The sequence below is a fragment of the Hypanus sabinus genome, chromosome 6, assembly GCF_030144855.1.
Source record: "Hypanus sabinus isolate sHypSab1 chromosome 6, sHypSab1.hap1, whole genome shotgun sequence".
Taxonomy (NCBI): domain Eukaryota; kingdom Metazoa; phylum Chordata; class Chondrichthyes; order Myliobatiformes; family Dasyatidae; genus Hypanus; species Hypanus sabinus.
In genome coordinates, this window is record NC_082711.1 from 92,762,132 (window position 1) to 93,338,847 (window position 576,716).

The following is a 576,716-nucleotide window of genomic DNA, read 5'->3' on the forward strand; positions in this document are numbered from 1 at the left end:
TGTAGGGCTGGGACTCGTACACAGAACACAGAGAGATGGTTCCCAACACAAGGTAGCGGCAAACGGCTGGACCTACCTAGCAAAGGCATGGACACAGAGACAGTTCCAAACAATGATGGACAGTTCCTTATCTTGATACAGCAAGGCTCTGGTCTTGCTCTGGTAGAAGAACTTAACAGCGATACAGGGAGGAGGGAACAGACCAGCAAATGAAGTCGAACCCAGGAGCTATTTATGTAGCAGCCCAAAATGAGTATCAAGTGCCTCAATTACAGCGCCCAGTAGAACAAGGGACAACCGAAAAACCTGGAATAAGGAGTGATGGACCGGACCATGAATCGGAATGCGGACTTCACGGACAGGACCATGACATCACCAAGCTGAGCTCAGGTTGTAGCTCAGTGTTTTGAGCCGAGGGACTGAATACACTTCCTTTCTGACACTTTAGCTTCAGAACCAAATGATGTTGACACATCAAGCATGGTTTCACTCATTTCAAAGGTGTTACAAGGCGAGTTTTCTTACCTTTCTTTACTGGACATTTATAATTTTCTGATTAACTATTTCAAGTAAATTATTTCCTTACTGAAATCAATCTTACCCTTTTGAAAATGTTGCACAGGGTAACAGAGATCATCAGAGAGGTTCTGGGGACCAGGACCTCTAGTTTCTTCCATCTAAAGGCGTGGTCACCACTTGCAACCTACTCAGCTTGTAGAAGGCTAGGGGAAGCAACTGGAAGTTACACAGTCTGAAAAGGTAAGTGCCGGCAAGGTTGCCTGTCTGTTGGGTTTGATCAACCATTGAATCAAAGCAAAACATGAAACACTTCTCTGTGTTCACAGGGATGATGACTTGATTCAAACAATGGGATTTTTGTTCTCACGCTTGCTTCTCTTTAATAGAGCTGAGAGCAAAAAGGAACCAGATCCTTTGGTTAGCTTGTCGCTGATCTGCCTCTGGACCTCAGAGTGAAACAAGTGGCAGTGCCAACAACCAGATGTGTGGCTTCAAACTTCCAGCTTTTCTTAGCCATCTACCTGTCACAACACTCACACAACGATCTAATTTGTGCAGAGGAGTTAATGACTAATGGACAATTCTTCCTGCCAGAACAATTGGCTATCTGTCAACCCAATTTGGACCAATGATTCAGGACAAAGACTTTTCATCAGAACTGATCATGATTCTGGCACCCAAAACTTCCAGCTTAAATTTTGGAACCTCTTCAAAGCTTTGCAAATGAATGCAACCAATTAAAATTGCAATGGTGATTAATTCATTTGTGGCCATGACTAGTTTAATGGGCCTTTTATGCATCTACAATATTTAGAATGTGGAAGGATTATGAAAGCTAATTCCCTCTATTTTCTTGTGATTGTTTTGTGCAAGTCATCTTGCAACAGTGCTAACACAAACTGTCCAACAATTGGAAGCTTCAAGCTAACAATATTTTTTTATCACTGTCATATTTATGATTAGCTTATTTCTTTAGTTTGCTATGAAAACTATTTTCTTGACTGTAGTGACAGAAATTGTGGAGTCTTTATATGCTATGGCAGAAGGCCAGGTAAATTGCAAGATGACAGAAGAGGCTGTAACTTTTTTGATGTAAGTCACAATCTCACTTCAAATTGATCAGAATTTTCCACTCTGAAGAGAAAGAAAACTGTTAACTCTTGACCTGGTATAGCTTGCTGAAACTGGGATGTAACACCTGGCTGCATGATTTCTAAATAATGGAGACTAGCATGACAAATAATGTTCTGAGCTTGGCGTACCTCTACAGAAAGACACAACACTTCTCATTTATTCTAGCTTTATTACGTTAGAGCACAATTCTTAAAATGCTGCAATTTTAAAGTGTTATCTCTTTAATTGGCTTTGTCTTTTCAGATTAATTCTGACTGTGAAATTTGGAGCCTGTCCTGACAAATAAACAGTGATTTCTGCTTCAACACAATAGCCATCATTTAAACCAATACCATTTATAACCTGCTTTGGAGCTAGTGACTGTTTTGTGGTCTCGGAGTATCAATTCAGCAGCAATATTATAAATATGTTTTCTAGCATTTATTTGAAAACAAATTCCTATTACCTGCCCTTTCAATGACACCAACTATTAACGAAAGATTTTGGTCTACTTAGGTGTACAATCCCCTGTCAGCATTTGCTGAAAGACTCCCTTATTAAATCACAGACCATTTTCTCACTCCCCATGATCTGTCAGCAATAAAGAATTTGTTTACTGAAAATTGCACACCACTCACTCCTAACCACCATCTGCCACACTGATGAGCACAGCACTGTCATAAAAAAACTGCTTCATCCTCATCACACCCAACTAGAAGTAACAATTTAGATGAGAGATGAATTATCTAAAATGAATAGAGTTTATATGAACTGACTCACATATTTTTCCCTTTCTACCTGCATTGATGTGGAAGGCATTCTTGGTGACTGAAAAGATCATCAAATTAAATATAAAATACTGTATGCAGCTGTGAGTATAATCCATTATCCTGCAATGTACAGATTGTGAAGCAAGGCAACAAATGACATGGGATGCTTATTATAAATTCTACCATCTATTTAAGTCAGCTGTAGCCAGAGTTAACTGCCAAGGTCATTTGATTCAGATCAATGTAAATCAGTTCAGTAAACCCCCTCTCTCATCCGTACAAATGCGTTATAGACAAAAAATCCAAAACTGCTTAGAAAACTGAAAATGCTTGACTGTTAAAGAAAATTTTGAAAAAAAATCAGTATCCAAATCCAAATTTTGTTGCAGTGGCTACATGCACTCATAGTTAAATATGAATTAAAAAGATTTATTTTGTGTACAGAACTGCATCACATTTGGCAAGCAGTGTGCTAACATGACACTATTGATCATCATTACTTGAATGCAATCCACCTTGCTGGCACTTACATTTGAAGTCTCAATCCATGTTAAAGAGCTAAATTGTGGATGTACATTTGTTGGATAATTTTGTCTGACTTTAGGAGCTATGAAACTTTCCATTGTTCTGGTGTAATCCATCTAAAACTCTCCTATATCCCCAAGATAATTTGCCCTTTGATTTTCTCACCTTCCAAGAAGCAAGTTTTGCTATCTTTTTGATTAAATGATCAGGATTTCAGTGTAAAAGTTTGTATATGGATCATGATACATAACTCTTCTAAAAGAATTGTGAACAATATTGTGAACCAATATAAACTTTCCATCCTTACTGTACAATCCATCATTTTTTTTTACAAATATATCCTATAGTGAAAGCTATGGAAGTATCATAGCGTCAGTATAATTTGGCATATACTCATGACATTCATCATCACTATAATTTGGCAAAGTCCAGGATCATCTTTGTTCATTTGCAAAAATTTTAGTTGTCTTATAATTTCCTTACTGTGGGAAAAAGACCAAAGAATCCCTGATACTATTGGATAATCTTCATTAATTTTCTTCTCTAACTGCAAGGATGTCATTGTTAATAAATTTATGTTGAAACTTAAAACACTTACTACCTTGCTAACTTGACAAAATGGGGTGGAGATCCTAGCGTAAACAGACATTGAAATCAGTAATAAAGCAGATGTCAAGATAAAGCCATTTAGTCTATTGGCCTTTCTGTCCACAGAATATTTACAATATATCTGCTCCTTGAAGCTGACCAGTTGGCTTTTTTGAATGAAAAATATTCCAAATTCCTTAACTTGCTAATTATCTACTCTATCTCTCAAGTCTGCTGTATACATGTCTAATGCAAATTAAGGGAAAAGCATTTATAAATTAATACAATGACAAATATTCATGATAAAATATTGTTTAATAAATACTTCAATAGCCCTTTGTGCATGTGGTTAATTAACCATCCTGCGCAATATTTGGTTAACTAGTTAATGCAGAACAATGTGCGGTCAAACATGATCAAATTAGGCCAGAAATTTGTGAAAGCAAAATCCCCAACTTGCTGGCCAAGACCTATTCATCGTTTCTGGGTTCCACTCAGATATTTACTTCTGCATGGAGCCTGATGACAGAATACACATTTCCTACAATTCATTAGTAGTTATTTTGCAAATTCTGCTTGTAGATCCTGTGTCAGGTTATACTTGGTGTTTTCATTTCCTTACTGCTGCAAAGAAGAAAAAAAAACATGTTTACTTTTAAATTATTTGTGTTTGTCATCCATTAACCTATGTCTTCAAGTTCTAGTTTTGTCCAACCTCAGTGGAAAAAGACTGCTTGCATTTATTCTATCTATACTCCTCATAATTTTGTATACCTCTACAAATCCCCCTTTTTTTCTCATATGCTCCAAAGAATAAAGTCCTATCTTTTTAAAAACACTTTATTTTAGAGATAATGCACAGAACAGGATCTTCTGGCCCAATAAGCCACAATGCCCAGTAACTCACCTATTCAACCCTAGCCTAATCACAGGAGGATTTACAATTTCCTATTAACCTATTCAAACTTTTCCAATACTCAGGTCCCCAAGTCCTGATAATATTCCCCAAGCAATATTCCAAATTAGGTCTCACTAACGTCTTATACCACTTCAATATAACATCCCAACTCTTATATTCAATAATCTGATTTCCGAAATCAGTGTTTCAAAAACTTTCTTTATGAGCCTATCTACCTGTGATACCACTTTCAAGGAATTATGGATCTTTCCTTTTCAGATCCCTGTATTTTACCACACTCCTCAGTGCCTTATTGCTCACTGTGTAATTATACCATTGTTTGTCCCCCCCAAGGTGCAATACACTTGTCTGCATTAAGATCCAACTGACACTTACAGCCCATTTTTTCACCAGGTCCATATCCCACTACATATTCTGGTAGCCTTCTTCACTGTCCATTATAGCCCCGATCTTGGCGTCATCCACAAATTTGCTGATCCATTTGACTATATTTACATCTAAAGTATTGACATAGATGACAAACAACAATGGACTCAGTGCCAATTCCTGTGGCACTAGTTGCACACCTCCAGTCAGAGAGACAACCATCTACTCCTATTCTCTGGCTTCTGCCGTGAAACTAATATTGAATCCACTTTACTACCTCATTCTGAATGCTACGCAATGAAACCTTCTTAGCCAAGTTCCACAAGACTATATGACCATAAGATGTAGGAGCAAAATTAGGTTTTTTGGCCCATCATGTGTGCTCCCATGTGAGACTTTGTCAAAGACCTTGTGAAAATCCATGTAGACAATGTCCCCTGCTTTCCTTCATCAACTTTTCTGGTAAACTCCTCCATAAAACTCTACAAGATTGGTTATACATGACCAGCTACACAGAAAACCATGCTGACTAACCTGCCTATCCCTAATCCACCCCTGTCTATATGGGTGGGGTTTGTTCTGGCTGCCCACATGATCAGATGATGATGTGAGAGGCAAACAGGGGTAGCCACTTGCAAATTGCAGGTTAATTCTGAGGGATATAGAAGAGGGTAGATGCAGGCAGTTCCATATCTTAACCACACTGAACAAGTTCAAACACATTATTATACAGTAAGCTCGCATTCAAAATTTATCAAAAGATTTCGGAAATCTCACTGAGTTGTTACAGCCCCTCATTTAATGGTGTAAATGCTGTCACTATAGCTTACATCTGTACCTACTTCCACCAATTCTTTTAGTTCTGTACTCTTCTGATGTGTATTGCAGCATTCTACAACATAAGAACATACAAAATTGAGTTAAGAACATAAGAACATAAGGATTGAGTTCAAGAGCTGAGAAGAAATGTTACAGCTGTATAGGATGCTGGCCAGACCCCACTTGGAGTACTGTGCTCAATTTTCATCTCATTCACTACAGGAAGGATGTGGAAACTATAGAAATGGTTCAGAGGAGATTTACAAGGATGTTGCCTGGATTGGGGAGTAGGCCCTACGAGAATAGGTGGAGTGAACTTGGCCTTTTTCCTCAGAGCAACGGAGGATGAGAGGTGACCTGATAGAGGTGTATAAGATGATGAGAGGTATTGATCGTGGCTTTTTCTCAGGGCTGAAATGGCTAACATGAGAGGGCACAGTTCTAAGGTGCTTGGAAGCAGGTACAGAGAGAATATCAGGGATAAGTTTTTTTACACAGAGAGCTGTGACTGCATGGAATGGGCTGCCATTGATGGTGGTGGAGGGGGATACAATAGGATTTTTTAAGAGGCTCCTGGATAGGTACATGGAACTTAGAAAAATAGAGGGCTATGGATAACCCTGGGTAATTTCTAAAGTAAGTACATGTTTGGCACAGTATTGTGGGCCAAAGGGCTTGTATTGAGCTGTAGGTTTTCTATGTTTCTATGAAATAGGAGTAGGAGTCGGCCATCTGGCCCGTCAAGCCTGCTCCATCATTCAATAAGATCATGGCTGATCTGCCATGGACTCATCTCCACCTACCTGTCTTTTCCCCATAACTCTTAATTCCCTACTATGCAAAAATCTATCCAACCTTGTCTTAAATGACTCTGATAATAGGCAAAATGACTGAAGCATTTTCTTTGTCCGTGGAAGTTATGATAATGGATTTGTGCTTCAACCTTTCTTGAATATTATGATGGCAGCTATGCATTATATTTCTCATAAAGCAAAATAGAAGCATTAAACATCAAATAGAAAGCCCTGCCTGCTTCTTAAAAACCCTGACGTCCAGAAAAAAAATGACCATTCTATTCTTGCCAAAAATAAAAGCAAAATAACTTTTCCTGGAGAAAAGAGGACATGGCTTTAAGATAAGGGGAGGGAAGTTCAAGGGGGATATTAGAGGAAGGTTTTTCACTCAGAGAGTGGTTGGTGTGTGGAATGCACTGCCTAAGTCAGAGGTGGAGACAGATACGCTAGTGAAGTTTAAGAGACTACTAGACAGGTATATGGAGGAATTTAAGGTGGTGGGTTATATGGGAGGCAGGGTTTGAGGTCAGAACAACATTGTGGGCCAAAGGGCCTGTAATGTGCTGTACTATTCTATGGAAAATATTTGCATTCATATGGTGCCTTTACCAGAGGGTTTTATTGCCACTAGAATACAAACTGAAGTATGGTTTTTGTTGTTGTATAAGACACCAGAAACATGATTGAAGTTTTGGAAGTTACAACACGCTGGCAGTGATTTGGCCTGTTGTGTCCATTATAGCCAAATACAGAGCAATTTAGGTTACTTCCACTTCCCAATTCTTGCAGGTTATGGGTTTTCAAATGCTTATCCAAGTATCTTGAACTTAGCTGAGGATTTCTGGCTCCATGCATTACATCCACAGACTCTCTTACAACTGCCTGATAAATCCAGCATGGCTCAGTTTCATTCATCACCCAGGTTGGACGTCCTCTGCCATAGGACAGTACATCCTCAGTATCATGCTGAAGCACCAGACAGAGTTTTATTGCTGCAAAAAGGAGCAACAACTGACTTCAGACGCAGAGGCAGGATCACCACAAACAAAGCCGCTGCCCAACATGTTGACTATTTATTCAGTGCCATTGATGCTGCCTGACCTGCTGAGTTCCTCCAGCATTTTGTGCGTGTTGCTTTGGATTGCCAGCACCTGCAGATTTCCTTGTGCTTGTGATGTGTTGCTAGCACAGATTCAAACATACACTTCTGACCTATTGTCAGATTCATTACCTGAAAAATTCAGGTGCTTACAGATGCTAATAATGCATTGATGAATCTGATTTGTGAATGTGATGCACTGTGTCAAGTGATAACCACTTCACTTTCATATGCTCCTAATCATTAAAAACTGTAGATTGAACCTACCACATTTTGTACACACTTCCTTTTATTTCTAAATTGTAAACTTTTGTGAGAAAAAGCTGACCTAGAACTGAGTAAAGTCTAAATTCAAACCCTCAAATATGAAATCTCATCAGCTTGAGCTGGGAAATGTATTAAATTGTCCAGTTTTCACAATCGCTTGTTTTGTTATAACTCAAAATGAAGCAAGTCTGATAAACTATGTAGCATTGCCAATTTAGAGGCTGTATTTAAAATATGCTGTGTCTTAGCTCCCCTTTCTAATGCAGAACATCCCAGCAATGGCTTTATTTTGTCTCCCTGTGTCCAGATGAGTTCAGCACCCTCACCCCCCCCCCTCCGTTCCCCACAACAACCACCATGAAACCAAGCTCTTCTTCCATCCCCTCTGTCTCCAAGCTTACTTCTTTGGCAAGAAATCTTCAACCCTCTTCCTCTTCTTGAATATCCCAATTTTGCTTTCTGCCTGCTCCAGTTCTTTTCATTTCCAATTGCAAATGAGATGTTAACTATCTTGAATTCAACACTCTTCTATCCTATTCACACCTCACCCCTTCTGAATGTACTGCCCTCCACTTACTCTGTACCAATCCCATCCTCACCATCAAACACACTGGCAAAGGGGGTGTGCTTTAGTCTGGTTAACTGACCTCTACTTTTCTGAGGCCAGGTAGCAGCTCTCAGTCATTGCCCCTTGCTTAACTAGGAACACCAAACCATTGTTTCCCACCCTATCTCCAACATCATTGCCTCTGGAGATCTCTTGCCCACTGCTACCAATCTCAGAGTTCCTGTAACCTGTAAATCTCATTTCTACCTCCTACCCAAAATCCATAAATATAACTGTTCATTGTTAGGTAGGTCCATTGTTTCTGTCAACTTCTGCCCACCGACTTAGACCAAAATACCATAAGATATAGGAGCAGAATTAGACCATTTGACCCATTGAGTCTGCTCTGCCATTTCATCATAGCTCATTCAATTTTCTTCTCATCCCCAATCACCTGCCTTCTTCCTATATCTCTTCATGTCCTGACCAATCAAGAATCTATCAACTTCTGCCTTAAATATACATAAAGACTTGACCTCCACAGCTGCCAGTGTCAAAGAATACCACAAATTCATCCCTCATTGGCTAAAGAAATTCCTCCTCAACTCAGTTCTAAAAGGACGTCCCTCTATTCTGTGGCTATGTCCTCTGGTCTTAGGCTCTCCCACCATAATAAACATTCTCTTCACATCCATGTTATCAAGGCCTTTAACCATTTGATAGGTTTCAATGAGGTCTAAATTCTAGTGAATACAGGCCCAGAGGCATCAAACTTGACACTGGATACCTCCATTCCATTTTGTCCTTCTTGGTTCATTTCCTTCCTAGTTACATCTGTGACACTTCACTTGCTTTCTATCAGTTCAATGACTTTCAGCAGCCTGGTCCTAATCGCCTTATTTTCACTATGGACATCTAGTCCCAGTACACTTCCATCCTATGTCAGAAAGGCCTTAAATCTTTTTGCTTCTTTCTTGAAAACAGACATAACTATTTTCCCTGCATCACCACCCTCCTCCATCTGTTGGAACCGATTCTTAATCTTAACAATTTCTCTTTCAGCTTCTCCAACTTTCTCTGAGCAGAGGTTATGGCCACGGGCACTCATGAAGACCCCAGCAATGCCTTCCTCTCTGTGAGCTATGTAGAACACTTCATGTTTTCAGCCTACACTGGCAACATTTCCCAATTCTTTCTCCGCAGCATTGATGACTGTTTTGGTGCTGCTTTCTGCACTCTTGCTGAGCTCGTTAATTTCATCAACTTTCCTTTCAGCCTCCACCTTCCCCTCACATGTATTTTGTCCATCTATGATAACCCGTAACCTACCCACCCCCCCCCCCCCACCCTTCTGTCTCCATCATCTTTGGAGACAGACTATTGATTCAGATTTTTTACAAACCTACTGACTCTCACAGATATCTTGACTGTACTTCCTCTTACCCTGTTATTGTAAAAATGGTGTTCTCTCTGCCCGCTCCTCCACCTCCACTGCATTGGCCCTTAGGGTGAAGTGTTCTATTCTAGAACATCTTGAGATGTGCACTTTTTTCAAAAAAACTGGGCTTCCCTTCCACCACCATCAATGCTACTCTCACCTACATCTCCTCTATTTCCCACACATCTGCCTTCCCCATATCCTCAGACTATCCCAACAGAGGTAGTGTTCTCCTTGTCCTTACCTACCCACCCACCAGCCTTCACCAAATCAGGTCGGAGGAGTGACATCTGATATTCTATTTAGGCTATGCACGTGTCGTTTTACAGATGCGCAGTAAAGAGCATTTTAACAAGCTGCATCACTGCATGGGTACGGAAACTGCTCTGCAGCAGACAGGAAGGCTCTACAACGGGTCATCATAACTGACCAACACATCACCCGCAACAACCCACCTGACATTAAGGACAAGGTGTTGGAAAAGAGTCAGATTCTGGAACAGTGCAATAATAATAGGGTTGTTGTGATGAGAGACTTTGACTTTCCTAATATTGATTGGCATCTCTTTAGCGCAAGGGGTCTAGATAGGGTGGAGTTTGTTGGGTCTGTTCAGGAAGTTTTCCTGATGCAATCTGTAGATAAGCTAACAAGAGGAGAGGGTGTTCTTGTTCTAGCATTGGGAAAAAAAAACCTCTTGGTCAGATCTCTCAGTGGGAGAGCATTCTAGAGGTAGTAACCTCAACTCTACCCCATTCACCATAGTGCTGGAGAGGGATAAGAGCAGACAATTTGGGAAAGCATTTAATAGGGGTGGGGGAAATATGATGCTATTAGGCAAGAACTTGGGAACATAAATTGGGAACAGATATTCTAAGGGAAATGCATGGCAGAAATGTGACAAATGTTTGGGAAACTTCTGCATGGAGTTCTGCATAGGTATGTTCCATTGAGTCAGGGAAAGGATGATAGAGTTAAAAGACAATGGTGTACAAATAATGTAGAAAACTTAGTTAAGAAGAAAAGAAAAGCATACAAAAAGTTCAAGAAACTAGGTACTGTTCGGGCTCTAGCAAATTTCAAGGTTGCTAGGAAGGAGTTTAAGAATGGAATTAGGAAAGCCAGAAGGGCCATGAGAAAGCTTTGGCAAGCAGGATTAAGGAAAACCCCAAGGCATTCTACAAGTGTGTGAAGAGCAAGAGGATCAGCTGTATGAGAATACGATCAATCAGGTGCAATAGTGGAAATGTGTGCATGGAGTTGCGTGGGCTAGCGGAAGTACTTAATTAATATTTTGCTTCAGTATTCACTGTGGAAAAAGACCATGGCAATTGTGGGGATGATATAGTGAACTAAAATGCTTGAGCATATGGACATTAAGAAACAGGATGTGCTGGAGCTTTTGAAAAGCTTTAAGTTAGATAAGTCACCGAGACCGGATGAAATATACCTTAGGCTACTATGGGAAGTGAGGGAGAAGATTGCTGAGCCTCTTGCTATGATCTTTGCATCATCAGTAGAGACACGAGAAGTAACAGGGGATTGGAAGGTTGAAGGTGTTGTTCCCTTGTTCAAGAAAGGGAATAGGGATAACCCAGGAAATTATAGACCAGAGAGTCTGACTTCAGTGGTGGGCAAGCTGTTGGAGAAGATCCTGAGAGGGAGGATTTATAAGCATTTGGAGAGATATAATCTGATTGGGGATAGTCAACATGGCCTTGTCAAGGGCAGGTTGTGCCATATCAACCTGATTGAATTCTTTGAGAAAGTAACAAAACACATTGATGAAGGTAGAGCAGTGGATGTAGTGTATATGGATTTCAGCAAGGCATTTGATAAGGTTCCCCATGCAAAGCTCTTTCAGAAGGTAAGGAGGCATCGGAACCAAGGCGACCTTGCTTTGTGGATCCAGAATTGGCTTGCCCACAGAAGGCAAAGTGTGGTTGTAGACGGGTCCTATACTGCATGGAGGTCAGTGACCAGTGGTGTACCTCAGGGGTCTGTACTGAGATTCTCTGTGATTTTTATGAATGACCTGGATGAGGAAGTAGAAGAGTAGGTCAGTAAGTTTGCTGATGACACAAAGGTTGGGGTTGTTGTGGATAGTCTAGAGGGTTGTCAGAGTTGATTGCAGGACATCAATAGGATGCAGAACTGGGCTGAGAAGTGGCAGATGGACTTCAACCCAGACAAGTGTGAAGTGAATCATTTTGGTAGTTCCAATTTGAAGACAGAATATAATATAAATGGTAAGACTGTTTGCAATGTGGAGGATCTGAGAGATCTTGGGGTCTGTGTCGATAGGATACTCAGAGCTGCTGCATTGTTAAGGAGGCATATGGTGTGTTGGCATTCATCAACCATGGGTTTGAGTTCAAGAGCCGAGAGATAATGTTACAGCTATGTAAGACCTTGGTCAGACCCCACTTGAAGTACTGTTTTCATATTGGTCACCTCACTACAGGAAGGATGTGGATACTGTAGAGAGAGTGCAGAAGAGATATACAAGGATGTTGCCTGGATTGGAGAGCATGACTTATGAGAATAGGTTGAGTGCACTTGGCCTTTCCTCTTGGAGTGACAAGGATGAGAGGTGACCCGATAGAGGTGTATAAGATGATGAGGGGCATTGATCGTGTGGATAGCCAGAGGCTTTTCCCTAGGCTAACATGAGGGGGCAAAGCTTTAAGGTGCTTGGAAATAGGTTCTGAGGAGATGTCTGGGGTAATGACAGAAAGTAGTGGGTGTGTGGAAATCACTGCCAGAATTGGTGGTGGAAGTGGATACAATAGGGTCATTTAAGATAGGTATATGGAGTTTAGAAAAATAGAGGGCTATGCACTAGAAAAATTCTATGCAGTCTTTAGAGTAGGCTACATGGTCAGCGCAACATTGTGGGCTGTAAATTTCTATGTTGTAGTAACATCATGAGGGATCGTAGCCACTCTGTTCATGGACTGTTAGTCCCACTCCTGTCAGGGGAGATGCTACGTAGCATTCACGCCAGGACCACTAGAATTAAAAACAGTTCCCTAAGCAGTATTGCTAATCAACACCTCTGCCCAATCCAGAGTAAATATTATTTTGTTCTCCTTTACAGTTGTGTACTGGAAATGACATTAAGCAATCTCAAATCTTGAATTTTGATTACATGAACATTGATTTCTGGTACAGGTGTTCCCCGCTTTATGAATGTTCGCATTACACCTCTTTGCTTTCACAAAACACCTACATTAGTATCCTGTTTTCACATTACAAAGAGGATTTTTGCTTTTACGAAAATTTTCCCCATATAAATTAATGGTTCTTGGCTTTACGCCATTTTGTTTTAAGAAAGATTTCATAGGAACCTCTGTAAAAGGGGGAGGGACACCTCTCACCCACTCTCTTCTCCTCACTTGCCCACCACCTCCCTCTGATTCCTTTCTGCTGTGCCCTTTATTTCATGCTTCACTGTCCTCTCCTATTAGATTACTTATTTTCATCCCTTTAACTCTTCCAGCTATCACTTCCCAGCTTCTTACATCAACCCTGTCCACCCACCCACCCACCTCCCCTCTCACCTGGTCTTACCTATCACCTGTCAGCTGGTGATACCCCTGCCCACCCACACCATCTTGCTCTGTTTTCTGCCTCTTCTTTTCCAGTCCTGTTGAAGGGTCTCAGCCCGAAATGTTAACTATTTATTCTCCTCCACAGATGCTGCTTAACCTGCTGAGATCCGCCAGCATTTTCTGTTCTTCTCAAAATTTCCCACACCTGCAGAATCTCTTGTGTTCTTACTCGATGGTGGCAGATCTTGTGAAACAGGTTTTTAAAAAAAGCTGAACTGAAGAGAGAGAGAGAGAGAATACTTTATTTTTCTCATTTCTGTTGCCATACTTACCCACAATCCTAAAACTGCACTCTCCTATTGCCTTTCCTGAGATTATCACCTCTCCCCTGAAGGACAATACTACCCCTGAAAGCTGTACTACCTCCCCTGCAGGTGCTATAACCCCTATAACCCTTTTCTGGGTGTGGCGACATTTTATTTTCCTTCTATTGTTGTTTCTTTCCTTGAGGCAATAGCTACATTTGGAAGTGACCATGCTATTTCCTATTCTAAAGTTATTCCAACTGCCCTGCACTCAAAGGCATCCTGCAGGGTGAAGATTTGGTGCTTCATGGTCACTAAAACTGGGAGAGTTTGTATATTCATGAGCAGAGCAAATGGAATGGTTCCAGGAATATTTAGAAAACAAACTCTTATCTTCAGCGCCATTTTAAAGACAAATCGTTTAAAAATAATTAGGATTATATCAAAATCACTTCAGTTTTTACTGAATTTTTGGTGATATTTTCATCTCAGGGCTAACAACCTGACTGCTCAAGCAAAGCTGTTATAGAAACAGCAATGTAGGTTTCAACATCTGAGTGTGACTGTACTCGGGTCTCCACCCAGGACCTGCATGACTGACAGTAGTGAAAACCAAGAGGATGCTACTGGCATGATACTGGAAGCCTTGAACACCAAGGATGGAGGACCATCATTGCTGCCCTAAGCACTGACGGCCTAATGCTCAGTTGGTAGGAGGGTTGCCGATATTTTAAAATAAAAACTCTTTATGTTTATGACTTTGTCATAAAATGCCTTAAGACCATAAGGGCGTAAAACACAGGAGCAGAATTAGGCCATTCATCCCATTGAGTCTGCTCCACCATTCCATCATGGATGATCCCGGACCCCACTCATCCCCATACACCTGCCTTCTCGCCACATCCTTTGATGTCCTGACCAATCAGGAAATTTTCAACTTCCACCTTAAATATATCCACTGGATTGGCCTCCACCACGATCTGTAGCAGAGCATTCCACGGATTCACTACTCTCTGGCTAAAACATACTGGGAAAAAAGGTTTAACTACATAATGCCTCATAGGCCTGATTTTATTCTCACAAATCAATGAACCTGTTGTAAAAAAAATCACTCCCTACTTGTACATAGTTCTTTCCTTTTGCTTGTCTTTTCTTTCCACTCTTTTCTATAAGTGTGTACCCCAGATAAATACTTTGTGGAGATTTGTGATATATATTTGATTATATGATATATATGTACAATGTCTGAAATACATCTTATGGAAATGTTTGTTTGATGAACAATAAAAAATAAATTACAAAAAAAATAATTCCTCATTACTTCTATTCTAAAAGGTCACCCCTCAATTTTATGGCTCTGTCCTGTAGTTCTGGGAATTACACTCACCACATCTACCCTATCTAGTCCTTTCAACATTTGGTAGTTTTCAATGAGATCCCCACATATTCTTCTAAACTCAAGTGAGTACAGGCCCAAAGATGCCAAATGCTCCTCATATGTTAACTCCTCATTCCCAGAATCATCCTCTGAGAGTGAGTGAACTCAAAAGAAGGAAGAAACAATACTGATACGTGAAACTAAGGTGGAATTATTTTTGGATTATTATTTGTATAAGGTGAAGGCAAATCACCCATCTTACATGACCAAAAGCAGTTTGTTCAGCTTCAGTACCCTGACAATTTTGAAGCTATTAAACAATTGGTTAAGGGATAATCAACAATGACCACAGTGCCTTGATTTTTGGAGGAGTTCTCTGCTGTTAGAGCTCAGTTTCTTAAGAAATAAGGCAGAAAGTAAAAGGAGATGTGGGTGAATTATTTCAGAGTGCATTAAATATAGCAGTGGTGTCAGAAACCTGCTAAATAACTGGTGTTGTTCAGTGTTTAAAAAGGTCAGAGGCATTAATCTAGGATTTATAGGTTGGTAGCTTGGCATCTACAATAGGAAAAATATTGGAGTCAATCACAAAGGAAGCAATTCAAAGCATTATACAAGAGTGCGGCAATAATTCCAAGTGGTATGAGTTTATGAAAGACAAGCCATGCCTAACAAATTTATTGATAGAATTCTTTATGGATTTGTCAGGATTGTAAGATTGTGCTTCTATGATAGATGTTATTATATTGTCCTTCAGCAGCCATGAGACATGTGGCCTCGGGGCTGGAGTAAAACATGGAATAAGAGAACAAACTACATTTTCAAAAATCAATTAAATAAAACAAAATCTATTGACCAATAACAATTTTTGCATTTGAACAACTAGAACCAAGTTGAGTGCTAGGGCATTTACTATCCTGAATTATTTTGATGAACATTTTAGAAGTAATTTCAAAGCATCTGGGTTGCGGTAAAGTACCTTTAGAAAAATGTGAGTTAAGATTCAAATATCTTCATTCTAAGTAGATAAGTACAATTAACTGAAGAAAAAAAATTGCATCTGCTCATTAAAAAATGAAAATATATCCTTAAAATTAAGAGGTAATGCAAAACTCCTGGAGCTGATGCAGATTCTCAGCTGAAAATGTCAGATTAGCTTTATTTGTCACATGTCCATCGAAACAGAGTGAAATATATCATTTATGCTAAATCAAATCGGCAAGGATTGTGCTGGGTCAGCCTACGAGTGTCACCACACTTCTGGTGCCAACATAGCATGCTCACAATGCCCAAATGTAACTGTACATTTTTGGAATATGTAAGGAATTGTCAAAAGAAGATGGTGCCAGTGAACAATGCTACCAAAGACAACATCTCCTGGCAGTTCATGAAGCTACTTCTTTCACTTGTTTTATATCCTCTTTTCCTTTCAAATGTGATTCTGCTACTGTTGGAGCCTGTGATCTACACTTTGGTGCTGTGTTTCTGGCTAACTGAGTAACACTTTGCTACCTCTGAGAGGGTTTCACAAGTCTGCGAGTGAAGCATTTGGCCTAGAGGCCAAGAAGCCTGAAGCCTGTGATCAACTCCATTTTTTATTGATCTCGCTGAAGAAGATCCAAATTCTCGAGGCAAATGCGGAAGGCTAGGGAGTGTTCAGTGCCGTCTACCAGCCTCTCGCTCACTGCTGCCAGAGGGGAGTGTCTGCGTGTGAATGTCTCTCTTTCCCTCTGACTCACTGCTCCTGAGGGAAGGTCATTATGTTCAAATGATCTCCTTCTCCCTCGATCCTCTCGGAGGATAGTGCTGGAGCAAGGTTTAGTTGATGCGGTTTGTGGATTGCACTTGTAATTCATGTTACGATATGTTTCTAGTTTCAGGTCGTTTCTTTTTTTGTTGCTATTTTGAATCGGGGCAGCCTGCAGATAATGAACACTGAGCTGAACTGAACATGCTGGGACCCTTTCAGTGTGTGCTTTATACCATGTGTCTTCATTCAGTTTTTTCTGTTGCCGTTTATGCAATTGGGGAGGTTGATGCTTTTCTTTGAACAGCTTCCATGCCTTTTCTTTGTTTCATGTCTGTCTGTGGGAAAGACAAATCTCATGGTTATATACTGCATACATACAGTACTTTGATAATAAATGTAGATACAAATCTTTGAATCCAAGGCACTTGGAGGAAGCACAGAAGTTCAGAGGGCAGTATACATTCTCTGTATAGACTATGGTGGAAATTGAATCCCCACAAGTGATCTCTGCCACTGTAAAGTGTAAGTGATTGCACTAACCATTATGCTACTGTGCATCATTCTTGAATTAATTGCTGTATTGACAGTTTCCTTCCACACACCAATTGTTGCTTGACCTGCTGAATTCCTCCAGCAATGTTTTTTTGTTTGCTATCCTAGAGCGGGTTGGTAAAGAATGAATGAATAATTATTTCTCCTTACAAATTCTTAAATTGTGCCTCTCCCATTCCTCCAATACATTAAAGAGATGCTGAAGCAAAATAAAACAGAACATACTGAGACGCTCAGCCCTTGAGGCTGCAATTGCAGAAAATAAAACAGCATTAATGCTTCACCTCAAAGACCCTGCGGCAGAACTGGGAAAGACAGAAAGAACAATGTCATTTAAGATTTAAAGATTCAAAGTAAATTTTTTATCTATGCACATATGCAGTATACAACCCAGAGATTTGTCATCCCCACAAACAGCCTGAAACAAAGAGAACCATGGAAGCCATTTAAAGAATAAACATCAAACCCCACCCCTACGCACAAGAAAACAACTCGCACAAATGGCAACAAAAAATAAAACAAGTGAAAAGCACAGAATATAAAACACAAAATCGAAACGCAAGCATATTCAATTCAGCTCAGTGTTTGTTATTTGCAGGCCAACCTGATTCAAAATTGCCCAAAATAACAATAAAAAAAAGGAGTGAACAGAAACCAGAAGCACATCATAACATAAACTACATAGCCCAATCCACTGTGTTGATTAATCCTTGCCCAAGACCAAGGACTCTGGCATCATGCTCCGACAGCTTCCAGGGACAGAGAGACCCTTTGAAGGTAGGGAGCTTCCTATGGGAGCAGCGAGCAAGAGGGAGAGAGGGAGACTGTTGATTGCAGATGCTTCCCTCCAGCAGTAGCCAGTGAGAGGCTGCTAGATGGTGCTGAACACTTGCTTGCCTTCCAAGCAACCCTCGCTGATTCCAATCTTCCTTGGTGCTTTAATCTGCAAGATCAGTGAGAAATGGAGTTGATCATGAGCTCATGCCCCATCAGCAGGCTTCTTGGCCTCGAGACCACACACTTGGCTCGAAACCCCCTCGGAGGCAGTAAAGCACCAGATCGCTCATCAGCCTGAAAAACGCACCTCCAGTTGTCAATCACAGGCTCCAATGGTAGCAGAACAACATTTGAAAGAATAAGGAGATGTGAAAGAAGTGGAAGAAATAGTTTTGTGAACTCTCTGGAGGATGTCGCCCTCGGTTGCATTGTTTGCTGATGCCATCTTCTTCCGCACGCAGGGAAGCTAGGGGAGGAATGGACAGGAGAAAAGCTAATCTTCTAACACCAGTGTCTGTGGGTCCAGTTTCTGAGGAAATAGGGCAGCTACAGTGAAAAAAAAGGATCAAAAGAGAAGAATCATTTAAAGAATGAGAACATAAACCAAAGAAAAAGATGGGGAATGGACATTCTCAGCAGGCCTGGCTGTGCAAAGAGAAAGACAAAAAGTGAACCAATATCACATACAGATGATTTACAACAAAAATCGTCAGTTCTGAATAATTCGGAGAAAGACAGACCTGTCTGAAGTTGTTGATTTCAAATTTGAGGCCAGTAATCTGCAATGGACCCAGGGGGAAGATGAGTTGCCATTTCTCAAGCAGGAGTCCACAAACAGAGAGGTAAGTGCACTGCACTGGATAATTGAAGAGGTAGCCAAAAGGGATTTGCAGTTGCCCCACAAAGCAATCACTCAATTTGCATCTGGTTTCTCCATTGTAAAAGAAACATCGTGAGTAGCAGATCACCAAATGAGGTACAGAGATCTTACACAGAGAAGTGTAAGTGAATCACTGCTGTAACATTCTTACTTTGTTCTTTGGTGGAGAAAATCCATGGAAGTGCCACAAAAAATAATCCTATGAATGGTACTAATGCCACTCTCCCAGGTTTCCACTGTCTTTCTCTGGATGACTGCAGAAGATCAAAAAAGATCTCTGAGAGATTCATACAGCCGTCAGGTGCCAACTCTGATCTGGAGTGTGCAGCTCCTCAAACAGCCTGAAGAAGATGCTTGTATATATATTGGAAACTATTATAGAATGACATTGCACTAGTAGCATATTCAAGAATGGCAGCCCACAAAGTAACCCTTTAACTGAATAATTTACACTACCACAGGAAGTTCATAAAAAGCATCAGTGATTTATAAAATGTTCATGCACTCTGTGGGTGAACTGTGTAACAATCTCAAAGCAGTATGGCAGAAGGATCTTGGAATCAATATTGAAGATAATGAGGGGTCAAATATTTTATCAGATGTGGCTAGACATATTAGAGAAGCTAGAGGGAAATTTATTCAGTATAAGATAGTACACAGGTATTATTGGACACCAACTAGACTACAAAATGGGGATTGTTGATAATCATTTATGCTGGAAATATGAAAATGAGGTGGGCACATATTTTCACATGATTTGGGAGTGCTCCATGGCTTGTCCATTTTAGTGTAAAGTTCTTGATTTGTTGGGGAATTGTTCGGGTCCTACACTGCCCTTGTGCCCACGGCTTTGTCTCCTGGGTGATAGGACAATGATACCTAATGTAAACAATGACAAATTTACTATTTTAAAGGCGGATCTCATCTCAGCTGCAAGAATTATATTGCAAAACTGGAAAAAAAAACCCAGATGTCCCACTGTGAGGGAATGGACTGAGGAAATGATTAAGATTTCATCATATGAACACATGTTGGGAAGAATTAACAGTGAGGGAAAAGTGCAAGACACGTGGGATCAATTTTGGTTGTATGTTAATTTAAACTTAAATTAGAAGTTTTTTCCTGTTTCTTAGTTTTATATGTTTTCCTGTCTTGGGATGTCTGTGTAAATCTGCTGTACTGTATCTGCTCCATGATATGCTGCGCTGCTTTGTAAAATAAGAATAAAAATTTGAATTACAAAAAAAAAACGAATGAACAATACTGAATTATATTTAGTTGGGGCCTTGGTTTCATCCCAACTGAATCATATTTATTTCCAATAAATCATTGAAGATGGAAGTGGAATTTGTCTCTGCATTGATCTGAATTTCCACACTGAAGTTGCTTATAGGATGCTTAGCAACTGTAAGAGCAGAAAGGTAATCAGAATATAGTTTAATGGTTTCAAACAGACAATCATTTTAGTCATTTACATTATTCTAACTAAGCTTAGTGCCTTTGCATTTCAACCCAAGGCAAAAAAATTAATTTGCGATTGAGAATCATAGGAAAACATGCAGGTCAGGCAATAGGCTATCCAGGTACTCAAGAAAGAACACTCCCTTTTTCTCCCTCCATTTTTATTTTTCAAGTATTTATTTGATTTTCTTTTGAAACTGGGTCCACTGTATTCCAGACCACAATATGCAATATATAATGAATAATTGCCCAGAAGTTGCAGAGCACCCAGATGAATGTGCTCAGTTAGTGTTGTAGCTTTGTGCTAACAGCAGATTCAACTAAATCCTCTGCTGTGAACTTCAGTTCTTTCCCATCCCTTTAGTGGAACTGATTGGACATTGTGCGTTTCCTTATCTGCATGGTGTGGATGTGAGCAACATTGTGGGAAGGGTGAGTGTCCATGTCAAGAGGAAGAATGAGTAACAGCTGTGGGACCTGACTGAGGGGATTGAAGCCCCTCACCCTGACACCATTCTAGCAAATCTTCTGCATCCTTTCAGAGATGATGGATTGCCTAATGGGAGTGCTAGAGCTGAACACAAGATTGTAACAAATCTTTTATTGAAAATAAATTCTGCTTTTATATGCTTTGTTTCACTAATAGTACTTTTGAAGTAATTTTCACAGCTTGTCCTGAATATTCAAATCTTTGTGAGTCAATTCACCCCAGGTCTTTGTTCCTCCATTTCTTTCAAAGTGATGCCTCCCACCTTATAATTACTTTTCACTTCTTCTACCAAGATACATGGCTCCACATTTTTCTTTGTTAAATTTTATCCATCATTTTAGCAGTTAGTCTATTAGTATCCTGCTCATTGTTTACAGTAATCCAATTATATATTATCTGGAGGATTTGAAACTGTGTGGATAAACCAAACTCCAGCTCATCAGGCTCCACTGGAAAAGTCTGTGATTCTAATACTGTTGGTTCAAGACCCTAGTGGCTACCTCCCTCCAATCTGTAAAACTGATGTTCACCACTATAAATTGCCTTCTGTAATTAAGTCTATTATGTACTCTTCATACCTCCTGCATGTTTTTATTTACCTACTTATTATGGCACAAAACTGGAACATTCAGCCAACTGAGTCCATGTTGGCTCCAAATGCAGCTATCCCTTCAGCACCATTCTCCAATCTTTATTTTCCTATAGGCATGTAACGTACTTTTCAAAACCATACCCATCGACTTCTCCTTGATTCTGGCTTTACTTATATAAAGGATAATTTACAAATGTCAATGACAACATGGGAAGTCTGTCTTTCGAATGTGATAGGAAACTGGTATGCCTAAGTGGTCTCAGAGGAAACAGGCAAACCCGCATGTTTATGATTTGATTACTTCTTGTTCCAGGGTGAAGTCAACGTGTGCCTAGCCCTTCAGTGAGGTGTACAGACAGTTGGCACTAGAAATCTCACATTCAATGAACATGTTCTTTATACCACAGTAGGAACGTGCTGCTTTTGTATGTCCAGCTCATTACTGATTTCCATTCACTACCACACGGTTTCACAACACCCCTTGCCACCATGCTACTTAACCTATTTGCAATTTCATTATTATCCAACTTCTTCATAGATTGGCCAAGCTATATTTTTGTCCAGAAGGATTCAGGTTTAGCAGCTTTTTTTTTCCATTTAACACAGGTCCCATGTTCTTTTTGATATGGACAATCATCAAATTCCATCCTTAATGATGCTGGCCCTTCATCATCACATCTTGCCCGCCATACCTGCACTTGAGGAAAAAGCCACTTGTTTTCACTACACTCTCACACTGAGTTATACTTCCTTTTGATGTTCTAGGTGCAGTGACTGCATGACTAATCGTTGGGTTTTCAGTCTGCCAGGGTCTGTGATCTGGAGATGTTTGGTACCTCCCAAACCCATCCAACTAGTGTTGTGCTCAGGCAGGTCCCAGAAGATGAATAGCTCCTGAATCTTTTTAGTTTCCAGTGCAACATTGTCTCGTTCCAACGATGCTGTCTGACTTCTTGAATGCTTCCAGTTCTATCCATTTTTATTTTAGATTTCCAGCAACTACAGTTTTATTATTATTTTTGTTACTATAGACCAATGACCTAGTGATGTTTGTATTTTGAGAGTTGCCTCTTTTTAAGTATTTCCTCTTCATCATTTTATCCTAAACTCATCAATGTACTTCTCTTTTCAAATATATTGACAGTATGATTTCCTCTATTAAAGACAGATGCAAAGTTCTTATATACTTACCATCAAGCCTAACATTGTCTTCATATTTCAACCCTAATATGTGATGGCAAAATGTATATAATTTTGCCATAACTTTTAGTTGACTGACTAAAATGTGTATTAGAATATCTGCAAACTCATTCTCCCTGTTAAGGGCTGTTAATTACAAATTCAAGTTCTCTTTGTTGTACTGAGTGAAATGTTTCTTATAATACTGTACATTAAAGCCCAAATCTTGAACGCTTGCATTATATACCTTATCAATATTCCATTCACAATGAGAATGCAATTCAGTTCAAAGACCCCATTGCAACTCAGGATCTCTGTCCAGGCATTAATTTTACTACTCTACTCTAAATCTTTTATAACATAATATCAATTCCACTGTCAATGGCCTGATGTTCCATTGCATATACAATGCAAGAAAAATCTCGAGATGATCATTCAGGGCCAAGACATTCTGAAACTGGCTCAGAATCAAAGGATGAGAGAGACTTGAAGTGACAGTAAAGCACAGAGAGAGAATTTCAGAGGTACAAGTAAATTTGGAGTATCCAGGGAATGAGAGATAGGTTAGATGCTAAAGTTGAAGGAGCAGGGAACTTGGATGCTGTGAAACTGAAGATTTATACTAAGATTAAGGAGGTAGATCAAGCAATTGATTTTTCTCTCTTAGATCAATGTACTGCTTTTAGATGTTTCAATTGAATTCCCAAGATCTGACCATCTGCGAAACACTTCTGTTCAACATTTATATCATATATACTTACATTTGGTGTTTTCTAGACACAGATCATAGACTCAATTTTTCCCATCAGTTTTCTGTCCATGGATGAGTATTACATGAATATTTTAATTCCATATTTGGAGAATTAGTATTGAATTGGCTCTTGTTAAGGCTTATCAAGATTTTTGGACTAGCATGTTAATAACATTGCACAAATGCAGTTAATCTGAAAATAGATTTCCTTTATCATCTACAGTTGTAGAGTTCTTAAACTAACTTATGCCTGAATACTAAAATGCTCTGATACATTTCTTTGCTTCTCATCCTCAATAATATTTGTTGCTGCAGTTTTATGGTTTTAATGGTCACAGTAATGGTGATGTAAATCATGGCTCAAAATACATTAATTCTCAGAATGCTTAGTAATGCCAAAGGTGAGATCTGTAATAAACTGGCAAAATTCTGCATTATTTAAAATACAAAGGTAACACTTGCCCAACAGTCTGGTATATGTCTAGAGGGAAAAATTCCAGCCACTCTCCAACCCCACCTCCCATATAAGCAGGTACTGTGGGAATCAAGTTAATGCCGGGTCACACACATAATATCAAACTCACACCAGATACAGTTATGGAATACACTTTAAAGATTTTACTAAAACTAAATGAATACTAACAATACAGTATGTCTGAAGGAAAAAAAAGTAAAAGGCGCCAAAATTATCAGAGATCAGTCAGTTTAGTGCACATCGTTGGAGCTCAACCATCGAACCGTTCGACCCCGCGTCGCTTTCCTCTGACCTCCACGTCCTTGCACCTGGGACCACCCTGGTGGTCGACCGAGCAGTGCAGCACATGTCCACCTTCCTCGGAAGACATGGTACAGGAGGGAGGGCTTCAGATTTACAGATAATTGGGCAGTTTTCCAGGGAAGGTGGGACCTGTTCTAGTGGGACGGTTTACATCTGAACTGGAGGGGGACAAATATTCTTGCAGGTAGGTTTGCTAGAGAGGCTCCAGTGGATTTAAACTAGATACGAGAGGGGAGGGGAACCAAAGCGTAGGAACAGATGAATGGGAGAAGGAAGAAAAAGAAGGCAGTAAAGTTCTCTGTACTGTTAGAAATAAACAGAGAGGAAGAGGTGGAGAATTTCTTAAATGCATTTATTTTAATGCTAGGAGTATTGTAAGAAAGGTGGATGAGCTTAGAGCATGGATTGATACCTGAAAATATGATGTTGTAGCTATTAGTGAAACATGGTTGCAGGAGGGGTGTGGTTGGCAACTAAATATTCCTGGATTTCGTTACTTCAGGTGTGATAGAATCGGAGGGACAAGAGGGGGAGGTGTTGCGTTGCTTGTCAGAGAAAATATTACAGCGGTGCTCTGGCAGGATAGATTAGAGGGCTCGTCTAGGGAGGCTATTTGGTTGGAATTGAGGAATGGGAAAGGCGTAGTAACACTTCTAGGGGTGAATTATAGACCACCTAATGGGGAGCGAGAATTGGAGGAGCAAATTTGCAAGGAGATAGCAGATATTTGTAGTAAACACAGGGTTGTGATTGTGGGAGATTTTAATTTTCCACACATGAACTGGGAAGCCCATACTGTAAAAGGGATGGATGGTTTGGAGTTTATAAAATGTGTGCAGGATAGTTTTTTGCAGTAATACATAGAGGTACTGACTACAGAAGGGACAGTGTTGGATCTCCTGTTAGGGAATGAAATAGGTCAGGTGACGGAGATATGTGTTGGGGAGCACTTCAGGTCCAGTGATCACAATAGCATTAGCTTCAATATAATTATGGAGAAAGATAGGACTGGACCCAGGATTGAGATTTTTAATTGGAGAAAGGCTAACTGTGAGGAGATGCAAAAGGATTTGGAAGGAGTGGATTGGGATCATTTATTTTATGGGAAGGATGTAAGAGAGAAATGGAGGTCATTTAAAGGTGAAATTTTGAGGGTACAGAATCTTTATGTTCTTGTTAGGTTGAAAGGAAAGGTTAAAAGTTGAGAGAGTCATGGTTTTCAAGGGATATTGGAAACTCGGTTAGGGAAAAGAGAGATATCTACAGTAAATATAGGCAGCATGGAGTAAATGAGGTGCTCGAGGAATATAAAGAATGTAAGAAGAATCTTAAGAAAGAAATTAGAAAAGCTAAAAGAAGATACAAGGTTGCTTTGGCAAGTAAGGTGAAAATCGAAGGGTTTCTACAGTTAAATCAATAGCAAAAGGATAGTGAGGGATAAAATTGGTCCCTTAGAGAATCAAAGTGGACAGCTATGTGTGGAGCCGATGGGGGAGATTTTGAACAATTTCTTTTCTTTGGTATTCACTAAGAAGAAGGATATTGAATTGTGTAAGGTAAGGGAAACAAGTAGGGAAGTTATGGAAACTAGGACGATTGAAGAGGAGGAAGTACTGGCGCTTTTAAGGAATGTAAAAGTGGATAAATCTTCAGATCCTGACAGGATGTTCCCTAGGACCTTGAAGGAAGTTAGTGTGGAAATAGCAGGGGCTCTGACAGAAATATTTCAAATGTCATTAAAAATGGGGATGTTGCCGGAGGATTGGCATATTGCTCATGTGGTTCCATTGTTTAAAAAGGGTTCTAAGATTAAAGCTAGCATTTATAGGCCTGGCAGTTTGACATCAGTGGTGGGTAAATTAATGGAAAATATTCTTAGAGATAGTATATATGATTATCTGGATAGATAGGGTCTGATTAGGAACAGTCAACATAGATTTATGCATGGAAGGTCATGTTTGGCAAATATTATTGAATTTCTTGAAGAGGTTGCTAGGAAAGTTGATGAGGATAAAGCAGTGGATGTTGTCTATGTGGACTTCAGTAAGGCCTTTGACAAGGTTCCACACAGAAGGTTAGTTAGGAAGGTTCAATTGTTAGGTATTAATATTGAAGTATTAAAATAGATTCAACAGTGGCTGGATGGGAGATGCCAGAGAGTAGTGGTAGATAACTGTTTGTCGGGTTGGAGGCCGGTGACTAGTGGCGTGCCTCAGGAATCTGTACTGGGTCCAATGTTGTTTGTCATATACATTAATGATCTGGATGATGGGGTGGTAAATTGGATTAGTAAATTTGCAGATGATACTAATGTAGCTGGTGTTGTGGATAATGAAGTAGGTTTTCAAAGCTTGCAGAGAGATTTAGGCCAGTTAGAAGAGTGGGCTGAATGATGGCAGATGGAATTTAATGCTGATATGTGTGGGGTGCAACATTTTGGTGGGAATAATCCAAATAGGACATACATGTTAAATGGTAGGGCATTGAGGAATGCAGTAGAACAGAGTGATCTAGGAATAATGGTGCATAGTTCCCTGAAGGAGGAATCTCATGTGGACAGGGTGGTGAAGAAAGCTTTTGGTTTATTGGCCTTTATAAATCAGAGCATTGAGTATAGAAGTTGGGATGTAATATTAAAATTGTACAAGGCATTGGTAAGGTCGTATTTGAAGTATTGTGTACAGTTCTCGTCACTAAATTATAGAAAAGATGTCAACAAAGTAGAGAGAGTACAGAGAAGATTTACTAGAAGGTTAACTGGGATTCAGCACATAAGTTACAGGGAAAGGTTGAACAAGTTAGGTCTTTATCTTTAGAGTGTAGAAGGTTGAGGGGGGACTTGATAGAGGTGTTTAAAATTATGAGGGTAATAGAGTTGACATGGATAAGCTTTTTTCTATTGAGAATAGGGGAGATTCAAACAAGAGGATATGAGTTGAGAGTTAGGGGGCAAAAGTTTAGGGGTAACACGAGGGGGAATTTCTTTACTGAGTGTGAGTAGCTGTGTGGAACGAGCTTCCAGTAGAAGTGGTAGAGGCAGGTTTGGTATTGTCATTTAAAGTAAAATTGGATAGGCATATGGACAGGAAAGGAATGGAGGATTATCGGCTGAGTGCGGGTCCATGGGACTAGGTGAGAATAAGCATTTGGCACGGACTAGAAGGGCCAAGATAGCCTGTTTCCGTGCTGTAATTGTTATTTGGTTATATGGCGTCTTCTTCCTGACTCCCCGAAAAGACCGCGAAATCCCAGTTCCCAGATCCACAAGACAAAATAACATTCCCCCATTGGTTAACAAATGAATACAATCCCCGTTATCAGCAATTCTAAAGCTAAATAAACTGCTAGAAGCTTTGAGAATGCTCCGCAAGAAACACTCTCTCACCAGTTAGAATAACAAAGAAGGAGTTTACTTTTAACCACAAAGAAGCCATGTTGATTAACATACGCAGTACATAAATTTATATTTAAACAAAATACTGATTCCCCAAATTCCTCATCATATAATTAAATGTAATAAATTGGGTGAAATTTGATTGACTGTGCACCATATAACATAATCATGTAAAGTCACACTGCCAATTGCTTAGCTCTGAATTACCCAATTTTAAATTCTCAAGATATCAAGTCTAATGCTTAGCAACACTTATTGAATGTTTGCAGACAAGCAGCCTAGTGAAATCTTCTTATAGAATTTTACTAGACAAGAGAACTGGCCCCGTTTTAAACAAAGGGGCTTCCCTTCGTCCACCATCAACTCTGCTCTCAAATGCATCTCTCCCATTTCCCGCACATCTGCCCTCACTCCATCCACCCGCCACCCCACTTGGGATAGGGTTCCCCTTGCCCTTACCTACCACCCCACCAGCCCCCAGGTCCAATGTATAATTCTCCGTAACTTCCACCACCTCCAACGGGATCCCACTACCAAGCACATTTTTCCCTCCCCCCTCCTCTTTCTGCTTTTTGCAGGGATTGCTCCCTACGTGACTCCCTTGTCCGCTCGTTCCTCCCCCGCCCTCCATCCCTTCCCACCGATCTCCCTCCTGGCACTTTGGAACAAGTGCTACACCTGCCCTTACACTTCCTCCGTCACCACCATTCAGGGCCCCAGACAGTCCTTCCAGGTGAGACAGGAGGGAAGATGGCTGAGGATGCCGTCCCTGTTGCACAAGGTGCTTTGTGCAGATGAACGGCTTCAAGGAGGAAGGAGCGGTACTCTCGTGGGCGAGCCCATTTGTTCAAGATGGATTTCGAACAACATTCAGAAGGTGGTGTGTGCTTTCATTCAGACCAGGAGTCCAACTTGTTAGTTAATGAAAACTGCAAGATGAGCTTAAATTCATGTTTGACTGTTTAGTTTTGATGGGTCTTCTTGTTTTTTTTTCTTTTCTTTAATAACTGTTTGGTTAAGTTAACATTCTTAAATATGCTTTCTTTATAACTGTATGCAGTGTACAATCTGGCATTTCTTGCCGATGAGTGATTGCAGGAAATAGTAAATCACACAGCATTCCCACAAATCAATGTTTGGGTAGGCGTGACATCCCAAACTTGTGGGTTTGGTGGGACCAAAGTCGTATGCACCCTAGATGAACGAAGCCTGGGGAATGTGGATTTCTTCTCATAGAGTCCTGTGGCTGTTAGTGAGGGGCTAATAAACCGCATTTCCAGAGGTACCCAGTAGAAAGGGGTTTCACAAGCATCACACGTCCTGTATAACCTACTTGGATCCTTTGCGCAGTAGTGGCCTTGGAGGTGTTCCTGAGTGTTGTGATTATGATGGCATTGAGTTTGTTTACCACAAGTTCTAAACTCGAATGAAGACATTAAACCCTATCGGATATAGAGAGCTATGGGTACCCTCACTAAAGGGAGGTTATACTGTAACCACAGAACTTTCAAAGACTAGTTTACTTCTCTGTTTATTCTCTAGGATGAGTTTAGCTGCTAATACTCACTATTGAGTCATGTGTCCCCCACTTCCAATAAGGAGAAGATACTTCCAGCTAACAAAACACAGTGACACACATTTAAATCCAAACTGCATTATTAAAACTCATTTAATTATTAAATAACTCATTTATAAGATTTCTATCTTATAAAATATTTCCAAATGACAAATCACTTCTAAAACACAAAGGATTTCCAAAACAAGTACAATTCCTATAAGCTAAAAAGACATACCAATGTTAGAGATAAATGAATCACCGGTTGTATAAATTGAAACCAGAGGAATGGATTCTAGTTCACCCCATATTTCTATCATTCTTCTTAAAATTCTTTAACCAATTCTAAAAAGACTGGAAAACTATCTACATTTGTACTGTTTCTTTGCCACTTGGGTGACTTCATACATTTATGATTTTTTTAGATACCTTTTAACACAAGTGGTCTAAAAGCTTCTGGAGGTAGAGATCGCTTGTTCTCACAATTAATGCATTGAAGTTGACTCCCCGAGTACACAAACCTTCCAACTTTTTAACACACTAATCATTTGATATGCTAAGTGATAGTATCCATCTGGTCTGCAAGCTTCCTTGAACTGTATAACTTAACCAGCTTGTCTGGTTTTGAAACAAGCTGCATATTGTCTCATACATATTGTTAACATACATATTATCTCATACTGCACCTCTTGAGACATCAGTCCAGGTGCTGTGTCCAACATACTGCTTTTATAAACATCACATCTGTTTGTAAAGTTGTGCTTCCAACTTCAAAATGATTATTACTTTTCATTTACATTAAAGTCTGAAGAATGCTTCTATCTACGACCAACAATGAAACAGACAATATTAGTTGGAAGTTCATCTTATTCAAAAACAACCTTTTGATCTCCGGAGTTGTTGACAGCTGTGTTTAGAAAGCTGAGCTTGGAAATAAAGAAGAGTTCCCCTAGCTCAGAAAGCAAATATCCATTGCATGATTAAAGAGGAAATGACTCATATGACTAATTATCAAAAGGACAAACCAACAACTAAAATAAAACTACAAATCAATTCTACAAAGTTGATGGATATAACACCAAAATTAAATAAACTTTAAGATATTTAAAGTTATGTTACAGATCCTTATTACTTTCAAAACAATGGAACATAGTTTGTGTATAGCAATGCTTTATATAGCTCTGTGATAGTTAGGCAGTATCATATGACAGAGTTACATGGAATTCAGAGAAGGCAAAGCTGCAAAACTTCAGAAAAATATTGTATGGTTGAAGCTGATCTGAAACATCAAAGTATTGTTTGTTGTTAATTTGTGTTCAGATGATTAATTTGAACATTTTAAAGCCAATTAAGGGGTTCAGCAACCCCTTAAAGACTAGAAGAATTTGAGCCAGTAGAATTGGAGGAATGCATCCCAGAGATTAGAACTATTAAGAGTTTTCTATCCAATGCAATTCACTTTTGATAGAGTTTCTACTCAAAATAAAATCTGTAATGTATTCCAGATGATTTTCAATGCAGCTTGGTACATTGTGCCATCTTGTGGTGCTTTTGTATCCATTCTGTAGAATGAATTACACAAGCGAAGTCTGCCATCTAGTGGTTTTACGTTGAATCAACCTGCACAATCCTAATCCAATTTTAGCAATGGAACACTACAGTAATTCAAAAGCTACTAAAACAATTTTAATGATTTGCTTAGAAAAATAAAATTAGAATCAGAATCATGTTCAATATCACTGACATATTTTATGAAATTTGTTGTTTAGCAGCTACAATGCAGTGCAATACATTAAAAAATGTTTAAATTACAATAAGAAATACAGTGGACTCTAGTTTATTGGGGCACAATGGGATCAATACATTTTGGCCCAATTAAGTAGCCCCGTCTATTAGCCAATGTTTCACGGAAGTAGGTAAAAACATACAAAAAGACAAACTAACTGAGCAACAATTTATATATTCAAATGAAATACAGAACATCTGAACACTACCAATACCACTACAGTACTATTAAGACTATGCCTCAGTTCCTAATAATTGCCGATGGAGGAATTCACTCAGTGTACCCTGCTGTGTTCTTTTGATTGACTGTAAATGAACAAGATCAGTGTAGCCACTGCGTTCATACAATGATTTTGACAATTCTATCCTCTGAATTGGCATTTTGATTCAAAATGATTGTCAACACCTTTAAATTCTTCTAAGTTCCTATCTTGTTGAAGTAGTGAAATTGTTTTATTTTCACTTCCAACCTCTTCTAGCTTCTCCAGGCCTGAATGCTTGAAATTGCAGTGAGCAAAACAGTACTGAATTGTTACTGCTTATTTTTCACCAAGGATAAGTGACAGAAGTCACTGTGTATTGAATACATGAGCTGATGTTATTTAAAAACTGCACACTCAAAACACGATGTAGTGTCTAATGGCCACACAAGTCCCAGTTAAGTGGAATAGTGTCCCAAATATATGAAGGGAATCCCAGCTCTTTTCTTGATTAGTTTTTGTCCTTTAAGATATGTCCCAAAGAAAAGGCTGCCCCAGTTAACTGGTGGCACAATTGAATGGAAGTAACTAGATATATATATATAAAAAATAAAATTAAATAGTTAGTGCCAAAAAAAGGCTATAATAGTGAGGTTGTGCTCATGGATTGGTTCATTGTCTGTTCAGAAATTTGATGGTGGAGTGAAAGAAACTGTTCCTCAAAGCGTGTGTCATCAGGCCCCTGTACCTCCTCTTCGATGGCAGTAATAAGAAGAGATTATGTCTTGAGTGATGGGGGTCCTCAATGATGGACAGCATCACTTTAGAAGATCACTTTTGAAGCACCAGCTTTAGAAGATGTCCTCATGCTGGGGATGTTAGTACCCATGGTGGAGCTAGCTGAGTTTGCAACCCTCTTCGGCGTCTTCCGATCCTGTGCAATGGCTCCTCCATACCAGACAGAGATTCAACCAGTTAGAATGCTCTTCATGGTACATTTTCTAGAGTATTTGATTATATATCAATTCTCCTCAAACTCTCTTGTAAAGAATACATAATTACATTTCAGAAAAGTGAAAATTTGATTAAAATTTAGGTAAATGCAGAAGTAATTACTTTTGAAGAAAGAAAACATAAAGATAATTTATCTATTTGAAAATACGTAAGGATTTTTAAGTCAAGTCGAGTTTATTGTCATATGCACAAGTAGAATGAAGTACAGGAAGAATGAAAAACTTGCATCATAAACGTGTTGGTTCAGACAACACGCAGAATTATGTATGAATTATACATACATGGTATAAAAGTGTAAAAAGAAGATTGTGTTAAACAAGGTCATAGCAGTGCAAGAGGTGGTCTGTACTGTTCCATTGCTGAGGTAGAATTAGGATTGTGCAGTTTGTTTCAAGAACTTATTGGCTGTAGGATGTAACTGTTTCCTGTTCCTGAACCTGGTGGTGTGTGACATCACACTCACTCCACCAGGTCCAGGAACAGTTACTACTCCTCAACCAACAGGCTCTTGAACACAAGGGAACAACTTCACTCAACTTCACTTGCCCCATCATTGAAATATTCCCACAACTAATGAACTCACTTTCTTCATCTCTGGTTTCCATATTTATAGATTATTTATTTATATTGTGTTTTTTTTTCTTTTTGTATTTGCAGTTTGTTCTCTTCTGCACTCTGGTTGAAAGCCCTAGCTGGTGTGGTTTTCATTAATTCTATTCTATTATGGATTTATTGAGTATGTCCATAAGAAAATTAACGTCAGGGTTGTATATGGTGACATATATGTACTTTGATAATACTTTGAACTTTGCAGCAGTGAGAAGAGGGTATCAACAGGACAATGCAGATCCTTGATGGTAGATGCCACTTTTTGTGAGGCAGTGCCTCCTGCAGATGCTGTTTATGGTAAGGAGGGCTGTGCCTGTGATGGACCAGGCCTTACAACTCTTGGTAGCCTCTTATATTCCTGTAAGTTGATGTTGCCATAGAAGATCATGATGCAACCAGTCTGGATACTATCAACAGTGAAGTTTTTTAGAGTAGATGGAAAGCCAAATTTCCTCAAGCTTAAGAGAGTAGAGACACTGTCGCTTTCTCTTCGTGATTACACCTATGTGTTCTGCGTTATCTGAGATATTTACCAGGAACTTAAACTTCTTACTCTAGCTGCTTTGAACACTCCAATCAGAACTGGCATTGTCCCAACTTCCTCTTTCTGAAGTCATTGATTAACCACTTGGTTTTGTTGATGCTGAGTGTGAGACTGTTATTGCAGAACCACTCCACCAGTTTCAACATTCCCCTGTACGTTGATTCAACACCACCTGTTATTTAGGCAATAACAGTAGTGCCACTTGTGAACTTGTCAGTAGTATTTGAGCTGTGCTTATCCACACAGTCATGAGTATGAAAAGAGTAGAGCAAGGACTAAGCATGGAGCTCCTAGGTGCACCTGTGCTGATGCTCAGTGAGGAGATGTTGTTTCTGATCTGTACTGATTGAGGTCTGCCAACGAAGATCCAGTTGCAAAAGGAGGTGCAGAAGCATGGGTCTTGGAGCTTCGTGGTAGATTTGGAAGGGATGACTGTGTTGAGCAAACGCTATAGTCAAAGAGCAGCAATCTGTCATATGCATTTCTTCGTCCAGTTGTTGCAAATCTTAAGGCAGAAAGTCTCCTTTAGCATTACATTTCGTGAGTGGGGGTTGTTACGCCCGTGGCCCCCTCCTTTTTGAGAATCGCAGGATCGCTACTGATTCGAGTCAGGAGACCCAGGAAATGAGAGAGAGACATGCAGAATCCACAAAGAATTTGGAATGTGTCCTGGCCTCTGAAAGGTGGAACCATTGATACCGGCTATTGTCTCTTGGAGACGGAATTGTGTATTGAATCCTGTACGATGCATCAAAGCCCCCAGGCAATGAACCGAGGGGGAGGTTGGTGGAGGGATTGCATCGTCCCAACCTGATTGACATCTGAGACGCTGTGAGTCAGGACAAAAGAGGGTCTGTGGGAACAGCCCCTCAGACGCACCAGAAGAAACACTAGCGATCCCGTAATAGTGAAAGCCAGTGGGAAGGCCGTGTGTGTCCGTTTCCATTTGCCCCGGAATCGGTGGCCTTTACCATGGAAGAATGGTTTTTAGCTAACAACGGGAATGTCAACTCCCAACGACTCTCGAAGGATTGACATCATAAAAGGAATGGGCAAGTTTTAACCCGTCTTTCTCTCCAACCAAAAAGCTGCAGCTTGAATGAACTAAAGTGACTTTTGTATTTCCATCGGACAATACATTATCCCCTAGACAACTATACAGCTATTGCTTATTGATTATTATTATACCCGCGCTTCTAGATTTAGTATTGATGACATATATTATCTGTATGTTTGCATTGATATTATTTTTGTGTATTTTTATCAATAAATACTGTTAAAAATAGTACCATCAGACTTCAATGGACCTCTCTATCTTTGCTGGTAAGTGATCCAGTTACGGGGTACGTAACAGGGTTCAATGCAGAGAAAATGGAAACAATTAGTGGGAGGCCTTTCCAGCTGAATCACTGATTCACTTGCATTTCAGCCAATCAGATGTACTGTATATGGTTTTCAAAACGTGGTCTCCTCTACACTGGCGAAACCAAACATAAACTGAGTGACCTCTGTGCAGTACTTGCATTCAGTCCACAGAACTGATCCTGAACTTTTAGTTCTTTGACACCTTAATTGTATATCGCACTCCCACTCTGATCTATTTGTGTGTGAGTGCAATGCAAGTTGGAGGAAGAACATGCCATTTTCCATGTGAGCACATTGAAGCTTTCAGAACCTAATAGTGAATTCTCCAATTTTAGAGAAATCACTCTCTCTGTTTCAGAATTTGACAGTTTTGCTGTAAGTCATGGAAGGGACGCATAGAGTGAAGCTCTGAGGGATTGGCTTCTAGCTTCAAAAGGGTTGTCAGTGAAATGAGAAGGTCCATCCTCCAGATCAGAAATAAGAATAGTAATGTAAGATAATGTGCACAAGGAACAGAAAAAATACACAGAACATAGAAGAGTACAGCACAGGAACAGCTCTTTCTGCCCACGTGTTGTATTGGACCAACTAAAAAGTAAATCAAAACCCCCCCAAGAAATGAATCCCTCCTACCTACATAATGTGCATATACCTCCATCTTCTTTACATCCATGTGCCTATCCAAACATCTCTTAAAAATCTCTAATGTATTTGTCTCTACCACCATTCCAGGCATCTACCCTACTCTCTGAGTAAAAAATTACCCCTCACCTCCCCTTTGAACCTACTCCCTCTCACCTTCAATGCATGCTCTCTGGTAATAGACATTTCTACCCTGGGAAAAAGATAGTATCTGTCTATCTTTGCTTCTCCTAATCTTATAAACCTCTATCAGATCTGCCCTCAGCCTTCTCCACTCTGAAGAAGAAAAAAACAAGTTTGTCCAGCCTCTCATGACAGCACATGCCCTCTAAACCAGGCAGCATCCTCATAAACATCTTCTGCACCCTCTCCAAAACCCCAACATCTTTTTCTAAAATGGGGCAACTAGAACTGTATGCAATAGCCCAGATGTGGCCTAACCAGAGTTTTATGCAGTTGCAACATGACCTCTTGACTTTTGAACCTGTGCCTCGATGAATGAATGCAAGCATTCCATAAGCCTTTCATCAATCTGCGTGGCTACGTTGATGGAGCAATGAAGTTGGATCACAAGATCGCCCTGTTCTGCCACATTGTTAAGGATCTTGCCCTTAACAGTGTACTGTCTTCTTGCATTTGTCCTACCAAGGTGCAACACATCACATTTATCTGGGTGAAACTCCATCTGCCATTTCCCTGCCCATATCTGGAACTAATCTATATTTAATATTTAAAGAAAAACTTTTGTACTGTGTTGAGCTATTTAGATATTGGATCACAACCATGTAGGCAGTTAGCTTTTGCGTTTTTTAGGAAAAATGGCATATATTGGCTCTGTACAGAGTACCACCTGGAACTCTGTGTACCAAGTGGTATGATCTTGAATGCTCAGCTGTATCTGCAAATGAAACATCTATGCCTGCAGGCAGCAAGACTAGAAGAGCACATTCAATCAATGGATGATAAGTGACAAGTAATATTGGAACTACAAAAGAACTAGCAATAACAGTCTCCAAAAGGAAGGAGTTGAACTGCCAATCCATGATATTCAATGGCAATACCCTAGATCCTGTGGCATCAACATCCCAAGGGTGGGACAAGGGGAGGGACAGGGAAGTTGGGGACTCACCATTGACCTGAAACACAATTGGACAACCGTCACACGAATAAGAACTACAATATTGTAGCTGCAAGACCATGTTGAAGATTGGGTATCCTGTGGAGAGAGTCTCAGTTTCTGATATTTATTAAGTGCACACGTCATTTAGAAGGTACACGCAGGAGCATAGAGCCATGGAATCATATAACATTGAAACAGACACTATGATCCAGCTGGCCCATGCTAACCAAGATACCCCATCCAAGCTAGTCCAATTTGCCATAACCCTTCCAACCTATTTCAACATGGTGGAATACCTTCCATTTACCTGGCTCAGGACTATTCAAGACAATGGAGCCTGATTAGATCTCAGGTTCAAACGTACTGATGTTAGCTCATTATCACTCTATCAAATGAAACATCCATTCTCTCCATTCCACTCTAAATGCAATGGGTGCCATCTATAAGTTAACTGCAGTTAATTGCCTAGGTTACTCTGACTGTACCTTTCAAAGCTGTGACCACTACCTCCAAGATGGAGGTAAGTAACTGGACACAGTCAGCAGCTTACCATTCTAACATGGAAGCATATTGCAGTTCTTTCAACAGCGCAAGATGTAAGTCCTCAGACTCTCTACCCAATCACATCGTGGAAGTACCTGCACCAGAATGACTTCAGTAAGTTAAGAAAGTGAATTTTAGATAAGAAATAAATATTGGTGCACTAATTCTGATAAAGTTAATTGTTGGATGTTATTGCTCTGCTGCACTCTGGTAGCAAAGATACTTCTGCGACCAAACTTCGGCAATCCCCAAGTGGTTACTGGATTCTTCATTTAATCATGTTGGCAAGAAGCTGAATTGATTCACAATCTAGAAACTCAGCATAGAGTGATTACTTTTACCAAAAGCTTCCCTAAATTGGCCCAGCTAGTCTCAACAAGCAATTACTACAATCCAGAGAGGAGTAAATCATAAGATTCCGTATCTAATGACATAGAAATTTGAAAGAAATGATCATATATTACAGGCAAGACTAAATACACTAAATGGATAAACAGACAATATACTCGCTCCAAAAAAGACATCCCTAGAAAAAAATCAAGATAGCAACACATGGTCAATAGTGCTCTGGGGTTATGTTAACCAGTACATTCATCCACAGTGGCTCATCATCACCCAAAGTACATTCATTCAGTTACAGACATTGAGCAAATCAGGTACTAATAAGTGCTTTTTAGGTCACTTCTGATATAATTTGCCTGTCATTTGCCCTGCATTATCAGATCATGCGAAGACCTCTTTACTCTAATGGTCATAAAATAGGCATGTGGCTGCTCTAATCAGGTCCCTGATTACTATGGAAACATCCTTGGATGACACTCGAGCTGCCTCTGTTTCTATGGGAACCATTCTGGAGCTAGCCCCTTTATCTCTAGATACCTTCTGGTATGGAGCTCCATTGTTTCAGGCCTGCAGGCCAGGCATACTTATGCAAATCCTTGTTGAGGAGTATATTTTCCTTAACTTGTACCAGTGAGTCCTATTAATTCAAATTTTGTAAATTCTGTAAATTTAACTGAAATCAGCAGGTACATACTGCTGTTGTTTTATGATCATAGATGAACACTTTATGCTCCAGTGTTTGTACTTCAACCTGATCGTTCAAACAGCATAACTTTGACAATTTTAAGCAGAGATCTTGGTCAAGACATTTGATAAGAGAAGGAAAGTTGCAAAATTATCAGAAGTTTAATTATGCTGTTTCACTTTAGTGAAGATAGTTACTCTTTAAGTATTACTCTTTAAACATTGTACCTCATTCTCTGCTCATGATTCATTTCATTTCTATGTTAAACTGCGAGTAATTCCCAATTTAATATGAATGGAAATTAAAATCAGTAGTTCAGGGAAACATAGTTCAAGTTTCAGTTCAGCAATCTTTCAAACTTTACATCTTTTTCTCTCCCTGTGGAGACTGCCTAACCTGCCAAGTATTTCAGACTCTATGCTATTATTATTATTATTTTTTTTTCTCTCTCCCTGCACATTGTGTGTCAGACAGTCTTTTTCTTTATGGTTATTTTGGGTTTCTTTGTTTTGTGGCTACATGTTAGGAGCCGAATCTCAAGGCTGTATAATGTATACATACTTTGATAGTAAATATACTTTGAACTTTGAACTTGACAATGCATTATCAGCTTCATCTGTATTTTGTTTTTGGCAAATCGGAAAACATAATGGATAGCAAAAGTGAACTCACTCATCACCGAGTTCAGCTTTTTTCAGTGACATTTAGAAAACAAGTCTTGCGTGGAGTAGGCCAATATATTTTAAAATTAAATTCCTAAAATTAATCTCTTTTTCAAGTGCTAACAAACCATGTCCAAAATTTTTTATTTTATGTCAGTTATTTTAATCAACCACAATTTATTCTGGCCCCTTTCTCTTGGAGAAAGAGTTACATTGCCTTTTTTAATTTTAAAAGTATTAATGTTTATCCTTGCAAATTGCAACATTATAATGTGTATGGTTTTGCTCATAATAGTTGCGGCAAGATAGATTGTCATAAACACTGGGAGCGAGTAAATGACCAGCTGATAGAGAAGCAACCGAGAGATGATTATCATCACAGATGTGACTTGATTGAGTAAATGATCAGCCTGGCAGAGCAGCTAGAAACTGATTGGACTGGAAACTGCTGCTACTGCTGAGTGAGAGATTGGAAATATTGCCAACGGCTTAGATTTTTGAGTGACAAACTGGTGTGTGACAATGAAGGGACTCATCTGTGGCACAGTGCAGAACATGCTAATGCATCAAGGAGCACAGCTTGTACAGGTGCCTTTAACCAAGTAAAACATCCCAAGGGTCTGCACTGGGCAACGTTAGGAGATTTTGGCCCTGTAGTACTAGACTTGGGCATTTGCTCAGACATGTCATTGGCAGTGCTCACCCACCTGGAATGAATGAAAGGCATAGAACCATCTGTGAATGACAGGCATGCTTCAGGTAAGGCTTTGCCCTGTAAGTCCCTGCAGCCATGGGTGGTTTGGAGCTATAAAATAGCTTTAAGTTATATCCAATTATCATGGACATTAAAAATACTAATAAAATGGATGTTTATAAAAGCTTTTAAACTAAATTAAAATACATTTATTATGTCTTAAAATACTCACAAATAATTTAAAACTTTGAGATACCTGAAATATTGATCATGTGTTTGTCTCTCTCCACAGGGTCAGTAACCTATTTCAAATGAATAAGGTTGGCACCTTATATCTGGGTGGTGGGGTGGCGATACATCTCTACCAAAGGAGGTGAAAGGTGCTTCTTCCCTCCACTAGCCTGCAGGTCACCCTACAGCAAGGTGTAGGACCTGCCTAGCTGCCCCCCACCCCTGGTAAGGGTCACATGAAGCTATGGGTGCAGGTGGTGGATAGTCGTATGAGTAGCTGCTGGATATCACAAATCCTGGTTTTGCGATCACTGACACAGGCAGCCAAATTCTGAAGAGTATTGATAGTGGCTGGATTCACCTGTCTTGTAAAGGCACTGTCCAGAAGAAGACAATGGCACACCACCTCTGTAGAAAAATTTGCCAAGACCAGTCATGGTCATGGAAAGACCATGATCACCTACATCATAGGACAAGGCACATAACGAATGAATGAACCCCACCAACACTCCACTACCATCCTCTGCTTCCTACCACCAAACTAATTTTCTATCCAGTTGACTGCTCACCTTGGATCCATGTTCTCTAACTTCTGGAATAGGCTACTATGTAACTCATCAAAGTCCTTGCTGAAGTCCATATAAGTAACGTCTAATGCCCTGCCTTTGTAGATTCTCTTGGTCACATTAATCAAGCTTCTAAGATATAATTTCTCATGTACAAAGGTGCCTTGGTTATCTGTAATCTAATCTTGCCTTTCCAAGTGCAAATAAATCCTATCTCTCAGAATAAATTTCACACCATGGATATAAAGCTCACTGGCTTGTTGTTCCATAGCTTATCTTAAATAAATGCACAACATTAGCAAATCTTCAGTCTTTCAGTACTTTACTATTGTTAATAAAGATTCAAAAATCTCTTCCAGGACCCCAGCAATCTTGTGGCTTATTTGCCATAACATCCTGAGTGGCAGTCGATACCAGAAATCAAGCTGGATACAGTAAAAAAAATGTTTAATGTCTTTACATGCAATGTCAATGTCAGGGAATTCATCTTCAAATGCCATATCACATCAAATGGAGCAATTACTGCCCAATGGACCACATCACCATCACTTAGCTGCCAATAGTGTACATCAATCAGGACTCATACTTAGCATGCGTCTGCTCCATGCCATCTCTCATGTACAGCATTGCTCCATCACCTATCAACTCTGCAATGCAACAATAGTGGGCACAATGCCCTGTTATGCCTTTTAACACCCAGTAATATCTATGTACACCTCTTCCTTTTACATTTCAGCAGCTAAAATGATGAGAGGAAGAACATTAATAGCTTCTAGTATATAACTATGTCACAAAAATCCAGTCTGCACAAACAGTATTAAAGAATCAACAATAAACATTTTAACAGTGCAAGTAAGCCATCAGGTGTATGCATTATACAGTATCCCTCAATGTATTTACAAAGTCATTACACAATGCACTTTTCAACTCTTTTGTTGGATTAGGGTGTAGAATTATTATTTCTCATGTATTTTCCTTGTAGTTTAACTTTTCTATGCTATTTACATTGTTGTATAATCATCTATGTACATATATGAGCATTGATATCAATAAGTTTGTGGCCAAAGGTAAAAGGAGATAAGTTATTAACTTCAAACTTCCTGCATAATCACTCAGAGTTGACCTCCACCTGCATGTAATGAGAGCTGCATAACTCATCTCCTTCTACCTTAGGCCACAAACTTACCAATCACCCCTCTTAATTGTCAGTGAATTTTCCAGTTATTATGCTGCTTCTGTATTTTTCTAGAAGCTTCTCTGCAGCAGGTATCATGCTACTTGAATCTGGCTAGATTTGTTTACCTCTAGACTGAGTATGAGGCAACTACCACTTTTTTTCTTTTTTCTCTTTACTCGTTCTTGTAATATTTAATAAAATAGCCATAAGCAACAAATATTATGCCCCTCTTGACTTCCAAAGAACCTTTGGATCGCCAACTCACCAGGCCCAACAGCTTGGTCTAGTTGGCAGGATGGTTGTGAATATCTAGGGGTGTGGAAGAATCCTGAATGAAAGGGAAGGTGTTAGTGTGCACATTTAATAGTTTGTAGGATCTTCCTCCTTACTTTCCTCAATCTCAGAGCAACCCCTACTTCTTGCTTCAGAACACCATCTTATGGAAATCTAAAAAGGAAGGGAAACTCTGTTCTACTTTATTTCACATTGCTGTTTTGGTAAAGTTAAACATGCAATGGGATTATTATTGTTTGATTATTCAGGTCACCTGAGTACCATCTGACTTAATATTGTTCGATCATACAAGTTGACTGAGTACCATCTGTGATACAGGAACTTTGGTTGCAATCCAGTGATACAAACAAGTGTAAATTAAGGGCTCTATGCAGGGAAATTAGAACCATGGCCAAATTAGAGAAATCTTCTACAGTATGAGGGGGAACTGAACCTCCAGTTGTGAACAGATAACTGAGGGGTTATGTTCTTATTTGAACAAAGTATTTCAATTTGATTAGATTAATGAAGAAATCAGAATGAAGTGCATCAAGAATGATGAGAGTAATGAAACATGGTTGCTAGATGATATTAAAGGGCATTAAGTAAGATCCAGAGAATGCCTGAGGGTAAAGGGGAAAAAAAAACTAGATGAGTGTTGCCAGTCTAATCACAGTTAAGAAAAACAAGATTGTGCTCAGTTAGAAGATCAGATACGTGAGGTAACTGATCGAGTGAGACATTTATCTAGCAAGGAATACTGATAAATTATAAAAGCAGTATGGCAGAAACAGGGGAAAGTCTGAAGCGCAAATGTGTGCTATAACTGAGTGAATGAGAGAATAACAGGGTAAATATAATCAATTCCAAGTACGTTGTACAAACCTTCAAATTAAACTGAAGGTTTATCAGAGAGTGCAGCACAGACCTCAAATGGGTGGTCCTGCCAGTGCCCCTTCTCCTTGGGACACACTACCTACATTGGACAACACTCGGAGGCAGCGTCAACATGGAGGAATTCTAGAGGGAACATGGCATGGACAATACAGCAACCTCCAGTGACTCTCGAGGCTCAAGGTCACAGCCTGCCCCAGTAAAGACCAAACAAGTGAAGGTATGCCGATGGAACCTATGAACGGAGACAGGAGGTGATTTCTTACCAGCCACTTGAACGAGAAAAACATTGATGAGTGTCAAAGTGTCAAAGTGGATTCACGTCCTAAAACTTGAGGTTTGAAGACTTGTGCTAAACTTCAACATATTAAGAACATACCTGTATACAGCCTGCACCCATGTGATGACATCCAAATTCTGGCAACTATGTTGCCTGTTCAGCAAATTAGACAGTTAGTTTATAAAATTGACTTTAACATCGGAGATGTGCTCTACAGGAGCTTGGAACGCCATAAGCAAGTGGTTGGAAGAACAGTCTGCAATACAGACTGATCGGAGAAAGGTGTTTGAGTGCAAGCAAAATATTTTCAAGGACCTTTCTGAAAATGAGGGACACTACAGAACAGTGTGGTTGGTTACTCAGGAGCTCCAGATAATAATTGAAGGAATCCAAGTAGGGTCCTTTAGCAGGGGAGGGACTAAGATGGTGCCAGAAGACAACTTCTTCCAGCTCATCTTCAAAACAGCTTAAATTTTTCTCCTTAATGCCTCTTTTTTCCCTTTTTCTAGGTGGCTGGGTCCTTTTCAAGTCCAAGATCTACAACTGCACTCAAGCTGCGGTTCCCCACAGTGCTGGTTTCTGCACCCAGAGCTTGACAAGCGGCCTAGCAGTTTTGGTATTTCCAGGATTGGCCTGGAAGATATGCGCCTCAAGAGGCCCCTGTGGATGACTTGATTCCTTGCCAGTGTTGCCAAAACAAGTGGAACATCACGGAGCAGGTGCAGCTTTTCAGGGGCCTCTGTACTAGGGCAATTGTCCTCTCAATTGATGGGGATGGGGGGAGAGAGTCTACCAATTCTCAAATTAGGTAAACTGGAATAAACGTTTCAGATTGCAACATTAAGGCAGTGATCTATTGGTCTCCCTTTCGCTGTGGAAAGGGTGACACCTCTCTGTCCCTTGTTAGTGACGAAGAGAGCATGTGGCATGTTGATGCGCTGGGTTATGGTCCGTAGATTTTCTGTTGGGGTGCAGATAATGGGCTCTTTGTGGGCTCTGCAATTGCTTGCTTGGTGGGTGCTGATGCTTCCTGCTGTAAAAAGCAGGGGGACATGGAGGGAAGGGCAGGTTGCTGCTGCTTGTGCATGGGAGAGGGCAGGGGACTTCAGAGTTCTAACATTTTTTCTGTCATACATCCTTTGCATTTTCTTGTGTTTCATGGATGTCTGTGGAGTAAGAATTTCAGGTTGTATACTGTATATATTCTCTGATTTTAAATGGAACTATTGAAGTCAACTTTTATGGATGGCTTGTGACCAGACATTGTCAAAATGGAGTAGAACTGGCATTCCATATGGTGAGCTAGTGCAAGTGGAATGAGACACTGAAGTCCGAATAAGATTATTACAGGTGGGGCTGTTTCTTGTTGATCAATAGCCACTGCCCATGGGTCTGCAGCCAGTTTTCTGCTAGCCAACAATTACATCTAAAGCAGGTGAGTCCACAACCATTGCAGGTGTGTCGCCAGTCAACACCCATTGGTCAGTAGAAAAAGCAAGATTGGAGTGGAACATGCTCACCGCAGCAATCTCGGTCTGAGCCACACCACCGAGACCAACACCTGAAAGGAATAAACTTGTCACTATTGTGGTGAAAAAGAACATTGGACTAAAAGTTGTTGAGTTAAAAGACAAGATGGACAACAGAGACAGACTTAACAATGATCTCAACCATCTGCTCCGTTAATGTCAGGAGAGCCTGACCTGATGACAGTTTCAACAAGCCTTTTCAGATATGATGAACATATTGTTGAGGTCAAAAAACGTCTATGACCTCCCCTGCAGCGTTTGCTTGCATTGACAGAGCAAAAACCAAATAGCTGACATGTTAAGCTACTGACTGGAAATGAATGTGCTGAATTCTTATTGGAAATAGCAACTGAGCTAATGTGTAACGTGTATTAGGGGCGGAGCTGAAGATGGCGCCAGAGGGTGACTTCAGTGAAACTGATAAACTTTTCCTATTCTAATGTCTCTATTTTATTTTTCAGGGTGTCTGGGATCCTATTGGGGTCTTGATCTACAGCGGCATTCAAAACTATGGTCCTGCATGACAATGTCTCTCTCTCAAGTATGCTGCCAATTCTAGAGTCGAGGAACTCAATATTAAAAGCAATGCTTCAGACTGACTAACATGGAAATAGCACTGTTGTCTCCCTTCTCACTGTAAACTGAATAGTATCTGTTTCTTCCTTGCTTGTGAGAGAGTACCTGTGGGATGCTGAAAATGTTGGAGTGAGCAGTTGGTTTTTGATATACTGTAGATCATGGCCTCAATTTGGGGGCTTTGCTGTTATTGGCATGGTGGGTGGAGGAAATGCTGATGCTTTATGCTAGAATAAGTGGGAGCTGGTGCTGGGGAGGGTTGATGTTGCTTGTGTGTGGGAAAGGAGCAGAGTTCTTTGGGACTCACGATTTTTCTGTCGTTCATTTTTTGGGGGTTTTCTTTAGTTTCAAGGATGTCCATGGAGAGTAGGAATTTCAGGCTGCATATTGGATATATCAGATTGTATATTCTCTGATATTAAATTGAACTATTGAACTCTTGAAGGATTATCAAAACCATAGCTCAAATATACAAAATGCCACTGACCAATAATGACAAATGTGTTCTTGGAAGCCAGGAACTTACTTTAATCAAAAGCAAACCCACACAAGTGCTGCTTGGTCCCCACCTGCAGAAAATGCAATTCTGGTAGGAGATGTCTCACAGCCTCTTCTTGGAATGGATGCCTTGTTGACTCTAAATTCTACCCTTGCTGTCATGAAAATTATCTGGAATTTCATGTAACCAATCATGAACTAACAAATTATGCAGTATGGTCAAATATAAAAATGACTGTGACCTGATGGAAATGAACCCTGTTCAGTTTACTAGAAAGATGCATTCATGTACAAAGCAGTATCTTCAAAGCAGAAGATCTATAGAAGGTACCTTATTTTACCTATTGTCAATCAGCTGGAGGAACAGAAGTTTCCTGTTAAAACTCACATCCCATCAAAGAGCCTGGTCTTGTTAAGAAGTCAATGGCATATGGAGAATGTCAGTGGATTTTAGGGTTGTTAAATAACACTTCAACACTAATGGCCAATCCATTATCCATTTTCAATGCACTGAAGCCATCACATAAGTGGTTTACAGTTACTGATATGGCCAATGGATTATGTTTCATACCACTGACACCTGAATGTCAACCATGGTTGTCTTTTATAGTTAAAGGACAACAATATGAGTCGTCTCAGCAACAGTCTCACTGTCCATCATGTGGCTCTGAGACAACATCTGAGTCGACTATCATACAGTATGGGGGTGATGACTTGATTGAATCTGACACTGCAGATCAGCATGAATCAGCTGTGCTTTACTTGCTCGATTATTTATCCTCCAGCTGTCATAAAGCAAGATTTTTTTTTAGCGCGTTGCACCAGACACTCAGCCATTCTTGTCTGGTGCGTGATTTCGGGATTGGTCTCCTTTTGGATTAGCTGGGTCACAATATGAATTCCTGACTCTACCCTTTTTTTTACGAGGTCGAGTGGCTAGCTCAACGCTTAACCGGCATGGATGGAAAGCGTGCTCGGAGGTGGCCCAGATTGGATTCTAACTCGGGAGCCTTCGCTCCAGAGTCTAGCACCGATACCATTGCACCACCAGCCAGCCAAAGCAAGCTTAGACAAAGCACAATTGCAATAAGAAGAGGGAATTTGCCTGGAACAGAAAATATCCCAAGGTAAGTGGAAGATCATTGTGGATCTTGCAAAAGCTATCAAGGCCAGCAAAACCACCTGCAAGAGTCCAGCAACTCCAATCATTTCTGGCTCTATGCAACTACAACAGGGCACGGATTTGTTCATATGATTAATAAAAAATTAACTAAGTTTTGCCTAAAAGTAGAGAGGAGTAGAGGTTGAAAGCAAAAGGAAGTGAATGCATGCGAGCCACCTCAGGCAAGCTGAGGTGGTACCCAATGAACACAACAAGCCACAGTGTGCAAATCAATAACACTGGACAGCAGAGATTTTGCTTCCTGAATACTTTGGGTGTACTTTATGGATTTTGGGCTGCTGATTATGAAAATTACCATGAAATTTCCCTATCATGTATTATTTTGAAATCACCTACATTTGTTATTTCAATTCATAATTCAAGTCAGAATCACTGATGCCAAGATTAAGAAATGCATTTTTGTTGGTCCACAGATTAAGCAGATCATCAGTGAGGCAATTTGAAGAACTTCTTTTGGGACTGGGGAAAATCACATGGAAGGCATTTAAGAATGTTGTTGAAAAATTTCTTGGCAACTAAGGTACATCAGTCTGATGGATAGGATTTCTTTAACTGCATCAAATTAAATTTAGGAAGCTGGGACTACTCAATATTAAGAAATATGATATTTGCCCTGTTGTGCCTTATCATGATTTACATCTTAATTACTTGTATAAGGGACAAAATTAATAGAGCTGCTCAAACTCACATGCTCATAAGGACAATCCACCAGACTATGAAATAGTTTTATAAATACCCTTTGATATTTTCATAACTTGGGGTGAATTTTTGGTATTTTATACTTTAACACAGGTACTGAAGTTCTTCTGCCTGTGAATTTTCAGTTGTAATTAGCATAAATGAGTGATTTAGAATCGGGGGGGGGGGGGAGGTTGGATTAGGGTGAGGAATTTTCTTGCATCTTCCCTGTAGTTTAACTTTCCTATGCTTGCTTGTATTTTTGTATCATCATCTATATAATTAGTGATTTTTCAAGTAATTATGGTAAGTTGCTTTTGTATTTTTCTAGAAGCTTCACAGTTTTTCTGCAGCAAGTGTCATGCCAATTGAGTGTAGCTATTTTATATGTTAATTGTTACCACTGTAATTTTGTTTATTTCTAGTGTGAGTATGAGACAACCAAACTTCTTTTTCTTTGTTCTTTTGATTCTTTCTTTGTTCATTCTTTGTTCTTGTAACACTTCATAAAATCTCTATAAACAACAAGTTTTCTGCCTCATTCTTGACTTTCAAAGAACCTTTGGACTGCAAAAGCACCAGATCTCTTCTACTTCCCAGCAGTTCATTGCATGTTTGATCACATGTGCTGTGCTTTCAAGGGGGGGAGGTGGTTTAGTGTTATATCAGAACACGATAAAAGCTTAAGATGCATTTGACAAAGCCTTTAAAGCTTCTGCATGGGTTGAAGCAGTGGAATCATTGCCTGAGCAATTCAAGTACTTGTGAATGATGGCATCACGGTGCTGCTGGATGTGTTTGTGCCTTGCACAGTCAGGAGCCATGACATCAGTAAGTAGTCTTCATCAGCCAGAAGTTGCCCTGTGGCACGTCATCATACTTTAGATACTGATGACAGAGTCAACGGCTACAGGACAAGACAGTAGAACTGCTCCAAGCAAACCAGATATTGATTGGAAAGATCACAGCTGCAGGAAATTTGGTCTGGAATCCTTTCCAGTGGTGAGACATATTTGAGTTGATTGTGGTGCCTGCAAATGGCCAAAGTGCAGTCAGTGGCACCTTGATTTGGCAAAGCCTGATAGCCTCACATTAATGCCATTAACAAGAATAACTTTAATATACTTGGTACTCTTTTTTAAAAAGAAAAGTCTGTGACTTCTTTTGTGCAAATGTAGGAGGTAAAATGAGGGATGTTTGTAACCCCCTGGGTCGCCTCAGGCTCGCTCAGCTCGATCCCGTCTAGGGGGAGCAGCCTTCGGCCCCGCCAAACTGGGTAATCAGCTGGTGTGGATGCTGTGTGATGTCCCCGCCTCACCCAAAAACAGACAGTACATCATAAGCGATTAAATGAGTACAATTTATAAAGGTTACTATAACTAAGTGATTAATAACGATACAGTATATATGAAGAAAAAAATAAAGAAAAGGCGCCAAACTTATCAAAGTCCAAACCACTTCGTGCACAACCGTTGGAGCTCAATTTCTGAAGTCTTCTGGCCACCATTCGATCCCCTCCGAACTCCTCGACTCGCAGCTTAGGACCATCCGAAGTGGTCAACCAAGCACATCTAGCTTCATCTCCTCTCCTCGGAGTACCTCCTGGCCTCGGACCCCCACTTGGGGTCTGTTCCTCGCCCAGCTTACAGCATCGCGTCCTCTCTCTCTCACCCCCTCATGCCGATCTCCCCAAAAGCCCGCCAACAATAGCTTACAGACGCAGAAGAAAGAACAACATTGATCCCAATTGGTTTACAAAGGAATATAATTCTCGTTATCAGTAAATTTTAACCCAAACAAGCTTCCAGCACTCTCTCGCAACAAAGAAGCATTCCTGCTTTTAACAAAACAAAGAAGCCATTTTGATTACATACACAGTAACAAAGAAAAAAGAAGAAACCCCCTTTACATGTTGTTTAAACGACAGTCAATGTCAATAAAAGTCTCACATGTCCTGAAATGAATGTTGTGGCTGGGGGAAGATTTTGGCCAAAACATTGATGTGAAGCACAGTCATGTGAAACATTTGTGAATCCCAGATGGAGGTCCTTGTAGACAATCTTCATCCTCCCTATCTCCACCACTAACCACTAATAATTACCTCAATCCCTGCCCCGCCTCTTCTGTCAACTTGGCCTGCTCTTCTGTCATCTATCATTCATCCAGTCATGGCATATTCCTGGAAGAATGGCTACAAATATACTCACATCTGCGAGCAACTGCTTGGTGCAAAATTCTTGAGATCAAGAAAAATCCTTCAGCATGTGTCATACAATTCCTGACAAAAAATAAATTATTCTCATTAAGTCCCAGATTTAATGATTTCTGTCAATCATTTGTTACAGCTGACAAAACAGGTGTTTTTATCTGATTGAGATTGTTAGTAGGTGAGTGACAGGGCTGCAAAGATTTAACTGGCAAATGACAGTATTGATTCATTTGCCCACATATGTCAATTAAAAGTGAAAATTCTCAGATGATAATGTACTAATCTGAATTGTTTCCTTCTCCATAGACCGGATGACTGTCTCCAATACAGATTTTTTTTCCATTTCAGATGTCAAACACTTTCCACATAGTACATTTGTATCAGTGACTGTTACAGGTATTAAACCGGAAGGCTGAAGTTCCGTTGTGAACTATTGCACCATGCAGGAACATAAAGCATATCAGACTAGTTCATGCTGGCTTGGCAGCCCTGTCAGGAAGTCTGGGAATTAGCAGGCTAGTTTACAAGCTGACAGGGTAACACAGAGTTATGAATAAAAGTCAGTGTACAGCTGGGAGCTTAACACCCAAGGATAGACATCATATTGAAGAGACAGGCAGGTGAGGGAGTGAGGTGGCTTTGTTGTTAAGAAATATTATTAGCCAATTAAATAGCAGGATGCCAGAAGTTATTTTACAGATATCTAAAGAATAAAAGAGAGACAAGAGTGGACATTGGATGTGGAAAATCATGCTGGAGAGGAGGCAATGGGAGACAAAGAAATGATGCACAAACTCACTAAGTATTTATGCCAGTCTTCGCTGTGGATGACACCAGCAGTGTGTCAGAAATTTGAAAAATGTCAGGCTGCAGAAGTGAGTGTAGTTGTTACTACTAAGGAGAAAGTGCTTGGAAAGCTGAAAGGTCTGAAGGTAGATCCATCAACTGGACCAGGTGGACTACACCCCAGAATTTTGAAAGAGGTAGTTGAACAGATTCTAAAAGCATTAGCATTTATCTTTCAAGAATCACTTGATTCTGGTGTGGTTCCAGAGGACTGGAAAATTGCAAATATCACTCCACTTTTTAAGAAGGGAGGGAGGCAGAAGAAATAGGCCATTTAGCCAGTCTTCATTGGTTGGGAAGATTTTGGAGTCTGTAATTAAGGCTAAGGTTTCAGGGTACTTGGAGGCACATGATAAAATAGACCAAAGTCAGCATGGTTTCCTTAAGGGGAATTCTTGCCTGACAAATTTGTTGCAATGTTTTGAGGAAATAATGGGCAAAATGGTCAAGGGAGATTCAGTAGGTGTTATACATTTGGATTTTCAGAAGGCCTTTGACAAGATTGCAGACACGAGGGTGCCAAATAAAATAAGACACCATGGTATTACAGGAAAGATAATAGCATGGATAGAGGATTAGCTGACTGGCAAAAGACCAAGAGTGGGATTAAAGGGGGCCTTTTCTGATTGGCTTCCAATTATTGGTGGTGTTGCGCGGGGGTCTGTGTTGAGTCCACTACTTTTCACGTTATATATTAATGATCTGGATAATGAGATTCAGGGCTTTGTGGTCAAACTTGCAGATGATGGAAAGATAGGTGGAAGAGCGGACAATGTTGAGGAAGTGAGCAGTCTGCTGAAGGACTTGGACAGGTTAGGACAGCAAAGAAATGGGATATAGAATACAGTGTAGGCAGGTGTAAGGTCACGCACTTTGGGAAGAAGAATGAAGATACAGATCATTTCCTAGACAGGAAGCAAATTCAAAAATTGGAGGTGCAAATAGTGTTGGGGATCCTCATGCAGGATTCACTGAAAGTTAACTTGTAGGTTGAGTCGATGGGAAGGAAGGCAAATGTAATGTTAACATTCATTTCAAGATGACTAGAATACAAAAGCAAACATGTAATGCTCAGGCTCTATAAGGTATTGGTCAGACTGCATTTGAAGTTTTGTGAACAGTTTTGGCCATATACAGTGCCTATGAAAAGTATTCACTGCCCCCCCAGGAAGTTTTCATATTTTATTGTTTTACAACATTGAATCACAGTGGATTTAATTTGGGGTTTTTTTGACACTGATCAACAGAAAAATTCTTTCTCGTACCAAAGTGAAAACAGATCCCTACAAAGTGATCTAAATTGATTACAAATATAAACCACAAAATAATTGATTGCACAAGTATTCACCCCCTTCAAGTCAGTATTTAGGAGGTGCAACCTGGCAGGAATTACAGCCTCGAATCTGGACACCATCCGCTTTGCACATCTGGAAACTACAATTTCTCCTCATTCTTCTTTACAAAACTGTTCAAGTTCTGTCAGATTGCATGGGGGTTCAAGTTCAGCTACAAATTCTCAATTGGATTGAGGTCTGGACTCTGACATAGCCACTTCAGGACATTAACTTTGTTGTTTTTAAACCATTCCTGTGTAGCTTTAGCTTTATGCTTGGTTCATTCTCTTGTTAGAAGACAAATCTTCTCCCAAGTTGCAGTTCTCTTACAAACTACCTCAGGTTTTCCTCTGGGATTTCTCTGTATTTTGCTGCATTCATTTCACTGTCTACCATCACAAGCCATCCAGGGCCTGCTGCAGTGAAGCAACTCCACAGCTTGATGCAGCCAACACCATGCTTCATGGTAGGAATGGTACGTTTTTGATGCTGTGCAGTGTTCGGCCAAACAGAACATTTATTTTGATGGCCAAAAAGCTCAATTTTGGTTTCATCAGACCATAGAACCTTCTTCCAGCTGACTTCAGAGTCTCCCACATGCCTGTTGGCAAATTCTAGCTGAGATTTCTTGTGAATTTTTTTCAACAGTTGCTTTCTCTATGTTACTGTTCCATAAAGCTGCGACTCGTGAAGCACCCTGGCAACAGTTGTTATATCTGCGAAAGGGTCTTTTTCTATTGATCAGTGTCAAAAAGCCAAATTAAATCCCTGTGATTCAATGTTGTAAAACAATAAAACATGGAAACTTCCAAGGGGATGGGGGAGTGAGCACTTTTTATTGGCACTATATCTAAGAAAGGTTATGCTGGCATTGGAGAGGCCCAGAGGAGGTTTGCAAGAATGATCTCAGGAATGAATGGGTTAACATATGAGGAGCATTTGATGGCTCTTGGCATACTCTCACTGGAGTTTAGATGATTGGAATGCACCTATGCAGAACTTCACACAAAAACCCCCTGAACATTTGCCACATTTCTGCCGTACATTTCCTTGAGAACATCTCTTTCCAATTTATGCTTCCAAGTTCCTGCCTGATAGCTTCATATTCCCCTTACTCCAGTTAAATGCTTTTCTAACTTGTCTGTTCCTATCCGTCTCCAATGTTGTAGTAGATAGATTTGTGATCACTATCTCCAAAATGCTCTCTTGCTGAGAGACCTGACACCTGACCAGGTTAATTCCCCAATACCAGATCAAGTACAGCCTGCCGTCTTGTAAGAAACCTTCCTGAACACACCTAACAAACTCCACCGCATCTAAACTCCTAGCTCTAGTGAGATGCCAATCAATATCTGGGAAATTAAAATCTCCCACTACGACAACTCTGTTATTATTACAAATTGCCCGAATCTATCTCCTTATCTACTCCTCTATGTCCCTGTTATTATTGGGTGGTCTATAAAAAACACCCAGTAGAGTTATTGACCCCTTCCTGTTTCTAACTTCCGCCCACCGAGACTCAGTAAACAATCCCTCCGTGACTTCCTCCTTTTCTGCAGCAGTGACACTATCTCTGATCAGTAGTGCCACACGCCCACCTCTTTTGCTTCCCTCCCTGTCCTTTCTGAAACATCTGTAGCCTCACTGTAAGTAACCATCTCTGCCCCTGAGCCATCCAAGTCTTTGTAATAGCCACAACATCATAGCTCCAAGTACTGATCCACGCTCTAAGCTCATGCACTTGGTTCATGATGTTTCCTGCATTAAAATAAACACATCTTAAACCATCAGACTCAGCACATCCCTTCTCTATCACACTGCCTGAAAGCTTTCTCTATTTGTGAGGCAACAGCCCTTTCCTCCGTCTCTTTAGTTTGGTTCCCACCCCCAGTCAATTCTAGTTTATGCTCTCCTCAATCACCTTAGCAAACCTCCCTGCCGGGATATTGGCCCCCCTTGGATTTAAATGCAACCCGTCCTTTTTGTACAGGTCAGACCTGCCCCAAAAGAGGTCCCAATGATTGAGAAATCTGAATCCTTGCCCCCTGCTCCAATCCCTCAGCCACGTATTTATCCTCCACCTCACTCTATTCCTATACTCACTGTCACGTGGCACAGGCAGTAATCCCAAGATTACTACCTTTGCAGTCCTGTTTCTCAACTTCTTTCCTATCTCCCTGTAGTCTGTTTTCTGGACCTCCGCCCTTTTCCTAGCTGTCTCTAGCTGTTCACCTTCCCACTTCAGGGTATTGAGGCTGCGATCAGAAACATCCCAGACCCTAGCACCTGGGAGGCAAACTACCATCCACGTTTCTTTCCTGCAACCACAGAATCACCTGTCTGATCCCCTAACTATAGAGTCCCCTATCACTGCTGCCTTCTTCCTTTCGCTACACTTCTGAACTACAGGGCCAGAGTCAGTACCAGAGGCATGGCCACTGTTGCTTCCCCCAGGTAGGCCATCACCCCCAACAGTACACAAACAGGAGTACTTATTGTTAAGGGGGTCAGCCACAGGGTACTCTCTAGTATCTTTCTCCTGCCCTTCCCTCTCCTGACTGTTACCCACTTATCTGTCTCTTGAGTCCCTGGTGTGACTACTTACCTATAGCTCCTCTCTATCACCTCCTCACTCTCCCTGACAAGATGAAGGTCATTAAGCTGCAGTTCCAGTTCCCTAACCCAATCCCTAAGGAGCTGCATCTTGACACATCTGGCACAGATGTGGCCTTCTGGTAGGCTGGGAGTCTCTAGGACTTCCCACTTCTGACACCGGGTACGGAACACCGGCTTCACAGAAATACTTCTGGTTTCTATTCTTCACAGATAACCTACCTCGCCTCAGTATCACCGAAGCTGCGTTGAACCAAAGCTCTCCTACTCTATCTCCCCTTACTCTGTCGCCTGCTCCTCTGTTACCCACTCTGTAAATCTGTCTCCTTTTAAACTCTTTGTGTCGGTCTAACTCATAGACATCCACGTGTTTGTGCAGTCGTCCCTTGATTATGAAAGGAAGCTGGCGACTAATATCAAAGAAGATACTAGAAGCTTTTTTAAGTATATAAAGGGTAAAAGAGAGTCAAGGGTAGATATAGGACGAATAGAAAATGATGCTGGAGATAGTGAGAGACACAGAGATGGCAGAGGAACTGAATGCATACTTTGCATCAGGCTTCACAGATACTGTCTATCTGCAGTATATCAAACATTCAAGAGCGTCAGAGAACTTAAGTATGTGCAGTGTAAGTGTTACGTATTCAGGCAACAATAAATATATGAGTTCGGCAAGGGTTTCTTATAACAAACAACACGTTTATTAAACACCGGAAACAAACCCCCCAAAAGTAAACAAACACTACCGTAACCGGAAACAGCTGCTGAGCGGCAGCCCAAACAGTTCTTAAAGTGATATTGCAGAAACAGTTCTTTAAAGTCTTATTGCCAAAAGTTCGATATGCTCACAGTCCATCTAAAAGGAGAGACTTTATAAGATGATTTAAATTCTCTTTCACGTCGCTTGCTTTGATCCCTGACGTCGAACTTCCCATGAAGAATTTACGAAACAGAACGGCTTAAAGGCACTGACCTTTCCTTCCTCACTATCCTCAATCCTTTCTGGTAAACCCAGGGATTAACACGAAGATAGTGAACGAAATCCTTCCAAATAAGGATCAAACAAAGATCGCCCCCGTTTCACCGTAGAAAGCGATTCTCCTTGACCTTTAACTTCTGAACTTCCAATCTTCACTCTCCACTAATTTTGAACTAGCAGAATCGTAAAGAACCTGCTAGCAATGACCTTTTAAACTTTAGGCATTAAATAAAAACTTCATCCTTCAACTAAACTGCGTCATCACTTAAAACACGCAGTGGCATGAAGTCAACCTGGCAAATCCAGCCACGAACTGCCCCTCCTCACAGGGTGGGGTCTACCTTTTATAACCTGTAAAAAAACCCGTCACATGATCTCTACTGGCGGGAAAACGACATCATTCCACCATCACAAGACCATCACCTGAAGTCCAGTACAGCTTCAACCCCAGTCATGTGACAAGGGCACCACTGTCATGTGTCACGAGTACGTAACAGCTCCCTCCAAAAAAATATTTTTGGTCTGACAAGAACAAAAATTTTTAACAATTGCTTACAAGAAAAACAAAGGTACAAATTTTATAACATATACAATACACAACACCATCATATAACAGCTTATAACTCACAATACAGTACCAGTGTTACAATTGGAAAAAAAACCACTCCATAAAAAAAAATTACAATGTACATTCAACATCGAGATAGACAATCAGCAACCACATTATCTTTACCTTTAATATGAGTTATCACAATATCATACTCTTGTAACATCAAACTCCAATTTAATAATCTTCTGTTTTTGTTTTTCATCTTACTCAGAAAAACTAATGGATTATGATCAGTGTAAACAATGTGGTTTTTGAGTTGTACCAACATATACCTCAAAATATTCCAAAGCTAAAACAAGAGATAACAATTCTTTCTCTATTGTTGAATAATTTCTTTGATGCTTATTAAATTTCTTAGAAAAGTAAGCTACCGGACGATCAACCTTATCACCCTCATTCCTTTGCATTAATACTGCTCCTGCAGCCTCATCACTAGCATCCACAGCCAATGAAAAAGGTTTTCCAAAGTCAGGTGCCTTAAGCACAAGTTGTTGACATATCATTGTTATCAATTTTTCAAATGCTTCTTGACAAGGCACCGTCCATACAAACTTCTCATTCTTCTGCAGAAGGTTAGTTAATGGAAGGGCAACATTAGCAAAATTCTTACAAAATTTCCGATAATATCCTACCATTCCCAAAAACCTTCTGAGAGTCTTCTTCCCTGTTGGAGTGGGCATCTCTAAAATTGCCTGAACTTTTGCCTGAACAGGAGCTACCTTACCTTGACCCACAACATAATCAAGGTAAGTCACAGTGGCATGTCCAAATTCACTCTTAGCTAAATTAATAGTTAAGTTAGCTTTTGAAAGCCTTTCAAACAATTTCTCCATCACAATAATGTGTGCTTCCCAAGTATAATTTCCTGTCACTAAATCATCAATATAAGCATCAGTATCTTTCAATCCCTGAATCACAAAGTTAATCATCCTCTGGAAAGTACCTGGGGCATTCTTCATCCCAAATGGAAGAACATTATACTCATATAACCCAGATGGAGTTACAAATGCAGAAATCTCTCTACCTCTGTCCGTTAATGGAACACACCAATACCCTTTCAATAAATCAATCTTTGTAAGGAACTTTGCTTTTCCAACCTTATCTACACAATCATCTGCTCTAGGAATTGGATATGCATCTGTTTTCGTTACAGCATTCACCTTCCTATAATCCGTACAAAACCTAATATTACCATCTGGTTTTGGCACCATTACACATGTCAAACTCCAATTCGAGTTAGAATGTCTAATGATATTATTCTCTAACATATATTCAATTTCTTTCTCAGCAAGTTCACATTTTTCCATGTTCATCCTATATGGATGTTGTTTAATAGGTTTGGCATCCCCAACATCTACATCATGTGAAGCTATAGTAGTCCTTCTCGGAACATCTGGAAACAACTCCCTATATTTAAAAATCAACTCCTTCATCTGTTGTCTCTGCTCTAACTGTAAATGTGCTAATTTTTCATCAATATTTTCCAGAATGGTTGAATTTGGTAACCTAACAGAAACAATGTTGGATTTAGAATGAAAGTCAGATGAATCATCTATCATGTTCCCAGTTAAATCAAACTCATTCTCACTAACCACAACAGTCACAGTATCAGATTGTTTCTCAAAATATGGTTTCAACATATTTATATGGCAAAGTTGTGTTGACCTTCTACGATCTGGAGTTTTTAACCACGTAATCCACATCATTGATTTTAGACACAATTTCATAAGGACCATGAAATCTAGCTTGTAAAGGATTTGTCTGCACTGGGAAAAGAACCAACACCTTATCTCCAGGCTTAAACCTCCTCATCCTAGCTTCTTTATCATACCAAGTCTTCATTTTCTCCTGAGCCAACTTTAAATTTTCCTTAGCTAAGCTACAAGCTTTATGTAACCTGTCCTTAAATTTCAACACATAGTCCAACAAATTAGTATGTACTTCCTTATTAATCCACTGTTCTTTCAATAAAGCTAAAGGTCCTCTAACTCTATGCCCAAACACAAGTTCAAATGGACTAAAACCTAAAGATTCCTGTACCGATTCCCTTACTGCAAATAAAAGTAAGTTTATACCCTCATTCCAGTCACTTTCATTTTCCACACAAAATGTCCTAATCATATTCTTGAGGGTAGAATGAAACCTCTCCAAGGCACCCTGCGATTCTGGATGGTATGCAGATGAAGTGATTTGCTTAGCTCCCAATTTATAAACTATCTGTTGAAACAATCCAGACATAAAATTACTGCCTTGATCAGTTTGTATCTCCTTAGGTAATCCAAAATAAGTAAAAAAAGTTTATAAGGGCCTTTGTGACAGTTTTAGCTTTTATATTCCTAAGTGGTACTGCCTCTGGAAACCTAGAAGAAGTACACATGATAGTCAACAAATACTGATAACCAGTTTTTGTCATTGGTAATGGACCAACACAATCTACAATAACTTTAGAAAATGGTTCACCAAATGCTGGGATAGGTTGTAATGGAGCTACTGGTGTAACCTGATTTGGTTTACCCACAATTTGACAAGTATGGAACATTTTACAAAACATCGCCACATCTTTTCTTAGACCAGGCCAGTAAAAATGTTTTAAAATCTTGTCCACAGTTTTCCTTACCCCTTGATGTCCACCTAAAGGCACACTATGAGCTAAAGTCAAAATCTCATTTCGATAAACTTTTGGAACAACTACCTAGTAAACAACATTCCAATCCTCACTTGCAGGAATTGTAGGTGATCTCCACTTCCTCATCAACACTCCTTTTTCCAAGTAATACCCTACTGGCACCTTATCAATTTCACTATCTAGTAAAACCTGCTGTCTTAATTTTATAATCTCAGAGTCTCTATTCTGCTCCGCTATCATCTCCTTCCGAGACAAAGATAAATCTTTATAGTCAGACTTACCCCCAGAATCTTATTCAAACAATGAAGATAAGAAAGTCTCTGACACATCCTCAAAACTCGAATCCTGAGTTGAACAGTCCTGAGTAACAACCTCATTCTGCGCATCAATCTTTTTAGCCATAGCTCTAGTCACAACACAGGAAGAATCTGTGTTAGAATTCAACTCTGGTTCCTCTGACTCCATTGTCAAATGCACTTCAGGAAAAACTTGTCCACCTGCCAAGTCATTACCTAACAATAAAGAAATACCCTTCACAGGTAAGCTATGCTGTAATCCTACTTTAACAAATCCTGTAACTAACCCTGACTTTATATTTACTTTATGTAAACGTACAGGCATAAAATCACTTCCAACATCTCTTATGTAATTTACCTCACCAGTATCAGACTCTTCATTAAACTTCAACACACTGTCTAACATCAGTGATTGAGAAGCACCAGTATCCCTAAGGATTTTTATTGGCACCAGAGTAAATCCTTCTTTCAAGGATACAAACCCTTCAGTTATAAAATGATCATATCCCTTTCTAACTTGGTCAGACTCTAACAAAGCCTCATTTGTGTTTATCAAACCCTGTAACTTTACAGGTGCTTCAGTATGTTGCACACAAGCATCTGGAACTGCTTCCTTCTCTTTCTTTTTCAATTTGAAACAGTTAGCTATTACATGGCCAGGCTTCTTACAATAGTTACAAGTAAGACCAAACTGTCTTTCCTTCACAGCCTTTCCTTTCTCATCAACTTTCTCATTAACCTCTGATTTAATTTCAGATTTACCTGGAGTCTCCATGTTATTTTTCCTCTTAAAATTTCTGCCCTGAGGAAATTTATTCTTATGGATTAAAACATACTCATCAGCTAATCTAGCACAGTCCTGCAATTTATCAGTATCCTTCTCATTTAAGTAGGTCCTTACTTCAACAGGAATGCTTCTTTTAAATTCCTCCATTAAAATCAGCTCTCTCTATGTATCATAGTCCCCATTTACATTTTTAGAAGAAACCCATCTCTCAAAACACATAGCTTTATCATAGGCAAATTCCACATAAGTTTTTTCCACAGACTTTTTCAAACTTCTGAATCTTTCCCTATATGCTTCTGGGACTAACTCATATGCGTTTAAGATATGCCTCTTTACAATATCATAATCAAGTGCTTGCGCAGCTGTTAAAGCTGTGTAAACTTGTTGTGCTTTGCCTTTAATTACACTCTGTAACAACACTGACCACTTATCTTTCGGCCACTCTGACATCCGAGCAATAGTTTCAAAATGTTGAAAATACCTTTACACTTCTGTTTCACTAAATGGAGGGACCAATTTAATTTCTTGACTAGCAACAAACTGTTTTTTAGAACCAGAAGTCTGATTCCCAGACTTTAATTCCTCCATTGCATATGCAAATTCTCTTTTTTTCTGATCCATCTCCAATTTACACCTCTCCAAATCAGCTTTACTTTGTTCCAATTTCATTTGTTCGATTTGCAACTGCACCTCCAGATTACTTATTGGAAACAACTCTAAAATCGATTCATCAAAAACACCCAAGACCACATAGTTTGACGCAATTTTTCTCTGTATCACAGCCTTAGATGTAGTCTGCAAAATACCTTTAAGTTGCAATCTACTAGCTATCTCAAACACCTCAGTCTTATTTGCCTTCGCCAACACCTCCGCAGCTGGCGAAGCCAGAAACTCATCAATATTCATTGCTGCCGAATACCACAACAAACCAAACAAAAGAACCGAGTAATCCCCGTTTCCAAAACAGTGATTTAAAAGTCAGTAAGCATTTAAACTCAAATGATTCAATCCAGACACGGCCCCCATATTTAATGTTACGTATTCAGGCAACAATAAATATATGAGTTCGGCAAGGGTTTCTTATAACAAACAACACGTTTATTAAACACCGAAAACAAACCCCCCAAAAGTAAACAAACACTACCGTAACCAGAAACAGCTGCTGAGCGGCAGCCCAAACAGTTCTTAAAGTGATATTGCAAAAACAGTTCTTTAAATGATATTGCAAAAACAGTTCTTTAAAGTCTTATTGCCAAAAGTTCGATATGCTCACAGCCCATCTAAAAGGAGAGACTTTATAAGATGATTTAAATTCTCTTTCATGTCGCTTGCTTCGATCCCCGACGTCGAACTTCCCACGAAGAATTTACGAAACAGAACGGCTTAAAGGCACTGACCTTTCCTTCCTCACTATCCTCAATCCTTTCTGGTAAACCCAGGGATTAACACGAAGATAATCAATGAAATCCTTCCAAATAAGGATCAAACAAAGGTCGCCCCCGTTTCACCGTAGAAAGCGATTCTCCTTGGTCTTTAACTTCCGAACTTCCAATCTTCACTCTCCGCTAATTTTGAACTAGCAGAATCGTAAAGAACCTGCTGGCAATGACCTTTTAAACTTTAGGCATTAAATAAAAACTTCATCCTTCAACTAAACTGCGTCATCACTTAAAACACGCAGTGGCATTAAGTCAGCCTGGCAAATCCAGCCACGAACTGCCCCTCCTCACAGGGTGGGGTCTACCTTTTATAACCTGTAAAAAAACCCGTCACATGATCTCTACTGGCGGGAAAATGACATCATTCCACCATCACAAGACCATCACCTCAAGTCCAGTACAGCTTCAACCCCAGTCACATGACAAGGGCACCACTGTCATGTGTCACGAGTACATAACATAAGTTAGACTGAGAAGGTGCTCAGGAAGCTTAATGGTCTGAGGGTGAATAAATCTCTTGGACCTGATGGAATGCACCTTCCAGTTCTGAAGGAAATAGTTGGAGAGATTGCAGTGATGTTAACGATGATCTTTGAAGAATCGATATATTCTGGCATTGTACTGGATGACTGGAAATTGCAAATGTTATTCTGCTATTTAAGAAGGGTGGGAAGCAGCAGAAAGGAAACTATAAACTTGTTAGTCTGACATTAGTGGTCAGGAAGTTGTTGGAATCGATTATTAGGGATGAGATTACGGAGTAACTGGAGGGACATGACAAGATAGGCCAAATCCAGCAGAGTTTCCTGGGAAGAAAATCCTGCCTGACAAACCTACTGCAATTCTTTGAGGAAATTGCAAGCAGGGTAGACAGAGGAGATGCAGAAGATACGGTGTACTTGATTTTCGGAAGGCCTTTGACAAGGTGCTGCACATAAGGCTGCTTAGCAAGATAAGTGCCCATGGAATTATATGAAAGTTAGTAGTAGGGATGGAACATCGGCTGGTGGGCAGAAAACTGAAATAGCTGTCTGCTGGTTACCAGTGGAGTTTCACAGGGGTCACTGTTAGAACCGCTGCTTTTTACTATGTATGTCAATGATTTTTACTATGGGATTAATGCATTTGTGGCTATATTTGCCGATGGTACAAAGACAGGTGGAGGAGCAGGTAGTGTTGAGGAAGCAGAGAGTCTGCAGAGAGACTTAGATAGTTTAGGGGAATGGGAAAAGAAGTGGCAAATAAAATACACTGTTGGAAAGTGTATGGTCATGCACATTGATGGAAGAAATAAATGGGCAGACTATTACTTAGATGGGGAGAAAATTCAAAATGCAGAGATGCAAAGGGACCTGGGGTTCTCGTGCAAGATACCCTAAAGGTTAACCTCCAGGTTGAATCAGTGGTAAAGAAGGTGAAGGCAATGTTAGCATTCATTTCTAGAGGTATAGAATATAAGATCAGGGATGTGATGTTGAGGCTCTATAAGGCACTTGTGAGACCACACTTGGTGTATTGTGTGCAGTGTTGGGCTAATTTTAGAAAGGATATACTGACGTTGTTGAGGGTTCAGAGAAGATTCACGAGAATGATTCCAGGAATGAAAGGGTTTCCATATAAGGAAAGTCTGGCTGCTCTTAAGCTATATTTTCTGGAGTTCAGGAGAATGAGGGGGATCTCACAGAAATGTTCTGAATGTTAAAAGGCCTGAACAGATGAGATATGGCAAAGTCACTTCCCATGGTAGGGGAGTCTGGGACAAGAGGGCACAACTTCAGGATTGAAGAATGTCCTTTTAGAACAGAGATGCAGAGAAATTACTTTGGTCAGAGAGTGGTAAATCTGTGGAATTTGTTGTCATGCGCGGCTATAGAGTCCAATGCTATCCCTCAGCCTCCTACGCTCCAAGAGAAAAGACATCAAGTCTGTTTTATTTCTCTTTATGGCTAATCCTTTCTGATCCAGATAACATATTCTAGGAGTTTCTTTACACAGTATGTATATAATCTAACCAGGAAGGAGCCATTCTGGACAAAAGAATGAAAAGAGAGCTGGGTCAGCTGATGGAACTTCAGTGGAAGAATATTTTGAAAACAGTGAAAATAACTCTGCAAGTTATAGATAATTAATGGATACTTGGTAGTTAAGAGACCAAAGCAACTAAGGGCCCTGATATTTGCTATTTATTATTTTTTTTACCAACAAAGCCATCCTATCCCTTCTGCCAACTTGGCTGTCCTTTCGATGCAATGGCTATCAAAAGGATGTTAAGCTCCCAAGTATGATCTTCTTTCTGACACTACTCTATCTACTCACAACACCATATGTGCCAAACTCTGTGCAACAAGATAATCAACCTTATTCTGTGTACTGCATGCATCCAGGTATAACACCTTCAGTGCTGTATTCTTCACCCTTTTACATTTTCCCTCCATATCATTGGAAGTTAAATTCTTACCTCTTTCTAAATTTGTTGTCTATTTCTTCAGAATAAAGAAATTTTCATAACCTCTCCTACATTCTCCTTCCCTAATACTTTATCCTCACTTTTCCAAAGTCTTGAACCTGTTGAACCTACTATTTAGTTTAAAAACACATTTCCTCCCATCCCACTGACTGCAATTTTGTCCTATCATCTTTGTAGATCCTACCGGCTTTAATCTTCAGAAGCATCTAAGACTTTACTCACAGTAGCCAGATGGTAAAATCCATGATGTCCATTAAAGCTGATATGAAGTCTTTCAAATTATTTTAAGCTGTGCATAAAACTGTAAGACATAAAGGCAGAATGAGACTATTTGACCCATTGATTCTGCTTCATCATTTCATCATGGCTGATTTATTATTCCTCTCAACCCCATTCACCTGTCTATTCCCTGTAAACTTTGATGCTCTGATTAATCAAGAACCTGTCGACCTTCAACAGAAAAATATTCACTAACTTGTGATTTGTTTTAAAACTTCAGAAACTAATTGAAAGTAAAATACACAAGCTGGGTTTCTTCCATTACCTCTGTCTCCAACTCCTCTTCTTTGGCAAGAATTCCACACCCTGCGCTGATGACGTCTTCTCCTGTATCTAACTCTCCTCCTCTTATTCACTTCCGTTCTCTGCCTAATCTGGAATTTTTATACTAAATTGCTGATGAGACATCAACTGTCTGGACTTCTCAAATGTTACCCTGAATACACTGAACTCCACTCTCTCCACACCCATCCCAACTTTACCATCAAACCCACTGACAAAGGGGTTGCTGTTGTAGTGTGGCAGTTTGACCCCTACCCCGCTGAGATCAAGCAACAGCTCTTAGATACCTCCACATACCTATCCCTTGAAGTGGACCCCATTCTGGACATTCAGAAATCTGTCTTCAACACCATCACTGACCTCATCAACCCTGGAGAACTCCCTTTCACTGCCACCAAAGTCATAGTTCCCTTACACCGCACTGCTAGCTTCTTCGTCCTACTCAAGATCCACAAACCAGACTGTCTGTGTGTGTGGGCTAATTGTCTCTGCTTGCTCATGCTCCACTGAACTAGTGCTCTCAACTCCATTCTCTTGATTCTCCATTCTCCCCATGCTCTTGATTTCCTCACTGAATCCCCTGGCCTTGACCACCTAATTTTCACCATGGGTGTCCAGTCCCTAAACATTTCTTACCCCCACCAAGAAGGCCTTAAAGCTCGCCGCTTCTTTCTCAATAAAAGAACCAACCAGTTCCCCACCAGCACCACCCTCTTTCATGTGGAATTGCTGGTTCCCGCCCTCAATAATTTTTCTTTTGGCTCTGCCCACTTTCACCAGACTCCAAGGGTAGCCATAGGCACTGAATTGGACACCAACTATGCCTGCCTGTTATTTGGCTACGTAGAACAGTTCATGTTCCAAGCCTTCCCTGGAAAAGCTCCCCAGCTCTTCCTCTGTTATATTGGTGACTGCATTGGTGCTGCACCCATGTTGAGATAATCACTTTCATTAACTTTGTCACCAACTTCCACCCTGCCCTTAAACTCATTTGGTCCATTTCTGACACCTCCCTCCACTTTCTTGATCTCTCTGTCTCCATCTCTGGAGACAAACTGTCAACTGACATCTTACATAAACCTACCAATTCCCATATTTATCTTGACTATACCTCTTCAAACCGTCTCCTGTAAAAATGCTATTCTATTTCCTCAGTTCCTTTCTCTGCTGTATCTGTTCCTATGATGTTCCTTTCCTTTCCAGGGCATCAGAAATGTTTTCCTTCTTCAAAGGATGCTGCCTTCACCTGCATCTCTTCCAATTCCCAAAATTCCATGCTCATCCGATCTTCTTGCACCTTAACAGTGATAGATTTCATCTTCTCCTTACCTAAGACCCCATGAGCCTCCACATTCAGCTGTATGCACATTAGTGCACCTTTAGAATCTGCAATTTGATTTTTAATCTTTTTTTCTACCCAGTGCAGTCTATTTATTTTTGACTACCTGACTGCAATTGCTCTTTGTATTTGTATTACTTCGTTGCATTTTCTGCGAGCTTTGCCTTTAATCCTGCATTGGTTTTGTGTAGGTGCACCCCTGCCATAGAAGTAAAACAATTTGTTTGTCCAGGTCATTTTCTGTTTAGATGTTTCAATTTTGTGCATGCTCATTTTCATTGCTGACTGCAACTCAGTTGCATCTCTGGTTGCTGTTTTTATTGTTACAACAAGTTGTATTGTTTTTAAAATGTGAATTTTGCTTCAGCTAGGAAACATTTTTGAGATCTTTCTTGTAAGATTCCATAAATTAAATGATCTCTCAGTGCATTTTTCAGTCCATCACTGAACTGACAATGCTCAGGCAATCTCTTCAATTCAGCCACATACACTGAAATGGATTCCTCTTCCATTTGTTTCTGCTTATGAAACCCTAAAGCATTCTGCAATCAGCAATAGTTTTGGTTTTAAATGTTCCTGCATTACTTTAATAATATCAGCAAAGCTCATTTTGGCTGGTTTAGTTGGAGCAGTTAAACATCTAAGCAAACTGTATGCTTTTCCATCAAGTGCACTCAGCAACACTGGCATTCACTTTTATTTGGTTATTTCATTTACTTCAAAATACTGTTCAATTTATTTAGTATATATCACCCAGTTATCTGTTGTCCAATCAAATGTATCTATCTTACTGCTGTAGGTAGCAATTTCTCCTTTTTAAAAAAATATATATTATTTTCACCTGTTACTTATTGTTTATGAAACCAGGACCATGCTTGTTGCTTGTTAATTTTGCTCCATTTTCTGATTCTTAAAATTTAAATGTCTCTTCCTGCTTCCAAAGAAAAACTTGTTCAACAGGTAGGTAGTTGTCTTGGATTTGATTTAAAACTTCTTCATCACTACCATTATGTTTGGTAACTCCAGAAACTAATCAAAAGGAAAACATAGGAGCTGGGATTTTTCACTACATAGTTTTTTCCCCCTCTTTTAGTGAGATAATCAATATGGGGTAAAGGCGTATGCCATTCATGCACTTCTTATATATTACCCATAATGAATAATGTATACAAAGAATGCTTAATCAAACAACATATACACAATATACTATATAATTCAACTATTATAGACATCAACAGCATAGAAAAATTTTAAATTGTCTCATTCAAGCCTAAAGATATAATTCCTGTGGAGGGTATCTTACTCTTTGGGATAACATCTTTGTGACAAGGAGGGAGTCACTCTGCTTGACAGTTGAGATTTGTGGCTGTAAAACAATCTAATATTCTGGGCTCCCTCAGTTGTCATTGTAGGAGTTGACTCTGGGACTGCAGGAAGTGGTTCTGACAGCTCTGGATATCTCTCTTCTCTAACAATTGACTTGTTAACTGATTGATGGTTATCTCCACATGACACCAGACACAACCTCCACTATGTAGGTGAGTGATTCAATTCTGTTCTTAATTTTCCAAGTACCCAATTTTGATTTTCTCTGTAGTCCCTCCCCAGCACTGCTGGTTCTGGAGTACAAGCTCCTTGTTGAGGAGCTGTCAATTTGTCTCAGGTGCTTGTCCTGCGTATTCCTTCTGAGATTGGGCTTGAGGCGATCCAAGTGTGAGTACAAGCGATGACTGAGGAACAGCATGTTGCCTGTGCAGTGTGCTGCATTGCCAACTGCAAAGGGGAAATAAGTGAGCTTCTGATTCAGTGCCAGTGCAATATGTTCTGTTGATGTAGCTTGCAGTGTGTTCCTTAGATTCTGAACAAAACTTTCTGCCAAGCCATTTGCAGCTGGATGGTATGGTGGAAATGTAATACGTCTTATTCTACAACAAACTGTGGTCTATTATCATTGACTAAGTGTTCTGGAACACCAATCCTTGGGAAGAGGTTTCTCAACAAATCAATAGTGTGTATGGGTGTAGTGGAAGCTATTGGCAAAACTTCTGAGTTCAAAGTTAAATATAAATTTTATTATCAAATACATATATGCATCATATACAGCCCTGAGATTCATTTTCTTGTGGGCATACTCAATAAATCTTTATAATAAAATTCATAGGGGAATAAATTAAAAACTACCCAACTAGGGTGTTCAACCAGAATGTAGAAATAACCAGCAGTGCAAATACAAAGAGCAAAAATAAAACTTATAAATAGCGAGACCGTGAGATGATGAGTCATTGAAAGTGAGTCTGCAGCATGTGTGAATATTTCAATAATGGGTCAAGTGAAGTTGTCCCCGCAGGTTCAAGAGCCTGATGATAACTGTTCCTGAATCTGGTGGTGTGAGTCCTGAGGCTTTTTATCTTCTTCCTGATGGCGGCAGCAAGAAGAGAGCATGTCCTGGGTGGGTAGGTCTACCTGATGATGGATGCGACAGTATCTTATTTAGATGTGTTCAATGACTGGCTAGCCCTTAGCCATGATGGGCTGGGCCGTATCCACTACTTTTTTGTTGAATTTTCCATTCAAGAACATTGGAGATTTCATCCCAGGCTGTGATGTACCCAGTTGATATATTCTCTACTACACATCTATAGAAGTTTGTCTAAGTTTTAGACATCATGCACAACTTCCACAAACACATATGAAGTAGAAGCGCTGCTGTACTTTCTTCATAGTTGCACTTACATGCTGGGCCCAGGACAGGTTCTCTGAAATAATAACACCTAGGAATTTAAAATTGGTAACCCTCTCCACCTCTGATTCTCTGATGAGGGAAGGCCCATAGACTTTTGGCTACATTGTAGTTGCATCCTCTACAACCAAGAAATCTGTCCCCATGAATGTTCCAGCAAAATCTCCATGAATCATCTGCCAAGGTAATGCAGGCCATTCATGGGAATGGAGAGGCACTTATCATGGCATCATCTGGACATGCTGACATCCTGGACAGTGCATGGCAAGCTGCTTGATCTGCTGATCCATCCTATGCCACCAAAGCATCAGGCCAATGCTTCCATTTTGAACTTGCCCAGATGACCAGCATGTAGCTCCTCCAGCAATTTAGCTTTCAGCTTGGATGGTACAACAAATCCCAACACCCACATTAGGCAACCCTGTCAAGGGCAAGTTCATCCTGGCACTGGGAAAAATGGGGGAACTGGTATTTCTAATGCACATTCCATCAATTTTCATTTGCCATGTAGACCTAAGACAGTGTGGGGTCTTTTCTGGTTTCCTGTTGAACCATCTCTGGCATAATAGGAAGACTAATAGATCAGAATTGGAAAGGGTGAACAATTTCAATTTCCTGGGTGCAAGCATCTCTGAGGATCAATCCTGTGCCCAATATATTGATGCAGTCACGAAGAGAAAATGACAGTGGTTATTTTTCATTAGGAGTTTGAAGAGATTTGGTATGTCTGCAAAGATACTTGCAGATTTATACAGATGTACCGAGGAGAGTATTCTGACTGGCTGCATCACATTCTGCTATAGGGGGGCAGTGCACAAGATTGAATTAAGCTGAGAAAGTTGTAAACCATGTCAGCTCCATCATGAGCACTAGCCTTCCCAGCAACCAGCATATCATCAAGAAGCGAGGCCTCATAAAGGTGGCATCCAACATTAAGGAACCCCATCACCCAGGACATGCCCTCTTCTCATTGATACCATCAGGGATGAGGTACAGGAGCCTAAAGGCACACACTCACCTATTCAGGAACAGCTTCTTCCCCTCTGCCATCCGATTTCTGAATGGACTTTGAGCCATGAAAACTTACTCACTACTTTTTCACTTTTTGGACTACTATTTTAACTTTTCAAATATAGATATATATTTATTTCTTACTGTAACTTACAGTTTTTATTATGTATTGTAATGTACTGCTGCTTCTAAACAACAAATGACACGACATATGACAGTGATAACAAAACTGATTTTGATTCTGACTTTTGTTTTGCATTAGGGAGAATATGCTAATAATGCACTCCCTTGTAAATTTTTCAAGCATTTATTTTTCCTGGGGTTAATAGGACTTCAGGATGTCTTGGCTCTGCATCAGTATTTCCATGATTAATTGTCCTCTTGAATTGTGTCTTCCGAAAAACAGAGCCAATCTCTGCATTTGTGCTGCTGATGTTAGTGGAACACCCTTCTGTGGATTGAAAATGGGCATCCGTGGTTGATGATTGGTAATGCAGGTGAACTTTCTCCCATATAGTTACGGGTTGAAACATCTTACACCCCAAAACAGACTCCAGGGCTCTCTGATAATCTGCATATAACTTTTGTAAGGGAACATGATGAAATGTCTTTTGGGTATTCACTTCAATCACTGACAAAATGTGATACAACTTCACCTGTATCATAAGGTGAGGCTTCTCAGTTAAACTTTTCTGAATGATATGGATCATAATTTGTGAGCACAGAGTCTGACCTCACCATTTCCTTTGATTTTTGAAAAGCCACCTCACATTGCTTTTTTCCTTTGCAAATTCTTCCTGATCTGTAGTAATGAGTTCAAGGGGTGGAGCACAGCAGCCAAGTTTGGCAGGAACCTGTTATAGTCATTGACAAATCCTAAATGGAATCACAATTGTGACATATCTTTTGGCCTTGGGGCATCCAACACTGCTTGAATTTTCTTGACACAGTTGAGTAATTCTTGTGCATCTGCGGTGTGACCACAGTAAATGATGCTTGGTTCATCAAATTCATATTTGTCACGTTGTGTTCTGAGCCCTTAATCTTCTAATCTTTTTAATGCTGTCCTGAGAGTTGTCAACCTCACCTGTAGCAATGAGTGCCTGAGCAGACCTGCAGCACCTGGACCATAGCTACCTGCCAGAGTACAGATACTCCAAAAATAAGCCTATTATAATGATAAAGCCCTTTGGGAGTGTTAATGGTGAAAAACACTTTGGACTCTTCTTCCAGCTCCATCTGTAGCTAGGCCTCAGCTAAGTCCACTTTGCTGGTGTTTTTCTCCAGAAAGGTTTGCAAAGATATACTCTAACCTGGGCAGAGGATATTGACCTACTGTGATGGCATCATCCAGAGCCTTTCTTAATACACTATCAGTTGAGACTATTGCAGGCAATGATGCAAGTAAATGGTGGATGGATCTCCAATCAAGTTGTAGTTGTCAGCCACTCATGTCCCACAATGCTAGCCCTCCTGTTTTTACCACATACATGCCCAATGTGGCTTGTTGGTTGTTGTGTTTCACTATTTCAAATGTCATTCCCACAGGAGTTATCTTTTCTCCAGTATAAGTCTTCAGCTGGATATCTGCAAGCTTCAGTTTAGTATCGTAGAAATGCCATTCAAACTCATTTTGTGGAAAGACAGAAACAGACGATCTGGTGCCCAATTCTATTTTAATTAATTTGCTGTTCACTTCTGGTGTAAGCCATATTGCTTCTGTCTTGTTAGTTTTCACATTGTGAATATCAAGGCTACCCTCATCTATGTCACTCTCAACATTATCAGGTTTTTTCATTAACTGCTTGCTCTTTTTGTATCTACAACTTGTCTTTTTATCTTTTTTTAAACATGTGCAGTCCAGTTATTTGGTACACCTGACATGCTCTTTGTATGTCTCCTATTTTGTTACATTTTCTGCAGATTTCACCTTTAAATCTGCATTGATCTGGTGTGTGTGAGCTCCTGCCACAACAGTAACACAACTTGTTTGGGAAGGCTTGTTTCTCTTTAGACAATATTGTTCATACTCACTTTCGTTCTTGACTGCAGCTCAGTTGTGTCTCTGGTCACTGTTTCCATTGATACAAGAATTTCAACTGCTCTTTTAAATGTGAGTTTTGCTTCCGTTAGGAGCCATTTTTGAATGTTTTCTTGAAAGATTCCACACAAATTAAGTGATCTCTCAGTGTATCATTAAGCCCATCAGTGAAGTTACAACACTCAAGCAATCTCTTCAATTCAGTCCACATGCTGAAATGGACTCCTCTTCCTTTTGATTCCACTTATGAGGCCTAAAGTGTTCTTCAATCAACTATCATTTTGGTTGCAAATGTTCCTGCATTACTTTAATGATATCAGCAAAGCTCACTTTGGCTGGTTTTGTTGGAACAGTTAAACTTCTCAGCAAACTGTATGTTTTTCCACCCATTGTACTCAGCAACACTGGCACCCATTTTTCATTGGCCATTTCATTTGCTTCAAAATACTGCTCAATTCATTCAGTATACAACATCCAGTTACCTGTTGTGCAATTGAATGCGTCTATCTTTCCATTGTAGTCTTCAACAGGTAAGCAGTTCACTGGGGTTCAATTTAAAACTTCCTTGTCACCACTGTTATGTTTATAACTCCAGAAACTGATCAAAAAATAGGAGCCGGGATACTTGTCTCCTTAGTATTTTTCCAGATTTTTTTTTTAGTGAGGTGCTCACATAGGATGCAGTTGGATTATAATGCTTGTCATTCATATACTTCTTACATATAACCCATCAAGAATTATGTCAATAACAAAGAATGCTTAACTAAACAGTATATTTCCAAAATTACTCAAATATTACTGAAACATTAAATACACGACAACTTGGCCTCCACAGCCATCTGTTGCAGTGTATTTCACAGAATCACTACCCTCTTGTTAAGGAAGTTCCTGCTGATCTCTCTTCCATATGGCATTTTTTTTCTATTGTTAGGCTGTGCCTTTGGTCCTAGCCTCCCCTTCTCTACATCCACTGCATCTACGTCTTGCAATATTCAATAGGTTACAATAAGATCCCCTCCTCATTCTTCTAAACTCCAGTGAGTACAGGCCCAGAAACATCAAACTCTCCTCATACATTAAACCTTTCATTCCTGGAATCATTCTCATGAACCTTCCCTGGATCTCTCCAATGCCAGCACAGCTTTTCTTCAATAAGGGGACCAAGACTGCTCACAATACTCCAAATGCAGTCTGACCAGTGCCTCATAAAACCCTGGCACTGCATCCTTACTCTTATATTCTAGTTCTCCTGAAGCGAATGCTAACATTGCATTCTTCATAACCACCAACTCAACCTACAAGTTAACCTTCAGGGAATCCTGCCCGAGGACTCCCAAATCTCTGTGCACCTCTGATTTCTGAATTTGCTCCCCATTTAGAAGATAGTCTAGGTCTTTATTCCTTCTACAGTGCATGACTGTACAATTCTCTGCAGTATATTCCATCTCTTGGTTCTCTGGAATATATTGATGAATTCAGGATATTGGATAATTTGTTATCTCCTTAAACACAAAGCATTTTGTCAGCATGATATAATAATGGTTTGAGTATAAACAGAATATATGTAGGAGTCCTCTCAATTATCGCTCTATCTCTAGCAGGAAAATATCTTTAATTTAGTCCTTTTCTCTGAAGCTTCTGATAAAGATGTTAATTTACAGAAGAGTTTTGACTGCTAAGACTTAACCTTACTGACTTTAGCTCTATCACTGCTGATTGTTATATGTGGCAGCTATTATACGGCTAACACAAGAATAATGTAACATTTTCATTTTTTTATTTAACATTTCCAGTAGAATAAATGCTATCAAACAATAACCTCTAATAAAGCACGTGCCACATTTTTGTTTTAAATATAATTGTTACTCAGTAAAATTTGGGCTTTATTTTCCTCCACAAAATTTTGGAGCTCATACATAAACATTGCCCTTATTTTTGAAAAAAAAGAAAATATACATAATTTTAAAAAATAAAAAAATGGCTTATCTACAAATTACCATAACACAATGGAATGAAACCAACCCCTTTCTTTTGGTTGCTCCTGCTTTCATTCACAAACAGGAAAATAAACTACTAAGAAAAAATTGTAATGGGTTCTGCTTCATATGTGCTGACATTTCTTCCCTGACTTTCAAATTTGAGGAAGTTGACATGTTAGATATATTTTTGTAGAATTCATTTTTACTTTTGCCATTGTAAAGAGCTTCAATTGACTTACAAGTTGTATACATTTAGTCTGTTCTGTCAGCAAACTAAATGATTTAACATTTAGCAGGAGTTTAAAGTAAATGCAAATTGTTGTTCCGTTTTCTTGTTTTTCTGATTTAATTTAAAAGTCTCCTCAGAAATGTACAACTTTTGATCACTGTGAACCAGACTATTTCTGAGAATATCACTGTGTACTTTGACAAGGTCATATGTTGATAATTTCCTCTGGGAGATATTATGAATAACATATACAATCTAGAGGATATTAAAGTGTTGTGCTGCTCAAATCAACAATGAACAACATAACTTTTAACTTTGTCAAATACTTAGTTTTACAGTATTCCTTCTGAAAGATAATTCCTGATTCATTGGTCCCAACAAAATAAATGAGTCTCATATAAAGAAGGATGCTCATAAAATAATGGCAATGTAATAGTAATAGATATTTGTTTGTTTTCCTAAAATGTTTGTTTTCTCAAATAATTTTGGTGAAAGGAATTACATTTTACGGCAGTTTTTTTTTGTTTATTTCCCCACAAGTTGACTATCTTGCTTAGATAATTGAGAATTTTGAATTTTGAGTTTGCTAACTGCAGTCTGTCCTCCTAGTCACTTTTGGTCAAGGTAGTAAAATAACCAAAAGACGTTGCTCCTTTAAAAGGGAAACTGTATAAAAAGATGTATCTAGCAAAAGAGCCAGTGGACTGTTTGCACAACATTAGCACATAATATCAGAACAATTACATATATCAGAAAATTCAGCTAGTTCCCTATTGATACTGCAACTATACTGACCACTGATACAATTTACAAACTAGCTGCAGTGACTTTCGACACACATTTATGTATGTACACTCACTGAACGAAATGCATGGATTCCATTCCGTTTGAGTTCGTCATTTTTGCAATTCATGAGTAAAGAACATTAGTTTGCTCCCTTTCAATCTATCTATATATCACCAAAGTGAGACACTTTTTTTCAAAAATAAAAGAAGATCGAGGCTAATTCTAAGGTGATAAACGGGTAAGTGCATATCATGCAGCACTAATATAGTGCAAAAAAAGTGCCTCATTTAAATAAATTTTATGGTCCATAGTCCACAGGTTATTTTGAGAGAGCATTTCATTAGTTGCAAAAATCAAGTCTATAGTTTGCAACATTAATAGGTACAAGCATTTTCAGCAGCAATAACTGGTAGTGTAACTGGTTAACTTGTTGCTAATTCATAAGGTTCATAATTAAGAAAGAAAACACTTAAGCTGTTAACTAATTAGCAAGTTCCCAGATGAATATCTTATTTGTATTTTTGCTACTATATTTTGCAAATTTTGATAATAATGTGCAAAATCTTCAAGCAATTCATCCATCCTTTTTGCCTTAAATGATGACCTGTCATCAAGATATAAATATTATTCAATGCTGCTGCATCTCCAGGCAATTGCAAAAAGCAGTTGATAGTATATATTTCCATTCCTTCTGTCTTAACAGTGAAGAGGAGAGATTTTGAAATTGCTCTCAGCTGCAGTTTGCAGTTTAACTTCTCAATCCATCAAGCCTGTTCTTTCTAGTAAGTGAGCATCTCAGCTATGAACATTAGTTAGTTTTTCAGCTGATTCCTGTCAGTCAATGATCTTACTCTCACGAGCAGTGCTCTTATATCAGATACATAGTTATTAAGCAAAATGTAATTTTCTGAAAATTCATGTTTACTTTTCAATTCTAATATAATTTGCATTTTAATGTCATTCAGATAAAATTAAGGTTTTCTTTGTAGAACAGTTCTTTAGCATCATATCAAAGATATAGCCTGTGATAAACAGGCAGCTGCATCGTTTGAAGTCCTGCATTATACAGAGAATGACATCTTGTAGCATATTCCATCTCCTTCCTGTCAACGTGTCACCGTACTATAGAATCTGGCACACTGACACAGAATCCTATAAAGGATGATAGTCTGGACATATAGAACTCCACAGTACATCTTACAGTGATGAGATAGATAGGAAGATGTTCATCAAGCAATAAAGAAGATTACATGTCAGCATCTCCATCATAGGCCAAGGTCAAAGGTTTCAGCTTGTTATTTTGCTTTCTTTGGGTTTTCCTGGGCTTTTTGCTACAAAGAAGGGCAGAGACAAATTAATATTGTTATATAAATATATCTGTTCAATGGTTTTAATCAGAATGTACACAGGAAAGATTTATGTATTGTCTTTGACTTAGCAGAATGCAACTGATACAACGTTGGTGATACTTTTACAGGGTTTTATTGTCCTGCGTTAGAGATAGTTGAGAAACAGCATATGCTTACAGCTTCAGATTTATAAACAACTACGTACGTGGAATTTGGGTAAGGGCCCTACCAAAATTCACAGTTTAAACTGACAAGAGTTGCCAACGATATGAGAAATCAGGATGTGGCCTTCCGTTGGGGATGACTCAGTCTCCTGGGATGAGAATCACAATTTAAAAGATGCAATCAGAAAGATGCACAGCATACAGAATCTTCACTTGCAAAGTTCAGCTGGGCAAAATCCAGTAGTTCAAACTGGGATGGTATCTCTTTCTTTTGAAAATTACAGGAATTTATTATAGACTTCAAAACGATTTAAAGAAAGACCTGATACGAGAAGGCACCTATGGTCATAGTGATAGCACATCTAAAGTTTAGGCACTAAATAGTTAATGATTTAATAAACTAAATAAAAAGATTAACTTGCTTGTTGGAATTAGCTTGATTAACAATTCTAACTCTTTAAAAATTATCATTAATGTGATATTTTTGCACAAAAAATGATTATGCTGTTTGATTGCAGAAGTTATCAAAATGCAGCAAAATTGGTGAACTTTGAGTCTTGGCATTCAGGCAAATTATTTAGCTCATGTGAAGGCTGCTCAATGTTCAGACTGCGTCTTATCCTCTGCAACTCCTGACCAGAAAGTGCCTGGTACTCACTGGGAAAATGAATAAATATACAGATTTCCACATGTCTCAGTTTTCATTATATTAAGCAGTGACATGAAAAAATCAGAATGTTTATGACAATAAATGTAATTATGGTCTGAGAGACACTGGCACCTGTTCAGTGAGAAGAAAAACAACACTTACTGTGCAAAATTCAGTATATTCATTTCATCAGAACCATTCCTGACTCCATGCGTTATTGAATCGAATAATTAAGAATGTATTTTAATTATGCTGTGCTTACCAAGTTAAATTTCTACATTACAAGGCAAAATTTGGAATAGCAATTCACTTCTTCTGATCATGCTGGCTGTAGGCTGTATGGAACTGTAATACTGATATTTGCCCAAGCCATGATGAGTTCTATTTACATTCATAATTTCAGATTTCAGTCAGAAATCAGTAAAAATCAGAAGTTAATTAGTTATTAGCACATGCAAATGAAAAAGGTTAAAGAATGACTGCATTTGGTAAAACCCAAATCATATCTATAAATTTGCCTGGAAGTAATTTCTCAAGCTATTTTTATTTAAATACAATTAGACCACCTTCCCTGCAGCACAGTAATTATTTGTTTACTGAGTACAAATGATATTTAATCTTTGTTTGGATTACAGAAGAGAGTGAGAGAGAGAGAGAGAGAGAGAGAGAGAGAGTGTGTGTATGTGTGTGTGTGTGTGTGTGTGTGTGTGTATACAGGGGTACATGTATATGAGTGCAGACACACTTAATATATACATTGAATGAATAGGTAGTTATAAGGACAATAATAAGCATGCAAGATATTTGCAATTTTATTACTAACTCAAAATGTTTACTTTTCAGACTATTCTTTCACCTCTTAGAATGTTGTATGCCACCTACGGAAAGCTACCTTGAATAGCATGTGGTAATATAGTAAGTCGCACACATAGTACATATACAGTATCTAACTCCTGCAGTATAATTCCTATATCTGTATCATTTCTATCGCATGGGACATCACCACAAACTTACCAGGCTAGATAGATCATAGAGACAATGAAGATTATTAAGACAAAACCTCCTGCTGCCACACCATAAACCCATGTTTTCAGGTTCCCATCTATAAAGCAAAGATACCTTGTTAACTCTTAACAATAAGCACAGAGATGTCATATTGTACAACTGAGTGTGGGCAGTAATGTGGACAAGTAAATTTCTATTGAAAACTTTTGTTTTATTATACTTTTCATCTTGCCATGCTTCCTACATTGTTTTCACACATTACTTTGAAGAAGGAACTGGGTTATCTAAATACTTGGTGACACAATCGGGTCTGCACATTGAATCACTGTCACTGTTGTTTTAACAAGTACATAGTCTGGGCATCAATGCCTCATCTGCATTTCATTTTCTCATTTCCTACTGGATCCATTCTGTGATACTGTGATTCTGGAACAATCAACCTTAAAATTTTCACATTAGTATATGTAGGAATGCTTGAATAATATGATCAGTGGCATTTATGAACATAAATTACAAAGTTCTAAATGTTACTTTTATGTTCAGAACCATTACATTTGTGAAAAGTAGCACTTTATTCCATTGTTTCTTTTAAATTGTAAAATCTACAATAAATAATTAGTTGGTGTAGGGAAAAAAACTTATGGTATTTCGTAAGTCTTGGGTATGAACTTACTGGCAATTAATCTACCCTTCAACCATGTTGGTTTTGTCAAACCATCTTTTATGATATTTCTCAAAGTCTTACATGGATACTTTTCTTACAGTGCTGTTAAATTAGTATTTTTCTTCAAAAAACGTATGATCAAAATATGTTAGAACTTAATTCGTAGATTTAAACTCTTTTTACGGAGCAAATCAAATACACATTTGCTGATTATAATGGAACGTTTCCTTTAAGAAGATGAAACATGAAAATGTAGTTAGTCAATAGGGATGCGACCTTAAAAATATGCTTTAGGTTAACAACTATTATGTGCCTTTTCATATAACAAATGGTTTTCACAATAATCTGTTTCTTAAATGTTTTATTAATAAAATATAATGAATTGAGGATCCCCTGCATGACAGAATTCATGACATAGATGATTATAAGCAATATTTGCTGAATAAAATTTGTTTGATTTTGGCTTTAATATAATCATCTGTTATTAATTAGGTAAAAGTGAAATGGCAGTGAATAGTATTATGTTTGTAATCAATAAAAAGTAAAGGTGAAACTTTGTATGAATTACGTTTTTGAAATAAGTATACAGTGTTCAGATATCAATGAATATGTTGACATCTAGGGTGAAATTGTGCTAAACTGGTTGACGTCACTGAATGCAATTACTTGTACTGAGTCAATGTCTATGGCTACCAAAGGCCAACTGGAGCACCTGACTACTAACCTTTGTTTAAATTGTCATGGTTCAAATGCATTGGGGAAAAAAAGGAGCAGAGTTACAAATGTTCAATAGATTACAATGAGTTTTAGCAAGATTATCACAGCTACAAGGCTTTGGGAGAAGAATTAGAGGAAGGATTCTGGTCAACTGTATGAATCATTTTAGAAACTTGAACTGGAATACAAAGAACATTTGTTGGTGTTCTGTAATAGAATGTTAAACATATTCCTTCTACATTCCTAAAGATGTACGGGTTAGTAGCTTAATTGGTCACATAGGTGTAGTTGGCCAGTACATTCTCAATGGGACACAAGGGCCTGTAATCATGCTGTATCTCTAAATAAAAATGAGAAATTAAACGTCCTTCATCGCCAATACACTCCCCAAGTAACATATTCCAAGCTGAAATACTTCGGCTCAAAGGTGTCATTCTACAAATTTTTATCTTCAGCCCTGAGGAAGTTTTAATTATCAATCAGAAGGCTATAGAAGAAATGTTAATGTTCTAATTAACAAAATGGCAGTTGGTTGAATTTGTTCTAACATATTTTTGATAACATCAATTGACCCTAATGAAGGTGATAGATTATATCTGATTTTAAGATATTCACAGAATCACAGAATCTTTAATTATTTTTATTAGGCCAGATTTTTAAATGGTAGAGACCGTGATAATAATGGTAGAGGTGTTATAATCTGTATCTGAGGTATCTAAATCAAATAGAACCCAGTGCGTTACTGGATTAGGCAGTCTAGAGAAATCCTTTCCAATTTGATTCTCATTTGAGGAATCATGATTCCCAATTGATAACTCAGACACAGAGTGTATCAGTAGAAAGAATATACATCCAGTTTAATTTCCCATAGTTCTGACTGCACAGTTAGCACTGGGATATGAATTTGTACTCTAATAATATACAAACTATACACCCAGTTACTAACTGCAGACACTTCTTAACAACAAACTTTTATGAACAATCGCACCAATGGAAATACATACAACAACACATGCACAGATGGGTAGGTATAGGAAAGACAGGCCTCTGAACAGTAGCCAGGATATGAACTACAAATTACAACAGGAGATTGACATGGCATGTAAAATGGGAATGGTTTCAATAGCCATGAGGGATTTCAATATGCAGGTAGATTAGGAAAATCAGCTTGGTACTAGCTAACAAGAGAGGGAATTTGTAGAGAATCTATGAGATGGCTTTTTAGAACAGCTTGTGCTTGAGCCCACAAGTGTAAAGGTAATTCTGGATTGGGTGTTTTAAACAAAATCAGATTAGATTAGGAAGCTTAAGGTAAAAGAACCCTTAGGAGGCAGTGATCATAATATGATAGAATTCACTCTAAAGCTTGAGAGGGAGAAGATAAAGTCAGACATATTGTAGCAGTATTACAGTGGAGCAAAGGAAATTACAGAAGCATGCGAGGAGAGTTGATTGGAAGTGGATACTCTTAGAGATGATGGTGGAACAGCAGTAGCTGGAGTTTCTGGGGGCAATTTGGAAGGTGCAGGAAAGACACTTCCCAAACATGAAGGAATATTCTAAAGGAAGGATGACTTGGGATGTCAGACAGCAGAAAAGCAAAATGGGTTCATATAATATAGTAGAAATAAATGGGAAGATAGAGGATTGCGAAGTTGTTTAAAACCAACAAAAAGCAACTATAAACCCATAAGGAGAGAAAAGATGAAATATGAAGGTACGCTAGTCAATGATATGGAAGAGGATAAGAAAGATTTCTCAGATATATAAAGAATAAAAGAGAGGTGAAAGTGGATAGCGGTTATCTAGAAAATTATGCTGGAGTGGTAGTAATGAGGGACAAAGAAGTGGCGGAGCAACTTAGCAAGGACTTTACACCAGACTTCACTGTGGAGGACACTAATAAAATGCCAGAAGTGTGAGAGTGTCAGGGGGCAGAAATGAGTGTTGTTGCTTTTATCAAGGAGAGGTGCTTCAGAAGCTGAAAAGTCTGTAGGTAGATAAGTCATCTGACCCAGATGGACTACATCACAGGGATCTGAGAGATGTTGCTGAAGAGATTGTGGAGGCATTACTAATGATCTTTCAAGAATTGCTAACATTCTGGAATGGTTCTGGAAGACTAGAAAGGGAGGGAGGTCGATGAAATGAGGTTATTGGCCAGTTAGCCTGACTTCAGCGGTTGGAAAGATGTTGGAGTCGAATACTAAGGCTGTGGGTACTGGCAACTTTGTGGCACATGATAAAATAGGCCAAAGTCAACAAGACCTCCTTAAAGGGGAATTTGGTTTGACAACCTGTTAGAATTCTTTATGGAAATAGCAGTCAGGATAGAAAAAGGAGAGTCAGTCGATATTATTTACTTGGATTTTCAGAGGCCTTTGACAAGGTGCCACACATGAGACTGCTTAATGAGATACAAGTCCATGGTATTTCAAGAAATGTATTAGTATGGATAGAAGATTGGCTGATTGACAGGAGGCAAAGAGTGGGGTCATTCCTGGTTGTCTGCTGGTGACTAGTGGTGGTACTGCTGGGGTTGGTGTTGGTACCTCTGCTTTTCACGTTATATCACTAATTTGGATACAGGATTTGATAGCTTTGTGGCCAAGTTTGTGGGTGATACCAGTAGTGTTGAGGAATTAGGGTGTCTTCAAAAGTACTTAGACAGATTGGGAAAGTGGGCAAAGAGGTAGCAGATGGAATGTAGTGTAGGGATGTGTGTGTTTATGCACTTAGGTAGAAGGAATAATAGTGTGGACTGTTTTCTAAGTGGGAAGAAAATTCAGAAATCAGAAGTGCAAAGGGACTTGGGAGTCCTCATGCAGGATTTCCTGAAGGTTAACTTGCTGGTTGAGTTGGAGCTAAGGAAGGCAAATGCAGTTTTAAGAGGTCTAGAATACGAAAGTACAGATGTAATGCTGAGGCTCTATAAAGCATTGGACAGTCTGCACTCGGAGTTTTGTGAGCAATCGTAGGCTTACTGTCTAAGAAAAATATGCTGGTATTGGACAGGGTCCAGAGGAGTTTCACACAATTGTGAGAACGATCCCAGAAATGAAAGGGTTATCATATGAGGAGCATTTGATGGCTCTGGGCCTGTACTCACTAGAGCTTAGAAGACTGAGGGAGGATCTTATTGAAACCTACTGAATATTGATGTACAGAGGATGTTTCCAGTAGTGGGGGAGTCTAAGACCAGAGTGTACAGCCTTAGGATAGAGGAACATCCATTTAGAACAGAGATGAGGAGGGATTTCTTTAGCCAAAGGGCAGTGAATCTGTAAAATACATTGCCACAGAAGGCTGTGCCGGCCAAATCACTGGGTATACTTAAACCAAAGGTTGAAAGGTTCTTGATCAATCAGGGTGTCAAATGTTATGGGGAGAAGGCAGGAGAATGCTGTTAAGAAGGATGATAAATCAGCCATGATGGAATGGCAGGGCAACTTGATGGGCCTAATTATGCTCCTATGTCTTATGGTCTTAGGGACCTAATGGCACGCATACGATGAAAATTGTACACCAACATGCATAGACAGATGGCCATATGTGCAGCCAGGTTTACCCATTAACAAGCATTCAAATGGCACTGTAACAGTCTGTAGAACCTACTTATTCCATCATCAGTGCAAACCCAGACAATCTGATAGTCATAATATTTGAAAACTTAAATTACTGATCATGTTTAAAGAGACTACAGTGGGCTGTCCGTATCCACGGGTTCCACATACATGGATTCAACCAACTGCTGATCAGGATCATAAAAAAAACCCGGAAGTTCTCTCTCCAGCATTCATTGTTTGAGCATGTACAGACTTCTTTTCTTATCATTATTCCCTAATCAATACAGTATAACAACTATTTACATAGCATTTACATTGTATTAGGTATTATAAGTAATCTAGAAATGATTTAAAGTATATGGGAGAATGTGCGTAGGTTATATGCAAATACTATGCCATTTTATGTATGGGACTTCAGCATCCATGGAATTTGGTATCCGTGGGGGGTCCCAGAACCAAATCCCTGTGGATACGGAGGGCCAACTGTACCCTGTATAGATGTATCAGCAATAATCGTTAAAATGCAGAGATATTCATGGATTATTGTCAGTTAACCTACTGGCTGCATATTACACCAAATTACCAGTTATAAACACCGAATACTCTGGAAATACTCAGCAGTCAGCCAATATCCGTGGGGAAAGAAACATAGTTAACATTTCAGATCGAGATCTTTCTCCAGAGCTAGAAAAAGTTAGAAATCAAAGATGTATAAATTTGCAGTGAAGCGAAGAACTGGAGAAAACATAGGAATGTCTATGAGAGGATAAAGCCCAAGAAGAATGATCTGACATAATTGGTGGTAGTGGTCATGAGAGAAGATGGTGAAAATCTGGCTTTCACAACTTATTTGTCCAGAGGAAATGCAAATAGGAAATCAATAAGAACATGAGAGAGAGAAAGGAACAAGGACTAAGCTGTGAAGTACAGAACATAAATACTGCTGGTAGTCTGAAATAAAAGAGAATGCTGTAATTGTTCGGTTGGTCAAGCAGCATCTGTGGAGAGAGAAAAACAAAGTTAATGTTACAGGCTGATGACCTTTTACGAGAACTCGCCAGCTCTGGTGCACACTAAGAAAATGCTAGTTATCTGGAGTTATTGAATACATTGCTTAGTCCTGAGAACTGCATCATGCTTAGATGGAAGGTGAAGTGTTGTATATTTGTTTTTTTCTGTAATAGTGCGAGAAACAAAAGACAAGGAGCTCAGAGTGGGAGAGTGATGGAGAATTTAAATCAATCACCCCAAAGCTAAGGATTGTCTGTGTGTCTGAGTGTGTATCTGAATGGTTAATATCATTGTTGACAAGGAATCCATATTCATATTGATTGTGGGCATATAAATTGAAAGATATGCTATTCAATAATGAATTTATAAGTCAATTATATGTTTTATTGTGCAGCTGTCCCTAATAAAAAAACTAATGCTGCTAACTTTATCAGAACTTTCTCTACAGACATTTTTCCCAGCAATCAACATAAAAAACAATTATGTTTTTGCCTCCATTCCTGTATTTTAACTTTGTATTATGATATTTGTTGCCAATTATTAGCAATAGATTTGCATTTTTTTAATCATTTTCTTCAATATTGAGTAGTACATTGCACACAGTTTTACAGCTAAATGATCTTGATGTAGTCTTTTGACAGAACAAGTGACAGGCATAGCTGAACTTGCCTTTTCCTTTTATAGATTTGGACTGACCTAATGTTTTCTGTACAAATCTGTATGAATAATGTCTCAGTGTTCAGATTTCCAGCATTTTAAATCCCCTTTTTCATAAAAATCCTTGAGGTAAATTATTTTTAAGCAGAAAAGTATAGTTAATATTCTGAAAGCTGATGAATTTAGCATTCTGCACTATAAAGAAGATTTTCATCACAGAGTTAGTTGAGAAATGTGAGTAAGTACAGTAGTTGTAAGTACTTCTGTTAAGAAAGCATTAAAAAGTCCTCTTTAAAATGCATTAGTTTCCAGCAGAAATAATTAAAGAGCTTTAAAAGTTCAGAGCATTTTGATTCTTCAATTCAACCTGTACAGTAGCAAAGCCACATTTTAAATAATTCTTAATGAGTAACGAATGTCTCCTAAGTCATAGTTTGGAAGATTTATTTAAATTGCCTAAGGTATTGAATTAGACTTCTTATCTGACCTGCTCCAAAAGGTTGCAGGAACCATGTATGTCCTGAATATCCTTGTTTGCTATCAGATGTTTGGGTTGGGTTGATGGCTCGGCTTGTCTTCACATCTGTTTTCTTCTCTTCTACTGAAGGGATCTCTAGCACTGGGATCATGGTGCATTGATCCAACAAATTGTCTGACATCACCACCTCTGTGTAACCTTCTTCACAGGCGCACTCTGCGGACTACAATAGATAGGACATATTAAAGTTTTGCCTTTTAAACACTTTGATTAGGTGAAAATCTTATTTTAATCATACAATAGCATTTGAATTACAGGTACTCTATTGTTACCAATGAGGGAAAAGCAATAAGTTCAGGAATTCTATCCTGCTGTCCACAGTACTTACCTCAGTGCAGTACGTGTGAGGCTTGGTGCATGGTGGATTACAAGATCTGTCAGCATAAGGCTGATTTAATGCGGAGCAGCCACCTATGACACAAATGTCATAACAGTAATATCAAACAACAAAAGGTTATGTCATTTTCATCACCAGCTGTTATTCTCTTATTATTATGGACCCAATTCAAAGCCTGTCTGCTTGAATGTGCACCAAAGAACTTCGTGGATACCATTGATCTAATACTGTGTGGTTACTCATGTGTGTGCCTAGTTATATCACACTGGTTATCAGATAAAAAATGGAATGAGGACTTTCTGATAATACAAATTAGTTTACAGCCCTTGGAGCCAAAATGTTGATTTTTGGAATTTACTATCATAAAACTATCCTGTCAGCTTCAAATTCTCATGACCATTAAATAAACAGATGAGATTCAATTGTGCAGGTAAAAGAGAATCTCAACATGCACACTGACTGCTCAGAAATGAATAATTGAAGATAGATCAATATGGTTTACTTCCTGTTAAAGTTATTTTCTAATACCATCCACATTTAAAGATTCAATATTGCTTCATGTCATTATCACAACACAAGTATAAAGGAGAACGAGATAATTGTTACTCCAGATTTGATGCAGCACAATAAAGAAAAACACAAGATAAAGAATACCATATTAAAACAAACAATAAATATAAATACATTAGAAAGCTTATATACATAGATTGATTGTATGTCCATATAGTGATGCTAGGCACAGAAGTGTATGCACATAAGGTGAGAGACAGGAAATGATAAAGTTTTGGTGGTGGGGGTTGTGGAGGGGTGTTGATCAGCTTTACTGCTTGGAGAAAGTAACTGTCTTTGAATCTAATGGTCCTGGCATGGATGCTACATAGCCTCCTCACTGGTAACGGTGATGCATTGGGCAGTTTCGACGACCCGTTATAGAGCTGCAGAAAGTTGCAAATTCATGGGCCCTAGCCTCCCTCGCATTAGAGCCATCCCCAAAATGTGGCATCTATCATTAAGGACTCCCAGCACCTAAGGGGTGATGTCCTATCCTCATTGCTACCATCAAGGATGAGGAACAGGATCCTGAAGATACACACTCAATATTTTAGGAACAGTTTCTTCTGCACTGCCATCAGATTTCTGATTTGGCATGTACACAATCTCATAATATTTTTCCCTTTTTGCTCTCTTTATGCACTATTAATTAAATTAAATTACACATACACACATACACACACATATATACTGTGTGTGTGCGCGTGCGTGTGTGTGTGTGTGTGTGTGTGTGTGTGTATAAAGCAGGATAAGATGATGGAGTATCAGTGGATGTTGTGTACAGTTTTTGGATTTTCACAAAGCCCTCGACAAGATGTCGCACATGAGTCCGCTTAACAAGGTACAAGTCCATGGGTATTACAGGAGAGATACTAGCATGGATTGAGGATTGGCTGTTTGGCAGGGGGCAAAGAGTGGGAATAAAGGGAGCCTTTTCTGGTTGGCTGTTCGTGTCTGGTGGTGTTCCACAGGGGTCAGTGTTGGGGGACTGCTTCTTTCTATGTTATATGTCAATGATTTGGACAATGGATTTGATGGCTTTGTGGCCAAATTTGTGGACAATATGAAAGTGGGTGGAGAGGCAGGTAGGGTTGAGGAAGCAGAGAGGCAGAGGAAGGACTTAGACAGATTAGGAGAATGGGCAAAGAAGTGACAAATGAAATACAGTGTCTGGTGTATGGCCATGCACTTTGATAGAAGGAGCAAAAGTCTTCCACCTTCTCTCTGTAGGCTCTCTCATCATTTTTGGCAATGAGCCCCACCACTGTCATATCATCGGCGAACTGGACAATGTGATTACTCGGGTGTTTGTCCCTGCAGTCATGTGTGAGCAGAGTGTAGAGCAGTGGGCTCAGCACAGAGTGAGCTGGTGAGCGCACTCCCTGAGTACTCAGCCTGGCCCAGCCATCTTACGGGGGTTGACTCTCTGCAGAGTCCTCCTCATGTCAACTGTTGTTATAGACAGTGGCTGCTCACCCGGACGTGGACAGCGTTCATGCCCAGCGCTGTATTGCATGCCTCAAAGCATGCATCAGAATTGTTCAGAGCATCAGGGAGGTAAGGGTTACCGGTACAGTCAATGCTGTTTTCCCTTGCAGAGTCAGGAATGCCCCTGATGCCCTGCAATATACAACTAGGTTTGATATCGGACAGTGTTCCTGAATTTCTTGTGCATAGGCAGTCTTTGAACTCTTAATGCTGAAGATGAGGTTTCCTCTGGCTGCTCTGAGAGCTGCTTTGTCTCCAGACTTGAAGGCAGCATCACAGGCTTTTAGCACGAAGTGCACCTCTGTGTCCAGCCAGGGCTCCTGATTGCACTTGTGAGATGACTGTTCTTCAGAGGGTAAAACTGTCGACACATTTTACATAATAATTATATAGAATGATACTGAACATTTATTGCATCATTTTCTTACGGCTTCTTAATTTAAACTTGTTCTTGTATTCCTCATATTTATGTTACCTAGTAGCTAACTTACTATTCAATGGAAATAATTTCTCATCCTACAATTTACTGTACAAAAAACTTAGGCAATATTAAATACGTTATCAGATCCCATTAGTAATCTTCTCTATTCTGCAGTAAATGCTTGCCTCTTCTTGTCGAGGTCTTTTGTTGCTGCTTTTCCTTTTTGAATGGAACCCTCTTCATGGCTCTGGAAGCCCTGCTAAAGTTGTTTGTGGCTTAACTTTTAGTGCAAGTCAAAATAGAAACATTTCGTAGAACCCCTTCATAAAAGCATCAATAATCATGTATATTCATTGTACTAACAAAAAGAAGTTGCTTTCAGTACCTGTGACATTTATTCCATCTGACCTCTGACACCAAACTTCCCGATATGATCCTGTCCAAGCTCCAGCCAACCAAACGTATTCATAACAGTGGCCACCTGTAAGAAGCCATTGAAAGAATTGAATGGAGTATATCATATCTCAGGGTGTAGTGGGAGACATAGCTTTTTTTTTTAATCCTTTTCTGCTACCTTGATGTATTTATGTGATTTGCCTGGATAGCATGCAGACAAAAGCAGTTGACAATCATAAACTAATTACCAAGATTACAGGTAAGATTCCCTTTGAATTCAGTCAAGTCTGTGTTCCACCATTGAACAGCAGGCACAGATCCTAGTTGTATTCCTATTTTCTGTCATAGAGCGGAGTGAACATTTTTTTTACAATATCTCTGATCTGTTCTCTTCTGTTCAATTGCACTTCTAAGCTTTCAAAAGAACTAAGGTCTTATGACAAAAGTAGGTATGGTGAGACAATGCGCTTATTTCATTTTGCACAGAGTTTTATAAATTTAATGTTTCAAAATTCAAGAGGCAACAACTATGTTCCAAATGTTACCGTCAATACATTTTTTATAATTGGGCTCTGGTTTTGCAATTTATTGGTCAACTTAACTGATACTCTGCTACTTTTTTGATTGACTATTTGGAGGGACATAGCACACCCAAAATATTAACTAACACCAGTTAGTTAACTTACCAGGACTAGGTAGGATGCATGCTCAGGTTCTGAGGGAAGTACAGGACGAAACATTGGGGCATTGACTATAACATTTTGATATTCATAGGATAGTTAGGTGGTGCCAGAGCACTGGAAAGCTGAATGTTAATCTCTTGATCAAACAAAAGAGGATAAGTTCAGCCATTACAGGCCAGGGAGGTGAATGGCAGTGTTGTTAAGGATCAGAGTTGAGTTTGATCTGTATTCATGAACTACACTTGGAATGCCAGCCACAAATTCTAATTTTGTAGATGACAAAAAACCGTGAGCTGCAAAAAGGAAAGCAATGAAATGCAAGAAGATAGAAACTGGCTGCTCAAATGGGAGGATGCAGTTTTATGTGTATAGATACGAGGTGATGCACTTTGGTGAGAGGAATCTGGATGGCCTACATGGAATAAAGGACATTGTTTAAAAGAGGAGGTTGCAGGGCAGGTTGATTATATCGTTAGTAAGGCTTCTGAGATTTGCCAACAGAGACATAGAATATAACACTGGGAAGTTATATTGAACCTTTATAAAGCACTTGGCTCATTTGGAGTATTGAGCTAATTTTCCAGTCTGCTTATTAAAGGCAGGACGTGAAGGCATTGGAGAGTGCCCAGAGAAGAACATAACATGAAGAGAGGTCTGGATAAAGTAGAGAGTGGCAGGGTGCTATAAAAGGCCACATGTATAAAATCAAAAGAGGGGGAATTAATAGCAACCCAATGAAAAACTTAATTAGGGAATGTGTGGCTGGAATCTGAAGGACTGCCTGCAGAAGTGGTGGAGGCAGGTTCCATCATGGTCTACAAGAATTAAAATATGGAGAGAACAAAATTGCAAGGTAACAAAAAAGGTGAAATAGAACATGTGGGTTGGACTGCTCTGGTAGAGAGCTGGTGAGAGCACAATGGCCTCTTTCTGTGTTGTACCTATTTTATGAAACTCCCAAGCTGCCCAGAAACGGAGCAGGCAAACACATACTCAGGTTCATCCAAATGAGTAGTGTTCGGGATTCAGATAATTTAATCCATGTAGCATGCATAGAGATCTGGCTTACAGCACTTAATACAGGAAAAGATATGGGCCCTAAAAATTGCTTTATGATGAGCTGTTGAAGACTTGTGCTTCGGAATCATCAGTACCTTTTATCAAATTGTTTCAGTGTAATTCTGTATCATGCATCTACTTCACAATGTGGAAAATCACCAATGTACAATGCAACTACATGAAACCAGATAAATATGACCAAATTCAGCCCAATGATTCCATTTGCAATAATTAAAAAAGTAATGGAGGATGTCACAACAGTTCAATTAAGACACATTTACTCAGTAAAAACCTACACTTTTAAGCTTGACTTGAGTTCTACCAGAACCACTCTGCTTTTGATATTCCATTCTTGGTTCAAAAGCTGATTTCTGAAGACAAGATGTGAAATCCAGTGAATATCAGACTTACTGTAGTGTTAGGAATTTTAATACAATTACAATGGCAATTAAGGAGACTATCCAGAATGTGGAGTCACACTTGGCACAATGTAAAATAATTGAGACCAATTATCTCAGGCTAGAGCACATTGGGAGTTCCTTAGAGCACTGATCTGGATGAGACCAACGTCTGTATTTATAAGTTGCCTTCCCTCACTCATTATATTAGAAGTGGAGATATTTACAGATGATTATATCGTGTCTTAGCTGCAAATGCTCAGATGATGAAGTAGTCCATGCCCACAGGCAACAAAACCTACAAAAATTCCATGATGGCTTAAAGTTACATGTAATATTTGTACCATGCAATACTGAGCACCTTCAACAAGCAAAATGATGTAGATGGTGAGACCAAAAAGTCCTGCAATACTCAGCACAATAGGCAGCACGTGAGGCAGGAGGAACAGAGTTAATATTTCAGGTTAGTGATCTTTCATCAGAATCTAGAAGTGTTTAGATGAAGTTTCACTGACCTGAAGTACTACCTCAGCTTCTCTGTCTTCAAATACTGTCTGATTTGTTGACTATCTCTGGTTAATGGCTTCCCCCACCCTCCCCCATCCCACCAAAACAAAGCATCTAAGTACATGACAAGTAAATTAGTAGCATAACTGTTCCTAATTTCTCCACCTTAAATTATCCAGATATACCATTAAGCAAAAACTGAACAAATTGCTTTCTGTGAGCAGGTCACACGTTTTCCTCATGAGCTGCTGAGTTTGCACTGGGTGCTGTGGTTCCTCCCATATTCCAAAGTTGATTGGTAGGTTGATAGGCTATTGTAAATTACCTCTTGTATACCGGAGTGGTAGGAGAATCAGTGGAGCTTAAGGACTCATGAATGTTACAGGGAAATAAATAAGTGAATTGGATTGTTTTGTGACCCGGCATAGACCAGATGGGCTGAATGGCCACTTCTAATGTGGAAAGTATTCCGCAATCAGATCAGGTCAGAAGTAATGTATTCTGCAATGAGTGCTTCATATCCAGTTTTCACCCAAACCCTTTCTAGCACCTACAAAGCACAGGTCAAGCACATGATGGAATATGTTTAACCTACCTAGATGGGTGCAACCTCAATAACACATGAGACCAATCAGGGCAAAGCATATTAGTCTACTATAACGTTCACTCCCTCCATTACTGTATATGACTATAGTGAATACCATTGATAAAATATATTTGAACAAATCACCAAAGGCTCTCAAAAGTCATGCTGAGCCCATGACTTCTACCACCCAAGAAGGACAAGTGCAACAGGCAAATAAGAACTGCACATTCAAAGAAGGTGATGAATCAGCATACAGGAAGGAGCGAGAATATTTGGCTGTTAATGATAGTAATGTCACTTAATGTTAGTAAGGGCAAGGTGCTGACTGTAGACTTCAGGAGAGGGAAACCTGAGAGCCAGTAATCATCAGAGGATCAGAGGTGGAGGGATCAGTAACTTTAAACTGCTGGGTGTCATATAAATACTATTGCAAGGGGAGCACGGCAACACCTCCACTTCCTCAGGAAGCTGCAGATTTTCAGCATGTCATCGAAAACCTTGGCAAATGTCAATAGATGTGTGGTGGAAAATGTGGTGACTGGCTGCATTACAGCCTGGTATGGGAACATCAATACTGTTGAGTGGAGAATCCCACAAATGGTAGTGGATTTAGCCCAGTACATCATGGGTAAAACCCTTCCAACCATTGAGCACAACTACCTGAAATGTTGCCATAGAAAAGCAGCATCCATCATCAAAGGTCCTCACCACCATGCTCTTTTCTCACTGCTACCATCAGGTTGAAAGTACAAGTGCCTCAGGACTTGCACCACCAGGTTCAAGAACTGTTAATACCCATCAACCATCTTGAACAAAAGGGGAAAGCTATACTCATTTAAAGAGTTTATGTTATATTTTTATTTCATGTTTGTTATTTGTTGCTATTTATTTATACCTGCACTTGCTCAGTTTGTTTACAGTTTATAGATACTGTCTATAGATTTGTGGAGTATGCCCGTAGAGAAAGAATCTCAGGGTTGTATGTGGCGACATGTATGAACTCTGATAATAAATTTTAATTTGAACTTAGAACAACTCTATGTCTACCTTCAAATAATAAATTATTCTGCCCTGGAAATATATCATACTTTCTACACTACATTACCAATGGTTCTAAACCTGAAACTGACTAATATCAGTTGGGAAATCTTACAAGACAATGATAGGAGCTATTGGAAAAAAACACAACCTTTTCTTCTCAAGGCCAATTAATATTGGGTAATAAATGCCAATGATGCTCATTTTCCATGAGCAGGAGTAAACATATTTAAGTAGAATCCAACATCAGCAGATGCTCATTGTGTCTCATTCCACACAATGCAAATGCTGATTATTTTTCTCTTACTGAATTCAGATGATGATTACATACGTTCTATGTTCAGTTAGTCTATCCAGTGAGTAGCTGAAAGTCCTGAGTTTCAGTCCCTGCTTGTTATATCCATGTAGCTGATTGCATAGCTCAGCTCCTACGGAAGCAACACCTTATATTCCATCTGAGTATCCTCCAAACTAATGGCAGGAATATAAATTTCTCCCTTCGGTAACAAAAATTTCCCTCTCCTCCCCTTTTCCCATTTCCCACTCTGGCCTCCTTGTCTCACTTGCCTATCACTGCCCCCCAGATCCTCTCCTCCTTCCACTTCTCCTATGGTCCACTCTCCTCTTCTATCAGATTCCTTCCTCTCCAGCCCTTTATCTTTCCTAACCACCTGATTTCCCCTATCACCTTCCAGCTACCCTCCTTCCCTTCCTCCCACCTTTTTATTCTGGCTTTTTCCCCTTTCTTTTCCAGTCCTGAAGAAGGGTCTAGACATGAAACATTGACTGTTTATTTTTTTTCCATAGATACTGTCTGACTTGCTGTGTTCCTCCAGCATTTTGTGAGTGTTGCTAAGGAAGAATATGTTACACGTAGACTCAGGAACGACTACATTTGCGCCCTTGACACTGGTATCACCTCTGTAAACAAAGCACACAATGCCATAAGTAATCAGCAAGTCATTTGGGACAGCGATGCAGACTTGGCATTTCAGGTTCATGACCTTTCATCAGAAATTAACTATCTGATCTGTGGCAAATCATAAACGCAAACAGTTCTGCAGTTGTTGGAAATTTTGAGCAACACACACAAAGTGTGGGAAGAACTCAGCAGGTCAGGCTCAGCTGGAGCTATGGTCAGACTGAGTCAGGTGATGGAGAGAAATAAACATTTGATGTTTTGGGCTGAGACTGTTGATCAGCACCGAAAAGGAAGGGAGAAGAAGCAGAATATACTGCATAGATATATAGATGTAACAGGTCTTCATTTTTTTGTTATATTGGCCATATATCAACACCAAACTGTGTTATATTGAAATGCAAAATACTTCAGATGTTGGGTATAAGGATAGAAAATGCTGGAAATACTCAGCAGCCCAGACAACAAATGTGGAAAGAGAAACTCTTTTACTGACTATAACATTATAAAACTTTTAATAAATTAAAATGTCTTTGGATTGACATGACACACAATTGATGATGATCTTCAGTTTATAGATCTCAGTGATAGTAGGGCACAGTGATAGTTGGTGAGCAGAGTGACTAAGGGGTCCCTGCCCATAGTTCCCAGAAAGTGGCAACACGGTGAACGGGCTGCAGAAGATGGCTTATACTTTGAGTATTCTGTGCAATTCAGTTTGCCATGCTCTAGAAATGAGTTGACTATGCTAGAGAGTGCACAGAAGTTTCACCAATATAGTGCCTGGATTGTAGGACTTATGGGGAGATATTGGATAGGCTGAGATTGTTTCCACAGGGGTGAAAGCAACTGGGGAGGGGGGAATGGGGCAGTAGGGGGAAGAGGGGGTTTGGCAGTGCGGTGAACAGATAGAAATATATAAAATTATGAAAAGCACAGATGGGACAGATGGTCATTATTTTCCCCAAACAAAAGGAGTTTCAAAGCAAGAGAACAGTGGCTTAAGGTGAGAAGGATCACTGGTTGATACCTGTAACATGCTGCTGAAGAATGTGAAGAAATAAGATATATTTACTATGTGTAAGGGGCACTTAAGAAATCACTTAATCCAGGCAAGTGTAGGTGCGTAGATTTCATGTACCGATGGACTCAGTGTTGTACAGTCCAACTCTATCATACTATGCCTTGCGAAATGTGGGCTTGAGGGACATACTATGAGCAGCAATGAATACTAAAAGAACATGGAGGCAACTTCACGAGCCCCTGAACCTGACCTGAGAGCACCTTTTAGGATGGTTAACCCAGGAAAAGTATTTGTCCCAGCCATTGTATCTGGCGAGTACTGAAGACCTGTACAAATCAACAAGCCAGAGTATTTACTAACATCTTCAACTTCTTACTTTGGCAGTCTGATATACCCAGCAATCATACCAGTTCCCAGGCAAAACCTGTCTCAATGACAAACATCCAGTAGCATTTATTTCCAATGTGATGATTTATCTATCTTCACAACAGGTCAACAGTAGATGCTATTTCATTGGCTCTTCAATTAGCTCTGGAACATCTGTACAGTGGTGATGCATACATCAGGATGGTCTTCACTGACTACAGCTCAGCATTCAACACTATCAACCCCTCAAATCTAATCAGTGGCTTTAAGACCTAGGCCATGATACCTCCTTATGCAACTGGATCCTCAATTTCCTCACTTGCAGACCCCAGTCAATACAAATTGGCGACATCTCATCAACAATCACCACCAGCACAGGTGCACCACAAAGCTGCGTGTTTAGCCCTTTGCTTTACTCAGTTTATAGCTACTCCAGTACCATTTTTAAGTTTGCTGAATCAAAGGTAGTGACACATCGGTATATTGAAGGGAGATTGAAAATCTTGTTGAGTGGTGCCTTAACAACAACTTCTCACTCAACATAAAAAAAAAACAATTATTGACTACAGGAGGAAGAAGCCAGAGCTCCATGAGCCAGTCTTCATTATGGAAATGGAGGTAAAAAGGGTCAGTAACTTTAAATTCCTGGGTGCTACCGTATCAGGGGATCTGTTCTGGGAGCAGCACCTGTCCCAGTACCATTACAGCAGCTCTACTTCCTTAGAAGTCAGCGCAGATTCAACATGTCATATAAAACTTTGTCAGACTTCTACAGATGCATAGTGGTTGTATCATGGCCTGGTATGGAAAGTCAAATACCCTGGATCAGAAAACTCTACAAAAAGTGGTGGATACAGTCGTGTACATCACAGGCAAAGCCCCCTCTCCATCTCTGAGCACCATTATGAGGAGCCTTCCAAAAGAAAGCAGCATCCATCAACACGAACTCCCATCATTTAGGCTATGCTCTCTTCTCGCTACTATATTGGGTAGGAGGTACAGGAACCTTAGGTCCCAGACCACCAGGTTCAGGAGCAGTTAATACCCTACAACATCATGTTCCTGAACCAACATGGATAACTTAACTCACCTCAGTGCTGAACTGGTTCCATAACCTACACAGGCACACGAGTGAATCTGCAGATGCTGGCAATAAATAAAAACAAAAAATGCTGGCAGAACTCAGCAGGCCAGACCACATCTGTGGGAGGAGGTAGTGACGACGTTTCGGGCCGAAACCCTTCATCAGGAGTGAAGTGATGAAGGGTTTTGGCCCAAAATGTCATCACTACCTCCTCCCATAGATGCTGTCTGGCCTGCTGAGTTCTGCCAGCATTTTGTGTTTTCATCCATAACCTACACACTCACTTTCAAGAACTCTACAACTCAGTATTATTTTTTTATTTTGTATTATTTACAGGATTTATCTTCTTTTGTACATTGGCCATTAGGCAGTCTTTGTTGCTTATATTTTTTATCAATTCTATTCTGCTTATTTATTTCCCTGTCAAAATTTGCAAGAAACAAATCTCACGACAATACAATGGATTCCGGTTAATTGGGACACATCGGGACCAATGTTCAAAGTACATTTATTATGAAAGCATGCATACTATATACAACCTTACAAGTAGCCACAAAGAAACAGAATTAATTACAAAAAAGACTATCAAATACCCAATGTGCAAAAAGGACAAATCGTGACAAACAATAAAAAGTAAGCAAATAAAATTCAGAACTAAAGTTCATGAAAATAATTTCACAGTTCAGAATGCAAAAATGCCAGGCCGTACAGCCGGTTCAACAACTCAAATCCAAAAGGGAAGTTAAAGGCTATTGATTGCAGTGATCATTTTTCAAAATAAAGTGATTAATAATGTAGTTAATAGTTTTGTTTGCTGTCAGTAAGGTGTCGTTGTGTTTCATCAGTGCCATTTTAAATTGCACCGATGCATTTTGGCCCAATTAAGCAGTTTTCCCAATTAGCTGAACTTTCAAGGAAATAGATAAAAAGGTATAAAAAATGCAAACTACCATTTAACTGTGAAACAAATTATGTATGTAAATGAAATTCAGTATAAATTAAAACATTACAAAAACTACTACAGTACTATAAAACTGTGTATTAGTGCCTAATAGTTATTGATGGAGGAATTCATTCAGTGTATACTGACGTGTTCTTTTGATTGACAATAAATGAACAAAATCAGTGTAGACACTGAAGGCCGATAGTGGACTGCCTTGAAATAGTGCTGTCAACAATAATTGCAACATTCAAGATGATTGTCAATACCTTCAAATTCTTCATAATGTTAACTTGCTGAAGTAGTGAAACCATTTCACTTTCACTCCTGCACATTTCTGGCAGCACCAATCTGAATTCTTGAAACTTAAGTGAGCAAACTAGTACTGAATTGTCTGTTCACGTCTTGCCAAAAGTCAATGACAAAAATCACAGCTTTTTGATCACAAACATGTAAGTGATGGTATTTTTAAAACTGTTTTCTTTAGTGTCTAACAGCCATTAGCCCATAAGAACATATGTAAAGGGGGTTTCTTCTTTTTTCTTTGTTACTGTGTATGTAATCAAAATGGCTTCTTTGTTTTGTTAAAAGTAGGAATGCTTCTTTGTTGCGAGAGAGTGCTGGAAGCTTGTTTGGGTTAAAGTTTACTGATAACGAGAATTGTATTCCTTTGTAAACCAATTGGGATTAATGTTGTTCTTTCTTCTGAGTCTGTAAGCTATTGTTGGCGGGCTTTTGGGCAGATGGGCGCGAGGGGGTGAGAGAGAGAGGACGCCATGCTGTAAACTGGGCAAGGAACGGACCCCAAGCGGGGGTCCGAGGCCAGGAGGTACTCCGAGGAGAGGAGATGAAGCTAGATGTGCTTGGCTGACCACTTCAGATGGTCCTAAGCTGTGAGTCGAGGAGTTCGGAGGGGATCGAATGGTGGCCAGAAGACTTCAGTAATTGAGCTCCAACGGTTGTGCACGAAGTGGTTTGGACTTTGATAAGTTTGGCGCCTTTTCTTTTTTTTTCCTTCATATATACTGTATCGTTATTAATCACTTAGTTATAGTAACCTTTATAAATTGTACTTATTTAATTGCATATGGTGTACTGTCTGTTTTTGGGCGAGGCGGGGACATCGCACAGCATCCACGCCAGCTGATTACCCAGTTTGGCGGGGCTGAAGGCTGCTCCCCGTAGATGGGAACAAGCTGAGCGAGCCTGAGGCGACCCAGGGGGTTACACATAGAACAAAGAATAGTACAGCACATTACAGGCCCTTTGGCCCACAATGTTGTGCTGACCCTCAAACCCTGCCTCCCATATAACCCCCCACCTTAAATTCCTCCATATACCTGTCTAGTAGTCTCTTAAACTTTACTAGTGTATCTGCCTCCACCACTGACTAAGGCAGTGCATTCCACACACCAACCACTCTCTGAGTGAAACACCTTCTTCTAATATCCCCCTTGAACTTCCCTCCCCTTACCTTATAGCCATGTCCTCTTGTACTGAGCAGTGGTGCCCTGGGGAAGAGGCGCTGGCTGTCCACTCTGTCTATTCCTCTTAATATCTTGTACACCTCTATCATGTCTCCTCTCATCCTCACACCTCTCCAAAGAGTAAAGCCCTAGCTCCCTTAATCTTTGATCATAATCCATACTCTCCAACCAGGCAGCATCCTGGCAAATCTCCTCTGTACCCTTTCCAATGCTTCCACATCCTTTCTATAGTGAGGAAACCAGAACTGGACACAGTACTCTAAGTGTGCCCTAACTATAGTTTTATACAGCTGCATCATTACATCGCGACTCTTAAACTCTATCCCTCGACTTATGAAAGCTAACACCCCATAAGTTTTCTTAACTACCCAATCTACCTGTGAGGCAACTTTCAGGGATCTGTGGACATGTACCCCCAGATCCCTCTGCTCCTCCACACTACCAAGTATCCTGCCATTTACTTTGTACTCTGCCTTGGAGTTTGTCCTTCCAAAGTGTACCAACTCACACTTCGCTGGGTTGAACTTCATCTTCCACTTCTCAGCCCACTTCTGCATCCTATCAATGTCTCTCTGCAATCTTCGACAATCCTGTACAGTATCCATAACACCACCAACCTTTGTGTCATCTGCAAACTTGCCAATCCACCCTTCTACCCCCACATCCAGGTCGTTAATAAAAATCACAAAAAGTAGAGGTCCCAGAACAGATCCTTGTGGGACACCACTAGTCACAACCCTCCAATCTGAATGTACTCCCTCCACCACAACCTTCTGCCTTCTGCAGGCAAGCCAATTCTGAATCCACCTGTCCAAACTTCCCTGGATCCCATGCCTTCTGACTTTCTGAATAAGCCTACCGTGTGGAACCTTGTTAAATGCCTTACTAAAATCCATGTAGATCACATCCACTGCACTACCCTCATCTATTTGCCAGGTCATCTCCTCAAAGAACTCTATCAGGCTTGTTAGGCACGATCTGCCCTTCACAATGCCATGCTGACTGTCCCTGATCAGACCATGATTCTCTAAATACCCATAGATCCTATCTCTAAGAATCTTTTCCAACAGCTTTCCCACCTCAGATGTAAGGCTCACTGGTCTATAATTACCTCGATTATCCCTACTACCTTTTTTGAACAAGGGGACAACATTCGCCTCCCTCCAATCCTCTGGTACCAATCCCATGGACAATGAGGACATAAAGATCCTAGCCAGAGGTTCAACAATCTCTTCCCTTGCCTCATGGAGCAGCCTGGGGAATACTCCATCAGGCCCCGGGGACTTATCCGTCCTAATGAATTTTAACAACTCCAACACCTCCTTTCCCTTAATATTAACATGCTCCAGAACATCTACCTCACTCATATTGTCCTCACCGTCATCAAGTTCCCTCTCAGTGGTGAATACCAAAGAGAAGTATTCACTGAGGGCCTCACTCACTTCCACAGCCTCCAGGCACATCTTTCCACTTTTATCTCTAATTGGTCCTACCTTCACTCCTGTTATCCTTTTGTTCTTCACATAATTGAAGAGTGTTTTGGGGTTTTCCTTTACCCTACTCGCCAAGGCCTTCTCATGCCCCCTTCTTGTTCTTCACAGACCCTTCTTAAGCTCCTTTCTTGCTACCCTATATTCCTCAATAGACCCATCTGATCCTTGCTTCCTAAACCTCGTGTATGCTGCCTTCTTCCACCTGACTAGATTTTCCACTTCAGTTGTCACCCATGGTTCCTTCACCCTACCATTCTTTATCTTCCTCACCGGGACAAATTTATCCCTCACATCCTGTGAGATATCCCTAAACATCGACAACATGTCCATAGTACATTTCCCTGCAAAAACATCATCCCAATTCACACCCACAAGTTCCAGCCTTATAGCCTCATAATTTGCCCTTCCCCAATTAAAAATTTTCCTGTCCTCTCTGATTCTATCCTTTCCCATGATAATGCTAAAGGTCAGGGAGCAGTGGTCACTGTCCCCAGATGCTCACCCACTGACAGATCTGTGACCTGACCTGGTTCTTTACCTAATACTAGATCTAGTATGGCATTCCCCCTAGTCGGCCTGTCAACATACTGTGACAGGAATCCATCCTGGACACACTTAACAAACTCTGCCCCATCTAAACCCTTGGAACTAATCAAGTGCCAATCGCTATTAGGGAAGTTAAGGTCACTCATGATAACAACCCTGTTATTTTTGCACCTTTCCAAAATCTTCCTCCCATTCTGCTCTTCGGTATCTCTGCTGCTACCAGGGGGCCTATAGAATACCCCCAGTAGAGTAACTGCTCCCTTCCTGTTCCTGACTTCCACCCATACTGACTCAAAAGAGGATCCTGCTACATTACCCACCCTTTCTGCAGCTGTAATAGTATTGCTGACCAGTAATGCACCAATAATAGTATCCTCCTCCCCTTTCCCCCTCTCTTTATCCCTTTTAAAGCACTGAAATCCAGGAATATTGAGAATCCATTCCTGCCCTGGTGCCAGCCAAGTCTCCGTAATGGCCACTACATCATAATTCCATGTATGTATCCAAGCTCTCAGTTCATCACCTTTGTTCCTGATGCTTCTTGCATTGAAGTACACACACTTTAGCCCTTCTACCTTACTACCTTTACACCCTTTATTCTGCTTCTCTTTCCTCAAAGCCTCTCTATATGTTAGATCTGGCTTTACTCCATGCACTTCTTTCACTGCTCTATCGCTCCGGGTCCCATCCCCCTTGCAAATTGGTTTAAACTCACCCGAACCATGCTAGCAAACCTACCAGCAAGGATATTGCTCCCCCTCCAGTTCAGGTGCAACCCATCCAATCTGTACAGGTCCCACCTTCCCCGGAAGAGATCCCAATGGTCCAAAAATCTAAAACCCTGCCCCCTGCACCAACTCCTCAGCCACGCATTCAACTGCCATCTCCTCCAATTCGTACCATCACTATCTTGAAGTGGGTGGTCTTGGATCCATCATGGCTGATCTTGGATCCCACTGAACCCCATTCACATGGCTTCTCACCTTATCCTTTGATGCCCTGATCGATCATGAAATGATCAAATTACGCCTTAAATATACCCACAGACTTAGCCTCCACAGCGGTTTGTAGCAGAGCATTCCACAAAATCACTACTCTCTGATTAAACTGATTCCTCCTTACCTCCATTCTAAAAGGTTGCCCCTCAATTTTGGGGCTGTGCCCTCTAGTTCTGGATACCCTCACCATATGAAACATCCTCTCCACATCCACCCTATCTAGTCCCTTCAACATTTAGAAGGTTTCAATGAGATCCCTCCACATTCTTCTAAACTCTAGTCAGTTCAGGCCCAAAGCTGCCAAACGCTTCTCATATGTTAACCCCATTCATTACCAGAATCATTCTCATATACTCTCCTCTGGACTCTCTACAATGACAATACATCCTTTCTGAGATATGGGGCCCAAAACTGTTGACAATACACTAAGTGCAGCCTGACTAGTGTTGTATAAAACCTCAGCAATATCTCTTCGCTTTTATATTCTATTCCCCTTGAAATAAATGCTGCCATTGCATTTGTCCTCTTTACCACAGTCTCCACCTGTAAATTAACCTTCTGGGAGTCTTGCATGAGGTCTCCTAAGTCCCTCTGCACCTCTGATGTTTGAACCTTCCCCCATTTAGATAATAGTCCACACTGTTATTCCTTTTATCAAAATATATTATCATATATTTAATCAACACTCTATTCCATCTGCTGCTTTTTTGCCCATTCTTCCAATTTGTCTAAGCCACACAATGTGCATGCGACTGACACTAGTTAGAAAGTGTTTGACAACAGTCTCCTGCTTCAACTAAGCCACATAGCATCCCAAATAAACAAAGGGAATCCTGGCTATTTTCTCAATTTGTTTTTTGTTCTTTAAGAGTTACCTCAAGTAAGTGGCTGTTCCAATTAATTAATGGCCCAATTAACCAAAATGCATTGTATCTGGTGACATATATGTACTTTTATAATAATTTTACTTTAAACTTTGAAAGAAATGCACCACTATAAGCACTTAAAGTTAAGGAGATACGGGCAGATTGTGGGAAGGAACTGCATTTATTAAGTCAGCATGGCCATGCTTGCCGGTGGTGGATTAGTTAAGTGTTGGTATTCTGATGCAGTGAATTTGTGACATCCTAACAAACAAAGGAATCAGAACAGTTTAGAAAAGGAAAAATAAAAGTAGCAAGCAAAATATCTATTCTAAAACTCCACCAGGGAAACACTGAAATATTGTTTTACGCTGCTAACTTGCTAAAATGTGGAATGCACAATTTGAAAAGATGTCGGAAGCAAGCTCAGTGACAATTTTCAAAGTGGAATTGCACGAATAGCAGAAAGTGAAAGGACTAAATGGAAAGCTCTTTCAAACTGTTGGTACGATCAGATAAATGGCCTGGAAACTGCAGCAAGGCAAAAAATTAAAATGGTGTGCTGACAGAAGACAGTGCAGACACTGTACAGTCTCAAGCTGAACTAAACCTTGAGAGCTGGACTTCCCTTCGTACAACCTTCGCTAAGTATGCAAGTTCAGCAAGACAAGGGTTAAAATGAAAAGCTGACTGAGAAATGGAGCAGACGTGGCACAGACGTAGTGCAGACATTCAGGCTGAGCACAGACCTTGAAAGCCTAACTCTCCCTTGCTCACTGCTCAGTTCAAGCTGAGGAACTAACTACCAACACAAGATAAAGATGCAAATGAAGGTTTCTAGGGGAACACTTATTATTGGACAGTTATTTTACTAATTCAAAAACATTATTGGCCTTTAACACATAGATTTAATTGGTATTAATACCTAAAATGTGTATTATGATTGGTCCTTAAATATGCACATGATGGGATTCAGACATGCACAGTTTCATTGGATCAACATTTGTATCCAGCTATTCAATTTCTGTATCAAAATGAAATTTTAGAAAGTTTAGTGACAGGGGCCAGGCTGTTTTCTTAGTGTACAAGCAAATAAAGTGTGATTAAGGAACAAGTGCAAGTTTTCACTCAAACTAAATATATATAGTTGATTCTAGTTATTTTGGCCTGATTAAGTGACTCTCCAAATTAGCTGAAATTCCATGAAACTAGCTAAAGAGGTATAGAAAAGACAAACTACCCTTTAGCTGAGTGACAAATTGTGTACTTAAATGAAATACAGAACAAATTAGAACACTACTGCACTATAAAACTGTGTATTAGTTCCTAATAGTTATCCAGTGTATGCTGCTGTATTATTTTGATCAAATGTAAATAACAAAATCAGCGCAGTCATATAGTGTAGATAATGGACTGTCTTCAAATAATGCTTTCGATGAATGCATCCTCTAAATCTTTGTTTTCATTGTAATATTTAAGATGGTTGTTGACATCTTCAAATTCTTCATAGTGCCTGACTTGTTGAAGTAGTGAAATTAATTTTCACTCCCAGCCATTCCTGGGATCTTCAGTCTTGAAACCACAATGAGAGAAAACAGCTCCAAATTGTCTTACTGCTTATTATCCCCAACTATCAGTGATAAAAATTACTACATTTTGGCCACTAACACTATTTAAAAACTGTTCTCGCTAAACATGAGGAGTGTCTAATGGGCATGTGACTGATGCTAGTCAGAAGGTTCTTGGCAGCAGTCTCCAGTCCCAAAAAATAGCCAAAGGGAATCCCATCAACTTTCTTGCATTGCTTTTGTTTTTTTTAAGGTGTTTTTGCAAATAAATAGCTACCCTGATCAACCAATGGCTGATTAATGCAATCCACTGTTATTTTAACTTTGAGCAACTTCCTTAGGAGAACTTCTAAAGCATTTGCTCAAGTACTTAGTGGTCCCGAATATGATGTAAAATAATACAGTTCCTTTCTAGTTCAATACAAAAATATGACCAAATAATTTGCCAAAGTTTGGGCTTCACTGGCATACTTAAAAATAAATACTGTCTAATCTACCACTTAATTTTTCTATTGGAAGTGATTCATAAACAAATATACTTCTGTGGCAACCTCAGTTTTTGGCAGTATCAAATCAATGCAAATTCCCAGCCATCTCATGGACAAAACCTAATAGACACATTAGTTTTAAAGTTTTATCTTACAAAATGCTGAATATTTTCACCTTAATTCCCCATTACACTGTGGGTAGAAAAATATGAATAGTGTTGCTAGTAATGACATGAGGAGTTCAAATGTGTGAGTGTAATTCCACACAGAACCAGGAGATGGGAGCATTCCTTTATAGACTGGCAGCAGCTAATGCGGGTAGACCTGGTTGAAAGGAGGACAGGACTGGCAATTCAAACATTCCACAATCATCAGGAATAGTATAGAGGGAATGTAGCTGAGGGGGTGATTTCAATACTGATTAAGGAATATCAGTACTGTCGCAACAAGGACAGATAGCTGAGAAGGTCCTTCAAATCAGACAAGATGAACAGAACTTTGGAACTTAAAGGATGCAATCTCTTTGCTGAGGATGTAAGACAGTCAGCAGAAGATAGACGAACAGATATATAGACAAATCATAGAGGGATTTAAGAATAATATGTCAAAGTAGTAGGGGATTTAATCTTCTTCAATATTAACTGGGATCACCTTAGAGTGAACGGCATAGGGGTGGTAGTACAAAGGTAATGCTACTTAAGACATACAGATTTTTAATCAGTGTCAATTGCAATCAGAGTAATTCATGGCGAACCTGCTTGGGTTTTCGTTGGTTGCACAATGCGTCAGCTGTACTCACCTGTACATGAGCGGGTTTCCAGTGTCTGCTCAGGGCACAGGTGTTCGTTTTCCATTGCTTGGATGATCACTGCCTTAGTCCGTACTTGTACTCCACCGTGACCAAGATCTTGGTTATTCACACAGGTTAGCTGACAAGAACTCCACACAGACCATTCTGTGAGGTAACAGTCACCTGTTGAAATTAAGTGAAGAGTATTAGTTTAGAAATTCAATTACATTGTAACAATTATATTAGTGCTATGCAACTGATTCTTTTCCCCAAGTGAAATATGAGAACAGCTATTTCTGAGCTGGTTTGCATGATCTAGATGCCATCTGGGAACTGGTCACTTGCTGGATCAAGAGGATTGTAAGAAAATTAGTTGACGTGACTCCAGCAATAACTGCTGTCTTCTCATTACACAGTGTCTATCTTGGACCACACGACAACAAATTCCTGGCTTATATCATCCACACACCAATCACATTCCCTGAACAGACAGGCTCTGACCAGCTGAACCCCTGATTTTTCAATGATCTCAGTGCTCTCTATTTCTGTTCACCATCAGTTCACCCAGCCCTGCCCAGGTGTCCATCTTAACTGTTTACCTGGCCCACATCACCAAACTCCATCCTGAACTTAGTTGCAATAATCAGCTCTCCCCAGCCCAACACCCTCCCCACCCCCACCACCTTGAAGTCAGCCTTTGCCTGCCAGCCTTCTTTCCCCACAACTCCACCAGATCCAGCCTCAAACCCAGATGCAAACCTTCTGAAATCTCTTCTGCTGTGATGACAAAATAAAGCAGGCATGCTAGCAGTCTATGCACCAAAGCTAACCTTATGTATTTATATTTATTCTGTTTTTTTTGTGTTCTTTATGCTTATCGTGTTGATTATATGCTGCCCCAGATCTTGAGTAAGGATCACTTTGTTCTCTTTTACATTTGTGTACCAAAGAATGACAAGAAACAATTTTGATTCTTGACATGTGGAAGTGTGCGGTGGTTAGCCAGAATTGAATTGATTGTTGGCAAGCTGTGAAATAAACTGTACAGATTACCAGTACACTACAATACCAAGGGGTGTGTAGTACTTTGTCCTGTCAAAATTTCCATTCAATATTTCACGCCTTGTTGCAACATTCCTGCTGTGAGAACCATCTGACTCCCTCAGACTCAGGCAACATCCATATTGTTGCAGGAATCCTGCTGGGATCCTGGCTTGTGCCACAATGACTCAAAAGCGGAAAGTGGGTTAGGGTTGATACGGAAATGGAATGATGGATGGGATTCCAGATTCCACTTCAAGGAGGCCATCCGTTAATATATGAATGCAAAGTATTTAATTTATACTGGAAATTTTGTATAACAGTAAGTTGTATCAAAGAAACAAAGTGAATTGTATCATAATCAGTACTTTGTGGATATACATTGCTATGAAATTTATCAAGTCATGATTTGAAAATAGTTCGTGTCATCTAAGATTAGTTTTATTGAGTTTGGGGAAATACATTTGTAAAAGGCACAGAAGTTCAATTCTATTAAGTAGGAATGCTATAATTGTATTCCTGAGCATGCTCTTCTAAAAATAGACTATAATGTCCATCTACTGTCTTAATAAAACACTTAGACATCTGAGGAAGATACATACACAAAATGCTGGAAGAACGTAGCGGGTCAGGCAGCATCTATGGAAATGAATAAAAGTTTGACATTTCAGCCATGACCCTTCTTCAGGAATAAAAAGAAGGGGGCAGATGTCCGAATAAAAATGTGTGGGGAAGTGAAAGGGGGTAGCTCGAAGGTTAAGTCAGGTGGGTTGCAAAGGTGAAGGGCTAGAGAAGAAACAAACTGATAAGGAGAAGGGAGTAGACCATAGAAGAAAGAGAAGGAGGAGGGGACTGAGGGGGAGTGATAGGTAGGTGAGCAGCGGTAAGAGACCAGCGTGGGAAATAGAAGAAGCGTGAAGGGGAAGGGTTGAGAAAACTGTTTTTTTTTTACCTGAAGGAGAAATTGATATTCATGCCATCAGATTGAAGGCTATCCAAATGGAATATAAGGTGCTGGTCCTCCATCCTGAGGGTGGCCTCATTGTAGCATCAAAGGAGGCCATGGACTGACATGTCAGAATGGGAATGGAAATTAAAATGTTTGGCCGCTAGGAAGTTCTGCTTTTGGCGGATGGAGCGGAGGAGCTCGATGAAGCAGTCCTCAACTTATGATGGGTTTCATCAATGTAGAGGAGGCCATGAAGTGAAGCAGGTGAAGTGTTGCCTCACTTGGAAGGACTGTTTGGGACCGGAGGTGAAGGAGGACGTGAATGGGCAGGTGTAGCACTTATGCCACATGCAGGGATAAGCATCAGGAGAGAGGTTAGTGGGGAGGGATGAATGGACAAGGAAATCACAGAGGGAGTGATACCTGAGGAAAGCAGAGTGAGGGAGGGAGGTAATGATGTATTTGGTGGTAGGATCTCTTTGGATGTGGCGGAATTTGCGGAGGGTGATGCATTAGATGCAGAGGCTGGTGGGGTGGTAGGTGAGGACAAGAGGAACTGTGTCACTGTTAGGGCAGCAGGAAGATGGGGTGAGCACAGATGGTCAGGAAGTGGAGGAGATGCGGGTAAGGGCAGCATCAATGCTGGAAGAAGGGAAACCCCGTTCCTTGATGGAGGAGGACATCTCTGATATCCTGGAAAGGAAAGTTGCATCCTGGGAGCAGGTGTGACAGAAGTGAAGAAACTAAGAAAAGGAAATACTGGTGACATGGTGGGAAGAGGTATAGTAGGGATAACTGTGGGAGTCAGTAGCATTATAAAAGATGTTGGTTGACAGCTTGTCTCTAGAGATGGAGACAGACAGATTGAGAAAGGTGCCAGAAATTACCAAGTGAATTTAAGGATAGGGTGGAAATTAGAGGCAAAGTTGACAGAATTGACAAGCTCAGTGTAGTTGCATGAAGCAGGCACCAAAGCAGTCGCCAGTGTAGCAGACAGGAAGATGAACACCTAAACTCAAAAGTATGACAAACTAGAATTCAAAACTGCTCCTGTCTTCCTTCCTAAAGAGTGATATATTGTGCCAACCTTACAGGCTATGATCGAAACTAGCTGGCTGGGTGTGATTTACAGACAACCCTTCATTTTGTCCTCAGACCCTGAACTGGGCCTGCTGGTAGTACCTGCATTTAGGGAAAAGCAGAATTCGTAAGTATTAAGTACATTAGCCATTAGTTCAAGTTCAAATCAAATTTATTATCGAAGTATATTTGTGCCACCATGTGCTCTGAGATTCATTTTCTTGCAGGCATTCACAGTAAATACAAAGCAACACAATGGAATTAATGAAAAACTGCACACAAAGATGGACAAATAACTAATGTGCAAAAGACAATAAACTGTGCAAATACAAAAAAAAACAAACAAAATGGTAATAATAAATAAATAAATAATAAATATCAAGAAAATGAGATGAAAAGTCCTTGAGAGTCCATAGGTAGTGGGAACTGTTCAATACAGTCAGCCCTCCTTATCCACGTGGGATTGGTTCTGGGATCCCTTGCGGATACCAAAATTTGCGGATGCTCAAGTCCCTTATTCAACCTGGCTCAATGCAGCGGACTTTAGGACCCAGCGGCAGAGATCCGAATCTGCAGTGTTTGTGTTCACGAAAATAATCACGATCACGATTGAAAATACATTTGAAATAATAAAGCGATCGGAAAGAGGTGAAATGCCAGCAGTCATTGGAAAAGTGTTAGGCTACGTCGGTCAACGATCGGAACAATTTTAAAGGATAAATTGAGAAAGGCTCTGCCCCGATGAAAGCTACAATTATTACTAAGTAATACAGTGGTTTAATTATTGGGTTTTGGGTTTTTGATCCTCCATGTCAATCTGGCATGGTGGAGAGCGCACACAGGAGCAGTCTGTCACTGGACTGAACTCGGGAACTTCTGTTCCCGAGCCCGGCACTGAAACATACGTTCTTAAATGCTTTATATGCATAGAAAGGTAAAATATATACTATATACTAAGACAAATGTTTGACTAACTGACGCTAATTAATACTGGATGTACCTGTTCCGACTTACTTAGTAAGAGAACTTCCTATTTTTTTCGATCCCGATCCACGATAACCCACGCACATCCTCCCATATACTTTAAATCATCTCTAGATTACTTAAAATACCTAATACAATGTAAATGCTATGTAAATAGTTGTTATACTGCATTGTTTAGGGAATAATGACAAGAAAAAAAAGTCTGTACATGCTCGAACAACAAGTGCTGGAAGAGCACTTCCGGGTTTTCGCGATTCACGGTTGGTTGAATTCACACATGCGGAATTTGCGGATAAGGAGGGCTGACTGTATTGAGGTGAGTGAAGTTATCCCACTGGTTCAAAAGCCTGATAGTTGATGGGTAATAGCTGTTCTTGAACCCGGTGGTGAGAGTCCTGTACCTATTTTCTGATGGCACCAGTGAGTTGAGAGCATGGCCTGGATAATGGAGGTCCTTGATGATGGATGCTGCTTTCCTGCAACACTGTTCACCGTAGACATGCTGAATGGTGGGGAGGGTTTTATCCGTGATGGACGGGGCTGCATCTACTATTTATCTTTAGAAGTTTGTCAAAGTTTAAGATAACATGCTGAATCTTCACAAACTTCTATGAAAGTACAGGCCCGATCCAGGACAAACATAAAACCATGAACCAGCTTTCAAACTGTTCAAATGTAACAAAGGGTAATTGGTCTTGTGTTTACAAAGACAGCAATGTAAACAAACACAGCAATGTCTGTGAAGAGACCAGGAAACCATTTCATAATAGGACAGCATTTAGAAACATAGAAAACCTGCAGCACAAATAAGGCCCTTCAGCCCACAAAGCACAAACATGTCCTTACCTTAGATCTACCTCGACTTATCCATAGCCTTCTATTTTTCTAAGCTCCATGTACCCTTCCAGGAGTCTCTTCCTGATGAAGGGTCTCTGCCCGAAATGTTGGCTACTCTTTTCTCACAGATGCTGCCTGACCTGCTGAGTTCTTCCAGCGTTGTGTACGTATTCTTTGATCCACAGCATCTGCAGTTGTATTTTTGTGTCTTAAATGAACCTGTTGTATCTGCCTCCACTACCGCTGCTGGCAGCCCATTAACATGATATGATTTGGTAACTGGATAATCTGTATGCGTTCACTAAATCTACAGATAACAGTTAGTTAATTAGCCTGCTTCAAAAGAGGCATTAGACATCTTCAGCTAATAGGTTTAACACCTTTACAACAGAGATCAAGGGAAGTTCCAGACTGCCTATTTTGTGATATAGCGCATCAAACAAACTAGGCCAGAGGCACATTTGTTTTATCAATCTATATTTGAAGTATTTGTGCACCTAAAGAGTCAGCTTTCGCAATACTGTGATAAAAGACGTATATTTTAAATATCCAGGATATGTCCTTATAGGTTTTCAGAATATTGATATGAACTACTATATATTCCGGAGTATAAGCGGACCTGGAGAATAAGCCAACCCCCCCATTTTCAAGGTTATAAAAGTGACTTTTTCATGTTACCTTTGTATAAGCCGACCCGTTTTGTAGACATTTTTGATTTACCCAGAAAAGATCACAAGATCTCACATGCTGGTACTCAGCTTTGCCGGATCCGGACCCTGGGAAGTTTGTGAAACTGTACCTGCTAAGAAAACAGGCCTACACTTTGTAGAGCATTATAGGCAAATTCTTAATAAATAAATCAGGGAGGGAAATTTTGGATTAGGTTTCCAATGGAAAAGAATCCTCTGAAATGTAACCCCCGTGAAACCATTTAGCGCCCATCGCAATCTCGTTAAAACATAACACGGGGTGGCAGGATCAGTACGTGCGCTCAGTATGTACCGTGTACAAAAGAGTAAAACAAATGTGTTATGATGCTGACTTCAAGCTGAAGGTTGTTGATTTTGCTAAAGGAACAAATAATTTTGCAGCTGCTAAGAAGTTTAGTATAAACGAGAGAGAGTGGAGAAAGGCAGAGGACACGCTGAGGGAAATACCAAAGACGAAATGTGCAAACTGCGGGAAAACATACCAGTGGCCGGAACTGGAAGGAAAAGTTTTAGAGTGGGTGAATCACCAGTGATCATCCAGATACGTTGTTACCAGAGAAATGATTCGAGTTCAAGCGTTGAAATGGGACGAAAAACACCGTGAGGTCAGTGAAAATTTCAAAGCTATGTGAAGTTGGTGCACCTGATTTATGAATAGATGTGATCTTGTGTTGAGTCAAAAAACAAAGATTGCTCAGAACATTCCCGTGGGGTGTTGTTTACATTCAGGAATGCTGCTGGATGGTTGAAGTGGGTTGCTTGAAGTGAGTTAAAGAGGTGTGGTGACGACGTCCCGAAGATTTCATGAAGGAAAAGTCACTACGTGTCTGGGACATGTTCAAAGCGCACTTGTCAGGTGAAACAAAAACAGCATTGAAAGCTGAAAATATGGACATTGCAGTCATCCCCGGTGGTTTGCTCCAGCCACAAGATGTGAGTTTAAACGAACCAAAGAATTCATGCATCGACAGTGGAACCAATTTGACTCAAAAACAGCCAATAAATATGACCTGCCTTCCATGTATTTGTTTTTCTACAGTTGGCACCCTCTGTATAAGCTGACCCCCTAATTTTAGGACCAAAATTTAGGGCCAAATTCTCAGCTTATACACTGGAATTTATGGTACAGTATTTTAATACATTTGATGGTCTAGTCAGTTAAGATAAACCCCCAAAGTAAATATGGCAGGGGTGGTGAACCTTTTACATTCTATGCGTCAGTTTTTTCACGCACGAGTTCAGATGCACCATACAACTCTTGAACCCCCATTCAATTCTTGTTAAAATATGTTAATATAGAACTCGAGCGTGTAAAGATCGCCTCTGAACTCGTGCATGAAAAAAACTGACGCATGGAATGTAAAAGGTTGGCCTCCCCTGAAATATGTGATTCAATGGAACCACTGCTCCATGTCTGTCATACAAGTGTGACCCTTCAAATTGCATTCAATCACCTGCTGTTAATCTTTGTGCTTAAAATTATAAAAAAAAAGTCAATATATACTGAGTTCAGAGAGAGTCTATACAAGAGCATCCCACTTGTGTGTACCCAGCTCCAGTCTCTATTTGGCCAAAACAAAGTTACAATACTTGCCCCTTGCAATAACCATATTGTTGTTGCCCCACCCACTTGCAAATCCATGTCCTAGATGGGCTGACCTCCTGCATCATTCAAATATCCATCAAGACAGAGCAAGATCTAAATGGCAAGTAGGTTTTGGGCATCAAACCATGAGGTAGCACCCCTGAAATGCATCACAGAGCTTTGACAGTTTGCCAGCTTTTATACATTGATCAATGATTCAGAATAGGCTGATTTGACTCGAAGTAGTAAACTACTGTTAAAAAACACAAATAAATTTATTTAATGGGATATTAAATCGCTAACAAATAATTGAACATTAAAATAAGCTAAGAACTTAGCTTTCTCTCCAGGACTGTCAACTCGATTTAAATGAATATGGTCTTCATTTGTATGTCAGACCCTGAATGAATGAAGAGGACTGGATATGAGGTACATCCAGACCCTCTCTTCTGGATGTCACTGTCCTTCTCTTGGGCTCTAAGGTAAGTCCAGAAATCTGACCTCCACCAGTTGGGACACTTTTTTTCTTTTCATCTCACCTGACTGGAAGTACTGAGGTGTGAATGGATGGTAGTCTGCGATGCCCTTTGCAGCTGATCACTATCAGTCAACACCATTTGGGCCACTATAATAACTCTCATAAAGTCTGACACCCAACATCAAGGAATTATGCTTTTCTTCAAAATTGTGGATATTTAACTTTCACAGTCCAATGTCGTCTAAGCCCCATCTTATATCCAAAGGAAAACAATGGCCCATGTTTACTAGTTATACTTATATCAATTAATTCTACAGTTTACAAGCAATGCAACATCCACACAGAAAATAGCACAAATATGCATTTCAAATGTAGGATTATCTATAAATAATAAATATTACACTTTGATCCTGCTGACAAGCCGTGTGATGTACTCTGAAGAGACATTAAAAAATAATGCATTGCGCATTTGTTCAGAAACAAGTGAGACCATAAGACATAGGAGCTGAATTGGGACATTTGGCCCTTCGAGTCTGTTCTGCAATTTCATCCTTGCTGATCCTTTTCCCTCTCAGAGCCAATCTCCTCCCTTCTCCCCATATTCCTTCATGCCGTGACTAATCAAGAATCTATCAACTTCCTTCTTAAATATACTCAATGACTTGGACTCCACAGCCACTTGTGGCAACAAATTCCACATATTCACCACTCTCCAGCTAAATCATTGAAACTGTTAGCATATCTCCGATTGTCTTTAGAGTAGTTTCTATTCCCAGTATCAATACTGAGAATTGAAATTAGGCTGCCAGTCATTTACCTCATATGTGCCTACCTTCCCTTCAGCAAGATTTGAAAAAATCAGCTCTTCATTGTTTATTTAATATGGTTCTCTATTCAAATAAAGGATGGCCTATATACAACTCGAGAATTGTTTATAACTTCACTACTAAGTGTTTAATATTCCTCATTAATGTCTGAATACACAAGTAAATTGATATGTATTAAGTTAATATATCTATGTGACAAACTATTATAGAAATAAATAAGTTTATGATTAATTTAATAAAATATAGTTGACCAAATTTTAATATAAATAAACTGCTGGACTGACTCAGTACACCAGCCAGGATCCATGGAGGCCATTTTGGGTTGAGACCCCACTCCAGATCCTGCATTATTGCAAATGAGTCACAAGAGACTGCAGATACTGGAACGTGGAGCAAAAATTCAAATGCTGGAACAACTTTGTGGTCAAGCAGCATCTGTGGAGGCATCAGGATGGTTGACATTTTGGGTCAGGGCTGAGCCACTGATTACTTCCAGCAGATTAATTTCTGTTTAGTATAAATGAATTAGTCAGTGAATTACAAATAGCACAGAAAAAATTAACATCCCAAACAGGTTCCAGTATTATTGACATTTTGTGATATTGTACAAACTTTCTAACTGAAGTACTTAACCTTTTATAATCAGGAATAAAAGAATATACACACACTGGCCTCTTTATTAGGTACCTGGTGAACCTGCTGCGATTTTCTGCTGCTGTAGCCCATCCACTTCAAGGTTCCACATATTGAAAATTCAGAGAGGCTTTTCTGTACACCATTGTTGCAACACACCATTCTGTCGGGTTCAACCACCAGTCTGGCTGTTCTCCTCTGATCTCTCTCATTAACAAGGTGCTTCGGCCTACAGAACTGATGCTATTTACTGGAATTTTTTTTTTGGTTTTTTTCCATTTTCTGTAAATATTGGACAATGTTGTACATGTAAATCCTGGGAGATCAGCAGTTTCTGAGATTCTCAAACCACCCTGTCTGGCAACAACAATCATCTCATGGTCAAAATCACTTGGATCACAATTCTTCCCCATTCTGACATTTGATCTGAACAGAACTGAACCCTTGACCATGTCTGCATGCTTTTATGTATTGAGTTGCTGCCACGTGATTGGCTAGTTAGATATTTGCATGAACAAGTAGGAGAATGATCTACCTAATAAAGTGGTGACTGAGTATATTCAATTATGGATATATGAATTACAGTGTATCCCAAAATGTGATCATTATGCTCCATCAGGTCCTCTCGAACAAGACCAAACAACTGTTCTACATTTAATTGCTACAACAGAATTAAGAAGCTGCCCTCCCAATAGATTTGAGAATTTTGGGCATTCAGTATAAAACAGTGAGCTCAAACTCTTTAAATACACTTGCAGCGAATTAACCTTTGAACCAGGGATTCAAGTTCTGAAATTTACATGTGTGCAGATATGCTCTCTTTACTTTTCAGCAGCATCATTTCTGTCAGGGGTTGAAAAATAGTCCTAGAGGCTCCAGTACCTGGACATGGGACAGCACAGGATGCCTGCAGAACAATCTGTTTGTCTCCGTTCACCACAGGCTCCAGGTCAGCACATAATTCGTCATCAACCAACTTGCCAGAATCGCCACTGGTTCCATCAAATACAACACATGACATGTTTCGATACTTCATCCCACTTCCACACTGGGCATCCTTTAGTAAGATAAAGAAGTAATTGTGATTACACTGAAAGTCAACGTTACAGCCTTGAATATTCATTATATAAGTTGCTTTTAAGTTAAGGTAAAGCATTTGTAGTGGGCAAGCATGCTGGTGACATAAATATTGCCGGACAAAACTCTTAAAAGTTCAGAGGAGCTGAGAATCTTAAGAGCACAGGCACACTAATCTATTAGAGTGCAAGCTGATAATAAAATTAAGAAAAGCACATCTTTGGTTTAATAAGTAAAAATAAATTCTACAAAAAAAAAACAAAATGTTTACAATGCACAGTGCTAAAGAGGCCACAGTGTGACTTTCTTTGGATGTTTTATCTTTGGAAAGATGGGACAGCACTGGAAGGTGTACAATAGATACATAATAAGGTGATTTTTAAAATAGACTTTACATCTATGGAGAACAAAGGTTTAGAGTACTTTGGAGTTCAAAATTATTTGTGGTTCTTTTAAGTTAGAAACCAGAAAAATAAAAATATAGCATCATGATTTGGGTACATTAATTTAAGATTTGAATTTCAAGAAACGAACTGTCCGAGATGATGGTGCTATTTTAATCCTTTATGTTTCTTAAGAAAGAAGCTGCCAAATGTTTGATCCTTGGGCATGTGTGGAAATTAAAGGAAAATTTCTTCGATCTGGTCTAAAATTCTTCATGATATTTATGAAATTTATCCATAGCTACTGGAGTGTTCCCCAGAACAGCACATGCACCAATCCGTTCCTTACCCCGCCATGTCCTGAAATTACAGGTAGAATGATCCAATGGGAATTCTTTGTTGCATTATAGTGGGGAGGTAGTTAACTGGCTCCTCAGTATGAGGCCCATCTGCCTTCAGATTACCCAGATTGTCAGGGTCAGGAGAACTACTGGGCAATTATAGATACCCTTGAGTCTTTTCTGTCAGCTTACAAAGATTGTGTTAGAATTGCATCCAAGATTTATGTACTTAAATTTCTATGGTAGACTTTGAACCTGGACCTTCTGCCCTTGAACTGACGGAAGCACAGAATGATCCTTGGCTGACATCTTAGTGGTTTTGAAAATATTAGGGAGGTAAATACTTTCTGTTGCTACACTGTTTTGTTAGGAATGCATGCTCTGTGAACGTAGGCTCCTTCTGATTTCTGGAAGTGACTAGCTGCTATTTCAAATATTCTGTGTCTCTCTGACTCCTACACCGAGCTCCATTCATTGCACAGCAACTCCATCACTGTGCACTTGCCCATCTTAATGCACAGAACTGTTTCACTACACAGATCATTTATTAGTAGTATAATTTATTACTCACAGCTGTCACTATTGCAGCATATAAGCTGCATCAATCACGTCCTGAAAAAGTGAACACCTTGCAGATAAGTTAAATGAGCAAAAAAAACATTTAAGCTAACCTAAGTCAAATATGAAGTGTAAGAAAGAATAGCATTTATCAAAGTTTACTCAATTAATCTTGTTTAGATTTATGGTTTTTGTGAATATTTCTAGAGTATCACTGTGAAATAAATGGGATTTAAAGGCGTTCTACAGTGGTGATCAGATTACAATAAAGCAAACTTTTGAAAAGCTGGAGGCACTGCTTGAGCTACTGAAGCAAACCACAGAATAAAGGGGTGATATGGCTCACACATCTCAGCAGGGTAACTGTCTTCCTCCGCCCAACGGCTAATTCTCAGAGACATACCCTCAGTCTATTTTTTCATCCTTTACCTCCTTATCTGAGGTTGCAGATCCTCTCTGGCAGCTCTCTGGTCCATATAATTTAACACTCAAACTTTAAAGAAGGGAGAAGCAAGAAATTGCAGGGTGAAAAATAATAGCTTTAGAAAGCAGAAAAATCAAATCAAAGAGTGACCATAAAACCATCTGTAACAACTACAAAGAAAAGACAGATTATTCCAATTTTGTACAATCATCACAAAAATGATGGCTGCGCTAATCTGAGAACAGGAGCAATTATTTGGTTTATTTATCCCAGAAATCACTGAATGAGGTTGCTTCTACTGTTAGCATACAGAACAGAGAGTGGTTAATATACCTCCACTTTACATTGGCCCCATTCACTGTACTGCCAGCGATAACAAGGTCGGATTGGGCATGATTTGGACTGTTCCAGCTGCATTACGCATGGTCTCCCATCTCCTTGGAATGGCTGAATCAAAGTCCTCTTTCGTTTCATTACTCCTAGATACAGAAGATACACATGTCACAGTTTCTTCATTATAAGAACCTAATTTTCTCCTCCTTCATGTTTCTATAAAATCTGCAATTGAAAGGATATAATGAAGTTCAATTCTTAATGTGTATTTCCATGAATTTGAATACATACATGTAGATACTAAGATATTGCATAAGGCCATAAGACATGCAGCAGAATTAGGCACTTCTGCTAAGTTTTATTGACCCTCGACGAACAGTCAAAGAACAGAAAATACAATACAGTAGAGTTTCTACTGCTGGCTACATGTTCCACGCAGTCTCATTTTGAACCTCCACGTGTCCGTGGGGTACCTCACATCCACAATAGTTGGTCTACTACAGAGTTACCGCCGCCAGCACACTTGAGGCATCTGCTTTTATATTAATTCCTTACTAATTGAAATCTTACATTCCAGTGTTATTGGCTGTAGGTCATGTAACTGACCTTTAACATCTTTTTTATTGGCTCTGCTTCATGCCAGCATCTATTTATTGCCCTCTACCCAGCAAGTGACAAACGGTAATTTATGGCTCTTTGTTCTCCATCAGCAACTGGCTTGAATCAGGCAGAACAAAGACCCCAACAGTCAAAAAAACTGCATGTTAAATCCAACCAAAGAACACCTCACAAATAACTTCTTAGTTAGAAATGATCTTTAGTTCAGTAGATTATCAGAGGCATCATTTTGTCACCTTTAAAACACTGATCAAGCCAAATGATTAGCTCACAAAATGGAGAAGTATTGATAAAATGGGAGCCACCATCTCCTATGTCATGGCAAGAACAATGGCAATTCATCTGCCTTCTTCTACTGTCCTTGATTCATTCAAATTCACTGATTTGCAGATGAGTTCTTTCTGCCCAACACTTGCTTTTGTATTCTAGTCCTTTCAAAATGAATGCTAACGTATTTGCCTTCCTCACCACTGACTCAACTTGCAAGTTACCCATTAGGGAATCCTGCATGAAGACCTCCAAGTCATTTTGCACCTTGATTTTTGAACTCTCTCTCCATGTAGAAAATAGTCTAACACCTTTATTCCTTCCAACAAAGTGCATGACTATACACTTCCTTACACTATATTCCACCTGCCACTTCTTTGCCCATTCTCCCAATCCGTCTAAGTTCTTCTGTAGACTCCCAGCTTCCTGAATAGTAGCTGTCTCTCCACCTGTCTTTGAAGCATCTGCATACTTGATTCTGTTGTCCAAATCATTTTATATAATATTAAAAGAAGCAGACACCTCTGTGGAACACTACTAGTCACTAGCAGCCAACCAGAAGAGAGTCCAATTATACCCACTCTTTGTCTCCTGTCAGTCTGCCAATCTTCTATCCATGTTAGTATATTTCCTATAATCCAATGGACTCATATCTTGTAAAACAGCTTCATGTGCAGCATTTTGTCAAAGCCCTTCTGAAAACCCAACTATACAACCTCCACTGACTCTCCTTTGTCTATGCTGCCTGTTGTTTTCTCAACAAATTCCAACAGCTTTGACAAGCAAGATATTCCCTTAAGGAAACCATACTGAGTTTTGCCTATTTTATCATATGCCTCCAAGTACTCTGAAGTCTCATGATTAATAATGGACTCTAACATATTCCCAACCAGTGAAGTCAGGCTAACTGGCTTATAATAGTTCTCTTTCTTCTGCCTTCTTCCCTTCTTAAAGAGTAGAGTGACTTTTGCAAATTTCCAGTCCTTCGGATCATTTCAGGATCCAAAGATTCCTGAATGATCATTACTAATAAATCCACAATCTCTTCAGCTACAACTTTCAAAACACTAGGGTGTAGTTTAACTGGTCCAGGTGATTTATCTGTCTTCAGACTTTTCAGCTTCCCAAGCACCTTTTCTTAGTAATAACAACTACACTCACTTCTCTCACTGATACTCTCGTATTTCTGGTATACTGCTAGTGTTTTCCACAGTGAAGACTGACACATGATACATAGTTATTAAATTTGGCTACCATTTCTTTGTCAGTCATTATTACCTCTTCAGGGTCATTTTCCAGTGGTCTGAGATCCACTTTCACCTCTCTTTTATTCTTTATATATCTGGGGAAAAAACTCATATCCTCTTTTGTATTATTAGCTATCTTCCTTCGTATTTCTTCTTTTCTCATCTTTTTTGTAATTTATTTTTTTATTGGTTCAACTTTTTTTTAGTTGCTTTCTGTTGGTTTTTGAAAGCTTCCCAATTCTCTAACTTCCCACTTCCCACTAATTTTTGCTATATTATAATCTTTTCCTTTTATGCTGTCTTTGACTTCCCTTGTCAGAATATTTGCATCAACCTCCTTTTAGAAACCCTTTTCATTTTTGTGAAGTATCTATCCTGTACCTTCTGAACTACCCCCAGAAACTCCAGCCATTGCTGTTCTGCCATCATCCCTGCTAGTGGCCCTTTCCAATTAAATTTGGCCAACTCTTCTGTCATGCCTGTTATTCCACTTACTCCACTATATTACTGATAGATCAGATTTTAGCTTCTCCCTCTCAAATGGCAGGGTGAATTCTATCATATTATAATCACTGCTTCCCAAGGTTTCCTATACCTTAAGCTCTCAAATCAAATTTGGGGAGCCAATCCAGATTTGTCTTTCCCCTACTGGGCTCAATCACAAGCTGCTCTAAAAAGCCATTACATAGGCATTCTTTGTTCCTATTTATAAATTCAATTCACTTTCCAAAGCAGCTACTACTGCTTTGCTGATAATGCATATTGAATGTTTGAATAGATTAGAGGTACTACTGTTAAAATGTACCTGAATGTGAACTAACACTGTTAGATAAATCACAAAATGCTAGAAACTGGAGAGAGAAATGGGCCTTTGCTGTAAAACGTTACTTCTGATTTTTCTTCCACAAATGCACCATTGTTTCGTTTTTATTTTAGAATTTTGACATCAAGTTATTTCTAATATTCATTTCTTAAAGTATTACATGCTGAGCTGAAATGAATTGCATTAATATCAATACGTACCTCCAAGACCACATGACTGTGAACAATCAGACCAGGGTGACCAGTCAGAAAACAGACAATTCACCGGGCATTCCACAGTACATGATGCATTCATCTGCCATGTCTTTTGTAAACCCAGCTGTTAACAGAAGCAAAGAACACTTTCAATTTGTTGCTAGGCCAGTTGTTAATTTTAGGACTCATAAAAAGTTAGCTGTATGGGAGAACAAGGCTTTCCATTTCCTTTGAAGCTTTCAACTTGTAACAATGGTTACGTATTTGCAAAATTATCACCTAGGCACAACTATCCTCAGAAATTTGATCTGGTTATTGAATGAATCCACTCACTTTCATTCCATTTGATAAAATTGGATAGATTCCATTTCATCTCCAACAGGATTAGACCACCAAGCGTATCTTTCCCTGCCCCTCTCGTTTCTGCTTTCTTCAGGGATTGCTCCTTATGCGACTCACTTGTCTATTCATCCCTCCCCACTGATCTCCCTGCTAACACTTAACCTTGCAAGCTAAACAAGTGCTATACCTGCCCCTACACCTCCTCCCTCATTACCATTCAGGGCTCCAAACAGTCCTTCCAGGTGAGGCAACATTTTACTTGTGAATCTGTTGGGGTCATCTACTGTATCCAGTGTTCCCGGTGTGGCCTCCTGTATATTGGTGAGACCCTACGTAGATTGGGAGACTGCTTCATCGAACACCTGTGCTCTGTCTGCCAGAAAAAGTGGGATCTCCCAGATCTCCCATTTTAATCCCACTTTCTATTCCCATTCCAACATGTCAGTCCACGGCCTACTCTACTGCCACAATGTGGCCACACTCGTGTTGGAGGAGCAACAACTTATATTCCGTCTGGATAGCCTCCAACCTGATGGCATGAACATTGATTCTTCAAACCCCTGGTAATGGTTTATCTCCTCTCCCCCGCCTTATCATTCTCCATTCCGATTTCCTTCTCTCACCTTATCTCCTTACCTGCCCATCACCTCCGTCAGGTGCTCCTCCCCCTTCCCTTTCTTCTATGGCCTTCTGTCCTCTTCAATCAGATTCCCACTTCTCCAGTGCTTTATCTCTTTCACCAATTGATGGTCCAGCTCTTTATCTCACCCTCTCCTCCTCCTGGTCTCACCTATCACTTACTACCTTGTATTGCTTCCTGCTCTTCTCCCACCTTCTTATTCTGACTTCCCATCCTTTCTCTCCTGTTCTGATGAAGGGTGTTGGCCCAAAACATCAACTGTTTACTCTTTTCCATAGATGCTGCCTGGCCTGCTGAGTTCCTCCAGCATTTTGCCTATGTTGCTTGGATTTCCAGCATCTACAGATTTTCTCTTGTTTGCTTTGGGTTCCTTTTCGGGCTGGTTTACCCACCTACCTGATCTTACACTTTTTAAAAATTGCTCCCACATAATCTATTAGAAGATATGCTGCCTGCCTACCAGCAATGATGGGATATACCAGTCACTGGCACATTTCTTAAATGCAGCTTTTAAATCAGATTTTCAGTTACTAGGATCCTTCCTGTTACTGTACAAATAAAAAAAAAATAAGCACTCAGAAATAATTCTACCGTCATATCTGCAAACTTCTCTTTACCATTCCATGACACAAAAAAAAAAGAAGTTTTGAAATTGACACTGGAGAGATAGTAAAGGGGGCTAAAGAAATGGCAGAAGAACTTAATAGATCTTTGCTGGGGAACGCACTGGTTCCTGTTTACTTCAGATTTTAGATACAACACTGAGTCATGTCATCTGCAGAAATTCCCTGATGACTCAGCAATTGTTGGGTGTATAAAGGGAGGAGGATGAATACAGGGACTTTGGAGGAGGACCTTGTCAAATGCTGTGTTGAATCATCTGCAGTTCAACATCAGTAAGACAAAGGAAAAGGTGATGGATTCAGGAAGACTAAACCTGCATTGCTCCTTGTTCTATTGATGGTGAGGACATGGATCTGGTGAGGACCCACAGGTACTTGGGGTTCACCTAGATGGCAGACTTGAGTGGAGGACCAACACAGAGGCTGTGTACAAAAAAGGACCAGAGTCACCTTTACTTTCTGAGGAGACTGTGGTCCTTTGGATTATGTAGGCCTTTCCTTCACATGTTCTACCAGTCTGTTGTTGCTAGTACAATCTTCTGTGCAGTATGTGTGCTGGGACAATGGCATCAACACGGGTGATGCCAACAGGCTTAATAAACTAATTAGAAAGGCTGACTCTGTTATAGGAGTCAGACTGGACATACTGGAGGCTGTGGTAGAACAAAGGATCCTATGGAAAATCCTGCCAATTCTAGACAATGTATCTCGCTCTTTGCATGCCACTTTGGCTGAACAGAGGAGCAGTTTTAGTAATAGACTAAAACAACTGTGATGCTCCAAAGAATGCTATATGAGGTCATTCTTACCCTTGACCAATAGGCCTTATAATGAGTCAACATAGAACCACTGAAGTGATGACCCCCTCCTGTTATACTGTTTGAGGTAACTTATTTTATAATCTTTCTTATTTCCCTTTGTACATTTGTATATCTGTGCACTTGTAATGCTACTATGAGACTGTAATTCCCTTTGGGATCAACAACGTATCTATCTATATATCATCCGTCTAATAAGTATTTTGCATCAGTCTTTACTGTGGAAGACACGAGCAGTATGCCAGAAATTTGGGAGGGTCATGGGGCAGAAGTGACGGTAGTTGCTATTACTAAGGAGGAGGTGCCTGCGAAGCTGTCAAGTTTGAAGGTAGATAAGTCACCTGGACCAGATGGACTACACTCCAGGGTTCTGAAAGAGGTAGCTGAAGAGATTCTGGAGGCATTAGTACTGATCTTTTAAGAATCGCTAGATTCTGCAATGTTTTCTGAGGACTGAGAAACGGTGGAGCAGACTCGATGGGCCAAATGACTTAATTCAGCTCCTATATCTTGTGGTCTTATGGACTGGAAACTTTCTAAATCCACTCCACTCTTTAAAATGGGAAGAAGGCAGAAAAATGTCAATTATAGGCCAGTTAGCCTTACACTAGTGGTTAGGAAGATGTTGGAGTCTATTATGATGGATTTAGTTTCATGGTAATATTTCAATTATTTTCCTTAAGGGAAAACATGCCTGACAAATGTTTTGGAATTATTTGGAGAAATAACAGGCAGGTTAAGCAAAAGAGAGTCAGTGGATTTTCAAAATGACTTTGACAAGGTGCTGCATATGAGGCTGATGAACAAGATAAGAGCCTATGGTATTACAGGAAAGATACTAATATGGATAGAAGATTGGCATGAGGAAAATAATGGAAATAAAGGGGGCCTTTTCTGGTTGGCAGCTGGTGACTAGTGGTGCTCTACAGGGGTTGATATTTTCACATTATATGTCAATGATTTGGATGCTGGAATTGATGGTTTTGCAGTCAGGTTTTCCAGACAATGCAAAGATACGTGGTGGGTTAGGTAGCATTGAGGAAGAGGGGAGTCAGCAGAAGAACTTAGACTGATTGGGAGAATGGACAAAGAAGTGGCAGATGGAATATAGTGTGGGGAAGATTGCAGTCATGCATTTTGATAGATTTATTATCTAAATGGGGAGAAAATTCAAAACCCAGATGTGCAAAGGGACCTGGGAGTCCTCATGCAGGATTGTTTAAAGGTTAACTTTCAGGTTGGATCAGTGGTAATGAAGGCAAGTGCAAGGATTAGAATACAAAAGTAAGGATGTACAGTAACACTGAGGCTTTATGAGACATTGGTCAGACTGCACTTAGAGTATTATGAGCAGTTTTGGGCTCCTTAACTAAAAAAAAAATGTGTTGGCATTGGAGAAGGTCTATAGAGAAGATTCTTGAGAGTGATTCTGTGAATTAAAAAGTTAATGTAAGAGGAGCGTTTGATGTCTCTGGGCCTGGAAAAGTATAGTGGATGTGGAGGGGATGTTTCCTATAGTGGGGGAGTCTAGGACCAGAGGGCACAGACTCAGAATAGAGGGGCATCCATTTAGAATGGAGATGAGGAACGTCTTCAGTGGGAGGGTGGTGAATCTGTGGAATTTGTTGCCACAGAAGGCTATGGAGTCCAAATCATTGACTATATATAAAGTGGAGGTTGAGAGGTTTTTAATTAGACGCAGCATCAAAGGTTACATACAGAAGGCAGGAGAATGGGGTTGAGAGGGATAATCTGTGATGAAATAGCGGAGCAGTCATGATGGGCCAAATGAACAAATTCTGCTCCTCATCTTACGGTCTTATCATTGTCTGCACATCTCAGTAGTGAGCTCAATATTCAAAGTACAATTATTAACAAAGTACGTATTGCAAAGAACAGCATTAAACTTTTTAGAGTGGGCTCTGTGAATATCGGGCACAGTCCTGGAATATTGGTATGATCAGTGAAAATGTAAGGGTTTTTGAGACTAGAAGTCAAGCTATAAGAATGCAGACACAGTGCTGCAAATAGTTCAATGGCTTCACACATCTGGACAGAGTCAATGGACGTAATTTTAAATGCCATTGCTCACTAACCACCACATCACTTGCCTATGCTCATAATATCACACTCCATCACCTACTCAACAATCCAAGAAACCTAGTTTTGCTGCATTTTTCAATGCGAGAGGATCTATATTAATGAGCAAAGTAATATCAGTTCAGGTATACATCAAGTTAATATCAAATAATGGTGGTTTTGTGTAAAGCCAGTGTAAATCAGAGAAGTGAAAGTTTTATACAAAATACTACACATCTCTCGTGTATCATGAGGAGTATTACATACCTCTTATGAATAGGATGAGTAGTACTACATGTCTCTCATGTAGAGGAGAGGTTTACAGAGACATGGACCAAACATGAGCAAATGGGATTAGCTTACATGGGCATCTTGGTCAACTTGGTCATGAGTTGGGTCAAAGGGCATGTTTCATTGCTGCATTACTCTATACTTCAGTTAACACAAAGCATTCTGTAAAATTCCTAACCTCTGTACATATTTTAAACATAAGAAAGTTTGCAAATGCTGGAAATCCACAGTAGCATACACAAAGTGCTGGAGGAACTTAGCATGTCAGGCAGCATCCATGGAAATGAACAAGTAGCTGATGTTCCAGGCCGAGATCCTTCTTTAGGATCAAGTCCTGAAGAAGGGTCTAGCCCAAAATGTCAGCCTTTTATTTATTTACTTTCCAAAAAGTAGTAACAAATAAAATGAATTATTCCTCTTCAATTATTTTAATACTGCACAAGGCTATGGAAATTGAATCAAATCCCTAAACAGCAGTTAAATGTAGTGAATTGCAATAAAGCAAATTTGCCAACCACACATTATTCTAAACAGCACCAGGAAATGGCATTGAAGGCTTGACTTTGTGTTTATCAATTGGTTTCTTTTCACACCTGTTTAGAAGTGTATGAACAAAGAATGTAGGCACTTATGCTTAGTTAATAAACATAGATAAGTAATGCTGATGACATTTGTTGTTAAACGATTTAGTCCCGTACTGTAATTCAAAATGAAATATTTTCCAGCCAGTCGCAGATTTCCAAAATGCCAGTAATATATAAAACTTAGTAATACGAACATTAAAAAATCACCATTAAGATATTCAAAAACCAATCACACAGCTCTTATCCTTCCACTATATCTCCAGATTAAGCAAAAAAAAATCTCAATTTGTCTTTCTTTTACTGACAGGTGAATGTGTCCTTGAAGAATGAATGAGTAAGATTAATCTGCATAATATTTAACAACTGAATATGAGCAGAGTCCATTATTCATTTTTTTTACCATGTACAGTACATTACATCTTTTTCTTCCTTATTGAAATATCAAACAATTTCTATTCAATCATTTCAGAACAACCAGGATACAGAAACCCACCCTCATTTTCCACTTTATTTCTTTACATTAGCTTGCATTACTGCAATCTTATAAAAATTAATTTTTTTATAAGAATTGAAAAAAATCAATCCTTTTCTATGGTAATCAGTGGATTCATTTGTGTTCGCATAGACATGCAATTAGTAAGTGGCCAGTGGTTGGTGAAAGTACAATGAATAGTATAGACAGACACAATCTCCAGATAGTCAAAATAAGAAATACATTTATTTCTGCTGTTGATTTTCTCAGTACTTTTATAGGGCTCTTTGTGGAAGAGAGTGCTATTTTTTTTTACACAAAAGATTGGTCAATCCCCAATTTTATGGTCAAATAAAAACCTGACAAGCACTGATCTACTGTTTTGTCTGAACACATAAGAAAGCAATTCTCATTTCATTCACTTCACAGAAGAAAACCTGTGTGAGGTTTTGAATACAAATCATTTCAGTTCAAAATCTGGCCCAACACCAAAGGAATTCCCGACCCTCAATGCAAAAAGAGATTCTGAAACGCTTACTATTATGGAAAGGCATTAGCTTTTGTCTATGCTGTTCTTAATTGGGTACTTAAACTTTTCCTTATGGCAGCTTAGTTCTCATTTTTTAATGTTGCTCCTTATCTCCCTACCTCCTCTAAATTCTTGACTCTTTCATTTTTTATGAGATACTGTTCAGACAATGTGCAACAGCTGAAAAATACATAGGAAATATTAAGTCCAAACTACTTAAACAACTGGAAACTATTTAAATAGTTTTCCTTGTTGCCTGACTGGAAGCCAGCTTGTTTGAGAGGGCATTGTACAAAAAACTCACAGAAGGTGATTTGAGTAGAATGAGGGGAAAAACGTAGGAGGTGGGGAATTAAGAGATTGTAGATTGGACTGGATGCAATTTCAGTAGTGAAGTTGGGGATGAATGAAGGCATAGGATGTGGTGGATCAAAGGCTGCATTTGTAAGCAGTATTTCAAATAATTTACCTAACGCAACTGGCTTTTCCTGCTTTCCTTTAGATGTGAATCCTGAAAAAGCCAGCCTGTTGCTGTTAAATCTGAAATTTGCTAAAATCTAAGAAATTTAACCTCTTAACATATGTAAAGCACTTGGCTCTGATTAAAGCAGTGCACTGACACAAAGTGGATTGAATTTCAGAATTTGACCTTTTCTGCATTTATTTCTACCCTTTTTTAAGGATTAAAATCTCCCTCAAATGTAACATTAACAGACATCCCACCTCTCCCAAAAGTTCCTGGAGTCTCCCGCAGATTGATAGCAGCTCCCTGATGCCTGCAAATTTTATGCTATATCCCAGAAATCGATTTTTTAAGAGCAAGAGTGGGAGAGAGGGAGGGAGGGAGGGAGGGAGAGGGAGAGAGAGAGAGAAAGAGAAAGAGAGAAAATACACGCCATGGCAGAGTGTTCCAAAAAAAGAAAATATAAAACATACTTCATCCCAGTCTACACTAAAATGTACCCTTGCCTAATAGGGGTCAAAAATAATGACAGTGTTGCTTGCTGCACTGTTTGCAACAGTGACTTTTCTATTGCTCATGGTGGGTTAAATCACTGTTGAGGTGAGTTTAACAGGCGTCATTTATTTATTAGCATAGCTTTCGTTATTTAAACTAGCTGGCCAGTTGCTAAGGAGCTACTCTGTTGCAGATATCCCACTTCTCCCGGGAGTCTCCCGCAAATTGATGGCGCTACCTCCCTGAAATGAATTTTTGCAGGGTGGGATGTCTGCATTAGTTTGTTACAAATACCATGCAAGCAGAACATTATTGAAACCTTTTCCCCTGCATGTAACTGGTTAACACTTGTTTCTATTTCTGCATGTGTAATAAAAGGCAAAACAAATTATATAGTCATAGAGATTGACTGAAGATTGTCCATAGTAATTTTAATAGCCTAGAAATAACCTGAGGGAAAGAAAACAGTGGTGTAAGGTGAGCAAATGAAGCATTAGTTTGTGCAAAGCTATTATTTTTCAGATTCTTCTAGTAGAATTTTTATACCATAGACATACCTCTTCACAGTACTTGAGATCAACTGATTTGCCATCACTGCGAACACAATCCAACATTCTTGTTTTAATTCCATTCCCACATACTGCTTTTTCACTCAACTGACAAGTGCTCCAATCTAGAAAACGGAAGATAATTGGCAGTCTCCAAAATAGATTTAACATACAGTACAAGACAAAAGGACTTTCTCCTGCCAAGGAAACCCATTAGCAGCTTTAACACTTCCATACAGGTAGGTCTATCTTTGGAAGAAACATTGTGTCGTGAAATGCAAATGATGGAACATTGCTCTCCTGAGGATTCATCATATTGATTCCTGGCACTGGGGAATTGTAATATGAGGATAGATTCAGCAGGCAGTGGCTAAACAATCAAACTTAAAATGATCGCATTGAAAAATGTGGTATTTATATGGGCCTTCACAGCGTAGTTGCAAGAATGAGAAAAAAACGCAAAAAAATTCAGCTATCAAGCAGCATTTGTGAAGACAAAGTCATGGTTGATATTCCGGGGGACAGTACTGATGCAAGGTTATTTGTTGTTGAAGATTACAGCATCTGCAGCCCTGTCTCCTTTTGCAGGGCTGATGTTTACCTGGTTGAGATGTCTAGAACTGGAGATCACTCTCTTAAAAGAAAGATTTGGCCATTCGGAGAGGAAAAAAAAGTAATTCCGTATTTAGATGGCAGTGAATCTTCACAATACTCCACTCCATTGAGCTGCGGGCCCAGAATTTGTGTATTCAAGACGCAGATCAACAGTTTTTAGGATATTAAGTGTTTTGTGGGATATGAGATTACCTGCTCAGGTGAAAGATCAGCCACAGTCTTACTGAAGGGACTGAAAACCTATTCCTACTCTGGCATCTCATATCCTCATGTGGTAAATTGTTCCTGCTGCTTCCCACATGCAGCCGTTCAGGGGCTCTGGCCATTGCTCGCAAAATTACCATTTATTGACCATCCATAACTGCCTGTCAAGTGTCAACCACGTTAGTGGGCCAGGAGTCATCTATAGGCCGGATCACAGAAGCATGGCAAATTTCAGATGGGATTTTATGATCCAGTAGTTTCATGATTCTTTTTTAAAAGTTTTAGATCAATTTAATAATTTGAATTGGAAACTGTCTTAGTGGGAATGGAACTCATGTCCATGAATATTTGTTCAGGAAAGCTACAACGATCTCTGTGGGCAGCCAGTTTTATACCCATAAGCAGACTTAGTCATTAGTACAGGCACACTGGTCAGTGTTACAATAATTCCTTTTGGTCCATTGTGGTGGATGCAGTTGGTCTAAAGCTTGCCCAGACTCAGATCTCAAACAGATCATCATATTGTGGTACCAATTAGTTCCACAAGGAAAGGTTAAGTTAGGTGCCTCCTAATTGGATCAAAATCTATCCAAAACAAAGAATCTTTTTACTGAATCAGTTCCACCGAATACTTAAAAAAATAACAAAAGTTATTATGGAAAATAATTAGGGATTCATTTCTTAAAGGTCAAAGTTCAAAGTAAATTTTATTTTCAAAGTACATACATGTCACCATATACAACCCTGAGATTCATTTTCTTGTGGGCATACTCAACAAATCTTTGGAATAGTAATTATAACAGAATCAATGAATGACTGCCAAACTAGGGTTTCCAACCAGAGTGCAGATCACAACAAAAGTACAAATTCAAAAAGAAGAGAGAATAATATAAACAAATAAGCAATAAATATTGAGAATGAGTTGAAGAGTCCTTTAAAGTGAATCTATTAGTTGTGGAAACATTTCAATGATGGGGCAACAGAAGCTGAGTAAAGTTTGTTCAAGAACAGAAGAATATCTTCGGGCGCTGGAGATGCAAAGCAATACACACAAAGTGCTGGAAGAAATCAGCAGGCCAGGCAGCACCTCTGGAAAAGGGTAAACATTCGACTTTTCGGTCCGAGACACTTAATCAGGAGCCATTGTTCAAGAGCCTGATGGCTGAGGGGCGTTTGTTTTAACATGAGTTAATTTAATGGTTTATGGAAAAAAAATCACACAACACCGATGATTAACATAGTTCATGTAAAAGCGTTTAAGGGACTAAAATAGACAAGTCTTCTTAGTTAGCAGTGTAAAGAGTGCCTCAGTTACCTGTAACATTGTATGTGTAGTGAAAGCAGTTACTGTTCAGACGGCATGGCTCGGTCTCCGTTTCATCTGGACAGGGTTTCCCTTCTGCAGACTGCCTCATTGGAACAGCTGACCGCTCTCGGGTGGCACTAGTGTTACACGGCTGAAACAAAGCACACACATGTTTTTGAACAATTCATGTCAAGGTCACCTCATGTAGGATTTGAGTGTCCTCTAAATAGAATTTATATATCACATAAGAGAAACAAAAGAGGTGTAATTTTTGTTTAAATTAGTTAACTGTGTCTACAAAGTTATACTTTGCTACAAGGACAGTCCTTTTAAGATAAAATACAGAATATTCTACAATTACTTTCTTAATGATTTCTCAAGGATCTTGTCAAAACAATGATGCTGTCTTACTTTATTACTGAAATTAATTTCAACGCGTTATTTGCTTTGCACAATAATTACAATAAACAAGTTAGTGCACTGATTACACATCCAATGTTGAGTGTAACCAGTCCCTGTCTTTTTACCAGGAGACACCTGCTCCAAGATGACCACTCAGACATAACACAGTCATCAGGGCATGGCAACTTGCACTGCCTGGAACCCAAAGGCATTTCTTCTGGGTCACAGAGGTAGTCTTCGACAAATTCGATAGGGCCATCCACTGTGTTCTGCATACACCTATATTTCCAGAGAGAAAAAAAATCGCGTTTACCTATGCTGAAGTCAGCCCTTGCTTGTTGCAGTCCAAAATAATAAGTGAGGTTATATGATAATCTTATTTCAACAACCAGATAATTAGTCAGTGACCTAGTAATTTTACTGCTTGTGTATATTTTATCAGCAGATTCAAAAATATAATGGTTATTTATACTTGGGAACTTTCTTTGGGGCCTCTCATCTTCAAAACATGACATCCACATTTAATCCTCTTAGACATCAATGCTTTAATTGTAGCAAGGTCAACAGAAGATTCACATCTTCTCTTAAAGTACTAATTCCCTTCCCAAATATGTCATTAGGAAGCTTGCAATTTAATTCTCTCACTTGCTGTCACTCAAGTAACATATAAAAGTCTGAAACCAAGATGCTAATTGAGATCTCGGCGTGAGTTATGGTTCAGTTGGTAGCAGCCTTGCTGAAGTCAGAAGCATTTGAGCTTGTGACCTACTTCAGAATCTTGAATAAAAAATTGGGAGGTTCTAGTGACAGCAAAAATCCGAGGAGAGGGAGCCATATATAGTATCAGATACCTGGAAGCTCACGAAAGAACCCAAATGTTTAGCCATTTAGCAAGAGAAGAGCAAAGAGATAGGTTTCTCATGTGACAAATTCTGCATGATGATCTGGGGCAGAAACCTTGGCTGAGCTTCCCCTTCCCAATTCTTGGAATACTGAAATCCATCGTTCCCTGTATTGCTCTTTGTTTGGTCTGCAAACTTTGCAACAAAGCCATCAATTCCATCATGCAAATTATTGATATATAATGTAAAAAGAATCAGGTCCAACACAGATCCCTGTGGAACACCACTAGTCACCGGCTGCCAACCAGAGAAGGCTCCCTTTATTTCCACTCTTTGCCTCCTAATAGTCAGCCAATGCTTTATCCATGCTAGAATCTTTCCTGTGAAACCATGGGCTTGTAGCTGTTAAGCAGCCTCATGTGTGGCACCTTGTCAAAGGCCTTCTGAAAATGCAAATACATACCACCAACTGATTCTCCTTTGTCAATCCTGCTTATTATTTCTTCAAAGAATCCCAACATATGTGTCAGGCAAGATTTTACCTTGAGCAAACTATGCCTACTGTGGCCAATTTTATCATATGCCCCCAAGTATGCTAAAACCACATCTTTAACAATCGACTCCAAAAATTTCAGAACCACTGAAGTCAGACTAACTGGTCTATAATTTCCTTTCTTGTGCTTCTCTCCCTTCTTGAAGAATGGAGTGATATTTGCAATTATCCAGTCATCCAGAACGATTTCAGAATCTGGTGATTCTTGAAAGATCATTACTAATGACTCCACAATCTCTTCAAACACTTATTTCAAAACCCTGGGATGTACACCATTTCGTCCAGGTGACTTGTCTAACTTCAGGTCTTTCAGTTTCCCAAGAGCCTTCTCCCTAGTTATAGTAACTTCACACACTTCATGACCCCTGACTCCATACTGCTAATGTCTTCCACAGTGAAGACTGTTGCAAAATAGTTCATCGACTATTTCCTTGTTCCCCATTACTGCCTTTCCAGCATCATTTTCCGTGTCCATTTCCCCCCTTTTTATTACCTCATGTATCTGCAGAAAATGTTGTAACCCCCTTTTAATAGTATTGGCTTGCTTACTTCCATATTCCATCTTAAAATTCTTAATGACTTTTTTAGTTGCCTTCTCTTGGTATTTGAAAGCTTCCCAATCCCCTAAACTCCCAACAAATTTTGCTGTATTATATGCCCTCATGGTACCATACAATCTCTAAGCCTTTGAATAAAACAAGTGATTACACTTGACTTTACCTCACTTTTCGAGTCTGCACCCCTTTCCCACAGTTTTCCTTCAGATCCACAGCGCTCACTTTGCATACACTCCATGGCTCTGCTATCCACACGTACTGACTGCAGTCACTGTGGCAGGGAACAACTTCATATACCTACAATGATAATGACACATACCATATTGACTTCAATACTTGATACTTCACATTCAAACCACAAGAGTCTTCTTTATTAATCAACCCCACTAGAAGTGTACTGAATTTCCAATTTTTGCTGTCTTTATGTTTTTTTTCTGTAATTATACAATAGGTTCACAGTGAACGGATGCCACTCAAAGCCCCTTTATTTCTTTTTGCAGCATGATGGATAGGATCATTATTGCAACCATATAGGGTTTGGTTCGAGAAGCCTTTAGATAAAGCCCAGGAGGAATATCAAAGATCAAAGGTGAAATAAAATATAAGATGACCTTGATAGATAGTGAGACAGTTAGCTACAATGCTTGACACCAGGTTCAGAATTAATGAAAATCTTGAGCGAAAAAATACTGTGTAACACTGAAGTCATCTTTGGTCTATTGAAAACAGAACCAATATGTGGGAGGATATTGGGGGGGCGGGGGTTTGCTGGGTAATGGATATAACAGCCAGCCAATACCCATGTACACATTTAGCAACTAAAGATCCTAAATTAAACTCAACTATCCTCCTCTATTCTCAATAAAAAGTTTTTAAAGTATAAGTTTAGTCATCTAACATTTAATTTGATAAACACCTAATAAATATTTGCTCTGTGAAAAGGTGAAACAAATTGCAAATATCAGAAACTAATATTATTCAATTTTTGTTGCAGATATGCACTTTATCTGTTATTTTGCACCCTTAATTCTGGTTCCCTCTCCTTAGTTGCTGCCTGATATGCTGTGTTAGTTCCTATACTCTTAACCTGTTTAATTAGAATACCAGAGTCTGCTCAGGATTAAAGCTTCATGCAATTGTGTTTCAACATGTTTTGAGATCATCATTCAAAGGTTAAAATTTCAAAGTTCGAAGTGCATTTATTATCAAAGTACGTAAACATTATACAACCTTGAGATTTGCCTCCTTACAGGTAGCCATAAAACAAAGTGATCTTAAAACAACTCATTAAAAAAAGATTGTCAAACACCCAACATGCAGAGAGTAAAAACAATAAAAGTAAGCAAATAGCTTTCTGAACTGGATTCTTAAAAGTTGTGAAAGACAAATCTTATCTTTGAAATGTTTATTGTTATTTAAAATAAGGTAGTTCCTGACTATATATAGATTCAACAGGATGTTAAGAGGCATTTTGATAGACACAGGCATAGAAGGGGAATTGAGGGATATAAGGCTCATGCAGACAGATGCATAGTTTAAATTAGCAACATTCTCAGCACACATATGATGGGCCAAAGGGCCTGCTCCTGTGTTGTATTGTTCCATGTTCTGTATGGTGACAAATGTAAAGATAATGTAACCTGCATTCCCTCCTCTCACTAGACCATGACTCTGGATTCAGTCTGCAAATATGGTTTTAGAGAGAATTATAAAATACTTAAGTCAGCCAAACTACTAGAAGGTTGCAACATATGAGACTAGTGGTAAATTGTTACGTGTTTCTTTTTATCATTTAAATGCTTAATGAATTGATGATTTGTTTTTAATTGCAGATATTAGTACAGGGGATCCATGGATTACAGAAAATTTAATGTACAGAAATCAAACTTTACAAAATTCTCCCATACGGTTATAAAACACTTTTTTCAAGCTAGTTGTAATAGTAATGATAATAACCATCATAATATGTAGCATATTATTATGTCACAAGCGTATGTAATTCTGTTAAGAAGTACACATCACTGAAATGAAAGCACAGCCTAGAAAAATGAAGAAATTATCATTATAGAAGAAAAAGTTAACCAATGGAAGAGCATGACTCTTCATGGAGGACATCCCCATGATCTGAGCAGACTAGGTATTGACAAGTAAGCATCGAATGCCTGGCTCAGAATTAGAGACATCTTCCAAGAAGCAGAGAGGTTCCTTGCGGCAATACAGGACCAGGTGGTCAATACAAAAAGTTATCAAAAAAACATAACGAAAGACCAACAAGTTCAGCATGATAAATGCAGAAAATGGCAAGGTAAGAAACAATCCAACACATTACAGGATCCTGCAGCAGTTTAACTCAATCTGATTACTTACATAGGGACAATCAATTGGTAAACATCATTTACCAGAATCTCGCTTTAAAATACAAACTCATAAGAGACATCAGGCCTTATTATAACTACAAGCCTGATCCAGTTTTAGACTCAGAGTCCTACAAATTATATTACAACAGAACCTTTACTACAGATGGGGCAACCCATAATAACCATCTGGATATAATATTACAGGATAAAAAAAACAAGAACAACTTACTTAATAGATATAGCCTTTCCAAACACAAATAACATACAGATAACAAAACGTGAAAAACACCGGAAATATGCTGAAGTAAAGGAGAGATTTGAAAGACTATAGAACATTAACAATGTATACATGTCCCAATAGTAATATCTACAACTGGTATCATCCCCAAGTCATTAAACAAAAGCATTAAACAATTAGGCCTTTACAACAATATTTATATAAATCTTCAGATATCACAATACTAGACACACTACAATAGCTCAAAAGTTTCTAGCAATTGAGAAATGAGTGTGCTTGGCTATGCCAGTAACTCAGGTTTACCTGCCTGAGATGAGATAAAATAAAAACATAAGAATAAGAATAATATTTTATGATATTCATTAATGACTGGATAGAGTACTTATTCCATTAGTTTACTTATGGGTGGTACAGTATTAGAATTCAATGAAATGAAAGAATTACAACAAGTGATGTAGTGTCATGGGTATCAATAGAAAACAGGTGTTTCTGACATACAGAGAAATCAGCTTATGGGTAGTTTTCAGGGACCTGGAGAACCCTTACATATTCTAACCTGATACGTATCTGTATTCGAAACAGTCCCATATATCTAGTAGTTCATATTTAGTAGTAGCATCATCTGTTTTTCTTTTGATAGGAGGAGTGAATCAGTAATAGCCAATAATTGAAAATGACAAACCTACTGATCTGGAAATCTCAAACGAAAACAGAAAATGATGTTGATAATCACCAGACACAACAATAATGTCTAGATAGAAAAATAATTATGTTTTGTGGCATTGGCAACAGTAGAGATGAAGAATCATTGACCTGAAATGACCTGAAATGTTACTCTTTCCATATTTGTTACCTAACTTGCTGATTATTTGATAACATATTGGTCTGGAGTTACAGTTGGATTGGTGGTGACAATTCTAGCATTCGTATTCTTTGTTCCACAGAATTCTGCAACAGAATGACAGCTCATGTACAGAACTGTCAAGTATGGAAATTGAGAAGTTGCTACAGTATGGTGCACTGCTGTAACCATCTTCAGTGCTCCTGGAGTATTGTTTAATACCTTGGTCCTCTTATTTAAGAAATAAAATGCTGGTATCAGAGGCAGTCCAAAAGAGATCCATTGAGGACATTACTATGAAGAAAAGGTTGCCTTATCATGAGCAGCAAAAAAAAAATCTACAGGCATATCCACTGTAGTTCAAAAGAATGAGGAGTGATCTTATAGAAATACATAGCAATGTATTTTTATGGAGAAACAATATAGCTTACATTGTGACCAACAGAAAATGAGTAAGGGAAATTAGCCTATCAAACACAAGAACACACACACACACACACACACACACACACACACACTCACACACACACACACACACACACATGCCCCTGGACACACAGAGAGACAGGCAGACACACACTCACACACACACATGTCCCTGGACACACAGATGCTCTCACACACACACACACACACACACACACACACACACACACACACACACATGCCCCTGGACACACAGACACTCACACACACACACACACACTCACACACACACATGCCCCTGGACACACAGATGCTCACACACACACACACACACACATGCCCCTGGACACACAGACACTCACACACACACACACATGCCCCTGGACACACAGAGAGACAGGCAGACACACACACACACACACACACACACACACACACACACACACACACACACACACAGTGACTTGTGCAAATAGTTTAATTCAAACCAAGATAAATCATTAATGCCAACGCTTAATTACACATGATTGTGGACAAAGAGTAAGGCCGAATTACTAGACAAGGATTTAACAGTGGATTGTTCTGGCTTACCTGAGCCTGTTTTGAATACACGAGTCATCAAAGCAGTGGCACAAAAAAGATATAAAGAAATGTTATTATTCAATTTAGTCATTCATTGTTTCGAAAATTCAATACTGTTCAAAATGAAATAGTGTAAATTATAATTTCTAGTAATTTTAAAAATAGATCAATATATATTTGTGTTCTTACAGAATGGGCTTTTAAGCCTTGTAATTCAAATAACATCAATTTTAAATTTGTTGATTTTTGCCAACTCCATTTAATATCAAAGTCAAAATTTTAGAACCTTCGCCATGTGCTCAACACTCTGGCTGCAATGAGACATGTGGAGACATAAACCTAAAGTTTCAATATTCACTGTCACTGTAGGTGACATTGTGAAATGTCTGTCACCACCCATTACAAGATCAGAGGTGAAACATCATGGAAGAGATACCATTTGGCATTGACCTGGCTTAATTGCTGAGAGCCATGCCTGTCTATATTTTCTAGTCACTTTTTTATTTGTTTGATAACCTATGTTTTACTCCCATTAAGTAAAGCTCCTTTTGCATATGTTCAGCCAAATGGGTGCCATTGCGCTTGCCTGCAGGTCTTCCTCTTTGGGCAGTAGACTGAGGAGTTACACTAGATCTGTTAAGACCATTGGTCCTGAGAAACTGTATTATTCACTTCCTGTCCTATGCTTTTTCATTCTTATTAGATCAACCAGTGATTTTATTCCCATCCAACATAAAGACTTAACACATCAAAGTCTAGATTTTCACTGGAGCTTTTCTATTAGAATCCCATTGAAAATATTATGAGAGCAAGTTTCTTTTCCTTTCTTGTTTTGCCAACTGCTTCAATAGAAATGAATTCTATTGTATTGTTTCAAAGGATTTCATTTTAAATTGAATTTTCAGTTCTACTGCAAGTTAGCAGCTTTCAGTCTCCTTGTTACCTCGATTTACTGAGATCCAGTTAACTACTAGAGTCAAAACATTAAAAAAATGCTATAACCTGCTTTTTTTATAACATGCCAATTGTAATGTTTTTCAAAGGAAATTTTTAAATCTCTTATAATCATGACAATATCTGTTCCTGCTTTTTTAAAAAAAATTATAAATTCATAAGCTGCCTGCATTCAACTGGGGAGAAAGGTGTATATTTGGAATTTCGTGTCTTTGTGTATAAAGTTACTATGTGGTGTTTATAATTAGAAGATTTAGCACAGGTTGACAGTTTCAGATTTAAATATGTTTTCTCCCATAGTGTTTACACAGACAGGACTTCTTGACAACTTCTTGTTTTTCACTCCAGCTAACATTTGCTTCCCAGCTGCCCATTTTAATGAGACTTCACCGAACACATCTGTCTAATGAGTCTCCAAGGTACAAAACTAGATTGGACTTATGAAAGAAGTTGGTATGATATTTTCAAAGCACACACTATGCAGTTATTTATTCTCCTTTTGCTCTATCTAGAGATGATCTTTTAATTAAAAGATTTGGACATGAAACCCCTGGTGAAGGATGCTTTAACTGACTTGTTTTATCGATTTGTTGATAGCCACACAAATGTAGTGGCCTTGACCTTTCTATTGTCAGTATACCATTCTGCACATTGCTCTAAATAGAATCAGAAGCAGGGCCTGAATAACAAAACAAAATGCTATATATTTTTTAACTTTCTGGGATATTTGGACACATTTCTTTGCCCCTGTCTAGTTGATCATATACTCTCAGCAGTATGGGAGTGGGTGAATTAAGTACTGAGAATCAAGTAGGGATACATGACCTCCTCCCAACTTATCAACAAAGTCTCCTTTATATGAATACCATTAGGCACCAGGGAATGGTTGCCCTGCTGGTTATTTGTCCTTGTTCAATACAGCTTGATCTGTAAGGAAGATGCAGTGGGTGTTGAATTTGAATATTTCCTTCCTCTCTGTTCATGTTACTATGTGCCTGTTCTGCAATCACTATTGGATAGCTTCAGCTAAGATATCACTGAAATGAAAAATGCCATTTAATCAAAAATAAAGTTACATTATTCTTTTGCATCACTGTATTTCTATTGGAGTCTCAGACTCCACCAACATCAAGAGATTCAAAAGTAAATTCAAAATGTTCACAATGTTTCCTTTTTTTTATATTTATAACAAAAAAATTATATTTGCCTGAATTTAGACTGCAGGGTTAAAGTTATACTGAACTTAAAGGTTTAGAGTCAAATTCCAAATCCAGTGTAAACATGATCACATCTATGATATTGGAAAATATCTAGTTATTGATGTAACAGCTGTTGTGGCTAATAGATGTTTAATTAGCTGTCAAGTTCACTGTCAACTCAGCAGTTACATCATCAAAACTTCCAAACATAATGGTAAAATCTACAATGTTTATAATTACCTGGTTGGCGTGATCAAGCTTTGGACAAGGCCGTCCGCCATTATATGGCTTCTCACGCAGCCACTTGGATCTGACCTTCACTCCACTGCCGCAGGACTTGCTACAGCGAGACCAATTAGACCACTCACTAAGCTTACAGTCAGATGGGCAGGGAATGACACAGGCTTCCTCTATGTATGCTGACATCAGAGAAAACAATTGAAGCAGTTATAAATGCATGATAGTGACTGCTCATGTTATAAGAAATCAGAGTGACTTTCTGATTAAACCAGTTCAGTTATCAAATGCTTAATGTGAGTGACAGCAGATCTCAAAAGAAAACAAAAAAGGGTAGTAATAGTGGCATGTTCCACACTCAGATACAAAATACAGGAGCCAAGGTTAAATAGGAGGCTGTGTGACCTACTCATGCATTTACCGAGGCTCCATACTGATAGGAAGTATGGATTATATTTCTGGATATTGAAGCAATTAAGGGATATGTGAATTTAGGCAGCAAAGTAGTGCTGAAGGAAAACATAAGGCATAATCTATTCAGTAGGAGCAGGTGTAAATGTCTGAATGTTCTATTCCTGCTCCTCCCACAGTCACTTCCATTGGCCAAAAGTGAAATTGAAAAATTAGAGCATAAGGCTAATTTCTACTGAGTTTGGCTAGCATCTCTTTAGAGTGGGGTATGAGCAGTTTCATGGGATATCATACCATGAAATGAGTCCCATGTTATTTTTGGACTGGAGATCAGGTACATTGGTACCTTCATGCTTGGGTTCTATGGAAATAGTCTAATCTTTTAAAATACTCCTTTTTTAACATAATGGTGTTGGGTAGACTGATGGGACTGAAGGCTGATAAATCCCCAGGGCCTGATGGTCTGCATCCCAGAGTACTTAAGGAGGTGGTTCTAGAAATCGTGGGTGCACTGGTAATCATTTTCCAATGTTCTATAGATTCAGGATCAGTTCCTGAGGATTGGAGGGTAGCTAATGTTATCCCACTTTTTAAGAAAGGACGGAGAGAGAAAACAGGGAATTATAAACCAGTTAGCCAGACATCAGTGGTGAGGAAGATGCTGGAGTCAATTATAAAAGATGAAATAGTGGCACATTTGGTTAGCAGTAACAGGATCGGTCTGAGTCAGCATGGGTTTATGAAGGGGAAATCATGCTTGACTAATCTCCTAGAATTTTTTGAGTATGTAACTATGAAAATGGACAAGGGAGAGCCAGTGGATGTAGTGTACCTGGACTTCCAGAAAGCTTTTGATAAGATCCCACATAGGAGATTAGTGAGCAAAATTAGAGCACATGGTATTGGGGGTAGGGTGCTAACATGGATAGAAAATTGGTTGGCAGACAGGAAACAAACAGCAGGGATTAACAGGTCCTTTTCAGAATGGCAAGCAGTGACTAGTGGGGTACCACAAGGCTTGGTGCTGGGACTGCAGCAATTTACAATATACATTAATGATTTAGATGAAGGGATTAAAAATAACATTAGTAAATTTGCAGATGACACAAAGCTGGGTGGCAGTGTGAAATATGAGGAGGATGTTAGGAGAATGCAGGGTGACTTGGACAGGTTGGATGAGTGGGCAGATGCATGGCAGATGCAGTTTAATGTGGATAAATGTGAGGTTATCCACTTTGGTGGCAAGAACAGGAAGGCAGATTACTATCTGAATGGTGTCAAGTTAGGAAAAGGGGAAGCACAACGAGATCTAGGTGTCCTTGTTCATCAGTCACTGAAAGTAAGCATGCAGGTACAGCAGGCAATGAAGAAAGCTAAAGGCATGTTGGCCTTCGTAACGAGGGGAGTTGAGTATAGGAGCAAAGAGGTCCTTCTGCTGTTGTACAGGGCCCTGCTGAGACCACACCTGGAGTATTGTGTTCAGGTTTGGTCTCCAAATCTGAAGAAGGACATTCTTGCTATTGAGGGAGTGCAGCGTAGGTTCACGAGGTCGATTCCCAGGATGGCAGGACTGTCATATGTTGAAAGATTGGAGTGACTGGGCTTGTATACACTGGAATTTAGGAAGATGAGAGGGGATCTGATTGAAACATATAAGATTATTAAGGGATTGGACATCCTAGAGGCAGGAAAAATGTTCCCTATGTTGGGGGAGTCCAGAACCAGAGGACACAGTTTAAGAATAAGGGGTAGGACATTTAGAATGGAGTTCAGGAAAAACTTTTTCACCCAGCGAGTTGTGGATCTATGGAATGCACTTCCTCAGAAGGCAGTTGAGGCCAATTCTCTGGATGCTTTCAGGAAAGAGTAAAATAGAGCTCTTAAAGATAGCGGAGTCAAGAGATATGGGGAGAAGGCAGGAAGGGGGTACTGATTGTGGATGATCAGCCATGATCACATTGAATGGCAGTGCTGGCTCAAAGGATCGAATGGCCTACTCCTGCACCTACTGTCTATCGTCTATAATTCTCATCAAGGCAACAGACTGATAAGAAATATTGCCTTTTCAACTCCCTCTCGGTTTCAAACAAAAGGTAATTATAATAAATGTTTTTCATTTGATGATTTCACTATGTAATTTGATACTGTGATGTTTAAATTCCTTGTATTGTTAACTTTTAACAGAAATCAATCCTTGAAGAAAAATATTTTGATAGAACTTTTAAGGTATTTTAAGTCAGATTTATTTACCTACTATATAATCCAATATTCCTTTTCTTTAAACCTGACATTAAATGCAAGCGATGTGGGATTGATTAGTATGAAACAGTAAGCACAACCATTTTAGTAATGTTATGGGATATGAAACAAATTAAAATAGATAGAGACATTATAAAAAACTTGGCTATGAACAGTAAATCAAGCTGTGATTTCCAAGCATCGGGTTTTATTCTTAACTGATCTTTATCCTAATCAAATTTTAGAAAAATTGCCCTTATTTAAAGATTTCAATTCTCCTGCAAATTTTGTGATCATCCAAAATGGTTAATATTTGCTTTTTGAAAACAAAATTGATTGAAAATGATGTAAACCTTGTCTTCATGTTGAGTAGTGTTTTGTGCAGAGATAGGTATTAGGTCTTATTTTGTTGGGTGGTAAGCCATTTTGACAGTATTCCTGGAGTTATCAAATATAGCAAGAGAGAGGAATAAAAATTTGTGAAGAAGGGTCTTTTACAATACTATGCTCAAGCCTATCATATTAATACAAATACAGCGAAAGAGATTACTTTCTGGACTACAACCTGATGTTTCTAGGAATAGTGGTTGCAGAAATTAACAACTAGGATACATGTGGGGTGCAACTCAAGTTTCTTATTGTTCTAGATGGAGTTGGGGTGCTTGAGTATTTCTAGAGCTGGCTTCATCTGGACAAGCAGAGAACATTTCAACATGTTCCTGGATGTTGTTGTGTAGATGGCAGAAAGACATTGTGGTATGAAGCAATGAGTTACTCACAACAGGACACCCAGTGTCTTGCCTGCGCTTGTGTCAAATTCCTTACCTAGTTAATCTAGTTGAGACAATAGTGATTCTCAGGATGGTAGAACACTTGGCAATGGTAATGATATTAAATGTCAAAGGCAGGTGGTTAGACTAAGCTCTTGATGCAGGTGGTGACTGTCTATCATTTTTGTAGAACAAATTTTACCTGTCACTTACCATTGTGAATGTTATCCAGGTTTTGCTGCACCAGGGACAAACAACCTAATGATTTCTCAGCAGAATTATATATTCCCGTGAGAAATGTCTAGAAACTAACTTAGAGTTAAGAATATAGGATCAACCACAAGATTCAGAAGATATTTCTTCAATTAGAGAATTTCAAATCTAAAGAATTTTGTGCCATTAATGGTTGCTGATATAATGTTGTTGAAAGTATATAAAAATGTGGAAATGGAATTTTTATCACTAAGAGAACAAAATCTTCTGAGGATATAACAGGAAAAAAATGTTTAGGATCAGGAGGTTAAGGATCAACTGCTATTTAGTCAAATTACGGAGTTATTTTGAACTAATGCGTGATCAAGCTGTGTTCTTTCAAACTGGAATATGACACTTTGAAGACATAGCATACTGGTGAAGTTTTTGACATGCATATGCACTAATTGAAAAAAGCATTACTGCTTTGCTAACCATGTCTGTTGCATCGTCCTGATTCCACAAGTCTATTATTTTGATCTCGACATGCCAATGCCTGATAGCGATAGCCCCGTCCACACTCCTTGTTGTCTCCTTGGACCTTCATGCCAAGCATGGTCTCCGTCTTTCCCTCAGGTAGAATGCAGTCTGACCAGTTGCCTACTGGCTGTGCAGTGTATTTGTTGCAGGGACAGAACTGGGTTTCAATCAGAGGGAAAAGTTGAGTGTTCCTACACTTTTCTCTCTTCTTGCTCTTACCTGATAGTAATAATGAAAAAAATTATCAATCAAGGAAAATATTAGAATAATAAAAACTTCTAAGTGTGAGAAAAATATTGCTGAATTTACCAAAGCAAGATACTCTGAAAGTAAACTTTTCATCTCCAGTTTCATATTTATTATAAATTATTATAAATTACTATGACTGCACATTGCACATTTAGAAGAAGACGTAACGTAAAGATTTACCCTCATGTATGTGGAAGGATGTAACAAATAGAGTAAATAGAATTCAATGTGAATTACTTGGTATTATATTGGGCCACGTTATTAGAAGATCCAGATGATTTCCTGACCCTTCAAAGTTCCTAATCTTGGCCATGAGATGAGGTGCTTTAGAACACCAAACACTTACTTTCAGGGAAGGGCTATGTGAAAAATACCATCAAATAGTTCACCCAACTTTTAGAGTGGTAGCTTGATTGGGAACAATATTGTGGAAGTCTGTAATTAGCTGCCTACTACTTGTTCGATAGTCCTTGGTTTGTAAGTGAAGGATCATTTCTGCCTCTTCAATGTCATGGCACTCATCCTTAACTCATAAGAATATTCATCCATATTTTTCTCATTTTTCATCCCAATGATCCCAAGACCTTCTCTGTTGATTTCTAATCTGCTACACCCCCTAAAATGAAGAGTATGCAAAAACAAACTAGAAGATAATCCAAATGAATCCAATACCGGGCAGGAATCATAGATTTCATGAAAACATACATGAAAAATTCAAAAATACTCTGGAAAAAACATAACTTTTTTAGTTTTGAAAATTAAAATGTTTTGTAAGATATTTTTGCTGAAGCTATGTATTTCTGCACTTGCCTGGGAATAGGAATTTCAACCATGTTTTGGGGAATTAGTGAAGATATCTGGCTTGATTAGTTCTTCTTAATGGTTCCAGTCAGGAACGTTTTGTTTGAAGTCTCCAATTTAGCATAATTCAAAAAATAAGCTAATATATGCAGTTAAAATGAATAATCAGACACTAAAATGCAATAAGAGATACTAAAATATCAGTAGACAAATAATCATAGAATATTTGTATTTGATGAAAACTTCAGGCAATGAGGCTAATCCCAGAATGGGGTGGACAGGATTAGGGCTTCTGGATTTAGAATCTTCTGCTTGAAGGTAGCTGCCCTTAGTTGTTGGCATGGGAAAGAGTATCGCCAGCTGCCCAAACATAAAGGTAGAGGCCCTGAAAACAGCAGTGAGTTTAAAAGCTGAAAGGTGAGCAGTATGGTCCTGCTTTACATTTTGTTTCAAACTTGGCTTGTTCAAATTCATGTTTGCAAGGAACAGGTGGCTCTGAAATGGTAGAACTCAAGTTAAAGTTCAAGTTTATTGTTATTCAACTGTATACATGTATGCTGCCAAACAAGACAACATTCCTCTGGACTTACGTGCACAGCACAGTACATAAAACTCACATTCATAACACATAAAGTAATATTACCACAAATAAATTAACAAATAATAAAATGTATTTATGACACAAGTTTAAAAAGTAAGCAGTACAATGATACTTGTGTTTCATACATGACGAGATCTGGGTGGTGGCAGGAAGTTCAATAGTCTCATGGCTTGGGGAAAGAAGCTGTTTCCCATTCTAATAGTTCTTGTTCTAATGCTACTGGATCTTCTATCTGATAGTATGGGGTGAAAGGGATTGTTGGATAGATAGGAGGGGTAAGTTTTAAATTTCTCTCGGGCACCTATAAAAACGTAATTAAAAGAAGCAGCTTGAGATGACAAATTCTTGAAAGAATACAGTCTTTAATCCTCTATGCATTGATATATAAGTAAAGAGTCTAACATTTATCTAGCTATTCACAAAAATAAATTATTACACCTACTGTAAAGACCTTTATTTACATTTCTTTGCAATAAATATTGAATATACGTACCTTTTATTCATGAGGTTCTATTTGCTATTTTATTTGAATAATCAAAAGGAATCTGATAATATAGGTGCCTAGAACATTATTAATAATGCATATTTCACAATGCAGTTTTATTAGTTGCATTGAGTTCATGGGTTGTTTTGCCAGTAATGTAATGATGCAAAAATTATATGCTTAAAGCACAGAAAATGTTTGTTATTACCATGTTAATGCAAAAATTTATCATTGAAATAATCACATAGGAAATGTATGCAAAAATACCTTATTGCATCATAAAATTCTGTTATAATCGATTGCATTAATTGTCTATTTCTGACTTTGCTCTTCTGCAAGAATATTTCAACATATAAACAGGAAGGAAAAATTGTGAGCATGCATGTTTACCTTGAGGTATCATGTTAAGGGAGGGAAAGAATGGTCACATGGTCGGGTTGTTCATTGACTTACCAACAATTGTTCTTCGTCTGGTTTGTACTGTGCCACAATCACCAGTGCAGGAGGAAAATTTAGACCAGTTGGTGAACTGGCAGTCATCCTGGCAGGGCAATTGACAAAGTTGAGTTAAAGCCGGCATGGTGCCTGCCCACTTCAAGCAATTGCTTATGTCCACTTGACTGCCATCTTGTTTTCGACATGATAACGCTAAAAGATAAAAAAGACTTAGATTGATGTATCAATTTTCACAACCTCAGAATATTCCATTTTAGATATACAGCACTGGAATATTCATTTAATACTGATTGTGGAGATGCAAAAAATGCAATAGCCAAATTGTACACAATAAAAACCTGCAAATAGCAAAAAAGTTGTTATTTTGGCGAGTTGGTTGAAGGATATTTTTGGGCAGTGCAACTTTTCTCTAGTTTGGAGTAGAGTTTTGATGATCAGGTGGAACCATGTCACTTCCAATAGATTGTATTAGATAAGAAGTAAGCTAGGTTGCTTTAGATGAAATAGTCAAGAGTTTCGTGAAGCGGTAAAAAGAGTCATGGAAAGTTAGCTAAAGGCAGATGTAGGCTTCAGACACGTACATCTTCATGTGGTAGGAATATTATAAAACTAGATAGAAAGTAAGATCAAGGAACACACACAAAATGCTGATGGAATGCAGTAAGCCAGACAGTATCTATAGGAGGAAGCACAGTCAACATTTCAGGCTGAGACGTTGACAGTGCTTCTTCCTACAGATGCTGCCTGGCCTGCTGTGTTCCATCTGCATTTTGTATGTGTTGCTTGAATTTCCAGTATCTACAGATTTCCTCGTGTTTGAGGAAGTAAGATCATCTATCTTTCTTATGCAGTCCTTTTGGGTGAAGATGACTTAATCCACCCTAGTTTTGTAGGTTGTAAGTTGCTAAAGGGCTCTGAACTGGAAGAAGGTGAATGCTTGCCAAGGGTTATTAATCATCAGGAATGTTATATCTCATTCTGCTGACAAGAAAAAATGGAATCTGATTTTCATTAAATGATTATGTTCAAAAAGTTGGTTAATTTTTGCTCCTATACTAAGGTATAAAGAGAATGACTGCATGGCTTGCAGTAACACACTTTATTTTGTGCCTTTGTACACTATAGCAACCTTTCTGATGACTGGCATTCATGCTTGAACCAGGACTAAGCAATTGACCACTTTCATATATCTATCTAGAAAATTATAAAGGATATGAACATTAATTGACTAAAATAAAATAATTATAATAATTGGCAAACATCGCATAGCTAATTCTGCAACTAATGGTGAAACCGGGGTCGCTCACACCAGAATTAAATGATTAATGATTTAGTTGAGGAAATTAGATGTAGTATTTCCAAGTTTGTGGACAGTACAAAACAAGCAGATGATGTGAAGAAAAATCTGAAAGGATCCAGTGTGATTTGAAGAGGTTGAATGAGTTGAAAATCCATGGTAGATGCAATATAATGTCAATAAAAGAGAGATGATAGAACAGGAAGACTGATTATATAACAGATCATATGGAAGAGGTGACAGTGTAGGAAGTGTTGAGGAGTACAATGAGAACTGGATTCCCTTGAGATGAATTACATGTTGCTCTCTATAAACGAGGGACATAAGTACAGGAAGAGGATGACGTACTCCAATTGTAGAGGGTTTCAGTGAGATCACTCCTTGAGTTATTGTGTGCAACATTAGTCTCCTTATTTCAGAAAGTTCAGATGTGCTATGGAAGGAGTGTAACAAAAGTTTACGCAACTGATTCCTGAGCTGGCAGGACTAAAGTATGAGTAGCAATTGGGACAATTAGGCTTGTAGTTTCCAGGGTTCTGAAGAATGAGGGGAACCTCAATGAAATTTGTAAAATCCTGATGAGACTGGGCAGATTAGAAGCAGAAAGATTGTTCTCAATGGTGATGTTCAAAACGAAGATCATAGGATGAGGATGTTGGGTAAAATATTTGGGACTAATGTGAGGATAAACTTCCTCCACCAAAGCATGGTGAACCTGCGGAATTCTCTATCTTGGATGAGAATTGAGGCCAATTCATTTCAAAGAAGTATAAAATGTAGTTCTGAATAGCGAAGAGATCTGTGGGATAAGGGGTGAAGGCAAGAAAATGCTGAATTTTCTTGATTTCTTATGATTGTTTTGAGGACAGATTAGGCTTGGGGAGTGAAGTATCCCACTCTTACTCCAAGGTTAAGGTTTATGTGACAGTTGACTCATCACTGATGAGTGCTAAAGTGCTGAAAGAAGTAGTACGCATCAAATGATTCACATGCATAGACACTGGCATCGGCACAACTGTGTGCAAATATAAAGCACTTTGCCTATAGAAATTTGCACAGAAAATGTTCTCAGAATATCAGTTATCTTAAAATAGAGCAACATCATAAAATGATTAATAAAGCTCAGGTAAATGTGAAAACTCTTTGTATGTCATTAATTACAATGCCAAGATAAAGTTAATTACGCTGGCTTTAGTGATGTTGATTGAAATTTCATGCTAAAGTGGACAAGGACAAGGCACTTGAAAATGAGTCAGTGAGAAGCTGTGAAGAAATGTTACCTAATAAAAATGATTTACAGGATGGATTTGAGTTACTGGAGAGGTGGACAATCTTTTAAAACCTGCAATTTCTTTACTAAAAGGAGAAATGTAGCTTTTGAACAAAGTACAATGTACAATGACTTTGTCCACATCCCCATACATTGTTTGAGGCAAATGTTTAGAGGACTTGGTAGATCTACTTTAAAAATAGTGAACATCCAGCATAGTGCTAAAAGAAACTCTGAGTGAAATTTGGAAAGAGCTACTCATCCATAAGGTTGGAGTTGTTTGAAAATAGGTTTGTGCAGTTTCTTGTGATTACTGTTCTGCATTGATGCAGAGAAACCAAGTAGTGGAAAGTGGCAGATATCTACTTTGCACAAAAATGTTGTGAGTGTAGGCTGCTGATGAAGTTGAGAGATGAAGCCATCTGCTCTGTTATCTCTTATCTCTTCTAAATGTAGAGGTTCATGTTATTAAATATATTCACTCTATAGTCCCTGATAAAAGTATCATAAAGCTAGCTAGATAGCGCTTTCATGCTATAAACTCCTTTTACACAATCCCTAATGTGTCACAGCCATAGAAACCAAAAGGAAACACAGGCATGTTTATAAAGGGACTGAATAAAAGAGGGCCACAAAAATAAAGGTTTTTTTTGTAGAAATTGATAATGCTATGTCATAATTTGTAACCCTATGTCTTATGCACATGTCAGCCTTGGATTTTACTCAATGCTAAATAAAAGTTAACTGAGAACAAGAGAAAGATTATGACAAATCACATATCCCACAGGGAATGACTCGCATAGTATTTCACTGTTAGTATAGATTTTTAAAATCATTATACACAATGCCTGTACTACTACATTATCTGGAGTTTGAGTCAGGCCAATACTAATTTTTTATCAACTTATCTGTTGTATTGATAAAACTAATTATTTCCTCCTTCATTGCATTACCTGCCCAGCTTGGACATCCCCACTCCATTGCTGACAAATCCTGTACTATACCTTTGTTAGCCTTGACTATTCCAATACTCATCTGGCTGGTTTCAAAAATTTCAGCCCTGCAGAAACTTATCCTCATTCATAACCCTGTCTGCCTATTTCTGTAACCTTTTCCAACCAGATATTTCTCTAAGAAAAGTTTGGATAGGTACAAAGATGATAGGGGTAAGGAAGGCTATGGTCCTGGGGCAGGTTGATGGGTGTAGCATTTTAAATAGCTTGGCACAAACTAGATGGGGCAAAGGGCCTGTTTCTGTGTCGTACTTTTCTATGACTCGATTGCTCTATCTATGTACTGAGATATTTCACTAATTTGAAGGTGCTATAGAAATGCAAACTTCTGTGTGCTGTTCAAATCTGTGAAATGAGACATGAGCTCAGAATATTTTGGCTCAAAACTGAAATTGCAGAAGAAATAAAACTACATGAAGTTCACCTGTTCAACATATTAATTAGCTTTTGTTGAAAAAAATTCCCCTGTATAATAACTGTACTGCAGCCGTTAGAGCGCACAGCAGTCAGGTGCGTAGGCAAGTAGCTTCAGCTGGAATAATCAGGCTTTGCATATTTTCTGAGGTTCACAAATATCATAATGCTTATCTTGTGGTCAGCTCAATAGGTGGGATTTTTGCATTTGATATCTGGAAAGAGGCTGGAAGGGACAGGCTTTTGGAGTTGGGTATCTGGGAAGGGGGTCATAGTAACAAACAATTGGAATCTGAAGAAGCGCTGGGGCAGAACCAGCAGCTGGAATGTAGGGAATCAGTGGAGAAAAGGCGGTGGTTGTACTTCAGATTGATTATCTTTTACTTTTCATGATCTGGGTCTGGCAAGGGCAGCATTTCTGTTGCTGCTCCTTAATTACCCTTGAGATGGTGGTGGTGAACTAGCTATTAAATTGCTCCAGTTCTTCCAATGAAGATACTCCAACTGTGCCAGTGGATTGGGATGTATTTAGATATAATTGCCTTGTGGCAATTAAGGGCTAGCAATTCTTTCCAATCCAGCATAGAATGTAACTTGGAGGGAAACCTGTTAATATGCCTTTTGCCCTGTTTTATCTATGTGGGTGTGGTCTTGGGTTTGGGACGTGCTATCATAGTCTCTCATACGGCAATGCACTTTCCAATTTGTAAACACAGCATCCATTATGCACCAACGATGGAGGAAACAAATGCTAAGGGTCAGAGAAGAGGCATCTTGTATACCTTGTCCTAGAGCTTCTTTATAGTTTTTTGAACATTTAAGCAGGCAAGTATTCCATCATCTGTCTGACTTGTACACTATGGGAGGGCTCTTGGGGGCCAGGCAATGATTCAGCAACAGCAGGATACACAACCTCTGGTCAGCTCTTCTAATCACAGTATTCATGTGGCTGCTTCATATGAGTTTCCGACTAGTGATGGACCCACAGGATGTGAATGACGGGAGACTCAATACTGGGGTGGAGTTATAGTTTTGGGGGCTACTTGAAGGATTTAGGATATGAGATGGATGAGCATTGTGGGTTTGGGTTGAGGAAGTGTGGGAGGTGTGATTTGAATCTCAGGAAATGGAGATTAGTGATTTACAAAGGAAGATGGGCATAGAAACTCAGCACAAGCAGAAAATCTGCAGATGCTGGAAATCAGTACATAGAAGCTCAGCACTTTTGTTGGGTGATGTCTTGCTGCAATGTGAATACACCAGTTAAACCCATCTCCTACATGCATGCTTTTTAAAACAAAACAAAACTGATGTTGTTAGTGCAACACCACTCAATTGGTACACTCTTTTGCCACCATCTGAAATTCTGGCAACAGTGCTATGTAATTAAATTTTTAGGTTTATAGCATTCTAGCACTGTTGTATTCTACTTTTGCAATATGATTTAATGCATTTTCTCACCCTCTGAGTAAAGCTCTATGCCATCAATGTACCTTAACTTACTCTTAGTGAGGAATTGAAGAATACTTAAGTGATGTTTCATTTTCCTTTGAGTGAGAAAGGTGCATGACGTAAAGCACTTGCCATGTAACACAGATTTGTGTGAAGTCAAAAGCTGTACAGTACAGGAAGTTTGTTGTTAATTCCATCCTGCTTATAATTAAACAGGAAGCACACATTGTAGGGAGTTGCATTAATGACTTATACTCAGACAAACTGAACCCTTGGCAATTCTATTTAAGTCCATGACAATTGCATGATTAGCATGTTCCTGACTTCTGAACATATACAGTGATTTCAGGTTAATTGGGACACACCAGGACCAGTACACTTTGGCTCAATTAAGCAGCTGCGCAAATTAGCTGAAATTTCATGCAAATAGTTACAAAATTATAAAAAAGGCAAACTAATGTTTAACTGAGTAACAAATCATGTATTTAAATGCAGTACAGAACAAATTAGAACTCTATCAATACTACTACAGTATTATGAAAGTGTGGATTGGTTTCCAATAGTTATCAATGGGGGAATTCATCCAGTGTATGCTGTTGTGTTCTTTTCATTGACTGTAAATGAACAAAATCAGCACAGACACCTAGTGCAGATAATCAAATGCCTTCAAATAATGTTTTTGACAATTGTATATTCCAAATCTTTATATTCATGACAATATTCAAGATGACGGTCAATACCTTCATATCCTTCTTAGCTCCTAACTTGTTGAAGTAATAAAATCATTTCATTTTCAATCCTAGCTGTACCTGGCAACTCCATTCCTAAATGTTTGAAACCATGGAGAATAAAACAGTTCTGAATTGTCTTACTGCTTATTTTTTGGTTCCTTAAGTTTGTTATAGCTGGAAGGAGTGGTGATGGGGGTGGTAATGGGGACAAGCTCCCACTACCTATTAACTGCACTCAAATAGCCTTTGACAGCCTCTGAGCTTCTGGCCTTCATGTGTTACTCAGCCCAGCGGAACTGTTACTGCTGACAAGTAAAGGGGCAAAGGTAGGTTACTGGCACCCTAAAGGCAGTTTCTTCAGGCAGATCACCCATGGTTGGCAGCTCATCTAGGAAAAGGAAAACTCTGATCGCAAACTTCCGCTGCCTTCTGGCTATACTCTCTCATGGGGAAGGCTCAGGATTAAACTCTGAGGGGAAAATCTGGAGCTGGCGTCCCTAAGGCAGTCCTACATTGAGTTCTATGCTGACTGGCAACTCTTGTGACAGTGCTAGTACCAAACTGTATCGGCCTCTGCTGTTCCATTGGGTTCACCAGCTTGCTCACGATATCTGCCCACGCTTTCATATCTAGACAGCTAGAATGCAATATCCATGGTCAACTCTGACCAACGGAGGCTTCAGGTTATTTCTTGCCAACTATCAGTGGCAAAAATCATTGCTTTTTGAACACAAACGCATGCAACTGGCGCTGGTTAAAAACTGCTTGCTCTAAGTACAGTGTGGCGTCCGAAGGCCACCAAAGTGCACAAGTTTGATGCCAGCTAGAAGGTGTTTGGCAACAATATCCTGCCCAAATTATGCGATATAATGTCCCAAGTAAATGAAGGAAACCCCAGCTATTTTCTCGATTAGTTTTTGTTCGTTAAGAGTTGTCCCAAATAAGCAGTTGGCCTGATTAACAGATCGCACAATTAACTGAAATCCTCTGTAATTGCAGCACCCAATTATATAATACGCTGGACATCATTTGCATGTCTAAGACCTCTCATTTTGCTATTAGGCTCAGCCATGAACCTATTGACAAAGTTCAGCTAAGCTAAGCTGAGTAGCTGGGCATATATCACACTTCCCCCACAGTTTCAGCCCAGCCTTTATTCTTGAATCTTGTGCCGTCCTATCATGTTAGCTGTGTGCTGAGCTGAATGGACAAAATAAGTACAAGTAAAGAGTTTCTTTTTCAAAATTTTAATTGATTCAATCTTTTAAACAATTTACATTGGATAAATGCATTACTTTTGCATTTATTCGACAATATATTTAAAAATACATTTAAATCTAAACCAATTATTTTTAATTATTGATTATTGGTAAGATTTACATAGAAACAAAGAAAACCTACAGCACAATACAGGCCCTTCGGCCCACAAAGCTGTGCCAAACATGTCCCTACCTTAGAAAGTACCTAGGGTTACCCATAGCCCTCTATTTTTCTAAGCTCCATGTACCTATTCAGGACTCTCTTAAAAGACTCAATCATATCCACCTCCACCGCTGCAGCTGGTAGCCCATTCCACACTCTCTCCACTGTCTGTGTAAAAAAAAACTTACCCCTGACATCTCTGTACTTAGTTCCAAGCATCTTAAATCTATGCTAAAACTCTCATGCTAGCCATTTCAGCCCTGGGAAAAAGCCTCTGACTATCCACAGGATCAATGCCTCTCGTCATCTTGTACACATCTATCAGGTCACCTCTCATCCTCTGTCGCTCCAAGGAGAAAAGGCCGAGTTCACTCAACCTATTCTCACAAAGCATGCTACCCAATCCAGGTAACATCCTTGTAAAGCTCTTCTGCACCCTTCCTATGGTTTCCATATCCTTCCTGTAGTGAGGCGACCAGAACTGAGCACAGTACTTTAAAAAGGGTCTGATCAGGGTCCTATATAGCTGTAACATTACCTCTCGGCTCCTAAACTCAATCCCATGATTGATGAAGGCCAATACACCATATGTCTTCTTAAACACAGAGTCAACCTGCGCAGCAGCTTTGAGTGTCCTATAGTCTAAGACCTCAAGATCCCTCTGATCCTCCACACTGCCAAGCGTCTTACCATTAATACTATATTCTGTCATGATATTTGACCTACCAAAATGAACCACTTCACACTTATTTGGGTTGAACTCCACCTGCCACTTCTCAGCCCAGTTTTGCATCCTATCAATGTCGCGCTGTAACTTCTGACAGCCCTCCAAACTATCCACAAAACCTCCAACCCTTGTGTCATCAGCAAACTTACTAACCCATCCCTCCACTTCCTCATCCAAGGCATTTATAAAAATCACGTTGGGTAGGGATCCCAGAACAGATCCCTAAGGCACACCACTGGTCACTGACCTCCATGCAGAATATGACCTGTCTATAACCACTCTTTGCCTTCTGTAGGCAAGCCAGTTCTGGATCCACAAAGCAATGTCCCCATGGATCCCATGCCTCCTTACTTTCTCAATAAGCCTTGCATGAGGTATCTTATCAAATGCCTTGCTGAAATCTATATACATCTACTGCTCTAGCTTCATCAATGTGTTTAGTCACATTCTCAAAAAATTCAATCAGGCTCGTAATGCACTACCTGGCTTTGACAAAGCCATGTTGACTATTCCTCATCATAAATCCTGCCCCTCAGGATCTTCTCTAACAACTAACTAACCACTGATGTGAGACTCACTGGTCTATAATCTCCTGGGCTATCACTACTCCCTTTCTTGAATAAGGGAAAAACATCCACAACTCTCCAATCCTCCAGAACCTCTCTCTTCCCCATTGATGATGCAAAGACCATCGCCAGAGGTTCAGCAATCTCCTCCCTCACCTCCCACATTAGCCTGGAGTATACCTCATCTGGTCCTGCTGACTTATCCAACTTGATGCTTTCCAAAAGCTCCAGCACATCCTCTTCCTTAATGTCTATATGCTCAAGCTTTTCAGTCCTCTGTAAGTCATTTATCATTTACAAGCATTTAGAAAGGTATTTGATCACATGATTTGTGGTTGCTATTGGCCTAGTCACAACTCTTGGACCCTCCGAAGCATCAAGGGTTCCAGCTCCATTGGACCTTTAGGGCCATGAAAGGCTACTGTCTTTGGAAGAATTGTAGTAGGATGAGTATGAGGCATGGGCTAACCAAATACAATCCTTCCAATAAATGAAACTTATTAGTAGACAGAAAGAAATCATTTCTGCTTACTCGAGAACCTGGGAGCAGGGAAAGGGTCTAAAAATCCAACCCTGTCCTTTCACAAATGAAGCAACGAAAGTAGTTATACAGAAGGTGGTGCGCTTTGGGAATTTTCCTTCGCAAACAATAACTGATACCTGGTGTAATGCTAATTTCATATCTGAAATTAATAGGTTTAGATAATAAAAGGAAGTCAGGCAAACAGGGAAGGAGGAGGTGAGATTAATTAGCCTTTGGCTGCATGGTAATGCAGCAGTTGGTGCTGATGGGTTGACTAGTGAATCTCAATGACTTCTGGCTGGTGGCCAGCGGAACATGGAGAACAACTAAATACTTTGCTAATGACTTTTTTATTCTGGTAAACGATCATCACAAATTGGAAGCAATTCGATGTGGCAGAACACAGATGAGGCAAGACAGCAGCAGGCCTGTTGCTGAGAGCAAGGAAGACCTAAGGTTTGACTGAATTAAGTGCTGAGCTGCATTGGAAAGGTCAGGTACAGGCCGAACCAACACGGCAGGGTACAGGCCCCAGAGTGTCTCAAAGTGACCGAACTCAACGTTTGGATGACGATTTAGGCACTGGGCCAAATTGGAGAATTCAGCTAAGGGCCAAACTGGCCGTATTAAAGCGACTGAGACCAATATTTGAACAATGATTTAGGTGCCGGGTCAGATTGAAAAGGTTAGGGTGTTGATACGTGAAGTGAGGGATGGGCTGGTTCAGCTTGTTGCTTGGCTCTGCGCTAACCTAAAGGTTTGGCAATAGACTCTCTGCAGTTTTCAGTTCAGAATGCTATTTTCTTGTCTTTCTTGTTTGCATGTTTTATTTGATTTTCTCCACACATTGGCTGTTTGACTGTCTTTTTTTATGGGTTCTTTTGCATTCCTTTGTTTCATGGCAGCCATAGGAGACAAATCTCAGGGTTGTATAATGTATAAATATTTTGATAATGAATGCACTTTGAACTTTTGAACTCTGAGCTCCCATAATCTGGGTTCAGCTCTGACTTCTGGTGTCTTATGTTGGACTACGCACTTTCTCTTTATGACCGCACTTTTCCTTTGGCTGCTTCACTTTCCTCCCACATTCCAAAGTCAGGTCGGTGGGTTCATTGGCTCTGTAATCAAAAGGCCATTAATGGACATGTGACAGGAAATAAGTTGCTGGGGCAAAGTGAAATAAATCAAGCGGTAACGTGTTCAATAGCAGTGAAGAAAATAATTGCAGATGCCTGAAATCTGAAATAAAAATAGAAAAATACTAGAAATACTCAGCAGCATCTAAGGAAATGGAAATCAAGTTAGACCTCAACTGTTAGTTAACTCTGCTTCTTGTTCCTCTAAAGCTCTTGAACGTGCAGAGCATTCCTCTGCTTTCATAATGGGAACCAACATGAACTTGACGGGCAGAATTACCTCCTTCTGCATTGTAATAAGTAGAAGGTCTCTGTGGAGCATGAGCCCCTATTGCTTTTTCCTATTTGCTTCTTTCCTATAACCAATGCTTTTATCTGTCCTTAGGAACTTCACAGCCATTAAGAATCAACTACATCATGTATATAGGAGTAGCAGGGTAGCAGATTCTATTCTCTGATGGAACTTAATTTACAGTTTACATTGATGGACATTGAACTTGAGATTGGCACTAATTGCTGTTACACCAGAATAAAAGTGATAGGCCCAGAATCAAAGACAGGTTGAAAACCATATCAAATATCTAACTCCATTGGGCAAAGAGTAGCTTGCAATATTGATACTTGATAGGAAGGAGGAAATCAGTGCTCATCCAAATATGTCAATGTCATGTTTTGTTGATGCCTCTGAGGAAGCATGATGCCTGCACAGGGATCCCAGGTACGCACCTGATGTATTGAAACTAGTGCCATGCCTCTTTACTGCAAATCAAAGTTACTTCTCCTATATTTGAAGGAAACTCCAGGAAATTTGAAATGAATAGAGTTATGGTTAAAGTAACACATAGCATTTAACCAACTTTTTTAAATATCACATGATGCCATATTCTTCTAGGGGTTCATCCTAGAATCATTGTCCTCACACATGACTGAGTTTGGAACAGAGCTAGAGGGATCATAACCGAAGCAAGTGGAAATATCCTGAGACAATCAAAAGTTATAATTAGTTGTTCAAGTCACCAGACAATTGAGGATGTATGAGACACAATAATGGGACCTTGGTAAAGTAATCCATTTTGTGGACCTAAAAGGTATTTACTATGCATTAATATTAAAACTGAACCTGTCTATGTTGAACTGCAAGAAACATTCCTATAGATATTGAAGTTACAAGATGATGTATCTATTTCTAATGTATACACCCAATCTATTCACTTTAAGTAATCATATCATAGAAGAACAATTAATTAAGCTAAGGGAATGCAATTTTTTCAGTTCTAGCAATGAGTACAGTGTCAGAAACAAGTACACAGTGGAGAAGGCCGAATTGAATAAGGAAGACAGTTAACAGATTGAATCTGTAATGATTGAGTACATGTGTGTTCAGTGTAGCTCTGTTTTCAAAGAGGAAAAGCAATGTGGCATATTTATTTCCTACTTCTCCTCCCTCAATTCTACTCAGCAAAACAAGTGGGACACCTGCCCCGACACTTCCTCCCTCACTACCATTCAGAGCAGAACAAGTGCTACACCTACCCCTACACCTCCTCTCCCTGCCCCTACACTTCCTCCCTCACTACCTTTCAGGGCCCCTTCCACATGAGGCGACATTTCAGCTGTGAGTCTGTTGGGGTCACATACTGTGTCTGGTGCTACCGGTGTGATCTCCTGTATACCAGTGTGACTCATCATAGATTGGGAGAGACCGCTTTGCCGAGCACTTATGCTTTGTCTGCCAGAAAAAGTGGGATCACCCAGTGGCCACCCATTTTAATTCAAATTCGTATACCCATTATAACGTGTCAGTCCTCGGCCTCTTCTTCTGTCATGATGAGGCCACTCTCAGGTTGGAAGAGCAACATCTATTCTTTCTGAGTAACCCTCAAGCTGATGGAATGACAATTGATTTCTTGACCTTCTGTTAAATCCCCCCTTTTCACCATTTTCCATTTTCCATTCCTTTTTGTCTCACTCACCTTATCTCCTTACCCATCCATCACCTCCCTTTGGTGCTCCTCCCCCTTTCCTTTCTTCCATGACTTTCTGTCCATTCCTATCAGATTCCCCCTTCTCCAGCCTTGTATCTCAATCAACTTCCCAGCTCTTCATTTCACCCTTCCCCTGTCCCAGTTTTACCTATCACCATGTGTTTCTTCCTCCCCTTGCCCCACCTTTTAAATTTACTCCTCATCCTTTTTTCTCCAGTCCTGATGAAGGGTCTTGGCTTGAAATGTTGACTGTTCTCTTTTCCAGACATGCTACTTGGCTTCAGATTTCCTCCAGCATTTTGTGTGAGTTGCTGGTGTATTTACTCGGTACATAAAGAGTTCATATGGTATGGAAATTAATGATGTGAATATATGACTTAAGATCGTGTATTGTTGTGCTTTGCTGTTAGACCAGATTAAAAATAATCAACTTTGTTTAGCAGTCCTGGATACCCTGGAGATATAATGGAAGTTGGAAGTTACCAGCAATCCCAGTATAGCCTGAGGTTCAAGATGCACCTCAAAATCGGTTACATGATGCTTTCCGGAGAATTCATGATTATATTTTGACTGTATTGTTATGTTATCAAATTTGCATATATCATTTGAGTAGAATTCAACATTCAAATGTCTTTCTCAGGTGGATTCGAGAAGCTGTCAGACCGTGGTTTGATGTTTTAGAACAGCTTACCGTTCTCTCAGCTATGCTTGAAAAGCAATCTATTTGGAATAAATTCCAGTTGTCATTAACACATGAGATAATGGTTCTGCTAGAGGTAATGTCTTGACATCATTTCACAAAAAAAAGTATGAAATCCAATTAAATATGCAAGAAAGGTACCTGTGAACATTTATTTAATAACCTTGTTAAAAAGAATGTATTAACTAATAAGTAAGTTACAAAATAAATCTAGTGTGACTTCCTTAATGTAAGAAAATTAAAATTATACTCTGTGCATTAAATTTATTGATATATGAATTATTTAAATAATATTTAAAATTTAAATAATTGAATTTAACAATATTAAACAGGCATTTTTGATAACTTTTTATGCAGATGTACAGTTGTGTTATTGGACTCACAAAATTCACAATTTATTTAACAGTCTCATTGAACATATAATTGGTGAGAATTGGTATGCTCATCTGAGCACAAATGCATTGAGAAGTGTTCTTTCCATCTTGTTTCTCCACGCACACGTATTTGTACATTACGGATTGTAAATGTACCATGAATTAACATGAATGAATAACATTTTGAAATAAAATTTCACCCACTATATATATTAAAAAGCATTTTTAAGAATGATAACACGATGAAGCGGCATTGATTCTGCAGTTTTTTTAATCACAATACACCTTCTTCTGTTAGTGTCTAGTTCTTCACCTAAGAATCAATTTATTTTAAGTGGCAGAAAATGACTTCAAAACTATCATCCAGAACAATTTATTTGTGATAGCTCTTTTAGACCAATGATCAATTTCTTTGTAAATATAAAGCTTATAAAGTATGTCTATTAGTGCCCTGGTGTCAAACAAAGAAATAAATTTGAGAACTACATTCAAGACCTGGAAAGCAGTGGCAATTAGAGTAACTCAAATAAGTGATTACAGTGTATTAGGGGCATTTGTCAGTGCTGACTCCTGGCACAACTCTTGAGCTGTTAGGTCAATTTTAGACAAATTGGGACGACATCAGAATCGTTAGAGATCCCTGCTGAATGTGGTTTGTGTGATATTTTTAGCTGTAAACAAGAAAACTAACCTCTGGTTTGAAGGCCTGGTCCACAGGATTCATGTGCTCCTGGGCTATCTTGACGGACATACCAAGGTACCAACTGACAGCGCCGCCATTTGTGTGTTTTCCACCTATTGAAAATAATACATAATTAGTTACTATATAGTATTGAACTAAGAAAGGAAGAAGTTGCATTTATTTTTAAGACAATTATTTAATTTTCATTTTCCCATAAAATGCCTTCCAATCTTGTACCTTCTTCCTTCTAAAGGCAGAACTACTTGGAAATCGGATTTGCAAGGAAAGATCGACTTGGGCTTCTTGGCCTCAAGCTGATGTGAAGAAAAACTTTAACATAAAAAATTAAATTAAAATACAATTGAAAATTTACCAAAAAGATTAAATGCAGTGTTAGAACTGATATGAAGAAATTCTTCTTCATACAAAGCATGATTAATAAGCTATATCAAGTTGTCATTCTTAAAATGGATTTTTTTATCTGTATGTTTTAAAAATTTTATTCCAAAATATTATCCATTAGCTATTTGCAGATTTACATACAGTAATGCACAATCACATGGAATAACTTTCAGATACAGATGCAAGAACAAAAACTTCAGTACTTGATGGCTTTTTCATTTGTTGACTGTTCTTTGTATGAAGGATTTCTTGATAATAGGACAAAATACATATGCGAGTCTGTTTAGGAAACAGTTGGGTATTACAAGAGAGGAAGCAGAGTGATGTAGAGAGAGAGACATGTTAAGACTTTGCAAATAGCTAAATTAACATGGGTTTTCTTTATTCATAATGATTCTATAATCAAAGAGTTACTGCACAGTGATCACAGTGTGATCAGAATATAGCTAAATTTGTGGCAATGGCTTTAATGAGGTTAAAAATAATGCAAGGCCACGTAGAATAGTTGTTTTGCCCCCTGGACTTTGTTTTTTCTTGCCACATGGTGAAAAATGTTCATTGTACCTCTCCATGGAATTAGTGTGGTTCAAGAAGCAGATCTACAACCTTTGGGATCAAATCATTGAGGAAGATACTTGAGAAAACACTATCTGTAGCAGTCCACCAGGAGACATGTCTCTGGCTACCACAGTCAATTTGTCTCCTGGATTCTTTCTTTGAAACTTACTGGAATATCCTCCTCTTCCAAGAGGTTATGGATTTATAACTGAATTCCTCACTGCAGAGTTTTAGAACTTCAGTGAACATGCTATCTGCCACCTGTGCCTTTTTTAACTTTCTGTAAGTGAAGAATAATGACAAAGCAGGATCAGATCCTCAATATGGATTTTGAGCTCTGTCGCGGGACAAAGTTACCAGGTAGAAAGGAAATGATTCAAGGATGTCCAGAATCTCTTTATAAACAACTTTCATGACTTCAGGTTTTCACTAACGAGACCTCAAGTGGGGGAAAAAGTATTTTGACTGACAAGGAACTAGGAATCAAAGCATCAAGGCCAAATAAGAGGCCACAGTAAATGACAGAAAAAGCATTTCACCTCACAACCTACTAACCTACTATGTTTGTACTTGCATCAAGCATTTACTGTCCCATGCATAGCAAGTCTGTGGGTCTCACATAAACCTCATCAGCCACCTCAGAACCTATGGAAATGCAGTGGAAGCAAGTCATCCTCAAACCCAAGGGAGTGACTCGGGCAAGAGTTTTGGCTCACAATCTATTTGTAGGTGTTTCACTGAATAATGCTATGGTGAGTGCCAGTCTGGTCTCCTGAGTCCATTTTCCAAAGCAAAGAAGAGCTTCTGACTGTCCTCCTCCTCCCACGGAACAAATGCATTAGAAACTCCACCAAGAGATTGTGGGGAAAAAATTGAATTTGCCCAGGGAATGAATGAGCTGTCTGACTCTTCTCTTTGACTGACCCCAGCCTTCTCTATGCCAACACAACTTCAACCTTAAGCAGCATACACAAAATGTTGGAGGTATTCAGCAAACTCAGCATCTATGGAGGGTAATACACAGTCAGCAGTTTGCTCCAAGACCCTTCTCCTTCTATTGGTACATGCATTTCCAGCTGACCCCCACATGGCTTTTAACAAGAAATTTCATTGGCTGAACCATAAGCTTTGGTCAGATAGAATCCAGGATGAGTAATTCAATGGGTATCATACTGGCTTTGTGGTAAGAGTCACAGGATGATAGTTGAGGATTGTTTTTCATATTGGAGGCTCGTGACCAGTGATGTGCCACATGTGCCACATCCTCTCCCGTTGCTTGTCAGGGACCAGAAGACAGAGCTTCAGAAATAGAAGGATGTCTCTTGGAACAGAGATGAGGAGGGATTGAATCTGTGGAATTCACTGGAGGCCAAATCATTGGGAATATTTAAAGTGGAAGCTGATAGGTTCTTGATTAGTAAGGGTTTCAAAGGTTCTTGGGAGAAGGCAGGAGAATGAGGTTGAGATGTATCATAAATCAGCCATGATTGAATAGAGGAGCAGATTCAACGTACTGAATACCTATTAAAGTGGGCACTGAGTGCATGTTCATGGTGTTCTGTTGTTATAGCCCATCTGCTTCAAGGTTTGTCAGGTTGTGCATTTAGAGATGATCATTTGCACATCATTGCTGTAACATGTGGTTATTTGAGTTACCCTCACCTTCCTGTCAGCTTGAGCCAGTTTGGGCATTCTCCTTTGACCTCTCTCATTAACAAGGCATTTTCACCCACAGAACTGCCGCTTACTGTATATTTTTTTGTTTGTTTTTCTTGTGCACTGTTCTCTGTAAACTCCTGAGACTGTTATGCATGAAAATCAAAAGAGATCAGCAGTTTTTTCAGATACTCAAACCACCCCATCTGGCACCAACAATCATTCCACGCTGAAAGTCATTTCTGATTTTTGGTCTGAACAACAACAGAAACTCTTGACCATGTTTACTTGTTTATATACATTGAGTTGCTGCCACATGATTAGTTGTTTCTCTATTTGCATTAACAAGCAAGTGTATATGTATACCTAATAAAGTGGCCACTGGGTGTTTATAAATGATATGGATGAAAATGTAGCTGGGATAATTAGTAAGTTTGGTGATATAATGGACAGTGAAGGCTGTCAAGGTTACAACAGGATCAAGATCAACTGGGAAAGTGGGTCAAGGAATGGCAGATGGAACGTAACTCACCCAAGTGTGAAGTGTTGCTTTTTGGGAAGTTAAACCAGGGCAGAACATATACATTGGTAGCGTGTGGATGGAACAATCAGTCAGATTAAGTAGAAGAGCTCAGAACAATTAAATTTTGAAGGCATTTGGACAAGTGCATGGACAGAAAAGATTTAGAGGGGTATGGGTCAACTGAAGGCAAATGAGACTAGAATAGACATCTTGATTGATATGGTCACATTGGACCAACTGTCCTGTTTACAAGCTGTATAACTTTATGACTATAACCTCTGCACGGTCCCTTGCAGAATAATTTCCTATTCGCTAAGTGACTCTACTAATTAAATATTGAAGAGCTCTTTTTTGGGTAGAGTCATGCCAGCTGGACTTGCCTCACTTAGTTCCTCAAAACAGCAATTAGTTTAATATATATCACTGCAGTATTCATGACTTTCCAACAGGCTGACTGTTGCTCATTCCTACCAACAAAACAACATTTTTAATGTGTATTAATTTCTTCAGCAATATTAATTTACCTTGGTATTACTTTTGAATTGGTGCAGTACTATAACACAAGAATCCTCCAAAAGAGCTCACCACATGACTGTGATTTGTTTGCTGAGTGAATAAAATATGAGTTTCTAAAAAAGTTTGGTCTCCTTCCCTCTAAGGCTGATTTTAACCCATCCTCCTGAGTCATTGTTATACAAGAAATAATCCTGTGGCAAACTGATAAGAATTACATCAATTCAGTTGCTGACTTTATCCTAACAGACCTGTCAAATTCACAAATGGAATGAAATCTGCCCCTAGAATATTGAATCCAAAGTATGGAATCTGTATTAATGTGCAACAGTAACTGTGGTTTTAGTAAGTTCATTAAAATAACATGCAAAGAGCCTTTCAACATTTTATGCATTAATTTTGCAGTGAGGTAAGTTTTATCTGTGCAATGATATAACAAAATGAGAATACACCTGTAGTTTAGAATTATCACAGTTTAAGTTCCACAAGAGAAAAATATATCAGCTTGCCAATTTGCTAATTTTTGGTTTACAAGTCCGTAAACTTTTAAGCCCCCTGTATACTGTACACTGTTATAATCTAGTCCAGTGAAATTTCATTGAAAACGTATTCCTATCACCATGCCAAGTAAGATTATTGTATATAACCAAAGCTAAAAAAACTTTCATTAATCAATTTAATACAATCATTAAAATAAAACACTCTTCCCCCTCAATGGTCTAGATTTCATGAGAATGCAATTTGATTATTTATTTTCAGTGGTATGATTCCAAAGAATTACAGTTACCAATAATTTGCATAATATACATCAGTCTTCACTTTTTCAGTCAAACTCTTCGCCTATTAGAGCCTTCTTTTTTTAAGATGCAGATTTACTAATCATAGAAAATGGCCATTTTGCCCATTACAATTGTGTTGCTCTTTGAAAGACCTTTATATTTGATTCCCCTGTCCTACTCTTCTACCACAATTGCTAATTGAGAACTTATTAATTCTGTTTTGAACATGTAATGTAGTGAATTCTTAATGAAATGATTTGCTGTGTAGAAATGATCTTTGACCTCCCAATCAGTTTAAACCTGAGACTTCTAATTACCAAACCCTTGTCAGCATAATTGTTTCTTTATATCTACTCTAGTCAAACCACTCATAATTTTGAACAACTTTATCCAAAAGCATTTCCATGCTAAGTGTAACCCCATCTTCTCCGTATTTCTATCTAATCAAAGGTCTTTATTCTGCTACCATTCTAGAAAAGCTCCACTTTATATTCTCTAAGGTCTTGTCATGCCACCTAAAGTCTGATGTCTAGAACTGAATCCATTATTCCAGTTTAGACCTAACTAGTGACACATAGACGTGTAGTATATAGCATGGCTGCTACACTCCATTCATCTATTTGGAAAACCAAAGCTTTTCACTGTTTCTATCAATCTGCCAAGTTACTTTCAAGATTTGTGTTCACACTCCACCAGCTCTACTTTATGTGTTTTCCTTAAAATGTTATCATTTATAATCATTTACTTAGTAAATCAATTTTAGAATATACAGATTTGTACAGAATATAAGGAGCCTGTAAAAGTATTCACCCCTCATTGGAAGGTTTCATATTTTATTGTTTTACAACATTGAATCATAGTAGATTTAATTTGGCTTTTTTGACACTGATCAACAGAAAAGGACTCTTTCGTATCAAAATGAAAACAGATCTCTACAAAGTGATCTAAATTAATTACGAATATAAAACACAAAATAATTGATTGCATAAGTGTTCACCCCCCCCCCCCTTTAATATGACACACCAAATCAACATCGGTGCAACTAATCAGCATTAACTTTGAAAGTCACATAATTAGTTAAATGGAGATCTATTTTTGAAGTCCTGTGTGTAGTCAATGTGTTTCAATTGATTGTCGTAAGAATACACCTGTATCTAGAAAGTCCAACTGCAGGTGAGTCAGTATCCTTGCAAAAACTACACCATGAAGACAAAAGAACACTCCAAGCAACTCTGAAAAGGTTATTGAAAAGCACAAGTTAGGAGATGGATACAAGAACATTTCCAAGTCACTGAATATCCCTTGGAGTACAATTAAGTCAATCATTAAGAAATGAAAAGGATATGGCACAGCTATAAATCTGCCTAGAGCAGGCCACCCTCAAAAGCGGAGTGACCGTGCAAATAAGGGCTAATGAGGGAGGCCACCAAGAGATCCATGACACCTCTGGATGAGTTACAAGCTTCAGTGGCTGAGATGGGAGAGACCGCACACAGCAACTGTAGCCCAGGTGTTTCACAAGTCGCAACGTTATGGGAGAGTGGCAAAGGGAAAGCCACTGTTCAAAAATTTCACATGAAATCTCCGCTAGAGTTTGCCAGAGGGCATGTGGGAGACTCTGAAGTCAGCTGGAAGAAGGTTCTATGGTCTGATGAAACCAAAATTGAGCTTGTTGACCATCAGACTACACACTATGTTTGGCATAAGCCAAATGCTGCATATCATCAAAAATACACCACCCCTTTCATGAAGCATATTAGTGGTTGAATCATGCTGTGGGGGTGCTTCACTGCAGCAGTCCCAGAAAGGCTTGTGAAGGTAGGAAATAATATGAATGCAGCAAAATATAGGGAAATCCTGATGCAGTATGCAAGAAACTGCAAATTGGGAGAAGATCTTTATTCCACAAGACAATGACCCTAAGCATAAAGCCAAAGCTACACAGGAATAGCTTAAAAACAACAAAATTAATGTCCTGGAGTGGCCAAGTCAGAGTCCATACTTTTATCCAGTTGAGAATCTGTGGCTGGACTTGAAAAGGGCTGTTCACTCTCAATCTCCATGCAACCTGAGAAAGCTTGAACAGATTTGTAAATAAGAATGGGGAAAAATTGCAGGTTCCAAATGTGCAAAGCTGATAGAGACCTATCCACATAGACTCACTGTTGTAATTGCTGCCAAAATGCATCTACTAAATACAGAATTGCAAGGGGTGAATAATTATGCAATCAATTATTTTATGTTTTATATTTTTAATTAGTTTAGATCAGTGGATATCTATTTTCACTTTAACACAAAAGAGTCTTTTTCTGCTGATCAGTGTCAAAAAAAACTAAACTAAATCCACTGTGATTCAATATTGTAAAACAACAAAACATGAAACCTTTCATTTTATATGTGTGAATACATATAGGTGAATATAAATACAAAGGGTGAATACATTTTATGGGCACTGTACACAGCGGATTTTCTAACCACAAGATGCTGGAGGAACTCAGCAGGCCAGGGAGCATCAATGGAAAAATGGACAGTCATTTCCAGAATCTGCCGATTTTCTCTTGCTTGTGACTTTTTATATTATAGTTGATTGCTCCTTAGTTGGGAATTAAATTTACATCTGATTAAGTAATGTAATTCAAAATACCTCTGGATTGTTAGGTATAGGTGACACTTTTCTTTCCATAAAAAAAAGCAAATGGCTGTGCAAGAAATGAAAGAGGAGATTCGTTGTTTAGTGCTACGTATTATTTAAACGAGATGGATAGCAAGCCTGAGTTTTACAGAGAGAGAAATAAAGCAGAATTGAAAGTCAAATAAGGCTCTGAGTTTAGAACTGGTGAATATACATGTGTTCATCCATCATGAGAAGACAGATAAATGCTTTAGCCATAAAACTACTCTGACAGCAGTGCCCCATCTATCTCAAGCAGATGGACTTAATAGTGGCCAGTCTTTCTTCCAACAATTGATATGCTCATTCAACTGGTTCATAATATTACTTTGTATTTTCTCGTAAGGATTCTGACAGAGAAGTCCAACAGACTGTGTTAAGAGATTAAGGGTTAGAGCTATGAGAGGTTTCTCATCAAATTCCCACAGAGTGTATAGATATCTTTTGGGAAGGCCTTTGCCATATAAATGCAGTCAAGAAGCAGGCAGCAGCAAGGGTAGGAGAGGGAAATCATGGCTGGTGGAAAGGAATGAGGCTATCAATTTTCTACAAAGGGTGCATACAGGTGATTGAAACTTGGGAGGTGGGAACATAAGGAGGAGTAGCAAGGAAGGGATTGTTGTGATGGAGAAGAGCTTGGTGAAGGAATGGTCAGCTTGAAGCAGCTAGATTCATTTTAACAGAGAGAAACATACCTGTACCCATTCTGCTTGACCCACAATGAGCACACTAAATGCACTCATAAGATGATTCTGGCTCTTAATGTCCTTCTTCACCTGGACATTCATGTTTCTAGCCTAAATGTGGCACCACTGCAGATCCATTACAAAACCAATTATGTATTTGTCTTCTGACAGCAATCACAATATTTTCATATAGAAGCTATTATAAGGATTAGCTTTGCTTAAAGGGCCAATTTGATTGTAATGATCTACTTTGAAAATTAAGCTAGCACTCTTGACCTCTGAGTCACAACTCCATGAATAAGTACTAGTTAGGCAGACAATACACTCATATTGCTATATCAACTTTACAGTGAATGCACCTCAAGTATGCAAATGAGAATTTAAACAGCTTGGACTAATCAAGCAATATATATTCACAAGACAGCGAGCCAAAGAGTGCTAACCGACTATATCATCAGTTCAGTTTATCTGTAAATGCTACATTTTGAAGAAAGAAACCAGTTTGTATGAGAAGTCAAAATTCTTGCTGCGTGTTCCACTATTGTGTTTATGAGTTCACTAATGGCTGTGTGTTCCACCTGAGATCATCTGGCTTGACATTAATTACGAACTGATATTAAATGCTTCCTAAAATCAGAACCTATTTAACATGGAGAATGAAGAAATTGCTTCATTCGTAAAATATTTGTAAAGAAAAGCACAATAATTAATCAAAATTAAGCAGGAGTTGAGTTTAACGCAGTCAGATTATATTCAATCTGATGGTCATTTTTACCTGTAATTATTGCAGACAGGAGGGGACTCACAATCCTTCTCCTCAAAGAGTGTATCAGGACAATCACGCCCGCCGTTTGATGGTAATTGAATAATCATACGATGGCGGGATTGCTTTGCTGTGTTCTCACCTCCTGCAAGTAATGAAATATCACAACAGTTCATGAATAAGGCTTAGATCCTGCACTGTGTACAGATTTAATTAAAAATCTTTAACTTGCAGATTGCCTTTTTGTACACACAACTAGAGAAGGAATTAATATTTTAAATCCAGGGCGATGTTCAAAAGAGTCATTGTGGAGGATTTTGATTGTACAGGTGAGGAAACACTGTTGCCAGTGGCAGACTGATCAATAATCAAACAAAACAGAATTAAGCAGGTCAGACAATATTCTGTGGAGAAAGAAAAAATGGGTTACAATGGCTGACCTTCCATCAGAACTGTCCAGTTTTGACACAAACCAGAATAGACGACAATCTGAAATTGGTGAATTCAACAGCGAATCCCAGGGGCTGCAACGTACCTAAAAGCAGATGAGATGTTGTTCCTTGAGCTAACACTGACCTTCATTACAACCTTGTAGGAGACTAATGGGACAGCAGAATGTAAATTAAAGTGTCAGGTGACTGGAAGCTCAGGGATGCTTTTGTGATCTGAAGATAAATGTTCTATAAAGTGGTCACTTAACCTGTGTTGTTTTTTTCTGATGTGCAGTACAACGCAAAAGTCGTAGGCACCTTAAATTTTCATATTGTTTCTGTTTCCAGTTCTGATCATGGATTTTTGATGTAAAATATTAACAGTACTTCTTTTTCCACAAATGCTGCCTGCCTTGATGAGTGTTTCCAACATTTTCTTTTTTTGAGTTCTGGCTTAACTCTGTTTTCCTCTCTACATAAGCTGCCTGACCAGTGGCATATATCCTGTTTATTTTTTTGTTTTAGATTTCTAAAACTTCTATGCTCTGCCTCTCTCAATTCCAATATGTTCTTTTCCTTTTCTTTTAAATTAATCGCCAATTTGCCCTCTTTCATCCATTAGCAAGATCCCTTCAAAAGCATAGCGTCACTTGGATATGCTTGGCCTCCTGTTTGCTCCACCTTTTCCCCTCTGTGAAATCGAAAGCATGTTACTTTGCTTTTTATTTCTCCAGTTCAATGGACAGGTTACTGACCAGAAATATTAACTCAATTTCACTTTCTATAAAATAATACCTTAAATGCTGAGCACTGCCAGCACTTTGTATTTTTATTTCAGGGTTCTAGAATTTGTGGCTGCTTTGATTTTCAAGGCTGCTGAAATTTTGAAAAAGCTTTAGATGGTAAGATGCTAGGAAATAACAATGCCTGCCTCACATAGTCTTAATTTGAATAGTGTGGATTTAGTTGATAGTAAGGGAGATAATAAGGACATTGATCTGGTTGAAAGTAATTGGAAGATAGATAATGTTAATAATATTAGCAGGAAGATGAGGTGAAATATCCTAGCACCCAGTAATATTCAGAAGTGAATTGAATTAAGATGCTTATGGTGCAAACATTGCACTTCAATTGTAAAGGGAATGGCCTGATTGGGAATCAAATTCAGGTTGCCGGGTTGAAATTCCAGCACTCGACCACTGCATCACTGAGGATTGTGAGTGAGTCCAATTGCAGAAAGCACAACACAGACAGGAGTTGATATGCTGATTTGAAAGTGACTTTTACTTTCTTTTAGCCAGGATGGGCAAAAACAGGAAACCAGTCCAACTCAGAAATGCAGTAATCCAAGCATAAGTTCACAAACCAAACCTAACATAAGATGCACAAACAAGATCCAGAAATGGCAGACAGACATAAAAACACAGAGAAGACTCAAAAAAAATAGTCAGAGGCTTTTGCTATTTACAATGTCACACTTTAAGACAGAACAAAGTAAGGTACAAGAAGCAGTTTTTAAATACACAGATAATAATTGGCAACATGTGCAGTTAATGAGCAATAACAAGAGAGTCCGATCAGTTCTGAAAAAACCCTTAGGAAACTTTGTCTGCCCCTGCTAGCCAACCCCAGAATAGACTGGAGTCCAAGTATCAATAGGGAAAAGCAACTCTAAAACACAGTGCTCAATAAAATAACTTTTTAAAGTAATCATAGTAATATAAACCCAGTGGTGAATGGATAACTCACATTCATTCATTAAAATGAAACAAATCTGGATTTATGCTTAGGAACTAACTTATAATTACATTTAATTTCTGTTAAGATTCACTTAATAGTTTTGTTAACTACTTCCCACTTCTTCTGACTTCTCATTATGCCATTTTACCTTCATGAAACATGATTCAATTTATTTCATTCTAAGTTCTGAGTCAGAAAGTTGTGGGTTCAAATCCCATTCAATGTACAGTGCCTTGAAAAAGTAATCAGCCTCCAACCAGGGATTTTTATCAGTTTAACTGAGAATTTCAGTTGTGAATAACCTGCTCCATTTTTCTCAGTGCATCCCATAAAAACAGGGAAATTTGTAAATTATGAAAACATAACAAATACAATCATCTGATGAGCTGAAGAGGATAAATAACTATGCTGCTCCATTGGTAAGCCAAAAATTGCAGTAATAGGATGAGGATGTAAATCAATACTTAAAACTGTTGCTGTGTGCATACATCTACTGATGTTTCTGGACACATCATCACTGATGTTCCTGGAATCATTGGGTGTTTTGGATCTTTCAGCATCATACACCCTCCTCCAGGTGACCCAGCTGGGGATGATCAGACCCCAGCTTGTGTCCAGATGGCTAGCTACACATGACTCCATGGCTCCCCTCTCTTCAGCCCCAGGCATCTTGAGGCCCTCTCAGCTACATTGGTGATATTGCGGATGGCTCTCCTCTTCCTCTCTCCCTCGATGCCCAAATTGCTGAAGGCTCTGGCGAATCTCCTGCAACCAACTTCCACTGGGAGACACCTTGCAGTTGCTGACCAGTCCTGCATACTTCGATAGCTTCCTTTCAAAGGCCTCTTCCAAGCGATCTTCCCACTGGACTGTCAACTCCGGCAACACCACCTGCTTCGTGGACTCAGACACAAGGACAATATCTGGTTGCAGGGTGGTGGCTGCAATAATATCAAAAATGTCTTTCCAATATTTCACCAAAAGAGAACAAGACCAGAACAAATGAGGCAAAGGAGCTACCTCAGAATGACATCTATCACAGACCAGGATTTATATGACAGGAAAACTGAGCTAGCTTGTCTTTAGACATGTGGGCCCTATGCACCACCTTAAATTGTATCAATGCATGTTTAGCACATATACAGGAGGAGTTAACTAATTGGAGAATTTTCTCCCATTTCTCTGTAGGTAAGGAAAGTTGAAGTTCCTTTTCCCATTCATTCTTAATTTTATCTGATATACCTGGCTGTATTACATAATCATATCATAAATAGTTGCTATTAAATCCTTCTGATAAGTGTTTAAACCTAAAACTTTTCCATGATATCAGTTGGATGTGAATTTGGAAAAGTATGTAACATATTATTCAAAAAGTCTCTGATTTGTAGTATCTAAAAAATGTGACCTGGGAAGATTATGCAAAGTACTTATTAGACAACTGTTCAAAATACATGAAACAGTTATCCAAGAATAAGTCATGAAAACATGTTATACCCTTCATTTTCCATACCAAGAAGGCTTGATCCATAACAGAAGGTTGAAAAAAGAAATTAGTTATAATAGGGCTTGATGGAATAAATTTATTCAAGCCCAAAAATTTACGAAATTGAAACCATATTTGTGGTGTATATTTAATTATTGGATTACCCGTTTGTTTATTCAATTTAGAAAGAACAAAGGGAAGTGAGGTCCCTAAAATAGAAACCAATGAAAACCCTTGTATGGATTTACATTCCAGGTTTACCCATTGTGGACTTTGAATTACATCCAAGTCCTGTGTCCAAAATATTAAATATCGGATATTAATTGCCTAGTAATAAAATCTTAAATTCCGCAATGCCAAACCACCATCCTTTTTAGACTTCTTTAAATATTTTTTTACTTAACCTAGGATTTTTATTCTGCCATGTGTATGAAGAAAGTTTAGAGTCAATGATATCAAAAAAGGATTTAGAAATAAAAATTGGTAGTGCTTGAAATAAATATAAAAAATTAGGTAAAATAATTATCTTAATAGCATTGATTCGACCAATCAGTGATAAAGACAATGGGGACCATTTAGTAAGCAATTGTTTAACCTGATCAATTAAAAGTAAAAAAATTGATCTTAAATAAATCCTTACGCTTCTTAGTAATTTTAACATCCAAATAAATAAAATAATCAGTAACTAATCTTAATGGTAAGCATTTATAAATTGGAACCTGGATATTTAATGGGAAGAGTTCGCTCTTATTAAGAATCGGTTTGTAGCCAGAAAAGCTGCTAAACTGAGCAAACAGAGATATAACTGCAGGAATGGATTTCGCGGGATTGGAAATATATAGTAACAGGACATCTGCATATAATGATAGCTTGTGTGTCCCATTCCCATGGGTAACTCCAAATATCTTGGGTAAGTCATGAATAGCAATAGCTAAAGGTTCCAAAGCAATATCTAATAATAAAGGGATAAGAGGACAGCCTTGGACTGAAATATTCTATTGCTTCTAGTAAGGAGCCTTATAAAAAGAGAGTTGAACTTCAAATTGAGCATAGACTAGTATTAACATCCTCGATTGAAAATCAATTAATTAAAATGATGAGCCAAGTTTATATACATGATGACAAATCTGGTAAATTACTGGCTAATCAATTCAAAACTGCTTCAGTTAAACACCAGATTATCAAGATTCATAAATGAGATAGTACTCTGATGGTTCATCATAATGAGATAAACAAATCTTTTCAAGAATTTAATACTTCTCATATCAATCAGAATCATACACAATCAGAATCATACAATATAATGTATGAATTTTTAAGGAAATTGAATATTCTGAAATGATCTCCCAATGATTGTTTAAAAGTAGTTGCACCTATTACAGAAGAAGAAATAAAGGAGGCTATTTTTTGATGAATTCAGGTAAAACACTAGTCCTGATGGTTACTCAGTAGAATTTTTAAAATCCTTTTCTACTATACTTTCTCCTTGGTTATGTAAAATCTTTAAGTATGCTTTAGCCATAGGCAAATTACCTCAGTCTTTTTACAAAGCCTCTATTTCCTTAATTCTTAAAAAGGGTAAAGATCCTACTGAATGCATCATATAGGCCTATATCCTGGCTGAATGTGGATTCCAAGATTTTTTTCTAAAATACTGGCAACTTGATTGGAGAATATATTGCCTCAAATTATCTCTGTTGACCAGATTGGACTTATTAAAATTGTTACTCGTCTTTTAATATTAGGAGATTAATTAATATAGTTTACACTCCCTCATCTAGAACTCTAGAATGTGTCATTTCACTGGATGCTGAGAAAGTGTTTGCCAGAGTTGAATGGCCATATTTACTCAGTACATTTGAGAAATTTAATTTTAGTCCAAAATTTATATCCTGGATTAAATTTATATACCATACTCCTTCAACTTTGGTATTTACCAATAATCAAAGATCTCCCTTTTTTCAGTTGTTTCGTGGCACTAGGCAAGGCTGTCCTCTTAGCCCTTTCTTATTCAATATTGCTTTGGAATTATGAAAAAATCAAAATTCAAGAAGTGAAATGTCAGCAGCTCAGAATATTCACCCTCCCCTCCCCCACACACATTGCACAGTACTTAGTTGAACTACCTCTCAAAGATACTACAGCCAGTAGTCTTTTTGGATAAGGTTCTATTAGCTTTGCACAACATGATGCAGCAAGGTTTTCCCATTCCTCATTGCAAAATTGCTCAAGCTGTGCCAGGCTAGTTGGGGATGGCAGTGTTCAGCAATCTTGAGGTCTTGCCAGAGATGTTTGATTGGGTTAAAGTCAGGGCTCTGACTGGGCCACTCAAACACAGCAATTTTCTTCATTTGAAGCCACTCGATGGTTGTTCTGGCAGAGTGCTTTGCATTGTTGTCCTTATGAAAGATTAACATCCCCCTAGTTTAAGCTTTCTGGCAGATGCTAACTGTTCAATAAAGCTGAAATTTGTAAATATACTTCATTTCTAATTTTATGGGTGTATGATCTATTATTCATGCTTACTGGCAATTGTGTACGAGCATTACACAGCATGAGCTCAAGTCGAGGTTTCTTTCATTGCAAAATCATGGGATTCCTGTTTGGCTGAACCTAAAATCATATTGACCATAAGACAAGGGAGCTGAATTAGTCATTTGTCCATTGAGTTTGTTCTGTCATTCATTTATGGCTGATTCCTTTTCCCCCTTCTAAACTCCTTTCCCCAGCCTTCTTGACATAACCCTTGATGCCACGCCCAATCAAGAACCTATCAAGCTCTGCCTTAAATACACTCAACAACCTAGCCCCCACAGCTGCCTGTGGTAACAAATGCCACAAATTCACCATCCTCTGGCTAAAGAAATCTCTCTGCATCTCTGTTTTAAAAGGATGCCCCCTACCCTAAGGGTGTGCCCTCTTGTCCTAAACTCCCCAACCATAGGAAACATCTTTTCCACATCTACTCTGTCTAGGCCTTTCAAATTTTGAAAGGTTTCAATGAGATTCCCCCATCATCCTTCTAACTTCCAGAGAGTACAAACCCAAAGCCATCAAATGTTCCTCATATGGTAACCCTTTCATTCTTGGAATCATCTTTGTAAACCGCCTCTGGACTCACCCCAATGCCAGCACATCTTTTCTTAGATGAGGGGCCCAAAACTATTCACAATACTCAAGGTGAGGCCTCACCAGTGCCTTATAAAGCCTCAGCATCACATCCCTGCTCTTGTAATTTAGACATCTTTAAATAAATTATAACATTTCATTTGTTTTCCTCGCCATCAACTCAACCTGCAAGTTAACCTGGAGGGTGTTCCGCAGATGGTCTCCAAAGTCCTTTTGCATCTCAGATTTTAGGGTTTTCTCCTCGTTTAAAAAATAGTCTGCACAGTTATTTCTTCTATCAAAGTGCATGACCATGCATTTCCCAACATTGTATTTCATTTGCCACTTACTTACCCATTCTCTTAATCTGTCTAAGTTCTTCTGCAGCCTATCTGCTTCCTCAACACTACCTGCCCCTCCACCAATCTTTGTATCATCAGCAAACTTGGCAACAAAGTAATCTATTCCATCATTTAGATCACTGATATGCAGCATAAAAAGAAGTGGTCCCAACATCGATCCTGTGGAACACTTCTAGTCACTGGTAGCCAACCAGGCAAGGATCCTTTCATTCCCACTCACTGCTTTCTACCCATGCTCTAACCATTTTAGTAACTCTCCTGTAATACCATAGGCTCTTAACTTGGTAAGCAGCCTCAGGTGTGGCACCTTGTCAAAGGCCTTCTGAAGGTCCAAATATACAACAGCAACCCTAAATATACAAATATCCACCCTAGACATATGTTGTATTTGAAAGGTGGCCTTCTGAGCACTGGGTCCCATGGCTGTTAGCTGGGCTTGGTGGGGTTGGGGGTTTCACACATTTAGACAGGCATCACCCAGAGTCCCATGTGCAGATCCATGAAGAACCTATATGTTGGCCTCCACACATATTGACATCTACGTGCGCCATTCCCAATTCAGAAGAAATTCTTATCTTTGAATCTTTAATAAATAATACTTTATATGTGTAATAAGGAAATACAGATAACATCAAAACCCAGTGGTCCCAGGGGGAAGCAGCTCTCATGGAAGAGCATTTTTAAATACTTTGAGGATCCATCTCATTATATCAGTCTATGCTTTAATAATATTAATGGATAGAAAATCAGGGCTATCGTCCCACTAACGTAATGTCATTCTTTTTATATCAGTCCAAATAATTTGTAAACTTATTTTAAATTTGTAAATTTTCTGGGAATAGATTTTATTACCAGTTAGAGATTCATCCTTGATGAAAATGTGGTTTCAAAATCTAGATTTGGAGATCAGTGTGTTTAAATTACATCTATTTCTAATTTTCCTATCCAATGTATGGGTGTGACATAGATACCAATTGAATGGAGTTATTATTTTCTCTCCTTGAAATTTGTTTCGCTGACTATACTGAAATTAATGGAATAAAAGTCAGAAGAATTTAACACCTGGGTGCAGTCTGCCAGGTTGGCAGCCAGGTAGGCAAGCATGTCTCTTCTAGTAAATGGCAATTGAGTCCAAAGGGGGCATTCACCTCCACAGGGACCAGAATTCGTGTTCAGACCAAACTTGTTTAATTTGAGCTGACGACAGTGTTATCTGTTTAGGTTTGTCAGCCTTATTCAAATACAAAGGTATGATTGGCAAAGGTTATAAATAAGTGTGTAAGTAATTGCAAGTAGTCCAGTGTCAAAGTATTCCTCATTCTCCCGAGTTCACAGCAGTAATTTCTCACAACTTCAGTAGAGCATGAACTTACACATAACCTGTAAAAAGATCCTGAGTTGGTCTGGTAACAACATTGCAGACTGCTAATTAATCTGAGGGGTCTGATCTTTGATTCGGATGCCACTAAGAATACAAGAAAAATGGTCACTCTCAGTGTGGTGTAGTTAACTGTGTCAAGTCGATGGACAGAAAAACTGGCCCATGTTGCACCTTTTTTTTTACACCCATAAGACAGGAACAAAAAAGACCAATTTCTAATGAATTCCTCAGGAATCCCAAATGTTTGAAATATTCTCAGGCAGACAGAATTAAAAAGGAACTGAAAGCATAAATGGGAAAGGCAAAACAACTGCATGAAATAGTTATAATTACTTAAATGCTATCTAGGTCATACCTGCTTAAAATGAGCAGAGAGGAGAAAATAGTTATAGGATTGACTGCAGGTTTAAATTTTCAGCTGACTGAGAAACAATAAAAAATCCAGTTTCATAAAATGGGAACATTACATTACCTTACTCTTTATGAGATATACCAGCTAGTTTAGTGGTATTGCAGCAACAACCTTGCACTCAATATCAGTAAGACTTAAGAACTAATTGTGGACTTTAGAAAAGGTATGACAAGGGAACACACACCTGTCCTCATAGAGGGATCAGAAGTAGAAAGAGTGAGCAATTTCACATTGCTGGGTGTCAATATCTCTGAAGATCTATACTGGACCCAACATATTGATGCAACTATATTTCATTAGTAGTTTGAGGAAGTTTGGTATGTCATCAAAGAGACTTGCAAATTTTCAACAAATGTACTGTGGAGAGCATCAGTGTCTGGTAAACTTAGTCAGCTGCATCATGGGCACTAGCTTCAGTAGTATCCAGGACATATTCAAGGAGTGATGCCTCAAAAAGACTGCCTCCATTATTAAGGTTATCACTCAGGACATGCCCTGTTCTCATTGCTACCATCAGGAAGGAGGTACAGGAGCCTGAAGGGACACACTCAATGATTCAGGAACAGCTTCTTTCTCTCTGCCATCTGATTTCTGATTGGACATTGAACCCAAGAACACTACTTCTCTACATTTTATTTCTATATTTACATTACTTATTTAATGTTCTATTTAATCCATATATACTTACTACAATTCACATTTTTTCTGTATTATTATGTATTGTACAATTGCTGCAAAGTAAACAAATTTCATGACATATGCCAATGATATTAAACCAGATTCTGATTCTGGTTCTGAATATGATTTATTCGCCATAGCCTTTCATGTTTAAGTTTGTGATTTACTGGGCATCAGCTTTTACTTGTAACACTTGTAGCATAAAGCTGTGACATGGAATGACAAGCACATTAACGTTAGGCGGAAGGCATGCTTCCTTACGAGGAGCAAAAGACAGGTTCCAATACGGGAACCATATAACATATAACCATATAACAATCACAGCACGGAAACAGGCCAACACAGCCCTCCTAGTCCGTGCTGAACTCTTAATCTCACCTAGTCCCACCTACCCGCACTCAGCCCATAACCCTCCACTCCTTTCCTGTCCATATACCTATCCAATTTTACCTTAAATGACACAACTGAACTGGCCTCTACTACTTCTACAGGAAGCTCATTCCACACAGCTATCACTCTCTGAGTTAAGAAATACCCCCTTGTGTTTCCCTTAAACTTCTGCCCCCTAACTCTCAAATCATGTCCTCTCATTTGAATCTCCCCTACTCTCAATGGAAACAGCCTATTCACGTCAACTCTATCTATCCCTCTCAAAATTTTAAATACCTCGATCAAATCCCCCCTCAACCCTCTACGCTCCAATGAATAGAGACCTAACTTGTTCAACCTTTCTCTGTAACTTAAGTGCTGAAACCCAGGTAACAGCCTAGTAAATTGTCTCTGCACTCTCTCTAATTTATTGATATCTTTCCGATAATTCGGTGACCAGAACTGTACACAATATTCCAAATTTGGCCTTACCAATGCCTTGTACAATTTTAACATTACATCCCAACTTCTGTACTCAATGCTCTGATTTATAAAGGCCAGCGTTCCAAAAGCTTTCTTCACCACCCTATCTACATGAGACTCCACCTTCAGGGAACTATGCACTGTTATTCCTAGATCTCTCTGTTCCTCTGCATTCCTCAATGCCCTACCATTTACCCTGTATGTTCTCTTTGGATTATTCCTGCCAAAATGTAGAACCTCACACTTCTCAGCATTAAACTCCATCTGCCAATGTTCAGCCCATTCTTCTAACCGGCATAAATCTCCCTGCAAGCTTTGAAAACGCACCTCATTATCTACAACACCTCCTACCTTAGTATCATCAGCATACTTACTAATCCAATTTACCACCCCATCATCCAGATCATTTATGTATATTACAAACAACATTGGGCCCAAAACAGATCCCTGAGGTACCCCGCCTCAGGGATTATTACAGATAACCAGATAATGTTTTTAAAAAGACATCAAAGAGTAGAACTGAGGGCATAAAAAGAAAAATCAAGAGAATAATTTAAGATTTAAAATATTTTCACATTTGTATATTGTATTAAAAATTAGCTCTGGAAAAATAAAACAACAATGCAAAATTCCAACAAACACAGAAGCGAAATGATTACTATTAAAATAAATATAAAGAGCATGTATGGAATAACTAAATAATGGTCTTCCATCTGTATTTACTGGAATTAAGTCACTAGGTTTATAAATTTCTTCATAGGGCTACATCCAGCTGGAGCCTACATTAAACATTAAGATAAAGGTTCACCAGCCAGTGAAGCTGTGTATGGGGAGTCTGAATTTTTGATGGATTCTATAAAGAAATGCAACATTATTGACTAGAAGCGCTGTTGTCATCAAAAGGCGATTTGAACACTTGTCTGCAGTAGATACAAATAAAGATATCATTGTTTCTGATGTAGAGTGTGGAATAAACGCCACACCAATTTAATCTGTCTGCTAAGTACTTCAATAAATGAATCGACCTTATTCTTAGGTATGGTTTCTAGTTCCTGCATCATTGTCTCTGATTGAATCATATACGGATGAGTAAAACTCTTCTTTTCAATAAGGTTCAGAGAGAAGTGAGAGAAAATTTTCAAAATATTAATGAGATTAGTACTTCTAGTTCTTGAGGAAAAAGTATCAAATATGACTTTTGGCAACCTTAAGGAAAGTTTACAGCCCACTATTACTTTCGTTGAAACTTGGCTGCATGGATTCAGAACCCTGCCAATTATAGACCAGTGAGTCTTACTTCAGAGGTGAGCAAATTTTTGGAGAAAATTCTTAGAGACAGGATTTATGAGTATTTAGAGAAGCGTAGCTTGATTGTGAAGATGGCACCAGGAGCAACACTATCATGGCCAACATCCTCAAAATGGTCCACAAAACTTCCTACTCTTCTTTTACATCTTTCTTCTTTCAAATGTGGTTCTGGTACTGTTGGAGCCTGTGAACTACAGTTTTCGGGATGATTGAATGATCTGGTGCTCTGCTGTCTTCAAGAGGATTCCAGGTGGTGAGCGGCATGCTCGAGCCCAGGAAGCTTGGAGACAGGGTGCAAGTCCATGATCAAATCCATCTCTCAGCGACTTTGCAACTAAAGCATCGAGAAAGATTGAAAACATAGAGGTGAGTGTGGAGGGCGAGCGAATGGTCAGTGTCATCTGCCGGCCTCTCTCTCACTGCTGCCAAAGAAGACATCTGTGTGTGATGGTCTCTTGTGCACTGCCCCTGATGGAAAGCCTCTGCATTTGAGTGATCTCTGTCTCCCTCAATGTGGTCAGAGAATGGTGCTGGAGCTTGTGGATTGAACTGTAATTCACATTATGATGTATTTTCTAGTTTCTTTCTCTGTTGCTATTTTGGGCAGCTTTCAGTCGGGGTGGCCTGAAGATGATGAACATTGAGCTGAACTGAATATGGACTCTTTCATTTTTTGTATTCTGTGTTTTTGCTCACTCTCTTTTTGTAGTCACTTGCTCAATTTGTTTTTAGCATGTGGGGGGGATGGTGTTGATGTTTTTCTTTGAACATGCTTCCATGGCTTTCTTCATTTCAGGGTTGTCTATGCAGGAGATGGATCTCAGGGTTTTTTTTTACTGCAGACAAACCATACTTTGATAATCAATGTACTTGGAACACTTTCAATCCTATGGATAGTCAGTATGGCATCGTGAGGGGCGGGTTATGCCTCACAAGCCTAATTGAATTCTCTGAGGATGTGAAAAAGCACACCGATGAAGTGGATATGGTGTACATGGATTTTGCTTTGATAAGGTTCCACATGATTATTATCTGAACGGTGGCCAATTAGGAAAAGGGTAGGTACAACGAGACCTGCGTGTCATTGAAGGTGGGCATGCAGGTACAGCAAGCAGTGAAAAAGGCAAATGGTATGTTGGCACTCATAGCAAAAGGATTTGAGTACAGGAGCAGGGAGGTTCTACTGCAGTTGTACAAGGCCTTGGTGAGACCGCACCTAGAATATTGTGTGCAGTTTTGGTCCCCTAATCTGAGGAAAGACATTCTTGCCATAGAGGGAGTACAGAGATGGTTCACCAGATTGATTCCTGGGATGGCAGGACTTTCATATGAAGAAAGACTGGATCGACTAGTCTTATACTCACTGGAATTTAGAAAATTGAGGGGGGATCTTATTGAAACGTATAAAATTCTAAAGGGATTGGACAGGCTAGATGCAGGAAGATTGTTTCCGATGTTGGGGAAGTCCAGAACGAGGGGTCACAGTTTAAGGATAAAGGGGAAGCCTTTTAGGACTGAGATGAGGAAAAACTTCTTCACACAGAGAGTGGTGAATCTGTGGAATTCTCTGCCACAGGAAACAGTTGAGGCCGGTTCATTGGCTATATTTAAGAGGAAGTCAGATATGGCCCTTGTGGCTAAAGGGATCAGGGGGTATGGAGAGAAAGCAGGTACAGGGTTCTGAGTTGGATGATCAGCCATGATCATACTGAATGGCGGTGCCGGTTCAAAGGGCCGAATGGCCTACTCCTGCACCTATTTGCTATGTTTCTATGATAGCTCATTCAGAATGTCAGGAGGTATGGGATATACTGTAGTGAAGCTTGGCTGGAGTTAACTTACCCATTAATTCTTAGCAGCATGGAGGAACAGATTTTTGGGTGCAATTTGATGGGGTGTTTACAGGGGTATACTGATCTTTATTAGTTGAGGGAGCTGAATTTAAAACCTGTGAGGTAATGTTGGAGTTTTATAAAACTCCAGCTATGCCATGCTTGGAGTTTTGTGTTCAGTTCTGGTTGCCTCATTACAGGAAGGATGTGAAAACCTAGAAAGGGTGCAGAGGAGATTGCTAGGATCCTGCTTGGATTGTAGAACATGTCTTTGTGAGGAAAGTCTGAGCAAGCTGGGACTTTTCTCTTTGGAGCAATTGAGTATGAGGCAACTTGGTAGAGGTAGATAAAATTATGAGAAGCATGTAAAGAGTGAAAAGCCAACACCTTTTTCTCTGGGTGGAAATGGCCAATGCCAGGTGACATCTGCTTAAGTTGAGTGGAGGAAAGAATAAGAAAGATGTCAGAGGTAGTTTTTTTTTACACTGAGAGTGGTGGGTACTGAGAACATACTGCTAGGGATGATGGTAGAGGCTGATATAAAATGGGCATTTAAAAGACTCTTAAATAGTTGGATGTAAGAAAAAAAGATGGCTATGGGCTCTGTTGGATAGAGGAGTTAGATTGATTGTGAAGTAGTTTTATATAGTTTGGTACAATCCTACTGGCCAAAGAGCCCATACTGTTATTACATTTAATATTGTCATGTTTGAACTTTCTCTTCAGCTTATTATCCATTACAAGCCCCAGACTTACAAAGCTACTTTGAATACAATTCCTCCCACCTCACCATTTGCAAAGACTCCATTTTATTCTCAGCTCTTCATTCTGGGTACAAGCATGAGATATTCTGCACAGATCTTGCAGAAAGGTCTTCCTTGACTATAAAACACATATTCCCTGCACCTCAGCTCTCCCAATCTCCTCTCCTCTCAGACAGAGCAAGAACAGATTGTTTCCCGAGGCATTACTCTCCTTTCCAACAGTTTCAACAAGCTTCTACGCCAGATACATATTCTCAGCCTCTTTCAGTATTTCAAACAGATTTATATCTTCGTAACTCCCTAGTCCTCTCATCTGTCACTACCGTCATTGCTGGTGCCATGACACTTCCCTGTGCAACTGAAGGAGATGCAGATTTTAGGTTTCTACATCAACTTCTCCAACTTTAGGATACTTTCTCTTTCTTTTTGTCTGACCATTTCTATCTGCCATCATCTTGGCTTAGGTTTTCTTTTAGTAAGTGTGGACAGCTGGGAATGATTCACAGCCTTATAATTTGTAAAACATTGTTCGACGAAGCAGAATCTATTATGCAACTGCCTTGTGAAGTAATTTGGTCTGACCCTTTCGGAGATATTCCTATTAATTGATCTGTCCCTTCCTACACGCTATGCTCCTGTAAACTACCTTGTTGGCTCTCTTTCTCAGTTCAGATGAAGAGACCAGTTCTGAAAGGTTAACTGTTTCTCTTTCTATGAATGTGTCCTGACCTGCAGAGAGTTTCCTGCATTTTCGCTTCTTTTACCACTGCATTACTTTCCTGTCTTCACCTCATATCAGCTGATTATATTAGTATTGAAATATCTATTGATCTTCTGAACAAACTCAGTAATTCACTTGGGAAGATAATTCTGAAGTTCCATATATTTTGCACTATTCTCATTTCAGTGACGTAAAGTCCCAATTTCCATACTCGGGCCTCTGACTGATGAAAGCTAGTGTGGCAAAAGCCTCCTTCACAATCCTGTCTATATGTGATGCCAGGTCAGGGAACTGTGTACCTGTGCTCCTAGGTCCCCTTGTTCTTCAGTCCCCTTGGACTTCAGTAAGGCTTTTAACAAGGTCCCACATGGTAGGGTAGGCCCAGTCTAAGGCATACAAGGTCCTGTTCATTCAAGTGACTGTACAGATGCATTTTAAATGTTGTTACTACTCTTGTCTTCACCATTTTCTCTGACAGATCATTCCAGATACTCTTGGCTTGGAAGATTTTTCCATCAAATCCAGTCTTAAACTTCTCCCTCTCACCATAAACCTCTGCTTCCTCATGGGAAACAGGCACAATCTACCCAATCTATGCCTTGCCTAATTGTGTACACCCCTGTCTTCTCGGCTTACAGCCTCCTTCAGTCCATGGAAACCAGTCCTGCTCTGTTCAGACTCTACTGATGAGCACTCCAATCCAGGAAACATCTTTGTGAATTTTTTCTGCACTCTCTAGTTTAATCATGTTTTTTGTTTACTATGGTGACCTGAGTTGTACAGAATACTGTAAGTACCATTTTTTGCATTCATAACATGACATCTTAGTTCTTGAATTCACTCCCTCAGCTGATAAAAGCGAGCATGCCATTGCCTTTCACATCATCCTGTGTTGCCATTTTCAGGAAATGAGACAAGTTCATGATCAGAGGTGAAGAGGGCCAGAAGCTTTAAATTCCTTGGTGGTGTCAGGTTGGAGGATCTGTCCTGGGACCAGTATGTAAATGCCATCACAAACCAGGCATGACAGTACCTCTATTTTCTTAGAAGATGGCATAGATTTGGCATATCACCAAAAAATTTGACAAACTTCTATAGATGCACAGTGGAAAGTATCCTAATCAAATTGCATCCTGGCTTGGTATGGAAACACCAATTACCAGTAATGGAAAAGACTACTAAAAGTGAAAGCCCCTCGCCATCAAATCAAATCAGGTTTAATTATCACTCAAACCATACATAGATACAGTCGAATGAGACAGCGTTCCTCTGGGTCCAAGGTACATAACATACATTCAAAATAGCGAGAGAGAGAAAAATAAACACACATTGTTACAAGAAAATGCATGCATTGTCCAAGTGCCTGAGCGATATGCAAATTGATGGTACAGCTCCTGGCAATCCAGCCTAATATTCCACTGATTGATCACTGGAGGGCAGCACTGATGGAGCATGGACTGAACATGGACTCCATGCTACCTTGCTTCTGGCATCTTCACACCTAGACTGCAGCAGCAGGCAAGCCCATGGCTTGAGGCCCAGTTTTTGCTTTCACACATTAACTCCAATGCCTTTGAGTAGCAGGTAGCAACATAGTCTGAACTCAGGTCAGCTCCTCTGAACTTTCTCCAGCCCATCCACTGGCTTCTCTTTCTCCACCCTGGGCACCTGCGTCTCCTTCTCCGACCTGTATGTCAGCTTAACCTCCTCTGACCCAAATGCCAGCTTCTCCTTCTGTAACCCGAGCCTGGCTTCTCCATCTTAGACTCGTCCATCAGCTCCTTTGGTGCCCCAGCTAGCTGTTCCAAACAACGAGCAGCTCACTGATGCAGGAGACTTGATGTACCCATTGTTCTTGGAGTCCATTATAGTCTTACCATCATAAAGTGCACATTTTAAAAAGAATAGTACACCTTTGGTTGGCCCCCGAGAGGCCGCTGTGTTCAAATGTGTCGCCATCTTACCAGAAAGTATCCGTGAGAACACTTACATGGAGCACTACCAAATGAGAGCTACTTCAGTCATTTAAACATCCCCACCATCAGGGTCATGCTCTCTTCTTGCTACTACCATCCAACAGGAGGCATAGAGTTCTTAAATCTCACACTACGGGCTTCAGGAACAGTTATTACCCTACAATCAAAAGGCTCCTGACCAGTGTGAATAACTTCAATCAACACTACTCTTACTGATTCCATGATCTACAACCTCATTTTCAAGGACTGCTGTCAGTATTCTTTTTCCTGCACAGTTTGTCTTCATCTGCACATTGGTTTTTTCTATTGGACATTCTGTTACATTTCTTTATTTTTCCCACAAATTCCTGTGAGAAAATGAATCTCATGGTAAGATATATATATACTTTGACAATGAACTTTATTTGACTTTTGATTTTGAATTTAAATTCCATCTTTTATTTCTTTTCCATTTTCACAGTAGATTTAGAACAACGGTTGCCAAACTCTTTTGGGTTACTGCCCCCTTGGCTCCCAGATTACATCCCTAGCACTCCACTCTCCCCTTCTGGCCATTGCTTAAGAACTAAAAAGAATTTTGATTTATAATGTACATGAAAGAAAATAGGAACTGCAAGTTCAAAGCAAGTAATTGCAAAAAAATACTCAAATCTTTTTAAAGTTATAAATAAAATTATTTCTTCATATAATTATACTGAAGACAATTTTAGAGCGTATATTAGTAATCCAACTATTTACTACTTCATTGCTTCTTCACCTTTTAATGAGGCGGATGGGTTTGGCGCAGCAAAATCAGCTTCCCAATGTCAGGCTGAATGGCACTCAGAAGGAGTCTCGTGATCCCCAAGTTCAGTAATTTGCAGTCAGTTTTGTTGCTTTGAAAGAAGTTGGGTGACTGCACTGAAACTGTGCTCCACTAAATATAATGCTGGAAAGCTGGTAAAGAACATTTTAACTTTTTTCCACTGCGTAGGATAGTGTTCAAATGTTTCTTGCTGCAATCAAAAGTCTTACTCTGAGGCTACGTCCAGACTAGACCAGATAATTTTGAAAATGCCAGTTTCACGTAAAAACGATAGGCATCCACACCAAGTGTTTTTGAAAATACTTCCGTCCACATTAAGACAGGTATTTGGGCGAACCCTCTCCTACTGGGCATGGCAGGGCACATCTACCGAAAACAGATGACATGTTTGGTGACATATCTCCCCATGAAAGACTTGGTGCACATCTGTCCAGTTACAGACTAGAAAAACTTAATTGCCAAACAACGGACAGCTGTTGGCTCGTGTGCAGGAGGATTTAAAACAAAAAAAAAAACAAATACTGGAATGTATGGAGGCAACCAACTGGAGTTCACAGACAGTATGACCCGGTTGATGACGAACATTGAAAAACGGACTAACTCTGTTGCATTAATAAAGCAACCTTGTTAAATGTATAAAACATGCCTGCATCAGTGTTATCTTGTATTTTCATACAATGTTACATTAGTCTGTTACACATCTATTGTCAGAGAAGTACTTGCATAAATACAAGCAAGGACAGAAAACAGGGCAAATTGAGTATCCTTATTCATTCAATAAGTTATGGGTCAGAGTATTTGGTGAATACATTTCTAACTCCTCTGGTTTCAGCCTCATTGCCATCTATTCTGAAATTGTTAGGTTGTATTCAAGAAAACAATGAAATGGCATGCTGCCCTCACTATCTGTTTCGGCACGTCATGACAGCGTTTTTAGATTTCTCTGTTTACCCCATCCACACTGCTCTGTCCAATCCAGCGTTTTCAAATTTATACACTCTGGAGGGCGTTTTAGAAAAGCTCTGTTTTCGGGGGAGGAAAACGTCGTTTCAGTGTGGACGGAGGATCAAAACAAAGAGAAAAAACTTTGGTTACGGATTTATCTGGTCTAGTGTGGACATAGCCTGAGTTTTGAATCTCGGCTTCAGTTCAGTCATTTTGCAGCAAGATCAGTTCCTCCTCTATCCTTCTTGCTAATTCCTCATTACAAGTGTTCAGGAATGGATTTATACCCAATCTGGAATTTGAATTGAGAGAAGATCCTGAAATCTCTAACATGTCTTTATGCAGTTCACCTCGGTGGGTACAGGATACTTGAAGATCATCATCTGGCATTCTTTCGTACCCTTTCAATTCAGAGAGACTTGGAAAGTGGAATAGGTCATGCTGGTCAATGTGGCAATTAAATAGAGTTAACTTGGACAGAAATGCAGAGATCACTGATTTGACTGATAAGATTCCTATCATTTCATAGAAACATAGAAAACCTACAGCACAATACAAGCCTTTCAGCCCTCAAGGATGTGCCGAACATGTCCCTGCCTTAAAAATTATTAGGCTTACCTATAGCCCTCTATTTCACTCAGCTCCATGTACCTATCTAAAAGCCTCTTAAAAGACCCCATTGTATACTTTTTTTTGCGATGGTGGTGGAGGCAGATACGATACTTGCAAATGCAAATTGATTTTGTTAAACTTTGCAAATAATTTTGCCCAATAAGCAATATCAAGCCTGGCATTCTTGTGTTGATTACTGAAAGAAGCATTCGATCCTTCAGTGACTTTTATCACAGTTTCAAAATGCACATGAAAGCATCTCAGGAGTTTCCATTTGAGAGCTAGCTGTCTTCTACATGCAACAGCAAGCTTTCAAGTTGTTCATCATTCTCAATACTTGAAATAGTCAAGAATTAAGAGCATGGGACTTGATTTTTTACGGCTGTGATACAGCATTTAATGGTTTGTGCAGTTGATCTCTTAGTTTTTTTGCAACAAGATGTTGTCTGTTAATAAAACAGTAAATGTATTAGGTACAGCTTTTTCAAGAAAGTAATAACCCTATGGTGGTGTCCTGTTATTGATGGTGCCCAATTTGTTGCACAGCAAGAATGTTGATAAGCTGATTGTCCTACTCTTTGAAAAATTGCTTAACCACCTGAAATATTGACACTTCCTTTATATTTGTTTCTAGTCCCCTTGCAAATTACAAACTTGAAACATCTTTTATGAAGCAAACATAACCAAGAAGCAAAGATTCATTGCCAAGCAAAATTCGAACATAGAACATAGAATAGTACAGCACATTACAGGCCCTTCTGCCCACAATGTTGTGCCGACTCTCAAACCCTGCCTCCCATATAACCCCCCACCTTAAATTCCTCCATATACCTGTCTGGTAGTCTCTTAAACTTCACTAGTATATCTGCCTCCACCACTGTCTCAGGCAGTCATTCCACGCAACAACCACTCCATGAGTGAAAAACCTTCCTCTAATATCCCCCTTGAACTTCCCTCCCCTTACCTTAAAGCCATGTACTGAGCAGTGGTGCCCTGGGGAAGAGGCGCTGGCTGTCCACTCTGTCTATTCCTCTTAATATCTTGTACACCTCTATCATGTCTCCACTCATCCTCCTTCTCTCCAAAGAGTAAAGCCCTAGCTCCCTTAATCTCTGATCATAATCCATACTCTCTAAACCAGGCAGCATCCTGGTAAATCTCCTCTGTACCCTTTCCAATGCTTCCACATCCTTCCTATAGTGAGGCGACCAGAACTGGACACAATACTCCAAGTGTGGCCTAACTAGAGTTTTATAGAGCTGCATCATTACATCGCATTTCTTAACTCTATCCCTTGACTTATGAAAGCTAACACCACATAAGCTTTCTTAACTACCTTATCTACCTGTGAGGCAACTTTCAGGGATCTGTGGACATGTACCCCCAGATCCCTCTGCTCCTCCACACTACCAAGTATCCTGCTATTTACTCATTCAACAGCAGAGTAAATTTTATTGTTCTAAGTATGTTGAACAATGTGTCTTCCCAATTCTTAGACATTTTATCTTTTAGTCTTTGAACAGAGTTGTTGCTGAGTAGAACTGCTTTAATTATTTGATCTGGTGACTTATACAAAACAGTACTCAGAACCTCCCTTACTGCTGGCAGAATCAGTTCTTCTCCAATTGTATGGGGTTTCCAGATTTATCAATGAGCAATGAAATGCTGTATGAAGCATGCAAACCATCACTGTTTTGTTGAGAAGTGCTGGCAAGCATGCTTTGAAGTGTTTTCTGTTTCTGAAAGTTTTCACAAAGTGAATAAAAGTAAGCAAAGTTCTTGTTTGCTTTACCAGAGTGTATTCTTTTCAAATGCTCAAGGAGCCTGGATGGTTTTCATGTCCTGTATTGAGAAAAACCTTTTTCACATACCAGATGCATTGGCTGTTGTTGGCTGCTTGTTGCTGGTATAAATCCATACCTCAGATTCTCTACACTATACTATCTATACTATCTACATTTTTTCATTTAGTTTGCTTCTGCCATTTTTGTTATGGATTAATGTCCGTGGTCAATCACCTATTGTTTAAGTCCAGACTCAAGTGCTGCGATCAATAAAGGGGAAAGTTATGATGTCATAATCGCTCAGGCAAAAGCTGACTCTCTACTTGAATGTACATAGAGTGTGGTAGTGATATTTCAGTTGGGCCATGGGCTAGAGAAATGTGGTCAAGATCATTCAAAAGAGCAAATTCTGAACTTTACTCCATTGAGCATCATACCCTAATTCACAGGAACTGTGTCACTGCGTGATCACATACTACAGAAGTTAATGGCAATAATGTGCTGGCCAAGCCTGGAAATAACATATTTTCTTCAGTCCAGATTTCTCATGATTTGCCAAATACAGAAGTATCACATTGCTTTTCAAGAACAACAATCTGCTTCAAGCAAAGCCTAAGAGAACTGTGGGCTAACAAGAGATAAGGTGATAACGTAATCACTGTAATCAATTATGTGGCACTGAGGACCAAATGCATGTAATTAATTTCTTAAAATTAAGATGGTAATGACTCAGCTGCTTCCCTTACTCAGTCCCTTTTTTGCTTCTTTAGAAACTCGCTCCAACCCCAAGGTGGCAATCACCCACTTTGGGAACCACTGATCTAGATCCTGTGGCAACCTGCACCAATGTTGACATCACAAATTGCACAACATAAGTCAGTGATATTAACCCTGATTCTGATTATGAAATTCGGGCTACAGAGTTTAGCTTCTTTGTATCCATTTAAACTTGTAATTTAACAAGCACGTCATTACTCACCATCTTTACACATTAACGGACAAGGTGACCAATCACTAAAAGATGTGACAATGCAGTCCTTTCTACAAGGTAGGAGACATGGTCTCACTGTATCTGGTCGTAGATTCTCAGGGCACCTGAGACAAACAGCAAAAATTTTATTAATTGCTCATTGAAGGCTAATACCCAAGTCATTTTATACTGTTTAACATCATCATATCTTTCATATATTTTCAAGACTACAGCTACATATAGACCAATATGGTGGTTCCTAAGGGGATTTTTACAAAGGGAATTCACAAATTACATTCAATAGATCCATTTAGTTAGATATGTAAAGTCATGGTCTTATCTTCATAGAACTTATATAATAGTGAAAGTTTCTATGCACAAAAAAACAGAAATATTTCTCCTAGCATAGAATATAGAATTAGAAGTAACATGAGACTATTGGCAACTGTGTCCATTAAATTAGGCTCATTGTTTGTTTTAGATTTAGAAGACTTTTAATTATTACAAATATTCTTGAGCAGTTTTACTGTAATCAGCCTGCAAATCAATGTACATGCAGATCAGTACCCCCGTATTTCCAAATAAAGCTTTTTGACAGTTAAAAATGACATGGCTCATAGCCCCTTCCATCAAAAGAAAACAATCACATGTATTCTTTGGATTTTATAGAAGGTCACATAAGAAAAAATGAAACAAATATTTCAAACACTGTTCTTTGTTCATGTCATATGTTTGTTATCATCTTGTCAGTTGCAAAGAAGAGACACTGAATTGTTCTATAAGGTCAAACATTCTTTTAGCTATTCCCTATAAGACATTTGCATTAAAGTTTGATTTTAAAGTTTCCTGCTTATTTTACTGGACTTTTGTTATCTAGAGTACTTTAATACTTTTACAAAAATACAAAAAAGCATTCAGACCACAACAATTGTACATTACTCAGTTGAAATCATCAGTAGACATTATTTTCCGTACAAAATCAGATATATTTTGGAAAAATTTTTTTGAAAACTTGTGCTGCGTTCAGGCAATAAATTTAAACCGATTAATTTTATAAACATGAAAGGTTTTGCTTCTGTAATTCTTAAGTTGTTGATATCTCTATTGTATAATTAGAAATGTACACTCAGTGGCTAATTTATTAGGTACTCCTTTACACCTGCTCATTAATGCTAGCATCTAATCAGTCAATCATGTGGCAGCAACTCAATGCATAAAAGCATGCAGGCATGGTCAAGACGTTCAGCTGGAGCTCAGACCAAACATTGGAATGGGAAAGAAATGTGATCTGAGTGACTTTGACCATGGAAAGTTTGTTGCTCCCAGACAGGGGTGGCTTGAGTATCTCAGAAATTGCTGATATCCTGGGATTTTCACACACAACAGTCTCGAAGAGTTTACAGAGAATGGTATGAAGAACAATTTTAAAAAAATCCATTAAACAGCAGTTCTATTGGCAAAAATGTCTTGTTAATGAGACTGGTCAGAGCAGATTGGCCAAATTGCATCAAGCTGACAGGAAGGCAACAGTAACTCAAGTAGCCACTCATTACAACAGCAGTGTGCAGAAGAGCATCTCCAAGGCACAACACATTCAATGTTGAAGTGGCTGGGCTGTAGCAGCAGAAGACAATACTGGGTTCCATTCCTGTACCTAATGAAGTTGCCACTGAGTGTACGTTTTCTAAAAAATATGTATTGATGATTAAAGAAACTGAGTATTTATCGGAACTGTACTAATGCAATTACCATATTTGTTTTGATAAATAATGTAATGTCTTAATCAAATTGAGCAATGTCTCAAAATGCTCCCATGTATTTTCTCCATGAAGAGTGTGCAGAAATTGTTGCTGTTTAATGAATTTGTATAAATTTTACTTTTTATTTATCTTAGCAACTTAACAATGGACTTGACAGAGCAACAGTGTGCAAGGTCTTAGTTAAAATAAATTCTCTAAGCACTTAATGAGAAAAGGCAAAATTAAATGATTGTGACAATCTACAAGCCAAACATTGCCAATGACCCATCAAATATTTTCAAGTTTGTTAGTAAGTATGCAATCATTATCCTTCCAGTTTAATTATGACTGTCTTTCCATGCATAGTATCTTGGAATTGTGAAGAATTATATGCTTGATCGCAAAAGGCATTTTAGCTTTTAAATTTTTTTTGAGGTTCCCTCAATATCTGACAATATAATTCAGTTTGAAATCAAATGATCATGCCAAAGAAGCACAATTAATGTCTGTTTTCATCTACTTAAATTGTTACTTTGGTGGGGGTGGGGGAGATCTTCAATAACTTTCTGCTTTGCCTTAAAACATGAAGTAGATTTTTATCAACAGTGCTAGTCACATCATGGAAACCATTCATTTTTATTGCAGTGATGCAGAAATCTAAGCTAGTGCTCATAGTTTTGAAGTGGAATATTGATTTTTCTATGATGTGTTGAGTGTCAGCTTAAAATCAGATGATGTGAAGCAGTGTTTTTCAACAGAGAGAGGTGAAGTTGGATAAACCCTATGGTGTACTTTTATTGATCTGATTACCCAATGATAATCTCTATTCATCAGAAGGGTACAAAAAGCCTCATCCTTCATGTGAAGTATCTCTGTTTAATCTACAGTATTTAGAAAGAAAAATGCCTTGTTGGTTACATTCAAAAATCAAGATAAAGTATTAGCGCTAGTTGCAGAAAAATCTGATCCTTCAGCTCATCTTTTGATGATGTAATCTATATGATCCTTATGAAAGATTAAATGGCACTGTTATGTTATCTAAATCCAAAACATGAAACTAATAGAAAGGAAAAAAATGGGAGCCTGAAGATAATCTTTTTTACTCCAAGCAAGGTGTGCATGCATAATGTGGTGGTATAATGACTCATCCCATTCACACACATATATATATATATATATATATATATATATATATATAGAGAGAGAGAGAGAGAGAGAGAGAGAGAGAGAAATGAATGATGTAAACAAAGAATGCTTAATCAAACAATATATTTACAATGTTACTCAAATATTACTGAAGTATTAAATACACAACACTCCACCCTAAGCTATAAACTCTTACTTAATATAGAGTTTATGTGTATATGTGTGTGTATGTGTGTGTGTATCTATATATATTTATATACATATAGACACAATATACTATATAAAATAAATACTATATAGACACCCATAACATTCTAAATTTTAAATTGTCATCCTCAGGCCTAACAATTTAATTGTTTCCTTACTCACGTCAGATAACATCTTTACTGATAAGAGGGATCACTCTGCTTAGCAGGTGAGCCCTGTGGCTGTGAAAGAATCTCAGGTTCTGGAGCCTGCTCCTGGTTTTCGGAGTTGACTCTGGGACTGCAGGAAGTGGTTCTGACAGCTTTGGATACCTTTTTTTCCTCCATAAACTGAATCTGCTCTTCTCAACTGATTGAAGAGTCATCTCCAGATGAAACCTCCACTGTGGAGGAGAGTGGTCCAGTTCTGTTCTAAATCTATCCAGGTACTCGCTTTTGATCACCTCTGTATTCAGGACTGCTTGCCCAGGAGTGAAGCATCAAGCCTCATTGTTTGAGGAGCCCTCAAATTCTCTCAGCTGTATGTCCTACATACTCCTGAGATTGCGTTTGAAGAGACCCAACAGTGAACACAAGGGATGACCCAAGAACAGCATAGCTGCTGAGTTCTGTTGTGGAATGTGCTGCACTGTGATATGGAAGAAGGAAATTGGTGAGCTTATGATTCAGTGTTAGTGTAGTGTGTTCTGCTGAAATTGCTTGCAGTGTGATCATTAGACTCCATACAAACCTTTGTAGCTGGGTGGTACAGTGCAGATGTAATATGTCTTATTCCGTTCATTTTCTGGAATGACTGAAACAGTGGCCCATTGTCACTGATTAAGTGTTCTGGAACAGCAGAGCTTGAAAAGAGGCTTCTCAGCACATCAACAGTATGCAAAACTACAGTAAAGTTATTGGGAAAAGCTCTGACCGCATTGTGGTTGCGTCCACTGCTATCAACAAATTTGTGCTCATCAAAGGTTCAGCAAAATTGACATGAATCCTCTGCTGGGGCAATGCAGGTCATTTCCAGAGAAGGAAGGATGCTGTTTTTGGCATGTTGGCATCCCAAACTGTGCATGGCAAGCTTCTCAATCTGTTGATCTATCCTAGGCCACCAAACAAAGCTTATTGCCAATGTCTTCATCTTTGCCATGACTAGAAGACAGCCATTTAGCTCCTCCAACACTCTCAGTCCCCTCATAAGGAAACCTCTGTCAAGTGCAAGTTCAAAGGCTAGGCAAGGGCAATGCTAAAATGGGGATACTGGGATTTCTGCTACTCATTCCAGCCATTTTCGATGGCCAGGTCAAAGGGATCATCTTTATCTGTTCAATTTGCTTTGGAGAGAAAATGTCCAGAGGTGTTTCCACTTTAGTAAAGTTTTCAAGTACTTCCTTTTCCAAGGGTAAGTGGGACAATCCATCAGCATTTCCATGATTAGTTGAACTCCTGAATTCAATCTTGTATTTGTGTCCCCCAAGAAACAAAGCCCATCTCTGCATTCATTCTGCTGCAGTTAGTGGAACACACAATGCTTGGATAATTTCTTTAATCCAGCCACATATGCTGAAATGGATTCCCTCTCCTTTATTAATTCATTTATGAGACCTAAAGCATTCTGAAATCAACAATAGCTTTGGTTATAAATGTTCCTTCCTTATCTTTTGTGGTATCACAAAACTCATTTCAGCTTATTTGGATGGAGAATTCAAACCTCTAAGCACGTATGTCTTTCCACCCAATGCCCTCAAACTGGCACTCACTTTACATTGGCTATTTGATTTGCTTCAAAATACTTCTCAATTCACTCAGTATACAGCATCCAGTTATCTCTTGTGCAATTGAACACATCTATCTTTCCAAAGTAGCAAGGTATTCCTGCTTTCTTTATATTTATGTTTATATCACCCTGTACTCATTGTTTATGAACCTGTGAATTTGTCTCTTTCTGTCTTTTTTAAAACTTGATTGTCTTTCTCTTTTCCCAACAAAGCACATGCTGTGCTGTTTTTTTCACCTGATTGCTTCTCGCCACGATGTTATAAAATCTCAATCATCTTGTTGCACTTCAACAGGTAGGCAGTCATCTCAAATACATTTAAAACTTCCTCATCACCACTGTTATGTCTTTGTAACTCCAAGGCATGAAACTAATTGAAAGGAAATGATAGCACTCTAGAGGTCATGTGACTAGTTTTGCTTTTACTTTATGCAACGTATGACATGATCGTGTAATGACGTATGCCATTCACATACTTTTACATATAACCCGTAACGAATTAAGTAAATAGGGAAGACTACTTAATCAAACAACACATTTACAATACTGTTCAAATATTATTAAAATATTAAATACACGACAGGAGCAAATATGCAAATGAGTAAAACTAGAAAGTGATTGCAATGTTCCAGTGCATGAAGCACAGGAAATTAGCAGGCAGGTCTAACAAGTAGTTAAGAAGGCAAGTGACATTTTGGTCACTATTGGGAGAGAGTGGAGACTTTGTAAAAGTTGCACAGAGTGTTGGTATTTCCACACTTGGAATACCATGCACAGACTTAGTGTCCTCACCTAATAAAGATTATACTAGCATTAGTGGCAGTATAAAGCAAATGCACCAGTCTAATTCCTGGATGAAAGGGTTAGGGTTGCATTGTCAAAACTGGATAGAAAATTTATTTAATCTTTTTGCAAGATCCTGAGGGGGCTTGGCATAGTAGATGTTGAGATGTTTTCATTGGAAGGAGAGCCACAAACAAGGGGACATAGCTGAAAGGTAAGGGTTTGGTAATTTAAAACTGAGTTGTGTAGAGTGTCCCTCTCCTACAGGATAGTAAATCTCTGAAATTCTCTGCCCCGGAGGATGGTGGAGGTTGGATTATTAGACATAGTAAAGATGGAAATGGAAAATAATTTAAAAGAGAATTGAAGGATTAAGGGCTACTGGTACAGAGTGAAGTTGAGGCCAACAGAGATCAGCTGTGATCATCTTGAAGGGCGGGGCAAGTTGGAGGAGCCTCAAGGCCTTCTCCTGCTAGAATAGAAAAGATAGAATACAATAAGCTTACCTGGACAACAGAAAGAAAACGGATGATGGAAAAAATGGATGTGCTTGAGAACTCTAGTAGATGAAATAATATTAAAATTGTTGGTCTTATGGAAGGTACAGAGGGAGAAAATCCAATAAAATTCTTTCAAGAATGGATTCCGGAAATTTTGGAAATGAAAGAAGGAAGTCAAGTAACTGAAATTGAAAGAGCACACAGAGCTTTAAGACCACGACCTCAACAAGATCAAAATCCAAGATCAATTTTGATAGTTTAAGGTACCAAGATAAAGAAATGATCTTGAAGGCAGCTATTCAAGGTGCTAAAAAGAGAAATGGGCCATTGATAGTAGAAGGGAAAAGAGTTTTTTTTTTATCCAGACATAAGCTACGATCTGGTGAAGAGGCGGAAGGAATTTAATCCAGCAAAAAAATCGTTATGGGAAAAGGGCTATAAATTTTTATTGAGCTACCCAGCAAAATTGATAATTTTCCTGAATAATGGAGAAAGAGGATTCTTCGTTGACTACCGGAAAGCGGAGGAATTTGTACAAGAATTACCTGATGTCCATGAAGAGGACTAAAGAATTATAGAAATGAAATGGACTAATGATGAAGACTGAAACAAGGTTGGACCTGATGGACATTTATAAGAAAAAAAATGGTCGAGGAGTATTAATTGAGAGTAGAGACATTAATTATTATTTTTTTTCTTTTCTTTATTGATATATTTTTCTTTTTTTTTGCGGGGGAGCTGGGGGAGCTCCTGATCGATAGCCGCGAGTTTCACGTGTACAATCAAGGCGATTGCCATGACCTGTAAAATGGGGGGGGGGGAATGTTGTGTTCTTTTTATTCGCAACATTGGTGGGGGGTATTTTGTTTTTTTTTCTTATATATTAGTTATCTTTTTTCTATTTTTCTTCTTCTTTGCCTGGAGAGAGACTCATAGCAACATGGAGAATTTTAAAGAATTCCCAAGGTACTATGAATGATTAATTTACTTAATTTTTTAAGTTTTAATGTTAATGGAATTAATGGACCTGTGAAAAGAAAAGGAGTTTTAACATATATTAAGAAAATGAAAGGAGATATAGCTTTTTTACAAGAAACACACTTAACAGAAACAGAACATAAAAAATTAAAGAGAGATTGGGTTGGAAATGTCATTGAAGCTTCATTTAAATCAAAATCGAGAGGAGTTGCAATTCTGGTTACTAAATCTTTACCAATTAAAATACAAAATGTAATAATTGATTCTGGGGGGAGATATGTGATTATACATTGTCAATTTTTTTTCAGAATTATGGACTTTTATGAACATTTATGCACCAAATGAAAATGATGCAAAATTTATACAAGAAGTTTTTTTGAACTTGGCTGATGCACATGATAAAATATTAACAGGTGGAGATTTTAATTTTTGTTTAGATCCAGTTCTGGATAAATCAACTAAAGATCAAAAAAAATTTATAAAAATTGCACTGGCAGTAGCCAAAAAAGTGATTGCAGTTAGTTGGAAATCTGATTTATATTTAACTATGGATCGTTGAAATAATGAAATACATAGTTGTATTCCATTTGAAAAAAATATGTATAATTTAAGAAATGAATATGATATATTTTTGAAAATTTGGCTCCCATACTTACAAAAGATAGGACTAAATACATAGGTCCTTTGAAGATAAAATTATAGTAATTGGGGAAAGTAAAAAATAAATATTAAAATTATTTTGAACTCCATGGAGCATGTGGGGATCCTCCGATATCCAGACAATCTTTTTTTTTCTTTCTTTAGATAAGGGTTAAGGGGGGAGGGTTAAGGGGAGGGGGGAGGGTTAATATTATCTTTCTTGCTATTTTACTATTACATTTACTCTTTGTAATTTTGAAAATTCAATAAATAAATATTTTTTTTTAAAAAAAAGGCCTTCTGCTCCAATTCTCTTGTGTTCAGATTTCTGCTGAAGCCAGCCCACAAGGAAATTAAATTGGTTTGCACACTTCCTTTTGTGATTCACTCAAATTGGGTATCAGTTTCCAATAATGTTGTTCATACAGGATGATGTCAACATGTAGGGCACCCATTATTTTCTTTCAGTCATAAACTGGAGTCAAAGGCCAAAATCTACAACCTTGGATATTAATTTTCAATAAAATACACCATTCTGAAAATCAGATGTCATTTAATACGCCCCTGTTGAGAAACGGCTATTATATATATATATATATTATATAACTCCACAGACACCTTCATGTATTTGGAATGATGGAAAGACAAAATGGTTTTTATGTAGTCCTCAAGATTGCCTAAGTTTTAAGATTAATAACAGTGTGCTCCAAGGAATGGCAGCTAGAAACTCAGATGTTCAAATCACAAACAGAAGAAAATCTGCAGATACTAGAAATCCAAACAACACACACAAAATGCTGGAGGATCTCAGTAGGCCAGGCAGCATCTCAAATTTTTTCTTCACTGAAACAGATCTAATAATTGAGAATGTATCTGGAACTTTTTTTCTTCATGATACTCGAAAACCTATTTAATAAGGCATAAATCTATTTGAAAGCTAACTGTACCACGTCACTGGAGCAAATATGCATAGAAGGAATTAGCATAAACTGTACACAACTTTGTGTCTTGTTTGAGCTAGCCTGTTCTCTGAGATATTATTAAAGTTTACTGCAATTCCTAGTTCAAAAACACATACCATCAACTTCCATACTGCTAATTGCAATTTGCTTACAAATTGTATAAACAGTTTCTATTTCCTTATGCTTTAATTAATACTGAGAAATTGTTTAAAGCTTAAGCATCACCATTTCACTGAAACAAGAATGAGAAACTATTACAGGATTTGGAAAAATGTATCATTTCTATGCAGGGACACTACCGATTATGGTTAACAGAGGGAGTCTTGAAATTTTAGATTACATATGTTTGAGAATTACTCTTCACCAACTTCTGCTGGGTGAGATCAGAACTAATTTGAACTTCCTCCACTCTTCAGGATGGACAGGGGATGGTCGATAATTCTGACAAAGGAAAGATAACCAGTTGCTTCTTCTCTGTATTTCTTCTTAAAATTTTCCTCTTCCAAAGTCACGTCCAACAACTTCCAGAAACTGAAGTAAGTTATTACTACAACTTCCCACTTCCTGTGGCCAAACCCAAACTTTCCATTAGTTTCTGCTTTCTGTAACATGGATATACTGTACACCTCTTTCTAACCACTTTCATCATATTCTCATCAAATTAATTTCACCTGTGAGATTCCTTTAGTCATGTGATCTCCATATGCATGAGATTGCTGACTCCATCCCTACTTTCCTTGATTCTGTACATTTTTCATTGTGCTCAATTAGTATCCTTCACTGACAGCAAAGAATCTCAACACCAACAGATGTATTTTTAGTTTCTCCATGTTCCTGATTTGCATCCATTCTTTTAAATCCTGTCTCAAATCTATGGAAATATATTCAGGAGCTACGTATTGGTATTGAGTACTGCTAGCTATACATGAACATTAGGAGCAACACACACAACATGCTCAGCACAGCAGGTATCATCTAGAGAGAGAAATGCTTGCGTATTTGTTGATATTTTATTAATATTTGAGTAATCTTATATGTGTGTATATATGTTAGTTAAGCATTCTTATTTTTTAAATAACTCATTACAGGTTATATGTTAGTATACAATAATTGTATACATCACACAACAACCCACATTCCCAGATTCCTGTGTTTTCCTTTGAATTAGGCCAATGAGCAGTGAATGCCAATTTTGCGAAGTACATTGGTTTTAAAAGCATACAGTTTGTTTCGAAGTCTGCCTGCTCCAACCAAACCATTGAAGTGAGCTTTCCTGACATTCTCAAAGTGATTCAGGAACATTTAGAACCAAGGAACCCGTTGTTAATCACAAAACGTTTTAGGTTTCGTAAATGGAATCTAAAAGAAGGGGGTGTCTATTTCAGCGTACGTGGCTGAACTGAAGAAGTTGTCTGAGCATTGTCAGTTAGGCATCGGTCTTAATGATACAATGAGAGATAGTTTAATTTGTAGAATCTTACAAGAAAGCACTCAAGGATGGTTCCTAACTGAAGCACAGCTTACATTTGAAAGAACAGTAGAAAGCGCTGTTTCAATTGAAACCGTAGCCACAGACACAATGGAGTTGCAGTCAAAAATGAAAATGAGTGTGAACAAAATTGCAACATCTAAACAGAAACCTGCCTGATTGCATTAATTGAATTACTGTTGTGGCAGGGGCTTACATACACCTAACAAATGCAGGTTTAAAGGCAAAACTTACAGAAAATGCAACAAAGTAGGACACATACAAAGAACACTCTGGGCATAAATAAATGGACTGCACAGAGAAAGAAAAAAGATAAAAAGGCAAGTTACAGTTTCAAATACAGCACCAATCTTAATGCTGTGGATGAAAAATTTGATAACGATGAGAGTGACATGAACTGAGCAGCCATGTTCATGTTTGTTTACAATATGAAAACAAACTTGAGACAAGCAATATGTCTTATATCAGAAGTGAGTGGCAAATTAATTAAAATGGCACTGGCTTGACTATTTCAGTCATTCCACAAAATGAGTTTGAACGACATGTCAAAGATATGTGGATAATTGTTTATCGGGATGGAGGCCGGTGACTAGCGGGGTGCCTCAGGGATCTGTTTTGGGCCCAATGTTGTTTGTAATATACATAAATGATCTGGATGATGGGGTGGTAAATTGGATTAGTAAGAATGCCGATAATACTAAGGTAGGAGGTGTTGTGGATAATGAGGTGGGTTTTCAAAGCTTGCAGGGAGATTTATGCCAGTTAGAAGAATGGGCTGAATGTTGGCAGATGGAGTTTAATGCTGAGAAGTGTGAGGTTCTACATTTTGGCAGGAATAATCTAAATAGAACATACGGGGTAAATGGTAGGGCATTGAGGAATGCAGTGGAACAGAGAGATCTAGGAATAACAGTGCATAGTTCCTTGAAGGTGGAGTCTCATGTAGATAGGGTGGTGAAGAAGGCTTTTGGAATGCTGGCCTTTATAAATCAAAGCATTGAGTACAGAAGTTGGGATGTAATGTTAAAATTGTACAAGGCATTGGTAAGGCCAAATTTGGAATATTGTGTACAGTTCTGGTCACCGAATGAGAGGAAAGATATCAATAAATTAGAGAGAGTGCAGACACGATTTACTAGGATGTTACCTGGGTTTCAGCACTTAAGTTACAGAGAAAGGTTGAACAAGTTAGGTCTCTATTCATTGGAGCGTAGAAGGTTGAGGGGGGATTTGATTGAGGTATTTAAAATTTTGAGAGGGATAGATAGAGTTGACGTGAATAGGCTGTTTCCATTGAGAGTAGGGGAGATTCAAATGAGAGGACATGATTTGAGAGTTAGGGGGCAGAAGTTTAAGGGAAACACGAGGGAGTATTTCTTTACTCAGAGAGTGATAGCTGTGTGGAATGAGCATCCTGTAGCAGTAGTCGAGGCCAGTTCAGTTGTGTTATTTAAGGTAAAATTGGATAGGTATATGGACAGGAAAGGAGTGGAGGGTTATGGGCTGAGTGCGGGTAGGTGGGACTAGGTGAGATTAAGAGTTTGGCATGGACTAGGAGGGCCGAGATGGCCTGTTTCCGTGTTGTGATTGTTATATACCAAAATGAAGCCTGCAGACATCCAACTAAGAACATACCTGAGAAAAGTGAACTCCTGTGGGCATGACATCTGCAACTGTGAACTACAACAAATAAGATTGGGTTTGTATGTGGTATAAACAGAAGAGCCAGCATTGTGGGAGCATGATTGGCAGAGACAACTACAACTCGATTGGAGATCCATTCACCATCCCCTGCAATTCAGCACCCGCCTTCGAGACATATGGTCCCAGTTTCAACTCTGGCTGGCTCCTTGCACATTTTCCATCCGTGCTGGGTTGAGCATCAAGCTAGTAACTCGGCCTTGTAAAAAACAGACAAATGCTAAGGAAATGTCAAAATGCTGCCTAATGCACCACAAGGCATAAAAAGGAACAACAACACCCTGCAATGAAGCCAATTGAAAGCAAATTAAGAAAGGTATTGAATGATATCATTCTGTACTGGCTCCATGCTGTACACCATGAAACATTGCCCATCAGAGGACAAACAGGCATTGGTGCCAAACTCTGTGCCTCTGGTTGGAGAGCATATTGGACCAAGAAAGGGTCATGCTGCTCAGAGGAATCACGGAAGTGACAAAAGAAGTGGTCTGACTACAACAGTTTTGTAGGTAACATATTGAGAACGCTTCTGATATATTAATCAGGCAGTTACTTGTGAAATGTGGCTTGGTTTTAAGCTGGAAGAGAATACAGGAAGCTTCAGGAAGGTTACAAGCATCTGGCTTTAGTGAATATAAAGCCCCAGACTCTACGATGCATGCATTAAGGATATTGCATGAACTTCAAGTGGGAGACAAAGTTTGCTTGTGAAAGTAGATGCAAAGACCAAAGCACAGCTAGATGAATGAAAGGTCAAAAGAAAGGAGACAATGGAGATATCAGATCATCAGAGGATCATCAGATGATGTTGTAGATGATGAAACCAAAGAAGAGAGATCAGATTGTAAAGAGAGCAATAGAAGGATTATTAAGAGAATACTCCAGTGAACTAAATGGACCAAGGCACACAAACTAAAAGAAGAAAAAGGAAGAGATGGAGAGAAAGAACCTGGATGTGAAAGAGATAAGGAACATGAGAAAGTAAAAGAAGGGGATTGAAGGAGATCGAAAGAGAGAAAAGGAGAAGAAAGGTATCTGGAGCTGTCAGAACTACTTTCTGCAGTCGCAGAGTCAACTCCTACAATCACCATGGAGGAGGCCCCAGAATGTGAGCTTGCTTAATAGCCACAAGTCTCACCTACAAAGCAGAGTGATCCCCTTGTCAAGAAATATGTTAACCCACAAAAGTTAGAAAGCCTCCACAGTGATAAAATCTATTGGCCTGAATGGGACAATTTGAAATTTACTATGCTGTGGATGTCTGTATATAGCAGTTGTGTTATACAGTTTTCTGTGTACGTAGTTGCAACATATTCTCTATTGAGTTGGAGTTTATAGCTAAGCAGGGAGGAATGTTGTATATTTAATAATTCAGTATAATTTGAGTAAGCTTGTTTATATGTATGTATATATATAAAGGATTGTTGTTTATTTAAATAATTAATTATGGATTATATACTAATTGCATATGTTATCAAAATACCATGTGATATGTGCGCACCTCGCTTAAAGTAATGATGAAGTTACATCTGCATTCCTGGACTTCTATGTTTTCATTTGAAGTTACAAAATGTAACATAAATGTTTGCTCCATAGATGCTACCTGACCTGTTGAGTTCTTCCAGCACTTCACGTGAGTTTTTCAGCTTTTTCAGCTTCTGCAGAATGTCTTGTGCGTCCATGAGCATTAGAAGATAGCCTGCATGGTTTTATTTGTCTCTCTGTTGAAAGTGCACAGCTGACAGTGCTCCACCACACCTTGTTTTTGAGTAATCCCTTTGCTCAGTTCTGTCAGTTCTAAAATGCCTGATGAGGAAAGACAAATGTGGGATCTGCAAACTCAGGCATAGACGGGCCAGCTGGCATTTGATGTAAAGGTGTGGAGTAATGGTTTGGGATGGTGTGCTCCATCCATCGTTTATGCAGGGCTCACAACTGCTTGTGATACTTTGGGGTCTCAATGTCATATTGAAAGTACTGTCCCCTTCTGAGCCATTATGGGCCATGGATTTCTATTAAACAGTGAGAAAGTCACCTGTCTTAGAAGCCACCCCTTCAACATTGTTGAAGAAATTCATATCAGACTGACTTCAGTGCACTGAAACAGTATTTCAATGAGGAAAAAAAGCATCTGAAGATCAAGACCCCAGGGGTGTTTACCTACTGGGCAACAATCACAGCTTTGTTGAATGCTTCTTAGGCTTGCACTACCTACAGCAATTATACCAAAATACTGGAAATATAACACCAATGCTATTTCAATTTTAACTTTAAAAACTTTTAAATAATTAAATTCAAATTTTGTCTTAAATTCAATGTTCTTCAAATCCACTGGTAGGATAAGCATAGAGGTGTTGTAACACCTCCAGATTAAGTTGCTAATTACATTCAGACAGCTCCAATGGGCAGACAATGTCACTTAACTGCCCAGCACCCAAGAATAGGAAATGGGCCAAAAGGGTGAAAAGTGCTGACAGACAACCAGCACATTTTAATTATGTATATGTTAACAGTGAAAACAAATAATGCTCTGGGAAACTAGCTACTGAATCACAAGGCCTGTGTTTCACTCTTTCAGTGAACAATCTCATCCTCGTCATCTTTCTTTGTGTAACCTGTTCCAGGTTGGTTATACCCCAAGCACACCGTCTTGTAATAATGAAACTCCATGGTTTATTTTGAGATACAATGCAGAACAGGCACTTCTGGCCCAACAAGCCGCGCCACCCAGCAACTGATTAATTTAACCCTAGCCTAAACACAGGACGATTTACAATGACCAAGTGACTGACTAACCAGCACATCTTTCGACTGTGGGAGAAAACCAGAGTACCTGGGGGGAACCCAGGTGGTCATGGGGAGAATGTACCAACTCTTTACTGACAATGCTGGAATTGAACTTTGAACTCCAGCAACCCGAGCTGTAATAGTGTCGTACTAACTGCTATACTACCATAGCACCCTCTCTCCTCATCTCAAGTTTTAGACAGTCCTTGAAGGCATCCTGTGGGCTGGCATTCAATCATGAAATATAAGGATGTCTTGCATATACCTTGCATATTGTTGCTTATCCCATTTGGTATGCTATGGGGTGTATGGGGTGTCAAGGAGAGGTAGTACCTCTGACGGGGAACACGTTGTCCTCTCCTGAGTAGTTCGTCCGCATTGGTCCTCACCTGACACTCAGCTCTCACCAGTGGTTCCTCGTAGCTGTTTGCATGCAACAGCGGCCACACCCCAGGCAACGGCTTCGACTGCCCGGCAAAACCTGGTGAGGGTAGCCGATGGGCCACAAACCCTCTGTGAGTTAGGGCTTGTCTACCTACGCATGCGAAGACTGAATTCAGCGGACTACACGGAGGAGACCACCACTTGGCGGTCCAATGAGTAGGAAGGCGGACCCAGCAAAGCGTTGTGGAGCGCAATCAGGGCACAGTGAGACACGTAGGACACTGTTGGCCATCCACTGCATCTGGACTTATCTCCAGCAGTCTCGACTCCGTCTTGCAACTGGATACAGATAGGTCGGGACGAGAGAGTGAGGCTGACGATTTGTGCAACTCTCCCTCACTTTAATCCAAGTCAAATGCAAGTCACGACTCCAAACCCATTCCACTAAAAAACTCCAAGTCCTGTGGCGATGGCCGAGTGGCGAAGCAGCAGCTGTGGATACACTGGAAGCTGTCGTCACAAACCTGCACACAGGCAGCCCAGGGCATTGGGTCGTTCTCCGCTGGAATGAAGCAGCAGTGGAGCTCGGCAGCCCCCTGGGTGTCTGAACAGTCCTCATTAGGAATCGCTCTGCTCACCTCCATGGAGGAAGGGGCTAGAAAAGGTGCCTCAAACATACCCTGCTTCACCTTACCCTGGCCAGCACACCACGGCTGGCGGGGATCCCACTCAGCAGTCGAACTACAAAGAAGATGAAAGTGAAGGTGCTCAACCTTAGCACGTGGAATGTGCGAACTCTGCTTGACATCACCAAGGCTGTCAGACCAGAAAGAAGAACAGCACTGGTTGCCAAAGAACTAGCCCGCTATAACGTGGACATTGCAGCACTCAGCGAAACACGCCTAGCAGACAAGGGCCAGCTTACAGAACGTGGTGGTGGGTACACCTTCTTCTGAAGCGGTTGCAGCAGCACTGAACGACGAGAGTCTGGCATTGGATTTCCCATCCGATCCCACCTCGCTCATAAACTTGCCAAGCTTCCAGAGGGCATCAACGATTGCCCGATGACGCTTCGGCTCCCACTTGGCAATAAGAGGAGTGCAACTCTGATCAGCGCATATGCCCAACAATGACCAACACGGATGACATCAAAGATAAGTTCTATGAAGAACTTGACGCCCTCATAGCAGCAGTCCCATGGTCAGAGAAGCTTATTGTCTTCGGGGACTTTAACGCCAGAGTGGGGACGGATTACCAGACCTGGGAAGGGATTCTTGGAAGACATGGTATTGGCAAGTGTAACAGCAATGGCCTGCTGCTCCTCAAGATATGCGCTACGCATGACCTTGTCATCACCAACACCATATTCCGCCTCCCTACCCGTAACAAGACATCTTGGATGCATCCTCACTCTAGGCACTAGCATCTGATTGACTATGTCATCACCAGAAAGAGGGACTGGCAAGACGTGAGAGTGACAAAGGCCATGTGTGGTGCCGACTGCTGGACGGATCATCGACTCATAGTGTCCAAGTTTAAACTTTGCTTTCTGCATGTGAGAAGACCCCAAGGTCAGAAGACTGCAAAGAGGCTCAATGTCTCCAAGCTGAAGAGCAGCGTAGTCGCAGAAGAATTTTGTGAAGACCTAGATAGCAGGCTGCTTGACACACCCCAGGATGACCACACCAGCACTGAAGAGCAGTGGATGGCTTTCAGAGACACAGTCTACTCTACCGCTCTCGAACACCTCGGATCAGAAATCCATAGAAATCAAGACTGGTTCAATGAGAACGATGAGGAGATTCAGGCACTGTTGTCAGAGAAACACCAACTGTTCAGAGCGCACCAGAATGATCCCACATCGCTTTGTTTCTCTCACAGCTAACTGGACTATTCCTCTTCCCTCCCTGTCTTTTGCAAAAAAAGCTATCCCCTTCTTGCAATTCCTCTGTCTCCACCGCATCTGCTCTCAGGAAGAGGCTTTTCATTCCAGGACGAAGGAGAAGTCTTCCTTTTTTAAACAAAGGGGCTTCCCTTCTTCCACCATCAACTCTGCTCTCAAACGCATCTCTCCCATTTCCCGCACATCTGCCCTCATCCCATCCGCCTGCCACCCCACTCGGGATAGGGTTCCCCTTGTCCTCACCTACCATCCCACCAGCCTCCAGGTTCAACGTATAATTTTCCATAACTTCTGCCACCTCCAATGGGATCCCACTACCAAGCACATCTTTCCCTCCCCCATCTTTCTGCTTTCCGCAGGGAATGCTCCCTACGCGACTCCTTTGTCCACTCGACCCCCCCATCTCTTCCCACCGATCTCCTTCCTGGCACTTATCCTTGTAAGCGGAACAAGTGCTACACCTGCCCTTACACTTCCTCCCTCACCACCATTCAGGGCCCCAGACAGTCCTTCCAGGCGAGGCAACACTTCACCTGTGAGTTGGCTGGTGTGGTATACTGCATCCGGTGCTCCCAGTGTGGCCTTTTATATATTGGTGAGACCCGACGCAGACTGGGAGATCATTTCGCTGAACACCTACGCTCAGTCCGCCAGAGAAAGCAGGATCTCCCAGTGGCCACACATTTTAATTCCACGCCCCATTCTTATTCTGATATGTCTATCCATGGCCTCTACTGTCAAGATGAAGCCACACTCAGGTTGGAGGAACAACACCTTATATACCGTCTGGGTAGCCTCCAACCTGATGGAATGAACATTGACTTCTCTAACTTTCATTAATGCCCCTCCTCCCCTTCTTACCCCATCACTGATATATTTAGATTTTTCCCTTCTCCCCTTATTTTTCCCTCTCTCTCTGCCCATCACTCTGCCTGTTCTCCATCTCCCTCTGGTGCTCCCCTGCCCCTTTCTTTCTCCCTAGGCTTCCCGTCCCATGATCCTTTCCCTTCTCCAGCTCTGTATCCCTTTTGCCAATCACCTTTCCAACTCTTAGCTTCACCTCAGCCCCTCTGGTCTTCTTCTATCATTTTGCATTTCCCCCTCCCCCCACTACTTTCAAATCTCTTACTATCTTTCCTTTCAGTTAGTCCTGACAAAGGGTCTCGGAACCGAAATGTAGACAGTGTTTCCTCCTATAGATGCTGCCGGGCCTGCTTATTCTTTTGTGAACAGCACTTAGCTGTTTCTCTACATTCAACACAATATGCATGAATATGAGAAATTCTGCTGATGCTGGAAATCCAAAGTAACACACACAAAATGCTTGAGGAACTCGGTAGGATGGGCATCATCCATAGAAATGAATATACAGTTGATATATCAGGCCGAGACCCTTCTTCAGGACTGAAAAGAAAGTGGTAAGAAGCCTGAATGAAAAGATTGGGGAGGGGAAGGAGGACAGCTAGAAGGTGATAGATGAAGCCAGTTGGGTAGGAAAGATAAAGGGCTGGGTAGGAAAGATAAAGGGTTGGTAGGAAGGAATCTGATAGGGGACAAGAGCGGACCATAGGGGAAAGGGAATATACATGGATATTGTTGTCATTTTTGTTTCTTCTACTAGAGCTGAAATTTATCAAAACAACTTTTTCTATCCGCAAATCCAAGGGTAAACAAGTCAAGTGTTAACTAAAAATAAATGTTTCTAAGGACATTAATGTTGGTTGTTGATACGCCTGCTCAAAGCACTACAGTAATTGGCTGGCATTAGGCCAACTTAATTCTAAAGAGGAAAAGACTAGGATTTCACAAATTCTAGTAGTGATTGAGTTTGACCATGAAGCAGTGGCCATCCTGCCACCGACTGTAAGGAGTCTGTATTTTCTTCCCGTGACTGCATGGGTTTCCTCCAGGTGCTCTGGTATCCTCCTACTGTACAATGACGTACTAGCTGGTAGGTTAATTGGTCATTGTAAATTGTCTTGCAAATATGTTGGGGTTAACTAGGTGGGTTGCTGGGCAGTACTGCTCAAAGGGCCTATTCCATGCTGTATCTCATTAAATAATTAAATCAATAGTATAAACTAGATTCACCATGGCAAGATCCCACGGGGAAGAAAAGATCTCCCAGTCAGAGCATATAGGCCATCTTGATGTTTAATTCCAGCATGGGTGCTGTGGATTCACTTTACATTGTACTTTAGACAGTATAGTGGAAGCGCATATTATGTTAAATAGCTTGCTTTCACATAAAGCAAATGTTAAAACAGCTTTAGCAAGCAATTACTTTTTTGGTCCGACTTGTCCCACGTTGACTCTCATACAAATAACTTTTCTGGTTTGCATTCCCACGGCACAGGTCGCATCACCGCTCCAGCTGATGCTTGAATTGAGGCCAGCTACGGACAAATCCTCAATACAGGGGCCCCAAGGACCAGTCTGCCAGTGATGTATAACACAAGGATGCTCATTACAGCTGCGCACTTCCTGCAAGGCACTGCTGTTCGGGCACTGTGCTCCTCCTGTTGAAAAGTAAAAGACACAAAAATAGCATGCTTGGTTTTGAAAACATTGGTAGCAGTCCTCACAATGATATAATGTGTCCCTGATTTTGGTTTATATAAAAAGTGATCATCAGCACAGTTTGAAGCTACGTGCTATCTAGTAACATATATTTATACAATACCTCTTCTTTGTATAAGACATGGTAGTTCTTATTATGTCTATTACGTAAATAACACAGTGTTTGTGCATGGCTTTAATTTCAATTACTTTTGCGAAAAGCTATGTATGGTTTCTCAGTGAGTGAATTACTATTTTTTTAAAAAGGAGAAAACAGTATTAAAACATGATTAGGCACTGAATTTCTTAGAAGACGTATGTCTTGATTTTCTTTTGCACGTCTTGATTTGACCACAGCATCTGCAGTGCAATTTGTGAATTTCTTAGAACGCTTTCATGTTTAATAGTTTACTGTTGACTAGGTATTTCATGGTTTTATTGTTGAAAATTGTGAACCCTAGTTTACACCATTTGAAGAACACATATCTACCCAATCAATTTCAAATCCCCACATGAAGGAAATAATAATGTAATAAGGAGCAGATATAGACTGTAACAGGCCTGGGACAAAATATCAATAAACTCCTTCTGTTAAGCGTGATGTGGGCACCAAAGCACATTCATTGGTATTTGTAGCATGAAAAGTACCTTGGGTCAGCCTCATCAAGCCTATAGAATGATAAGATGGCTTGGATAATGAATGCTAATTAACAAGGCATTCCCTTTACATGTGTAATTACATTAATTATCTAATGTATATTAATTGAAGGATTTTTGGAATTAAGCTGAACAAAAAGTACAGTTGGTGAAGCTGGTACGTGTGCTAATTGCACAAATCCCTGGAGATCTATTCCTTATTATTAATGACAGTGCACCCCAGTGCACCCCCAGACTGAATCCCCATAATTAGTAAACTTTAAAAAGATGACAAATTATTTGAATATACACATATAAAACTGGTTATTATTTCAGACTTTATTCTTTTGACAATTAGAGTAATGAGATCTTGACAGGCTTCATTGATTATAAATCCTACCTTCATCCGCATATGCCAGAATTGAACGTGCTCGCATCTGTTTACCCTCTGTGGTTTTCCCAGAGCACGTATATGAACATGACGACCACTCTGACCATTTACTAAGGACACAATCTCTTGGGCAAGATACTTCACATGATACTGGCATCGGGTATGTAGCTTTTCCACACAAATCTCTGTCTACAACTCCTCCTGGGAAAAGAAGAAATTGCACAAAATAAAATCAACAATCTCCATTGAATGTAAATCAGAATTCACTTGATTCAAAATGTAAATATTATGGAAGGTTAAAAGTGAATGCACTATTTACTGCAGGTGTCAGATATTTTAGTGTTATTTTAAAATTAATAGGCTGATTGTAAATTCCATATACAGTTGCAATCTCCAAAGTCAACTAAAATCACAATTTCTATATATAGTCATCCAAATATGATGATGGGGATTTCTAAAATTAAAGTATTAGCTAATGTTGGTAGCATCTTTATTTATGGTAAAAATGTCACCTGCTCAAGAAATTAAATTAAGAAATTGTGATTAAATAACACATTTAAGAACATCAAAACTCTTCACAATCAATGAAGACCTCTGAAATCATGCTAATGTTATAATAAGGGAAACATGACAGAGATATTTCACAGAAGGGGCATAAATAACAATGTAATAAAGATAATATTTTTATTAGTAATATTCATGGAGATATATTTTGGCCAGAATAACAGGAATAACATCCATATTCTTCAATTTTCTGGCTCCATTGAGAGGGCAGATGGAGACAGCAGTATGAAATCTCATCCACAAATCAGAACTATGAACTGTGCAATATGTCCTCAATACAGAACCAAAGTGTTAGACTGGGATTTGTGCTAAGTTCTCTGAAGTCAAGTGACTTTCATTTTACTTATCTTTAATGGTCCATCTAAATAGTGCTGGCACCATCTATAAAATGCATTCTAGTTACTCAAACAGACAAATCTGATGACACTGCCTAAACCTGCAACCTCTATCACTGCTAAGATAAGTGCAGCACCATATTCCACCTGTTCCCCTCTAAATCACCATCGCCTTGATTCAGAAATATATCACCAGACTTTCACTGATGCCGAGTCTAAATCCTGGGACTCCCTGTTCAACAGCACTCTGGGCCTGCCCACAGCTGAAGTAATGCAGCAGTTCAAAAATGCAGTCACTATCTTATTAAACGTAATTAAGGAAGGGCAATAATTGCTGATCTTGCCACCGATGCCTTGATCCATAAAAATACATAAGTAACAAAAAAAGGAATGTGCAAACTATTTGAGACTTTAGAAAATTGGCATAACGGGTAGAATTTTACAGGATTGAATGTTTCATCCTTAAATTATTCAATACACACATTGCTATGATGGTCTGTCTCAAATTAATTTATATCCTTGTGACACAGAGGGGAAGATGACTCTTCTCATTGATAGAGCCAAATTTATCAGGTGAGGGAGCACCCACATAGGTTTCAGCTATTCTTGCCTTTTCATTGGCTACGTAGAGCAGTTCATGTTCCATGCCTTCCCTGGTAATGCTCCCCGACTCTTCCTCTTCTACACTGATGACTGCATTGGTGTAGCTTCATGCACTATGCTGAGCTCAACAATTTTATCAACTTTACCTCCAACTTCCACCTTTCCTTTAAATCCATTTGTAAAATTGATGACACATCACCCACACTCCCTTTCTTGATCTTTCTAATCATCTCCGGTGAGAGACAGAGAGAGAGAGAACGAGAACAATGCGCATGGGCAGACAACAGATCAATATGTAGTGATAAGGCAGGAGAGTCATTGCTGTAACAGAAATAGATCCATACGTTACAAGGTCCTCTGGTTCTCAGCTACCATCCCATCAGCTTCTGCATCCAACACATTGTTCTTTGCAACTACAGCCATCTCCAAATAGATCCTAACACCAAACACATCTCTCTCAAAATAATTTCTAGTTTCCGCAATGACTGTTCCCTCTGTGATTCACTTGTCCTTTCATCTCTCCTCACTAATTTCCCTCCCAACACTTATCCCTTGCAAGCAGCCAAAGTGCGACACCTGCCCATCTACCTCCTCTCTCACCTCAATTCAGAGCCCCAAGCAGTCCGTCCAGGTGAGGCCATATTTCACCATCGAATCTGCTGGGGTCATCTATTGTATCCAGTGCTCTCGATGTGGCCTCCTTGACATTGATGAGGCCCATCATAAATTGGGGGACAGTTTCAATGAGCACATTCACTCTATCCACTAAAAGCAGAACGTCCTGGTTGCCCGACATGATAATTCCAATTCCTATTCCCATTCTGGCATGTCGGTCCATGGCCTCCCCTTGTGCCTTAATGAGGCCTCTCTCAGGATGGGGAAGCAACTCCTTATATCCAAGCTGGGCAGCCTCCAACTTGATTACATGAATATTAATTTCTCCTTCTGGTAAAAACTTTTTCCCTTCCTCTTCCTCTATTCCACACTCTGGCCTCTTACCCCTTCTCAGTTGCCTATCACCTTTCCATGCCACCCCTCTTCCTTCCCTTTATCCTATGGTCCACTCTCCTTTCCTTTCCAATCTTTTAATCTCCAGCCCTTCACCTTTCCCATTTTCCTGGCTTCACCTATCATTTTCCAGCTATCCTTCTTCCAGTCCCTCACCTTTTTATTCTGGCATCTTCTCCTTTCTTTCCAGACTTGAAGAAGAGTCTTGACCCAAAAAATTCTTGCTATTGAGGGAGTGCAGCATAGGTTCACAAGGTTAATTCCCAGAATGGCGGGACTGTCATATGTTGAAAGATTGGAGGGACTGGGCTTGTATACACTGGAATTTAGAAGGATGGGAGGGGATCTGATTGAAACATATAAGATTATTAAGGGATTGGACACACTGGAGGCAGGAAGCATGTTCCCGATGTTGGGGGAGTCCAGAACTAGAAAGCCACAGTTTAAGAATAAGGGGTAGGCCATTTAGAACAGAGATGCGGAAAAACTTTTTCACCCAGAGAGTGGTGGATATGTGGAATGCTCTGCCCCAGAAGGCAGTGGAGGCCAAGTCTCTGGATGCGTTCAAGAGGGAGTTAGATAGAGCTCTTCTAGATAGCGGGGTCAAGGGATATGGGGAGAAGGCAGGAATGGGGTACTGATTGTGGATGATCAGCCATGATTACAGTGAATGGCGGTGCTGGCTAGAAGGGCCAAATGGCCTACTCCTGCACCTACTGTCTACTATCTATTGTCAACTGTTCATTCAGTTCCACAGACGCTGCCTGACCTGCTGAGTTCCTCCAGCATTTTGTGTGCGCTGCTTTGGATTTCCAGCATTTGTAGAATTTCTTGTGCTTACAATTTTATTGCAGCTCCATTTCACAATGGTTGCATAGGACAAGAACTCTGCAGTATCAGTCATGTTTTCTTCCTGCCTTGGCTTCTGCGTTCAAATTAAAATGACAACTATGCATCAAAGTTCTTCACTGTAAAGTACATTGTGATATCCTGAGCCCTGCTGAGATCTACATTAATATAATGTAGAAAAGATGCTGAACAATGGATACTGATTAAATCTTTACTTGTAAAGTGGAGTTGAAATCAAAAGCCCAGGCAATAGATTGCTAGGTCATTCCCTTTTAAAAGCTTGGGTGATGACTAGACAATAACAGACAAGAGTTTTCTGAAGTACAGTGAGAGATTAAAAAAATACAGTATTGAGTGAAGAGGAATATTCACCATCAGAACCTTGTAATGTTTCAAATCCATGATTATAATTTATTATATCAGTCCCCGTCAAGACACATGCCCTTTATTTGAAAATTAAATAGAAGGAAACATATTTTGATTTAGATATTTTAACAATTGGAGGGCTGCTTAGTGTTTATTCTAATAAAACAATGGTATTTCCTCTTTCCCAAAGTATTTAAAAAAAAGATTTTCAGAAGTGTGCTTCATTGAAATAGTGCCTCTGAATGGGCTCGCTGAATAATGCCTGTGAAATGTAAAGTCAGATGTCAAAAGCCTATTACATTCTCATAAAATATTTAATGAAAAGAGAATATAATTGAACTTCCTTTAACTTGACCATCAGTTGAAGTCCTTGAATTACAGGTGAATTACAATGAATATAAACAATGGGCTAAAGCTGAATTTCACACACAAAACACAAGATCACACGACAAAGGAGCAGAAGTAGGCCATTCGGCCCATCGAGTCTGCTCTGCCACTCCACCATGAGCTAAACTATTCTGCCATCTAGTTCTGATTTCTGACTTTTTCCCCATATCCCTTGATACCCTGACTAATTAGATACCTATCAATCTCCTCCTTAAACACCCTCAATGACTGGGTTCCACATATGTATGTGGCAACGAATTCCATAAATCCACGACCCTCTGGCTAAAAAAATTTCTCCTCATCTCAGTTTTCAATAGGTACCTAAGACTAAATAGGTATTCTAAGACTGTGGCCTCTCGTCCTGGACTCACCCACCAAGGGAAACAGCCTTTCCACATCTACTCTGTCCAACACATTCAACATTTGAAATGTTTCTATGAGATCCCCTCTCATTCTTCTATACTCTAAATGTAGTGGTCGCTAACCCGTTGATTGCGATCGACTGGTCGATCTTTGAGACTTTTGCAGAAGATCCCAAAACAGAATGAAAAATAAATACACAAATACTGTTGAGAGATTGTTTCCGGGTTGTAGGGTTTTAGTTCCGTTCTTTCTGCCCAGTGTGCACGCGTGTAGCTCCCTCCCACACTACACAGTGTACTTCAGTGGTCCCCAATCACCGGGCTGCGAGGAAGCAATATGGGTCAGTTGCACCTTTCCTCAGTCCCTGTCACGCCCACTGTTGAACTTGAACGCACGTGAGGTCATCAGCCACCTAAACTCAATGACATCCTCGAGCAGCCAACGGGAAGTGCCGTTGCTACTGGCCTGGAGTGCAGATGGATGGGCGCCACCTCTGAACCTGTTTAGCACACTGAATGTTCATGGGGAACCCGGTGCTAAAATATTCGCAGACGACCTAATTCGGGCTCAGGGTTTCATAAGCAGCAGAGCAGCTACCATGCTACGATCTGCTGAAACAAACTTTTGATAGATCCTACAAGGTGGGGGCGGGCACCCTCACTCTCCTTGCTCGGTCGGTCGCTCTCTCCGGACGCGACCACCGCGGCCTTGATACAGGGACCACTGGTCCTGACCTTGAACTCTCACCCCACCCACGACCAGCCGCAGCCGGCCAAGGCAGCTGGCGGTGGGCAGCCAGAGGCTGGAGTTGGGGCCCGGAGGCTGTCTAATGAGGCAATGAAGCGCTCAAAACTGCTTAAACACCCCGAGTCCAAGCATCCTGTACTTAAAGACAAATCCGCTGAGTTTTTTCAGCAGTAAAAACGTGAGCAGTGTGGGACAGAAGCTAAGTGCTGAGAGCTGCGAAAACTAAATTACATTGCGGAACAGACTGGACATAAGAACCTGCTTCGACTATTGCTGTATTCCTGTCATGTTTAACACCATCCCCCTCCCATAGTATTCCAAATGAGGTCTCACCAGTGCCCCATAGAGCCTCATCAACACCTCCTTACTCTTATACACTATTCCTCTTGAAATGAATGCTAACATAGCATTCGCGTTCCTTACTGCTGATCCAACTCGCTGGTTAACCTTTAGGGTATCCTGCACGAGGACCCCCAAGTCCCTTTGCACTTCTGAGTTTTGAATTTTCTCCCCATCTAAATAATAATCTGTCCGATTATTTCTTCTTCCAAAATATACAACCGCGAATTTCTCAACATTGTATCTTATCTGCCATTTCTTTGCCCACTCTTCTAAACTGACCAAGTCTCTCTGCAACCTTTCCATTTCTTCAACTTCAACATTTCTTCCTGCTCCTCCACCTATCTTGGCGTCATCTGCAAATTTAGCCACAACACCATTTAATCCATAGTCTAAGTCATCGATATACAGTGTAAAAAGAAGCGGCCCCAGCACCAACCCACGTGGAACACCACTAGTAACCGGCAACCAACCAGAATAGGATCCCTTTATTCCCACCCTTTGCTTTCTGCCTATCAGCCAATGCTCCACCCATTACAATATCTTTCCTGTAATTCCATGGGCTCTCATCTTATTAAGTGGCACCTTATCAAAGGCCTTTTGAAAATCCAAATACACAACATCCACAGCCTCTCCCCTGTCAATCTTATTTGAGATTACCTCAAAAAATTCCAAAAGGTTGGTGAGGCAAGGTCTTCCCTTCAAGAAACCATGCTGGTTTGGGCCTATCTTGTCATGCACCTTCGAGGTATTTCATAACTGTCCGTGAGGATCGACTCCAATAACTTTCCAACTACTGATGTCAGACTAATAGGTCTGTAATTTTCTTTTTGCTGCCTCTCTCCTTTCTTAAACAGCGGAACTACATTTGTAACCTTCCAGTTCTCCAGAACCACACCAGAGTCTATTGATTCCTGGAAGATCATTCCCAATGCCTCCACAATCTCCAAAGCCACCTCCTTCAGAACCCACGGATGCACCTCATCTGGTCCGGGAGACTTCTGTATCCTTAGCTCATTTAGCTTTCCAAGCACTTTCTCTTTAGTAATCTTGATTGTACCTAATTCTATTCCCTGAGACCTCTGGCTATCAGGTATGTTGCTAATGTCTTCATAATTCATCTTTTCTTTCCTAATGACTTTCTTAGTTTCCTTCTGTAAAGTTTTTAAAAGTTATTCAGTCCTCAGCATCCACACCAATTTATGCCATCTCTTTTGCTTTTATTTTAGCCTTAACCTCTCTCTTTAGCCACATTTGTGCCATTTTTCCATTCATGATTTTCTTTTTTCTTGGAATATATTTTTCCTGCACTTTCCTTATTTCTTGTAGGAAATTAACGTTACTCTCATTGGAAGATTTCTTTTGAACTCAAGACAAATGGAGCCAGACAGCAGTTATATCTTTGCCTGAAAACAACAGGAACTCCCCTACAGCCGTGCTAACATGAGTTGAGTTAACTGTCCTCATCAAGTTGATCAGGTTATTCATAACAATAAGACTTTTGACAACGTTGCAATGTTTCACATGTTCCTCATCCTGGTACGGATGCCAAGAAGTCCTGAAATTTTGAGGAAATCCTGGGAAACCTCAGGGTTTGTCCTTATTATGTACAAGAAATATATCAATTTTGGAAGCAAGGAAGTATCTTAAGCACGTGGTAGGGGATCTTCTTTCAAGAATTAATAGGTCCTGGCATGGTTTCGGAGGACTGAACAATTGCAAATTGCAAATGTCATTCCACTCTTCAAGAAGGGAGGGAGGCACAAGAAAAGGGAACTTGTAGGCTAGTTATTCTGACCTTAGTGGTTGGAGTTGATTGTTAAGGATGAGGTTTCAGGGTATTTGGAAACACATGATAAAAAAGACCAAAATAAACATGGTTTCCAACAGGGAAAATCCTGCCTGAAGGATTAATAAGCAGGATAGACAAAGAAGAATCGGTGGATATTATGTACTTGGATTTTCAGAAAGCCTTTGACAAGGTGCACACATGAGGCTGTTTAACAAGCTATATGTCCATGGTATTACAGGAAAGATTCTGAGTATGGATAGAACATTGACTAATCGGCAGCAGGCAAAGAGTGGGAATAAAGGAAGCTGTTTCTGATTGGCTGCCAGTGACTAGTAGTGTTTCGCAGGGATTGGTGGTTTGGATGTCTTCTTTTTATGTTGTATGTCAATGATCTGGATGATGGAATTGATGGCTTTGCGGCCAGATTTGCGGATGATACAAAGATAGGAGGAGGGGCAGGTAGTATTGGCAAAGCAGGGAGGCTGCAGATGGAATACAGTGACAGGAAATGTATGGTCATGTACTTTTAATAGAAGGAATAAAGGTGTAGATCTAAACTGGGAGAAATTTGAAAAACCCAAGGTGCAAACAGACTTGGGAGTCCTTGTACAGGATATATATATAAAGGGTAATTTGTAGCTGAGTCAGAGCTGAAAAAGGCAAAGACAGTGTTAGCTTTCATTTCGAGAGGTCCAGAATATACATACAAGCATGATGATTAATAAGGCACTGGGGAGGCCTTACTGGGAGTATTGTGGGCAGTTTTGGGCCCCTTATCTAAGAAAGGGTGTGATGACTTTGGAGAGGGTTCAAAAGAGTTTCATGAAAATGATTCCAGGAATGAAAGTATTATCATATGAGAAGTGTTTGAGGACTCTGGACCTGTACTTGCTGGAATTTAGAAGAATCAGTGGGGATCTCATTGAAACCTATTAAATGTTGAACAGCCTTGAAAGGGTGGATTTGGAGAGGATGTTCCCTATAGTGGAGGAGTCTTGGACCAGGCAGCATGACCTCAGAATGTTCGTTTAGAAAGGAGATAAGGGTGTGGCTCTGGAGGCAATGTTATTGGGTGTATTTAAGGCTAGACTCAATGGGCCAAATAGTCTAATTCTGCTACTGTTTCTTATGGTTTTATGGTAAAAGCCAAGAAATTGGATTTTATCTATTTTTGGCCCTCTGAATTTCCTTTAAGTTTAATTGAATTTAATCCTACAAAAAAACATGAAATTTGCTGAAACAACAATTGAAGTTCCATTAAGGCAATTAACATTCATAATGAAACATTATAATGGGATCTAATGGGACCACATTCAATTTAGCATGCTGTAATTGCTGAATATCAGCTATATACAATGAAAGAAAGACTTATCCACTTACAAGCCTTCTCGCTAAGACAGCCAGTCAGTGGCAAAATACATTATAGCTGTTATGGAGGATGGAAGGCTTCCATATTCACATTGCTAAATAGCTCTTTGTTCAAGAGATAGATGCCTGGGGTGTAGTTCTATCTCTCAGAGTGGGGGTGGAGCAAGGTTGACGGGAGACTGTGAGCAACAGCAGAATGAGAAGATCCTGGCTGGAGGAGACGAGGATACTGTCAGCAAGGAGTGAAAATCTCAAAAGTATAAAGCAGTCTAGGTTGACATTTCATTATCTCACCAGAAATATCAAAGCGAGGCTGGGGCCAATACCAACGCTAATCTTTATACCAACACTTACTTAGAATGTGCATGCAGAACAAAAGAAAATATACTTAATTTGTTTTATACAATTCATGACCTTCATCTCTCCTACAACATGTCCCACCACTGATATTTTATTCCCTCCACTGCTCAGACAGAAAAAAAGGATTCAAAAAGACACATGTGGAAAAGATTAGTAACACCATCATGGAAAATGGGAATTCTTCTTCTACAAGAGCAAGTGATGGCCCCCTCCGCCCCTGGATTTATGCCTCTCTTCAATGGAAAGGGAGATCAGATGAGATTGTGCAGAGTATTACAAACCTCTATGAAGAATGAAGTGTGCCAGACACTTGTGAGTAGGAATCTGTCATCCAACTTAGCTTGGGGTGTGCAGGTTGAAACAATGGTGGTATCTGAGGGCCATCAGATTGCACCATCAGCTAAACACACCCTTTAAAGATTCAGAACACTGCAGCGGTCTGAGGTTCCCATCTGCTTCTAAAGGGCAGCAATCATTCTGACACACAAGAAGGGCAGAATGAGCTGCCTCAATGACTATTGCCTGGTAGCACTTACATCTATTGTAATTGTTGTTTCACACGGCAGCTGTTTTCTCTTCATACTTGTAATAAGGTTTTGTCAAGCCGCTCCTCCAGCTCGTGACCACATCAATGGACCGCGGCAAGGCCGGCTTGTATCTTCAGACCTGGTGGGGAATGTCCTGGGATGGGGCACCACAGGGGCAAGCTGGGGTTTGTCAGGTACCCCATCGGTGTAGTGTTTGCACTGTTTAGGCATGTTGACTTCTGAGTCTATTTGTACCTGTCCAGTTTTTCCTGGCAGCTGTAGTAAATCCTGGGAGGAGTGAGGTGGGGTCATTGATCAGATCTCTGCCAGAGGGTGTGCTGGTATTGGTGCCATTCAGAGTGTTCGTCACAGGAGTCAAGGTTTTTCAACATGCAGAAAGGTCTTTGGGATTTGAGAACGGAAGTTGGAGGAGTTTTTCTTTGATGAGTTTTCAGACTGGAATGTTGTTGGGCATATTTTGGATATGCTTGTAGAATTTTGCTAAGCTGCTCTTCTATGGATCTCTGGGGGTGCTACTCTGCTCATTGTTGGGAGCCATTGGACAGGTGTGGACTTTAGGGCTCCTGAGATTATTCTCATACAAGTATGGAAGTGTGTACTGATGACGTTTCTGTGAGGACTTCTTCCTCAGGTGGGTGCACAATACTCTGCGACTGAGAAACTTAGTGCTAGGCTAGATGTTCATAAGACTGACTGGTTAGCACCTCATTTGGTTCCTGCTATCTTCCTGATCATGGCTATTCTGGATTTTAGTTTCTATGCAACATTTTGAAGGTGGATCCTGTATGAGAGAGTGTGGTCTAGTGTGACTCCTATGTACTTTGGTGTGGATCATTGGGTAGCTTCATGTCCCAGCGCATCAACAGCTCAGAGGATCTATCCTGGGCCCAGCACATTGATGGAATCATGAAGAAGTCATGTCATTGGCATGGCTGTGTAGCAGTTATGACAATGCTTTACAATGCCACTAATCAGCGATTGGGGTTGAATTCCTGATACGATCTGCAAGGGGTTCTCCCTGTGACAGCGTGGGCTTCCTCCCACATTCCAAAGACATACAGGGAGGAGGTATAGGAACTTGAAGGCTCACTTTCATGCTCCAGGAGCAGATTCTTCTTTTCCGGTATCAGATTTCTGAACTGCTCACAAGTGCAAGAACACTAACTTATTATTCCTTTTTCTGCTATTAATTTATTTAAGAAATTAGCTTTATCTGTCACACGTACATTTAAAAAAATTCAAAATATACAGTGAAATGAGTTGTTTTCATCAAATCAAATCAGCAAGGATTGTGCTGGGCAGCCCACAAATTTGGCCACACTTCTCGTGTCAACATGACGTGCTCACAATTTGCTATTCCAAATCATAAGTCTTTGGAATGTAGAAGGAAACCTATGTACCAAATCCTCACAGGCACTACCATTCCACTCTATTCCAAAGTTCAACATACATTTACTATCAAAGTGTGTGTACATTATACAACCTTGAGATTTGCGTCCTTACAGGCAGCCACGAAACAAAGAAACCCAAAAGAACCCATAATAAGAGAAGCCTGTTAAACACCCAATGTGCAGAGTGGAAAGAAAAGAAATTGTGAAAACCGTAGAAGTAAATAGCATTTAAAATGAAAGTGAGCTGGAAACAAAGCCTCAGCCTCCATTTAGCGCATAGGAGAGTAAATGTTGTAGAGCCCGCAGACACAGAACCTGGAGGAGCTGGAACAGACCACAGACTCAGGCACAGTTCAGTGCAGACTGGAATAAACGTTGTGGAGCAGCAAACAGAACCAACGCGACCCTCACCTTTGGTTCCGACACCCTACCTTTTCAATTCATCAGGCCCAAAATTTAAGTTGTCCAATCCTTGGGTCACTCCTTGCTCTGACACCTTGGCCCTGTCACATTGATACTCCCTGGGCCTCAACCCCACCGCCACGTTCTGGCCCATATCCAACCTTTCTAAAATCGGTCTGGCACTCAGATTGATCAGACCTCGCTCTCACTTCAGGTGGCCAGGCCTCGAATCTGCCTCCCCTCCCCTCCACTCCAACTTTGCTTCTTTCTGCTCACCGCGACTTCTCTTTGAACATTCCCTATAGCTAACGTGCTGGGATCCACATTTTCTCTGATTACTCCTTGTCTAGTAAGAAATGCTAATTTATAGTCAGCATTGAAAAGAAAACATTATCTGAGCTGGAGTCAGTGCTTCTCAGTACGAAATGTACCTGTGTAAACTTTCATACCCACTTTGATTTCTGCTATAGAACTGTTTTAAAATGTAATTCAAAAAGTTATGTGCATTCCATCTTATTGGTGATTTTCAACTTTTTGAACAATTTTTTAAAAGCTAAATGTTTCCAGGTAACAAATAAGCTTTACGTTATAAAGGGACAGATTTGGTGAAGGGAAAACGGTAACCCAACGATTCCTTCTATTTCATATGACAAAAATAAAGCTCTGCCAAGGGACAGAAGATTATCGATTTGCTGTGAAGAAATGTCTGCTTTATAAAAGTCATTTTAATCAAGTATCATCTTAGTGCAAACAAAGTGCGTTTGATGACAAGCAAGAACTCCCACAAGTAGAAAAATCAATTTTCATTCCTTGATCATAGCAGATCGACCAATGGGAACTAAAACTGAATGTAGACAGGGCGAAGGGTCATGGAACTAGTTAAAGTGCTGGAATTATTGACCTATTACTGTACAGTTTGGATTTGATAAACTAACAATCTCACAATACAAATTGCTGCTTGAATAAAGCACTATCAATAAAAACAACATCAGCCACTGAATCGCATTGAAATGGTATTAAACAACTTTCAGGGAACTATATCTATATAAATATTGACCCTTTACTACCAATTTTTTATTGATAACTGAAAAGTATTAAGTATAAATATGTACTTAAATTATGATATGTTTATTGATTTTGGTTCAGTACCTTGTGTTTACCTATATAATAAAGAGCTTACACGTAGTTTTTTGACTTAATTTCTTTGGAATATCTTGTTGATGGGAACAGCAAATTCTTTACATATGAATGTTTTTAGGACTTCCATATCTGGGAGAATAAGATAAACAGGAGAGCCACAAATTTTTGCTACACTGGTGCAACAGTCAGATACCCTCTGTGTTTCTGAACACAACTTTTCAGAAAGAATTGTTGCTAAGTACAATACATTAAGAAAAATTATTCTTTAGATCTGCAGTATTCTGACGGTTTTTCAAGAAGAATCAGAAATGTCCTGTGGAGGATGGTTCTACAGGAGACACACTTCATAATGAATTCTGAGGCCAGCTGTCATTATGCATTACAGTACAGGTGACCAGGGTTCAGTTCCTGCTGCTGCCCATAAGGAGATTGTACGCTCTCCCCATCGTTGTCTGGATTTCCTCCCACAGTCCAAAGGCATACCGATTGGTAGGTTCATTTGGTCATTGTAAATTTTCCCTCGATTAGGTTGGGATGAAATCAGGGGATTGCTGGGTGGCATGGATTGAAGGGCCGTAAGGTCCTATCTTTGCTGTATCTGAATAAATAAACAAACTGCCAATTTCATAATGTAGGTGTACTTAGATTAAGCAAAGATAGAGTAATAGTTTTAGCATAAGGCACGCACTTATGAGGAAGTACTTAATTCATGAACATTATATATTGGATGATAGAAAAGAAGATTGTTAGCTTCCTAGATCGATTGAAATATATTGGTGTCTACAACTACATGTCCAATCTTTGTGGGCGAAGTTAAGGAACTACAAACATCAAAGAAACATTATGAGAATCATATATAGAACTCCATATAGTGGCCTAGATGTGGGGCTGAGATTGCAAAGGGAGCTGGAAAAGGCATGTAATAAGGGTAATGACACAATTGTAATGGGGGACTTCAATATTGGGAAAATTAGGGGATTGGGAAAATCAGGTTGGCGTCAGATCACAACTGAGGGAATCTGTTGAATGCCTACAAGATGGCTTTTTAGAGCAGCTTGTGGTTGATCCTACTCAGGGCAAGGCTATCTTAGATTTGATGTTGTGTAATAACCCAGCTTTTATTAGTCAGGTTAACGTAAATGAAGCCTTAGTGATCATAATACGATTGAATTCATACTGCAATTTGAGGGGGAGAAGCATAAGTCACATATATCAGTATCGCAGTGAAATAAAGGGAACTACAGAGGCATGAGAGAGGAACCTGCCCAGGTGGATTGGCGAGTGGTACTGGCGGGGATGATGGCAGAACAGGGGTGTCTGAAGCTTCTGGGAATATTTCACAAGGCACAGGAGAGGTATGTCCTACAGAAGAAGTAGTTCTCTAATGGCAAAGTTAGGCAACTGTGACTAACAAGTTAAGAACTGCATAACAGCCAAGGAAGGGCATATAAGGTAGCAAAAGTGAGTGAGAAGTTGGATGATCGGAAAGATTTAAAAATCCAACAAAAGGCAACTAAAAAAAAAACATAAGAAGGGAAAAGATGAAACATGAGGGCAAACTAGTCAATAACATAAAGCAGGATACTGAAAGTTTTCTTTAGTTATATAAAGAATAAAAGGGAGGTGAGAGTTAATATTGGACCACTGAAAAATGATGCTCGTGAGGTAGCAATGGGGGACAAAGAAATGGCAAATGAAGTTAATAATTACTTTGCATCAGTCTTTACTGTGGAAGACACTAGCAGTGTGCCAGTGGTCCGTGAGTGTTAGGGAGCAAGAGTGAGTTCTGTTCAATTACAAAGGAGAAAAGTGCTAGGAAATCTGAAACATCTTAAGCTGGACATCACCTGGACCAGGTAGACTACATCCCAGAGACCTGGAAGAGGTTACTGAAGAGATAACAGAAGCATTGGTCAAGATCTTATAAGAATCACTTGATGGTCCTAGAAGACTGGAAAATTGCAAATGTCACCATTCCTTAAGAATGGAGTAAGACAAAAGGGAGGAAATTATAGGCAAGTTAGCCTAACCTCAGCGGTTGGGAAGTGTTGAAGTCCATTATTAAGGATGAGGTTTTGGGGTACTTGGAGACCAATAATAAAATAAGTCAAAGTTAGCATGGTTTCTATGAAGGGAAATTTTACTTGACAAATCTGCTAGAGTTTTCCAAGGAAGTAACAAGCAGGGTGGACAAAGGAGAGGCAGTGGATGTCATTTACTTTGATTTTCAGTAGGCATTTAATAAGGTGCCTCACATAACACTGATTAACAAGATAAAATCCTATGATGTTACAGGAAATACACTGGCATGGATAGAGGAATGTGTGACAGACAGGAGGCAGCAAGTGAGAATAAAGGGGGCCTTTTCTGGTTGGCTGCCAGTGGCTAGTGGTGTTCCAGTGGTCAGTACTGGGAGCGCTACTTTCAAATTTTTTGTCATTGATTTAGATAGTGGAACTGATGGCTTTGTAGCAAAATTTGCAGATGATGTGAAGATAGATGGAGGGGTAGGTAGTGATGAGCAAGCAATGTGATTGCAGCAGGACTTAGACAAATTGGAAGAATGGGCAACAAAACTGGCAGGTGGAATGCAACGTTGAGAGATGTATGATAATGCATTTTGGTAAAATGAACAATACAGCAGTCTATTATCTAAATGGGGAGAAAATTCAAACATCAAAGGTGCAGAGGGACTTAGGAGTCCTTGTGCAAGACTCCCAGAAGGCTAATTCACAGGTTGAGTCTGTGGTAAAGAAAGCAAATGCAATGTTAGCATTTATTTCAAGGAGAATAGTATATAAAAACAAGGAGATAATGCTGAAGCTTTATAATACATTAGTCAGGCTGCACTTGAAGTATTATCGACAGTTTTGAGTCTCATCTCTCAGAAAAGATATGTTGTCATTGGAGAGAGTCCAGAGGAGGGTCAAGACGATCATTCAGGGAATTAAGGGGTTAACATATTAGGATCATTTGGAAGTTTTGGGCTTGCACTCACTGGAATTTTTAAGAATGTGTGGGGATCTAATTGAAACCTAGTGTTAGTTATTTACTGCAAGGACACTTGATGCATAAGTAAAAGAACTCCTGCTCAAATAATGTACTACTTTATAACAATCTAACCTCCTGCTTTCGACAAAGTCCACAAGGACAGTGATGCCAAAAAAGAAATATATAACTATTTTTTGACAGATGAAAGACCAACAGAGTTCTAAGGAGAGGAAAATGTTCTGAGTTAAAATTTCCATAAAACATCGATGATAAATGCATTCTCCTAGTTTTCCAAATATTTATAGAAAATATTAACATTGTCTTCCAAAAGTCTACCTCACCCATAGCTCAGCTTCAGACAATGCAATCAACATGCTCCAGGGATACCAATTAGAGTTAACATGTGCAATTTAAAAAAGGCACTGAAATAACAATTTCAATGAACACAACAAGTGCATAATCGGCCACACAAAGGTAATGATATTCAACAGGTAATTTTGAACAAATACTATTTCAGGTGCTTCAAGAACTTCATGATAAAACAAATTAATTATTTTAATATAACTTAATTAGATGTTGAGGATTCAGTTGATAGCCTCCATGACTCTGAGATGTAAGGCTAAGGGTTCAAATCCCACTTAAGAAAATTGAACACATAATCTGGACTAATGATTCATCATAGTATTGTGAGAATGTTAGGTGCTACTGAATTTCAGATGGGATACTTCTGTCTGTTCTCTATGGACCCAAGCCAATATTTATCTCATAACCAAATCAATCAGATAGACCAATTATCTTGTCACAGCAAATGGGATAATGCATGAAAACTGCTGTGTTCTTACATTACAACACTAATCACATTTCAGAAGTTCTTAATTGGCTGTAATTTGTTTTGAGATATTATATGGTTGAGAAGGACATCATGTGAGCTTTTGTACCATAGGCAAGTCACCTAATCTCAAGACAACTTGATTTTTAAATAATGACAGATTAAATCTTAAGCACTTGGCCAACAAATAAAGATCCTTCTGCTCAAAAACAGCATTTAAACTATGTGTTTCACTCAAGAAAAAAATGCTGCTATTGCACAATAGAATATTATCTGAATCTAGTTATAGCAAATTTGTTTTGTCATGTTGACAGCTGGTATGCTATTAATCTGAGGTATTAGAACCAAAACACAACTCTAGCAAAGTAAATCATATTAATAGTAATCTAGTGTCCTATTTATCAAATATCTTTATTTTAGTCTAAAATGATAATATGCTGAGAAACAGCATTAGATTAATTTGCATTTGAATTTGCATACATATTTTTACTTGTTTGCATATACTGTGAAAAACTAAATAACTTTTTTTCTATATAATAAATAAAAGTTCTTTTCAAATGGGTTGATATATAGAAACAATGGTAATAGTTAATTACAAGTGAGTGGCTTGATGGTTGATAAGAAAATTGGTTATTATTGTCACATGTACCAAGGTACTGTGAAGAAAAGTTTTGCATAGCATCCATACAAACCATTTCATTACAACAGTGCATTGAGGCCATGGAAGGGAAAACATTAATAGATTGCAGTTGTAGAAAAAACAGTGCAGGCAGACATTAAGGTACAAGGAATTTTGTGAGTTGATGAATCCATCTTATTGTAACTTGGGGATAAAAAAAACATCCATGGGCTTGATGATATGCTCCTTCAGGTTTTTTGTATCTCCTGCTTGACAGAAGAGGGGAGAGAATGTCCTGGGCAGCTGGGGTCTCTGATTATGTTAGCTGCTTTACAGAGTCAGTGGGAAGAGTAGACAAGAGTCCATGGAGGGGTTGGTGCTTTCTGAGGTATGCTGAGCTCTGTCCCTCAATCTCCACAGTTTTTTTCGAGTCATGGGCAGAAAAGTTGCCACACCAAGCTGTGATACTTTATATAATAACTGGTGAAAGTCAAGTTTCTTTAGCCTTCTGAGAGAAAAGGAGTGATGAGCTTCCATTTGTTTTGGAGATATGGCCCACCAGGGTGTTGTCATCCAGAAACTGTAGGTGGAGTTACAGTAGAATCTGGACACTCATTCATGAGTGTAGATCAGGGAGCTGAGGATGCAACCTCGAGAGGCACCTGTGTTCAGCATGATTATGGCTGAATTGTTGCTACCTATCCTCACTGATGGTAATCTGTTGGTCAGGAAGTCAAGGACACAGCTGCAAAGAGAGGTGTCAAATCCCAGGTCTAGAGTTGGGAGATAAGTTTGTTTGGAATTATTGTATTGAAGGCAGAAGTGTAGTCAGTAAACAATTGTCTAACATAGGTGCAACACACACAAATGCTGGAGGAACTCAGCAGGTCAGGTAGCATCTATCGAAGAGAGTAAACAGCCTATATTTTGGGCCAAGACCCTTCATCGTGACTGCAATAAAAGGATGAGGTCTGAGTAAGAAGGTGGGGGAGTTGGGAGGAAGAAGAACAAGGTGATAGGTGAAATAAAGTGATGGGAAGTTGATTGGTGACTGAGATAAAAGGCTGGAGAGGGGGGGGGGATCTGATAGGAGGGGGTAGAGACCATGGAAGAAAGAGGAGGGGGAGGCGCACCAGAGGGAGGTGATGGGCAGTTAAGGAGATAAGGTGAGAATGGGAAACAGGAATGGGGAATGGTGAAGAAGGGTGGGGGGGGAACAACTACTGGAAGTTTGAGGAATCAATGTTCATGCCATCTGTTTGGAATCTAACCAGATGGAATGCACTGGAAACAGTAGATGACCCTAACAGACTCACAGTTGAAGTTTTACCTCACCTGGACAGTCACCTCATCTGTTTGGCACCCTGAATGGTAGTACCTAACCTAGATACCTAACATACAATAGGTGTCTTTATTGTCCAGATGCTCCAGAGATGAGTATAGGTCCAGGAGGATGGTGTCCACCATAAACCTGTTTTTGCAGTAGGTTGGGAGCCTGGAGATAATGCGTACCAGCACCAGCCTCTCATGATGGTGGATGCCTGACTCAGCAGGCAGTAGTCATTAATGAACATTACCTTTTTTTCTAGTTATTAGAATGATAGCATTCTTAAAGCAGGTGGGAACCTCAGGTTGAAGCAGGGAGATGGTAAAAATATCTGCAAATGGCCAGCCAAGTGATCTGCACAGAAGGAACGTACACAACAAGGGCTACCATCTGGGCTGTATGGTTTCCAGAGGTACACTGCTTTAGAAGATTTATGTCAGCAGTAATGACTTTACATTCAGATTCAATGGAAGCTATTGGGGTGGGTGGTGGAATTCCTTTCTGTTCAAAACATGCTTAAAATGGGTTAAGGGATGAGCTGTTGTCAGTGATGCTGCCTGACTTTGTTTCACAGACTGTTACAGAATGTAAACCCTACCACGACTGACAGCTGCTCTTCGATTTGATTTTGCACTTAAGTTGTATCTTCGTATTGCTCATTGCTTTACAAAGGTTGTATATCAATTATTTTATACAGGTCAGGGTCACTGCAGATTTGGACTTTAGTAGAGAGAGGACCTCCTGCTTCATTTATTGTTTCCGGCTTGGGAACTCAGAGCATGACCTCTTTGTCTACACATTTGCTGATAAGATCACTGATCATGCTGACACACTGTTCTAGACTGGCAGTGAACAGTGACCAATCTACAAACACAGAGCATTCACGTGGAGGTTCATCTGCTTCTTCAGATTAGCTCTGTTCGTACTGGATGCTCATGTTTCAGCTTCTGTTGATATGCAAGGAGAGCCTGGTGATATGATTTACCAAAGATCGGGCAGGAGTTAGCTCAGTCAGCATCTTTGATGGATATGTAGCAATGGCAAAAGCTGTTTGTCACCCTTGTGGGGCAGGTGATCTACTGGCAATGTTTTGGTCACATACTCTTGAAGTTGGTCTGGGTAAAGTCCCAACTACAAGGAAAAGAGGCTCAGGGTCCTCCATCAAGGTTTGTGATTATGGAGTATAAAGTTCCCTGACTGCAGGCTTCACATCTCCCTCCAGAGATACATCAGATCTCTATATTTCCGATGATAAAATGTTGCAAAATTAGATGCAATCTAGAGAATTTTGTGTGAAATGCAAATTCCAGGCCATGCACTTAAGAAACTGTTAATAATTCATTTTGAATTTTAAAATGTTTCCATTTAAGGCTTTTTTAAGCTAAAATGTACTTTGAACTTTGATGATAGTGGTAATTATAAGCTGAACTTCAAAATTCCAGTTTTAATAAAGATTAAATTGCAATTGTAAAGACCCGCTTTTTTCAGTGTTAACTAAAATATCAAACAGGTAAAACTTCTTAAGAATACTGCATATGTCAGACCTACACAGGCAGGCTCCTCCCAGCTATCTCTGTATTCTACAGACTGAGCCAAGATTGCCTTCCTCAACTCTCTTTGGCCTGGGAGAGCTCTAACCTTTGGTGGCCAATAACTGGGAGAACAAGACCATCGTTTGCAACAAAAACAAAGAGTTCATCACTGAGATGCTGGGTTTTCGAACATCTGGGCAGTGGAAAAGAGGCAGCCAAACACATATTTCGCCTGCATCAAGGTCCACACTTAGTGCTAGATTACACTGTGGAATTCAAGACCCTTGTAGCAGAGTGTAACTGGAATGTGAAAGCACTACTGGCCCGTTATTCTCATGGTCTCTCAGAACACTTGAAAGACAAGTTGTCTACCTGGGAGATGGCCACTGACATCAAAAGCCTCATCACTCTAGCTCTCTGGCCTTTAGTATTGACAAGCATCTTAAGAAAGGTCCTCCAGGCCATTACCAGAACCCTAGTTCTGTTCCCAGAACTATTTCGTACTGCAGAGACATCGTCATAAATACCTCAGGAATCCATGCAGTTAGGGAGAACTCCCTTAACTCAGCTGGCAAGAGCTGAAGTGTCAATGGAAAAACATCTTGTGCACTTACAGTGGAGAAACTGACTACCAATGTATCAAATCCCCTGTGTCCTGGAAAATGGTATCATCAGGTTGAGATGAGGAGCCTTCTATCTGGTAAACTTCCCCCGTCTTCTCATTCCAGCACCATAGCCCGACTCACTCGCTCTATCATCCTTCCCAATCCTAGGGCTCTATGTGCACAAGATGTGCTGGTGCATTCCAGCACAGCAGGCAGCTTTCTGAATTGGACTTGGCGTGGGCAGCTTGGACTCCCTAACAAGCCTTTCTCTCACCCCTTCGCGTCATGCTCATTGATGGACATCTTGGTTCCAGAATGGTCAGACCATCCCAGAACGGAGACATCCACAAATGGCCATAATGAGCTCATGAGCACTGGAACTATTTCGAGCCCATTGACTCCGAATCGACTCACTCAACAGTCCTCTTAACTTGGACTGCCCTTGGCTCTGCACTCACAACTCGCACTTCGCCTGGTCATCTGATTAACAGCTGTGTCTTCGAGCAATTCAACTTCCTCATTTCCTCTTGTCCTAACTCCAAACACTAAGGCATTGCCCTGTCATGACAGTTCGATGCAGCTGAAACACAGATTGACCCTCAACATCATTCCATCCTCCCAGATCCTCGCCCTTGAGAACCAGATTGGCTAGACCCCACAGCATGATCTTGCTCCGGCCGACACATCTAACAAACCCGTGAACTTAATGGCAACCATGAACTCTGAGGCACTCCACTGGAGCAAAGCCTCACCCCTCTCTAGGCGCGTGACAGACTCTGATTTTCTGCTAGGCAGGTTCTAATAACCCACCATGATCCCAGATGTACATCAGTTCATCCCTGCCAGCTCTCAAGGAACCCAGCCCAATTCCTCCAACCACTGTCTTTCTGGCCTCTTGTGCCCTCTACTAGTCTCTCAACACTCGAGGTCCCACATCACCATGGATTTCATTACAGGTTTGCCACCTTCAGATTGGGCCATGCTGATCATAAGACTGGTTCTCCAAGGTAGCCCATTTCATTGCCCTCCCATCAGCCATTGAGACAGTGAACCTGGTTCTCCACTAATAGGACATTTTGTCAGACCAGGACCAATGGTGACCCTTCTCCTTCCTCCTCCACACCTCAGTGTGTTTGTCCTCTGACTATCAACTGCAGACCAATGGCCTGTCTGGAAGAACCAATCAGCAAGTGGAGAAGTTTCTGCGATGCCTTGTAGCCTCTAACCCTTCCTCATGGAAGAAGTATCTGCTCTGGACCAAAATGTCCCACAATCTACACACCTCCTCTATCACCCTTTGAAATGCCTCATGGCTACTAACCCCTGTTGTTCCTCACAGAGGAACCAGCAGCTGAGGTCCTGTATGCCAGGACTCTGGTTCGCCACTGCCATTAATGTTCAGAAGAGGGCATGAGGGCCATCCGAGTTGCAAACCGTGCCTACTGGTGCCAGCCCAACCACTGGTAGCACCCAGCCCAGGTCTGTCCACCTCAGACCTGTGCCAGTGCACTTATTCCTGCAAGCTCTCGGCCTGATTCATTGTTTCTTTTAAGATTACCTTTCGCATCAATCCAGTCATTTACCATCCCCACCTCCACATACCTCAGGATCACATCTATCTTCCATGTGTCCTGCCTCAAGCCTGTCATACATGGACCACTAAACCCACCTGAGCCTGCACCTCCAGAACCCAGGATGGTGGAAGGCGGTCCAGTGTACAACATTCACCATTTGATGGATTTGTGTAATTGTGGATGAGGTGTTCAGTTCCTGGTCAACTGGGAAGGGTACAGCCTAGAGGAGAGATCTATTCCGGTTATATCTTGGATCCATCGCTCGTCAAGGAGTTCCACTGGACCCATCCAGATCATCCTGGGCTGTTGGGGTCAGCAGTGAGAGGGGAGCAGGCGGGGTCCTGATTGGCTTGCAGATGCAGGCTCCTCCCAATCTCCATCTAGTTAATAGGAGTCACCTGTCACTTGATTCTAAGTAATCCACAGTGCTTGTTCACCCATTTGAACTAGCCAGCGTCAACCAGTTGTTCTATGCCTTCAGTTGCCTTGTTGTGATTAGTATCATTTCTGTCTTGTTTTGTGGTCCCTCACGGACTGCTATTTGCTGTTTATTATTAAAGTTATTGCTCACCGCTAAATTGTCTCAGCTGGTCTACGTTTGGACATACCTCCTCTGTATTACCTAACAGCCTGTGGGTTTCAGAAGATTTGTACTGGCTAGTTAAGCAATTTGCTTTTTTCTGGGATGTACTTACCAATAGCATAAGAATATTGAAAGAAGAGATAGAAAACACATTCAGTAATGGGTAGAAAATGAAAGTTGTTCATGGGTACATGGAAGAGAATCAAGCTTTTTTCCAAAAATTATTTAAGAGAAAGCCCAAATTAGTATGTGGTTATGTTGGATAGTGTGATAAATGCTAACCTAACTCTGCTTGTTTTAGATGGATGAAGAATTTGTTGTTCTTGCTGGTGCTTTATTTCAACATAGAGCACATGGAGATTGAACATATACCTATTTTACTGTCTGTCAGGAAATTAATTTAGCACTAAAGCAATCTTGATATTTATAATGGCTTGTTGATTTTTTTTAAGGAGACACTTATTATATTGCATAATAGAGACATTTCATGACATTTCTGCTTGGCGATGCAGCAATAAAATCTTCGGATTAAACCTGGATGTTACATCACAAACATAGTTGAAATATTATTGCGGAATGTAGCTAGTACATAACGGAGATCATTTTTTAATCTCAGAACTTTATCACCAATGAGCATCAGTCTCTGCAAATGGATAAAAAATGTGTGCTGTGAGATACCACAGTGAATCTTAATCTCAAATGTGCACTTCAATGTCAGTTTTATGTATTTTATTATCAACTTTGATTCTTTTTATTTTAGAATATCTTAGCATTATTTTGTCCCTAGGCAATGAATTAAATAAACATTAATGTTGACATAATTATAAATAAGCATGTAGTTATTAAATATTTGTACTTACTTCTCTAATTGAAATGGAAAGGGATCAAAAGTTGATGCAGTTCATTTGAAGTTGGATTGAATATCTTTAGCTGATCAGTAATTGGTGTGCAATACTATAATTTAGACAAACAACTGCCCCTCTCAATATATGTAGATTAATATTTATATACAGTATTTCAGTTACTGTATTTCTAAAGATCTATTTAGACGAATTTTAGTAGATCAATTTTCAAATCTAGCAGATGATTTTTTTTTTTGCATTGAGGTGAATTGCAGAATATAGAAGAAAGAAGTCAAACCATACTAGGAGATTTCTAGGACTTAGATCAGTATGAGGCAAGAAAATTGATCCACAAAATTTCTGTTTTTAAACTAAAAAAAAATCAACGACTGTAATTTTACTGGTGGGAATCTTGTCCACATATCCAGTATCCTACGGGCTAATTCATGGTCATTTTGCCTTGCTACCTGCCGTTACTACTCCCACAGCTCCACTCACTTTTTGTGGCCCTGGAGAGCTGACTGCTCTTCTGAGGCTGTCACAAGCCACTGGTGACAACAGATCTGCATACATTACCAGATGTCACAATCCAAACCCTCCCCCTCAGATGATCCTCTTTTCCCTTTGCTAGCTTTGTGCTGTCAAAGGTACTTGGATCATCTTTGAATATAGCTAATGGTCTAGTCATTTTAAAACTGCCGAAAAATATATGAATAAAAAATATTATTTTTTTTTAAACTTAATTAGCAGACATTAATGAAACACATAAGAATAAACAATTTTAAAAAACGTTATTTTTGCCAAAGCACCTCTTAGCTTGGTAAGAGATGAGGTTTGTGGCCCAACTGGAGCCCTGATGTGCTGATATCTGACTTGCACATATAGGTGAGGAAAGCAGGACTAAGCTGAACTATGCACTTGTATTCCAACAGTTCTCTATGGAATCACTGGTTGAAAAAGACCCTTTCCATGTCAGTGGAGGGAAATATTTCAGTTTATCTTGAATAGCATTTAATTAATTTATTACTGTATTATTATATTACTTCAAAAGACCTGGATCAAGCACTATTTCAATATTTTTTTTCCAAATGAATCTGCTCATAGTATTAATCCACATTAGAATCTGAATGCAACTTGAAGACTATTAATTTGGACCTGCCATTGTCTCTTCCACACATGATATGTTATTCTTGTTACTGAGCAAACAATGAAAAAAAGCCAAAATCCCTGATAAATCACTTGTATATACCGAACGGCAAAACAATATCTTTTCATTATTTTTCTCTACCTATTTTTTCCAAACTGATGTCCAATCTAATCAGTTATTTTAAGTAGTTTCTGCAAAGTTCTGCATATGAAACTTCTTAAAGTCTAAGCAAAATCAATTTACTTTATGACTACAGCTATTGACCCAATTAATTCTGCAAAGATATGCAATAGATTGATGAAGTACAGTATGACTTTCTAGCTTTGAAATCCCCTCTGAACACGATTTATGACCTCAGTGTAGATGAATATTGTAAAACAAATAGGCCCACTGGACTATAGTAGATAAGTGGACAGACATCTAACCTTAATAATGTTTCAGCTTATGGTACAAAAGTCTTTTTACAAAACAATTTATCTAGTGTACACCATAACTTGACCAGAGCAGACATCAGGAACTTGGTAACTTGTTTTAAGATTTCCTATGTTTTGGCACAAATGGCTACTGCAAGTGACCCTTAAAATACGGTGTCATAAATGTATGATCATAACTCTAGTACATAATAGAAATTCTAACATAGATGTCACAAGGAAACACAAGCTTTTCTGTTCATTATTGATGGATAAAACTATCAGGTTCACTTGGCTTTACATCTGTTATCAAGATAATATATTACTGATAGGCAAAACTTCGCATTAAATGAATTGAGCTATGTCAGTAGTTTTTCTGCCCAATACCAAGCCTCCTCTTGTTTTCCTTTCATCCAAAGCTCTGCATTTTCTCCTCTTCAATTCCCTTTCTGGGTCTTCTTCCTCCAAAGTAGTAAACATTTGTTTTTTTTAGCCCATTTCCTATTAAATTTCACATAATGCAATTTTTTTTCCCACAATGCTTAAACATATGAACTTCTTCTGTTCCTCTTCTCCTTTTAGGCTGGTTTCTCGGTCCATACTAATAGTTGCTGTATATGTTACTTGCATTACCTTACAAGAAATTTGGATATTTTCCTGAATCTATTTTTTCCCTATTTCAATTATTCTTGCCGATGTTTGTATATTTCTGATATGCATTCTGCCTTAGCTACAGTTTATTAAACCATGGCATTATGTACAAGAACACAAGAACAGGAGTATACTAACTGGCCCCTCAAGCATGACCCATCATTTAAATAATCATGGCTGACCTATGCTAGCCTCAACTCCAGTTTTACCATCAGCCAAATAGTTGCAATTTTCTGAAATCCTCCTTTAACTAATTTGATTTTGAAGAATCTTTGCTAAAATCTACTTTTTGGCGACTCTTCAAAATCATTGCTTTTTTTGGTGTGGCACCTACTTTCCTATTGCTTAAGATATTAGTCAAAGGTTAATGCACAAAATGTTTGCTCTCATTGTTATAAAAATTTGTAAGTGAATTTGATATGATTGAAAAGAGAGACAGGTAGGGAAATGATAATGGAGCAGATGAAAATAGCAGAAGATCAAATGCAGGCACAAATACCTTCTTGTTTTGTAAATGTTATGACAGCCTGAAACGTACATATGTGGATATTGCATAAGATCCAATTTAGCCTTTGTCTACACAAAAATAAAATTGGTTAGTCACAACCTAACACACATAAAGCCATGTTGACTAGTTCCTGTGTATCCAAGTACTAATATATCCATTCCCATAGAACACCTTCCAATAATTTACCCACTGCTGATATCAGGCTCACTGGCCGTAATTTCCTGATATGTTCTTTGTGCCTTTCTTAAACAACAAAACACCATTAGCTACTGTTCAATTCCCTGACACCTCACCTGTGGCTAAGAATGTTTTAAATATCTCTGCTAGGACCTCTTCAGTAACTGTTCTAGCCTTCCACAGAATCCAAGGGAATAACTTATCAGACCCTGGAGATTTATCCATCGCAGGATCTTGTGCTTTTCCAGAGGATATGACGAATAAACTCTTCTTGACGTTCCAGCCAAGTACAGATGTTGATTTTAACAAACATTTCAATGACAAACAGTATAATCTTCATCAGGGATGATGCCTGGGGATGCCCAGTCCTGTGGTATATATAACCCTATTGTCTGTCCCTCTTGATTGGTTGGTCCTCATCCAATCAGGTCTCCGCTTTCCCACCTTGTTTACAATTAAGTTCCAGTTCTTACATAGAGCAAGACTTTCATCCTTGATAAAGTTCTTCTCATCTAAATTTATTTTAATGGCTTCCTTCACCAGATGGTGCCAAAAGCCATTGGCATGGTACAGTAGTTTTGTGCCAGTGAAGTCAATCCTATAGCCATTGCAAATTTCTCTGGGTATCCCAAATGGATACACCTCCTGTGCTCTTTGATGTGGGTTTCCACTGTACACCTCATCTGCCTGCTATATGCTGCTCCACATTCACACGGTATCCTGTAAATGCCAGCCATCCTGCATCCCAGCTCTTCTTTGACCCACATAAGCTGTGATGTGAGTTTCCTTACAGGTTTGTGAATGGTATTAAACTGTTATTTCTTCAGGATCCTGGTAATCCTTCCAGAAACTATGGAAATATAGGGAAGATAGGCAATAGTAATGGGTTCCTCCTTGATGTTAGGCTTCCAGCTTTTTCCGTTGACCTATTTAAGGGTCCGATTATGCACAAGGTGGGACAATGGAAACCTGATTGGATGAAGACTAACCAATCATCTCTGATGAAGATGGCCGTGTTTGTTATCAAAACGTTGGTTAATATAGGTACTGCACTTGACTAGAAGACCAAAAAGAATTTATTCATTATTGACCCTAATTTTACTCAAGACAGCAAGCACCTCCTCCTCCATAATTTGTATGCAGTCCACGACTTCATTGCTGCTTTGCCTCACTTCTATAGACACGTCTATCTTCCGAGTAAATAAGGACGCAAAATAAATCCATTTAAGATCTTCTCTATCTCCTTTGGCTCTATGCAAAGGTGATCATTTTGATCTTCCAGAGGACCAGTTTTGTCCCTTGCTATCCTTTTGCTCTTAATATATCTGCAGAAGCCCTTGGGATTCTCCCTCACCTTATCTGTGAGAGCAACTTCATGCAGTCTTTTAGCCCTCCTGACTTAGTTGCCTGTTATCCTTGTCTTTTATTCTGAGACTATCCCATTCAACACTTCTGCAGAACGGGAGACCCAATCAATATGTGGAAAGTTAAAATCAACTATTGTCACAACCTTATGTTTCTTGCGACAATTTGTGATCTCTCTCCAAATGAGCTCTCTAGATTGTCCTGTCTGAGCACTGCTGTGATATTTTCCCTGACTAGAAATATCACCATTCCCATTTATTACCTTCAAATCTATCAAATCTAAAGTAATGGGACGCTGGAACATTGGGCTGCCAGTCCTGCCCCTCCTCCAACCAAATTTTGTTAATGGCTGCAATGTCACAATTCCACATGCTTATCCATGCTGCAAGTTCATCCACCTTCCCCACAACACTGAAATACACACAACTCAGGACATCAGTCTCATCATGCTCAACTTTGTGTGTTGGCTTAACAACAACTTTCCCCACATTTCTTTATTCTGTGAAAAAAATGGAATAACATGATGCAAGAATGTTGGCTCAGTGCAATTAACTCAAATAAATGTTCCTTCTTAAAGCATTTTTATACATTGATGAGGTGCTAACTTAGCTGAAGCAAAACTCTCAGCTGGTGAGGAAATTAATCTGATGCTGACGTTTCACAATATGTCTCATAAAAGCATTGTCAACCAAATTTGATTTTAACTGATCATCTTGGAATTTCAGACAGTTTGATGGTATAATGAATGAGGCCCACAAGTATGACTTCTCAAAATTGCCATGGACTGCAAGGATTCCAGAATGGCAAAAGATCACTTTTTAAAAATTAATTCTCCCACTGACTCATCTAACCTGAGATAACCTGAAGAGTTTACAGTGCCAGCCTGACAACTCAATCTCCAAATATGCACGTTAGAAATTCGGAACTGTATTCCCTACAACCTTCCATACTTTAAAATAACTGGTTTGAAAAATGTGCGCAGTATCATGCTCAAATTCCCAATATGTTCTGATGATCAATATGTTCCTGTGCCTGAACTTTTTTTTAAAAAACTGGATAGTGTGATATCAGTCATTGCTATCCGTGTGATAACATTGAATCAATTTGCTTTCTATCTGTGGAAAATTCAATAAATCCTTTAATTTAGGAACAATAAGAATGATATTGACATTGTGTGAGAGTAAAATGCGTGATGGTGGGTAAGTAACATGTTTAAAAATCTCCTAAAATGTCTTGTCATTGAAGTCAAGGGTTTGAAATACAGTGGTGCTAGAAAGTTTGTGAGCCCTGGAGAGTTTTCTTTATTTTTGCATAAATATGAACATAAAATGTGATCAGATCTTCATGTCAGTCCTAAAACTAGATTAAGAGAACCCAATTAAATATTTAGCACTTAAAACATTATATTTGCTCATTTATTTACTGAGAAAAATGATCCAATATTACATGCATTTATTGAAAAAAGTATGTGACTCTCTGGGGTAATGCCTTCTACAAAAGCTGTTTGGAGTCAGGTGTTCCAATCAATGAAATGAGATTGGAAGTGTTGGTTGCAGAGGTGTCCTGCCCTATAAAAAAGACACTCAAAGTCAGGTTACTGACAGAGCATGCTCTTCTTAAGAAAGAACTCTTTATGTGAACAATGCTTGGATCAAACAAATTTCAGAGGACCTTACAAGAAGAATTGTAGAGATGCACGAAGCTAGAAAAATCATTTCTAAAGACCCGAGTGTTCAGTCCACAGTAAGAGAAACTATCTACAAATGGAGGAAACTCAGTACTGTTGCTACTATCCCTAGGAGTGTGCATCCTGCAAAGATCACTTTGAGACACAATGTGCAATGCTGAAGGAGGTGAAAATGAAGCCAAAGGCAACAGCAAAAGATCTGCAAAAATCTCCAGAACTTGCTAAATTTTCTATTTATGTGTCCACTATAAGAAAATTACAGAACAAGAATGGTATTCATGGAGGAAACCACTGCCCTTAAAAAAAAACATTGCTGCACATCTCAAGTTTTGTAAAAAAAAAAACACCTGGATGCCTACAATGCTTCTGGGACAATATTCTGTGGACAGATGTGGACAGACTCTGGCACAGAGTCCGGCCCTGTGGCTCAGAAGGGTAGGGAAAGGAAGAGTAAGGCAGTAGTGATTGGAGACTCTATAGTTAGTGGTCAGACAGGCGATTCTGTGGATGAAGGAAAGAAACTCAGATGGTAGTTTGCCTCCCAGGTGCCAGGTTCTGGGATGTTTCAGATCACATCCAAGATATCCTGCAGAGGGGGGAGAACAGCCAGAGATCGTGGTACATATTGATACCAATGACATAGGTAGGAAAAGGGAAGAGGTCCTGAAAAAAGAGCACAGGGAGTCAGGAAGGAAGTTGAGAAGCAGGACCACAATGGTAGTAATCTCGTGACTATTGCCTACGCCACACGACAGTGAGAATAGGAATAGAATGAGGTGGTGGATAAATGAGCGGCTGAGGGATTGGAGCAGGGGGCGGGGATTCAGATTTCTGGATCATTGGGACCTCTTTTGAGGCAGGTGTGACCTGCACAAAAAGGACGGGTTGCACTAGAATCCCAGGGGGACCAATATCCTGGTGGGCAGGATTGCTAAGACTACTGGGGAGAGTTTAAACTGGAAAGTGTGTGTGGAACCAGAGAAAATAGCAGAGGTACTTAATGAAAACTTTATTCACTATGGAAAAGGATCTTGGTGATTGTCATGATGACCTGCAGCAGACTGAAAAGCTTGAGCATGTAGATATTAAGAAAGAGGATGTGCTGGAGCTTTTGGAAAGCATCAAGTTGGATAAGTCGCCGGGACCGGATGAGATGTACCCCAATCTACAGTGGGAGGCGAGGGAGGAGATTGCTGAGCATTTGGCAATGATCTTTGCATCATCAATGGGGATGGGAGAGGTTCTGGAGGATTGGAGGATTGCGCATGTTGTTCCTTTATTCAAGAAAGGGAGTAGGGGTAGCCCAGGAAATTATAGACCAGTGAGTCTTACTCCAGTGATTGCTAAGTTGATGGAGAAGATCCTGAGAGGCAGGATTTATGAACATTTGGAGTGGTATAATATGATTAGGAGTAGTCAGCATGGCTTTGTCAAGGGCAGGTTGTACCTTACGAGCCTGATTGAATTTTTTGAGGATGTGACTTAACACATTGATGAAGGAAGAGCAGTAGATGTAGTGTATATGGATTTCAGCAAGGCATTTGATAAGCTATTCCATGCAAGGCTTATAGAGAAAGTAAGGAGGCATGGGATCCAAAGGGACATTGCATTGTAGATCCAGAACTGGCTTACCCACAGACGACAAAGTGTGGTTGTAGACAGGTCATGTTCTGCATGGAGGTTGGTCACTAGTGGAGTGCCTCAGGGATCTGTTCTGGGACCCTTACTCTTCGTGATTTTTATAAATGACCTTATTGAGGAAGTGGAGGGATGGATTAGTAAGTTTGTTGATGGCACAAATGTTAGAGGTGTTGTGGATAGTGTGGAGGGCTGTCAGAGGTTACAGTGGGACATTGATAGGATGCAGAACTGGGCTGAGAAGTGGCAGATGGAGTTCAACCCAGCTAAGTATGAACTGGTTCTTTTTGGTAGGTCAAATATGATGGCAGAATAATGTATTGATGTTAAGACTCTTGGTAGTGTGGAGGGTCGGAGGGATCTTGGAGTCCAAGTCCATAGGATGCTCAAAGCAACTGCTCATGTTGACTCTGTGGTTAAGAAGGCATATAGTGTATTGGCCTTCTGTGGAATTGAATTTAGGAGCCTAGAGGTAATGTAGCAGCTGTATCGGACCCTGGTCAGCCCGACTTGGAGTACTGTGCTCAGTTCTGGTCGCCTCAATGCAGGAAGGATGCAGAAGCCATAGAAACGGTGCAGAGGAGATTTCTGAGGATGTTGCCTGGATTGGGGAGCATGTCTTATGAAAACAGGTTGAATGATCTTGGCCTTTTCTCCTTGGAGCGACAGAGGATGAGAGGTGACCTGATAGAGGTGTACAAGATGATGAGAGGCATTAATCATGTGGATAGTCAAAGGTTTTTCCCAGCGCTGAAATGGCTGCCACAAGAGGACAGGTATTAGGTGCTTGGGAGTAGGTACAGAGGAGATGTCAGGGGTAAGTTTTACATGCAGAATGGTGAGTGTGTGGACTGTGCTGCTGTCAACAGTGGTGGGGCGGATACGGTAGGGTCTTTTAAGAGACTTTTGGATAGGTACGTGGAGCTAAGAAAAATAGAGGGCTATAGGTAAGCCTAGTAATTTCTAAGGTAGGGACATGTTTAGCAACAACTTTGTGGGCCAAAGGGCCTGTATTGTGCTGTAGGTTTTCTGTGTTTCTATGTTTTACACCAATAGCAAAAACTCATCCTAGCTGTGAAGCATGGTGAAAGGAGCATCATGGTTTGGGGCTGTGTTGCTGCCTCAGGGCCTGGACAGTTTGCAATCATTGAGGAAACAATGAATTCAACATTGTATCAAAACATTTTACAGGAGAATGTCAGGGTAGCAGTCCATCACCGAGAGCTTAATAGAAGTTGGATAATGCAACAAGACAATGATCCAAAAGACAACAGTAAATCAACAACAGAATAGTTTTTTTAAAAAAAGAAAACTTGTGTTTTGGAGTGGCTGAGTCAAAGCCCTGACCTTAGTCCTGTAGAAATGTTGTGGAAGGACCTGAAGCAAGCAGTTCATGCCAGGAAGCCCAACAACATCCCAGAGTTGAATCAGCTTTGTAAGGAGGAATGGCTTAAAATTCCTCCAAGCTAATGTACAGGACTGATCAACTGTTACCAGAAAAGTTTAGTTGGAGGTATTGCTGTACAAGTGGGTCACACCAGTTACTGAAAGCAAAATTTCACATACTTTATCCAACAAATACATGTAATACTACATTACCAACTATCACACATAGGGAAAACTCACCCTAAATGCATAATTGTGTGATTGCAATTCAACTGAGCATTTTACATCACTGCATATACAGTGGTGCTAGAAAGTTTGTAAACCCTATATAATTTTCTCTGTTCCTACATAAATGCGAACTAAAATGTGATCACATCTTCATGTAAGTCTTAACACTATATAAAGAGAACCTAATTAAATAAATAACACAAAAAAATTGTACAGCATTCACTGCATCCCCTTTATCTAAAGCCGGAAATTGGAACTAGACGAGAGAATAGTTTAGCTCATGATGGAGTGGCAGAGCAGACTCGATGGGCCAAATGGCCTACTTCTACTCCTTTGTCTTGTGATCTTGTGATCTATCCTACCTGTAATATGCTCAAAGAATTCCAACAGGTTCGTTAGGCAGGATTTTCCCTTAAGGAAACCATACTGACTTTGTACTATCTTGCCCTGTGTCACCAAGTACTCGAACACCTTGTCTTCAACAACTGACTCTATGATCTTCTCAACCACAGAGGTCAGGCTAACTGGTCTATAATTTCTTTTCTGCTGCCTTCCTCCTTTCTTCAAGAGTGGAGTGGCATTTTCAATTTTCCAGTCCTCTGGCACCATGCCAGAGTCCAATGATTTTTGAAAGATAATTTCTAATGCCACCACAATCTCTAATGTTACCTCTTTCAGAACCCTAGGGTGCAATTCCTCTGGTCCAGATGAATTGTGTACCTCTAGGTCTTTCAGTTTTTTGAGCACATTCTCCCTTGTAATAGTAACTGCACTCACTTCTCTTCACATACTACAACATCTGTTAACAACCTTTATTGAAAACAGCCAATTATCAACAACATAGATGACACAATAATGAATTATACTCAAACCAGAAGAAACATTCAGTTCTGAAAGCTCTGCTAGTCCCATATATTAAACTGCTTCCACCTTTGGAAATTGTCAATGCATGGTACAAATAATGTAAGTTTCATATGAGTCCATTTCAGAATGTTGTGTTAGTCTTGATACTTCATTTTTGAAATGTGTTGAACAGGATTGAATAACATGCAAACATCAGCAAGATTCCACATTTTTTAACAATTTGATGGCAAGAAGATCATTGATGAAGAATGTCCTGTGGAACTCCTGCAGTGATGTCCTTCAGCAAGAGATGTTGATCTTCAACAACCACCACATTTCTTGGTGTAAGGTATGGTTCCAGCCACTGGATTATATTCCCCTTTGTTCTAACTGACTTCAGTTTTATCAGAGGCACCTTGATGCCACAATTAACCAAATATTGCCTTGAGGTCAAGGGCCATCAATTTCACTTCATCTCTGGAATACTGCTGCTTGGTCCATGTAGTCTGGAGTGGAGTGAGTTGGGAGTAATAACTCTCTTATTGATAGCTTCTGTGAATCTGCTGATCATTGAGAGCTACTGACTGGGCAGGTTGTCTTGTGATTTTCTTCTATAAAAGCAGGACAAATCTTGGCAGTTTTCCACATTATTAAGTACATGTCAATGTTATAGCTGCTCTCCAACAGCTTGTTGGAGCTATACGTAGTTCTGGAGTACAAATTTTCAATACCACAGATGGGTCATTGTCTGATCTCATAGGCTTTGATGTGTTCATTTTGATTAATGTAAAATACTGTAATTTTACCATTTAGGCTCCTTCAGGACAATTTTAAGTTGGAATAATTATTTTGAAATCAGTAAAATTCCTATTAAAATATTTGTGGCTTATTAGATTTTTAAAAGTCCATTTAATAAAACTTTTTCCTTTATAATCATCTTTTGGATTACATGTAAATGGCACTTGAACACACTATTTTAGTGCACACAAGTTGTACTGCACTCGTTTAGAACTATGAACTCGAGAGCCATGAACGTGCCTGAATAAATTACATTGGTTTAAATATCTACAGTCCTGATTTCATACTCAGTGATCACACTAAAGGTGTGTGGAGTTGGAAGGAAGTAAGGGTCTTGTTTTGTTGCTTGTTGTGTTCTTTTTATTACATTCTATGTTGTCCTGCCGAGCTATGTTGGCACTGGAATGTGTGGGGACACTTGCGGGCTGCCCCAACACATCCTTGGGCTGTGTTGATTGTTAATGCAAATGGAGTATTTCAGCAGATATTTTGATATACGTGTGGAAACAAATTAATCCAAATCTGTTTTTAAATTTCTCCTTCAGTGACAATGATTTTATTAAAATTATTTTTAATAATTTGTACCACAAATCATCTTGCAAAATACCAATGATGTATTTAGTTTGCTGCCCTCTTTCTAAAGTCTTAGTTGCAGGATTATCATGGAATCTTTAGTGAAAATTGATTTTTATTTTCCAATTGATTTAGAGAAATCAGACTGCAAGCAACAAATAATATGTAGATTGCACTGCATGGGTTTTTTAATTAAGAATTTAAAGAGTTGTCACTTTTGTCATTCCCTTGTAGCAAGTTTAAAATCAACAACTGCAACTTCAGGAGGTACACATCTCAAGCACAAAGTTGCGTCTTAATTACTGGAAGAATGAAATATGTCACACTAAGTTCAACGCAACCTAATCCAGCCACAAATCAATACTCTATAACATACACAATGCAGTGAAATTTTGATATGTAATTTGATTTCTTCTCATTATAGACTTATATATTTGTAACCAAATATGACATAAATACCTTTAAAGCCTTTTAATTGTCATTTCCAAGGAATGCAGAATCCCATTGTCATGGTGGGTAATTCAACTTCCAAAAGCAAACAAGGTGCTTAAAAAAGTCAATAAAATGCAAAAAAAAAAACACCCTTGTACAATTTACTACTTAATGATAAAGGAACTGTGTTCATGATTGACAGTCGCTATCTTTTCATCCCAAGGAAAAGAACAATTTAACTAATTTCCTGTGAACACCAGTTTGCAATGTTTCTCTATTTTCGGATATACGGTGATTGCACAATTTGGAACAGATCGTGACCATGTGTAGTGGTGTAGAATGAGTGCAGCTTTCCATTTTCTATTTTTGCCCTTGAATATCTTGTGTACTTAAATCCGGTTGTTCAGTTCACCGGTGAGATTCTGTGGTTAATCTGGAATCTATGGCTACTTTGTTGCCAAGTGCTGTTGAGGGTGTTGGCTGCACTCAACAACACCACTGATAGAAGCTGAAGAAATAAGAATGTACGTGAAGCAAGTAACTAAAGTTTGCAGAAGGATGTGGGGCTGAAGGAAATAACACTTGGTCTTTGAGCCAGTGGGGTTGGTTGGTACCATCTAAGGGAAATAATGCTCAGAGTGATTTTTGGCAAGCTATCCATCTCTAGCATTAGAAAATATGTGACAGCATTGCACCAGTGGTAGCTTTATGTGTGCTGCCATGCATTTTATGACAATACCCTAAAATAAGCATTTCTGAAAAGTGGCCAATATAAAGTACAACATATTTATTCAACCTAGTGGTATTTTGTCATCAGTGACCCTCAACATTGAAATTTGTCACAACGATAGCTGAGTTCAAGCACTTTTCATCAAATGTTGTTATAAAATTCTACATTGAAAACTATGTCATTGGTGGCACTCGCAGTACAGTGCTGAATTTCAGTAGAGTGAATCTTTTCATTTTTAGAAAAATTATTTGTCTGTTGTTTATTTTGGAAAAGTCAATAAAAACCCTAGGACATATATAATCACATGGATTTGTACAGAATTTAGACAGGAATTCAAATAAGTAATCACTTTTTGTATATATTCCATATTAATATCAGTACAGCAGAAAATGTCACCCCCCCCCCCCAAAACAAGGTAAATAACCTCACTTGGAGAGATTTCTGGAGTTTTATCAATGTCATGACATTTTCCATATTGTTGTATCAAATCAAAACAATCTTAAGCTTTTGTCTTAGCATATAGAATTACAGTACAATAATTCAAATGTGGGGTTCCACACGGCCATAACCTAGGCCCCATTTGGTTGTAAAATGAATATATTTAATCAAAGACTACCTTCCATACTTCGTTTTCCATACTTTCATAACCTATTAATAATCATAATAATTTTCCAAGTCCTCCACATTTTCATCTGAACTTCCCACACTCTCTGAGGTGGATGCCTGGTTCTCACAGTCTGCCAGACTACACATGTCAGTACACCTGAGGCCATTTGCAACACACATACATCTTGGGAGTGAACATTCTTTAGACAGCTACAGGTCAGTAGATCAAGGACGGCATCAGGTATTGGCTGGCCTTCCATCCAGTGCACCACCAACTGTTCAGCTTCCTCTTCTCTCTCCATCTTCCATCCTCTGCCAACAGGGCTTGGCACTTGTGAGTCCTTCTCCAAATATCTTCTCCATATACCAGCCTGGTAGCTGGCTCCGTGTGCATGTTTTGCAAAGCAGTCCTTGCATGGTGGGAGTTGATGACTTTCGATTTCACCTTTTATTGCACAGAAAAGGTGATACCTGAGCTCATTGACCTTTGTGTTCGATGCTTTTAGGGCATACAGGAGACATGTAAATGCCTCCAGTTTGTCCATCAGTTCTGGGGAGAGGTCCCATTCCTGGTCCAACTCTAAAAATGTGTCCTGAGTTGCCCTGTTGCTGGTCAGAAGTTTTACCCAACAATATCTTGTGAGATTGGTTCTTGGTCCCTGGCACTGATATTAAAACCAGTCCAGCTTGGGATTGGCTGATTCTCTGGATTTGTTTGCCTTTCAAGTGTCCACACCAGGTTCTCCTTGCAGGCAAGAAGAGCAGCTTCCTTGGCTTTCTGGATACAGTGTTCCCTGGTTGGGAGAGGCTGTGGGCCTACACGTGCAACTGCTACATATACTTCCACTTCTTGGTCCTCAATGGTGACTGATCTCTGCTTCAGCACAGAGAGCTACCACTGTTGCAAAGCTATCACATATTTTCTAGCACTAGGTGTGTATACCTTGCCAAAAATCACTATAAGAATTATTCTCCCCAGTTGGTACCAGTGGCCCAAATTTGGGGTCCTGGCTCACGGACTAACAGAAATGGAAGATATTCGAATATGAAGAATGAGGAATTCTTAATAGTATTAAATTTTCCCTATTCACCGCACTGTTAAAGTTCAGGACTCATTTTTTAAATTTCCTGTAACTCCAGTTGAGTGATTTGTTGCTGGATATGAAAAACGACTTGCATGGAAAACAAAATAACCGTATTAACTTTTACCATGGGAAAGCCATTAAGAACAATAAAAAATTTTATCTACCTACTCTGTGTGATTTTCCATGTCAATTTCTTCCTACAGTTTTTTTTTTCCAGTAGGATATTCATTAGTTTTAGCAGCTGGTTAGTAGGCTGCTGTTTGGTATGATTTGCTTATTTAGATATTAAATCTGTGCAAGTAATCAACATGACACTTCTTATAAATAATTCCAATGTGAAGCAGCTTCATGTAGCCCACAAAAATTGCAGTTGTCGCTTCACAATTGTTCATTTTAATGACACAGCTGTGAGCTTACTGTTATCAATTCAATTGAAATTTCTGCATGGTTACATTAAAACTATTTTGCCTGACTGTTATTGCTTATATGAATTTATAATACTGCAAAATTGTGAAGGACTCAATCTTTTGTTTCTTACTCAATTTCACTAAAACTTTATTTTTTGCAATGCTTTTGTTTACTATAATTACAACTTATCAGTAGCAATCCTTCTACACCATCTAATTTCACAAAGAAAATCTTAATCTTGTAAAATATTTTCAGGTAGCCCTGCTAATTAGTAATACATTGTAAATTTATGAATGTTTTTCAGCTTCAGAAAAACAAGTGCTTGGTTATTTTTTTTCTGAAATTTAAATACATTACGTACCTGCTACTAGCATAAATAGAATTGCATTTAAATTATTTGGATCATTGCTCTGACTAAAACAATCATATCCAACTTATTCCACATGATTTAAAATTTAAACTCCATCGTTCATGTTTTGGATCCAGCTAAGTTCTAATGCTGGGTCACCTACCTGTAAAGGTTTGCACTGTGTGCCTCTCTACAAAAGCTGCTGGACTATTTCTGTTGTTTTTTTTTTGTTTACTTGAAACTTGTTTGTTCGCAGTCAATCAATTTAGCATTGTCAAGATCAGCCATTTCAGATGAGCATACATTATCAATATTTCATAGTTCCAATTGATTTTTTAAGAGCTAACGTAATATTTTGGCACCAATACTCTGAAAGATGATTATGTTTATTTTTTAACCTGCAAATACATTAAAACATTCCAATCAATGTTCGATATGAACTCAAACAATCACTTCACAAATCTGTGTATTATCTTGTTTTCTCACTCTACCAGGACCAGTATCAGTTATTCAATCCCTCCTTGTCAGGCCAAGTCCTGGTTCCTTGCACTTCTTCCCCCCCCCCCCACCCCCATACTCTTCTCTTAAAACTGCCACCTTCCAGTAAAAGCAAGGAGTGATGCACGATTGGCACTCTCCTTTCACTTTTACTATTGGATTTTCTTTAAATATGTTTTTCATATTTCTGATTTCAGCTGCACAGGAGATAAGTGCACATTCTCCCATAAAATCTGAATTTGCCTGTACATTCCTAAACAAATGTAAGATTATTGTTTTTTTTCCAAGCATTGAAATGTGAAGGTTGAAGCAGCAATTGGACTCTGAGGAGCAAACAGGAGGCAGAAAGTGTCTTAGCTAGAAGTTTCAGGGGGGTGGTTACAATGCAGGTTCAGCCAGATCAATGGATGACTACAAAGAGAGCAAGACAGGTACTACAGAAGGTGCCATTCCCCTCTCCAAAGGGTATAATGTTTGAATACTGTTGAAGGAAAGCAAAAGTAGCGGCCAGGACTGTGGTGAACTACATATACCTGTCTGGACACGCCCCCTGCTGACTGCTCCTGTGGCTCCTCCCACAGACCCCTGTATAAATGCAATCAAGGCCTGAGCCCAGCCTCTCAGTCTCCAGGATGTAGTACGGTGGTCACTCACTGCTTGTTCCTTCTTCCAGTCAATAAAAGCCGATATCTCGCTTTACGTCTCAGAGTGAGTTATTGATGGTGCATCAAGGACACATATATAACAGAGGACATATATAACAGAGGAGGTCAAAGAGTGGGCAAATGATAGCGATAGGGGGCACTATAATCAGGGACACAGAAAGGCACTTCTGTAGACATGAGTGAGACTCCAGGATGATGTGTTCCCTCTCTGGTTCCAGAGTCAAGGATGTTCCTGAACAAATACAAGACATTCTGAAAGGGGAAGGTGAGCAACCAGAGATTGTGGTCCACATTGGCACTACTGACATGAACTTAGATCATAGAAATCTACAGTACATTACAGGACCTTCAGCCCAAAATGCTGTGCCAACCATTTAACCTACTCTAGAAACTGCCTAGAATTACCCTACTACATAGCCCTCTATTTTTCTAAGCTTCATGGACCTATTGATCTCTTAAAAGACCCTATTGATCAACCTCCACCACTTCCACCGGCAGTGCATTCCACACACCCACCACACCCGGTGTGAAAAACTTACCCCTGATATCCTCTCTGTACCTACTTCCAAGCACCTTAACACCATGCCCCCTTGTGTTAGCTATTTCAGCCCTGGGAAAAAAAAACCTCTGACCATCCACATGATCAATGCCTCTCATCATATAAACCTCTATCAGGTCACCTCTTATCCTCCGTCACTTTAAGGAGAAAAGGCCAAGTTCACTCAACCTCCAGTACATTGTGTAACATCCTTCATTTTCTCACACCAACAATTCTACATTTGCTTTGCTTAAAGTTGCCAGTTTTTTTCCAGCTATTCTTCAAAAATGATGAAGGGCAACTCCAACTTAAATCATACAACAAACTTAAAACTCCCAGACAAGAAGCAGCGATCCTGTCAGTATGGGATTCATTTTGATGTACCAGCCACAGTCACAGATGACAGAACTTCCAGTAACCATTCTTGGGTAAGCCAGATGCAAACACAGAAGATGAAATCAGATATTGAATGTAGGCACCATAGAGGAAAAAAAATGTCTTGCCATGCAGGTGCCAATTCTTACAGATCTTAAATATCAATCTAAATAAATCATTTATTAAGACAGAGACTGAAGCTAAGGGAGCCTTCAATCAGGGAATTTAGATAATGCCAGGTAACATCAGAGATAGCAATAAATCAGAAACTCAGCCCACCACCTAATCTTCCTGGTAGATGAAATATGTTTGCTTCGGCATTCAAGCGAAAGGAAAGCCTCAGGCATACATTCATAAAATAAGTTGTAAGTGTCTTACTGTTGCTGTTGATGCATTGAACTTCAGGTATTTGGATGCCCTGTCCACATTCACTGTCATTGCTGGGGAAGCATTCGCTCACTTTCACAACCTGCCAGCTATAACATGACGGGTTGTCACAAAGAATCGCTTCATTTAAGTGTGGACAGTTTCCAATCCCACCAGTAGGCTCATTGGTAATCTGTCGTTTCCGCAGTTTAAATCCTGACAGAAGAAATAATTTGACATTTCATTTTTCTATTCACAAAACATATATAAGTAATAAAAATTAATCTATAATAACTTGTATAAATACTTTAAAAAATCTGTATACAAGGAAAAACCATCTCATAAGGGAGGATACTTCCAAATGAAGAATTGCAGAACCAGCTTTACTTAGTTTTGATAGGTAATATATAAACTCACTGATGAAATTGAATATTGTCTGGCATTCATCTCACCCCTTCTCTTCTGCCCTCATCACCTCCCTAATCCCCTCCTTTGGCTTCTTACTTCCTTCCCTTTTTTCCATGGTCCACTGTCCTCTCTGAATAGATTTATTTTTCTTCAACCCTCTTTTACCTCTTCTGCCTACCACCTCCCAGCTTTTTAATCATTTCCTTCCCCCACTTACCTTCCACTTCACCTATCACCTGCTTGAATTCCAACCTCTTCAACCACCTTTTTCTACTGGGTTTTAACCCCTTCTGTTCCAGTCTTGATGAAGAGTCTCAGCCCAAAATATCAACTGCTTATTTCCCTCCCTGGACACTGCCTGATCTGCTGAGTTTCTGAAGCATTTTGTGCTTGTTGCTGAAGATTATCAGCATCTGCAGAACCTCTTGTGTCTAACATTTGCATCTTTTTAAAATTTCATCAGTGCATTCGATTACATTGTATTAAAATTAATGAAAAACATCTATAGCCTTTGAAAACAGTCTGAACAAAATACTTCATATTGAGCCTAACTCTTCCATTATTCCGATCTCAAAAAAAATTGCAATGCAGATCCTAAATGAGGTGATTTCCTCTGTGCTGCGGCTGATAGGAAATGTTAATTACTTTTCATTAAAAACATCTGAATTTTGTTAAATTTATTGCACAGAGATCCACCATAAAAAATAGTACAGAGAAAAAGAACACTAAAGAAACCCTAAATATAAATTCAAAAACTATTGTTTAGTAATATCCACTTCCTCAATTGACCTGAATTCTTTGAATAATAAGAAATAGTTCAAAACCTTTGTCTGCCAATATGCAACTCAAATTGAGATTCAACTCACCTTTCTTTCCCTGTGGATCTTGACAGTTTTCATAGGTACATGGTCCCCAGGCTGACCAAGATGATACTTCACATTCAATTGGACATGCAATCTGACACATTTGTGTAGTGTTTGGTGTGGCTCCAGTGCACAACTTGCTGTCAACAGGTTTTGAAGCTGAAAACATAAACAAAAAAATTTTTGTTAATTTATACATTAGGTGTAACATGTAAAATGTCTCATTTAATAACTGGAGCATACTGAAGTAAATCATTCTTTGCAGAGTACTCTGAACGATGAGTAATAACCTCTTGATTTTATTTGTGGTATGTTTGTTTGATGTTTTTGGAGAAATTGGATTGCTAAAATTCCCTTTAAAGAAATTGTTCATGACCAGTGTATCTCCTTACTGGAAGAATAATGGAGAAAATACCATTACCTCAACTTATCTTAACAGTGCAATAATTCATCTATCTCACCATTTTCCACCATCATGTACTTTTAGTTATTATTTAATATAATCAAGAAATGCAAATTTTGTCTTATTTGCATATAAATGCCTCAAGAGTTTCTGAAAATGGAGTAGGAAGCTTAGAGCCCACTCGGAATGCTCAAAACATGCAACAAAATCAGTTAGGAAAAGGAAGAATAAGGTTTGAGAAGTCTTATACCACCTTCTCTCTTCACTGTTCATAGGGAAGTCCTTGCTTTTGGTCTCAAAGGGCTTCAACAAAACATAAGCAAATTAAACTTGTACTGTATGTTCGAACAAACATTATAAAATTGACCATACTGCCAAAGCTGAGAAGTATTTTATTATAGATGAAACTTATTATATAAATGCAAGATTTCCTAGAGTGCTTTTTATGACTCTGGATGTTTCAAAAAGGCAAAGTATTGGTGTGTCACCAAAGGCATGGTAAAATATTCAATTGTGCACTGAAATTACAACATTTCATGCACTCTTGCCCATTTGCAATTTCCAAACTAGAGCAGTAATTGAAAATAATACTTATGCTGTATGACCAAAAGTCCCAAATTATTGATTAATGTTACACAAAAAGTCCAAGAAATTATGGTCTAAGATACATATGCCATTGTAACATTCCCTTGACCAGTTGTGCTACTCTGACAGAATAATTGTTGAAGCCATAAACAAAACTGATAATACAAGACTGATGCTATGTAATCACATTAGAAAAGTGGAGAACTGCCCTATTCCTATAGGGAAATGTAAGTAATTAGAATTAAAAATCCTTGAGTCATGCATCATGTTGTAGGACACATAATACTAAAGCATAGACTCAGTGGACCTTTATTAGGTACAGGATGTACATGATAAAGTGGCCTCTAAGTGTATATGTAGATTTGTAGCCTGTATAGGCAAATGTTTTCTAAGAATAATTATTTTTAGAACAATTGTTATATTGACTCCAATAACCAGAATTGAGAACAGATATGCCAGTTAATCACATTTTTGCCCTCTTTTACTGTGCTACTTATTTACTTGTATATATTCTGTGTAATTTATAGTAATTTTTTATGCATTGTATTGTACTGCTGCTGCAAAACGTAACAAAATGCAATAAAACTTCAATAATTTATGGGCTGATTATTCAGAAATCCTGATGCTTGGGCATCTGGCCCACTTGGTGATGTTTTCTGTTTCCTCTTTCCCTTTAAACTCACTGTGTTCTGTTTCCTGCATGCCTTTGTCTCCAGAGAATTGTTTCCTGTGATTCTATTAGATTTATGAAGTTAACTAGAATTTTTATTTATTGTACCTTGTTACACTCAAAAATAATGCAGAATGATAAAAATGGACTCTTGACCGCACAATCTACCTCATTTGACCTTTCACCTCGATAACCATAAGACTTTATTCTGCACTCTGTTTATTGTTTTACTATATACAATCAGTGCACTGTTGTAATGAGTACCTTGGACAATAATAAGCCAATTTACCAATTTAAATAAAAGCATGGGTCTGTAATAAGTGTATTATCCAAAGGTTTCAAGATTCTGCCATTCCAGCAACACTAATGTCCCTAGTTTGCAAGAACAGTGGATTTTTACTGTTTCATTTTATGGGATGGGATGAATTTGTCTCAGGTAAATAAGGCAAGACTCCATGAAGCAAATACATAGCAGTCCTTGATGCCCCTCTGGTACATTTGCCTACAGGATAATTGGTAGTGAGATTTTAAGGCCTCGGTGTTTCAAAAGTAGCTGTACAGCAGCGCACTGTCCCGTTTTCGTTCTCTTATTAAAGGGCTGCATTCGCAACCCGAAACATTTTAAAACAATGCTGCTGACTAAAGTACCCGTGGCTGTGAAGGTGGATTTCTGCTGTAGTAGTCCTAAATGGGAATATTTGATGATGTCTATTGGAGCTACATGCAAAGAGTCGCCATTTATTGGGGCCATTGTAAAGGCTTGTTGAATGGTTACTGGGAGGGTACTGTATCCAATAAAGAAGAAGGTACTGTAAGGCTAAGTGCTGTGATCTTTCAGGAGCATAGGTTGGAAAGTTATGGCTTTGGTGAAGGGGCAGAGGCAAGCTTTATTTTTACTGTTCACACCGGATACCTGATTTGGTATAAGTGGGATTGCAGTTCAGAGAGTGGAATGCTCCTCCTACATGAGGTGTCTTTACGCTCTTATACCTCCTCTCTGATGCAGCAATGAGAAGAGATCATATCCTGGTGGGTACGGGACCTTAATAATAGATGCTGCCTTTTTGAGGCATCGTGTTTTGAAAATGGCCTCGATGAAGGGGAGGCTATCACCCATAATGGAGCCGGCTGAGTCTGAAACACTCTACAATCCTGAGCAGTGCCCCTTGATAGCAGACAGTGATGCAACCAATTTGAATGCTCTCCACAGTACATCTGTAGATATTTGCAAGAGTCTTTGGTAACATATCAAATTTCCTCAAACTCCTAATGAAATATAGTCACCGCTGTCCCTGCTTTGTAACTACACCAGTGTGTTGGGCCCAGGATAAATCTTCAGAAATGCTGACACCAAGGATCTTGAAAATGCTCACCTTTTTCATTGCTGACCCCACAATGAGGATTGGTGGATGTTCCCTCGACTTCCCCTTCTTGAAGTTCACAATCAGTTCCTTGATCTTACTGATGTTGAGTGCAAGGTTGTTGTTGTGGCATCACTCAACTAGCTGATCTACCTCACTGCTGTACACCTTCTTGTCACCATCTGAGATTCTATCAACAACAGTTGTGTCATGGACAGAACTTAGAAACAAGGGGATGGTCACTCCAGTGGGGTAGTGCTATAGACACTCCTACCTCCCCTCACCCAAATTGTCAGTAGGAACTTGAGGAGCAGGTGTGTAGAAAAATTGGTCAGTTGTAAAATGGAAAGCTGGAAAATTGGGTCTCATATGCCAGACTGCTGTTTATAGGCTTCAGTTCGGTGTTCAACACCATCATACCCCAGAAACTGGTGGGACAACTGTCCTCACTGGATTGCAACACCTCCCTCTGCAATTGGATATGGACTTCTTAACAGTAAGACCACAGTCGGTCCATGTAGGCAGCAACATCTTTAGTCAAATTACAGTGAGCATAGGTGCTCCCCAAGGCTGTGCACTCATCCCACTGCTTTTCACACAGCTGAGGCGTTACTGTATCATAGGATCCAGCTCAAACTGTGTCATCAAGTTTGCAGATGGTGCAACGGTGGTTAGTCGTATCAAGAACGATGATGAGTCGGATTATAGAGAGGAAGTGAAGCGTCTAGTGGATTGGTGTGCGAAGAACGACCCAAGCTTGAATGTGGAGAAGACTAAGGAAGTAATTGTGGACTTCAGGAAGGTGCAGACTAACTATTCCCCTCTGTGAATACAAAGCTTCTCTGTGGAGCAAGATACCAGCACCATGTTCCCGAGTGTTCACATCATGGATGACCTCACCCAGTCCCTTAATATCACCTCCCTGAACAGCAGGATCTCCACCTCCCAAGAAGACTGAGGCAAGCAAGACTTTTTACCCCCACCCCACACATCTTAATTGTGCTTTACAGGAGCACCATTGAGGGAGTCCTGACACGTTGCATCTCCATCTGGTATGGGAGCAGTCGAGCTTTGAACCTTAAGTTCCTACAAAGGACTGCGAGAACACCTAAGAGGATCATAGGGACTTCCCTGCTATCCATCGGGGACATTTATCAGGAGTGCTGTAAACGCAGGGCACTTAGTATTATAAAGGATCTCCCCGTCCATCCAGCATCCTCTTTGTCTTTCTACCATCAGGCAGGAGACTATGATGCACAAAAACAAGAATGATTAGAATGAGAAACAAGAAAGGGTTAGAAATGAGAAACAAGAGTCCAAAGCCATTAGCCTTCTGAACTCATAGCTGCACTGTATTCGAGGTGTCACTAGTTAAACTATAGTAAACACAAAGTACACTGCAGATGCTGTGGTCAAATCAACTCACACAAACAACCTGGAGGAACTCAGCAGGTTGGGCAGCATTTGCTGAAAGGAGCAGTTAATGTTTCGGGCCGAGACCCTTCGTCAGGACTGAAGAAGGAGGGGATAGGCAGGAGAGGTGAAGAAGGAATGTAAGGGGAAAGCACTATGGGTAGTAGGAGAAGGTAGAATCATGAGAGAGGTGATAGGAAGCTAGAAGCGACCCGACGCAGATCGGGGGACCATTTCGTTGAGCACGTCCACTCTGTCCGCCACAACAGACAGGATCTCCCGGTTGCCACCCACTTCAACTCTGCTTCACATTCCCATTCGGATATGTCCACACATGGCCTCCTCTACTGCCATAATGAGGCCAAACTCAGGTTGGAGGAGCAACACCTCATATACCATCTGGGTAGTCTCCAGCCCCTTGGTATGAACATCGAATTCTCCAACTTCTGGTAATTCCCTCCCTCTCCCTTCCCCCATCCCACTTTCATTCTGTCTCCTCTTCTAGCTGCCTATCACCTCTCTCAATATTCTGCCTTCTTCTACTACCCATAGTGCTTTCCCCTTACATTCTTTCTTCACCTCTCCTGCCTATCCCCTCCCTGCTTTCCCTTCCCCACCCCTTGATCTTTCCTCTGATTGGTTTTTCAACTGGCACCTTCCACCCTCCCCACCCAACTTCTTTATAGGGCCCCTGCCCCCTCCTTCTTCAGTCCTAACGAAGGGTCTCGGCCCGAAACGTTGACTGCTCGTTTCAATGGATGCTGCCCGACCTGCTGAGTTCATCCAGTTTGCTTGTACGTGTTGATTTGACCACAGCATCTGCAGTGTACTTTGTGTTTACTAGGGGTATACATACCACTGGACTAGACATGGCCAGGCATCATCCCCGATAAAGATGGCCATGTTTGTTATCAAAATATCGGTTAAAATAGGTACTGTACTTGACTCGAAGCCCAAAAAAAATTTATTCATTATAGGGCATAAAGTTACTGATTGTAAAACAGAACCAAACAACATAGAGTTTGACAAAGGTGAACTGTCATGCTTAGTATTACTGAAGCAGATCACAATATAATATGGGTCACAATAGATGTGTCTGGTGTAAAACTGAAAATGGAGCTGGATACAGGATCAACTTCATCTATAATTTCAGATCAGCTACAACAGACTGTTTTCTAAGATACCATAAGATAAGACCTCAGAGATGTTATAGACTTACACAGATGAAAAAGTATCTCCCAAAGTCAAACTGAAACTAAATGCACCAAACACAACAGTTAAAACTTAATATTTTGATAAGTGGAGGGCCAGCACTTTTTGGATGTGAATGGTCAAGAAGATCCAACTAGACCGGCACTCAATCAAAGCTCTTAATGTGACATTAACAGAAAAATGCAGTCCAAATGTTAGCACTAACCAGAGAATGGCACAGCTGCGTAATGTAATGAGAAGATGTTTGAGGAGGGAATAGATAAACAGATTGAAACTTGACTAAAAGCTGTTTGTGATGCCAAAAAATACAAAATGCACCCCCACAAGTTTTGTTACACCTGTGGGAGTGGCTGTTGTTACCATGGCAAAGAATACATATCGACTTTTCTGGGCCATTCATGGACTCCATGTTTCTGATCGCTGCAGATGCTCATTCGAAGTGGCTGGAAGTTATACCAATGGAGTCATCCACCTCAGCAAAGTTTGTCTTCACTCTGAGGACTTTTGCCAGAAACAATTTACCAAGACAATTTGTGAATGACAACAGGCCACAATGTATGTCAGAAGAATTCCGACTGTTCATGAAGAAAAATGGCATTGGACATTTCAAGTCACTTCCTCACAATCAGCAACGGATGAATTAGCAGAAAGGCTTATCCAAACCTCTAGAAAGTCCATTAAAGCTGCGGACAAGGAGGATATTTCCCTACAGCACAAGGTGGGCAACTGTTTTTTGTGTTTTGGAACCATGTTAATACGACAACAAGTCAAACACCTGCAATGCTGCTCATGAGCAGGAATCTGAGATCTTGCTTAAACCTCCTGAAATCAGATTTATGGAGGAAAGTGGAGAATAAACAGTTCAAGTAGTCACAAATGAATCAGCAAGGAGCTTCAATGTTGAACAGGAAGCCCAAGCGCGTGATTAGTGAGAAGACAAGTGGACATCCTGTAGGGTAGCTGCAGGAACTGGATCACTAAAGTGGATGTTGGACCGAAGAGCACACCTGAGTTGATTGCGTCCAGATTACAGCCACCAGACTTTCATCTCAGTGATGATCGTGTCACTGACAGCAACGGGACACCGGAAACCGAGAGCACTGCCTTCGATAAGAAACCTGCCAAACCTGATGCCGTTCCACAGCTCCAGGGGCACTATCTAGAAAGAAGCAGAGCTCCACTCAAAAGACTGAATCTTTAGAGTTGCGAAGTTAGTTATGGATTGTTATGGTGAAAGCATGTTTACTTGAATATAGTTTGTGAAAGGGAAATTGAATGTTTTGTACCTATGGTCTTATATGATATTAATCTAAAGGGGGAGGAAGGGTAATGTATGTATCTATTTTTTTTAAAGAGGATTGACTACCCTTAGCACGACATATGATCTGTTGTCTATGCATGCACATTCCTTTTTCTTTTCTCGTTCTCTCTCACTTGTTACATTGTCAATACACCAGTTAAAGCAATCTCCCGCGTGCGTGCTTTTATTTTAATTGATATGTTGTTGCACAGACACAGCGGTGTGGGTGGAGGTTGTTGGTGGAAGGGAAAAAACGCTTAAGTGAAGAGGAGAGAGTGAATCAAGTATGACCTGGGGAAATTGTTTGTTTGCATCATTCTAAATTAATGAATGTAATTAAGTTACAGCTGGGTAACATTTAACATTGAGTGAAAAAGTGAATATTCTTCATTGGAAACAGTATTAGTCAATAAACAACTGATTCTTTGTCACATTGCTTACATAACTTTCAAAGTCAAGGCCCATTCTAATGAGTGATTAATCCTAAACCGCACATAAGCAAAGCGCAGGACTGCACTGAAATTCTCAAATTCATGCCTTTGCCTGTACCAGTGACACAGCCAGGACTTCTACACTATTAATTCCTACTGTTTTAAGATTCTTAGAGTTAAGGAGGTTTCATGGAAGTAAAGCTAACCCTGTACTGCCGCTGAGATGGTCACCACACATACACAGCTCAAATATCTACAAAGATTTTATTGCTGTAGAGTAGTTACATTTGTTACATAGAAACGTGTAGGGTCATCTTTCTGAAATATTCCCTCTTTCTACTGATGCTGACTGATCTGTGAGAATTTTTCTTGCATTTTTAGCTTCTATCAATGAACAAGTCATGCAGATTTTCAGCTTCAGCAGTTTTCAGTCTGATCTTCATCCTCAAATAACTCAACTGTTTCAAAATAATGTTAGGGGAACACCTATTTTAAAATTTCAATTACTTAAATTAATTCAAACAAAATACGCTTTAGAAAAGTGGTCCTCAACCACTGGGCTATGAACTGGTACTGGGCCGCAAAGCATGTGCTACCGGGCTGTGAGGAAACAATATGATTTGGCGATGTGAAACAATATGAGTTAGCTGCACCTTTCCTCATTCCCTGTCATGCCCACTGTTGAACTTGAACGCACACGAGGTCATTACACACACAAGGTCATCAGTCAGTATGAGTGAAAAACAAATGTTGCTTGAGAGTTTTTTTGGAAGAGGTGGTAGGGGACATTAAAGGCCTAATGATGATGATAATGCAGGGACAGCTGAGGCCAAGACTGCAAAAAAAAAAAGAAAGCTTTCTTCAACAGAAAATATGACAAGTCGTACATAAGATATGGCTTTATTGTAACTGGTGACTCGCATGCTCCAAGCCCCCGTGTGTGATATGTAGAGGCAAGCTGACTAATGAGGCAATGAAGCCCTCAAAACTGCTTCAGCACCTTGAGTCCAAGCACCCTGCACTTAAAGACAAACCTGTTGAGTTTTTTGAGTGGAAAAAAACGTGAGCAAGCAGGATAGAAGCAAGTACTGAGAGCCACTACTTCCACAAATGCTGCTGCTCTGAGAGCATCGTACTTAGTGGCTAGCCATATTGCTAAGAAGCCTTTCACTGTTGGTGCCAAGGACATGTGCCGTGAACTGTTTGTTGTAAGCTGCAGCTAACAAGAAGGCACAAGTTTCTCTTTCAGCTACTACAGTTTCAAGGAGAGTCGATAACATAGCGGAGGACATCGAAGCACAGCTGTTGGAACGGCTTAACGAGTCACCATGGTATGCTATCCAGGTCGACAAGTCTACTGATGTCAACAACAAGGCAATACTGCTGGTTTATGTGTGATATATATTTCAAGACGACGTGCAGGAGGATATGTTGTGTGCACTGCCGCTGCCAACTAACACAACTGGGGGCAGAACTATTCAAGTCTTTGAATGACTACATGTCAGGCAAACTGGACTGGTCATTCTGTGTTGGAATATGCACAGACGGGGCTGCAGCTATGACTGGACGGCTGTCTGGTTTCATTACCCGAGTCAAAGAGGTTGCTCCTGAATGCCAGTCTACACACTGTGTCATACACAGGGAAATGCTGGCTAGCTGAAAAATGTCACCTGATCTTAACAGCGTATTGAGTGACGTTGTTGAAGTTATCAATCACATCAAAGCAAAAGCCCTGAACTCACATCTGTTTGAGCAGCTTTGTGAGGAAATGGATGCAGAGCACAAATGCTTTTTCTTTCACACTGAAGTCAGGTGGCTATCAAGGGGAAGAGTCCTGGCCAGGGTTCTTGAGTTAAGAGAGCAGCTACAAAGATTTATTTCAGGAAAAGTCACCACTGGCAAAAACTTCAGTGACAAGGAGTGGATAGCAAAACTCGCTTATCTGTGTGACATCTTCAACCTGCTCAATGAACTCAATTTGTCACTTCAGGGGAGAATGACAACTGTCTTCAAGTGGCAGATAAAGTGTCTGCTTTCAAAGCCAAACTGGATCTGCGGGGACGGTGAGCGGACAGGGGCATATTTGACATGTTCCCAACATTAGTTGGGATATTCATAGAGACTGAGGCTGTACCATCCTTCTCACAGCTGGTGCACAATCACAGCTGGTCCATGACCCATTTGTGAATGTCCCCGGTGAATCATCCATGTCAGCACGGGAAGAAAATCAACTCCTCGAGGTTGTAAATGATGGTGGGCTGAAAAGTATGTTTGACATAGCATCTCTGCCGGAATTCTGGATCAAAGTCAGGGCTGAATATCCTGAGATAGCTATGAAAGCACTGAAAATGTTGCTTCCATTTCCAACACCATATCTCTGCAAAGCAGGGTTTTCAGTAATGAATGCAATGAAAACTGAATTGTGGAATAGACTGGACATAGGAACCTCCTTTGGGTATCGTTGTCTCCCATCACCCCTCGATGGGACCGTCTTTTTGCAGGGAAACAAGCCCAGGGCTCCCACTGATTCAGCGATATTGGAGTGTTGCAATGATTTTATATGTTCATATGAGGAAAATAAGCACTGTGTATTTAATATCCAAACGTTACTTAAAGTGTTATGATGCTATTGACTTACATGTGACTTATAATTGACTTATCACTATATTCATGTGAGGGAAATATGCGCTGTATGTTTAATATTAAATCTGTTAGATAAACGCTTTTAGAAATGAAATTGAGTGTAATAGCCACTTATAAGTGACTTATAGTTTCACCTATATTCCGGTCGTGATTAACACCCCCCCACCACCACCCGTCGGACAGTCCGCAAGAATATTGTCAATATTAAACCAGTCCACAGTGCAAAAATGGTTGGGGACCGCTGCTTTAGAATTCCTTAATTATATATCTGTAATTTCAAAAGTGGGGAGTATGGGGTGTCCAGGTAGTGGCAGCAGCAGTGGTGAAGGGGCTTGTCATCTCCACTCTAGGCAGCTCATTCACCTTTTGTACCCCCGAACACTCAGCTCTCACCTGTGGCTCCAAGCAGCTGTTTGCATATGTCAGCAGCCACACCTTGTTACACTGCTTCGACAGGTGGTCTAAACTAGATGAGGGCAGCTGGCGGTCTCATACTCCGGTGAGAAAGGGATATGCATGTCCTAGCATGTGAAGTCAGCTCCGGCAGACTGGCCAGATGAGATCTGCACTCAAATTGAATGACCAGGAAGGCGGTACTGCAATATTCCATGGAGAACGAAGGCCAGGACAAAGCATCATAAGGTATTGGAGCAGAATTAGGCCATGTGGCCCATTGGGTCTGGTCTGCCATTTCATCATGGCTCATCTAATATTCCTCTCAGACCCGACCTCCAGCCTTCTCAGTGAATCCCTTCATGCCCAGACCAATCAAGAATCTATCAACCTCTACCTTAAATATACATAAAGACTTGGCTTCCACAGTTGCCTGTGGCAAAGAACTCCACAGATTCACCACACTCTGGCTAAAGAAATTTCTTGTCACCTCCATTCTAAAAGGATGCCCCTCTATTCTGAGGCTGTGTCCTTTGGTCTTAGACTTTCCCACCATAGGAAGCATCCTCTGAACACATCCACTCTATCAAGGTCTTTCACCATTCAATAGGTTTCAATGAAATCATCCCTCATTCTTCTGAATTCAAGTGAATCCAGGCCCAAAGCCATCAGATGCTCCTCATATGACAAGCCATTCAATCCTGGAATCATTTTTGTGAATCTACTTTGAACTTGCTCCAGTTTCAGCACATCCTTTCTAAGATAAGGGGTGCAAGATTGCTTACAATACTCCAAGTGAAGGCTCACCAGTGCTTATTAAACTTTAATGATCATCATCATCCACAGCAACCAAAGATGCCCCTAGTTTGTGACACTAGTTCGTACCCAGACTTCTGAGGTTGACAGAGTGGAATTGCCAAAGTGAGTGCAGTTGCTCTTCCACTTTAAAAAATCTCTTGCACAGGTTTCCTGTATTTGTCGGATATGATAGATAACTATCGTTTCAACAACGACTGGCAGAAGTAAGGCAATGTTAGACTCCCCCCTACTTCAGAAATGCACTTTCTGAAACAATGCAATCAATAGTATCTGAACTCCTGGATGGAGCTACAGTGTAAAGCATTATACAGGCAGCCTTTGCTTTTGAACAATCTCAAGTGTGGCAGCAAGTGAAATTATTCACTGTGCAAACAATATAGTGGAATCTATTTGTTTTTTTTACTCAAACCAAGAAATAACTGAAATTTTATTGTTTGAATAAAATAAATCCCTAGCACACTTGTATTACTTCAATGGTCAAGATTTTATCAAACATATTAACCTAGTTTATAAATTGGTTAGCAGTGCTGATAAAATTGAAATATTACATTAATATCAATGTTTATATGACTTCCTTTATTCAGGATAATTTAACTGTCAGTGTATTGTTCATGGAACTGACGATGCCTGCCAGCAGTCGAACATGATGTGGCATCCAGCAATTTATAAATCGGTGGCAAACATAAATGGAGCATCCTTCAATAAAGACCCAGGAGGGCTTTCTATGCATGCTGTTCAGAAGTCTGAACTGTCCAAGCAGAAAATATTACCTCTGCCCAAGTTGCATTGTGATGGTTTAAGACACTTTAAACTGAGTAATTAAAGATCAGCAGCCATTTAAAAGAAAATCTATAAAGTTGTTATAGAGATATCATAGACATATCTATTATAGATTCAAACAGCATTAAAACAGACCCTTGGGCCCACCAAATCCACACTGCCTATTAACCACCCATTTACAGTAATTCTATTGTCTTCTAATTTTCCTCACATTCTCATCATCTACCCTGAGATTCTGCCACTCACCTCCACAGGGGGCAATTTCAAATGGCCAAATAACCTAGCGCCCTGCATGACTCTGCAGGTGGAAGGAAACACGGACCACCTGGAAAAGCTCATGTGGTCCCAGGAAGGGCATGCAAAGAGTACACCGTAGGACTGTGATTAAACCTGGGTCTCTGGCTCTGACTCCACTAACAGTGCCACTTTTTTTCCTCGAGCTGTATTGCAAAAGTCTCTGCTGAATTTGGATTGCTGATAAATGGCAAAAAAGTCTAAAGTTATGGTGATAAGCAAAACTGCAATTCAAGCTGACATCTACATAGGAAACGACAAGATCGAACAAGTGTCCTCCTTTATATACCTTGGTGCAGAACTAAATGACACAAAAGAATGCAGCGAGGAAATAAGGCGAAGGCTAGCAATGGTACGCACAAGCGCTACCAAACTCTGGAACATCTGGAAAGTTAGATCTGTGAGCACTGACACCGAGATACGCCTCCTCAAGAGTCTCGTCTGGCCAGTAACCCAATATGGCTGTGAAACATGGACCCTAAAAGCAGATGATGAAAAGAAGTTGACAGCACTTGAGATGTGGACATACAGACAGATCCTCAGGGTATCAGACATTGAAAGGAGATCCAACAAATTCATCCCAGAAAAGATTGGCACGAAACCAATACTTTTGGAAACTGTTATCCAAAGGAAACTTTGTTATTTTGGACACATCTCAAGAACTGATGACACACTGGAATGTACTGTGTTTGAAGGCAGAGTAGAAGGAAGCCGCTCCCGAGGCAGACAGAGGACAACCTGGATTGACAACATCAAGAAGTGGACCAGCCTCACCACCAGAGTTGCAAGAGGTTTGACTGCCGACAGATCGCAGTGGAAGAAAGTGGTTGCTAAGGCTCTGGCAGAGTGTGGCACATGATGATGATGATGTATTGTAATATTACCTGTTTCTGGCGGCAAATTAAACTGGGATGATTTTCCAGCATCATTTGTGCATGGGAACTCATCAATAAACTGTACGACATATACAATATCCATCAGTTTCCCTGATAGAAATTGGAACAAAATGTCCAACCTTCCAACACGCAGAAAAGGAAAGGAGCAAACCCTAAACTCCACAGAAGATTGATCGGAGACGTGAGGTAAAATACCTCACCAATGAAAATGATGCTACTGTCTGCACATGCCCACTCTGTGTTCAATGTGGTGTGTATTTGTGACATGATTCCTGTGTGGCACAGGACACAATTCATGGGATTGATTACGTTAAGAATGTTGCCCCCCACACATTGAAAATATGTCTTTTGCCACCCCTGTAGATCCCTTAACTTCTGTCAGCTTGTTTTTAATACAGCTGGAGAGTTCTTTAAGGGCGTGACTTGCTTCCCAGTTTTTAAGTGAGAACTCTGGAGAAATGGAGTTCCATTTCGACAGGAATCTTCAATGGTACTGTGATCTCCATTTGAATATGAGCACTAAATGCTGTTCAACAAATTAAACCAGGGTGAAATTGACTTCAAGCCTAGCACAATATCATGGGTCAACTGGCATATCCAGTGCTGAACTGGTCTGTGTTCTGTGGGAGCTGATATCCAGCCAGTAGACTTCCAAACAGTATGTTCAATCAAAAAAAAAGCAGGATTTCCTGGTGGCGATCCCTTTTCACCCCTTCTCTTCTCATCACCTATTTATCAACTCCCTTTGGTTCCTTTTCTCTTTCCCTTTCTTCCAATATCCACTGCCCTCTCCTATGTGAATTCCTTTTCAGCCTTTTACCTATTCCACTTATCCTCTCTCAGCTTCTTACTGCATCCACCCCTTTTCCACCCACCCACCTTCCCCCTCACCTGGTCACAGATGAAAGGTCTCAGCCGGAATCATCAACAGTATATTTCCCTCCACAGATATTGCCTGATTTGCTAAGTTCCTTCAGCATTTTGTGTGTGTTGCTCAAGATACCGAGCACATGTAAAATCTTCTTAAATGATGTTCCAAATTAAAGTTTTAGTTGGCTTATTCTTATACTGAATAACGAGGTTAGGCCTTTTTTTCCCCAGCCTATCAATTATTTTGTGAGAGTAGGAGGTCATAAGATTTTATTTTTCTGGGGCAGCACAGTAGCATAGTGGTTAGCACTACCCTTTACAGTACAGGAGAGCCAGGTTCAATTTACACTGCTGCCTGCCATGAGTTTGCACGTCTTCCTTGTGACCATCTGAGTTTTCTGCCTGATTCCCTCCCACAGCCCAAAGATGTACTATTAGTGAGCTAATTGGTCATTGAAAATTGTCTCAGGATTAAATTGAAGGATTACTGGGCAGCATGGCTTGAAGGGCCAGAAGGGCCTATTCTGCACTATATAATAAATAACTAAATTCTTTCTGTCCTCGATGGTGAACTAGCAGCAGCGGTATACAAGGTGAGGGGGTGACTAACCTGGGAATGTAACCATGGTGATCGGCTATAGGCTGAAGCAGAGAAAGTGGGGAGATAGGGAAAGGACAGTGAAACGTGAAGGTCTACTGGTCAATGAGCTGGCATGCTGAACGGCAAACCAAACTGGGAGTGAACTACGATGGGTATTGAGATCACAAGCAGCAGAAGGAAGGGCAGAGGCAGAAACAAGGTCCCGAGGGGATGCGGCATACTGGTTTCAGACCCGACAGGGTGGAATTCAACGGGACCTGAAAGGGAGAAGGCAGAGTGTAGCTCTGTCAGACCTGAAAGGAAGAAGGGAGGGTGGAGCACGAGTGAGCCTGAAAGGAAATCATCAGGAATGATGTGGGCCACAGAATATGAATTAGAGGCAGAAATGAACAGAAATGAAAATCTCAGCAGTGGTTTGCTGCAGTTTGAAGCAGGGAGAGTAGGGTTTTGAGTCCTGATGAAGGGTTTCAGCCTGAGACATCATCTGTTCGTTCAGTTCCGTAGATGTTGCCTGACCTTCTGCATTCCTCCAGCATTTTTTATCCATTGCTCTTGATTGGGAGTGGGCAGGGCAGAGCGAAAAATCCACAGGTCAACCAGACAAGTTGGATGAAGCATGAAAAGGCTGGGAAGACACAGCGAAGCAAGTGTGAACAATGAGGGCACAGAGGTAGCAGGTGACAGGGAGAAGAGAAAAGTCACAGGAAGATCCTGAGTGCATATGACAAATGGACCTGAAAGAGAGATGGCCGAGTAGACCATGGAGGGTGAACAGATGGACATCAGGAACAGGCAACAGGCCAGGGAATGTACAACAGTAATCTGCTACATCCTGAAGCAGGGATAGTGGGGTGCAGACTCATCAGGGTGTCGCAGAAAAACCTGCAGTTAAATAGAATTAATATAGGTGGTACATCGTGAGCAGATGGGTGGAGGGAGGTAATGAATGAAGTTCAACTCTGTGCTACATTGATTAATAGAACAAAGCTTACTTGATTGTATAATTACATTAAATTTCAATTTCATTCTTAATTCATTCACAAGATTTAGGGGAAAATATCTCGTTGTTAAAGTAGTTGATATAATTAACTGGAAAAATTAAGTCAGCTAATAAGTGAATAGCTGAGCTGAATATGATGGTTAATATTTTTCTTTGAACAGGTTGGTTCCATAGATGTCCGTTTCCTGACTGTCTGTGAGGAAGACGAATTTCAGGGTTGTATATTGTATTGCATTACAACAGATGTTTCAATGAATGTACTTTGAATTTTGAGTCTTTGAAATGGGATGCTGCAGTGAACCAAACTGACATTTAAATCTAGTTTCCAAGGGGTAAATATGACGGGTCACTTTGCTGATGAATTGTGGGCCATTACCTTCCTTTTCCTTCAGCGTGTTTTGATAGGGAAAGAGGTTTTCATTAGCTTGTACACAGTAGACTTCACGGGTTTGAATCCCCCCACCACACAGTGCAGTTTGATTTCCACGTCTTCTGTCTTGCTGGCTGAGTAGTGAATCAACACGACATTCACTCCATTCTGTTGTCTTCCACACATACCTGCAGCAAGCAGATCAATAGAAAATGATTTCATTTCATAATACATCACTTTAAAATTCCAAATGGATTGCAGCATTTCAAGAAAGTTTGCCAACAATAACTCAAGCGTAACTTAATAAGTTGAAGACAATCAAATCCTAAGCAGGAATGGTAAAGAAGGCAACAGTTTTAAGGAAATTCATGTTGAAGACTGATACTAACAAGGTTGCCTTTATTTTAATAGACTTCAGTTGCTCTTAAGTGATAATGGAGTTATCATTTTAAATAGTGCAATCTAATTCTTGCCATTCATTTTGCTGTTATATCATGGAAGGATTTGCTAGGAGACTTCAGAGTACATAAATGTCATTGTAACTGTTAGTTAAAGGGGCTTTTAGATTGATTTTCTCTGTGAGAAGAGAAAAAAGAAAGACTGCAATTATTGCCTAGGATGTCCCATAATATTTACAGGCAGTGAAGCCTAATGAAGTGTAGCCACTGTTGTAATGTAGGTAATACAACAGCAATCTGTGCATGATGTTCATGAGCTTTAATTCTGGCATTGATCCACTAAAGCAGCAGACATACAGCATTTTATCACTATGGATAACTCCCAATATCTAGTCCCCAGTTGCGTATTTAACTATTGTACTGAGAACAATTTGCCACTGCAGCACACTAAATGAAGAATACCATCATCATTAGGACTTCACATTATTGAGGGATGAAAATAAATTAAATTCCTTTTTCAGTCATTCATTGGGCAAAGGCTTAGTAGTACCATTTGCCAACAAGAACACAAATTTAAAGAAATGAGAGATCAGAGTGGGAAAAAAGACAAGTGAGCCATGGATTTGCACAGTGCAGCAGTCAAAGCATGTTACAACTCTATTTTCAATAAATAAAACTACACTATGAGCTATTTCTTTGTCTACTTCCAATTTCTTCATTTTCATCACCCCAACTGCTACCTGCTGGCATTTATATCAGCTGGAAGTAAATATCCTAGCTAGCAGACACTGTATAAGTCTTTGATAAATTAGCAGATAAACATACACATTAGTGGAACAGTCAGCCCTAGATCTCTTTGAGGACTGTGTACTCTGCATAAAAATTTGGAATAAAAATTAGCAGCATTCTGAGCATTTCATTTTGGCAGAGAATATTAGGATCTTTGCTAGGAGCTGCAGTTCTTAAAAAAAATTAACAACAAAAGCATAAAAGAATTTTCCAGTTCATTTTTAAAGCATCTGTGCATCCTAACACTTCAAAGGAAATTCTACACTCATAGAGTTAATACATATAAAAGGAAAGAGAGCTTTGAAAGTAGGATTTTAGATGTTCTTTGCTTAAAAATTTAATGAGGCAGCTGGGCCATATTTCAGATCTATGTTTTCGAAGACATTGCTGTCAGAATTTCCATATCCGTCTCAGGAAAGTACTTTATGAGGCAACAATGAGTCGTGCATTTCAGAACGATAAGCAATGACTTCCACTTGCCTTTCTGTCTATTTAACAGACATAAATATGCTCACTGGTAATTTAGATGTAAACTGGTTTCCACCTAACAAGGGACTATTGAGTATGCTCACGGCTTTTTTTTTTAATTGGACTGGGGAGGCCAGAGAACATTACTTCTTTGTACATCATCAGCTTTAGAAATACAAATGTTTGAAACATAGAAGTTAACTAATCTTAACAAGGAAATTGGATAGGACATAGTAGTTTGACTTTGTTCATCTAAGTTATGAAAGGGAAATTAGTTAAGATTCTTAATTCTATTATTTGATAGTGATAGAGTGTATGTCAACTACTTAAGTGGAGATGTATTCAGTATTTATGATTTCAGTAACAAACAATCGTTGGCAACTTGATGAGCCAGGAAATGAACATACTTGACCTAGTAATTACATTTGTACCTACAAGACTGTTAAATTTTGCAGTGGGAACTAAGGAGAAAATTAAAAGGGGAAACAAGTATTACTAACACTTCTGCAAATGTATGCTAATACAATCATTAACACAAATGTTCTCAGAAATGGATCTATTCAAACAGAAAGCACAGTAATAAAGCAATGTTCAAAAACTAAGGGGCAGCACAGTAGTGTAGCAGAGAGTACAACACTTTACCGTGCCAGTAATTTGGGTTCAATTCTCATCGCTGTCTGTAAGGAGTTTGTACATTCTCCATGTGACTGCGTGGATTTCCTCTGGGTGCTCCAGTTCCCTTCCACATTCCAAACACATACGGGTTAGCGTTAGTAAGTGGCAGCCATGCTATGTTGGCACAGCCTTGGACGTTGAGGCAAATGATGCATTTCACTGTATGTTTTGATATTTCCATGTACATGAGACAATAAAGCTAACATTTAAAATTCTTAAGTCACTATTTCAAGGCTTAATTATCATATGTCATGTTGGTTCAAATGGGATGATTTTCAACTGCTGGCTGTCCACTTCTTACATGAAAGATAGGTAACCAGTAATGGAAAACTGGGGGAATAAATGGTGCTCAACAAAGTCAACTATAGCCAGAGTCCCTCATAGCAATTTTCAAATGAGCCTTTGATTTGGGGAAAAGACTAACTACTGAAAATAGCGTATGTGTACATTAATATTTAAACCAGATTCGAACTGGAATCCTGATGCATAGTTGAGTATGTATATATAGTTGATGTATATCATATAAGGTCTACTTACTTGTACCAGATTTGAACAACTTAACAAATATTGATAACTGCATGGAAAATGACTCAGAAATTTGTTGGATTTTACTGATGGAATCTTCAGCCGCTCTGGGCTCTTAATAAAACTGTTCCCTACTACTAGACCTCTCAAAGCTACCATCACCCAACTTCCATCCCTCCCACAGATGCAATCACGGACTCTGCAACTAACTGGGAGCACATTATTGATAATGAAATCATGCCACAAAGGACTGCCATACAGCCATTCCACAGACTTCAAGTATTATTTTTTTGCGTTTTAACTTGTGTAAATGACTAGCTTTTGCACACATTTTCTGTGCGGTGAATTGACTTGTCTTCAGAGGACATTTGTCACACTAACAAAACCAAATGATAGTTGTGGAAAAGAAGTGGAAACAAATATTCAGCTCTACTCTGCAATTGGTTACACTCACTCACTATCCCTGCAGGTCTGGGGAGAGAGCTTAGCACCGTAGAAAATGCACTATAATAGTCTTAACCTTTCTTTTCCTGCTTCGTCAAGCTTGAAATTTCCAGACGAAGGGAGCATACAGTGAATGTAAATCCAATTTAGTTTAAAGGATATAAACAGTTCATGGGCAATCTGTATTCTGAAGCCATTTTTTGCCATTGCTTTGATCATGGTAACTTTTGAGCACTGAATTCTGATAGTTTTCTGAACACAAAAAATGACAATCAGTACATAAGTTCTGTGACACTTCTTAATATTAAAAGCACTTTATTTTTTGCTTTTCTCTTTATATTATCTTCTCTGATCTACAGTGTCTATAAAAAGTATTCACCTCCCCTTGGAAGTTTTTTATGCTTATTGCTTTATAGCATTGAATCACAGTGGATTTAATTTGGCTTTTTGACACTGATCAACAGGAAAGACTCTTTTGTGTCTTTTGTGTGTAGACCAATTTCTACAAATTGGTCTAAATTTATTACGTATTAAAACCACAAAATAATTGATTAATTACTCACTCTCTTCCTAGTATTTAGTAGATACACCTTTGGCAGTAATTATAGCCTTGAGTCTGTGTGGATAGATCTCTATCAGCTTTGCACATCTGGACTCTGCAATTTTTTCCCATTCTTCTTTATAAGACTGCTCAAGCTCTGTCAGATTGCATGGGGATTGTGAATGAACAACCCTTTTAAGTCCAGCCATAATATCTCCAAAGGACTGAGGTCTGGACTCTGACTTGGTCACTCCAGGACATTAACTTTGTTGTTTTTAAGCAATTCCTGTGTAGCTTTGGCTTAATGCTCGGGGTCATTGTCTTACTGGAAAACAAACCTCCAAAGTTGCAGTTCTCTTGCGGATTGCATCAGGTTTTCCTGCAGGGTTTCCCTGTATTTTGCTGCATTCATTTTACCCTCTACCTTCACAAGCTTTCCAGGGCTTGCTGGAGTGAAGCATCCCCACAGTGTGATGCAGCCACCACCGTGCTTCATGGTAGCTATAGTGTGTTTTTGATGATGTGCGATGCTTGGCTTACACCAAACAGCATTTAGTCTGATGGCCAGAAAACTCAATTTTGGCTTCATCAGACCATAGAACCTTCTTCCAGCTGACTTCAGAGGCTCTCACATGCTCTCTGGCAAACTCTAGCTGATATTTCATGTAAATTTTTTTCAACAGTGGCTTTCTCTTTGCCACTCTCCCATAAAGCTGTGACTGATGAATCACCCAGGCAACAGTTATATGTGCAGTCTCGCCCATCTCACCCATTGAAGATTGCAACTCCTCCAGAGTTGTCGTAGGTCTCTTGGTGGGCTCCCTCACTATCCCCTTCTTGCATGGTCACTAAGTTTTTGAGGATGGCCTGCTCTTGGCAGATTTACTGCTGTGCAATATTCTTTTCCATTTGGAGATGACTGATTTAACTATACTCCAAAGGATATTTAGTGACTTGGAAATTTTCTTGTATCCATCTACTGGCTTGTGCTTTTCAATAACCTTTTCACAAAGTTGCTTGTCTTCATGGTGTAGTTTTTGCCAGGATATTGACTCACCAGCAGTTGGACCTTCCATATACAGGTGTATTTTTATTAAAACCAATTGAAACACCTTGACTGTACAAAGGCCTCCAAAAACAGATTCCCATTTAACTACAACAAGAGAAAATCTGCAGATGCTGGAAATCCAAACAACGCACACAAAATACTGGAGGAACTCAGCAGGCCAGGCAGTATCTATGGAAAAGAGCACAGTCGTCGTTTTGGGCTGAAACACTTTGGCAGGACTGGAGAAAAAAGCTGAGATGCATAGTGTCCTTTTCTCCATTTAACTAATTATGTGATTTCTAAAATCAATTGGTTGCACCAGTGATGATTTGTTGTGTCAGATTTAAGGGGGTGACTACTTATGCAGTCATTTATTTTGTGTTTTATATTTGTAATTAATTTAGATCCCTTGCAGAGATTTGTTTTCACTTTGACATGAAAGAGTCTTTTCTGTTGATCAGTGTCAAAAATGCCAAATTAAATCCTATGTGATTTAATGTTGTAAAACAATAAAACGTAAAAAATTCTAAGGGGAGTGAATACTTCTAATTGGCACTGTGTATTCAGTGCAACTAAAACAGTCACTTATATGCTTTTGCAACACACACAAAATACTGGTGGAACACAGCAGGCCAGGCAGCATCTATAGGAAGAAGCACTGTCGACATTTTGGGCTGAGACCCTTTGTCGGGACTAACTGAAAGAAAAGATAGTAAGAGATTTGAAAGTAGTGGGGGGAGGGGGAAATGCAAAATGATAGAAGACCGGAGGGGGTGGGATGAAGCTAAGAGCTGGAAAGGTGATTGGCAAAAGGGATACAGAGCTGGAGAAGGTAATGGATCATGGGATGGGAGGCCTAGGGAGAAAGAAAGGGAGAGGGGAACACCAGAGAGAACACCTGCACACACGCTGAGCTCGTTGACTTCATTAACTTTGCCTCCAACTTTCACCCAGCCCTCAAATTTAGCTGGTCCATTTCTGACACCTCCCTACCCTTTCTTGATCATTCTGTCTCCATCTCTGGGGATGGCTTATCTACTGATATCTACTATAAGCCCACTGACTCTCACAGCTACCAGGACTATTCCTCTTCCCACCCTGTCTCTTGCAAAAATGCCATCCCCTTCTTGCAATTCCTCCGTCTCTGCCGCATCTGCTCTCAGGATGAGGCTTTTCATTCCAGGATGAAGGAAATGTCTTACTTTTTTAAACAAAGGGGTTTCCCTTCTTCCACCATCAACTCTGCTCTCAAACGTATCTCTCCCATTTCCCACACATCTGCCCTCACCCCATCCTCGGGATAGGTTTGCCTTGTCCTCACCTCCCACTACCACCCCACCAGCCTCCAGGTCCAATGTATAATTCTCTGTAACTTCCACCATCTCCAACGGGATCCCACTACCAAGCACATCTTTCCCTCCCCCCCCCCCATTCTGCTTTCTGCAGGGATCGCTCCCTACGCAACTCCCTTGTCCATTCGTCTCCCCCATCCCTTCCCACCGATCTCCCTCTTGGCACTTATCCTTGTAAACAGAACAAGTGCTACACCTGCCCTTACACTTCCTCCCTCACCACCATTCAGGGCCCCAGACAGTCCTTCCAGGTGAGTTGACACTTCACCTGTGAGTTGGCTGGTGTGGTATACTGCATCCGGTTCTCCCAGTGCGGCCTTCTATATATTAGTGAGATCCAATGCAGACTGGGAGACCATTTCGCTGAACACCTACGCTCTGCCCCCAGAGAAAGCAGGATCTCCCAATGGCCACACATTTTAATTCTACGTCCCATTCCCATTCTGATATGTCTATCCATGGCCTCCTCTACCGTCAAGAGGAAGCCACACTCAGGTTGGAGGAACAACACCTTATATACTGGCGGGGTAGCCTCCAACCTGATGGCATGAACATTGACTTCTCTAACTTCTGTTAATGCCCCCTCCATCCTTCTTTCCCCATCCATGATTTATTTATTTTTCCCCCCTCCCCTTTTTGTTCTCTCTCTGCCCATCACTCTGCCTGTTCTCCATCTCCCTCTGGTGCTCCCCTCCCTCCCCCTTTCTTTCTCCCTAGGTCTCCCGTCTCATGATCCTTTCCATTCTCCAGCTCTGTATCCCTTTTGCTAATCACCTTTCCAGCTTTTAGCTTCACCCCAACCCCTCCGATCTTCTATCATTTTGCATTTCCCCCTCCCCCTCCTACTTTCAAATCTCTTACTATCTTTGCTTTCTGTTAGTCCTGTTAAGGGTCTCAGCCTGAAACGTCGATAGTACTTCTTCCTATAGATGCTGCCTGGCCTGCTGCGTTCCACTAGCATTTTGTGTTGCTTGAATTTCCAGCATCTGCAGATTTCCTCGTTTTGACTTATATGTTTTTATTTCTGTGATTAGATAAAATTACGTAATGTTTGAATTACTTAGTGTTTTTCTACGGTATTTACTGAATGAATTTTGCAAATATTTTTGTTACGCTAGCAAATTGCATGGACATTTTAAGCTCAGATGAATCTGTTGTAAAAAAAACAGGTAGTTTTTTCACATAGTTATTTCCTTTTGCTTGTTTTTTCTTTCCACTCTTTTCTATAAGTGTACACCCCAGATAAATACTTTGTGGATATTTTGTGATATATATGATTATATGATATGTATGTACAATATCTGAAATACATCTTATGGAAATATTTGTTTGATTAACTTTAATGAAAAAATAAATTACAAAAAAAGAAAGATGCAGGTACTGAATTAACAATATGATTTCCTTCCGTTTTACCATTGGGCCGAATTCCAGAACAGGTTTCTGCTTCTCTTCTAATTGTATCACAGATTATTTTTGGTATTCATCTGAGGGTCAAAAGCCTACTCAATTTCTTAGCCTTTTCATCAGAAATAAGAAGCAAATGTCTCAAATGTACCTAAATCTATACTTCTTGAATTTTTGCACAGTTTGTTCAGTGCATGTTACATAGATCAAACTATGAAAACTGCACCTGAAAACATGCTCTCAAACCTGTTAAGCAGCATCAAATATGAATATAATCTCTTTGGAAATAAAATCTATCATCAACTAATTTTTGCTGTAGCTGAACCAATTCTTGGTCTTTCATGTGCAAACCCTTGTGGTTCTAAACAAAATCCTCTTATGATTAAAAATAACTCATTTTAATAGATCCTTGCTTCAAGAAATAAAAGTGTCAACTGCCACTTTCAGCTCCGCAGTAGTGACAGAACTCCAAATTGACTCATGTCCCTATATAAAGAACCACTTGTCCAATTGTTCAGCATACTTTTACATTTTTAAAGATTTTTTTTTCCAAATTCTGCATCTCTCTGGAGGCTACCAGCTCTGTCAATGATAGACAATTATCAGCACAATTCAGTGCCTGTTATACACAGCCGTTAAATGAGAAAATGCTGCAGTCACTGGAACTTTGACAGGCTCACTGACTCAGATGACTCCAATTACTCAGCAGTGTTCAAATTGGTGATCTTGCTGTAATCAGGTGTCACTGATCAATGAGTGCCAGATTTTATTGGTTGTGGCTATGCACATTTAAAAGAAATCTTTGAGAACCTGTGTATATGGTCAATACATAAATCGGTAAAATGTTAAATGAGACCATAGGTGAAGCCTTGCAACATTTGATAGGTCAATGATATGCCAACATCAAGGGAAATATCAATGAAGTAAATGACTTTAAACAAGTCATCAATTTGAAGGTTATTTTGTAAAAATGGTCATAAGGGTACCAATGGTCTACATATCTCAATTAGTTTTTCAAAAATATACTTTAGTTGCATTTTCCAGTACTATCTATCATTATTATAGTTATTAATAACAGCATCGAGTGTGAGCATACTTTGGATCCTGTGACCTTTTATTGTCAATGTGAATCAGTAGAGGCAATTAAACTTCACTTCACACTTGAGCTATCCATGAATATTTGACTCTTCCAAATCTCTAAACTTTAACTTAATTTAATCCATTGTAATACATCTATGGATTATCCTTTCAACTAAACTTTCAACAACTAAAATGTAAATACTTTATGCAATTTATAAGCTAGACAGTAATAAGAAATTTCAATTCAGATTTTCATTTAGGATGTCCAGAGCTAAAACACTTCCTGCATTAAATTAAAACTGAAGTAAATGCATAATTCTGCAGCTATACACCTTATTGAGCATGCAAATAATGCCTGGCAATCAGAATGTGAATATACCCGGACATGTTGAATTCATGAATAAAGCAGAACTTTCAAGAGGAATCATAAATGTCAATTTCTAAAACAGAAAATCATCTACTTCAAAGAGTTCTTCATGTTTATGTAAATACATGATGAACTGTTTAATTTGTGATTCATATTGATCTCTAACTATGCAAAATAAGCCCATATTTCACTGCACTTTTATTGGCTAGCAACCTTACTACACTCTGGACTGTGTCATATCTGCTTTTTCCACCATTCCTGTGAATATTTTGATTACTGGCCTAGTAATTACAGTACTTTAAAAACATTCTCCAACTTAATAAAATTACTCAGAGAACCAAGCAACATTTGCAAAGAGAAAAACTTAAAAACAGATTTGACAAAAGGTTATTGAAATGAAATGGAATATTTCTTTCATTGCGTAAGGCATGCGACCTGCTGACCATTATTAGCATCTTCTGCTTCTAAGTCAGATCTCCCTGAAAGCCTCAAGTACTTTGCTTCTGTGCTGATAAAATTACATCCATTTCACAAAATAGGCTCACATTATAGACATTTAATCAATATTGATACTGTTTGTACTGAAGTATAGTGCCAAAATATTGTTGGCTTTTGCTATTTGTTTCCAGTAAATATTCATATTATATGTAGGCAAAATTTGATATATTATTGATTCAATGATATACAGTGGCATGCAAAAGTTTGGGCACCTCTGGTCAAAATTTCTGTTACTGGAATAGCTAAGCGAGTAAAAGATCACCTGATTTCCAAAAGGCATAAAGTTAAAGATGACACATTTCTTTAAATTTTAAGGAAGATTACTTTTTTATTTCCATCTTTTACAGTTTCAAAATAACAGAAAAGGAAAATGGCCCAAAGCAAAAATTTGGGCACCTTGAATGGTCAGTAACACCCCCTTTGGCAAGTATCACAGCTTGTAAATACTTTCTGTAGCCAGCTAAGAGTCTATCAATTCTTGTTTGGGGGATTTTTGCCCATTCTTCCTTGCAAAAGGCTTCTAGTTCTGTGAGATTCTTGGGCCATCTTGCATGCACTGCTCTTTTGAGGTCTATCCACAGATTTTTGATGATGTTTAGATTGGGGGATTGTGAGGGCCATGGCAAAACCTTCAGCTTGTGCCTATTAATGTAGTCCATTGTGGATCTTGAGGTGTGTTTAGGATCATTATCCTGTTAAAGAAGCCATCCTCTTTTCGTATTCAGCTTTTTTACAGATGATGTGATGTTTGCTTCCAAAATTTGCTGGTATTTAATTGAATTTATTCTTCCCTCTACCAGTGAAATTTTCCCCGTGCCACTGGCTGCAACACAAGCCCAAAGCATGATCGATGCACCCCCGTGCTTAATAGTTGGAGAGGTGTTCTTTTCATGAAATTCTGCACTCTTTTTTTCTTCAAACACACCTTTGCTCATTGCGGCCAAAAAGTTCTATTTTAACTTCATCAGTCCATAGGACTTGTTTCCAAAATGCATCAGGCTTGTTTAGATGTTCCTTTGCAAACTTCTGCCACTGAATTTTGTGGTGAGGACACAGAAAAGGTGTTCTTCTGATGACTCTTCAATGAAGGTCATATTTGTGCAGTTGAACAGTGCACCACCACTCCAGAGTCTGCTAAATCTTCCTGAAGGTCTTTTGTAGTCCGGGGGTTTTGATTTGCCTTTCTAGCAATCCAATGAGCAGTTCTCTTGGAAAGTTTTCTTGGTCTTCCAGACTTCAACTTGACCTATACCATTCCTGTTAACAGCCATTTCTTAATAACATTATGAACTGAGGTAACGGCTACCTGAAAACGCTTTGCTATCTTCTTATAGCCTTCTCCTGCTTTTTGGGCATCATTTATTTTAATTTTCAGAGTGCTAGACAGCTACTTAGAGGAGCCCATGGCTGCTGATTGTTAGGATAAGGTTTAAGGCGTCAGGGTATTTATAAAGCTTTGAAATTTGCATCACCTGGCCTTTCCTAACAATGATTGTAAACAAGCCATAGCTCTAACAAGCTGATTAAGATCTGAGACCTTGCTAAAAGTTATCTGAGAGCTCAAACATCTTGGAGTGACCAAACTTTTGCATGGTGTTCCTTTCCTTTTATCCCCCACTCTAAAATTGTACAAAACAAAAATAATACAATAATCTTGCTTAAAATGTCAAAAAGAATGTTTCATCTTTAACTTTATGACTTTTGAAGATCAGTTCATCTTCTGCTCACTTAACTATTCACAGTAATAGAAATTTTGACCAGGTGTGCCCAAACTTTTACTGATATAAAATAGGACAAAAGTTAGAAAAAAAAACTATTTAGTTGCCATCCAATCTATTTACATTCTTTCATCTGCAAAGTAATGGAAGGAGTTATCAATAGTGCCATTAGGTGGTATTTATTCAGCAGTAACCTACACACCATTGTCTCATTTGAGTTTTGGAGAAGGCCAGTGGCCTTTACTGCAAAGTCAAAATAATTTGTTTTAGTATCAAAGTGTGTATATGTAGCACGTTGAGATTCACCTTCTTGCAGACGTCCAGAATAGAACAAAGAAGTACAATGGAATTTATTAAAACTATACATAAACAATGATTGACAAACAATCAATGCGGTAGAAGGTAAACTGAGCAAATAAAAGTAAGTAAGTAAATAAACAAATGATACTGAGAGCATAAGATTTTTGGGTCCTTGAACACAAGCCTGTGGGTTGTAGATTCAGTTCAGGGTTGTGTTGAGTGAAGTTATCCACACTGGTTCAGGAGCCTGATGGTTGTAGGGTCACAACTGTTCCTGAACCTATTGAGATGGGACTTCAGGCTCCTGTACCTCCTGTCTGATGGTAGTACCAAAAGGAGAGTATGGCCTGAATGGTGGGGACCCTTGATGACGGATGCTACATTTTTTTTGTGGCATTGCTCCAGGTAAACGTGCTCAGTGGTGGGGAGGGCTTTACCCCATTAGAGGAAGGTTTTTAATCAGAGAGTGGTTGTGTGTGGAATGCACTGCCTGAGTCAGTGGTGGAGACAAATACACTAGAGAAATTTAAGCGACTACTAGACAGGTATATGGAGGGATTTAAGGTGGGGGGTTATATGGGAGGCAGGGTTTAAGGGTCGGCACTACATTGTGGGCTGAAGGGCCTGTACTGTGCTGTAGTATTATGTATATACCCATGATGGACTTGGCTGTACCCATCACTTTCTGTGGCCATTGGTGTTTCCATACCAGGCTGTGATACAAGCAATCAAGATTCTCGCCACTGTGCATATATAGAAGTCTGTCAAGGTTTTAGATGACATGCTGTGTTGTATTAAATGTTGTAAGATATTGGATGAATATCTGGTGGGTAAGATGGCAAGTTAACATCTGAGCATGTGAGGTCTGTATGTTTGTTAGCGACTAATGTTTGCAGAGTAAACACTGTTAATGTCTGTAGGATGTTTGCTGACAGCAGCTTTGTTCTTTCTTTCTTCATCTCAGGCACCATTAAGTGCAAACGTCTGGCTAGCTCACTTGATAGATCTTTTTTGGATTCAGGCTTATCCCTTTTATCTAATATTAATGTTCAGTTGTAAGTCTGAAGGAATGTTATGTCCAGAACTTTGGTGGACTAATGGATGATGAGTGACCATTGGAGTGTCTAATTGATTATGAAGGACTGCATCAACACACAGAATGTGTTTGAAAAAAAGACAGGTTATGTTAAGACAAAAGATCAAAGAGCTTGTCTGTCTTGTGGTTACTCTATGCTTGTGAAGCTCATATTTATTGGGATGCTCTTCCTGGTGTTGTTGGACTTTGCCCAGACCTGAAATCGTGATTGGTACCTGGGATGAGTTCACGACTAAGTCAGAGTTCAGAATTCCACTGACAACAGCAACAATCAAGTGGTGAGCCCTGAAATCTTTGAGGAAAGTTTTTGTGACTTGCTACGTAGTATTTTGTGTGGTTTATTTGTGTTTTCTATTTTATGGTATTAAATTGGGGTTAAGTTAATTCGTTGTGCTTGTACACTTAATACCACATCTCCTGGTTCCTAAGGCTGTCATAGCTGGGGTGGTAGTGGGGATAAGCTCCCATTACCTATAAAGTGCACCAAATGGCATGTGTCTCTAACCGCCTCTGACAACCAGGTCCAACTCTTGGCCATCAAGTGTGGCTTAGCTACCAGGCCCAGCACAACTGTTTCGACTAACGGGGGGCAAAGGTGGACCCCTGGACCCTCAAAATCAGTTGCTTCAGGCAGATGAGGCTCGTCATCCTTGGATGGCAGCCAGCCTAGGAGAAGGAAAACTCTGATTTTAAACCTCCGCTGCCTTGCGGCCACACCCACCCACGGGAAAGGCTTCGGGAGAAAACCCTAAGGAGGAGATCTGGAGCCAGTATCCCTAAGGCAGTTTGATGTTGTTTACAACTTCAATCTGGCAACCTCTGCGATGATACTGGTACCAAGCTGTATCAGCATTTGCCTTTCCCTTCAACTACATCAGTGTCGTAGAGAGGGGGAATCTGCTGCATGGGCAACAGCCGGTTCTTCAAATCTTCCTGCCCAGGCTTACATCCTGGAAAGGACACAGCCCCCAGAGGCGCAAACCCATGATCCCCTGTGATTGATGGCTGCTTACTACTAATCCTGGACACTACAATAGTCTGGGTCTGATCAACTCTGCCCATTATACATGCTGAATCGATGCAAACTTCTAAAAAATGATTTTGATCTAATCAAAGGGCAATGACCTAAATTTCAGAGATGAAGTGAAAGTCACCATATATAACAAGGAAGATTTGACTGACTGTGGCATCAAGGACCGCAAGGAATACTGAAGTCAATAGCCATCAAAAGGAAAACTTTTCAATGGAAGGAGTGGCATCTTGCACAGCAATATATGGCTGTAGTCATTAGTGATAAATGAAACCCTAGAACTTCAGTACAGGAGTTACTTGGGGAAATGTCTTTTGTCCAGCCATCTATTTGCAGCATATAGTTAGAAGTGGAGATGTTCACTGATGACTACATAATAGTTATTCAATTTATAAAAAGAAAATGAAGGAATATTTTATGCAGCAAGAACTAAACAATCTGCATGCAAGGATTGACAGGTGGAAAGTAACATTCAGATCACATTTATAACTTATGGTTTCGATGGTAACACTGAATGCATGCAACAGCTCTTTTTTAGTTAAAAATCTAATAAATTTGACTTAAAATGTTACTAAAGATACCTTTTTTGAGGTAATTTATGCTTAATGATCATCACAAATAGTGAAGGCGCGAGCAATGGTGAGGCAATTCTGGGGGATGAGTCGAGATGGTGTGATGAAGAATCGTTGCAGATGGAGTTCAGATGCCCATACAACTGGGCCAGGTGTGAGCTGATTTGAGGAGCTTGAGAGCAGCTTCAGTCTGGGCAGTGAAATCTGGGCCTAGGATGAGCCGCCGAGTGGCATAGTCTAGGCCCAAAACCTTTCACTGCATTGGGGCCCCAAGTCCCAGTGCGCTGTTTGGACAATCTCAGCACCAACACAGACAGACTGAAAATACAGGGTGTTGGGATCCAGGGCAAAAACCGATTTCACTCATTCTCCGCGATGGTCACTCCTCTCTCCATGGTGCTGAGGCCATTAAGACTGCCCCGGCTGCTCTGCTTTGAGCCCACTAATATGATGAACTCATAAGCGAGGCTATGGGCCTACTCCAGCTGCTCCATGCTCAGATCCGTTAACTCAATTTTGGTTTGGAATGTTATTTGCTTCAATTGTTGCCATGTTTTGTGTTGTTTTTCTTGCAAATTTTGTATTGGTCTTTTATTTTTACTTTAGTTTTAATTATGTTCTTCCAGGTTTCTTGCTTTGTGGCTACCTATGAGTAAGCAAATCTCAAGGTTGTATAATTTATACACTCCTTGATAATAAAATGTACTTGAACTTGAACAAGGTTGCTAGGCAGCAACCGTCTCCAACAATAACTATTGTTAACATTTAATGGAATTATCTTCACTGAGTTCCCTATCATTAACATGCTGAGCATCATAATTTGATCAAAAATGAACTTCACAGAGCTGCCATGTAAATTGTGGCTCCAAGAGCAGTTCAGGGACAGCAAATTACTTATTTCCTGACATCTCAAATCCTTTAGTTTAACATACACAAAAGCCAAGACTATGTTATCTCCTCCAGTTCTTCCCCTGTTGTCTTTTCTGTAAGCCTACAATTCTATTTCCTGTTTAATCACCCAACCTCTTTTCCTTCTGATATTTGTGACACACTAATTCTATAACACAGACATTCCATCATCCTCATTTTCTCTTATGATGTGCATATGTGAATATGAATTGAATAATTAATTTGGGGGCAAGTTATTAGATTACAAACTATCCAAATGTGGGGACATTACCATAAGGTACAAATACAATAATGGATTGGATCATCTTGGAATGAGCCAACTATCCAGATTCATTCTGCCAATAGTTTGTTTTCTCAATGTGGGCAAATGGTTATTTTTATTATGTAATGTCTATATATTTTCTATTGAATAATACCATGTGTAATTCTAAGAATACCCAATGTTTTCATATAGTAAGCTTGTATAATTGACACATGGTGAGCCAAATGAGAGGAACCCATACACCCAAAAGAGATCTGAAATGGTAAATGCTAGCTGAACCTGGGGTTGCATATGTTGGAGTCCTGTTGTCAATGGCTTAATGGGCTTTAACAGATGTTAGTCATAGATCTTCAAAAACTATTCAAACAGATTTAAATCAATATGAATTATATTTTGAAAGCAAAAGAGTAACAAAATGCAGTAAAATGTAGGAAATGATTTATAATGTTATAATTAATCAAATAAAGCATTGGGCCTTCAACAGATCAGATATTTCACACAGAAAGCAAGAGGGAAAAATAAGGATTGATCCATATACAGCTGCTACTTCCTATGGTTACTCTGGGGAAAGATAAGCTGAAGTTTAAAAGGGGTCTCCACGGTTAATGGGAAAGGAAAAAAATGATGAAAACTTATCAAACTATACTTGAGAGATGCATTGAACTTATACATTATCCATGCTCCTGATTTTACACTCAACTTGAACAAATTGAAAAATCACTTTCCTTTTTGTCAAGCTGTAAAATACCTTCTAAGAAATGTTTAAATAATCTCAATTCTGTCCTCATTGTCATTAAATTATTAAGTAAGACACCACTATTGTTATTTAGTGAGATTCTTCTCAGCCAGCAGACCATTTGAACTTTTCGGCTACATGAAGATATCAGAAAGAATAGACTTACGTAACACAAGGTGGCACAACTTCTCCTTGAGGAGAGCATGGTTCTTGATCCTCCAGCTGTGGACATTCTTTTCCACCACCAACTGGAAACTGGTTAATACTGGATGTTCTGGTACGAAATCCTTTCGGAGATGTTGCACTGTAGCAAGTCTTTGAACAAGGGCTCCACTCAGACCATTCTGATGTTTGACAGTCCTTTGGGACTACACAGGACTGGAAAGTGATTGGCAACTTATGTTGTGTGCAGTGCCTGAAAAAAGACAAACATTTAATCAGTTTAAAACACAAACATGAGAAAATCTGCAGATGCTGGAAATCCAATGCAATGCACACAAAATGCTAGAGGAAATCAGCAGGCCAGGCAGCATCTATGGAAAAGAGTAAGCAATTGACTTTTCAGGCCAAGACAATTCATCAGGCCTAAAAAAAGGTCTCAGCCCAAAACATCAACTGTTTACTCTTTTCCAAAGATGCTGCCAAGCCTGCTTGGCTCCTGCAGCATTTTATGAGAGTCGCTTATATAGTTTAAAGCCATCTTAGATCATAAGACCATAAAACATGGGAGTAGAATTAGGATATTCAGCCCATTATGCCTGCTCTGCCTTTCTATCATGGCTGTTTAATTATCTCTCTTAAACCCATATTCCTGCCTTCTCCCTGTAACCTAGGGCACCCTGTCTAATCAAGAACCTATCAACTTCCACCTTAAATATATGCAACTACTTATGTTCATGAATTCCACATATTCACCACTCTCTGCTTAAATGAATTCTTCCTCATCTCTATTCTAATGGCACATCCTTCAATTCTGAGTTTCTGCCCTCTGATTCGAAAAAAAAGGACACATCTTTGCATCCACTCTATCTTGGTTTTTTAATATTGGATAGGTTTCAATGACAACCCCCTCCCCCCATTCTTCTAAACTCCAGCGAGCAGAGGCCCAGAGTCATCAAACACTCCTCCTAAGTTAACTCTTTCATTCCTGGGATAATTCTCATGAATCTCCACCAGACCCTCTTCTTCTAAACCACATTGAGTAAATGCCCAGGGTCATCAAACACTCCTCACATGTTAACCCATTCATTTCCGGGGTTCATTTTTGTGAACCTCCTCTAGACCCTCTCCAAGCTCACCCTTCCTTAGATATGTGGCCCAAAATTGCTCACAAACTCCAAATTTTAGAAAACAGTATATGAGTTGAATTGTTTCCTGCTCAAATACTTTATAAAATAATTTGCACCAGTTTTGAAATGAAGCTAAACACTACTGATTACAAAATATCAACACACCCACATTAATCAAGAAACTCACACACCAGCCACACACATTGAGCCTACACCTCCCACTCCATGGAAAGGTTTCATCATCTTTGAAGACATAAACAAAATCAGTGGCATAAGTGAAACAACTCATCAAGCCCTAGCAGAGTAAAATTATGTTTGTAAACTAGTAACAGAAGTTTAAATTGTTGATTCTCAATTGTGATGGTATTAATGGACAATTGTTTCAAAGAAAAATATAGCACAGACTAGGCTGAACAGTTATTGAGAAGGCTTTTGACTGTAATTAACATTGAAGAATGTTGTTTTCCTCCACTGTTATTTGATCAGATGGGAGCCAGTTACAAGCACATGATTGTCTTTACTCACATTTCAGAATGCTCTGTTAAGTACTGAAGGATCTGTACATTTGAAGAACTATAGAATTGCAGGACAGATTTGGTACAGAAAGGAGCTGGTTGTCCCATCATGTCTGTGCTGTTTCTACTCTGGTTCAACTCATTAATTCCCTTCCAGAATTTCTTCTGCACATTCTTGAAAATATTTCTTCACCAGATATTTATGAATTCCCTCCCAAAGGCCATAATAAAACCCGCCTCCACCTCACTTGCTGGCAAAGCATTCTGGATTCCAATCTCAAACTATATAAAAAAAGTTCTTCCACATCCCACTGTTAATTCTCTTTCTTTTTATTTTAGCCCTCTATTTCTCAAACCTTCCACTAATGGAAACAACTTCCTACCATCCAATCTGTATAGACTCTTCATTATTTTATAGCGTTTGATCCTATCTCTTGAAAGAAAATTTCTCAACCTCTTTAATCTGCCCTTGTAATTCTAATCCCTCATTCAGATAGTCATTTTCACAGATCCCTCCTGGAACCTTTCAAATGCTTTCACGTCCTTCATCTAATGAGGTGACAAGAATTGAGCTCAATAGTCCAGATGATGGAGAGCATCTTTTTTATAAAGGTTCACCATAACACCCCACCTTTTACACTCCGTCTTTTTAACTGAGTTCTCGGCTTGCCTGCCACTTTCCATGCACCTGACACCTATACACCAGGTCTCTCTGCTCTCGCAACCCTTTAATAATGGCATACTTTACTCTGTGTTGTCTTTGCACATGCTTCCTGCCAAAATGCATCACCTCATACACTACCTTCCATGCATCTGCATATTCTAACAGCCTGCTTCTATCTTGTATTTAGTTTGTGTGTATTTCCTCTAGAGTTCTGAATGTTATTTAAAAATTTGTACCTTGAGCCCCAAAATTTTGGTCATTAATAAAGATTAAGAAGTGCAGTGGCCCAAAAGTGATTCCTGGGAACAGTGTTATTCGCCTTCCATTTGTGTGAAAAACAACCATTCACCCAACTGAAAAGGAACCCAGCAGCTTTACAAATATCTTTTGCAATCTTTTCAGTTGAGATGAAGGTTCGTCAAGCTGAAACATTGACTGTTTCTCTGTCCACAGACATTGAGTCTTTCCAGCATTCTAGTATCTGCTGCTTTTGTTATGGGTTTCATTCACCACAATCTTCTGTTGTCTGTTCCTTAGGTTTACTACAGGTTTCTTACATCCATTGCTTGGATTATTCACTTCATGCTTTCAATCCCACTGTTACATTATACTATTGCAAGGCAGTTTTATTTTATTTTATTGAGATACAGTGCAAAAAAGACCCTTCCAGCCCATTGAGGCATGCAACCTAGCAATCCCCCAATTTAATCCTAGCCTAATCATGGGACAATTTACAATGACCAATTATCCTAGCAAAGAGCATGAAAGCGACTTTGGACTATGGGAGTAAACTGGAGCACCTGGAGGAAACCAACACGGTCATGGGGACAACGTACAAACTCCTTACAAGCAAAGGAGGGAACTGAATCTGGGTCCCCTGTACTATAAAGTGTTTTGCTAAACATTACACTGCACAAAGCTAGATAAAAAGATTTAGAAAAAATATTGAAATAGATGATGTTCATCAAAAATAAGAGCAGAATTTTATTGAACATTTTCTTTCATGCATATTTTGCAACAAAATCAGTAGTTGCTACAGAATAACTGATCTCTTATGTCTGTCTTGAACTTTGAATAAACCATACCATTCAAAAATATAGAATAATCTGTACTATAGGAACAAGAGATTACAAAATATTGATAAATCCGTTAGATCTAACAGACCAGTAACCAGGATTATTTCCTCCTCCTTGCCATCTCATCTCCCTCAGGTAATTTTCTCTTCAGAAACACATACTGCATCAGTTTTACTGCTGTATTACATAACAACATGTTCCATACTGTCGTGTGCAAAAATATGTTAATATTTGAACAATATATAACTCCATACCCTTTCAATCATTTTTACTAATTCCAAGTTGTCATACAAGTTGACAAGATGGTTAAAAAGAAGTATGGTGTGTTGGCCTTCAGCAGTCAAGTGATTAAGTTCAAGAGCTGCCACATTGTGTTGCAGCTTTATAAAACCCTGCTTAGAACACACTTGGAATATTGTGTTCAGTTCTGGTTGCCTCATTATAGGAAGGATGTCCAAGTTTTAAAGAGGGTACAGAGGAGATTCACCAGGATGCTACATGGATCAGAGACAATAACTAATGCAGGCAGGCTGAGAAAGCTAGCCTTTTTTCCCTTTGGAGTGAAGGAGGATGAAAAGTGACTCGATAGACTTGTACAAGATGATAAGAGGCATAGATCAAATGAATGGCTGGAGACTTTTTGAAGTGTGGAAATGGCTAATATGAGGGGGTATATTTTTTCCACAGTGTGGTGAGTGCATGGAATCCCCTGGCAGCAGAGGTACTAGAAGCAGATACATTAGATGTATTTAAGAAGCTCTTAGATAGGCACATGGATGATAGAAAAATGAAGGGCTATGTAGAAGGCAAGAACTGGATTGATTTTAGAGCTAATGCTGGATTGTTCTATGAAAACAGTACAACATTCTTTTACAGCTGCACTGATAAAAGTGAAGCAATTATTTATTAACTAGAATTGAAAGATATACAATTTATCTATCATGATAGAGAGTCTTAGTTAGCAACAATATAGTTTTGATCAAAAGTCAAATGCAGGATTTTAAATTTCTAGTCTCTAGCCGGCAACTAATTTAAAAGTTAGAACTCCAGAACATGGGAACAATGGTTGGGTAATATGTTAGACAGCTCATTTGAAAATAATGAGCAGTTTTTATATTTACCAGGCTGAAACAAATCAATAATCTATTTACACATTTTGATGGTTTTGGCATGTACACATAAATGGCATTCTCCCCACAAGCTTGACAGGAATCTTCTTGCATAATTTAATGAGTGGGTGGGCTGTGCTAGTTTAGCTGGCAGTGGTGATGAAACTTCAGACTTAAAGCTAGGTAAGGTTCAATTTCCTCCTGTTGACAAAGGATAAAAGAAGGCAAGAAAATCTGGCTGCTGGTTACTCAGTTCAATAAAGCCAAGGACAAGAGCTTTGCCTTGCATTATTTATATTTCTGCCTTCGTTTGCAAGGAGTAAAGGCTTATGGGTTTCTCTGCTCATATGTTTGCTGAAATAGTTAGCATTTGGTATAGTTTTAATAAGTTCTCTTCAGTCACTCTAGGGCATGATGAGTATGCCAAATACTTGTTTTTTCAGGCTTTGCAGGATTTTTCATAGCCAATTATTGGCACAACATTGTGGGCTAAAAGGCCGGCTTTTTAATGATGAGAAATGAGTAAGAAGAAGACAAATAAGGAAAAATTGCAGTTTCTGTAAGTCCAACCAACACTCACAAAATGCTGGAGGAACTCAGCAGGCCAGGCAGCATCTATGGAAAAGAGTAACATTGACGTTGCAGGCTGAGGCTACTCTTTTTTGTGGATGCTGCTTGGCCTGTTGAGTTCCTCCAGCATTTTGTGTAAGAAGAAGACACATGGATCTGAATATATTTTCAGAAGAAACACAGAAATTTGCCTAGTGGCAATTTTCACGTTTATTGCAAGGATGTAACAGGAGTAACTGTAGAAGGCTTTGGTGAGACAACACCTTCAAATATTATGTAGAGCTTTGTTTTCATACCAGAGGAACAATGCAAAGTAAATAAAGCAGATTGCTTCCTGGGATATGTACTGTGCCCTATGCAAAGATAATGAGTAAGACAAGCCAATATTCTCTGCTCAGAAGAATGAATCATTATCTCTGGAAAGATACATGACTCTGATGTGATGGCTATTCACTGTCCAGGGCCCATGGAGGCCTTTTTGCTTTCTAATACAGCAGCTGACACCTACAGTGGTCAAAGAGTTGTTTTTGAGTAAAAAGTTCAAAGTACAAAGTTTAGAGTAAATTTTTATTATCTAAGTACATATGTGTCACCATATACAATCCTGAGATTCATTTCCTAGAGGGCATGCTTAATAAATCTATAGAATAATAACTATAACAGAATCAATGAAAGACAGAGTTAGGACATTCAATCAGAGTGCAGAAGACAACATGCTCTACAAATACAAAAGAAGAAACAGTAATAATAAATAAATAAGCAATAAATGTCGACCACATGAGATGAAGAGTCCTTGAAAGTGAATAATTTGGCTGTGGAAACATTTCAATGATAGGGCAGGTGAGATTGAGTGAAGTTATCCCTTTGGTTCAACAGCCTGATAGTTGAGGGGTAGTAACTGTTCCTGAACCTGGTGATGTGAGTCCCAAGGCTCTTGTACCCTCTTCCAGATGACAGCTGAATTGTGGAGGTCCGTGATAATGGATACTGCCTTCCTGCAGGAGTGTTTCATGCTAAATGGTTGGGAGGAATTTACCAGTAATGTACTGGGGTGTATCCACTTCTTTTGTGTAGGATTTTCTGCACAAGGGCATTGGTGTTTCCATACCAGACTATGATGCCGCCAGTCAATATACCCTCCACTACACATCTGCAGAAGTTTGTCAAAGTTTTAGATGTCATGCTGAATCTCTATAAATTCCCAAGGAAGTAGAGGGACTACCAAACTTTCTTGGTAACTGCACTTACATGCTGGGTCCAGGACAGGCTCTTCGAAATGTTAGCACTAAGGAATTCCTACCAATATTCCAGGTTCAGCCTCTTGTCATAAATAAGTGAACAACAGGGTCCTCATTGGCCCATTATTTAATCAATAGAAAACGATGGGGTCTGGTTCAGCTTAATGTTAGAGAGCAGTCAGGATTGTTAGGAATGGTTAAGGAATGACAAGGAGAATGACAGAAATACATGGTGATGAGAGTCCTCCCCTCTGCCTTTGATTTCTACAATGGCTGAACCCACTTAAAGACTAGAGATCAAAAGTATTCTCCCAATCCTTGCTGAAGTTGAAGAGAAAAAATATATGTAGGAAGACAGGGACACCAAAAAAATTCCCAAGATCGGAACAACAGCATTGGTTCAACACAGACCAACAGGAAAAGTAGCTATCTATGATACACAGCCAACAGAAGAAACTCTGAATAGAGGCAGACTCAGTTGGGACTTGTGCAAAGGCTCACTGATCACATGGATGTAGTCCAGGGCCTCATTGTGAAACATATGGAGCAAATTATGGTCAAACAGAAAGAACAAGAATAGAAATGAATGGCTAGGAGGTGAAAGAAAGGAATACGTTGTTCAAAATTCTCAGAAAGACACTAATATTAGCACATCAAATTAAAGCAATACATGTGTGGAGACAAATGGCAGACCAAAACGGATCATCAATGCACTGCAGGGACTGATTGAGAGTTGATGAGTGAATAAAGGACAGTATTTGCTCATTACAATTAAGGTTAATGTATTTATCTTTGTTGAAAAGCATTATTGCTTCCTGCAGGTTTATAAGGACATACTATTGTGTTTGCTTTTTCTTTAAAGGGGGAAGATGTGCTATAATGTGTATACATAATAAAGGACTTCAGTTCCCAGTGGGCAATGCAGGTGGTTTACCTGGAACCGGAAGTGGTGTTCAGGGAGTTGGTCACATGTGCTCATGTCAAACTAGAAGCCATCAACAGTAAATAAACATGTAATAGCATTTTTACCCATGTTGTTTGTCTTCATTAAGAACAAACATAATAGTCGTAGTAGAAAAAATGCTCATTGTTAATATTTTCAGTATGTAACAGTGGTAACCATCTCATGAGGATTTTGCCAATCATATCGGAAGTGTGCTTCATGTTTAGATTATAAGTCTGAATTCATTGCATTGCACGGATGAAGCAAGCCTCCATCAGGAAAAATACCTTTTGTTTTTTCAAGTTAAGCCAGTAATGATGTGAATAATTTTATCACCATTATTTATCATCAATAAGTATTCACTTTCTACATTTTCCTTTACCGATATCACCATTTCTTGAAACCTATATGACTCTGAGAGGCTGTTTCCACTGCTTACAAACTTTAGATTCATGTGAATAAGGACAAAGGTTCAGTCATTTCGGGAAAAGTTCAACAGTCTTTCAAGGACTATCAGTTCTCTGATTTTTGCATATACCTGACATGAGATGTAATGACTTTTGTTTAAATTACCGACACCTGTTACTTCAGAAGGTTAGACCATTATTGGGCTCACTGCTCCAACACATCTACTTCTTCCCAGTCATGCTTGAGGCTCTTTCATTGGTCGTCTGCTATTTTATCCTAATTAAATCTTTAGTCACACTTCTTGACATTCATTTGCCAAGCTTTCTTCTCTTGGTATACAATGAATAACTTCAGGCCAATGTTCCTATTTGTAGCACAGAACATGCACCAGCTCCCAAGTTATTCCTTACAAGAAATAATGCACAATTAAAGAATAAGTCAGGCAAACAGCAAGAGAGAAAAGAGCAAAAAACACAAAATACAAGACATCATATCACAAAAACATCATAAGAGCCCAGGCATATTCAGTTCTGCTCAATTCAGTATCTCACTCTCTGCTGGCCTCAGAGAGGGGAAGAGAGAGAGGGAGAGGGAAGGACAGAGAGAAGGAGAGAGGGAGAGGGGGAAGGGGAGGGGAGGAGGAGAGAGAGAAGGAGAGAGGGAGGGAGAGGGGGAGGGAGACTGCTCATATGTACGCACCTTCCTCTGGGTGTAATGAAAGAGAGAAAGAGATTATTTGTGCATAGGCACTTTCCTCTGGGAACAGCAAGTAAGCGGGAGAAGGCGACCATTTACACACAGGTAGACGGCACTGAACACCCACCTGCTTTCCACTCTCATCCTTATTGATTTCTGTCTTCCTCGCTGTTTTAATCAGTGGGATTGGTGAGAAGTAGAACTAATTATGGGCTCATGCTCCATCTCCAGGCCCCTTGGCTTCAAGGCCACAAGCTTTGCTCAAAACCTTGCCGAACTCTCTTGGAGACAGCAAACTGCCAGATCACTTAATCAGCCCGAAAGCACACTGATAAAGTGTAGATCACAGTCTCCAACAGTAGCAGAAACACATTTGAATGAAAAAGGTGAAGTAAGCAATGGGAAAGAATTATTTTTGTGAACTGTCTGAAGGATGTCGCCCTTGGTCACAATCGCTGGTGATATCTTCTCTGAGCATCGTATACAGCATAGAGATGGGACTTTCAAGCTTATCAAGCCTTCTTCAACCTGCAAATATCCATTTTTACACCAATGCCACATTAGTCCATTTATTTTTGCCACAACTTCATCAACTATTCCCTGGATTCTACCACTCATCTCAATGCACTTGAAGCAATGTAAACTAGTTAATTAACATACCAACCATAGGCTTTTAAGATATGGGAGAAACATACATAGTCACAGGAGAATTGCCGCAAAAAACAAATTTAGCAGTCCAGATTGAAGTCCGACCACCAGAGCTGGGAAGCAGTAGCTTAGTTTTCAATTATTCTGTCTGGGGTAAGAGAATTTTAAAAATATGCGTTACTCCGTAAGAAGAAATTCCTCCTTACCTCCAAGTGAAATGAGCAGCCATTATTTCTAGATATCTCCTCTAGGGGAAAAATCTTTTCAAGATCCACATGAAAACATTTTAAAATCTACTGTATCTTGTCGAGCTTTGTTAGATCATTCACTAAAACTCCAAGGAATACAGACTTAAACTCTCTGACCTCTTTTGACAAGACAACATTCTCATCCCAGTAATTAGCCTGGCGAATCTCCTCTGGGTTTCTTCAAATGCTTTCCTGCTCATTTTTAAGTTAAGGGGATAAAATGGTGCACAGTGCTCCAGATGTGGCCTCCAACAACCTATACTACTCTAATGCCTCATGCTTAAACTCCAAACCCTTTTTAATAATGACCATGTGCTACATGCCACCTTATCAACATGTTAGTAAAATACAGAAGCCAAGCATATTATAGTATTCCAGGTAGAGGTTACCCAGTTCCCTAAGATATTTTATCAAAACATTTTAATTGAATACTCCATATTCTTAGTAATAAACTTCAAATTCAATTAGTTTAAATTAGACGTAAAGTATAGAATGTGGTATTTATGTGTGTGGTATTCATTTCATTTCGCAAGTGAACAGGCCAAATGAAAAACTAACCAACTGTTAATATATTATTGAAATGACATCACAATATCCCTGTAAAATTTCTGTAGAATTGGGTTGAGCAGATGCCTATGTTGAAAAGCAATTATAGAGGCATGGTGTTAAGATTTGGAGCATGGAAATAAATGTTGGTGTATCTTCGTCTAGCAGCAATTACATAACAGTATTATGTTGGTTGTGGTGCATGTGTAAGAGCTGGAATGATTTTTCTGCTGTCAGAAATGCAGGTACAGTGTAAGACTTATTGCTTTACAATGCTGTAAATTTGAAGTCCTGTAGCGAGAGAACATCTAGAAGCATTATTTTAGTTCAGCAGCTGCTGTTTGAAGGGAGGAAAAGGTCGTCTTTAAAATCTTCAGCCTAGATCTTTTTTTTTAGCTCAACGAAGTCTACAGTTGAATTTGGAGATTGTCAAGTTAGGTTCAAATTAGAGAGATAAAATTGCTCCCTACAGTTTACAGGGATTAACAATGCAAAACTTCTTAGCAATGACTCACACAAAATGACTCAGACATTCATTGGTATTCCGTGAATTCTTTTTTTCAGCAATGTACCCATGCAAATTGATTATTTTCAGGGAGGAATGCAGTGACAATTTTGCAGCACTCCTTCAGACCGAGGCTCTGGAAATTAGAATGTGCTTTTCTTTGCTGAGGCGATTATCAGGACTGGTTTAATCATGCCCTACCCCTACAGCAGGAATCAGCTAGGGTTGGCTTTTTAAATTTAGATGTGGTCAAGTCAGGTTCAAATTGGAGAGATAAAATATTTCCCTTCAGATCAAGTAGACCAGTGATACAGAGCTGGTCAGCAGTGATTTTCACAAGAAAAGGCCACTCAAGTAACACATAAACATATGAGATTTTACAGATGCTGTTATTCTTGAGCAACACACACAAAAAAGCTGGAGAAACTCAGCAGGTCAGGCAACATCTATGGAGGGGTATAAACAGAAAAACCTTACAAAGGGCTGCCTGCTTCTGCCCCACACATACCTCAACTCAATTTTGCCTCTTTTGGTTTAGTCACTTCCCACCTCCATCTGTGACACTTCACATGTTCTTTGTTGCTTCAATAACTTCCAGTTTCCTGTTCTGAATCACTTTATTTTTACTATGAATGTCCAGTACCTTTCCACTCCCCTCCCTCATCAGGAGGGCCTTAACGCTCACTGTTTCTTTCTTAATACCAGATCTAACCAGTTCCCCTCCATCACCTGCCTCCCCTGTCTGGAGGAACTGGTCTTTAATCTCAAGTTTCCCCTTCAGCTTCCCTCCTCTTTCTCCAAACTAAATGCGTAGCCATGAGTGTTCTGATGTCTGATGTACTGATGTTCAAGAAGCTTGAAGACCAGAAACAAATTAGCAGCTTGATGCTACAGAGATACTGGCAGTAGACCAGGAAGGGTTAAACTCCTTTGGCCAATGCCACAGCTAGTAGGGTAAGTCCTGCTTCAGTGAGAATGATCCTTGTGTTGCACACACAAATTAACTTTGCAAAGTTTGTTATCGTATCTCCATAAAAGACAATGCATGGAGAACCTGGATCAAATTTTAAAAAGTGCAAGAATTGTTTCTAGCATGATTCTCCATAGCTTGCACCAACTTCCACCATCTACCACTAAGCACAGTCTTACCTTCATTTATCTCCACTTTCCGTAGGGCTCACACTCTACCTGACTCCCTTGTCCACTCATCCCTCCTTACCAATCTTCCCCCTGGTGCTTACTGCCAGCAAGCATGACAAGTGTTAACCTGCACTTATTCCTCCTCCTTCACCACCATTCGGAGTCCCCAACAGCACTTCCAGGCGAGGTAACATTTCTGGTGTCTTATCTGGTGTTCTGAGGGTGGCCTCCACTACACTGGTGAGACCTTACGCAGATTAGGGAACTGCTTTGCCAAGCATCTTCTCTTTGTCTGTTGCAAAAGGCAAGATTTCCCAGTGGCTACCTATTTCAATTCACTTTCTGCTCCTATTCTGACATGTCCCCTGCCCTCTCCTAATGCCATGATGAGATCAACCTCAAGCTGGAGGAGACCGCCTCGCCAAGCACCTACATTCCATCTGCCAGAAAAAGCAGTACTCGCAGTGGCCATACAGTCCCCATTCCCAGTCCAACACGTCAGTCCATGGCCTCCTCTTCTTCTGCGATGAGGACACACTCAGGTTGGAGGAGCAATACCTTATATTTGGTCAGGGTACCCTCCAATCTGATAGCATGAAGATCGATTTCTCCAACTTTGGTAATTTTTCACCCCTCTCTCTTTCTCAATGTTTCCATTACCCATTCTAGTTACTCTCTTACCCCTTTTCATTACCTCACCTGCCCACCACCTCCCTGTGCTCCCCTCCTCTATGGCTCACTAGCCTATCAGAATCCTTCTTTTTCAGCCTTTTATCTCTTCCACATATCCCCTCCCAGCTTGTATTCACTCCCCTTCCCCACCTTCTTATTCTGGCTGCTGCCTCCTTACTTTCCAATCCTGATGAAGTGTCACCACCTGAAACATCAACTGTTTATTCTTCTCTACAGATGCTGTGTGATGTGCTAAGTTCCTCCGCCATTTTTGAGTGTCACTCAAGTAACATTCCTTTTCACTGTCCTACTTTGCATTCAGACTTTCATCCCTACTCTCTTTCACCTCTGACTGTTTAATCACCCCTATGCTCCCAATGGTTCCTGATCAGTTCTCTAATCCCTCAATTCACCCCATTTGCTCTGCAATGATGGTGTGTACAGAGCAAAGTGTGTAAGCACCTTATTGCTGCTAAACACAGCAGCAGGAGGTCATGGGTAATAACACAAGGAAAGATTTTGAACCCCACGCAGATGGTATAGGGCAGCTGAGTGGTGATGTTCCATATGCATATCATTCTTTTTAAATGGAAAAGGGGAAAGCCATTTAAGTCTCTTTGGGCTTTCCAAACCAAGCCACTGTTTTTTTTTTCCACTAGGACCAAGTGCACTAATCAGGAGGTCAAAATAGCTACAAGACTCTAATCTGACTTTCTGAGTATAAACACCTGCCATACTGAGAGAAGTATGCCACAAAGACTGCAGATTCCAAAGTCCTTCTTGTTGCAGTATCAAATTGACCTTTACCTTGGGGGAAAAGTGAGGGAATTTTAAAAAGTAATTTAATTAGACTCCAAAGGCAACACGAGTGAATCTGCAGATGCTGGAAATAAATAAAAAACACAAAATGCTGGCGGAACTCAGCAGGCCAGACAGCATCTATGGGAGGAGGTAATAACGACGTTTCGAGCCGAAACCCTTCATCAGGAGTGAAGTAACATGGGATGGTTGGGGGGGGGGGGGGATAAAAAGTTGGGGGAGGGATAAAGTAAAGAGCTGGGAAGTGATAATCTGGAGGGAAATGGGCTAGGGGGAAGGTGGAGAATTATGGGAAATAAAAGAGAAAGAAAGGTAGGGGTGGGGGGGAGAGATTATAGTGAGGGGGGAAAAGAGAGAGAAAGAGAACCAGACTAAAATTATAGATAGGGATGGGGGTAAGGGGGGGCAGGGATATCAACAGAGGTCTGTGAGTTGGATGTTCATGCCGGCAGGAAGGAGGCTACCTAGGCGGGAGACAAGGTATTGCTCCATCGACCTGCGTGTGGCCTCATCTTGACGGTAGAGGAGGCCATGGACAGACATGTCGGAATGGGAGTGGTCTGTGGAATTGAAGTGTGTGGCCATATCACCCCATGGTATATCACCCCAGTTGACTCGCTTACACGAAATGCTGGTAGAACTCAGCAGGCCAGACAGCATCTATGGGAGGAGGTCAACTGGGGTGATATACTGTATCCGGTGCTCCCGATGTGGCCACTTATACATTGGGGAGACCCGCCGCAGACTGGGAGACTGTTTCGCCGAACACCGGCGCTCAGTCCTCCAGCAGTGGCGGGATCTCCCTGTGGCCACACACTTCAATTCCACAGACCACTCCCACTCCGACATGTCTGTCCATGGCCTCCTCTACTGTCAAGATGAGGCCACACGCAAGTCGATGGAGAAATATCTTATCTCCCGCCTAGGTAGCCTCTTTCCTGCCGGCATGAACATCCAACTCACTGACCTCCGTTGATACCCCTGCCCCCCACCCTTACCCCCATCCCTATCTATTATTTTAGTCTGGTTCCCTTTCTCTCTCTTTTTCCCCCTCACTATAATCTCTCCCCCCAGTCCTACCTTTCTTTCTCTTTTATTTCCCATAATTCTCCACCTTCCCCCTAGGCCATTTCCCTCCAGCCTATCACTTCCCAGCTCTCTACTTCATCCCTCTCCCCACTTCTTATCCTCCCCCCCCCCGACAATCCCATGTTACTTCACTCCTGATGAAGGGTTTTGGCCTGAAAAGTCGTTATTACCTCCTCCCATAGATGCTGTCTGGCCTGCTGAGTTCTGCCAGCATTTCCTGTTTTTTTAATTAGACTCCAGCTGTTTTCTTGATTTCCTTTTCTCGCTTTCAACTTTGATTCAAGCCCATCATTTCAATCTGGTTGAAATGACATAATGTGTATGAAACTAATGAAGGATCTTGATGAAGAGTCCTGATTAAGGGTCTTGGTCCAAAACGTCGACTGTTTACTTTTTTTTTCCATAGAAGCTGCCTGGCCTGCTGAGTTCCTGGCCAAGTACTAAAGAACTGTGCTGGTCAACTGGTTAGAGTGTTCACTGAGATCTTTAATCTCTTGCTTTGGCAGTCAGGGATGCCCACCTCAGCAGGCTTCAATTATACCAGTGCCTGAGAAAAACATGCTAACCTGCCTCAATGACTATCATCCAGTAGTACTTACATCCACAGTGATGAAACGTTTTGAGAGACTGATGATGAAACACATCAACTCCTGCCTGAGAAGTGACTTGGATTCACTCCAATTTGCCTACCGGCACAACAGGTCCACAGCAGATGCCTTTTCTTTGGCAATTCACTCAACCCTGGACCATCTGGACAGCAAGGATCATGCATCAGGATGCTCTTTATTGACTACAGCTTGGCATTCAATACCATCACCCTCTCAATGCGAATCAATAAGCTTCAGGACCTTGGTCTCATTACCTCCTTAAGTAATTGTATCCTTGATTTCATCCCTTGCAAATACCAGTCAGTTTAGATTGGCTTAGCTCCCAGCTTTACTTGCTTTACACTGATGACTGTGTGGTGAAGCGCTCCAATGCCATTTTAAAGTTTGATAGTGTTGTTGGCTGAATCAAAGGTGGCGATGAATCAGCTGACAGGAGGGAGAGTGAAAAGGTGGCTGAATGGTGACACAACAACAACTTCCCACTCAATGTCAAAGAGATGAAGGAGCTGAATATTGACTTCAGGAGTAGGAAACTGGTTGTCTATGAACCAGTCCTCATCGGAGGATCAGAGGTGTAGAGGGACAGCAATTTTAAATTCCTCAGTGTCATCATTTCAGTCCTGGGCCCAGCACTTCAGTACAATTAGGAGTTTGTGAAGACTTGACATGACATCTAAAACATTGACCAACTTCTATAGATGTGTGGTGGCGAGTATATTGACTGGCTGCATCACAGCCTGGTAAGGAAACACCAATGCCCTTGAATGAAAAAGCCAATAAAAAGTAATAGATATGCCCCAGTTCATTACGGGTACTAGTGTGTACTGAGAACTTTAAGTCAGTGCTCCCCAAATTCCATCAGTATGTGGACTTTGCAACGAGTCGGGAGAACGTGTTAGACCTGGTTTACACAAACATCCCTGATGCGTACCGGACAGAGCCCCGCCCCACCTCGGATACTCAGACCACACCTCTGTTATGCTAATCCCAGCATACAGACCACTCGTCAGATGCTCCAGACCGGTCCAGAAGCAGGTGAAAACCTGGCCGGCAGGAGCCATCTCTGCTCTTCAAGACTGCTTTGAGAACACTGACTGGCACACGTTCAGGGAGGCTGCAACCGATGGCGACTCTACCAGCTTAGAGGAGTACACAGCATCGGTGACTAGCTATATCAGCAAGTGCATTCATGATGTTACTCTGTCCAAGACCATCACTATATGCACCAACCAGAAGCCATGGATGACCGCAGAGGTGCATGCGCGGCTGAGGTCCCGCGACTCCGCCTTCAGAGCAGGAGACAAGGCAGCTTTAACAACAGCAAGGGCCAAACTGTCCCGAGCCATCAGAGGGGCAAAGCGTGCACATGCCCAGCTAATCCACAGTTACTTCCAGGACAGCGGCGACACGCGGCGCATGTGGAAGGGCATCCAGGACATCACCAATTACAGGACAACATCACCTGACTGTGCAGTTGATGCCTCCCTCCCAAGTGCGCTGAATAACTTCTACGCCTGGTTTGAGGCGGAAAATGACGTGGCGACGAGGAAGTCCACCCCTCCTACGAATGACCAGGTCCTGTGTCTCTCCATGGCTGACGCGAGAAGAACCCTGTGCAGTATCAACACACGGAAGGCTGCTGGACCAGACAATATTCCTGGTAGAGTGCTCAGAGGATGTGCAGACCAGCTAGCAGATGTTCTCACTGACATCTTCAACATCTCCCTGAGCAGCGCCACCGTTCCAATGTGCTTCAAGGCCACCACCATTGTCCCCGTGCCGAAGAAGTCTTCAGTGTCCTGCCTCAATGACTATTGTCCCATTGTACTTACATCCATCATCATGAAGTGTTTCGAGAGGCTCGTCATGAGGCATATCAAGACCCTGCTGCCCCCCTCACTGGACCCCCTGCAGTTTGCGTACCATCCCACCTGTTCAACAGATGACACCATTGCCACCACCCTCCACCTGACCCTAACCCACCCGGACAAAAAAGACACATACGTTCGGATGCTGTTCATAGACTTCAGTTCAGCATTCAACACAATCATCCCTCAGGAACTGATTGGAAAGCTGAGCCTACTGGGCCTGAACACCTCTCTCTGCAACTGCATCCTAGACTTCCTGTCTGGGAGACCTCAGTCAGTCTGGATCGGGAGCAGCATCTCCAACACCATCACACTGAGCATGGGGGCCCCCCAGGGCTGTGTGCTCAGTCCACTGCTGTTCACTCTGCTGACCCACGACTGCGCTGCAACACACAGCTCGAACCATATCATCAAGTTCGCCGATGACACGACCGTGGTGGGTCTCATCAGCAAGAACGACGAGTCAGCTTACAGAAATGTGGTGAACTACATATACCTGTCTGGACACGCCACCCCCCCCCCCCCCCCACCCGCCGGCTGACTGCTCCTGTGGCTCCTCCCACTGACCCCGGTATAAAGGTGATTGAGGCCTGAGCCCTGCCCTCAGTCTCCAGGATGTAGTATGGTGGTCAACTACTGCTTGTTCTTTCTTCCAGCCAATAAAAGCCTATATCTCGCCTCACGTCTCCAAGAGTTATTGATGGTGCATCAAGAAAGGAGGTGCAACAGCTAACAGACTGGTGCAGAGCCAACAACCTGTCTCTTAATGTGAACAAAACAAAAGAGATGGTTGGTTGACTTCAGGAGGGCACGGAGTGACCACTCCCTGCTGAACATTGATGGCTCCTCGGTAGAGATCATAAAGAGCACCAAATTTCTTGGTGTTCACCTGACAGAGAATCTCACCTGGTCCCTCAACACCAGCTCCATAGCAAAGAAAGCCCAGCAGTGTCTTTACTTTTTGTGAAGGCCGAGGAAAGTCCATCTCCCACCCCCCATCTTCATCACATTCTACAGGGGTTGTATTGAGAGCATCCTGAGCAGCTGCATCACTGCCTGGTTCGGAAATTGCACCATCTTGGATTGCAAGACCCTGCAGCGGATAGTGAGGTCAGCTGAGAAGATCATCAGGGTCTCTCTTCTTGCCATCACAGACATTTACACTACACGCTGCATCCGCAAAGGAAACAGTATTATGAAGGACCCCATGCACCCCTCATACAATCTCTTCTCCCTCCTGCTGTCTGGGAAAAGACTCCGAAGCATTTGGGCTCTCACAACCAGACTATGTAACAGTTTCTTCCCCCAAGCTCTCAGACTCCTCAATACCCGAAGCCTGTACTGACACATTGCCCTACTGTCCTGTTTATTATTTATTGTAATGCTTGCACTGTTTTTGTGCACTTTATGCAGTCCAGTGTAGGTCTGTAGTCTAGTGTAGCTTTCTCTGTGTTGTTTTTTATTATGTCGTTCAGTCTAGTTTTTTGTTCTGTGTCATGTAAACCATGGTGCTGAAAAATGTTGTCTCATTTTTACAATGTCCTGTACCAGCGGTTATGGTCGAAGTGACAAAAAATGTTGACTTGACTTGATCTATACAGAGTGTTGTCACAGGAAAGTAGTATCCATCATCAGGGACCCCCACCACCCAGGCTATACTTTCTTACTTAATGCTGCCATCAGGAAGAAGGTACAGGAGCTTCAGGACTCACAGCACTAGGTTCAGGAAACAGTTATTAGTCTTCAACCATTGGGCCCTTGAACCAAAGTGGATAACTTTATACAACTTCACTTGTCCAATAATTGAATTGTATCCACATCCTACAGACTCATTATGTTTTTCTTTCTTGTTTACACAATTTATTGTCTTTTGCACACTAGTTGTTCACCCTGTTGCGTGTGGACTTCAATTGATTCTACTATGGTTATTTGATTTACTGACTATGCCCACAAGAACTCTCTGAGTTCGATATGATGATGTAAATGTACTTTGACAACAAATTTATTTTGAACTTTGAGTCCACCATTCTGCAGTCTGTGCCTGCTTTCACTCCATGAGGTCATAACTGATCTTTGTCTCACTTTCCTGCACTAAACCCATACTCCTTAATTCCATTAATATTTTAAAATGTATCATTCTCTTTATTGAACGTATTCAGCATTTGATCCTTCATAATTAGTGAATTTGATATGTTATCCTCCAGCTGAAAAGGGTTTTCATCATCAATGATTTGAATGTCCAGTCCTAACCTCTAAGACTGTGATCCCTGGCTCTGAAAAGTCCAGCCACACTAAACATCTACTTTTCAAATCCATTAAGAATTTTGTTCATTTGAGTGAGATCAGCTCTCATTCTTCTGAATGGTCATCTGTTCTATCTCCTTTTATGACAAGATATTAATTTGGTTCACAGTAATCTGCTACTTTATTTTAAAATACATGACTCCTTTGGCAGCAGTACACACTTTTTTTAATTGTATTTTTCTTAATGAGGGTGTGGCAACTTGAAATATCATTCCAAAAGCTTTGAATGATATTGGAAAAAGATACTAAAAGCTATGAATTATTGTTCCTGGCTGAGCACAGAACATGAAGTTATTCTAAAGAGAACATACATCTTGCCACAATTATGATATTAAATATCTCCAATTTATGTCAGACCTGCACATCTCACAGAGTTTGGTAAATGCACCAACTAGTCCTGGTTTCATAAACATGTACAAACAAGCTGGGTGAACTCAGCAGGTCGGGCAGCATCCATTGAAACGAGCAGTCAACATTTCAGGCCGAGACGAAGGGTCTACACATCTGCAGTGTACTTCCTGGTTTCATAAAGTTGGTTATCATTCAATTTATTCTGTACTGTTTCTATTTCTCCTGCTTACATAATGAAGGCCTAATGTACTGATATAATACTAATTACAATGGCTTAAACAACCTCTGAAAAGTTGGATATGCCACAATCTCATACTGATTCAATCTTAAAATGAAAGGTAGCCAGCTTGGTGATTGAGCAATCGAAATTATCATGATAATGTTGACGTGTTGCTGCTTATAGTCACTTACAAACAACTATTAATGCATTTGTTGCTTAGAAGCAAAGCATCAGCTGAAACATCAATATAAATAATAACAAGGTCAAGCTGCTAAGCAGCTGCTGGATCTTGTATCTTCAAGCTATTTGATGATAGTGTAAATGATGTGATTTCTAACTTTCTCCAGCAATAACACATCTCAACGCAGCAAAATGAGGAACATCTGGATGATTCAGCTAAACACCAACCTGTACTAGTAATTAGTACATTAGCTGACTTAGCAAAAAAAAAAATGGGGATGGTATCACTCAGCACCTTAACACAAATGAAGACATAGACCAAAACTCACTTTCATTATATTAGAATGTAGGAACTTCATTGATTCACTCAATAGTTGAGCTAGCACCCTCATTAAACTGCTAGGTAGAGAAATGTCAAACAAATATGTCAAGCATCTGATTTTCAATGTCTTCAACAAAGTTTTGTTTTTATTAAAGTGTCCCAATGTCAAGATTAAATATTTTCTGCATGTCACAATTCCCCGTCTTTCATTTTCTCTTCTGAACATCCTGTTTATCCTCTATGCCTATTGTCTCTATTCAGACATGACTACAAGCATGTCAAACAGTAGTGGGAGTTCTGATGCTGCTTTCAGATTTACCTTGGTGTCTCTTCACTCTCAAGCAGGTAGGCAATATTGAGTGATTGTACAGACTCTTTCTTTTATCTTCATCTTTCATAGGGTTTTTTTTTTAACCATTAATGTGGACTCAATATTTCCTGACTAGAGTTAAAGGTTTTATTTTGCTTTAAAATAAATAACGACAGGAAAGTAGACAGAATGTGCAGAAATGGTGTATCCAAGGCAGCTACAGTAGAAGAATATGCCCATCTTTCCCTTGTTTTGATTGTTTAGCTTGATCCAGCTTTCTGCATTTTGCATTTTCACATTTTTCCCACTTATGTTTACCTGTTATCAAATGTGTTCACACATTATTTGGTACACAAGTTATTAATAGCTTAGATTATTCCATCACTTGCCTAGATGCTTATTCAGATATTGGATCCAGACTCGGAGGGTTATTCGGCTCATTTAAATCAACCACTAAAGAAACTCTTGAGGCCACTCAAATGCAAGCAAAACAAGTTGTTAGCAAGCTGAGGCAAAATCTTCTTTCTATAACTGGGATTAAAATCCTTACAAAGCAGAAATGACTGGCATAAATTGGATGCATTTTAAAACGGAACATTGGCAAGCTGTATCTTTAAGTCTTTCAAAGACATTACTTCTTCCTGCATCATATTGCAAATAGTTGCACACAATGAGGGAGCATGCTATTTGCAACATGCTGCTTTAAATGCAGTGAAAGTGACATTATCTTGATCATTGAGGTGTCATTCCAGTTCCTCAGTGAAATTGAATAAGCACCAGCATAAATTTTTATTTGATCAAAGTTGCCCTTCACCACATGGACAGATGAGTTCCTTATCATGAACAGACAGATGAGAGTCTGTTCTGGACTCTTGGTCAGATGGCATTCAATATCTCAGTCACATTATTTCCATATTAATCACCTTCATCTGTAGTGGTTACATTAGATCCTGTGTGGAGCCTCCTACTGATGTTATAATTACTTTAACATCAGTTTAAATTAGTCTAAATTCAGTCAATTACTTTTCAGTAGAACATATCACGGAGGATTTAATTAAGAGTCGATCACTGGTCTTACACAAGAGATCCTATACACCACACAAGCTCCATCCTTTTCTTTCAGCAAGAGGATTAACTGTCAGAAGGATTTCCTTTTCTCCAGTTATTTTGCTTCTTTTTATTGGATAAACTCCAGAAAGCCACAAAGACAACACCTGGTCCTTATAATTCTTGTACAACAATATTGCAGCTATTGGCACAGTTACTGAAGTATAAGAACACCTGTTTCATCCATCCCATCCACATGCAGACTAGTGCAAAACCCTCTGCAACCAGATAACAAACAAAGGTCCATATAAGAAACCAGGCTTTTTTCCCAAATTGAAAACCTCTTATTCACTGTGATATGATAACATGACTATGAATTTGAAGCTCATGCTGTCAAAAATGTTTTCTTTTTAATTTCAGAACAGTACAGGAATGTGAATAACGTGTCACCGTATGTTGTTCATTCCTCCCACAGTAGGAAGTTTTATTTGGGAATTCATTTTTGGAGGTGGAGGCCATGTCAGCCTCAAATATTGGGCTGATAGGCCATTTCTCGTTGTGCAACCCTTCACGTGGCCTTGGACATGTGAACAATAGTACTACTTAGTCCGGCTGCTGGCTATTGACTACAGCTCAGCATTCCATTGAACACATTCAATCCTGCAGTTCTGATCAAAAGCTCCAAAATCTGGGCTTCTGTACCTCCCTCTGCAACCGGATCCTTGACTTCCTCACTAGACGATCACAATCTGTATGGATTGGAAATAACATCTCCACCTCGCTGACAATCAGCTCTGGCTCAGCCCATTGCTCTACTCTCACTCCACCCATTACTGCATGGCTAAGCACAGCTCAAATGCCAGCTTTAAATTTGCTATGACACAACTATTGATGGCAGAATTTTAGATAGTGACGAGAAGGCGTACAGGAGAGAGATAGATCAGCTGGTTGAGTGGTGTTGCAGCAACAACCTTAAACTCAACGTCAGTAAAACCAAAAAAATTGATTTTGGACCCCAGAGAGGGTAAGAAGAGGGAACACACGTTAGTTCTCATCAAGAGGTCAGGAGGGTAAACTGTGTGCAATCCATGTTCCTAGGTGTCAACATCTCTGAGGATGTATCCTGGATCCAACATATCGATGCAGTTAGAAAGAAGGCATGTCAGCGGCAATACTTCATTAGAAATTTGAGATCTGGTTTGTCACCAAAGACACTCGCAAGTTTCTACAGATTGAGAGCACTCTACCTGGCTGCATTGCCATCTGTTATGGGGAGGGCTTTGCACAGGATCAAAATAAGCTGCAGAAAGTTGTCAACTCCATCATAGTCTCCCCAGCATCCAGGACATCTTCAAGGAGCGATGCCTCAAAAAGGCAGCATCCAGCATTAAGGAGATTCATCACCCAGGACATGTCCTCTTCTCAGTGCTACCATAAGGGAGAAGGTACAGGAGCCTGAAAACACACAGTCAGCAATTCAGGAAAAGCGTCTTCCGCTATGCCATCAGATTTCTGAATGGACATTTGAACCAATGAGCACTACCTCTGCAACCCTGTAAAAGATCGAGATGACTAGAATCAACTCCTGCCTAAGCAAGGACCTGGACCCACTGCAGCTTGCCTATCACCACAATAGGACTAGAATGGGTGCAATCTCATTGGCTCTTCACGTGGCCTTGGATCACCTGGACAATACTAATACTTAAGTATGTATACTGCTATTTTCCCCTCAGGTTCATATTTTCTGTGGAATATTACTTTAAAATGTCAGGAGAATGAGACTGGCTTTTGGACACTGTTTGAGCTGTTACAAAGAGAGAGAGAGAGGCGTCCAATGCAGTGAGAGAGAGAGAGACAGAAACTGCTTGAAAGTGCGACGTTATGGTTTCTCTGAAAGTTGTTTACCTTTCCAAGGACACTTGCCTGCTTGTAAAGTTCCTGCAGAGAGAGGAGGGCGGAGCAGGTTGATGGACAGCTGGTGTCCAACATGTGCAGATAAAAACCAGGTCCACTGTTACACAAGAGACGCACAGTTTTGGACACTGGACAAGCTTTGTTGTACCCACAGGAAGGTGGGGTTTTTGGAAGATCGATTCGGGGAAATCGATCAGTGGTTCTCGTAGTGCAGAAAAGGTGTGACAGGTGGGGAGTTATTAGTCTGTCCAACTCTGGCCTGGGTTGATAATTCCACCACAGAAGAATGGTCGCCTTTGTTTTGTGGTCACATGTGGTGACTTTAAAGGAAGAGAAGAGGGGAGAGGAAGGTTTGAAACAGAAGAAACTCAGTGACAAAGAGGTCACTGTTTGGACACTCTCCTCTGTAGCCAGTAAGGGTGAGTTTGAGTTCCATTCGAATACAAAGGTGTGACTGTCACATAATTAATCCACAGGAGTGGGTTCTCTGGTGAGGGGGAAGCCTTTGTGATTACCACTGGTGTGTTACTCTTGTTTGGGTGTGGTAGGTCACTGAAGAAAGGCACCCCTGTGGCAAATCACTGTAGGAGATATTTTGTATGTCATGGAACTGGATAAGTGGCTATCACAGTTGTGTGTTTGGGGTAACCTTGTGTGGAATCTACCTGTGTGGATAATCCTGGCCTGGGTAGGTAGCTTTACCATTTGAGGACAGTACCTCAGTGATAAGCGACTGTTGGTGATAATCCATACGTGGATTCTGTTTGAGTATCCTGTGGCCACCACTTTGAGATGTCCCATAGCTGAGTTTGGGTGTGGTACCACCTGTGTTGAAAGGATATTCGTTGAAGGTCACTGTTGGTGATACTTCGTGTGTGGAGTGGAACAACTTCAGACATAAAACCTACTGTTATTGTTATTTTGGAATATTGACATAATTGCCTTCTCACAGCATACACCTTTGGATTACTAATCTATCTCTCCCTCCAACTCTACTAGACTCAAAACCACAAACTGAACTGAACTTTACTCATCATCGTAAGACTGTACCCCTTTACCCCTAGGTTTGAAAGAGCCTAGTTTTGTTCATATTTCCACACTTATATGTATATATCAATGCTGTTTGAAATATTTGCATTTATAGTACAGAATTGCGTAGTTTACTAATAAACACTATTAGTTTATAGCAATACCAGACTCCAACGTGTTTTCCATTTCTGCTGGTTCTTTAACCCAGTCACAGGGTACATGACAATATACTTACTGTAATTTACATTTTTTTAAATTATGCATTGTAATTGTACTCTGGCCACATAACCACAAACTTCACAACATATGCCAATGATATTGAACCTGACTCTGATCCTGAACTCCAATCTTGGCAATATCCCTCAGGATAAGGGACTATATGACTCAAGGAGGTTTCAATTTATCTTAAAAACCTTATCTCCTCAGTCCAAAACTTGAACTGAAAGTTGTAACCTGATCTATTCAGATATCCTTTTACAATACTATCAGATATATGCAAAAAAAAACATGCTGGCATGCCAGGATTTCTTCAATGGTTAATTATGACTTTATTGATGTAGCTGATACAGTCAAATCTGGTTAATTGGTCCATCAGTCCATTTGGGGCAACTCTTAAAGAACAAAAACTAATCAAGGAAGTAGATGAGATTTCCTTTATTTGGGACATTATATCACTTAATTTGGACACAAGACTGTTGCTGAATAGTCACATGAACTTATGTGGCCATTTGACACTGCACCATGCTTACAGCAAACTATTTTTAAATACCTACATTTGTGTGTGTTTGTGTTCAAAAAGCAGCAATTTTATTCACTTATAGTTGCCAAGAAATAAGCAGCAAGGCAATTTAGCTGCAAGCTCGCTGCAGTTTCAAGCATTCAAGCTTGGAGATGCCAGAAATGGCCAGAGTCAAAATTAAACAATTTCACTACTTCATCGAGTTAGGAACTACAAAGAATGTGAAAGTATCAACAATCATCATGAATGTTACCATGAAAATGAAGATTTGGAGGATGCAATTGTTGAAGACAGTCCATTATCTGCACTGGATGTCTGCATTAATTTTGTTCACATATAATCAATCAGAAGAACACAGGAGCACAGGGTTCACAGTGTTCCCAGAATGAACACAGGGTTGTCCATTGTATCCAATGACAACAGTGAAACTGGTGTGGGAGAGCTTTTAAAGTGGAAAAGCCATTGCACTGGAACAGCTCCACTCTCTTGACCACGGAGGTCCAGGTCCAGTGCTACAGTTAGTCATGGCAATCTGCAACCTTCCTTGGTTGCAGGGGATGACCATGACTTTTGTGTCATATCATGCCATTTGCTCTCCATGAAACATTGCAGAACTGTCTTCTTGGCTGTTGGATTTCACTGTTGATCTGATTCGTCCATAGGGCAGAAAGAACTACACTGTTAAAACACTCTCACCTGGTTTAGCACACCTGTCAAAGCAGAGTACCAAGATGTGGCCACTGCACCAGTGTCCAGTGGACATAACTAGCTCCTTCAGCAGAGGTGCCAACCCTCCCTGGACCCCCATACACAACAGCAAACACTGGATGAATTCCCCCTTCAATAGCTGTTCGGAACAAGTGCATAGTTTTATAGCACTATAGTGGCATTGGTAATGTTATAATTTGCTCTTCATTTTGTTTAAATAAATACTTTTTTTTACTTGGTTAAATGGCAGATTGTCTCTTTATACCTTTTTAACTATTTCCATGAAACTGGCTAATTATGACAGCTACTTAATTAGGCCAAAATGCACTGGTCCCAATTAACCAAAAACCACTGAACTGAGTTTGTGCAAATGAACCAAATAATAAACAGAATAGTTTACGAGCCATGATTCTGCATACATTAATTTCTCTTGTCACTTATTAAAAGTAATTAATTCATTCAGCAGTGCGTTTTATTTCAAAAGTGATTAATTCCTTTTTAGCCATCAAGATGGCTGGTGGTACACAACAATGTTTTTGTGCGGAGCTTGCAAAACTTTTAGATATATTTCTTAAAAACTACTATCACTGCAGTATGTAGATTGTAATTTCCTTTTTAGGAATGCACTTTTGAGCGGTCTAAGCAGTATAAGCAATTTTATGAAATCCTGAGCAAATTTAACTCTCAGGAATACAGGCATGGCACCTTTAAGTGATTGAAGGTCTATCACCATGGCCAAAAGAGAGGGAAAAGGGAGAACTCCAAGCCAGACTAAATCATCTGGGTGCAAAACTACCTCTACCTAGCATCTCGTTAGCAAATACAGAATCACTGGAAAACAAAATAGATGACTTAAGGGCAAGATTGCTGTATTGAGGAGAAATGAGGGATTGTTGCATTCTCAGTGTCATGGAGATATAGCTCACCCCAAACAAGCTGGCTACATTATTCAGACTGTAAGGTTTCGTGATCTACAGGATGGACTAGACCGTTAATTTGAAGAGGGCAAAAAGTGGTAGGTGTGTATTTCTTGATGAATTCCTCATGGTGCCGGGACATGGCAGTCTTGTTCTTGCTGGAACAGCTAATGATTAAATGTTTTCTGTTCCACTTACCAAAGTAGTTCTCCTCCGACATCCTGACATACCACCAAAGGCAGATGTTAAGCTAGCCCTTGATTTATTGAGTGCTGTGTTTAGTAAACAAGAAACAGCTTACCTCAATACCTTTCAAATCATTCATGGGGAATTCGGTCAAGCTTGCTTGAAGAAATCTTCACCCAATTATCATCAACATATCACCTGCAGATAACAAGGGTTCCAGTACACTCAACCACTGCTACATTACCACAAGGAGTGTCTCCTGTTCCATCCCTAGACTGCACTTCAGAAAATCTGATCATCTGGTGGTCCTTCTCTTATCTGCATACAGGCAGATGCTAAAGAGCAAGGCTCCAGAAGTAAGGTCAATGAAGAGGTGGTCATAAGAGGCAAAGGAGCAGCTAACAAAGTGTTTCAAATCAGTGGAATAGGCCATGTTCGAGGACTCAGTGTATCTGGAACACAGAACAGTACAACATTGGAACAGGCCCTCAGCACCCAATGTTGTGACAAACCAATTAAATTAGTCATTAATTGGTTCATTAAACTAATCTCTTCTGCCTACACAATGTCCATGTTCTTCCATTTTCCTCTCATTCATATGCCTATCAAAATGCCTTTTAAAAGTCTTTAATGTGCCTGTCTCTACTACCACCTCAGGCAACATATTCTAGGCACCCAACAAACTCTGTTATTTAAAAAAACATGCTCCTCTCATCTTATTTGAAATTACCCCCTCTCACTTTGACTGCATGTCTTCTGGTATTAGATATTTCAATTCTGGGAAAATGATATCCCCTGCCACTCCAAAGCAAACAACCCAAGTTCATCCAACCTCCCATAAAATCACATGCCCTCTTATCCAGGCAATATCCTGATTGACATCTTCTGCACCCTCTCCAAAGCCAAAAGTTTTATAAAGCTGCAACATAACTTGCTGTTTTTTGAAATCAATGCCTCAACCAAGAAAGTCAAGCACACTATCAACCTGTGTAGCCACTTCCAGGGAGTTATGAACTTGGATTCCAAGATACCTTTGCTGTTCAACACTGTTAATAGTTTTGTCCTTAACAATGACCTTCTCTTTCCATTTGACCTGCCAAAGTGCAACACTCCGCACTTGGCCAGTTTAAACTCCATCTGCCATTTCTCTGTCCATATCTGCAAAAGATCCATATCCTGTTACATTCTTTGCCCTTCTTCTACACTATCCACCTCACCACCAATCGTCGTTTCATCTGCAAATTTACTAACCCACCCATCTATATTTTCATCAAGGTTATTTGTATATGGTACATCTCAAACAGTAGAGATCCTGATACAGAATCCTGCAGAACACCGCTAATCACAGACCTCCAGCTAGAATAAGTCCCTTTGGCCATTACCCTCCGTTCTCTATAGGCAAGTCAATTCTGAATCCAAATGGCCAATTCACCATGGATCCCATGCATCTTAATCTTCTGGATGAGGGATCTTGTCAAACATCTTGCTAAAATCCACTTTCATCAATCACCCTCGTCCCTTCATCATAAACATCATTCAAGTTAGTAAGTCACAATTTGCCCTGCATAAAGAAATGCTGGCTTTTCCTAATTAGGCCATGGTTTTCCAAATCTTCATAAATCCTATCTCTTTCAATTCTCTCCAGTGATTTTCCTACCACTGATGTGAGACTCACATATATGGTTCCCTTCTTGAATAATGGAATAACATTAGATACTCGCCAGTCCTCCTGGACCTCATGTGGCCAGAGTTGATGTGAAGATTTTGGTCAATTCCCCAGCAATCGCTTTTCCTGCCTCTCCCAAAATCCTGGAGTATATCCCACCAGACTTGAAACTACGTACCCTTTCCACTGCTGATCCCTTGATGAAGACTGGTGTGTGTTCCCTCAGCTGGACAAATAATTTGCAGTATCTACTTTACACCACTTTAAGGGAATTTCTTACTCTCAGCTTCAGGGAAAAATTCCAACTTCCCCAACTTCCCACATTTCTGATAACATCCACATAACTTTGTCAAGGCTTTATATCTTTCCTGGAATCCTATATCTAGAATGTTAGTATTTCACCAGATAAAGCCTAAACAATGATTAAATTCTGGCATAAGCTGTCTTTGAAAGGCTCTTTACTATTTGTTCGAGAGGCCTGAAATGATCTGAGTTTAGCAGCTCAACAAAAAAGTCAGAACTCATTTAAAATTGTACTGTCATCAGTACAGATAAATTGCTCATCTGTTTGGCAATTGAGCCAATAGACTCTTCCTTAGAGACAAGTCTACAACGAATGAAGCAAGACTGACATTTACGTATTTCACATGAACAGAAACACAACATACCACAATCATATAATTCTGATCTTTGTGCATCGTATCATATGAACATTTAGCCAGTGCTACATTCAGATCAATGTCTCAATTTGTTTCTGTTTATGGGTCACAGACTATAAACATTCCTTAGCATCACTAACTATCAATATCATCAAATGCTATTGGGCCTTTGATGACATCTAGACCATAAAGCATCTTACAGCCAATAAAGTGCTGGTTTCAACATTATCACTGTTGTAATGTATGCAACATAGTGCCCAATTTGCAGCCTTCAACTGCTCACAAAAAGCAGCTTAATCGTGATCTGATAATCTTTTTGAGTGATTGTTAGCACAATTAAATGCCAGTGATAATCACTGAGTAAAAAGAAAAGGAGTCATAGCTGATTTTCTCTTCCCTGGCAGGAGGACATCAACATCATTGAAGATCATCAGTTCTCTTGCTGGATGTTTTTCAGTTCAGTGAAATAGCAGATAAGTGGGTTTTAGTCATTTGAGAGAATGCCAAAGGAAATTTCTGCCAAATGATGACAGAGATCAGATTATTCCGCACAACCTCATAATCAAATCTGAATGCTTCCTGGACCATATACTTCAATAACAGGACACTTCAAAATCATTGCAGAACTTCTACTTTGGGGAGGATAGTGGGTCCAAGGGCTTGTGAAATGGAAAAAATGGGAGAGGGCAAAACAACAACATGGAAAGTATAATCAATCCAACACATTTAGTAACTGAATTAGAAATTATGCACATTCCATCTTTGTAGGCCAAAGATGCACAAACACAGGCAAAACTGCAAAGGTGAAAGTGAGCCACTGTGGGCTGACACAGGCTACCTGTTGGAAATTTAATGATGGCCATTCCATACAAAAAAGGTAGAACAGCCAGGGTTTGCAGTAGAGAATTTACTTTTACATCTTCATGACCTGCAAAATCTCTGTGATTATTTTTAAACTTGTCCTTTCCTTTGCTTTACATCACTGAATTGAATTGCAAAACCTTCCTCCATACCCAGTAAGACCCATTATACTGTTAGTGGAAAAACATTGGTTTTGTTGTCCTAAATGTTAATCAAGAAATTCAAAAACATAGCAAGAAAACTGTCAATAGGCTAGCAACAAGCTGTGTGTTGGGTGTATGGGACAGTTCTTATTATTTTCTTTGTTTGAAATGTTGAAAACAATTGTAAAAAGTTTATTCCACAAAATCCCCAAAAAATGGTATTAGAAAAACTCAAAAGTGAAAGTGAAAATCCTACAACCCAAATGCAGGCAGACCTGGGATCTAGTAGCCTTTATTAGGTAGATTGTGGGGAGTGATAGGGAAAGGGGACAAACAATTCACTCACTCCAGGCAGATTTCCTGTTTCACTATTTCACCGAAAGACTCTGTATTCTAGTTCTACAGCTTCTTAGTACGGTTTTCTAGGCTTTGGAAAAACTGACATCTCAAGAGATGGAAAAATTCTTCATTTAGAAGGTGTTGTAAAGACAGGAGTATCTGATTACAGTATTAAAGGTTTTTTTTAAAGCCTCAGCTTTCTTTCCATTCTTGCTTTCTCCCAGCTCCACAGAGTGGTTCCCTCCAAGTCTGTCTGCTTTCGCCGTGTAGTTTCTACCCCCAACCACCAATACCCCTCCCTTTTCTGCTCTTTTACCAATATTCCCCTCAAATACTTTCCATATTTCCCCACCAATATCTCTCTGGGCCCCCAACCTCTCACCACCTGTCATTTGATGTTTATTTTGCTCCAGGTCTCTGCACTCTCCATTAATGTTTGCCTCAGTAATCAATTTCTCAGTCTAATAGGGTCTTTTAAGAGACTCTTAGATAGGTATATAGCACTCAGAAAAATAGAGGGCTATGTGGTAGGGAGATTCTAGGCAGCTTCTAGAGTAGGTTATGTGGTCAGCACAACACTGTAGGCCAAAGGGCCTGTAATGGGTTGTAGATTTTTTGTACTTCTAACATCAGTACCTCCTTGCTATTAGATCCATACCATGTCTCATTAACTTTTGTTCCTCAAACCTCAATCTTGCTCTGATTCACTGTTGGTACACCCCATTAGCTCCAATCTCTCTGGATATTCACCCACTGCCATCCTTCCCCCTTCATTATTTTAATTTCAATATCTTAATTGAAGAAAACACCATGCTTGCAGAGAAAAATCACATCAATGGCACTATGAAGCAATGTTTAAAGGATTAGATACGGAAATGTGTGAGTACAACTTATATTTCAAGATATTTGCTCACATCCTGGGACTATGTATTATTTTAATAAGTCAATATAGAGTATTCATTTTTGTCTTTTGCTCCAACTGAACATCATTAATTTCAAATATTATGGGTCAGATTAATCCTCAGGGCCTGATTATATATTTTTCCATGTTCAGTCATGATCTATGATCCTTAAAAGCAATTACTAATTTATACATGATCATCAATTGCTTTAGTGAATTCATGATTCAGAAAGCTGAAAACTTGCATTAAATAATTAGATTCTGCAGAATCTTGCTTTTATGATGACTATAATTTTATGACTAAATTCATGAGCTCAGCTGGTTTCTGCTGGAAAGTTAACAGCGTTCACTTTCATGAAAAGTCTTTTTGTTTATATTTGTTTGGTATGCCGATTGGTGTTGTATATTTTTATTATGCGGATGTAGGTCTAATAAGTTCAGATGCCAACTGTATCAATCTTTTCATCAATAGCAATACATATATTTGTTCAAAATCATGTTTCTTATTACTCAGATATGAAGTCCTTGGGTGCAAGCAAATAAGATTTGTATATAAAAAATTGTATTTGGATTTACAAACTGGAAGACAGAACCCTTGAACCTCTTCATCTTTGGCCTTCTACGCTTTCTAATTTAGTTCAACCCAGAGTCAAAAGGTGAGAACCTATTCTTTCTGTAAGATATTTTACAAGCCCTTGGCTTTAATATTGATCGTGATAACTTCAAAACTTAATGACACACATTTTCTCAGAGAGTAAACTCTGATAATGGACTAGCACTCATGGAAGGGGCTGGCTGTTTCTAGGTTTACAGATCGCCTACTGGAATACAGACTGCCAGATAATCTGATATTTGTGGTAGCTTCCTTGAAAAACCCACCTATTTTTGTCATTCCTGCAGCCAATACAATCTTCCCTGCTTTGATAGAATTTCCGTGTCTTTCTTCACCTCTGTTGTTCTGGCATAAAATTTCATACTTACTCTAAGCCTTGTGGATCACTCACAGCTATTTAATTTCCCATCTACTGACACAACTCCACTCTTCTGTCCTCCACTCGATTACAAACCTTACTTTGTCTACTCATTATTTACATCTGCGATATGGTCTGGATAAGACAAAAGACTACCAATCTGAATCCTGCATTCAGAAATCTAATCCTGATCTGTAATATTAACTTTCACAAACGTACTGTTGAAAGTATTCTGACTGCTTGCATCATGGTCTGGTATAGCAATTTGAATACACAGGAATACAAGAAGCTGAGGGCAGTTGCGGATTCTGCCCAATACATCACAGGCACATCCTTCTAGCCACCGGTGATATCTACAGGAGGTGTTGTCTCCTGAAGGTAACACCTAGAATTAAAGATCCTCACCATCTGGGCCATGCCATGTTTTCACAACTACCAGAGGTCCAGAAACCTGAAGTCCCAAGCTTGTAGCATATGTATTTCAAATGTATTCATATGTACTTTGCTGCTCTTTGTTCTCTATCCATCTCATTTATTTCTCAGTAAGTAATAAAATGGTGTACACACTTCTCAAGATTGGAAGGAATCCTGTGGAAAACTACAGCAATGCCCCTAAGCTCTGCTATATTTTCAGTGCTAGCTCATTAATGTGTGTGTGATGTCTGCTTTTTTTCCCACTAGTACTAAGTCATTAATACCAACCTTCAAAACAAAAGCAGTACTTCTTATTGGAAAACATGCATTTATTTCACTTCACATTGTGCACAAGGAATCTCCTGAGCATTTGATTCAATATCAGAAGCTAGTCTTCTTTCATGATCAAAAGATGGATTACATTGGTTACACAGCAAAGATTTTATCCATCACAACATGGAAAACCTGGGATGAAGGCTTAACTTCTATTCTTGTGTTTGTGAAAGTCCTTCTGATGTGTTGATGCTATGGGCACAGGTGAAGTCTAACTTTGTGAATATGTTTAACTCTTCTACATGAAACACTGTCACGGAAGAGCACCATTCATCACTAGGAACCCCCTACCCAGAAAATGCTCTTTTCTCACTGCTGCCATCAGGAAGAAGGAACAAGAGCCTCAGGGCCCACACCACAAGATTCAAGCACAGTTATGACCCCTCAACCATCAGGTTCTTGAACAAAAGAAGATAATTTCACTCAACTTATCTTGCCCCATCATTGAAATGCTCCCACAACCAATAGACTCACTTTCAATGACTCTTCAGGCTCTTGATATTTATACCTTATTTATTAATATTATTGTTTCTTCTTTTTGCATTTGTACAGTTTGTTGTCTTCTGCACAGTTTGAACACCTTAGTTGGACTGTCATTCACTGATTCTGTTGTAGCTACTATTCTGTTGATTTGTTGAGTATGGCCACAAGAAAATGAATCTCATAGTTGTGTATGGTTACATATATGTACACTGAAAATGAAATTTACTTTGAATTTTCAAAAAAAATCATAGCAATTCTGATGAAGAAAACATTGAATTTCAGAAAACAACCTCACACATCTTCTCTGCACTCTCTCCAGCACTATTGGATCCTTCCTATGGTGTTGTAACCAGAAACTTCCTATGGTGTAGTGGTTTTCCAAATGAGGTCTGGCCATCGTTTTAGAAATTGGAGAATATTCTCCCTGCTCTTCTATTCAATGCCCAGCTAATGAAGGGCAGTACACAGCATGTTCTTAAGGATTTTGATTTTTGCGCTACAATAATTTTATTTGGTGCAAAAATCTAAATTATTAAATAAAGCACCATAAGATTTAAATTAGATGGTTAAATGCCATTCTTCAAATTACCATATGATACATTTGTATACCATTTTAAAATACTGCATAATGTTAAGTGACAACATGTTACCAAAGTACAACATTAAAATCTACAATCTTAAAATATTTTACCTCATAGACCTTTGAAATTGCTTTGGAGATTTTAAATAAATAACATACTTCAAAATAAAGCTAACTATTTTATTAAGAACCAACATACAGATAAGTCCTAACAAACAATGATGCACCTTGATTGGTAGAAATGAAATAGTATTTCTGGAAAGTCTGTCAAAACCTTCCCAGTTTTTATTATCTCCAGCCCAGTCTAATAGTCAATAAAGCTCTTATTGAGTCAAAAACATCTGATTATGAGCACTGGTCTTTCATTATATTACCAACAGTATGAAATAGATAATAGATAACAGTGAACAATTTAGTCTTTATTGGGAATTCTCTGGATAGTAAGACTATGACTGTGTGGAGTTAAGATCCTAAGAAACTAGAATATATCTGGGCTATTAAATCCCTTGAGCCTATTTTGTCATTTAATAAGATCATAGTTTAATTTCCCACTCCATTGCCATAACCCTAATTTATTTGATGATTAAAAATTTACATTAATTTTGAACATATTCGTGGATTCATTCTCCACAGATTTCTGGGACAAGGAATTCCAAAGACTCAAAAACCTTTGAGAGAATAAATACCCTCTCATTCTAGTCCTTTTTAAATAAAAAAAAAATGCAGTCCATTAGCATTCCTATTAATTCATGAACAGTATGATAGCTTTCTGTGTTTTTTGTCCAAGATCTCTCACATCTCATTGTGATACTCCATGAACAATTGTGAAGTTGGTGGAGAACAAAACTGAGGACCTGAGGCAAGACTGTTGTATCAGAGGTAAATGAGGGATTGTTGTGTTGTATGTTTCAACAAAACGTGGCTTTGTCCCAGCACAACAAATAGAGTGACCAGACCTGAAGGCTTCTTAATTCACAGAATGGACCAAACTGTTGACTCAGAAAAGGCGAAAGGTGGAGGTGTGTCTTTCAAGATAAACTCTCCGTGGTGCTCTGATGTGGCAGTTTTGTCAAACTCATATTCCCGTGAATTGAACATATACTGGAAAATGCCATCTATTCAATTAACCGAAGATTTGTATGATCAAATCTGATCATTTGCCTGTCCTCCTCCACCTGCATACAGGCAGAGACTAAAGAGCAAAGTTCCAGGGATTAGGACAACAAAGATGTGCCTGTGGGATGCAGAGAAGCAGCTACAGGATGGCTTTGAGTTGATGTACTGGGCGGTGTTCTAAGGCTCATCTGTGAATCTGAATGAATACACCAAGTTTGTTACAGATTTTATTAAAACAGTTGTAGACAAGTGTGCCCCACAAAATCAGAGTCTTTCCCAACCAAAAGCCCTTGATGAAACATGAGGTCCAAACCTGCTGAAGGCCAGATCAGAGGCATTCAGGTCTGGTGACCAAGAAAGTTACAGGAGGTCCAAATGGAATCAATGAAGGTAACAACAGGGCTTCAATCAAGCGACATAGGAAACAAAAGGGCTTTGCTTCTAGATGAGCTTAATGCATTCTATCCTCACTTCGATCAGCAAAACATCACAAACTCCCATAGTCTCCAAAGACCCTGTGATTTCAGTCTCTGAGGCCGACATGCAAGCAGCTTCAGGAGGGTGAAGCCACAAAAAGAATCAAGCATAAACAGGGTACCTGGCCAAGTACTGTGCTTGTCAACCTGCAAGAGCGTTCACTGGGAACTATAACCTCTTATTTTGGCAGTCTAAAGTACTGAACTGCTTCAGATAGGCTTCAAGTATACTGGTGCTCAAGAAGAATGTGGTAATGTGCCTCAATGACTATTTTCCAGCAGCACTTGCAGCCACAGTGATGAAATGTTTTGAGAGAATTGGTAATAAAACATATGAACTCCAGTATAAGAAGCAACTTGGATCTGCTCCAATTTGCCAACCAGAGCAACAAGCCCAGAGCAAATACTATCTCATTGGCTCTTCACTCAACCATGGAACATCTGGACAGCAAAGATGCATACATCAGGATGCTCTTTATTGACTACAGCTCAGCATTCAATACCATCATCCCCTCAAAAATTATTAATAAGTTTCAAGATCTTCATCTTAATAGCTCCTTGTGCAATTGGATCCTTGATTTCCTCACTCGCAGACCCCAGACAGTTTGGATTGGCAACAACACCTCCTCCTCAATCAGCATAGGTGCACAATAAGGCTGTGTGCTTAGCCCCCTGCTCTACTTGCTGTACATTTGTGTCTGTATGGCTAAGCACAGTTCCAGTGCCATATTCAAGTTTACTTACAACATCACCACTGAATGACAAATCAGCATATAGGAGGGAGATGGAAAATCTAGGTGATTGGTGCCATAACAACAACCTCTTACTTAATGTCAGCAAGACTAAGGAGCTTATTATTGACTTCAAAAGGAGGAAACCAGAGGTCCATGAGTCAGTCCTCCTTGGTGGATCAGACGTGGAGAAGGTCAGCAAGTTTGTACTCTTTGGTGTTATTATTTCAGAAGACCTGTCCTGGGCCCAGCACGCAAGTGCAATTATGATGAAAGCACAGCAGCACATCTACTTCTTTTGGAGTTTGCTTCGATTTAACCTCTAAAATTTTGACAAATTTCAAAAGATATATAATGAGGAGTATTTTGATTGGCTGCATCACCACCTGGCATGGAAATGCCAACACCCTTGAACAGAAAATTCTACAAAAAGTATTGGTTATGACCCAGTCCACCTTGGGTAAAGCACTCCTCACCATTGAGCCCATCTACATGAAGGGTTGTTACAGGACAGCAGCATCCATCGTCAGGGACCCCTACCACCCAGAACATGCTCTCTCCTTGCTGCTGCCATCAGGAAGAAGGTACAGAAGTCTTCAGATTCACACTTCCAGGTTCAGTTTAGTTATTTTCAACTGTCAGGCTCTTCAACTACAGGGGATAACTTCAATCAACTTCACTTGCTCCATCATTGTTATGTTCCCACAATCTATGGGCTCACTTCCAAGGATGTTTCATCATATGTTCTTGATATTTATTGCATGTGTATTTATTATCATTTCTTTCTTTTTGTGTTTGCACACTGTTTGAATGCCCAAGTTGGTGCGGTCTTTCATTGATTCTATTATGGAATGAGTATGCCTGCAAGAAGTGAATCTCAGGACTGTATATTGTGACATATAGGTACTTTTATAATAAATTTAATTTGAACTTTGTTGTTTTTCTCCCTTCAAATAATGCATTGTTATATTATTCTTCCTTTCAAAGTAATCAACTTCACAATTATTCACATTTTATTCCTTTTGCTAAATTTCTACATACTCATTTAATGAATCAGTAGCTCTCTCAGTAAACGTCACCCTCTTTGCTGGCTTCCATCACCCCTACTTTGACTACAGTATGGTTGATATTTTCTGCATTTTAATATATTTTGAACATTTGTGGTCTTCACATTGGTTCATGCACACCACAGGTTAGTGATTGTTCTGTGATGTAAAGCTAATCCTCCGCTTATGCTAATATCAAGATTACTGAAAAACTTGGCGCAGTTGCTTCAGTTTTCCTTCCTAAGATGCAAATATTGACAATGATGTCAACAATCAGATATTCTCAAATTTGGGATGGTTTGACTTACGTTCTTTCATGTTTTGAGTCTCTTATTTTGACTATTTGTCTGACTTATTATTCAAAGTAGGCATACAGTCTGTCTCAATAATTCTGAGCTTCTTACCTGAGAGCAGCAGTCTTCCCACTTCTGTGAGTACACGTGACTTGTCGTGTTTGGTAACCAATCTGTATGTCAAAATATTTGTTTTCTTGACGGATTTGACGATTTCTGTTTCGTTTTTTCTTCACAAGCTCCCAGGCTTCTGGATCTCTCATCCTGCTTCCCACTTGCCGAGTTTGCCGAGAATGCGGAAGAGAGCATTCGCTCCATGGACCGACTTTCAGACTGTACATACTTTCTTCAGTCAGACAGGAATTGTATGTGCAGGTCTGAAATTCAGTAAGCTTGGGGCACGGCTCACCACCGTAGAGCGGGGGTACCAGGATTTGCCGAAGTCGGTGCTGTAATCCAACCCCACAGGATTTGGTGCATTCAGACCAGGGAGTGAACTCCGTAACCACACAATTCTGTGGGCAAGGGATGAGGCAGGCTTGCTCAATGTGGGGCTTTGTCTCTAAATATTCACAAATAACATCTTCTGCCGATGCTCCGTTTCTTTTCTCAGTGCAAGTTACATTCCTCCTCTGAATTCCATCCTCACCTTTCAAACACTCTGAGGTTTGTTTTGGAGAAGCACTCCTGGAAGTGACGGGCAAACAATCATTCCATTCGCCCACCCGCCACTCATATAGGTCTTTGTGCCAGTCACAGACCTTGAAGCAATTCTGCTGATTCTCGGGTCTTTCTGCTGGTTTACAGTTAGTAGGTAAAGTCGTCCATCCCTCCACATGGGCACACCATACTGACCTCGTCTGGATACCACCTGGGCCACACTTCTGTCCCATACATCTCCCCCAGGCACCTATAAGATAGACAATTGGAGATATCGTTACAAAGGAAGTGAAACAAAAATTACAATAACCAAACGAATGCAATGCAAAAACAAAAGTTAAGACCAGAATCAGGTTTACTATCACAAGCATACGTCGTGAAATTTATTAACTTAGTGGCAGCAGTACAATGCAATATGTGATAATATAGGGAAAATAAATAAATTGCAGTAAGTATACATAATATATATGCGTGTGTGTACTAAATAGTTAAATTAAAATAGTGCAAAAACAGAAGTAATAGTATAATAAATAAGTGAAGTAGTATTCATGGGTTCAATATCCATTTAAGAATTGAGAATCTGAAATTAAACAAGAAAATGCATGAAATACTCAGCAGGTCTGGGTGTATCAGTAGAGATATAAACAGGGTCAACAGTGCAGATCAATGATCTCTCGAGGCAACATTTTCAAGAAAAAGGGCTGTTCCCAAGGCAGTTTTGACATACTGGCTGCTGCAATATGACCAGCTATTTCTCAGGCAGAATGGCCATGGTTCCTCTCTAACTGGAGGCCACTGCACCTGATATTCTGAGGATCTCTCTCTTCCACATACTGACCCAACCAGTGTCAGCTTAACTTGTGAGATACGGTGATTCTAAACATGGATAAATAATCATGCACATCATAGAGGAACTCAGCATATCAGGCAGCATCTACAAAGAGTATTACACAATTGACATTTCAGAACATCAACTGCTTATTCCTCTCCATAGATACTTCCTGACTTACTGTGTTCCTCCAGCATTTTGTCTGTGTGTTACTCTGGATTTCCAGCAACTGCAGAATCTCTTGTGTTTACAAGACCATAAAACATAGGAGCAGAATTAGGCCATTCAGCCCATCAAGTCTGCTCTACCATTCCATCATGACTGATTTCAGATCTCACTCAACTCCATTCACCTGCCTTCTTGCTATATCAGGAAATTATCAACTTCCACCCACCATAGTCTGTGGCAGATTCACTACTCTCTGGCTAAAATAATTCCTATTTGCCTCTGTTTTAAAAGGTCACCCCTTCAATTATGAGACCGTGCCCTCCCATTCTGGATACCCCCACCATAGGAAACATCCTCTCCACATCCACCCTATCTAGACCTTTCAATCTTCAGTAGGTTTCAATGAGACCCTGCCGCATTCTTCTAAATTCCAGTGAGTACAGGCTCAAAGCTGCCAAATACACTTTATATGTTAACCTCTTGATTCCCAGAATCATATTTGTGAACCTCCTCTGGATGCTCTCCAATTACAACACACCCTTCCTGAGATATGGGGTCCAAAGCTGTTGATAATTCTTTAAGTGTGGCCTGACTAGTATCTTATAAAGCCTCAGCATTATCTCCTTGCTTTTATATTGTATTCCCTTTGAAATAAATACCAACATTGCATTTGCCTTCTTTAGCACAGACTCAACCTGCAAATTAACCTTCTGGACTCCTAAGTCCCTCTGCACCTGTGATATTTGACCCTTTTCCCCATTTAGATAGCAGTCTGCAGTATTGTTCCTTTTACCAGAATGTATTATCATACACTTTCCAATACTGTATTCCATCTACTACATTTTTTGCCCATTCTTTCAATTCATCGAAGTCCTGCTGCAATTGCAGTGCTTGCTCAGCACTACCTATCCCTCTACCTATCTTCGTATCATCTGCAAACTTTGCCACAAAGCCATCAATTCCATTATCCAAATCATTGGCAAACAATGTGAAAAGTAGCAGTCCCAATACTGACCCCTGAAGAACACCACTAGTCACTGGCAGCCAACCAGAAAAGGCCCCTTTTATTTCACTTGTTGTCACCTGCTTGTCAGTCATTCCTCTATCCATGCCAATATCTTTCTTGTAACGTTATAGGATTTTATCTTGTTAAGCAGCTTCATGTGCGGCACCTTATAAAATGTCTTCTGAAAATCCAAGTTTATGACATCCACTGCCTCTCCTTTGTCCACTGTTATTGTTACACCCTTGAAGAACTCTAACAGATTTGTCAAGCAAGGCTCCCCAATACAGAAACCACGCTGAATTTAACTTATTTCATCATTAGTCTCCAAGTACCCTGAAACCTCATGCTTAATAATAGACTCCAACAACTCCCCAACCACTGAGGTTAGGCTAACTGGCCTATAATTTCCTTTCTTTTGCCATCCTCCTTTCTTACAGAGTGAAGTGAAATTTGCAATCTTTCTGCCCTCCAGGACCATGTCAGAGTCAAATGATTCTTGAAAGATCATGACCAATGCACACATTATCTCTTCAGCAAAATATAATAAGTACATTGTAAAACTCTATTCAAACGGTGTTTCACCAGCCTACTACAAGGTCCCTGTGAAAATGGCATCAGTGAAGCTCTGACCATTCGGTGCTGTTTTGAAGCTTTCATTGTCATTTTGCAGTCAATATTGCCAAGTTAGTGTTGAATCCTTTGCATGAGAATGTCAAAATTTCAGATTAGATTATGAAGTTATCGGCCTGTTTTCATTAATTTCTTACAAAAAAAATTCAGAAAAACAGTAATGCATGGCAACAATTAATAAAGATTTATAACTAAGCATACTCTGCAATATGTTAAAAGCTACAGACTTTATGTTGAGAATAAACTAACTACTGGAATTTGATGGTGGTGTAATGAAAGGAATTCAAAATCATCTACAAAACTTCACATATAATCTAGTAGCAATAGCCAAGCTACAAAGTTGAGCAGTAGAATTTGATTGTTTATTGTAGTTTTATAATGAAATAACTGCACATAAAAGCAGGTTAAAATGGGGTAGATACTTCTTGGCTGAAATTGTACCAATCAAGAAATCGGGTTAGAAACCTTTGTACTCTATTCACATTAGCATGCTTTATATTTTCCCAGAGTTAGACGTACTTCCAGTCATATTATTCTAGCACACTTCTCTCATCTTTTGAACTGCGTTAGTCTCAAACCTTTATAGGCATCCGTTAGTCTTATGAGACCATGGATTTGCGCCTTGGAAGTCTCAAACCCCTGCCCCTATATTTACCTGGTTTGTTACTACTCCCCTTCGTAAACAGAGGAAAAAAACTGTCAACTCTACTGTGAACTGGGACCTCTAAGATATATTAGAGTTGATAGTGAAACAGAAAGGACAACTTATCTTTTATATATTTAAGGAGGATTTTAAATTACTATTCATCTCTTAAGTGAGTCTTGACACTTTACAAGATGCTCCATTCAATGAGTACTGCCCATTTCACTGCTGGCGTTTTGGGTAGCAATAAAGGTTCTCCATCTCTGACAGTGGCTTCTGTCAACATGTCAGTAACTTGGTTTTCACTACCGTCTGTCATATAAGTTCTCAGTGGACACTCAGGAATACCATCGCACTCAGATGTAGAAGGATTCTTCACCGCTATGTCCATAATAATTTTGTTAGCCCTGAGCTGAACCGCCAAACCTGGAGGACCATTGGCCCACACTCAGTCTAGCCTCTACCCTTTGACCTGTTTGGCATGGGTGACCCTACCAAGAGCCAAAGCATAAAACACTGACTCTAGCCAACATAGCTCTCTGGATCATTGAGGCATACAAGCTTTCAAGCCACAAGGTTGTGATCCCAGCAACACCGAAAGAGTGCTGGAGGAACTCAGCAGGCCGGGCAGATTTGAGGAAATGAGTACAGTCAACGTTTCAAGCCGAAATCCTTTGGTGCGACTGGCGAGAAAAGCTAGGGAGTAGACTTGAAAGGTAGGGGGAGGGGAGAGAGAAACACCAGGTGATAGGTGAAACCTGGAGGGGGAGGGATGAAGTAAAGAGCTAGAAAGTTGATTGGTGAAAAAGACAGAAGACCATGGAAGAAAGAAAAAAGGGGAAGAGCACCAGAGGGAGGTGATGGGTGGACAAAGAGTTTTGAGAGAGGGTTGGGGTGTTCAGGGATGGTGGGTTCTTCTTGGAGGAATGAGCACCCTGACAACATACAAAGTGGATAATGATAAACCTTTCATCAATTAACTTATGTGTTGTAATACATTTAATACATAACCACGAAACATAGATCTTGTACTGTTATTTAAATTCACTGAACTTGCAACTATATCATGTATTATGCAAGCATTTGAAAATATCAAACAACATATTTTTCATGAAACGGTGCTTTAATTTGTGGTCCACACTTATGCTCAGTAGCCATTTCATTAGCTAGACATGTACACCTGCTTATTAGTCCAATTATCTCATCAGCCAGTCATGTGGCAGTAACTCAACGCATAAAAGCATGCAGACATTGTCAAGAGATAGAGTTGTTATTCAGATTAAACGTCAGAATGGTGAAGAAATGTGATCTAAGTGACTTTGACCAGAGAATGATTTTTGGTCCTGGCAGATTGGTTTGAGTACCTCAGAAACGGCTGGTCCCCTGGGATTTTCGTGCACAACATTTTCTAGAGTTTGCAGAGAATGATGTGAAAACCAAAAAAGAAAATTCAGTGAGCAGTAGTTCTGTGAACTTAAATGCCTTGTTATGAGAGGGGCCAGATGGGTTTAAGCGATAGGAAGGTGACAGTAACTCAAATACCCACGGGTTACAATAGTAATATGCAGAAGACCATCTCTGAAGCACAACACGTGAACCTTGAAGTAGATCATCTACAGCTGCAGAAGCCCACAGACGTACCCTGAGTGGCCACTTTATTAGGTACCCTTATACCTAATAAAGTGGCCACTGAGCGTAAAGTGATGAAACTGGATTTAACAGACGTGCTGACTAACCACACAACACACTGACAGGTTGAATATTTTCCACATTCACGGTGATGCATCCTACAAATAATGTTTGAATCTGAAACAAATCTTCGTGTTTTACAGCTGTATTCTACAGACATGAATTAAAAATATAATTATTTCTTCCGACATTTGGAACAATATATGGGATGAAGTAGAACAGTGACAGCCACTTATGATAGCAATCCATGTGACTACAAAGTAATGCAGGTTGTCATTTAAATCACAAAAATTCTTTCAAATAGCACCCGTTTGTTTTCTACCTGACAGGAAAATACAGGGATTGAGCGGTGTCAATTTTGACTGAAAAAATTTGGGGAATTCTAAGCACTCCCATAAATAGCACTGAAAATGGGATTAACACAGTGGATCAAGAGGAAGGAGTTAATACTATTGTCATTTCCAAACCCAAATAGTAGGACGTTTACAGCACATATTCCACCCAGCTGTACAAGACAAACCTCCAAAGAGAACCACAACCTTGCTGTGGATCGTAGAATTGAGAGCCTCAGCAACCCAGAGAGCTATGTTGGCTGGAGTCAGGGATTTATGCTTTAGCTCTAGGTGAGGTCACCCAGGCCAAGCAGGTCAAAGGATAGAGTCCAGACTAAGAGTGGCCCAGCAGACCTCCAAGTCTGGGGATCCAACTCAGGGTGAATAACCTTGACCGGTAAAACAAAGTTGCTCTGGAAACAACAATGAAGAATCCTTCTACATCTGAGTGCGACAGTATTCCTGAGTCTCCACCCAGAATCTGTATGAATGTTAGTAGCGAAAACAGAAAAGAAGCTGCTGCCATGATGAAGGAAGTCCTGAACACCGCCAGAGATGGAGGATATTTGTTGCTGCCATAAAGGCCAGCGGCATAATGCACAGTAAGTACAAGACAATGTACGGCCAACTAATGTACCTTAAACAAGCACACTACAAAACAACACAAATCCTCACTTACTTGATTTATGCTGGGCTAGTAACTGTGGAACAATTTTCCTGAACTTACTCTTTATTGCTCTCCACGTGTTCACCTAAATGACTAAATACTTCAACTACTGTCAATGCCACTGGAAGCCTCTCCACCATTTGGATTCTGAGTTGACTCAGGAGTCCTGTTCTGGAATCACAAATCTTCCTGCAGAAATACAAATATTTCCTCACTGGTCAATTGCCTGCTGTCAGGAGATCCTCTCCCTTTCCTTCAGTCTCTTGTTCTTTCAGTAGTGAGCACCACGTTTCCTTTCAAAAAGAGCAACTGCCAGATGTAGCGACATCGAGGCTGGTCGGTGGTTTGCTTCTTCTGAACGAGGCCTGCAGTGTTTCGTAGTGGCTCTTCTGACCAGCATGTATCACTGGCCACAGGTGAATGGGAACAGAAGATTAATTATGGGAGGCATGAATCTGGCACCGAACCCTAGCCCCATGGAGTGGCGCATGTGAATCATTTTCCGCTACATGTGGCCTCAGTGAGGATGCTGGCATTAATGCAGCGATCTTCAAAGGCATCATTACTGCAAACTCTCCTCTCATCCAGGGCACCCAGGTTTTGAATCCACAGGGAAATGTAGGGATGATGACTCGGTTATAAACCTGGATCATTGTGCCCTTATGTAAAGGAGGTTTCCTGGTAGCCACTGGGATCCTGTGCTGAATCTTACAACTAATCACTTTGAGTGAAGTGCTCAGCACCTCTCAAAGAGCTCTCCTCTACAGATTTGTTACAGGTCCTTTAGCGAGGCTGACAGAGCATCCTAAATTTCTTAAAGTGTAATAATCAATTTAAAAAGATTAGCATTATTCCTGCTGCAGAGAATAATGAAATGTATCATTAATTCCCACAATTTAACTTCGCTTTTTTAACAAAGATTACAATGATATATTGGTATTTCTCACGTCCTTTGGATTTTTTCCGTATCATTTTGAAGAAAGAGCTTATGGAACTTCCATACCAAGTCTTCAGTAGTAGATCAGAGGGCAGAAACTGTGGAACTGGACAGCAGTGAAAGTAGACAAAGGCTACTACAACTGAAAAGCAAAAAAAAACTGTAGAGCCTGAAAATTTTAAACAAAAGCAAAAAAAAAAAAATGCTGGAAATATTCAGCAGACCAGGCAGCATTCAGAAAGAAATTGAATTAATGTTTCAGGGTGATGACATGTATTCAGAATTGCAATAAGCTAGAGACCCACAGTTGTCTTGGACTTGCCATGTTACTGGGCTCTGAATATTGTTACAATTGTGTGCTGTCTCAATGCCGTCCCATCTCCCATAATTTAAAAAAAAAATCATGCCAAGGCTTTTACTGTGAGAAGTATTTGAGTTCAATCAACTTCAGTGATAATCTATTCTGTCTCATGTAATAGTTATTTAACTTTTGCCTTCTTTTTAACTCTAATCCTCAATTCATGCCATTTTATTATTGATTAGCCGAAGAGCAAAAGAACCATTCACAGGTTACTCTCTTCCATATTTTCAAAACTTTGTTTGTTGCTTTATGGAGCAATACACCAAGAAGATGGAGGTCAGGCCACATCTATAGAGGTAAAGGGAATTGAGACTGGAAAGAAGACGGAGAAATAACCAGTAGAAAAAGGGTGAAGAGTTGGCAAGAGAAAGGTGGATCCAGGGGAGGGGACCAATGAGGAAGGGAGCAGAGTGGAAAGAATGTAAGAAGCTGGGAGGTGATAGATGAAAGTCCCAAAGGCTGAAGAAGATAGAATCTGATAGCAGATGGTGGGGGAGTAGAAGTGATATAGTGATGGGGGCCAGTTGAATCGGGGCGGGGGGGGGGGATGAGGAGTAAAAGAAAGAGGAGCTACTAGCAGAATGCAGAGAATTCAATGGTTATGCCATCAGGCTTAAGAACTCCAGGCAGAATATGATATGCTGTTCCTCTAATTGTGATCCAAAATATTGACAGTCCATTTCTCCCCATTAATGCTGCCTGACCGTTGAGTTCCTAAAGCCCCTTTGTGTATAGATTCCAAAATCTACAGTCCCTTGTATCTTCATTCTTTATGGTCCTATTTTGCACAGATTACAGCAGTTCAAGATTTTGAATGATCACAGCTTTGTTACAGAAGATACCATATATGCACCCCATCAGCAACACATAAATATTACTTTTAACACCCATTTAGAATTCTAGAACCACTATACGCTATCACAAATTCCCACAAAATGGTAGAATTGAGTCAGGTTACTGGTGAAAAGCTGGAACCATCTCAGGGAAATTGTGTGGCTGATAAGCTCTGAGCGACAAATGATATTTGTAGTTTGCAAAGAAGTGACCTGATTTCCAACACTGATTCTTGATAAAAGCAGCACACTAGGAATTACACACAAAATGCTGGAGGTACTCAGCAGGCCAGGCAGCACCTTTGGAAAAGAGTACAGTCTACATTTCAGGCTGAGACCTTTCATCAGGACTGGAGACGAAAAGATGAAGTGTCAGAGTTAGAAGGTGGGGGAGGGGAGGGAGAAACACAAGGTGATAGGTGACATGGGGGCGGGGGGGGGGAGCTTTCTCTGACTCCTCATCTTTTATTTTCCTCCAGTCCTGCTGAAGGGTCTCAGCCCGAAATGTTGACTGTATTCTTTTCTATAGATGCTGCCTGGCCTGCTGAGTTCCTCCAGTGTTTTGTGTGTGCTCCTTGGATGTCCAGCATCTGCAGATTTTCTCTGGATTGGCACCAGGAATTACTCCATTGTGTCCACAGGCAGCACTGAAAATGACCCAACCATGCAGATACAAGTTTTCTAAAGTGCCACAATTCAATTTGCAACTTGTCAATGTTATATTTCAGTCTGGGAAAACATTGCTTTTCATGTATATAGACTGAAGTAGAAGACAGCACTATGCGATCAAATTCTTGGGCATTCCATGCTCCCACATTTCAATTAAAATGGGGCTGAGAGGCATTTAATTTATGGATTCTATAATTTACGCTACTTGATTCAGAATCAAAGCTCTATTGTTTTAATTGCATACTTTTGTAGTTTGTTCAAATTTCTCCAGAGAACAGCAGGGCTACAGTAGGCCTGCTTATTGTGAGGTCAGTAGGCTACAGTAGGCTGCTTATTGTGAGGTCAGTGCAGATTCACTGAACTGCAAGAGCAGGAATTGGTTCTAGATGAGACAAACACTTGCTCACACAATAGGTCAAATCAAAGAAACATAGAAATCAGGACCAAATATACTGTAGTCTACTTGGCTCTTTTAGCCTTTTCTGCCATTTAATGATATTTCTGGAAATTGTAACAGCAACCCTACATTCTCAAATATCTGGGGTAATCTTTTACCTCCCCCCACCCCTGTTTATTAAGAGATTATCTGCTTCTGCCTTGAAATATTCAATGTCTTTGCTTCCACTGCCCTTTGAGGAACGTTTCAAAGACATGCCAGTCTCCCAAAGAGAAAAGAATACTTTATCTCTGTGTTTTAATGGATGACCACAAAATTCTCCTGGAAAAGTTGACACCCTTAACACATGAATCTTCTGAAGGCCCCTCAGAATCTTATATGCTTCAATCAAGGCATCTATCCTGTTCTCTGGTGAAGACAAGTTTTGCTTGTCCAAGTTTTTATTTTAAGCCCATTACAGCCACTACTCTGGTACATCTTATGATACACTAGTAACCCTCCTTAAGTAAGGTAACCAACATAGTGTTCAGAATTCCATATGTGATCTCACCAGTGCTCAGTATAACTGAACAATAACATCCACTGATTGCATTTAACTCCGCTTGTATTATACAGTAACTAATTTCTTAAATCTGTTTTATCTGTATAAACTGGTACCCAGTTTAGTGCAGCCTTACTGGATTATTACAGTACTCTTGGTACACAGGAGTGAGGTGGATCTACTGGTTGAATAGTGTCACTACAACAAACTTTGCCTCAACATCAGCATGACCAAGGAGCTGATTATGAAGTTCAGGAAAGGGAAGTTGAGGGGATACATACCAGTCCTCATTGAAGGGTCAGCAGTAGAAAGGGCAAGCAGATGTCAACATCACAGAAGATCTATCCTGATCCAACATATTGATTTAATTACAAAGAAAAACATGCCAATAGTTACATTTCATTAGGTGCTTGAGGGGATTTGCTATTTTACCAAAGACTCGAGGACATTTCTACAGATATACCGTGGAGGCTATTCTAACTGGTTGGATCACTGTCCAGTCTGGAAGGACCACAGCACAAGATTGGTAAAAGCAGCAAAGTGTTGTAAACTTTCGTCTCCCCACCATCAAGGACATCTTCAAAAGGCAATGCCTCAAAAAGGCAGCATTGATCATGAAAGACCCCCACCACCCTGCACAGGCCCCTTTCTCATTGCTATCATCAGGAAGGAGATACAGTAGCCCAAAGACACACAATTAACATTTTACGAACAGCTTCTTCCCCTCTGCCATTAGATTTCTCAACAGCCAATGAACACATAAACACTTCCTGACTATTTTCCTCTCTTTTTGCATTATTTATTTAATTTGCATATATAAATCTTAATGTAATGCGTTGTATATTTTATGCATTGCTCTGTACTGCTGACACTAAACAACAAATTTTATGACTTATGTCTGTGATTCAGATTCAGATTCCCCCAGTCCTGGAGTCTGAATATGTATTTCCAGTAACAAAGATACTTGGTTCATTTGTCCAACCCTCACATCCTGACAGCAATGGAATGGTGACTTGATTGCCTCGCTATGAAGTGATCTACTAAAGAAAATGAATAAAGACTATCCATGAGGGCTACACTGGGAAAGCTGCATCAAGTAATACGCCTCTTTAGTGCCAAAATAAGCATCTCAAGGCCACTCCTGTGCCATTATGGTGAAATTAAGGCATGACTGGAGACTACATTAGTTGCTCCATGTACTGACATATGTCCCAGACCCTCTGGTCTCTCTCGTCACATTCTGTTGGATACCATGGAAATGCTGCTTCCCTTCTATTTCTTTGTCATCATAGCTCCCCTCAGCTCACTACAGCTAAACTTCTGACTGGAGTCGCTGACCTTGAAAAGTTCAATTAATTTGAAACATTTCCTTTTTTGAAGGTTAATCTTTATTATTTTACTGCTTTAATTATTTTTAAATTACTTAAATACCCTTGATGTTTTTAAAATGTCTCTTCATAACTAGAAACCATTAAAATCAGACCAGTGGCCTTTGAAAACACTTGATTATCAAAGGACAGGCAATGCAGTCAAGTGCAGGACTGCCAAGAAGGGTCCGCCTTACGGCTAGCCATTGCTCCTAAATTATTCTGCTTTGCAGATTGACATGGGAGGAGGATTTTGAGAATGAATGGACCCATCGATTGCAAAAGGTAAGCATGAGAATGGACAAGAAGCACCAAGTAGTGTTATTTAGGGACAGAGTCTCCAGGTCTGGTTTTGATTATCTAGTTGGGGAAGGGTTCAAGGCACAAATTTCCAGAAATACTTCCCTAGGTTAGTCTGAGATTTGATGACTTCCTCTGGGAGTAACAAGTGGAATGGGAAATGTTCAGATAGCCCTGTATAATGTAGTTCAAGCTAGATAAACGAGTGGGTCTCTAATTCAGCTGATATTTTAATAGAATAGTATCTGAATACACCATGTATTAAAGTATTCTGATGTGACTTGTCAGTTTCAAATTTGAATGCATGTTAACAAGAATGAATAAACCAAAAAGGGTGAATTAAAATAAACGTGATATCCAATAGATAGTAAGGAAAATATGATAAAAGAAAATACAAACCTGTGGGGAGAAATGAAAAACAAAATAGGAAAAAACAAGTAAAATTACATATTTAAATTATCAAGAAATATAAAAATATTCGACAAATACCAAAATCAAAGAAAATCGTCATTATGGTTAGGCACATTAAGGCACCAAGACAGACAAACTGAAAGATAATGATGGTGAAATGTTCAATAGTTTCTTTGCCTCAGGAAGTCTAATAAGCTGACACAACTTTAGAAGAAGAAATTAAAAAGATGTAACATTAAGAAAAGGGGATAGGAAATAGATAAACTAATCAGATTTAAAGATGATAAAACCCTTGGTCTTGATTGCACAGAGATAGAAGTGACACAATTACATACACATAAAAAATAATTAGAAAACAGAACAGTGCTCAAGGGCAGAAAGAGTGATGGTGATTCTTGTGTTCAAACGGAAAGATCAAAGAACTATGGCAAACTATATACCAAGCGGCCTTAATGGGTATTGTAGGAAAGAATTTGCAACTTTACTCAAGGATAAAATAAAATTAAGACAGCACGATAATGTAACAATTAGTGCAACACTTTACAGTACCAGTTATCAGGGTTCAATACCCACCACTCTCTGCAGCGTTTACCCATAACCATGTCAGTTTCCTCCAGCTGCTCCAGTTTCTTTTCACAATCTAAAGACTTACAGCTTAAGGTTAGTAAGTTGTGGGCATACCACAGTACTGTACAAAAGTCATAGGCGCACATATATATAGCTAGGGTGCATGTACTACGTGGAGCAGAGAGCAAGTACGTAAATCTGGCGGGAGCGAAAGGTGACGGGAATGATGAGTGTGGAGCACTGTGGGAAGGGTGTGGGACACGTGGCAGAGAAGGAGTACCAGGGGCATGGGGTGGTGCCGGTGCAAACACACGCAGGCCTGAGACACCTGGCAAAGTCATTTGATTCAAACAATTGGTTTATTGATCATTACAGAATGAATCGCTCCTCTTGCCGCTCCCTCTCCTCTCCCTTCACCTTTTCCTCAACCATGATTCTCCTCTCCCTGCCCCCTTCCTACTCTCAGTCTGGAATAGAGACCCATATCAGAATCAGGTTTATCATTCAAATGTCATGAAATTTCTCCTTTGGTTGTGGCAGCAGTACAATGCAATACGTACATAAAATTACTACAGTACCGTGCAAAATTCTTAGGCACCCTAGTTACCTCTATCTAAGACTTTTGCACAGTACTGTATGTTGGTGCCAGGAGCATAGTGATACCTGCAAGCTACGTCCAGCACCTTCTTGGGCTGTGTTGGTTGTTGACACTAACAACATATTTCACTGTGTGTTTTGATGTATATGTGACAAATAAAGCTAACATTTAATAAATGAACTAGACAATAAAGTCATAAAGAGAAATGGATATACAGTAGATTTCAAATTAATACAGAACTGACATTTAATTTGTTGTAGGAAAAGCAAAAAGAATTTACAGATGTCTAGCAGATGTCTAGACATTTGCTTATAATCTCCATAAAAACTTGTACTGTTCATGGATGAAGATTGGCTTAAACTGGAGAGCAGCAATTTTGTAAACACTTCTCAATGTCTTAGCAGTTGATGGGAAATTCAACACGTCCTGTTTTCATTGGAACTAATTTTCAGCATCAAACTCTACTAAATGACATGAAAGATGTGTAATTGGCACAATTTTTAAATGTACTGACTGGAAACATAATGATACACATTTATCCACAGAACAATCATGCTGATCTACTCCTACTTCCCTTGAAACCATGCTATATTAACCAACGTTCAGGCTGTGCTTGTTATATTCAGTGAGAACTGTTGTATTCCATGACCATAACTACAAACTCACTAGAACCAGACCTGTTTGTTTCTGGATCTCAGGGTCACATTGGCTCTCAGCCACTGAGCCTTGGGTTTTTCCAGACTACTACTGCTACTCTTTGACAACAAACCCCCTGCTTATCAGAAGATTTGTTTTATTTGTCATATGTACATCAAAACATACAGTGAAATGCCTGATTTGTATCAGATCAGATCAGTGAGGATTATGCTGGGGGCAGCCCATACGTGTCACCACTCTTCAGGCACCAGCAGAGCACAGTAACAGCTTACAAACCCTAACCATCTATCCTTGGAATGTGAGTGGAAGACAGAGTACCCAAAGGAAACCCATGCAGTCATGGGAAGAATATTCAAAGTTCAAAGTAAAATTCAGTACCAAAGTGCATACAATATATCTCACTATATACAACTCTGAGATTCATTTCCCTGTAGGCATACTCAGCAAGTATGTAAGACTGGCTCTGGCTCTTGGTATACATAACAATAATAACCCAGTTCAAATTCCAATTCCAATCGCTTGCCAAGAATAAAAGCAGAATATGCTAGAAATACTGAACAGATCAGGTAGCATCTGTGGAGTGTTAATGATTTGGGTTTATGAACTCTCATTAAAACCATCTCAGAATGCTTAACCATGATTGTTTTGCACTAATAAAACTCACCTTGTATTCACTGTTGTTCTCTAGCCTGACCAGGTCCCTCTGATCACCATCTGTGAGCACAGTACCTACCCCTCCCAATACTGAACCATCCAATTGTTCAACAGCAACAATTCCCAATAGATGGAAGAGTGCCCTTTGGACTGTGCAATGTCAGTCTTTAGAGATTATGCATGTTAGGCTAAGGACTGGCAGCAGTGAGAACGTTCAATAAGAAACATTGCATTGAAACTGAAAATATCAATGTCAGTGTGGCAGGACATAGGGAAATACAAGTGAACTTTGAGAATGACTCTTGATTTTTTTGTGCTACTTTCTAACAGCATTGAAATTGACCAATAATATTGTTTCAATATCATCAATTGGCAGTAATACAATTTTAAACTCCTCATATGTTTGAATTTACAAAGGTCTTCAATGAAGTATTACTTCATCAAGCCAAGAGAATGGACAAGAGGGCATTGTGAAGGAAGAGCATGGGTTCCTGTGCACAAAGCCAACTCCCCTGTATGACAGACACAAACACATCTTCTGAGATCCCCTTGCCAATGGATCTAGGCCCAGTGGTGGTTAATGTGAAATGGCCATTGCCCTTTAAAAGAAATTGTGCATGGCTATTCTCAATTCCACTTATGAAATTCAGGACCTGGAATGCTGAGCACATATAGCCTCATATAGCATATCTGCTAGCATAACTCAGCAACTAAAAACACTTTGACATGGTGGGCAGATGATCAGCTTAAAGAACAAGGTGGTGGGTACATCTTTTCCTGGAGTTGCAATCCAGAAGAGAAACTCACCTTCACAGCACGGACCTAGTTAGCAAGATTGAGTTAGTTTGTAAACTCCATAATTCTAACCCACTTCTGCCGCTGCAAAATTAGTGAATGCCTCATGACCTTTTGGCTCACTCTAAGAACAAAATGCCCTGGCCACCTGTACATTAGGCCCACGCCTACAAGCTACAGATGAGACTAAGGTGGCCTATATCCTCATCCCAGAGGAAAACAAACTGATCCACCTGGGTGACTATAATGACCATATAATTGGCAAGGAGGTAAAGAATGGTAATTTCAAAAGGGTCCTCATGGCTCACAGTAGAACCCTTAATCCAGACACTGACACACTTTATTTCATCATCAAAGCGGCTACAATAACATCCATATCCTTCATGCACTGGCAGGTACTGGTTACTACCTGGTCTGCTCTATTATCTCCAAAGGTTAGACCTCAAAAGTCAGTGTAACATAGTAGTGTGACAAGAGATTCCATTTCAATTCACATTATGGTCAAATTGTCCATAATAAAGGAGCAGATTAGGCCCTTCAGACCATCCAGTCTGCACCATCATTTCATCATGGCTGATCCATTTCCCTCTCAACTCAATACTCCTCCCTTCTCCCCATAATTGGTCATACCCTGACTAATCAAGAACTTATCAGCCTCTGCCTTAAATACACCTAGCCATAGCTGCCTATGGCAATGAATTCCACAGAATTAGCACCTTCAGGCTAAAGAAGTTCCTCCCCATTCCTGTTCTAAATGGATGTCCTTCTATTCTAAATCTGTGCCCTCTGGTCCTAGATTTCCTCCACTATAGGAAATATCTTCTCTATATCCACTCTATCTAGGCCTTTCAAAAGGAGATCCTCCCTCATCTTCTAAATTTCAGCCTTGAACCAAACACTCCTCATACGATAAGCCTTTCATTCTTGGAATCATTCTCGTGAACCTCCTCTGAAACCCCTCCAATGTCAGCACATCCTTTCTAAGAAAAGAGGCGCAAAACTGCTCACAATACTCCAAGTGATGCCTTACCAGAGCCTTGTAAAACCCATAGCATCATATCCTTGCCAGTCAGTTCACAACCAATAGGAACAGCAAAGTGTGCACAACTTATGGAGATTTATTAAGTTGAATTCAATTTGTACCTGGAACAAAACCTTCAATGCATTGGTGAAGCTTTTGGCTTTTCGAGGAAGTGATTATTTAAATAAGATGAAGGCCTTGAGTCTGGCATAATACTCTTGGTCCACTGTACAGCAGTGTTCCCTGCCCTCCTGTATGATTCTAGGACCTGATTATTTGCAGAAGGCATCACAAAGCAATGGGAAGATGCCATGAATACTGCCTCAGCAATATCCTTCAAACCCACTGGAAGAATCAATGAATTAACATCTTCAACAATGAGTGCCTAACTACACTTTGTCAACTCTGTTGTCCAGGCTGTGTCATTCATATGCCAGACATTAGACTCCTAAAACACACACTGTTCTGAGCTCGATCACAGGAAGAGATTACCAGATGGAAAGCAGAAAATATTCAAGGAGGAGCTCAAAGCCCCTGAAAATGTGCAACATCCCGTTGACTTTTGGGATTCAATGATTCATGATCATTTAAAGAGGAGAAGCAGTCCATGCATCAGGGATGCACAGAAGCACTGCACAAAGCATAAACTAAACCAAAAACCTGTCCCATTCTGGCAGCTCCTGCCCACTGTATCCTACATGGGCTTCAGCAGTCTCTTTTGAATCCTCAAACTTTGTCATCCTCCTTTCCTTTGACTGGCTAGGAAATAAACAACAGGCAACAGAAGAACAAACAAGTTGTATAGAAGAAAACAGGGAGTAGTGGTAAAAGGAATTACTCAGACAAACAGTATGTCTATTATGTGGTTCCATAAAGATTGATATTGAGTCTATCATTAACATTAACAGTGGTTTGGGGGTAAATTTCAAAATTTATTAATACAAAGGAAGACATCAACATACAAGGTGTAAATAAATATTGAACAGGCATTTAATTATCAGATATGCTCTGACATAAATGTGAGGTTTGGTAGGAAAATTGAGGGGTACTTTCTCACTGGAAGGAAGTCTGTAAGTAAGGTACAGGAGCCAAGTGAGTCAGGGATACAGATACACAAATCATAAAATGTAGCAACAGGTTGCAAAGCCAATAAAAAGAAAATATCAAGTTCTTTGCTACATGCTGAAGTTGGAAATTTAAGGGTTATATTCACTAAACAGAGCACCTTGGTTAAACTAAATGCAAAGCTCTATTTTGCACATTCTCATGTGCCATTTGTAATGGAGATACACCTCTCAATGTTAATTCTTACAATTTTTCCAATAAATGGATGGATATAATAACATTTTGACTGGTACCACAATAGTAACTCAGGGTTAAGAGTATAAGGGTTATGAAATTGAAAACAATAAATCTTATAATTCATGGACGGCCTGAAGGAAAAAGGTTGTAAAAGCTCAAAAAATGTCCTCAGGGAAAGAAGCTCCTACAAAACTGGCTGTACTTGACTCTACTCCACACCATGAATTTTAACAAACAATTGAATAAAATTCAACAGCTCATGAAGCAATAAATGAGCTTTAACAGTATGACCATGTAATGTAGACAAGATTATATATGAATTATGTATCAACAGAGTACAGAAAATAGACCTTTGCATATGAAAAAGTTGATCATTTATGCTACAATGTTGTGTGGAATTATAATTGCTATACAATTTAATACTACTGAATTTATGATGTGAAAAGAAAGAATACTTCCTTTGAAATTTCACCATGGAGACAAGAAAACTTCAAAATCCAAGCTGATGTGACTAGAATTTGAGGCAAGATCTAATTTAACTCACTGTATGCCCCATTTCTGTGTGTAACTCTGTAAATGTTGAGAATTTGATCTCAAAAGCTCACATATAAATGGACATATTTTTACTATATTATGATTACTATTAAGAGAAATATATTATGCAATGTTCTGTAATGTTTCATAAATTAGCAACACAGTGGAATATGGGAATAACATTAAATACACAGAGGACATCTGGTACTTGTCAGCCAGACTAACAAGCTAAGTACAGGTGGTTATAATTATATAATGATGTTGAATGATAGAAAATAAACTAATCAAATTTGGTACATTAAAAAATAACACGCATTTTCACTCTCCACAGATTCTGCTAGAAAATCCCCAGAATATGAATGTTAGGGTTGTATACTGCATACATACTTTGTAAATAAATGTTTGTGAATCTTGAATCTTTTGATTTTCAGCAATTGCAATATTTACAGTATATACACCTATATCACAGTTCAGCATCTTTTTCACCTGTTTTTTCATTGATCTTATATTTACACCTCTTTCATATGGACCAGCTGTAATCAACCTACCTTCACCAGGCCTCTCAGCTGCCTCAACTACTGAGTGATCTCCAGTATCCCTTGTTCTCCACTCTATCAGACAATCTTTTGTTTTCGCCACACCACCATCTTTCTGCTTGAAACATTTTTGAATTCTAACTTCTCCAAGTTCTGATGAAAGATAATTGACCTAATTTATTGCAGCAACACACACAGAGTGCTGGAGGGACTCAGCAGGCCAGGCAGCATCTGCAGAAAAAAGTACAGTTGACGTTTCGGGCCGAAACCCTTCGGCAGGACCTAAATTGTTAACCATTTTTCTCTCCGATAAAATGGCCTCACCTGTAGAGTAATTACAGCAATTTGTTTTTAGTCGTGTCTACCTGCAAGTTTATTCATATTTCTGAATGCACCCACAACTACTTTTATGTTCTAAGGATGACTTTTAATGAGAAATAGAATTGTGCATTCAGAATACATATGAACTTGCAGGTCGAGTGAGTTTGATCCATCATAATTCATCTTAGCAAGGCGAGCACATAAATTGTTGCAGTTTTATTTTATCTTGGTAAGTTTCTCTGTACCGTGTCTTGAGCCATTCCATTTTTCACTACAGTTTTTCACTTGAACTGAGACCATAAGACATAGGAATAGAATTAGGATATTTGGTCCATTGAGTCTGCTCCACCATTGCATCATAGCAGATTATTATCCCTCTCAACTACATTCTCCTGCCTTCTTCCCATACCCTTTGACACACTAACAAGTCAAGAACTTATCAATTTCTGTTTTAAGTATACCCAATGGCTTGGCCTCCACAACCATCTATTGCAATGAATTCCACAGATTCACCAACCTCTGGCTAAAGAAATTCCTCCTAATCTCTGTTCTAAAGAGACGTCTGTAATGAACTGAGTTGCTCAGACCCAACTATTCAAGCGTCCAGGAGATATGGTAATAAGTGTACAAGCACAACAAAGTAACTTGAGCTGAATTTATCATACAATAAAAGAACACAAATAACCCACACAAAATACTACATAGTAAGTCACAAAGATATCCACAAAGATTTCAGGGCTCATGATTTGTATTCACCGCTTGATTGTTGCTATTGTCGGTGTAACTTCAAATTCTGACTCACTCGTGAAAGTACCCCTGGGTTCCAGGCACAAATGCAATTTCCGATCTAGGCAAAGTCAAACAAACCCCAGTACCCCAATAAATCTTTTGTTCCCATGCCATTTACTCAGCCTGATTTCCTCCATTCAAACAATAGACATGTTCATTAACACAGTGTCCAGTACACTCTTTTAAATCAATTGGACACTTTAATGGTCACTCCTCATTCATTAAATCACCAATGTTTGAACACAACATTCCTTAGACTTACTGAAGGGCATTAATTTTACATATAAGTGACAAGCTCTGAATCCAAAAAGGAATCCATCAAGCTAATTTGACAGGCACTACGAAAGAATCCATCAATCTAGCTCTCAAAGTGACCAAAAGATATTTAGTTATTAACAAACACCCTCATGTCAATGGTGCCTGAGACTGAGAAAGAATCCAGCTGCTCTCAGACATTAACAAACCTGTAGGGTTTACCTTGTACAGACACTCTACGTGCTGCAAGCACAGAAAGAGTGAAGTTGTCATCTTGAACTGTTCAGAGATTCATTCAATGCTTTACAAAATTTAATACAACACAACATCCTTCTATTCAGAGGCTGTGCCCTCCGGTCCTAGACTGCCCCACTATAGGGAATATCCTCTGCACATCCACTCTATCTAGGCCTTTTAATAATTGACTGTCTTAAGTCCTGAAGAAAACTCAGTTAAATTTCTGGAGAACTGCTCAACAATCCAGCAATAATTAGAAAATAAATCAATTTTCCAGAAAACAAATTGATTTTCCACTGGTTAGCATTGAAAATATCTCACATTTGGATTTCTAAACAATTACTGATAACACGTTCTTCACATTCCAAGTGAACTGTCACACTTCAAAGTATCACATGTTGTTACAGACATTAAAAAAAGAGAATGCCAGTTATTTCATCGAGCTCTGCCATCACAGATAATTATATTAACTATGATTTTCCTCAAATCGACAGAGTTTTAAAACAGCTGCCTTTAGACCAGAAAGAAACTTAAGCAACAACAGCCTTAAGAGAAGGCCAGATTTCTTAAAATTCCTCAGTCAGCACAAGAATGAACTGGAGCGGGTGGCAGGGGATCGGAGGGTGGGGGTGGGGTTGGTAGGAAGGGGGAAAGGTAGAACTGTTCTCTGGTGACAGAACCACAAATTCAATTTCCCATGTTTCATCTGAGCAGTGGCAGCCTGGACAGCTCAAGGTACTGAGAGAAATGTTGACAGATATTTACAGAATATTGGAAGAAAACAGGCTGCACGCTGGATCTTGAGGCAAAACTTTGCAACGGCCTGTCAAATTATCATCATCTTCAACTTTGTTGGAGACATATGTGGGATCTCCCATCTGGCCACATACAAATACATTGGGCAGGTGTTGATGCCTGTTCCAAGACAGCCAATTATTCCAATTTGGCCCCTAACAGGTTCTCAAATTTGTAGGCCTGACTGGATTCTCATGGGTGTTGTGTGTTATTGACTACACCTTCATATTTTGAAACTCAAATCAAGTTGTGCAGACCCTTATCACAATCATTCATCCTAATTGGTTGGGATACACAGGAAAAAAAAAACAGCAGCTGCATTAAAGCTGCTTCAATGTACAACCTGTACAAAATTTTGGGTCTAATACCTGCAGCTAATCCATCTCTTCAGTCCTCCAGGAAAGTAAGCTTCAGAAGAAAGAGAGGTTCAAGATGTTTTTCATATAGCATCACATATTTAGGTGAATAATTTCAGTTAAAAAATCTTAGTGTGAGTAACTGCTAGTAACTGTATATCCAAGCAAATAGAACTGGCTTCTTTTAGCTAGATGGACTGTTATTCTTTTTTGATGTGTTAGCATTTATTTTTCAAATAGAAAATGTTATAGTATGTTAAAGACTTTGTTTTCTTTTAATAATACATTATAACACATTCTAAAATAGCACATACATTAATGTATTAAATATTCATAAGCTAAAATCATGAAGGGTAATTTCTAACCCATGGTCATGCTGCAAGATAACATTTATTCAGTTGATAGAGGAAATATTATAAAGGAATATCCATATAGATGTAAATGGATGCATTTTGGTTGGTGAATATTAATTAAATTCTTAACAAATATATAACACTGTTTCCTGTGTAACAGAAAGGATAACATGCCTTTTATTATGTAATTTCTATCCTCATGAGAAGATCAAACTGTTTTGAATAACCTTGCAATTCTCCTTTGTAAATTTTCCTATGTTTTTTTCCCTTTTCTCTACCCGAGGAAGTTGCAAACCTTAGTGACAGATTGCCTTCAAGATAGAGACTGAAAGATATCTGGAAAGGGCGAGAAGGGTAGAACATTCCAAAGATTCACCACTTTTAGAGTGAAGACATTTCTCCTCATTTCAATCTTATATGGTCTATGCCTTACTTTGAGAACTGAAAAATTGACTTCTGTTTACCACTTAACACGACAAGGCAACAAGGTAACTGAAGTCTTGGAACAACTGGTTGAGACTGGCTAGTTCGTATGAGTGAACAAGTATTGTGGGTGAGAGCAGTGTTTAAATAGGCTGCAAGTGATGGTTTGGAAATGAGTTGCAGGTTAGCTTAGTGGACACTGGGAGATGTCTGCCTGTGAAGGCCTAACAGAGCCCTCCCCTCTCCAACTGCTGGCACCCAATGGCCCAGGGCAATCCAGATGGGTCCAGTGGAATTTTTCAATGAGTGATGAATCCAAAATGAAACTGGATGCCAACCAAAAACAGTACCCATCCCAGTTGGTCAGATCCAAAACACCCTGTCCACGAAAATGTGATTCCATCAGCCAGCGAACTGTCTTCACCAGAGCAACTTCCACCATCCTTGGTTGTGGAGTTGCAGGCTCAGGAGAGTGGAGAAGCAGGACACATGGAAGGGAGACATGATCCTGTGGGACAGTGGCAGCTGGAGGTGGTAAGTGACTGGGTTGATGTGATGGATAAACTTAAAGAGACCATTGAACCAGGGCGAGAGCCCGTGAGAGTCGGCACACAGGGGCAGATCTCTGACACGATCCCCGTCAGACTGTCAGACGTGATCCCTGGGCCAGAGTGGTCCGCTGGGTGCCAACAGTGGTTAGCCTAACTGCAGTAGGGATGATTGACAGCTTGGATGGCCCTCTGTACCCTTCTTCAAGCACTGCAGCATTGGCAAACCGGGGCACTGGCAGACGGTACCTCCTGTATGAGAAGAAATGGGGCTTGGTAGCCATTGATGACATACCTGTGTCAGAAGAAGTGTGTAGATTGTAGGACAATTTAGCCCAGAGCAGCTACAGGTTCCACGTGGAAGGGTTAGACGCTCTTTCTGACTGTCTGTGGCTAACAGCTAGAGGATAAACTCACTGAGTTGTAAAAGGTGAACGAGGGAATAGAAAAGGCTTGCCAGAAGCAGGAGACAAATGGTAGGCCCCAGACCAACACAATGTCCTGGGGGAAGCCTTGTAGGCAAACGACATGTTGTAGAACCAGGTCCGTCATCTCAGTTGTTGACGGTGGCTTGGGAGAGCAATGAAGTGGGACACCTTGGAGAACCAGTCCATCACTGTCATGATCACCATGGCCCCATCAGAAGGTGATGAAAAGTGTGACCTTGGTCATCAAGGGACCAACAGTGGCCACAGGAGTCCAGAGGGCTGCTGTTTGGAAGAATTAGATTGAGCATATTGAGGGCAGATAGCGACAAACTAACATACACCTGTGATCATGGTGGGCCACTAGAACCAGTGCCGCAGCAAATCCAGGATCTTTCATCTGCCAGGATGGCAGGAGAAGGCAGAAGAATGGGCCCACTTGAGTAATTCAGAGCGCAGAGAAGCCAGCACATACATTTGGTTGTCAGGTGTGTCGGCCAATGCGGGCTTGTGCTGTAGGGCCTGGCGAATCCAGGTCTCAAGGTCCCAGATGATCTGGGTAAGGATCTGGGAGGATAGAATGATGGGCTGGGTCGAACTGTCGTGACAGGGTGTCCGTCTTCAGTATTCTTGAATCTGGATCAGTAGGAGATGAAGTTGAATTAATCGAAGAAGAGGGCACAGCGAGCCTGATATGGGTTGAGACAGAAGGTCAGTTGAATTGGATGAGAAGGTTTGGTGGTCAGATCATGAAGGGCTTGGTGTTTCCCATCAGCCAATGTCTCCATTCCTCTAAGGCCCATTTAGTGGTGAGTATCTCCATCTCGTACTCCATAACAGTGTTATGTAGTTAAACTCACATGGGAAGAAGTCACAGAGGTGTGTTTTCCCATCCAGTTTTTGCTGGGAGGGTATGTCCCCGGACCCAATGTCAGACGCATCCAACTCTACCACGAAAGGTCCAGAGGGATTTGGATGGTGGCGAATGGGGCAGTAGTGAAGCATCTCAAACTCCTCAGAAGCATGGTCCACTGCAGCAGATCAGGTTATCTGGAAGTAAGTGACTTAGTGAGGGAGGTGAGAGGGGTGGCAATTTGACTGTAGCTGCTGATGAACCAGTGTTAGAAGTTGAAGGAGCCCAAATCTGAGGGAGTGAGGTTAGGGTCATTCAATGATGACATGCACTGTCTCTGGGTCCATGGTTATGCCTTGGATTGAAAGGACGTAACAGGTAGAAAATCCCTGGGGTGTAGAACTGACATTCTCTTTCTGGGGGAGCTGGATTTCAAGGAGATGCTGAATGATTGAATGGACGTGACAGATACAGGAAAGATGTAAATCAGGTTGAAAAAGTACAGAGAAATTTGTTGCCGAGTCTGGAGGAGCCTAGTTGTAAGGAAAAATTGAAAAGATTAGGACTTTATTCCTTTAACATAGAAGATTGAGAGGAGATTTGATAGAGGTATAAAAAAATTAAGAGGGGTACAGATAGGGGAAATACAGGCAGCTTCTTTCTGCTGAGATTGGGAGACACAACAACCAGAGGTCATGTCTTAAAGGTGAAATGTGAAAAGTTTATGGGGAACCTGAAGGGAAATTACCTCACTCAGAGGGTCCTGTGAGTGTGGAACAAGCTGCCAACAAAAGTGGTGTTTGCAAGCTCGATTTCAACGTTTAAGCTAAGTTTGAGTAGGTACATGGATGGTAGGAGTATGGAGGGCTATGGTCCCAGTGCAGATCAATGGGAGTAGGCAGCTTAAATGGTTTCAGCATGGACCAGATGGGCCAAAGAGCCTGTTTCTGTGCTGTACTTTTCTATGTCTCCATTGCTCTACGTGGGCTTAGGGTTCCTTGGAGAAAGTGAAGTAGTATGTCTCAGATGATCTTGTTGATGAAGGCTTGGAAAATGACAGGGCTTTCGGAAAGTCCGAAAGGCATCACCAGGTATTCATAGTGGTCAGAGGGTATCATCAACACCGTCTTCCAGACATTCCCGTGGTAGATGCGGATCAGGTTGTACGTGTTCTGTGGAGACAGACTGGTGAAAATCTGAGCCCTGTAGACTGCTTCAAATGTGCGATCCATCAAGAAAAAAGGGTGGCAACTCTGAATGGTGATTTTATTTTAATCCATGGTATCGATGCAGGAGCAAAGATCTCCAATCTTTCTTTTTGACAAAGAAGAATCCTGCACCAACTGGGGACTGGGATGGTTGAATGAACCACTGTAGCACTTCAGCAGTGAGGTCATTCATGGCCTGGGTCTTAGGAGGGGAGACAGATCAGAAATCCTCAGGGAGGGGTAATGCTCAGGAGAATATCAATCGCTCAGTTGTGGGGTCTGTGACACGGAAGGGTGCTAGCTTCCCTATTACTGAGGACAATGGCTAAGTCATGGTATTCCTGCGGGAGTTTGGTGAGTTTTCCTCCATCTCCTACGATTTACGAGGTGGGGTCAACTGAGGTTGCAGGCAAGTGGTGCAGCCAGTGGATCTCCAACTCAACAGTGAACTGGAAGACCAGGCGAAGTGAGGGTCGCGAATGGAGAGTCAAGGTTAACCAAAGATGAAAGGAGTTTGGTGCGAGTTAAAATAAGGAAGAATTGGATGGACTTGTGGTGCTCTCTAATGCTCATGTACATATGCTATGTTCATGTTCTTACCATCCTAGACCACATGGGACATCCATAAAGTGGTGTGATGCTGAAGGATTGAGAGATAGGTTCGGGAGAGAGACCAAGTTGCACACACAAGGTCTGGTCTGTAAAGTTGCCAGAATCCACCAGAGCCTCCTGTCTGTGTAAAAGTCTCAGGCTGTGGAGGAGGATAGAGAGAATGAGTCAGGCTATGGTTCTAGAAGGAGAGGCTGGGGAGAGTTTTCCAGATGGAGGGCCCCTCATCTATACCTGGTGGTGCCCTTTTCCCAGATGCAGTGGTCATTTGTTGCATGGATCATCACTGGCTCCACAATAAGCTTACACATTGTTTTTCTGTCGATGCTTGCATTCTTGGGACGGTGGGGGTGCGGTGTGTTAAGGGAGCTCTCCCTAACTGCCTACATTCTGGAGGCTTTGATGATGAGGGCCCTGCACTGTGAAATGGCTCTGGGAAGGAACTGAGATTCACGCTGATGATCTGGAGACATATTCCACAGGATGCTTGTCAGTTAGGAAGGCCAGAGTTAAGAGGTTTTTCACGTCTGCTGGCATCTCCCTGGTAAACATCTGGTCTTTCAAATGCTCTGAGAGGCTATGATGGTGGTGGGCCAGCAGCATTTCCACATTCCTGCGGCACTCAACCATGTGGGCCCTGAGCTCTAATTCAGCACTACTGTGAGCCTTGCTGAAGGCAATGTAACCGATATGCTGCCTTACATCCACTTCCTGGATGGTTGAAAACCTGGTTCACCTCATTAGTAATATCTTCATATTTATTGTAAATGGTTATTTTCTTGTCCAAATCAGAGCTCAACTAGTCAAGAGAGAAATGACAAAGGCAACTTTAGCTTGGTCCATAACATACAGAGATGGCTGGGTCAATCTTTAGTTCACTCATTCTGTCAGGAAATGCAAAGGATTCTTGTCCTAATAGCAGAGCAGCAGAGACAATTTAGCAGTAAACAATATTTTACAAATAAACTGTAAAATAACAAGCCACAAGGGTACACAAAACAAGAGGGAAGAGATACTTAGCATGACAAGGCAACAGTGTAACTGAAGGCTAGGAGCCAATGGTTGAAGCTGACTGATTCAATGGGTAAACAAAATACTGTGACTGAGAGCTGGGTTTAAGTAGGCTGCAGGTGACGATTTGGAAATGAGCTGCAAGTGACTCCTATTAGCCGAATGGAGACTGGGAGGTTCCTGCCTGCCCAGGCCTGATGCCCACCTGCTTTAACTATCTTCCTGGTACTTAAGAAGATCACAAAGCATGATTTAATGAGTACCACCATAGCGGTTCTGACATCTACCACCATGAAGTGCTTCAAGAAGTTAGACATGGTATGCATTAACTCCAGCCTGCCAGACCCACTGCAATTTGCTTAACATCAACACAGGTCTACAGTGGATGCCCTCTCCCTGCCCCTACATTTATCTCTAGAAAATCTGGACAGTAAAGGCACCTATTTAATCACTATTTATTGACTGCAACTCCACATTTAATATTATAATCCCAAGCAAAGGTATCTCTAAACTATGAACAGTGGGAGTCAAAACCTCCTTCTGCATCAGAATCCTTGACTTCCTGAGCAAAAGACCACAATCTGTAAGAAATGGGAGCAATACCTCTACTATGATAATTCTAAACCCTGGTTCCCTACAAGGATGTGATCTCAACTCCTTACACTACTCCCCAGACACTCACAATTGTATGACCAGATTCTTCAGTAAAACTCCATCTATGTGCTTGTTGATGATGCCGCCATAGTGGGTCATATCTCAGATAATTACAAGTCAGAGTGCAGGAAGGGAATTGAGTGTCATGACAATAACCTTTCCCTCAATGTCAGCAAGTCAAAAGTTATTGACTTCCGGAAGACAGAACATGCACACATTCCTGTCAACAATCACAGTATTGAGATGGAGAGCTTCAGGCTCCAGGATTGAACATTACCAATAGCCTATTCAGATTCAATCACAGAGACTCAACAGCCAAGAAAGCTCACCAATGCCTCTATATTCCTAGGTAAAGAAATATGATATGTCCTCATCGGCCCTGACCAATTTTTTTCAATGCACCACAAAAATCATCCTATCTGAATGCATAATGGCTTGGCAAGGCAACTGCTCTGTACATGAAACCAAAATGCTGCAGAGACTTGTGCACACACCTCAGCACATTGCAGCCTCCCCTCCATGGACTCTTGTCTATACTTCTCACTCCCCTAGCAAAGCAGCCAGCATAACCAAAGTTTCCACTCACCCCAGATATTCTTCTCCCCTCTTCTATTGTGCAGAAGATACAAAAGTCTGAAAGCACATACCACCAGCTTAAGGACAGCTTCATCCCTGCTGTTATAAGACAATTGAATAATTCCCTAGTTTGATAAAAATGAATTCTTAACCTCACAATCTACCCCACTGTGATCTTGCACTTTTTTTTATCTGCTCTACACATTCTCTGTAGCTGTTACATTTAATTCTGTATCATTACTGTTTTACCTTGTACTACCTGAATGCATTGTGTAATTGTTTGATCTTTATGAGCGTTATGAAAGATGAGCATTTCACTCTATCACAGTACATGTGAGAATAATAAACCCATTCCTATTCCAGCAGGGATTTGGTCCTAAGTTTTGAAAAGTTCAAGTTGTTTCTGCTTCAGTTTTAATGAGAAATACAGGATTTCTCCAAACACTTGGTATTCAATCTTAAATTATTTTGGGAAATGATAGGATACATGGACAGTACTGCTAATTTGTTTAATTCAAGCAGGATAACTTGGTGCTCATTATGCAAAATTCATAATGCAAAGACACATACTGATGAGTGTCTCTAATCACAGCTGCTATTGAAAACAATAACGATTTATATTTCACAAACTCTCATCAAATATTTGTTCAGCTATAGAAAATGTTGCAAAGATAAATGAGAGCATATCTATTTCCAATGTATTTTGCTGATATATAAATAAATATGAGGCAGTGGGTGCCTCCTCATTGTAAAGAGCTTTGTATTAACTTGATGACAAAGTGATGCTGCTGAATGTGTGACTGACTTTAGACTACCAGAACTTTAATTTAATTTTAATATTCCTTGTAAGACTTAAATTTGCAACACTGCAAAGCCTGTAATGAATGAATCTAAATTCAAGGCACTTCAAGCTAATGACTGCTATTTAGAATCTTTTAGTGATAGAATTAACAAATATGCATTTTGAACCCTCATAAATTAATTGCAGCATTCTAAATCTTGAAAAAAATCAATGACCAAAAATGCTGGTAAATGAAATTTCTCCAGCTATAGGTAGCCATGCACTCTTTAAAAATAAACTACACAATTTCACTTTTGCATCCATCCACTGATAAAGAAGAATAATGTTTTAAGTATTGATTGGGATGTTGTGAGCACAGAAAGATAGAGAACAGCATAGTGCACTTAAAGCTTGTAAAAATTAGTGTGCACAACTGAAAAATACAAAAAAACAAAAATTATTTTAATGGAATGGTGGAGGAAATCAGCAGGACAGGGAGCATCAATGGAAATAAATCAACAGTCGATGTTTTAGACCTAGATACTTCATCACCTCTCAGCCTGAAATGTTAACTGTTTATTCAGTTCCATGAATGCTGCCTGGCCTGCTGAGTTCCTTGAGCATTTCCTGATTGTTGCTTTGTATTTCCAGCATCTGCAAACTTCCCTAAGTTTTTGATTTTGAAAGTTTTGAGTTGGAAATTTGATTCAAGAAGAAATTAACTCAGAAATAAGGTTTGCTGAAACACTATCAACAAGTGCTCTAAATGTGCTAAATGAACGCTCAATGAGTTAAATGTTTTGGACTGTCTTGAAGTATTCTAAATGTTAAAACTTGTCAATAAGAAAGGACTTTTTTGTCAGGAAAGAGTCAGATAGATTATTGAGGTTATGGGAATTCTGTTGTCAATGGTAGGACATACTACCAATGTTAATAGTTGCTGCAGACACAAAGTGTCATTTATTTTTCAATTTATACATAAATACAAAATTTTTAAATTCTTTCAATTATTGTAGTACAACTACTATAAAAAAGAGATCCTATAATCTGAAAGATGTAAACTAAGAACAGAAATAAGAGTTTCAGTGAGCATAGAAAGGGTGCTCCACTTGCAAAAACAATGCCGACGTTCTTTCACCTTCTGCTCTTGTGGTGCTCTTCACCTTGGCTGATATAATGGTTGATATGAATAAGAAATGTCACCCATGGAATAACCCTTAAGTATGTGACATGCAGTGAGGCACTTTAATTACACCTGAGTTGTGCATCTGTCACAAAACACTCTGGAACCTTCCCATCTGTCTTCCTAATAAACAGCTTGTGCTTTATACGATAGACACCAGCAAGCTGATGCCACTTCCCTTCACTTTCTAAATGTCAAGGAATATTAGGGCACACAGAACACTAATGAATCTGCACAGAAAAGCCCAAATTTTATCTTAACCTTCTCTTCTCATTAAAGGAGTGTACAAAATTAAAAAGCCTAGTGAAATATACTTCACCATTATTTATACATGCCAAGCTCTCTACACTTGGTAGCAGTCAAAACAAAATTAAATCTATCCACCCAGTAAGACATAATCACTTTTAAATACTATTACCCGATTAATCCTGAGATAAAAACTAACATTCATTTGTCAAAATTCAAGAGAACCAATGATTTACGTACTAGCAATCTCTTAATTCAATTCACCCACACAAATAATTATTTTATGGCAGGCAACATCTTTTCACTAGTTCATTTCAGCAGGGGCTGTGCCATGACCTAGATAGCTACAGTCCAATTCAAATAATCTTGTTTATTTGATGTTGTGACCTTCATTTTCATTTTTGAATATTTACTTGCAACAGGAATTACAGCATATTGGTTGCTGCCTTCTGAAATACTTTATTTTCCGTTTTACTAAAGAAGCAAGTTTTACTCCAACGTATACAAAATTAAAGCCCATCTGTTTTGAGAGGTTATTTGTTTGTTGTAGTCATTTCCTGACCCAGTTAAGGCAATAGAATTGAACATGTGGGAGGTGAGTACATCTGACAACCAATACTTCCTTAAGTGTTCAGTACTAGAAAGCAGAGACAAATTTCTCCCCAGTGTTGTATTCACCAATATCAAATATTTATATATTAGAATAATTTGTTCAGATTAATCATGATTTTAAAGCAGTTAAAGTTTTGTATTAATATTTAGATTTTTCAGTATTGTTGGAAACCATTAATGCTATTTTATAATGTCGATCCTTCACACATAATATAGATTACAGGGTCATATACAGCTTGATCATATTCCCAAAAAGGTTTTGTTTCTTATAGTGTCAATGTGAAAATTTCAACATTGTCATATTCCTTTGATGTTCAAGGGGTTAATAAAATGAGTCAGCAAAGCAATCTAGATACTTTACAAGTGAATTCTTCTGGGGTTTCAGTCAATATTGAAATTGGTACGGCCCTTTCAACTATGTGCAGCATGTTTCAACTGAATGTATGCACCCTGGACCTTTGTGTGGATGTACAAAAACAAAAATGTGTCTCTCATATTCAGTCAAAAGTAAATCTAAAAGCAAATGTCAAATTCAGGAATAAAAATCACCTGCAGCATGCAGCATTTTGCAGAACAGGGACATATTTATTACCGTCTTAATGACAAAGCTTTGTGGTAGCTTTATCAAATAAAATTTGATACCAAGTCACATAAAGATATATGGGCACTGTGCCCTAGAAATATCAATGAGATAATTTTTAAAGAGGTTTTTAAAGTGAGCAAAAATTCAGAGAGGCAAAAGTATCCAAGAAGAGAATTCCAATGCTTTTGACTGGGTCACAGCCATCAATCATGATTAAATTCAAAGATGAACAAAAGGCCAGAACTGAAGACCACAGATATCATCGGAGAGCTGTGGAGATAGAGGAAACCCCACGAGTTAGTCGAAAACAAGATCTGCCGTTTTAATGTCAAGCTTCGATTAAATCAATATTGAGAAGCCTTTCATCATCCTGAACACGTGAAATTTTTATTTGAATATTCAAAAACGATGTGCAGGTAGTGTACAAAGAAGTGGCAAATGAGATACAATTTTGGAAAGAGTCTGGTCATGCACTTTGGTGGAAGAAATAAACGGACAGACTATTATTTAGATGGGGAGAGAATTCAAAATGCAAAGAGACTTGGGAGTCCTTGTGCAAGATACCCTAAAGGTTAACCTCCAGGTTGAGTCGGCTGTGAAGAAGGCGAATGCAATGTTGGCATTCATTTCTAGAGGTATAGAATATAAGAGCAGGGATGTGATGTTGAGGCTCTATAAGGCACTCCTGAGACCACACTTGGAGTATTGTGTGCAGTTTTGGGCTCCTTATTTTAGAAAGGATATACTAACATTAGAGAGGATTCAGAGAAGATTCATGAGAATAATTCCAAGAATGAAAGGGTTACCATATCAGGAATGTCTGGCAGCTCTTGGCTGTATTCCCTGGAGTTGAGAAGAATGAGGGGCGCACCTCAGAGAAACATTCCAAATGTTAAAAGGTCTGCACAGATTAGAAATGGCAAAGTTATTTCCCATGGTGGGGAGTCTAGGACAAGAGAGCACGACTTCAGGATTGAAAGACGTCCTTTTAGAACTAAGATGCGGAGAAATTACTTTAGTCAGAGGGTTGTAAATCTGAGGAATTTGCTGCCATGAGCAGCTGTGGAGGCCAAATCATTGGTCGTATTTAAGACAGAGACAGATAGGTTCTTGATTAGCCAGGGCATCAAAGGGTATGGGGTGAAAGCATGGTAGTGGGGATGACTGGATAAAGTGGATCAGCCCATGATTGAATGGCGGAACAGACGTGATGGGCTGAATGGCCTACTTCTGCTCTTGTATGTTATGATCTTAAGTTAGCTTTAGTTAAGAAGGTGAGAGGTTGGTTAGGAGAACAATCAGCAGAGATTCATGAGGGATATGATTGCAGGGTCAGGAAAGATGGTACAGTTTTGCACAGGCAAAGCCAAAATGAGCATTTGATGCCCAGCAAATGTTTCAAATGGTACAATTTAATATCAGAGAATGTATACAGTATACAACCTGAAATTCTTACTCTTCTCAGACATCCATGAAACAAGGAAACCCAAAGAATGAATGACATCAGAACTCCAAAGCACCCCTCCCGCTCCCACGCACGAGCAGCAGCAACAAACCTCTGGCTCCCCACCCAACTTGTGCCAGCAGAAGCACTAACCCCCCCCAACTCCCCCCACCATGCAAGCAATAGCAAAAGCCTCCATCAAAGAGACCTTGATCTAGAGTTCATTGAAAACTACAGTCCATAACCCAACACTTAAGGTATCTCAGACAAGCTCCCTCTCACCGGCGAGGGAGAGAGATCGCTCCTACAACAACGAGAGCAGAGACCAGCAGCTCGCTGTTCCGATGTTACAATCTTCCGCGCCACTTCTCCAAGTCCCCTGACTCAACAATTGACAGACTCTCATGAGAAAGCGAGAGAGCAAAATTGCTCAAGTACAGAGGCCTTTTTCTGACAGCAAGTTCACATTTACCTGTTGTAATATGGAGCTGGGACAAAAATCTAGAGGTAAACTATTGGCCCAAATAGATCTAATCATTTTGAACAAATCACATTTAAAAAAATGTACTTCCACTGTATGGTGACATGTCTCATGCAATTGTAGCCTTGTTAATTTCTGACAATAGTTTTAAACTGAACACACGCAGCTGAAACAACCACCACCTTCTATCTACTGAAATTATAATTTTACTATGAGAATTCATCTGAATCTTAATTTTTTGCTACAATTCATTTACTTCCATCAAATCTCTTTATAACTATTTGCCTGGATAATCATCTCAGATTGTTGCAATAGATGAGTGGCAGCATGTTGTGTTCTCCCTCTAAAATTTTGTTCCATTGATTTCAGTGAAACTGAATTTAAAAAGTAAAATGCATTTCACTATAGCAGCTGTACAGCACATTTAGCACCATAGAATGCTGCTGAAACTCTTGCCATTTATGTTTCAATTTGATTTGATGTATGGGGTGTCAGGGAGGGGTAGCACCTCTGGTAGGGGAACATGTCGCATCCTTTTCTGGCGGTCTGTCCACCTTTGGTCCCCACCTGTGGCTCCCCATAGCTGTTTGCATGCGACAGCAGCCACATTCCAGGCAACGGCTCCGACAAGCCATCTAAACCAGGAGAGGGTAGCCAACAGGTCTCAAGTCCTCAGTGAGATAGGGAGTTGTCTATCCCAGCATGTGAAGACAGACTCCAGCGGATTGAGCGGATGAGACCAATGGAAGGTCCAACAGTCAAGAAGGCGGTCTCTGCAAACATCGTGGAACGTGTAGAGCACGACAAGACACAGGAGATGTCCTGATCATCCACTGTGCCTAGTCCCATCTCCAGCCATCTCAACTCTTGTCTTGCCATTGGATCCATATGGGAATTGGGAAGAGAGAGTGAGGCTGACGCTGTGTAACTCTCCCTCACGTAAATCCAAACCAAGTGCTAGTCTCGACACTATCATCATTATAATGGTGTCAAGGTCTTCATCGATGACGATGGATGAACAACCATGACTTAGAGATGCTTGATTATAAATAAATTAATCTAATTCAATATTTTCCATCATTTTGATCATTGATCTGTTTTTATTCAATGTAATGCTGTTTATTCAGTCATCGATTATGATCCATTTCAATTTCTGCTGATTCATTTGTAGTTTAACTTTTCATGTGACAGAGGTTGTGGTGAAATAGAGAGAGTGAATATTTTTTCATTCTTTTTCGTCTATTATCAGAAAGACAATAGGCTGAAGAGATATTTGCTTCAATGTCTATACTGTAAATCTTTTGTGTTGACTTATATACATATTCTTCATTGTATTAATTCAACAAAATGAAGTTTCTATTCATTTATTGGCAAAAGTAATTTTTAGTGGTTTACATTTTAATATGGATTGAATCTGATTACAGTTAATTAACTTTAACTAATTAAATTTGACATGCTGTTAATGAACAGATATTACTGAATAGTTATTACTTTATTGCTTTTACACTTATTAATCTGCTGAGAATGAAATTTCTTGTTCTCAGATTAATCGGATTGGTAACTTGTCAATGTGTTCTTTTTACCTCATTTCAGTTTAGCTAATAGTTCTGTTGCTGCTTGAATTCAATTCCTATTTAACATAATGAACCATCCTCTTTCTATTTTGAAACTAAAGATTGTAGAATCACAGTTTGGGTCAAGGCAAAAGATGTCTTTAAACAGATATCTAGATCATTTAGTTTAGAATTAATTTTAAAAGTTTGCTGAACATCTTGCAGATAGCTTACAAAAGCACTGAATGCAATCGATTGCAGCCCGTAATTTGTCCCTATAAGGATGTATTTTTGGGCTGATTGAATGACCTGGCGGCTGGTCTATCTTCTGGGGCATTCAGCGTGGAGGGAGGCTGCGGCTATTGCTGGGAACGTAGGTTCATGATGGCGGAACACGAAGCCATGGAAGGCTCCATTACTTGGTGCTGATTAAATCGTTGAGCAAAATTAAAATCTGCGAGGACAAGACTGGAAAACGAACAGGTGTTCAATGCCATCTGCCTGTGCTTGACTGGTCCCCCTCTCATTGCTTCCGGCAGGAGGCGCAAGAGTCGTGGGTCCTACCCGCAAGGTTTGATCACCTTGGCGGCTCGGGGCTGTGGACTCTCTTTCGGCTGCAGTTTGACATTTAATGTCCTCAGCACTCAATGCACTTTAACTACTTGTGTGATTTGATCGAGCTGCTTCAGCACAGAACTGGGTCTGTGGCTGGGGCACGCAGCCATTGGCGAACACAGAGCTGAACTGACTGACTCAGTGGCTGAGGCCGCAGCCATCGGGTCCTGGCCAGCTTCACTTGCCTCGGGGGCTCGTGGCTTTGGACTCACTTTCGAGGACTCTGCGGTATGATGTCCAATATTCTGTGTGATATTTGTTCGCCTTTTATTGTTTGCACAATTTATTCTTTTTTTTTGGAAGTTTGATGGTCAGGTTTTTTGGGGGTTTTCCATTAAACTGGTTCTATGGCATTTGTTTGTTTTGTGGCTGTCTGCAAGAAGGTGGTTGTATACCATATACACATACTTCAACAATAATGTACTTTGAACTTTGAACTGTGACTGGATGAATGGTGCATGTGGAAATGCTTCATATTCTTTGGGTATTGGGACTAACTCAGGGGTAGGAGGAACATGGACAAAATTGTATCTCAACAGGGATGCGTTCAAGGTCCTCCCAGAGGCAGAGTATGAACTAATTGAGCAGAAGAAGAAGGGAAGGCTCAAACCGAAGAAAGAAAAATCAGATGGAAGCTGAACTATTTTTAAATAACAAGATATTATGATGCAAAACTGAAAGATTACTGAAGACAAATTCAGTAATAACATTTAGAAATAAATCAGATAAATATTTGAAAGGGAAACATCACAGGGCAATTGGGGAAACAACATAGATATGGGACTTGCATTTTCAAAGGGCTGGAAGAGTGACAATAAGCTGAATAAGCTTTCTTCTGTGGTTAATGAACCACAAAACATTCAGTTTTAATGCAGCACTCTAGCTAAGTTTTATATCAGGTCATAGTCATACAATTATGCAGTCACAGATCCATGCAGCATAAAAGTTGGTTCTTTGGCTCATTCTAAAGTTCAAAGTTCAATGTAAATTTATTATCAAAATATGTATACATATAGAACCTTGAGATTCATCTCCTTACATTTTCGTCCATTTACACCAATCCTATTTGCATGAATCCAGACAGTACATTTCCTTGTCTTGCCTGTTTAGGTGTCTGTTGAAATGTTCTTTGAATTTAGTAATCATACTCGATTTCCCTGCCTTCTTTGGCAGCACACGCCAGGTATCAACAATTCTCTATGTAAAAAAATCGTACCCTTCAGATGCTCTTTAAGATTATTTCCTCTCACTTTAATCTATGTCCTCCTGTTTTTGATGCACCTACCACAGGAAAAAAGCGAATTTGACTATGTATTCTATCTTTGCCTGTGATGTACTCTATGACACAAAGGTTGAAGGTGTTGTGGATAGTGTGCTGATGACACAAAGGTTGGGGGTGTTGTGGATAGTGTGGAGGGCTATCAGAGGTTACAGCAGGACATTGATAGGATGCAAAACTGGGCTGAGAAATGGCAGATGGAGTTCAACCCAGATAAGTATGAAGTAGTTCATTTTAGTAGATCAAATATGATGGGAGAATATCTTATTAATGGTAAGACTCTTGGCAGTGTGAAGGATCAGAGGGATATTGGGGTCCGAGTCCTTACGACGCTCAAAGCAGCTGTGCAGGTTGACTCTGTGGTTAAGGCGGTGTATGGTGTATTGGCCTTCATCAATCATGGAATTAAATTTAGGAGCCGAAAGATAATGTTGCAGCTAAATAGGACCCTGGTTAGACCCCACTACAGGAAGGATGTGGAAGCCAAGGAAAGGGTGCAGAGGAGATTTACAAGGATGTTGCCTGGATTGGGGAGCATGCCTTATGAGAATAGGTTGAGTAAATTCAGTCTTTTCACCTTGGAATGAAGGAGGACGAAAGGTGACCTGATAGAGGTGTATAAGACGATGAGAGTCTTTGGTTGTGTGGATAGTCAGAGGCTATTTTCCCTGGGCTGAAATGGTTGCCACAAGATGACACAGGTTTAAGGTCCTGGGGAATAATTACAGAGGAGATGTCTGGGGTAAGTTTTTCACTCAGAGAGTGGTGAGTGCATGGAATGGACTGCCGGCAACGGTGGTGGAGGTAGATACAATAGGGTATTTTAAGAGACTTTTGGATAGGTACATGGTGCTTAGAGAAATAGAGGGCTATAGGTAAGCCTAGTAATTTATAAGGTAGGGACATGTTTGGCACAACTTTGTGGGCCGAAGGGCCAGTATTGTGCTTTAGGTTTTCTATGTTACTATCTTCCCATTCCAGGGAAGTCAAACTGAGTTTACTCCGTCTCCCAGCTTAACTAAAATTTCCCAATCCAAGCAATATCCTGTAAAATCTTTGTTCTGTCTCCAGCAGCAAAACGTCCTTCCTACATATTTTGACAGTTTACTAACTCAAATAAAAAAAGTCAAAAGTAATCCTGAAAATTAGTGCATGACTCCTATTGAAATGTAATTTTCAGAGGACTTGCTTTTTATCAGGAGTATAGGTGTACCAAGGCGAGCCTTCTGACTGGCTACATCCCCATTTGGTATGGTGGGGGGATCTACTGCAGAGTTGTAAACTTAAGCCAGCTCCATCATGGCACTAGCCTCTGTAGTATCCAGGACATTTTCAAGGAGCGATGTCTCAAAAAGTTGGCATGCATCATTAAGGACCACCGTCACCCAGGTCATGCATTGTTCTCATTGCTCCCATCAGGGAGGAGGTAAAGAAGCCTGAAGACACACACTCAACAATTCAGGAACAGCTTCTTCCCCCCGCCATCTAATTTCCTGCATCTTCAGATTTTCTCATGTTTGTGGAAGAATAAATGATGATGTGAAATGTAATTTAGTGAAAACAACTTGCAAAAGTATTCCTGAAATTAGAAAAGAAAATGAAAAAGTTAATTCATTTTTGGGAATGAATTAGGGGTGGTTTTGGAATAAAATATCACTGCAAGCATATAAAGTGTAATTTTCATCTTCTGTTTTGGAATGTAATCTGCTGGCCTACGATAAACCTGGCCATGATTTCAATTTTGTTTCCAAGGTTGTCACAAATTGGCTTTGTTCTTTTGATCACTCCATTTGAAAATGTTTAACTTGTACTTATTTTCCTTCATCACTATAATCCTCCTAATTCTTGCAACATCTTACAGTCCTACAAATTTCCACCTCTAATTCCATCTCCACTCCAAGCATCTCTGTTCCTCTGATATTTATACTTTCCCCTTACCTCTTAATACTGTACGATAAGTTTCTGGAGTCTATATCCACCCAACCCTCTTCACCTCTGTATTCAATAATCTCCTTAAAACTGACATCTTTGACCACTTTCAATTTGTATATATTTCCTTTTTTTAACTCATTTGGCTATGCATTCAATTTTGTCTGAATATATTTAAGTGAAGTGTATTTTCTATTTAAATGCTCTAAATAGTTCTATTTTGCAGGTGTACAACCACAATCAGTGTTTGACCTAGACTCAATTCTAACAAATTCACATGGAATGTTTGCATTGATGCAATGAAGTGTGAGTTTGGAAGGTTACCCAAGTCACTTGAGCAAGAGCAGGGCCACCATTAATCTCTCACAAATATACCTTTTCATGGGTAAGGAGACTACAGCTGGATGTAATACTGGGTGCAGTCTTTCCAAGGCCCTATACAATAACAATATAAATCAATTACTCCTAAATTCAAACTCACTCATAATAAATACTAACATACCATTTGCCTTTTTAATTGTTTGCTGCACCTGCATGTTGGCTTCCGTCATCTTACAAGCACACCCAACCTATTTTGAGAGTCAACACTTCCCAATCTCTCATCACTTAAAAAATACTATATTCTGTTGTGTCCATGGAAGTGAAGGACCTCTCATGTTCTTTCCACTTTATATTCTAACTGCCAAATAAAGAAGTTGCAATAAATAGTTATCATGTTGCTTGCCATGTAATCTTCAGTTTAATCCTGCTGCAAGTCGCAGCAATCATTTTCAATCCTATCCAATTTAGTTGCTGGGGGCCTGATTAATCAGCAACTATTATTATATGCTTTGTAAGCAATTTAAGACATATTTGCATCTATATTTGGTCAATTAATCCAAGTCAGAGAGTATTCATTTTTTCCTAGTGTGTTTTTGTCTTGCATTTAAAAAAAAAGTTAATATTGTTTGCAAGTATTTTTATTTTATCTGTATTTTTGAATACATCTTCAACCATAGGATTAAAGTAATGAGTGAGAGGTGTAGAGGAGGTACAAAGGAGAAAAAAATCTTATATATATATATTTATTTATTTATTGAGATGCACTGCCCAGCAATCCCCTAATTTAATCCTAGCCTAATCACAGAACAATTTACAATGACCAATTAGCCTACCAGCAGGTAGTAGGAAACCAGAACACCCAGAGGAAACCCACACAGTCACAGGGAAAACGTACAAATTCCTTACAGATAGCGGTGAGAACTGAACCCAGGTCGCTGGTACTGCAAAGCATTGTGGCAACCACTACGCTACTAATAAGGTGGTTACAATTTTGAATGCACCACCTAAGAGGGTGGAGGAGCCAGAGAGTCTCATAACATTTAAGAAGATGGAGTTTGATCAGATGGAATTTAATCAAGACAAATAAGAGATATTGCAATTTGCTTATTGCATATATACAGTAAATGATAGGAACATTGATGTGCGGACGCATCTTGGAGTGCAAATCCATAGCTCCCTGAAAGTTGCAACACAAGTAGATAAGGTGATCAAGAGGCACATAGCACTCTTGCCTTCGTTGATTGGGATGTTGAGTATAAAGTCAGCTCGTCATGACGCAGCTGTGTAAAACATTGGTTGGGACACATCGGAAGTATTATATGTTAATCTGCTCGCTGCATCACAGAATAATGTGGCAACTTTGGAGAGGGTACAGGAAAGATTCACCGGGGTGTTGCCTTGATGAGAGTATGAGCTATAAGGAGAAACTGGACACATTTGGAAAGGCTTAGCTTTAGGTCGTGGGGTAAAAATTATAGGTAATACACAAGGCAAGGTTTTTTTTACACAAATAGTGAATGGTGCCTGCAACATGCTGCCAGGGAAAATGCTGGTTCCAGATAAGACAGCAGCATTTAAGAGGCATGTAAAACAGACACATGAACAGTCAAGGAATGAAGGAGTATAGACCACATGCAGGCAGATGTGCAGTTTAAATGGGCATCATACTTGGCACGGCCATTGTGGACCAAATAGGCCTGTTCCTTTGCTGTACTTGTCTATGTTCTAAGCATCTAAGCAAGACCAAGAGCTGACGAGTGAGTAGAGAAGGGCACATAATGGAAGGCATGGAGGGAATGGGACAAAGGAACTACTTCTATGATCTGTGTCTCTATGACTCTGTGGATCAGTTCATACTGCAAGGCTATGTTTAGTATGCCGAATCAGAATCAGGTTTAATATCATCGACATATGTTGTGAAATTTGTTGTCTTTGCGGCAGCAGTACAATGCAATGCATACTAATAGAAAAAATGTGAATTATGGTAAATATATAAATACAGAAACAATTTTCCAGCAATTTGCTTGTTTCATGTTTTACTCAGTTGCAAAACATTCAGCAATTGGGAAAAATTTTGAAAAAGCAAATGAAAATACTGCAATATTAAGGGTTGTGTACAAACACCACAGTGATATTCCACTATACCTGAAACCAATCGTCATTAAGTTACACTTATAAAGAAGTTTTTCTTAGTGCATTGTGCGTCCCAAAGTTGTAAATGCAGAATATTTTTTCTCATAATACTTTGGTAACAGTGTGTTAGGATCACCTATTACGAGAATTCAATCTAATTCCCAGGCAGAGAAGAGTTCAATACCTGCTACTTTAAAATTATTTATGTTTTGCTTCAGCAGACGCAGAATAGAAATGCTCTTTATTTACCTGCAAATGGATTATAAGACAAAGAAACATTCATAAACCATAACATCCATCCAATAGAAACAATATCCTGGCTTATCAAACATTACACAACAATTGGGCATCTGAATGGATTCAATCATTTAATATAAACCTGATAAAGTTGGATTGTAAATTGTTTTCTTTCCCTTCTTTGGAGATGCTGTCACATTATATTTAAACAGTAGAGATAAAAAAAAATAATTTATACTTCTAAGAGTCTTCATTCCACTCCAGAAATAACAGAATAATCATTCTATTCTCAACTCAATTTTATAAGGTGAGCATTTTTATTACCCAGCCTTGCTCACAATGTAATGCATTGTCTGTTTTGTGAAATAATGTTCTGTTATTACAAAGTAAATCCACTGATAATCAATCTTTTTATTTATCTTTGTGCACTGATGATTATTCTGATTACAAACTTTCTGGTCTTCACAAAGCAAAACAATCTATGGACGGCAAGGAATAAAAGCAACAGACACAAAATGCTGGAGGAACTCAGCAGGCCAGGTAGTGTCAATGGAAAAGAGTGAACAGTCGACGTTTTGGGCCGAGACCCCTCATCAGGATGGGAAAGAAGGTGAGAAGTCAGAGTAAGAAGGTTGGGGAAGGTGGGGGGGAAGAATTTATGAATACATTAGAAGTGGATGGTGGGGCAGATTCTGCTGTGAAGAACAATGGGCAGGGATACACTTCACTGAGGAGATGACCCTCGGACAGCAGTTTCTAAGGACATTTAACAACAATGAGCATGAAGAAAGACCACAGATCTGCCCATTAAATAACTCCCTGGAGTATAACAACCATCCAGATAAGATCTGCTTCAGTATAGAAAGTCCATGCCATTCAATTTCATGTCAGTAACAGAAAGATGACCTTTTCATGCTACTTTATGTCCCTGAGCATGCCTCACAGTCCCTTGCCTGTCAAATGCAAGATGTTCAACTCACATCTATTTTCTGGACATCTGCTATATTGATCAAATGTAACTTTTTTTAAAAAAAAACCAATGATTAGCACACAAAATGATTGTGCTACATGAAACAATTTTTGGACCTTCCTGTCATTACCTCTCTTTGATGGCAATATCTATGCTGTTGTGAACAGCATCTCTTTTTACACTCCTGTCATACGTCAGCTGGCAAATTGTTCTGTTTTCCTGCTGCCATATGAAATACTCTGCTTGAAGTGTGGAGGTCTAACCATTACAAATTAAGAAAAGATATGCTGCCCAGGCAGTTTGCAGATGTCTGTAGTTAATCAAAATAAAACAGAACAAATCTGGAAAGACAAACAAACATATTAGCATCCTATGCAGAAGGAGACTGTTCAAACCATTGAACTTATAACAATCTTCACAGCAATATCATTACTTTCCTTGCAAATTATTTTCTCTCACATGTCACACATGTCCTCTGACCTCTTCCAAAACACTTTTCCTATGGCTCAGCCACACTGGGGTAATTTACAGTGAACAATTAACCTATAAAGGCACATCTGTGGGATATGCAAGCAAACTAGAGGCCTATGAGAAACACAGAAAGTCAGATCTGAAGATTCAAAATCCACCCAGATAACACCAGATGCAGGGACCAAACCTGGGTCACCAATGATCTGAGGCAGCAGAACTATCTGTGATGCCACAGCATGAATCAAAATAAATTGAAAAATAAAGTGCATAATTATTTGTTTGAGGGAAAATCTACTTTAGGTGAGCATAGTTAACGAGTAGAGACCCCACCTTTGTGCCCTCTTGTAATTTGTAATAATGGAAATTCCTCATCTCCAGCATCACTTTAGTAAATCCCTTCTGCATGGAATTAACATCTTTCTTGAACACCAGAAACTTTTTAGCAACTGTCTTAGCTTGCTTTGGCATCTTCAAATTGGCGTCTAGAACACCCCAAGACTCTCAGTTCTTGTAGCAATTATAAAATTGTACACTTTGGTTACTATTGCCTCTCTTGATTCTACCTCCTAAAAAGTACCAATTTACACTTCCCTAAGTCAATGCTTGCAGTCCTCTAGTAATGTGGTACCATTTTCATTTCAAAACTGGATGGATTTATGCTGATTTCAAAATTTACTTCCCTCAGTCTCCAAGCATGTATCCTATCCAGACAAGGTAAAATTTCTAGCCTTTAAGAACCGACAACAGTCATTTCCATCCAATCATTTCCACTTTGTCATGTGCAGCATCCTCTTCTGTAAAGGGGACAGGTACAGAATACTTTAGTCATCTTCTTGGTCTCACAGTATCTCTATTCCCAACCAGTTGGCTGCCTTATTGTCACCTCAACTGCAAGCACAGCCTTCATACATACAAATCAGTTGCTCAGCAGATAAATTATGACATTCTCAATAACTTGATCCTCAAGGTTGTGTTTCTCAGCCATTCCCAGTGATTGGCATCCTCATTCTTCCCAGCTCCCCAAGCTTCTTCCCACCATGAATTACTCTGAACACACAATGTGGTCCAAGATCTTGGACTTTACTTTTTACTTTCAATAGAAAGTTATTTCCCAGAACAAAGTATGGTAAATTAGTAAACTGGTGTATTTTTGTTACATACACTGAGCTACAGTGGAAAACTTGTCTTGCATACCATTTATACAGATCAATTCACTACAACAGTGCATTGAGGCAGAGCAAGGTAAAATAATAAGAGTGCAGAATAAAGTGCTACAGTAACAGAAGTACAGTTCAGCTAGGCAATAAAGCTCAAGGTCATAATAATGTAGATTGCGAGATCAAAAGTCCTTATCACACTGGGCAACCACTCAATAGTCTTATAACAGTGGGGTAAAAGCTGTAAATGAGTCTGGCCATATGTGATTTTGGGTTTTTCTATCTTCTGGCAGATGGGAGGAGGCAGAAGACATGATGTCCAGAGTGGGTGGGAACTTTGATTATGCTGGCTGATTTACTATGGTAGCAAAAATTTACACGGAGTCTATAAAGCATTTATGATGTGCTGAGCTGTGTCCACAACTCTTTGCAGTTTCTTGCTGTCAGATACAGATTAGCTGCCACACCACGTCATGGTGCATCTGTGATAGAATGCATCCTGTGGTGCATTGAAAAAAAAATTGGTGAGGGTCAAAAGGGGACATGCCAATTATCTTTAGTCTCCTGAGGAAGTAGAGGCACTGGGATGAGCTTGCTTTGATCTGGCATCAATGTGGTTGGACCAGGACAGGCTATGGGTGATGTTCACACCAAGGAGCTTGAAGCTCTCAACCTTCTAAACCTCAGCACCATTGACATCAATAGGAGCATGTATACCACTCTCCCCCCACCCCCACCCCTCACCGTCAATAACCAGCTGTTTTGTTTCACTGACATTGAGGGAAAGGTTGTTGTCATGGCACCATGTCATTAGGGATTATCTCCTTCTGTACTATGGCTCATTATTTTGAGATATAGCCCACTAAACTCCAGTAACATCTGCAAAATTGTGGATGAAGTTCAAACAGAATATGCCCACAGAGCTGCGAGTTCATAGGAAGTAGAGTAGGAGACTGAGAACACAGACTGCGGGGAACCAGAACTGAGGATAATCATGGCGGAGATTCTGCTGCTTATCCTTACTGATTGTGATCTGTTAGCCAGCAAGACAATGCTCCAGTTGCAAACGGACCTTTTGTCTTCCAGGTCTGAGAGTTTGGAGAAGAGTTTGTTTGGAATTATAGTATTGAAGGCGGAGTTGTAGTCAATAAGCAATTGTCTAACATAAATGTCTTTCCTGTCCATATGCTTTAGAGACGATTGTAGGGCCAGAGAGATGGCAGTAAGCAAATTGTGGTGGGTGTGTTGTCTGGAGTTCATGCATGTCATGACCAGTCTGTCAAAGCATTTCATGATGATAGATGTCAGAGCCATGGGGCTGTAATCATTAAGGCACATTACCTTGTTTTCTTTAACCTATTGGAGCTTAAAGCTACTTTCTTAAAACAAACATAATAATAATAAGAGTTTTACAAGCTACCCATCATTATCTATAATAGTTTAAAAAGAAATGAAGAAAGTATTAAAATTCAGCTTGGAGTGTTCCACTCACAACCATCTCCTCCACCAACCCCACCCCCACCTAAAAAATCTATACTTACATCCATTTTTATCATCCTTTAGTGTCAGAGTAACAATATCACAGGTAACACCTTGTATATTCAGATATACGAGAATACTAACATGAGGTAATCTGCAGATGCTGGAAATTCAAGCAACACACACAAAATGCTAGTGGAACGCAGCAGGCCAGGCACCATCTATACGAAGAAGCACTGTCGAAGTTTTGGGCTGAGACCCTTCATCAGGACTAACTGAAAGGAAAGATACTGAGATTTGAAAGTAGGAGGGGGAGGGGGAAATGCAAAATGATAGGAGAAGACCGGAGGGGGTGGTGTGAAGCTGAGAGCTGGAAACCCCACCAGCCTCTGGGTCCAACATATAATTCTCCGTCACTTCCGCCACCTCCAACAGGGTCCCACTACCAAGCACATCTTTCCCTCCCCCCCCTTTCTGCTTTCCGCAGGGATCGCTCCCTATGCGACTCCCTTGTCCATTCATCTCCCCCATCCTTCCCACCGATCTCCCTCCTGGCACTTATCCTTGTAAGCAGAAGAAGTGCTACACCTGCCCTTACACTTCCTCCCTCACCACCCTTCAGGGCCCCAGACAGTCCTTCCAGATGAGGCGACACTTTACCTGTGAGTCGGCTGGTGTGGTATACTGCATCTGGTGCTCCTGGTGTGGCCTTTTATATAATGGTGAGACCCAACACAGACTGGGAGACCGTTTCGCTGAACACCTACACTCTGTCCGCCAGAGAAAGCAGGATCTCCCAGTAGCCACACATTTTAATTCCATGTCCCATTCCCATTCTGATATGTCTATCCATGGCCTCCTCTACTGTCAACCAGCTGGGTAGCCTCCAACCTGATGGCATGAACATTGACTTCTCTAACTTCTGTTAATGCTCCATCATCCCCTTCTTACCCCATACCTGATATATTTAGTTGTTTTTTTCTTCTCTCTCTCTCTCTGCCCATCACTCTTCCAGTTCTCCATCTCCCTCTGGTGCTCCCCTCCCCCTTTCCTTCTCCCTAGGCCTCCTGTCCCATGATCCTTTCCCTTCTCCAGCTCTGTATCCCTTTTTCCAATCACCTTTCCAGCTCTCAGCTTCACCCCACCCCCTCCGGTCTTCTCCTATCATTTCACATTTCCCCCTTCCCCTCCTACTTTCAAATCTCTTACTATCTTTCCTTTCAGTTAGTCCTGACGAAGGGTCTCGGCTCGAAACATTGACAGTGCTTTTCCTTATAGATGTTGCCTGGCCTGCTGTGTTCCACAAGCATTTTATATGAAAATACTATTTTGTTAAGAGAGCTGAAAAGAGTTAAACTGTAACTTCATTAGAAAACTTTTCGGAGAAATTACAGAAACAAGTGACATGAACAAAAAGTTAAAACATTTGTTACTTCTACTACAGTTACTTAGCCTCAGGAAAAAGATTCACTTTACCCTTTGATTACTCTGTGTTACCTTCTTACTGAGTTAACCAATAAATTTCTCTTTATGAAATTGTCACCATAGAAAGGAGGGTCAGTGACCAATAGTAGAGAATTAATACAATTTGTAGAGAACGGTAAATAAATTAGATTTTTTTCCCCCATGTTGAGTAACTATGCTGGTAACGCATTGCCTGAAAGGTAGGAGTGCAGATTCTGTAATGATTTATAACTGGAATGGGACATATACATGAAAATGTAAACCTCTGTTCTGCAAAATTCTGTAGGAGAAGCAGGAGAGTTGAATTATAGATCCTTCTTGGGAAGATCCAGAACGTACAGGAAGAACAGCTGGCCATCTATGGAAAGTTTTGTAACAATCATTTTCCACACCCTTCTACTCTGCATTTGGCATTTTTCCTTTTCTTTCCCTCAAGAATTTATCATTGTGTTTTTTTTTCTATTTGTCACATTCTCACAATGATGGCAAATTTCCATGCGGTTTTGATTTATTTTTATATTTTTATATGTTGCCTTCATTTACCACATGATACGCCCTAGTAATGTTTGTTACAATGTTCAGTCTTCCTTGGACTTTACTCACATTCAGTTGTGGGCACCAATCAATTGCATTTATTGTTACGACAGCAGAAATAGAAAAGAACAGAAAATAGCCATTTCCCTGGATTTTGAGATTTTTTAAAATGATGTTGAAATCTCATCCTACTATCTCTACTTTGAATTTTATAAGGTTTGTGCAATTATGTGTTTCTGAGGTGTGCACTTAAGCAAAATGATATAAGCTTCAAAATTAATTTCCTGGTGACATATGATAATTCTCAAAATTGCCATCATATATCAACACAGCCCTATTGCAAATTAATGTGGCAGAGCAATGACTTAACTGAGTGTTAATAGCCAAGTGTAACATGTTAATCTTTTTTATTGCTTCTTTATATTGTACACTGATAATTACATATTGATATCTAAACAAAATATAACTAATTGTCAGTGGCAAATTAGATCCTGGCATAAATGGCATAAGTAATTGAAACCATTTTTTAAAAATTCTCAGTACATAGCTAGGTAAAAATGCTTATTGCAATATGATAAAAACTAATTGGCATAATGTCAATTCTTACGGTTAATTCATGTCATTTGAAGATACGTACTGAAGGCAAATACTTCAGGAGTATCTCTATATTTAAACAACTGTTGAGTCTAAAGTTTTTCTCATATACACTCATTTAGGTACTTTATGCCCACAAGGCTTATTTCCATAAATTCAGTTATGGTCTTCATGTATGGAGAGAATAATGGCACATGCAGTGAGATCAAAAGATCAATAATCTAACTGGTACTACTTGTACAAAATTGTATCAAGTGTGTAAGGAATGTAGATGTTGCCAGCCTTGAACTCTGGATTAGCCTGCTTTGATACTAATTGTGGAGTTGCCACTGAGGAGTTCAAGGTGTTAGTCCTTTTTGAGGTAGAATATTATCTTTCTTTCTCTCAGCTTTTTTTGTGGCCTCATAACCCCATCTTGATCAGCTCATCAGCAACCAACATTAATGAATCATTTACTTCAGCTAAACCTGTCAATCCAACCTTGCTAATCACTCTTTCAATCCAAAAACTCACTTTTAATATCCTTAAACCATCACATCCTTCTTTATATTCCACTAACAATTTTTTTTCCCCATTGACCTGTCTCATCAGTATTCCCCTTTCCTCCTACCAACTCACCCTGACTTTTTGCCTCTGCTTATCTCCACAACTCCATCCCACACCCAGTCTATATCTCAATCTATTCACTAACATATATCCTTAGTAATCTTCATTCTTCACAAAGGAAAGATATCGGAGTGTTTAGAGATGAAATCTTCAAAGCAGTGTTTCACCCAGTGAAGAACTTCTGGACCTATATTTTCCTTCACTTTTAGGTTCTTATGTATGAAGCCTGCTCACTTCATTTATCCTGAGGCATAGATTCAACAGAGAGCCAGCACTTTTTTTCCCCAAGGTGGAAAAGTCTTACATGAAGGGGCGTAACTTTAAGATGTTTGGAGGGAAAAATGGTGGGATTTCTGAGGTAAACTTTTTACACATAAAGGGTTAAATGTGTGGATCACACTGCCATGGGTGATGGTTGAAGCATATACACTAGGGACATTTAAGAAACTCTTGGATAGGAATGAAAGAAAAATGGAAGGGAAAGGTTAGATTGATCATGGAGTAGGTTAAATAGTCAGCACAACATCATGGGCTGAAGGGCCTGTACTGTGCTGCCTTGCTCTAGGTTCTGTGTTTTATGTTCTTTGAATTCGGTGACAGAAAAAGAAGGCGGTCATGTATCTGATGTTCTGCGCTAAATTAAATCTGTTTCTTTTCTCAATATTTTTGCTTAAGGCACAATGAAGGTATTTTGACTTCTAATCTTAACAGCTGAAATAAACTCATTTGATCCATCAGCTTACTTTAACAGCACATATTACATCAAACGTTATTTTCCTCCATTGCAGGTGAATGCTGTACTATTAGTCACTGCCCTGACAGTAAGAAACAATCCAATAGTACCAGCTGACATCAGTTGAGTGTGCACAGCCACTAGTGATCATGATTCTGTTCCATACATCACAGAAGTACTGTCAAACCAGACTTTTAAAGAATAAAGCATGATCAAACTTTAGAATAAATATATTAATTATACCCATGCTTTTGCCAACAATTCTCAGCCAAGTACCTTGTCTAAGATATCTATTTGCCTCAAAACTGAACATAGGCTCCAGCCATGCAATACTTCAGTTCAATGGTTGAAGTTCATTAGTCACTTTTATAGACATGTCCAAATTATTTTGTAGTGAAACAAGGATTATGCCTCGATTTTTTTTATTCTCAATCTATTTTTGCTTCAGGCTAGCTAGACGAGCAGATGCCGACTATTGATTGGTTTTGCCCTATTGATTTCTTACTCCGCCTTTCTTCAAAACTGTTCCAGTCTGACATTGATTGCACTAAAGCTCAAAAGACATATTGCACACCACACATTCTGTCTAATTTAAAGGAAAGGATCATTATTCAAACTTGTCCAGTATTATTGGAGAACAGTTTGATAGGCTACATCCCAAACACACTAGAGTGAAGGGCAAAAACCAAAGACAATTTGCAAAAATGTTGCTTGCTCAGTTAAGTTACAGATTCTCTCTCTCTCTCTCTCTCTCTCTCTCTCTCTCTCTCCCCCTCACCCTCTAAGCCTCCCCCCTCCTCTCTCTCTGTACAATGCAGCTGTTATAGCATACTTTTTAGAAATGGTTCAAAGGGATATAGTGAATTGAATTTGTATGTTTGTTTGTTTCTTGTTCTCTTCTAAGATCTCTCCCCCTCATTCTCCTTTTCTCTTATATCTATAGGGAGTCTCACATCCAAATGAGATTTGTGATTTCATCTATACTCACTGTAGTTTACCAGTATGGGCCACACACAGATCGGAGAAGAAGGGGATAATATTCTTTAAAGCAATGTGATTACTATCTGTATTACATTTTCCAGACAGAGTTTGGATTTTTTTAAATTATTGCTTGTACTGCATTTTAAAACTCTAGGACTTCTTTGTCAGTTCAGCTGTTAAAATCTTCCCATTTGATTATGCAGTTCTGAAATATAGTTAAATTTATTTTGGTTTGATCTTGAAACTCTTGTTATCTCAACCACTCGAATTATAGGACAATATCAATGGCTTGGCTTCATTGTCTTGGGACTAGGACAACTGGTGTAGTTTCCCGGAAACCATTACTCTGTGACTTCCATGGGGAAGAACATAAAATGGTGAGATAAAAGCACTTGACCATTTAACACTTTAATCTAAGTTACCATGAGAAATAATCCTTTCAAACTATACCTTAGAAATACTTTAGTTTAATGTGTGTTCCATTATCTCACAGCTCAATTGCCAAACTAAGCTGTAGCTGCTTCAGTTCATTGTGTATGATCTTATAACACAATACATAAAACAGTAAAGAAAATACATAAAACAGTAAAGAAATTGATGGGAGTTGCTGAGAATATAAAACAAAAATGGGCATTTTAACCTAAAACGATGTATTGAACTGGGACCAATATTCCAGAAAACTGAATTAGAGCTGTAGATAAGTTTTAAGTATAATGCCCTGGGTTTCACTGTTAGTGTAATGGTTTCTCTGTAGCAACAGTGTTTGGGTTATGACTAGAGATAACGGGGGCTTTAGAATGTGCGCCATCCAATGAGGGGAGTATTTCTTTGTGTGCCTGAGAGCGAGGTATTCACGGTCTTTTGTTCTGCAGAAGATGGAAAGAGATGATACTGGAACGGAGAGGTCGTAGATTGCAGAATGGAGTTGAGTTGGAATGGGGCTGGGAGTCAACGACACCTGGGGAAATCAATGGAAGACTAATGGACGGGAGAACTGTGAGCTCCAACGTGCACACCAGACTTTTTCATTTAAAAGGGCCATTTCTCTTTTTGTTTACTTTACTAACCCTATAGTCACGTTAAGAATTATAAAACTCAAGCGTTTAATTGCATATGGCGTGCTGTCTGATATTTCGTGGTACTCATTTGTAACAGTGGAACACATCATGCAGCATCCACACAAACAAGATTTCATAAGTTTGGAGCCTTCCCTTAGACTAATGCTGCCGGCCAAACATAAGGGTTACATAAAGTTAATTTGGAGAGATGAGATTAGGGAAAAATGATATTTAAAAAGTTAAAGGGAAAGAACAAAGTTATAGTACAAGTAATGATAATTAGAGTGCAAAAGACAAGAGCTCAATGGGACAAGCTGTGCCAATGGAGATAAAAAGAATAAGTCAACGTTATGGATCGAGACCTTGTGTCAGGACTGAGAGGGGAAAGGAAAGATGTCAAATATACAGCAGTATAAGTGAGACTGAGATCGAGTGAACCAAGATGGGAGAGAATAATGAGCAGATAGATCAAGGCAGGGAGTGAGGGTGGGAGAGGTTAAAAAGAGGAGAAATCTCTGAGGATAGGTGAGTGTGTGTGGACAGAGAGTATGTGGATGTGTAATTAGAAAGTTTGATGTTTACACACTGAAGCTAACCAAGTAGAATATGGAAATGTTGTTCCTCAAATATTTGTCTGGCCTGTCAGGAGCAGCAGAGAAAGCTAAGAACAAACAAGTCAGTGCTGGATGGGAAAGGAGAGTTAACATGACATGGAACTGATGCTCAAGATGGCCGTTGCAGACATAGCATGGGTACTGTGCAAAACCGTCCCTAGTCTATGCTCAGTTTCCCAATGTAGAGGAGGTCATGGTGTGTAAGCTGGATTGGAAGGGACAGAGGTGAACCATTTCCTCATCTGGAAACTCCCTCAAAATAAAATGTAGAATTCTTCAGAACACTGGGATTCTTAACAGAAAAAGTGTTCATCCTGTCCTTACAACACTGAGAACCAAACAGACTTAGTAGAATATGGAGGTACATGGCTAAAAGAATGGAAAACCAGGCAAAGGAATTCTAAGAAAGTTATGACAAAACTGCAAGAGTGCTTAGCAGTACTTGATTGCATCTTTTCATGGTTGCGGAGATTTTAGAGTATCAAATATTGTTTACTACTCATCAAGGAATGAAAACATTAAGGAACAAACTAACTGCTGAAGAAAATCTTGATGTTTTGGGTTATCATCCTGTACCAATTCTGATGCAAGCCATTGACCCAAAAGATCCTCAATCCTTTCCTACCCACAGATGCTGCTCGACCCACTGAATTTTTCTAGCAATTTAATTTTCTGCCCCAGATTCAGCTGGATGACCATTGGCTCCTATGAGAAATTGAGGTGGTGATACATGTAGATAGGAGCAATGAAGAGGTGGTCACCTATAAGATGCAAGAGACAGGTAGCTGGGTTACTGTCAGGAGTAGTTAAGGGAATAAACAGACAGTGCAGAGTACCTCTTTATGGGGAAGAGATGGCCGATTGTGGAAATCCATAGCAGCCAGATCTCTGGCACTGAGCCTGGCTCTGTGGCTCAGAGGGGAAGGTGGGAGAAAAAAATGTGCAGTCGCGATAGGGGATTCAATATTTAGAGAAGCAGGCAGATTCTATGGGTGTGAAAGAGGCTCCCAGATGGTACATTGCCTCCCAGTTAAAAGGGAGAGGGTGAGTAGCCAGAAGTTGTGGTACTGTTATGAATGTGCCACAACTCTGAGGGGACGAAGGGTACAAAGTAGCCCCCTCCTTTTTGAGAATCGCAAGATCACTGTTAATTCGGGTCTGGGACCCAGGAAATGAGAGAGAGACACGCAGAATCCTCAAGGTTTGGAATGTGTCCTGGGCCTCCGAGAGACAAAGCCACAGATGACAGCCATTGGCTCTTGGAGGCGGAATTGTGTATTGAGTACTGTACTATTCATTGAAGCCCGCAGGGAATGATCAGAATGGGCTGGTTGAGGGATTGCATCATCCCAACCTGATTGACATCTGAGACCCCGTGAATAAGGATAAAAGAGGGTCTGGGGAACAACCCCTTTAGACGCATCAGGAGAAACGCTAGAAATCCCGTGACAGTGTTTACTAGCGACAGCCGGTGGGGCTCGCATGTGTCCTTTTCCTTTGTCTAGGAATTGTCGGGCTTCCACGGAACGGCTTAGCTAAAGGACCGACTACAAAAACGGAACTCTGGAAGGATCGACATCATAAAAAGGAAAAGCTGGCAAGTTTTAAAAATCTGTCTCTTGACTCCAACCAAAGGCTGCAGCCCAAATGAACTAAGTGACTTTAATATTTCCATCGGACAATACATTATCCCCTAGACAACGATAGAGCTATTTCTTATTGATTATTATTATATCCGCACTTTTAGATTTAGTATCGACAACGTATATTATCTGTATGTTTGCATTGATATTATTTTTGTGTATTTTTACCAATAAATACTGTTAAAAATAGTACCATCAGACTTCAACGGACCTCTCTATCTTTGCTGGTAAGTGACCCAGTTACGGGGTTCGTAACACAACAAAACAGGTAGGAAAATGGATGAGGTCCTAGAGAAAGAATATAGAGAGTCAGGTAGAAAACCGAAAAGCAGCACCCCAAGGGTAGTAATCTCTTTATTGATGCCTGTGCCATGCGCCAGTGATGGTAAAAATAGGATGATTTAGCAGATGAATGTGTAGCTGAGGAATTGGTGCAGGAGGCAGAGTTTCAGGATTGTGGATCTTTGGGATCTCTATTGGGAAGTTATCACCTGTACAGAAAAGATGGGCTATACCTTACTAGGTGTATAAGGTGATGAGAGGCATTGCTCGTGTGGATGACCAGAAGCTTTTTCCCAGGGCTGAAATGGCTAACACGGCGGTGGGGGGGGGCATAGTTTTAAGGTGCTTGGAAATAGTTATCAAGGGGATGTCAGGGGTAAGTTTTTCACACAGAGTGGTGGGTGCATGGAATGAACTACCAGCGGAGGTGGTGGAAGTTGATACAATAAGGTCTGTTAAGAGCCTCTTAGATAGGTACATGGAGCTTAGAAAAATAGAGGGCCATGCAGTAGAGAAATTCTAGGCAGTTTCTAGAGTTGGTTACATGGCTGGCACAACATTGTGGGCCAAAGGGCCTGTAATGTGCTGTAAATTTCTATGTTCTATGTATGTAAACTTGAGGGAGACCAATATCCTTAGAGACAGATTTGCTAGAGCTGTTGGGGAGGGTTTAAACTAGTTTAGCAGGAGGATGGGAACCAGGGTGATAGGTTAGAGGATGGAGCAGTTGGTACACGGTTAGATGAAGTGTGTAGTGAGACTGTGAGGAAGGTTAGGCAATTGATAGGGCAAAATTTGACGATGGTTTGAAGTGTGTCTATTTTAGTGCAAGTATCATCATGAACAAGAGTGATGACTTTAGAGCATGGGCCAGTACATGGAATTATCCCTCTATGGCCACTACAGACACATGGCTGTCAAAAGGACAGGAATAGCTGCTGAATGTTCTGGTGTTTAAGGGTTCCAAAAGGGCCAGTGGGGGGGGGGGGAGGCAAAAGAGTTTGGGGAGTGGCATTGCCGATCAGGAAGAGTATTGCAGCTGCAGAAAGAGAGGACCTCAGAGAGAGATTGTCTACTGAGTCAGTGTGGGTGGAAGTCAGAAGCATGAAGGGAGCAATCACTCTATTAGAAGTATATGGGGTGGAATTTGTTTGATGTGGCCAGGAAGAATTCCTGGCACAATATGTAGACACATTGACTAGAGGGGGTCCACATTGGATCTGGTACTAGGCATTGAACCTGGTCAAATGTCAGATCTCTCATCGGGTGAGCATTTTGGAGACCGTGATCACAACTCCTTGACACTTGGTATAACCTTAGACAGGCTCTTGAAGTATTTAATTGGGGAAGGCTAATTACTATCCTAACATGCGGGAACTTAAGAGCATAAATTGGGAATGGATATACACAAGGAAATGCACAATTGAAATGAGGACGTTGCTGAGGGAACTCTTGTGTGAGTTCTGGATAGGTTTGTCCTATTGATGATAAGGTGAAGGACCCATGGTTGATAAGAGATGTAGTTCCACCTATGAAGATTGAGAAGAGCACAAATTTGACTGGGCATCAGTGAAAGTCATGGCTCAAGCATAAACGCAGCATACAAGAGAATTCCTAGAATTGTGGTTTTTCATTAAAAATTCTATAACAAACACAGAGACCTTCATCCTGCTTATCAGCCGACACAAGGAAAATTTCAGACCACAATGCACAAAGTTCAACACACAGCCAATTAGCGATGAGATTTCCTCCCCATATCACAATTGAGTTTCTGAAATGATGGCCAATCAACTGATTAAAAGGTTTATAAAGGCCACGGACAAACATTTGGAGGACACACCACAATCAAGAGTGCACTGACCTAACGATATCTCCTTGCATGGTGATGAAATATTTGCAAGTAAATTGCCAAGATCAGAGAGCAATTCAGTCCAACCATAGGCTAGAACTTTTGCAAAATATTAGGATAGGTAAGACCCCAGGCCGAGAAGGATATACCCCAGGTTACTATGAGAAGTGAAGGGAGAAATTGTTGTATCATTGGCAGTGATGACCCTTGCCTTCTCACTGGCAACATGAGTCATACCAGTGATTTAACAATGGCAAATGTGATTCCTTTGTTCAGAAAGGAAGTAGGGAGAACCCTGGGGATTATTGACCAGTGAGTTTTACTTTCGTGGTTGGCTAATTATTGGTGAAGATTCTTAGAGACAGGATTTAGGAGCATTTGGAGAAGCATAGTCTCAGTAAGGAGAGTCAGCATGGCTTTGTTAGGGGTTTCATGAGGCTGATTAAATTCTTTGAGGATGTGTCAAAGTACTCTGATGGAGGCAGGGCAATGGACTTGGTGTATATGGATTTTAGTAAGGTGTTAGATAGTGCTCATTCAGAAATGGAATTCAGGGAAATGTGGCTGTGTGGATTCAGAATTGGCATGTCCATAAAAGATAGAGGGTAGTAGAGATGGAGTGTATTCTGTCTGGAGGTTGGTGTTCTGCAGGGATCTGTCCTGGGACCCTTACCTATACATGACATGGATCAGGAAGTGGAATGGTGGGTTAGTAAGTTTGCAGGTGGCATGAACATTAGTGGAGTTGTGGATAGTGGTGCAGGTTGTCATAGTTACAACAGGACATTGACAGGATGCAGAGCTGGCCTGAGAAGTAGCTAATGGAGATTCAAAACACAAAATTGTGAAGTGATTAATTTTTTAAGGTTGAATTTGAAGGCAGAATACAGAGTTAATGGCATGATTCTTAATAGTGTGGAGGAACAGGGAAATGATGCGCTACATGTCCAATGATGTAACTTAAAGTTGCTGTGCAAATTGAGACTGACAAATGGTGTGGGTTTTTATTAGACAGGAGGATTGAGTTCAAGAGTGCAAGGTAATGTTTCAGCTCCATAAAACCCTAGTTAGACCCTGGTTGGAATATTGTGTTCAATTCTGGTTGCCTCATCATCGGAAGGATTTAGAAGCTTTGGAGAGTGCAGACGAAATTTACTAGGAGGCTACCTGGATTAAAGAGCACGTTTGAGTGAGGTAGGGGTTTTCTCTTTGGAGCAAAGGCAGCTGAGAGGTGAGTTGATAGAGGTATATAAGATGATAGAGTCATAGATCGAGAGGATAGCCAAAGACTTTCTCCCAAGGCTGAAATGGCTAATACCAAGGGACATACCAGGTGATTGGAGGAAAATATGTAATTGTATGGAACTCCCTGCTAGGGATGGTAGTACAGTCAGATACATTAGGGGCAGTTAAGACAATTTTAGATTAGCACATGGATGATAGAAAAATAGAGGGCTACATAGAAGGGAATGATTAGCTTGACCTTAAAGTAGGTAAGAGGTTGGCACAATGTCATGTGCTGAAGGGCCTGTACTGTGCTGTAATGATCTATGTTGTATGTTTGATATCTACAGATTCTTGTGCTTCCAATGAAAATGTTAAACCCGACATGTAAACAGGAAGGACTGAAAAATATACTTTAAGTTAATGGTAACCTTAGGGCAAAAGTGAAAAAAAGAACCCTTACACCTCAATCAAAATATAGAATTAGCTTTTAAAAAGATTTGCAGAATCTTTTATGATGTTTTTTATGAAATACTAGTCTGATGCCTTCAGCATTCTAATGGCTGGTGTATTGAAGTAGGTCAAACGGCTCTTCTTGTTTATAAACTTCTTGTATCTTGATTTTAACTGCACAGATTATTCCAGGAAAAGGTAACTCATGTATTAGTTTAGAATTACAGGATTACCCTTATAATGGAAACAAAGTAATCTCTGGGTGAGGACATTGAATTATGTAGCATAATTTTTCACAATCAAGCAAATCTTTCTGTATGCAGTATTTTACTAATACAAAATGTCTTGTTTACTCAACAGCTATATGGCTTATGGCATTCTATTTACATACTTTAATTATATTTAGTTATAATTATTCTTGTATGCCCCAAATTGTAATGCATGGATTTTTTTATGCGGCAATTGTGGTCCTTCTAAAACAGTTCATTGAACTAATTCCAGTTATAAATACTATGTTTAGAGAGAACAGGCTGATAGATAAAACTTGAACCCCAAGTCCCACTATACTGCACACTAAGGCTTATAAGGGTCCAGCCATTTACTCTTATCTTTCTTCTTGTATTTGGTCTTCCAAATTGCAATACCTCACATATACAGATTATACTCCACCTGCCCATTCCTCCATCCGAATTTCCAACCGTCTACTTATATCCTGGTGCATCCTTTGAGAACCTTCCTCACTATCCACCACAACACTACCAATTTTTGTGTGATCTGTAAACATACTATCAGATTACCTACATTGTTCTCTGTATCAGACCTCCAGTCATAAAAACACTCTTCAGCACTATCTTCTGTCTTCAATACCCAGCCAGTTTCCAATCCTATTTGCCAATACACCATGGATCTCTTCTTATTTAATCTTTTGGACTAGTCCACCAAGAGGGACTTTGTCAAATGCTTCATGAAGGTCCATGTTGACAACATACTCTGCCCTACCCTCATCAATTGACTTCCTCACAGACCTCAACAAATTAGTGAAACAGAATCTCCCCCATACAAGTTCATGCTGATTGCCTCTAACAGGACCGTGCTCTTCCAAATAATGAATGTGTTTTTTCCGGAGGGGATAACTTAACCCACTTCACCCAACCTAACACAGAACTATACCCACAACCTATGGCGTCATTTTCAAGAACTCTTTATGTCGTGTTCACAATATTTACTGCTTATTTAATTATTATTTCATAATTGTGATGGTAGCTGGCAGAAACTTGGGAGTGTAAATTGCTAACAGTTGTTCTCAGAGAAGTGTACAATGAAAATGTGCAGGTTGTTTAGGGAGTACTTGCATAGCAGTTCTGCAGAGGATTGTGCCATTGAGGCAAGGAAAGGATGTTAGGTGAAGGAACCATGGTTGACAAGGAAAATGGAATAATTAGACATGAGGGAGAAGGAAGCATACTTTAGGTTTTGGAAACGTAGTTATGATAGGACTCAAAAGATAAAGGTAGATAGAAAGGAGCTTAAGAAAGGATTTAGGAGAGTTAGAAGGGAGCATGAACTTGGTGACAAGGATTAAGGAAAACTCCAAGGTGTTCTACATGTACATGAAGAACAGGAGATGACTCGAGTGAGGGTAGGACCACTCAGACATAAAAAAGGAAATGTTCCTGGAGCTTGAGTTTGTCCTTAATGTATAACGACCTTCAATGCTCATGTACTGATTTGGATTTATTTATTACATGTACATCGAAACATAGAGCGAAATATGCTATTTGTGTTAACAACCAACATACCCAAGGATGCACTGAGGCAGCCTACAAATATCTCCACACATTCTGGTGCCATCACAGCAAGCTCACAGTGCTCAGCAGAACAAAACAGAATACACCAAACAACCAAGCAACAAGGCGAAACATGCCCTCTCACCAGGGACAGAGACCTTGCTGAATGAATGTTCAGAGCAGAACAGACCAACGTGCTGCAACTTGTGGAAGTTAACAGGTAGTGTTGAAACATTTGAAAAGCATTAGGACAGATAAATCTCAAGGGCCAGATGAGATATATCCCAGGTTACTACAGAAAGTGAGAGAAGAGATTGCTGGGACTTTGACGATCGTTGTGTCTTCTCTGATGACTGGAGTGGTACCAGAGGATTGCAGAATAGCAAATGTCATATTATTGTTCATGAAAAGTAATAAGGATAATCTTGGAAATTATAGACCAGTGAGTCCTACATCAGTGGTGAGCAAACTATCGGAGATACTTTTCAGAGACAGGGTTTCTGAGTATTTGGACAAGCATAGTCTTATTAGATATAGTCAGCATGGTTTTTTGTGAGGGGCTTCATGATCTAAATTGGGTCTTCGAGGAGGTGACAATAGACAAATTGAAGACAGTGATAAATATGGTGTATATAGAATTTAGCAAGGCATTTGACAATGTTCCCTGGGATCCATGGGATTTGGCTGTGTGTATTTGGAAATAGGCTGCCTATAGACAGCAGCAGGTGGTTGTAGACGGAATGTATTCTGCATGGAGGTCATTGAGTAATGGTACTTGCAGAGATCTGTTCTGGGATCTCTGCCTTTTATGATTTTTCTTTTGCTTCATATAAATGACTCTGACAAGGAAGCTTAGAGGTGGATTAGTAAACTTACAGATGAGGCAATGGTTGGAGGTGTTGTGGATAGTGTAGAAAGTTATTTAGATTATGATGGGATATACACAGGATGCAGAGTTGGATGGAGAAGTAGCAGATGGAGGTGATGTACTTTGTTGGAAGATTACACTAGGAAGCTGAGCACAAGGGCAATGGCAGGATTCTGAGCCATGTGGAGGAACAAATGGATCACGGGGTTCAAGTTCATAAACACTTCAGAGTTGCCACATAAGTTGATAGGAATATTAAGATGGCATGTTGCGTATTGGCCTTCATTTGTTGGGATATTGAGTTCAAGGGTCACAAGGTAATGTTGCAGCTCTAAAGTTCTGGTTAGACACACTTGGAGTAGTGTGTGGAAGCATGTGGAAGCTTTAGAAAGGGTGCAGAAGAGACCTACCAGGATGTTACCTGGAACATCATTAGGTGTTCCAGGTAGCATCCTGGTAAGATAACGACACACTCAGCCACATCAGTCTTTATGGGGCCAACCAAAGATCCTTTTGTCTTTTTTAAATATCTTTTTAATGATTGCAAGATAGTGCTAGGCATTAAGAAAACCAAGAAATACAAGTCTACCCCGTCAGCGAGTTGCTCATTGGCGGAGGAGCTGGACTTAATGAAGCCTTGTTGCAGCCTGATACTGAGTGGTGTCAGAGTCAGTGCATGAAGAGGGTTTATCGTCTTAACAGTGAGTGATTGTCTTAGTCATTTTTCTTGTGAACACAAGGCCCTCTCAGACTCTGGTAATGTGAAATGATGCAAGTTCAATTCATTGATTTATTGGTGGGACTTACAGCGTGGGAGCTGTGTGGCCTTGGCCATGGCGCGGATTTGGCCTCATGTTGCGGTGCCACTTGTTGTAGCCGCCCAGGAGAGGTGACAGAGGAGGAAGTGTGGAGTGGCATCCGTGCTGCATTGGGGACAGGCCCCTCCCATTGGTGCAGCTCTCCAGTGTTTGCTTCGAGGAAGACCATTTGGGTTACATTTGTCTGAAGACTGGTGCGGACAAGGTCCGCAGCAACTATGAACTCAGAGACTTGAGCTATGTTATATATTTTTTCATGTGGCTGTATGTTTACTGCTATCTTCTATGTGCTATATGTGCCTTGTGCTATGTATGACTGTTGGTACTGTGTCTTGCAGCTTGGTCCCGGAGAAATACTGTTTCATTTGGCTGTATTCATAGGTATTCATGTATGGTTGAATGGCAATTAAACGTGAACTTGATTTAAGTGCCGCCTATTCTATTTACTAAGAGAACTCCCCACTGTGATCCCGTCCCATCAAAGGCAGATATTAAGAAAACACTCGATATGCTGAGCACCCCGATTAGCAAACAAGGAACAATAATGTATCCTGACACATTTCATATCCTTGTTGGGGATTTCATCCAGGCTAGTGTGAAGAAATTGCTACCCAATCACCATCAGCAGATCACCTACAGCAGTGGGGTCCCAACGCACTTGAGCAATGTGACACTACCATCAGGAATGTCTATCACTCCATCCCTTGACTGCATTGCAGGAAATCTGATCATGTGACTATCCTCCTTCTACCTGCATACAGGTAGAAGCTAAAGAACCATGGGATAGAGGTAGGGACAACAAAGAGGTGGTTGTGGGACGTAGAGGAGCAGCTGTAGGATTGCTTCGAGTCAGTGGACTGGGGCATGTTCAAGGAGTCATCAGAGGACCTGAAAGAACATGACAAGGTTGTCACAGAATTTATTAAGATACATGTGGACAAGTGTGTCCCCACAAAATCAGTCTTCTAGAACCAAGAGATCCACAATCTGCTGAGGGCTAGATTGGTGCCATTCAGGCCTGGCAATGAAGGAATGTACAAGACATCCAGGTATGGCCTCTGGAAAGCCATCTCACATGTGAGGTGGACCAAACTTGATTCACGGAAGGATGCCCGACAGCTGTGGCAGGGCTTGAATGCTATCACCTCCTACTAAGTAAAACCAAGCAAGTTATCGGACGAAAAGGTTTCACTGTCAGCTGAGCTCAATACTGTTTATAGCCACTTTGACCAACAGAACTTGGAAGAACCTTCACGAACCACCACAGCCACTGATGACCCTGTGACTTCAGTCCCTGAGGCTGACTGAAAGTATCTTTCAGGAGAGTGAACCCACTGGAAAGCATCTAGCCCAGATGGTGTACCTGACTGAGTATACAAGACCCTGCACTCATCAACTTGCTGGAGTGTTCACTGATATCTTCAACTTCTCACTTTGGCAGTCTGAGGTACCCACCTGTTTCAAGCAGGCTCCAATCATCCTGGTGTCCAAGGAGAACATGGTAACCAGCCTCAGTGATTATCATCCAGTAGCAGTCACTTCCACTGTGATGACGTGCTTTCAGAGAATGGTCGTGAAACAATCAACTCCTGCCTGAGGAGTGACTTGGATCCACTCCAATTTGTCTATCGTCACACTGGTCTACACCAGATGCCGTTTCATTGGCTCTTCACTCAACACTGGAACATGTGGACAGTGAAGATACATTCATTGGAATACTCCTCATTGTCCACAGCTCAGCATTCAATACTATCATCCCCTCAAAACTAATCAATAAGCTCCAAGATCTAGGCCTTGCTACCTCATTGTGCACGTGGATCCTCGGTTTCTTCCCTTAGCTCCCTGGCTACTTGCTTTATACTGATGACTGTGAGGCTAAGTACAGCTCCAATGCCATATTTAAGTATTCTGACTACACCACTGTTGTTGGCTGCATCTAATGTGATGGCAAATCAGCACAAAGGAGGGAGATTGAAAGTCTGGTCGAATGTTACCACAACAACAACCTCTCACTCAACTCAAAGTCAGCAAAACCAAAGAGCTGATTATTGCAAACAGGAGGAAGAAACCAGAGATCATGAGACAACCCTCATTAGGGGATCAAAGCTGAAGAGGCTGATCCAATAGCTGATCCAATTTTCCTCTCAGCCCCAATCTTCTGCCTTCTCCCCATATCCTTTCATGCCCTGACCAATCAAGAATCTATTAACCTCTGCCTTAAACATACATAAAGACTTGCCCTTCACAGCTGCCTGTGGCAAAGAATTCCACAGGTTCATCACTCTGGCTAAAGTAATTCCTCCTCATCTCCATTCTAAAAGGACCCCCCTTTATTCTGAGGTGATGTCCTCTGGTCTTAGACTCTCCCTTCATAGGAAACATCCTCTCCACATCCACTCTATCAAGACCTTTCACTATTCAATAGGTTTCAATGAGTTCACCCCTCTTTCTTCTGAATTCCAGTGAATACAGGTGCAGAACCATTGAACACTCTTCATATGACAAGCCATGTAATCCTGGAATCATTTTTATGAATCTCTTATCACCTCTGTCACTTCTTATAAAGTAAAATCAAGTGACATAGGTGACAAGAAGGCTTTCCTTCCAGGTGAGCCCAGTGCCTTCTACGCTCGCTTTGACTTTCAAAACATTAAAGAACCATCATGAACTTCCACAGCCCACGATGACCCTGTAACTTCAGTTTCTGAAGCCAAACTGCAACCAATGTAATGGAGGGAAATGCACAAAAAACATCTAACCCAGACAGGTTATTTGACCAAGTACTAAAAACTTGTGCTGATCAACTGGATGGAGTGTTCACTGAGATCTTTAGCCTCTTGTTTCAGCAGTCTGAGGTACCCATGTGCTTCAAGCAAGTTTCACTTATACCAATGCCTAAAATGACTGTGGTAACCAACTTCAGAGACTAACATCCAGTAGCACTTACATCCATAGTGATGAAGTGTTTTGAGAGATTGGTGATGAAATATATCAACTCCTGCCTGAGAAGCAACATAGAGCTGCTCCATTTTGCCTCCTAGTGCAACATTTCCACAATAGATGCCATCTCATTGGCTCTTCACCAAACCTGGGAACATGTGGCCAGTGAAGATGCAGACATTAGCAAGCTCTTATTCAACCACAGCTCTGCATTCAATACCATCATCCTGTCAAAACTAATCAATATGCTCGAAGACTTTGGCCTCAATACCTCCTTCAGCAATTGGTTCCTCAATTTACTCACTTGCAGACTCCAGTCAGTCCAGATTGGCAACAACATCTTCTCCACAATCTCCATCAGCACAGGTCCACCACAAGATGTGTGTTTGGGCCCCTGCTCTACTTGCTTTACACTTACGCCTGTGTGGCTAAACACAGCTCCAATGCCATATTCAAGTATGCTGACAACACCACTGTCGTAGGCTGAAGCAAAGGTGGAGATGAATCATCATATAGGAGGGAGTTTGAAAATCTGGCTGAGTGGTGCCACAACAATAACTTCTTACTCAATGTCAGCAAGACAAAGGGGTTGATCCTTAACTTCAGGAGGAGGTAACCAGAGGTCCATGAGCCAGTCCTCATCATAGGATCAGCAACTTCATGCTGCAGTGTTATAATTTCAGAGGACCTCTCCCGGACCTAGGATGTAAGTGCAATTACAAATGTATTACCTTGGTTTAAGACCATCCATTATTTCATTAATACAGTTATGCTGTTAGGTATTTTATTTTCTGCAGATTTTTTCAAAATGCAGTAAGTGTTCCTTTAGTTACATTGTACAATTGAGTACTTCATATTTGCTGTTTAAAATAAAAATTCAGTTGGATTAGCCAACAGGATTTAGGCTTTTTGAATTAGCCAATAGGATTTGTCTTAGTAACATTCCAGGGGAGTGTGGGTAAAAGAATGGTGAGCCTTTTTCTAAAGATAGTACGGGATCAAAGAAGGAGATTAATAATGGAGTACAACAATAGGCTAAGAACATGGTGAAATGCTCACAGAACCCATTTGGAAGGACAGATACCACTGTTGGAAAATCCTCATGCAGACAATGATCTCACGAAGAATGTGCAGATAACTTTTAGTTAGCTAGTTAGCTCATGACATTGGAGAAAGTTCAACACCTTTTTCTTTGGATGTGGCGAGGATATTTCTTTATGTTTCATTTGAACTGGGTTTTCAGGTGATGATAGGCCTTTTCTTTATTTTGCGTTATATAGCATTATTGAATTTGTTACAGCTTAAAATATTTTGTCAATTCAATTTCAATTTAAATTGAATTACTGCTTCCAGGTGAAAAGTAAATTTGCATGGGTGTAATGGGTTCATATAAGTAATTGCCTTTGTTTTCCCTTGGAAGATTCATTCAAACTTTTGTTCGTGTTACCTGAACCACATTTACCCTTGACATGTTTATTGAATAGAAGTGAGTTTTCCACCATTATTCCCCATGCATTGTCGAGTTATGTTGCTGTTAACTAGTATTCACAGTGATAGCTAACTCATTACGAGCCTACGGTGAAAGGGTTACACAAACGAAACCACGGCAGCGCCACTACTTCCTCAGGAGTTTACAAAGATTCGGCATGTCATCTAAAATGCTGACAAACTTCTATAGATGTGTGGTGGAGAGTATATTGACTGGCTCCATCACAGTCTGCTACTGAAACACCAATGCCCTTGAATGGAAAATCCTGCAAAAAGGTGTGGATATGACCCAGTCTATCACAGGTAAAACCATCCCCACCACTGAGCACATCTATGTTACAAGAGAGCTGCATCATCATCAGGGACCCCCACCATAAAAGTCATGTTCTCTTCTCGCCGTTGCTATCAGGAAGAAAGTAGAGAAGCCTTATAGGAGTCAGACCACCATGTTCAGGAAGAGTTATTGCTTCTCAGCCACCAGGCTCTTCAACCAGTGGGGATAACATCACTCAACTTCACTTGAGGTATCACCCATCACAGAACTGATCCCACAACCTATAGACTGACATTCAAGGACCCTTCATCTCATGTTCTCGATATTTATTGCTTATTTATTTAACTTTGGATTTTGAAATAAATACCCTTTGACTGAGATAATGAACATCATGATACAGATCAGGTCTTGTACTTCATGAGAAGCCCATAATCATTACTTTTGCTTCCCATACCTATTTTTGCATTAGCAAGTATTTACCCAAAGTTAGTGATATTTGTTATTCATCCTGAGATTGGTTCATAGCATTAAATGAATAAAAGATGAGCAAACTCTTCTAAGAATGCTCTTGCTTACAATTGCCAGTAATATCCACAATTCAAATCAAAATCCTGATAAACTGAAGCAAAGGAAAAGAGATTATGCTTCACAGGGATTGCAAAGATGAGCAGCTGATAAAGAGAAGCAGGTCTATATGCTAACTGAATGAGCTATCTATGTTCCTTCTGTGTTGTCAGTCACCTTTAATATGAAGACAATTCTATAATTTTTATTGGGGATGAAACCATCTACTGAGATTTATTTCTTCATCTAGCTACACAGTTGTAGCAAGTTAATGATTTTGAGATTAAATCCCTTCTCTTCCATATTAGTACTAAAATCAATAATGTGTATAACTTAATAGCTCTTTCACTTTAAAAAAAGGTTGAGGGGGGAAGTCACACTTGAAGCTGGTGACAAAGAAGATTGACAGTTTGTCAGTTTTATTGGAATGGTCCACTCAAATGTAGATTTCCACTGTAATGGCAAAATACAAACTTAAAAGTGTTTGGTTTCAAATCATGAACACATTCTTGCCCACCATCAGTAGGGCAGTGGTGCTGCCTAAAGAAGGCAACATGTATCAAAGATCCTGACCATCCAGGCCAGAGAGCTAACATTGAACAGGAATGTGCCTCATTGACATCCCACTACGTTCAAGAGCAGCTACTTTCCTTCAATCATTTGGTTCTTCAACCAAAAATCAAAACCCTAATAACAACACAATGACCACTTTGATCACTAAAAAGGACTTTTATTTTGCTCTGATTGTGTTTGTTCTTCCTTGTAAAAAATAAAACATGTTTAATTTGTTTTCCTTGTGAATGTTGGTTATATAACGCAGTATGCCACAACGTGCAGCACAATATTTATTAAACATTCAAAACGCATTTAAATGGCCCTTTTCATTGGTGTTTGTGGATCTTTGCTATGTGCTAATTTGTTATCAAGTTATTAGAAATCCAAAGCACGTTCTTGACTACGAGTCACTTAACAAGTCGTGAGGTGACAAATAAAACCAACATATAGAGCAAAACACTCAAAACGCTGGAGGAACTCAGCAGGTCAGGCAGCATCTACAGAAGTGAATAAACAGTTGACATTTCAGGCCGAGACCCTTCGTCAGCACTGGAAAGGAAGGGGGAAAACACAAGAATAAAAAGATGAGGGGAGGGAAAGGAGGACTAGCTGGAAGATGAGAGGTGAAGCTAAGTGGGTGGGAAAATTAAAGACCTGGAGAAGAAGTCATCTGATAGAAGAGCAGAGTGGATGATGGGAGAAGGACAAGAAACAGGGGCACTGGGGGGAGGGGGAGGGGTGTTGATAGGCAGGAAAGGAGAAGAGGCAAGAGGTCAGAGTGGGGAATATAAGAAGGAAGGAAGGATGCAGGAATTTTTTAACAGAAGGAGAAATTGATGTGCATGCATCAGGTTGGATGCTACTCAGACAGAATATGAGGTGCTGTTCCTCCACCGTGAGAGTGGCCTCATCGTGGCAAAAGAAGGAGACATGGACCAACATGTCAGAATGGAAATGGAGATAAGATTTAAAAAGGCTGGCCACAAGGAAATCCCACTCTTGGCGGGTGGAGCAGAGGTGCTTGACAATGTGGTCCCCCAATTTAAGTTGGGCTTCACCAGTGTAACGGAGGCTGAATTAGGAGCACTAGGTGCAGTAGATGATTCCAGCAGATTCACTGCCGAAGTGTCTCACCTGGGAATTGCCAGTCCATGGCCCACCTATCACCTCCCTCTGCTGCACCTCCTTCTTCCCTTTCTCCCATGGTCCATGCTCCAGCCCTTTACCTTTCCCACCCACCTGGTTTCACCTATACTCTTCTAGCTAGTCCTCCTTCCCCTCTCCCTACCTTTTTATTCTGGTGTCTTCTCCTTTCCTTTCCAGACCTGAAGAAGATTCTCGGCCTGAAAATTCAAATGTGTATTCATTACCATACTACTGCCTAACCAGCTGAATTCCTCCAGCATTGTGTGTGTGTGTGTGTGTGTGTGTGTGTGTGTGTGTGTGTGTGTGTAGCTTTGGATTTCCAACTACTGCAGAATCTCTCGTGTTAGTGACTTATCTCGATAGCATCCAGCAGGGGGAAGCAATTTATCTAAGGTGGTATCTCCCTTTTTAAGAGCTTGACTGGTTAGAAAATAATAATTCATAAATAATTAGTGGTTGTCTGTTCTGGCTGTTTAAAGAAATCCATGAGCTTCAGAATAAAAACCATTCTGTTCCATATTTGGCAGAATTAACCACCTATGAACAGTAAATGAGGCAGCTTTTAGTGTGTAGACCACAGATGATTCTTGGGCTTCACTGTAGCAAAGAGGTAGGATCCCTGGATGCCGGCTATTTCTCACTAATTGCATATGCTTAATATTCTTACTAAATGTATATTTATTATGTATTTACTTACTACTTATCTGGAAAATGGCAGTATGGTGTGTATGGGGTTTCCAAGGAGGGGTAACCCCTCTGGTGGAGGTGTTTGTCATGTCCTTTCCAGGGTAGCTTGCTCGTCTTTCGTCCCCACTGGACACTCAGCTCTCACCAGTGGTTCCAAGTAGATGTTTGCACGCGACAGTGGCCATACTCCAGTCCACCATTTCGACGGGTGGGCTAAACCAAATGGGGGTGGCCAGCAGCCTCATACCCCAGTGAGATAGGGACATGCCTCTCCTAGCATGCAAAGTCAGCTCCTGCGGACTGGGTGGATGAGATCCACAGTGAGATCCAATGACTAGAAAGGCAGTACTGAAAGTTATGAAAATTTGTTACACCTCAACTATTTTGAAAACTAGAACTATTGTCCCGCATTAAATTGTCAAACTCATCCATTTTAGAATTATTTAAAATTAACATCTACAGAAAGAGTTCAAGTGTTTTACCCTAATGGTGACCTAAATGTGAACTGTCAGTTTGCACAAGTGTTTTTGCATTCAGACCTTATGGAAGACCCACAGTAAATACTAATATCTTTGTTCTGAGTTCTACTTAAGGGTGCAAACAATATATGATTGTTTGACCAATTATTGTACTGAACAACATCATCCTTTTAAACAATATCTTAAGTACAGAAAGTGAGTGTGGACTGGGCTTCATACAGTTCTTTTTGTATTCTGCTATTTTGATTGCAATCCATTATAAGCAGAACAGTAAACTCTATTCAGAGGCACAGCATTTCAGAATTATCAGCACTGTCAATGTTAGGAAACCCATCTATTTCTGTCAAATTTAGAAAGCTGATGCTGTCTTACATCATAATTCAAATGGAAAATTCACAAGAAGCCCTTCAATTAAAGACTTAATCCATGGTTTGTTAACAAGCACCAAATAGCACTGAGCAAGTCAGCTGGCAATTTATGAGACCAAACTGGTGTCATTTGATAAATCAATAAAGAGGTCTCGACTTTCAGTAATTCACAAATACGTCAGATTCTAAAAGAGAGGTTATAAAGCAAACAAGGACGAAACATGGTGAACAAGGTTAAGTCCCAACTTATATTTTGTGGTGTGACATACAATTTGTTATCTCCTTAGGTTTATTCATGCAATAGATAGAAATCTAGATCTTATTCCCAGCAAATTTTTTTTGCACAAATAACAAGTTAAAGATGAACTTGTATTTAGATTTTTTTTAGAAAAGACTGGAAATTAAGTCACACTAGAAAGTATTGCACTACTGTTTGAGGTGAGGGGCAGATTGGCAACCTAACATCACTTTGGAGATCCAATAGTGTGAAACATATTTCATGGAATTACAGAACTAGGAAATGGTTACAACAGGGAAGGAAGTTATTTAGCACTGAGAGTTGGATTTAGCACAATGAAAAAGCAATTCACCTGGACCTGTTCTACTCTCTCCACAGATGAAAATCATTTCCTTTCAGATGCTTATCCAGCTCCTTTGTGAAGACAAGAATTGAATCCATTGCCTGTACTACCAGACCCACCAACCACTTACTGCTGAAGGAACTTTTCCTCATGCCATCTTTGGTTCTTTTGCCAATCAACTTCATTTGTGATGCCATTCTACCAATGGAACAATTCTTTCCATGCACTTCAGAATCAGATCCTCTTTCAAACTCCTCTGTCCCAAGAATTCAGCTTCTCCAATCAAAAGAAATAATTAAGAGACCTTAACCCTAATTATACCCCTGGATCCTTTTGTTATTGTCTCTTTTTAGAGTTATGCTCTTTGGTTTAAATTGCTTCTTCTCATTGAGTCATTGGGCACTACAATACAGAAACAGACTATTTGGCCCATCTAGTCCGTGCAGAACCATGACTCTGCCTAAACCCATCAACTTACACCTGGACCACAGTTCTGCATACCACTTCTATCCATGAACTTTTTCTCATAGATTTTGAAGTCAAATCCACATCCACCAAACCAGCTGGCAGCTCCTTCTATACTCTCACCACTCTCTAAGTGTAAGTGTTGACCCTCAGGTCCCCCTTAAATATTTCACCTTTCACCCTTAACCTATGATTCCAGTCTCACCAAATGGAAAAATGCGGCCTTATGGACGACACGTTTCTTCACCAGTGTTGCCGACTGAAGAGTTGCTGGAGATTGAAACACCGAGACAGGGGCGGTGAGTGCAGCTGTCAGAAGGACCCTGCGTTCAAGCAGCCTCGATGGTGAGTGAGAGTCCGTTGGCCTTTGAGTCAGGGAGACTCAGCCAAGTAGCACGCCATATTGAAACTGGGAGCTGTTGGCCTCCCCAGTCATTGTGGCAGGAGACATATCTCTGTCTGAGGTGTCAAAGTGTTGAGATGGACAGCCGTTTTTGATGGGTTCTAGCTCATGGTCTCTGCGGGCTTTAGATGCATGGTGGGTGGTGGTGGTGGAGTAAGTTGGGGAGGGGGAGGGGGACTGTTGGACTTTCAAGAATTCTGTCATTCATTCTTTGGTGTTTTTTTTTCCCCTGTTTCATGATGTCTGCAGATAGTAAGGATTTCAGGTTGTACACAGTCTCTGATATCAAATTGAAACACTGACCCTCTATTAAATCTTCCCTCATTCTTCTATGTTGCAGGAAACAAAGTCCTATCCTATTCAACCCTTCCCTATAACTCTGGACCTCAAGTCCTGGCAACATACTTTTTCCTCATTTTTCTGAATAAAATGTAACATTTCACACTTCTCAGCATTAAATTTCATCTGCTAACTATCCAACAGCCTGCCTCTACTTCTTGAGAGTCTGAGACAAACATTCCTCATAGATCAATATACCTCCACACATTGTATCATCTACAGATTTGTATTTTGTGCCTTGCACACTAAAAATTATATCTTTGAATATACACCCATTGGCCACATTATTAGGTACAAGGTTGGAACTTGCTGTGGTCTTCTCCTGGTGTTGTCCATCCACTTTAAGGTTGGGTGTTCAAAGATGCTCTACTGCACACCACTATTGTAATGTGTGCTTACTTGAGTTATTGTTGCCTTCCTGTCAGTTTGAACCAGTCTGGCCACTCTCCTCTGACTTCTCTCATTAACAGGTGCTTTCATCCACAGAACTGCTGGTCATCGGATGTTTTATTTTTGTTTTTCATACCATTCTCTTTAAACTCTAGAGACTATTGTACATGAAATTCCCAGGAGATCAGCAGTTTGAGATACTCAAACCACCTTGTCTGGCACCGGCAATCATTCCATGGTCAAAGTCACATCTTCTCTATTCTGATGTTTGGTCTGGACATCTTGACCATATCTGCATTGTGTTGCTGCAACATGATCGGCTGATTAGATATTTGTATTAGCAAGCAGGTGCACAGGTGTACCTATTAAAATGGCCACTGTTTATTTAGAAAGACAGTATTAATCCCTCAGAACTCCACTGTACACTTCCCTCCAGTGTACAAAAAAAAATTCCACTACAACTCTCTGTAACCTGTCACTTTGCTATCCATACAACCATACCCTTTTTATTCTATGGCCTTCAATCTTGAAGAAAAGCCTTTTCTGTGCATCGCATGAAGTGTCGGTTGAAATTCGATATCAAACACATCAATCACAGTTTTGTCTTTGAGATTACTTCATCAGAAAACAGTCAAGTTAGGTAGATGGAATTTTTTTAAACAAATCCCTGTGTTTTTGAATCGATCTAACCTTCTTGAAGAACTTTTGTGTTTATTCTCACTGTTCTTTGAACTGTCCCCACCACCGAAGTTGAAGTCGTCTACAGTTAATGAATTCTTCAACAAGAATGCAATGTCAGCAAATTTTCAATTGGCAGACATGACCCTAAAATTTGTAAATGTTTGGAATGCTAAGGCCAGAGCCCCTGTAAATTCCTCCCATATTTGCCTCAATTACCTAGGATGTAGCTCATCTAAATTCCGTCATCTATCTATTTTAAGATTTAACAACTCTTAGTATATTCAAAAACTTAAGCATATCCTCCTTTGTTGAGATCCCAGCAGCATCTCCTCTCCTTATAAAGGGTACAGTAAAGTAGTTATTTAGTATGCTTATTATTCCCTCTGCTCTGCCTCTATGATTCTTATCAGTGTCCTCGCCTCTTACAATCTTTTTCCGTTTGACATCACCATGAAGAGTTTTTTTGGATTCCATTTTACTTTTGCTGCCAGTTTTTTCCTCATAGTTCTTTTTATTCTCCTGTTTCTCTTTTATTTCCCCACTGAACTTTCAGTAATCTGCCTGGTTTTCACTTGTGTTGACGGCCTAGCATTTGTCATATCCACTTTTTGACTTCTCAATATCGTTAGTTGCCTATGAAATTCAGCACTTAATCTCAGTGCTCTTCTCCCTCATGGAAGTATACTTAAATTATAGCAGAAAATCTTTTAAGGCTTCTCATTGTTCATTTACACTTTTGCCTTTTAAGAATTGATCCCACAGTTTCCCAATCATATCTGTTTCATTCCTTAGAAAATGGCTTTTCTTTAAATGCTTACAACAGCTATTCTATACCTCATGATATGATGAACATATTTTTTCTTGATGTTTACCCACAAAGATTTGCTCCACTGGGCTTGGCTTATTTCCCAAAACCAATCCAGCAAGTTCATCTTCTGTTTTGGGCCAGAAATGTACTGATCAAATAAGTTCTTCTGAACAGAAACCGTGTCTCATTCTCTTTTCCCCTTCTATCTCAGTCCATATATGGATAGGTAAGTATCACCCATTATCATTCTTCCGGGACATATAAACCTCTCTAATTTCTCCACAAAATTGTTAGTCAATTTCCTCCCTACTGATGATGGCCCATCAAATACTCCCAATGACTTCTTGGCATCTCTCCATGCAGAAATGCTATACACATTAACTTCAACCTGTTCCCCCACTGCTATCAAACCTTGATGCCATTATTGTAATCTTCTTACAGGTTATGTTTTTAAACTTAATCCTGTGCCTTTACAAATAAATTAACAGAAGCATTATGGAGCAACAAATATGTACAGGGCTGCTGGTGGAGCTTCACTAACGTTAAACATCTTGCCCCAGAAGAACATGAATACGTGTTTAGATTTGGAGAGTAAGATGGTATATTCAGTTTGAAAACTGATGGAGACATTTTTCATATATGAAACAGCATTCTACCCAAAGTGTTTGAGATTCTCTATTAGCTTCTCCATGTGTTGAACCTATTAATATAAAAATCTTATATATAATTTAAAAAATCTTCCATGTAAGGAATTTACAGGCCAGATGTGGCCTGTGAGTTGTATGCTGTGCATCCATGCAATGGAAAATACTGTATGTGATCAATTTCAACATTAATGCTGACTTGGTACAAAAGAAATTTGATTTATCAATCACATGAACACAAGAATATCAAAAAAAAATTGAGCTGCAGTAAGTCATCTGCTCCCCTGAGCCTGCTCTGCAATTCAATAATATTATGAATGATCTGATCTTGACCTCACCTCTGCTTTCCTACTTGGGCCCTTGATTCCCCAGGAGTTTAAAAATCTGTCCGTCTCAGCCTTGAATATATTTAATGGCTCAGCCTCGGTCACTCAAAGAGATTCCTCCTCATCTCAGTCCTAATCGGACAATCTTTTCATCTTAAGACAATGCTTTCTAATTTTATTTGTTCCTACCAGGTGAAATACAATCTCAGCCTGTCTACTCATTGAAACTCTTCAAGACATACAACAGAATTGTCTGTTTCTTTTCTAAGCTCCAGAGACTATTGCATTGATCTTAATATTTCCTCAAAATAGAGCGTGACATTATCTGGAATCAGTCAAGTAATCCTTACCTGCCCTGCCTCCAAGGCAAGCATCTCCTTCCAGGAATAATATTTAATTCTACTAAATATACTTTTTTTCAGGACCACAATCACTGGAATCCACAGCCTGTAATTTCACACCAGGAGGTATGCTTTTGAACCCTTCGTACGACCTGGTGCTTGTGTGGTATCCTGAAATATTAGGCAAAATGGAATCTTGAGAATGCAGATAACATTGCCGCAACCATTGCTGGAGCAGACATGGGGCCAAATTGACTGAAGCCCAGGGCTCAGAGCAGATAACAATCCTATGTTCAACCAATTTAAGTGCCAAGCCTGATTAAGGTGTTGAGGCCAGGGACGCAGGACGAACCCGTGTTCAGCTCACTACTCCAGGAGGCTTTACTCCCCTCAGTACTGAACAGACTCAGCAGCTGCATCCGGCAGCCATCGGGCTCCTGGACAGGCTGCAGAGCTTGTTCGGCTATGCGTCTGTGAACTCACTGCCGGGAACTCTGCGATTCATGCTCTGTGGATTGTTTGTTTGCTTTTCTGTTGTTTGCCTGATTCCTTTTACTCACGCTGGATGTTTGACCATTTTTGTGGTGTGGGGTTTTTTTCATAAATTCTCTTATGCTTGTTTTGTGGCTGCCTGCAAGAAGATGAATATCAAAGTTTTATATGGTTTATGTACATACTGCGATAACAAATGTACCTTGAAATTTGAACTTTGACCAAGAACTATTTCCAATACTTGTCATGTTCAGCTGTAACAAAGAATTATTACTTTTGAATATCTTACCCCTTGCAAAAGGGGCATCCTACAATTAGTTTTCCTAATTGTTTGCTAGATATGTTTGTTAAGTTTCTCTGACCTGCCATACTCATGGCTGAACCATACTAATCTTTTCTTCAAGGTCCTTGAACCAAATCCATGCCCACTTTTGTCAGAGTATATATGCTAAGTCATTTTTATCAGGTTTCCACACCAGTTACACTCTCTTGTTAAAATTACGAGTGATATCCAATGCAGACATGTCAAAAGATAAACCAATTCTTCATATCATTCCTGACCTTTGAACAAGAATGAGCACATGATTGTCCTCCAGAGTTTTTCAACTGTTATACATCAATTCTATTCTTATCCGTCTGATGGTAGATAATCACCTGAAATGGCCTCACTCCTCACTTTTATGTGAGTAATATTCACCTGAGTTCTCTGTTTGGCTCGATCTTATTTCTTCTCTATGTACTAATAAAAAATCATTCAAATATGATTTTCAGCAATATCATTAAAAAAGAGGTATCTGTCTACTCCAAAGTGCAATTTTTCACGAGTAGCTTCATACTGTAATATTCTCTGGCACCCATTTGATACTGAACTGGACTATTCGTAAACACGCTACCACATTCACTCAGAGATAATCTTTGAAATCCTATCCACACTAAAATTGCCTAAATTCACTTCACCCAACCCTGCCCTTTCCTCTAGACATCAGTTGTTGAAATACTCATTCATGTATTTGGTAGCAATAGGTTGATTCCCATACAGTACTTGACTGTAATGGACTAGCCTCTATAAGTTAGAAGACATTCATAAGTCCTCTGATCCTGTCCTAATTCATATCTAGACTTCAAATTAAAAAAAAAGAAAATGGTGGAAATATTCAGCAGGTTGGGGAATATCTGTGCTATGAAAATTAGATGTCATATGCATTGGAACAAAAGGGTCTGAGAATATAGCTTAATAATTCCTTGAAAATTCATCACAGATAGATAGAGTTGTAAAGAGAACTTTTGGCCATTGACCTTCATAAATTAGGGGATTGAGTACAGGAGGTGGGACATTACATTGAAGTTGTATCAGACGTCGGTCAGGCCTAATTTGAAGAATTGTGAGCAGTTCTGGTTACCTACCTTCAGGAAAGATATCAATAAGCTTGAAAGAAAGTAGAAAAATTTTACAAGGATGTTGCTGGGACTTGAGGACCCGAGTTATCAGAAAGAGTTGAATACGTTACGACAGTATTCTCTGGAGTGCAGGAGAATGAGGGTATATCTTTTTGAGGTATACAAAATTATGAAGGGTATAGATACAGTAAGGTAAATACATCAGTCATTTTCCCCTGAGGTTGGCTGAGTCCAGAACTAGAGGTCATAGATTTAGAGTGAAAGGTAGAATATTTAAGGGTTACTTTATCAGTCAGATGGTGGTGCAAGTGTGAAACGGGCTGCCAGCAGAAATAGAGAAGTTGCAATTGGGACATTAAAGAGAAGTTGGATAGGTACATGGATAAGAAGAGCATGGAGGACTATGGGCCAGGTGCAAGTGTATGGACTAAGCAGGAAAACAAGTTGGAATGAACTAGATAGGTTTAGGGCTTGTTTCAGATTATGCTGTATGACCTGATCTATTAAGTATTTCCAGCAATTTTTCTTTTATTTCTAAATTTAACATTTACATCTTTTTATTTGATTTATGTCATCTCTTTTCAAATCATCATCCCTGTTCTTGCTCACAAACATCAGCTCCCATTTATGCAATTCCTTGGTTTTAAAATCTTACTTTATGTTCAACTTCTGCTATGACTCAACTTCACTTTATCTTTGCAATCCAATCCAAACTAGAAATCCGGATGATATTTATACCCTTTCAATTTTGATTTCTCAATCATCTTTAGTTTTTATTGTTCCACAAGGATTATGAGTTCAATTACTAGGACCCTAAACTGGAATATCATCCCCAACATCTATACTTCCCTTTCCTTCTTTAAGACTCCGCATAGAAGCATTTAATCACCCATCATATTATCTCCCTACATGCAATCTAATTTGATAATAGATCTGTGAAACATTTTATCATATTAAAAAAATACATAAAATATATATTCTTGTTTTTGTTGAGCTGCACTGATACTTGGTTGGCATCATTCCAAAATATACTATTGGCATTATTCTAAACAAATAGAAAGCAGGATAACTTTTTGCTCATCCTCTGCCAAAATTACACTTGGAGACTGAGAGAACACTTCCAGGCACAACCCTCAATCTTGCCAACAATATTACTTTTGTATCAACGTCAACATTGAAAGTTGCTCCTCTTAATAACAGTTATTGATGTTGTTGAGAGGTCTATCAGATCAATTTTAGCAGATTAAATAGGATAAGGAAGTGAAAGAAATAGAACATTTCTTCAAGAAACAATTATCAACGAGTCTAGCTTCCACATGCAGAGCAAAACTATCATGCTTAAAAACACCCTTTTCTGTTTGGATCTATGAACTTAGCAACAAATAGGGAAAACAGGAGTGAAAATGGCAAGTGAAGGAAAGGATAATGATAAAATATTGGCAACACACACAAAGTGCTGGAGGGACTCAGCAGGCCAGGCAGCATCTATGGAAAAGAGTACAGTTGTCGTTTTGGGCCGAGACCCTTCAGCTGGACTAGAGAACAAAAGATGAGGAGTAGACTTAAAAGGTAGAGGAGGAAAGAACCAGCAGGTGATAGGTGAAACTGTGAATGGGAGGGATGAAGTAAAGAGCTGGGAGGTTGATTGGCAAATGAGATACGGGCTGCAGAAGGAGAAATATAATAGGAGAGGACAGAGGCCATGGAAGAAAGTAAAGGGGGGAGAAGCACCAATGGGGGGTGATGGGCAGGGCCAGGAGATTAGGTGAGAGAGGGAAAAGGGGATGGGGAATGGTGAAGAGGTGGGGAGCATTACCAGAAGTTTGAGAAATCGATGTTCATGCCATTAGATGGAGGCTACCCAGATGAAATATAAGGTGTTGTTCCTCCAACTTGAGTGTGGCCTCATTGTGACAGTAGTGGAGGCCATGGAGTGACATGGGAGTAGGAAGTGGAATTAAAATGTCTGGCAACTAGCTGATCCTGCTTCTTCTGATGGATGGCAAAGCCGTCTCCCAATGTACATCAGGTCTCACCGATATAAACGAGGCCACATCGGGAGTACCGGACACAGTATATGACCCCACAGACTCACTGGTGAACTGCTGCCTCATCTGGAAGGACTGTTTGGGGCCCTGAATGGTAGTGACGGAGGTGGTGTAGGGGCAGGTGTAGCACTTGTTCCACTTGCAAGGATAAGTGGCAGGGGGGAGATCAGTGGGGAGGGATAAATGGACAAGAAATATAGATTGGGAAACTGCTTCCTCCCCTCCTCCCACCTTTTAACTCTACTCCTCCTCTTTTTTTCTCCAGTCTAGCTGAGGGGTCTTGGCTGAAAATGTTGAATGTACTCTTTTCCATAGATGTTGCTTGGCCTGCTGAGTTCCTTCAGCATTTTATGTGTGATGCTTGGATTTCCAGCTTAGCAGATTTTCTTTTGTTTATGATAAAATATCTTTAGTTACATTATTGGTGACTTAACTCGAGTTGAAGTAGCACCATTAAAGTAAATTCAGGTAAAAATGATAATGTGCTAATTGTGTTGAGGAGCTAATAAATAAGGTTCTGCTTCAGTTATAACTGAGAACAAAACCATTTGATCAAGCAGAGGATCTTTGAGAATGTTACAGGAGCAATTTGTGATACTATTCATATTATTATCAATGATGACTGAACAGTTATGCAAATTTAAATTAAATTATTCTCATATGCAAAATGCATCTCATTTCAAAAGAAAAAAAACTGCAAGAACTCTGGTGTAAATATAAGGGAGCTAGAACTGGGAGATACACGAGAACAAATAGAACTACAAATTATTTCTTTTCTGAATAAAGGAAGTCATTGGTTTATTATTTAAAATGTGTGGATAGTATGAATGTAAATAAGAAAGGACTTTTAGACCTTCATTGACAGCAAAGTTAAACTTATAATGTAAGATAAATGAAATATCAGAAGCTATTTTTAACCAGTCAGATCCAGTGGCTTGCCATATACTGTTTGGAATGCCAACAAACACATCCAGAAGATGCCAAGGGCAGTGCCTCTCCACTTCTGGGAATGGCCTGCATTGCCCTGGCAGAGAATTCATGTGAATTTTGCCAGACAGTTCATTGGCCCAAATCTCTTGGCCGTAGTGTATGCAGCTACAGAGTAGCCGGAGATGTTCCCAATAGCCCCTGCTACAGCCCTGCACACTATTGACATACTGAGAAGCCTTTTCTCAAGGACTGGTGTTCCAGAACACTTAGTCAGTAATAATGGGCCACAGTTTATTGCGGAACTGTTTCAGTCATTCATGAAAATGAATATTACATCTGCACCAAACCACCCAGCTACAAATGGCTTGTCTGAAAGGTTTGTTCAGAGTCTAAACCTGTACCAGAAGCTCACCAATATCCCCCTTGCGTATCGCAATGCCGCACCCTCCACAAACAACAACTCACCAGCTCTGCAGTTCCTGGGTCGTTCCTTGCGCTCACACTTGGATCTCCTCAAGCCCGATCTCAGAAAGAGTATGCAGGACAAACAGCCGGGACAAATTGGGGCCTCTGCAAACAAGGAGGTTTCATGTTTCACTCCTGGACAAGCTGTCCTGGTGAGGGACTACAGAGCTCATCAAAAATGAGTACTTGGGAAGATTCAGGCCAGATCTGGACCACTCTCCTACACAGTGGAGATTGGGTAGTCTCCAGATGATATCAGACACAGATCAGTTGAGGACAGCAGAGTCAGTTGTTAGAGAAGAAAGGTGTCCAAATCTGTCAGAACAACTTCCTGCAGTCCCAGAGTCAATTCCTACAGTCACCGGAGAACATGAGATTGTTTCACAGCCAGAAGTTTCACCTGCTGAGCAGAGTGAACACCCCCCGCCTCTGTGTCAAGATAGACATTATCCCACAAGAGTAAGAAATGCCTCACAGCAATGAATCTTTAGGCCTGAACAGAACAACTTAAAATTTACTATACCTTGGGTGTCTATATAGTAGTTGAGTTTATATTATACTGCATAAATAATGACTAGAGAGCAATATGTTACATATTTGTGTTGAGATGCATTCTATACGAGTTGGAGTTTATAGCTAACCAGAGAGAGGAGTGTAGTGTATTTAATATTTCAGTAATATTGGTTGATTAGGCATTATTTGCTTCATTACGGGCTATATGGATGAAGTACATGAATGGCATACGTCATTAAACCACCACAACATATGTGACTGCCTCATTAAAGAAGTGTCTCATTAAAGAAAACCTAAGTAGACAAGGTTCCTGTGTTTTTCTTTCAATTAGTTTCTGGAATTATAATTTCTAATGGAGTTGATATGTTTCATCACCAGCCTCTCAATGCACTCCATCACAGTGGTGGTAAGTGCTGCTGGATGATAGTCATTGAGGGGCAGGGTGCCACTTTCTTCTTGGGCACTAGTATAATTGAAGTCTGCTTGAAGCAGGTGGGTACCCCAGACTGCCAAAGCAAGAGGTTAAAGATATAAGTGAACATTCAAGCCAGTTGGTCAGCACAGGTATTTAGTACTCGGCCAGGTACCCCATCTGGACTGGATGCTTTCTATGGGTTCACCCTCCTGAAGGATGTTCTTACTTTGGCCTCAGAGACTGAAACCACAGGGTCATCAGGAGCTGTAGGAGATCATGAAGGTGCTTCCAATATTTTGATAGTCAAAGGGAGCATAAATGACATTGAGCTCATCTGAGAGTGAATCCTTATTGTCACTTACATAGCTTTAGTTCGCTTTGTAGAAGGTGATAGCATTCAAGCCATGCCACAACTGTCAAACATCCTTCAGTGTTTCTGGTTTGGTCCAGAATTGCCACTTGGCATGTTAGATACCTGGATCTCTATTATATACTGTAACTTGGTTGCCAGGCCTGAAAGCCATTGATCTGGCCTCAGAAGGTTGTGGATCTTGTGGTCTTGTGAAATAAATATATTATTTCAATTTAAGTGTACTTAGATTCTTGCTTTCAGATAAACAAATTATTATGCATCTATTTTACAGTTATATCTGTCCATTTGGCATAAATCCATAATACATAATTCATTTTTACAGATAAAAATAATACCCTGGCAGGAAATGATCTGACCACATCTACCTATTCCAATCTGAAATTGAATTCCCAGAGTGCAGGATAACATGAATTTATTAAGATGCAACTGATGATCAATTGTTACAATGAAACAACTGCATGCCAAATTTCTAAATGTTAATGACCAATGCCATTATGAGCGAGTAATTCTTGGCAACAGACAGGATATAATTTCTTCAATGTTCCAGAAAGCAGCAATAGCTTGCCTTTCAACGGAAGGGGAGCATTTGATCCTTGGGTCAGTTTAACCATAGCATCCAATGTTTGTCTTGCATTGTACATCAAAAATTCAGTTTCATTGGTGACAGTTTTTCTGGATTTGTAGTGGAAGTCACGAAGGATTTGAACAAAGGCTTTACGTGAATTAAGAGAACCAGGAGCTAACATATCATTCTGAATAAAACTGATGGCTAGACAGAATGTAGTATCAAATGATAGAGAAACTGCAGAATCCCCTTACAGGATTCTACACTTCTCGATGCTTCAGTAAAGCAGCCAGCATAACCAAAGACTACATCCACCCTGAATATTCTGTCCTCTCACCCCCTTCCCATCGTGCAGAAATGAAAGCACATACCACCATACACACAGACAGTTTTTGCTCCATTGTTATAAGGCTACTTATTGAATGGATCCCGAGCTCAATGTGATGGACTCTTGACCTCACAATCTACCTCGTTATGACCTTGCAACTCATTGACTGTCTGCACTGCGCTTTCTTGGTGGTTTGTTCTGCATTCTGTTACCTGCATTGTGTTATCTATTGCTACCTCAAAGCATTGTGTAATGAATTGATCCGTATGAACAGTATGCAAGACAAGTTTTTCACTGTACCTTGGTAAATGTGTTAATAATATGCCAATTCCACTTCCAATTTCAATTCCAATCAAATCAGAAAATGCCAGAAACATGCAACAGGTTAGGCAGCACTGATTAAAAAAGAAAAGAGTAAACATGAGAAAGTCTGTAGATGCTGGAAATCCAAAGCAACGCACACAAAATGTTGGAGAATCTCAGCAGTCCTCTCCCTTCTTTTTCAGTCCTGACGAAGGCCTCGCCCCAAAACGTCAACTGTTTATTCATTTCCATTAATGCTGCCTGATCTGCTGAGTTCCTCCAGCATTTTGTGAGAGAAATAGATTATCAGGTCATAGGCCATCAGAACTGAGAGAAAGAGAGAAAGCAAGTTAGCTTGAGTAGCATAGAAGGTGGGGAGGGCTATGGGTGGAACAAAGGGAAAGTCTGTAATAGGGTGAAATGACATAGGTAAGTACTGCTATTGTTATGAAACATGAGTGATGTTATACAATCCAATCTACCAGTACTACCATTCATTTGTATATTCTGGCCAGCTGGGAACTTCCTAGAAATTAATCTAGTTTCACAGCTAAACAATAACAGAGGAAATTTTGGTGGATTCTTTCAAGAAGTATATATTTCAAACCAGATAACTGTTAATATTTACTTTATTATAAACTCCTAAAACACCTAAGGGTAAGGGTTTAGACAGTAGATCACCAGGATGAGCATGGAAGAAGGACATTTTATAGAGGTGCATGTAAGTGGACTTTACATGAAGAAAATATAAGGTCAGTTGATAAATTGCAGTTTAAGCTGGGCAATTAAGTTGATTCAGGTAGAAACTGTGGCAAAATAATGAGAGAAATGATTGGACATAAGGCTTGTGTACGTAGTTGTGTGGATATAACAGAGAACAACACAACTTCCTAATAATTAACATGAGCAAGTTCTATTTTGTTCTAGACAAAAACTAGGCAAGTGATCAGACAGCACAGAGAGAGTAACTCGGTCTAGTGAGATCACAGACACAAAACTGGGTATCATCAGCACTCAAGTAGAAGTTGATTCTATCTTCACAGGACACTATACAACTGAGAAAGATGAATGGACAAAAACGGATCATGCTGACACTGAAGAGATTTTGTACGGAAAATGAGAGCAATTACTGGAGATACTTCCATTACAATTAGAATACTGAAGTGGAACTAACAAATAATTGAGATTAAAAGGATCAGAAAGAAGACTTGGCCAGCCCAACCCACATCCAAGACTAAATATAAAAATGAATTAAACCTTGGACGATTGCAAAATCAAGAAAGCTACTAAAATAATTGTCTTTTATTTGGATCCTGAGGTACAGTGGGTGTGTATGTGAGTGTGGTGAACTACATATACCTGTCTGGACACGCCCCTCTGCTGACTGCTCCTGTGGCTCCTCCCACAGACCCCTGTATAAAGGTGGTTGGAGGCACTGCTCCCTCCTCAGTCTCCAGGATGTTGTGTGGTTGTTTCTTGCAGCTAATAAAAGCCTGTTGTTTGCCTCCCGTCTCCAAGAGTTATTGATGGTGCATCAGTGAGAAGGATAAGATTAATTCTGAACACAAATGAAAGACAGCGAGACCAAGTAGTCAGAAGGGGAAGGAAAGTTCCAACAAGGGACTAAAAAAAACAATAAAGTTAATGGATTTAGGTCTGATCAATAAAAGCTTGTTAGTATTTAGAAAGTAAGGATACAATGAAAAATTTGTCATAGTTTAAGAACAAAGGATATCTTGTCGAGTAAAAGAAAATTGGAAGCTTGCACCCAATGCAGTGAAAATAAAGAGAAAGCACTAATGAAAAACAAAACAGCAGTAATCTACCGTGATTACAGATTGAATGGCTGCTTCCCGCTGAGAACATTATTGCTCTGCACTTGTAAACACCATCCAGCAATTGTTTTCAACATATCTCATATGGAGCAAAAAGATTGCTTTGCCTCAGAGAACGCAGGCTTAACATTTTCTAATATTCTTCCTTTCTTCAATGCCAAACATTACCATTGTTCTTCCACTGGCTGGACTTTTATACTTGGAATTTAATGCATCCTGCAGTGATCAATGCACATCACTCAATAACTAAGATTACAATGATCAAGTTTAAATAACATGTGCAGTCAAAAATCAAAGTCTTCAGTTATTTTGTTAAGTGATGGTGTATTTTAAATTGTGTTGCTTGTATATTTTTCATCAAAACATCAAGTTCTATAAAACTGCATTTAAAAGAAATACTTTCAATAAATACATCCCCGAGGAAGTAAGGGAAAACATGGGCCATCAATTGGCCAAATCAGAATCTCACAGCAGTTTGCAAATATATAGTGGATCAATATATGGGCGTGTATAGTTATGTTCAGCTGCTTGGTCAATACGAACATTAGTGCCTTTCTAAGTACAATCAGTATTGGCACAAGGGACCTAGAGAAAGTGTTTACCAAATCAAATCTGCTAACCAAGCTGTAGTGTTATACCCTTCAGGCAAACACTTCAGAACATCTTTTTACAGCTGACCTACATTGAAATTGCCAGTACATTTTCAAACACCAACATTTATCCATCTGAATAAGTTCCTGATGTCTGTGCAGCAGAACTGCAATGTGCTATAGTAACAATAAAAATTATTTGTATTTGGCCATACAGTAAGTCTCATAGCAACTGTGGTTAATGGTGCAATTCATTTATTTTTATTTGTGAAAATTATCAGCATAGTGGTAATTACTTCAACTGTTAATGAAATGAATTTAAAAATAATTATCTGATTAAAAAAATGAAATGTATCTGCACTATGCTTAAAGTATCCTTACCTAGTCATAGAACCGTGGTCATTCAGAAGGTAAGCAGGTTGTACTATGGAAGCAGTCCATCAAGCCTCATTTACATTTACCCCAATTCAGGACAGAATCCTCCCCTACATACATTTCAAACCAGCCATATTTTCACTAAATGGAGAACAAATCTGAAGTCTAAATGACGTGTTCCTATTCCAATATTCCCAGGACATTTAAATTAACACCCAGTAATATTATCACCTACATTTTCAGCCTTTTTTTGCTAGTCAACCCAAGGGATTGCCTGTTGAATGTGTTATTACTGCACACTTCTAAATTATCTCATAAAATAATTCCACACAAGGTGTAGGAAGTGATACTAAAAAGGTTAAATCCATTAAAATGCATAAACACATAAGTAGTATTTTAAAATATTTTGTGATATAAATTCCTTAAAATGTATTTGATTTGTTAATATAACCATACTTCTGCATTACAAATCATTAAGCATTAATTATTTTTTCAAGGTTCCATTTCTGTATCTACTGTTGCCATAAAGAGTAATAAGATTTTAAGAAATAAAGTGTTAGAACTTAGAGGAGCACAGCACAGCCCAGGAACAAATTATCGGGCCATAATGCCTGCATTGAACATAATGCCAATTCCATTCCCTGCCCGTCTAACTCCTCCCTCCCCCACTACTTAAACATTGCAATCATCACTACCGTAAGTGTTCTCAGAAAGTTTTTGGTGGGAAGGCAGTGCAGACGGTGTATCGGATGTGATTGAGTCATGGAAGAAAGCTCACGTGGCCAGAACATCCTGCGCTGACCGACTCCTCCATGCAGACCGCACCACAGGCAGGGTTTGAGTCTGAGCTACTGGAGCTACAAGGCAGCGGCACTACCCTGTGCCACCGTGCCACACTGTCACTGCTCACTGAGGCAAGGGATTACAAAGATCAAAAGTTCACAGTGAATTATTATCAAAGTATGTATACTATATACAACTTAGAGATTCATTTTCTTGAAGGCACCCAGGGGAAAACTGATAAATGTAATAAAAAGCAATAAAAATCCACCCATAACAAAGACAGGCAAGCTTCGAATGCGCAAAAGAGTTGAACTATAGAAAAGGATGAAAAAGTAACCAAATAATACTGAAATTATGAGGTGCAAAATGAATCCACAAGCTACTGATACAGTTCAGCGATGAGGCAAGTGAAGACATCCATGCCTGATGGCCAGGAGCCTGATGGCATAGGGTAGCAATTGTTTCTGAACCCAGTGGCATGGGACTAGGGAGAAGAGAGGGAGAAGGGTCAAACACAGGCCCGGGTGAGTGATCTTGAACAGAGTAGTGGGGTTGAACACCAGTTCATTTTCCATCTTCGATCTCAACGCTTTAATCTGGCTTGGCATGATCTCTTCTGGTGAAGATGGCTGAACTTCATCTGCTTTTAGTTGCTGTATCTGCATTCCTGAGAGTCAAGTGTACCAAGTATTTCAAAAGATTTGTTTAGATGGTTAAAAATTCATCTGGAAATAGATATTTCTCCTCATCTCAATCTTATGTGGTGAGCCCCAACTTTTCTGAAAGTATGCCCTCTCCTCCCCCAATTCTAGATCCCTCTCAGACCACCCTCAGGCAAACCTTACACTGTCTTTATTGCAGACTGGAGAGGGGGGAGTGGGGAGCGGGTAATGCCACACTACCCAAACTACTTATTACTATACTGAGTCTGCCTCTGAAATATGCATAGTTCTGCTCTCCCTGCAAGCGAAGAATACACTTCTAAAAGAAGGTATTCTGTGAAGGTTTTGCTGATGGACTTTTGTGTTGGTGGGTTTATGTCTCGATGAGAAAGAAACAAACTAGATATATAGAAAGGAAGAGGTAAACTTAAAGAAGCAAAAAATTCTGAAGGGGCTTAGCAAGGTTGATGTATGATTGACACCACTACAATCCCTACCCCCAGTAATATATCTCCCTTCCATCCTCAACCCCTCATTCGCTAGTCTGGCCTTGCCAGCTCTACAATTCTACATGCCTTATAAAGATCAGTTCCTGACTTCCCTTGCCTTGCCTGTGTTGTCCAGAACCAGGATCGCAATGCTGGAGTAGGTCACCTGGCCCATCTAGCTTGCTCCGCCATTCAATAAAGTCCTAATCTATTCAATCTTCCCCTATAATTCAGGTCCTCAAGTCACGACAACATTCTTGGAAACTTTCTTCACATTCTTATTGACATCTATCCTTTAGTGATCCTTTAGATCAGCAGTGCTCAAGTCTGGTGAGCAAGTAAAAAACAATTGGTACAGGAACAAGTTCCAGAAAGTCATGTCACATGTGATATTGCAATTCCAGAACAAACTTCAAGCACAGAAAGATTATTGACAGCTACGGCAAGGCTTGAATGCTATCACCTCCTACATAGTAAAACCAAGTGACATATATGACATCAAGGTTTCCCTCCCCTCCTGGTTTGTTCACATGGAGACACATTCACAAATTTACACAGCCCCTGATGATCCTGTGATTTCAGTCTCTGAGACTGATGTGAGAGCACCCTGAAATAAGATGAACCCATGGAAAGCATCTGGCCCAGACAGGGTACCTGGCCAAGTTCAGGTGATCTGTGCTAATCAACTGTCTGCAGTGTTCACTGATATCTTTAACCTCCCACTTTGCCAGTCTGAGGTGCTCAGTAGCTTCAAGCAGGCTTCAATTACACTGGTGCCCAGGAACTTCAGCCTGAGGAATGACCTGTATCCACTCTAATGTGCCTACCGTCACAACAGATCAACAGCAGATGCCATTCCATTGTCTTTTCACTCAGCCTTGGAACATATGGACAGTGAAAATGCAAATATTAGGATGCTTTCCATTGACTACAGCTCTGCACTCAACACTATCATCCCCTCAAAACTAATCAATAAGCTTCAAGACCTAGGCCTCAATTCCACCTTATGCAACTTGATCCTCAATTTCCTCAACTGCAGATCACAGTCAGTTTGGATTTGCAACGTTTCCTTGACAATCGCCATGTTATCAATATTTATTACTAATTTCTTTCCCATCATTAGTTTTACAATTCTCTTTTTATACTTTGCACTGTTTGTTGTTTTTGCAACTCTGTTGCTGGCCGATTTTCGCTGTGTGCGGTTTTTCATTGATGCTATGCATTCTATGTATTTAGCGTGAATGCTCTCAAGAAACTCTGGGTAGTAAATGGCTACACATACGTACTTTGATAATAAACTTACTTTGAACTTTGATTTTACGGTTTCTCCAATTTTTTGCTGATTACTGGAAGTAAAAGGGACTGCCCTCCCTTATTCGTAAATTCTACTTATACTGCCTTTTTGAACAACCCCTCCGAGATACAGTCTTCAAGTACTGCTGGTATGTTTTCCCTAATCAGTAGTGCAACTCCTCCTCATCTTTTGCATTGTCACATCAAAAACTATGATCAGAATCAGGATAAGGTTTATTATCACCGGCATGTGTCATGAACTATATTGCAAAACATTAAACTGCCAGTCCTGCTCTTCCACTTATGCATGTTTCTGTGATTGAAGTAACATCCACACATGCAAGGGCTAACCCATAGCCTAAACTCATCTGATTTAACCATGAGGCTCCTTACATTTAAAAAAATGCACTTGCGCCTGCCAACCCTCTCATATTTCCTAAACTGCTAGGCCTTCTGGACTTAATTGATTTCTCCTCTATTCTCTCCACTTGCTGTACTCCTTCTATGCTTCCTAATCACCTGCCAAACTCTCCTGAGTAGTGTATACAATGGTAATTATGTAAGTAATAAAAGTTATGACTGTATTTCACCTCTAATGAAAAATAATTTTACAAGATGATTGCCAATAATTTGAACATAAATGCTATTCATCCAAATTGGTCAACAAAGTAATTACAATTCAAGCTGACTCCAAGCTGGTAAGTCGGGCTCTCTGCCCATAAAGGTGTAATTTTAAGGATCCATACTCCTAATGTGATTCAGTTGCCAGGTGTGCATGTAAAACTAATAGAGAGAATTTGTTTCAGTTTGGCATAAATACTCAGGGTTGGACGTTGAGCATTTGCTTTTGTCAGTTTGGAATTTTTCCAAATGGGAGCCAAACAATAATATTCGTATGCAATGGCCAACAAGTTCCAAAGCATTTTTCATCAAAACACGCAAGTGCATTCATTGATATAACTGAATTTTACATTTGTGCTTCTGACATGAAGTCTCTGCTGGAAACCAGATTTATAAATTGTCTCCTTTTAATCATGACTTTTTGCTTCTTAGGATTCACCCAGAGTCCAGAATCCTCATTAGAATTTCTAGTGGTGGTGACCAGGAAACAAAGCTTTTTGTGATTACAATTAAAGGCCATCTGCTGCTGCCAGAACAACCTTTCACTTTTTCAAACTAATTATTAAATGAGAACAAAAAACACATTTTACAAGAGAATCTTCTTTTGGGAAAGATTTGTAAGACAATTTCCTGATAATTATGTGCCAACACAGAGTTTAAGCAATATAAATGATGGCACAATATGATGATTTTCATGACACCCTCTGCTTCCTTGTTATTTCATATGTAACTGACAACAAATAAATGAGAAAAATCCTGACTCCAGTCAACTAAATGTGTCTAAAGAAAAATCATGGGGTACTACAGCATTAAAGTGCTACTTGTAATCTGAGAGCTAATGCACAATTTTCAAGAGCATTTTTCTCTCAGATAATGGCATTAAATATACATATAGGTCTTGGATAATAGCTGGAAGTGAGCGACAAGGCAGTAATTCATTTTAGCAGTTCTCAGGGTAAGAGAGCAAGGCCTGAGTGTTTTATGAATGTCAGTAGATCTGCAAGGTTAAATTACTGTGTTGTAATTCATCGGTTGACATGTGCTATTGTTTGTTACACAGAGGTACTGCGCCTGGTTATTCTTTGCCAAAATATTCCAACGTTATAATAAATACCTGTCTCCATGTCACTCAAGACTAAAGCCTATATTTGAAAATATAATACTTTATATTTTTAATTTACTTGTTCTGAGATTCTTAAATTCATTTTAGCGAGAGTGTATGCTATTCCTGCCTTATATCAAGATTCCTCTAAAATGGACTTAAAGCGTATAAAGGTGGATAATTCCCCAGGATCTGATCAATTGTATCCTAGGACATGGTGGGAAGTAAGGGAAGAGATTGCTACAGATATATTCATATCACTGTTAGCCACGGGTGAGATACTGGAAGAGTGCAAGTTGGCTAAGTGTTATTGCACAAAACACCCCAAAGGGATATCTCAAGGACTGGTATCACCATAAGACATAGGAGCAGAATTAGGCCATTTGGCCCATTGAGCCTGCTTCATCATTCAACCATGGCTGATCCTTTTATACCCCTCTTCAGCCCCACTCTCCACACTTCTCCCCATAACCTCTAATGCCATGTCCAGTCAAGAACCTATCAAGCTCATCCTTAAATATACACAACGATCTGGCCTCCACAACTGCCTGTGGCAATATATTCCACAAATTCACCACCCTTGGGCTAAAGAAATTTTTCCACATCTGTGTATTAAATGGACACCCCTCTATCCTGAGGCAGTGCCCTCTTGTCCTAAGCTCCCCAACCAACCTTTCAACATTGAAAGGTTTCAATAAGATCCCCCCGCCTCATCCTTCTAAATTCCAGTGAGTACAGACCCAGAGCTATCAAACATTCTTCCTATGATGATCCTTTCATTCCCAGAATCATCCTTCTGAACCTCCTCTGAAACATCTCCAATGTCAGCACATCTTTTCCTGGATGAGGAGCCCAAAACTGTTCACAATACTCAAGGTGAAGCCTTACCAGTGTCTTATAAAGCCTCAGCATCACATCCCTGCTCTTGTATTCTAGACCTCTTGAAATGAATGCTGACGTTGTATTTGCCTTCCTCACTACCAAATCGACCTGCAAGTTAACCTTTAGGGTGTTCTGCACATGGACTCCAAGTCCCTTTGCATTTCGGATGTTTAGAATTTCCCCCAGTTTAGAAAACAGTCTGCACATTTCTCTCTTCTACCACAGTGCATGACCATGCATTTTCCAATATTGTATTTCATTTGCCACTCTCCTGATCTGTCTAAGTTCTCCAGCCTTCATGTTTCTTTAACACTACCTGCCCCTCCACCAAACTTTGCACCTTCTGCAAACTTGGCAACAAGTACATCAATTCCATCACCTAAACAGCATAAATAGAAGTGGCCCCAACACCAACCCCTGTGGAACACCACTAATCACTGGCAGCCAAACAGAAAAGGATCCTTTTATTCCCACTCACCACCTTCTACCAATCAGCCAATACTTGAGCAATGTCAGCCTTCTGAAAGTCCAAATAAACAACATCCACTGCGTCCCCTTTATCCATCCTACTTGTAAAATAATTCCAACAGGTGCGTCAGGCAAGATTTTCCCTCGAGGAAATCATGCTGACTTTGTCCTATCTTGTCCTGTCTCACCATGTACTCCATAACCTCATTCTTAACAATGACTCCAGCATCTTCCCAACAACAGATTTTCTTTCTGCTGCCTTCCTCCTTTCTTAAAGAGTGGTGTGACAATTGCAATTTTCCAGTCCTCTAGCACTATGCCAGAGTCCAATGATTTTTGATAGATCAGTTCTAATGTCATCACAATCTCTACTGCTACCTCTTTCAGAACCCTAGGGTGTAGTTCATCTGGTCTGGGTGACTTATGTACCTTTAGGTCTTTCAGCTTTTTGAACACCTTCTCTCTTGTAATAGTAACTGCACTCACTTCTCTTCGCTCACACCCTTTAATATCTGGCACACTGCTAGTGTCTTCCACAGTTAAGACTGATGCAAAATACCCATTTAGTTCATCTACCATATACCTGCCCCCCATTATTATTTCTCCAGCAACACATACAAAATGCTGGTGGAACACAGCAGGCCAGGCAGCATCTTTAGGAAGGAGTACAGTCGACATTTCAGGCCAAGATAGGAGCGAGAGGGATGAAGCTAAGAGCTGGAAAGTTGACTGGCAAAAGGGATACACAGCTGGAAAAGGGGGGAGGATCATGGGACAGGAGGCCGAGGGAGAAAGAAAGGGGAAGAGGAGCACCAGAGGAAGATGGAGAACTGGCAAACAGTTATTGTGAGAGGGAAAGAGAGAGAAAAAAGAGAGGGAAAAAAGGGGGGAGGAATAATAATTAATAACGTAGGGGGTAAGAAGGGGAGGAGGGGCATTAACCGAAGTTAGAGAAATCAATATTCATGCCATCAGGTTGGAGGCTACCCAGACGGAATATAAGGTGTTGTTCCTCCAACCTGAGTGTGGCTTCATCTTGACAGTAGAGGAGGCCATGGATAGACATATCAGAATAAGAATGGGGCGTGGAATTAAAATGTGTGGCCACTGGGAGATCCTGCTTTCTCTGGTGGACAGAGCATAGGTGTTCAGCAAAATGGTCTCCCAGTCTGCGTCAGGTCTCACCAATATATAAAAGGCCACACCGGGAGCACCGGACACAGTACATCACACCACCCGACTCACAAGTGAAGTGTTGCCTCACCTGGAAGGAAAATGCTGGGAGGGAGATCGGTGGGAAGGGATGGGGGGACAAATGGACAAGGGAGTCCATTTTCCAGCCTCATTTTGTAGCGGTTCTATATCGACTCTATCTCTTTTATTTTTTTTACATGTTTGAAAAAGCTTTTAATATAATCTTTGATATTGTTTGCTAGCCTGCTTTCATATCTCATCTTTTCCTCCTCATGATTCTTTTAATTGCTGTCTGCAGTGTTTTAAGAACTTCCCAATCCTCCGTCTTCCCAATAATTTTTGCTTTGTTGCATGCCCTCTCTTTTGCTGTTACATTAGTTCTGTCTTCACTTGTCAGCCACAGTTGTACTATTTTGCGATTTGACTATTTCTTTTTTTTTTGGAATAGATCTGACTTTTCTCGTTTTTTTCCGAGAAACTCACATCATTGCCGCTCTGCTGTCAACCCTGTCAGCAACGTGGGATGTAGAAACACAAGACATAGAGGACAACATTAATGAATAATCACTGCCTCTGCCATGACTTTAGACTAGAATACTCAAGGACTCAGATAAAATCCAGTATTACGCTGTTTTAATACTGTCTTGCTTTATAATTTGTAATCTGATCTGATACAGAGGTTAACAAGGAGCAGAGTGGTCCAATGCCACATTCTGACTGAAGATCAGTCAGTTAGTGGATTCCATGGTCTCTACTGCAGATATCCTGCACGTTTCTGAGCCATGTATCAACAGCAATCCAATCACACGGCACCTCACACAATAGAAGTCAGAGAAATAAATGCTTTTCCAATTCAATCTCATCCTAAAGCAGACTGCCAATATCAAAGCGAGACCCTCCTGTTCCTTCAGTTTTGCAAGGGTTAAAGTTGACTCTTCTTTCATGTCGTTTCTCCTATGAAATGCAGATTATTGTTAAATAGTTCAGTAGTTAGGTTGTAATTAAAGCTAAATTATATATGTAACTCAGAGACACCTTTGAAAATTAATTTTTGCACACGATTAAGTATCTTGAAGGGGAGAAATGGACAGGTATCACTTAAAATAGTCTTATATCTCCTTTTGAAATATTAGCTATTAACTGCAGTTCTCTTACCTCCTAAGGTACAACCAATATCGGGGTAAATTCATCTTGTTTACATTCAGTTATACTCTTGCTACAGACTCACGATTATGTTAATAATTTTGCTTAGTTCAATGGATTAGAAAGTCATTGGCACTAAGAGATGCATATTGAAGAGCTATGCAGAAACTGTTCTGGGAAGGGGCCTGCTTTCTGCAGGACCCAAAACGTTAAAGCATTGTGTACTATTGAATTTCTCTTATTTACTCTTCTTCATATGCCATGTCTTTGAAAAGGGCACAAAGAAAGATATCAGTTAAATCCACAGCAAGTCTAGTGCATGAAGAGTTGGACAGGGTTTGATGTGAAGAATCGTTATCAGAGATCGAGACAAGGCTTTGGGATTATTGGGGAGGTGCTTTGAACTGCACCTTAGTCAGAATTGAGCAACGGCTTTAGCTAGTTTTTGGAACTGCACTGCAGCCTTGGATTGGGGTTTGGCCGTGAGCTTATAAGTAGATGAGATGCCAAACTGGCAGTGTGAAGGGAGAATTGGAAAGTCTGTACAAGAGAAATAGGCTATTGAAATGTATGAAGTGATTGATAAATCAATTGAATAGAATGAAGTCAAGGGCGATGTTCGGCTAGTTGAGGTCACAGTGTGAGTAACTGAAGACTCAGGTTTTGCAGTGTGATGGTATTGGGTTTGCTGTCTGTGCAGCTTTGGACTAAATGAAAATCTTAACCCTTATTCCAAATAGATAGCTACGGGTACCCTCACTAAAGGGAGGTTATACTATAGCCACCTACTCTTCAAAGGCTAGATCACTTCCCTGTTTATCCTCCGTATGAGTTTAATTGCTAACACCCACTATTTGAGTGATGGGTCATCAATCCCCATGAAGGAGGAGATACTTCCAGCTAGTGAAATAGTTTAAACATAATTCATTTATTTTTAGTGATACATGTTTAAATTTAGAAAAATATCTTAAAACACATTTAAAACTCAGAACTCCATCTTATAAAATAATTCTAAACTACAAATGATTTCTAAAACTCAATTGACTTCCAAAACTCAAGTACATTTCCTATAAGCCAAAAAGACATACAAATGAATTGCAGACGAAGGAGATGACCATTACAGAAATTGTAGGCAGAGATTTGGATATTAGACCCAGTCTTTCAGTCATTCTTCTTTTCATTCCCAACAGGCCTCTCTGTTTTCTTAAATTTATACTGTTTTTATGCTCGTTGTGGCTTCACATGCATGTGATGTTTTTTTTTCCAAAATCCTTTGTTGATAAATTGACACATATTGTCCAAAAGCTTCTGGGACAGAGATCACAAAAGCCCAGAATTAATGCTGTGAGGGACGATTCTCTGAGTACACAAATATTCCAACTATTGGTAGCTCAGGTATTTGATGTGCTAGATGATAGTATCAATCTGGTCTGCGAGCTTCCTTGAACTAAATAACTGGCCCAATTAACGTAAACCTATTGTCCTAGAGTACATCTTTTGAGTAGCCAGCCACTTCAAATTCATTTACAAAGTTGTCCTTTTAACTTCAGAGTGCTTATTACTTGCGATTACATTAAGAACTGAAGACTGGTTCTGATTTATGACAAGAACCTTAGTAAAGAATATTGGTTGAGACTTTAACTTACTCAGAAACAACTCCTTGATCCCTGGAAGTGTCAGCTGCTGTGTTAGAAAGCTGAGTTCGGCAACAAGGCCCTTTCAACCCTGGACTGCGAGTATCTATCACAGTAGACAGTTGGGAAGTTAAGTGATGAGTTAGATGGAAGAAGGGATTTAGTTCAGGGTAGGAAGTAAAGGAGCATGGATAAACAATAACACCTTTCTGAGTGGAGTTCAAATCTAGGACCAGTTCATAAGCAGTATTATTGAAATATATCTACTCTGAGAGGGCTCAGCCATAGAATAACTTGGCCAAATGCCCTGGACAAAAAAGATGCATTGTAGACAGAATCATAGTAGTAGTAGTAGGCCTCCGTTAGTCTCGATAGACCATGGATTTGCACCTTTGAAAGTTTCCAGGGCACAAGCCTGGGTGAAGTTATTTTTAATGGAAGACCGGCAGTTGCCACAAGCTGCAAGTCTCCTCTCTCCACGTCACAGATGTTGTCCAAGGGAAGGGCATTAGGACCCATAGAGCTTGGCACTGGTGTCATCGCAGAGCAATGTGCGGTTAAGTGCCTTGCTCAAGGACACACACGCAGCCTCAGCCAAAGCTTGAACTAGAGACCTTCAGATCACTGGATGAACACCTTAACCACTTGGCCATGCGGCAAGATCTTATATAATTTTTGCAAGATGTTATTGTTCACCAAAGGTCACAGACCTCCAACCCAAATAACAGCATTCTACCACTAACTACTATCTTCTATGGGCTAGCCAATTCTAAATCCAAACTACCGGGTCTCTGTGGATCCTTGGCACTTTAATCAGCCTACCATGAGGGAACTTATCAAATGTTTTACTAAAGTCCATGTAGACAACATCCATTGTGTTACCTTCATCAATCAACTTCATCACCTATTCAAAGAACTCAGTCCAGTTTGTAGAACATGACTTGTCCCACACAAAGTCATGCTGACTCCCCTAATTAGACTATTTTTTTCCAAACAAACCAGTCCACAAGAACCCTCTTCAATAGCTTCCACACCACTTTTGTGAGGCTCAGCTTCAAAATAAATGCTTGGTTCCTCTTTTGTGAGGGCCAGACAGAGGCTTTATTTAACTGTTCTACCATTTCTTTGTAGTGTCATTAGTTCTCCAATTTTGTTCATCTCGGTATCTACGTACACTTTCTTTCACTGATCATAGTTTCATATTTATAAAAGATTCTGTCCAGTTTTATGTTTCTGGAAAGCCTTATTGTCATACACTTTTTTTTTCTTCACTTAATCACATTTTTGGTCGTTGCCTGAATGGAACTGTTCCCAATCCTCAAGCCTGCTACTCTTTTCTTGGCACGTTTATGTGCTTTGTCTTTGGATCTGATACAATTCTTAACCTGTTTTATAAGTCATGGTCAAGTTACCATTCGTTTTGTGTTTTTCAAGTCAAGTCAAGTCAAGTCAACTTTTATTGTTACTTCGACTATAACTGCCGATACAGTGCATAGTAAAAATGAGACAACGTTTTTCAGGACCATAGTTTTTGTACATGACACAGTACAAAAAACGAAACTGAGCTACATAATAAAAAAAAAACACAGAGAAAGCTATACTAGACTACAGACCTACACTGGACTGCATAAAGTGCACAAAAACAGTGCAGACATTACAATAAATAATAAACAAGACAGTATGGCAAGGTGTCAGTCCAGGCTTCGGATATTGAGGAGTCTGATAGCTTGGGGGAAGAAACTGTTATATAGTCTGGTCGTGACAGCCCGGATGCTTTGGAGCCTTTTCCCAGATGGCAGGAGGGAGAAGAGATTGTATGAGGGGTGCATGGGGTCCCTCAAAATGCTGTTTCCTTTGCGGATTCAGAAAGGAGTATATAGCTGCTGTAGTTCTTAATATGCAGAATTACTGCCTGAAAATTGCAACACTGATGCAATGACAATTCACGGTTGTGAATATCCAGCTAAATTTTGAAAGTAGTATTATACAACTTAGAAGTCATTTTAATCAATATCCACTCCAGAAATAATCTGTTTTCAAATGCGGAGTGAACAGTAAATAAACAGTGCCACAAGTCACTATTAATGGGCTTTGATTATTCTTCTTGAACTAAGATTCTCAAATGTTATTTTTAAACATATGCAGTCCATAAACACAAGAGGTTCTACAAATTTTGGAAATCCAGAGAAACACATGCAAAATACTGAAGGAACTCACCAGGTCAGGCGTCACCTATGGAGAGGAAAAAAACTGTTTCAGGTCAAGACCTTCCATCAGTATTGCAAGGTAAGGGGAAAGAAGCCAGAATAAGGAAAGGGGTACAACAAGCAGATGATAGGTGAAGCCAGGTCAGCAGAAGATAGGGGAGTGGGGGAAGTGAGATGAAGTGAGGAGCTGGGAGGTGATAGGTGGAAAAGCTAAAGGTCTGAAGAGGAAGGAATCTGGTAGGAGAGGAGAGTGGATCATGTGAGAAAGAGAAAAAGGTTGGGCACCGGGGGAGATGATGAGCAGGTGAGGAGAAAAGGAGGGAAAAGAGGAGAGCCAGAATGGGGAATGGTAAAAGAGAGCAGAAGAAGGAGAAGAAATTACCAGAAGTTAGAGAAATTGATGTTCACGCTTTTAGGTAGGAACCTACCCACCACGCTAGGGCCTACAATAGCTACTTGGCAAAGCAGACATCAGAAGTGGAGAAGTGTGAGGACACAGAAGCGTAGTGAGTGTGCAATTTAAAGCAGAACCCTACAAACTTGCACTCCTGATGATTGTACTAACAGCTGAGTGCTAGAAAATAATAATGATTACCTGCATCTGCAACTGAACTAGTGTGCGATGAGGAACTTCTACACACTCGCTCAGACAGAAATGTGGCTCCACAACACCTCTGCAGACTTGGCCATCCAGCTAGAAGGCCTTATCTCCTTTTCAGCTGACAAATTTGCTACAATCTTCAATAAGACCCGTGGAGGAGATTTGTATGTCTAGATCAATAAGAACTGGCGTATGAATGCCTCGATAACAGCCTACAAATAGGGTGTTTAATTGTGAAGTGCGGGGCCCTACAACTTATGGGGGAGTTCACGGTCATTTGATTGTTGCTGTTTATATTACCACCTGTACTAGTGCTGTGGAAGCACTGCAGAGGCTCTATGGCACCACTCATCCCAATGGTTTCTTTATTGTAACGCTGACTTCAATTATGCCAACTTAGAACAGTCCTGCCAAAGTTCCACCAGCATTTCACCTTCACAATCAGAGGACTGAACCTATTAGACCTGGTCTTTTCCATTGTTCACAGAGGCTATCACCTGTCCTCAGCAGACCACATATGCATACAGACCTCTGGTTAAATGAGTAAACCAGTTTACAGTGAGATCCATTTTGCTAATCCCTGCATACAGGCCACTAGTTAAGTAAGTCAAACCAGTTTACCAGGAGATCAGGAGCTGGCCAGAAGGTACCACTACAGTGCTGTAGGACTGTTTTGAAAGCACGGACTGAAGCACATTCAGGGTGGCGGTTACCTATGATCATCACGTCAACATTAATGAATATGAGGGATTGGTGGCTGGCTACATTGGAAAATGCATTGAAGATGTCTCTGTGATTAAACACAAATCAGAAACCATGTTTGACTGCAGAAGTACACGCACTGCTTAGTGATCAGATCAGATCTCACTGTGATTAAACACAAATCAGAAACCATGGTTGACTGCAGAGTTACACGCACTGCTTAGTGATCAGATCGTCTGCCTTTAGATCAGTGGAACAAGACAACTCAAAGGTCATCAGAAGCTGTGCTCTCACATGCCATCAAGAAGGCAAAGCAAGAGTATGCATAGAAACTCACAAGCACCTTTGTGATACGCAGGCATGCATGCAGCAAGGAATACAAACCATAACAGATCATAAGTCCACCCTGCACTTCAATGACAGTGACACCTCTTCCCTTCTATGCTCAACTTGACACAATGAATGATGTGACATCAAGGAAAGCTCCCCCTCCTCCTGAGGAACAGGCACACTGTTTGGCCACAGCCAAGGTGACGAGTATTCTTGCCAGGGTAAACCCACGCAAAGCTGCGGGGCCAGACAACATACCAGGTCAGGGGCAGTGACATTGGCAGCTCAGCTAAAAGAGGTACTAATGGACATCTTTAACACCTCTTTGAAACAGTCACTATCCCTACAGGCATCAAGTAGGCTGCCTTCATTCCAGTGCCCAAGGGAGCTGCAGTAACTGGCCCAAATGGTTCTCAGCCAATGGCAATGACCTCAACAATCATGAAGCAGCAGGTAATGGATTGTGTAAAATCCCACCTTCCAGCTACATTTAACCAATGTAGCCAGAAGGTAGATTGTAATGAGTTGTATGAAATCCCATTGATGATGAACTTCCTTGGTGTGCACATATTGGACAATCTAACCTGGATCCACATCACCTCCTCACAAGTCAAGAAGGCACTGCAGCACCTACACGTTCTGATGAGATTAAGGTGTGCAAGGCTTCCCAACCCCATTCTAATAACTTTCTACAGCAGCTCCATCAAGAGTGTCCTCTCTGATTGCATGACTGTGCGATATGGAATTTGGCCCTACAGAGGATAGGAGAAAATGAAATGGCCTAGAGGATCACCAGGGTCTAGCTTCCCCCCATATTTGTGGCATTTACTGGGAGCATTGTATATAAAAGACCAAAATATTGTTGGGGATCCCCACCAGCCATCCCAAAATCTCTTTGACCCACCACCATCAGGAAGGAGGTACAGAAGCATCAGGATTAGGACTGCCAGATTGGGTAGTAGCTTCTTCTCCCAGTCTGTGGAACTAATGCATACACTGCAACCACTGAAGCTTTCTCATTAGGACAGTGAACTGTTTACTGTGTGCTGTTCTGTTGTCTATTTACCTGTGCGGTGCACTTTGATTGATATTTTATTAAATTGATTGTGGCAATATTTTATTTAATGAGCTGTATGTGATATGTCTATTGTAGGTGTGTCGTAGACCAGAGGAACTTTGTTTCATTTGTTTGTGTACATGTACAGTCAGATAACAATAAATTTGAACGTTGTTCCTCTCCATTGATGCTGCTTGACCTGCTGAGTTCCTCCAGCATGTTGTGTGTGTATTGAATAGTCATGTTTTCAATGACTTATCTTCAAGAATGAATATTCGCTGAACATTTGAGAATGATTAATTTCATTCATACAAACGTGCCTACTCAAAACTCAAAATATCTGCAATACCTTTGGTCTACTTTAATGCAAAACTACTGGCTAAATCTACAAAAAAGTGAGTTTTCCAAAAAATAAATAAAATTTTGATTGTAAAATTACAGTGAGAAAGGTAGGGCAGAAACATAATTAGCTACTTTGTAATTAGAAATATTCAATATTTATTTTTATTAGAACTTGTCATTTGATATGACAGGAAAATCTAATTGTTATTTCAAACATATTGTCACAATTATACAGCGCAATGAGAAAGGAAAACCTTGAAATAAAGAACAAATACAAAAATTAACCAAAGACAAGAACTATAAAATATCAATTTCCAACCATTAGGTTATTCATGCATGGTCAGTGTTTTCCTTCCACTTTGATGATATCTATCTATTATCATCTATCACTTTCTATCAAGTTCAATTATCTTAATCCTCTCAATGACTTTATCAAAAGGTTGGTTTGCAAGTGCAATAGATTATCAAGAAGGCAAATGGAACGTTGGCCTTACTTGCTGGCAGATTGAATTTAAGAGTAGGGAGGTAATGCTGCAACTATACAGGGTACTGGTGAGGCTGCATTGGAGTACCATATGCAGTTCTAGTCTCCTTACTTGAGAAAAGATATACTGGCATTGGAGGCAGTGCATACTAGGTTCACCAGGTTGATTCCAGAAATGAAGTGGTTTGCTTATTGAGTTGCCTGGGGACTTTGCTACTGGAATCCAGAAGAAGAATGGGCAGAGAACTTATGGAAACATAAAATTATGGAAGGGATCAATTAGATAGAGGTGAGAAAGTTGTTGGCACTGTTAAGTGAGACTAGAATAATGGGACATAAGCTCAATATTCGGAGAATAGGTCTTGGATAGAGATGAGAGAAACTGCTTTTCCCAAAGAATAGTAAATCTTTGGAATTCTATGTCAGGGGATGCAGGAGAGGGTGCATTATTAAGAAACATAGCCTGGGAATGAAGTGCTACAGGGAAAAGGCAGGTAGATGGAGCTATTTACATGGCCAGATTAGCCATGATCTTATTGAAGAATAGAGCAGCCTCAATGGGCCACATGGCCTACTGCTGCTCCTATTTTTTTTTATATTTATGGGAATGCGATAGAGAGGATTAAGAGCTTCAGATTCCTGGGAGCAAACATCACCGATAGCCTGTCTTCGTCTAGCCACAGCAGGAAGGTGAACCTCAGGGGGCTAAAGAAATTTTGTGAGTTTCCTTTGACCCTGAACAGTTTTTAATATCAATGAACCACAGAAAGCTGAATCATCATGTCCTAGTATGGCAACTGCTCGGCCCAGGATTAATAGAAATTGCAGAGACTTGCGGACACAGATCAGATCATGGAAACTGGCCTCCCCTCCATCGACTATCTGTTCTACTTGCTGTCTTTGTAAAGCAGTCAACATTATCGAAGACCTATCCACCATGGACACACTGTCTTCTCCCCATTCCTGTCAAGTAGATGATACAAATAAAAGCTATGTACCACCAAGCTCAAGGACAGCTTTACCAACTATAATAAGATTACTGAATGGCGCATTGTATGATACATTGGAATCTTGACCTCACAATTGAGTTTTATGTACCAAATGAAACTGGCAATATTTCTGAATATTTTCTGAACAATTTCAGTTTCAAAATAGGATTACACGAAGTGATGATGAAGACATCCATTAAAAACGCCTCATTCTTGGCAGCGTGCTCAGTCGCAGCGGCCTCTCTGGGTTCAAACAAAGATGCAATTGTTCGTCCTTTACCGATTTTTACAATCGCAAGGCATTGCTGGATATTAAGAACAATGGATACTACAGGTCTACCCCACTGGCAAGTTGCTCGATAGTGATGGAGCTGGACTTGCTGAGGACCATGCGGCAGCCTGCTACAGGAAGGCATCAGAGGCAGTACGTGGAGGAGGTGCACACACTAACATATAGAGTGGGAGATTGTCTTGGATGTTTTTCTAGTAATCACAAGACACTGCTGGACATTCGTAATGAAGAATACTGCAATTCTGGTTCACTGCTTCATTGACAAGACTGACAATGGGGGAGCCACGTGTCCGTGGTACAACTAAGGTCCAAGACCTCAAGCTGCAATGTAGCTTGTTGCAAACAGCCAGGGGAAGAGCCAGAGATGATGTGATGTGGCGGGCGTCCATGCTGGATTGGGGCCTGGCCTCCAAAGTTTGCTCAGTGGAAGGTAAGCTGTATTGCATTCATCTGCGGCTGTATTAGCTCATGACGACTGGACTACTGTAGGCTTGTTCTTGCTGAAAACGTTCCATACACCATCAATCTGCAGAACACGGCACTCAGAGACTTGGGCTATATTAATTTTTTTTGTGACTGTATTTACTGCTATTGTAATTATGTTATATGTGCCTTATGCAGTGTATGACTGTTGGTATAGTGGTTTGCACCTTGTCCCCAGAGGAACGCTGTTTAATTTGGCCATATTCATGTATGGTTGGATAACAATTAAACTTGAACTTGAACTAGAACAAATATCAAGATTCAGAAAAAAACATTTCATCTGTATTAATAGTATCATAACCAGTACATCTCTTAAGTTAATCTTTTCATCTATAAAGCAAGAAATGTAGTTAAAAAAAATTCTACAATGCACACATTTATGCTGGTTCCAAACATCCATTGCTATAGCCAAGTTCCCCACCATCAATATCCAGTGGTCATCCTTATTAGAGGCTTAGCATTGTAAGAACAAGCCATATAATTATTGTGACTACAAAAACAGGTCAGAGGCTAAGTATCTTGCCACAAATGACTGACCTCCTGATACCAACTCCCAGCATCCCCCTCAAAGCCTTTCCTTCATCCATAAGTTAAAAGTCAGTAATGTGATGGATATCTTTTCATTTACCTGGATAAGTAAAGCCCCAGCACCTCCCAAGAGACTTGACCATCCTGAAGGGAGCATTCCACTTGACTGATACCTCATCAACTAGCCGAAAGTTCATTCCTTCTGCTCGCAGCACACAGAGGCTGTAATGTGCACCATTTACAAAATGCACTCAGTAATTTATTTTTTAAATCCCCCAAGGTATTCCAACAGCATCTTCTAAACCTGCACCATTATCATAAAGACTAGTAAGGCAGGTGCAAGAGAACACCATTACTCCTCCAAGTCACATTATCTTCTGATATGGAAATATGCTCTTAGTTCTTCAGCATTTGCTGTCTCCAACTTCTGAACTCCTTATCTACAGCACTGCAGTGTTTATTTATCAAAAGGCATGCAGTAGTTCAAGAAAGTGGCTCCCTAGAACCTTCTCAAGGGCACTTCGAGAAAGCTTGACAGCAATCTTCGTATCTCAAAACAATAAATAAAAAAATAACAATTTGCAAATAAATTTTGACAGAATCTTGACAAATTAATGCACATTTGAAAACTGCTGCAATTTAAGTACAGTCTGCATTGAACAAGAAAAACTGCATTTATTAATAATCAATGCTCTGCATGATTGAGACGCAACCTCCTAACAATTCTGGACTATTCAGGCACCTCAAGATTTAGTCTCAATTACTAAATCCTATACATATTTCTTTATCAGCCATGAATTTAGTAATGCATCTGAATAAGATCTTGTCAGGATTAGTTTAAGGATTATTTTCAAAGGTGACAAATCATTGCAATCTCAATGTCAAGCTCTGTTGGATCTTATTTTTCACTGGAGTGGCCCACAAGCACATTTTATAATCCCGTGAAACATGCCTGTGCATTGCTTTATCAGTCACAATATGGACAACAACTTAAACAAAGTATTTGCAGAAATTCAGATTAGTTGGAGGAAGAGTGAAGCACGTGACACACAGCGAACTGTATGTAGTGCGGCAAAGAAAATGCCTGTTTATACAGACTGAAGGAGTAAATACAAACTGTGACGGTCTCTGCAAATTAAAGCAGGGCAAGTTATCCAGAAAGTGGAGTGCATGGAAATTAGAAACATTCAGATTATTCTTTTCGGTTACTTACAGCACTGAGATCACTAAGAATTGAGCACTGACCTACTCAATCAACTTCACTCTGGATGCCTGTAGTATAGTCACTAAATGCAGTCAAATATATCAGGCAACCATCATTACATGTTTTTGTCAGATGATTCAATTAGCAAGCAGCTAGTACCTTCTTAGTTAACTATCAGATGATCATATATCACATCACAAATAATTTTCCACAATTGCTTCTCTGCATCTAATCTCAAACGGATGAAGCTTTTTTTTTCCTCAAGAGGAACTAAATCAAAACCAAGTCTGCCTGTCAAGAAGATACAAGGGAAGCAAGAAAAATGGCAGGGGAGTTTTCTTGGTGTCTTATACTTACTTATTAACCAATACAACTATAATGATTATTCACCTCATTGATCCATGTGCGAATTTGTGTGTAAATTGACTGTTTTATTTATCTGCATTACAAAAGTAAGTACAACAAAATTAATTAATTGGTTGTGATAGATTTGGAGGCATTCACAACAGTGAAAATAAATTTATAAACATCCTTTGATTTTCATGGGTTATTTTTTTCTCTCTATCTTAATGAAATGAACCACTTGAGCACCCCTCCAACTATAGGAATCAAGCTACATTTCAATAAACATATGATTGAACATATGACCTTGTGCCTCACATACAACCTCTTCATTTTCATGATTACTCCAGGGTAAATAGAAGCAACTAATCAATCTTAAACTCATTAATACTATCTAACACCATTTCCGCAGTTACTTTTAATGGATCAGCTTTAGTTACACATCTATCCTGTGGCAGGAATGTGGTATCAAAATGAAAAGTGAAGCAAACTTTGTTGAGTTCATCAGCTATATCTTTTCTTAAACATATCCTACACGTTGTGCAAAAGAATAATGTCTCTTTAATTATCTCCTCCTCACTGTTAAAATAACTGGAAAAATCTGTTTCATAACTTCTGTAATTTCCTAGAATCCTTTCTTATTCTAATGCGATTTATTGCATGTTTTATTCATGTGAAATGAACCAAGGCATCAGCAAAAAAACAAATCACAAATTAGTAATTGGAGCTTCAGGCAAGCTCTTCAAATTAAGACTCAGACAAGGTATTTGTCCTCTGAAATAAAAGCATGTTATTGGGGATTTACAGCACAGTACAGGCAGCTCTTCAGCAAAAAAGAATTTTAGTCTGCAGTGTTTTTGGTTGGGGGCAGAGTTTTCCTATTTATCTTTGTTACTTACTCAGGTATATTTTCAGGCAGCTGGGAAGTCATTATTGCAACTCAAAGGAAGTTTGCAAAACATCAACACACACAAAATGCTGGTGGAACACAGCAGGCTAGGCAGCATCTATAGGGAGAAGCACTGTCGACTTTTCTGGCCCCTTCGTCAGGACTGAAGGGTTGCAAAACATCACCAGTTTTTCATTTTTGTTACCTGCCATTTTTATAGAATAGTTTTGATAAAGATAAGTAATTTGGTTGTTCAGGCATCGAGGGCTTCCTTATTTTTCCTGTGTACCAATTACTAAGCAGTTATTGATCTGTTTATCTTCAAGTTACACATTAAATCTGATCTTACTGAAGGATAAAATGCAATCAACAAAGGCTGATTCAAGGCCTTTATACTAGCTTCTTTGTTTAATACACTTTAGTGTATATTTTAAAGTGCAAGAGCAATATAATGCTGAATGAGTGGAAAGATTAGAAGATTCAGATCATTACCTACAGAATGACAGAGATCAGCAATCAAATCCTGTGTTGTTATAAAACATTCTCAAAAGGTTCATCCAAAAAATACTTAAAGCTCTATATAATAAGCTAACTAGCTGATTTGATGATTTTGCTCTTAACTCTGTTTACTGATAATTTTAATTGGTAATGAACCCTGATTATTCAACAAAGCCTAATGCCTTATGTTATTACTGATTCACTGATGCATTTCCAGGATGAAACAGATTCATTTCAAAGCACAAAATGATGCCACCGTACACTGGAAAATGGACCAGAAGAAATATACCTACAATTGGCAAGAAATAAATAGACAAAATATTTGTGTTACAATATACCGTACCAGCAATTTAGTCACCATTTGTTATGTATTAAGTAAATCTTTGTTTGCCGTTTGTAGCAAACGTCAACCTGGACTATTTAGATAGTAAACTAGTTCTAAGGTAGGTAAATAAGAATTTAATATAGCTTTCAGAAGCAGCAATGATGCACTCTGCTACAACAAAAACCATTTCAGTTAATGTACTTAATTCTTAGGATTTGTTGAGGATTAATTAGTTGGATTAGCAACATGAATATATCATACTAATTTTAGCATTGGTTAGTTCTAACAATAGATTAAATGATATTTAAACAGTTAGCCAAAATCTAAAGCTATGACTTTATCAAAAGAAATAATGTTTGTATTTATTTTCAATATGCTTTTTCACAGCTGTGCAATGATTGTACAAATTTAGAAGGCATATATACAGATACAAATCTTCCCTGGCAACACCTTTGCAAACTAATTATTTCAAACACATCAAAAGGAGCACCCAAATGAACTCTTTGGGGGGAGAAAAACAGATTTAAGAATCAGAAATTGGTTTCATCAAGAGCAGAGCAAATTCTACTGATATCCATCAGGAGATTTAACTCTTTACTCGGATTTATTTTTTGTGCTGCTTGAAACACAGTTGTGGCATAAAATTCATCTCAATAAAATCAAAAATATTGTAATACCCATTACTTTCCTCTAGCTTGATTTCAACATTTCTAGTCCAGAACGCAACAGTGCTTGTGTGGTGAACTACATATACCTGTCTGGACACACACCTCTGCTGACTGCTCCTGTGGCTCCTCCCACAGACCCCTGTATAAAGGCGATTGGAGGCACTGCTCCTCCCTCAGTCTCCAGGATGTTGTGTGATGGTCTCTTGCTGCTGATTGTGCTTTCTTCCAGCTAATAGAAGCCTATCTCTCGCCTCACGTCTCCGAGAGTTATTGATGGTACATCAGCTTGTTTTTATTTTCCACAGACTAAGCAACTTTTTAATAACCATTCTCAATGAAAACATGTGATTTTAACTGCCAATCATACTCAAGCTGCATTGCTTCTTTAAAAATCTGAGGTCTCACTTCTGATTCCTCATCTTTGTATGATTGGAAATCTATCTGTACCTTACAAACTTAATGCTGGATAATGTAAAGATGGAACATGGGTGTTGGAAAAATGAGAGGCAACTGGAGGTGGCACATTGCTCTGGACTATACAACAGAGCTATCCACTGCTTTACTCTGAAAGGCCACCTACTCAACCATATCCATGGCAGTGTAGCTTTTTAGAGAGGGGAATAGCTTGCATGCCTGAACCAGCAGTCACCCATCTACTATCTGACTGTAGCCACAGAGTGTCTACCTTCCTGAAGCTCCCATCACTGGTACTCTCTGCAAGCTGTAAGCTCATCAGTGAGTCTAGCTGTAGCTCCAACCAATCGATTGCAAAGGAGCTGCAGTTCAGCACACGTCCTGCAGACACAGTCATCAGGGACGTATGTCCTCCTTGATCTACCTCTTCCATTACATTCTTTAGCTGAATTACATCCTTCCTTTAGCTAGGTGACAAGAACTTCATTAAATACTCCAGTTGTGGTTCCACCAATATCATGTATAGTTGTAGCATGAACTTGCTAAGTCCCAAATGCCTTCTTTACTACCCTGTCAATCTGTGTTGCTATTTTCAGGGAACTAGGTACAGGTACCCCAAGGTCTCATTGTTCTCCAAAGGCTATGCCATTGACTATGTAGACCCTGCCTTGGCTTCAATTCCCAAGATGCAACACTTAGAACTCAAATTAAATTCTATCCGCCATCCTTTTGCCCACTTCCCCAGTTGATCTAAATTTTGTTATAATCTTAGATAACCTTTGTCACTATCCACTATACCACCAGTTTCAGTTTCATCCACAAACTTATTAAGCAGCCCAACTTTATTTTCATCCAAATCATTAAGATGCATGACAAAGTGTAACTGCAGCACTACTCCTTCTTGCACACCATTGGTCACATGCTTCTAATCTTTAAAACACCTCTCCAGTGTCACCAGGCTAATTTTGTATTAATTTGGCTTGTTCACCTTGGATCCCATGTGCTCTAACCTTATGGACCAGCCTTACATACAGGACTTTGTCCCAGGCCTTCCTAAAGTTATAGCATATTAAAATACTACAGCACAGAAACAGGTTCTTTGGCCTATTTAGTCCATGCTGCACTATTAATCTGCCTCATCCCATCAACCTGCATCCAGACCATAGCTCTCTATACCCCTCACATCCATGTAGCAATACAAGTTCTCTTAAACATTGAAATTTTACCCAATCCACCACTTCTGCTATAGTCTATGTAGACAATGTCTACTGCCCTGCCCTCATCAATCCTCTTGGTCACCTTTTCAAAAAAATAATTTCCCACGCACAAAGCTATATTGACGTTTCTAAGCAGGTCTTGCCTTTCCAAATGCAGGTAGATCTTGACTCTTAGAATCCCTTCCAGTAAACTTTCACTTGACTGATGTTGCGCTCACCATACTATTGTTCCCTCACTTGCCTTGCAGCCCTCCTTAAATAAAGGCACATTAATCACATTTCAGTTTTTCAGTAACTCATCTGTGGTGGAATATGATACAATCATCACTGCAAGGGTTCTTCCCTAGGTTTGCTCAATACCCCACGATACACTTGGTCAGATCCCAGGGACCACATGCACCTTTTTTGTAGTATGGATATTTGTCAAAATATCCATATTCCCTTCTCTGAATTTATTAGCTTCCTTGACTTTCTCCACAGTAAAAACAGATGAAATATATTTATATATAACCTTTCCCATCTCCTATGGCTCCACAAATAGATGACAACATTGGTCATCAAGGGGTCACATTCTCTCCCTACTTATTCTTTTGCTTTTTTCCTCCCCCAATCCTTTCACCCACTGTCATGACCTGCCCATCACCTTTCTCTGATTCCCCACCTTCTTCCCTTCCCCAACCCCCATAAGGCCTTACGACACAAGAGCAAAATTAGGCTATTTGGGCCATCAAGTCTGCTCCACCATCCCATTATGGCTGATTTTTTTCTCTCTCTCAACCCCATTCTCCTACACTCTCCCTACAACCTTTGATGGCCTGATCATTCCTAGAATAGTCTTTAAATATATTCAAAAAGTGTGTGTGTGTATATATAAAATTCACTCTCCAAATTCACTCCATCAAGGCCTTTCAATACTTGATAGGTTTCAATGAGACATCCCCCCCATTCTATTAAATTGCAGAAAGTAGTGACCCACAGTCATCAAATACTCCTCATATTAACCCTTTAATTACTGGGATTATTCTTGTGAACCTCCTCTGGACCCTCTCCAATGCTAGCGCATCTTTTCTTAGATAAGTGGCCCAAAACTGCTCACAATACCCCAAATATTGTCTAATTAATGCCTTATAAAGGCTCAACGTTACATCCTTGTTCATATATTCTAGTTCACCAACTCAACCTGCAAGATAAACTTTAGGGAATCTTGCACAAGGACTCCCAAGTCCCTTTGCAACACTAATTTTTGAATTTTCTCCTCGTTTAGAAAATAGTCTATGCCTTTATTCTTTCTACCAAAGTGCATTACCATGCACTCCCTTACACTATATTCCATCTACCACTTTTTTGTTCATTCTCCTAATCTGTCTAAATCCTTCTGCACATTTCCTGCTTTCTCAATGTTAACTATCCCCCACTTACCTTTGTATTATCTGCAAATTTGACCATAAAGCCATCAATGCATGCATGTAAATCATTGACATATAATGTGAAAAGAAGTGGTCCCAACATCAAACACTGCTGACACCACTTGTTATTGGCAGCCAACCAAATCAGCCCCCCTTTATTCACACCCTTTGCTTCCTGCCAGTCAGCAATCTTCAATCCATGCTAGTATCGTTCCTGTAAGACAATGGGATCTTTTATAATTAAGCAGACTTGTCAAAGGCCTGCTGAAAATCTAAGTAAACAGAATCTACTGACTCTCCTTTATCTATCCTGCCTGTTATTTCATCAACAAATTCCAACAGATTTGTCAGGAAAGATTTCCCCCTAAGGAAACCATGCTGATTTGGGCCTGCTTTATCATGTGTCTGCAAACAGCCTGAAACTTCATCCTTAACAACTGACAATAACAACTTCTGAACCACTGAAGTCAGTCTAATTGGCCTTCCCACCTCCTTGAAAAGCAGAGTGACATTTGCCGTTTACTTGTGCTCTGGAAATATTCTAGAATCTAGTGATTCTTGAAAGATCCTTACTAATGCCTCCTTCAGAATGCTGAGGTGTAGTCCATCTGATCCAGGTGACTTATCTACCTGCACACCTTTCAGTTTTCCAAGCACCTTCTCCTTAGTAATAGCAATTGCACTCACAATAACTAATGCCCCCGACACTCTCTTGAAATTTTGGCATTTTGCTGGTGTCATCCACACTAAAGACTGACGCAAAATACCAGTTAAGTGCATCAGCCATTTACTTTTTTATCCCATTACTACCTCTCCAGCATAATTTTCCAGTGGTCCGATATTCACTCTCGCCTCTCTGTAACTTTTTATATACCTGCAAAATACTTTTGGTGTCCTTTTTGATATTATTGAATTGTTTGCTTTCATACTTCATCTTTTCTCTCCTTACTGCTTTTTAGTTGCCTCCTGTTGGTTTATAAAAGCCTCCCAATCCTTTAAGTTTCCACTAATTTTTGCTCTAATATATATTCCCTCTCTTTTGCTTTTCTGCTGTCCTTGACTTCCCTTGTCAGCCATGTTTGCCTCATTCTACCTTAGTATACATCTTCTTTGGAACGTATCTATTCCGCACCTTCTGAATTACTCTCAGAAACTCCAACCATTGCTGTTCTGCCGTCATCCAATCAACTTCATCCTGTTTCTTTCTCATGCCTTTTTAATTCCATAAGACCATAAGACTTCAGAGCAGAAGTAGAGCATTCGGCCAATCGAGCCTGCTTTGCCATTCACTCATGGGCTGATCCAATTCTTCCAGTCATCCCCACTCCCCTGCTTCCCCTCATTCCCTTAGATGTCCTGGCTAATCAAGAACCTATCTATCTCTGCCTTAAATACACCCATTGACTTGGCCTCTACAGCCGCTTGTAGTAACAAATTCCACAAATTTACCACCCTCTAACTAAAGTAATTTATCCACATCTCTGTTCTAAGTGGACATCTTTCAATCCTGAAGTCATGCCCTCTTGTGCTAGACTCCCCTACCATGGGAAATAACTTTGCCATATCTAATCTGTTCAGAGTTTTTATCATTCAGAATGTTTCAATGAGATCCCCCCTTATTCTCCTGAACTCCAGGGAATGCAGCACAAGAGCTGCCAGACATTCCTCAGACGATAACCCTTTGCTTCCTAGAATCAGTCCTCTGAATGTTCTCTGAACCCTCTCCAATATCAGTATATCCTTTCTAAAATGAAGAGCCCAAAACTGCACACAATACTCCAAGTGTGGTCTCACGAGTGCCTTATAGAGCCTCAACATCACATTCCTGCTCTTATGTTCTATAACTCTAGAAATGAATGCCAACATTGCATTCGCCTTCTGCACCACCAACTCAAGCTGGAGGTTAACCTTTAGGGTATCCTGCACAAGGACTCCCAACTCCCTTTGCATTTCTGCATTTTGAATTCTTTCACCATCTGAATAATAGTCTGCCCATTTACTTCTGCCACTATGCTCCATGGTAATAATAATACCTTTGACTGTACTTTCTCCCTCTCAAACTGCAGAGTGAATTCTATTATATTTTGATCATTGGCTCCTAAGCGTTCCTTTACCTTAAACTCCCCATTCAAATTTAGTTCATTACACGATACCCAATACAGAAATGCCTTTCTTCTACACGGTTTAATGACAAGCTGCTCTAACAAGCCATCTCATAGGCATTCTACAAGTTCCCTCTCTTGGGCACCAGCATCAACCTGATTTTCCCCAATCTACCTGTATTTTGAAGTCCCCAATGACTATTGTAACATTGCCCTTTTTGCATGCTTTTTCTATCTCCCATTGTACTTCATATCCCACATTCTGTGTACTGTTGGAGGCCTGCCTTCAGGGTCTTTTTATCCTTGCAGTTTCTTAATTCTACCCATAAGGGTTCTATAACTTCTGATCTTTTGGTCACCTCCATTGAAGAATTTGATCTCATTTTTTTTTTGAACCAACAGTGCCACCCCATGCCCTTCGCCTACCTGCCTGTCCTTTTGATACAATAGGTATCCTTGGATGTTAAGCTCCCAACTATGATCACTCAGTGATGCCCACAATGTCATACCTGCCACTCTCTAGTTGTCCTACAAGATCACCTACCTTACTTTGTATACTGCAGTATTCAAATAGTCAAGTTTATTGTCATTTAACTATATACATGCATAACATCAAACAAGAGGTTTCTCTGATCCAGGGTGTAAAGCACAGCAGTATGCATAATATACATAACACACAATAACTTGTGAAAGAAAGGATAAATTTTACAGATGGATTATACCTAAATAAGCAAACTAATGTGTATAAATTAAATATTGTATAGAACAGACTAACCAGAGACATTTTGAATGCAGTGTGGCAGGGAATTCAGAAGCCTAATGGCCTGCGGGAACAGACTGTTTCTCATCCAGACTGTTCTAGTTTTTATGTATCAGAGCATCCTATCTAATGGTAGAAAGTCAAAGAAGATGCTTGATGGGTGGGAACCTTAATAATACCAAAGGCGCTGGGTTTGCAGCACACCTGATAAATGTTCCCGATGGATGGTGGGAAGACCCTATGAGCCTCTCAGATGTTCTCAAAATCCTTTGACCTTGAGTCAGGTATTTGTCACCCTGTTCAAATTTGCCCCCATGTTACACGTTAACTCATCCCATTGACTACAATGTTGTCCTTTCATCTGCCTGCCCTTCCTCACAGTCTCACTACACAGTGCATCAACTTGTACACCCACTGCCTCATTCTCAGCACCATCTCTATGGTTGCCATCCCCCTGCCAAATTAGATTAAACCCTCCACAGCAGTTCTAGCAAACCTCCCATCAAGGATATTGGTTTTGTGTTTGTCACCCTGTTTGATTTTGCCCCCATTCAGCAAACTTCTCCTCAAGGCACCTGGCACTAACTGCTTACTCTCGTTACTTCCCCTGGTGGTCACTATCTGAAATCATTTCTGAGCACACTTAACAAATTGCACCCCACCCCTTAGCTCTCGTAGCAGTCCCAATCAATATTGGGGTAGGTAAAATCACCTACTATGAAAGCTCTATTACTCTTAGAGTTATCTGCAATATATTTGCTCCACTAATTCCTACTGACTGCTGGGAGTGCCTATGAAACCAGACCATCAAGGAGATCACCTGTTCTTTCTTTTGGAGTTCAATTCATAGAAACACATTGGATAATCCCAGGAATATCCTCTTTAGGTATTGCCATTATGCTGTCCATGATCAGAAATACAACCCTCCCTCTTCTCTTCTATTATGCCTGTAGCACTTGAACCCTGGAATACTGGGCTGCTAGTCCAGCTCATCTCACAACTATTTTTCTGCATTATCTACACCCAGTCCCATTTACCTTAGTTCAACTGCCTCCCTTGTCAGGCTTCTTGCATTAAAATCAGACCTTCCTCTTGATGCCCTGTCCACATTGCTTCCTTTCTTTAAAAAAACAGTCCTGAAGAATGGTCTCAGCACAAAATATCAACTGCTTATTCTTTTCCGTAGATGCTGCCTGACCTGCTGAATTCTTCCAGCATTTTGTATATGATTCTTTAACTACTATATCTGCCTCACTTGCTCATTGAACAAACACTGTGGATTCCATCCCTCTGCCAGACAAGTTTAAACCCTCTAGAGTAGCTGTAGCAAATCTCCTCACCATTCTCAAAGTTAGATGCCAGCGGTCTGTTTTGTACAGGTCAGTCCTGCTCCAAAAGAAACCCAGTGGTTGATGGACCTGAATCTTTCCCTCCTGAATAAATTTTTATTTTAATGTAATATGGTATCATTGAATAAATACATAAAGGTGTTTATTTTGTGTTGGTTTTAATTAATTAATTGTTGGCTTACAAGTCCATTGACATCAGAATGTTGATGTAAGGTGAACTGAGTTTGCAGTTACACTTTTCAAGTCAAATCAGTTCTTCATTGTGATTATGAACAGAAGGTCGATCTAGATTATGTCCTTCTTCTCTTGTCCTTTTCCTCTTACTTCTGATGCTCTTGCTCCACAAATGACCATGGTGGATCTATGCTAAGATGATGACTGCAGCATGCATTAAGCAAGAAGGGATCATACCCCATGTAGTGTCAAGCACTACTGGACTCCATAGGTGCTGTCCAGAAATACCGTTTCAGTAAGACATTGGTCTGCTCTTCCACATTTCATGTGGTAATATGGCTTTAATTGTCGATAAGTCATTCATGTGTCCACAGGCTGCACAACAGTTTAATTAGCCCTGTTGATGGAAGAAACCCTACATCACACAGAAATCACCCTTTGGCTTGCCTTGCTTGTTTAAATTCAGCTGGCACAGCAGACAGTTGTAAGATAAAGACATCACCATCATCGCCAGGATACTGGGCATCGATCTGCATTATTTGTTCCTACAACAGCTGAATGCCAAAGGAGTGGAATACCTTTTTGTTTCAGCATAGCGGAGAGTTGTCATTTGGCACCTACAATGCAGTCTGTGTACTATCTATGGTATTATGTACCATGGGGAAACCTGCCTTCCCAAGAAAGCTCCGTGCTCTCTCCCCCTGTTGGTCTTTGGCAACAGAGAAATGAAATGTACAGTAATTAGTTACAATGGTGAATGAAAGACTGAGAAAAGGAGGTAAAAATCACCAACTTTTGAGTGAATAGAGTCAGAGAAACAAAGTTCATTTCCAGGGTTATATTGACAGCGCCAATAATGTAGCCCTCGTGCTGTTCTCAAGTTCTAACTGCGGTGACAGAGGTGACAGAATTTAGTGCAAAAGTTGAGTGGTGACCTCACAGAAGTCCATAAATTTATGAGGATCATTGATAGGGGAGATGGTTAGAGCCTTTTTCCCAGAATAGAAATGTCAAATACTAGAGCGCTTATGTTTAAACTGAGAGGGGCCAGTTTAAAGGAGATATGCATGGCAACATTTTCTTTTGCACAGAGAGGTAGTACCTTGAATGGACTGCAAGGGGAGGTGGTAGAAGCAGATAGCCACATCACAGAAGCATTTAACAGATACATGAACAAGCGTGGAATAAGTGCAGACAGATGGGATTTCTCAGGCTGGGGTGATGGCCAGCACAGACATGAGGGACCGAAGAGACTGCTCCTGAGCCATACTGTTCTATGTTCTAGGCTCAAACTGAAACACATTCTTCCACTTAAAGTCCATTCAACTGTTCATGGCAGCAAAGTCTAGAGTACTGAGCTCCGATCGGGTGGAACAGGAACCTGTTTAGCAATGCTCATTGATCAAGATAATAATCTGCTCAGTCTGGATTTTTTCAGTTAATGTTGGAAAGCTTGTTAATGTCTGCCTACTGCTGCATCAATGTTTTGCACATCAGTCAATATTTTGGTCTGTGTACAGTATTGGCGATGCCCATAGAATGGGCGCTAGTGAGCCCAGTGTAAGTCCTATATTTATATTTAATGCTAGAGTATAAAAGTTATTCTATGCAATTCAGTAACATTAAATAAAAACTTATAAACAAGATGCTTCATGTAATAAGACTAAACAATACCAATCAAATGCGATTTGAAATAACTGAACATTTTTATATGTTTAAGTTCAACAAATTTCAATTAATTGAGAGAAAAATTGAAGTCTTAGATCAGGGGTTCCCAACCTTGTTTATATAATGAAGCCTTACCATTAACCAAGGGGTCTATTGACCCCAGAATGCGAACCCCTGTCTTAGATCAATAAATAACCTTAGAACATTGTTTTCATTCAATCCAGTTATTCACATCAAAAACTAATCACTTTTTGAAATGCAAACATTCCCTTTTCTTCAGCCGATGATCACAACTTTCATTTTAAACACTGAAAACAAATTCCAAGTCTGCAATAATCTCTGCTTGAGCAGCTTGATTTTGTACTCTTTCATACAAGGAAGTCAGTTTCTACAACAATGGAAAGAAAATTGGACGGTGACTCATCCACGAGTTTCCTCTTTAGTTTCACAAAGATTGTCATCCCTATTTTTATATCCTATAATGCCTCAGGGTATCTTTTCTGGGCTGGCTCTTATAACAGTTGTTCCCAGTGTGCAGACTGTCCTGCGCTTCCTTTCTTTCTTGAAAGAATACTCCAATAATTTGAAGAAATCAATTATTATCAATTTCAATGGTACTCTAAAAAGATTTACTATACCATCATGTGTTACTAATTGATACACATGAAGCAAAATCTAAGATGTATGAATTCTCAAAACTAAACATATCATTGAGGACCAGGAATATTGGAGGCCTTGATTTCCATTATGAGAGTGAGAGTGGAAAGGAATTAAAGAATCAGAATCAGGTTTATTATCACCGGCATGTGACATAAAATTTGTTAACTTAGCAGCAGCAGTTCAATGTAATACATATACAGAAGAGAGAAAAAAATTAATAAAAATAGTAAAAAAATAAATAAGCAAATCAATTACAGTATATGGATATTGAATATTTTTTTAATATGTAAAAAACAGAAATACTATATATTTTAAAAAGTGAGATTGTGTCCAAGAGTTCAATGTCCATTTAGGAATCGGATGGCAGGGGGGAAGAAGCTGCTCCTGAATCGCTGAGAGTGTGCCTTCAGGCTTCTGTATCTCCTACCTGAGGATTGGTATGCGTTCCTTCATCTTACCCATCCTGAAGTCCACAATCAGCTCTTTCGTCTTACTGACGTTGAGAGCCAGGTTGTTGCTGCAGCACCACTCCACTAGTTGGCCTATCACACTCCTGCATGCCCTCTCATCACCACCTGAGATTCTACCAACAATGGTTGTATCAGCAGCAAATTTATAGATGATATTTGAGCTATGCCTAGCCACACAGTCATGGGTATAGAGAGTGTAGAGCAGGGGGTTAAGCACAAAAATACAACTGAAGATGCTGTGGATCTAAGAATATGTACACAACGATGGAAGAAGTCAGCAGGTCAGGCAGCATCAGTGAGAAAAGAGTAGCAAACGTTTCGGGCCAAGAACCTTCAACCTGAGGTGCGCCAGTGTTGATCGTCAATGAGGAGGATACAGAACCACCAATCCGCACAGATTGTGGTCTTCTGGTTAGGAAGTTGAGGATCCAATTGCGGAGGGCTGTACAGAGGCTCAGGTTTTGCAACTTCTCAATCAGGATTGTGGGAATGATGTTGAGCTATCATCGATAAACAGCATCCTGACATGGGTGTTTCTGGTGTCCAGGTGGTCTAATGCCATGTGGAAAGCATCTGCCATTGACCTATTGTGGCGATAGCAAAACTGCATTGGGTCCAGGTGCTGGCTGAGGCTGTAGTCATAACCAACCTCTCAAAGCATTTCATCACTGTTGATGTGAGTGCTACATGGGGTATAATCATTAAAGCAACGCTTTATTGATTGACTTATTGGCTAATTGAACAGCAGCTGTTAATATAAGGTAACTACGTGCCAGAGGAGTGGCCCTGAGTTTGAGGCTTTGCAGAGCACCAGGTCTTACTGTTAAATTTTTGTCTTTAAAACTATGTGGATGGACTAAATGCTTAATAGGCTTGTAGTTGAGACTTGAATGAGGTTATTGTCAATGTAGTAATTAAATAAAAATATACCAAATTACAGCTAATTAAATAGAGCAAGGATGTGGAATCACAAGATGTGTTGTAGCTGCATTGTTGGGAGTTGTAAACCCTGTTGTGGTTCCTGGTGACCACATCTGCAGCATTTGTTGGCAGCTTGAAGGAGCACAAATTTGATTATCTGGAAGCTGAGTTTTAAACACATCAGTGAAGAGGAAAGGTACCCAAGTGCTGTATTTTGGCAAGTAGTCACCCCATAACACTACCTACTTCAAACTGATCTGTAGTCAGAGAGAAAAGGCTGTGTCTATGCAAGAGGCAGATAAGGGTGTCCAAGAGGCAGTGCTGGAGGAGGCTCAGAACTTGAACTTGCCCAAAAGATCTGAGATTGTTGCTTCCTGTGAGGGTGAGAGTGGGGGGCAGATGAGCAAATGAACCATTACTCTGTGGTTCAGAAAATGAATGAAGAGGGAGGGGGAGAATAAGAGAGAAATACAGTTGAAATTGGAGATAATATTATCAAGGGAATGAACACTATTTCCTATCACAAGGGTAAAGAGTCCCAAATGCTGGGTTGTCTGCCTGGTGCCTGAATTCAGGATCTTTCATCTGACCTGCAGAAGAATTTGGTGCGAGAGGGGAAAGATCCATTTGTTGTAATCTACATGCGTACCTATTACATATGTCCATAGTACAATGGAAGAAGCTCTGCTGAGGGAATTTGAGCAGCTAAGGACTACATTAATTTAAAAAAAGCCAAACAGACAATCTCTAGATTGCTAATTGAGCCATTTGCAAATTGGCATGGAGTCAATAATATCAGAGAATTAAATGCATGGCTCAAAAGACTGGTGTGGGAGAAGAGGATTTGAATTTATGGGACATTGATATTAGTGAAGGAGGGAATAGGTCTGATGGTATGAGTTCCACCTGTTCCATGCTGGGAATAGGATCCTAATGAATAAAATAACTAGGACTGTGGATAGAGCTTTAAACTAAATAGCAGGGGGTGGGATCTAAGATTGGAAAAGTATGGATAAAGTAAAAGGGTACCACTAGAGAGGTTAATAAAGTCTCTAAACTTTAAAAAGTTTAGAAAGGAAATAGAATTTAACCTTGGACAATATGGGGACAAATTAGAGAAGACAGTGGTGAATACAGGACTGAAGGTGTTGTATTTGAAACCAGACAGAAGAGCTTAGGCAGGTACGACATTGTGGGCATCAGAGTCATGGCTGAAAGAAGATCACAGCTGGGAGCTAAACATCAAGGGTACACATTGAAAAGACAGGCAAGTGGGCAGAGGGGTGGGGTAGCTCTGTTGATTTTAAAAAAAAATCAAATCCTTAACAAAAGTGACAGAAGATCAGAAGATGTAGAATCTTAGTGGGTTGAGTTAAGAAACTGCAAGGGTAAAAAGACCTCTTTGAGACATATATACAGCCTCCAAATAGCAGCCAGATTGTGAAGTACATATTAAAACAGGAAATAGAAAAGGATGCAAGAAAATCAATGTTATGGTGATCATAGGAAACTCCAATATGAAGGTAGCCTGCTAAAATTGTTTAGGCATTGGGTCCTAAGACAAGGAATTTGCAAATTGGCTATTAGATGGCCTTTTGGAGTAACTTGTTTGAGCTCACCAGGTTAAGGACAATTCTGGATTTGGTGTTGTGCAATGAACCAGATTTGATTAGGGAGTTTTAGTATTAAAGGAGCCACCTTCAGTTCTATAATTCCAAGGAAACTCTTCTCCAAACTCTGGGAACAGGGAGGCAGCACCTCTCTGTGTATTCACATCCTTGACTTTCATTCTGACTAATGGACAACAAACAGTAAGAATAGTTAGCAAAGCCTCCACAATGGTTATTCTTAACACAGGTGCTTGAGACACTTGTGCCTTCTGCTCCCTTATCACTACATGGCCCGATTCAGCTCCAGTCCATCTGACAATTTGCAGATAATACCACTACAGTGGACTGTATCTTAAATAACGATGAATCAGAGTGCAAGAAAGAGATGGAGCTTGGTAACTTAGTGTCATAACAACAACCTTTCCCTCAACACCAGCAAAACAAAATAACTGGTTACTAACTTCAGGAAGAGGGACAATGTACATGGTCCTGTCTACATCAATAGTATTGGAATTGGAGTTGTGAGCTTCAAGTTTGCTCCTAGCCTGCCCTGTCCAAACAAGCAGAGGCCATGGTCTAAAAAGCTCACTAATGCCTCTACCTCCTCAGGAGGCTAAAGAAATGTGGTGCATCCCCTCGACCCCGACGGAATTTTATCCATGCACCATAGAAAGCACCCTATCTGGACTCTTAGCAGCTTGGTACGGCAACTGCTCTGCATGTGCCTGCAAAAAGCCACACAGAGTTTTAGACAGCTCAGTATATCACAGAAATGAGACTCCCTTTCATTAACTCTATCTATGTCTCTTGCTGGTCGATGAAGCAAAAATACCATTCTCCTCAGAATCCTTGCTCCTCTTCTGTTGGGTAGAAGATACAAAAGCCTAAAAGCACATCACAGTATGCTTAAGGTCAGCTTCTACCCCACTGTTAAAAGACTATAAAATGGTTCCTTAGGACAGAAAGTGGTTTCTTCACCTCAGAATCTATCTCATTATGATTTTATACCTTATTGTGCACCTGCACTGCACCTTCTCTGTAACTTGCCTGCCAAATCTATTGGAATTCTTTGAAGAAGTAACAGACAAGATCGAGAAAGAAGAACCAGTGGATATTGTTCCCTTGGATATTCAAAAGACCTTCAACAAGGTGACATACAGTACATGCTGCTGCTAAGCAAGATAAGACCCTGTGGTATTGCAGAGAAGATACTAGAATGGATAGAAGATTGGCTGACTGGCAGGAGGCAGATTGGGAATAAAGGGGGCTTTCTCTAGTTGGCTGCCAGGGTGGAGTCGTGTTCTGCAGCAGTCAGCATTGGGTCTGCTACTTCTCACGGTATATATTAATGATCTGGATGACAGAATTGATGGCTTGTGGCCAAACTTGTGAATATAGGCTGAGGGAGGGTGGAGTCTGCAGAAGAACTTGGGCAGGTTGTGAAAATAGACATAGTTGTAGATGAAATACAACTGAAGGAAGTTTATAATCATCCAATTCAGTAAAATTGGAAAAAGTTTCTAAATGGAGAAATAATTCAAACTTAGAGGTGCAAAGGGATATAGGAGTCCTGGTCCAGTATGGCTAAAGATTACCCTGCAGGTTGAGTCTGCATAAGGAAGGAAATGTAATGTTGGCATTAATTTCCAGAGGACTATAATATAAAAGCAAGGATGTATAAAGTCAAGGCTTTATCCATTGTTGGTCAGACCACATGTAACATTGGGAGTAATTCTGGGCCCCAGATCTGAAAAAGGGTGTGCTGGCATTGGGGAACAACCAGATGATATTTACAAAAATGAACCAGGAGATGAAATACAGAAAGGCCTGGGTGAAGTGGACTTTGAGAGGATGTTTCCAGTAGTGGGTATGACCAGGGCCAAAGGGAAGAGCCTCAGAAGAGAGAAACATCCATTTCGAACAGAGGTATAAAGGAATATCTTTAGCCAGAGTGCAATGAATCTGTAGAATTCATTGTCACAGACAGTTGTGGAGGTGAAGTTGCTGGGTATATTTAAAGCAGAGGTTGATAGGCTCTTGGTTAGTGAGACTGCTACATGGAGAAGACGAGAATGGGATTGAAAGGAAATAATAAATCAGCCATGGAGTAATCATGGAACAGACTTGATGGTCTGAATGGCCTAATTCTTATGGTGTTGTTATCATCCTTTAACATAAAACTCCATATACTACCCATTCAATTTACTATCTGCTACAATAAATATTGATTTTAATTCTCATCTTTGGTCTAAATAATTCCTGGCTAGTTACTACTAAGATAAAAACTATCCTATCAGATAATTGCTATTGAGAGACAAACTTCAACTTGAAATGCAACATCAGTATTAATGAAAAAAAGTCTGAAATTGAATAAAAAGACTTGGGAATGAGACAGCCATTCTACTCAGCGAGAGATACAGATTCTTTTCTAAAACCCTGCTTCATGGGTCCAAGACTTCAGGCAAAGAATGAGATACATGTCACAAATTCCACTGTTAATTATCACAACTAAATAAAGTGAAGAGAAATATTGAAATACAAAATACAATGCCTCCACCAAATTCTTTAAACTAAACAGCACAAAAAATGAAAAACATATCTATCTTCACTTATATAAGTTCTTGGAAGCTCCATTCTTGCTAGCAATGTGAGCTATGAACATGCATTCTAATAACTGGATTTAAAAAGCACTGCTGCTACTGTGATTAGAATTAAATCTGGGAGCTAATTCTGGAAACCACAGCATATACAAACAAGAGAAAATCTGCAGATGCTGGAAATCTGAGCAACACACACAAAATGCTAGGGGAACTCAGCAGACCAGGCAGTATCCAGGGAAAAAAGTATAGTCAATGTTTTGGGCTCCCTGATGAAGGGTCTCAGTCCAAAACATCGACTATATTCTTTTTCATAGATGCTGCCTGATAAAGGATAGAACGCATGAGGAATTAAACGACGAAAGGGGAAATGGTACATCCCCAACAATCATTAGATCATGAAATGAATACCATCCCAATAGCTTTGATTAAATGGAATATATTTAATAGCTATTTTGGTAGTTTAGCATGTTGCTATTTGCTGTACCAATACATGAACATTTAATACACTTGGATGTGTGAAATGTACCTGGGATATGCTGCAAGCGACTTTTTATTGCACATGTACATACATTTACATATGACAATAACTCAACTTTGACCTTTGACTTTGATAATATTTAGGAACAAAATAAGCACTGCTGCTTGACCAAAGAAATTCATGTGTGACCACAGACCACATGATCAAACCAATTTGATCTGCAATAAACAAAATTATTTCTATACTGCAAGTAAAAAAGCACTTGAAATGTGTTGCACACTCGAGTCATCTGCCAAGAAAGCTGAAATGACCTTGATAGTGATCTCATTGCTTCACAGTTTTAAAATGATAGCAAAGTGTGGAAAATGTCATACAATTGGTGAAAGGTTAATAATGCCTGCTGTATCAGAAGTGCACTGCTCTCAAATTGGATAACATTATTGTAAAAACAATTCCTTTGAGTACCATAAATTGTCATTTTAACAAAATGAGTGAAGACATTGAGTATCAACTATGCAGAGAGCTACAACAATGACTCTTGTAACAACTATCAACAAAATTAAAGCTCAGCCATTAAATAGTAGAATATTTCACCAGTTATACCAAGATAATGATGAAGAGTTTGAATGCTTGCTTCTTCACACCCGTATGTTGGCTGTCAAAAGGCTGTTACTCAAAATGTTTCTCAGGTTTTTTTTACACTATGGTTGAATATTTGCTCGACAAGAGCTTGGGAATCTAGATTGAACTTTCATGTAAAGATGTAGCATACCCAGCCGATCTCTATGACAATATGGACATTGTAAATAGGAAACTACAGGGTGAGAATTTCAATTTAATCCAGGCAAAAAGTGCTGTGTCTATTTTTAATTGGAAATTTGGACATATATAAGCAAAAACATTGGGAGAAGAATGTTCTCACAGTTTCGCTGCATGTAAAGTATGGTGGTCTCTTTCGAAGACAGTGATTTGCAAAAGTACTGCTTACACCTGCTGTCACTGAAGAAGGATTTTCAGAATTGATTCAAGGATTTGAATGATCTGGAAATTCCAGACTGGGTAATTAATCTATTTCTTTGTAAAGTGGAAGAACAGGAAGAGAGCTTACAGAAAGAAATTACTGAAATTCCAAATGATGAAGAAGCAAAAATACTTTTCAAAAATGTTACCTTCTGTGGTATGTGGCTACACTGTCATATGAAGTTTCCTGATCTTTGGAGAAGACCCAATATGCACTTCATTGTATTTCCATCCTCCTACCTTGTCGAAAGAAGCTTCAATGCAGTGAACAACGTACTCACAAAGAACAGAAACCGCTTGAACATTGTTATGTGTGGGGCCTTGAGGTTTTGGCTGACACAACTTGAACCAGATATTTCAACTCTTCCTAAAAACCATCAAGCTCAAGGATCACATTGATTTCGCAGCTGCTCTACAGCATACAGATATTGTGCAAGGCAGGTTTAAAGACAGACAAAAATTTAAAGCAGTATCAATTTTTCTCGTGTTAGGGTATGGTGGTAATGTTTTTACATTTTACATTTACATGGGGGCGCCAGGAAGTATATTGTGCCTAAGAGCAACTTTGGCAAGTATAAAGGCGCTTTGCTGGGGGGATGGGCACATTGGGCTAAGGGTGGTTGGGAAATACTGCTGTATTTAACAAAGACTTCAAACTTAATGAACTTTCACTAAAGGAAGTATTGCATTTCCATTATGTTATCTTTCTTTTATACTATAATCATTGCCGAAAGTGAAATACGTTAGAAACTATCTACAATTTAAAACCAGGCCTGTTAAAAGCATCTCTGGGAAAGATTACAGAAGCAGATTCAATTAAGTTGCTTAATAGGAAGCTAGACATCTTAAGGAGATTAAGGGATGGAGAAGAAAGACAGGAAACAGGAACTAAAAAGATAAAGCTGACATAGATTTAAATAAAATGCTAAAATAGATGCCCTCACCAAGTAGCCTTAAAGTATGTTTTTTCCTCACTCCTTCCAGGTACTGCTATGTATTTAGGCCATAAGATACAGGAATAGAATTAGGCCATCAAATCTGCTTTGTCATTTAATCGGGTGATCCTTCTTTCCCCTTCTCAACCCCATTTATCGACCTTCTCCCTGTAATCTTTGATGCTGTGTCCAATCACGGACCTATCAAACTCTGCCTTAAATTCCCCAAAGAACTGGCCTCCACAGCTGCCTGTGGTAACAAATTCCAGAAATTCACCACCCTTTGGCTAAATTTCTTCACATCTGTTTTAAATGGATACCCCTCTATCCTGAGGCTGTGCCCTCTTATACTGGACTCCTCCACCATGGGAAACATCCTGTCCACATCCACTGTGATAGACCTTTCAATATTTGAAAGATTTCAATGAGATCCCCCCTCATCCTAAATTCCAGCAAATACAGACCCAGAACTATCAAACGATCCTCATACGATAACCCTTTCATTCCCGGAATTATCCTTGTGAACCTCCTCAGTACCCTCTCCAAAGACAGCACATCTTTTCTTTGATGAGGAGCCTAAAACTGTTCACAATACTCAAGGAGAGGCCTCACCAGTTCCTTATATTCACTGCTCTTGTATTCAAGTCTTATTGAACTTACAGTGGTGGAAGGAGGGTTGAAACAATTGACCTGCAAAACCACAAATATCTTCCTTAGTCCCATGCATGGCTTTTTATGATTCTAGAAACAAAGAAAACCTACAGCACAATACAGGCCACTGGGCCCACAAAGCTGTGCTGAACATGTCCCTACCTTAGAGATTACGTAGTGTTAACCATAGCTCTCTATTTTTCTTTTTTTTGTAATTTAGTTTTTATTTTACTTCATCATCAAACAAACATTTCCATAAGATATATTTCAGATATTGTACATACATATAGTATAGTCATATATGCCACAAATCTCCACATAATATTTATCTGAGGTATATACTTACAGAAAAAAAGAAAGAAAGAACAAGTGAAAGGAGAGAACTATGTACAAGTAAGGAGTGATTTTTTTTACAGCATATTCATTGATTTGTCAGAATAAAATCAGGCCTATGAGGTGTTATGTAGTTAAACCATTTTGCCTAGTATGAATCAAATTGTTCCAATTGTTCCAACAGATGCTGTTATCTTCTCCATTTTGTAAATGTCCATTGTAATTTCCATCCATGTATTTAAAGTTGGGCACTCCTGTGATAACCATTTCCTAGTAAGAGTCTTTTCACCAGCCACCAAAAGTATATTCATTAAATATTTATCTATTTTCAACCATTCTTCACATATATACCAAAATATATGGTTTTACTTTCTAAGGGTACTTCACATTTAAAGATGTCTTGCAAAGCCCTCTATTTTTCTAAGCTCCATGTACCTATCCAGGAGTCTCTTAAAAAAACCTTACCGTTTCCGCCTCCACCACTGTCACCAACAGCCCATTCCACGTATTCACCACTCTCTGCATAAAAAGCTCATCCCTGACATCTCCTCTGTACCTACTTCCAAGCACCTTAAAACTGTGCCCTCTCGTGCTAGCTACTTCAGCCCTGGGAAAAAGCCTCTGACTATCCACACGATCAATGCCTCTTATCATCTTATACACCTCTATCAGGTCACCTCTCATTCTCCATCGCATGAAAGAGAAAAGGCCGAGTTCACTCAACCTATTCTCATAAGGCATGCTCCCTAAACTAGGCAACATCCTTGTAAATCTCCGCTGCACCCTTTCTATGGCTTCCACATCCTTCCTGTAGTGAGGCAACTAGAACTGAGCACAGTACTCCAAGTGGGGTCTGACCAGGGTACTATACAGCTGCAACATTTCCTCTTGGCTACTAAACTCAGTCCCATGATTGATGAAGGCCAATGCACCGTATGCCTTCTTAACCACACAGTCAACCTGCATGGCAGCATTAGGCGTCCCAAGATCCCTCTGATCCTCCATACTGCCAAGAGTCTTACCACTAATACTATATTCTGCCATCATATTTAACCTACCAAAATGAACCACCTCACACTTATCTGGGTTGAACTCCATCTGCCACTTCTCAGCCCAGTTTTGTATTCTATCAGCCCTCCACACCATCCACAACACCCCCAACTTTTGTGTCATCAACAAATTTACTAACCCATCCCTCCACTTCCTCATCCAAGGCATTTATAAAAATCACAAAGAGTTGGGGGTCCCAGAACAGATCCCTAAGGCACACCACTGGTCACCGACCTCCATGCAGAATATGACCTGTCTACAACCACTCTTTGCCTTCTGTGGCAAGCCATTTCTGGATCCACAAAGCAATGACCTCCTGGATTCCATGCCTCTTTATGTTCTGAATAAGCTTTGCATGGGGTATCTTATCAAATGCCTTGCTGAAATCCATATACACTACATCTACTGCTCTACCTTCATCAATGTCTTTAGTCACATGCTCAAAGAAATACAATCAGGCTCATAAGGCACAACCTGCCTTTGACAAAACCATGTTGACTATTCCTCATCACATTATGCCTTGCCAAATATTCATAAATCCTGCCTCTCAGGATCTTCTCCATCAACTTACCAACCACTGAAGTAAGACTCACTGGTCTATAATTTCCTGGGCTATCTCTACTCCCTTTCTTGAATAAAGGAACAACATCCACAACCTTCCAATTCTCCAGAACCTCTCCTATCCCCGTTGATGATACAAAGATCATTACCAGAGGCTCAGCATCTCCTCCCTCACCTCCCACAGTAGCTTGGGGTACATCTCATCCAGTCCCAGTGCCTTATCCAACTTGATGCTTTCCAAAAGCTCCAGCACATCCTCTTTCTTAATATCTACATGCTCAAGCTTTTCAGTCCGCTGCAAGTCATCACTACAATCACCAAGATCCTTTTCCATGGTGAATACTGAAGCAAAGTATTCATTAAGTACCTCTGCTATCTCCTCCAGTTCCAGACACACTTTTCAACTGTCACACTTGTCTTATCCTCTTGCTCTTCACATACTTGTAGAAAGCCTTGGGGTTTTCCTTAATCCTGTCTGCCAAGGCCTTCTCATGGCCCCTTTTGGCTCTCCTGATTTCATTCCCAAGCTCCTTCCTGCTCACCTTATAATCTTCTAGATCTCTATCATTACATAGTGTTTTGAACCTTTCATAAGCTTTTCTTTTCTTCTTGACTAGATTTACAACCACCTTTGTACACCACTGTTCGTGTACCCTACCGTCCTTTCCCTATCTCATTGGAACATACCTATGTAGAACCCAATGCAAATATCCCCTGAATAGTTGGCACATTTCTTCCATACATTTCCCTAAGCACATCTGTTTACAATTTATGCTTCCAAGTTCCTGCCTGATAGCTTCATATTTCCCCTTATTTCAATTAAACCCTTTCCTAACTTGTCTGGTCCTATCCCTCTCCAATGCTATGTAAAGGAGATAAAATTGTAATCACTATCTCCAAAACGCTCTCCCATTGAGAGATCTGACACCTGACTAGATTCATTTCCCAATACCAGATCAAGTACAGCCTCTCCTCTTGTAGGCTTATCTACATATTGTGGCAAGAAACCTTCCTGAACACACTTAACAAACTCCACTCCATCTAAACTGCTCATTCTAGGGAGATGCCAATCAATATTTGGGAAATTAAAATCTCCCATCACAACAACCATGTTCTTATTACACCTTTCCAGAATCTGCCTCCCAATGTGCTCCTTGATGTCCCTGTTACTATTGGGTGGTAAATAAAAAACACCCATTAGAGTTATTGAACCCTTTCTGTTCCTAACTTCCACCGACAGAGGCAATCTCTCCATAATTTTCTCCTTTTCTAGAGCCATGATGCAATCTCTGAACAACAGTGCCACGTCCCCACCTCTTTTGCCTCCCTCCCTGTCCTGTCCTTCCTGAAACATCTGAAGCCTGGCACTCAAAGTAACCATTCCTGACCCTAACTATCCTAGTCTTTGTAATGGCCACAACATCATAGCTCCAAGCACTGATCCACGCTCTAAGCTCATCTGCTTTGTTCATGACGCTTCTTGCATTAAAATAGACACATCTCGAACTATTGGTCTGAGTGCATCTTTTCTCTAACACCTGCCTATCCTCCCTCTTGCACTGTCTCCAATCTTTCTCTATTTGTGAGCCAATTGCCTCCTCCCCAGTCTGTTCAGTTCGGTTTTCATCCCCCTGTAATTCTAATTTAAACTCTCCCCAATAGCCTTTGCAAACCTTCCCACCAGGATGTTGGTCCCCTTGGGATTCAGGTGTAAACCGTCCTTTTTTTACACGTCACACCTGCCCCAAAAGAGGTCCCAATGACCCAAAAATCTGTATCCCTGCCCCCTGCTCCAATCCCTCAGCCACACATTTATCCTCCACCTCATTCTATTCTATTGTGAAGTTTCAACTTTTATAAGCATACATCAGCAGTTTTAGCTGACAAATTTCTTTAATGCCCTGATTCTTGAGTTAGTCCATGAGCCAGTAGGGTTGGTCGGTGCCATCTGAGGGGAATAATGCTCATGGTGATTTTTGGCAAGGTATACATCTCTAGAATTAGAAAATATGTGATAGCTTTGCACCAGTGGTAGCTTTATTACATCAAATAAGTAATCACTTTTTGTATATATTCCATATTAACATCGGTACAGCAGAAAATGTTACCGCACCTCTCAAAAGGTAAAAAACCTCATCTGGAGAGATTTCTGGAGTTTTATCAATGTCATGATATTTCCATAATGAAAACAATCTTAAGCTTTTATCATAGCATATAGAATTATGCATGTATGGCACCCATTAGTCTCACAAGGCCATGGATCTGCACCTGGAAAGTCTTCTCCAGGGCACAGGCCTGGACAAGGTTGTGTGGAAGACCGGCAGTTGCCCATGCAGCAAGACTCCCCTCTCCATGCCACCAATGTTGTCCAAGGGAAGGGCAAACGCCGATACAGCTTGGCACCAGTGTCGTCGTAGGAGTTGCCAGAGTGAGGTTGAAGGCAACGTCGGACTGCCTTAGGGACTCCAGCTCCGGATTTGTCCTCGGGGTTTACTCCCAAAGCCCTTTCATGAGTGGGTATGGCCGCAAGGCAGCAGAGGTTTGAAATCAGAGTTTTCCCTCTCTTAGATGGACTGCCTTCCCAGGCTGATGAGCTCCATCTACCCAAAATATAGAATTACAGTACAATAATTCAAATGTGGGATTCCACACAGCCATAACCTAGGCCCTATTTGGTTGTAAAATGAATATATTTAATCAATGACAGCTTTCCATACTTTCATAACCTATTAATAATCATAATAATTTTCCAAGTCTTCCACATCTTCATCTGAACTTCCCACACTCTCTGAGGTGGATGCCTGGTTCTCACAGTCTGCCAGACTACACATGTCAGTACACCTGAGGCCATTTGCGACACACATACATCTTTGGAGTGAACATTCTTTTGGACAGTTACAGGCCAGTAGATCCAGGACAGCATTGGGTTCTGGCTGGCCTTCCATCCAGTGCACCACCAACTGTTCAGCCTCCCCTTCTCTCTCCATTTTCCATCCTCTGCCAACAGGGCTTGGCACCTATGGGTCCTTCTCCAAACATCTTCTCCATATAGCAGCCTGGTAGTTGGCTTGCTGTGCATGTTTTGTTGCGCAGTCCTTGCATGGTGGGAGTTGATGACTTCCAATTTCACCTTTTTTTGGCACAGAAAAGGTGATCCCTGAGCTCATTGCCCTTGGTGGTCGATGCTTTTGGGGCATACAGGAGACATGTAAATGCCTCCAGTTTGTCCATCAGTTCTGGGGAGAGGTCCTATTCCTGACCCAACTCTAAGAATGTGTCCTGAGTTTCCCTGTTGCTGGTCAGAAATGTTACAGCACTTGTCTTCCCTTTGCCTGCAAAACACATACAGTGTCACATCCTGTATATGTGTGGAACCCGACAAGAACCCTACAAACCTCTATGCCAACAGAGGTAGCAACCTTCCCAATGTCTACAAGCCTTGTACGGGTTCTAGTGCCACACTTCTGGAACAACGGGGCCTCAATCTTGTCACAAAATGCTAAAGACATGATAAAGACATCTGTGTCTTCTGAGCAGATCACTACAGATTGGTATCCCTCTCTTGTGGCACGGGCAGCATGGTGAAGTAGGCAGCCATCTGCTTCTTGTTGACACTGAAGAGCTGACACCTCCTTGCTGTCTTGAGATGTGATTCTGTAACATTTGTCATTCACAGTTGCATACAGAATCTTCTCCTGTAGCTTTGCTCTGTACTCCGCCTTCTTCCATTCATGGACTATGAAGCTAATGAGACTATTTTTGTTACTGACTTTGGTCAGGAAGCCCCTCCACTGCCTCACCATCTGTGTGCCTGTGATACCTTGCAACTCATGACCAGTCTCTTCACCCCATAAAGAGCTTTCACTATTCTTGATAGAGTTCTCCTTGTATGTGTCGAACACAACATCTATTCTGCTACTCTAACTGCCTCCCCTCAGAGCCATACCCAGAATTGTTGTGGCAACACTGGATTTGGGGATTACCAAACATTATGTGGATTTTCTGGTGTAGTCTGTTTTGTGGTGTGCTTTTGTGATATCATTCTGGAGGAACGTTGTCTCATTTTTTAACTGCATTGCATTTCTGGTTTCTAAATGACAATAAACTGAAATGAACTGAACTGAATATCTCTGAAAGTAACTTGATCATCTTTCACTCTTTGGACCAAGTTCATTCCATCAACCTCGGTCGCAGAGTTTCCTGGGAGTTCCTCTTCTACTGCTACATTTTTCTGCAAGGTTGTGGCTAAAGTAGCTTTATTTGTCTTTCTCAGCAATCCTTCTGGCGTGGTCAGGGCCCAGGACAATGGTCCAAGGGGATGAGAAAGGATATCCTCCATACGCAGACTGTGCCCTTGTGCCATCACTATGATGCGTCCAAAGACCTGTCCGCTTTCAAGATGGTCGCCCTCCCATTTGGTTTCACTTCTCACTTCTTACACATATCACTCAATGTTTTCAGCTTGTTGGTTTTTATTGGGTCATGGAATTTGTTTGTTGGTGGGTCTTCCTCTAGTCTCTCATCCTTGAAGGTTGCATAGCATTGCTAATCAATCTCATATGCCTTCATCAGATCAGAGGCAATGTCCTTGGGGGCTGCCTTTGCTGTAGACATGCTAATGAGGTCCCGCTTCTCTGCAAATGTGTTGACCCATTCATGTACGAGACTAATCACTGCTGAAACTGCTTCCTCACCTTTCTGGATTCTTGGCCACTGTAGCTCTGTATGACAAAGCTCTGATTTGTTGCCTTGCTCCATCTCCCTTAACTGACCCAGGAATGCACTGCGGTGCTCAGCTGTTATGTAGTAACACTTGATAGCTCCAGCATTCAGGCTGAACCGTGATGTGCCTCCAGGAGTCCGTGTGTTTTTGTTCACTGTGGCTTCAATAGCCTGGTCCACAGGGATCTGCCCAAAGGGGTTGTTACTTGACAGCTGCACTGAGAATTGGCCTGTCTTGAAGGCCTCATACACAGAAGGATTCTTCTCTGGGAGGTTCATCATCTGAGCCAAGTAAGGGGACAGGTACCTGGCATAATTCACCTTATCATAGGCAAAGCACCATGTGATCATAGTTCTTATAGCATGAAGGTGCAACTCACAGACCCCTCATAAGAGCCACGCAGAAGCCCAAGTACTACATTCTCTACCATGTCAATGTATGATATCCAGAATGCGGATAGCTCTCCATTATTGTGACGGAGGTGTTCCAGAAAGTCTGTCCACAGGGTTATCAGCTCAGCTAAGAGTGGACTTTGCAGCAGATTGTTCAACTTCTGTTGGTTCAAGTCACTGGCCTTGTCATTCACATGGTCTAAGAATGATTTGAAGAAGCCATCACCACTGCAATGCTATCACATATTTTCTAGCACTAGGGGTGTATACCTTGCCAAAAATCACTACAAGAATTATTCCCCCCAGATGGTACCGGTAGCCCAAATGTGGGGTCCTAGCTCACAGACTAAGTATAATGTTGTGCTTGCCTCAGAACTTGTTTTACTTTATTATCTTTTGTGTGTAAAACTACTAGGGTAATTCAGAACACATGGCTGTCAGATTATAAACAATTTAGGAATCTGCTTTTTGTCCACAAAGAACCAAACTGAAACAGGAGTCAATTTTTGCCAGATTGTAATGAAACAAAAGCCAAAATTAAAGGTCCATGTTCTGTTGTTTAAATAATGGCTTCCTATACAAGAGCACATGCTTCTTGAAGCAGACGAATACTGATGTCTAATTATCAACACTCTCTTTGCATTATTTAATAAATTAATAGATTAGTACTGTAACTCAAGAGTGCCTCAAGATGTCCTTGGCACATGTTAGGAATCCCTGCTGTGTAATCTTACTAAGTGAACTAGTAATGTCTAGTGGCAGAAAGCATAACAATTGATTTGTTTGACCTCTTTCTAAATGCATTTTCCTTCTATCCTTTTTTGCTCCCACATGTCATGACCAGTTCCTGGCAAAGAGGACAAACAAGCCATCTGTTTACAGACCTGAGCTGACTGTGCTCGAGCTGTCTGCAAAGGGGTCTTTGAGAAAAGCCTTGGGTGATGCCTCTGATTCTTTTTTATCTAATTCTTTTGGGAGGCAGACATGGGATTTGAGGATAATTTGTTTTCAGTTCTAATGTACTGAAAGTAATGTAATGCCAACATAGGATCTGCAGACTTTGCCAGAGTTGGGATAGGGACGTCTAAATGAATCTGGGTTGTTTGGGATATTATACACTTTTTCTGTTGCTTGTGTGTGACTTCCATGTGCATCTCTTCATTTAATGAATGCTTAATGCCTTCCCAGGTGCTGCTTCTCCATTTTAAGCAGTATAGGGCAAATATATTAATGAGTCAATGGATTTTCAACTCTTCAAGGAGACTTTGAGAACCTTCTTGAAACATTCACCCCTCTCCCATTCCACCTGTTTCTAGTTAACTCTTTTTGTTAGTAGGATACTTGTTTCAGAAGTTTCAGGATTTCAAAAAGCTATGTGCCCCTTGAAGTTAGGATAGTTGGTCTGGCAGAAATTATTGATTATCCTTCAAATCACTTAGGACAATTTTCCAGATATAGCATTCATGGCATTTCTCAAGTATTTTGAAGCGTTGACTAGGATCACTGCTGCTTAGGAGACCATGAGCTAAAAAGTTTTTTTTTTGAGATCTTGGACTTCAGTTAACCTTTTCCTCAGTCAACTGCAGGCTGAGTTGTAAACTCTGCTATTGATGTTTGCCTAAACTGAGATATGACTCCTGAAATATAGAAACTATTTGTGTCATTCAAGGTCTTGGGCACAGATTTGATTTTTGAAGCGGTGAGGTCGGATAGTACAGAGTGACGCTGTAGAAAACAGAGGACAGTACAGGAACTTTACCTTCTGGACATTTAGTATAAAGCTCATCATTACACAATGGCTTATATCTGTGTTAATAATGTATATACAAGAATCATCATGATTGATTTTAGCTTGATCTTGGTTCTAGAATAAATTCCTGCAGGTTAAACTCACTCCACGATGGATCTTGTTGGAGTCAAGGCACAATAATGCCAGCAGAAGACGGAGGAGTCTGGTTCAATGACATATAGCCCTATTTACACGGGAATGGGTTTACAGCGGATCTACTGCTAAGGTTCACAGCGGGCATATCATTCTATAGCATTAGTAGAATCATAGTAAGAGTTTGATTTTGAAATTCACCCGCCTCCACCCACTTCTCACCTGGTCTCACCTATTACCTTCCCCTCTCCACACCGCATTCTGGCTTCTGTCCCAGTCCTTTTTTTTCAATATTTTTTATTGATTTAAATAATAAGGATAAATTCAAATCAAAGGAGAGGTCATCTCAAATACATATTTCAATAATAGTACAAAGAAAGGAATATACACTGTCAAAATCATATGTAGTATTAAGCTAACATAAAGAAAAAAAAGAACCAGATCTCCTCTTTACAGTTCATAGAAAAGACTCAAAATTTATGTTATTGAGGAAAAAAAAACACTAAACTAACCTAAAACAAAAAAAAGGGGGACTGGGCAGTCCATGTTGAGGATACAGTTTAAAAAAAAAAGGATCCTTCTGGTCAAATCTAAAGATACGCGGAGAAGAAAAAAAATTAACTGAAAAAGTCAAAAGAATCAGATCATATGAAAATATTGAATAACAGGTCAATAGACAATAGACAGTAGGTGCAGAAGTAGGCCATTCAGCCCTCCTAGCCAGCACCGCCATTCACTGTGATCATGGCTGATCATACACAATCAGTACCCTGTTCCTGCCCTCTCCCCATATCCCTTGACCCCTCTATCTATAAGAGCTCTATCTAATTCTCTCTTGAATGCATCCAGAGACTTGGCCTCCACTGCCTTCTGGGGCAGAGCATTCCACATATCCACCACTCTCTGGGTGAAAAAGTTTTTCCGCATCTCTGTTCTAAATGGCCTACCCCTTATTCTTAAACTGTGGTCTCTAGTTCTGGACTCACCCATCAGCAGGAACATGCTTCCTGCCTCCAGCGTGTCCAATCCCTTAATAATCTTATATGTTTCAATCAGATCCCCTCTCATCCTTCTAAATTCCAGTGTATACAAGCCCAGTCGCTCCAATCTTTCAACATATGACAGTCCCGCCATCCCGGGAATTAACCTTGTGAACCTACGCTGCACTCTCTCAATAGCAAGAATGTCCTTCCTCAAATTTGGAGACCAAAACTTCACACAATACTCCAGATGGGGTCTCACCAGGGCCCTGTACAGCTGCAGAAGGACCTCTTTACTCCTATACTCAATTCCTCTTGTTATAAAGGCCAGCATGCCATTAGCTTTCTTCACTGCCTGCTGTACCTGCATGCTTGCTTTCATTGACTGATGTACAAGAACACCTAGATCTCGCTGTACTTCCCCCTTTCCTAACTTGACTCCATTTAGATAGTAATCTGCCTTCCTATTCCTGCCACCAAAGTAGATAACCTCATAGTTATCCACATTAAACTGCATCTGCCATACATTTGCCCACTCACCCAACCTGTCCAAGTCACCCTGCATTCTCATAACATCCTCCTGACATTCCACACTGCCACCCAGCTTTGTGTCATCAGCAAATTTGCTAATGTTACTTTTAATCCCTTCATCTAAATCATTAATGTATATTGTAAACAGCTGCGGTCCCAGCACCGAACCTTGCGGTACCCCACTGGTCACAGCCTGCCATTTTGAAAGGGACCTATTAATCGCTACTCTTTGTTTCCTGTCAGCAAGCCAATTTTCAATCCATGTCAGTATTCTGCTCCCAATACAATGTGCCCTAATGTTGCCCACTAATCTCCTATGTGGGACTTTATCAAAAGCTTTCTGGAAGTCCAGGTACACTACATCCACTGGCTCTCCCTTGTCCATTTTCATAGATACATCCTCAAAAAACTCCAGAAGATTGGTCAAGCATGATTTTCCCCTCATAAATCCATGCTGACTCAGACTGATTCTTCTACTGCTATCCAAATGTGTTGTAATTTCCACTTTTATAATTGACTCCAGCATCTTTCCCACCACTAATATCAGGCTAACCGGTCTATAATTCCCTGTTTTCTCTCTCCCTCCTTTCTTGAAAAGTGGGACAACATTAGCCACCCTCCAATTAGCAGAAACTGTTCCTGAATCCATCGAAAATTGTAAAATGATTACCAATGCATCCACGATTTCTGGAGCCACCTCTTTAAGTACCCTGGGATGCAGACCATCAGGTCCCAGGGACTTATCAGCCTTCAGACTCAACAGTCTATCCAATACCGTTTCTTGCCTAATATAAATTTCCTTCAGTTCATCCTTTACCCTAGTTCCTTTGGCTACTATTACATCTGGGAGATTGTTTGTGTTTTCCCTAGTGAAGACAGATCCAAAGTACCTGTTCAACTCATCTGCCATTTCCTTGTTCCCCATAATAAAATCACCTGCTTCTGTCTTTAATGGCCCAATTTTGGTCTTAACTATTTTTTTGCTATTCACATACCTAAAGAAGCTTTTACTATCCTCCTTTATATTCTTGGCTAGTTTACCTTCGTACCTCATTTTTTTCTTGGCGTATTGCCTTTTTTGTTATCTTCTGTTGCTCTTTAAAAGCTTCCCAGTCCTCCGGTTTCCCGCTCATCTTTGCTATGTTATACTTCCTCCCTTTTATTTTTATACTGCACTTTACTTCCCTCGTCAGCCACGGCCGCCCCTTACTCCCCTTAGGATCTTTCTTCCTCTTTGGAATGAACTGATCCTGCACCTTCTGCATTATTCCCAGAAATACTTGCCATTGTTGTTCCACTGTCTTCCCTGCTAGGGTATTGTTCCATTGAACTTTGGCCAGCTCCTCCCTCATAGCTCCATAGTTCCCTTTCTTCAACTGTAATACTGACACATCCTATTTTCCCTTCTCCTTCTCAAATTGTAGGTTAAAACATATCATATTATGGTCACTACCTCCTAATGGTTCCTTTACCTCGAGTCCTGGTCAAATCCGGTTCATTGCACAACACCAAATCTAGAATTGCCTTCTCCCTGGTAAGCTCCAGTACAAGCTGTTCTAAGAATCCATCTCGGAGGCACTCCACAAACTCCCTTTCTTGGGGTCCAGTACCATTCTGATTCTCCAAGTCTACCTGCATGTTGAAATCCCCCATGACAACTGTATCATTACCTTTGCGACATGCCAATTTTAACTCTTCATTCAACTTACACCCTACATCCAGACTGCTGTTTGGGGCCCTGTAGATAACTCCCATTAGGGTCTTTCTACCCTTAGAATTTCTCAGTTCTATCAATTCTCAGCTCACTAAGTTTGCTCAAATTTAAAGGATGTATCAAACAGCCGACTCCTAATTTTCTCCAAATTTAAACACGACACAATGGAGGAGAGCCAAAAAAAAACAGTAGGTGGATTGGGATCCTTCCAGAACAATAGAACAGCTCTCCTAGCCAACAAAGTTGAGAAAGCTATTATGCGTTGAGCGGAAGCAGGAACATTTCTTGCTTCCGTTGGAATAATTCCAAAGATTGCCGTAAATGAATTAGGTTGTAGGTCCAAACCTATGACGTTTCATAAAGTTCTAAAAACATCTCTCCAAACATTATTTAACTTTATGCAGGACCAAAACATACGAGTTAAGGTAGCGATTTCAGTGTTGCATCTATCACAGGTAGGATTTATATTAGAAAAAATGTGCTAGTTTATCTTTTGACATACGTACCCTGTGCACTACCTTGAACTGAATCAAGGAGTGACGGGCGCAGATAGATCAGTTGATAACTAAATGACAAATTTTATCCCATTGATTATCTGAAAGTGATTCTTGAAGTTACAGTTCCCAAGCATGTTCAACCTTATCATTAGACATCATTCATAAATTCAATGGCTATCAATCCTTATCATATTTGGTAAATGAGCAAATGGGTAATTCAGTAACAAATCGCCTAAAGAATTCCTAACTTGTAAATATCTAAACAATTGTGCATTAGATAAATCATATTTGTCCACTAGCCCTGAAAAAGACATTAAGCAATCCTCTAAAAACAAATCTAGAAAAGTTTTTATTCCCTTAGTTTTCTATGTTAAAAAGGCCTTATCTAAAATTGATGGTTTAAAAAATAGTTAAGAAGGATATTACTAGAAAGAACAAAGTTACTTAAATCAAAAAATCTGCGGAACTGAAACCAAATTTTAATGTATGTTTAACAATGGGACTAAGATCTTGTCTACCAATCCTAGAAAACAAAAACTCCTTTCCAGTCCTGCAGAAGGGCCTCAGCCTGAAACATCGACTGTTTATTCCCTTCTACAGATGGTACCTGACTTGCTGAGTTCCTCCAGCATTTTGTCTGCATTGCTCAAGATTTGCAGCATTATTAGAACTTCTTGTGAAAGTCTATAGTTTGTTGTAGGATACAGTCAAGCATAGACATCTCAGTGAGACAGTCTCCATTCAGGACATCTTTGAAGAGTTCTTCCCAGCTGATTGCCTCACTATCCCCAAAGCTTTCCTCCATGCCATTCTTTTTGTTGACATATGTTAGGTACCAATAATTGACAAGGAGATCTACTCCTGTCTATAATCTTCATAATGTTAAAACTTCAATCAAATTCCCTTTGGACATTTTCTGTTCTAAAGGAAACAGCCTTAATATCTCCAATTTGTATATCAAAAGCCCTCATCCCTAAAATCAATTTAATAAATCTCTTATAGCCACATGTCTATTTATAAAGTTCAGGAGGCAGAGTGGCAGTAGCGGTTTGCTTTCAAACTACATGCTTATGAACAATGATGTGCTGTAGGGATTAGTGCTGAGTCCGGTCGTTTTCTTTATATAAAGCGTCAGTGAGTTAATTAGTAAGTTTGCAGATGGCATCATGAAGTGTCCACTGAGTACATGTTCTTGGTCTTCTGCTGATGTAGCCTGTCCACTTCAGGGTTTGACATGTGTGCAGAGATGCTCTTGGGCACATCACCTGCTGTCACACATGGTTATTTGAGTTTCTGTTGTCTTCCAGACAGCTTCAGCCAGTCTGGGCATTCTCCTCAGACCTCTATCACTAACAAGGCTCACAGAATTGTCACTCACTGAATGTTTTTTTTTCCTGTTTTTCACACCATTTTCTGCAAACTCTAGAGATGGTTGTACATAAAAATCCATGGAGATCGACAGTTTATGAGATATGTTAGGTACTATCCCAACAGAGACCAACAACCATTCCATGGTCAAAATCACTTAGATCACATTCCTTCCCCCATTCTGTTGTTTGGTCTGAACCATGTCTACATGCTTTTATGTATTGAGTTGCTGCCACATCATTAGATATTTGCATTGCTGAAGAAATGAACCTAATGAAGTTGCTGCTGAGTGTAGATCGAATGGGAAAGTGGTCAAGGGGATGGAAGACGTAGTGCATAAGTATTATATTTACTGTTTTAGATGGAATTTAACTCAAACAAATGTTAAGTGATTCACTTTGGGAAAATTAAACAAGGTCAGGCAAGACAGTGAATGACAGGGTCCTGGGCTGTTTTGTTAAACACTGAGAACTGCAGGTATAAGTATATCGTACTCTGAATGAGTCAACAGACAGACAGGACGGTGAAGCATGCTTATGGTACATTTGCCTACATTGGCCTAGGCACTGAGTACAAGAGTTGGGATACCATACTACATTTCTACAAAATATATGTTTAGGCTGCACTTGGATTATTGTCTGCAGTTCTGATTGCTGTACTACAGGAAGATGTGATTAAACAACAGGGATGCAGAGAAAAAAATTCATGAGGTTATTGCCTGGCTTGGAGGGCTTATTTTTTTTAAATGGTGAGATTGGATAGGCTAGAACTGCTTCTCCTAGAGCAAACAAAGGACAGAAGTGACATAATTAATTATTAGAGGTACAAATTAGAGCAGGTGGTCAGAGTTCATTTCCCATGATAGGGATGACTAAAACTGAAAGGCATAGATTTAAAGTGAGAAGGAGGAGGTTTAAAAGGGATCTGAGGGGTAGTGTTCATTCATGTGAAGTGGAGTTGGTATCTGGAATGAGCTGTCAGAAATGGTGAACAAGGCAGGCACAAACATTCACCACCTCTGGCAGGCAATAAGAGGCATTTGGACAAGTACATGACTGAGCTTGACATAAAAAGATTTGAAATTAATACAGGCAAGTGGGATTATCATGGATTGGCATGATGGGCTGTCACAGGCATGATGGGCTGAATGACCCATTTCTGTGCCATACTTCTTTACGATTTCATGATCATATTATTGTCTGTGAGAGCCTGCTGTCCAGAAATTAGCAGCCACGTGTTCAACATTATAATATTGACATTGCTTCAGAAGTATTTATTGACCATTAAAGGGTTAGACATGTATTGAAAAGCACTTAAAAACTGTGCAAAAGCAGATTTTTCCTTTTCATTGCAGGGACATGGGCAATTAAGACATTACTGTGCTAAGCTGTTCCTGATGATTTTTAAGTGACTTTTTCCTTGAAATTCCTTAAGATTAAGTAATTCACTGAAAGCAGCCTTTTTTTTGCAAAATATTCCATTTATTTGCATCCTTCTGTCTTTACTATAGAATGATTTCTAATAGGGGACTCTATTACTTCAATTGGAGTCATCTACACGTACCTCTGACATGGGCTCTGACATACAGCTATCATGAACTGATTGAGAAGGGACAGTTTATCAAAAAATAGCTACTGTATGTTAACAATTCTTTAAAAATAATGTAAGTTTTATGTAAAGGCAGAAGTCACTATGCAAATATGAATTAGCATTCATCTGACAGGCTCATTGTCTAGATATCAACATGAGATTACACTCATTTTGTTGGTATTGAAAGAAGCATTCATCATTAATAAAATAGACTGAAAATGTTTTTATATGCATAATGAAAAGCAGCCACATACATGACAATCAGTATAATGGTACAATTGTGAAGCTGACCTTTCACCCAAATGCAATACAAGTTGTTCTTGTAAACTATAAGCTGCAAATCCATTGATTCCACATTCATTTCCACACAAAATATTAATTATTTAATCAATGTGGTCTCACTCCTCAGTACTGATAATATAAGTTCTTAGCTCTGTCAATGCTTTTCTTTTAACACATATTCCAGCCCAAACAATTCACTTCATGATCTGTGCAGCTTTTGTAATTGTTATCAAAGCCATTATGTAATGATACAATCCAACAAAATGACATCACTGTACTTTATAGTTTGGTATTTTGTAGTAGAAAATTTTCAGTGTGCAAAGAAACTTTTTTTTTGGCATTGCAATCGGTACTGAATAAATTAACCAATTGGGAAGATGGAACAAAGAATCGGACAAAGAAGGCAGTGTCCATCCCTAAAGTTAAAACTCACCAGCGGATGGAAAGGATTAAACAACTGACTGAAGGAAAAGAAATCATCTTTTCAAGCTGTTCAGAGCAGAAAAGTATAAGAACTGCTGGGGCAATGCAATCTATTTACAAAGCGACTGCATAATTTATGACTTTTTTATCATTTATTGCTCTTTCTAGCCTCTTTTATATGGATTTTCATAGATTCTTTTTAGTTGATGTTAAATATATTTGGCATTCCATATAGAAACATGACGTATCCATGTTAGGAATGACTTGTTTTGTTTTAAATTTCAATGTAAAAAGTATTTGAGGCTGATTTAAACCATAGGCATATAGCATGTTCCCAGACTCTGTTATTGATAGCATACCTAAATAGGTTGATATAAAAGGGGTTAATTAATTGAAAAATAGCAGCAATCAAGTAAACATCACACAAACTTAATGTTTATCTTTACTGACATCTTACTGTAATTTTATGCTTCGGAAGTTTTGGGTGGAATGTTGGAGAAGGGCACTAGGAGAAAGATTGGGTTGTGTCTGATTACATTGAAGAAACTCACTGGATATAGCACATCTCTTGTTGGCTTTTTAGCTCAGATCTCCAAATATTTAATCCAGATTAACACACACAAAATTCTGGAGGAACTCAACAGATCAGGCAGCAAAGAATAAACAGTTGCCATTTCAGTCCAAGACCCTCATCAGTCCTGAAGTTCAAATACAGATCTAAACAGGGACAAGTAGGAGGTATTTACATCTGTTTATTTTTGGAGAGAAACATCAAATAAATGCAAGTGTATCCCATATACAAGAACCTTTAACTATGCAAAAGTGGAGTCAAATTGATATTTAGGGGAGAGATTGAAAATCTGGTTGAATGGTGCCTCAACAACCTCTTAACTCAACCAAAAACAAAGAGCTGATTATCAACTACAGGAAGAAGCCAAAGAATACCAGAAGTTTCTCCAGATATGTAAAGTATAAAAGAGAGGTGAGAGAGGCTATCGAACCACTGGAAAACAATGCTGAACAGGTAGTAATGGGGGACAAGGAAATGGCAGATGAACTGAATGAGTATTTTGTATCAGTCTTCACTGTGGAATACACTAGCAGTATGGTAGAATTTCCATGTGTCAAGGGTCATTAAGTGTGTGAAATAACCATTACTAGAGAGAAGGTTCTTTGGAAATTGAAAGGTCTTAAAGTAGATAAGTCACCTGGACCAGATGCTATGCAACAAGGGTTCAGAAAGAAGTGGCTGAAGGGATTGTGGAGGCATTAATAATGATCTTTGAAGATTCACTAGATTCTGGAATGGTTCCTGAAGACTAGAAAAATGGAGATGTCACTCCACTTTTCAACAAGGGAGAGAGGCAGAAGAAACTATAGGCAGTTAGTCTAGCCTCAGTGGTTGTTAAGATGTTAGAGTTGATTTTTAAGGATGAAGTCTCAGTGTACTTGGAGGCATCTGATAAAAAAGGCCAAAATCAGCATGATTTCCTCAAAGAAAAAGTCTTGCCTAACAAATCTGTTTGAATCTTTGAAGATAAAACAAGTAGGTAGTCAAAAGAGAATCAGTTGATGCAGTATACTGGATTTTCAGAAGGCCTTTGATTGGTGCCACACACAAGGCTGCTGAAAAAGCTACAAGCTCATGGTATTACAGGAAAGATTCTGCAGTGGCAGTGGCTGATTGGCAAAGCGAGGGAATAAGCAGAGCCTTTTCTGGTTAGCTGCCATTGACTAGTAGTGTTCCACAGTGGTCTGTGTTGAGTTCCAATTCTTTTTACATTATATGTCATTGATTTGGATGATGGAATTTATGGTTTTGTTGCAAACTTTGCAGACAATATGAAGATAGGTGGAGGGACTGATAGTTTTGAGGAAGTAGAGAGGCTATAGATTGACTTAAACAGATAAGGAGAATGGACAAGGAGATGGCAGATGGAATACAATGTCAGAAAGTGTATGGTCATTCACTTTAGTAGAAGAAATGAAATGGTTGACTATTTTCTAAATGGAGAAAAAAAATTTAAAAACAGAGGTGCAATGGGACTTGGGAGTCCTTGTGTAGTATTCCCTAAGGGTTAATTTTCAGATTGAATCCATTGAGAGGTAGGCAAATGTGATGTTAGCATTCATTTCAAGAAGACTAGTACATAAAAGCAAGGATGTAATGTTGAGACTTTATAAAGCACTGGTGAGGCCTCGCTTGGAGAATTGGACAGTTTTGGGCCCCTTGGAAATGATTAGCTGAAACTGGAGAGGGTTCAAAGGAAGTATACGAAAATTATTCCAGTATTGAATAAATAATTATACGAAGAGTGTTTGATGGCTCTGGACCTATATTCACTAGAATTCAGAAGAATGAGGGGTGACCTCATTAAAACCTATTGAATAATGAAAGGCCTTGATAGTGTGGATGTGGCAGGATGTTTCCTATGGTGGGAGAGCCTATGACCAGAGGACACAGACTCAGAATAGAGGGCCATCCTTTTAGAACAGAGATGAGAAGAACTTGTTTAGCTAGAGAGCAGTGAATCTGCAGAATTCATTACCACAGGCAGCTATGGAGGGCAAGTCTTTTTTTTAAGAGAAAGATTGATAGTTTCTTGATTGGTCTTGGCATGAATGGATATAGAGAGACGGCAGGAGATTAGGGTGAAGAAGAAAATGGATCCGCCATGATGAAATGGTGGAGCAGACTCAATGGGCCAAATGGCCTAATTTTGCTCCTATATCTTATAGTTCCTTCCTCATTAGGGGATTGCAGTTCGAAAGGGTCAATAGCTTTAAATTCCTTGATGTCAACGTATCAGAACATTTGTCCTGGGATCAGCATATAAATATCTTCCCAAAGAAGGCACATTAGCACCTCTGCACTCTTAGAAGCTTGCATAGATTCAGCATGTCGCCAGAAACTTCCATAGATGCACAGTGCAGTATCCCAAATAGTTGTATCATGGCCTGATATGGAAAATTGAAGGCCCAGGAACACAAAAGGCTACAGAACATAATGGATACAGCTCAGTCCATCATCAAAGAGCCCACCATTCCAGGCCACTTTGATTTTCACAACTACCATCTTGTAGAAGGTACATCTCACATCACCAGGTTCAGAAACAGCTATTACCTTACAACAATCAGGCTACTGATCAGGGATGGAAAACTTTATTCATCAGGATTCTAAACTGATTTTATGGCCTCTAGACTCACTTTCAAGGATTCGCCACAACTCATGTTCTCAGTACAACATTTATTTGGGGACAGTTTGTCTTCTTTTGGACATTGGCATTTGTCAATTTATGTTTGTTGTTTTTCTCTGTAAAATTCTATTATATTTTTTCCTGTAAATGCCTGCAGGAAAACAACTGTCAAGGTGATGTTTTGTGACATACATGTACAAGGAGTGATTGATAAATTCGTGGCCTAAGGTAGAATGAGTCAATTTTAGACAACCTAGCACACTTATTTTTCCTACATTTACACACTTAGTCCAGCGGTTGTGGAGCATACGGATCCCTTCTTTGTAGAAGTCGGCATCTTGGACCTCCCAAAGTGGCCCACAGCACAGGGTGATTGATAAGTTCATGGCCTAAGGTAGAAGGAGATGAGTTATTAACTTCAAACTTTCCGCATTGTCACTCAAAGAGTTGAACTGCATGTGTGTGTAACGAGAGCTGTATAACTCATCTCCTTTTACCTTAGACCACAAACTTATCAATCACCCCTGCTGTGGACCACTTCTATAAAGAGGAGATCTACGTGCTCCATAACCGCTGGACTAAGTGTGTAAATGTAGGAGGGGACTATGTTGAAAAATAAATGTGCTGGGTTTTCTAAAATAAAATCCTTCTACTTAGGCCACAAACTTATAAATCACCCCTTGTACTTCGAACTTTGGGTTCAATTACCCCATTTTTCAAAAAGCTCACTTATGAATTATAATTTTACATGAAGACGTTTCTGGCAATGAGCCTTGCCTGCTGGAAGTACATTTTAGAAATTCAGGTGTGCCCATTTCCCTCTTCAAACAAAAGCAGAAGGAAACCTTGGCAGCATCGGACCTGTCCCTACTTGTCTCACTAAACTGAAATAAAAACTGAGGTTTGTTTAATTAGGATTAATTCAGCTCTCTGGTGCATGTCTTGGATTTCAAGTTGATATGGTTACTGTACTTCCAGCATAGACATGATAGGCTAAGTTTTTTCCTCGATAATGATTTAATATTTCTAAGTGACGGAGCTTTACTTAAAATGTAATTACAAATTTAATTGAAATGAACACTTACCAAAAACTAATGAACTAAAGCTGCTCAAATTTAAATGTTACATGGAAATCAAAATACATAGAACTTGAAATTCTAATTGGGTGCATTTATAGTAAAATTGAAAAGCCAAATGATAAGTACTCTTATATCTAGGATCTGATTATCTTTACTAATTATAAAGTGACTGCAAATTGAATTATTACCCCTTTATTTTTGGTAATAAGTACAAAGAAATATTGCTGAAAATTTGTGTCCCACCCCCACCTTTTAACTCTACTTTTCATCTTTTTTTTTCCCAGTCCTGCTGAAGGGTCTCAGTCTGAAACTCTTTTCCATAGATGCTGCCTGGCCTGCTGAGTTCCTCCAGCATTTTGTGTACATTTTGTGTGAATATTTGAGCTAATTTTCTAAAAGATATTAGCTTCATCTCCAGCTTCTCTGATTACTTCTCTGTATTATCCATACAACTTCCATTTGGTAAAATCCTAGTATCAGTATTCTTATTCTTGTTTCAAACAGATTCCTCCCAGGCCTTCTCTATTCATATCCCTAACTTAGCTCAACAGTACTCTTGAGATAGTTACTCAATTACAACTGCAGTTTCATATGCATTCCCATTTTTAAATATTCTACCGCTGGAGGGTATTGAACACTAAACTCTGGAATTCCCATCACAATCTTCTTTGTCTTTCTATTCCACTATATTTCTTTAAGATGCTTCTTAACACCCATTTCCTTTGCTACTCAACGTAATATTTTACAGCTTGGTGTAATACTTTTTTATTTGGAGAAACTCCTGCAGAGAGCTTTGAGATATTTCACTACATTTACTGTATAGCACATTTATTAATCAAAGTAGATTTATTATCAAAATATGTATATGTCACCATATCTTGCCTCAAGATTAATTTTCTTGCAGGCATTCATAATAGAACAAAGAAATACAATGGATTCAATAATAAAACTACACACAAAGACTGTCAACCAACCAATGTGCAAAAGAAGACAAGCTGTGCATATACAACCTGATGGCTGGAGGGTAAGAACGGTTCCTGGACCTAGTAGTCTGGGATCTAAGCCTCCTGATCCTCCTGCCTGGTGGTGTTAGTGAGAAGAGAGCATGGCCTGGATAATGGGGATGTTGCTTTCTTAGTATAGATCTTTATGCAGAATAATATCACAAAATAACATGTTCATAGATATAATTAACAAAAAAGAGTTAAGTAATATAATTACAGAAATAACCAAAACCTTAGACGTGGTTTCAAGCTTGGTTACATGTGTGAAAAGGAAAAGGATTAGAACAATATTTCCAGTGTGTATGGTTTAGACACTAGAAGACATGTAGCCTAAAGTGCTGAGGAGAGTTGAAGACACGTCCAATTAGTGTAATCAATGGCATGGTCATGGGGATTGTAATGGGACTCAAAAGAAATGGCTGTTCATTTTGTTTTGCAGTACTGTATTTAATCAGTGGAACATCAAAACTGGAAGTCAAGCAAGCAACCTGACAATGGGATGAAAGAAATCATGGAGAACTTCACAGACTGTAATTGCCAGAATGAAATCTAACTCGCTTTTGGAGCCTGAATTTAATCCAGAATCCAGAATGAAATCCAGATTTAATCTTTGTGAGATACCATGTAGATAAGAAAAAGCCAAGAATAAAATTAAAAGGCCCCAGTTCAAAATTATCAAAGACAGCCGAACAGATGCAAATACACAACTGATTCTTGCACTGAACCCTGGCCAATAGAAGGAGAAAGAATCTTGCAGCCATTCCCTTGACTTACACAGAGAAATTGCCATCTTAGCAAATAAGCCACAAAAGTAATCCCATAAAATTTCAGATAAAGGTAATGCGGTGAGAAAGGAAGACTGCAAAAAAGATTCACCGTATGTGGCTAACTAAATAGGTAATGATGTATCAGATTAAATTAAAAAAAGCATACAATGTTTGGAAGATAGTGTTAGGTCTATGAATTGGTGTTTTCTGCAACAAACCAGCATGGGATGCCAAAAATTAATAAAGAAGTTAAGATAACATGAAGTAAACTAATAAATAATATAAAAAGCTTTCATTGTTACCTTCTCAGAAAAGGAATAAGTAATTATTGTTCTTTTGGAAGATAATGATTGGGAGTTGATAATTGGAAATAGTGATGTGGCAGAGATTCTAAATGATTATTTTGGGTCAGATTTCATGGATAAAATCACTAAAGACATATGAATAATAATAGATGATTAAGTCGCTAAAGTGAAGGTAGGGGTACTTGAAAAATCCCTATTGCTAGGGAAAAAAAAGACAAGACTAATTACTGAGGCTAAAAACTGACAATATCCTGGATCAAATCTTTTGCATCCCAGAGTCTTAAAGGAATTGGTTGGAACCCTCACCAAAGTTCCCCAAATTCTGGGAAGGTCCAAGAAGATTAGAATATCACAAATGTAAGTCCACAAAGGAGTGATACAGAAATTATTGGTCAATGGGCCACATTTCTGTCACTGAGAGAATGATAGGATCAGTTATTGAGGAGGTAATGTTAGTATATTTAGAAAATCAACACTATCAAGTACAGTCATAGTTTCTTGAAAGTAAAATAGTGTTTGACAAACACCATAATTCTGGGGGCATATAACACCTGAGTTAATAAAGGGGAAGCTGTGTATGTAATATATTTGCATTTCCAGAAGGCATTCAATAAAATGATTCACACAAGGACACTGTACAATACCACGTAACACTACAGCGAATTGGGAGTAATATAATGCTATGCAGAAGAAACTGGTTAACTATCAAAAGATGGTGTTAGGATAAATTCATCATTTTCAGGTCATCTCCAATTGGTGTCAGTAGTATCAGTTTAATGGCTTCAAATGCTTCTATCAAGATTAATACTTGGATAGAGAGAATGAGTCAAATCTGCTGAAATTACAAAGATAAGAACATTAACAAGCTGTATGAAGGACACAAGGCTTATAAAAGACTACAGATAGTTTAAGTAAATGGGCAAGATGATGCATAATACAAGAAAATAGGAAGTTATCCATTTTGGAAAGGAGAATGAAAAAGAAAGTAAATGTATTATTATTGAAGTATCATCAAAGCATTCACAAGCAGGTTCTGTGAATAAGGAAATTTGTATCCACCTAGGACTCAGAAATATGTTCAGATTGGGCCTTATTGGAATTTGTAATTTTTGAATTCATTTTAATCCATGATAAAATACAATGAATTGAGCCTTATAGACCTTAAGGCATAAGAGCAAAATTAGGCCTTTTAGTTCACTGAGTCTGCTCCACCATTCAATCATAGCTGATTTATTATTTCCCCACAAACCTATTCCACTGCCTTCTCTGCATTATTTTTGACACACTAACTAATCAAAAACCTTTCAACCACTGCTTTAAATGTATCAAGTGACTGGACATCATAGCCATCCACAAATTCACCGAACTCTAGCTAAAAAAAAAAAGTCCTCCTCATCTGTGTTCGAAAGACATGCTCTCTTATTCTAGGGCTTTGCTCTCAAAACAGTACAGAAGAGTAGAGAAGCGATTACGGCACCAGAAACCTGGGTTCAACTGCTGCTGCTGTCTGTAAGGAGTTTGTACATTTTCTCAGTTTTCTCCTGATCACTGGGTTTCCGCCAGACGCTGCTGTTTCCTTGCACATTCCAAACACCTACGGTTTAATAGATTAATTGGTAACACTGGTGTAATTCGACAGTCTGGGCACATTGGGCCAGAAGAGCCTGTTACTGTGCTGTATCTCTTAATAAATAATAATAATAATAATAATAATAATAAAATAACAAAACACTTGAACACCCCCCCCCCCATAAAATACAGTAGAAATAGGCTATTTGGTCCATTGAGTCTGTTCCACCAATCAATCATGTTGATTTATGATCCCTCTCACCCCCATTTTCCTGCCTTCCCTTACTAATCAAGAACCTATCAACAATTTCTGTGTTAAGTATATCCAATGATTTGTCCTCAAAAGTAATATGTTGCAAAGAACTCCACAGATTCACCATCCCATGGCTAAAGAAATGTATCCTCAACTCTGTCCTGAAGGGATATCCTTGTATTCTGAGGCTGTACCCTTTGATCCCAGACTACCCCACTATAGGAAACATGCTCTCTGTCCAGTCTTTTCAATATTTAGTAAGTTTCAATGAGATCTCCTCTCATTCTTCTATGCTCCAGCAAGTACAGACCCAAAGTTATCTAAAGTTCTCTTTTGTTAACCCTTTCATTCCTGGGATCATTCTCCTAAAGCTCCCCTGGTCCCTTCTCCAGTGCCAGCAAATCTTTCTTCAGATATGGGGCCCACAACTGCTCATAATACTATAACTATGGTCTGAACAACACCTTCTAAAGCCTCAGCATTACATCCTTACTTTAAGATTCTAGTCCTCTACAAATCAATGCCAAAATTGCATTTGCTTTCCTACCAACTCAAACTGCAGGTTAAGGATCCTGCACTAGGACACCAGAGTCCCTTTGCACCTCCGATTTTTGAATTTTCTCCCCATTTAAACAATTGCTTTTGCATTTGCTTCTACAAAAATACTGACCATACAATTCCCCATTTTGAATTCCATCTGTCACTTTTTTGCCTATTCTCCTAACCCATCCAAGTTTTTCCTCAGCGGTACTTGCCACTCCACCTATCACAGCTGCAAACTTAGCCACAAAGTCATCAAGTCTGCCATCCAGATAATTTAAATACATTGTGTTAAAAGTAGCTGAGCCTTCACTGGCAGCCGATCAGAAAAGGCCCCCTTCATTCCCACAGTTAACCTTCTGCCAGTCACCAATGCCTGAAATGCTCTGGACTCCTATCTTGCTTAGCAGTCTCAGGTGCAGAACCTCAAAGGCACTCTGAAGATGCAACTATACCATATTCACTTACTCTCCTTTGTCAATGCTGTTAGTTCCTCAAAGAACTCGAATATTTGTTAGGCAAGATCTCTCATTTAGTAAGCTATGCTGACTTTGGCCTATTTTATCATGCGTTTCCAAGTACCCTAAAACCTTATCCTTAATAATTGACTCCGACATTTTACCAACCATTGAAGTGAGTCTAACCAACCTATAATTTCTTCTGTTTTGCCTTCCTCACGTTTTATAGAATGGAGTGCCATTTGCAACATTTTTCAATTTTCTGGAACCATCCCAATTCTAATGATTCTTGAAAGATGACTACGGATATCTCCACCTTCACTTCAGCTAATTCAGAATCCTGGGGTGCAATCCATCCAATCCACATGGTTTAAACACCTTCCGACTATTCAGCTTCCCAAGCATCTCCTCCTTTGTCATAGCAACTCACTTCTTCCCCCACCTCTTGACTTCCATGGTGAAGAATGATGTGAAATACTTTTTCATTCATCTCCCATTTATTTCTTCCTCATTACAACTTCTCCAGCCTAACTTTCCAGCAGTCAAATATCAACTCATTGCTTTTTTTTTTTGCTTTTTATCTATCTTTTAAAAAATTACAGCATCTTTTTCTATATTATTAGCTAGGTTACCTTTACATTTCATCTTTTCTCCCCTTATTGGTTTTATTAGTTGCCATCTGTTTTTCAAAAGCTTCCTAATCTTCTAATTTGGTGCCCTCTTTTGCTTTTATACCCTCTTTGACTTCTCTTGTCAACTACAGTTGTCTCATGCTCATTTTAGAATACTTCTTTTTGGGAAGAAATTCTTTTGCATCATCTAAATTACTCACAGAAACTTCCTCCATTGCTGCTGTATCATCATCCTTACTAGAGGTCCCTTCCAATCAGCTTTGGCCAGCTTATCTTTCATGGCTTTGTAGATATCCTCACTCAATTGTTATACTGATACATCCAATGGTAGCTTCTCCCTATCAAATGAATATTGTCATATTTTGATTACTAACCCCTAAGGGTTCCTTTACCTTCAACTCCCTAATCAAATCTGGTTCATGCACACCAAATCCAGTGTTGCCTTTTACCTCATAAGCTCAACAAAAAGCTGTTCTTAAAAAAAAATCTTATATGTATTCTACAGATTCCCTCTCTTGGTATCCACGACCAAACTGATGTTTCCTAGTTTACCTGTATGTTGAAATCCCCCATCATCTCAGTAACATTCTCTTTATTACTTTCCCTTTTTATCCCCAAATGTAGTTTGTACCGCACATCCAGTTAGCTATTAGTAGGCCCATACATAACTCCCATCAGAATCTTCTTACCCTTGCTCTTTTTATCCTTAACTATACCTACAAGGATTCTACATCATCTGACCCTGTGTCATTTTTTGCTAAAGATTTGATTACATTTGTTCACAACAAAGCCACCCCACCCCCTTGGCCCACCTGCCTGTCTCTTCAACAGAATGTGCATCTTTGAATATCTAGCTCCCAGCTGGGACCTACTTTCATCCACTTCTCTGTGATGCTCAAAATATCATACCTACAGATTTCTATCTGTATTATAAGCTCATCTACCTTGTTTCATATACATACTTCATGCATTTAAATGTATAGCACATTTGTTGACAGTATTCATTCCTGTTTATACTGCAAACTATTCTCCAATGCCTTTGAAAGTTATTGCACACTTATATTGTAATGCTGAGACCACCAACCCAGTTGAAACACAATAATTTAGATCAAATGTGAGTGATTATGCCATTTTTGAGAAAGTCTTTCTTTAGCACACGCTGTGTGCAATTTTGTTCTAGACTGACGATGGCAGCATATAAAAGATAGAATCAAAATCTAATTGAACTCCTGGCAAGATGCAATCTGTTTGAAAATCCAAGTTATCAGAGTAGTTGTAAATTAACCAGTGTGCGCTTGGTGCTAGTTACAGCAGATTTTTGTTGTATCAAATAAGCACGAATTTGCAAAATGGCAAGCAAAGAGCGCTTAAGGTTCCTAACAAAGCCGAATTTATGGATCTTTCCCTCCTAGTGTAAGGTTATAGAGGGAGCCTGGGTCAGAGGTAATGCTGTAAATAGAAATCAACTTTCAAACTACTCTCCCCACCAACCATCAGTATGGGATTGATAAACTTACCCTTAAGGCGGCAATGGCGAACAAATACTGGACTAAACTGGTATTTTATGGTGTAAGAGTCATTGGTATCATCCAGTTAAATTATTAAGTCTGCCTCGGGTATTAGTTATTGAGAATTAAGTCTCATAGCGTCAAAATATTTTGGATCTATAAAATCGGGTACCAGTTAGTTCGTGCGAGGTAATATCTCCATGAGATTTCTCCCGCGATTTACAGCAATTTGCGAGAATTTCTGCCGAACTTTCAGCAGATCAGGAGAATCCCTGTAAATCTCTTTGTCTTCAACCCATCAAGTACAATATTAGATTGGAAACCGAGTACCTCGCATGTACTAACACCATTGCAGCCATACGCAACTTAATGGTAAGGTGAAAGTTGTTTAATGACCATGTGGAATTTAAGCTATTTTATGACCCGAATGGAATTAGCTACTATCGTATACTTAACACCTCCAGTTATGCAAATACTGATTTAAACATCTTTCTAAGTATTTGACGATACAAGCACACATGGCATCAGCGGTCAAGTGGGGACTCCCATCACTGACGCCTAGAGAACAAGTCATCATGACTGCTCGGTGTGCTTGCTGGTACTTAGATAGGCTACGAGGTGGGACGCTCCGTCTCAGCTGTGGAAACAGACTTCCTGCAGGGTAATGACAAAATGGAATTGCTACTTCCCACAGAGAATATCGGTGGTTCCCAAAACATTCCACTCCCCCCCCCCCACCCGATTGGATTGTCAAGCAAAGCGTTCAATTAGTAGAAAAATGGACCACAAGCAGTCATATGAAATGCAACTCATTTCGTCACAGGATAAAATTCTGAATTACTCCGAGTATTCAAAAGGGAGAACTTTGCTGTAACCCCAGTATTTGAAACCTAGTTGTATTTGTTCTATGCAACGTGCTTAGAAACGAATGAGAACCTTTGTTATGTCTCCCCTACCTGGTTTCCAAACATATACAGACTGAAACTCCTCTTCCGCTGCTGCTGTAACAGTCCAGATCCCAAAGACCAGGGTTAACACCACACCAATACCCCGTGCTGAAGCAGCGCAGTTCTTGAGACAGCTGATTGAAGGGCTGCTTTTCTTTCTCGGTCCCATAGCTCCAGAATCACCAGCCTGCTTCAGTGTGACTCCAGTTCGAGAGACAAAGGATACTGTAACCCTTGCCCCGTTATTGATGTCTCTCTTTTCCCCTCTTATCTTAATTCTCCCGCTGCGCGTTCACCAGGAGCCGTTGATAAAGACAGTCTTTCTCCAGAACGCTCGCTTCCCGAATATGGAAAACAAAAAGGTGCTTTCGTCTGAAAACAATCACAACCTGAGCTGCCACCGTCTCCTTTCCTTCCAAGTCAGTGACTAACGGCAGGTTTCAATCAGCTAAGGGAAGCAGCTGTCCATAAGGGGCTCCGGCTGATACAGCGGGTCACTCGGGTCTTGTAGACGGCTGCAAGTCATTCACACCAGCTGCACGGGAAGAAAGAAACAAACGCAGTAATGTCACTGCCTAGCTTTGCTGCAGAATACTACACTCTGTCTACACTCAATATATAACCATGTGCAAAGGCACACGAGCATATGCGTGTCTGCACCTGCATCTCACAGCAACAAGAAAGTCAAAGCAGTGAGATGTACGGAGGTGGATAGTTGAGCGCTTGTGAGAGGGAGGGGGTGGGGAAATTTTCTGACCCCTCCCCTGGGAGGCCTGTCAGTTTGTCTCTTTCTTTAAAGCTCTCCACACCCATCCGTTGCAAATGTATTTGTTTTTTTTTAAAACAAAACATCGATTAGATCATTCCCACACATTGCCGATTTAAATATTCCTACACCAGTGGAAATTGGCAACGAGAGCCCGACAAATTCCCTTTTGTTTATCCACCTCTTTTTACCTCAAAGAGATTTAAGGTCTAAAAAACTCTGCAGCGTGTTCCTACGATTGCCCCTGAGCAGAGAGTGTGGATTACTTTACCCCGATTATCAGAATGCAAGCAACGATCAAAAGATTATCGTCCGATAGAGCAGATAAGTAAGGATTTATATTGTCGCTGATTTTATGGACTCTGGGTAGAAAATAATAACAAAGCGAAACTCCCAGTAGTTTGGCAGCTATTCAATGCCGGAACCTGAGCTGGACGATGAACTCCAGTATATTTTCATCAAAATCGTTTGCAAAAAAGAACATTTTTAGGACGACGTGAATTACGTTCATAATTACGTTAGTACTTAAACCACAACCTGCGTCAAGCAGTGTTTATTTCATTGTGTGACTATAATTGACCAAACAAATAGTTTAGCCCATAAAGATGTCACTTAAGGTATATTGGACTGATTAAGTTGCCTTCAACAGTGGCTGTGTAAGTCGATTAAAATTACATGAAGACTTCATTTTGTTGTATTCTTGTACAGTTGTGAAAAGAAACTTGTGATAAAAGTAAATGGACTGTAAACAGGCAAGATGTGTAAACCAGGACAGAACTTGCGGAGAGCATTTTCCACAGTCACTATTGACATAATTATCCCGCACAGCCTACATAATTTGTGTACCTACTCAACTTGATCTGTTGAGAATCTTGTGTGGCAAACGTGACGGTTAATCCTTGTATCAGTACAATATCTAGGTGATGCATGTAAATAATGGGGAGAGTCAGAAGGCGAGCTGAGGGTGGAGAAATCAGCTCATGGTAACTCAGAAATACATGAGGACCACCATCAATATGGGGAGGTTTTATCTGAGGAATAAGAGGTTGGTCAACTCACTGATGACAATTTGTCAATTACTCACACTTCCTGTGTAATAAGCAAATATTCCTTTCTGATTTTAAATTAAATTTGTAGTTTAATCCTGCAGATCAATCCTTGATTGATTAAGAAATGTTTAAAGCAGATTATTTGGTTCAATTCTAAGAATTATTTTTTCAATAATATTGTATTTTGAAATTTAATCCTAAAAAACACATTTAGAAATGAAAAATTACATCAAATTCAAAGATGTTTCTAAAAGGTTCCCTGTAGTTATACACTTAAAACGGAACACAGTTTATGTCTAGGTCTTCCCTTTTATTACCATCTTGCTAATTGGTGCAGCATCAAAGATTATATAATTGGTATTATTTTGTGACATAGAAATTTGGTGCCATATGCTCTTTCCACACTATGAGCAGCAGAGGGTCACTGGGATTAGAAAATATAAGGAGAGGGGTTGAATAAACCAGAAAGAGGTTACTGTATTAATCACCTTCTGAATCTGCAACACAATTGAATTAAATAATGAAATAAAGATGATAAATGATCACGAAGTGGAGCTCCATAAAAATCTAGGAATACATAAAAAAATGATCTGAAAATAAGTAAACAGCAATCAATAATATTTCAGAACATTAACAGATTTTTTTAAATGACATAGAAGGAGATAAAATAACATTTAACCCTTGCATACTGTTCATATTCTATACCTTCACAGTATAGTCAGGGTCAACTTTGACCCAGCCCAAGGATCCCCTCATCACACTTGTCTATACCAAATTTTGAACCACAGAATTATTTAGAATGTATAAATAGCCTATCTGACATTAATAAATGTGTGACTAATCCTTAATTAATGTTTCAGAGATCTAAAATCCATTTCAATAGATATGGGTCAGATTTGACCCAAAACAGCCTCAATGAACAAAAATTTGTAGCACCTGTACAAAATAAAATGTTTAAATATTTTCATTTTTGCACATTTTGGGTCACTTTCGGAAAAGTCATCAAATTTCGGCTAAAAAATGGCATTTAGGGTGTTTTTACTGCTGTTAAATGTCAAAACGGGTCAAATTTGACCCAAACAGTATGTAAGGGTTAAAGAGCCCCTGAACCTCAGCCTCTCAAAGTCCAACCCTACATCTCCGTCATGAGGCTGGAAATGGGCAAGGCCGGCCAACAGAGCTCTGGTGAAACTCTACTATGGATTACAGAAACATTGATGAACTCCAGCTGTACTGGCTTTGGAGATAGAAGATCATCAATGGACAATGCTCCACTAGGAACTAAGGGCCCAAGAAGAAGGAGATATTCATTACATTGCTAACAGTAACCCAATAGATAAACACATCACCTAGTGTTCAAACAACTCACGTGGATGTAGAAAGTCCCTAGTTTACTCCAAGATAGATGATCTCAGTTAGAGCACTGCGCATATATCACGTCCACTCCATAACCAATTGCTAGAGAAGTCATTTTAGTCATAATGAATACTGTAGAATGTTGAAAAGTGGACATACACAATTTAGTCAAAATGATGGAGGAACTCAGCAGGCCAGACAGCATCAATGGAAAAGGGTAAACAGGCGATGTTTCAGGCCGAGACCCTTCATCAGTTCCTTGAGCATTTTTTTGGGTGTTGCTTTGGATTTTCGGTATCTGCAGATTTTCTTGATATAGTTTTGGTTGCCCCATAAAATGTGACAGCTTGAGTAACTAATCCAGAGATGCTGACAACTGTGAAACAATGGTGTAGCAAGAGTAGATAACTTTAGTGGAATAAATGAGAAAAGAGAGAAAATGTTAATATTCCTGTTATCTTCACACTTTACATTTCAGAAGAAAATGGTTTATTGAAACAATCAAATGCTAATTAAATTTAAATAGCTCCTTTATACAATAATAACCATAGTCAGGTTTGGAGATGGGTGTGGAGAGCTTAAATTTAATATATTGGAAAATGAATAGTGAGTAGATATTAACGAACCAAGGTGTTCTAGAGCAGAGCAGATGAGTATAAGAGTAAAAATAATATATCTAATGTTACCAAGATTAAAGAAGCAAAAATAAATAAACTGATGATGAAAGGTATGTTTGAAGCTCAGATAAAAGTTTATCATGAATTTGTGGACTCTTGAAGTGAATCACTTTGAAGGAAAATAAGTTTGTGACTAGCAACACATGTAGTAGCATTGATCTTTAGAATATTCAGCTAAAGAAATACAAGTGGATCATGTGGCATTTTAAATTATCCAAAATTCTGTAGAAACACATTAGATATTTAGTTATCCTTTGAAATTCATAACAATCCTATAGGGGAATACAATCAACTTGGACCCAAGCAACATACTGAGAATAATTGAATCATACCATATGAATTGCACTTTGTGCAAACTGTCACATTATGATGCATAGTACAATTAAAAATTATATTAAATTTTTATAATATTAAAATAATAATTTCTATAGTTCCAGCATCACTGTGTGATCCAGAATTCTTTTGCAGGGATCAACGTAGGTGGAAAATTACAAGAATGAAATTACTTTCACTTGTGTATATGTTCAAACCAACACCACTAAATGGAACTAAATGAAGCTTTATTCAATAAATGGAACAACTCAGTCAAATTCATTGAGTGTCCTTGTTTCACATGCATGAGAGATCGACATCCTTCACTACCATCTGGAACACTTGTGAATTATGAGCTTGTCACACAAGGGAATCTGAGGTAAGTTACCTTCTGCTTACTTGACAATGATACCTTACAGGGTTGACTTATAACACTTTTACTGACAAGTTTCAAGTAGTTAGTATGAAAAATGTTGTACTAATACAACCTTATAGAAGAAGAGTTAAAAGCTCAGTATTTGCAAAGGTGGATCTCAGGCTGTTAATCTAGTGCTTAAATGTTCGGTATGTCTAAATTTTTCACAGATAATTACTTATATTACTTTTAAGGAAATATAATGGAGACATAGTACATTTTTAAAATGTAATAGAATCAAAATGACTATCAGTGGTAAAGGTCATAATTTGTGTTTGAAGACTCAGAATTACAGAGGTGATCTGATCAGGAAGATTATTTGTTTTTGATCTTTATTCTACCTAACACAGATGGTGTTCTCAACTGAGATGAAGAATGGTGTGACAATTGCTTAACCTTAGCTAAAAAAACAAATAAATGTTCAATTTTTCCTCTTCTGTTTGCTGTTCATTTTGAGGTTATTGGGTAGGAATATGAAGTAATAATTTTTAAAGTACCATCATAATACTGAATAGTTTTCTGATACTTTCTGTCAAATTTTAAAAGAAAATCATGTGAGCCTGGTTACCATCTCAATGTTGGTTTAAGTACTATAAGGAATGAGTACATTTTTCTGTTCAGTACTGGGGGTTGACAATGAGCTTTTTAATTCCATTAATGCCTTTGAACTGGCATCAGGGTGACAACGTGCTAATTCTCATATAATGTAATCAGACCTGTGCTCCATTAATACATTGTAAATGTCCACGGACTGTTTACCTTCTGATAGAAAGCCATATGACTTTGAAAATTTAAGATTTCTTTTCCAAATAAATATTTTAGAAACCCACATGTACAGGGATTATATGTGGATCAAAAAAAAAATTCTATATGAATCCTTGAGCAGGATTTCACATTTTATCTGTACACTTAGACCATTAATGTTTGGCGTAAACAAATGATATATTTTACCAACTGGAATGCAAATTGGTGAAGTTGCTAATTGTAGATGAAGTACTGTAGGTGTTGGAAATTTGAAATAAAGCAGAAAATTCTGAATTTGCTCTATGGATCACAAAGCAACTGTGGAGAGATACACATGTATTTGATTTATTTTTGATGTTTGTTCCATCAATTAGCACATAAAAACCAAAGCATTACTTTCTCATTATCATAACACTTGTAATGAGGAAAGCAAAATAAAACCTTCAAATGCTGTACTGCAATAAAAAATGCTCCAATAACTAGTTTTTTAAAAGTTTCTATTTCAGTTTATGGTTTATGTATTTTTTCCAAATACATTTATAGAAATACTTGCTGCTTTTGCATAAACATTTCATTTCTTCATTTGAACATTAGTAATTATGTTGCAGGGGTCTGTTTAGATATCATGTGTTCATATCTAGTATCCATATCTTTCATTTCAGACAAAACTGATCACTATTTTTCATCAGGTTCTTCTTTGGCTGTTGCTATTTAAAAGGTGGAAAGATGGATGAATGTAATAAGTACTTTATGTAATTAAACCTATCTGCATAACATAGTGACTACAATACAAGCCTTAATAATCATAGTGATGAGAGATTACAATTAAGAATGCATATCCGATCTGAATAAATGCTTAAAAAGTTTTCAAGTTTACAAAGTTTAATAAGATACAGAAGCTTATTACTACTTTTGAAAAATGTTGTGGTATCGTTGCCTCCATGGCATTATATAAAAGCTGCATTTCAATGAGGTGGTGAGAAAGGGGATGCTTGTCAGTGTCAGTTGATTTAAGCTTGAGTGACAGATGTGATACTACAATTAACCTTATCACACCTGGTTCAAGATATCCAACAAAAAATCAGCATGTGTTCCCACTTCTGATTGTTATCACTGACCTGGAAAGGTGTGCATGTATGTCCATCATGAGGAACTTACTGCACTTGTTTGCCTATATAGATATATTGACTGCTATCATGCAGAAACTGATGCATTTGGTCATTAAAAAGCATGTGGTGTGGAAGACGTAGAGGCACATTAAGCAAAGAGAATCCCAAGCTAATAATGAAGCCATGCTGATTATCTATCCACTTAAATTACTGGTTTGAATATCAGGCTGCATTACAGTCTGTTATATGTCCTCCGACAATGTCTCTTAATGAGATAAATCCATGAAATTAGTTAAACTGCAAGTGCAGAAATAAACAATTTTTCCCTTACTGTCTTAATTTGCATATGATTGATTATCCAAGTTGCAGGAGGTTGCTTAATAACGCTGAAACATGATAAACTACAACACTTCCTCATGGGATGGAAGAGAAAAATTATAGAGTAAAACGTATTTTAAAATGCTTATTTATTTTATCACTTTCTTTGAAAGTGGAAGTTGTCCAGTGACAACGTATTAGTACAAACAATGCCATATTTTCTCACTTTGGTTTTGATGTTCAGTCACTATTCAACTTAGTTATTTCTGTGCATTACAATGAAAACACAATTAGATCAGATTATTTATGGAAGATGATTGATGATGGTCATGTCAGAATCTCTGACCAAGTACAATTCTTGAAACTATATATAATCCAATTCAATTTTTCAAGAAGGTGATGGAATTTATATATTCTAATAAAGAAGAAGCCATCGATCATTATTTGTGAAATACAACACTTGCAAATATATACCCACTCCATGCATGCAATATTTCACAATTTCAACAATACTTAAAGTTACAAAATTAAGTTTGATTAGTATTCAATTATTGTAAAATATAACATGATGTCTATCTGTATTCTGAGATTATATTATTATTAACTGGGTTTAATCCCGACCTCTGGTTTTTCTGTTTAGTGCACATTCTTCTGATGACAATGAGATTCCTTCAGGTGCTCCCACATCTCAAGGACGTCCATGTTGATAGGATAATTGGCCATTGTTGCAGGTCAGAGGTAGAATCTAGGAGGAGTTGATAATAACATTTCTAGAGGGAGTTGAGGAGAGTAAGAAAATGGAATTAGTGTAGGTTCAAAATTCTAAGTAAATTTATTATCAAACTATGTATACATTTTGCAACCTTGAGATTCATCTCCTTACAGGCAGCCACAAAAACAAAGAAACTCAACAGAACCCTTAAAAAAGAGACCGTCAAACACCCACTGTGCAGAGAGAAAAAATAACAAATCTTGCAAAAAACAAAATTAAGCAAGTAGCATTCAGAACAAAAGTGAATCCATAGACGTGAAGCCCGTAGCAGGCCACAGGCTCAGCCTCAGTTCAGCACAGAGCTGAGTAAACACCATGGAGTTCTCACACGTGGATCCCAGAGCAGGCCACAGGCTCAGCCTCAGTTCAGCACAGAGCTGAGTAAACACCATGGAGTTCTCACACGTGGATCCCAGAGCAGGCCACAGGCTCAGCTTCAGTTCAGCACAGAGCTGAGTAAACAATATGGAGTTCTCACACATGGATCCCAGAGCAGGCCACAGGCTCAGCTTCAGTTCAGCACAGAGCTGAGTAAACAATATGGAGTTCTCACACATGGATCCCAGAGCAGGCCACAGGCTCAGCCTCAGTTCAGCACAGAGCTGAGTAAACAACATGGAGTTCTCACACATGGATCCCAGAGCAGGCCACAGGCTCAGCTTCAGTGATACAATTGCAGCCAATTTAATCAAACTTAGAGACAGTCAAAGAATCCGAATCAGATTTATATCACTGATGCATGGTGTGAAATGTGTTGTTTGCAGCAGCTGTAAATTACAAATTATAAATTACAAAAGGGAAAATGGCCAGTGAGTGAGTGGGCCAGTGAAGGAGTGGAGATTTGAGGCTTTGATTCGAGAGATTCTGGCAGTTTTGGTAGTTGGACTGTGCAATCAATTCAATCAAGATTTGAATAGTTTAGCAGAAAGCCGTTGATTAGACAATCAAGATTTGAATAGCTCAGACTCAGCAGAAAGCAACTGATTGGGCAATTGAGGCTTCGACGAGAAGAGGCTGAGGACGAGCTTCACTCCAAGTGAGGTAAGGCTGGGTAAGTTCCTTTCAAAGGAGAAAGTTTCAAAAGTTGAGGCAAGTATTGGGTAGGTCATGGCAATTGAGATCGGCCCCATGGTTTGTTCATCCTGCTGCATGTGGGAAATCAGGGATACTTCCAGTGTCCATGACGACTATGTGTGCAGGAAGTGTGTCCAACTGCAGCTTCTGGCAGACAGCATTGAGCATCTGGAGTTGCAATTGGATTCATACTGGAGCATCCGCGATGCTGAGAAAGTTGTGAATAACACATTCAGTAAGTTGGCCACACTGCAGGTAAAGGCTACACAGGCAGAAAGGGAAGGGGTGGCCACTAGACAGCGTAGCAGTAGGCAGGTAGTGCAGGAGTCCCCTGAGGTCATTTCCCTCCTAAACAGGTATACTGTTTTGGCTACTGTTGGGGGAGATGTCTCATCAAGGAAAGGCAGCAGCAGCCAAGTTCATTGCACCATGGGTGGCTCTGCAGCACAGGAGGGAAGGAAAAGGAGTGGGAGAGCTATAGTGATAGGGGATTCGATTGTAAGGGGAATAGATAGGCATTTCTGCGGCCGCAAACAAGACTCCAGGAGGGTATGTTGCCTCCCTAGTGCAAGGGTCAAGGATGTCTCTGAGCGGCTGCAGGACATTCTGGAACAGCCAGTGGTCATGGTGCACATGGGTACCAACGAGATAGGTAAAAAATGGGATGAAGTCCTACAAGGTGAATTTAGGGAGTTAAGAGATAAACTAAAAAGTAGGACCACAAAGGTAATAATCTTTGGATTACTACCAGTGCCATGTGCTAGTCAGAGTAGAAATGGAGGATATTTCAGATGAATATGTGGCTTGAAAAATGGTGCAAGAGGGAGGGATTCAAATTTCTGGGGCATTGGAACCAGTTCTGGGGGAGGTTGGACCGGTATAAACAGGACGCTCTGCACCTGGGCTGGACTAGTACCAATGGCCTAGGGGGAGTATTTGCTACTGCTGTTCAGGAGGCTTTAAAGTAATGTGGCAGGGGGATGGGAACAAGTGCAGAGAGACAGAGGAGTGTAAAATAAGGATAGAAGCAAAAAGTAGTAAGGTGAAAAGTAAAAGTTGCAGGCAGGCAAATCTAGGGCAAAAAGCAAAAAAAGTCACTTTTCAACATATTGTATAAGGGCTAAGAGTGTCGTAAAAACAAGCCTGAAGGCTTAATGTGTCAATGTGAGGAGCATTCGTAACAAGGTGGATGAATTGAATGTGCAGATAGTTATTAATGAATATGATATAGTTGGGATCACAGAGACATGGCTCCAGGGTGACCAAGGATGGGAGTTCAACATCCAAGGATATTCAATATTCAGGAGGGATAGACAGGAAAGAAAAGGAGGTGGGGTAGCGTTGCTGGTTAGAGAGGAGATTAACGCAATAGAAAGGAAGGACATTAGCCTGGAGGGTGTGGAATCGATATGGATAGAGCTGCATAACACTAAGGGGCAGAAAACGCTGGTGGGGTTGTGTACTGGCCACCTAACAGTAGTAGTGAGGTTGGGGATGGCATTAAACAGGAAATTAGAAATGTGTGCAATAAAGGAACAGTAGTTATAATGGGTGACTTCAATCTACATATAGATTGGGTGAACCAAATTTGTAAGGGTGCTGAGGAAGAGGATTTCTTGGAATGTATGCGGGATGGTTTTCTGAACGAACATGTCGAGGAACCAACTACAGAGAGCAGGCCATTCTAGATTGGGTATTGAGCAATGAAGAAGGGTTAGTTAGCAATCTTGTCGTGCGAGGCCCTTTGGGTAAGAGTGACTATAATATGGTGGAATTCTTCATTAAGATGGAGGATGACATAGTTAATTCAGAAACAAAGGTTCTGAACTTAAAGAAGGGTAACTTTGAAGGTATGAGACATGAAATAGCTAAGATAGACTGGCAAATGATACTTAAAGGGTTGACGGTGGATATGCAATGGCAAGCACTTAAAGATCGCATGGATGAACAACAATTGTTCATCCCAATTTGGCAAAAGAATAAACCAGGGAACGTAGTGCACCCATGGCTGACAAGGGAAATTAGGGATAGTATCAAGTCCAAAGAAGAAACATATGAATTAGCAAAAAAAAGCGGCACACCTGAGGACTGGGAGAAATTCAGAGACCAGCAGAGGAGAACAAAGGACTTAATTAGGAAAGGGAAAAAAGATTATGAGAGAAAGCTGGCAGGGAACATAAAAACTGACTGTAAAATCTTTTATAGATACGTGAAATGTAGGTCCTTTACAGTCAGAAACAGGTGAATTGATTATAGGGAACAAAGACATGCCAGACCAATTGAATAACTACTTTGGTTCTGTCTTCACTAAGGAGGACATAAATAATCTTCTGGAAATAGTAAGGGACCGAGGGTCTAGTGAGATGGAGGAGCTGAGGGAAATACATGTTAGTAGGGAAGTGGTGTTAGGTAAATTGAAGGGATTAAAGGCAGATGAATCCCCAGGGCCAGATGGTCTGCATCCCAGAGTGCTTAAGGAAGTAGCCCAAGAAATTATGGATGCATTAGTGATAATTTTTCAAAATTCCTTAGATTCTGGATTAGTTCCTGAGGATTGGAGGGTGGCTAATGTAACCCCACTTTTTAAAAAAGGAGGGAGAGAGAAACCGGGGAATTATAGACCGGTTAGTCTGACATCGCTGGTGGGGAAAATGCTAGAGTCGGTTATCAAAGATGTGATAACAGCACACTTGGAAAGAGGTGCAGTCATCGGACAAAGTCAGCATGGATTTGTGAAAGGAAAATCATGTCTGACGAATCTTATAGAATAGTAACTGATTCAAATGTTTTCCAAAGTGTTTATAAGATCATTGTAAAGTGGCTTATTTCTAAAGGGCTGTACCAGCTCCCCCTAATGTTGACATTCTAATCTGCATTGCATGAACTTTGAAAGATGTTAGCTGTATTTATTATATTGTTATTTTATGATCTAATGCTAAACTTCAAAGAAACTCAATTAAAATAAAACAAAATTGGAAGTAAAATTAATTATCTTTCCAAAATCACAGAAATCAATAGGATTAAATTGTGTTTCAGACTAAATTTGTTTTCCTTTTGTTTGTCTTTCCGCAATCCATAGCTCATGAAAAAAATGTGGCTTTTAACCTTGTTTCACAAATAGCCCATTTTATTAAGTGACCTTAGGTTGAGTGTTGCTTGCATTACACCCCTCCTACAATTGAGAGTACTTCTATGTTGTGAAAAGTGGAAAGATTTTCAAATGTCATTAAGTCTCTCATCAGCAGTCTCTCATCAATAGTGATCCCTGGGATGCTGATGATGGAGGCTTTGGCATTGCTGTTAGATTTTGAGGAGAGATAGTTAGCTGTTCTGCTCTTGTACTTTGTTCAGATGGAAAATCACTGGACTTAACCGTTGATTGTTTTATTTCTTCACAGGTACTGCCTAATCTATTGAATATTTCAACAATTTTCTGTTCCATTTCTGATTTCCAGCATCTGCAGTATTTTGCTTTTGGGGTTGCCTGGCACTTGCAGTAGAATATAAAAACAAGGTGTATGATCATAAGATGAGAGTATCCACTTAGGAATGAAGAGTCACACTTATTATTATTCAGAAGACTCAAAATCTTTAGTAAAGAAGCTTTTAGATGTTCAGTCAATATGCAGATTCAAAATAATAACTAGAATTTTGGGAACTAAAGGAAGAGAGAATAAAGGGGAGAAGCTATGAATGTAGAGTTTGTGTGGAAAATGAAAAACAGACTTTCATTAAAAAAGACATTTCGCACAGACTCATAATATCACAAATTGCTTTACAAGAACTTTACAGGAATGAAGTACTTTTGAAGAATAACTGATTTATCCACAGCAAATTCCTGCTAGCTGCAAGAAGACACTGACTTAATGATAATCTTTTGTCAGTAAAGTTTATCAAGGCATAGATATTTGACCAAGATAATGGGGAGAGCTCTTTTAAAATAGTGGCATGATTTACAGATTTAGTCATTAGACAGTACCTCTGCCAGTACAGATGCTCTAAGATTGCAGGCTACATTTTTGGTTCCACTTTCTCCGAAAAGGAACTTTCATCTGCTGACTCGGAAACAAGAGCCCTATTCATGAAGTCACCAGATGGAATGACGTTCATTCCTGATCTTATTTCCTAAGTTCTTAGGTATCTTTACACTTGTTCAGTTCTTGCACTTCAAAGGCTGAAACTCAAATTTCCCTTTCATGTTCCTGTTTAGCCATAAATAAATATGTTATTTTTCAGTTTGAAAAATCTGTGCTGCTTTCATATCTACCAATCTGGATAATGTTCATTTGAGCATGTGAAGCTACGTTTAATCCTTTAAGTAGATTACAGTGAGCAGGGTTTTATTAATCCTTGCTCTGTGAACCTCTGGTAAGAGTGAAATAATAGAAAAGTTTACGTCTAGGATCATGACAAACAATGTCTGTTAATAGAAACAACAATGATGAAACCAGGTGTGTTTCCATTAGAAATACAAATTGTACCAGCAATGGAAGTCCAGTTGTGTCAGAATTGAAGAGGCAAAGGATATAGTGTGTATTGTCTCAGGGAGCGCTGTCTGATCACTTAGATCACATGCCATTGTCATATATTGGTTGGATCCCTGTACTAGGGTAATGGAGAGGAAGACTGATGGTGCAAATAGGTGGCACTTAAAAATAGCCATCACTTCCATTAATCTTTGTTTAGCTCTATTAATGTACAGGTGGCATCTAATATAATGGAGAAAACGGTGACAGCTCTGATAGCTTCTATAGGAGCAGACATTTGTTTTGGAAACTTAATTGAGTTCTTTCTTACTGATTTTGCCTGAAATTGACAGGTGTCACCAGGACATCAGAACTAAATGGACAGCCAAAACATTGCTGTGACGCCATACATCAAACAGTTACTTGACGTTCTCTTTCAAGATGACAGGCATCTGCTTTAGAGTCAAATTCAAGCTTATTGTCATCCGACTATACATAATATACAACCAAAAGAAACAACATTTCTCCAGATCATGGTGCACCCACAAAACATAGAACACACAGCACATATAACAAAATACTACCACAATTAAGTTAATAAAATATAATCCAAAGTGCAAAGAAACAACATTTCTCCAGATCATGGTGCACCCACAAAACACAGAACACACAGCACATATAACAAAATACTACCACAATTAAGTTAATAAAATATAATCCAAAGTGCATGTAAATTACAGCACAGGTAAACAGTAAACAGCTCACTGTCCTAGCAAAGAGATCTCAGTGGTGGCAAGGTATTCATTAGTATCATAGCCTGAGGAAAGAAGCTGCTACCCAGCCTGATAGTCCTAGTCCTGATTTCTCCTGTACCTCCTTCCTGATGGTAGTGGGTCAAGGAGATTGTGGGCTGGGTGGTAGGGATCATCAGCAGTGCTTCAGGCCTTTCCTATACAACAATCCCGGTAAATATCACAAATGGGCGTGAGGGAGACCCCAGCAACCCTCTCAGCAGTCTATACTATCCTCTGTAGGGTCTCGTAGTCTGAGCCTGTGCAGCTTCTGTACCACACAATGATGCAGCCTGACTGAACATTCTCAATGGTGCTCCTGTAGAAGGGTTTTAGAATGGGAATGGAGAGCCTTACACGTCTCAATCTCACTGCTATGCCTACTTGACTAATGAGAAGGAGTTGTTGGCCCTGGTTAGATTGTCTGTAATGTGCACACCAAGGAACTTTGTGCTCTTCCCTCTCTCCGTGGCAGAGCCATTGATGTACAATGGAGAGTGATCGAACTGTGCCTTCCTAAAGTCCTCGATCGTCTTTTTAGCCTTGTCCACATTAAGACTCAGGCTGTTGTTCTCACACCATCTGAAAAACATCAGTGCCTCTTCTCTGTATGCCAACTCATCACTGTTGCTGGCAAGGCTAACCACTGCTGGAGAAGCAGCAAACTTGATGATATGGTTTGATCTGGATCTGTCAGTGCAGTTGTGACTCAGCAGTGGGCAGTTCCCTCAGCGGGATGGAAATTGAGATATTGCTGCCAACTGGGACTGACTGGTTCTTTTCCCTCAAGATGTCCTAAATCCAATCACAGACAGAAGTCCCAACAAGGACAGTTTACCCACCAGAGTCTGAGGGTCATCTGGGTTAAACAGTGAGCTGAAGTTGATGACCAACAACCTGGTGTATGAGGCACCAAGTGGGAACGGACGGAATGCAAGGGCTGTGGCATCAGTGCACCATTTTGAGCAGCAGGTGAACTGGAAAGGTGGGAGGTTAACTGATCCATTACCAGCTGTTCAAAGCACTTAGTGATTATTGAGGACTGTGTCATTGGGCAGTAATCATGTAGGCCGGTTTCCATCGCTCTCTTGGGCTCCAGAATGATCGTCGCTGCCTTGAAGCCTGCAAGGACAGTAGACAGTTGCAAAGAGATATTAAAGATGTCTGTTCAGATCTCGGTTATCTCAGTTCCAGGTATGTTGTCCAGCCCCACAGCTTTGGGTATGTTTACCCTGGCTAGGATCCTCAGCTCGACTGTGATTGGACAGGTTGCCTGTTCTTCAGGAGGAAAGGGGTCTTTCCTCAAAGTCACATCAGTCATTATGTCGAATCAGGCATTCAACCTATCGGGAGGAAGGGAGGCATTTTTGTCATTGACCGGCAGGGTGGATTTTTAATCTATTATGGTTTGTAAATCTTGCTACATGCACCACGTGTCCCTAGAGTCACAAAGGGGTCTGCAGATTTTCTGTGAATAGTCTCACTTTGCCTTCCTGATGGCACTTGTGATCACGGTTCTTGTTGACCTTAGAGTCATCCTATGTCTGGATCTGAAGATAGCACCCTCATCCCTAATCAGTGCATGAACCTCTGCAATCAACCATGGTTTGTCATTTGCCCTGGCAATGTAGTGTTTAATCATGGTAACATCCCCAAAGCATTTTCCGATGTAGCCAGTCCCCAATCCCACACATTCATCAATGTTGGCAAGATGATCACAAGTATCCGCCTCCCCTGAATATGCTCCAGTCCGTACTTTCAAAACTGTCCTGCAGCGCTGAGGTGGTACCTTCTGGCCAGGTCCTGATCTCCTTGTGACTGGTTTGACTCATTTAACCAGCAGTATGTATGCAAGGGTTAGCAAAATGGATACGTGGTCTGAGTCTCCAAGGGGAGGGCGGGGGGACAGCCTTTTAGGTTACACTAATGTTGGTGCAAACCAGGTCTAATATATTCTCTCCTCTGGTTGTGAATTGAAATGCTTGTAGAACGTTGGCAGAACTGTTTTTAAGTTGGCATAATAGAAGTCACCAGCAACAATGAAGAAACCATCAGTGGGTGGCTCTGAGGTGGCAGATGGCACCATAGAGTCCCTGTAGTACTTCCCCAGGACTAGCACACAGGTTAGGGGGTGGGGGTGGTGATGTAAACAGCAATAATCATAAAAAAGTCCAGCTATTTATCTAACACCCTTGTTAGTGCCACACAGCTGGAAAACTCTGGCCCATGCTGAGATGCTCTACTTTGCAATTGGATACTCTAGGTCCAGAAATGCCTATGCTGTCCTTGAGGTTCTCAGAAATATCTTCAAAGTAATTTCAGAAATGTCCTCAGTGGAACTTGTGGTGTGCCTGTTCAACAGCTATGATTACTGGGCAACATATAAGTCATGCAAGATGAGTCATGGATAGATCACAAAAAAGTGATTACCGGTTACTTCTGATAATCATCAGAAAGAAGTGTGATTATGCTGACTGATATTGCCTAGATTTGTTTGTTTTGTTAACAAATTATTGACAACTGCATATCCTAGACTCAAAGTATTTCTATACTGCAGAATTATTTAATTTGCAACAAAGTATTTTAGGTGATCCTGAGATTTCATTTTTCATCTTGAAGCACGATGAATCAGAATGGAAGGTAGATGATTTGATGTTTGTTGTAACAACAATGGCAAAGGTAGCTGTATCTGTCTGATTTAGGTGAGCGGATATCTGAGCGGTCTGGCAGGTAGACATGTAGGTTGATATCTAATATGAAACCAGTCACTAAACAGTGAGATACCTGCTCAGGGACTGATTTCAAAGCTCTCTGTGCAGTGCTGTTACAGACACAACCATAATTTGATTCCCATAGAAAATGGAACAGGGGAGCAGCCCTTTGGCCTACTCTGTCTACACTGACCATCAACCACACATTTTACAGTAACACCTTTTTTTTCTCCCCACATTCTCTCAACATCTCCCCAGATTCTACCACTCACCTGTGTACTGGAGGTCATTTAACCTACCGACACACACATCTTTGGGATATGGGAGAAAACTGGAGCAGGGAGAGGAAACCCAAGTGGACACAGGGAGAATGTGTAAACACACAGCACCTAAGGTTAGGACTGAACCCAGGTCTCCAGTTCTGTGAGGCAATTTCTCTATTAGCTGCACCACTGTAATTCTGGATTGGATCATCCTTGTTACCAAATAGTTGTCCACTTGCATGAATTTAAAATGATGTAGAAAGAGGGACATACAGCAGATGCTGATTGGTGCTGAGCACCAAGTGATTGCAAACAGTTCTCATTTTTCTATTGATGGAGTGGGCTTTTTTTTAATTAATAAAGGTTCTGCCCTGATGGTAGAAGTAAAAGATGCAATGTTTGTTACAGCTATGGAACCTTGCATTTTAAGCCTCATGTACTAGAATCCAATGAAGAAGAGTAGGTATAGATGCTCCACCAGGGATAGCCTCAGTGTAATGATCACAGAGACATGTAACTTAGGCCACTTTTGCAGCTTGTAAGGTGCAAGTGACAGAAAAGTCAGGGGCAAAGTATTGGGTCAGCACTCTGGATTCCATGAGCATTGGCTGATGGAAACGAGAAGTCCATGAGCCAGTCCTCATAGAAGGATCAGAGGTGGGGAGGGTTAGCAACTTTAAGTTCCTGTGTGTTACTATTTCAGAGGACCAGTCCTCGACCCAGCATGTAAGTGCAATTGCAAGGAAAGCATGGCAGCATCTCTACTTTCTTAGGATTCTGCAGAGATTCGGTGTGACATCTAAAACTTCTATAGATGTATAGTGCAGAGTATACTGACTGGCTGCGGCACAGCCTGGTATGGAAACACCAATGCCTTTGAATGGAAAATCCAGTAATGGGTAGTGGATTTGGTCCAGTACATCATAGATAAAGCCCACCCAACCATTGAGATCATCTACGTAAAACTCTGTCATATAACCATATAACAATCACAGCATGGAAATAGGCCATCTCGGCCCTCCTAGTCTGTGCCGAACTCTTAATCTCACCTAGTCCCACCTACCCGCACTCAGCCCATAACCCTCCACTCCTTTCCTGTCCATATACCTATCCAATTTTACCTTAAATGACACAACTGAACTGGCCTCTACTACTTCTACAGGAAGCTCATTCCACACAGCTATCACTCTCTGAGTAAAGAAATACCCTGTCGTGTTTCCCTTAAACTTCTGCCCCCTAACTCTCAAATCATGTCCTCTCGTTTGAATCTCCCCTACTCTCAATGGAAACAGCCTATTCATGTCAACTCTATCTATCCCTCTCAAAATTTTAAATACCTCGATCAAATCCCCCCTCAACCTTCTACGCTCCAATGAATAGAGACCTAACTTGTTCAACCTTTCTCTGTAACTTAAGTGCTGAAACCCAGGTAACATCCTAGTAAATTGTCTCTGCACTCTCTCTAATTTATTGATATCTTTCCTATAGTTCGGTAACCAGAACTGCACACAATATTCCAAATTTGGCCTTACCAATGCCTTGTACAATTTTAACATTACATCCCAACTTCTGTACTCAATGCTTTGATTTATAAAGGCCAGCATTCCAAAAGCCTTCTTCACCACCCTATCTACATGAGACTCCACCTTCAGGGAACTATGCACTGTTATTCCTAGATCTCTCTGTTCCTCTGCATTCCTCAATGCCTTACCATTTATCTCATAGGAGAGCAGCATCCTCATCAGCGATCCTAACCACCCAGGCCATGTTCTCTGCTCATTGCTACCATCAGGTAGAAATGATAGGTGCCTCAGGACTCACACCACCAGGTTCAAGAACAATTGCTACCCCTCAACTATCAGGCTCTTGAATAATAGGGAATAACTACACTCACTTGTCCCATCATTGAAGTATTTATACAACCAATGATCTCACATAAAGGAGTCATCTTAATATCTCCTGTTCTGATTATTTTTTACTGTTTACTTATATCTGCATTTGCACAGTTTGTTGTCTTCTGCACTGTGGTTGATCTTCCATTGATCCAGTTATAGTTACTCTTCTATAGATTTGCTGAGAAAATGAATCTCAGGGTTGTATATAGTGACATATATGTACTTAGATAATAAAACTTACTTTCAACAGGGGCACCAGTAAAATTCAAAGAATAACATAAATCTTTGGAATTCTCTATCCCAGAAATCCATGCAGCTAAATCAATAAGTAGGTTCAAGGCTGAGATGAAAATATATTTTAATATTATGAAAATGAAGGGTTTGTAGAATTAAGACCAGGATTAGAATTAAATCAACTGTGATTTTAGTGAATGCAGGAAGGCTTTAACATGAACTATTCCTGTTCCAGTTTCTTTAGGTTCTTCTGCATTGATAGCAGATTCGCTTTCAAATTCATAAAGGAAATGGGTAAGGAACTTTAAGGTCTCATAAACTAAATCCCCTGAAAGAAAGAAATCATCCTCATGTCTCTGTTAAATGGGTATCCCGTTTTTCTGTGTCTATGCACACTAATTCCAGATTCTCCACTGGGAGAAACATTCAATCAGCATCTACACTGTCAAGCCTACTCAGAATACTACATGCTCCAATGAGATTACTTCTCATTTTTTTCAACTCTAGATATGGTCTTCACAATTGTTTCTCATAAGACATCCAATTCAGCCCAGGAATTAACTTAATGAATCTCTTCTGTAGAGCCTCCAAGGCATAACCTCTTAAGTATGGAGAGCAAACCTGTGTGCAATATTTCAGGTATGATCTCCCAACATCCTGTATAGTTTTAGCAGGAATATTCTCTTGCAATAAGAGTCAACATTCCATTTGCCTTTCCAATTACTTGCAGTTAATGGGACTGACTGGACTGCTCTATTTGGGGACTCAGTGTTAATGACCTGTATTGTTGTAATAACTGCAAACCACATATTAACACCAGCAGGAGCTTGCAAAGTATATTATTTATTGCTAATGAAAAGAAAGCTGCAAGATAAAACATGGAAAAATTGTCTTTATTGTTTATTACTGTATATCACACCATCAGTCATTAAAATTTAATTTAATTATTTGAAGGGACCACCAGCCAAGTTCCAAAATGTATTTTCTAAGCAAACCTTATTTTTATGGCCATTAAACATCATAAAGTGTTTTTTTCTCTTGTATTATACAGCATTCTCATATTTGAATGCAATTCTGAATTTGATCACTCTTCTAAACAGGTTCATTTTCTCGGGTTATTGGATTTTAATTTCTAAAAGCTCTGGTTGGGTGAGTTTTTTGCAATTAGGCAAATGTATTTCATGCTGAGAATAATTAACAAAAAGGGAAAAAGACAAATGGCAGTTAATATATAAAACTGGCAACTTACACCTCGTGGCTTTCAAACGTACCTTTTCTTTGTATCCCGATGAAAAGATGTGTTCTAAAGTAAATAAGATATCATGAAGGTAGTTCAACTGATATACAAAGCCATACTGCAATATGTCATATACAATTATATTCTGTTTAGCTTTCCAATTGACACTAAACAAAAGGCTCTTGATTGACAATATACCATGAAGCTAGAGATGTGTCATTCTCAGTGCATGCTTATTATATTCTAAGACAGATTATGTGATGGTCCCAAAGGGTTCTAATGAGCATTGTAATAATGCTTCCCCACTCCATGTGTCAGTGACAAGAATTGCCTTTTGTTTGTGATAATCTAACTCGACATGCGACACATACAAATTCAGAGAAAAACATCCGAAGAGAAAAAAAGGAGCTGTTCCAAGCAGGCCAAAACAGAAGCATTATGTTAAAAAATTATGTTGATTTATTGCTAGTGAAGCTATTGAATTAGAAGACAATATAGTACATAAGTCATTTCTGTAATGTTACCATTATTGTTATTCTATTCTGTGCAGGTAGATGTACAAGTGAAACTTTGTGTGTGTGTTGCAAACATATTTACAAATTAAACCTTTTACATGACAATTATTTTCAGCCTATTCATACATGAGTTTTGAAAAATTGACTTGTGTTCGAAATGTTAGCCAGGGGAATTAATCTGTAAGTTATTTCCCCACTTGCAATCGATATTTGGAATGAAATCCCCCCAAAAATGGAACTTCACTTAGCAGACAATATTATGCTTAATCCCTAGGTTTCATTCTGAAGAATACAGGCATGGTAATGTGGCTCGATTGTATATACTTGATAGTCTTGTTGGAGAGAATGACAAATTACTGCAACTTGATAAGATACTTATTGGTTTTCCAGGTCAATAAAATTAAAACAACCTTCCTGTAAGCTGTAGAAAGCTAGCTGTAGCATCAGACAACAGTCTTCTTCAGAGATGATTCCATCATTTATAATGGGATAAGGAAAATATTCTCTCTGTGAAACCACCTTAGACTGGAAATTGAAGTCAAGAATCAATCAGTGAAAGAAGGAAATATAATTATATACTGTAGTGTCTATCACATCCTTTTCAGGATGTTGCCAGGCACTTACACATCCAATTAAGTACTTCTTTGCAGTCACCATTGCATTGTAAGAGAAAAAGCAAATTGTGTATACCAAGCTTCTACAAATAGAAATATGGCAATCTACTTTATTTCAAGGATCAACATTTGCCCAGATCTTGGGGGTAACTCTGTTAATCTTCAAAATGCCCATGAGATCTTTCATGTCCACCTGAGTGAGCAAAAGGGCTTCAGTTTTTATTTAAATGACTAAATGTAAGCCTATATGTGCTGAAGCCCTTTGAACATGAAGCTTTCTGCTTCAGTGGTGTAAGAAATGGGCATGTGCTCAAAACATTTTATATCAAACAAAGTACTTCTGAGATGAAAGCTCCTACAAAAAAAATACAGTAGTATTGAAAAATCTGATATTAATAGGAGAATGCAATTAAATGCAAAAAATGATATAAAATATTTTAACTTTGATGGTTCTAATACATTCCTTCATCTCTCAACATTGTGCATGGAATCTCTATATACACATGAACTTTAACTTCTTGTCCAGAAGACAGAATGCAAAGCTGCTGTGCTCTTTCTTCTCAGCAGTGAAATCATTTGTATGCTCACCTCTGTAGGAACTGAACCCAGAGAGAGAGGAGTCCTACTGCTGAAATGCAGCAAGTTCTCAAATAATTCCTGTTTGTGATTTAAGACTAGTACTTTATCCAGACAACTTTTTTCCATATTCTAAATATTTTCCTTTTTATTGGTTTATTGCTGATCATTAGCTGCATGAAGAGGATTACCTATGTGATTACAATGTACAGTCCACATGTTAATTAATGCAAACTATTGAGTGTTTATGGATAAGATGGTCAGTTGTTTGTAGGAGCATTTTAGGACTATAGTAGATTGGGCGACTAAGTATCAAATGGGTGAACTTATTTGACCTCTCCTGGTGTTTTAAGTTTTCCAAGAAGGGGACAAAGAAACTGGTGCGTGTGATTAATTGCAAGCATTGAGTGGTTGGAGGGAGAGAGACAAGACTAGAGAGGCACTACACATACTCTGTGGAGAAGGTAGTGCTGCTGAAAGGCAGACTCAAGGTAACCTTGGCTTTCATGAATCGGGTAGTGCTGTTACAGGAATCTCAGAGTTCTCGAGTTAACTCCTTTTCATCCAGCCACATTGCTGACAATGCTTACTCCAGCAACAGTGAGAAAATGATCATGTGCATAATGATGACTTAAAACATTCTACCTTTGGTAGTTCTGATACATTTTTTTCTTGAGAGTGACCATGCCACATATGTAATATTACTTTGAGTGTCATTAGTCACAGGTCATGGAGGAAGTAGTATAGTTGAAGTAAATGTGGCTGAAGTGTGATTAAGAGCAGATGGACAGGGATGAAGCAGCACTGTAGAAGTCCATGATACTCTTTTCACCATTCCAATATTTCTTGGGTCATTAGGCAACTAACTGCACCAAATTCAGGACTGTGGCAGCAATTTCCTGCTCTTTGCCTCAGTGAAACCCCTAGCCTTGGTTATTTACTGGTTGTCTGCTTCCTCCTGCCAGCAGGGGACAGTGCAACTCTGCAATCCTCCAAATTCAATTCCGATAACTTTTCCAGTTAAAAGGTTTCCTATTACCTTGCCCCAACCACTTCATTTTTACCATTACATCTGATGTCCCTACATTTCCATCTTATATCAGCACATCCCGATGGCCCTTTCCTTCTTCTGTCAACAAAGACCCTACCAGACTTCATTACTCCTGTCTTTTGACGAGCTGATCTGCTTCCCACATTGAACAACTTCGCTTAACCCTAAAGTTAAAGCGGAAAATGCTGGAGATACTCAGTAGGTCACGCAGCAAGTACAGATGGATGTTTTTCTTCTTTAACTCTATTTATTTCTTCCACATAAATATGTGTCTATGGGAAGCCTTTGGATTCAAGATCTTCATGTCTCATTGTAGGATACGTGGAAGACTCCTTGTTTCAGACTTACACAGGCTCCACAGCTCCTGCTCTCATACAGAACTTGAATATTTTATTTCTTCTGCTGTTAAGGTTTATCTTCAACTTTTCCCTTCTTTTTCTTGGCAACTTAATTTTACTGAACACTGCTGGCTACCAACATATTCTATTGACTCCCATAGATACTTTGATTACTCATCTGCTTCCCACAAGGACTCCACTCCATTCTCCCAGGTTTTCTCTTTCCAATGATGCAAGCTCTCTTTTAGTGATTCCAAAATGTCTCCCTTTTTCCTTAACTAAGGTTTTTATTCCAGCAGATAATTGATAGGCTTCTCAAGCATATCTGTAGAATCTCCTGCACTTTTGCTTTCACCCTCTCATTTCCTAGCCAGAACTCAATTGTAGGTGTCCCTGTGACTTGTCCCATTAGCTTTCACATTCAATGCATGATCGTCCATAATTTCCAATACCTAAAAATTATGTCTTTAAGGGACACAACTTTCCCCCTTTCCACTAAAATTTCAGCATTTCAAAAGCATCATTCCCTCTACAATATGCTGTTTCTACAAATACCGCTTGCAAATACATGCCATAACCTTCTCCACATAGGTTTCAAAACCTGTCCTTATACCACTTTCCTTCCTGAAAATAATCCCAGGACTCTTTTCAGATGAAGTAATATTTTACTTCTACCTCAGACTTATTGCACTTTATCCAGTGCCCGTGATATGGTCCTCTCCACATAGGGGAACAAAACCAGATTGGAAGACCACTTCACCAAACACTTCTTTATGAGAGTCCCTAAGCTTCGTTTTCTTGTCACTTTAATTCTCCACCCATCTCCACTCTGATTTCTCCATCCTTGGCCCCTTCGAGTGTTCTAATAAAGTTAAATGTAATCCTTAGACAAGCTGCAGTGCCAACATCAAATTCAACATTCTCGAATAATTTGCCATTTATGTCTTGTATTTCATACATCCGGTATTCACTTTTCTCCCCTATTATAATTTCAGTTTTCCCCACGGATATACCTTATTTTAGCAACCTATTTCAGCTGGGAGTATCACCAGTTATGTCATTCAGTAGCTTCTGGTTTCCACCTTATTGCAGGACTCTCCCTCTCTTCCTTCACTCTGTGACTTAAAAGTTTTAATCTTGACAACAGATTCAGTGACCTGAGATGCTTTCTCTACATATGTTAGCTGACTGCTGAGAATTTCCAGCAATTTCTGATTTTTTTTTAAATTTCAGATTTCTAGCATTTGTACTGTTTTGTACAATATTTGGAATCTATCGAGGGAAGCAGCCCTGGAATGAAGCAACACCTTGGGTATCTGGAGTTCCGTCCCTCGCTTCCTCACAATATCCTTCCAGATTCAGAATTGACCAAATTTCATATTTGCAGTTTATCTTTAAAGGCCAGAAACTTGAAATTCTTGGAAGTTGACTTTTCCAGTTATCACTATGTCGACAGAAATTAGTGGTTGGGTGTCTTATCAATGGTTTCTTCATGTAGTAGTTAGAATATGAAGCCTTTTGCAGCAGTACTGCATAACTAAGTAATATGTAACATGCTATTAGAATACTGCTCCTTGTGTCAGCATTTTAGAAACCATCCCAGCTAATTCAATACAACAAATTCTATCTGTGTATCTCCATTAACAAAGACGTTTCCAAGCGCTTTACTGGAGCATTGTGAAACTTAAGCTGACTCCCAGCCACAAAGAGGTTTTGGGAAATGAAGGTAAAATGGTGGAAAGAAGGATGGAGAGTTAGGGAGGCAGCTAGGAAATTCCAGAGCTTAGGTCTGTGATATATGTGATATATCATAACAGCACGATACAAAACAGTAGCTGTTTATTTTATTGTCATGTATGAGATACAGGCATTCTCCAAAATATACACAGTCTTAAAGAAGAAATATGTATTCTATATTTAAAGTAGAAATGTTTAAACTGAATATAATGACATATTGCATTTTGCACAGATAATCTATTTAAAAGCAGGTCTGAAACAAAGACCAGAATTGGAGGAGACAGAGATCTCGAGATTTATCATATTGGAAAGCATTACAGAGACAGAGAAAGGACAATGTCATGGAGAGGTTTGAAACCAAATAAAAATATTAAAACTATGGCATTGCCAGATTGGCAGCTAATGCTAATTGGTGAGCAGGAAGGTCTGGATGAATGAAACTTGTTAGACTGTGGGCAGAGTGTGATGAATGAGCTCAAGTAAGAAAAGGTGCAAGAAGTAAGATTTACATGGACATTACGCATCATTGGTAAAATTTATTATAAGCACTTAGGATTCTTTTATGGTTTAGTTCCTATGGTGCTACAGCACAGCTGTAGATTCAATTTTGATTTTCAAAGCCATTGGAAGTTAAAATGGCAAATGTGTACCTGTGTTATGTAGATTTCCCCTGCTCTTTGGTTTACACTCACATCTTAAATATCTAATGATTTTTAGGTTAGTTGAGTAGGAGATTTTAATCCTAGTGCAGGTGGTGAACAGGAGGCTCAGTGAAGCATGAATGGATACGTGTGCAAAAAGAGGCTGCAGGAAATAAATGGGGAATGGGACTGATAGGATTATTCAGTTAGCCAACATAGATGATAGACAGAAAGTTGCTCTTTGTCATATGAAAATATAACATGAAATATGAAATGAAAATAGATAATTTAGGAAATTTGGGTGCTGCAAGCTCCCACAAAAAAAGTTAGCATGACAATGACCAAATTATGTTAGCTGAAAGATAAATATTGGCCTTTTCAGTGCACTTGCTTTTTGAGTTGTATTGTGGGTGCTTTCTAACCACCATGAAGGCATTTGAAGATGGAAGTATCTAGAAATACTTCACTTTGGAGATAGTAAAGACAAAGGATGAGTGTTTTAACATGGATAAATATGAGAAGATCACATGGTTGGAAGAGATCAGTACAGGGTTGTCAACAACTTGTGAAGAATGTTAAAGAGTTGATTGAATACACACTGACTGTGATGTTTGTGCATTGTTAATAGTTTCCTCATCTAGAAAAATGTTAGGAGCATTTTATTCCTTACTAAGGTGTTAATTTTATGTTACCATGAAAGCAATATGGTCTATAAGCTCCTAACCATAGTGTATGTCACACTCATAAATACAAACACCAATTATACTGGTTATTTATTAGAGACATCTTGTCTCCTATGTTACTGTATATTTGGAAATCCTTTCTAATCTTTTCAACTTGCAAGAGACATAAATTTGGATTGTTTTGTCCTCATTATTATGAGTGATTATTGTAATTTATTAACAATACAGTGAAACGCAAGTTAATTGCTTTTGGATATTGATTTATATTTTGCCGTAACTGGGACATCAAATGAACAAATAATATGTCACAACAATTTTATTACCTTTGGGATAAATTTAACTCTGAGAAATGAGTAATTTTGGAGTTGGTAGAATACAAAATTTCAAACGCTTCACAAATCCTTCTTGAACTTGCCAAAGAACAGGTAATCAGCTAATTCATTTCCAAGAGACATGTTAGCAGGAAGCTGATTGAAGCACATGGCACACCTCTATTAGCATTTATTTTATTCTTACTAACAGTATAAATCAAAGAAGGTCAGAAAGGCCAAAATAATATTTTTAGAGGAGTGGAGGTGTTTTCTTGCATGTAAACCCTACCCTCGTTATATGCTTCTTCAGACAATGAGGATTCACAGTTAGGCGTCAAACCTATTTCTACCAACTTCTCCTTACCTGCGTCCAAAACTCACAGATATGCAAAGCTGCTGGGATGGGAAACACTGCTTTCCCACCAATACAAGTCATGTGCACATGCCTCACAGTCTTACTCCCGCCAGTCTTGCATTGGATTTGGCAGCGTGTGGATGTGCAATCTTGCGCTCTTAAACTTTTGTTAAACTTAAACTTTTGCTTGAAATATTTAACTACGCCTCTTAAGTGTCCTATGTCAAGTCCTGGGCCATCAGCCAAGCAGTAGAGTACCGCTTTAACAGTTGAAAAAAAAGTTGGAAATTAAAAAAAGGGCAGTGTCAGCTGAAGATAACACAGCTCTGAGACATTACTTCGGCCTGGGTGAGTCCACAATCAGAGACATAAAGAGAAATGCTGAGAAAATAAAAGGTGCAGTGATTGATTCATCACAAGTGTCTTCAAAGATTGTCACCGAAGTGCGTAACCCAATTGTGACAAAAATGGAGAAAGTGTTGAGTTTGTACATTGAGCATGAAGCAAAGAAAAAAAAACAACACTCAGTTCCAATCATCTTTGTGTGAAAGCTTTGGAAATTTATAGTTGCCTTGTTCGGAGGCTAGTGAACAAGTATCAAGTGATATTGTTAGCTTTAATGCAAGTAGGGGATGGTTTTCCAAGTTGGTTAATCATCACAGGCTTCACAACTTAGCTGTGCGTGGTGGGCAAGCTATTGTTGACCACGAAGCTGCTGAATGCTACCCTTTGCAGTTGGGGCTATGATAGCTGAGTTAGGCATCACACCAAAGCAGGTGTTTAATGCAGATGAGACCGGGCTTTTTTGGAAGCATATACCGAAACACACTTACAGTTGAAGTCAGAAGTTTACATACACCTTAGCCGAAGACATTTAAATTCAGTTTTTCACAATTGCTGATATTTAATCCTTGAAAACATTCCCTGTCTTAGGTCAGTTCGGATCACTACTTTATTATAAGAATATGAAGAGTCAGAATAATAATAGAGAGAATGATTTATTTCAGCTTTTACTTCTTTCGTCACTTTCCCAGTGGGTCAGAAGTTTACATACACATGTTAGTATTTGGTAGCATTGCCTTTAAATTGTTTAACTTGGGTCAAATGTTTTGGGTTGCCTTCCACAAGCTTCTCACAGTAAGTTGCTGGAATTTTGTTCCATTGCTCCAGACAGAACTGGTGTAAATGAGTCAGGTTTGTAGGCCTCCTTGCTCGCACACGCTTTTTCAGTTCTGCCCACAAATTTTCTTTCGGATTGATGTCAGAAAATGATGTCAAGTGTGGTTCATCCTTGGGAGCAATTTCCAAACACCTGAAGGTACTACATTCATCTGAACAAACAATAGTACAAGTATGAACACCATGAGACCATGCAGCTGTCATACTGCTCAGGAAGGAAACACATTCTGTCTCCTAGAGATGAACGCACTTTGGCTCAAAAAGTGCAAATCAATCCCAGAACAACAGCAAAGGACCTTGTGAAGATGCTGGAGGAAACAGGTAGACAAGTATCTATATCCACAGTAAAACGAGTCCTACATCGACATAACCTGAAAGGCTGCTCAGCAAGGAAGAAGCCACTGCTCCAAAGCCGCCATAAAAAAAGCCAGACTACAGTTTAAAAGTGCACATGGGAACAAAGATCTTACTTTCTGGAGAAATGTCCTCTGGTCTGATGAAACAAAAATTGAACCGTTTGGCCATAATGACCATTGTTATTGTTTGGAGGGAAAAGGGTGAGGATTACAAGCCGAAGAACACCATCCAAACCGTGAAGCATGGGGGTGGCAGCATCATGTTGTGTGGGTGCTTCATTACAGGAGGGACTGGTGCACTTCACAAAATAGATGGCATCATGGGGAAGGAAATTTATGTGGATATATTGAAGCAACATCTCAAGACATCAGCCAGGAAGTTAAAGCTTGGTTGCAAATGGGTCTTCCAAATGGACAATCACCCCAAGTATACCTCCAAAGTTGTGGCAAAATTCCTTAAGGACAACAAAGTCAAGGTATTGGAGTGGCCATCACAAAGTCCTGACATCAATCCGATAGAAAATTTGTGGATAGAACTGAAAAAGCGTGTGCAAGCAAGGAGGCCTACAATCCTGACTCATTTACACCAGTTCTGTCTGGAGGAATGGGACAAAATTCCAGCAACTTACTGTGAGAAGCTTGTGGAAGGTAGCCCAAAACATTTGACCCAAGTTAAACAATTCAAAGACAATGCTATCAAATACTAACAAAGTGTATGACCCACTGGGAAAGTGATGAAAGTACCTTCAGGTGTTTGGAAATTGCTCCCAAGGATGAACCAGACTTGACATCATTTTCAGACATCAATCTGAAAGAAAATTTGTGGGCAGAACTAAAAAAGCGTGTGCGAGCAAGGAGGCCTACAAACCTGACTCATTTACACCAGTTCTGTCTGGAGCAATGGAACAAAATTCCAGCAACTTACTGTGAGAAGCTTGTGGAAGGCAATGCTTAAAGGCAATGCTACCAAATACTAACATGTGTACGTAAATTTCTGACCCACTGGGAATGTGATGAAAGAAATAAAAGCTGAAATAAATCATTCTCTCTACTATTATGCTGACATTTCACATTCTTAAAATAAAGTAGTGATCTGAACTGACCTAAGACAGGGAATGTTTTCTAGGATTAAATGTCAGGAATTGTGAAAAACTGAGTTTAAATGTCTTTGGCCAAGGTGTATGTGAACTTCTGACTTCAACTGTACATAAGTAAGGATGAAAAGACTGTGTCAGGTTTCAAGGCAGCAAAGGATAGGTTGACTCTGCTTATGTGCTCCAATGCTGAAGGAGACTGTAAGATGAAGCCTCTCTTAGTTTACCATTCACTTAACCCCCGTGCTCTTAAGGGTCTAGTATGTTAACTTTCTATGATTTATTACGTTGAATATTACCTTAAGTTGATGAAATTTAATGTTGCCTTGTGGTACTGCTTTTGTGTCATATAGGTATGAAAATGTGAATAAGTTACAGATAAAACATATTTAGAAAGCCCTCTGGAATGCATCCCTATTCTCTCCATTTATGTAATTATTCACATTATGCATTTTCCATACTATACATTGATTGCGAGGAACGTATCCCTCGCACATAATGAGAATAGGGTGTATACCAGTAAATAATATATAATCTGTGCCCTTCCTGCAGTCATTTTAGTTCTCCTAAATGGCCACCCAACCAGTTTCTTCTACAATCTTCTTTTCCCACTCGACAATATAATATGGTGGCAGTGTATATTCTAGCTAGGGCCAATGTCAGGCAGGCACTAGAGGAGCTGAACACTGTGATCAGCAGTCACAAAACAACATACTCTGATGCCTTCTCTATCATTGAGGATGATTTCAACTAGGCCAGCTCAACGAAGTCGCTGAACAACTACCACCAGCATACCACTTGTGGAACCAGAGGAGCCAGCACATTTGAGTACTATTATACCATCATCAGGAATGATTACCATGCCCTCCCACACCAGCAAACGTCTGATCACGTGGCTTTACCTCTACTTCTGTAAAGTGGGTGCACTAAGAGGCAGAGACTAAAGATTGCAACACCAGTTCAGAGGACCAGGAAGATATGATCAATGGAGATGGAGGACTGCCTATAGGAATGGTTTAGATCAGTGCACTGGGAAATATTCAAGGATTCATCTTCAAATCTGAATTAATATTCCACAGTTGGCACTGACTTCATTAAGACCTGTGTAGGTGAGTGTGAGTTCATGTATGACCGACAGAAGTACAAATATGTCGCCAGAAACAACCTTAAGATCAATTTTTTCATGGGCATATTCAGCAAATCTATAGAATAGTAACTATAACAGGATTAATGAGAGATCAACTGGGGGCAGAAGATAACAAACTGTGCAAATGCAAATATAAATGAATAGCAATAAATAACAAGAACATGAGATCTTTAATGTGAGATCTTTGGTTGTGAGAAAATCTCAATGATGGGACGAGCGAGTGTAATTATCCCCTTTTATTCAAGAGCCTGACGGTTGAGGGTAGTAATTGCTCCTGAACCTAGTGGTGCAAGCTCTGAGGCTCTTGTACCTTCTACCTGAAGGCAGCAGCGAGAATTGAGCATGGCCTGAGTGGTAGAGATCTTTAATAATGGACACCACTTTCCTATGCCAGCCTATCATGTAGATGTGCTCAATGGTTGGAAGGGCTTTACCTGTGATGTACTGAAGAAAATCCATTATGTTTTGCAGGATCTTCAGTTCAGGGGCATTGGTATTTCCATATCAGGCGGTGATGCAGCCAGGCAATATACTCTCCACCTCTGATCTTCCAATGAGGACTGGCTCATGGACTTCTGGTTTCCCTCTCCTGAAGTCTATAGCCCTGAAGGCTATGTTAGGAGTGAAAAAAATAATTCTGATTGAACTTAGAGATGGAATCAGATTCTCATCAGCTCTGGCAGGATCTACAGGCCATTTCTTCCTTCAAGGCAAAGCCTAGCATCACCATTGGCTGTGATGTATTACACCCACGTGGGCTCAGTACCTTATATGTATGCATTGAAAGGGAGTTGAAAACCACACCTGTGCATATCCCCACCGCATCTGGTGACTTTGTGATCTGTGTCTCAGAGGCCAACATCAGATCACTTTTCAAGAAGGCAAACCCACACAAGTCATCAGGCCTTCATGGTGAACCTGGAAGGGCACTGAAAACCTGTGCCAAACAACTGGTGAAAGTGCTCAAGAACATCTTCAATCTCTCACTGCTACAGTCAGATTTTCCTATCTGCTTCAAAAGTGTGACATACATACCAGTGCCCAAGAAGAGCAGGGTGAACTGCCTCAAAGACTATTGCCCAGTTGTACTCACATCTGTGATAAAGTGCTTTGGGAGGTTGGTCATGGCAAGATCAACTCCTGCCTAAGCAAGGATGGAGATCTGCTGCAACTTGTCTTATCTTACTGGCTTCCCATTCAGTCTTACATCATCTGGACAATAGTAATACCTATATCAAGCTATTGTTTATTGATCACAGCTCAGCGTTCAATGTTCTAATAAACAAGTTCCAAAACTTCGGCCTCTGTGCCTCCCTCTGCAACTGGATTCTTGACTTCATCAGGAAATCATAGTCTGTGTGGATCAGAAATAAAAATTTCTTCCTCACTGACAACCAACACCAGCACACCTCAAGGATGCATGCTTAGCCCACTGCTCTACTCTTTCTACACCCATGACTGTGTAGTTAGGCACAGCTCAAATGCCATCTATAAATTAGCCAATGATAAAACTATTGTTGGCAGAATTTCAGGTGGAAGAGGTATACAGCAGCGAGATCAATTAGCTGGTTGAGAGGTGTTCCAAAAATAACCTTTCACTCATCATAAGTCCAAGGAATTGATTGTGGACTTTGGGACAGAGAAGTCAAGGGATTGCACACCAGTCCTCATCAATGAATCACAAGTGCAAAGGGTGAGCAGTTTCAGATTCCTGTGTGTCCACATCTCTGAAGATCTATCCTGCACCCAACATATTGATGCAAATACAAAGAAAGCATGACAGTGGCTATATTTCATTTGAAGCTTGAGAAGACTTGCTGTGTCACCAAAGACATTCACAAATTTCTATATGTTTACCATGGAGAGCATTGTTACTGGTTACATCACCATCTGGTATGGAGGAGCTACTGCACACAATCAGAAAAAACTGCAGAAAGTTGCAAATTCAACCAGCTACATCATGGGTACAAACCTTCAAAGCATCCAGGACACCTTCAAAAAGTGATACCTCAAAAAGACAGCAACCATCACTATGGACCCCCATCAACCAGGACATGCCCCCTTCTCATTGCTGCCATCAGGGAGGTGGTATAGAAGCCTGAAGGCACACACACAATATTTCAAGAACAGCTTCTTCCTTTCTGCCATCAGATTTCTGAATGGATAATGAACACATGAACACTACTTCACTTCTTTTTGCTCTCTCTTTGCACAACTTATTTAATTTAATTTTATATATTTTTTTATCTTGGTTTTATATTATTATTTATTACGTTGTACTGCTGCTGGAAGTCAACAACTTTCATGACATATCCTAATGATATTAAACCTGATTCTGATTCTGAATTTTGAGCACGTTGTGAAGTCTGAAGTGATGGGTTCGCTCCAATAGCTTTCCTAAATTTGAGTCGACACAGATTAGAACTTCAAGTTTATATCCTCATGTGTTTGCTCGGGCATAACATAATCTGGTCCCAGTGCTGGAAGATGGATGTAAATCTGATTTTGAGCTTTTGTTCATCAACATGATATCTTTGAATTCCAAACGAGCCTGAGAGTTGACTTGAAAGAGATGTACTAGATGATAAAGAGGCAAATGTAAAGTGGATAGCCAGAGATTTTTTATCCGAGCAGAAATGGTTGATGGTTTCAAGGCCAGAGATACATTATTGCTGATAGGAACCAAAAGGATTCCAGTACAGGTTGCATGATAAATTGCTTTGGAAGATTATTTCCCTTTATTTTTGTTGTGCAGTTGTATTCTTGGACATTGTCTAATTTGTCTTTTATGCATTTCTACTTCAATTAGTCTGCGAAGCGCAGAAACAAATATCACTGTGATGATTGTATGCTCTAGTATCAATTGTTTGGTGACAATAAAGTAAAGTATTTATTTGAAATCAACATCTGTAATTCCACCATCACAGACGCTTTTCTGCTGCTACTCAGAGTTTCTGTCTGCATAGTTTCTCCTCCAAAAAAATGCATTAAAATTGAATTCATTTTAATTCAAACTTGCTGTAAGTCATTGGAATTTTGCACATTTCCTTCTTCACATACAGATTTTATGATGATTTCATGATGGCAGAGATAATTTTTATTTGCCAATAAATTTGATAATATCTTATTATTGCCAGTTTGATTAAAGTTGCTATAAAATTCCCAAAACTATTTTTGCCCTTTCAATGGAAGAAATTTCTGACATTAACCAATGTAAGTGATTTTAGATTGGACTGTATTTTCTGCCTCTTATGAGTCCACCTTGATGAAAAGAGTACACTGTTACCAAACTGTCTTGTGCCAAAGAATCAGATTATACAGAGTTGCTGTAGCTATGTGGTTGAAAATAACTCTGAATAAACAATGTTAACATCTCTGTACAGTTTCATATCACTCAGGAAATTCAACAGGCAGTTCCCAGCATGAGTTCTGGCTCAATTCCAGCACCAAATGATCTCATTTCACCATATAACTTAATGTGTAGATGAATCCAGTTTGACTTGGGAGCACAGATCACAGGATACTCTCAGGCAAATGTGTTTACACTCTAAAGCAACTAGCTGAAGTCAGTGAGATCAGCTTATACTTAACTTCAATATTTTTCCTTCTTCCATCATGATATCGAGCATTTGACCTACTGTATGCTTAGCAACCAACTCACATTCGCCTAAGCTCTGACTTCACAGGCTCTCAATCCAAATTGACTCAGGCCTATCCCACTCATCTCAGATTTCCTGAGTCCTTCAAAAAAATCCCCATCTAGCCTAGGTCCTGTTGGCGGACTCTTTCTCACAGTCCTGATCTTTATCATTGACTCTTCTCCTCCAACCCAATACTTATCATTGGCCTGAGCCTACTCCCACACCCCATTCTATGATGCAGGCCCAACCCCAGGAACCCTCTTTCTTCAAAGAAACCCTATTTCTCCCCTTACTATGTAGGTTTTGCAAATGAAATGACATGGGGCATTTTATGTTTAAGAAAACCATAACAGGGTGGCACGGTAGCATAGTGGTTAGTACATCGCTTTACAGAACAGGTGACTTGGGTTCAATTCCTGCTGCTGCCTGTAAGGAGTTTGTATGTTCTCCCCATTACTGTGAGGGTTTCCTCCAGGTGCTCTGGTTTCCTCCCACATTCCAAGGATGTACCAGTTGATAGGTCAATTGGTCATTGTAAACTGTACCATGATTTGGCTAGGATTAAATTGGTGGGTGGGTGGCGTGGCTCATGAACCAGAAAGGACTACTCCACGCTGTCTCTCAATAACAAAAAATAAAAACTCATTTACTGTATTCCAAACACTGAACACAAAGCGTGGTAAAAGTACTTTATGTAATTTCATCATCACGTCAGACCAGCCTCTTAAAGTGAACCTCAACTCAATGTCAGTGGCTGTGAATTATGTACATTTCCACCAATTACATTACTCTGCATAGCCCCACCCCCCCACACCGCCCCATAATTCACTACAACCAGCATTGTGAGCCTGTCCAGAGATCAGTCAAGCCACCCGGCTCAGGTTCTATGTTCCATGGGTGGAGGAACAGCAGACGCCTTGGTGCTTCGAGAGGTGTGTTGACATGCTCATGGACATGTCATGACAGCAGGGGTATGGTGGCAGAATCCTCCAGAAGTTGGTCGGCTTGTTTAAGGCAAGCAACCGAAATACGTTCAGGTTTACCTCCAGCCAACTGTTGGTGCACAGCACACACAGCGTAGTCTGAAGCGTCAGTAGTAATGGCTGTGGGTGCTTTGGCTGCTAACAGAGTCAGGAGGAAAGAGCTTATTTGGAATAATCAAATACCCTGGTCATGTCCGCTGACCAGCTAAGCACATGTTTGGGTATTGCCTTCAAGCACACTATACAAGGGAAGTATAATTTCAACAGTTCACGGAATGAAGCGGTGATAGAAATTCACCATGCCTAAAAACTCCTGTAGATTTTTAGTCATGCAGGGTGGTGGGAAATCTGTAATCACAGCTACTTTTAATGGGAGGGGTTTTGCACCTTCTGTGGAGATGCAATGGCCAAGAAAGGCAATGGTTGACAATCCAAGCTGGCACTTAGCGGGGTTAATAATCAACCTGTGTTGGCTTAAGCACTCAAAAAGTGTGCGGAGATGAGAAACATGTTCAGATTTGGATGCACGGATGACAAGTATGTCATCCTGGTAAGCAAAACAAAATCTAAGCCTTTTAATGCAGAATCCATCAGTTATTGGAAAGTCTGTGCTGCATTTTTCAGTCCAAATGGCATGCACAAAGAGGTCAATTGGGGGTTATCATAGCTGTTTTAGAATTTCCTCCAAGCATACAGGCACATGGTGGTAAACTTTCTGTCTAAGTGTGTTGAAAACTCTTGGATGTGTTGTACTATACTGGGATACAAAATCACTCTTTCCATGTTGGCAAACTCAGTTTTCGCAGTTGCCAACTTTTCTGGGTCCACTCTGTGTACGGGCACAGACTGGCAGGCCAGTTGTGGAAATGTGGTGCATGAGCCCATGTTTTGTGACTGTAGTGGGGAATGTGGACTTGGTGATTTTCTGGGAATTTGCCAGGCAGTTGAGTGCACAGAGTCTTTGTGAGGAACTTACTGGGGGAGCAGGGTAATGACCCAAATTCCTTGACATCCGCAAGCCAGCAGCTCTTAATCATCCTTGGGCACACAGGAAGTCTGCATCAAGCAGCAGTCTAGCCACATTAGCCAGGACAAGCTCCCATGTGTAACATCACCCACTGAAGCAGGGTGTCACTTATCACGTCCCATAATTCTGGAACCTGCTCCTATTGGCGGCCTTTCGCGAGGTTTTGTAGCTCTTTGCCTTCTGATGCTAGAAGCAAACTCACTTGAGCACCTGTGCCACACAGAAAGTACTGCCCTGAGTGTAAACTACAAACGTTTGTATAAGCCATTTTAGCAAGCTCCCTATTGTCCTTCATGGGTGCATTAACCAGGGGTATACAAACTTGATAAGGCATTTGCTGCATGGAGTTCTTTAAAAATAAAACAAGGATGGTGATTTCCAGCAGAGACAGTATGTGAACCATTAGCTCTGCCGGCTTAGCATCGCCAAGGCTGAGCAAGGAAAGCAACCGTTTGGTGTGCTTGGACTTCGATAGTCCAAGATTCTGGAAAAGGTTGGTTTTCAGTGATGGGTATTTATCGTGTTCAGGCTGGTGTTCAAGCAGGCTCACCACTCTCGCAGCTGTGGAGCTGCTGAGCGATGCTACCACATATTAGGATTTAGTGTCATCAGCGGGAATTCTTGCCGGACAAATTGGGCCTCGGCCTGTACAAACCAAGCAAAAGTATTTTCCTCCCAAAATCCTGGCAGTTTCAAAACAACTGTGTTGGCCAATATGTTCCATATTTCTGGAATTGTCCCAGAGCGCCACAGTCACCAATGTAGGTTTTCATAAATAAGGTGTTTTATGTTTACAAATAACTGTAACAGCACATTTATTGTACTCCAAACACTGAACACAAAGCACAGTAAAAGTGCTTTACGTAATTACGGCATCCATCCAACCAGCCTCTTAGAGTGAACCCCAACTCAATGTTGGTGGTTAGTAATTGTGTACATTTCCTCCAGTTCCATTACTGTACAGTTGCAATGACCAATCTACCTTTTCTGCAATGTCTCCAGTCTCCCATAACGGCTCAGACAGACATTCTTCTCATCATTCCTCATTTTCCCCTCCCAAAAATATTCGGCTCTTGTCCCAGCTGACATAGTCCATGACTGAAAGAGTTCAATGCCTCCCCTGGGCATTACTGATGTTTGCAGCAATGGATTCCTGTCCAAGCTCAGAAATTACACTCTACTGAAGAGTAATAACTCAGATTTTGCTGCAAATTGAAAAAAAAAATCCTCAGAAATACAACTGAATAGAAGACATTTGACCCACCACTCACAAAATATGTTTTTTGTGATGCCTCCTTTTTCAGTGAAACATATCGTAGGCAGCCAATCCTCTTCCTCTCTCATTTAAGTAAATGTTACTGTATTATTGTCTAGATCTGTGAGAGTATAGTAATATCTCATTCCCATCATTGTATCAAGCAGTCTTATATTTTGGTCTGTGGCTCTTTCTTAAAACCATGATTCTGTTGAAGACATTTGTTTCAAATCACTGACTCAATTCTAACCTTGTATCCCTTGAGTAGAATCATTGTCTCCTCAATCTGCCCCCACTGGATTTTGTGGACCTATCTGCTGGCACAAAGCATTTCAAAGTTCAGTGGCAGCCTAAATAGCCACAGTTCCTTTGATGTGCAGTAAGGACGTCCTGTCCCCTACACACCCCTGAAAGCTCTGAAAGCTAATGGAGCCATTCCCTCCAGCTTTGCCAGCTACTGTACAAAACCTGCATGCTACAAAAAGCTGCAGTTTTGAAGAGTTATTTTCATTCAGAAAAAACTAAAACTTATAACATTAGAAATAAACAAAACTCTTTATAATAGCAAAAAAATGAAGTTATCTAAAACTTCTGAAACACTTAAAAATAATTTAAAAGATATATTAGTATGAACGAATTGAAAAATGTAAGTTAATTTTTTTCATTTTGTTTCTTAATCCACAGACGGCTCATGAGATTGTCAGATATAACACAGGATCAGAGACTGTTGCCATTCTAAATGCAGCAGAATCTTGGCAAAACAGGACTTCTTATCAATAAAACAGTATGTTGGATTTGTCATTAGCTGTTTGACAGGGAGCTCACACAAAAAAAATCTAGATTTGCATTCACAACCTCCAGCACCAACCAGTGAAACTTGACTCTATCAGCAAGGCTCATTGGAAGTGCTGCAAATGGCTATTTTAAATGGAAAATGGTCATCTTTTATGTTTAAACAACAAGTCATTTGGAGCAAAAATTCGAGAGCATTTTTCAGACATAAGCTGTTAACTATGTGTTGTTTTGCAAACCAATTAATTTCATCTGAACCAAAAGAAAAAAACATCAGTTTATTTTAATGGATTACCCATTTTATTTAATTAAATACATGACGATACCTATAATTGCAACATATTCTCTGACACAAATGCATTACTGTAAATGGATAAATCTGAAACATTCCTGGTGATCCGGGAATTTTTTTTAAATTTCATTTTCCTGCAGTCCATTCTAGTCAACAGGTCAGTAGGGGAATCCTATTCAAGCTGATCCAATTAAGATATGCAAATATTATTCAGAATGCTTGAACAGAGTATTTTAGAGTTGAGTAATTTGCAATTGAGGTTCTGGAAGCTAATAAACTTAATCTGAAGAGACCATGCACTAATTGTTAGTTTCCTTTCTCTGGTTCAATTAGCATTAATTCAGATAGAATTTAGAGGGAAAATAATTACATCATTTAAAGAGAATAAATAAAATCAATTTCCAAAACACTAGGAAGTAAAAATGTAGGTTATCTCATATTTCAGGCATTCATTCTCTTCAAGATGCCAAAGAAACAATTGCACAACGTGACTCTGAAATAGAGTTGCATACAGGGAATAAGCGCTTCTCAGAGGAGACGAAACCCATTAGCTGCACAGCTGGTTTTGTATGTTCCTAATATACTTTTATGGAAACTGCCAATGGTTGCCCTTTTTGAATTGCAAGAATGAATTGACGGTTGCTAACCAGCAATGAATGCTGCTGGCTAGTTTATGTAACTTCCAACCAAAACTGCGCATCTAAATTAGTCTGAGGGATGAATACCTAACTCTCAGCAATTCTTTAAAATGTCTATTTTTATTATGCTCGAGAATTTAAATATCTGTCAATTCTGCATACAATTTGAATGTAGTTTTCTTAAAGAAAGTAAATGAAATAAAGATGTTAGTATTAAGACTGACAATAAAAGGTATGCGAAGCAATTATTTTAGTCTACTATATCTTACTTTTATCTGAATAGGTTACAGTACATCCCCATATAAACAAACCCACATGTAAGACTGTTCTGAGGTCAAATATATATGAGAAAATATTGCAGTTGTTGAAAACATACTTCAGGTTAATCAATAGTTGTAAAGAGATAAACCACTTAACATAGTCATTTGTGTCTTATATAACAAAGTTTCAAATCCAGCTTCTTGTGCTGAACATAGTTCAGCAACAGTCTTCAGAATGAATGGTACATACTTTTTCAGAGAGGTGGTATCCATAGTATGGTAATCTTTAATGTTATTAAAGCACAATTCTAATGCAGCATGAAATGCACTCCAGGGGACCCCTGGCATTAATAAATAGCTCAGAATTCACAAGGTGTCTGCAGAAGGTTTGGAAAAGATGTGGTGAAAAGCACCCCTAATTGATAATGAATCAGAAAGCCAGCTCCGGCATGTTCAGTTTGGCAGTTAAACCGAGTGTGACCGGCTACAGGCAAACAAATATCTCAGCGTAGGAAGTTTGCCCATTTCAGTGTACTGTACTGTACTATGTTTCAATTAGAATGGAAATAATAAGGCTGACTGTAGGCTTCCCAAGGTTCTTGGGACTCAGCAGAGAAAGCAAAGAATGTGCACAGTTGCAACGAAGAAGAACCTGTCAATAAATAGATTAATATTTCCAGAAGTAAAATACAGCATGAGCTGGAAATAATGAAGGGTCATTATCAGAGTCTTTCCATTATCGTCAAGGCAACATTATGGCACATCAAGTAAACTCACACCACAACATCTGATTTTTTGTGCTTAACCACTGACCATTTTTCATGTTTGCTCTCTGATTTTAGAGTTATAAAGAACTACAACACAGAAACAGGCCATTTGACCCATCTGGTCTGTGCCGAACAATTGTTCTTCCTAATCCCTTCAACCTGCACCTAGACCTTATCATTCCAATTCCCCTCCCATCCAAGTACTTATTCAAAATGTTCCAAATTAAGTGTAGATTTCATTTTATTTACACAATTCCAGAGCAAGGTATTTAGTTCTTCTCTTTATATTGAGGGAAAAATATGCACCACACATACAATGCTGGAGGAGCTCAGCAGGCCAGGCAGCATCTATGGAAAAGAGTGCAGTCGACATTTCAGGTCGAGACCTTTCAGCAGGACTGGAGAAAAAAGGTTGAGGAGCCAGGGTTAAAAGGTGAGGGAAGGGAAGGAGAAAACACAAGGTGATAGGAGAAACTGGGAGGGGAGGGAGGGGTGAAGTAAAGAGTTGGGAAGTTGATTGGTGAATGAGCTACAGGGCTGGAGAAGGGGGAATCTAACAGGAGAGGACAGAAGGCCATAGAAGAATGAAAAGTGTGAGGAGCACCAGAGGGGAGGTGATGGGCAGGCAAGGAGTTAAGGTGAGAGAGGGAAAAGGGGAGGAGGAATGGTGAAGGAGGGCATTACCAGAAGATTGAGAAATCGATGTTCATGCCATCAGTTTGAAAGCTACTCAGATGGAATATAAGGTGTTGCTTCACCAACCTAAGTGTGGCCTCATCATGACAGTCGAGGAAACTATGGATCAACGTGTCAGAGTGGGAAGTGGAATTACAATTGGTGGCCACTGGGAGATCCAGTTTCTTTCTGGCGGATGGAGCGTAGTTGATGGTTGTGGTCTAGAGGTGATCTCATTGTCCTAAACATTAAGGTAATAATATGGAATCAAGGGACCCTGATAAAAATGAAGTTAGAGTCTATCAAGGAGTAAACACTCTAGTGGTATGTCATTTTATTTCAAACAAAGGAAGATTGTTGCAACTATTTGAAGACAATCATCCCAGTTTCAGCAGCTTTTCAGTGAAGGGTTCCAGGTACAATCATTTCCAATATAAAGTCAGAAATGGGAATGTTCACTGATGATTGCAGTGAACATTTGCAAATGAAGTGGTCTCAGCCTGAATGCAGTAAGACCTTGGTAGCTTTCAGTCTTAACTTACATCCCTTCCACCGCACAAAGGCTCATTTCTTCCACAGTGGCTGCAGGACGTAGCATCTACAGAATACAGTACAGTTATTCTCCATGGCTGCTCCAACAACAATTGCCAAAGTTCACAATATGCACCATCAGGAAGGGGAACAGCAGCGGGTTCACAAGGATGCCACCACCCACATCATCCTGACTTGGAACTATAAATCCTTCATGAACACTGGGTTTGAATCCTGGAACTTCCCACCCAACTGTATTCTGACAATGGCTTCAGCAAAAAGCCTAGTAGTTGTCGGATACTTAGGAGCAGCATTGAATGCTGGTCTTGCCAAGAATGCCAGCTAACTAAATTTTAAAAATGTTGTCAGATCCACAGATATTCATGAGTTCATTTAAAGATTGCCTCCAAATAATCAATTTGTCCTTGACATTGTTATTGACTTCTGAATCAATTTTACATTAACACTGGAATAATTCTTTATAAGTGGTCTTTTATCTCTTTTTTAAACAACAGATAGTCAATCATGCAACAAATTTGCAACAGGTTCATTCAGATCATATGACCATTTTTTGGCAGACTTTGGATGATCTATTTTGAAATTGTGAACATGGTAAGAATGTTAGTTTCCTTAGTCTGTTTTTTTTTAAGATGTTGCCCTTATTTCCCTGCCTATTGATATGTTGAGATCTGTGAGGCAGTATTGTCCCTGAAATGAAAACCTGAGATTGTGCAGATATGACTTGTTCAATACTAGCATCTTGGAATAAATTTATAGCCCAACATATTCCATTGTCACTTCTGACCATGCTTAACGACAGCCTGAGTACTTATTTTTGCAAAGATTTATTCCACTGATAAGCTGAAAAAGTAAAATGATTGCTTTTAAATATAAGACAGTTAGTTGCAAAACTTTTGTCTATCTATGTGAAACCAAAGTTATAATATAGGGATTTTAAGCAAGAAATTTCTCAGAATGAAAAGGCCTAAAATAGGCCTGGAAACCTCTGTAGCAGTAGCAGAGTGGGTTTAGTACGACAGTGGAAGGAAATCAGAGATAGCTGGGAAAAGGATATTACACTGCAGATACCTGGGTTTTGTGGAAAGAGGTAATGAAAGTCTCACAACACTTGAGCTATCCAAATAACTTCTTGAACTTGGTAATGCATCAAAGTTTAAGGTACTCTGTGTGAATAAGAGAGTCGCTAACTTAATCTTCTGTGTCTTCACATGGTTCTGGTACTTTTAGTGATTAATTCCATGACAATTTGCAGTAACTGGGAAATCCACCCCAGCGCATTCTAACCACCAATCCAGTACCTGCCTTCAAGGTCATGTACTCCACATATCCTCCTTTTGGAACCTTCCAGGGAAATTGGACTAAATTATTCTGCAGATATTGTCAAAATGCAATTTAAAAATAACATGAACTCTTTTCCTCTTCACTGATTTAAGATAGTCACACTTAATAATTCCTACTTCTCCCAACTCTGGTCTGATCCTAGACTTCCTGGACCTGCAATGAACTACTAATATCTGACTGATGAATTCCAAAAAATACACCACATGTTGAGCTCCATTCAATTCTCCTTGACTGACTTGATACGTAGTTTGGCAATTGAAGAGAGAAATGCAGAAATACAGAAGTTTCCAAGTTCTCATTCAAATAATATGTATATATCTTGTTTTTTTTACGATTTCAATCTTTTCACCTCTCCAACATTGACTCAAAAGGGTGCATTCCAGGTTATAACACATAGACCATATATCAACCTACTTCTAGTAATACTGATGACCATTTACACAACATCTAATTAATTCTTTCTTTCCAATTAGAGCCACCCGTACAAAAGACTTACAAGAACTGATGTATAGAGACACAGAAAGTTATAGAATTCAAAATCTGATATGAAATTAGAGAGTGAAGAGATGATAGCAACATTATATAATGCAAATGCATAATAATCTGAGGATCTTTGGCATAATGACAAGTGTAATGATTTGATATGTTTCTACCACAATATGCTTAAAAAGCTGAAGTGTATGAGTTAGATTCTACAATGTAGTGAAACCTCATCACTGCTGAAAGTGCAGCTTTACACACCTCCTCTGCTCAATCATGTTTGAACCAACTGTCTATTCACCTACTCCACATGGTCTTGCTAAAGAAAGTTATAAAATGGTCAGGGATGATTTAGTAGCAGGAGACATTTCCTCCCTGGAGACCACAGACGCCAGTGATCAGAAGTCTTTGGACATCCTGGGAATAAACAACCTTGTTATTTCAGGTGATGCTGGAAAAGATATGATTGCCAAAGCTAGGTTCATATCTCAGTATGTTGCATTCTTTCTTGCTATTGGAGAGTCCTTTGACATCCAATTACCTTAAGGTAGAAGAGGCAATTAAATAGAGTGCTGGGGGAATCAGCACAGGAGGCAAGCAAAAAGGTAGTCCTGATCATTAGATTGATTTGAGCCAAGGACCAGTTGCCCTCCTCCAAAAAACTAATTTTATCTTGAAGGCTATGGCAATTGCATACTGGCTTCATTTAGGGACCAGAGGACATTGGAAGTTGAAATGCATCTGGTCTGAAAAATAAACTGGTTTTTTTTAATTCTAATGTATTGGTGCAAGATAACTTCTATTTTGCTTTTTATCTATTATTTGTTATGCTAAGTGTTGTTAATAAGGGCTAGTTTTATATCATCTGAAACGTTTTGCCGATATAACATCTTTTTATCTTTTTCAGATTCTCTGGATTTTGTTGTGGTGCATAAATAAAAATTCTTAAAAACAATTAGTGCTTTTCAGAAATGTTGAAATGAAAATGTTTTGGCAAATACAGCCAATTAGTAATTCAGAATGAAATTATATGACTTGGTAAATACAAGTAATATTGAGGGAGGAAAAGATTGAATTAAAGAATTAGATTAGATATTTTAAGGTTTAAAAAAACAGACAAGAACAAATGAAAACAAATAGCCCCTTTCTCTACATTAACAATCTGATCCTATAAATGAATGCTGTGTGAAAGCTTGAAGTATAACATAAATATATTTGCAGTTGTTCATGATGATCTATCAAGAAGATAAAGAGCATTTTATAGGTCAGTCCAAACTTTAGTGAGGAATATCATTGCTCTAATGAGCAATTATAGCAAACACAGCACATGAGTGGCAGTATATATCTTCAAAAAATAAACATGCCCCCTAAACCTAAAAGTAATATTTCACTTTATCTTTGATTATCTATCATTTAAGAACATACACAAATACTGGTAGATCATTTGTCACTTTGAAAGGACTAATTTGAAAAATCTTCATACAATCCTTCCTCATGATGTTACTTTATTTCAATAGAATCTTCAAAAACAAATGACTTCCTCATCAAATTTGTATTTGTTATAATCATCTGACTATAAACTATGGAAAATATTTTACCTAAACCTGTGCCACATTCAAGTTCAAAGGTTTGCTGTTGAACAAATATGCCATCCCAAGGTGTTTAATAGTACTCTTCCTCCTGTTTATGTGCTGTCCGATAAAGCATCAAAGTACTGCTTCTCCTGTCTTCACTAAGGTCCTTGACAGATGGGGTAGATTATCCTCTCTGTAAATATGAATTTCAGACAGTCAAGAGTGATACTTTGGCAGGAAATTAATTTATCATCTTTGATGATATAACAAGTAACCTAAGGGGAGATTTACAAATTCTAAGTTGCTTAGTTTCAGAGTTATTGATAATCCATAAAGGTTTGGGTTCGTAAGTGAAATTCAGGACAGTGAGGGAATGGGAAGCTGAAGCTGCCAATTTTTTTTTTTGTAATCTAGACATATATTGTCTCTAGAGGGCTCAACTGAAAAGCCAACCCATCTTCTCAGTGCTTAAAGTGAAATTTATCTGCAAGAACAGATAAAACTTAAAGCTGCCCTTCACATAAGGTATCCTCTTTAAGGGTGCAACACAGGGATTAGGCAAGATTATTGGCTTTGATTTTAATCAATACAGCTTGGTGCTGATATTCCCAGGGATGGCCCTCTATGGCTGCTCCTAAAACAAATTTAGCTGATTGCAAATCCTTCTGTAGACTGCCAGCTGCAAAGCAGACCACTGCTGTCTTGGGTTCATAGACACAGCTGTCATAATCCAAAGCATATTCTGGTGATTTATTGTCAAAGGAAAATGCATAATCTATCCTTGTGCGCCATTGGTGCCTTGATAACAAAGGTAATATTCTGTTACTTATTCTGTAGTGTCTTACTAGATATGCTATTTCTGAGTATCAATGACTTTTCAGTATTTCTACATGTAAATCTGGTCCTTATTTACCAAAGTTAAAAAATGGTATTCCCAAACTAGCTAGTTCGCATATTTCTTTCTACCAAAATTAAAATTTTAAATTAATCTGGTTGATTAAAAATGCCAGATTATTTATTCAGTTTATCTTGAATTTGTGCACTTGTTCTTCAGAATCAGTTTTTCATTCCTGGTACAAGAAAAAAAAAACACAGTATTGTGATACTTGGAAGCAGAAACATCGTTGGGTTAATTTGTGTAAGCAGATAATCGTGTGAAAGAAGTAATTACAAACTTGCTGATATAATGTGTTGTACAAGGTTTTTCAAAACACCTCAAATAAAACTTGCATGTTAATTTTGGAATGAGTTAAATTGAAAATATTCCTATGGCTAAAGAAGCATATTGATCTTTCGGTTCGTCCTGACGAAGGGTCTCAGCCCGAAACGTCGACAGCGCTTCTCCCTATAGATGCTGCCTGGCCTGCTGTGTTCTACCAGCATTTTGTGTGTGTTGTATATTGTTTTGGAGTTGTAGTTGAGTTTGAGAGCATAAGGCCATAAGATATGGAAGCAGACTTAGGCCATTTGACCCATGGAGTCTGCTCTGCCATTCCATCATGGCTGATCTCATTTTTCCTCTCAGCCCTGATCACATGCCTTCTTCCCATATCCCTTCTTGCCCTGACCAGTCAAGACCTCTGCCTTCAATATACATAAAGGCTTGGCCTCCACAGCTGGTTATAGCAAAAAATTCCACAGATTCACCACTCTCTGGCTGAAGAAATTCTTCCACATCTTCTTTCTCTAAGAACACCCCTTTATTCTGAGGCTGTGTCCTAAACATCCTCTCCACCTCCACTCTAACAAGGCTTTTCAACATTCAATAGGTTTCAATGAGGTCACTCCTCAATTTTCTAAAGACTAGTAAATATAGGGTCACAACCATCAAACGCTCTTAATATGACAAACTGTTTACTCCTAGAATCATTTTTGTGAAACACCTTTAAACACTCTCCAAGTTTCACCACATCCTTTCCAAGATAATGGGCTTAAACCTGCTCACAATACTCCAATTGAAGCCTCACCAGTGTTTTATAAAGTCTCAACATTACATTCTTGCTCTTATACTCTTAGTCTTCTTAAAATAAATGCTAACATCACATCTGCCTTCCTCACCACAGACGCAACCTGCAAATTAACCTTCAGGGAATCCTGCACAAGGACTCCCAAATCCCTTTGCTCCTCAGATTTTTGTATTTTCTCTCCATTTCGAAAATAGTCAACCCTTTCATTTCTTCTACCAAAGTGCATAACCATACACTTCCTGACACTGTATTCCATCTGCCACTTCTTCGCTCATCCTCCTAATCTGTCTAAGTCCTTCTGTATCCTCCCTATTTCCTCAAAACTACATGCCCCTCCACCTATCTTTGTATCACCTGCAACCTTTGTGACAATGCCATCAATTCCATCATCCAAGTCATTGACATATAACATAAAAAGGAACTATCCCAACACAGACCCCCGTGGAACAACACTGGTCAATGGCAGCCAAGCAGAAAAGACTCTTTATTCCCACTCTTTGCCTCCTGTCAGTCAGTCACTACTTTATCCATGCTAGAATCTTTCCTGTAATACTATGGACTCATAGCTTGTTAAGCTGCCTTATGTGTGGCACCTTGTCAAATGCTTTCTGAAAATTCAAGTATAGAACATCAACCAACTCTCTTTTGACTATCCTGTTTGCTATTACTTCAAAGAATTCCAAGAGATCTGTCAGGCAAGATTTTCTCTCGAAAATACGATACAGACTACGGCTTATTTTATCATGAGCCTCCAAGCATCCTGAACCCACATCCTTAACAATCAATTGCTACATTTTCCCAACCACTGAGGTCAGACTAACTGACCTGTCATTTCTTCTCTTCTGCCTCTCTCCCTTCTTGAGGAGTGGAGTGGCATTTGCGATTTTCCAGTCTTCTAGAACCATTCCAGAATCTAGTGATCCTTGAAAGATCATTGCTAATGCTTCCACTATCTCATCAGCCACTTCCTTCAGAACCCTGGGGTGTACACCATCTGGTCCAGGTGACTTATCTACTTTCAGACCATTCAGTTTCCAAAGAATCTTTTCTCTAGTAATGGTACCTTTACACACTTTATGACCCCTGACACCTGGAACTTATGTTATACTGCTAGTGGTCTCCACAGTGAAGACTGATACAAAATACTCATTTAGTTCATCTGCCATTCCCTTGTCCCCTATTACTACTTCTGCAGCAATATTTTCCAGCAGTCCGATACTCACTTTTGCCTCTCATTTGTACGTTATGTATCTGAAGAAATTTTTGGTGTTAAATATTATTGACTTTTATTATATTATTATTGGCTCTTTAATAGTATTGGCTAGCTTACTTTCATATTCTATTTTTACCTTCTGAATGACTTTTTAATTGACTTCTGTTGATATTTAAAAGCTTCCCAATCCCCTAACTTCTAACTGATCTTTGTTCCATTATATGCCCTCTCTTCGGCTTTTACGTTGGCTTTGATATCCCTTGGTTGTGTCCTCTTTCCTTTAGACCATAAGACACAGGAGCTGAATTAGGCCATTCAGCTCATCGAGTCTGCTCTACCGTTCCATCATGGCTGATCCCAGATCCCACTCAACTCCTTACATTCTGCCTTCTTGTCATATCCTTTGATGTCCTGTCTGATCAGGAAACTATCAACTTCTGCCTTGAAGATACCCATTGGCTTGGCCTCCATAACATCTGTATGCTCAACAGATGATGCCATTGCCATCACCCTCCCCCTGGCCCTAACCCACTTGGACAAAAAAAAGACACATACATTCGGATGCTGTTCATCGACTTTAGTTCAGCATTCAACACAATTATCCCTCAGAAACTGATTGGAAAGCTGAGCCTCTTGGGCTGGAACACCTCCCTCTGCAACTTGATCCCAGACTTCCTGACCGGGAAACCACAGTCAGTCCGGATCGGGAGCAACATCTCCAACACCATCACACTGAGCACGGGGGCTCCCCAGGGGTGTGTGCTCAGTCCACTGCTGTTCACTCTGCTGACCCACGACTGTGCTGCAACACACAGCTCGACAGCTCGAACCATATCATCAAGTTCGCCGATGACATGACTGTGGTGGGTCTCATCAGCAAGAACGATGAGTCAGCTTACAGAGAGGAGGTGCAGCGGCTAACGGACTGATGCAGAGCCAACAACCTGTCTCTTAATGTGAACAAAACAAAGGAGATAGTTGTTGACTTCAGGAGGGCATAGAGCAACCAGTCCCCGCTGAACATTGACAGCTCCTTGGTAGAGATTGTAAACAGCACCAAATTTCTTGGTGTTCACCTGACGGAGAATCTCACCTGGTCCCTCAACACCAGCTCCATAGCAAAGAAAGCCCAGAGGCATCTCTACTTTTTGAGAAGGCTGAGGAAAGTCCATCTCCCACCTCCCCATCCTCATCACATTCTACAGGGGTTGTATTGAGAGCATCCTGAGCAGCTGCATCACTGCCTGGTTCAGAAATTGCACCATCTCGGATCGCAAGACCCTGCATCGGATAGTGAGGTCAGCTGAGAAGATCATCGGGGTCTCTCTTCCCCGCATCACGGACATTTACACTACACGCAGCATCTGCAAAGGAAACAGCATTATGAAGGACCCCATGCACCCCTCATACAATCTCTTCTCCCTCCTGCCGTCTGGAAAAAGGCTTCGAAGCATTCGGGCTCTCAGGACCAGACTATATAACAGTTTCTTCCCCCAAGCTATCAGACTCCTCAATACCCGAAGCCTGGACTGACACTTTGCCCTACTGTCCTGTTTATTATTTATTGTAATGCCTGCATTGTTTTTTGTGTACGTTATGCAGTCCTGTGTAGGTCTGTAGTCTAGTGTAGCTTTCTCTGTGTTTTTTTTATTACGTAGTTCAGTCTAGTTTTTTTGTACTGTGTCATGTAACACCATGGTCCTGAAAAACGTTGTCTCATTTTTACTATGCATTGTACTAGCAGTTATGGTTGAACTGACAGTAAGTGTTGACTTGACTTGACTTGACTTGACTAATGATTAATTTCAATTTTTACCAAAAGAGCCACACCTTACCAAAAGGAAGGCCTTTTGCCTTCCTGCCTGTCCTTCGATATTCTTCTTCCAGCCATGATTCAGTAATGTCAACGTCACACTTGTCGATCTGTAACTGTACTTCAAGTTCATCGGCCTTATTCCATATTATGTGAATATTTAAATATAAGACCTTTCATCCTGTATTTACCTTTTACAATTTTGTCCACTTTTTACTTTGCAAATCATGCTGTTGACTGCAATTTTGCCCTATCCTCAGCCTCTCCTTACTAGGAGTCTCACTACATATTACCTCTGTTTGTAAACCAGCTACCTCATCATCAGCACTATCACTCTGGTTCCCATCCCCCTGCTAAATTTGCATAAACACACCCAAATAACTCTAGTCAACCTGCCTGCAAAGATATTGGACCCCCTCGGGTTCAGGTGTAACCTGTCCCTTTTGTACAGGTCATACCTTCCACAGAAGAGATCCCAATGATGTGTATATCTGAGCCCCTGCCCCTTTTCCCCAGCCACACTTTCATCTGCCAGATTATCCTTTTTTTAACCTCACTGGCACGTGGCACAGGCAGCAACCCAGAGATTAGTGCCCTGGAGGTCCTGTTTCTCAGTTTTCTACCTAGCTCCCTAAAACCACCTGAAATGTAAACTCAGTTTCTCTTGTCTCAGATGCTGCCTGACCTGAGGAGTACTTCTAGCTGTTCTGTCTGCAGATCCAATGTATGTTGTTTTTGCAAATCAATTAAAATTCATTTCTATTCATTGCCTTGGAACATAAGCTCAAAGCTGATTTTCAATCACATGATTTTGCAAGAGATTCTGGACTGGATTTACTGTGATTGCCCACAAGAAAAATTGTCTCAGGGTTGTATATAGTGATGTATATGAATTTCAATAATAAATTTACTTTGAACCTTGTGCTTCACAGCAAGCCTTCTAGAATATTCATTCTATTAAAATTCAGGGTTAGAATATTGAAAAGCATCTGTGGGTGAGAAGATTATGCAGTTCCCTGGTAGTTTATCAATATGTATCCTCAGTACTATTAAAATTCAGATATAATATTGAAAAGCCTCAGTAGATAAGAAAATTATGCAGTTCACTGGTTGTTTTTTAATATGTATTCTGAGTGAACAAGTTTCAGCCTATAATTTTATTCAATTCAAATGAAGGCAACTTGTTAGTTTATTTGTCAAGTAGCAGATCAGTAGATTGCTTTAAATTTAAGAGTGGCATATTTATATTTCCTTTCCTTTTGTCAAGTTCTGAAATACAATTTCTTTTCCTCTCCCTTTCTAATCTGCAACCATCAGAGGAACACAAAGATAAGGCAGATTGACTTCATGGTTTCTCAGAAATTAATTGTGAAGGGAAAGTAATACTTAGGGATCTTTTACCTGATCCGATTTAGTTTGTAGTTTAACATAGCTAAGTCAACTGAGAAACATACATACGAGTCTCAGCTATGATATGACTATAATGTGTGCTGCCTAATGTAGGGGCTATGCATCTGTTCTCTTTCAGCATTGTATTCTGTACTGCGCGTTTATTATGTTTATTATGGTAACAAGTCACATGTGTGGGGGTGTAGTAAAAGTGAAGGGAATAAGTTAGGTATTCGTGCTTTGTTCATGGTAACTTGGGACTGGGGACTGATGGATGTCATATCTTTTGCTGACCAGTCAATTTCATTTAACTTACACTGAGGTATGCTTAAGTTTCATTGCTTCAAAATTATACATTTGCTAGTTGCTGATAAAGGATTGAATATATATCTTCTACTTTGGAACAATAATTATTGGAGCAGAGGGTGCATCGTGCAAGTATAACAGATCTGTGGGTTTGCTGTTTTGGTTAGAATTAGCCGCTACACTTATGTTCATTCATCTATTTACAATGTAATATTTTTTTCCAGTTCAATTCAATCTTCTTTAGTTAAAGAGAAAGTGTAGGGTGAAATTAAAAATATTAGAAAAGTAAAGAGGGTGGATATGAAGTCATTGTCAGTTTAAATCAAGAAAATCCCTCAGACAATTTCCTAATACTATATATAAATAAAAGAGTGAGCCTACCCTTGACAACAATGGATGAGCTGATGGTTGAGCCAGAAAACATGGGCAAGATTCTAAAAAAAGTATTTTGCATGCCTTTCCAAAAACTGGGGTTGATACAAACGTTGTTCAGTATGACAAAATGATATAATAAAAATAAGACTAAAAAATGATATGAGATATAATTTTAAAAATTCAGGTTTCCAGCAATTTAAAAATGGATCCAATGGTAAAGTTGGATAATGTGTCTTCTTTCTCTTCTTGTGGCTGAGGATGAATGGTATTAGAGTTTTGGAGTTTTGAAGTGGTGGATGAGGTGAATGTAAGTTTTGCTGACTCTACCACATGTGGGGATGGTTGCTTGATAGGTCACTGTATGTTAATGTCATTGAACTTTCATATGTTACTGACAAAGGGGCTCAATGTTTTTCATGTTGCCTCACATATTGTGTGCTGGGAACTTGGGTGCTAGGAAATAACTTGAACTACTGCTTTCTATTTGCACTCTTGTGGTAATGAATCACTCACAGATCTCTGTGGAGAGTTACCCATGTGTGTTGGTGTTTTGTTAGGGGTGAGGGGATGGACTCAAGTGTGGTGTAAGATGGCTCAATTTTGAGTTGAGGAACACGGGGTTGCACTCTGTGTGGTGTGGTGAGTGTGGCTCATTGTTGTGTATGAGTGGCATCTGCTTCACTTGTTACAGACAACCAAGATCTTATGGTCTCTCTCCTTTCCAACTATTGGGCACAGTGGAAGCTGCTTTCTCTCCTGTTCCTTCTTTACTGCACAGTTCTCCTCAGCCTAGAGATTCCTCTCTCATCATCAGCTTAATGATCAGCAACCACAAGAGGTGGTGAGAGGCATCAAAGAATCTTTATGTGAGAGACCACTACCGATGTCCAGCATTAGCCAGCTCTCTCCATGCTGGCTCTGAACTTCACACCTGAGCAGTAAGTGGCCACACAGCTTCCTACAGCCCACTTGATGGCAACTATTTACACTGAGTCGGAGAGCTAAGAGAGCACAGAAACAAACCTTTGTCTCCCAAGCCAATCATGCCAGCCAAGATGTTTTTTTGAGATAGTCCCATACCCCTACAAACATTGCTGTGCATATTCAGTACCTGTTCATTGTCTATTAAACATTGTAACTGTACCCAGCTGCACTATGGAGTCATAATGTGATTCGCTGCTATAGGACTGCAATCGGAGAGCAGAGGCTTGTGCCAAATTTCTGGCACAACAGAGCTATCAGAAATACATCACACTATAAGCAATGTTAAAATGATACACTTTAGCGTTGATTCCATTGGTCATTTGAACACATTCTGAGTGCCAAGTAAAAAGTCCATGGTTTCCCTTTATAGAATAAGTGAATGCCTCATGAACTGATGTCTCATTTTGCATAGAACTGGCTTGCAATGGCCTTTAATACATAACTATTCATCAAGCAGCTGGTAAGGAGTGGGAAAAAGTTAATAAAGAACTGGGATTAAGATGGTAGAGAAGGCACATAGAGTGCAGAATTTAAAAAGAGAGAGAGGAGAGCCTAGAGAAAGAAAAGAAAGAAAGATTAAAGGAGCAAGGTGCAAGAGGGTAGGGTGGGGGAGAACAGTAGGAGGATGGAAGAAGCACTGAGAGATGGTGTGATGAAATTGAACAGATTATAGGAATGAAATTTGAGGATTCAGAAGGTCAAGGGTGAGGGTGGGTAGAGTGGAAGATGGGTGAGGAATGGAAAAATCAGTGAGAAGGACTGGGAAGGGATCCAAGGGGGCATTGCTTGTGGATCCAGAACTGGCTTGCCCACAGAAGTCAAAGAGTGGTTGTAGATGGGTCATTTTCAGCATGGAGGTCGGTGACCAGTGGTGTGACCCAGGAATCTGTTCTGGGACCCCTACACTTTGTGATTTTTATAAATGACCTGGTTGAGGAAGTGGAGGGATGGGTTAGTAAGTTTGTTGATGACACAAAGGTGGGAGGTGTTATGGATAGTGTGGAGGGCTATCAGAGGTTACAGCAGGACATTGATAGGATGCAAAACTGGACCGAGAAGTGGCAGATGGAATTCAACCCAGATAAATGTGAAGTGGTTCATTTTGGTAGGTCAAATACAATGGCAGAATGAAGTATTAATGGTAAGACTCTTGGCAATGTGGAAGATCAGAGGGATCTTGGGATCTGAGCCCATAGGACACTCAAAGCAGCTGTGCAGGTTGATTCTGTGCTTAAGAAGGCATATGGTGTATTGGACTTCATCAATTGTGGAGTTGAATTTCAGAGCTGAGAGGTAATGTTGCAGCTATATAGGACACTGGTCAGACCCCACTTGGAGTACTGTGCTCAGTTCTGGTCGCCTCACTACAGGAAGGATTTGGAAGTCATAGAAACGGTGCAGAGGAGATTTACAAGGATGTTGCTTGGATTGGGGAGCATGCCTTATGAGAATAGGTTGAGTGAACTCGGCCTTTTCTCCTTGGAGCAAAGGAAGATGAGAGGTGATCTGATTGAGGTATACAAGATGATGAGAGGCATTGATTGTGTGGATAGTCAGAGGCTTTTTCCCAGGGCTGAAATGATTGCCACAAGAGGACACAGGTTTAAGGTACAGGCGAGTAGGTACAGAGGAGATATCAGGAGTAAGTTTTTTACTCAGAGTGTGGTGAGTGCGTGGAATGGGCTGGCAGCAATGGTGGTGGAGGCGGATACAATAGGGTGTTTTAAGAGACTTTTGGATAGGTACATGGAGCTTAGAAAAATAGGGGGCTATGGGTAAGCCTAGTAATTTTTAAGGTAGGGACATGTTCGGCACAACTTTGTGGGCCTACTGGCCTGTATTGTGCTTTAGGTTTTCTATGTTTCTAAAGACCTATTAAGAAGAGGAAGAAAGGGAATGATAAAGTTTCCGAGGTAAGATGAAGGGGTAGGTGCTGGTGACAGCAAGATCTGGAGGGACAACTCGTGTGGCATCACTCAGAAGTCTGAAATAAGGTGAAGGTGGCATAAAGTGTCTCTCAATGAAATTATGATGAAATGATGAGTTGACTTTGAAAAAGGACTAGAACAGTACTAATGTACTGTTGCTTTAAAACAATCATAAAACCATAGTACGTAAAAGCAGAATTAGGTGATTCAGCCCATGGCTGACTTATTATCCCTTTCAACTTCATTCCCCTGTCTTTTCCCTGTAAACTTTGATGCCCTGACTAATAAAAATAACCTATTAATCTTCGCTTTAAATATACTCAATGACTTGGCCTCCACGGCTTTCTGTGGCAATGAATTCCTCAGATTTACTACTCCCTAGCTAATGAAATTACTCCTCTTCTCCGTTCTAAATTGACATCCCTTAATGCTGAGGCTGCACCCTCTGGTCCTAGACATCCCCACTATAGGAAACATCCTTTATGTATCCACTCTATCTAGGCCTTTTAATATTTGATAAGTTTCAATGAGATCCTCCCTCATTGTTCTAAACTCCTGTCAGAGCCATCAAACATTCCTCTTATGATAAGTCTTTCGTTCCTGAAATAATTCTTGTGAATCTCCTCTGGACCCTCTCCAATGCCATGAAATCTTGTCATTGGTTAGTGGCTCAAACTGCTCATAATAGTCGTAAGTGTGGTCTGAGCAATACTTTATAAAGCCTCAACATGACATCCTTGCTTTGATATTCTAGACCTCTCCAATGAATGCTGCCATTTCATTTGTCTTATTTATCACCAACACAAGCTGCAGGCTAAAGAATAGGGAACCTTGAATGAAGCCTCTTATATTTTCACTTTTTTCTCAAAGACCTTCTGAAAATCTAAATAAACAACATCCACCTAACTCTCCTTAGTCGATCCTGCCTGTTATTCGCTCAAAGAATTCCAACAGATTTGTCAGGCAAGACTTCCTCTTAAGGAAACTGTGCTGACTTTGGCCTACTTTATCATGCACTTTCAAGTACACCAAATCACAATCAGAATCAGAATCAGGTTTATTATCACTGGCATGTGGCGTGAAATTTGTTAACTTAGCAGCAGCAGTTCAATGCAATACATAATCTAGCAGAGAGAGGAAAAATAATAATAATAAATAAACAAGTAAATCAATTACACATATTGAACAGATTATTAAAAAATCTGCAAAAACAGAAATACTGTGTATTAAAAAATGTGTGGTAGTGTCCAAAGCTTCAAAGTCCAATTAGGAATTGGATGGCAGAGGGGAAGAAGCTGTTCATGAATCACTGAGTGTGTGCCTTCAGGCTTTTGTATCTCCTACCTGATGGTAACAGTGAGAAAATGGCATGCCCTGGGTGCTGGATGTATTTAATAATGGATGCTACCTTTCTGAGACACTGCTCCCCTAAGATGTCCTGGGTACTTTGGAGCTGACTATATCTTCAACTTTCTGCGGCTTCTTTCAGTCCTGTGCAGTAGCCCCTCCATACCAGAGAGTGATGCAACCTGTTAAAATGCTCTCCAACGTAAAACTATAGAAGTTTTTGAGTGTATTTGAGTGTATCACTTCAAACTCCTAATAAAATATAGCCGCTGTCTTTATGACTACATCAATATGTTGGGACCAGGTTAGATGCTCAGAGATCTTGACACCCAGGAACTTGAAGCTGCTCACTCTCTCCACTTTTGATCCCTCCATGAGGATTTGTATGTGTTCTTTCGTCTTACCCTTCCTGAAGTCCACAATCAGCTCTTTCATCTTACTGACGTTGTGTGCCAGGTTGTTGCTGTGGCACCACTCCACTAGTTGGCATATCTCACTCCTGTACGCCCTATCGTCACCACCTGAGATTACCAACAATGGTATTTGAGCTAAGCACACACCCGAGGTGCACCAGTGTTGATTATCAGTGAGCAGCATATGATCTCATCCTTTAATAATGGAGTCTAACATCTTTCCAATAAGGCTAACTGGCCTATCATGTCCTTTGTTCTGTTTCCCTCCCTTCTTAAAAATAGAGTGGCATTTGCAATTTTCCAGTCTTCTGGAACTATTCTAGAATATAGTGATTCTTGAAAGATCATTACTAATGCCTCCACAATCTCTTAGCTACCTCTTTCAGAACGCTGGGGTGTAGACCATCTGGTCCAGGTGACTTAACTACCTTCAGACCTTTCAGCCTTCCAAGCTCCTTCTCCTTAGTAATAGTAACTACATTCACTTCTGCCCCGTGACACTGTCAAATTTCTGGCATACTGCTGGTGTCTTTCAACGTGAAGTCTGACACAAAATGCTTAAGTTTGTCTGTATTTTTTGTCCCACATTATTACTTTTCCAGCATCATTTTCCAGGGGTCTGATATCCATTCTTTCCACTGTCTTATTCTTTATATATCTGAAAAAAATGGTACCTCTTTTATATATTTTTGGCTAGCTTACATCATATTTCACCTTTTTTCTCAATACGTTTTTCCCAATTGCCTTCTGTTGGTTTTTAAAAGCTTCCCAATCCTCTAACTTTTCACTAATTGTTGCTATATTTTATGCCCTCTCTTTTTGTTATGCTGTCTTTGACTTCCCTTGACAGCTTGGTTGCCTTGTCCTCCCTTTCACATACTTCTTCATTGGGATGTATCAATCCTGTGCTTTCTGAATTGCTGCAGAAACTCTGGCTATTGCTGTTCTACTATCATCCCTGCTGGTGTCCCCTTCCAACCAGCTTTGGCCAGTTCCTCTGATGCCTCTGTAATTCTCTTTACTGCACTGAACCTGATGCATCTGATTTTATCTTCTCCCTCTCAAACTGCAGCGTAAATCCTATCTAATATAATCAGTATCTCCTAAGGGTTCCTTTATCTTAAGCTCGCTTATCAAATCTGGTTCATTGCATGACACCCAATCCAGAAATGCCTTTCCTCCAGTACATTCAAAAGCCAACTTATGGGCATTCCATCACTTGGAATCCAGCACCAAAATGATTTTCCCAGCCTACCTGCATATTGAAATCCTCCATCACTATCATAACGTTGCCCTTTATACATGCTTTTTTAAATCTCCTTTTCTATAATTTGTACACCATATCCTGGCTACTGTTCAGTGGACTGGATATAACTCTTTTTACTCTTGCAGTTTCTTAACTTCATCCAGAGGAATTCTATATCTTCTAATTCTACAGTATTGTGCAAAAGTCTTAGGTACAAATATATAGCTAGGGTGTTCAAGACTTTTGCACAGTACTGTATTTGTCAATGTGGAGTGGAGAACAAGTTTGTAAATTTAGCAGGAGAGCCATGGGAGGGGCATTGGACAAGTGACAGGGGAGTGCAAGATGTGAGGGTGGCAATTATGCAGATACACCCAGCCCTGAGACACCAGGCAAGTCATTTGATTCCAAACTGTTGGTTTATTGATAATAACAGGGTGTACCTCTGGTGCTGCCCACATCCTTCCATTTCTCTTCCCTTTTTGTCCAATCATGATTCCCCTCTCTGTTATGTTTTGTAACTTCAAAACATGAAACTAATTTAAAGGAAGACATCGGAGTCTAGGAATATGGGTCCAGCTTTGTGTTTACTTTAAGTGAGTCGCAGATGTATCACATGGTAACGTAATGGCGAATGCAATTCATGTATTTATACATATAACTATGGATTTAAATATGAATTATTTAAACAAAGAATAATTAATCAACATTTTTACAAGATTACTCAAATGTTACTGAAATATTAAATACACAATACTCCTCCCTCCCCTCACCCACTCAGTCCACAATGACACCTATAGCACCGTCAGGTTTATCGTCACTCATGTATTTATGTCATAAAATTTGTTTTTTATTGTGGTAGCCTTACAGTGCAATACATAAAATCACTACAGTATTGTGCAAAAGTCTTGGGCACACATATACAGCAAGGTGCATGGTACTGTATGTTGCTTCTTTCTCGAGCCATCCATTCCCCTTTGCCTACCTACCTGTCCTTTTGATACAATGTGTAACCTTGGATTTTAAAGACCCAGCCACAATGTCATACCTGCCAATCCCTAAATGCGCTTCAAGATCAATGACCGTATTCTACACAGTATTTGTATTCAAATATAACACTTCCAATCCTGTATTCATCACCGTTTTCAAATTTGCTCCCAAGTTATATTTCATCCCATCCCACTGACAGTAATTTTTCCCTTTCATCTGCATGTCCTTCCTTTCAGTCTCACTACACAGTACAGTTAGATGTATAGCAACTGCCCCCTCCTCAGCATTATCAATCTGATTCCCATCCCCTGCCAAATTACTTAAAACACTGTTCACAGTTCTAGCAAAGCTGCCCGCCAGGATAGTGGGTCCCTCTTGGATTGAGATGTAATCCATGCTTCTTGTACAAGTTATCCCTTCCCCAGAAGTGATCCCAAAGATCCAGAAATCTGAAACCCTGTTTCCTGTGTCAATTCCTCAGTCATGCTTTCATCTACCATATTGTCCTCTTCTTTTCCTCACTGGCATGTGCAACAAGCAGCAATTCAGAGAATACTACCCTGAGGTCCTGCTTTTCAGCTTTTCACCCAACTCCCTCTATTCTCTCTTCAGGACCTCCTCCCTTTTCCTACCTATGCATCGATATCAGTATGTACCGTGATTTCCAGCTGCTCACTCTCCAGCTTTAAAATTCAGGATTTGGGATCCAAGACATCCCTGACCCTGGCATCCAAGATGCAACATACCATCTGAATGTCTCTTTCACGTCCACATCTGCTTCTCTAACTATGAAATCCCCCATCCTACTACATTCATCTTCTTCCCCCCTCCTTTTTCTGAATTATAGAGGCAGACTTGGTGTCAAAGGCCTGAGGAAGTAAGCAATAGATTGAGTAACTATTCACTCGACAAGCTCTCATCAGAGATGAGTAATTATTGGGAAAAATGTTCTGAATCACAGGATAAATCAACATTTAGAGAGATTTAATCCTATACTGGTTAAAAGAAGGTTGTGTCTAACTAATATGATTGTCATCTTTGTAAAGTAAGTAAAAAGAAGTGCATTTGATAGGGTATACAGTGCATAGATTTACACAAGGATTTAGCAAGTCCCAAGAGGCAGACAAGTCAGGAAAGTGAAGGTTTACTGAAGCCCCCCCCCCCCCTATTAACGGTGTCCTCTACTGGATATGTAACTCACTTTGCTATAGCAATTACGTTCCATGAGGGATGGAGCATTTGGTACTTTATAGAGATCATTGAACTTAGTATGTGAGAAAGGAGTGTTTGAAGGTTATTAGGGCAATCATAAATGTTTTCATTGCCCAGAATCAACATGACAGAGGATTATAGCTAATTTTCTGCATTCTGATCCAAATAAATAGTATTTATAATGCGATTTTGTGTTTAACCCAATAATCCAATGATCCTTATATTGAAAATCATATATCTACAGAAGAATATTTTTTGAGTTCTAGCTGAAAAATATTGTTTTAAGATCAGAGGTGTCAATTACTGAAATGATCTTAAGAGGTGAGTGCAGCTGATCTACATGCAGTAGATATTATTTATATGACTTAATTCCACTGATAGTTCAATTTGTTTAAGACTCTCTGTACGCAAAGCTTATCAGAAATTGGTTTCTTAAACCGAAGCCTCCAAGCTCTTCCTGACACTGAGACCTTACCAGTTTTAAACACAAACTGACCTTAACCCTTACAGAATAGTTCCAAAAACAAGTAGCTTCTGTAAGGTTTCCTGGACTTAATTGCGAAGTAGTTTCTTTGGTTTCTGTCACCTACAGTAACCTCAGCAGGATAGAGCATATAGTGTTCAAATAAAATCTTTAGTAAAAGCTCCTAAAGTCCTTGTTTGGCACAGAAACTACCCAGTACATCATTTTATGTCTGGTAATATTACTCTCTGAGTGGACCAAGTACAATAAAATCCTTTCACATTAAGCCCTTCCTAAATAAAGCATGTTGCACTAAGTCCTAAATAAAATAAAAATAGTTCCCGAATCAATATTCTACCACCCTTTTCATTGTTTACCACATTTGTGAGATTCGTGCAATCAGCAATCTTTGAAATTATGGCCCATTTACTCAAGTCTAGGTCATTAATATGTATTAAAAGGATTGATGGCTCCAGTACCAATCTCCAGAGATCACCAGAAAACACTTCCCTCCAGTATGAAAAACAGCCCTTAATGACAGCTGTCTGCTTTCCTTCTCCTTGTCCATTTTTCAGGCATGGAGCTATTGTCCCTTTAATCACCTGGCTTATCTTTTCTTAAGATTATCATGCGATATATTTGCAAGTCCAGATGCATAATATCAACTACATCATTATCATTAACTTTATTGTTGCCTCCTCAAAGAACACAATCAAATTAGCCAAACATAATGGGTCTTTCACAAATCACTATTGACTTTCATTTTGCTGCCCATTAATTTCCAACTTCCAATTCCCTATTTTTCCTGCATTATTCACCCTCTTGTTGGTTGGGATAGGATTCACAAGCAGGGAGAAAAGTCAGAGTGTCCTTGCAATTAATATTTTGATACTGTAAAATGATTCTACGTCTTATTCCTACAGGAACACTCAGAAGCCAGTCTGATGTACAGACTGGAGTGTTCACTGTGTGGGATGTGCTCCAGAGGCAAACATTGGATCAGGAAGGAAGTCTGTAGCTGAGTAGAACAGATGGTGGAGAGGAATGTACATAACCCTATTCTAGCGGACATCTGTGCAGTAGGATGAGAAGAGAGTGCAAATCTGGTTCTTATTGGCGGGACCTTTGGTTTTTCAAGAAGGGCTATCTGATGGTAGGGAAGGTCAAGCACTGTAGTGCAAGGGCTTAATTTCCAGAAGTAAAATAATCTTCTTGTACTTGAGCATAACACTATGGCTTTTCCTGTTTCATGATCAGTGCTGCATAGTCATTTACTAAGGTATGCCCTCATTTTCCGTCAGATAACATGAAAACTCAATGAGTTAATATAATAGTGAACAATGCTACCGGGGCTACATCTTCAGGACAGTTTACGAAGCTACTCCAGTCACATCTTCTGTATCTTGTTTTTATTCCAGATTGGCTATGCTACAGTTGCAGCCTGTGATCTGCTTTCTGATGGTGTGCTTTCGGCCTAGAGTGATCTGGCGCTTTGCTGTCTCCAAGAGGGTTCCACAAGGCTGCAGGCGAAGCATGTGGCATGGAGCCAGGAAGTCTGGAGATGAGGTTCAAGCCCATGATCACCTCCATTTCTCACCGACCTCACTGATTAAGGTGCCAAGGAAGAACGAAATCACTGAGGTGTGCGTGCACTGCTGTCTATAGACTCACACTCACTGCTGCCAGAGGAAGGTGCCTGCGTGAAACGATCTTTCTCTCCCTCTCACTCACTGCTTCCAAGGGAGGGTCCTTGCATTCGAATGATCACTCTCTCTCCCTCAATGCTGTTGCAGAATGGTGCAGCAGCAAGGTTTAATTGACAAGAGTTTATGAATAGGACTCCAATTCATGTTATGATGTATTTCTGGTTACTCCTTTTATTGTTGCTATTTTGGGCAGTTTTGAATCTGCATAGCCTGTAGATAATGAACACTAAGTTGAATTGAGAAATGTCTTTTGATTTTCTCTTTCATATTCTGTGCTTTTTGCTTGTTTTTCTCGTTGTTGCCATTTATGTGATTTTTTTGCATGTAGGGTGGGGGGGATTTGATGTTTTTTTCTTTGAATGGGTTCCAAGGTTCTTTGTTTTGTGGCTGTCTGTGGGGAAAACAAATCCAAGGGTGTATATTGCATACATACTTTGATAAGAAATGTGCTTTGAATCTTTTGATACCCCACAGCTCCTGGCATGTCCCCACTTGTCCTCCCTTTTTTCCCCAACCTGGAGGAGTATTGTAGAGTCAGTTTGAGATCCGTTTGACATTCCAGCAATGTTTTATCTCACTTGGCTATATCCCATTGTTTTTTTTGTGTATGTTTAAAGTTACATTTATTATTTTGAAAAGCTTTTTCATCTCCATCCAAGTAATAGGTGTTTTTTTATGCCCTGAAATATGATTAGGAATTTTAGTTGAATTATTTGAACTTCTCTAAACTTAATTGCTTTGAGTTTATTTAGTATTAATATTTTGGAAGTACTGCTCAAAATTTTCAATGCTATGTCATCATTTTGTTGGTATTTTGTGTAATTTTCTTAGACAATATAGTAATATACCTATATTCAGAAATACATTAAAATATGTAAATATAATGAATGAATCGCACTGATAGTTCTCTACTTGTAGAGCTTGACTATATATCATTCTTTTCATTTCCTAAGCAATGAGAATAAAGCAGCAAGTCCCCATAACACTGGCTATAAATAGTTGGCTTCCAAAGTAAGATCTATGCTTCATTCCATCATGTAAAATGAAGCTCAACTATGTTGCTTGTTTTCATTTCTTAAATAGCTGAATGCAGCATGATTTCACAATAATACTGTCTCTTTGTAGTTTCTTCCGAAAGATTTATGCTTTACTGTGAAACATAAAATTTCATAAAACAGATTTTAACATTTCCCCTTCCTCTTTTTACATTTGGTGTGTATGATTCTTGAAGAATCAATAAGGGGGCCAGTGTTAAGGGGAATGTAAAAGAAAATAGATGGGGAAATGTGCAGAATAGGACTAAGGGGATTTTTTTTTAAATGAGAGTCAATGGTTCAGATAGACTTTTAAATGCTGGAAGAAATTATGAAAACATGTGAAAAGCTCATTCCTGGTCTTCAATTACACTTTTAAATACATGATATAGGATTTTTTTTCATAGTATACCCATCCTGCTTGGGAATAGTAGAAGAGAAAATCAGCTGGTATATGTGGAAAGTGGCCAGTGAGTGAGTGGGTCAGTGAGGGAGTGGAGATTTGAGGCTTTGACTTGAGAGGCTTTGATGAGAAGAGGCAGAGGATGAGTTTGTTCCCAGTTAGTCTTTACAGTGCCTCCTGAGATGGTGATGTGCCTCTCCTGTGAGATGTGGCAGTCTTGGGGGAACTCTCCTCTCCCGCAGAGTCACATCTGCCAAAAACGCTTGCGGCTGGGCGATCTGGAAGTCCGTGTAAGGAATCTGGAGCAGCAGCTGGATGACCTTCGACTCATAAGGGAGAATGAGGCAGTTATAGATGAGAGCTACAGGGACGTAGTCACACCTAGGCTGCCGGAAGCAGGTCATTAGGTGACAGTCAGAGGGGGGAAATTGAAGAAGAGTAGACAGGTAGTGCAGAGCACCCCTGTAGCCATTCCTCTGAACAATAAGTTTACCGTCCTGGATGCTGTTGGTGAGGATGTCCGACCAGGTGTGAGCCACAGTGGCAGGGCCTCTGGCACTGTTTGACCCTGTGGTGCAGAAGGATGGGACAGAGAAGAGGAGAGCTGTCGTCATTGGAGACTCTATAGTTAGGGGAGCAGACAGGAGATTTTGTGGACGTGAGAAGGCCACCCACATGGTTTGTTGCCTCCTGGGTGCCAGGGTCCGGGATCTCTCTGACCAGGTGCATGACAGACTGTTACGAGAAGGAAAGCAACCTGAAGTCATGATACATGTTGGTACCAACGACATAGGCAGGAAACAGGATGAGATCCTGAAGTGTGAGTTTCGGGAACTAGACTGAAGGCTGAAGAACAGGACCTCAAGGGCGGTGTTCTCAAGATTGCTGCCAGTGCTACGTGATAGTGATGGTAAGAATTGGAGGAGATGGCAGTTGAATGCGTGGCTGAGCAGTTGGTGCAGGGGACAGGGTTTTAGATTCTTGGACCATTGGGATCTCTTCTGGGGAAGGTGGGACCTGTACAGATTGGATGGGTTGCACCTGAACCTGAGGGGGAGCAATATCCTTGCAGGTAGGTTTGCTAGCATGGTTCGGGTGGGTTTAAACTAATTTGCAAGGGGGGTGGGACCCTGAGCAATAGAGCAGTGAAAGAAGTGCATGGAATAAAGATGTAACATATGGAGAGGCTTTGATGAAAAATCAGAATAAAGGGTGCAAAGGTAGTAAGGTAGAAGGGCTAAAGTGTGTGTACTTCAATGCAAGAAGCATCAGGAACAAAGATAGATAGATAGATAGATAGATAGATAGATAGATAGATAGATAGATAGATAGATAGATAGATAGATAGATAGATAGATAGATACTTTCTTCATCTCCAAGGGGAAATTCAACATTTTTCCAGTGTCCCATACACTTATTGTAGCAAAACTAATTACATACAGTATTTAACTCAGTATAAATATGATATGCATCTAAAATCACCCTCCCAAAAAGCATTAATAAATAGCTTTTAAAAAGTTCTTAAATGGTTTACTAAAGTGCATTGAGTGGTATCTTAAGCTCAGTCCTAACCCCGGCACTTTAACTTGTCTTGCCCCAGGTGGTTGAATTGTAGAGCCGAATGGCGTTGGGGAGTAATGATCTCTTCATCCTGTCTGAGGAGCATTGCATTGACAGCAACCTGCCGCTGAAGCTGCTTCTCTGTCTCTGGATGGTGCTGTGCAGAGGATGTTCAGGGTTTTCCATGATTGACCATAGCCTACTCAGCGCCCTCCGCTCTGCCACCGATGTCATACTCTCCAGTTCTGTGCCCACGACAGAGCCCACCTTCCTTACCAGCTTATTAAGACGTGAGGCGTCCCTCTTCTTAATGCTGACTCCCCAGCACGCCACCACAAAGAAGAGGGCGCTCTCCACAACTGACCGATAGAACATCTTCAGCATCTCACTACAAACGTTGGATGACGCCAGCCTTCTGAGGAAGTACAGTCGACTCTGTGCTTTCCTGCACAGGGCATCTGTGTTGGCAGTCCAGTCTAGCTTCTCGTCTAACTGCACTCCCAGATACTTGTAGGTCTTAACCTGCTCCACACATTCTCCATTAATGATCACTGGCTCCATATGAGGCCAACAAAGGTGATGAACTGAGAGCTTGGATACATACATGGAATCATGATGTAGTGGCCATTATGGAGACTTGGCTGGCGCCAGGGCAGGAATGGATAGAGAGGGGGGAGAAAAAGGGAGGAGGGGTGGCACTACTAGTCAGGGATACTATTATAACTGTAGAAAGGGTGGGTAATGTAGCAGGATCCTCTTTTGAGTCAGTATGGGTAGAAGTCAGGAACAGGAAGGGAGCAGTTACTCTACTGGGGGTATTCTATAGGCCCCCTGGTAGCAGCAGAGATACTGAGGAGCAGATTGGGAGGCAGATTTTGAAAAGCTGCAAAAATAACAGGCTTGTTATCATGGGTGACTTTAACTTCCCCAATATTGATTGGCACTTGATTAGTTCCAAGGGTTTAGATGGGGCAGTTTGTTAAGTGTGTCCAGGATGGATTCCTGTCACAGTATGTTGACAGGCCAACTAGTGGGAATGCCATACTAGATCTAGTATTAGGTAACGAACCGGGTCAGATTTGACAGTGGGTGAGCATCTGGGGGACAGTGATCACCACTCCCTGGCCTTTAGCATTATCATGGAAAACGATAGAATCAGAGAGGACAGGAAAATTTTGAATTGGGGAAGGGCAAATTATGAGGCTATAAGGCTGGAACTTGTGGGTGTGAATTGGGATGATGTTTTTGCAGGGAAATGTACTATGGACATGTGGTCGATGTTTAGGGATCTCTTGCAGGATGTTAGGAATAAATTTGTCCCAGTGAGGAAGATAAAGAATGGTAGGGTGAAGGAACCATGGGTGACAAGTGAGGTGGAAAATCTAGTCAGGTGGAAGAAGGCAGCATACATGAGGTTTAGGAAGCAAGGATCAGATGGGTCTATTGAGGAATATAGGGTAGCAAGAAAGGAGCTTAAGAAGGGGCTGAGAAGAGCAAGAAGGGGGCATGAGAAGGCCTTGGTGGGTAGGGTAAAGGAAAACCTCAAGGCATTCTTCAATTATGTGAAGAACAAAAGGATGACAGAAGTAAAGGTAGGACCGATTAGAGATAAAAGTGGGAAGATGTGCCTGGAGGCTGTGGAAGTGAGCGAGGTCCTCAATGAATACTTCTCTTTGGTATTCACCAATGAGAGGGAACTTGATGATGGTGAGGACAATATGAGTGAGGTTGAGGTTCTGGAGCATGTTGATATTAAGGGAGAGGAGGTGTTGGAATTGTTAAAATACATTAGGATGGATAAGTCCCCGGGGCCTGACGGAATATTCCCCAGGCTGCTCCACGAGGCGAGGGAAGAGATTACTGAGCCTCTGGCTTGGATCTTATGTCCTCGTAATCCACAGGAATGGTACCAGAGGATTGGAGGGAGGTGAATGTTGTCCCCTTGTACAAAAAAGGTAGTAGGGATAGTCTGGGTAATTACAGACCAGTGAGCCTTACGTCTGTGGTGGGAAAGCTGTTGGAAAAGGTTCTTAGAGATAGGATCAATGGGCATTTAGAGAATCATGGTCTGATCAGGGACAGTCAGCATGGCTTTGTGAAGGGCAGATTGTGCCTAACAAGCCTGATACGTTCTTTGAGGAGGTGACCAGGCATATAGATGCGGGTTGTGCAGTGAATGTGATCTACATGGATTTTAGTAAGGCATTTGACAAGGCTCCACATGGTAGGCTTATTCAGAAAGTCAGAAGGCATGGGATCCATGGAAGTTGGGCCAGGTGGATTCAGAATTGGCTTGCCTGCAGAAGGCAGAGGGTCGTGGTGGAGGGAGTACATTCAGATTGGAGGGTTGTGACTAGTGGTGTCTCACAAGGATCTGTTCTGGGACCTCTACTTTTTGTGATTTTTATTAACGACCTGGATGTGGGAGTAGAAGGGTGGGTTGGCAAGTTTGCAGATGACACAAAGGTTGGTGGTGTTGTAGATAGTGTAGAGGATTGGAGAAGATTGCGGAGAGACATTGATAGGATGCAGAAATGGGCTGAGAAGTGGCAGATGGAGTTCAACCCAGAGAAGTGTGAGGTGGTACACTTTGGAAGAACAAACTCCAAGGCAGAGTACAAAGTAAATGGCAGGATACTTGGTAGTGTGGAGGAGCAGCGGGATCTGGGGTTACATGTCTACAGATCCCTGAAAGTTGCCTCATAGGTAGATAGAGTAGTTAAGAATGTTTATGGGCTGTTAGCTTTCATAAGTCGAGGGATAGAGCTTAAGAGTCGCGATGTAATAATGCAGCTCTATAAAACTCCAGTTAGGCCACAGTTGGAGTACTGTGTCCAGTTCTGGTCGCCTCACTATAGGAAGGATGTGGAAGCATTGGAAAGGGTACAGAGGAGATTTACCAGGATGCTGCCTGGTTTAGAGAGTATGGATTATGATCAGAGATTAAATGAGCTAGGGCTTTACTCTTTGGAGAGGAGGAGGATGGGAGGAGACATGATAGAGGTGTAAAAGATATTAAGAGGAATAGACAGAGTGGACAGCCAGCACCTCTTCCGCAGGGCATCACTGCTCAGTACAAGAGGACATGGCTTTAGGGTAAGGGGAGGGAAAGTCAAGGGGGATATTAGAGGAAGGTTTTTCACTCAGAGAGTGGTTGGTGTGTGGAATGCACTGCCTGAGTCAGTGGTGGAGGCAGATACACTAGTGAAGTTTAAGACATTACTAGACAGGTATATGGAGGAATTTAAGGTGGGGGGGGGGGTTATATGTGAAGCAGGGTTTGAGTGTCAGCACAACATTGTGGGCTGAAGGACCTGTAATGTGCTGTACTATTCTATGTTCTATTATAGGGCTACCAGTCCAATACACTTCATTTTGCACTATTGCCAAAAATTGAAATGTAGGTAAAACTGCTCAATTAAGAAGTTACTAAAACACATTTGGTAAATACAGCACATGATTAACTTAATTAATGTCCAAGGCAAGGATTAAGGATAACCTCTGATTAACCATATAACCTTATAACAATTACAGCACAGAAACAGGCCATCTCAGCCATCCTAGTCCATGCCAAAAGCTTACTCTCAACTAGTCCCACTGACTGGCACTCAGCCAATAACCCTCCATTCCTTTCTTGTCCTTATACCTATCCAATTTTACTTTAAATGACAATACCGAACCTGACTCTACCACATCTACTGGAAGCTTGTTCCACACAGCTACTACTCTGAGTAAAGAAATTCCCCCTCGTGTTACCCTTAAATTTTTGCCCCCGAACTCTCAACTCATGTCCTGTTGTTTGAATCTCCCCTACCCTTATTAGAAAAAGCCTATCCACGTCCACTCTATCTATCCCCCTCATAATTTTAAATACCTCTATCAAGTCCCCACTCAACCTTCTACGCTCCAAAGAATAGAGACATAACTTGTTCAATCTTTCCCTGTAACTTAGGTGCTGAAAGCCAGGTAACATTCTGGTAAGTCTTCTCTGTACTCTCTCTATTTTGTTGACATCCTTCCTATAATTCGGTGACCAGAACTGTACACAAAACTCCAAATTCGGCCTTACCAATGCCTTGTACAATTTTAACATTACATCCCAACTCCTATACTCAATGCTCTGATTTATTCAGGCCAAAATACGAAAAGCTTTCTTCACCACCCTATCCACATGAGATTCCACCTTCGGGGAACTATGCATCATTATTCCTAGATCACTCTGTTCTACTGCATTCTTCAATGCCCTACCATTTACCACATATGTCCTATTTGGATTATTCCTACCAAAATGTAGCACCTCACACTTATCAGCATTAAACTCCATCTGCCATCTTTCAGCCCACTCTTCTAACTGGCCTAAATCTCTGTGCAAGCTTTGAAAACCTACTTCATTATCGACAACACCACCTATCTTAGTATCATCTGCATACTTAACTAATCCAATTTACCACCCCATCATCCAGATTATTAATGTATATGACAAATAACATTGGACCCAGTACAGATCCCTGAGGCACAACACCAGTCATCGGCCTCCAACCTGAAGCAGTTATCCACCACTACTCTCTGGCATCTCCCATCCAGTCACTGTTGAATCCATTTTACTACTTCAATATTAATACCTAATGATTGAACCTTCCTAACTAACCTTCCGTGCAGAACCTTGTCAAAGGCCTTACTGAAGTCCATATAGACAACATCCACTCCTTTACCCTCATCAACTTTCCTCATAACCTCTTCAAAATATTCAATAAGATTTGTCAAACATGACCTTCCACGCACAAATCCATGTTGACTGTTCCAAATCAGACCCTGTCTATCCAGATAATTAAATATACCATCTCTGCATCTCAGAGCCCCTGCTATTTCCACACTAACTTCCCTCAAGGTCCTAGGGAATATCCTGTCAGGACCCAGAGATTTATCCACTTTTATATTCCTTAAAAGCGCCAGTACTTCCTCCTCTTTAATCGTCATAGTTTCCGTAACTTCCCTACTTGTTTCCTTTAACCTTACACAATTCAATATCCTTCTCCTTAGTGAATACCAAAGAAAAGAAATTGTTCAAAATCTTCCCCCCAACTCTTTTGCCTCCACACATAGCTGTCAGCACTGATTATCTCTCACTATCCTTTTGCTATTAACATAACTGTAGAAACCCTCGGATTTATTTTACCTTACTTGCCAAAGCAACCGTGTATCTTCTTTTAGCTTTTCTAATTTCTTTAAAGGTTCTTCTTACATTCTTTATATTCCTCGAGCATCTCATTTACTCCATGCTGCCTTTATTTATTGTAAATATCTCTCTTTTTCCTAACCAAGTTTCCAATATCCCTTGAAAACCATGGCTCTCTCAAACTTTTAACCTTTCCTTTCACCCTGACAGGAACAAAGGTTTTGTACCCTCAATTTCACCATTAAATGCCCTCCATTTCTCTATTACATCCTTTCCATAATCCAAATTGTCCCAATCCACTCTTTCTAAATCCTTTCTCATCTCCTCAAAGTTAGCCTTTCTCTAATCAAAAATCTCAACCCTGGGTCCAGTCCTATCCCCCATAATTATATTGAAACTAATGGCATTGTGATCACTGGACCTGAAGTGCTCCCCAACACATACCTCTGTCACCTGACCTATTTCATTCCCCAACAGAAGATCCAACACTGCCCCTTCTCTAGTTGGTACCTCTATGTATTGCTGCAAAAAAACCACTCTGCACACATTTTAACAAACTCTGAACCATCCATCCCTTTTACAGTATGGGCTTCCCAGTCTATGTGTGGAAAATTAAAATCTCCCACACTCACAACCCTGTGCTTACTACAAATATCTGTTATCTCCTTGCAAATTTGCTCCTCCAATTCTCGCTCCCCATTAGATGGTCTATAATACACCCATATAAGTGTTACTACACCTTTTCCATTCCTCAATTCCACACAAATAGCCTCTCTAGACGAGCCCTCTAATCTATCCTGCCAGAGCACCGCCGTAATATTTTCTCTGACAAGTAACACAACACCTCCCCCTCTTGTCCCTCTGATTCCATCACACCTGAAGCAACGAAATCCAGGAATACTTAGTTGCCAATCACACCCCTTCTGCAACCATGTTTCACTAATAGCTACAACATCATATTTCCAGGTATCAATCCATGCTCTAAGCTCATCCACCTTTCTTACAATGCTCCTAGCAATAAAATAAATGCATTTAAGAAATTCTCCACCTCTTCCTCTCTGTTTACCTCTAACAGTACGAAGAACTTTACTGTCTTCTTTTTCTTCCTTCTCCCATACATCTGTTCCTACACTTTGGTTCCCCTCCCTCCTCGTATCTAGTTTAAATCCACTGGAGCCTCTCTAGCAAATCTACCTACAAGAATATTTGTCCCCCTACAGTTCGGATGTAAACCGTCCCACCGGAACAGATCCCACCTTACCTGGAAAATTGCCCAATTATCTCTAAATCTGAAGCCTTCCCTCCTGCACCATTTCTTCAGCCACATGTTGATCTGCACTAGCTTACTATTTCTAAACCCACCTACACGTGGCACGGGTAGCCATCCTACTTTGTGCTGCTTGTAGGACTGGCATTTTGATCTCTCTGTAAGTCAAAGAAATTCAATCACATTTTGTCCAAAGTAAAATAGAACAGCAGCTAGTAAGCCACTCCAGAAATATGATCTTCCAGCTATGAGTCATATGTAAAATCATGAAGCCATAACAGTAAGGAACAAACCATTTTTCAAGTGACCTCCAAGCACCCATTGACATTGATCTTACAGTAATTACACTCTTGTATTCTTCCCACATTACCATCAGCTTCCACTACCACTTACCTATATATTAGAGACAATTTATTGTGTAAAGTTAATTTAACAATCCATACATCTGTGGAAGAAAATAGGCCAATTGGATGTAATAAACTGGGCCATGGGGAGAATGCAAAAATTTTCTTGTAGAGAGTACGGGAGATTAGGATGAACCTGAAATACAGGAGTTCTGAGACAACAACTCTACACATGTTGCCACCATTGGTGCAATTCCAACAATCAGGATGCACAGAATTATATCAATCCCCACAGGCCCCTTTTGGAGCATTGTAAGAATGTTATCCCAGCTGTGTCCACCTTAGGAAAACATGTCATGTCATGGGACTACCTGATCTTCCTAACTCCAAGGTCACTTAAACCCTTGGAGCCAACAGCTAATTTTGCAACCCAACAAAGTCCATAGAAAAGAGCTCCTTCTTGCTGCAGCTTCACTGGAATCATTACCCTTATTCCTCTCCAAATCACTAAATTCAAGACACAACCCCCAATCCTTCACACCCAAGTGCCCAGTTACACTTACTCTCCTCTCCAAACACAGGGAAATGGATTCTGACTCAAAGCACAGGATTTCCAATCTCTTACCAAGACACGGAGCTCCAGTGTTGAATTCCACCTCTATCAACTACAGTGGAGAGCTTTCACCAGCACAGGTCTCCAGTGGCATACAAATCCCAACTCATAGGCCCTTGGTATACAAATTTAATTAAACAATTTCTCAGAGGCAAGATATAAAACAATGCCTCCTTTATTTATTGCCACACTCAAGCTATATGGCATTCTCAGAAACATACACATAAATGTATAGGCAGCCCATTATTATAGTTGTTTCCACTCCAGTTCTATGCATTTGCTAGCCAAAGAAATGAAAATAGGAACAACAGATTCTTTCACAGATGTGGCAGGATTGCCAGCACTCCTTCTGTCATATGCATGAATGAATTCACAGGGTCACAGGGAGAACATATTCAAAACAATCCTGAATGTTCCTTGCATATTGGTAGCTGCAAAGGACTGGGTTGAACAGAGCTATGAGTAATAGTTGGTGTCATCCCATGCATTTCTCTTAGGGATGTCACCCAGTGAAGTTCATGTCAATTATGTCTATACCTGAACAGAATCCACAATATGATTTGAAGTACAGCTCATCAACCACTAGGAAGTAATTAAGGAGAATACTGGCAATGATTTTGTTACACGAGGGTGACAGAGGAAAACCCAAGTGCAGGACACTGGCATGTCAACTCAGTTGGGGAGGCTGGTGTAGACCTGAACATACGAGCAGGAAACCAGAGGGATCTTGATAAGGAGACAGGTTCCACAGGGACTCTCTAGAAACTAGGGCAGAACTTAGAACTAATGGTTCTAATCTGAACAGGGAACAAAGTATCATACAAGAATTGACCAACGACTAGCAACCTGTGATAGAGTCGTCCTCGTATTTATTTCCCAGTCTCTGATGAAAGCCAGGTGTATGATTATTGGGTAACTAACAGCAATTGACTGAAATTGGGGCATGATCAGGGAGAAAGGTTAAAGGGGAATGGCCAACCAGAAACATGACAGATTTGCCCTGTGACAGAGAGCAGAAAGTTTCCTCTGTAGTTACCACAATCAGATTCATCCTCTTGAAGACCTTCTCAACAGTGTTAAAACTTTGGCCAACATTCTACTCAGTCTATTCTGTCTAGTTTTGCCACTACACCTAATTGTTAACCAGTGGTTAACAAGGCCAAATCCCAATGCAAAAAAAAAATGTCCAACCTCAAGAGGAGAAGATATCCATACTGAAGTTCTAAAATTAAGCTAAGAAGTATTTCAGTTGTGAATCCACATCTGGGAAGGGAAGGATATTTCAGAGAACTTTGGAGATGTCATAATCAAGACCATTGAACAAATTTTACAGTACTTTATAAAGGACGAGGTCATGGTAAAGTACCAATTTACTTTGAAATAGTGTTTTTCTACAGAAGCAGGGCTGACATTTTCTATAACACCAAAGCTACTATAGTGATCAACAGACTCAAAAAGATGGTAAATAATAGGGTTCGGCAAAATTGTTATCATTATTAGGACCCCAGACAGTCCTTTCCGGTGAGGCACCACTTCACCTGCGAGTCAGCTGGGGTGATATACTGTATCCGGTGCTCCCGATGTGGCCATTTATACATTGGGGAGACCCGCCGCAGACTGGGAGACCGTTTCGCCCGACATTGGTGCTCGGTCCTCCAGCAGTGGCAGGATCTCCCTGTGGCCACACACTTCAATTCCACAGACCACTCCCACTCCGATATGTCTGTCCATGGCCTCCTCTACTGTCAAGATGAGGCCACACGCAGGTCAATGGAGCAATACCTTATCTCCCGCCTAGGTAGCCTCCTACCTGCCGGCATGAACATTCAACTCACAGACCTCCGTTGATACCCCTGCCCCCCCTTAATCCATCCCTATCTTAGTCTGGTACTCTTCCTCTCTCTTTTCCCCCCTCACTATAATCTCACCCCAGCCCTACCTTTCTTTCTCTCTTATTTCCCATAATTCTCCACCTTTTCCCTAGTCCATTTCCCTCCAGCCTATCATTTCCCAGCTCTCTACTTCAACCCTCCCCCCACTTCTTATCCCCCCTCGACCATCCCATGTTACTTCACTCCTGATGAAGGGTTTCGGCCTGAAACGTCGTCATTACCTCCTCCCATAGATGCTGTCTGGTCTGCTGCATTCTGCTAGCATTTTGTGTTTTCATTATTAGCATTACCTTTTTGAGTAAGATTTGTTCACTGTTAATTTGACATTCTGACTGTGTGGCACACTGGACATTTGTTGACTTCCTGCTTGACTGAACAATCTATTCCTGTGAATGGCATAGTTCAGTTTTCATGCTGGTCATCATGAGCATTATCAGTAACATGATCCATTAGCAACTGCAGTATTACAGTAAGATTACATCACTGATAAGTGCAACTACAAGTTCATCATAACATTTGTACCAATCTTGTGGAGTAGGTTCAGGTAATTTCCTAATGACTATTTTCACTTTTGTAATTAAATTGTTTTCCTACATCTTTAATTTCATTTAGTTTCATAGTTTCAAGTGCTGTATTCATGCTCACATAATTGATTTGCTGTCCGGTGACTTTGTGACTTGTGTTGTTGGTTCAAAGTTCTGAGTAGATGAACCCTACAATTTGAAGAACAGATGTGTCAGAATTATGAAGGGCACCACAATCACCTGTGATTTCACAGAATGTTGCCATGACAACCTTAGTTGTGATAGCTGTTTGTGATGAAAACATTACCAGAGCCGTTTAATGGTGTTATACTAATGAAAAAATAAATTCTGGGATTTCCTCAAGGAGACAGAGTGACGATGAAGACGTGGAATCTGTACTGAGAGATGAAACTCTATCAAACAGAAAATTGACTCACGATTTGAGAATGTTCACTATCACCCATGAACAAGTGCCTCAATGAATGTGCTGAGTAATAAATATTCATTCAGCATCATCCATCCCCACCGTGATACAAAGCTTTGATCCCTCACTTCATTTGGGCAGAAGATTGGCTTGGGAACTGATAATACTAAGGAGGTTACAAGAGTGGTGCACACAAGCAAGCATTTCTGATGTCTCAGCTTTTTTTAATTTTTATAAATGACATACAATCAGTGACTATTTTATTAGCTACCTCCTGTAACTAATAAAGTAACCTCTGAATGTATGTCTGTTGTCTTCTGCTACTGTAGCTCATCGACTTCAAAATTTGACATGTTGTGTGTTCAGAGATGCTGTTGCAACACGTAGTTATTTGAGTTTCTATAGCCTTGAACCAGCCTGGCCATTCTCCTCTGACCTCTCTCATTAACAAGGTATTTTCACCCACAGAAATGCTGCTCATTGGATGTTATTGTTAATGCACCATTTTCTGTAAACCCTAGAGACAGTTGTGCATGAAAGTCCCAGGAGAACAGCAGTTTCTGAGATACTCAAACCACCCTATCTGGCACCAACATTCATTCCAAGGTCAAAGTTCTTTAGATCTCATTTCCTCACCATTCTGATGTTTGGTCTGACAACAGCTGAACCTCTTGACCATGTATGCATGCTTCTATGCATTTAGTTGCTGCCACTTGATTGGCTAATTAGATATTTGCATTAATGAGTAGGTTTACAAGTGTACCTAGTAAAGTGGCCATGGAGTGTACATGAAGGCACTGTAAGTTTGGTTCAAAGCTTACTAAAAATGCAAAGGTAGATGGGCATGTAGATTTTGAAAATAATACAAGGAGTTTACAAAAGGATATACACAGCTTAAAGATGTGGGCAAAGATCTAGCAACTGTGGTATAATGTGGGAAAATGTAAAATAAACCACTTCAAAAAGAACAATTAAAACAAATCACAATATTTAAATAGTGAGAGATTGAGAAGCTATTTGATGTCAGGGGATCTAAATGACCTAATAGATAAATCACAAAAGGAAATGATTAAATAATTTGAACATGAACAAAATGCTGTTGTTTATTGCTCAGGGGAATAGAAAGTAAAGGCAAGGAAGTTATGCATCATATATTCAGATCACTAATGAGACTACAACATGAATAGGGTACACAGTATTGCCTCCCTATATAAGGGTGGATGTAAATGCTTTAGAAGCAGTGCAGGAAAGGTTTGCTACACAAATGCCATGGCTGTTCACCTAATGAACCTCCAAGAGGGTCACAAACTTGCTATGGTTTGGAGGCTTGCATGCCTCAATGACCCAGAAAGCTATGTTGGCTGGAGTCAGGATCTCATGCTTTGGCTGTTGGTAGCCAAGCAGGTCAAAGAGTAAAGGCCAGACTAAAAGTGGACCACCTGTCCTCCGTGTTCAGAGCTTCAGTTCAGGGCTAACAACCCTGACTTGTAAAACGAAATTGCTGTGGAAACAGCAATGAAGAATCCTTCCACATCTGAGTGCAACGGTATTCCTGTGTCGCAATCCAGGACTTGCGTGACTTATGGTAGTGAAAATTGAGAGGGAGCTACTGACATGAAGAAGGAAGCCCTGAACATTGCCAGAGATGAGGACTTTCACTGCTGCCTTAAACTCTATCGGAGTAATAGGCAGCCAGTAAGTAAGCAGTCACTTAATGAAGAAAGCTTGGGCAAATTAGAGTTGTATTCATTATCTTTTCAAATGAATGTTAAAGGTCTTGATTGAAAGATAAGAATCTTAATGGTTTTGATAAAGAGTATGTGGAGAGGATGTTTCCCTTTCTGAAAAAAACCAGTTTGAAAATAAATCATTTCCTATCTGAGACAAAGATGAGGCATGTCTTTTTTTCTCTCTCGCAAAGGCTCATCAGATTTTGGAACTTTCTGCTTCAAATATTTCCAGAACCATATTTGAATACTTTTAAGGTAGAGCTGGATAATTTCTAGATAAACAAAGGGGTAAAAGGGAGAAATATGAAGTTGTGACTCTTGAATTAGGAACTGCAGTAGGCTGTACCATCATTTAAGCCTACTTTGCTCTTTCATGTAGCTGATTTGATTGTAACCTCAATTCTGCATTCTAGCCTATCACCAGGACTATAATATTGAGGTTACAATCAAATCCGCCATATTAAAGGCAGAGCAGGCTTGAGGGGTCATATGGTCTACTTCAGATCCTAATTTTATATTCATAACTTTAAATCTTCTCCTCAAACCTTAATTACAGTATAGGGTTCCAAAACTTCTGCCAAACACTCCCCTCCAGCCATGGTGTGGACCCAGTGGGCCTGTAGCTTACTTAAGAGTCTAACTCAGTATTAACCCAGTCTCACACCAGACCATAGAAAATGTGCAATATCTGTTTAGTTGTGCCTGGTACCTAAATGAAATTTGCAGAAGGAAGCAATAGGCTTGATAAATAAATAAATCATGCCAAAATACAGTATGTCCAAATGACAGGATGGGAAGAGGTATAGTCAAGATAAATGTGAGAGTCAGTAGTTTTGTACAAGATGCTAGCGCATAGTTGTCTCCAGAAATGGAGGCAGAGAGATCAAGAAAGGGGAGATAAGTGTCAGAGATGGACCAAGTAAATAGACACCAATGTATTTGTCAATATGGTGGAGGGGAGTAATACCAGTGTAGATTTCTAACATGGCCAACAAAAGGGCAGGCAAAGCCTGGGTCTATATGAGTGCCTATGGCTACATGTTTGCTTTGAAGAATGTGGAGAAAGCTGAAAGAGAACTACTGAGGATTAGAATCAGTTCCGCCAGACAGAGGACGGGAACTGGTTAGTTCTGCTATGCAGAAAGAAGTGGAAAGTTTTAAGACCTTCCTGGTGCAGGGTGTAAATATATAGGTACTGGACATCCATAGTGAAAATAAAGCAATCTAGACCAGGTAACTGAAAGTGATTGAAGTCATGTTAAGTATTATGGATGTGAGTAGGAAGGAAATGAACCAAGAGGGGCAAAATGGAGTTGAGGTGTGTGGGTTACTTCTTCTACAGCCCCCTACCACTTCTACTTTTCATTTCCACTTATCTCAGCCCCCCCTCCCAGATCTACCTACCTACCCCCTCACCTAGTCTCACCTCTCTCCTGCCAGCTTGTGATCCTTCCCCTCCCCCACTATTTATTCTGGTGTCTGCTCCCTTTCCATCACTATTGAAGGGTCTGGGCCATTGACTGTTCCTCCCCCTTGCCCCAGTACAGATGCTGCATGACTCACTTTAGTCCAATAGCATTTTGTGTGGGTTGCTCAAGATTTCCAGCATTTAAAAAATCTCTTGTATTTCTTAATAAGATTTTGAGGAATGTTTATCTTCTGAATTTCTAAACAACAAGTACATGAATAATAAAGACAAAAACTTTTAAGCATATTGCTTTTTTGTCCTTCTTTTGTTTAGCCCTGAGTACTAATCCATCAATTGTTTTCTTAACTACAAGTCTAGAGAATAAATGTCATTTTCAAGGTCAATATTGTTACTGATATGCACATTATGTTATTAAATAACGTAATGCTATTTGGGGTTGGGTTGTTTGTCGATCTTGGCAATCCATTTGCAAACGTGTTGTCACCATCATTAGTGCACTGTTCACTTGTGGTGTGTCCTCCGAATGCTTGGCCTTTAAATACTTATCAATCAGTTGATTGGCCGTCATTACAGAAACTCAATTGCGATATAGGGAGGAGGTGTCATAGCTGATAGCTTGTGTGATGAACTCTGTGCGTTGTCTGTAATTTTGCCCTCATTGGCATAAATGGGATTAAGGTCTACATGTCTGTTTACAGAATTCTTTGCGAAAAACCATGTTTCCAGGAATTTTCTTGCACGTTGTGTGTTGCTTGTGCCATGACTTTCACTGATGCCCTGTCGAATATGTGCCCCTCTTGATCTTTATGGGTAGAGACTGCAGCAAATGACAAGCTGGCCAAACTTCCACAAGGATCCATGAGCATCAACTTCTTGTTAAGTGGCAACACCAACTCTCCATAGTCTCTACCCATGAAGATTGAAGTGGGCCTGCTGTAATGCCTAATTTAAGTTGGCTGACAACATACGGAGAGATAGCCTCAGGATCTTTCAGAATTACTTGTGACATTAAGAATAACATAATAGGGTAATATCAGTAATTTCTTTCTGTAGTGAATTCATGTTTTAAAAATATAAACACGTGACCAATGTTGTCACTAGCAATAAATCACTTAATTATAAACCTGTAATCTTTTTGCCATCTGTTATTGCAACATCATGGAACAACCAGCATTCAGGGAGTTGATAATATATGCTCTGATACTTCCACACTATTCAGTGTAAGAGTATGTTTACCTACGTTCAAATGCAGAACCATTTCAAACAATTTACATAGCAATATGGGGCTTCAAGGCAAGTATTTTAGCTAACAATTGAGACGCCCTACATTTAGATTGGTCTGAAGTCTTGTGAAACATCTCAAAAGGATTCATTTATCATTTCTTGACTGGAATAACTATTTTGTAGTTGTGGCATGCTCCGGTTTAAGGATAAAGAAAAAATCTGGTAGACCTGTCTTACCAGACAGAAGGACGTGTCTCCTTGATCAGCCATAGAGCAATATAAAGTTCAGCTGTGGCTTCGTTCCTGGGGCGCCATGGCAGTGTAGTGGTTAGCGCAACACTATTACAGCTCGGGGCATCGAAGTTCAGAGAGCAATTCCAGTGCTGTTCTGAAGGGGTCTCTGTACATCCTCCCCGTGGAATGCCTGGGTTTTCTTCAGGCCCTCCAGTTTCTTCCCACAGTTCAATCACTCAACGGGTGGGTTAATTGGTCTCTGTAAATTTTCCCATGATTAGGTTAGGGTTAAATCAGGGTTGTTAGGGGTTGCTGAGCAGTGTGGCTTAAAGGGCCTATTCCACACAGAATCTCTAAATAAACAAATATAGTCCTGTCTGATCTGCTAGAGGAAAATACATGAAAGTAAATAGCATTGAGCTTGTGGGTTTGATAGGAAACTAAGAAACTAATATACATTACAAAACATTTATTTAAATATCTAATTAAACAAACAATGGGATATCCATGTTGGTAATATTATATATGCTGCCAAGTTGTCCCTGGTATCCCATAGGACAACTGCTGAAAACCTTCAATGCCAGCTGCGAACACAGCTGGGTAGCCTACTGTTGAGAAGGAATGGCAGCCAATTTCACTGATTACAGCTATCGCTAAGACTCGACATCCTACTGATCTAACTGGTCTTTTGATATCACATGACCCAAACCTGTCAGTCAAATTGAATTTGAGCATAAAAGCTACAACACTAATACAGACAATGAATAGCTGTCCCCTTCCCCCTCCTTTTTTTCTCTCTCTCTGCCTACCATTCTGCCTGCTCTCCATCTCCCTCTGGTGCTCCCCTCCCCCTTTCTTTCTCCCTAGGCCTCCATCCCATGACCCTTTCCCTTCTCTCGCTCTGTATCCCTTTTGCCAATCACCTTTCCACTCATAGCTTCACCCCACTCCTTCTGGTCTTCTCCTGTCATTTCACATTTTCCCCTCTCCTCCTACTTTCAAAACACTTACTATCTTTCCTTTCAGTTAGTCCTGACGAAGGGTCTCGGCCCAAAATGTCGACAGCGCTTCTCCCTATAGATGCTGCCTGGCCTGCTGCGTTCCACTGGCATTTTGTGTGAGCTTCTTGTATACTTGTTTTTATTCATCACTTTGCCGTTTGTGAAAAAGGCCAATTGCAAAATTTCATAACTGATATATATACATATATGAAATTTGCATAAATTAATTACAGAATGTAATGCACAATAACACTATGATTTACCTTTTGTTTTCATTGAAATTGAATTGTGTGTTTTTATTTTTGGCTGCTGTTGGACTTGATTATGAATAAAACTGTGTAAAAGATAATTAAATCCTTGAAGATGATCAAACTATATCTATCAAACCACACGCAAGCAGTTTTGTTCTTATCCCAGGTCATTGTTGATAACTTGAGTCTCAACTACAATAGGAACCTGCAACTGCCTCTAAGATCTGATTTCTTTTTGTTGCCTCAATGTAGATCACTTCACTTGTTAATTTCCCAGGTCCTGGGAAGATGAATAGTATTAATACCAGGCATAATTGAATCGTGTTGTTGATTGTGTTATGTTACAGTGATTAAGGGCACTTCCGATCTGTTGCATGTAGACCAGATTAATGCAAGTATCCTGGAGGTCTTTCAGCTTCTGTGTGGAATTTCACCACATTAGCCAAACGGTGGCAAGATAGAGAGAAGTGCAGTTGCAGCACTAGCTAAGGGTCTTTCTCAAAACTGAACTGCACTATGTACAGTGTACATGTATGTGTGGAGATATAGTATGTTTGAGAATTTAAAGCAATACAAACACAAAAAAAATATGCAAATAAGAGTAAATCTGCAGATGTTGGAAATCCAAGCAACACACACAAAATTCTGGAAGAACTCAGCAAGCCAGGCAGCATCTATGGAAATGAAGAAATAGTTGATGTTTGGCCATTTTTGTTGGTTGGAGCACAGGTCCTCCAATTTCCGACGGGTCTTACCAATGTGGAGGAGGCCACATGGAGCACAGTGGTCATGATAGATGACCCCAGCAGATTTGCAACTGAAATGTTGCCTCACCTAGAAGGTGAGGCCCTGAATGGAGGTGAGGAGGGAGGTGAAAGGGCAGGTTTAGCACTTAGGCTGCTTGCAGGGATAAATGTCAAGAGGGAGATTAGTGGGAAGGGACAAATGGAGAAGGGAATCTTGGAGAGAGTGATCCCTGTGGAAAGTGGAGAGAGGGAAGGTAAAGATATGTTAAGTGGTAGAATCCCTCTGGAGATGACAGAAATTGTTGAGGATGATGCAAATGATCTATCCTTTGCACTTTGATTAGACTTATGTGTATGATTTATTGGTGGTGTTGTGACTATGTAAATAGATTTTCATCAAAGATTTTGTTAATGCCTAACATTAACACATTTGCTTGGTTATCTGAATAATTTCTACAAGCATCTGTACTTATTGCAAAAACTAGTATCAGATTCATTAGCTTTAATTGAAATGATATGCCCTCTGAGGTCAGATATAAGTATCAAACTTTTTGGGACTGAACTATACATCTCCAAGTACCAGTGCAAGATGAGGTAAGTCAGACAGTCAAGGTCCTACAAGACAGAAAGAAGCCCTTGGCCAAGTGTGTCCACACTAACCATTAAACACCATTTGCATTATTCCTTCACTAACCTCATGTTTCATCTTGTCTTCCCATCACTTCAATTCCACCCCTGCACCCTCATTTCAAATCCAACTACAGTGACCAATTAACCTACCAACCAGCATGCAGGATGAAACTATAACGTATGGTGGAAACACATAGTTATAAAGAGAACATTCAAACTCTACACAGACAGCATCCCGAGATCAGGATCAAGTTCACGCATCTAGAGTAATGATTTCAAAGATTAATTTTATCTTTAAACGATTCCCATGGATCTTCCTTCTCCTGAGACACCTATTAAACAGAGATTTCACTGCTCACTCCCCCAATAATCCTAAATTGAATCTGTTAAGAAAAGATTAATTCAGTTAAGCCATGTGAACATAAAAATTAAGAGCAGGAGTCTTTCACTCAGTCTCTAGAGCCTTCTCTGCCATTTAAAAAGATCATGGTTGATCTAGTAATGACCTCAATTCTACATTACCATCTACCACAAAACAGCTTGGAGTACCAGTGTAGCTCAAAGCAGGCCTTTACCAGTTGTCAGTCCATTAATTAGTCTTTTATTAGCAGAAAGATTCTATCATGGGAGCTGACATATGATAGGAAGGCAGTCCAGGGCAACATGATTTAAGGGTAGGTGACCAGTGAGCTTGGGTAATTCACTGACCTTCAGAAAATTTGTGCCTCTGTATCACTTACAATGCCATATGTTGCTGAGTGATATTTAGCATGTAATGCTATACATTCAGTGGCCATTTTATTGGGTGCACCTGTATGCATGCTCATTAATGCAAATATCCAATCAACCAATCATATGGCAGCAACATAATGCATAAAAGCATGCAGACATGGTCAAGAGGGAAAAATCAGAATAGGGAAGAAATGTGATCTAAGTGATTTTGGCTATGGAATAATTGTTGGTGCTGGGTGGGGTGGTTTGAGTATCTCAAAAACTGTCACTCTCCTTGGGAATTTCATGCACAATGGTCTCTAGAGTTTACAGAGAATGGTGTGACAAACAAAAACATCCAATGAGTAGCATTCTTATTAGTGAGAGAGGTGAGAGGAGAATGGCCAGACTGGATCAAGCTGACAGGAAGGTAACAGTAACTCAAATAACCACACGTTACAACAGTAGTGTGCAGAAGAGCATTTCTGAAGCACACACATTGAACGTTGAGGTTGGTGGGCTACAGCAGCAGAAAACCATGAACCTACACTGAGTGGCCACTGTATTAGGTATTAGAGGCATCCTGAGTGTAAACTTAGCAGATGAATTTATCACTGCTCTCACTGCATCCAATATTATTGATTTATTTTCAGAATAGTAGTAAATGTAGCCTGTTCTCATGACAGTAACACTTTATTTCAAAATTAGACTCTCAGAATCACATTTGGATTTGTTCTAAATAGCATACTCTTGTTAATTCCAGGTCTCAGGAACAGGACATGTACAACTTTTGCCTAATTATAGTCTAAAAAAGCTGATTGACTTTAGATTTAGAACATAGATTAGATACAGCAAACCTCTTAAAAAGACTGGAATTAATACCATATATCTGAAGCCTATTTTTTTTTCAGCAAGGGTTATTCATTAATATCTACACAACAAACAGACTTGCACTAAGATAGAAACAGAAAAGGTCAGAGATGCTCAGCCTTGATGGAAAGAGAAATTGAGTTATCATTTCAGTCTTGATGATAGGTCATTGAACAGAAATGTCAACTCTGCTTGTCTCTTTACAGATGTGGCCTGACCTCCCAAGTATCTCCAGCATTTTCCGTTTGCATTTCGGATTTGATTTTTTCACTTGCACCTAAAAAAATTATCTTACTTGCACTTTTCCTGCAAGATTAGGAAAATCCATGATGAATTAAATCTTACATTTGCAACTCCAACAGGCCCCTAACTCTCCCTATGCCAATTGCCTGCTGGATACTACAAACATATATAAACCTTTCTGTAAACACGGTACAGATATTGTTGCAACTGGCTGCAACCACAAAAGTGACTTATGAGGCAACTGCACAGTAAAAAAGTTGTCTTCACTGCTTGTTTATTGAGCCCCATTGAAAACACAGCTAAAATTCAGAGTGTGGTTTCCAGTTAAGTCATTGATCTCCATCAGGGTCAAGAAAAGAGGAGCAGATTTCATAAGCCTGTCATCAGACTCCCGAAACAGGGAAAGTTTGAAACATTCTCACCTACTTGCAGGTATTTATGATAGATAACTGATCAAAATGGAGTAGGAACAGCCAGGTTAAAATTAGGATCCTTCAAGTTGTCCATTGGGAGCTAGCAGCAGCCCAGTGAAAAAGGCAGAGGGAGCAGACTACCAACCATACTAATTACCCAGTTGCTGCCATATGCTACCTACACACTCTTCCATCTGAGGCACGGTTTGTGGCTCCCATATTTGTCACTTCAGCCATCTCAGAACCCATTGAATTGAAGTAGAAGCCAATCATTCTCAGCCTTACAGGGCCGCTGAGAAACCAAAGAGGGTTTCACTGTTTGAACAAATCTTGCTACCATTTGTTTTGTAAAACAGTTAGCAGCAAGAGGAGTGAAGCCAGTGGAGGAAAGAGGAAAGAGAAGAATGAAAGGAAGCAAATGTTCTGTACTTAGACTATGAGAACATAATACAAATGAGCAGAATTAGGCCATGTAGCCCATCAAGTCTGTTCCATCATTTCATTAGGGCTGATCCATTTCCCTCTCAGCCCCAGTCTCCTGCCTTCTCCCTTAACCCATCATGCCCTGACTAATCAAAAATCTATGAACCTCTGCCTTAAATATACCCAATGACTTGGTCTTCACAGCCGCAGATTCACCACTCTCTGGCTAAAGAAATTCCTCCTCTTCTCTGCTATAAATGGACATCCCTCTATTCTGAGGCTGTGTCCTCTGGTCTTAGACTCTCCCACTTGGGAAGCACCCTCTCCACATCCACTCTACCGAGGCCTTTCAACATTCAATAAGTTTCAATTAGGTCACCCATGATTCTTCTGAATTCCGGTGATTACAGACCCTGAGCCGTCGAATACTCCTCATATGATAAGACTTTGAAAAATAATTTTCTGCAACTTGTAAATCAGATGAGATTGTGTTATGTGAATTAACTCAGATGTGGAAGGAGAATTAGGTCTGAGGATGTCATTATAAATGTATTTAGCCACACTGCTGGTGAAGCATATGTCATAACCTTCCCATAACAGTAAGCAATGTCGCCTTCATGCAGTTTGAAAAGCGCAGGCATGCCTCCCCCCGCCCTACCCCCACCCCAGATAGGTTCCTGCTTGTGGGAGGAAAGGGGAAATCGCTGACTGTCATGCAAATGAGTGATATGCCTGCGACGAATGAACAGATGTTGAGACTGCGTGACTGTGGATGGGCAGTGATCCTGCCTGTTGAGCCGGATCCAGCATGTTCTGACCCAATAGATATGGCTGCACACAGAAATCACAGTAATGAGCAGACAATAGATAGATGTCATGCTGGCTGCTCTACTCTGAAGCAGCACCTGGTGATTATGCATCACTATTCCCATACGTATATCTTAGGGATTGCTGATTTAATTCCCATTCCATTTTCTACCCTTCCAGATGGACATAAAACAACTTATAATGCTATTAGGAGAAGGAACAGCAAAGGTTTCCTGGCCAATTTTTCATTCTGCAACCAGTATCATTAAATTAAGATTATCTGGTCATTTATATTGCTCTAAATGGAAACTTGCCATGTATGTTTGATTGCTAAGTTGTAGATGTAGCACAACCTTTTAAGTTGTTTTGTGAGGCATTTAGAAATCATGAAAGTGCCATTTTTGATCAATCCATAGTCTAAAATAGGACTAAATAGTATTAAATCACTTATCAGCTACGGATTTTAGTGGACCTCTTTGGCACTTGTTCACGAATATTCTGTGCGATAATCCTATTTTGAAAGTGGAAGTCTACTGGCATTTGCTCAATAACTCAATAATCCGATCTTTGTTTCTGGGACAGATGCATCAATTAAGTTATGCTGGTTTTCAGATGGTAGCAAAGTTCAAGGTGCACAAGGGAGAATGATTGTCATGTGGCTGCAGGGGAAATAGAATAATCTAGGGGAGAAAGAATTTTATTCTGCTTTGTCCTAGGAGATTCACCCAGACAGAAGAGGCAGAGTAGACATCGCTACATACACTGCCATCTCTGACACTGTAATTTACATATCATTACAAATTCATTGCAGACTTAGAACATAATTTACTTAATGTAATGTATGATAATTAATTCTAATGATATTGAAATGAACCCCACTTTATTTTACCCTTTCAAACTCACAACAGTAGCTAAAGAAGATAAAAATAACCACTGTTCCTAATGCTTCATCCATTGAAAAAGTGAAGTAATTATAGTTATTCTTTAAACTCATTTGTGTAAAACATTTATGGAGAGGAAAAATTCACAATTAATTTAGCACACTATTTCAAAAGGAATTGGCTGTTCATAATTATGTTCTTTTCTTTCTGATAATGTGGAAGACCAGGACGCTAAATACACAGAGAAAGCAGTCCTGGTGTTCCGGGTCATGTTTCGTGTGGGCTTTAAACAGATTTTTTGAAGCACTGTATAGAAAATACTGCTAAGAAAGATTTATTTCAATATGCCAATAATACATTAATATAATCAAAAATTTCAGAAACATAGTCTAAGTCACTTAATAGACAAACATTCCACTTTCAATTTTTGAAGTGACAGTTCGAAACAAAAACTACACAACTCTCCACAAATGGCATTACATATAAATGTTGCAATGTTGAAATGAGTACCACGAGCCACAACAGTCTCTCTTTAAATCTAATTTCCCTTTTGCTCATATTTTGAAGAAATGTAAATGCATCCTGAGAAGAAAATCAATCTCAGCAAGGAGTGTCTGACAACTACTTTAAAAGTGAACTAGCTGTTTTCTGTTGGCCTATGTATTCTGGTTTTAATATTACAAAAAGGACTGTAGATAGAATCCAGTAATCATTCTACAGTGACAGATGCACCTGAGACCATGTGAAACCTGTGTGCGACATATCCACTTTGAGTTTGAAAGCACTGTCATATTGCAGAGATGTTAATTGACACTGAATAATAGATAAATTACAATTTATAGGCCAAATGAACTGCATTAAACATATGATAGATTCCATTATGTTATAATATAGAAAAACACTTCCATTTGTGAGTTAGAAATAAAAGAGTATGATTAAAAGTACTGAAGCTAACCATTCCCAGCTTTTGCATCAGTGCTGCAGTGCTTGAACTAATAATCCTGAGGTCTGAACTAACAACATCAGCAGTACAAATCCACAATGACAGCTGGATCATTTAAATTTAGATGATTAAATAATCTGGATTTCTTTTAAAAGAAATCTTGTCTCTGTTTTGATGACCATGAAACTACTGGGTTGCAACAGAATTGTATTCCACCACTATTTATGGCATCATGCCAAAGCATTTCCCTTGCTCTACTGCTACTATGAAGCTAGATCAAGCCTGGTGTAATAATGAGAGCAGAAAGGCAAAGTGGGAGAAGCTCTAGTGTATCTGAAAATGAAGTCCTAATTTGGTGATTTAATACCGAAATGTTTAATGAAGTGGACACACATTGGGCATTTGGCTTTTCTAACATCTTTGAAGTAGAATAAAAGACAGAATTCAGTCTAAACACCTGCCATCTGAGTCCTGATCACAGTCGAACTTTGCACTTGCCGCCTTCCCACCACCCTATTGTAGTCCATCAGCGACAACAAAAAAAAGACAATTGTCGTTTGGATTTAACAGCAAGACATGATACTGTTGAGTGATCCAATTTTCCAGCTAAGAAGTACAGATCTTTGCCATATTGGCCTTTAGTTGGCTCAGAACAACAAGCTTAATACTACAGATTTCACTCGTTTTGAAGTATTATCCAGAAATTCCCTTTTACACCAGTGAGAAAATAGCAGTCAAATGCAGTGGATAATAGAATTAACATGAAGTAGAGCACAATATTTTATCATTTTTTATTTTTTACTCTATTACTTTTTCATATGCTTAATTACATTTAATTGCAGTTGCTTGATGGCAGTTAGCTGTGCTTGTGTACCACCATATAATGTCCAGCTCATTACAAGAAGTCTCTGATGGAAGTGGACCAAGTCTGCATAAAATGGTGTGAACTCTGCGTGACCTTCACCAACGCAATCATGGACGCCAAAGTCTATGCCAATACCCACTTACCATCTGTTTGAATGGAGCATCTCATTACTTCCCAAATGACATAAAGCCTCTTGCTTCTATTAAAGTCCACAAAGAAGTTGGAGAGTGACCTCGAGGAAATCTGCAGATGCTGGAAATTCAAGCAACACACACAAAATGCTGGTGGAACACAGTAGGCCAGGCAGCATCTATAAGGAGAAGCACTGTCAACATTTCGGGCCAAGACCCCTCAGGACTGACGAAGGGTCTCGGCCCAAAACGTCGACAGTGCTTCTCCTTATAGATGCTGCCTGGTCTGCTGTGTTCCACCAGCATTTTGTATGTGGAGAGTAACCTGCTAGCCACTTGAATCTGCATCCAGACATCCCATGTAGACTGTCCTATTAAAAGTCTCATTTGAATCTTCCAGTACATAAATACACAGTGACCACACCCTCCAAAGCCTTTTCTGCCTATCTTCAGCCTACATGTTAGATATCTCAGTATGTGAAATCTGGCCTAGCTGCAACATGCCAGTAAAAGAGATGGTGCCTGGAAGTGTAAAGTGCAATGATTTACTTCTTCCCTTCCCTCACAAGCATCTCATGAACTCATGACTTGGGCAGATGAGGGCTCTTGTGACTCTCAATCCCAAAACCAAACTAACTTGGAAATTAAGGAGTAGAAAATTGGTGAGGGTGCACTCAGTCTCTGCCGGAGTCACAGACTCTTTCACAGCCAGGGACTTGTTATAGAAACATGGAACATTACAGCACAGAAACTTGTCTTCTGGCCCTTCTTGGCTGTAACGAACCAGTTTTCCGCCTAGTCCCACTGACCTGCACCTGGCCCACATCCCTCCAAACACCTCTCATCTATGTTCCTGTCCAAGATTTTCTTAAATATCAAAAGTGAGCCCACATTTACCACTTCATCTGGCAGCTCATTCCACACTCCCACCACTCTGTGTGTGAAGAAGCCCCCCCCCCCCCCGCCATGTTCCCTTTAAACTTTTCCCTTTTCACCCTTAACCCATGTCCTCTGGTATTTTTCTCCCCTTATGGAACAACTGCTCATCTAATCTCAAAGTCTTGGGGGTTGAAAGACACTCTGTTCCAATAGATAAGTAAAGTGCCTGTTCCTGATATCATAGCCTTGCAAGAAAAATTTGAAAACATGTCCCTCAATGTGTTGTGTGGAGATGGTTGCCTCAATGGATTTGTTACACTTACATGATTTGATGGAGAGTAGAACATTAACATTAATTATGAATGAAGTAATTGAATTTCTTCCTGTACTGCACATAGATTCACAGAGACTTGCTCCTGGCATGTAATTCCCAGTCTCATTTCAGGAATATCTAGAAGTTACATAGGTAAGATTTTTAAAATTCCAACTTCAAAGTACATATATGTCATTATATACTACTCTGATATACATTTTCTTGCAGGCATTAAAAGTAAAACAGAGAAATACTGTATAATCAATGACAAACTGCATACAAAGATCGACAAACAATCACTGTGCAAAATAAGACAGTCTGTGCAAATACAAAAAAAACAAACAATAACAATAAAAACATAATTAAATAATTGTGAGAACATGAGTTGTAGAGATGTTGAAAGTGAATCCATAGTTTGTGAAATCAGTTTAGTGTGGAGCCTAATGGTTGAAGGGTAATAAATGTTCCTGAACCTGCTGGTGTGGGATCTATGGCTCCTGTACCACCTTCCCAATGGTAGCAGTGAGAAGGGAGCATGGACTAGATAATAGAGATCCTTAATGATGGATGCAGCACTCCTTGTCGATGTGCTCAATGTTGAGGAAGACTTTTTCTGTGATGGACTGGGCTATATCCATCACATTTTGTAGGTGTTTCTATTCTTGGGCATTGTTGTCCCCATACTCTCCACTGTGTATCTATAGTGGTTTGTCGAAGGTTTAGATGATATACCATATCCATACAAGCTTCTAAGGAAGCAGAGGCACTACAATGCCTTCTTCGTAATGTAACTTACAAGCTGAACCCAGGACAGATCTTCTGAAATAATAATGTGGAGGAATTTAAGGTTACTTAACTCTCCACCTCTGATACCCTAATAAGGACTGGCTCAAGGACTTCTGCTTTTCTACCCTTGTAATCAATGATCAGCTCCTTGGTCTTGCTGACAATGAGTAAGAGATTGTTGACATGGCAGTATTAAACCAGATTTTCGATCTCCCACCACCACCACCACAATTCATCACCACCTTTGATTTAGCCAACATCAGCAAACATAAATATGGCATTGGAGCTGTATTTAGCCTCATAGTCATAAGTGTAAAGCGAGTAGAGCAGGGGGTTAAGTACACAGCCTTGTGGTGAACCTGTGCTGATGGAAATTGTGGAGGAGATTTTGTTGCCAATCCAAACTGACTGGGGTCTGCAAGTAAGGAAATCGAGGATACAGTTGCACAAGCAGGTGTTAAATCCTAGTTCTTGGAGCTTATTGATTATTTTTCAGGGAATGATAGTGTTGAATGTTGAGCTGTAGTTAATGAAGAGTCACCTTCACTGTCCCAATGTTCCAGGGCTGAATAAAGAGCCAATGAAATGGCATCTGCTGGTGAGCTGTTGAGACAGTAGGCAAATTTGAGTTAATCCAAATCTGGTAGAAGTTCATATATTTCATGACCAACTGTCAAGGCACTTCACCTTCATAGATGTGAATGCTAGTGGATGATAGTTATTCAGGTAGGTTACAGTGTTCTTCCTGGGCATCAGTATGAGTGAAGCTGGCTTAAAGCAGATGGATACCTTAGACTGCCGAAGGGAGAGGTTAAAGATGTCCAGCCAATTGTTAAGCACGGGTCTTCAGAACTCGGCCAGGTACACCACCTGGGCCAAATGCTTTCCATGGGTTCACCCTCTCATGTCGGCCTCAGAGACTGATACCACAGGGTCATCGTGGGCTGTGGGAGCTTGTGAAGGTGCCTCCATTTTCTATCAGTCAAAGCGAGCATAAAAAAACATTGAGCTCATCTGGGAACAAAATCTTATTTTCAGATACTATGTTATGCTTGGTTTTGCTTTGTAGGAGATGATAGCGTTGTAGCCCATCCTCAGTTGTAGAGCAACCTTCTGTGATTCAAGTTTCTTTCCTGCATTACACTCACAGAGTGCTGAAGAAATTCAGCAGCTCAGATAACATCAATGGAAATGAATAAACAATCACAGTTTCCAGTGAGAAACATTATCAGGACTTGCCTCTTCACATGGGGGGGTTGCCACTTCGCATGGGGAGTGGCTTTCCGAAGGTCTTACCTGGATATTGTGCACTTTCCTTGGTCACCAGACTTGAAAATCACTGATCTAGCCCTCAACAGATTGCAAATCTCTTGGTTCATCCAGGTTTCTGGTTGGGGAAAACTCTGAATGCTATTTTTGGACACTCATCCACAAGTGTCTTCATAAAGTCCATGACAACCATGGTGTATTCACTCAGGTCCTCAGATGAATCCTTGAAAATGGTTCAGTCTACTGACTTGAAGCAACTCTGTAGCCACTCCCCTGCCTCCAGAGACCACCTCTTTGTTGTCCTTACCTCTGGTGCCTCTGCCTGTATGCAGGTAGAAAGAAGACAGCCAGATGAGCAGATTTCTTGAAATGTGGTCTAGGGACGGAACAGCAAGTAGTCTTGATGATGGTGTAGTAGTGATTGAATGTGTTGCATCCTGTGGTGCTGCAGGGCATGTGCTTTTGGTGAATGGGCAGAGAGTTCTTCGAGCTTGTCTGATTGAAGACCCCAGCTAGAAGGTGAAAAGCATCAGGGTAGGCTGTTCCTTATTTGGTAATCTTGGCACCCAATGCATCAAATGCGAGCTTAACATCTGCCTTTGATGGTATGTAAACTGCAGTCAGAATCACATGGAAAACTCTTTGGTAATGAGAATGGTTGGCACTTCATCATGTTCCAGACTGGGAGTACACGAGTACAAGAGCACCACAATGTCAAGATGCAAGTGATACTCTTCAAGAAATTGGACTGGGTAATTTTCTCATGATTCATCCTAACCCTGATGTGATCTTCCCATTTGATTTCATACAGTGCACCCTTTAATTACTTATTAAAGAATGATTCATGACTCACGGTTAATAAGGAGGACACCACACAAATTAGTGAACATCAAACTTGAAGGCAGAGAATAAGATGTAATGGCAGGATTCTTAACAGTGTGGAGGAATAGAGATCTTAGGCTCCAAGTCCATAGATCCCTTAAAGCTGCTGCACAATTTGATAGGGTGGTAGAGATAGTTTGGTTTGTTGCCCTTCATTAGTCAAGAGATTGAATTCAAGAGCTATGAGGTAATATTGCAGCTCCATAAAACCCTGGTAACACTACACTAGAGTAGAGTATTGTGTTCAGTTCTGGTTGCCTCATTATAGGAAGGATGTGGAAGCTTTAGAGAAGATGCAGAGGAGGTTTACCAGGATACTGTCTGGATTAGAGAGCATGTCTTTTGAGGAAAGCATAAGTGACCTAGGACTTTACCCTGTGGAACAAAAGGGGATGAGAATGTATAAGAGGCATAGACAGAATGGACAGCCAGAGGCTTTTTCTCAGGGCAGCAATGGCCACTACCTGAGGACATACATTTTAGGTGATTGGAGGAAAATTTAGGGTGTGATGTCAGAAGTAGTTTGATTTACACAGTGAGGGGTGAGTGTCTAAAATGCCCTACAATGAATGGTGGTAGAGTCTGATACAATAGGGTTATTAAGGAGATTCTTACAGAGGCACATAGATGTAGGAAACATGGAGTTTTATAGGCTGTGTTGGAAGCTTAGGGTGAGGTTGATCGCAGTGTGGTCTATGTAGGTTGACACAACATCATGGGCTGAAGGACACATTCTGACACATATTGTTCTGCATTGTATCTTCTAGTTCCTGATTCCCCAACCTTGGCAAAAATGGTGTGCAATCACCCTACCTATGCCCCTCATGATTTTACACACCTTTATAAATCACCCCCTATTCTACTGTGCTCCAAAGAATAAAGTCCTAGCTTGTTCAACTTCTCTTTGTGGTTCAGTACCTGAGTCCCAGCAACATCCTTGTAAATCTCTTCCATGCTCTTTACAGCTTAATGACATCTTTCCAAAAGCAGATGCCCAAAATTGAACACAAGATTTAAAATGCAGCTTAACGTAACATACCAACTTTGAGACTCAATGCCCTGACTGATGAAGGCCAGCATGACAAAAGCCTTTGTTACCAACCTGCTTACGTTTAATGCAATTATCAGGGAAAGTACCATGTACTTGTATTCTAGGTCCCTCTGCTTCACAACACTCTCTGGGACCCTACCACTCACAATGGAAATCCTACCCTCATTTCCCAAAATGCATACCTCACACTCATCTGAATTAAACTCCGTTTGCAATTCCTTGGCCTACTTACCCAGCTGATCAAGATCCCTCTGTAATCCCTTATAACCATCTTCACTGTCTATGATACCACCTTACTTTAGCATCATCAGCAAGTTTACTAATCTTGCCCTGTACATTCTCACCTGAATTATCAATTTAGATGACAAATAACAATGCTCCAAACGGACCCCTGAGACACAACAATAGTCAGAGGCCTGTAGTCTGAGAAACAACCCTCCACAATCATACATCGCTTCTAGACCACAGACATTAAGCTTAATTGTCTATAGCCCCAGGTTTTTCTTTACAGCCCTTCTTCAGGAAAGGCACAAGATTAGGCACCCTACGGTCTTCCATTCAACACATGCTGAAAGTTATTACCTGTACAGTTTATTCATATAACAATTTGTAGCTGCAGCTCTGTGAGTTGATAAAAGCACTACATAGATCATTTGACCTATGACTCATTGACTGCTGTTGGTCATGGGAGTTCAGGACCACTCAAGGCTTTAGGATACAACTGGTCAACTTCAGATGCAAAGGTTTCTTCCTCAGGGGACCTATGTGTCATTAACCTCTCTCATCAACACCAACCCAACTCCAGCTCCAGCAACAGAAAGATCAATTTAATAGCACTGAATATTTCCCCTGGGTCAGCACACAATTACCTTTGGTACTGCCAGCATCACCATCAGCAATGTCTGTGAATTGTGTGGGCTGAGCTTTAATGCTACCTAAACCACAATCACAATTTCTTAAAATGTTTTGGTTTACCTCTAATTTGGTGTGAGCAAATTCTTAGACTTAAGTAATATTTCTATGTTTATATTCTGTGTCATCTCCAATATTGCTTTTCAGAATAATGGATTCATCCCAGAAGCTGGAAGCAATGTTTGATATAATATTATTAAATAATATGAGCCCAGTGAGAGAAAGGAACTCCCAGCTTAATCCAAGAATACATCAGCTATTTTACAGTTCCACTATAAATATTTGATTTTGTGGAAAAAAAATGTTAGATCTGAAAAGTTCTTGTCAATCTAAAATCCAAATATCCATTTGAAATGGTATATTCCTTATGAAGTAAAGTCTCAGGCAGCTCTGTGAATGTAGAAGGACATATTATGATGATGGAAATTTAGTTTTAGCCATGGACACCACAAGAGTAATGTGTAAGTAGTAACTATTAGCTTTGAAATTGAGCTTTTGCTGTTCCATTTGGGATATTAAAAGGAAGTTCACAAATATCAAAAAGAGCATAGCTTTAGGAATGGAATGAACATATGCAGACCTAAGATCAAAAAGAAAATACAAAAGCACACCCTTATATTTTACACACATAACAGAAGGAAGAACCAGATTAAAGCAAACTGGTGCAGTGAAGATCTGACTGTACAAGATAACTGTATTTTGTGTCTGGCCAGCACAACTCTATTTTAAAAGTCTATAATATTGACATTTAGATCAAGAATGTGTGTTACATTTAGCGCTGCTTGAAAAAACATATTTGATGAAGAATTACGAACTTGAAAAATTATTTAGTAGGAAAGTACTGGGCCAAAATCTCTCTGATGCAGGCATGCTGACAACACTGAATACAGTGCAAGTCAGAATACAGAGACAGGCCCAGAGCCTTTCTGAGATCATCAAGTCCCTATTTAAATCCAAAACTTGATGTTATCATATACAATTTAGAGGCAATTGATAGTGATCAATTAAACCAACTACCTTCATGACTGCAGGATGTGACAGGAAAACAGAGAACAGTTAAAAACCCACATAGTCACAGGGAAAATGTCCAAACTCCACACAGACAGCACTGACTGTCATGATTGAACCCAGGCCACAAGAATGTGAGGAAGCATCTTTCCTAACTACATCAGTGTGTCAACCCCACCTTAGGCTTCCCTACAAATAGACTTCACTGGAGTGAATAGATGTGGTGTAAATGCTATCCCAATTCTTGATGGCAGAGGCTGTATTGAAAGTAAGTGTGTGGGCCAGAACAACGTGTACCACGTGAGAAAAGGTAATATGTCCCCTAGATCTAGCCAAGTTATTGACAAGTGACAACGTCCTTTACACTCTAAAATTTGTCCAGACCCTTGTGCATTTTTTCAGAAGTTAATAAATTGCTGAGGAAATAGATGGGACTGAATTTGTTCGATGCCAGCAGCATACATTCTTCAAACAGTACGTGCACTGTCCAACCAGGGAGGTGGCTTGTACTGGTGACCATGAAAACGTGAGTGGGCTTGTCCAGATAAGCAAAGTTTCAGTGAGGAGGCATTTTGGAAATACTGATCATAAATCTTAAGATAGTTGTGAATACAGATAAGATTAGACCTCAGATGAAAATGTTCATTTGGGGGAGGGTAATTACAATACTGTTAGGCAAAAATAGAATGGAAGATTGGGAGCATTTTATTGGGAGTAAATCACCATCTCCTCCAAAAGGGCCACAACCTTGTCATGCTTTGGAGACCTGTTTGCCTCTATGACCCAGAAAGCTATGTTGCCTGGAGTCAGGGCTTCATGCTTTAGCTCTTGGTAGGGTCACCCTTGCCAAACAGGGTCAAAGGATAGAGGCCAGAGTAAGAGTGATCCATTGGTTCTCCAGGTTTGTGGTTCAGCTCAGGGTTAACAGGACTTCTGTGACTGACAATAGTCAAATACCAAGAAGCTACAGACATGATGAAGAAAGCCCAGAACAACATCAGAGATGAAGGACCTTCATTGGTGCCCCAAATGCCAGCTGCATAACAGGCAGTAAGTAAGTAATATCACCATCCGAAATGTTTCGATGTCCTTTATCAGCTGCTTGGCTGAGTTCAAGAAATATGTATTGACATGAGGATGAAAGATAAAGATGGTAAGGTCCGGGAATCATGGATGATTGGAAATACTGCAAATTTGATCAAAAAGAAAAGGAAAGATACGGTACATAGATATAGGAAGCAATAATCTGACAAAGGCTTTGAAAGGAATCAGTTAAGAACTTAAACAAGGAATTAGGAGGGTTAAAGGGGGCCATTAAATGTCATTTGCATGTAGGATTAAAGAGAATCCGAAGGCATGTTATACGTACAATAGGGATACCATGATAGCGTAGCATTTAGTGTGACTCTGTTACAGTTTGAAGTTCTGAGTTCAATTCCACCATTGCTTTAAGGAGTTTCTTCTAGGTGCTTCGGTTTTCTTCCCACAGCAGTGTGACTCATTGGACCAGAAGGGTCTGTTCCGCTCTGTAACTCTAAGCAAATAAATATAATAATAGAAGCAAGATGGTAGCTGAGGGAAGGGTAGATCCCCTCAAAGCCAAAGAAAGAAATATACAGTACACATGGATCCACAGGATGATGAAGAGATCATGTTGATTTTCTAGAGCATAATGACATAAAGAAGAAGAGGTTGGCACTCTTAAAAAATGGTGAGGTAAAGTTCCAGGGCCTGATGAAACCTATTCTAGTATTCTGAAGGAGTTAATGGAGGAAGTTGCTGGGAACTTGACAGAGATCTTTTGATCTAGTCCCGTCTCCCATCTTCAACCCTCCTCCACTTCCTGGATGCCCAAC

At 39.8% G+C, this 576,716-nt stretch overlaps 1 protein-coding gene across 1 annotated transcript; it reads right to left on the reverse strand.

Annotated features, from left to right (window-relative positions):
• Window positions 1–72,957: 72,957 nt before the first annotated feature.
• On the reverse strand, window positions 72,958–479,032 carry thsd7aa (thrombospondin, type I, domain containing 7Aa). Its single transcript, XM_059972618.1, has 28 exons — window positions 478,586–479,032; window positions 323,849–324,647; window positions 286,014–286,262; window positions 269,642–269,823; window positions 253,598–253,753; window positions 252,336–252,539; window positions 211,406–211,597; window positions 210,095–210,329; window positions 190,838–190,953; window positions 168,677–168,809; window positions 160,123–160,226; window positions 145,816–146,010; window positions 143,183–143,446; window positions 139,080–139,258; window positions 136,696–136,701; window positions 132,406–132,539; window positions 130,416–130,569; window positions 129,898–130,039; window positions 127,773–127,888; window positions 119,886–120,003; window positions 116,731–116,876; window positions 114,497–114,671; window positions 104,500–104,673; window positions 87,643–87,738; window positions 84,788–84,870; window positions 84,409–84,622; window positions 77,316–77,403; window positions 72,958–75,470 (listed from the first exon to the last, which is right to left on the reverse strand). The coding sequence occupies exons 1-28, from the start codon at window positions 478,743–478,745 to the stop codon at window positions 75,386–75,388; spliced, it is 4,899 nt and encodes a 1,632-aa protein (XP_059828601.1). The 5' UTR covers window positions 478,746–479,032; the 3' UTR covers window positions 72,958–75,385.
• Between the last annotated feature and the right edge of the window lie 97,684 nt (window positions 479,033–576,716).

Excerpts from the sequence above, each read along its gene's own strand:
- thsd7aa (XM_059972618.1), bottom strand. The coding sequence starts at position 478,745 with ATGGGACCGAGAAAGAAAAGCAGCCCTTCAATCAGCTGTCTCAAGAAC. Across the intron at positions 252,540-253,597 it reads AGATCCACAGGGAAAGAAAG|GATTTAAACTGCGGAAACGA; the intron begins GTGAGTTGAATC and ends TTCTTCTGTCAG. Across the intron at positions 127,889-129,897 it reads CTACACATACAATGTTACAG|ATTGGAGCACTTGTCAGTTG; the intron begins GTAACTGAGGCA and ends TCCGTTTTCTAG.